General features: G+C 35.3%; 14 protein-coding genes across 26 annotated transcripts; 8 read left to right on the top strand and 6 right to left on the bottom strand.

Annotated features, from left to right (window-relative positions):
- Positions 1-50,048: 50,048 nt before the first annotated feature.
- LOC128992065 (protein AF-10-like) lies at positions 50,049-89,446 on the top strand. 3 transcript variants are annotated; one of them, XM_054415454.1, is made up of 16 exons: positions 50,049-50,400; positions 53,442-53,518; positions 54,676-54,855; positions 61,684-61,881; positions 68,866-69,022; positions 71,887-72,375; positions 74,726-74,813; positions 76,282-76,482; positions 77,583-77,687; positions 78,135-78,327; positions 78,553-78,724; positions 79,563-79,718; positions 82,197-82,371; positions 84,104-84,205; positions 85,269-85,344; positions 89,049-89,446. In XM_054415454.1, exons 1-16 carry the CDS (start codon positions 50,292-50,294, stop codon positions 89,103-89,105), a joined length of 2,535 nt encoding a protein of 844 aa, XP_054271429.1. In that variant the 5' UTR covers positions 50,049-50,291; the 3' UTR covers positions 89,106-89,446. The 3 variants fall into 3 exon arrangements, with proteins under 3 accessions (XP_054271429.1, XP_054271428.1, XP_054271427.1); XM_054415453.1 differs by having other exon boundaries at positions 74,678-74,813; positions 78,553-78,718; XM_054415452.1 differs by having other exon boundaries at positions 74,678-74,813.
- A 4,139-nt stretch (positions 89,447-93,585) lies between these two features.
- Positions 93,586-109,606, bottom strand: LOC128993485 (trans-1,2-dihydrobenzene-1,2-diol dehydrogenase-like). Of its 2 annotated transcripts, none has more exons than XM_054417424.1 (7): positions 109,582-109,606; positions 98,629-98,830; positions 98,168-98,298; positions 97,324-97,481; positions 96,549-96,795; positions 95,797-95,962; positions 93,586-94,458 (listed from the first exon to the last, which is right to left on the bottom strand). In XM_054417424.1, the coding sequence occupies exons 1-7, from the start codon at positions 109,600-109,602 to the stop codon at positions 94,352-94,354; spliced, it is 1,032 nt and encodes a 343-aa protein (XP_054273399.1). In that variant the 5' UTR covers positions 109,603-109,606; the 3' UTR covers positions 93,586-94,351. The 2 variants fall into 2 exon arrangements, with proteins under 2 accessions (XP_054273399.1, XP_054273400.1); XM_054417425.1 differs by lacking the exon at positions 109,582-109,606 and adding an exon at positions 101,418-101,465 and having other exon boundaries at positions 93,587-94,458.
- Positions 109,607-113,775: 4,169 nt separating this feature from the next.
- On the top strand, positions 113,776-155,942 carry LOC128993053 (uncharacterized). The gene is made up of 15 exons (XM_054416808.1): positions 113,776-113,831; positions 115,185-115,331; positions 117,938-118,234; positions 120,856-120,961; positions 125,570-125,648; positions 128,385-129,635; positions 131,319-131,414; positions 132,735-132,983; positions 133,813-133,915; positions 146,277-146,591; positions 146,882-146,987; positions 147,965-148,043; positions 153,906-154,001; positions 155,264-155,503; positions 155,854-155,942. Exons 1-15 carry the CDS (start codon positions 113,776-113,778, stop codon positions 155,940-155,942), a joined length of 3,309 nt encoding a protein of 1,102 aa, XP_054272783.1.
- Positions 155,943-169,374: 13,432 nt separating this feature from the next.
- Positions 169,375-179,871, top strand: LOC128992470 (uncharacterized). The gene is made up of 8 exons (XM_054416056.1): positions 169,375-169,449; positions 169,740-169,845; positions 170,933-171,011; positions 172,635-174,596; positions 175,365-175,454; positions 176,300-176,548; positions 178,221-178,322; positions 179,570-179,871. The coding sequence occupies exons 2-8, from the start codon at positions 169,813-169,815 to the stop codon at positions 179,794-179,796; spliced, it is 2,742 nt and encodes a 913-aa protein (XP_054272031.1). The 5' UTR covers positions 169,375-169,449; positions 169,740-169,812; the 3' UTR covers positions 179,797-179,871.
- Positions 179,872-184,037: 4,166 nt separating this feature from the next.
- On the bottom strand, positions 184,038-203,110 carry LOC128991858 (6-phosphogluconate dehydrogenase, decarboxylating-like). The gene is made up of 9 exons (XM_054415085.1): positions 202,975-203,110; positions 197,909-198,129; positions 197,262-197,506; positions 191,468-191,644; positions 189,974-190,058; positions 187,180-187,415; positions 186,311-186,444; positions 184,827-185,049; positions 184,038-184,370 (listed from the first exon to the last, which is right to left on the bottom strand). The coding sequence occupies exons 1-9, from the start codon at positions 202,983-202,985 to the stop codon at positions 184,251-184,253; spliced, it is 1,452 nt and encodes a 483-aa protein (XP_054271060.1). The 5' UTR covers positions 202,986-203,110; the 3' UTR covers positions 184,038-184,250.
- Positions 203,111-213,179: 10,069 nt separating this feature from the next.
- On the bottom strand, positions 213,180-352,353 carry LOC128992334 (tyrosine-protein phosphatase non-receptor type 11-like). Of its 6 annotated transcripts, XR_008490708.1 has the most exons (14): positions 352,242-352,353; positions 325,994-326,116; positions 325,262-325,456; positions 231,028-231,190; positions 224,509-224,685; positions 221,628-221,775; positions 220,656-220,735; positions 219,832-219,978; positions 218,976-219,137; positions 217,749-217,932; positions 216,551-216,702; positions 215,990-216,159; positions 214,847-214,964; positions 213,878-214,004 (listed from the first exon to the last, which is right to left on the bottom strand). XR_008490708.1 is itself a non-coding variant. In XM_054415867.1 (13 exons), exons 1-13 carry the CDS (start codon positions 352,253-352,255, stop codon positions 213,869-213,871), a joined length of 1,851 nt encoding a protein of 616 aa, XP_054271842.1. In that variant the 5' UTR covers positions 352,256-352,353; the 3' UTR covers positions 213,180-213,868. The 6 variants fall into 6 exon arrangements, 5 of the variants coding, with proteins under 5 accessions (XP_054271842.1, XP_054271843.1, XP_054271845.1 ...); XM_054415867.1 differs by lacking the exon at positions 214,847-214,964 and having other exon boundaries at positions 213,180-214,004; XM_054415868.1 differs by lacking the exon at positions 214,847-214,964 and having other exon boundaries at positions 213,180-214,004; positions 215,990-216,156.
- Positions 352,354-362,589: 10,236 nt separating this feature from the next.
- On the bottom strand, positions 362,590-364,961 carry LOC128993052 (glutamic acid-rich protein-like). The gene has a single exon (XM_054416806.1). The coding sequence runs from the start codon at positions 364,959-364,961 to the stop codon at positions 362,820-362,822; it is 2,142 nt and encodes a 713-aa protein (XP_054272781.1). The 3' UTR covers positions 362,590-362,819.
- Positions 364,962-378,984: 14,023 nt separating this feature from the next.
- Positions 378,985-394,631, bottom strand: LOC128993480 (uncharacterized). The gene is made up of 4 exons (XM_054417399.1): positions 394,422-394,631; positions 386,713-386,875; positions 381,834-381,926; positions 378,985-380,544 (listed from the first exon to the last, which is right to left on the bottom strand). The coding sequence occupies exons 1-4, from the start codon at positions 394,571-394,573 to the stop codon at positions 379,483-379,485; spliced, it is 1,470 nt and encodes a 489-aa protein (XP_054273374.1). The 5' UTR covers positions 394,574-394,631; the 3' UTR covers positions 378,985-379,482.
- Positions 394,632-395,341: 710 nt separating this feature from the next.
- On the top strand, positions 395,342-417,502 carry LOC128991862 (cdc42 homolog). 4 transcript variants are annotated; one of them, XM_054415092.1, is made up of 7 exons: positions 395,342-395,465; positions 407,307-407,417; positions 407,716-407,788; positions 408,629-408,738; positions 410,049-410,246; positions 413,424-413,534; positions 415,130-417,502. In XM_054415092.1, the coding sequence occupies exons 1-6, from the start codon at positions 395,394-395,396 to the stop codon at positions 413,511-413,513; spliced, it is 654 nt and encodes a 217-aa protein (XP_054271067.1). In that variant the 5' UTR covers positions 395,342-395,393; the 3' UTR covers positions 413,514-413,534; positions 415,130-417,502. The 4 variants fall into 4 exon arrangements, with proteins under 4 accessions (XP_054271067.1, XP_054271068.1, XP_054271069.1 ...); XM_054415093.1 differs by lacking the exon at positions 395,342-395,465 and adding an exon at positions 397,959-398,013; XM_054415094.1 differs by lacking the exon at positions 395,342-395,465 and adding an exon at positions 397,975-398,018.
- Positions 417,503-421,704: 4,202 nt separating this feature from the next.
- LOC128992723 (DNA-directed RNA polymerase II subunit RPB7) lies at positions 421,705-428,781 on the top strand. Its single transcript, XM_054416445.1, has 8 exons — positions 421,705-421,821; positions 423,737-423,846; positions 424,101-424,260; positions 424,757-424,807; positions 425,285-425,350; positions 426,201-426,272; positions 427,440-427,473; positions 428,678-428,781. Exons 1-8 carry the CDS (start codon positions 421,810-421,812, stop codon positions 428,695-428,697), a joined length of 525 nt encoding a protein of 174 aa, XP_054272420.1. The 5' UTR covers positions 421,705-421,809; the 3' UTR covers positions 428,698-428,781.
- Positions 428,782-439,694: 10,913 nt separating this feature from the next.
- LOC128993051 (histone-lysine N-methyltransferase trithorax-like) lies at positions 439,695-469,256 on the top strand. Its single transcript, XM_054416805.1, has 20 exons — positions 439,695-439,905; positions 442,218-442,773; positions 445,156-445,335; positions 445,715-445,918; positions 448,023-448,213; positions 449,404-449,575; positions 450,287-450,490; positions 451,344-451,437; positions 451,647-451,752; positions 452,619-452,660; positions 452,998-453,207; positions 453,358-453,603; positions 454,165-454,326; positions 457,733-457,845; positions 458,047-458,194; positions 458,604-458,991; positions 459,409-464,170; positions 465,351-465,516; positions 467,262-467,408; positions 468,686-469,256. Exons 1-20 carry the CDS (start codon positions 439,717-439,719, stop codon positions 468,857-468,859), a joined length of 8,454 nt encoding a protein of 2,817 aa, XP_054272780.1. The 5' UTR covers positions 439,695-439,716; the 3' UTR covers positions 468,860-469,256.
- Positions 469,257-476,758: 7,502 nt separating this feature from the next.
- LOC128991615 (ero1-like protein) lies at positions 476,759-535,099 on the top strand. Its single transcript, XM_054414656.1, has 12 exons — positions 476,759-477,013; positions 480,868-480,987; positions 482,212-482,295; positions 483,249-483,314; positions 484,061-484,137; positions 502,082-502,270; positions 514,204-514,250; positions 514,515-514,607; positions 518,437-518,686; positions 520,050-520,203; positions 521,051-521,199; positions 533,349-535,099. The coding sequence occupies exons 1-12, from the start codon at positions 476,894-476,896 to the stop codon at positions 533,398-533,400; spliced, it is 1,401 nt and encodes a 466-aa protein (XP_054270631.1). The 5' UTR covers positions 476,759-476,893; the 3' UTR covers positions 533,401-535,099.
- A 1,462-nt stretch (positions 535,100-536,561) lies between these two features.
- Positions 536,562-545,597, bottom strand: LOC128992559 (28S ribosomal protein S21, mitochondrial-like). The gene is made up of 3 exons (XM_054416198.1): positions 545,411-545,597; positions 540,987-541,053; positions 536,562-536,756 (listed from the first exon to the last, which is right to left on the bottom strand). Exons 1-3 carry the CDS (start codon positions 545,488-545,490, stop codon positions 536,640-536,642), a joined length of 264 nt encoding a protein of 87 aa, XP_054272173.1. The 5' UTR covers positions 545,491-545,597; the 3' UTR covers positions 536,562-536,639.
- Positions 545,598-546,269: 672 nt separating this feature from the next.
- LOC128992558 (WD repeat-containing protein 6-like) lies at positions 546,270-575,858 on the top strand. 2 transcript variants are annotated; one of them, XM_054416197.1, is made up of 16 exons: positions 546,270-546,529; positions 552,939-553,023; positions 553,819-553,986; positions 555,947-556,094; positions 557,323-557,550; positions 558,023-558,416; positions 559,169-559,303; positions 560,035-560,183; positions 560,982-561,212; positions 564,529-564,711; positions 568,330-568,582; positions 569,290-569,383; positions 570,673-570,750; positions 574,256-574,626; positions 574,887-575,049; positions 575,729-575,858. In XM_054416197.1, the coding sequence occupies exons 1-16, from the start codon at positions 546,448-546,450 to the stop codon at positions 575,793-575,795; spliced, it is 2,829 nt and encodes a 942-aa protein (XP_054272172.1). In that variant the 5' UTR covers positions 546,270-546,447; the 3' UTR covers positions 575,796-575,858. The 2 variants fall into 2 exon arrangements, with proteins under 2 accessions (XP_054272172.1, XP_054272171.1); XM_054416196.1 differs by having other exon boundaries at positions 552,846-553,023.
- The last annotated feature ends 858 nt before the right edge of the window (positions 575,859-576,716 follow it).

Here is a 576,716-nt window from a genome sequence, read left to right as displayed (position 1 = left end):
ATTGTAAAATGCAATATCTCTCTGTTTTACAGTATCCATTTTAGTAGATTCCTTGGTCTTTATTTGGTAGTATTTTAACATCATCTGGCCTCTTTACCCGGCTAAAAGCAACATAAAGCTGGCCACTAGGTAAACATTGGTTTTTTTTTCAAATAAATGCCAACTTTTGTGAAGGTTTGGCCTTGCGCTTTATTTATAGTAATAGTGAAAGCTAATCACAATGGGAACTGTATCCTTGTAAACTTAAACGGCATATTAGGATCTGTAGATATTAGTTTTTTTTTTCATGAAAAATATGTTCCCTTTGCCTACTCCAGTAATTCCTTCTAACTTTTTTCAGACATACTTAACACAACCAATCGAACTCCATTAACTAATTCAGATCCTTAAGGGTGCGCTTTACCTCAGCTCGGGCTTCAGTAGTGGGGATGCGGAATACTATCCCCCGGAAAACTACCCCCCCAGGTGACGTGACGTCACAAAATCTGCCAACTAACCAATATGGAAGCCGTGTCCGCGACTGGAATACTACCCCCCCTAGACAAATCATGCTATGTAATTTTAATTGTAATTCGAGTAATTCCGTTGGATAATAGAAAATGCATGTGGTGAACGAACATAAAACATTTTCGATTTTCGAAATGTTACAGCAAGTTTGGTTGGTTAGGTTAGGTTAGATTAGAACTGTTTGACAACTAAATTTGAGAGTCCGTGACTGGAAAACTGCCCCCCCGGTCTCTGACGTCAATATGACGTAGGAACCTGCTTGGGGGGGGGGTAGTTTTCCAGGGGGGCAGTCTTCCGGCGACCCTCTTTCACCATTGGACAGCGCTGCGAGAAGCGCTTGCAGATGTTTTCAAGATTACTGTTTTAGAATTAACAAATAATGATAGCTACGAACTCTAAACGGCTTTATAGTAGTACAAAGACCAATCTAAAGTTCTGTGGTTTTCAAATGTTCAAAAAACATTTTTTTTTAAGTTAAAGCTAGTTGAAAAGACCCGTTTTTCTTGTATAACAACTCACGTTTATAAGGTGTGTATTTAAAATAATTGAAATATAGAAACAAAGAACTATAGACAATTTCATCCTCTTTAATATGAGACCTTAACTTTGATTCTACCTTCAATGTAGCAGGTGAAAACAGAAATCTTGCAAACCCTTGCATTCGGTTGCGCGTCAGGGGTAAAACGCACCCTTAAAATTGGAAAAAGTCTATTTCAGCTTTATAATACAGTAGTATACATATTACAGTACATATTACAAACTACCATATACTTTAAATAATGTTAAACCACATGTTTTAAAGTAAACAAAGCAGACATGACCTTGGATTCCCATGCTATTTAAATGTAAATTAATTTATTCCGTAATAGCCTTTTGGTGCATAATTAAGAAGAAAAATGAATAATTTTCCCCAAAATTTCATGCCCAGACCTTTAAAATGAGACCTCTCCCAGCTTTTTACGGTCTCCCATTCGCTCACAATTTCATTGTAAAATTCTGGGCTTACGGAATTAGATATATAGATTTCTGCCAATGTGTAATCCTACAAATATTATATTATTAATAATGAAAATATAAAAGGTTGTTCTATGTGAACATGAATAAGTAAGTAAGCGAGGATTTTATTTTTATTCTTTGGTCGGATAAAAACTTTCAGTGGGAAATGTGTAGATAATTAAATGTTCCTCAATATTTGTTTCAAAATATTTTTCATACGAATTTTAGTTTGTTCAATAATTGAACAATATCAAAGACAAAAGAATAAATAAAAGAATTGGATCTAAACAATTTTTTTTAAATATATGTGGGGGCTGGAAATATTTTATGGAGTTGGACATTAGTATGGAACATTTTTATAGGGATGTATAGGCTGTGGGCAGAATTTTTTTAAGTGGCTAAAAAAAATCGTCCATGCCATTCTTATGGGAAAAACGCCCAAAGTGGCGTCTCTTTCTGGTATTCTACCCCTTTTAGAAAGTTTCACCAAAGTTTAATCTTACTAATATTATAAATGTTAAAGTTTGTGTGTTTGTTTATTTTGAAGTTCAATCATAGTCGAGCACTATGCCACGTCTCCATCGCCTTGGAAACTGTCTTTCTGACCACCTGGACTTTTCTCCATGTCCAATGAAGTCTTTAACTTTTAGAAAGGGCTGAAGAGTTTCTACGCTTAGCTGCTGTTGAGATCATTATACTGTTACTTGCTTTTTTTGTTTCTTTATCATTGTAGTTGTTGTTTATGTGATTTATTTTACTGTTACTTGCTATTGATTCTTTATCTTTGTTAGCTAATTACCAAATTTGTTGTTCCCATGTTGATTGTAAATTATTGTTGTTATTTATTGTTATATATTGATATATTTTTGATACATTCTTATTTATTAGGGTTTTTAGTCAGGTCATCTTCATGTTATGTATGACATGTATTATGTAAGTCTGAATGTAACGTCATGCCATCATTGTATGTATATGAAAATGGAGTTTTCCGTCTGTAAATAAATGAATCGCGCATTAATTACTGGACGGATTGGGCTGAAATTTGGCATGATGATAGCTAACATTCTCGATTAACATATAGACATATTCTTATCTCAAATAATCCTTTCGGGCTCCACCCCAGTGGCTCTGGATTTTCTCATGTTAACCTTATGAGTACTCATATTTTAATGGAATTAAAGAATTTAGTCAGCTGTTGCAACTAAAAAGGTTGGTTCTATGATATGCATTACCTACTCATGTACTATCTGAATCCAAAGGGGTGCATTGGTTGCCAGATGTGAAATATTTTGGTATAATCTTTAGCTAACCCACCCCACTACATTTACTTCTATTGATTTGATCTCTGTTAAAAAGTAAAGTAAACATTGAGTACAAAAATTATACCCCCGCCACAGCAAACCTGCAGACTAAGTGAGTTTCCATTTGCCTGAATGGATTTACACTAAAATGCCTCCTTAAAAATATCACATTTATTTCCTACTAGCAGAGCACCAGTCCATCGTACGGGGTTGGCATGTAAGTAAAAAATGCTTATTGCAGTTATACTCAAGCTTTGCGTTTCCAATGGGAGAGGACACAGTTTGATAAAATTAGGTTCTTTAAATTTACGGTTTCATATAGTATAACACATCTACCATAGCCATAATGTTCTAACACTGCACCTAAACAATATAAAAAATAAATTATAAAACAGTCACACAATAAATGTAACATAAGTTCTTTCAGAATATCTCTTTCTGATATTCTACCACTGCGGGGGTATTTTATAAAGTTCCACCAAAGTTTAATTCGTCTCTAACTGTGTTTTCTAGAATTGTTTACTTTTTATATTCATAATGTATATTCAATAACATATTGATTTATGTAATGTCTTTCGTTATAAATCCCAACTATTGTTAGGATTATTAAACTAATGAGAAACTCAAATCTTTCAAATAACTGACCAGATAGTACGAGCATTATTGTGAAACTAAACTGTAATGTTTCAATTTAACTCATTCATTTTTTGTTAATAGGCTATGTTATGCCTAGGCTAGGTTAGGTTTAGGCAGAGTTTGATAGATTAATTGTAATAAAAGTAGGCCTATTTCACACTTTCAAAATTTATATATTGCTTAATGTTCATTAAATTATTGATGTAATAATGTTTCTAATAGTTTATTTTGTAAATATTGGTATCTAAAAATATGTCTACCCACTTTCCGTACGTATCTAGGTTAGCTTACCCACTTCCCGTAGGCCTATCTAGGCTAGGTTAGGTTATCCATTGTACATATTTCAGCAACACGATATAAATTTACATTACTATTTTGTTTCACAAACAAAGGAATAAACATGTAAATATAACACAACAAACTAAATAATTAAAACATATCTATTTACTAGCTGTTGGAATCTTGTAGTAAGTTGAAACCTTATATTCAGAACAGGAGTTGGTTTGCATATTTAGTGTGCATTTTTCCAGATATGCTGGCAAAACTATTACTGTATAGGAATACATAATAAACCTTCGCAAACACAATATCTGACAGTTTCAAAGCCAAAACGAATGCTTCGCAATTAAGTGTCAACCGATCGTGTTAGTCCATATTTTATATCTAATGATAAAAGGAACTGCTTTATAGATCTATGAGGCATATCCCTTACGGAGGCCTGTAATTGAAAGTTACTTTTCACACTGGTTAAAAGTAGTAAAAATACTACCTCAACTTCACTACTGCGCACTTTATTCGGGTTGAAATTTGCATTAACAAAGGTGCTCTTTTTTCACGAAACACTGAGAAATAAGGACATTAATGCGTTACCAACAGGCTTACACACACAAATACAGAAATGAATTAGGGGATTTACTACGCTTTAACCAAAGCAAATTACAATTATTTGAAAGTTTTGATAGTGTCATCAAATTTTATAATAATCGTTTTTAGGCCAATCAAACTGTAAAATTGGTGTAAATCCGTTGGCAAATATATAAGTAGGCCTAATTAAATAAATACACAGCCCACAAAACATTTATACGTTAACAACGCCAAGCTTTAAAAATTCATGATGGTTTGCTAAATAAATCGTTAACTAATGTATTATCATTTTCATAGCATAAAGTAACATTTTGGAGTCCAGACAGAAAATGCAATAAAGTTATACAGTAAGACATCAATTAAATTTAATAAGAAATAAGGTACAGCACCAACGATAACTATAGTTGTAAATAGTGATGTGTTTGTACGTAAAAATGATTCTTGCTGCTACCACCAGTTCTAAGGAAAAGTAGCAGTACCAAAAACCAACTTTTACATTTAAGAAAAGAACTATAGTACTTACGATTACGACCAATTCAAACTGTCCTTCTAATCAAACTGTATTATAGGTGTTAATCCGTTGGAAAATATATAAATAAATAAATACACAGGCCACAAAACATGTAACGTTAACAACGTAAAGCTTTAAAAACTCACTATGGTTTCCTCAAAAAAACTTTCACTTGATTTGGTGCAGTACTGAAGCTATTAATCTCCCTTGGTTTTAAATTTTTTAAGTTTTCGAAAATTATAGTTATTTCCCATTTATTTGTAAGCATTTTTTAATGTTAACATATTAATGACAGTTTGAAGAAACCACCTTTATCCAAACAAAGGTTTCTTTTTTAAAAGATTACGTAATCTCTAAACTATAATCGGTACACATATCTAGCAAACATTCGGAGGAAATGTGACAAAAAACGCACAAATCTGGGGTTTTAAACGTTTGTAGTTTTACTTCCTAAGTAGAAAAAGTACCGATGTCGTTGTCGAAATGTAAGTAAGTAGAAACCGAAAGTGACACATTGGAAAAAGCGAGTTGCGATTTTAGTTACATCTGTAAGTTAAACATATGTTACGATCACAGTGAAATTAGAAAGATCTTCCAAGATCACAGCAACATCCACGATCACCCACTGCAGTTGATTTTTTACTTTGCACTTTACACAACTGTCTTTGAAGCGCCGTCAATGAGTGGAAACCTTTTTTGTAAACTATTGGTGACGATGATTAAAAAAATGTAAGTTTCCCAGCACTGATTCACAACACTGATTCTCAGTATTTTCCCCGGTTATAAAAACTCAAGAACAATCGTTGCACTTGCGATTAATTAAACCGGTTAAGTAAGGCACAACGGTTTTAATCTAACTTGGTTTGGATGAGCTAACAAAACTTGATCGGAAATGGTTGCGGTATTTGTAAACAGTATTTAATGTAAACATATCAGTGACAGCTAGAAATGAGAACTAATCCAAACAGCTGATCGTTATTTCATAAAATGTAATAGTAGGCCTAAACATTGGGAGAAAATTTGACAAAAATCGAACAAAATTGGGTTTTTGATGGTTTGTTATATTTTTTTAAAAGTAGTTAGGCCATATTTTAATAGCCAAAGACACTCTCGCCAATCCAGTGAATACAGAAAAATAATTGGAATCTTGATCTGTACTCTAGTTTTCAAGGAGTAGGCCGCGTAAAATGACATTTTGGCGTTACAGACGAAGTCACAGAATTGACAGACAAACAGATATACAGACAGAAATTGAGATAAGACTCGTTTCGACTTTCTTAGGCTATGAAACGTAAAAATAACCAAAAACTGCATGATTCTAAGCAATGTACAGACAAAACTGTAATTTTATTTATATAGATTACATTTGTTTGAATGTTTGTTTATTAGTCTACAATAGCATCTCTGACAGCTCGAGCTCCAGCAGACTGCAGCTGATGCATCAACGACGATCAAGCGGGCAGCTATGACGTCAGGCTAAGGAAAAGGAAGTTAATTTTGGTGGAAACATCTGGGTTCGAAGCTCTAGAACATTAACATTCCATGGTCTCCATAGCAACCAAATCGGGTATAAATAAAGCAGTCTACGGACCAGTCTTCAGTTGACAGTCAGTTAGTCACTCAGATAGCCGCTGTGGGTTTATACCATTTGTCGGGCGCAAACAAAAACAATAATTAATTGTAATTCAATTTGTATTTGTGAAAGGAAAATAAAAGGAAAAAGGTCAGTCCCAATTAAGTACTCATTTGAAATATTAATAAGGTAATTAGATAAGTAAGTAGGATAGAAATTATAAATATTATAATAGCCTACACACAAAGCATTTGTCAGGCCCCGGCAGACCGCTGGTGCCGTGGTTTAACACTAAACACTCACGCACATTTGGTAGTTGTCTGGCACCTTTTTGAGTGCTGCGACAAAATAACACTTACACATAGTGGCTCTATTTAACTTAACATTATATCTCACACATTACACCGTTAGGATAAAATCAGTCACGTGACAAAGAACCCATCCCTGAGAAATATTATGAAAATAAATAAAATAAAAAAATAAATAGTTTGAATGAAATTCAGATTTTAGTCGTTAAAACATTACAAAACTTAAAACACGAGCATCCAAACGAATGTTGAAATTTTCTTTTGATGGTTTAAATTTGTTTCAACAAAAATTAAGGCAATCAGTAATGATAATAAAAAGTTGTTATGAGTAGAGGTGTAAATAAGCTCTAAATAAATCATTCACGAAGTTTAATAACTTCACTTTGTTATTTATAACAGGTCATTAGTTTTGAAATTCTGTGTCGGTTTTGACACCATCGGGCTGGCAGTTATTGAACGAAGTTCTGATAAGGCTTTCTAGCTTTTCCATCAAGAGATTCTGGAACTTTCCTCCACTCTCAGTTCTAGTGTTTGATGAAGATCCACTCAATGTCCTGTAAGTACCAATATCACTTTCCTGTAAAGCAATAAGAAATTGTACAATAAGTTGAGAAATAACACAGTAACTAGACTAGGCCTAATGAGAAGACTGAGAAAATACTACAGGTTACAAAAGTAAAAATGTGTTATCTCTAAAAGGATAAAAGTCCGATGTAACTTGATGTCGAGTTAGTAGGTGGTGGCTTTAACACTAATATGATAAGACTACGTGAAACCCGTCGAAATCGACGGTTACTTTCAAGGCTTACGTTAATTCGTCTAACTGCGATAAATTGGGTGAAATACATATATAACATATATGTATTGAGCATTTAGCATTGTTTAAAGAGTAATAAGTGTAAAAACAATAATGATATTAATTGCGTTCAATGAATAAAATATTCCCCATGTCGTACGTCATAGGAGCTATTATTAGTATGTTATATGGTATCTCTTCCTTCGGAAGAACCTTTGAATAGTATTAAAATCGTATTGGCGGATCTTTTGTAGCTAAACACTTCCGTGATTTCATCAGTGTTATAGGCTATGATTTTATTTCAAAAGATAATATTTTTCGGGAAGACATTTTCTAACTTCAAAGGGAGGTATATCCGTTACAGTGTAAGTTTGATTTTTCCTTCGTCACGTCACGCCAGTTCATATCGTACTTCTGTGCCAATGAGTGAACCCTCTAGCATAGTTTTGAGAAATTGATTGTGGGGTTACTGTTAAAGCTGGAATTCCTTGACATGGGGGATGTCAGTTAGTTGTCTCAGCCTTATCAATAGCATAAAGTTGTCAATATAATATCTCTACGGAATGTTATGTGTAGTGGAATACTTGAAGTGAAGTTGGCTTTTATTCTTGAATTGTTAGGGGCCTCCTAGTTCATATGGTCTTGCGGCTTCATTGGCAACAAATAATGCAAATGACAAAGCAATGGGACATTTCCAAAAAGCAAAATTACTGTAAATTGGCTGTTACGTGTATATTGACGTTTACATATTGTTAATCAACGTATCCTATAAAGGATTATGTGATCTAGTTTAAAAGGAACATGACATTGCTGTCATGATAGTAGCTGCTTAAATATCTGCTTAAATAGTATTTACTCATATTATGCTATTTTTACAGTCAAAATGTCGTGTTATTTTCAATAATGTTACCAATCCAGTGCGCCAAAGTCCGTAATATAGGCAGGTGCAAATAATTTGTCAAGATGGGCACCATTTTAGGCAAGGTTTCTATGTTTGGATTTTATTAGACACGATAAGAGCAGATATTTCTACATAAATATTTGATATGTATAGAATAATATGAAAAAATGTAGGCAAAAGGGGTGAAAAAGGCAGACACCAACCCGTACAATAGATATAAGATAGTTCAATAAGAAATAATTTAAGAATTGCTGTGACATAAAGAAATTTCCACTGATTTCGTAATGGAACGTTATATTGCAAAACATGATATGATAAAGAAGAAAATTACAGAAAATAACTTTGCAAATACTTATTTGGTAGAATCTTTAGAATTCAGTAACTCCCAATAAATGTTTGTTGTTTGAAATACAATTTAAAAATGAACAGCTGTTTCATTAAAAAGCATTATTCACATGGCCAAAATATAAACAAATCTGTGGAAGGATCTTTAAAGGATCCTGGGGCAGAGCCCTAAGGGATTTTGCTTAGTCTTTCTTTTGATAACTTATCTACAGACCAAGACCTTTCTTTGGACACCTCTACCAAGTTTCTACACCCAGCCGTTCTCTCAAATTAGTGGGGACAAAGTTTCCAATTAAATATTTAAATTCCCCCATGTTAATCTTATGGGAGAAAATCCAACTTTGATGGCCTGTGGGGCAAAGCCCGAGGATTTTTATTACAGGAATTGGTGAAAGGGGGCGTCTACACGAAAAATACTTTATTTTGACACGTCGTTTGTAAAAATCCGTCCATTATTAACGGAGGAGTAGTGTTTCGTAGAAATCGCCTTCACGTATTATACAAGAGGTGTCTCAAATCGATTACGGAAAAACGGCTTAACGTACAAGGATGAAATAAAATTATTTCCCGCTAAATCAACCCCAAGGTATAACGTAAAAATCCCCAAAAAAGTCCCAATACAGGGTGTGCCAAAAACTGAGGGTCACTAGTTCGAATCTCGGAATTTTCAAATGTAAACATATGTCATGTTCATTTTAAAGGCATTTGATAGACAAAAATTTTGGCGAAAACAGAAATTAGTTATCTTTTTCCGTTTCAAAATGGCGGCAGTTCTTTTGGAAAAATCTATATTTTTTTAATACTCTGTGTTTCCTATACCAATGCATTTATCCCTCCTCCGGTTACATTTTCTTACTCGTTATGAAATTAGCTTTACTTTGATATGCTACAAGTAACGGTTTTTTGAAATTATAAAAATTAAAAAAAAAATTATTTTTGAAAATTTGCAAATGCTCATTTTTCAAAAATTTCAAATAGCAACATATGTCAAGTGGCACATCATTTTATAGGTTTTTTTAATTCCTAACAACTTTGTAACTTACACTTACTTCGTATCTCTTTTAGTTTTTGCGTAAATAACAAAAAACCTAATTTTCCTATATCAAATGCATGTTATTTGGGTTTAACACTAAAGGCCCAATTTGATGAAGTGTTAAACCACGTCAAACCCAAATAACATGCATTTGATATAGGAAAATTAGTTTTTTTGTTATTTACGCAAAAACTAAAAGAGATACGAAGTAAGTGTAAATTACAAAGTGTTTAGGAATTAAAAAACCTATAAAATGATGTGCCACTTGACATATGTTGCTATTTGAAATTTTTGAAAAATGAGCATTTGGAAATTTTCAAAAATAATTTTTTTTTTTAATTTTTATAATTTAAAAAAACCGTTACTTGTAGCATATCAAAGTAAAGCTAATTTCATAACGAGTAAGAAAATGTAACCGGAGAAGGGATAAATGCATTGGTATAGGAAACACAGAGTATTAAAAAAATATAGATTAGTGGATGATATACTGAAGATTAGTGGATGCAGATACACTATTCCCATGATACTGTGCGTTTAACATGGGTTTTATATGGGCAATTGGAGTTTTGGGTTAATTTCTAGAAAACGACCAAAGATAGGCGGTAGGTTTAAATTTAAAAGTTGTTTGTTTTTACAAGACCTTAAAAATTATACACAATTTTACATATGTTGCCATTTAAAAATTTTCATTTACAAGGCTACCAACAAAAAAAATTAAAATCATAGAAAAAATATTTAGTTTTTAAAATGTTGACTTGTCGTATATCAAATTAAAGCTAAACCTACGAGGATTAAGAATTTTCAAACAGAATGAAAATAAGTTTAGTGGTTGTCAAGATACAGGGTATTCTGTAAGTATCAATATTTTCTATAAAAATGGCCGCCATTTTGAAACGGACAAAGATAAATGAGCTCTGTTTTCACTAAATTGTTTGTTTAGTCTAGAGCTTTAAACTGATGCATAACATGACATATGTTTACATTTGAAAACTCTGAGATTCGAACCCATGACCCCCAGTTTCTTGAACACCCTGTATTTTAAAAATGGTAAAAATATTTTTACGTTGTTCCTTGGGTATGAATTAGTTGGGAAAAGTTTTGTTTCATCTCTGTATGTCAAGCCGTTCGTCTGTAATCTGTTTAGGACAGCTTAGAAGACTCACCCTAAGGATAGATGTTCTTACAAAAGTATAGCGTGAGAATGACATTTGGTGACTTTCGAGCAATCAAATCATGTTTAAAGACACAAACGCATAGTCCTGACAACGAATGCCCAAAAAGAGGGAAATGTTTGGAAAACAATTTCTTTCTTCGCAGATTCGTTTTTCGTGTTAGAGGAGGTAAACTCTAAGGCGGGTTACACACCGGTGTCGCGGATATGATGTCGCCGATATTTTTCGTGTCCGCGACATGCCCCTCGAAAACCAACCTATTTATCTTATGGAGCTTTACACACCAGTGTCGCGGACACGTTGTCAGCGACTCGTGTCGCAGACGCGTGTCTCGAGCGAACCAACCGGTCGGTGTTTGGACAGACATGTCTCGTGTCTCTTGGGCCCGCGCATGCGCATAACACGTTTCTAGTAGTTTCGGCGCTGTCACTTGGTCTTGGTACTTCTGTTTTGTTTTGTGAGTTGAGTGGTGGGTTTACTCGAGTGGTGGTTATATTATACTAGAGTCAATGTGAATTGACTGGACAACTGATTATCCTTCCAATAAGGATATGTCTAGAACGCTCTTCTCATATTTACTCTTCGTCGTCGTCTTCGTCTCCGTAGCATCAGCAGCAACAACACACCATCTTCTTCAGAGGATGACATTATTGAAACTGATGAAAAACTGAACTGATTCCCTCTCATGTCGCCAGCACGTGTCCCTTCTCCCATGGTTGCATTTTATTACATGTCGCAGACATCATGTCCGCGACATCAGAAATATCGGCGACATAATATCCGCGACACCGGTGTGTAACCCGCCTGCCCCGCCCGTAGCTCTTATGCTGTAGAGGCCTATCTTCAAATAATATCTTTTATAGTTTTCGCGTTATCTGCTAGTGAAAAATACGATTTTGTTTCACAAATTTTGCTCTTTTTAAAACGTTTTTATTAGCTCGCTTTCTTGTCCGGTACAAATTTTGCAATTTATTTTATACTAACTTCCCGATGAGCTAGAGACTTAAAACTTGAAATATTGCTCACAATTGGACCTCCCATGGGCTTGTTTTCATTAGCTCGCTTTTCTACAAATTTTGATATCAATTTTAAACGAAGTTCCCGATGAGCTAGAGATTTGAAATTTGGAACATAGCCCACAAATGGATGACAGTGTAATATTATATACTGTAATTTAATTTTCATATTTCCCTTGGGCTACGCCCCATGGGCTTCCAAATTTTCCATGTTTACATTTTGAAAGAATGTAAATACATCAGTTAATTTAAGTCAGCTGTAAATACTTAAATTTGACAGTTCGAAGAGCAGAGGTTGAGGTACAGGTTATGCTCCCAAGAGATTCTTTTGAGTTTTTTTTACAAACAAACATTTCAAAATAAAAATAAACAATCTGTGAAGTTGTGAACTCACAAATGCTAGACAAGAGTAAAAATACGTGTATTTAGTAAAAGGTTTAAGTGAACAATAATAATTGAATGAATTAGTAAACAAATAAATATCATCTGTTAAAATAAAGATTTATATACAGGTAAGTAGTCGTCAGGCACTACAGTACCCCCTTGCCAGTGGTTGAGCTGTGTAGTTGAGCAAACACGAAAAAAATCAACTCTGGAACCGTACTGGAAAATGAACTTGCCTCCCAGAGCGCGTAGTTAATGGTGTAGATCTCAGAATAGGTTTAGATGTCAATGTACCTCGTTGTTGAATGTCAGAATGAGAAAAGGGAGCAGTAGTAGTTATGGTGCCTCTGGAAACGCTGGTGTCATCATGGTCGAGTTGTAAGGAATAGACTGGCTTAAGTCGATCCATTGAAATGGTTACATCATTGCCTCGAATCCGAATTACTGCAGTCTTGTCAGATCTTCTAATGACGAGGTAAGGACCTGAGTAGGGGGGATCGAGTGCACCCTTAGAAATGTCGGTACGTACGAAGACATGAGTGCATGTGTTGAGATCCTTGAACACGAATGGCGTCCTACCTCCATGTCTTGTTCCATCAACTGGTCTTAAGTTGTTGAAATGCTGACGCAGATTTTTGGCAAAACTTTGTGGGTCAAGTTCATGGTTGGAATCGCTAAGTGTAAGGAACTCTCCAGGTAGGCGAAGTGGTTGACCATACAGGAGTTCAGCTGAAGAAGCTTGTAGATCATCACGCCATGCTGTCCGTATTCCCAAAAGTATGACGGGCAATACCTCAGTCCATCGTGCTGTTGCGTGGCATCTGATGGCTGCCTTCAGTTGACGGTGAAAACGTTCAACTAGTCCATTTGACGATGGGTGATAGGAAGTTGTTCTGAGACGAGTCGAACCTAACAAATCTCCTAGGTGTTTAAACAGGCTTGACTCAAATTGCCGACCTTGATCTGTTGTAATTCGTAGTGGTGTTCCGTATCTAGAAATCCAAGTGGTAAAAAGTGCTCGTGCTACAGTTTCTGCTTCTATGTTTTCGATTGGTACTGCTTCTGGCCACCTTGAGAAACGATCAACACAGGTCAAACAGTACCTGTAACCTTCGGAGACAGGTAGCGGACCAACAAGGTCAATGTGTATGTGCTCAAACCTGGAAGATGGAGGAGCAAACATACCTACAGGAGTCCAGTTGTGACGTGATATCTTGGACTTTTGGCATGCCATACAAGAACGGGCCCATCGACGACAGTCAGAGTTCATTGAAGGCCAGACAAAACGTTGACTGACAAGTTTCAATGAAGCTTTAATACCTGGGTGGGAGAGATTATGTAAACTGTTAAAAACGGTTTGTCGAAATGGCCTTGTGATGAAGGGACGAGGGATGGGAGTAGATATGTCACAGTAAAGCAAAACCTGTGTTCCTGGTATTGGGATCTGTCGAAGTTTCAGGCTGGAATCAGACTGCATGTGACGTATTAACTCTTCATCTTTGCTCTGTGAGTCTGCTAATGCCTGATAGTCCAATGGAACGGCAATCGTCTCAATTCTGGAGAGGGTGTCAGCTACCACATTACCTTGTCCAGAGATGTGGCGGATGTCCGTTGAATACTGCCCAATGTGACGAAATTGGCGGGGAGAGCATTTGTCAGCTTTTTGCTTAAATGCAAAAGTGAGTGGTTTGTGATCTGTGAAAATGGTAAACTGCCTACCTTCTAACATATGTTTGAAGTACTTTACTGATAAATATATTGCTGTCAACTCTCTGTCGTAGGCACTGTAATTTTGTTCAGCAGAGGTTAATTTTTTTGAGAAAAAGGCCAACGGCTGCCAGCTATCAATTATCTTTTGCTGCAACGCACACCCCACAGTATGGGCGGAAGAATCGCAGAAAATGGCCAATTGAGCATCTGGTACAGGGTGAGACAGCATCACAGCTTTACTAAGGCTTTGCTTGCAAGCCTCAAATGCTTCATTACTTGCCGTGGTCCAGTTGACAGGTGAATTTCCCTTCACATTAGCCTTCAGGAGTTCGTTTAGTAAGCTTTGATGCTCCGCCGTGTTAGGCAAAAACCTTCGGTAAAAATTTATCATGCCAATAAACCTCCTTAGTTCCTTAACTGTTTTAGGTTTAGGATATGAGTTGATGACTCTAACCTTTTCTGGCAAAGGTTTGATACCTTCTCCAGATACTTCATACCCTAGAAAGTTAACGACTGATGTTCCTAGAACACACTTACTTGGGTTAATGAGGATCCCATAAGTAGAAAAACGGTCAAAGAGCTGTTTTAAGTCTAATACGTGTTGTTCTTCTGACTCTGAAGCTACTAGGATATCGTCGATGTAAGCGTAGCAGAAGTCTAAGCCCCTAAGTACGCCATCTATAAAGCGTTGAAACGTTTGAGCAGCATTGCATAGTCCAAATGACATGTAAGGGAATTCGAACAGGCCAAAAGGTGTGGTAATTGCTGTCTTGTGGACATCCTCAGCAGCAACCGGAATCTGGTGATAAGCCTTAACAAGATCTAAGGTGGTGAATATTGTCTTACCATGAAGTTGGTGAGAGAAATCTTGAATATGGGGAACAGGGTACCGATCAGGGATAGTTCTAGCATTCAAAGCCCTGTAATCTCCACATGGCCTCCACTCATCGCCTTTTTTGGGAACCATGTGAAGGGGAGAAGACCAGCAACTAGAAGAGGGTCTAGCTATACCTAGTTGAACCATGGATTCAAATTCTTTTTTGGCGAGTTTAAATTTATCCGGTGCCAGGCGGCGGGGTTTACTGAACACCGGAGGTCCTGGTGTTGTCTCAATATGATGTTCTGTGTCATGTTTGGAAGTACAATCAGGTTTACCTGAAGGTCTGGTGAGGTTTGGGTATTCATGAAGTAATTGAGAGAAAACTGTCTGTTGACAAGACTTAATAGTTTTAACACTACTCACTAAATGAACTGAAGGAGGTTGACCTTTGGAAAAAAACGAAGTTGACTGGTCAACTAAACATTGACGTCGTACATCAACAAGCAGATCATAATAGTGTAGAAAGTCTACCCCTATTATTGGTTTGGATACATCGGCTACGATGAAACGCCAAACAAATGAGCGGCGTAGACCAAAGTCCAAAGGCAAAGATACAAGACCATACGTCGTAATCTCAGTATTATTAGCTGCATATAGAGTATAGTCAGTCTTAGGTCTTTTTTTATCTAACATATTACGAGGGTAGACGCATACATCAGCTCCCGTGTCAACATTTTTCTTCCATAGACAACATAAAACATGTGATTGGAATTTCTTCCATTTGTTTTAATTTTCTGTTTTTAGCGAATTTGTCGAATTTCTTCAAATTTTATATATAAATAATCAGGCGATCACGATGCGTTACGCAATGTGATTTGTTTGAACTTTTTTCTTAAAATAAAAAAAAATTATAAATGTACTGTAGCCAGCGTTAATGACTAATTTGGGGCAGGCCGCCGCATGCCCAGCTCCGAGCCCACACAATGATTACGTGCCGGAAGCGACCGTGCCAGAAGCGATCCAGCAAAAATCGTGCCAGAAGCGACCCTGGTAGTAGCGTGAGTGCCACTAGCGACCCATTGTTTGATAAAGGATTTTACAATGTTTTGTTCAAATCGGTGTTAATGGCTTATAAACAAATCCTATTCTTGTTATAGTAATATGTACCACCTGGAAGAGCCCAATATTCGCCTAAAGAGCTGTTTTAGCATCTCTATTTACCAGCTGCTAGCATAGTCTCGAGTTATGTGTGGTAACTTAATCAAACAATTTTTCTTAAATTTTTATCATTTTATAAGAGCCAAATATAATATATTAACTTATCTTTTCTTTATTTTTCAATTTATTAAATAAATATGTAAATATGAGATGGTGGATGTGTGTTTGTATAGGTCTACTACTTAATCGCACGGGAACCACTCAAAAGATCTAAATAAAATTTCACATGGAGGTAGTTTATCAAATATAATCAAAATAATGTTTATTTCAGTAAGTAAAATACTATGTTACAATACTTTGTCAGTACATATTTTATAATTATGCCATAGTTATGTAATAATATACTGACATAGTCATTAAATATGAAATTCCTCTCACATAGGCTACTGCCCGTGCGTGAGAAATTTCCTCTATCAGTAAATAAATATTCTAAATTGAAAAAAAATAGATATATATATATATATAAAACAATAGCTGGCCCGACTGACGTCGTCCTGTCCTAATGTGGTTTTATGTCAAATGCTTGTTCATTTTCAAAATTCAAAAAGCAGAAACCATTCGAATTGTCAAACTTTGGATTTTTGCTACTAGCCTGTTTGGAGATAGTGGCTTCTTGGAGTTTAATGAAGTTGACGTGTTAACAATTGTTAACATATTATGTTTGGATTAGAATTTGAAATAGATAGTTGGACTCTTTCTTCAACGTCCTACCCGTTGTAAAGCGTAGGCCTAATTACAACAGCTTGTTATTATTATTGTTATTGTTATTTTATTGTATTTCATTACGTTTAGAATGGCCCTCCGATGTTTATAAATGATTCCTTCCCTTCCCCCTAATTTACTGCATAATAGAAGTAATTGTATTTCCAAAACATATTTCGAAACTGAAATGAAATATTGAAATTGATCTTTAGGAAATACATATTTCAGTTCAGAAAACACAGCCAATCAAATAGGGACTTTCTTAGTAAAAAACAGTCTGGCTACAAAGTTTTTTATTTTTTTATTTGTGTAACAATAACAGTTGGCATAAAAAAAACAAGATTTGTATAAAGATGAGTTAAGAGCAATAAACTGTTTGATGATAAAGCCTATGACAGATAATTAATAACAATGCAATGGATTTATTGGCCTACACATTTTATCTAACAGTGCAAAAATATAAAAACAATAAAAATAGACTGTATAGTGTATAGTTTATATCATAAAAAAAAATATATTTACAAATATACAAATTGTACATTTACCACAACATACTAGCAGGTGCAAAAGAAACAATACTAGTCTCCCTGTTGCTCGAATTCGAGCAATTTCTAAGTATTAGAGGCGTTATTTCAAAAGGAATAACGTTCATAATTTCTGATTACTTTAAAGGATTCGATCCAAAGATTATGGAAATATTCAAGATGTACATAACAGAATATATCAATTTTCAGGCTCTCTCGCTTTTTTCCATTGTAATATTTACGCCAACCCGAATTTAAATACAGTAGTAAATATTTCATTTCAACCAAGTCAGTAAATGTGTGTAGCAAACTGTAAAATTAGCAAAATTATTGACTGTTTAAAATTAACATATGTTTTTCTTCTCACTTTTAATATTTGACAACAGCTGGAGTTTCATAACAATATTTTTGTTTCCCATGTTAATCTTATGGAGAAATACGAAACTTTAAAGGGCCCCAGGGCCTCACTCTCTGATTATTTCCCTAAAAAGAAAGTTTCCTGCACAACTTCACGTTACGCTCTTTCCAATGACACCAAAAACATGTCAATCGGTTCAGTAGTTTCGGAGGAGTAATTGTCACAAAAAAACATGCTTGCGTATTAAATAAGTAAAATAGATTTGTGACATAACCGGGATTATAGGCATAACAAAAGCCACAATTTTTATAAGCGTTTTAATTTTTTTGGGGAGTTTTTTTGTATCTAAATCATCAGCTGTATAGATAGCTTCGTCATTATAAATATATAGAGTTTTTCTATAATAAATTCCTACCCTCTTCTGGCCTCATATTGTTATTTTTGAGTTAGTAGAGTCTGAGTCATTTTTCGTCATAGCAGGTCAACAACATCAGGGGTTGTAAGCTGCCATACTATGACTAGAAAAATCAAAATCTTCTTTATTTACAGTAGTTGTGCTAGAATACTCTTTTCCATTTAGGGAATAAGCTATTACCGTAGGTCTCATTGAAAGACCTAGACCCGGGACCTATTTTATTTTTCGTTTTGATGCCCCGAGAGAGCAAAAACACCATTAGTAAAAAATATATGTAATTTGTAATTTAAGTAATTTGGTTATAATTCATTTCCATTCTAGCTCCTGAGCTGCAATATTCAATGTGATAAATAGGTTTACATACGTTATAATCCGACAAACAGCTCAAATAGTAGGTTGTTTACATGTTTCGGCTTGTATCCGCCATTGTCAAAACATTGCAGTTGGAAAAAAAATACTTATCATTGTTTACTAATGTCTATAAACTTTCACACCCACATACACGAACGAATAAAAAAATAAATAGGCCTATTACCATAAATGCACCTGGAGTCTACAAACTGTTATAGTTTGCTCATTTTATTTATGGATATGTGTTGGTAAATGTATACTCGTATGAATTATATGATACAATTTACATAAAAACTATTATTTCTTCCCCAAGAGGGAATAAATTTAGTCTGCAGGGCTGCTGCGCGGGAGTACTTTGTTATGTATTTAATGTGACAGCAAATCGTTTTAATGGTTTTATAGTGAAATTCTGTATAGTTTTTGTTAAGAATATAAGTTGAATCGGCGTTAATGTATACTCGCCTCCCGCTCCAAATTCTTGGGTCGCTAGCGGCACGGTAGAAAATTGGTGGGTCGCTAGCGGCACGGGTCGCTTCTGGCACGGTCGCTTCTGGCACGACACCCACACAATAGGGCCAAGGGACGAGGCTATTAGTGCGGTCGACTGGTTCTGCCAGTAATCCGCCTCAGGAAAGGTTGAATTTTACTATACACATAAGAGATAACCAAAGCAGTATGAGAATGAATGTAAATTTAAATATTGTAGATTACATCAATATATTTTATATTTTATATTATATATTTATATTTTATATTTTTATATTTTACATCATAATAAAAACGTTTTATATTCTATGATCAGTCATATTACCTATTTTAGAGTGACTCTTTGATTAAGGCCTTCCTGATTATGCTTTTTGTTTATTCTTTTAATACAAGTTTCAGTTTTGCTCGGTTTCGAGCAACGAGTTATCTAGTATAGTTCTAGCAGTATGCGTAGATTTTCTCTGCGATGCACACGAGCAAATAAATTTCATTGATGGTGATGATGAGTTTATAACATTGAACATATTATTGCAACCATTTTCCGTCACTATTAGCTCTATTAGTAAAACAAATCATAAAAAGCGCAACCTAAGCACCCATGCTCCCTAGTTACATTAACAACTGTTCATAAAAAGTGTTTAGAAAGTTTAGTTTATTAATTGTTAATGGACAAACACATCTAGCATTTTGTATGCCGTCTACTGAAGCGCCTTCAAGAGAGCAGTGAGGGCAGTAGACGCAACCCGCATGACGGCAGACAATATTTTTAACCTAGGCTAGTACAGAATTTCTATCTATCGGTCACGCGCCAGCTTAGCTGACGCTAGCTGTACTGGAGCCAGCGTTAATGACTAATTTGGGGCAGGCCGCCGCATGCCCAGCTCCGAGCCCACACAATAGGGCCAAGGGACGAGGCTATTAGTGCGGTCGACTGGTTCTGCCAGTAATCCGCCTCAGGAAAGGTTGAATTTTACTATACACATAAGAGATAACCAAAGCAGTATGAGAATGAATGTAAATTTAAATATTGTAGATTACATCAATATATTTTATATTTTATATTTTTATATTTTACATCATAATAAAAACGTTTTATATTCTATGATCAGTCATATTACCTATTTTAGAGTGACTCTTTGATTAAGGCCTTCCTGATTATGCTTTTTGTTTATTCTTTTAATACAAGTTTCAGTTTTGCTCGGTTTCGAGCAACGAGTTATCTAGTATAGTTCTAGCAGTATGCGTAGATTTTCTCTGCGATGCACACGAGCTGAGTGAAAAGGTTTTAAAGAAACATGCTTGCCTATCCATAGAACTTACAAGAGGTCGTCCAGTGGTCGAAAACTCGACCAAAAATATGTAATATACAGACTTCACTATTTTCCCTTCACACTGTAAATAAAACATGTGATTGGAATTTCTTCCATTTGTTTTAATTTTCTGTTTTTAGCGAATTTTCCATATAGGGAATAAGGTATTAGCATAGGTCACATGGTAAGACCTGGACGCGGGGCCGATTTTCTTTTTCGTTTTGAGGTCCCCAGAGGCCATAAAAACACCATCCGGTGTCCGTTAGCACGATAACTCGAGCAAAAATTAACCGTCTTTGATGAAATTTGGTACAAACGTGTTAACCTACATTTATTCGAACGAGTTCACGAACCAGCATGATCGGACTATGGGGACAGGGGTTTATGGGGGGTTTTATGGGGTAAAAACGGGGTTTTCCCATTTTCACCCTGTGGATATAGAATAAGCTAAGAATAAGAATAAGAATAAGAGTAAGCTTCGGCCTACATCATGGGGCCCGGGTAAGTCTCACGACAGGTACCGGGTATGTAGTCAGGGGGTTTCGGCTCTCATGACAAATAATGAAATGAAATGTGGATATAGAATTTTGAGCTCAAAAAAACAAATAATTTAGCAAATAACAACAACAAACAAGAACAACAAACAAAAAATATATTTTTTTAGAAATAATTTTGATGATGTTAGTGCTCTATTGTGTGAGCTGTTCACACTCCACCTTTTATAGACTATAGTGTTTTGTGATTGGTTAAATTATTATTTGCTTGTTGTATCATGACTTGACTGTTATATAGTGCATATTTTTTTACGGCTACCTTCTGTAGTGTCTTCCAACTTAGGTTGGGCGTTTGTGTATTGTTAGTTGTAATGTGTTAGTTAAGTTTTTTCACCTGAGGACGGGATCAGATTCCAGATCCGGAAACGTTGTGTATTGTTTTTTAAAATCATGATGGAAAATGTCCGCAATAAACCTTTGAACAAATAATTTAGTACATTGAAGCATTGTTGTATGTCTAACGGTTACGGAAAAAATCCCAAAAGACAATTTTAAGGGAATTATTTTAGTGGAATTCCAGCCAGCTAGATGGAAATTCGCTTAGTCTGCAGGTTTGATGCGGCGGTTGTATTATTTCGTTATTTCGTTGTCATTTCGTCACCAACGAGCATAGTAACCCATAAACCCCATGTTATTTATTTTTTTTTTATTCATATTATTTTGTGCTTATTTTTGAGCCTATCCATACTATTATATAAACATTGTAATTATAATAAAAGGGATTCTGCATATATACAGGAAAATATCTTTCTAACCGTATGCCTACGCATCTACATATTCCCTGCAATGTACAAGAGCTGAGAAAAAAAGGTTTTGAAGAAACATGCTTGCCTTATAGATAAAAGTCAAATACCACTGACTCACTGATCACTGTATCTCAACAACTACTAACCCTAAGAACTCTGAAATTGGTTTGGAGATTCTAAGTAGGCTTTAGGTAATCAATAAGAAGCGTTTTTAAGAAATTCCGTCAGGGCTCTGCCCCAGTGGCCTCTCAAGTGCCCATGTTATCCATATGGGGAAAATTTTTTTTATATTTGAACAGTTGAATATTTTTTTCAAAATTGTATACTATTAACTAGCTGGCCCGACAGACGTCGTCCTGTCCTAATGTGGTTTTATGTCAAATGCTCGTTCATTTTCAAGATGAGCTCGTTCGTATGGCTCAATCACGTCCTGGTTGAAGTTCGTTCGCTACGCTCACTCACCTTTAGGTTGGAGCTCGTTCGCTGCGCTCACTTGCCTTCAGATTAGCTCGTTCGCTACGCTAACTCGCCTCCAGGTTGAAGTTCGTTCGCTACGCTCACTCACCTTTTGGTTGCAACTTAGCTGTTGTCATAAATTTAAAAAAATAATAGTGCTGCACCCTGTTGGTAAACCTAGTATTTTTTAATTATATCACAGAATCAAATTGTTTAGTTGAGCCAGCTGTTAAGATTCTTTAATTCCATTTAAATCTGAGTACTCATAACCTTAACATGGGAAACTCCAGAACACTGGGGCGGAGCCCTTTTGACGGATCTGCATCAAACTTCACACAAACCATCCTTGAATAATGCCTGAAAGTTTCATTACAATCTGTCGAGCGGTTTCGGAGTCCATAAAGGACAAACAAACAAGCATACATACATTGGATTTTATATACAGGGTGATTGGTACTCAGTGTGACAAAAAATGTTTGGTGTAAGCCCAAAGTAAATGCAGTATGATGATGCATATAATATGTTCCAAGTCTAAAAATTAGCTTCCCTCAGAATAATTTTATGTTTTTCAAAAATAACTATGTTTTAAACTTAATACAGCTTTTTCTCAATTACCTGTAAATGGATTTGAGTAGATAATGTCATTTTCGTGTTCTACATTAAATTTTGAATAAGAATAATACAAAATGACAGAGCATCAGTTGTAAAAACTCCATTGTAAATAGATTTAAAGATAAAAATTACGATGTTTGATAAATATAAAAAAAACAATTGTCTATTTCATTTTTCACACCCTGTATACAAGAAAGTATAGGAATATGTTAAAAACTGCGCCATTTTATAAGTTTTCCAACCATATGCTACACTATATATGTAATGTAACATAATGTACCGATACCAGTCCGACTGTCATCACAATATGCAATATGAAGTAAGCCCTTTAAAAGTTTTCTTTTTCATTATTAAAAATAAGGCACAGGGACAGACGCTAACGAAGGAAGGATTGTGCGTGCCAGGCCCTGTTTTTAAACGTTCAGTTTAATGTAACGATTTCATGGGGCGTCTGTGTCTGTAAAACAAAACCACCATAAATAATATCACTGGTAGCCATCGCCTCAAACACATTGTTCAAAGATATCCTTTGATTAATTACCTATGTAAATACCTCAACCTTATGTTTCAAAAAACAAATAATGTAAAATATTAACCCATATCCATTCCGTAGTTCGACCAACACCAACTACATTACATGGTATCACCATGATATCATTACATGGATTTGGTTAGTCAAATCCGTTAGTACTTCAATTAAGTGAGATTTGCAGAGGATAGGCTACAGTGTGAATGTTCTACACGGGTTGGCTAGTGCTAGATTATAAAGTCAATGACTATACATATTATTTTGAAGCGAACTACAACCAGAATTTCAGATTTTAGCGTCTAGGGATTCGACTATCACCAGTTAACTCATGACTTAAACTATGATTACGTTTGACACTAAATCAATCACCCCAATTGCCAAATTGATCAGTAATCCTCGGATGATATCGTCACATGTGTCCCAGTGGCTGGCCTCCATATACTCCCTCCTGACACAGTTGTGCACCAATTGTTTAACCAAGTGTTGGTTGTTATTCCAGAAGTCCTCTGTTAGACTGTCAATCTTGGCTTTGTCTTCCACATCGTTTCCAATGTTTGAGCCTAGATGGACCTCCAGTCCATGTCTTAGACTCTGGATTTTGTCATTCTAAAATTTCGTATTATTGATTAATAATAAGACGACTATTTTTGTTATAAATATATATTATTATCATGGCAATAAATAATTTATAATAGTAATAAAAAAATGATTAAATGAAAATACTGTTTTATCAGTTGCTGTCCAGAGTTCAATGTGTGCGGACCTGTTATCAGTTGGCTCGCCGCATATCTAGTCAACGTCTATTCCTGTCTGCATAACCTATAAACTGTGCCGGTTTATTCCCCAGTTATTACTTTTTTGTTAATTTAATTGCGTGTGACAGACTAAAAATGCCTTCAAAGTGTGTGAAGTGTAGTGTAGACTTCAAACAGAGTGATTTAATCGCTAAATGTTCTGACTGTGGTTCGGAATTCCACCCCACGTGCACTGCGTTAGGCTCTCAAAATCATACTAAAACTAAGCTTAAGTCATATAAGTGTGAAAACTGTGTGATGGAGAGCGAATCTTCTAATTCTCAGCGAAGTAACGACTCATCTGCCGCCGTCGACAAGAGAACCTTGGTTGAGGCCCTGAGCAGTTTCAAGATGGATTTGAACAACCACACGGACGCCGCAGTTGGTAATGTAATATCACGTCTAGATTCCTTAAAAGAAGATATGGAAAAACTTAATATCAAATTTAACACCTTAGATCAAAGCCAGCAGTCGTTGAACGTGCGCTGTGATGAGTTAGAAAAAGTCAATGATGCACTAGATAATGAGGTACGGACGCTACAGGTTCGGCTCAATGACGCCGAGCAACATTCTCGCTGTGCGAATATTGAGATTGTAGGCATACCTGAGACAACCGGTGAGAACATCTATGATGTCCTGCGGAGACTTGCCGCTGTTTTGGATCTAACCTATAGAAGAGAGGACGTGTCGATCGCTCACCGCCTACGACTATACTCCAAGAAACAAGCGCACCCTCCTATCATAGCGCAATTTATCTCAAGAACTGTCAAGGATCAATGGTTAACAGCTGCGAGGAAGAAGAGGAATCTGAAGTCGACCGACTTGTCACCCATCCTACACCCGAGCGATGTTTACGTCAATGACCATCTAACAGCCTCCAACAAACAACTCCTAGGACGTGCGAGAGGGATGCAGCGCGACGGCCTCATCCACTTCGCTGGGTACTTCAATGGCAAGATCCTGATTAAGCCGAGAGAGAAGGATGCTGCGATTAGGATCTGTCATCAGGAGGAGTTAGACAAATATCAAGTTGGCAAGGTCCTGGTCAAGCCAAGAGAGAAGAATGCTGCGATCTGTCATCAGGAGGAGTTGGACACACATCAAGTTCAATCTAAATAGGAACGCATTTCATGTATGTAGGCCTTCTATATAATTTTAGTAAAGTATTTCTAATAAGTTTATCTTTAATTTAAACAACAATCATAAGAAATTCAATTTTAATTTTTTTCAATCGATGAAAATATGTATTATTATTCTTTGTTCTGTTTTAATTGTTGTCTAACTCATCTTGGTACATAAATGAATAAATTCTTAATTATAAACGATTTAATCAACCTTTTTATTAAGTACAGATGTTTTACAAAGCAGTTATTTGATATTGTGTTATAGTTTAGATAAGATATTCGTAATTGAGATGCTAGCTGCCTTATACCTTACAAATTCATTATTCAACCATTAATTTTAAAACATACGTTAACCAATTTTATGCAATTAAAATCAAATATTTTTCACCATCTTATTGTTAAATAATAAAAAGCAAAATGCTAATTTTTTTGGTTTTTTAAGGGGAGGATATAGCTTAATTGTCATTCATAATCTTATAGTATAATTTGATTTATAATCTTAGTAAATCATTATCAGATTTTCCAATCATTTTACCCAGTTAAAAAATGTTCTCCCGCTGAAAGCTTCAATCTCTTTTGGTTATTACAATCCTAAAAATAAGGTTCATTAGCTTATAACATTATGATATTATCAAATCAAGGACACCATATATCATTCATTATCATTCATTATAATTCATTCCAATCTCTTTATCTTAATACTGTAGTTTAGTTTTTAAGTGATTTAATTGTTTACATTTGATAAAAGTTTTGAATTGTTTACATTATTTGACATTATTTTTCTTACTGTTATGGCACAATAGTTAATAGTTTAATAATACACATTTGCAGACAGGAGACAAGGCAATGACCTATGCTGTGTGACACTGCTGATGATAATTTAGATAAACCATTTAACTGCTTAGAGTTAAGTTCCATTTCACAATATTCTGTTTTTTATGATCACGGTGCTGGTGGGGATGGTTTGTGTATTTTTCAAACCAATATTAGAAGTTTCAATAAAAACTCAGATGAGTTGCTAGTTTATTTAAATGATTTTATTTCTTCTCTAGATGTCATAGTGTTAACAGAGTGTTGGTTGGGGGAGGGAGGGGAGGGAACCGGTTTGGACGGATTTGACATGCACCAGACTGATACACACAAAAACAAAAATGACGGAGTCATTGTTTACACTAACAAAAGACTTTCTGCTACTGCAACACAGGTCACTTTGGGAGATGTTTACGGGTTGAGTATAGCCTTCTTGTTTGATAAAAAACAAATGTTAATACTTGCTGTTTATCGTACCTTTGATAGTAACCCAGACAGTTTTGTGAATGAAATTGAAAATTATTTTAATAGAATCAATAAAAATGTAAACTGCATTTTCATGGGAGACATTAATTTTGACCTTATTAGAAAAGATTGTATAACAGAAAAATATTTGGATTGTCTAATAGGAGGAGGATTTGTACAATGTATTGACAAACCTACAAGAGTGTCTGGGGTATCCGAGAGCTGCTTGGATCACATTTTTGTAAAATATAACGACGAATGCGATATTAAATCAGCTGTGATTCAAACGACCATCACTGATCACTACAGCACTGGCCTCACTATTACTAAACCCACTACAACACAACCTGCTTTGTCACAAGACACTACTCCACACACGTACATAGACCATACGTCACTATCACACCTACTGACACATTCTAACTGGGCCCCTGTTTTAAACTCAAACGACATTAATTTTTGTTCTAGCCATTTTAGTAATATAATTGTTAATTGTATAAATTCTTCAAAGAAATTAGTTGGTAACAAATCAACAAGGCTCAATAAACTCAAACCATGGATAACCGTTGACTTAATCAGACAGATCAGATTTAGAGATAAAATCAGCAAAAGAGTTAAAAGACAACCCTTTAATTTAGAATTGAAACAATTTTACCATAATTTAAAGACAAATGTTAATACTAACTTAAAGCAAACCAAACGTAATTATTACCGATCAAAACTTAATGAAGCATCTAAAAATCCCAAGAAACTATGGGGATTAATCAATGAACTGGCTGGCAGGGTAAATAAAAAAGAACCCTTTCCTATTGGAAAATTTGTTTCTAGCTCGCAATCTCCGATTTCTACAACATACAAACAAGTAGCAGATGAGTTCAATGAATTTTTTTCGGAAGTAGGTAAATCACTCGCTGACGCAATTGATTATAGTGGGGACCCAGTTTTGAATGACTCTGACTACCGCCTTGATTGCGACTTTACGATTCAACCAATCACTGAACTAGATCTCCGACGCTATGTCTTCAGTTTAAGGGGAGGGTCTGCTCCGGGCTATGATGGTGTATCGGCCGACGTCATAACAAATAATTTTAATATTTTGTGGGAGCCACTTTTACATATAGTCAACTTGAGTATCACCACAGGATCATTCCCAGAATGTCTTAAATTAGCCAAAGTATTTCCTCTATACAAATCAAATGACATCACAAATAAAACTAATTACCGACCAATCTCCTTGCTTAGTGTTTTTACTAAGGTGATTGAAAGAGTGGTGAAAGATCAATTAGTTACTTACTTACAAATCAATAACATACTCAGTGAGCGTCAGTACGGGTTTCGTCAGGACAAAAATATTTCAGATGCGTTGTTCGATATTAATAAAGAATTAAATTCTGCGATTTCAGAAAAAAACCATCCAGTATTAATTTTCCTTGATTTAAAAAAAGCTTTTGATTCTGTTGACCGTTCAAAATTATTGAGAAAAATGGAACACATTGGTATTCGCGGAAACTCCCTTGCATGGTTCCAAAGCTACCTTTGTAACAGATCACAATTTGTTTCCATTAATGACATTACTAGTAATGTATTGCCAGTAGACTATGGTGTGGTCCAAGGCAGCAACCTTGGGCCAGTTTTATTCTTAATTTATATAAATAATATTTCAAGATTAAACATCTTTGGTAAAATCTTTTTATTTGCCGATGATAGCCTAATTTTCTTGCAAGGAAGGACCTGGCCCGAAGTGTATGACAGAGCCACACACGACCTCATGATAATTAAGAAGTGGTTAAATCAAAATGTTCTTTCATTAAATGTTTCTAAGACAAAATTCATGCCTATATCTATTAGTAAGAGTACAGACTTTAATCTAGGCAATCTCACAATCCACGAATGTGACGATTATCAAAGTAATTCTTGTGGATGTGAAAGTATAGAAAAGGTCAACTCTTATAAATATCTAGGTGTATTGTTTGACGAACGATTAAAATGGATAGATCACGTTAATTATGTTAGAAATAAAATTAGGAAATTAATTTTTGCCTTCAAACACATGAGAGATATTTTGAATGTTAAGGAATTAAAAATGGCTTACTTTGCTTTTGTTCAATCATTACTTTCGTTTGGTATTATAGCTTGGGGTGGCTGTTATAGGAGTATCTTGGAACCATTAAATATTGCTCAAAAATTGATTTTAAAAATAGGATTTGGGAAATGCAAACGTTACCCGACTGACGCTCTATTTAAAGAAATAGGAGTCCTCACTGTTCGCCAGTTGTACGTAAAATCAATATTAATAAACATTCATACAAATTACAATAACATTTTTCAAAATATTTCACATTTATATAACACAAGATATTCTTCTAGAGTTGGAATCACCACAATTCAAGTGAATTATACTTTTTCTACGACTAATTCATACTATGTTTCACACCTAGTCTATCGTAACATATGCAACATTTTTAGGGATTTCAATTTTTTTGATTGTGACTCATTAAAGGTATTTAAATTCCGCGTTAATGATTTCCTATTCAGTTTAAATATCGACGAGGCCGACTCTATTATCACGGCGGACTACCGGCGCACTTGATCCGACCTTTGCACTGACTGACCTTGGCACTTTGTTAGGACTGTCCGCAGTCGAATTTACCACTCTCCTACACCCCACTGTACTCTTTACCCTACAATCCACTCATCACTCTCTTCACTACCACCATTACACACGAAACTCACTCACACACATACACACACACACACACACTCTCTCTCTCTCTCTCTCTCCTGGCCACCACGGAAATCTATAAAGCGCTATCTTACCAGCACTGTGTTCATGGAAATACATTCACTTATTTAACTAATAATAATAACGACCTATTGTCTTTTTTTAATTGCTATTCCAAAATTCAACAATTTTCTTTTTTCTATTTGACAGCAACTTAGCAGACGCACAGGTAGCACTGCCTATGTCTGCTAGTTCCTTTATTTTATTGTTATAATTTTTGGCTTTTTAAAACTCGTATAAAATATTTTAGTGACAAAAGTCTCTGTCTATTATACTTTATTTAGTTATAATCACAGCTTGTATGTAGCCTATGTTTTTTTGGAATAAACTATATTCATTCATTCATTCATTCATTCATTCATTCATTCATTCATTCATTCATTCATTCATTCATCGAGGTGAACATTAGGGCCACGTGGCCCTTTCTTACAGTTAACCTCTTATGTAAATATATAAACTAATTAATATCTTTTTAACTCGTTTTAAAAATAAACAAAATCTATAAATAAAGCCAAAAGTACCCATGAACTTTTGAGAAAACTACAAGTCACACCCCCATAAACCATATACTACGCCATGACGAGAAACCTTGCGCAAAACTATCCATTACTTCATAAATTACCCTATAAGGTCGTAATTGCTTTCCAAAGGGAACTTTCCATTTACCTAATGTTAAAAATACCTCAGCTGTTATTGTTTGTTTTCCTACAGTCACCCGACAAAGTTGGCTTCCTTGTACTGTTTATAGAAGAGAAAGCTGCTAATTGCTGCATATTTATACTTTGCCGTACGGTTTATACTTTGTCGTACGGTTTATCCTTTGCCGCACATCAGGATTCCAACGAAACAACACAAAAAAGCGTGGTTCTATTATGCACGTAATCCGTGTACGCTTTGAAATAGGTTGGCAACACTTAAAAATAATAATACTATGAGCAGCTGATTGACTACTATAACTACGATTTAACCTGTCATTTCGTGTTTATAGTTTCGGTATTTCTGAACTTTCTGGACTTTTCTTTTAAACGTTTTTTAAACATTCCTACGATCTTAATAAACAAGAAAATACCTTTAAAGCATTTTTTTAGGCGCGGAAACCACTTCAAATTACAAAAACATACGGAACTTTATTCTCAAAACGCGGAGCACATTTCTTGTCTAGGAAAAATAGCGGAGTGATACGGACCGCGGGTACTACTTTCTCTAGGGCACCATTTATGTTGCCAGCTGAACCTAAAAACGTGTTGTATAGTGTTTGAAAGACTAATTATTTATATGCTTTATAGTGACTGTAGGAAAAATATAATGTGTAACACGAGTGAAAAAGGCCTTTGCTGCACACGACAGCAATGTTTACGCACGAGCCGCAGGCGAGTGCGGAATGATCTCGAGTGCAGCAAAGTGCCACTTTCACCACTAGTTACACAAATAACTATTTGTTATACCATTACTGTATTCTGTTTTGTTTATTTGAGCTTAACTTAAAACCAATCAATAGTTTTAGCGAATTTCCCATATAGGGAATAAGCTATTACCGTAGTACTCATGGTAAGACCTGGACGCGGGACCGATTTTTTTTCGTTTTGAGGTCCCTAGAGGCCAAAAACACCACCCGTTCAAAATCATATATATATATTCATATATATATATATATATATTTATGTGTATTATTTTCTTGCATTTTTAGGGCTACTAATATAATAAAATTAAAACATATATAACAAAGGAAATTTGGTACAAACGTGTAAACCTACATTTATTCGAACGAGTTCGCGATCCAGCATGATCGGACCATGGGAACGGGGGTTTACGGGAGGTTTTATGGGGTAAAAACAGGGTTTTCCCATTTTTGACCCATAAAACATAAAATTTAGCAATTTCTTTCCAAACCATTTTGTAGAGCTTAAAAAATAAATAATTTAGTATATTGAAGCGTTATTATGCGCCTAATGGTTACGGAGAAAATTCCAAAAAGTTGTAAATTTAAAATTTCCATGTTATTCTTATGGAGAATAAGTAAACTGTTGTAGTTTGCTTGTTTATGAACATATTTTGATCAAATTTGGAAAATGTTTTATTTCTTACTAACTATTAACATTTTACAAAAAAAACAGTTTTACCCTCCCTGTTGCAGCAAACCTAAGTACTTGTTAAACTAATTCTATTTAAATCGGGAATAAATGTTATATTTTAAAGTAGACATTTCAGTGTAAATCCAATCAGTCAAATGGAAATTCGCTTAGTCTGCAGGTTTGCTGCGGCGAGGGTATTATTAATACTTATGTAGTAAAACGGGGTGGAGCCCGTGGGTAACAGCGTGGTAACAGCTAATTATAACTAAGAACTAAAGTAACAACATTATTGTCCTTAACATACGCATCCACACACACCTTCACATTCTCTGCTTGTTGTTTGAAAACAAGCTGGAAGTAATTTTTAGAGGTTATCTTTACAAGAAAAGTATTTTGGTTTTCTAGCTTAATTTGCTAATAATTATTAATTTTATTAATGATGAAATAATTATGACGACAAATTTAGCTCATCACAAGGGCAAAAAGTTTTTAATTTATGCTTTAAATGGTTTATTAAATAGATTTATAGAGCAATACTCGGTCTTCTGGTGCTACATTTTAATATAGTCTATATTTACCATCAATCGGATATTGGTCGGTTGAGAAAATGCATCCCACCATTTGTCTGCAGCTGCAGACTCAGGAATATTTTGCCCAGCAAATACCAGAACGAACAATAATGCGGGGATCATCTTCATATTCTTGTAAACTGTAAAAATATTTTTAAATAATTTCATCCTGCAATCAGTAGCAAGTTGACAATAAATACCAAAGTACCCCATCAACAGAAAACTTGCAGACTAAGCGAATTTCTAATTATTGCCGGAATGGATTTTCACTAAAATATCTCCTTGATTTCATATTTATTTCCTAGCTGCTGAACCCGTGCTTTGCGACGGCGAGGACACTGAGGAAAAACATTGATGTTTAAATCTGTTGTCTAAAATAGTTACACATCCGCCTTTGGTTTCAGGAACAAAATTTAATTGGACCTCTTAGTTTGAAGAAATATCTTTCTTTAAAGCTAGGCTAACCTATAAGGCCACCTAGTAAGAATTGTATGAGGCGCTAATATATGTATGACAATACTATAGCATAGGATTTCATTTTCAAATTATACGCTTACTTAAAAGTTTACTTAGTTGTAAAACTTACATATTCAGTTAATAGGTAAAAAAGAATCACACAACATAGGGTACTGTAGTAAAGCAAAAAACTATTTATATTGATTTCACATAAAATATATATGTTTTACCCTAACTACTGAACTTTTTTCAGGAATCTTTAATAATTCCAAGCAAAAAAAGTGCACACAGTATAAACTAGTATGCATATTAAGTACCGGTATTTAGTATGGGTCTATAATAAAACGAGCATTAATACATGTCAGTAAGACCTGGAGGTATTTTCAGTTTCTTTACGTTTTTTATATAAACAAAAAGATATGTGTATCAATGTTGATGAAAAGGATGGAACCCTAACCATTTAATGATTTAGAAGTCAATGGATGATAGTTTTTTTTTGTTTTTTTTTAACCTTAAATAGATATAAAAAACGTAAAAATGTGTAAAAAAGTACACAACATGATATGGTATCAATTGAATGAGAAATGTATACTCTTAACAATTAAATACTTGAGAATGTGGATGGAGAAGCAAATGAATACTCCCGTGTGGTTCAAAACCCGCTGAACATTTAAATATGCATATTCTGATAGAAAATGGAAATTCAATCACATCATGTGCAATAACACCAAATAAAAATATACTAAAAGTAGTTTTTATTTTGGTGTAGATCAGAAACATAAATTTAAAGTTAGGTTTGGTCAATGGGGTGCCTTTGTACACTAATTTGTTGGGCCTTACAAAATGAATATAAAATTAGAAATGATAACTGGGTCATGGTGCTAACGTGGTGGTTACAGTATTACCAATAACCAAGCTTAAATTTTCTAATTTTACAAAGACAATTTCAATTCTAATCAGGGAAGCATTTGTTCTCATCATTACCTCAAGACCAAAGCTACTTTAGTAAACCAGTATTTATTTACAAACAATTAAAAGTTTTTTGCCTTTAGCAATTATAACATTTGGAAGAGTTTTTTTTTTCAAAATGGTGGCCATATTATTTATTTTTTAAATCGAATAACAACAAAAATTTCTAATGTTATGAAAAAATGTTAAGAACACTAAGTTAAGTATTCAGCATTTAAAATTTCCAATCAAACGACACCAAGTTCAAAAAGATCGAATAATATGTTAGATATCACGAGTTTAAGTATTAAAATGAGGTAGATAAGGCTAAGCTGGTCAGATATGCCTAATTTTAGAACAACAAATAGTGATATCGGCTATTTCTTATTGTGGGTTTTTACTTAGCGCTAGATAAAAATATGTCGATGTCTGCGTTGTACTTCGTCAGGACTCAACTTAAATTATAAAATAACTAGCAACAGAGCCCGTTGTGGTTAAATACAACGGTCTCTAGTAAAATAATGGTTGTGAAATCCATACACCACATTACTCACAATTATTAATGGTACAGATTAAGCACAGAATAACATTAGAATTGCATACTTAACGTAAGGAACTCACTTTAAACATAGATGCAAATTGTTAACAACAACATTTAATCAAAGAAAAATCAATTAAATAACAATAACTAGTGTCCCTGTTGCTCGAAATCGAGCAATTGCTAAGTATTACAGGAGTTATTTTAAAACGAATAACAGTCATATTTTTTATGACTATAAAAGATTCGACTCAAAAGATTATGGAATACTCAAGATTTACATAACAGATCGATATAATCAACATTTCTTGTAAATATCTTATCATTTTTCAAAAGCTGATTTTGTTTTGTAGTGTTTATAACACACATTATTTATATTTCTTCCCCTTGGTGGTGTTCTATGACTTTCCTATGTTTCCATAGTTTGCAAATCGTCTCTTTCAATGATTACTAAGAAATGCAGCACAGTGTTAATTCAGTTTTCTTTTTAGTATATCAATCTATCCAGGCTCTCTCGTTTTTTCCCATTGTAATAATTACGCCAACCCAAATTCAAAAAGTAACTATTTCATTTCAACCGAGTAAGTAAATGTTTGTGGCAAACTAACTGTTAAATTAGCAAACTTATTGACTGTTTACAATTAACATATGTTCTTCTTTAACATATGTTCTTCTTCTCACTTTTAATGTCTGACAACAGCTGGAGTTTCATAACAATATTTGTTTCCCATGTTAATCTTATGGAGAAATACGAAACTTTAAAGGGCCCCAGGGCCTCACCCTCTATTTATTTCCCTAAAAAGACAAATTCCTGCACAACTTCACGTTACGCTCTTTCCAATGACACCAAGAACATGTAAATCGGTTCAGTAGTTTCGGAGGAGTAATTCTCACAAAAAACCTGCTTGCGTATTAAATAAGTATAGATACTATAAGCTGTTAAACACATGTTTCGTATGTTTAGAGGGTCGCCGGAATTGTACCCCCCTGGAATTGTATCCCCCGGCGATCGTTGACGTCATTTTGACGTCACGCCTAGGGGGGGTACAATTCCACCCCGTACACTTTGATTTGAACGAAATCTAATCTATTTAATGTGGGCAAGTGATCAGTGAACAGGATAATTATATTAGATATTAAAAAGAGCAGGAGATGTACGGCCCGGAATTGTACCCCCTGGAATTGTATCCCCCGGAATTGTACCCCCTGCCAACATCAAAATATTTACGTACGGGGTGGAATTGTACTCCCCGGAATTGTACCCCCCTCTTGGACAGCTAGCTTGGCTTGTGTACGGGCTGGAATTGTACCCCCCACCCACTCGATAAACTTAATTGGTATTATGAAAATGAAGTACTGTAGTAGAGAATGCCTTCTACAGTGACATATGTTGGATTTTCAAACCTGTACAGAATATAGTGATTGTACTAAGGAACTATAATATTGAAGAGATAATCCAAAAATCTGGCTTTGCCACTTTACTTCGCCTCGGGCTATATGCATATTTTATTAATTTTCTTTTAACCATGAACAACCTGATTACCCAAGCTGATTGATTTTTTTTAAACGATACAAGCAGTGCAGATCCTAACAAACTTTGTTTTCAAGAGGAGTCGCAAGCACCGAATTTCGGCTTAGTTCTATAAATTTGAAATACTTACCTTTTGATTACTGCACTTAGGCCTAATAACTAAGCTATACTAGTTTGTATACAATAACTACGCTATAAGAATGGAATGGTTATTTGTCCACGTCAAATACCTGTTGTGAAATTTAGTTGTAGGTATCTGGTACAAAGTATTTCACAGTTTGTCAAAGTTTTAACCTTTGTGAATTTAAGCTAACCCATGAACAGTTAGTACTTGGGAAGGTTAAGAAAATAGAATAACGTACAAAGAAGTCTGTTAGGCCTCTCGCACGTTACTCGGAATGTCCTTAATTTGCAGTTTCTTAGAATATCCTTTCACAACAAGCAATTCATTAGGTGTCGGGTAACTGGGTTCAGTTCACTTTCGTGTGATTCCCCTATAATATCCAACATAACTATTGTTTTGATTTTAGTTGGTAATCATAATAGACAAGCTCCTGAGTGAAATGGAGGGGTACAATTCCAGGTGGCACAATTCCGGGCCGTACATCTTCTTCTGTGGTGACCAGGGGGTACAATTCCAGGGGGTACAATTCCGGTCCTGTAAGAAGGGCTAGACTGACGGGGGGTACAATTCCAGGGGGGTACAATTCCACCCCGTACACTAGCCAAATAAAAGTGAGTTATAACTGAGGGGGTACAATTCCAGGGGGGTACAATTCTGGTCCGTACAGTTTTTTTAGATGCCAGTAGATTTAATCAAACCACTCGTGCATAACAATATCAAAGTTTTATGAGGGGGGTACAATTCCAGCCCGTACACGCCGTTTTGGTCGAGAAAATGAGACGTCATCGTGACGTCACTAACCTGCAGGGGGTACAATTCCAGGGGGGTACAATTCCGCCACCCCTGTTTAGATTATGCATACTAGTAAACCAATTATTGCCATCTATAAAAAGAATTGGTTTTTCTTTTCCGAGTCGGATTAGCTCTTCTACCCGACCGATTTTCATAATTTTGGTCTTAAAAAAAAAAGCTATGCAAGCATATATTTGTCATCAAGCATCATCATTCATTCATCTAATGTATTACTCGACGAAAAATATAAATTAGATTTTTTCGAATTTTTACTTAAATTAAAGATATACTAGTGTACCTGTTGCTCGAATTCGAGCAATTGCGAAGCATTACAGGCGTTATTTTAAAACGAATTACGGTCATAATTTCCGATGACTTTATAAAAGTCGACTCAAAGATTATGGAAATACTCACGATGTACACAACCCCAGATAGATATAATCAAAATTGTTTGTAAATATCTCATCTATTTTCAAAAGCTGGTCTTGTTTTTTAGAGTTTTTTACCAAATGTTACCCACTCATAGCCGTATTAGGTTCTCTATAATAACGATTATAAATGAAGAAAAAAACATGATTTCTATTTCTTCTACTTGGTTGTGTTCTATGACTTTCTTATGTTTCCATTGTTTGCAAATCGGCTCTTTCAATGATTGCTCAAGAAATGTAGCACATTGTTAATTCAGGTTATTTTTAGTAGGCCTATATCAAATTGTACAGGATTTCTCGCTTTTTCCAATGAAATAGTTGCACCAACCCAAGTATCGTCTACAGATGCAATACGCCAAAGAATATCATCTACGTGTAACACGCCTACGTACAATCTCCAAGAAGTGGTAAAAAAAGTCAGAAACCAAACCATAATAATAGACATAAGTTAACTCCATAAGAAATAATTTTAAGAGTTACTGTGATATTAGGATTTTCCACTGATTTGGTAATAGAACATTATATTGCAAAACATGACACGATGCAGAAGAAAATCGATTTTAAAATCAGAAAAAACCCATTGCAAATACTTTATTTTGACAAATTCAGTAAATCACAATTTAAATATTAACAGCTGTTTCATTAAACTGTATTGTAAAATTATACATATGGTCATAGTGTAAACAAATCTGCTGAGGGGACTTTAAAAGCCCCTGGGGCAGAGCCCCAAGGGAATTTACCTCGTTTCTCTTTTGATGGCTCATCTACAGACCAAGACCTTTCTTTTGAGACCCCTACCAAGTTTTTCTGCCCAGCCGTTCTCTGAAATTACCTGTGACAAAAAACCCGTTTTCCCCCATAAGAATAACATGGGATGGGAATTTAAAGGCCACTGGGGCAGAGCCCCAAGGGAATTTACCACGTTTCTCTTTTGATGGCTCACCTACAGACCAAGCCCTTTCTTTAGACACCTCTACCGAGTTTCTACGCCCAGCCGTTCTCTCAAATTAGCTGTCACAAAGAAAAACAGTTTCATAATAATATATAGACTATAGTTCGGCCGCTTAGAAAACGACCTGCGCGCTAATGCTAAACTAATGCTGGAGGAGGTCGCTTTCTAAGCGGCCGAACTATAGTGTACCTGTTGCTCGAATTCGAGCAATTGATTTCTCGCTTTTTTCTATTGTTATAATTACACCAACCCAAGTATCGTCTACGGATGCAATACGCCAAAGAATATCATCTACGTGCAACACGCCTACGTACAATCTCCAAGAAGTGGTAAAAAAAGGCAGAAACCAACCCATACAATAGACATTAGTTAACTCTAAAAGAAATAATTTTAAGAGTTACAGTGTAGGATTTTCCACTGATTTGGCAATAGAACATTATATTGCAAAACATGACACGATGCAGAAGAAATTCGATTTAAAATCAGAAAAAACCATTGCAAATACTTCATTTTGACAAATTCAGTAAATCACAATTTAAATATTAACAGCTGGTTCATTAAAAGTAGTGTAAAATTATCCATATGGTCGTAATGTAAACAAAACTGCTGAGTGAACTTTAAAGGCCTCTGGGCAGAACCCCGAGGAAATTTACCTCGTTTCTCTTTTGAGGGCTCACCTACAGACCAATACCTTTCTTTAGACTCATCTACCAAGTTTCTACACCCAGCCGTTCTCTCAAATTAGCTGTGACAAAAACATCGTTTTCCTCCATAAGAATGACATGGGATGGGAATTTAAAGGCCACTGGGGCAGAGCCCCAAGGGAATTCAACATGTTTCTCTTTTGATGGCTCATCTACAGACCAACACCTTTTTTTAGACACCCCTACCAAGTTTCTACGCCCAGCCGTTCTCTCAAATTAGCTGTCACAAAAAAAAACAGTTTCAAATTAATATATAGATTCCAGCAGTTCTAATTACATTACCCTATATTTTGTGGTCTAAAAACCTTAAAGTGAAATACCAGCTTTCATTTGAGCTATTGGTTATTTAGATCGGACTACCTAAAACACACTGCTGAATCACGAATCAACAATAATTATAATCGTTTTAGAACTTATCTGCAATAAACGATAGGTAACTCTATTTTTATTTAACTTATTTTATATAACTTGGTCTTAAAATACTTCTAGAAATAAAGGCTTTCATTTGAGATATTGATAGTTTTAATCATTTAAAATCAAGATACTATATCGCTCAATCAGAAAACACAAATTTATTTATATTTTGGATATGGAATTTAGTTTTAGATATATTAACTCAATTCTAATTACAGTACGTTATCCTATTTGTTTTGACCTAAGAACCTTCAGTGAAATACCCGCTTCCATTTGAATGATTGATTATTAAGATCGGACGTACCTAAAGTGTGCTGCTAAATCATGAACAACCCAAATTGTTAAAAAAATTGAGTAATTTATCATCGATTTATAGTCAATCGATATTGCTTGCAACCTCAACAGTAACTGTCGACTTTGACGGGTTTAGCCTAGTAAATCTTAAAAAATCAAACCTTCATAATTATTTACAAATCTACATGAATTAGGCTTTACAATAATCTATTGATTAATCAAACCGGTTAAGTAGAACTGTAGATTTAATTGTACAAAGTTTAAAAACAACTTCATTAATTCAGTATTTTCTCACCACTATAATTTGGGAGGATGCTTAACGTTTTTGCAAATAACTTTTAAATGGTGAGGAAATCGACCAAAGTGAGGGTGATATTCTGAAAGAGAATAAAATTTCCTACAAATTGATACCATGCACTTCTTGGAAATGTTAAGAAAGACAGCACAAAAAGATACTAAAAAGTCGCACACAAATAAAAAGTGTGAAAAACATCATTTTTAATGTATTTCTTATGTCATGTTTTTTTACCATAAATCATGACAAAAACAAACTTTCGTAATTTTTTGCAAATCTACACGCATTAAGCTTTCCAACGACCCATTAAATAATAAAATCGGTCCAGTAGAACTCTAGATTTAGTTGTACAAAGATTTTTAAAACTGAATTATATAGAATAGATAGGTAATAATATAAATTAAACTGCATTGACAATAAACTAACATAAACTACCTTTTTTCATACAAAGAGCAGTTTTAGTAAAAAATATTGGTTTAATCTGAATACCTAAACCTAATAAATAAACAGTAATAATAGTAATAGAGTAATAAACATCTCTTTAAAAAAACCCCCAAATTATTAATGAAATAAAAATCTTTATTTTACGTTTGGCATATACATGCATCGGCCATAGTCAATACAATAAACAATATAATACAGGTATATATTTTACAGAAATCAGAAAGTACACAGCAAACAAAACCAAAAGCAAGCCCATGCACAAAAACTTCTGGCAAAAATTAAAAAAGGCATATCTATCAAACATACATTTATATTATACATTTTTTGTTTAACATTTTAAAACAACAAGCAACATAAGCTGGATTAGTTTAAGTGCGATAAAGGGTTTTATTTACTGATACATTTACCTTTAGTCAGAAAGAGTCTGGTAGGTGGAATGGATTGTGCTTTACTAGCCGTTGGCTTAAATTTTATCAATTTATATAGTAATTCTGCACAATTAAAGTAACAACTGTAATAGTGATGGATATCATAATTATACACTTAAGCGTGTATTTATCACTAGCAAAAATAGTTTTCACATATTAGCTTATTACAGCCATCTGCCATGTCATCATTTATGACCAAGTGTTCAGAATTATAAAAAATATGGTTCCAAGGTCCTTGGGGCTGTTGACTAAGTTTGGTGGTTTAGCGTTAATTTCAGAAGGTTGTACTTCTGAGACCTATCAATTTAATTCATCGTAGATTAAAAGAACAAACATTATGCTATAATTGTAAAAATATTATACCTTATTATATATAAATTTATGTAGAGTATTTTATAACTAAATTTGGAGACCCGTGTGCAAATTGCACATTTTAATATGAGTTCATAACCTATTTCTGAGGCAAAACAAATAATGTAATAGCCTTTTCATTTTTAAAGATTGTTTGCTTAATGCAGTTATTAGGTCAATAGAACTACTAATTTACTGTACAATAAATTAAATTGGTTAATTTTACATCTACACCATTAAGTGTGATACCAGCCTCAGTCAACGATAAAAATGGGTTGTACCGTTGCTCCAAAGGAGGTTAATATACAAAATTTTCATTAAAATAGGTTTAGCTGTAGTTTTATCAGATTTTTCGTTGTTGCAATAACTTTTAAAACGTATGCTAATTTTCACATCAATGGGGGTTATACCGTTCTAAGAGTTAAAAGGGTCGTGTCACACAACATTTTAATCAAATTCAATTTTGCTGTTTTTGTAAAATCCAATTTTCCGTTATTTTATGATTTTTATGGGAAAACCACCATTAAAATCAATATGTCAAAACACCTGGAGATACCATGGATATCTAACCCACATACTAGCACCATAGATAAAACATACTTGTGTTGGTTAGTCTTTGGTCTATGCCAGGACCCACATACCAAATTTCATCAAAATCGGACGACAGGTAGGTGTGCAGAGAATAAAACTGTTATCCACACTTACAGACGGACACACACATATATCAATTAAAAAAACCACTTTTTTGGGTTCAGGGGACCCGAAACGGATATTTCCACTCAAAACTCAAACTCGAAATTTTTTACGAAAACAATAGGTAGGCTAAACTTTCTCCGTTGTATATTAGGCGGAGAATGTAAAGTTGCATATTTTTATTTACATTTTTTTTTAGCTGTGTTTAAACATCCAACAGAACGACCAGCTCATAAATTTCATCGGTACCTTACCTGCGTATACTCAATATTCTTGCATAACATTTTAGTTTAATGTCTAGGGAGTTTAAATAACCTGGGTGTTTACCTCCTACCCCCCACGTGTTCCGGCTATGACGTCATCAATATGGCATTCATATTATAAATTACTAGCTGGCCCGACAGACGTCGTCCTGTCCTATGTGGTTTTATGTCAAATGCTCGTCCATTTTCAAGATGAGCTCGTTCGCATGGCTCAATCACGTCCTGGTTGAAGTTCGTTCACTACGCTCACTCACCTTTAGGTTGGAGCTCGTTCGCTGCGCACACTTGCCTTCAGGATAGCTCGTTCGCTACGCTAACTCGCCTCCAGGTTGAAGTTCGTTCGCTACGCTCACTCACCTTTTGGTTGCAAATTAGCTGTTGTCATAAATGTAAAACAAATAATAGTGCTGCACTCTGTTGGTAATCCTTCTAACTTTAATGCTATTGAACATCATAGAACAGAACCAACTTGTGAATTGAAAATGAATTGAATTGAAAAATTCTTTATTGTTCATTTCAAATATAACAGGTAAAATACAATACATATTTATACACTTAAGTTGTACATAAGTATTGTATTAGTATTACATGTTTATTGTATTTATTCGAATATAAACTAAAAACACAATACTCTTCACAACATAAATCTAACTAATTATTTTATTAAATAACGAACAATAAAGCCCTGAGGTTACAGAACCTGTGCGGGAAACAAACATTTTTGGTAGTTGGAGCAACTCGTGGTTGGAAAGTCCAGCCCGTCACCATTACCACACTATTTTTATTACAAAATTAAAACAATATATAAAACTATGCTTCAAACAATAGCTTTAACACAGCAACCTATCACAACAAAACCTTGTCTACCTATCTATTTGAAAACTGACCCTATACTGTCAATCTTCGTGATTACAGTACTATTTTGGAGTGTCCTGAACTTACAGCTTATTTGGACATATCGAGCATCCCTGACTTAATAAGTGCAAGATTATTAAAAATAACTATGATGTATTGTTAGACCAATGAGGTAAAAAATGTGTTTATACTATCTATTTCGAGCAAGTAGTTTCGTGTTAATTTGCTGAATACATTGACGTTTTCACTTGCTTTGATGGGCTCGGGAAGAAGGTTATAAAATGTGGGAGCCAAATATAAGAAGAATTTTTTAAATATTGTTAGTCTAGGTTTGGGTACATAGACGTTGTTTTTACTTCTTAGTCTAGTATGTCTTGGATTTGTTCTATCAGTGCCACATCTATTGAAATATATTTTCAGAACTTTGTAAACATATAGATTCCTGATAGGTAATATTTCAATAATTTTGAAAAGTGGGAATGAAGGTTCAGTTTTGGTTTTATTTAGCATTATCCTGATGAAAGATTTTTGTAAAGTAATGATTGGTTTTAGGCTGGTAAAATATGTTCCACCCCATATTTCTATTCCATAATCTATTTTAGAGTTTATAAATGCGAAATAAATTGTTCTCATCAGTTGAGTATAGCAAACGGACCTAAGCATATAAAATATTCGTATGTACTTGACTAATTTTGTTTTTAAGTAATTTATGTGCTCTTTCCAGCTAAGTTTGCTGTCAAGCCATATCCCTAGATATTTTATACTATCCACTTGCTCTAGATTTGGACATGTGCAAAGATTTTGGGCAAGGGAGCAAGTTACTTCATGATATTTTAGGCCGGTACAAAAGGACAATTGTTTAGTCATATTAAAAATAATATACTTTGTTTTCGGGCTCATAACCATAAGGTTACTTGAAAACCAATATCTAAGCATATTAATGTCATGTTGCATTTGATCCTTGAGGTCTTGAATGGAATTCGCCTCATAGGATAATGCAGTATCATCAGCAAAAGCCACCAACTTGCCTTTAAAATTGCCATTACACAAGTCATTGACATATATTAGGAAAAGTGGACCAGACAACACTGACCCTTGGGGTATACCAAACTCAATTTTACCCTCTTCACTCACTGTATTGTTTACTTTTGTGACTTGCCTTCTACCCTCTAAATATGATCGAAACCACGCCAGTGGAACTCCACGAATTCCTGCATTGTACATCCTACACAATAATATGCCGTGGTCTACTGTGTCAAATGCTTTCATTACGTCTACAAAAATACCGGCACAAAGTTTACCATCATTAATGGTTGTGTATACTTCAGACATAAAGTTTATTAGAGCAGAGCTTGTATTTAATTTACTTTGAAAGCCAAATTGATTTTTGCTAAAAAATCTATGCTTATTTAGAAAGTTAACCAATTGCACCTTAACAATCTTTTCTAGAATTTTTGAAAAAATAGATAAAAGAGCTATTGGTCTATAATTGTTTGGGTCATGTTTGTCATTTTTCTTGAATAATGGTATTATTACAGCTTGTTTCAATTTTGATGGGAATTCACCACTTGATAAACTTAAATTAAAAATATATACTAGTATGTTTACAATGGAGTTAGATATTTCTTTTATTACAATGGGTGTTACGTTGTCATATCCTGGGGATTTGTTATTTTTCAGATTCTTTATTATCGTTAGTATTTCTTCCTCGTATGTTGGGTAAAAGAAAATTGAGTCATTGCATGCGAAACTTTGGAATTTATCTTTGAGCACATTAAATTCATTATGAAAACAATCTTTATCACTATCAATTTCTTCTCTTAAATTCTTGGCCACTGAACAGAAGAAATCATTAAGCATGTTTGATACATTGGCTGGAGAGCTAATCATTTTATCATTATTATCTTTCAAGACTATGTTAGATTTATTAATTTCTCTATTTCCTGTTAATTCTTTTATAAATTTCCATTGTGTTTTACTATTGTTTTTGTTGGTTTCAAATAGGTTTGAGTAGTAGCGTTGTTTTACGTATCTAATATGATTTATCAAGGCAGTCTTTTGACTTTTGTACATATGTTCTTTTATAGTGTCGTTAGGATTTTTTATATGTTCCCTATAACTTTTGTTTTTTTGGTCAATACTATTTTTTATTGTAACGTTCATCCACGGGGATTTAAACTTACACTTAACTTTGACAATTTTATATGATTTATTAATGCAGGAGTGTAGTTTGTCAATGAAATGATCAAAAGCAATTGAGGCTGAGCATGTAGTAAACACTTTACTCCAGTCCATTTCGTTTACAAACACTTTAAGAGAGTTTAAGTCAAGTTTCCTCAATTGATTCTCATTGCTTTCGTTCCTTTGTGTAAACACTTTATCAGGACTCCATTCAACATGACTTAAGGTTGTCCAGTGATCAGTAATGCAAGTTTTAATAACTTCAGCTGTACACTTAAACTTACAGTTTAACTTAATTCTACAAAAAACATGATCTATACAAGTCTGTGAAAATTTGGTGACTCTAGTGGGCTGATTTATCAGTGATTTTAGTCCATGACTTGCCATTTTTATAAGATATTTATCAATTGCACTAGATTTTTCAAGAATATTAATATTTATATCACCATTAATCATTAGATTCGGTGTTTTTATTCGTGACAGTACTATTTTCAGTTCGTCTACAAAATTATTTATTGAGAATTCGTGAAGTCTATATATTGCTAAAAGATCAAGATTAGTATTATTTGCTAAAGTTATTTTGAGGTGGATATAATCAGCAGTTATCATGTTTGGAATGTTTATCTGATAAGAACTCATTTTGTCAGACACAAAAACGATTACTCCACCTGCTCTATAGTTAGAATTACATTTTACAAAAATACAATAATTAGGCAATGAATAAGAATTTACTTCACTTTGTTCAATCCAAATCTCGGTTAATATTATTATATCAGGGGTCCTACCCAAAGAATACAACTCAGTTACAAATGAATCAAAGTTTTGTCTAAGGCTACGGATATTTTGTTGTATTATTACTAAATTATTAATTTTATCTTTCAACAAATTGTGATTCATTTACAATTATTAATTATCAAGGCAAACATTAGTATTTTACAGTAAGTACTTAAAGAACTTAAAACTGAAAAACAAAAAGCAAACTCTTCTATGAAATAGATATGAACTAGTCTAACCATTTTGTGCAGTGTCCATTTTCTCAGGCTGTGCAGAGTCTGTAGTCTGTGCAGGGTCCGTAGTCTGAGTAGAGTCTGTGGTCTGTGCAGGGTCCGTAGTTTGTATAGAGATTGTGGTCTGTGCAGGGTCCGAAGACTGTGCATCGGTCTGTGCAGGCTCCGTCTCCGTCACCTGTGCAGGGTCTGTTTCCTTTGTTGTTGGAGGAGTTACTGGAAGTTCTCTCAGCTTTTCCAGGTCTTCTGTGGTGGTTATTGGTATTACTTTCCCTTTTTCTGTTGGCCGAACCAGGATCTTTCCGTTTCTCACCCACAAGTAACTAAAGTTCTTCTCCTTTTTGAGGTCCCGGACTTCCTTGTACAGTTCCCTTCTTTTCTTGGTCAAGACTTCGTTGATATACACAATCTCGGCTAATTGATTTCTAAATCCAATGTCTTTAGTGTTCAGGTTGCGTTTAATTCTTCTTTTTTTCAGTATTTCTTCTTTAATGAATCTTCGGGTGAATTTGACTATAATGCTTCGGGGTCTAGATTCGTTAGTTCGCTTGGTTCCCAGCCTATGACACGCGTCAATGGACTCTTCAGACAATGTCATGCCTAAGCTGATACCAACACTTTTTACTAATTGTATCACATCTTCTGTCTCCCTCTCAGGAATCCCGTTGATCTCCACACAGTTTATACGTGAATACTGGTCTGCCTCATCTTGCCAAATTTCCAGTTCCCTTAATCTCAAATGCAATTCCTTGTTTTCTTTTAGTAGTACATCACACAGCTTCTCATACTTTTTCAAAGATTCTGATTGTGCCAAAACAGTAACTTTAAGTTCCTCAACTGTTTGGTGACAATGTTCCACCGAGGTCCCAAGATCTGTTTCAAGTTTTTTAATCTGATCTTTATTTTCTTGCCTCATTTCGTTCAACAGGTTTATTACATCGCTTATATTAGGTTGTTCTTTACCTAGCTGGGATTGGACTTGCATACTCTTCCTTCTCTCCTTGCTACATCTCTCACACCTCCACACTTGTCCTTCGTTTTCCATATATTCAGCATCTTCCTTAGTTACTTTCACACAGGTACCATGAAAAAACGACGAGCAGTCTGTACACTGAATCTTTACTTGGCGATTAGTTATAGACTTTTGACAAGATTTGCACCTTTCACTCATTGTAAAAAAATATTTATATAGCACTATTTATTAAATTGAAAATGTCTAAAAACAGATTATTTGTTAATATAAAGAAGCCACTACATACCAGTTTTAACATACAATCAGTGCTTATCAGTTTGTTATCTCTGGCATGGGACGGACTGGCAGGACTACCTTCCTCTTCGAGTGCTGGCTCATTACTTGTTTAATTGAAACAGCTGTTAAGATTCATTAATTCCATTTAAATATGAGTACTCATAACCTTAACATGGGAAACTCCAGAGCCACTGGGGCGGAGCCCTTTTGACGGATCTGCACCAAACTTCACACAAACCATCCTTGAATAATGTTTAATAATGCCTGAAAGTTTCATTACAATTCGTCGAGCGGTTTCGGAGTCCATAAAGGACAAACAAACAAACATACATTAGATTTTATATAGCCTATATGACTGACGAGCTGGCTCGACAGGTGTCGTCCTGGCCTAATGTGGTTTTATGTCTAATTCTCGTTCATTTTCAAGATGAGCACGTTCGCATGGCTCAATCACGTCTTGGTTGAAGTTCGTTCGCTACGCTCACTCACCTTTAGGTTGGAGCTCGTTCGCTGCGCTCACTTGCCTTCAGGTTAGCTCGTTCGCTACGCTAAATCGCCTCCAGATTGAAGTTCGTTCGCTACGCTCACTCACCTTTTGGTTGCAAATTAGCTGTTGTCATAAATTGAAAAAAATAATGGTGCTGAACCCTGTTAGTAAACCTATTAACTTTTTAATGCTATTGAACATCATAGAATTAAATTCTTTAGTTGAACCAGCTGTTAAGAATTTTTAATTCCATTTAAATATGAGTAGGTACTCATAAGGTTAACATAAGAAACTCCAGAGCCACTGGGACGGAGCCCTTTTGCCGGATCTGAACCAAACTTCACACAAACCATCCTTGAATAATGCTTAGTACCTGAAAGTTTCATTACAATCTGTCGAGCGGTTTCGGAGTCCATAAAGGACAAACAAACATACATACATACAAACATACATACAAACAAACATACATTGGATTATATATATATATATATAAGCCAGGTAATTGGAATATATTACAATCGGACTATGGGAACGGGGGTTTATGGGGGGTTTTATGGGGTAAAATAGGTTTTTCCCATTTTTGACCCTAAAAACACAAAATTTAACAAATTATTTCCAAACCATTTTGTAGAGCTTAAAAAAAATAATTTAGTGTATTGAAGCGTTACCATGTGTCTAATGGTTACGGAGAAAATTCCAAAAAATTGTAAATTTAAAATTCCCACGTTAGTCTTATGAAGACTTTTTCAACTGTTGTAGTTTGCTTGTTTATGAACAAATTTTGATCAAATTTGGAAAACACATTTATTTCTATTTTTAAGGAGGCATTTTAGTGTAAAAGTAAATCCAATCAGACTAATGGAAATTCGCTTAGTTTGCAGGTTTGCTGTGGCAGGGTATTTTAAAAGTATATATTTCGTAAACTATTTGTCGGATCGGGATGAACTTTTTTTGTTGAAAGATAGGTTTCATGCTATCTTTCTTACATTTACACATTTGTTGTATGTTTATACATTTTTCGTAATTTTGCAAAACACCGTATTTTTTAAATATGTGTTATTTTTGTTTGTAACGTTTTATTGATACGATATATCAAAAACAAACCATACAAAAGGTTATATTAACGTTTAAAGAGATTTACAAAAATACCCTATTTGATATGCTTTACTCAAAAGATTACGTCAAGAAACTATATCTCACAAAAACACCTAATTTGGCGCAAACGCCTATTAGTCCGACATCTAGGGCTGTGTGCAAGTCATATATAGAAGGTTTTACCATTTAATGTCGATGTAGGTGTCCAAAGAAGTGTTTTTAACTCGGGTTTCACGCCTGAACCCACTGCATTTTCCGTTTATAACTTATGGCGTCGTTAAAATTTCTTAAAATTCAAACATGTTTTAAAAACTACTCTAACCCAGGCTTGCCTGTATAAACATGAAGAGTACTTTGGTTTAGAGTTTTAGATATTTTAGTTGCCAGAGCCATATTGATTGTTTTGTTTTTCTTTTGACGATTGTCATGAACTTTGTACATAGTTTTAACGACAATAAATCATTTCATTTCATTGGTCTAAAGGAATGTTCCCACTATATATATATATATATACCCCCGCCGCAGCAAACCTGCAGATTAAGCGAATTTCCATTTGCCTGACTGAATTTCTACTAAAATATTCCCTTAAAAATGTCAGATTTATTTCTTATTTAAATGACAATAATTGTAATGAGTACTTAGGTTTGCTGGTTCAGGAAGTGTATTGAGGTGTGTGTGTTTTTTTATTGAAAAGGTGATAGCTTAGTATGAAATAAATAAAATGGCACAATTTGATTAAAATATATCCATAAACAAGCAATATACAACAGTCTATTTATTCTCCATAAGAATAAAATGGGAATTTTCAATGTATACTATCATTGACTATATAGTCAATGATACTATATTTTTTAATTATCTCCATAACCGTTAGCCATATATAACAACGCTCAAAAATACAATTTTGTTTCTTTTTTAAGCTCTACAAAATGGTTTGAAAGGAAATTGTGAAATTTTGTGTTTTAGGGTAAAAAATAGGAAAACACAATTTTTACCCCATAAAATCTCCAATAGAACTCGTTCGAATAAACGTAGGTTTACACATTTGTACCAAATTGTCAAAATTTCATCAAAATCGGATCATTTTTGCTCGAGTTATCGTAGTAACAGACACACATATAAAGATATATATATATGAATTTGAACGGAGGGTGTTTTTGGCCTCTGGGGACCTCAAAACGAAAAAGTAAATCGGTCCCGGGTCTAGGTCTTACCATGAGACCTACGGTAATATCTTATCTTACTAATATTATAAATGTGAAAGTTTGTGTGTTTGTTTGTCCCTATATCGGAAATTTGCTAAAAAGTAAAGTTATCATTGTGTATCACAGCTTTTTGTTGATAGTTGTCATAAATGAAAACAACAAAAACAAACCAACACGCAAACTTTCACATTTTTTTTTTTCAACGCCAGTGGCATTTTACGAGAGTTACGAGAGTTAAATGTTTTAGTGGATGTGCCGGGGATTGAACCCGTCCCTCCCGCACCGAAGTCCGAGACGCTAACCACTAGGCTAGCCAAAATATATCATTACATTTACATTTATAGGCCTAATATTGGTAAGATTATTAATAGATTAACAGTATTCAAAACTATTGTTCATTCTTATAAAATATCATGGTGGAAGGAAAATACATTGGATTTAGATTACAAATATTTTTATATTAATTTATATGCATGTACCAGATGTAGTTACCGGTAATGTATTTTAGTTCTCAACAGCCCACGTGTTGGCAGTCCTGAGTGCGTTGAACCCTCCGGAGTCCGGATTACGGTTGCGGAATAAAAATTTACGTGAGTGAAATGGTGTTTGATAATAATTTATTTTGACATGTAATATACTTAATCATAAATAAGTAGAGTGATAGCATGTAAATATGTAATTTCCAAACCAAATTCGAGAAACAATAGTCAAGTTTGATACGAACATGAGCCACAGGCGCATTACCCCCTACGGTCCTTTTCACACGAGTGACGCTAGGATAGTTTAAAACAGGATTTTTGGAACAGTATGAAGGAGATGGTAGGTGGATGCTGTGTTTGTTCAGACGATAGAGGATGGGCAGAGAATCCCCTAGTATATTGTGATGGTCAAGGGTGCACAGTTGCAGTCCATCAAGGTAAGAAGCTGGGTTCCAAATTGTAGGTTATTTCAGTGTTTACCCTCACACCACCTTAGTTCTAAGCTTCATGTTTATTGTATTTATCTAGGCTTACTCATTTTTGTGTTTAAAATTTTGCACTAGAAACTTTTACAGTAGGCCTTTCTATTTATAATTGTATTGTATTCATTGTCAACTACAGGTTGGAACTTGCATTTACAGTAAGATGTTCTGTAGGCCTACCTAGGCCTTGGACCTGATCTGTGGCAATGGCATTTTTGTTTACGCAGAGGATAACTTACGCGTCCGGTAACCGGACGTGGATTAGGCGTCCGGCTGTTACTGTCATAACTTAACCTAACCAACCAAACTTAGTGATAAATTAAAAAAAATTGAATAAAGGTTAACTTAAATTCTGTTCATTTAAAAAAAAATTATTAATGCAAAAAATTCTAACAAAAGACGTGCAGTTAAGAAGAATTGTCATTCAAAGCAAAATCTTTGACAAAATGTTTATGGGATTCAAACCAGAGACCTCTTGCATATCAGTCGTGCACTGTATCCACTACTGTATCCACCCCGAACACTGATGGCTGTACATCGTATTAATGTGGTAATGGCGTTCCGGGCCCCCACAACCCAGTGACGTCACTGCCCGATGCCTAATCCACGTCCGGTAACCGGACACGTAAGTTATCCTCTGTGTGTTTTTTTTTTTTTTATTAAGATTCACAGTAACTAGGCCTAAGGCTTACTTAAGTTACTTACAGTTTGATAAGTTATTGGACTGAAAGCAATAGTATGTGCATGTGAATCGGGCTTCTCCCTTAACTTAACACAATAGCCTAAGGTTAGCTTAGGTCCTGTTGTTGCTTCAATTCAGTGTACAGTAAGCTATATAGGCCTAACAATCAACTTAAAGTCGAACCATTTAGCCTAGGTACTGTATAAAGTGAACAAGTAACTTAAGATATACGGTAGCTTATTTGGGAGAAAGCTCACTGACTGAAAATGATAAACAAGAGAATAGGCTAAATATTCTGATAAAATCGGTCTTTCTTTTGTAGGCTATAATAACTTAGTTAAAACGTATTGTGCAAGGCAGAGCTGAAATAAGTTAACTAGTTCTAGGAGGTCAAGGAGCCAAGATATGATACACTTAGCACATTAACACTAGGCTAACTTAAATACAGCATAGGCTACAAAAGAAAAGGCCATTCATATGTACCTACCATTAAGCCATGACTCTAGTGAGTTTTTTTAAGAGAGAGGTACGCCTGTAATTAGATGATGTGCCACTGGAAGCGTAGGCCTACAACAATGAAGAACACATTCCTTGCCTATGCTCGTATTTTGCTGAGGACTATCATGGAACTGGTTTCCTCCTATCTTTTGCTAAAAACCCATATGACACAGCTGCATCACTAAGAACTGTGTGTTTGCTGCTCATATGAACATATATTGGTCCTCGTTCTATCGAGAAGTCCTTGTACATCATGCCAACCAGTGCTCGGAGAAACTCTGTGGGCCAATCATAATTGTGGAAATTGGCGATGCCAAGTTTGGACAAAGGAAGTACATCCATGGTCGTAGGGTAGAGGGCCAGTGGGTCCTCGGCAGCGTGGAACATGAATCCAGGAAGTTGTCATTCTTCTTGTCATTGTTAGTTTTTTTAGTTAAAAACCACACTTAGGCTAATTGTACCTTCTCAGTAGCAGAAAATGTAAGTACCGTAGGTAAGTTAGGTAGGCCTAATCAAACTTTTTTTCGGGGGAAATAACTTAGCCTAAATGTGTTAATTTTAACAATATTTTAATGGAAATAAATAAATATATAGGCCTAAGGTCTTTATTCATGAGCGAATTTCAGTAACAAAACTGTTTTACAAATTGACTCAAGTCAGGACTTAAACTAAAGAAAACGTCTTAACTTATAACTACGAAACAAAATAAGATTAGTTACAAACTCTTTAGGCGATTCTTAAAATTGTTGTAAGACAATGCTTTTAGCGTGCAAGAAGTGCATTGTACTGAGCCGGCCCGAAGTAAGAAAAACCCCTTCTACCAGCATCAAAAACAACCCTTACCACAGTTCTTAGTGATGCAGCTGTGTCATATGGGTTTTTAGCAAAAGATAGGAGGATTACTAAGCTATTCATATTTCACTATAAACATACTTTATTACCCTCCCAGTAGCTCAAACCTAAGTAGTTGTTAAACCTAATCTTATTGAACCAATAGATTTAGGCCTAATTTAAAATCCTACACTAGAAAATGGAAATTCGCTTAGTCTGCAGGTTTGCTGCGGCGGGGGTAGCCTATTTAAAATGTAAAACAATATTTATTATTATTATTGTATCACAAATTGAGATGGGGACTCCATCTAGGTGTGTACTTTAACCCAAATAGGATTGTAGGATTAAGTAAAATGTTCTTTTTCTTATTTACGCCATTGGGATTTTTTTGTAGAGGGAGTTGAAAGAGTGAGTGTTCTTCAAACGATTTTTGGGAAAGCGGTCCAAACACAAATGTTTTTGGCGTCCTTCTCGCACCAAAGTCCTAGACTAACCACTAGGCTAGCAACACATGATGCGTTTAAGAAAGATGAAAACATCAGAGAACTTATACACAGCCCAACAGTAATCTCTCAGATTAAGTTTACGCAAAATGGGTTGGTAGAAAGATAACTGCTTAATCTTTGTATCACATTCACTAAGTTAACTAAGAAAATTCATGGTTACCGAAGTAGTGTAAATCCAATCATTGACTGAACACCAAATGTACTCCATACATTCTTGGAAAGTGATATGATACGGCCAGCAATGACGAATTTCTAGTGGATAAGTAATGAGTTACCGCAGTGGTGAAAAATAATTAAGTTTTCAAACCAATAGAAAATTTTATGAAGTAGTACTGATAGTGAACGAACAAAAAACGGTAGCGGTACAAAATTAACCTTCCAGCTGTAGTTGAGAAATAGAGCATTCTCAGACATGTGTTTAGGCCTACCTATCTGATCTGTAATGTTAGGCTAAACTAATGAGATCCTTTTATTTTCAGCGTGTTATGGTATAGTGACTGTACCCTCTGGAAATTGGTATTGCCGTAAATGTGAATCGCCAGATAGAGCTAAAAGTGTAAGTACATTTTGTTCCTTACACTCTAGTATCACGAGTGAACAAGAGTTAATCAAGTAGACTGTAGTACGTAAATATATAAATAAACGGTGGGGTACTTATTCAAAATTCCTTTTACTTAAACTCCTCTAGTGCTTACACCAACAGTTGCCCCTCTCCGGTTACCCATTATAAATTGTTTAAAAGAGTAGTAGGATGTCCAATTTTACTGTCACTGCTATTAGGAGAAAGGATGTGTCATTATGCTGGTACCGACTATTTTTATTATTATTATTTTTATTTTATTTTAATTAAGTGTCCTTTAAGATGGTGTCCTGTTACTAACACCTTAGGAAGATTAGCAGTCAACTCAAGAAAAACAACTAAACAATTATGTTCTCCTACAGTTACTTGACAAAGTGGGCTTCCTTGCACTGATTATAGTACGACAAGTAGCTAATTGATGCATTTACTTACTTTTGCCGCACTCCAGTATTCCAACCAAACAACACAAAACAGTGTGCTTTTATTAGGCCTGTAATATGTGTACACTTGAAAATAAGTTGGCAACCATTAAAACGTGTAGGCTAGTATAGGTAGTGTTTGAAAGACTAATTATTTATATTCATTATAGTAACTGTAGAAAATATAATGTGGAATGGTAGTGCAAATGTACCTTTGCTACACTCGAGAAACTTTCCCCACTTGCCTGCGGCTCGTGCCTAAACATTTCTCTCATGTGCAGCAAACAGCCATTTCGCACACTAGTAGCACAAATAACTATTGGACCTTTGCATTCTATTCCATGAAATAAACCCCAATTATCATCTTGGAAATCCATTCTTAGCAGTTGAAATATCAAGGTGTATTATATAATATTATTATATAAATAACAAGAATGTTTTAAATTGGACCTTTCACTACCCTATGTTCAAGTAACAAGTTTGTGGAGAATTTATTTACTTATTCTTCCAACGGTAACACAATTTTTACATTCAAAAATACATTAAATAGGTTGAATCACTTTAAGTATGACATGCATTTTAAGCATCAATTGTTAGAGTTGTAAGTTCCATCACACATTGTTTACTTTTATTTTACTAATAAACTTTTTTTAAACCTAGAGTTAATAGAGTTCAGCAATGGTTTAAACAGTAAAATGTGCTTTTCTTGTTCAGGGTCCCAATAAACCGTACTGCGAGTTGTGTCCAAGCAAAGACGGAGCGATAAAGAAGACAGATAACAATGGATGGGCCCACGTGGTGTGTGCACTCTACATTCCCGAAGTTAGGTTCGTGAATGTGACTACTATGGAACCTATTGTCTTGGCACAAATTCCGCCTGAAAGATTTAACAAGGTAAAGATTCAATAGGTTTACATTGAATCAATGACCACATTATTGTATGTAGCAAACTTCATCAAAGATGCCATCAAACATGAATTCTTTGTAGATCTGAACCCTTCGATGTATAAAGGATTAAATAACCTAAATGCCCCATTGACATTCTAAGAGTATTATCATTGACTATACACATATTATTCAACAACAAAATTAATCTATGACTAGCAGCTATAGGCCTACCCGTGCCTTGCAACGGGGTCAGTATGCAAAAGAGACAATTTTGGTTCTATGAAAATGTCTTAAAAATGGTTTCACTCCTACCATTTAATTAGAAACAAAATTGAACTGTATTACTTATCTTGATAGTAGTATGTTTTCGTTGGGAATGTTGCTGGAAGTCAACAGTACCGGAAGATCAAATAATTTATACCTGTGCCGCTAGGTCAAAAACTACAATGTTTGCAGTGTCTGTAGATCAAAAGTCCCAGTAAGTCAAACAATACAGTCCGAGCTAAAAACGTTGTCTATGTTAAAGCAATTGACTTATTGGGAATTTGACCTAATGCAACAGCAGTTTTAATATAACGAAATACGGTAAAATACAAGTTCAGTTTCGCTGAGTCAACAGTGCCGGAAGATCAAAAGCAATAAAAGTGAACGTCGATTCAGTGTAAAGTAGACCTCCTGCAACGCTTACTACACCAACAAAACTCGCTTTTAGTTACTTCGTGTTTTGTCATAATTAGAATAGAGCTAAAATTATCATATTTGGTACCTACATAGCTTATCTATTAATGCTTCTTGCCAACTGTTTGGTCAACACTGTAAATAGGTATAGCCTTTCGTCAAAATTTGTGGCATAAAATACCCGCAAGGACGATCTGAAAATTTCTGGTTAGTGGTTATTATATACGTTTGTAAAAGGAGATCCATTTAATTGTAGAACTATTTTATGAGTTATAATGTAGTCTACATATAAACTGTGTAAATGTATTACGCCTCGGAAGGGTTGAAACCTGTCCAAACTATCATATATATTATTAAAACGTAAATGGGGTTTTTCACGATTCTGAATCAACCAGACGATGGATTTTCATTAGTTTTGTGTTGAAAGAATAAAGACAATTTTGAGAACTAGGGAATTTCAAAGCTATAATTTAAAATTAGTGTCCCAGTTTTTTATAAATTAAGTTTTAGTTTTTAAAAAGTCTAGCAGTGCTAACCTTCTCCAATAAGTCAATGCTTCTAGCTAGCTTTTAGTACAATATAATTTGCTTAACATAACAGCTGTAACATTCAGCATTTGTGACACAAATTCAGCATTTGGAAGAAAATTCAAATACATACTTATGGTTGGCTTATTTATACTATGTGTTTAGTAATGCTGACCATTGATACATTTAATTCTTCGGTACGAGGATGGCAGATTAATTAAATATGCATAGTAAAATACAGTAGTAGGATGTTCAAATTATTTTTTAAAGTATTCTTTGTAATCATCGATTTGTTTTAGTCCAATATAATTTGTTTTAACTAACAGCTGGTTGAATGTGCTATGTAGGCCTATACTTATAAAAGGCAAAGCCCTCACTGACACACTCACTCTCACTCACTCATCATCACTAATTCTCCCACTTCCCATTTACCTAGGAGGCTGATATTCGATACACCGATTCTTTGGGCATTAAATAGGAAAACTGAGTAATTTTTATTATAATAGGGCATTCGAGCTTCGCCCCAGTGGCTCTGGAGTTTCCCATGTTAACCTTATGATTTTTCATATTTAAAAGGAATTAATGAATCTTAACAGCTGTGTCAATTAAACAATTTATGACAACAGCTAATTTGCAACCAAAAGCTGAGTGAGCGTTTCGAACGAACTTTAACCTGGAGGCGAGTTAACCCCAAGGCAAGTGAGCTCAGCGAACGAGCTCCAACCTAAAGGTGAGTGAGCGTAGCGAACGAACTTCAACCAGGACGTGATTGAGCCATGCGAACGAGCTCATCTTGAAAATTAATTAGTTAAACGGGGCAAAGCCAGCGGGTACAGCTAGTTATTCTATAGAATTATTAGGTTTTTAGCGAATTTCGCATATAGGGAATAAGCTATTACCGTAGTACTCATGGCAACACCTGGACCCGGGACCGATGTAATTTTTCGTTTTGAGTCTCTAGAGGCCAAAAACACCATCCGTTCAAATTCATATATTATGTAAGTGTATAAGACATTTTGGGGACTTGACTTTTTCGGGTCTCAAGAATTTATACGAAAATACACTATTGCAATATTTTGAGGACTTGAATTTCCGTATGTGTATAAGACATTCTGGGCACTTTTACTAGTACTTTTCGAGGACCTGTGCAAATTATTCCATTCCAAATGCAGCGCGTTATCGATCTTCACCCTTGTGTGGGCCTCCCATTCACTGACGGAATGTCTCGTGGCGTATGACGACCGGATATAAATAGTTACTTTACACTCACTTATCTCGTTATTTTTTCAGCATATTCGTTGACACGTCTGCAGGTCTTATGTTGACGGGCTGTCAGAGCGTCTGTTGCAATAACTGGAATTCCTTATGTATGTTTGCTCCTGATTACGGTGAAGTATTGTTAGAAATTCCACCTAATCTTTAAAGTTACCCATTAAATTCATAGAAATAATAATATTTAACTGTTTGACGAGTACTCCTATTGTATTCAAAATACTAAACGGCCCAACCCAATATTTAATACAAGCCAAAGGTGTCTTATAGATTCCGAGTAAATTATTATAAACTATCAAATGGAGCATGTAAAGTGCATTATAAATAATCAACAAACCCTAACATAATTGACTATTGATTCAGTTACTGATTCGGGAATTACAATTGCTGATGATAACTGAATGCTCTGACCTGAAGCAGTGTTCTTCTTTACTTCTTTACCTATAAAACACATGGGATACAGCCTTTCTTCACTGATCACGTAATGCGTGATTTTCTATAAAGTCTTGGAAAAATAAAAGGAAAAATAGATAGAATACAGGTGTACTGTATGTGGTTTACACACAAATATTCATCAAACTGTGTGATAGTTTGTTATAGCAATGAACAATTTGAGAGTATCGTATTGTTTAAGTCGATGGAAAATCCCTGTTGATCCTGTTTTACAAGCAAACCAAAAAGATACAGTAGTCACCACTCTATGCGACATATTCTAACCAGAAAATTGTAATCGTATGATTCTATAAGCATTGGTAGGATTGCAAAGTACTACACAAACATTATTTCAAGGGTAATAACAGTCACAATTTGCGCTGACTTTAAAAGAGTCAACTAAACTATTATACTAATGGACACACAACTAAATGGAACAACTAATGGAAATTCTCACGATGTACATTCGTTCGATATAAGCATTGAGTATACACGTCAGTACATACGTGTATACCCAATGATATAAGCAACGGTTCTTGCAATTTATTGCTTATTGTTTTTTAGAGTTGTTTTCGGACTTACTCACACTCGTATAAGGTTTTCCACGTTTGTCATTGATAATGTACCATGTTGCTTTGAAATGGCGACCATACAAATGTATGCATTTTAAGCCAAGTATGAATGGAGATGAGTGTGGGATGAGTGGAGCGATCTTGTTGTCCTGTTTGTGACTAAGGCCGACATAATCCTTAAACACAGCTGTTAATTAATAGTGCATACAGTCAATTAGTAGCAGCAGAGGTCAAGTTTGGTATCAAATTAAAGGTTTTATTCATAAAAATACATTGCCGCAAACCCAAACTCAAACGATGATGATGATAATAACGTTAATGATGTCGCTAAAACGTATCGTTTAAAATTTAACAGCTGAAAATAAGTGAAATAGAAAAGGTTTTGGTTAAATCCATCAAATTGTAATTGGACACTAGTAAATACTAGTGTTCTTGTTGCTACCTCCCCCCTTCGGTTTCATGTATTCCTCTCAATCAGTTCAAACCTAGGAGGATTAAACATTAATGTTACCTAATTAATGTTAAATCCTCCTAGATTCAAACCTGAAACACCCAGATCGAAACTCGCCTGTCGTTATTTTACCATCGCCTTTTTTTTTAAATATATTTGTCAAAAAAGAAAGATTATATTGATTTACTTTGGATTTTAAAAATGTTAACGTTTTATTTTGTTAAAGATTTATGGTGATACGTAAATATTGTGGTGTAGTAAAGTATATTATATTGTAGTTAAGTGTTAAATTTTGAAATTTTAGGGTGAATCGAGATGAATCTTTTTTTATAACATGGGTCTCTCCTACCTTAACATACATACCAAGTTTCATAATCATCGGTTGAAAAAGTGCAAAGATAAATATTTGTATGTAAAAAATACAAAATGATGGATATCTGGTTAACAAAACGATTTCGGAAAAAATGTTATCCTTGATTTTCTGTTTATTTTGACCCAAGGAATTACTAGGTTAAGTATCTCCCCGCTTATTTTTAACACACTGTTTATGATGTATTCTTATAAGTGAAAAATGTAAGCTGGTAATACAGAAAGATGTTTTATAAATAATATGAATGTACTGGTGATCTGTATATTCATCTTTTTCTTGTTCTTAGAACTGTAAATTAAAAGTCCACTCAGCAGTCGCATCGTACGATGTAGTGCTTTCCATGCGTTGCGAAATGCCAAATTTGCCGTCCTCTTCAACCCAAGTTATCTATTGAACCACTGATTGTAAAAAATTCAAAAAAAAATATATTTTACACATCACACTTTTGGCTACAACTTTGTCACAGACAAAACCTCTCTAACCCAAAAACAAAACAAAAATCTCGCATGCTAACTTTTTCATGTTAGAAATCACGATTTAAAACTATTTCACCATACATATCAATTTTTATTAATTAGATCGGTAAATAGTTTCAAGTTCCAACAAAATAGTCATCGAGTAGGACTAACCAAGAAGCTCTGTGCCAATTTTCAAAATTTTAGCACAACTTTAAGTACACCAAAACACGGAATTATTGAAGTCATGCGTCGAGAGGACTATCGTTGTTTTTAACAGATTATACTTTTGACCTTCCGGCACTGTTGACTCAGCGAAACTGAACTTATATTTTATGTTATTTCGTTATATTAAAACTGCTGTTGCATTAGGTCAAATTCCCAATAAGTCAATTGCTTTAACATAGACCACGTTTTTAGCTCGGACTGTACTATTTGACTTACTGGGATTTTTGATCTACAGACACTGCAAACATTGTAGTTTTTGACCTAGCGGCACAGGTATAAATTATTTGACCTTCCGGGACTGTTGACTTTCTGCAACGCGTCCTTTTCGTTAACTCAGACTGTGAACACTTATTTAGGCCACATAGGATACAAAATCAATAATAGATTTTAAGGTAAAATAAAATAACATGTTTATAGTTAACGGAAAGCTATTACAATAGTTCCAAACCTTTCTGTAGTGTAGTTTAATTTTTTAACCTATTTTAGTGAAATTATTATCAGGCAAATGGAAATTCGTATAGGCTGCAGGTTTGCTGCAACAGGGGTTTTATATTACTGTTTACACAAAAATATATCTAAAAAATAATTCTCATAAAACTCAGGATAAGAGCGTAGGTTGTTACATGATTATAGAATCTTCCTTCTTATTTCCTTTATCCATGAATAATTTCTTTTACAATGAATTATTCCCTGTAAAATATTATTACAGCATTTCACAAATATTAGAACGGACCCAGTATAGATGATAAACAAATAAAGTAGGCCTAACTGAAGAATCCTATACTAATAAAATGACATTAACATGTGGGTTAACAGTTCCATTTAAATAACGTTAAATAATGTTTACATTTGTGGCGAGTGACATCATTATTATATATGATACATACCAATTTGTTCTAATATTCGTGCAGTATTTAATATAATTAAAACGGCTGTGTGGAAATGTGAAATCAAAATTCATTTGACAGTTAGTTCTGCTTGTTTACATTTGTGGGTTTGTTCTTTGTTACCATGGTGACCAATCAGTATTTACATGTAAAACTCTCACCTCAGAACTTTGAAAGCCCGCGGGGCAGAGTCCTAAGCAATATCGAAGCGGGAACAGCTCTATAAGTATCCTCGGAGGTGTAGCTTTATTTTTGTCTAATTTGAGCCCAATCGATTCAGTAGTTTTTGAGATTAGCTCATACAAACACACAGACAGACAGACACCACCTCTTCTTTATTATAGCCTAGTAATAGATAGATTACATATTATATACATTTTAAGGCATTTTGATTTGAAACAAACCTATATTATTAAAGGCTAATAAAAAATAATGAACAAATTCATGTTTTTTTTTTATTATAATGGTGATCTATGAACGTCATTTGACGTATAACAGTTGTGTTGTTTAGTTAAATATATGAGAGGGAAAATCAAGAGTTTTGTTACAAGGTTTATTTACATATGGTCTTGTGATGGGAATTACAGAGTTTTATAACACCAGACCATGAATTTGGTGCTACGATGTTCATTCATCACTAATCCACTGTTGTATGTTAATTGCTATTGTGTTAGCAGTCATTGGAAGTGGTATATCTTTGTTTTTACTATATTTGTCTCTAGGGTTGGCATGATAAGTAAACATGTACTAGTACTCTTTTTGGCAACTGTTCCCTTTTCTACAAATATTGTATAAGCAAGATTTTTCTTTTAACATTTGCATTGAAAGCCTCACTGACATTACCCTTAAAACATTTAACAGTAAGTTACTTTGCTGCTCCAGAGTTATTATTTAGTCATAATTTTCTTTATCCAGTCATTTAATAGCCTACTCTGTTTCAATGCCCATCATGTTGATTGCAGGTGTGCTATATCTGTGAAGAAAGTGGAAAGGGGTCTAGATCGACTGTGGGTGCGTGTATGAACTGTAATAAAAGTGGTTGCAAACAGTGGTTTCACGTAACGTGTGCTCAAGCTTTTGGTCTGCTTTGTGAAGAAGCCGGCAACTATCTAGATAACGTTAAGTACTGCGGATATTGCCAGCATCACTATTCTAAACTGGTGAGTGTGTGCTGGGTGTATAGGCTTAAGATAACCAGGCAGGGCAAATGTTATTTTAGGCCATTCAGACATGGTAGAAGTTAGGTTAGTCCTTTTAGTGGCAAAAGAGTTAGTCTACTACTGTAGTCTATATGTTGTATTAATGTTATCAGTGTTTCAACAACAGTAGTATAGGTTAGCTAAAGACTGTCAACCAGGGTACAGGTTAGGTTATGCCCATCAGGAAGGGTACAGTTTAGGTTAGGCCCAACAGAAAGGGTACAGGTTAGGTTAGGCCCAACAGAAAGGGTACAGGTTAGTTTAGGCCCATCGGGAAGAGTACAGGTGAGGTAGGACTCATCAGGAAGCGTTCAGGTTAGGTTAGGACCATCAGGAAGAGTACAGGTGAGGTAGGACTCATCAGGAAGGGTACAGGTTAGGTTAGGACCATCAGGAAGCATACAGATGAGGTTAGACCCAACAGGAAGGGTACAGGTTAGGTTAGGACCATCAGGAAGCGTACAGGTTAGGTTAGACTCATCAGGAAGGGTACAGGTTAGGTTAGGACCATCAGGAAGCATACAGATGAGGTTAGACTCATCAGGAAGGGTACAGGTTAGTTTAGGACCATCAGGAAGCATACAGATGAGGTTAGACCCAACAGGAAGGGAACAGGTTAGGTTAGGACCATCAGGAAGCATACAGATGAGGTTAGACCCAACAGGAAGGGTACAGGTTAGGTTAGGACCATCAGGAAGCATACAGATGAGGTTAGACCCAACAGGAAGGGTACAGGTTAGGTTAGGACCATCAGGAAGCATACAGATGAGGTTAGACCCAACAGGAAGGGTACAGGTTAGGTTAGGACCATCAGGAAGCATACAGATGAGGTTAGACCCAACAGGAAGGGTACAGGTTAGGTTAGGACCATCAGGAAGCATACAGATGAGGTTAGACTCATCAGGAAGGGTACAGGTTAGGTTAGGACCATCAGGAAGCATACAGATGAGGTTAGACCCAACAGGAAGGGTACAGGTTAGGTTAGGACCATCAGGAAGCATACAGATGAGGTTAGACTCATCAGGAAGGGTACAGGTTAGGTTAGGACCATCAGGAAGCATACAGATGATGTTAGACCCAACAGGAAGGGTACAGGTTAGGTTAGGCCCATCAGGAAGCATACAGATGAGGTTAGACCCAACAGGAAGGGTACAGGTTAGGTTAGGACCATCAGGAAGCGTACAGGTTAGGTTAGGCCCATCAGGAAGCATACAGATGAGGTTAGACCCAACAGGAAGGGTACAGGTTAGGTTATGCCCATCAGGAAGCATACAGATGAGGTTAGACCCAACAGGAAGGGTACAGGTTAGGTTATGCCCATCAGGAAGCATACAGATGAGGTTAGACCCAACAGGAAGGGTACAGGTTAGGTTATGCCCATCAGGAAGCGTACAGGTGAGGTTAGACCCAACAGGAAGGGTACAGGTTAGGTTAGGACCATCAGGAAGGGTACAGGTTCTAGGTTAGGCCCATCAGGAAGGGTACAGGTGAGGTTAGACCCAACAGGAAGGGTACAGGTTAGGTTAGACCCAACAGGAAGGGTACAGGTTAGGTTAGGCCCATCAGGAAGGGTACAGGTGAGGTTAGACCCAACAGGAAGGGTACAGGTTTGGTTAGACCCATCAGGAAGGGTACAGGTTAGGTTAGGCCCATCAGGAAGCATACAGATGAGGTTAGACCCAACAGGAAGGGTACAGGTTAGGTTAGGACCATCAGGAAGCGTACAGGTTAGGTTAGGCCCATCAGGAAGCATACAGATGAGGTTAGACCCAACAGGAAGGGTACAGGTTAGGTTATGCCCATCAGGAAGCGTACAGGTGAGGTTAGACCCAACAGGAAGGGTACAGGTTAGGTTAGGACCATCAGGAAGGGTACAGGTTAGGTTAGGCCCATCAGGAAGGGTACAGGTGAGGTTAGACCCAACAGGAAGGGTACAGGTTAGGTTAGACCCAACAGGAAGGGTACAGGTTAGGTTAGACCCATCAGGAAGGGTACAGGTTAGGTTAGGCCCATCAGGAAGGGTACAGGTTAGGTTAGACCCAACAGGAAGGGTACAGGTGAGGTTAGACCCATCAGGAAGGGTACAGGTTAGGTTAGGCCCATCAGGAAGGGTACAGGTTAGGTTAGACCCATCAGGAAGAGTACAGGTTAGGTTAGACCCATCAGGAAGGGTACAGGTTAGGTTAGACCCAACAGGAAGGGTACAGGTTAGGTTAGGCCCATCAGGAAGGGTACAGGTGAGGTTAGACCCAACAGGAAGGGTACAGGTTAGGTTAGACCCATCAGGAAGGGTACAGGTTAGGTTAGGCCCATCAGGAAGGGTACAGGTTAGGTTAGACCCAACAGGAAGGGTACAGGTGAGGTTAGACCCAACAGGAAGGGTACAGGTTAGGTTAGGCCCATCAGGAAGGGTACAGGTGAGGTTAGACCCAACAGGAAGGGTACAGGTTAGGTTAGACCCAACAGGAAGGGTACAGGTTAGGTTGGACCCAACAGGAAGGGTACAGGTTAGGTTAGGACCATCAGGAAGGGTACAGGTTAGGTTAGGCCCATCAGGAAGGGTACAGGTGAGGTTAGACCCAACAGGAAGGGTACAGGTTAGGTTAGACCCAACAGGAAGGGTACAGGTTAGGTTATGCCCATCAGGAAGCATACAGATGAGGTTAGACCCAACAGGAAGGGTACAGGTTAGGTTATGCCCATCAGGAAGCATACAGATGAGGTTAGACCCAACAGGAAGGGTACAGGTTAGGTTAGGCCCATCAGGAAGCATACAGATGAGGTTAGACCCATCAGGAAGGGTACAGGTTAGGTTAGGCCCATCAGGAAGCATACAGATGAGGTTAGACCCAACAGGAAGGGTACAGGTTAGGTTATGCCCATCAGGAAGCATACAGATGAGGTTAGACCCAACAGGAAGGGTACAGGTTAGGTTAGGCCCATCAGGAAGCATACAGATGAGGTTAGACCCAACAGGAAGGGTACAGGTTAGGTTAGGCCCATCAGGAAGCATACAGATGAGGTTAGACTCATCAGGAAGGGTACAGGTTAGGTTATGCCCATCAGGAAGCATACAGATGAGGTTAGACCCAACAGGAAGGGTACAGGTTAGGTTATGCCCATCAGGAAGCATACAGATGAGGTTAGACCCAACAGGAAGGGTACAGGTTAGGTTAGGCCCATCAGGAAGCGTACAGGTGAGGTAGGACTCATCAGGATGCGTACAGGTTAGGTTGGGCTCATCAGGAAGCGTACAGGTTAGGTTAGGCCCATCAGGAAGGGTACAGGTTAGGTTAGGACCACTAACCTTTAAACATTACCAATTTAATTTTAAACAGTATGATTTAAATTGGCATTCTGTTAATTACGTTTTTTTAACCCACTCCTATGACAGTGTGTATCTGGATCTGGTTCTTCCGATCTGGATCCAAATTTTTCCGGATCCGGTACTGACATTTTCTTGGATCCGCCCATCACTAATTTTATAATTTAGAAGATTTTTTAAACACCTAACTTAAAACATGTAAAAACTGTATAACTAATGTAATGTATAGTGTGCAAATAATCTGGAATTGCAGTTAATATTCTTGTCCTGTATATGTTACTTTTATTTTATCATTAGACTCAAAAATGTAAAATAACAATGACACATTCATGTATGCTGTTGTATGTGTCGAATAACGGTGTATTTTATTTGATTTGATACTACTTAGGCCTCATAAAATGTGCTGCTGTTTATGGAACCTTTATAAATTTTGGTACTCTGGTATTATACGGAGGCCACTTATTTTACAGTGTAAAAAATTACTGCGGGAAAATTACAGTAACATATTAGATTTCCTAACCTTCCTATTTTGTTTTAGCTGAACATAGTCTTTCATGTTTGCTTCCTGCAAGGTATCCTATTTTTCAGATTAACAAAACTCTTTATCAATTGGGTCCTTGGAGACTAGCGGCCATCTTGGATAGTTTCAAACAGCTGCTGAAGAGTTCTTTATCGGCAAAAAATATTTGTTCAAACACCAAAAAGATAATAATTTAAATATCCAGTATACTGTAAGATTAGAAATGTTATTTGTAGATTTGAATTGTTTGAAGGAGTCCATGGAAGCTAACGGCCATCTTGGATTTTCCCGCCATGAGAGCAATGTTGATTTCGTTCATTTCAAACAGCCGCTGTAGAGTTATTTATCACCACAAAATATTTTTTCAAACACCAGAGTGATTGTTATTTAAAAATCTAGTAAACTGTGAGATTAGAATTGTCTTAGTAGTTCTTTAATTGTTTTAGGAGTTAGAACCTCTAGGCTCCAAGGACTTAAGTGGTTGAGTGCACTCTAATTTTCAAATTCACTAATAACTAATCACTAATAATGTCTTAAAAGTACAAAGTACAATTATTATAGCTTATATCAGAAATCAGAATCAGAAATCAGAAAGATTATGATCCTGATAAAATTATTGAAAGCCATCATGTACATGAATTCAGTTTTTAAATTAAATAATTCTTGTCCATTTAGAAAACTTCAGAATAAAAATCATCTATTTTATAATAAGCCTTTTCAATAATTAAAAGATGTGTAGTTTTTTTAAGAGTATTTTTATTGGATTGTTGGTGATTCTTTTTGAAATTTATTAACAATGTTGATAGCCATGTATTTTGGTGTAAATTAAAAAAGAGGTAGTCTATGTGTTGGGAATTCATATAACTTTTTCTGACTTGTGGAATAGTTATAATTTAAACTTTAAACTGTCTAGATTGCTATTTAGTAGTTAAATCATTTCAAAGATGTATAGGCCCATGGTGGTTCTACATAACATTTGGAACAGAGTGTCCCTTCTAATTGTTTTATAAATTCATATTTAACAGCATCAAAAGTCTGGGTTAGTCCTTCATAAACACCCGGGATAGTAGATCTATTTCTAATCTTGCGAATAATTTTCACCTGTAACTAGAATGTATAGTAGCTCACAATTCAAATTATTTTAAAGTATGGACATTCAAATCTTCTGTTTTTTGTTATTTATATTTAAAAAATAATTGCCCGATGATTTCACTAAAAATGAGATTCGGTGAAATAAGTTTTAAGGTCTACTAAACCTCAATTGTCCAAATTATATTATTATGCCTATGTGTAATAATCATATGATTTAGACTTCTATAGGCTGACTAACATTTATGTCCTCTTCAAAATAAATTTTATTTTGTTTATGCCGTCATACATTCTCAACAAACACTTGTAATCTATCTATATATTAATAGGCAAGCATGTTTCTTTAAACCCTTTTTTCTCAGCTCGTGCGCATCGCAGGGAAAATCTACGCATACTGTTGGAAAGATATTTTCCTGTAGATGTGCAGAATACCTTTATAAATTAAAATATGCTCAAAGTAAGCACAAAAAATGAATTTGAAAACCGAAAAAAAATAACATGGGAGTTATGGGTTGCCATGATGGTGACGAAATATCAACAAAATATAAACAGAAAATCAAAACAAATTCCTGTCACATGTTTTATTTACAGTGTGGAGTTAATACTGTGCATTACATAGTGTAAGAAACGGCCATATGGCCCTAACTTTGCCTGAATAAATAAAGAATTTGTCATTTAATTTTTTTTTTCATTTACATATTTTTGGTCGAGTTTTCGACCACTGGACAGCCTCTAGTAATATTTATTACTTCGTACTAATTATAATTTACATTTTAATGTTTAAAATATCAATTTACGAGCAATTAAACGTCATCATACATAGACCATACAATGCAGTAAACGAGAGTTCAGTTTAAGACAACACTAATGACAACTCTTTCCTTTTAGTCAAAGCCACTGTTTGTTTAACACTGTTTACATATTCTTGTTCAGTGCAATGGCCTGCTTTTATAAAATGGCTTAGTTCATTTGTGTTTTCTGCGTGTGACTCATATTTTTCAGTTGGTTTTGTTTTGATTATTGATTTTGTGAAACAGGTGTTTCAGTAATTAACTGAATGTGGCATACCATACAGTTCAGTTGTAAAACAGTAAAGTTGTGGAGTCAGTAGAAAATTTCAAAAAAACTATTTTGATTGTTGAACTGTGTAAGTTTTGAAATTATTGTAAATTTATTAATGCTTCTTCAGTTTTACAGTTTTTTCTTTTATATTTTTAGTGAATTTGGGCAACACTGTAAAAACCCCTTGTGATAACAAAATGCTATATGAGTTTTTGCTTGTACAGTACCCATTTATTTTACTTGTTCTGTGTTTTTTCGTCCTTTAGTCCCACAAAAAGTAGAATAATCAACTTTAATACAGTACCTAATGTATTTATGCTTATGCTAGATGGAAATTCAAATCTTATTAAAACAAACATCCAAAAAATTTAGCCTTGCTATATTAAAATAATGTTATGGATTACACATTTTCATTAATCTTACTTTAATTGCATTTACTGTACTTTTATTTCTTATCACACTGAATAGTTATACCAATTTTATTCAAGTATGTTATCAAAACATGTTTTTCTATAAATACAAAGTTTTCCCTTTCTCTTGTAATTTGTTCATGCTGTTATGTGTAATAATTTTGTCATATGGTTATAATTTTCATATTGTTAGTTATTGTTTTTCTTGTAATTTTCATCAATTGGATTTGGATAGTATGAGGATTTTAACTTATTTATAGTTAATTTATAGTCGTTTATAGTAGTTCATAGTAGTTTATAGTACATTCACTTTGGTCATAAATTTTTGTGTTTGCGTACTCTCCCTCCTCCTACCTTAAGCTTATCTGATTTTTACGTTTTTCTTAGGTAGGTTATTTTCTTACCCTACCACAAGAAGAGAGTTTAGCTATGTTTGAACAGTATATTTTCTAAAATGTTCAGATCAATTGTTTAGTTTATTGGACTCATGACCAAGTGTAAAATCGTGTAAAATATTAACTGTTGGAATCTATTTACAGAAAAAGGGTGCAAACGTAAAGGCAGTGCCTGCGTATCGTCCTTTGTCCGCTGATTCGCCCCCTAGTCCGGACAAGGAATCAAGTGACAACTGGTCAAAACCAGGAAAACGTAAACTAAGCACCTCGGCTAAAAGCTCTTCCTCTAACTTCTCATCAAGTAAGTGGTTTGTTATTTAGTCTGTGTAGTGAACCTACACATGTTTAACACAATTTATGTGTTAACTTATATATGTTTTTTTTATGTATTATCAATAGGAAACGGTTTAAATATTACCTAACTATATTTGCTATAGGTATTTAAAACATAGTCTTAGGACTTAGGATAATAAATTATGTCTTCATGGTGAGAATGCAGTTAATGTCAGTCATGTTTTTCCCCCCTTTTGCTAATAACAAATTCAAACAGAAAATTCTAACCAACATTTTGTTGTGTATAACTACTGTTTCCTCTATGCATGTTTTGGGAGTGCTTTGTGTGAGATTGTCTGATTTTTACCTATAAACATGACAAAGGGGCATTTGTAAATATTAGTTTTTCAATGAATTGACCTCTGTGTCTTACTAACATCACTCTCAGTAAATGTTGTAAGCTAAGACAATTATTTAAAGCGGTAATTAACATATTTTTCTGCTTTTTTTTGGAAATAATTGGAGTTTTTTTCCCACGTTTGACCATAGTTTAAACAATAGGCTAATCCTATATAGATTCGTCATCCCTATGTACCAATTAAAGACAATTTTAAAGTATGGTTTTTGTGGAGTGCATTTTAAGCATGTTTGCTACGTATTCCTCCTTATTTTACCAAAAAACATAAAAAATAAAGTTGATGTCCTCTGGCATTATTGCCGAATAATAAAACGCTCACTTGTGCTTACCTTATAATTTGAGAGAAACATTTTGTTGATATTAGCTATTTAGCTTTAGGCCTACTGGATATCAAGTTCACATTATGGGCTTCAGATACGATGGGAAGTCTTCTGGCTTCTGGCAGTATCCAAAATCAATTATGTAACTATCCATTCACACCTTAAAGTCATTCAGGTAGCATTTATACATTTTTGTGTACCGCAGTAGTTAACTGACACCCATTAGAAGGAATGCCCTTGAGCAATATTAAACATTGACATGAAAAAGTAAGCAATATTTGCAAATTATATTGCAGATTGAGTACAACCAATAATGGTTTGTTAAAAAACTGCACCTTCTCACTTATATCTGAATTTGTGATAATCTTTATGACTGCATCATTTGCTGAATCTAATTTTTAGGCCTACATAACCTCGGTTTGCTACAGTTTGATCATCTTAATTCTATTAAACCATTGTTTGATGTAATTACTGACTGAAGTTTATTACCTAATTAAAATGAATGTTGGCTAATTAAAATGAATGTAGGCCTTGCCAGCAACAAATTTCTATTAACTAAGTCTTGCATCTCTCAGTCACCTCCTGATCCCATTATTTAATGGATTTTATGGGTTCTTCCAAAGACGTCAAGGACTTGGAAAACTGCTTTTGTCAACGCTTTTCAACTGTCACCTTTCCTTGCAACAAGCTCACTTGAATATTCTAATTTTGATCTATGATACTACTTTGGTTGTTACCTAGTTTACGTACTCATCCTAGTCATCGTTCATAAATTAAACAGAGCCTAAACTTTAATGATCTCTAAATTACCATCCTCTGATGAGAATATCAATGAATACAATCTGTCTTAGAAGCAATGTTAACAGAGTTCCCCTACATGGTCTATCATAATGGATAAACAGTGCAGCAAAATATTTATGCTTCTTCTGACTTCACTCTCCTTTGTTCCGTAAAGATTTGATGGCAAGAAACTGATGGGCTTAGCCTACTCAGTCTTGCTCTTGCTTAATTTAGTGGACAGTGCACTTTAAATGGATAATTTTCTTACTTTTGGATTGTATTTTGTGTTAAGTGTTTTTTGTTCATGTGATATAAAGTCCCAATGTAAAGTATTAAAAAGTATTAAAGTACCAATTCAAAGATAAAAAGTAATGAAAACTCTAAAATTACCTCAAAAGTGTTTTAAATCAATTTTATAAGTTATTTTTTAAACATATATCCTTGCTCATATACTCAATTTTCTATTATGAAGGATTTAAAACCAATTTAACATTGAGCATCAGTGAAAGTAATTATGTTTAATATTTTCAAATATATTTTTGCTAAACAAGTGCATACCACTGAATTGGGTAAGTTAATTTTAGTAGAGCTTAAATAAGTATAAAATGATGACTTTGTACATAGGTCTAGTTGTTGTCGGCCTATATATTTACTCAAAGACTAGAGAAGACCTCATTTTGTAAGTGTGGTAAGATACTGAGCCATCAGTGTTGTTGTGTATCCGAATGGTTTGATATTAAATACTAACAACTGATGCATTCATTGCATATGACGTAACTATTAAATGATATGGTTGGATTTGAAATTATTAACCGTTTTATTAATTATATAATAAAGAAAATTAAAAAAAAAGTTATAAATAGGCTACTAGGGGTTTCATCACATTCTCACCGTCTTTTAAAATTGAAACAAAATAACAAGACTTTCATAAATTAACAAAATGTGTAAAGTAATTTTTGAAAATATAGGCTAATTGTTTAGTTTAAGTTTAAATTTTTTTCAAATAATTATTGATATAGATATCACCTTTTAAGTTGTTTTAAGTTTAAGTTTTAAGTGTGTTCCAAAAAAGGTAACAATATGTTTGGTAATAAATACTTTGGCAATAAAGACTTTTTGAAAATATGTGTAATCAAATAAAAGAGAACATGTTTTTTTTTGCTCCACATGTACAAGACACAAAATTTCTTAAATCCACACTATGTTTATTTGTAAATTATTTGTTATTAGTTCTTAAAAATAAAACTGTCTATAAATGATCTATTCATTAGGGATCTGATGTGTGACTGGGTTTTTCAAATTTTATTATTATGCAATGTAGTTGGTGACGGTCACATAATATTTGCGTTATCCCTATAATAATCATTATTCAAGGTGGGAAACCCTCCATTGGTGGCAAATCCAGTGGTACTACAAGTCCTGCTCCGACTTCAGCTGGTGAGTCGACTGCTACACCGACAGTTGAGGATCCGTCCCCTACACCCCCGCCTTCTGTCGTCCCCCCCGCCACCACAGACAGTCCAACCACCTCTGTTGACTCGGCTGTCAACGGGAAATTCACCACTTCCAACTTTGTCGAGAGTGTAGTAACTCCTAGTGGAAGTGTATTTGGAGACGGGAAACCAGGGAAGAAAAGGAAGAGCCAGGTGAAAGACGAGAGTCCCTCGGCGACAGCACCCTCTGTTAATCCTTTGAGTGGAAATTCAGGACCTCTAGCGGAGGATAAAAGACCGAAGATTGACTCCTCTGCTATTCCCGGGAAGTTGGAGACTCCTACACCGTCAGTTGTGGTGAAAGTTCCGACTACTGCTCCGTCTACTTCCCCCTCTGCCGCGCCCCCTGTTCCTCGCCAGCCTGTCACAAGTAAGATGTCTTTTTTTAAAGGGGTGGTCAAGTTTTTGCAAATTCAAATTAGCTTATAAAAAAACAAAGATTATTTCAGCCAATAACAGGATGAAATTCAATTTCTTTCTTCTAATATATTGTAAATTTATTAAGGTATTGTAAAATAGGTAGCTAATATTGTCAACATTTGGAAGAAAATGAACAACCTAATAGATTTGCCTCTAAAAAAATTCTAGTTAATTAATTTTAAAGTTATTACATCAAATTTTAATTTTATGATGAATTAGAGAGTAACAACACAATTACGTTTTTTAATAATGTTAAATGACATTATTGAATTTTTTAAATCTCTTTTCACTTTGCCAATGTTATTGCAGATAACAATCGGACCTTTGTTTAATTTTTGGCTGAAATGTCGTAGAGCCTTCAGAATTATTCTCTAACAACTTCAATTTAAGAGTTAATTAAAATGCAGTCCTTGCCCATACCTGCTAGTGAGATGCTGTTTTATTTTGTTGCAAAACAAAAATAATAACATTTTTGGTCATAAAATGACATTATTAGCTTTTTTCAATACCTTCTTAACATATTTAACAATGTTAGAAGATGGAAATTTAATTTCATGTAACTGCTCAAATTTTATCAAAGCCCTAAGCATTAGTGATAAAAAACCTTTCACTAAATAGTTAAAGGGATAGTACTTGCCCAGCCCGTATCTGATATTAACATGATGTTTTTATTGTGAAAGATTAAATAATATCACGTTCGAAGAAGAGTATTTTTAGACTACCATATTCTGGTAATCTAGTTTCATGATACCCACTGTTTTTATTTTTTCACTTCCTCATGTTTGAGTTAATTTAGTAGTTATCACTCCAAAAAATCAAATGTTTCCCCTAAGGTTTTTTTTTTAAATTTCTATAATATACATTCGATTTAAACAAAGGTTTCCCATGTATAAAACAATGTTTTACTTATTCCAAAAAATGCACTATAATTTTTCAAAACTAGGTTTTCCCAGTTTTGGTTATTTTTCAATTTATTTCACACTGATTGAATATTTCCAGGGGTTCATTTCACAATTTTAAACTCTTGTACTACTTCATACCAACAGAGAAGGTTGATGTAAACGTAAAGTTTCCTGTTGAGTGTACAAAGGTCAAAACCTCACTTATTGAATTTCAAGCAGACATTTAGTAGTTGTTTGTTCCTGAGTTCTGTTCCAATCACTTCCTCCATGTGTTCTGTTCTGATCAGCTAAATTAGTTATATTTTTTTACTAACATCAGTTCTGTATTCACAAATCTTATCTTTTTTTTCTATACAAAATCTCATTGAAATTCAAAATTGTATTCTTGAATACTTTAGTTTTCTGTCCATCAAAAAAGCTGTTAGTAAGTATTGTTTTAATTTTGCTAGCTAAAAATTGTGTGTTAACATAAATTATTGACTGTGTTAGGAATTTTCTGGATTTAATTATTTTACTAATTATATTCATTACAAAGGACCCTTCTTTCCTATCTATTAGTAAAAACATGCAGACTTAAACCAAATAAATAAACTTATTCCTATTCCTATTTTGTTTTTTCATCAGTCTAATGCATAGCTAAAAAAATATTAATATTCTATCAATTTTTATAATTGGTTTTAACGGACAATTTTGTGATTACTGATTAAAGAAAGTTCTTTCAATTAACCTAAAATAAAACTCATGAAATGGAAGTAGTGTAATGTCTAGAAATCAAATAGGATGTAAAAAGCAACATTTTTGTAGTAAACAATTAAATTACAAAACGTAATACTCGTTTAACTATTTTCTATTAGAGCCACCCTTTTTTATCTAAACAAATTTGAATCACTTTATTGGAGCTTTTTCTGGTAGGAAGATTTATAGCATGAAAGGCCACAATGTTAGTTTTTAACTCTTTGGCCTGTATATCTTTTTGAAAAACATTCTATGATTTGATACATATGTAACCAAAAACACTTAACTGTCTCGTAAATTATCTACTAACCATCATATGGGTTTCTTACATCTCCTCCCTAATCATTTCTCTAGTCTAAGTTATCTTGGTTGGTTTGAAATTATTAGGCCTTATTTCTTTGTTTATACAAATTTGACTAACAATAACTTTTTAACCAATAATAGTTTCCTAGTTTAACCATTTACCAACATTGGGAACCTTTTTCATACACTATAATCATTTTGACTCGCAACTTTTCTCTAGCTAAAATTGTTTCGTCTCGTCTGCATGTTGTCTGTAGTTTGAACTGTGTTTGTTTGCTGGTTACGGTGAACTGGAGTTTATTTATGGTTTAGCCTCACCAATTGCTGCTACTAGTTCTATAGTCGTGTCTGTGCCACTAGCCGTTGCGTCGCTGCCGACTCCGCCAGCCACAACTGTACCTGCGGCGCCGACCCCCGTCACAGACGACGCCCCCGGCAAGCGAGGAAGGTACGAAGTGTAGATTAGTAAATTGTAAGTTTAGTTATAGGAAAGAGAAATTGGATTGGAAATATATTGGAAGGAGGGGTGGATTAGCTTACCTAAAAAAAGTTTCAGATGGTAGACTGCTCACAACCAGTTTACTAATTTGGTTTTTGTCCCTACAATAGGGCTTTTCCAGAAGAGAGTAGTTACCAAGCAGTTTGAGGTGTTTTGCAACTGCATATGTACCACTTCTTCTGAATAAGCAAAATATAAAATGAATAGTGAAAAGTAGGGCGACATGACCCAATTAATGTTTATTTTTATTTTTACATAGTTGTTATTTGAAGTTAAGAATTTCTAACAGCAAAAAACTCATACCTTAGTCTTTGCTATACTTCTATAATAAAGATTGAATTATTTTCTTTATCCATTACACTACAAAATAGTATATTTCATCACTAGGGCCTAAAGTGACTCTTTTTGACCCAAGGTCAAGTTTTACGATCGAGGCGAACTGAGTCGGAAAATGAGCGAGGGTTAAAAAGACACCTTTAGCCCGTGTGGTGAACTATATTTTTTGTCATTTTGCATCATTAATTAACAAACAAAGCTAGAAAACAAAATCATTTTTATGTAAAGCTAACCTCTCAAAACGACTTCCAGCTTGTTTTCAATTCTGCTAATGCAAATAAGCAGCTGTTAAGCCGTGATTTCCTAGCGACGCACTTTCTACGTCGCGTACAACGTATAACGTTGACGTATAACGTACATATAATATGCTGCATACAAGTGTTCTCCTAGAAATGTTCAGTACAGCTGCGTCATTTAGCAGGATAGCTTCAAGATGAGCTCGCGGAAGAGAAAACAAATATGTGCTTTGTTATTAAAGGAGTGTTTAGACGAGATTGATAAAGAAGTTAGTGTTATAATGAAAAAGTATTATTCAGTTAGAAGTAAAACCAGTGACGTGTACAATTTTAGAGAAGACGAGGGTGTCTTTCAGTTGTTAATACGTAAGCACGTTTTAGATGATGAAATCAAATTCAAAGCTTATTTTAGATTTACTAGGAACCAATTTTATTATTTACTCGAGAGTGTTGAAGAATTATTGACAAGTGAACCTTGTAACAGAGTAAAACGACCAATTTCACCAGCTGAGAAACTTGCTCTCACCTTAAGGTATGTGCAATTAAGCTAGTAAGTCAGGACTGTGAGAATAGTTTGAAAAACGAATCGAATCCGAATCTTTTTAGAGATTCGATTTGGATTTGAGAACGAATCTAAGTGACTTTTTAATCCTCGCTCATTTTCCGACCTCGACTTCGCCTCAATCGTAAAACTTTACCTATCAAAAGAGTCACTTTAGGCCCTAGTGATGAAATTTAGGCCCCCTGAAAATTTTCCAAAAAAGGCAAATTTTTTGTTGCTTGTGGACACTATATCAATGCCCCAGGTGCTGATGTACATACAACTCAATCCAACAATTTTTTAGATCTCAATCCGCTGACAAGTCGGACAAAAGTAAGAAGCAGAAGCGAGGAGGCAGTGCTACAGGCAGCAAGAGAGGTGGTCGTAGCAGTCAAGCCACGCCTCCGCCCTCTAGCAACCAACTTCCTCAACCCCAGCCTTCACCTACCCCTCCTGTCATAGCTACCCCCACCATTGCAACGCCAGCTGCTACACCCACCCCAGTGTGAGTACTGCCAAGTGAGACCGGGGGGTCATAGCTACACCTCAAATAAAAAAAACATATTCAGAGATTACCTTAAGCCGGGTTTTCCTAGGCGCGGAAATGGAGAGCGGAGAGCGGACTCCACTTGTCTTAGGCAATTTAATGTTACTGTTTCCCTAGAAGCGGAGCGGATCACCATGTTAATCTCTTTACCGCTCTCCGCGTTCCTCTCTCCGCTCTCCGCTTCCGCGCCTAGGAAAACCCAGCTTTAGTTTATTGTAATAGTTACCTGAGACGCCTCTTCTTCCTGGCCTTGCATCACGATTAAAACTGTGGGGTTACTCCTACACAACGAAGATTTCTTTTATATAACCTCCCCTCATCACACCAAGTGCCCTTGAGGCCTATGTCTACCGCATTTCTCGTTGAGCACTCTTGAATCGTTGTCGTAATCCACTTGCCTGACTCGCCCGTGCTCCTCGTTTGTGTCTAACACAATCGCAGTGTTGCCATGTCACCATCAATTTAAAACATCCCATTTTACTGAATAGTCAAGACCAGTAGTGATATGGGGCCCCTCGTCACAAAATTTTTTTTAAGTTTTCACTTGAAGTAATATACCTAAATGGTAATGTGTCAGTGAACATTTTCTGGTGCCATGTCTGTTTGCCATCAAAAAATACTGATGCTAAAATGTTAACCCTACACATAGTGTTTTAGGAAGGAGTCTGTAGGTCCCTGTAACTTCCTGGGCGGCCATGCCAACAGTTGGCTATATTGTTCGATTTGGACCAGAAGTTATTTTCAATCTGAGCAATGTAATGGCAATAGCAGAAAGTGTCTGCAAAGATTGTGCGATTAAAAATTCACAATTTTTGCATAAGTTGTGAGAATAGTAATGTCTTTGCGACATCGACCGCAGAGGATGTTGAGAATAGAATATTTTCAAAACCAGTCTGATTTTTTATCAAGACGTTTAAGTCAACACTTTCTATCCAAACGAGAAGTCTGGCCCGCATACACCTACTATTAAGGATATGTAAGTGACATATAATATGTATTAAATTAATTTTTTTTAAGACATTTCAGATATAGTTTAGTAATATTTTGTCTGTTTGCAGCGTGATGCCTGTCAGTCAAGCCATCAAGGAGTCCCCACCGAGCAGTCCGGACAACAAACAAAAGCACAAGAAGCAATCTCAGTCTCGAGATGACAAAGACAAATTGTGAGTTTAGTTTTGGATCCACTTCTGTTGGAATTAAGACCAGACATTATCATACTTTTTCTGGGGTGTTACAAATCTCTTTTGATTCTTATCCTTGCAGATCAGTACTCGATAGTCATTGACTTAAACTCTTCTGTTTTTGGTCTTGCTGACAGTTTGAATTTTGGTCTTTTACAAGCGTAATCTTCTTTTTATTAATTTAAGATATAACGTTTCTAGGGGTAGGGTCTAGTTAATTTTCTATTTTACATATGGTGGGATATCTACCCTAGTATTCCAAAGTCTGTGATAATATCCAAAGTGATTTTTTTTACTATTAGTTAAGTTGAGAAATTTGCTCCATAGAGCTTTGTTGTAAGCAGGAAAATCAAAACATATAATTATCTCAAATGTGTTGTGTTTAAGTATATGAAAGTCAAATACCTCAACGTCTTATGATTTGTTCAGGTTCCAGAACGGTGTGAATGCGCCACACATGCTCGGCAATCAGTTGAACCCGGCGTCCACGATGGCGCAGAAGATGTCAGATACTCTGAACCAAGAGCTGGAAGCTCACAGTATCTTCACCTCAGAACCTAACTTGAGCAGCCAGCCTGGCCAACTTGTGGGTCCCCAACTACACAGCAGAGTCATAGCTAGTGTAAGTACAGCTACATACACACCTGCTAGGCCTAGAGGGTTGGGGTACGATCACTTAGATCAAATCCATTGGTGATTGGCGGGATTTGAACCTCCCGCCCACCGCCACTAGACCAGCTCGCTCCCCTTTCAAAGTTTATTAATGTAACATTGGACACAAGTGCCTAGGTTTCAAGGATGTTTGTAAAATATTGTTTGACAACATGAAAGTGTGTCGGTTTTGCAGGTGAGAGGCAGTGGAGCAGGCACTCCCCAGACCAGCAGCACACCTCCAGCCAATGCCTGGGCACCTAGCAGTACAGCCTCAACCCCCCAGACCCTGGACCAGCTGTTGGAGAGGCAGTGGGAGCAGGGCAGTCAGTTCCTCATGGAACAAGCGCAGCACTTTGACAGTAAGGGTGCGATTCAGTATTGCACTTGAATGGTTAACCAACAAAGGAACAGTAGGATTTAAACTTTATATTGTAAGGTCTTACCTTAGCAATCATAATATTGTTGATGCGATATCAATTTCGACCCTAAGGTTCATCTTCAGTCGGGATCTAGGTCGACCAAATTTCCTGAGGTGGTATCCACCCTGAGAGTTTTGTAGAAGATAAAATAACATTTATCACATTATTAATTAGGTACAGTTGATACGGAAATAGCACAAAAATAATGGATAAAAACCATGGTTTTGAAATGTGGGTTAACATCACTTTAGTTCGGGAACACATTGCCGACAACTGTCAAATTTTTATACTATTTTCGTGTCTGTAATTTAAATTTTGTAATGTGATAAATGTTATTTTATCTTCAAATTCAATATCAAATACTTTTTATTTACTTAATATACATTGTAATTGTAAACAATTGAATAGTGTCAATGTTTAGTGACTAAGTCTCATTATGGTTACAATTTTTCTACATATGAATTGTTACCATTACATTTTAAATATATACGAGCACATACAGGTATGGATATTTACTATACAACATATTTCTACGAAACCCTTTGGTTAGATACTGCTTTAGAGATTTGGTCAACCTAGATCACGACTATGGATGAACCTTTGGCTTTGAAATTGATATCGGATCAACAATATTTGGATTGCTAAGGTAAGACCTTACAATTTCAATTATTTAAGCAATCCAGTGGCTAAAATGATTGAGGATTTAAAAACCATACAAAATTCTAATCAGATACGTTTGGTAATTAAAAGTCTTGCATGTTTTACACTTGTTTTCTGTCATCAGTTGCGTCATTGCTGACTTGTCTACATCAGCTGAGGGCAGAGAACCTGCGACTAGAGGAGAACGTCAACTCACTGTTGCAGCGGAGAGACCACTTGTTGGCTGTCAATGCTAGACTGGCCATCCCGTTGGTGCCTCCCAGCATACCTCCACCCACAGGTGAGGCAACGTTCAGTGAAAACGATTCTGCGTAGTTATTATGCATATAATTAAAATATTGTTTTATCTAAGAATAAATTGGCTAAGATGTTTTATTGTAATAATCAACTATATGAAGTAAAAAAATGAGAATAAAATGTAAAATAAGTAAATTAAACTAATCGTCATCCTTTTTGCAAGGTGTCAAAAGCTTTTGGATATCCTTGATCTCCCAGAAAGGATATCTCACTTTTACGTCTCAATTGGGTGCCAGATGTCTCTGAAGTAAAAAACGGAATACCAAAATGTAGTGATGGGCGGATCCATGAAAATGTCGGTACCGGATCCGGATCCGGATCTTGAAAAATTCGGATCCGGATCTTCGGATCTTCGGATCCGGATCCAGATACACACTGTCATAAGGGCGGGTTAAAAAAAAACGATATTTTTGAGACGAAATTATAGGCCGTTAGCTTATCATCCAGGTACACTAAAAACTAGGGGTGTGAAGATATCAGAAAAATCTGGTCGGATTCAGTTCGGAAAGATACATGCCATTGCCATATATGTTATTTATTTGTATCAAGAGACAAACACTGAAACATATAAGTTATAAGTTATAAGTTAGCCTTGCCATATAAGTTATTTGCATCAAAAGACAAACACTGAGTCATAACCTTGCCACATAAGTTATTTGCATCAAGAGACAAATACTGAGTCATGGCCTTGCCATGTAAGTTATTTGCATCAAAAGACAAACACTGAGTCATGGCCTTGCCATATAAGTTATTTGCATCAAAAGACAAACACTGAGACATGGCCTTGCCATATAAGTTATTTGCATCAAGAGACAATCGCTGAGACATGGCCTTGCCATATAAGTTATTTGCATCAAGAGGCAAACACTGAGACATGGCCTTGCCATACAAGTTATTTGAATCTAGATACAAACATCGAGACATGGCCTTGCCATATAAGTTGTTTGCATCAAGAGACAAACACTAGGGGAAAAAACGGTACATGGATACAGACAGCTTTGTGTTAGTAAAAAATCAGGAAAAAATCGGGGTTGTACAGTGATACAGACAGATTTGTGTTGGTAAAAAATCGGGGTTGTAGAGTGATACATACAGCTTTTTGTGTTGGTAAAAAATTGGTGTTGTAGAGTGATACAGACAGCTTTGTGTTAGTAAAAAAATCGGTGTTGTACATTGATACAGACAGCTTTGTGTTTAGTAATCAAATCGGTATTGTACAGTGATACAGACAGCGTTTTGTCTTAGTAAAAAATCGGGGTTGTACAGTGATACAGACAGCTTTGTGAGTAAAAAATCGGTGTTGTACAGTGATACAGACAGCTTTGTGTTTAGTAAACAAATCGGTGTTGTACATTGATACAGACAGCTTTGTGTTTAGTAATCAAATCGGTATTGTACAGTGATACAGACAGCGTTTTGTCTTAGTAAAAAATCGGGGTTGTACAGTGATACAGACAGCTTTGTGAGTAAAAAATCGGTGTTGTACAGTGATACAGACAGCTTTGTGTTTAGTAAACAAATCGGGGTTGTACAGTGATACAGACAGCTTTATGCTAGTAAAAATATTCGGGTTGTAGAGTGATACAGACAGCTTTGTGTTAGTAAAAAAATCGGTGTTGTACAGTGATACAGACAGCTTTGTGTTGGTAAAAAATCGGGGTTGTACAGTGATACAGACAGCTTTGTGTTAGGAAAAAATCGGATCCATCAAAACCGGATCCAGCCCAAGATCCGGAATTTTTTGGATCCGATCCGGTGCCGGTTCTAGCTCGGATCCGGTAGTCCGATATCCGGATCCGACCATCACTACCAAAATGTATCTCCAACTATTTAAAATTATTTGATGTTTCAACCAAAGGAGGAGTCCAACTACAAGATATATTCATGAAAACAAGTAGGGCTTATGCTGATCTGCAAAACGTTTTTTAGAGTTTGGACATGAAAAGTGAGGTTAGAGTTAGCTTGGCTTTGTCCTCTAAACTAATTTAATTTTAGTGTGTACTGTAGGATGAATGTTGGCGGATTCTGTGGACACTTTTTTGGCCAGCGTCAGAATCCATAATTTTTTCAATGTTAGATCAAATGCACTGCTTGCAGTTTACGCCCTTGCCGTCTACCAGAGACTTGAATGCCTCATTTTAGAGTTTCTCTATTATTTAGTGAAAGGCCAACGGTTCTAGTGGTTAGAACCTAGGTGACTTTAGGTATAGAGGCCCAGGTTACAAATCTTGCCATTTACCAATTTGTTTTAGCCATGGTGTGCTGTGATCAGTTAGCTCGAAACTCACTTCAAGCTATTTGTCAACCTGTTTAGAAAAAAAATAGTATTTTATCTTTTGTACAAGGAAAATCTTTCTCCATCTCTGTATCGGAGAACTCCACTCACTAAATGTCGTACGATAACTATAAGCCTATTTCATGTTCCAATGAGTATCCTCTGAAATAGTTTTTATTGTTTTAGTGAACAACATACATCCTGCAGCTGCCAATGTGCCGGTGTCAATGCCGATGGATGGGCGGCCAGTGAACGTACCACAGCCACCTAGAGTCAACAACACCTATCCCGGAGGTCCCGTGGAGAACGGACCAACGTCCCCCAGTCAGTCTTACCATCCTGGACAACCCAATCCGATCAGGTAATGATCATATTAACCACTACTAAACAATATGAACTATGCTATGTAGTCTATAAGCACTAGTTCTGTTTTATGTATATTTTGTTATTAATTCAGTTTATACAAAAGATGTTAGACTTACGTTTATCTTAAAGCATATTAAATACTGTACGACATTTGTTTGTCCTATATTGCTTTTACAGTTACCCTTTGGTTTGTAGAAAAAGCTTGAACTTGAGTTATTTTGGTTTAGCATGTAAATGTGAAGTTATTAAGGTCGTGATGTAGCATCATTTTCGGAACTCAACAAATCAGTATCTTGAATTTTTGGCACAAATCCTTGATAACGTGATCCTTGATTACTGAAAATACTCAATATTTCAAAATGTTACACTTCCCCCTTCAGCTTCAAAGTATTGCAGCCCTTCTGTAGTCATTTATACTTGTATTTCAGTTAAGGCTGCTTTAGTAAATGGGCTCAGGGGCACGAGTGGTTTTATGTTTGTTTGGGGGCACAAAGAAAAAATTCCCAATAAATGGGTGCAGGGGGGATCTCTTGGGCCCATAGCGTGTCACATGCAAACCGCCGGCCTGATTTAAGTTCCCAATCATTTTAAAATATAGTAATTTAAATGCTGAAATTGCTGAAACTGAAATATACTATCAATTGTGGTAGTTTTAATATCGACTCTAAAATAAAAACAAAAGTAATTACCATCCTTATGGACAAACATTAGATAAGTTTACTTAAATGTTATGTTTTTAGGAAAAGCATTTAGCTTGGATTAAATAAATATATAGGATGGGGAGGACACAGCTAACTCACCTGATGAAAGGTTGCAGACGAGTCAAAGAACACATAATTCTGCAATATGTGTGTGTTTTATGTGTTCTTTGACTCGTCTGCAACCTTCGATCAGGTGAGTTAGCTGTGTCCTCTCCATCCTATATAAGTTTACTTTAGTCATTCCTATTGAGATTGTGCTTCTATTAGTGTAATGTTTAATTAGGTCAATTGTTAATGTTGGTTTTACCAGGTTTTTATCAAATGAAAAAGTCAGTTTCAGTTTATCGGTTGTGCAATAATTTTGCTGCGTGGCAGTAGTTGGTTTGGAACACTTGTTGAACCAGATGTTTGTTTACTACTTCCATAATTATTGATAGGATATGGTCGCAATTACAATCCCATGTTTCATCATGTCAATAACCTTGGCAAGCACAAGCGACAATTTTTAACATGTAAACTACCTTTGCATAAGTAGAAAGAAAAATTATATTTTTAAATAAGTGATTTAAGGGGAAACCCATAAAAAAACAAAAACTGACAACTGATAACCTATCAAAAAACTGAAAAAAAACCAAATCGATGAAATCACAACTGACCCAACATTATAATTTATACTTAAATTAATCATATTTCTTACATTTGAAATGCGCAATGCATGAATCCAGGCAGGAGCATTATATTCCCTCTTTCAAAGCTTTGACAACTTATGTAACGTAAATTTTGCTCTAGCTTGCAGTAAGTTGTCCTTTAAGTTTGGTTTGGTTAAAAATTGGCGCGTTTAACATACTTCAGTAATTGACAATTCACTCTGTCGATGGGCGCAATTCAACATCTATTTAATAAAATTGGTTATAGCAGTGACATGTGAATGGGATTACTACGATAATCAATAGTCTTATATATTGTACAATCTGAGTTGTATTCAGACCACTTATGTAAACTGCATTGATTATTCTCCGTGTACAGCAGACACCACAGTCCAGGCAGCACGGCGCAGACATACGTCTGCTCAGCGCCTGGGGTGGTCGTCCGCTCCACCAACATTACTTCCAACCCTGAGCCTAGAAGGTAATTATTTACAAACATAACTGACGTGGAGGAGAATGTGGATTCGAATGATGATGCACATTTTTTCCATTGTTGCATTAAATGAATTACGGATTTTTCAAGAGGAGTTTTGTTAAAATAAATCGTTTGATGCTGTAGCGAAGAGTTCAATAGTTCTATTTAATTTTTCAAACTTTGGAGTTCTTTGATAGAAGAGAATTAAAAAATGCTACATAATTTGTCATTTTAGGCTGGCATGTGAAACTAGTGTTTATGTAATAAAAGCATTACATTTTATTTCAATCTGTGTAGAATTTATGCAAATTTAACAAAACTGAAACCTTTATTTATTTAGGTCTTTCTTCATAATTAGCTATATAACAATAAAAATAAATAAATTGATTAGTATACATTTGAAATGAAACCTTCACCAATATTTTAACAATTTTTAATTTTATAAAATTAATTTAATAAAACTAAAAATTCTTAAAATATTGGTGAAGTTTTTGTTTCAAATTTATATTCATTCCAATATCACCAGTTCTTCTTGAAGAAAATTGATTAGTGTTTTTCTCATACAAATATTTTGTATTTATCTGATTGAGAACACAGTGCCATCGTTCAGATTCAATGTAGGCTATTGAACTATTTATCGTAATACGATGTGTAAACAACATCACTAGAAATCAATCAGAAATTCCCCCTAAGCCCAATCAGAATTTAATGTCCTTCAGCATTACATACATGCAATAGACACTAGACAGTGTCGTTTTTAACATGTAAAATAAATAAAATGCATAACACAATTAATAATAGATTGGTTGATGGGTCTTTAATCGTAGTCTCATCCGATCGGGCTGCCAGTTATCAATTCATGGCTTGCAAGGCAAAAGAGTGTAAGTACATAGGTTTATCATATGTACTTACGCCTTCGTTTTGGAAGTGTTGATGGCCACATGTGTGTGGTGTCGCTCTGTGTTCTCCAACGCACTGTAATGCCGCCATCATGTTTCATTCTGTACCCAGCTTTAGCTCCCTGACCCAAGTGTGATACAAAAGTTTGACTTTCTCACACTTGTTGCAGGTCCAGTAGTCAGTCGGGCAGTCATCCTCAGTCAGCTTACCCCATGTACTCAGTAGCAGCATCCCAGCAACAACAGGTGAGTCTTAAACAAAGAGCCCACTCAGGCAACTAGAGATAACTGTGTAAAAGATATTTGCTTTCCGCAGGATTTTACATTAAAAGTACTAGAACAATGTTTTTACATTTGTACTGGTAACACTGTCTTGCCTTGATCTCTGGAGAAATTGAAGGCTTTGTTTCGTTTGGGACTTAAATAATTTATTTGTTGATCATTGTAACAGAGCAGGTGTTCACTGCCTTTTGTATGGTTAATTGTACAGTAGACCCCCTCTTAACCGACCTTGTATTAACAGATAATCAGATTATCCGCCTTTGATCGTAAAATAATACAGTTTGTTTTAAGCGTCCTTGCTTTGAGAGCAGTTCGGTTTAACCGCCACTTTCTAGGAATCTCGGCATTTCCGCTCCCACGCTGGGCGATGAGAACTGAACCATACGCTTATCTCCACAGGATATGACTAAGAATAAGTTATTTTGTGTTGATCCCAAAAAAAAAATATATATATATATATATAGAGAGAGAGAAATTCTTTATTTACAACAAATTATTTTGCAGCATTACATGAATCAAATAAAAATATCACATGGGTCACAATGACCTGTGCGTGATAGAGGCATAGCCTATTGTCAGTTTGTCATCATCGTTCGTAGCCTGAGCACATCTGATCTGATTTGTTATCTGTGCGGCAAATTTATAACAACATCATAAAGTGCGTTACGATTTTGAGAACTAATTTTCTTATCCCTGGAGTAAACAAACAACGCAACTTGTAGGGAGGGCAGGGAAGGGGGTTAACAACTCCAAGGTCAAGATAGTTTTTGTGCCTCGAACCTCCAGTGAGAGGCTATAAATAAACACCCAGTCTTGTAACAAAATGGTTGATTGTATCTTTAATTTCGACAAAAGGTTCTGTACTGTATTACAATGGATTTGGAAAGTATCAATTAATACATTGCAGTACTAAAGTTATTAAAATATGAAATGTATTGGCTCTTGCCTAGTATTATAATATATTCCACTGAAAGTAGGCCTATTTGACTTAACCGTGTTTTGTGTTTAGGCTATTTGTGACTTTTCTATCAATACAAAAAATGAGATAAGAGTAGTTTATTTTATAAAAAATGCAAGTACGACTTCAAAATAATGATTATATAATTCCAATTAAATGGAACTTCATTATGTTATGATTTTTGGGATTGCCCGTTTTAACCGACCTAGGGCCGGTCCATTTGGGTCGGTTAAGAGGGGGTCTACTGTAACTATAATGTTTTTCCACTGCCTTAAAATTGTACTGATGCGGCTGTCAACTTCCTTATATTTAATTGTAATATTGAACGTTATGACAGATTATCTGCAGCCTTTTATACAGGGTGATTGATATAAGTGTGCCAGCTGTTTCATTCGAAAGTTATAAGAGATATAAACAATGTTAAATGGTAACTGCCTTGGATTTTTATTTGAAAAAATTTTAGTCAAGTTTAAAAAATAATTTTAACTGCCATTTTCCCAATATGGCCGCCATCTTTGATCTTTCTTATTTATCTTAAATGGCCAAAAATTTTTTAAATAAAAATCCAAGGCAGTTACCATTTAACACTTTTTATATATCTTATAACTTTTGAATTAAATAGCTGGCACACTTATATCAATCACCCTGTATAGCATAACTTTGGGGGCACTATAAAAACTTGAAACCCCACAGTTAACTTAACTTGTTCACACCGCAATAGTAATACATTTTCATTCATATGGACCAGCGACGCACATATGCGACGGCCGGTTTCTACCCATAGACTGCCATCGCATTTACTGGTCACATTAAAATAGACTGATGTCACATATTTGCATTGGTGTCTTAATGTTATTAAAAAGCATATATCTTCCTAACGGTCTGTTTGAAGGCCCTAAATTCTCTGTAGGGATGTATGTCGTATATGTGCGCCACTTGGTCTGGGGATATGATGATTAGTGACGTCATATGATTGTTGGCAATATGTGTAATATTAAAATGTATATCTCGGTCTGTGGCAATGAGCGTTGCATATATGTGGCAATCATTAGCGAATGTGTTTAAACAAACACATAACCAGAACCACCTTAAAGTCCCACTTGATTTCAACCAATCAGAACAAGTTGGTGGTACTTCTTAGTAAATGTGTGTTCCCTTTTCATTAAAGTAATTTTATTTGCAAAACCATTTCAAATTAACTCTTGAAATTTTTAAATATAACCGGTATTTAAGTAAATTAAATGACTTAGGGCCGCTTTCCCCAAATCAAGTTTAACTCTGATCGCGGTTTAAACTCTAGTTTAACCTCAGATTCACTTTCCCCAAAATAATTTCTCCGTTTAAACTAGGTTTAAGTTAACCCTAGGGGTGAGGCTGGTTTAACTGGCGATCCGTGGGTTAACCCAGGAGAGAAGAATAATAGCTTGATTTTGATTGGCTCTTGGCTGACTTGTTACGTTCGGCAGACGGCAATGGCAAATATCCTTGTTTGACATTTGTTAAACATAACCTAAAATAAATTGAACTGGAAATAAATTAAAAATAACAAACCAGAACCTATGTAGACAATTAATTCATGACTATTTCAAATTTAAAGATATAAGGCTACAGATATACAGTAATGGTTTTAAGGTTTTTAAATGCATAGAGTAGGCCTAAATTATTATATTTTCGGTAGGTAGTATCGTAGTTGTGTACAATCGATAGGTTACCTTGTCCACAGCAACGCAACAGTGGTTGGAAAGTTAGCTCATAAAGAAGCCTTTTGGTTTGATTTTATTTTAACACGAGTCTTACATTACACAAAAGTAAATATTAAACATTTGGGCCTAACCACTAGTCTATTATTATCATGTGTAAATTAACAACTACTGCAGTACGCCTAAAATTAAATTTAGTTTAGAAACATCGAACGTGTCTAATGCTGAGTAGCCTAGGCCTGCCATTACAAAGGATAGGCTCTAGTTTTTAATCCACAAACATTAATTTTGCGTCTTTCCCAACATTTTATTTTCCCATGATTGTAAATGCTTTTATTTGATCCGTACAGTAGGCCTACTGTTTAATTAAGTTTGAGCTTAAATAAACACAATAAATGAAATGCTTATAAATTAGCATCAGTACAATTTATTAGCCTGCAAATAAAAATGTTTCTTTTTAATGTCAACAATTGGAGACAATGACACGAAACCTAATACATACAACTAGGCTAACCAAAACACGATAAAATTAATGACAGATATGTCATAGTGGGAAGTTATCAGCTAATATTGCAGACAAAATTGCATAACAGTGTTGCCAACATTGTTGCTTGCAAAGAAAAGCTAGGTTAAACCAAACTTTCATGACAAAATAGTGGGGAAAGCCATCCTAAGTTTAACCCACAGATTAAAGTTAACCGAGATTAAGTTAAACTTGATTTGGGGAAAGCGGCCCTTAGTAGTTTCTATTTTGTAGCATGTTTAATTCGTCTGGTTTATTAAATCAAAAATAGCGACCTCTTCCTGGGACACCCTGCAGTAAAATTGTAATGATGTAGACTATTGCCTTTTATTATATCCTCCTCAAATACAATGCCGCAGTTCACCATTCTCAAACTTTGTAATTACCATGGCAATAGCCATAGAGGAGGCTATAATTTTATATATTTGTAATTACCACTGCCTTTTAATATAGTTGTAATGATTAAAGACTGTCCTCTGCCCATTAGATCGTGATGAGAAGAGATCACTCCGACCACCATCATCCGTCATCCAAGCCGAGCTGAGCCCTCTCCCTGCTGCAATTCCTAGTGGATAGTTAGAAACTCTGTACAGTTTAGTACTCGTTTTAAACTTTGTCATAGTAATTTAGTTATGTGATAAAATCAAAAAGTTAGTAGTTACTGTTATCGAGATCGATGTCACTTTTATACCCGCTGGTTTATAATGTGCTGTGACTTTATTGTTCCCCGCTACTTTATTGACCAATTTTAAATGTCTTCGCCGTAATATTAGGGTGGACAAAACACCAATGTATGTTAAATGTGAGACACTTTTTGTGAAAGTTTTTTTTTTATTTTGATTTATTGATTTCAATAAAATTAATATTGAATTTGCTGTTTGAAAATGGCCTTTATTTTCTGTATTCTAATCATATGGTCAATTATACATGTTTCAATGTACATAATTGATGTAATACAATTGATTATTGGATACTGAAGATGTGTCAATAGTCAAAGGTAATATGTAACTTAAATTAAATTTGAAGTTAGGTACTGTTCTAGTAGCATTGGCTAGCATTAGTCGTATTTAATATCGTAGTTGATATTGTTAGATGAGAATAAAATGCAGGGAAAATAATTGTGCTTGGGAATTGAAAAAAAACCAAGAAGAAAACTTTTTTTTGGGAGGTAGTAATCTTGTTGTTAAATGTTTGTGTAGGTCGGGTAAGCTATTTGTGTTTTAAGTGTTACCTTAAAGTGTTCATAGGATTGCCATAGTTAAATATATGTTTACTTTTAATTTTGTATATTAATAATATGTACATTTATTATTTTGTATGATTTTTTACAAAACCATTTTTATTTGGGTTTTTTTTTCAAGATCATGATTTATTTCTATAATATTCAGTCTATTTTCTACGAACAATTTTGTTAATAATTAGGCTTGATGAAGAAAATGCTTTAAATGTTTATTGCATTTTAAGTTGCTATTTTGTATTGCAAAACATTTTAAAACAGTTACCAGCTATGTCACAACACAACATTTTATACATCATCTTCTACTAAGAGTACTAAAATTATAAACCATGTGCTATTTTCACTTTTCCCTTCAATACACTTTGAGGTATTGTTTTCTAAAGGATGTCTTTGTGTGTGTGTATAGGGTTACACAGACTACACCCTTTGTTCCGATTTTGAAGATTTGGTATGTGGGTGCTAATCCATGGTAACTCGAGGCATTTAGATTGTAAATGGTTATTTTCCCATGAAAACCCATAAAGTAACAGAAAAATCTAATTTTCACAGAAACCGCTCAAACAATTTTGATTAGAATTTAGTACGTTATGGTCCTTTTAACTTGATAGAAAATTATACAATATATACAACCCCCAATGTTGTAAAAATTACAATCCAAAAGTTGTTGCAACTTTTGTGATTTCCCCCATAAAATATCATAGATACTCGTACCGCTTAGGTGCCTGCCCGTGGTCGTTGTGGGAGGGGGGGTGGGGTTGTTGACAAGCTAACGGGGAATAGTATATGTCAAATTGCTGATGACAGCTAGGTGATTCCAATATCTATTGTATAAAGTATTATGTAATTAAGTAAATGCAGTCAACCAAAATAGGTAGCAATTTGAATCACTATTATTCATTTGATGTTCAAGATAATTTTTTTTTACATTTCTTCATCCTGTAGGAGAACAAAGTGTTCCATCAAAGAAAACTTTCAAACCTAAAGAAATAAAATAAGTAAAGTAAACTTAAGCTAAGATTCTTTTAAAGATTACTAGCTGTACCCGCGGGCTTTGTCCCGTTTAATCACGTCCTGGTTGAAGTTTGTTCGCTACGCTCACTCACCTTTTGGTTGCAAATTAGCTGTTAACATAAATTTAAAAAAATAATAGTGCTGCACCCTGTTGGTAATCCTTGTAACTTTAATGCTATTGAACATCATAGAACAGAACCAACGTGTTTAATTGAAACAGCTGTTAAGATTCATTAATTCCTTTTAAATATGAAAAATCATAAGGCTAACATGGGAAACTCCAGAGCCACTGGGGCGGAGCCCGAAAGCCCGATCAGAATAAAAACAGCTTAGTTTTCCTATTTAATGCCTAAAGAATCAGTGTACCAAAAATTCAGCCTCCTAGGTAAATGGGAAGTAAGAGAATTAGTGATGAGTGAGTGAGTCAGTCAGTGAGGGCTTTGCCTTTTATAGATGACTAAATCTTTGTGTACTTCTTTTCTTATTATGGTAGTACTGGACAAGTTAGGAACTTAAACCCCTGTTAATCGCTAAATTATTATGTTAGATAATTAGATCATAATGTAAATCTCAGATACAAGGGAAAATTGGAAAATCTCTTTTCCTACAGTTACCTGACAAAGTGGGCTTTCTTGCACTGATTATTGTACTTTAGTAGGATACTGATTCTAGGTTTTATTTTCATAATCAAGTCAAGTCACAAACATAAAATATTTACCACAATTTGATTGACGTTTAGTTCTGCAGCATATCAAAATGAAAAATCTTGAGTTCAAAGAATTTGTATTATCCTTGTTCAAATAATCGACACACTTTTTTATAAATGGTCAACACTATTACAATATAATTGTTTCTTTTAGACTGATTAGTGTATTATCACCTAAAACGAGTCTGATCCTAATTTAAAAAAATCTTCCTAGAAAATAAGTGTCTTGCTCATTTGATCTAGGACCAATATAAATAAGCATTGTAAATATTTGATGTAGTTTTTTGTACTTTATAAGTAGTAAGATTAATGTACAAATATTTAGCTAAGCAATTATTAAAGGGATATTTACATAATATTCAGAGTAATGGTTTCTACAGTGAACTGCAGAAGTTAGTTTAATTTTGATTTCTTGACTTCGCAATTTACTTATTTTATGCTCACTTAAAATGCTGCCTAATTTAAATTCTGGCTGCTAAGTAAAATTTTCTCATATATTTCTGGAAACTTGAAAAAGAAACATTCGTCTACAGTTGTCATACAAAGTGGAATTTTGTTCACTTGAATTGGTTTGCAAAAATCAGCTGATTTCTCAACATTTTACCTTAATGACAACTAAACAGAACCAAAATTAAGGCCTACCTGTTTAGGAATTCATTATGACTACAGGAATGTCCTAATTGTTAGTGAACAAGTATGCCTAATATTTTTAGATAAATGTGACTTTAAGATCAAACTTTTTGATTTTTGAACAACATTGTATCCAATTAATGTTTTAATAAATTTTAGTTGTCATAATACAACTGTAGACAAATAAAAATGTGCAGTTTGTGTGAAAGTGTCTTTTTAAAACGTTATGAAATTGACCAAATTTGACTCACCTTAAAAAGCAGCATTTTTCTCATTAGTTGCTTCATGTGAGTTTTATATCAATAGTTAACTTTTAAAACTATTTCCCGCCAGTGTTTTGAAGTTAGCGCTGTGTTCGTGACGGTCTCTAAAGTTAAGGTGTTAATATAAATGTTGTGTATATAATCTTGATAAATACAACTTCTTATCCAAGATATGAGTTTTAATTGCAACCCTCAAATTTGGTAAGTTTTTCTCATATCAGCCTACACAAGATATAAAATTAATCAAAACCAAAATGGCGGTTTCCTCTACATACCAGATTTACAAGCTGTTTATACAAAGGCCATAAATCTTGAATTTTGTTTCTATAAGCATGGCGAATGTGTAACAGTTTTATACAACAGATGTAAAGATCAAAATGTTTCGTGTCTTCTTCCCGTTGCAAAGCACGGTTACAACAGCTATAGTTTGGTCGCTTAGATAGCGACCTGCGCGCTAATGCTAACCAATGCTAGAGGAGGTCGCTATCTAAGCGGCCGAACTATAGTATTTTATTAATTCTTATTTTAAATTTGATTGCAACCAATGTTAACAGATCTATATGGAGATTGAGTTAACTAGGGCTAATTCCCTTATATGATTTTAATCTAACAAAAAAGTCTTATACTTGCTGCAAAAGAAAGAAACTCATTGACAAGAATATAAATTTATTTTCAACAATCACTTGAACAATAATTTTCATACTTAAACTAATTAACAATACATAAACAATGGAAAACTTAGTTCTTTACTGACAGTTCATGTTAAAACATTTTTGTCAAGAAACTTGGCTTCTTGTTCTTATTTATTTATTAAAAGTTTCAAAATGGACTTAACAAATTTGAAAACTCGTATAAATTTAATGAAACAAGGTACAGAGCTGGTTTTGGTGTTGTTTTAAAGGAAAACACTTGTTTTTTTTACCTTAAACTCAAGATTTTATTGGTGGATTCTGTTGGTTATCCTGCAGTCATCCCATCGGTAGTAGATTTTTTCCCAGACCCGCACTAGCATTTGAGGTGTTAATTCACACTCAGCGGCAGCGCTAATTCTTGCTCTAACTTCAGGTAGAGTGGCCGTCAAAGGAGGTACATACACCTTGTCTTTCATGAAACCCAAGAAGATAAAAATCTAGCAGTGTCAGGTCAGGGGAACAGGGGGGGGGGGGGGGCATGCAATTGGCGCATCATGGCCATTGATCTGGAAAGTGGTCATTGAGAAAATCCCGGACGTGTCAGATAGTGTGGTGGTGCGCCATCTTGCATGCAGTAAACATTTTGTTCTCGGTCGTCATCATTGATCTTTGACATCAAAAATTGTTGCATCGTATCAAGGTACACTATCCCGCTTATGGTTCTCTCTTGGAAAAGAGTAGTGTACATTTCCCACTTGCTCAACGCACAAAAAACTTTCATTTCAGGGCTATCACAAACATGCTGCAATGTTTCATTTTGATTTTCACTGCCCCAAGAAGGATCTTTAACGTATTTGGTCAGAAAATTACGCTTAACTGTTGTCGCCGACTTCGATTCTTCAAACCAAAACACACAGCTAGCACACTCTGGTTCAGTTAACATATCCATTTTCAACGTAACTGCCGCCAGCGCTTGTGTGGCTTATGCGGCATTATTAGGCACTGGTGAATTACGGGGGTCAAAACTTGATGTGTTTCCCTCCCTTTAAAACAACACCAAAACCAGCTCTGTGCCTTGTTTAACTTATTTTATATGAATTTTAAAAGTTGTAAAGTAATTTTTTAAACACCCTGTACTTAACAAAATTATTACTAATCGGTGTCTTTTTTGTATTGTTAACAAAAATCTTTTAATGTTTTTGTACCTTTGATGTTCAGCCACAAATTAAATTTATTTTAGAACCGTGAACTTCTTACAAAGTTTTGTTGAAACTAAAAGCCTTCCAAAAACTCTACGAATATTTTATCTTATCAGTCATCTTGAGAATAGAATACTTTTAACTGTCTCCTCACTTCATCTTCAAGTCTTGCTAGTGTAAGACTGTCTTCATGGGTTACCAATGGGCTCTCCTTTAGTCCTGAAATATACAAAAACAATTTTATTACAAGTACCGAAAGTGGCATTTTCCCATGCACTCAAAGTTTGAAAGAAAATGTATAACGCAAAATACACACAAACAAAATAGGTAAAAGGGTTTGGTCCAACTACAGTGCAGTATTATATTATGGAAAGTAAATAAAAGAAACGTCTTATAACACTTAAACATATATTTACATTCATACTGTTACTCACAAGACGGTAAATATGCAAAAAAGATGGTAAGTGGTGATCGATTTAGATTGGACACTCCAATCATCATCAGACCCAATATTGATCACCACTTACCATCTATTTTTATATTTACCGTCTTGTGAGTAACAGTATAAGCATAAATCTGTGTTTTACGACGTTTCATTTATTTACTTTCCGCAAATTTGATAACACATACAATGCTGATCAAGATGTTATTTAGTAAATTGGTTATAACAAACCTGCATAACAACGTAAAAATTATAGGTTTAGGGTTATGTTAATTGTGCAGCAGTAGAGTAGGCTCCCTCTTATCTGGACACCTTTTAACCAGACATCGGCTTAACCGGACTACACTCGGCGGATATAACATCTCTTTAACCGGACAATTTTTATCAGCACATCGGTTTAACCAATCAATCAATCAATCAATAAAATCTTTATTCAATATTAGTACTCTGTACATAGAATGGTGTCAAAACACGGACATGGTGTCTAACCGGACTAGATCGGCAGGAAGTGGGCGGTACTGAAACGACTGTTCTCGTGGGAAATATTTTAGACCAGTGATCACAAGTCTAACAACAATGCTCTCCTAAATTTAATTCAAATACTGTATACAGTATGAATTTAAATGGTCAAACTTGTCAGTTTTAACAAGTTTTTGGGGACGTCGGTTTAACTGGCAAACCGTTATCCGGACTGGCCTCGGTCCCGAGGACTTATGGCTCGCGTGAGCGAGAGAAATAACTTTTTCATTCCCTGAGGAAGCAGGACATTATTTTGGTCCTGTGAAACAAGGGAGTATATAAGCACGATTTTTTAGGTTCGTGTGTGTATGTGTAACTGTGTCTTTGTGGTGTGTACATTTTGACGGGTCCTGGATTAACACATTAAGGCGAGTGAAGCCAACAAGATTGATAAATATAATAACCTCGCCTAAAAACATCTAATTAAAAATAACACTGAATATATTGGAGGGTTTGAGAAAAAAGAAGAGACTAAGTTGAGACCATGATAGTTGATTGTTTCAGCAATCTCCAAATTTGGAAAATTTATTATAGTAATTTGGATGTTTTTAATTTCATCATTGTACATTTTGAAACCATACATTTTTTATAGTTACCTTCTCTGAGACATCTTCGCACCTCTGCTGCTTCGTAACTAAGACCAACGCTGTTGACAAAATTGAACGAGCCTTTACTTTCTGGCAGAGAAAATTCCTTTTCTTCTGTTTTCCCCTTCTGTGGAGAATACGTGATCTTGGTTGCCGACCAGAAGGGTGAGTGGATCTAGACATAAAATAATATTGTTTACAATTATTTTGCACAAATTGTATTATATGAGAGTATTTTGTTAATAAACGTTAAAAAATTATCAGTGATAGTTTGTAGAAAGGATCTTCGTCGAAATGACAGATTGGTATTTGATAGACAATATAGATTGGTATAGATAGATTGGTACTCACGTGGACAAACTTGCAGGAGAAAATGTGTCCAATATTGTACAAAAACAGGTTTTTTAACTTTTTTTAGAATAGGTATAACTAAGGTCTACATAGCTAAGAGATTCTCACAAATGTATTGAATACAGCCACAAGTTTTAATCTTGATTGGGGCCCTAATTTTTTTCTGGAGTAGATAAAATTGGCATCACCCACAGACAAACAGAAATTTCCATAAGATTAAACTATACATCATTATTAGTCTAGGCGATGAAATGTAAAGGTAACGACAGACTTCATAATTATACACAGTGTACAGACAAATCTGCAATTTTGTTTACATTGATCATAGTTTTGTGGAAAATTTTTGATTTGATCCTAATAGACTAAATGATTTCAAAAGCCACCAGCTGATAAGTTAACAGCTAACTTACAGTGATGGTTCCTTTGGTCCCCACAATGTGAGCAGTGTTAGGTAGTTGCACTTTGCTGTGGGTGGAGCAAACAGCTGTTCCTCCTCCGGGGTAAGTCAACACAGTGACAGAGTCTACATCCACCCCTTCCGTGTTGAGATGACCTGCCGCAACAACAGACGACGGCTGACCTCCAAACACTAGCATTGCCATCTGTAGTGTGTATATGCCTAGATCTAGCACTGTGCCTCCACCGAGCTCCTTCTTCCTGCCATAAATGATTAACAACTTATGTCTCTTAGAAAAAAGGTATTGGTTTTGTCAGTTTCCTGCCACCCTAAGGGATATTCAACTTTGTCTCTGTAACTTTCTAAATAAAGGAAAAGAGTGGATTCTTTCAACATTTCCTGCTATGCCATAGGATTTACATGGCCAGTCCCTGCCACATTCTAAATACCTACAGACCTTTTTACTAAAGTTTTCGAGAGAACTTGAAAATGTTTTAAAAGTTCTCTCGGACTAGAGAATGTCTGTGGAAATGCAAAAATGGTATAATTTCTTTTAATATAAGTTCAATGTAAGGTAAAACCCTGGTCATCTGAAATCGGGTTAATCAAACATAGTGTTCCATGAATAAACTGTTCCATGAATAATTAATTATGTTTTTTTATTGAGTTCACCGAGAAATCCAGACTACTAGGTTTTTGGTTGCAGAGTTTCTAAATACATGCAAATCTAAATATCACAGTAAAAGTCAAATTCAGAGAAAATAGGAAACCATTCACAATCAACAAACCATATTCTGTCAACATCAATCTTGGCTCCAAATGAGACGTCCACAAAGAGGGGATCACCTATTGATTTGTCGAGAAGTAACTGTCTCAAATATCCATAAGCTGGTAAACATCTACTCCATACAGCCTCCATCAGAAACAGCTTTTTCTTCTTGGCTACCTAAATGATATAAGAGTAGAATTTGACATTTCATAATTTTAAGTGGGATAAAAAAACATTCTTGACTTGCTATTGTTTTATCTTTAAGGTGCAATTAATTAATAGACCTAAATCATTTAACAGTGATTTCCTCTATCAAACAAAAATTATTTAAAAACTCAACACTTTAAGCCACACGCCTAGTTTTTAAGACAATAATATATGTTTTTTACATACCTCCGTGAAATAGTACAACAATTAATATTGCTCATCAGCTTATAAGTTTGTTGCGAAGACAACATTTAAAGCTTGCAACTTTGGACTATTTAACAGATGTATGTAGAAAACCTAATTATTGTCAATGTTATTAATCCATGGGCCAGAAACATGAATTTTGATTAGTTTTTAATCTTTCATTGTTAAAATACTTTTTTGTTGTTATTCATTTTATGTCTCTTATAATAAAATATATTTAGTACAATGTGTCCCAAAATAAAGGAGAAAAAAACATCTACGTGCAATCCATTAAACTAAATAATGCGGTCAACAAGCCGAACACAGATGATTTAGGGGCCGTTTATGGTGGTGGGCCTCTCTCACCAGCTAAGCCATACATTATTGAGCTTAATACTGATTGTACATGTACGGGATTCAAAACCCGTACAATGCCTTAGCCAACTGAGCTACCATGCCAGTTAACCACCAACCTCTACAAGTAGTTTGGTTTCTTTCAAGTTCATACAAAGCGGTTTTTCACACAAAACAGATTTGCCGTGTTCCAGACTCATTTTAGCTACTTCAAAATGATATGGATGCAAAACTCCGATGTACACAACCTCTGAAACAAAGTTTGTATTTAGTTTGACTCAAATCAAGTGTTATGGACTTCAGAATTGTATAACATTACGGAAAACTTTAAGTGGTAAAAACATGTTTTGACAACCACTAAGATCAGTTGTTGATATGGCTAGTTAAGGTGCTTGTTATTGCTTTTAAGATTATTGAGTCTCAATTTAAGATTGCAAGAATAATTTATAAGCTGGGCCTATTTAGGTTATATTTTAAATTTTGATCTTAGACAAATTTGAATAAATTGAATACCTTATGTTCATATTTTAACAATATTTTCAAAAGCAAATCATAGATTTTAAATATTGAAATAGGTTACCTATGTCAGAATTATCCAGGAGTTCTTGGTAAGATCCAAAAGCGAGAGGTATTTTGTGCTGTTTTGCAAACTGTTCTGCTCTTACTTTGTCACGGGCAGCAACACCAATAATAGTGTGATCTTCTGAAGGAAGACTCTTCATGGCGGTAACAAAATCACTGCTGATTTTACCAGCAGATATTATTCCCCAACTAGTAGCCATCTGAAAATATTTAAAATTTACTAAATGTCAAGCCTTGATTTAAAGTATACAATAATTAAAGTATTATTTATAATTTTAAATTAAGATAATGGCTGTTAAGATAAAGTCTGGTGTTAAAAGTTGATGTCCATAACTCACTGTGATAATTCAGGATGGAATATAATGGGGATAGGATTGTCTTCCATGGGCCTTTCTTTCTCCCTTCTTATTTAAGCTTTTAGAGACAAACTGAAGGACTATTTGGTGCGCAGACCTCTCTATTCATTGACTGAACTAGAGGACACACCACTTTTTGGCAACCCGCCGCCATCATAAGTTTTTATATTTCTTTTTTTTAGTTATAAGTTTGACGCAATCTATTCCGACATTGTCGGTTACCGATGTAGTGCTCAAGTATCAAGTATCAAGTATTTAACATGTTTTAATTTTACCATACAATTGTTTTAATTTCCAAAAGAATGACGTACTGTAACTGTATCAATAATTTCCAGCGGTTTTTTGGCGGTAAGCAAAGGATACCCCATTTAGTTTTGCATAGGCTAACTTGAGAAGTAGAGTGGCAGGTGAGAAGTAGAGAATGGTAAACAATGGATATATAGAGGGGGGGGGTTGCCCTTTAGCTCTCAGTAGGTTTTAATTCTGATACTACTTAGAATTTAGTTTTACAATTAAGTTACGTTAAGTTGAAAACATTTGTCCTAACATAAGTGGGTGTTGCTAGGCGAGTCTTTAAACTTAGCATCTCAGATTTCGTTGCGGGAGGAACAGGTTCAATTCCCTGCACATTCATAAGACATAGGTTTGGACTGCTTTCTCTTAAATCAATCAATCAAAATAACAGTTCATTCTCCATAAGAATAACTTAAATTAAGTTACGATTTTTAATTTAGGCCTAGAGTTTTCTTGAATTTTCTACTTATGTAACCATCAGGAATACAAACAACAACCCTTAAATATACTAAATTAGAATACTGTACGGTACTATATTTAGGCCATTCAGTTTTTTAACCCTTCCCGGACGAGCAAAATCGTGACATAGAACGGGAAAAAATTATAGGAAAATTATTTTCCTTATTTGTGTTTTGTTATACATACAAGTATACATAAAATAAGTTTAAACACAATGGAACACTTCATACTGAAAAAATAATTTTTACTCGATTTTAACTATGCTGAACAATATATCCACTACCCGTCTTTGAAGATATGACGATGACAACGTTAGGCAATAAATAAAGAACAATATGTAAACAATAAATAAGTGTTGAGCACGAATCGTCGAAGGGGGGGGGGGGTAGGAGAGGTGGGTGGTGCATGGGAGAGGGTAGGCAAGGGAGAGAGAGGGAAGTGCGGGAGAGCGCAGCCATGGAGAGAGCAGGAAAGTGGCGCCTTGGTGCCACGAAACATGGTTACTGCTCAAGCACCTGCCAGTCTGTCTGAAGAGAAGGCGGATATATCCGCTTCCCGTCCGGAACATTAAAAACCATAAGCGGATATATCTGCCACCCGTCCTTTATCGCCAAACACTTAGACGGATATATTATCTGTCAACCTTCCGTGAAGGGTTAAATAACCAACAAAATAGTTTACAAAGTCACTGAAAAATTTTATGTTAGGTTAAAGGGGTCAAAAATTGGAGAAAACCCCATAAAACCCTGTTTTAATAGAACAATTTCTTAACTGGGCTATGCTAATAACAATTGAAACTATCGATTCGATTAGTAAACCTTCATGCGATTTTTTCATTATCAGCAAGTTTGGTAAGTTAGGTTTGGTTATGACAGTTTCATTTTATAATGGTAATTAAAAATATCCAATAACTTAAGTTTATTAACTTAATTAATATTTTCAATTTGATAACTTAGTTTCAATAGATTATTTTTAAATCCATAAGTTCATTTTATAGCCTTGTGTGATTTGTATGGTGTTTTTTTTGGCTTCTTGGAAAATCAAGAAACAAAAAGGTCAAACAGTCAAGGGTCGGTCTACCGTAAGTTAGGGCTTGATAACTTGATAGCTTATTAGGCCTACATGGGAAACTCGCAAAAAGAAATAATAGTTAGGCCTAGGTACTTAAATAAGTCAACCTAATTACCATGACAGTAACTTATTCCCTTTTTTGAGCAGTGGGTTCGGGTACAGTTTCTTAACTGGGCTATGCTAATATCGATTGAAACTATCGAATTGGAAATATTGATTAATAATCAATATTTTCAAATATATCTATTATAAAATTAAACCATCATAACCTATCCTAACCAACCAAACTTGCTGATGGTGAAAAAATCACATGGAAGGTTTACTAATCGAATCCATAGTTTAAATCGATATTAGCATAGCCCAGTTAAGAAACTGTACCCAATTTGACAACTGAACAAGCCAAAATACTTAGTACTTAGGCCTAATCTCTATTTCGATAACAAGATTGAGGTTAGTCAAGTGATAAGGATATAAACCAGAAGAAGAAGCTAATTAATTATTATAAGTAGGCGCAGTTATTTTTATTCCATTGCTCTACAGCAAACAATTAGTCGAATTCGTAGAAAATTAAAATTTAATATTCTTGATTTAGACCAACAGTACTCACGGCCAGCGCTTCGCTTGATCTTGATGAAAGAGATGAAATCGAAATGATGAAAATATTGAAAATTAAAAATTTAAACTTAAAAGAAAAGAAAAGTTCCGTACTTTTTTTGAGAAGTTTGAACCTCCAAGCTCCAACTTCGTCCGTCGGAGTCGACTCAGTTCATTTCTTAAGTTTACATTGTTACTAACGAACACAGATTACAAATTATCACAATAATGTTTAACTAAATCATGATTGATTTCTTACTTTTTCACAAAAAATCTAATCAAATCATCTTCTAAGATATTAGAACATAATTACATATTTATTTTCAAAACACTGCTGGAATAAACAAACAATTAAATGCAAATATAATCATAAACACATGGTTTATAAATAAATTAAATAGAAAATAAATCTGATACTTTTTAGGGAAAGGGAATATTTTAGAAGAAATCCAGGCAGGTAAATGGAAATTCGCTTAGTCTGCAGGCTTGCTGCGGCGGGGTATATTGATTATAATTAATGTGTTTTGTGGTTTTGATCCTTATAATTCTAAACAAAATAGTGTAACTCCCCATTGCTGTAACAATTACTGTTCAAAAGTTATTAATACTTTTATGATTTTGCCTGGATATAATATCATAAATATTAAAAATAATATGACAATGAATAATAACAATCAACACTTAAATGTGGACAATTTGACAGAATCATGGCAAAAAGAGTGTCTATATGACGTTTTAGACTCCTTCCACCATGGACTCATATGGCCTGCATGTATCCTTAAAAACCCCTACCAGAGTAACAGAGGAAAGTATTAGTCAGATTGATTATTTTATTACTAATTTGGATGAAAGCTTATATGTTTCTGGGGCACTGCCAGCCTTACTGTCTGACCATAATATTTTGTACCTCAAAATTAATCTCGACATGAGACACAGCCTTATCAAGAAAACCATTGAGAAGAGGAAAATAAATAGCTCATCTTTGGAACTGTTTTCAAGAATTATGGCAACTCAAGACTGGCAAACTGATAACGAAAATCCAAGTGTGGATTTTATTTTTGACGAGTTTTACACAACATTTTTGTATATATTTGAATTATGTTTTCCAAAGGGTATTTTTAATGTCAAGAACGATTCACAAGTTAAATGGATAACTCAAGAAGTTTTACAGTCACAAGATAACCTAACACAATTGTATTGGGAGACAAGAAATAACAATAGGCCTGGTAATAATTCAAAAACAGAATACTTGAATGCTAAAAATCAACATGCCAAACTTCTAAATAGTACCAAGAAACAGTTCTACAATTCTAAAATAGATAATGCTAAAAATGTTAGCAAGGAATCTTGGCAGATAGTAAGAAGTTTAACTTGTGATGATAATTTTGTAAATAATGTTAATTTAAGTTTGAAACTGAATGACGAGCACATAACTAATCCAGTTAATGTTGCAAATGTGTTTAATAATTACTTTGTAGAGGAGGTATTAAAACTGACTGGAACAAGCGAAGAGGAGCCTCTGATATCGGGTGTTGATGATGGTGCGGGTGATTTCCGCTTATGGCCTACTACTGAAAGTGAGGTAAAGGAGGTTATAGATAAGGTTAGTCTTAAAAAAAGCTCTGGAGTAGATGATATCCCTTGCTATCTCCTAAAGTCATGCAAAGAATCAATAGCTAAACCACTTGCTAAAATTATAAATAAATCTTTTGAAAATGGAGTTTTTCCTAGTAAACTAAAGACATCCAAGGTAGTGCCTATCCACAAAAAGGATGAGAAAGATCAAGTAAAAAACTACAGGCCAGTGGCAGTCCAAAGTGCATTTTCTAAGATTTTTGAAATAATTTTCCTTAAAAGACTTAATCCTTTTTTATCACATAACAATCTTTTATCACCACAACAATATGGATTTAGAAAAAACAGTTCAACAACCGATGCAATTTTTTATTTATTAGTCTCAATACATGACAACCTGGATGTGTTGGAAGAATCCCTGTGCTTGTTTTATGACATGACAAAGGCCTTTGACCTTCTCTCCCATAGTAAACTTAAAATTAAACTGGCAAATATTGGAATTAAAGATAAGCCACTCCAATGGATTTCTACCTATCTACAGGACCGACACCAGATTGTATCAGTAAAACATTCAAGCTCTGAAGGACTAACAAGAAACTACCGTTCTACAATTTCCCCTGCCATAAACACCGGAGTGCCGCAAGGCTCCAACCTTGGACCAGTATTGTTTCTGATCTATGTCAACGATTTACCCGACTCTTTATCTGAAGGGAAAGTGTGGCTCTTTGCTGATGATGTGAGTCACTTAGTTCAGGACAGTGACCTGGGTAGGCTAAGAGACAAGGCACAAACTGGCCTAAATGAAATGAGCGGATGGTGTAAAGAAAACGATCTTATACTAAATAGGAGTAAAACTAAGGCTATACAATTCTACAACCGCAAGAAGCCTGGAAGCACACCACTACTTCGCCTTGAGGCAGCTAGTATCGTTGTAGATAACTCTATTAAGTATCTTGGTCTGACAATAACCAGTGACTTAAAATGGCAGAACCAAGTAAACGCCACAGCAGCAAGACTGAAAGCTGTGTGTCACTTGGTACGTAGGCTGCAATTGATAGTTGATCAAGCTGTACTGTTGAAAGTTTATTTTGGATGCTTCAATAGCATAATGAATTATGGTGTGATATTTTGGGGGAATAGTCCCTTGGCGGAGCGTATATTTTTGCTTCAAAAACGCATAGTAAGAACAATTGCGAGAGAACCCTACTTATCACATTGTAAACCAATTTTTATACAACTGAATATATACTCACACTGCCTGCTCTGTTCATTCTTGAGTCTGCAGTGACAGTTAAAAGGAAGCCAGAACATTTTCAAAAAAATCAACAAATCCATAACTATTCAACGAGGCAGAAGGAAATGTTACATGTACCACAAGTTTCATCCAGTTTAGTGAGAGATGGACCAAGACCTACATGCATAAGAATTTACAATAAAATTCCAGCTGCCATAAGGGAAATTGAAGATGCGGAGAAGTTCAAATCCAAGTTTAAAGAATATTAATAATATTATAACTGAAAAATATTCTGCAGTCCCCATTCTAAGGTTCTTGATTGAGGTTTTTAAGGCCAATGGTTTTGATCCTCTTCTGTTATTTTTTACTTTTAAAGATAAAGTTGATCACTTGGATGAAATCACTTGGAAGTAGAAAGACAGCTGACTCAAATTTTATAAACACAAGCAAAAATATTCCTTCCACTTAATTTTTACTAAAATACTTAAATTAGTGTTATTTATAATAGTTTTTATCAAATCTTTAACAAAATAATGCATTCTAAATTTCATCCAAGTGATCAACTTTATCTTTAAAAGTAAAAAATAACAGAAGAGGATCAAAACCATTGGCCTTAAAAACCTCAATCAAGAACCTTAGAATGGGGACTGCAGAATATTTTTCAGTTATAAGAATAGAGAAGGATGGAAACTGCTTATTTCGTACTGTAAGTCAACACTTATTTAATAATCAAAATAGCCATTCTAAATTACGAACTCAAGCAGTTCAGTATTTAAATAAACATTGGGAAGAAGTAAAAACATTTGTAGTTGATGAAAGCAAAGCTTCAGAGAAAGATAAATATATTCAACTAATGAGGAATGATGGAACATACGGCACGTCCCTTGAATGCCTTGCTCTATCCCAAATATACCAACTTAATTTTCATATATACCTTCAATCTACAGAACCAAGAATAATGACAAGAACGATAGCTATGAGGAAGCCTCCAATAAAAATCTCTTCTGGTGATAACAATAAAATAATAAATTTACTATTATCTGGCAATCCTGTGTCTGGACATTTTGACCTACTTATTCCAAAATCTAAAACTTGGGAAATAGATACATACAGCAATTATAGTGTTATAGATTCAAAAACTAATCAAAACAAATGTACTAAATGTGAGATTAGTTTCAAAAGTCATGCAAGATTCCTCAATCACTTGAACAAAGATCATTCTAAAAAAGTTAATGATTCATTGACAACTCTTAATCCACCCAAACACACCGAATGCAGATCTCCTGATTATCTTTCAAAATATTTCGAAGTAAATCCAATACAATCCTCTGAGGATCAAGTACCATCTAGATGGTTGCCTCGTTGGGAAAAGATCGTTACTCTTAAAAGATTGCAATATAATTTGCCAAATGGATCCATTGGAGACAAATTTGTACAATTACTAGCGGAAGAAATATTATTGCTGGCAACTGGAAAAGAAACCTCTGAAAGAGTAATATGTTTCATTGCTGTTATTTTGCAGAGGGAAAAAATGATAAAACAAACAAAAGACATCAGAAGACTAATTGATAGAAGAATTAATGAGTGGAAGGAGGAGAGGTATGATGAGCTAGTAAATGAGGCCATCCGATGCGATAGATCTTTAAAGAACAAGTGTAAAAAACTTGATGCAAATGAACAAAAACAGTTTACAGAAACTTATTTCAACAGACTTGTTCAATGTGGAAAAATAAAAGATGCATCAAGAGTAGTAAACCAAAATATGGTAGGAGGAATCCTTAATCCTAATGATTATATCGGTGACACCAACACTACAGTTTATGATTTATTAAAAGAAAAACATCCAGACCAAATAATTCCAAACAAAGATTTAATAAAACTACCTGAAACCATGAGTGAAGTTCCCAAACTAGAAAACACAGAAATAACAGCAGAGCATGTTGAGAAAGTAGCAAGACAACTTCATGGAAGTGGTGGCCCAGGAGGAAGCTCCTCAGAAAATTGGACGGATTTCTTGTTAAGACATGGAAAGAAAAGTGCGCTTCTTAGATCTTCAATAGCTTCTTTAGCCATGAAATTAAATGGAGAAATAATACCTTGGCATAAAATAAGAGCCTTAATGGCAAATAGATTGATAGCCATTGACAAATGTCCCGGAGTGAGACCAATCGGAATTGGAGAATGCCTAAGACGGATCATAGCTAAATGCATGATAGTAGCATTTGGTGATGATGCAAAACATGCTTTAGGTACTAATCAACTATGTGGAGGCCTAAAATCAGGCATAGAGGGAGCAATACATTTTATGCAAACTGTTATGGATGAGAACTTTGACAATACAAATGAATGGTGCATGATATTAGTTGATGCTGATAACGCCTTCAATAAAATTAACAGAGTAAATGCATTGTGGCAAGCAAGATTACATTGGCCTAGAGCTGCCAGATTTATTTACAACACTTATCAATGCAACACAGACTTGATAATCCCTGGAACTAGTAAAAGACTGTTCAGCAAAGAAGGTGTCACCCAAGGTGACCCTTTATCAATGATTTTGTATGGATTAGCAACTCTTCCACTAATTCAGGAATTAAAAAGAATGCCAGATGTTTTCCAGACCTGGTATGCAGATGATTCATCTTGTCAAGGATCCCTTAATAATGTGATACAATGGTGGCAAAAACTTAAAGAAATTGGTCCAAAATATGGATACTACCCTCAAGCAAAAAAAACCAAACTAATTTGGAACCATGATTTTGAAATTCCCCAAAAAGTTATGAAACAAATGGAGGGAATCGAAGTTGTTCATGGCAGCAAGTTTTTAGGAGGCTTTATTGGCTGCGAGGAAGAAAAGAAAAAGTTTGCAACAGAAAAGATCAATGCTTGGACCCAGCGTGTTGAAAATATTGCTGAGATTGCTGAAAAACACCCTCAATCAGCCCATACTGTTGCTACAAAATCATTACAAGCAGAATGGACTTTTTTCCAGAGAGTAGTAAAAGTTGAACCAGAAATGTTCAGTCCAATCCAGCACACGATTAGAACATCACTTTTCCCCAATCTGTTTGGATTACAAGAAGGCCTATGTAAAGAAGAGCATGAATTACTTCATCTAACAGTAAAAAGTGGAGGAATAGGGATGGCTGATCCAATAGTACAATCGAAACACATATATGAAACGTCAAAAAGAGGGTGTGAAGTTCTCTTACAATCTCTTGCATTAAAAACCTCTTTTGAGTTCAGTGAGCATGAAGATGCTTTAAAAAAAGCATTAAAGCTCCATAGAGAACAAAAGAAAACTGAAGAGAACAAATTATTAAATGAAAATTTAAAATATTTTTCACTACAAAGGCAAAATGTAATTCTACGAAATGCTGACCCTAAATCAAAACATGGCAGCTGGTTATCCTGTGTACCATTGAAGAAATTAAATTTAGACATGTCACCCCAAGAATTTAGGGATTCCCTGGCACTGAGATATGGTCGGACACCGATCCATTTACCAACCAAATGTGATGGCTGTGGGAAAGAATTTAATACAGACCATGCCCTTACATGTCCTGTAGGTGGCCTAATTATCAAACGACACAATGAAATTAGAGATGCTTTAGGAAACATTATGGAACAGGCATGGGGGAATTGTATCAAAGAACCCCTTATAGCAGAGAATAGAAATGCAAACGGGCCTGCAATTAAAGCTGACTTGGCATGTAGAGGGGTATGGGAGACACAGAGGGAAGCATTATTTGATATCCGTGTCGTAGACACCGATGCTCCCTCATATGCTTCCAAACCTCATGACAATGTCATACAAAATGCAGAAGAAGAAAAGAAAAGAAAGTATATTTCAGCCTGCGAGAGCCGGAATGCCTCTTTCACTCCTTTGATAACATCAGTCTGCGGAATCCTAGGCAAAGACTTTCAAACACTAATAAGAGCACTAGCTGAGAGATTGTCAGAAAAATGGGTTAAGCCCACTGAGCTAAAATTATAACTGGAGGTAGCACTGCCATGGCAGAAGTCTGTCAAAAGCGAGTCGCTGATTTTGTTAGGTTGGTATAGCAGTAAGTTTTCTTACCATAGCAATAACATGGCTTCTTATAACTAGGTTGGTATAGCAGTGAGTATTTTTGTCATACTTGAATACTTTTAATACTTTAATAATTTTCTTTGAAATGGCGACCATACAAAGTAGGTATTTTAAGCCAAGTATAATAATAGTTATAGCAATAATATGGCTTCTTATGACACCAGACTCACGCAAACATGGCGGCTGGCGACACGCATCTTTGACATTCAGTGCTACCTCCAGTTAGAATTATAGCTCAGTGGTTAAGCCTTACAGCCTGGTAGTTAATTGGATCAGAACGAGACTGACTTGCTCAATTTTAAGAGCAACAAGTATGTGCCTGAGAAGATCTCGAAAAAAATGGAGATCTGCTCGAGAATTCGAAGATGGAGCAGGCATCCAACATATTTATTGAAAGAATCAAAATTTTTTTGTAATATCTGTAAATTTAGATTTATTTGTCTTGTAACTATCTATATTAAATTTCTATGTAGTTTTATATTTAACGACTAGGCCTTACTACTCAGTAGAAGAGTTCTTAAATCAAGAATAGGCCAAAACTTTGACGACCATGGCACACCCGTGCTACTAATGGGATACCTACAAGTATCAAGTATCAAGTAAGTAAGTAAGTAACAGCAATACAAACAAAATTTAATTAACAATAGAATAACTTAATACCAATAAACAACAACACTTTTACAATGAAACCTTGGGGAAATCAACCAACACACTGGCACTATGGCTCATATGGCTTTATGTATAACATAATTAAAAATTATGTAATAAAATCATAATCTTGTGATACAAAAAGGGTGGGAAATGAAAAGGCGAAAAATCTTTCCATCTTCCCTCTCAAATTCGCAAAGTTACAGTAAATCCTGACCAGTTTTCAGACTTATGGCATGTTTCTCAACAGCCATTACCCTAGGTCAAAGCAGAATTAGTTCAAAACACTAATATTGGCCAGTGCAGTTATTCTGTTTTTTAACGATAGTAACAAATACTTGAGTGTATAACGTATCATTTAGCACTATTATATAAAGCTACCTGACAACTAATAAAGCCTAGCAAACTGGAAGAAGGAAAATTTTTGGAAATGATTGTTTTTGTTTTGTTTTTGTTCTTATTCATTCATCCTTTATGTATGACGATATGACATTGATATATTGTTTATGATAATAGGTTAAAAAGTTCTAAAAATTATAAACATTGCTAAACAAACAACGATAAAATGTCGATATCAAAGGATAAGTGTTCTATTATTAAGTAGGTTTGTGATTTAAGTATTATTATGACCTTATTATTCTGGGTTAGCATTCCGCTTTTCTTCTCATCCGTACATTCCTTCATTCTGAAAATGCTGTCAACAAAGTAGTCTACCTTCAAAGACAAGCTGTACAAAAATGTGTATGTATTGAGTAGCCATTAAGAAGGCCTAATTGAGATGTTAGATCTATGTACAGTAAGGAATACAATTTTACATGTCATGTTTTTGTAGCCTTGAGAAGCGTAGGAAAGTCCATGCCAGGAATTACTACGATGTTTGATAAGCCCTAGTTCACAACCAAGTCAAAGAGAAAAAAGGTAAACTTCTTGTTGAAAATCATAAGCTGATTCTGATTTAAGTCAAACTGTCAAATAAACTAAAAAGTGCTCTCCCCAACAATCTTAGTCACTGGTTTGTTCCTAAGAATAGCCTAATTAGGCTATTCAACTTAGTAGCATTTTAATTTAATAGCATTAATACTGGACCCAAATGTCCTTGATCATAATGCTTTTAAACCTGCTTTAGTGCATTTGGCTGTCACAAACACATAATCTATAAGTACTGATAGCACTGAACGCTGTATGTGTATTAAGCCACGTTTAGACCACAGTTACGTGGCGAACAAAAGGTTCTCTCAAATATCTTAACTTACTCAAAACTGCTAAATATTGAGATTTTGCGGTAAGTTAATCATTTAAAATTTGTGGATCATCTACCCTATATCTACCTGTGTTATTTATCTATCTTAATTTATTGGATTGACTTTTGAAAAAAATTTCAATGCAGATGGGAAAGTCCCTGACCAAAGTTTTTCCATCAACGTTTAAGTTAGTGAAATTTGTTTGACTTGTTTACATTTGTTTATACCGTAAGTAAGTTATTGTTGCTAATATTTTACTGTAGGCCTATATTGTTTTTGAGATGTTCTCTAAGATACACTCTTTAGGTACCTATAGTCATAGACTAAGCAACACAAGTAGACTCCTCATCCCATTGTAAATTTTGAAGCTTGTTTTTTGCGTCTAGTTCATGTACGTCCACACTGATCGCTAGTGTAGACAACATTTTGTTTCTATTATTTTAGGGTTATTTTCATGATTTGTGCTTTACTATTTGGTTATATAACTAGGAGACCAGTTATTGTTTATGATTGTATCGTTTTATTTGGTTAAACTAGGTTTTAAATGACTGCAATAACAAGAAACAAATTGTAAACAAAACATAACCTCTATAGTTGGACGTACAGAACTAACAATAAAATTGGCTTCAGCTGTTCCATTAGGATGACTAATCTACTAAGGGAGTATGTTTTATCTATGCTATAGTCTATTTGCTCATTGATGGCAAAACTTAGGCCTGAGTTTAAGCCTTTGCTGCTTTAATAACTTTTCTATACATTTTTTGTATCATTCCAAAAATATTTTTGAATTGCTCGTCGCTGGTTAGGCTAATTTATATCAGAGAATACAATTTTCTCTTTTGTCCAGAAACCAGAATTCCTTCGGTAGGCCTAATCCAGGGGTTAGGCTATTGCAATCTAGTTTTAATTTTTTTAAATGGAGAGGCGACATCAAGATTATAAATTAGAACGTTATTTTTTATCCATTAAAAGCTTCTTCTGTTTGGACAGAAACTATATAAAAAATCCCATGTCCCTTCAGAGAGATTTTTATTCAAAAGAGATACCGGTAATTAAGTTACTTGGGGACATGTCAAGTTTCACACTTAAAAAAAGGGAATATAAGTTAGTCCCGGAATAAACATCCTCTGATAACAGGCTTCTGCATAAAGTGGTCAGATCCCTAGCCGTTTCAATGACAGTTACATGACTATTGGGCACTTTGGTGACAACATTATCAATGGCAGTTTTATTGGTGGCCACCACACAGGTAGGTGATTAAGTTAGGTGGAGTTATGAGTTCCTAACTTATATATCCTGAAACTGGTTAGTCATGGGGACTTTTTTGTTCAGGACATCTATGTTAAAGTCCCTTACAAGTGCAAATAATTGGTGCTTAGACCAGGGATTTACAATTGATGAGGCCCCCAGCTGCTCCCTATTTTAAGTCCTTTCACTTATTGTATAAATCGCTGTCTCATAGAGGGTGTTTTTCCATCTTTTATGAAATTGTCAAGGGTTGTCCCGGTGTACAAAAAAGGGGACAAAAATTTGCCTAGCAGTTACCGACCCATTTCATGTATTTCTACAATGGCTAAAGTTATGGAAAAAATAGTCAAAAACCAGGTAGGCTATGTAATTTTTTTGAACATAGTAATCTGTTTAGTAACTGTCAATTTGCTTATAGGTTTAGGTCTTTCATCAACTTTAGCGGTGGATCATGTTGTAAATAATCTTTTTAACGCTTTAGAGGATAGGTGCTTTGCTCAGATCACCTTATGTGATCTGAGTAAAGCGTTTGACTGTGTTAATCATCCCATTCTTGTAGACAAATTAGCTCATTATGGTTTTCAAGGCTGTGAATTAGATTTATTTGTGTCATATCTTAGTAATCGTAGGCAAATGGTTGAGGTCAATGGTATTACATCGCAAGTCACTCATGTTAATTTTGGAGTTCCGCAAGGTTCAATTTTGGGCCCCATCTTATTTTTAATACTTATGAATGATCTATCTGTTAATGTTTCTTGTAGTGATGTCACAATCTATGCAGACGACACAACACTGTTCTGTAGCCACAGTGACTTAGGGCAGTTGCACTGCCTATCAGAAAATGCCTTAGGTGAATCGACAGAGTGGTTCTCTGCAAATGGCTTGCTTTTAAATGTTGACAAAACTGACAATTTATTGGTTTCAACCCATGACATCTGTGATTTTAGTTCTGTTAAGCTTTTAGGTATATATATTGACAATAGGCTGTCTTGGCAGCATCATATTGATTTTATCTGTACAAGGTTATCCAGAGTCAAATGTTTATTAAGCAGTTTAAGGAATCATGTCACTAATAGCTATTTGAAATTAGCCTATTTTGCATTTTTTGAGAGCATCATAAGATTTGGTATTGTGATTTGGGGTAATGGAGTTGGTATTGGTAAGGTGTTATTGATACAGAAAAAAGTCATTAGAATTGTTACTGGTGCCAAAAGATTAGACCATTGTAAATCTCTGTTCATAGAATCTAGTATATTAACTGTTGTAAATCTGTATATTTATGAAGTCTCCATTTTTGTGAAAAAGAACTCAAACAAACATGTTTTAAGAGGAAATGTCCATAGCCACTTAACTAGAAATAGAAATTTTATTGATGTAAGTAGAGTAAGACTGTCTAGATCTCAAAACTATCATACCCACTTGGGGATCAAAATATTTAACATGTTTCCAGTTGATTTTCGTGCATTGCCCTTAAATGAATTTTCAAAAAAACTGCTCTCTTGGTGTAAAGCTAATCCTATGTACAAGTTAAGTGATTTCTTCAATTTACAATTTGTAAACAAAGACTTAAATTTTATAGTTGTTTATAAATAATGTTTCTATTGTTTAAATTGACGATGTCTATTGTAATTCTTGTGAATTAATTAATGACTAATAAACTTGTCTATTGTCTATTGTCTATTGTCCCAACAGAGAGACCCCTCTATAATCTGATTCTTCGAAGGTTGGAACTTGAGGGTTTAGAAATACATTGGGTTTATGCTTCAACTCGATGAATTGACCTTTTGTTCCCAAAAATCGATCTGCAAAAAGACCTAGGACACTAGCTAATAATTACGTCAATAATTTAAAAATAATAATATTAAGTTAGGGGTTTTAGGTCGGGGCCAGACATTTTAAATTTATTTCGGGTCAAATAAAAAAAAATGTCCTTTGGGCAAAGGATCAAAATCGGTTATTTTTGGAAATAATGAATGAAAAATATATTAATTTATTGATCTTGGGTAGGTATTGTACTTACTATAATTGGTTTAGGCCTATACAAAATCTTAAATCGCAAGCAAATTGTAAATGTCTTCTTTGGTCACAGTAAAATCGTGGACATATACAACAGCCGCGAGGGTATCGTGAAGGGCTACGTTAATGTCAAAATAGTAAACATCATGCGCGACCGCAGAGGCATCATCTTCGTCATGAATGTCTCCTGTGGTTGCGGAAAACCATAAACATCTATCGTGCAGGAATATTGAACAATATCTCGAGCGAGCGCGGGGACATCATCTTCGTCTCCTTCGATCATGACCAAATCGTGAAGATCTTCCGAGTTTGAGAGGACATGATCTTCGACTCCCGCGTTAACGATAAAATTCTGGACATCTTCCGCGATCGCAGGTGAATAGTGAGAGACAACTCCTACGTTTATGGCAAAATTTTTAAGCTCTTTTGCGGTCACGGAGATTTTATTAACGTCTCCCGTAAAACAGATTATCGGTGAAATAAATTTATCAAGAAAATAAATTTGAGGCCTTATTGCCTGGGGCCTTATTGCCTGGGGCCTTGTTTGAGGCCTATTTGAAGCCTGGGCCTTCCCAATAGGGAATACGGCCCAGGCTTAGACACTAACTTACCTAAAAGACTCAAAACTTTTCAAAGTGCTAAAAAAATATCTGCATTATTACTAGGCAGTGCTCGATTTGCAGCAGAACAGCTTTCTGGTACCTCTCTTTCGAAAAGATAAAAACTTTTGAATAAATAGGTACTAAACACATTAATACTTTCAGTGCGGACTACATCTATAGATGTAGTCGTGCCACTCCCACTACATTAGCTCAGTATGAACTCAGCCATTGCTGGGGAACGATATAATCATTGCCAGCCTGTAGCTTAGAATACAAGCTTTATTTTTGTGTAGGTTGGTTCTAAGATTTCCCGTAAAATCCTATTTCGCAATGCTTTTGTCCCGGTTTAGGGGATATTTTCTCTTCGAGCCACATTACAAAGACACTGGCTACAAATCCAGGCAGTGCTGCTACCTTTGGGTGTTCCATTGAACTATGTCCACTCTCGGGGTAATGCAACACAATCACCGCTGCTCGTTTATTATTGGTCAGACTGAAATATTTGAATGCCAATTGCGTTCGCTGATTCGGTGGTGTGCTAGGCCTCTCCGCCATTGGCGAGTGCCTGTTTGAATGTATGCTGCAGGTAAACGTGTTAAATAGGTTACAGTTTCAGCACCTCATTTTTTTTTTAAATTGAGCACTGCTACTAGGGGATATATAAATGGTCTATTACTTTGAAAATTCCAATTTTACTGAGAGTTACTTCAATTCAAAATTAAGATGAAAATAAAATTTTCAGTATCCAATAGTCAATGATAAAATCTATCCAGATTTAGTGGTTTAATGTTTTAATCCATTTTTATTTTTGACAAAAGAGATATTTTACCACCTCGGTGATTTTTGCATTGATATAACTCAGCCAACTCATAGCCATTTATTTATTTTTAAATCCAAAGCAAAATTATTTAATCTATTTTGATACTTAACTGCAATTTGTATATTCTGGTCCAAAATTTTAAATTTTTAACATATTCAAAGTGGTTGCATGCATTTTATATTATTAATATACAATCTCCAAAACTGATATAAGTTAGTGTAAATAAATTAATTTCCTAGATAACTTATTGGTCAAACCTAACACGGCTTTGGCTTGCGTCTTTTAACATGAATTATTATGTTTCAGAATGGACCCCTTAGGCGAACATTCAGATTCTGATGGGAAGTATTTACTCCCCGTCATCAAACAGGAACCTGATTACGATGAAGACAATGAAATATCCATAATTAGATCAGTTGAGATATATTTAAGAGATTCGTCTTATTTTAGAAGGTAGGCCTACCTCAATAGCACTTGGTAACATTCTAGAACTCATTATATGATATAGGGTAATGTTGGAACATCATAAATTGCAAACCGAATTTAAAAATTGTTAATTGAACTATGTTAAGATTAATGTTGCCTTTGTTACATATATAATTTTATATATAGGCCTATATAATTTTAATAGTAAAATAAAATCCTGAAACCGTTCCCACAACATTAAATGTGACAATCCCTGCCGCGACTAATTTGCAGACTAAGCATCCATTTTTAGATTGGATTTTTATTTTAGTATAGGCCTAGGGCCTACTTTGTCAGATTTATTCCCTATTTAATTAATATATTAGGTTTAACAAGTATGGCCTAGATAGGTTTCCTGCTACAGGGAAGGAAAAAATTGTTTCTTTTTTGTAAACTTAACCGTAGAGTAGGTAGACTATTTAAAAAGAATTTGGAGAGATTCATAGGAGCCGTTTTTAAAAACATTGTGCGCAAAGGTTGCTCATATTATAGTATAGTAAATTTTCCAAATATAATTACAAAATATCCAAAAAGAAGTAGCCTAACTACAACAGGTTATTTTTTCTCTGTAAGCATAATAATTATTGTAGAACAACGCTTAAATATTCAAAATTATCTGGTTTTCTTTTAACTCTATAATAGTAGTAGTAGGCCTAATAGTAGGCCTAGGTTTGTATGCCTAACAAAAAAATTATATTTTTTACGTTTTCAGTTTAAATATTTGAAAAAAAAAACAGTTGTTGAATAGTTTTACAACTCCATAACATCATTCCCAAGACTCGATCTTGCTGGTTTGCGAATTCATTTAGTTTATCCTACCCTACACATTCATGCCAAATTTCATCAAAATCAGACCAATTACCAATATTAAAAAATGAAGTGCTAATCATATGGAATTATATAATCATTATTCTAAAGCTGTTTGCATTGTATACTTAAACTAGCTGTACCCGCGGGCTTTGCCCCGTTTTACTTCATAAGTATTCGCATGGCTCAATTATTGAACATATAATTGAACATCACAGAACAGAACCAACTTGTTCAATTGAAACAGCTGTTAAGATTCATTAATTTCTTTTAAATATGAAAAATCATAAGGTTAACATGGGAAACTCCAGAGCCACTGGGGCGGAGCCCGGAAGCCCGATCAGAATAAAAACTACTTAGTTTTCCTATTTAATGCCCAAAGAATCGGTGTACCGAATTTCAGCCTCCTAGGTAAATGGGAAGTGGGAGAATTAGTGATGAGTGAGTGAGTGAGTCAGTGAGTCAGTCAGTGAGTCAGTAAGGGCTTTGCCTCTTATACAGGGTGTCCCGGAACTCTCTACCAATATTTTAGGGCATTGTTCCTGGGTAAGAAACATATCTAAATATCATATTTAAATTGTCCGGAAGTCCTTAGTTACTCAGATAGCCACCATTTTGTTTTTTTCACTTATTATTTTTTTCTGAAAATTGGTTAAACATACGAAGTTGAAACTTTCCACAAACATTTATGACAACTAAACAAAGCTACAAAAAAATTATGACGATTTTTCAAATTCATAAAACAAAATGGCGGCTGTTTAAAATTTTGTTTCTTAAATTACTCGAAAACCGTTGATGTTACAAAAATTTTACAAGAATAACTTTTTTAAGGCAATTTTATTACAAATCGATCGACACCTTAATCTTTAAGATCGGACTAGTATTAACTGAGATATGGCAGTTTTAGTGATACGTGACCGCCGGATATTATTTGCAGCGCATGCTGAAAGCGGTCACGTATCACTAAAACTGCCATATCTCAGTTAATCCTCGTCCGATCTTAAAGATTAAGGTGTCGATCGATTTGTAATAAAATTGCCTTAAAAAAGTTATTCTTGTAAAATTTTTGTAACATCAACGGTTTTCGAGTAATTTAAGAAACAAAATTTTAAACAGCCGCCATTTTGTTTTATGAATTTGAAAAATTGTCATAATTTTTTTGTAGCTTTGTCTAGTTGTCATAAATGTTTGTGCAAAGTTTCAACTTCGTATGTTTAACCAATTTTCAGAAAAAAATTAATAAGTGAAAAAAACAAAATGGCGGCTATCTGAGTAACTAAGGACTTCCGGACAATTTAAATATGATATTTAGATATGTTTCTTACCGAGGAACAATGCCCTAAAATATTGGTAGAGAGTTCCGGGACACCCTGTATATATAGATAAACTACGTATCTCCTTTTTTCTTAAGTATTGACAGTAGAAAAGTCCCAAATAAACCCAAAATACAGTAAAGTCAAATATTTTTTCCAAATAAATTATAGTTAGGTAAGAGTCAATAAAAATTTCTTATTTTAATAGATTTAGTAATATTAATTGATCCTTTTCGTCCTGTTGTAATACAATACAGAACTTATTGTAAAAATTAAAGATGTAAGCCACCATTTCGTTACAAAGCAGGATGTTTATTTAGAATAAATTCAAAGTAACTTATTCTTTGTAACAACCAGTAGGGTTTAGTGTATACATGTACATTACTATTATTTTATGTAGGCTACGGTAATTTATTAGAAAATATTGATTTATAACTGATGAAAATAAAATAACTGAATGATTTTTGTTGACAGTGAACCTAAGGGGGAAAATATTTTATCTAACACCAACAAGGAATATGAGCCCTGCACAGATCCGCTAAGTTTTGGAACTGTTGTTGAAACTGAGCAAGATTGTGTTAAAGATTCAACACATTTTGGTCCTTGCGCATCGTCCAAAAGTGATATCTTTACTAATACAGATGTGGATCCCTATAATAGTCAAGCTGTAATAAAAAAAGAGCCAAACTGGGATTATGAAGAAATACACATTGAAGACGACCATTCAAAAATATTTAGTGTTTGTCACAAGAATCGTTCTAAACTAGAATCGTAAGTTTAATTTTTTATAAATTTATTATAGCTTAGAAATAGCCAGTATTTATTGGTGTAAGCATTACCTTTGACTATTAATACGAGGGTTGTTTTTTAAGTAAGGGCCGGTTGCGTGTATAGTCCCGTAGTTCGCGCGGATGCCGCAACAAGCCACCGCGCCACTTGCCGGCATCATTCCCGTTCACACTGATGCCAGTTGCAGCTCTGTAGCTGACGTGCTACTTTATAATGTTTACGATTATTGAATCGCCCGCCGCGTGTGAGATACGGTCAGTGATACGTTTTTTGACCGATAGAAGCATATCAACTGCAGAAATTCATCGTCAGTTAACAGAAGTTAATGGCTTGAGTGCAATGAGTGAAGGTAAAGTGCGACAATGGGTTAGAGAGTTTAAAAATGGCCGTCAAAACGTCCATGACGAAGAACGCTCAGGCCGGCCCTCTGTGATCACTGATGATTTGGTGGCTGCAGTCGAAACAAAGGTTCGTGAGGACAGAAGATTCACAATTTAATTTCCACTCTTTCTTTGCAATTTCCACAAGTTTCAAGATCAGTTTTGTACAAAGTTGTGTCTGAAAAGCTAAACTTTAAGAAATTGTGTTCTCGGTGGGTACCCAGACTCCTCACAGAGGACCACAAAGTGAAGAGATTTGCCACTTCATTGGACTTTTTTACTCTTTACGACGAAGAAGGGGATGACATGTTGAGTCAAATTGTCACTGGAGATGAAATGTGGGTATCTCATATCACTCCCGAAAGCAAGCGACAATCAATGGAATGGCGACACACAACCTCACCTGTCAATGTCAAAGCCAAACAGACTCTGTCAAAGCGCAAGATTATGGCAACTGTGTTCTGGGACCGGCGCGGTGTTTTGCTAGTGGACTTTATGCCACGAGGAACGACGATCAACTCAGATGCCTACTGTGCAACTCTAAAGAAGCTCCGCAGAGCAATTCAAAACAAATGGCGCGGCATGCTGACAAAAGGAGTTTTGCTCCTGCACGATAACGCTAGGCCTCACAACTCTCAAAAGACTCGGGATTTGATTGATTCTTTTGGCTGGGAAGTTTTGGACCATGCACCATACAGCCCTGACCTTGCTCCTAGCGATTTTCACTTTTTCCGGTATCTGAAACACCATCTTGGCGGGCAGCGCTTCAATGACGACGATGAAGTGAAAGCGGCCGTGAACTCTTGGCTGTCGGAGCAGGCGGCCGAATTCTTTGAAGAGGGAATTAAAAACTTAGTTGTACGTTGTGACAAGTCCTTAAATAAACAATGCAACTATATAGAAAAATAGGTAAAAGTGTGTAGAATCAGAAAATAGCAATTATTTTACAAAATTATTTGTATCTTTTGATAAAAATAAAAACGGCCCTTACTTAAAAAACAACCCTCGTAGAACAAGACATTTCATCCCCATATTAATGTTGTTGCTAGTTTGTAAATCAATGTGGAAGTAGTTGAATTGAACCGCAGACAAAGTGTCTTGATTTAAATGACTGATTTATGTTGAATACCCACATTTTTTTACTAAGTCAAAAAACTCTTAGGATGGCTTATTCCTAACATTAACTATGTAAATACAGAGTGTTTATAAAAGAATGCCGGGATTTTACCGGTCGTTGCTTGAGGACTATTCAAGATAATTAAATGATTTAAACAATTAAGCGTCAAATTACAAAAAGAACAAAGTTTTTTCTCATACTTTGATACAATTCGGAATAATTTAAAAAATTCAGATTTTCATCAGTCTTATATGAGCGTAAAATTGGCAAAATCTGTACGCTTCTAAGGGCAATGGGCAGGTTTATCTGATGTCTTAACTGAATCTTTTTAGGTACAACTCCATCTTTTACGTATACAGTATAACATTTTGAAGTGTCGATTTAGGTATGTTCAACTGAAGACTTTGTTGGGCAATCGATTTTTTGGGCTTCTGATGCAGCATTGTTGAATTTCTTTGTCTATGTCATCGCTTGTTTTTAGCTGGCCAGGTGAATGTCTTTTTAAAACACTAAGGTGCCACTAATCTCATTAAATCAGCGTCAAATTTCTTTATCATCAGTTAGATTTAAATTAAGTTTAATTTTGCAATCGATATAAACTCTGCCAACTACAGATTACACTCTGTGCCTTCTGTTGCTCCGTAAACATTGTACTAGCGACTGGGGCGTCAGGCGTATGAGTCACAATTGCGGCCTACCACCGTGCACCTATTTTGCGCATGCCAAGGTCAAAGTTTCCTCCCCGGCTATACGGGAAACAAAACTTAGCTATTTTAGCTTCAATTTGATGTATAAAAAGTTTAGTTACCTTAAATAGTAGGCCTATCCAAACCATTACCATTTAAAATCCTGACATTCTTTTGTAAACACCCTGTACTTAACTTCACATGATACCGTACTTACTTAATACATTACTTTCTTGCATTTAAAATCAAATAACAGTTTTTTCCCGATATAGTGTGTTGATTTAAGTGACTGATTTCTATATAAAACACCAACTTTCTGACACAGTAAAACTGATAGGACAACTTACTGTGAACTTTAACTGTACAAATACTTCTTTTCATTTACATTTCTTTCATTTTAATTTGATAAACGATTTTCAGATTGTTGACAAAAGATATTGAAGAACATTTTGAAAACCTGAGAAGTATAGAACCACAGCCAACACAATTTGAAATGGAACCAGAAACTCAAAATAACCAGAGAGAGGTTTGTAAAAACATAACTGGAAGGAGGAGTTTGCTTCATTTTTGGTTTAACAAACTTTAGATCAAACCCAAAGAATTTAATCGAATAATAATAAACCATCATATACATTTGAATGTAGTAACCAGATGATACTAGTTTGTGCAGATGATACTGTGCTGTATTACCCAGTGACGTAGCCAGGATTTCAAAATAGGGGGGGGGGTCTTCAATAACCCCCCAGGTAAAAGGGATGTCGGGGAAAATTTTTAAAAATATATAGGCCCTAAAACGGTCTTTTCTAGCTCTCATGGCATTGAAAATAATCAACCCCAATGTCAATACAGTATTGATTATATAATTTTACATTAAATTTAACAAAAAAATATTATATTTAAGACCGGAAGGGGGGTCCGGACCCCCAGGACCCCCCCCCCCCCCCCCGGCTATGTCACTGTATTACCTCATAAGCCGTGTATACACAAGGCTAGTTGGCAGACAGGTTACCTGCCTCAGCTATCATGCTTCAAGTTCCCTGGGACCATAAACCTCTAGGCCTACTGGCCTCGGGTAAACGCGGGCTAAGGTCATTCAGGAAGCTGCTAGAAATATGCAATTATAGATTTCTTATGTTTAACCATGTGATGCTACAACAATGGTCTGGAATCTACCATTAGTCTAGTATGCTGCCAGCTGACGCTGCAGCGGTGTGTGCCGTAACTACTCTACACTCCTAGCAGAGGGCGCCGAAACATATGCTAACCGCAACACTGCTGCGGGTCTATATTCATTCTATTTGTCTATTGTGTTTCTTACCTGTATGCAGTGGCGGCTCTAGGACCTAGTCTAGGGGGGGGGGCTCGGGGGGGTTTGGGGGGTGTGGAGCACCCCCCAACAGAAGAGGGGGGTCCGGGGGTCCTCCCCCTGAAAAAATTTTAAATTTTTAAAGCCGTTTGGTGACTTTCTGAAGCAATTTTAACGCCTAAAACTGTGTCCAATAATAGTCCAAAAACTCCCATTTCACCTGTTGTTTGTCATGCATGAGCAAATAGACATAAGTAGAGTAAAGTAAAGTATATTTTTTAAATATTTTTTACCAATTTATTTAATAGATCAGATTTATTATCCTAATAGAACTAGGCCTATATTAAATATGAATAGATATTGCAAAACATAACAATTAATCCTCTATTGTGGTTTCTATTTCATAATTCAACTTTTTAAACCTAGTTTTAATTTGTACTGCTCAATTTCGGAATTTTGGGGGAGGGGTTTGACCCTCTAACCCCCTCCCTGCCTACGGCCTTGTAAAACGGGACTACACTGTATTGAACATATAACTAACAATTGATAATTTAATAGTAAAAAATCCACGGCAATAATGAGTAGATAACCAAACGGTAAGGCCTGACATTGATTGAATTGTATAATTTAAACACCCACGGCAATAACGAATAGAAAACCAAACCATGAGGGTAAGGCTTGACTAATTGTATTTTATATTAAAACATCCACGGCAATATGAGTAGAAAACCATACCATGAGGATAAGGCCTAACTTTAATTGTACTGTTTGAATGTGAAATCCATCCTCCTTTCTTTCTGCCCGGCGAAGTGATCTATTACTTTTTCGTTGAAATTTAAAGTTGACAACAGCTTTTTTTCGATAGAACACATAGCAAGCGCACTTAGTCTGTCTTGTTTCATGGTACTCCTGGTAAACGTTTTAATTCGTTTCAAAGTAGAGAAACAACGTTCACTTTCCGAAGTAGTCATAGGTATTGTGCTTATGATTTTTAAAAGTTTGATTGACTCTGGAAGCACATCTTTGAGGTTGTTGTCATAGACAAAGTTGAGTAGTCTTAATGACCCTGTGGCCGTTGAAAAATCATCCCTATTGTAAATAACATTTAACTCCTGTTTCAATTCAGTTTTATTTAGGCTAAATAGTTCCGCAGCAGCGTGTAACTCTTTTTCGGGAAACTTGGTTTTAAACTCCCCAAACAAACTTGGCTGAAACAGTTTTGCCGCGGACAAATGATTTACAAACGTAAAACGGTCATCAATTCCCGACGTAATTATGTCACACACTTCCTTTGCGACGACGCGTTTTTGATCGTCGTGCCTTCTCCGCTTTTTGCTCGATTCGGGTTCACTATCTCTCGGTTTATCTAACATGGTCGAGTTTCTTACGCGATCTACCACAGTTTTGAAATCGCCGACAAACTTAAACGCCTTGACGCAATCAATTGTTGTTTGCTGCAGTTGGTTGTACAGAATGTCACTGTGGGGCAGTATTTGATTGAAAAAGTCCAGCCAGAAAATAAAGTCTTCGTCTTTTAGAATACTTCTTAGGCCAACAGCTTTATTTATTGTGGCATAGTCATTGGTGTCATCGTCGAGTATGTAACTTAAACATTCCTCCAACTCTCTTTGATAATTAAAAATTGTGCTTACAATTCTGGATTTAAAATTCCACCGAGTACCTGAGCTTTTTGGAATACGACGTTTTACTATCTCATCGAGAACTGCAGTTCTCTTTGTTGACTGGGAAAAGAATGATGAAAACCCCTCGATATTACTGAAGAATATCTTAACCTGCTTATTTTGTGTAGCACTGCGTTCAATGATTAAGTTTAATTGATGTGCGTAACAGTGGACAAAATTTGCATTCTTATATTTAGATTTTACACGCGCTTGTACTCCCGTGTGTTGGCCACTCATTACGGAAGCCCCATCGTAGCTCTGGGCAATGACTTTATCAGGAGTTTTGTCGAGGTTTAATTGCTCTAATACTTCAAAAATTGTTTCGCTAACTGATTCTGCATCATGGCCTTTTGGTCTAATAAAAGTGATAAATCGCTCGTGAATCGTGCCATTCAGCTCGTACCTAATAACAAATACTAGTTGGGATAAAGTGGCACAGTCTGTTGTTTCGTCGGCTTCAATAGCAACATAGTCGGTTTGTGTCAATTCGTCACGAATCATTTGCAGACAAACGTAATATATTGAGTCCAATAACTCGTTCTGTATGGTTTTAGACAGACCCAAAAACACTCGGTTATTTGTTTGATTTATGTGCTGTTGCAATGTTACATCCAGCTCCGCCATAAGGTTAACCAAACCACGAAATATGCCAGGATTTTTTTGAATTTTCGCGTTCATCATGTCCTCGTAATGCTAATTCAAACGCTCCACAAAATTTAATTGCATCAATTAGCTTACTTAGAATGTATCGATTTTTCGAAACATCTTCATTTTGTTTTTGTATTTTTAACCTATATGCATTGTCCAATTGGCATCTAATATCAACTTTACCTAAAACAGCATATTCTATTGACGCATTTATGTGTTTTTCACTTGTTTTGTGTTTTTTTACTTTTTCCAGTAGATGTTTAAGGTCTGAAATGCCGTCTACAGTCCATGCTCTATCTTGAACCCCCATGACCAAACAAGTGTAGCAGAAAAATGAATTTTTAATTGAACAACCACATAGCCAATCTGCATGATTGTACATATGTGGCGAAAATTTTCGTGTGAAGCTATTCTTATTCTTTGAACTGTTTTGAATTTGGTTTATGTTCATGAAAGGTCTAGGAGGTCCTAATTTTTTCAAAGAAATTCTGTGGTCAATATTTTTGATCCCTTCATTGATAATCAGGCTAACTTCGTTAGTGACGTTAGCCGTCGACGACAACGAAATGCCGCCGTCCATTAATATTTAGATTTAGGCCTTCAGCCCACGGCAAATTTACCCGTAATAACTTATTAAGACTTAATAATAAGTAACTATAACTAAAATTGTCCGAGTCACTTTACCTATGGTTAGTTTACTTAGTTTTCGGGTTGATTAGGTTAGCCTATACTAAAACTACAGACGTAACTTAGGCTATTGACTCAAAGATACCAACTAACTAACTCAATCAATTAAGTATAACTATTAATAATTTCTACTTAGCTCTTTCAATCTTCAACAAACTACCGCTGCCTTCCTTACGCCTCCATCACTATCACTAAACACTATTGATCACAAAACAACAGGTCGTTTGGCACTAAACTATAACTGAACTGTGGTCATGGACATGGAAAGAAGTGAGGTTAGTTAATGTTTATGGTAGTGACAGTGTGGATGATGGCTCCAGCGCTGCCAACATGGTTCTTCCTATCCTAATCGTGTGTGATGCAGAATTATCCAGTTTAGGGTGGCTGCCCTGATTTATGGATGCGCGCGCAGCTTTGGACTCTGCCCCAGAGTCCCTATTGTAAAGCATTGGAATGACGTCACGGCACCCTCAGCGCTGTTAGGTGTTTCTACCATAAGACTACATGCATTGAGTTTGGGACGGAGGTTGCCGCCGTCCGCATTCCACATTATGAAAGCGACTATCGCAAAACAGTCATTACTGGATTCAAAATTTAAAACTATTTCATTTCATATTATTATCATATTGATTAAGTAGTCGTAAGTAATTGTAATTTAATTTTAATTACGACATATTATTTTTTTATTACATAAATAAAAAAAAATATTGATTTCTGTATTGTTGGGAGGGCGGCGTCCGAGAGTCCTTATGGGCTAGCCGCTACTGCCTGTATGGAAAATTAAATTTGTAACTAGCTTATGTTTTTCCAGCTAAGCATGGAAAGCAGCACGGGCCAGATGGTAGAGGGGACGTATCTTGAGCCTCAAAATCAAGAAACTCCTATTGAAGGTAAACACAGGCCACTAATGTCATAACCTAATTTAGTTTTTATGTACATTTGTGAGTTCTATATTTTATTTTTTTAAGGCTCTGTTGGCTAATGTTTCTTTATACCATTTTATATTTATCTAAACCCATTCACTACCAGGTGCCACAAGGCCAACTAATACAGAGGTGAAGACTGGTAGTTAACATGTTAATTACTTGTTATCAATAGCCTGTAAATTAAGACTTTTTAAATCCAGGAATTTTTCAAAACTTATTCTAATATGCAAGGTCATACTTGACGATTTGTGTAATTCTAATTGGGTCAATTCAATTCTTTAAGAGAAAGACACAATTCGGTGTTTATTTTAAGCTGAATGTGGATGAACGGTGAATGTATAATGGAGTGAGATGATCTGCGTAGCTTTGTTACTGACTAAATTGTTTCTTAGCCAAGACCATTTATTATGAAAATGAAATGAAATGAAATGAAATGAAATGAAATGAAATGAAATGAAAATGATTTATTTAGTCAGGCAAAGTTAGGGCCACATGGCCCTCTCTTACACTTAACCTGTTTATACAAATCTAAACATACAAATAAAACAAAACAATGTACAATACAAATAAAATACTATAATCTATTTACAATATTTAATGTAAAAAGAAACAATACACTTTTAAAACATACCACCTTACATAAACACCCACACACACACACACACCTATACACGTACACGCACACACACAACACACACTCGCAAGAACTAGCACACACACACGCACACACACCTGTCAGTGATCAACCAAGCGCACGCCTAGGATATACCAACCATGGCCATACGTCCAGAAAACAGATTTTTTAGTGCTGTCACAAACCGGGGACGGCTATCAAGGGTTTTTATGGCTAGAGGGAGATCATTCCAAAGGCGACAAGCAGAAACAACAAACGCTCTGTCATAAACTGCCGTTCTATGATGAGGCATACGCAAAGTTACTGAAGCAGAACGTGAGTTTCTTACACTTTCTTCAGCTACAAATTTGAAGTCGTTTAAAAAATATTTTGGAAATTTTGTTTTTAATATTGAATAGGTTATCATAAGAATTTTTATTGATCTTAGGTCACATAGTTTTAGTAATTTAGAATCAACATAAAAAGGAGTGATGCGCTCATTACGTCTCAGATCATAAACAAATCTTAAACAGTAGTTCTGAGTGCGTTGGAGAGCATCAGCGAGATTTACAGTCATGTCATTGATCACAGAGTTACAGTAAGTGAAGTGAGGGAAGACAAGTGATTTTACTAGGTGTAACTTTATGTGTAAAGGTAAAAAATTCTGTAACTTCTTCAGTGAGTGGATTGATGCAAACACCTTTTTACGTATGTCTACTACTGCATCTCCCCAGGTAAGCGTCGAGTTTATAGTAAGTCCTAGATTTTTCACTTTGTCATAGTAAAGTAAAGCTGTCCCATTTATAGTTACTGAGTTCACTGTGTCAAAGTCAATTGAGTTTCGTAAACGTGAATGACAAATTATTATTGGTCTTGTTTTTGTATGGTTTAGTCTAAGTCCATGTTTTTCAGTCCAGGTAATGATTTTCTCGATGTCTTCGTTGATTTTTAGAACACTGTCATTGATATATTTTGCTGAGAAATGCGTATAAATCTGTAAGTCGTCGGCATACATATGGTATTTACAGTGTGTGAGGACTGAGCTCAGGTCATTTATGTATAGTACAAACAGTAGAGGGCCAAGGATTGACCCCTGAGGCACACCACAAGTAACTGTCTCCCAGTCAGATCGTACGTCATCAACCTCAACACATTGCCGCCTGCCTGACAGATAAGATCCCAGCCAGTCCAATACACCATTTGAAAACCCTATGGCCCTTAACTTTTCCAGAAGAAGATTATGATTTACGCAGTCGAAAGCTTTCGAAAAATCAAATAGTGTTAGAATTGTACCCTGCCGACGTTCCATTGCTTGTCTAATGTCGTCCGTCACACGTAATAGTGCTGTTTCTGTGCTGTGAGCCGTTCGAAAACCAGACTGAAAGCTGCAAAGTATGTTGTTGTCAGTCAGAAAATCCGTCATTTGGCAGTGCACAATTCTTTCAAGGCCTTTTGATATTGCGGGCAATATACTGATCGGCCTGAAATCCTGGCATTTATTTATTAGCCTAATGAATGAATTGTTGGACCAATAAAAGAGAGAGACTCATGGAGAATAAGAAAAAAGAGAGTTGAGAGAATTGTAGGCTTTAGGGAACCAAATATTGTGGGAGTGGTAAAGAGTAGAAGGCTGAGATGACTGGGCCACATTCAATGCAGAGGTGAGAGAGATGGTATAGCAGGTGCTAAGAGGTACTCTGTAGGGATGAGCATCGATAGTCGATGTTTTTTTACATCAATGGTAGGTTACCGATGTGTTTGTCGAACATAGATTTTTTGGCCAAGTAATGAAATATCAATGTTTTCCATACTACTAAATTGTATTTATTTTTGATGAAAATTTAAATTGAATTTTTGTATTATATTTCCGTTGAAAGGGAAGACCAAGGATACGATGGGTTGACGAGGTTACAAAGGACCTAAGAAGAATGGGAGCAGACCTAGAGTTGGCAGAAGACAGAGGATCCTGGAGGCACATGGTTGGCTAGGCCAAAGACCGCCTAGGGTTTCAATGGCCAAAGGAGTTATCAAATAAGTAGGATTCCTGGGCATTTTATATTGATAAACACTGTTTATTTCTGTTACAGAGGGTGATTCATGGATTGAGAGACCAGTCAAATGCATTTACCATGTCTCAGATTCGGTTGAAGATGACACTGTTTTGAATAAGCCCAAGTGTAATGATTTTTATAATAACCAGTCAGACGAGACAACAGGGTTTGTTGAAGATGAAGACGTAAATGAACAAAATAGCTTAGAAGAAATACAATCTAGTAAAGAAAAAGGAAATGAGAAGAAAAAAGGAATTTTTGTAAATGAAGTGAAAAGGGATGATAGAGGAAATATAGTAAGAAGTAAAGGTCACTGTTGCATGTTTTGTTACAGAGTAATGACAAAATTACACAAACATTTTATAAATATACATAGCACAGAAATTGAGGTAGCTAAATTGTTGGCCATGCCAAAAAAATCTCTTGTTAGGAGAAATGGATTTATAGATTTGGGTAGAATCGGCGATTACCATCACAACATTGAAGTGTTATCAAAGAAATCTGGTGAACTGATCCTTGTCCGTCGGCCTAATCGAGGAGAGGATGTTTCTTATAGTGAATTCTCACCGTGTCCTTACTGCTTGGGATTCCTAATTAAAAAGCATCTTTGGCATCACATCAGATATTCATGCAATATTAAGAGACAGAAATTATTCAACAAACCATTAGTTATAGAGCGGAGAAGAGTTCAGGTAGAAAGTAGAGTTTTGTTGATGAGTTCTCTAATACAAGATCATAACCAGCCAGCAATTTTTAATGAGAAAATCTTAAAACCTATGAAGGATGATAAAGTAACAGAGACATGTAAAAATGACCCCCTCATTCTAAAACTAGGCAATTTACAATTTGAGAAGTATGGATTAACCAAACACGAATTAATAAGACAAGAAATGAGACAGTTGGGACGGCTTCTACTAACACTAAGAAAACTATCAGGGGGTGGAGATAAAACTTTAAAAGATTGGTTTGAACCATTTGAGATTGATAATTTGGTAGCCGCAGTGAAGCAAATGTGTATCAAAATTGATTCAGAAAATCAAACATTACAGCCTCAGTATAAAATTCCTTCCTTGGCTCTGAAATTAGGATTCAGTTTGAGGAGATGTATCACTATTGAGCGAGGCGAGGCCTTAAGAAATTGTAATAAATCAAAGAGTGAATCTTTAAAAGATTTTCTTAATTTAATGGAAATAAAATGGTCCGTACAATGTTTCTCAAATTCAATTGTCGAATCTCAAGAATCAACCAAAGAAGTAGGTGCAAACTCAGAACTTAATCACAATGCAGGTAGGATCCCAATGAAACAAGATTTTTTTCTTTCTATACCTTTTAGTTAAGCTTTCGTTTCCTACTTGGTTTTACATCTCCCTGTTCAAATAAATTTGTGTTTTGTTCACCCTAATTTATAACATTTTTAAAATTGTTGATGATATTCCCTGGTCATATATTAGGTATTCAATCATGAGATTCTCTGCAGTACAGTTTAAAACAACTGGACATGTTTGCTGTGGGGTATTTACTGGTGAATGTTCTAGTTCAGTAAGTGGATACTGAAGTTGACATTCCATCCATATAGACCAGCTGTCGCCAGTTTTTTAGTGATAAAGAATAAAGTAGAATGAACCAGTGTCTAAAATTATATTTTCAACCACATTTTTCATTCCTGAGATAGTTGACAAGACTTTTCAGATGCAATAAAAAGTCCTATCATTTTGACTTTGTTAGAAAGTGCATATTCAACAAAAATCAGCAATTAAACATCACGATCCAACTCAATACAAAGTTTTCCATACATTTCTATTTTAAAACCTGGTGACAACATAGACATGGGGATGGAACGTCCAGTTATATCATCTAATCAATATTCAAAGGCACTACTTTGAAGTGAGTGTTGCAACAAGTCCATGCCGAAGCAAACTCGTTACTGTATGAGATTTTCTTAATGTAGTGCAATTACAAAAATATCACTCTTATCAAAAACCTAAAATGGTGTAATAATGTCATTTAAACTGACATTAACAATTTCTTAAAGTAATTGAAACATTAACTCTGGTTTATTTTAAATTGTGAACTTCAAAGTTTATTGAGCTTAGAAATACAGGCTAATCTAATCTATATATTCAGTAAAGTCTCAACTACAATACAATCCAATACAATATTCTTTATTGTTCATTCATTAAGAATTACAATAGTGCCAATACAATAGTGAATTGTATGTGTTAATTTCCATAATTTTCATCAACTATCAGACCTAATCAATAATGTCGTATAACACAGAAAATGATTATAAATAACAAGGTTCACAATAGCGCTGATAGGGGGGTCGGTTGTTGACGATTGTGCCGCGAGCATTGAACATTTTGACAATCGTGTCATCATTTCGGGAGATGTTCTAGATGGCGCTGTGACATTTTGAATATAGTGCTGTGACGGCGGAATGTGTTGGTGATTGCGCTGTGAGCGTAATACATGTTGACTATGGAGCCGTGATTGCGGGAGATCTTTGCACTGGCGCTGTAACCTGAGAATGGGTTGACGATAGCGCCTCGGGCAATTACAATTCACAGATATAGATTTGCTCTGAGGCAAATGGTTTGATGCCTACGGTACCAAAGCTACAACCTTTCCAATTCCTCTAACTGTTAGTTTCTTTAGCATTTATTTACCTTGCGTACCAGCAGTCACTGGGTCTAAACCAGACTACAATCCCAATCTCCCCACCAACATGGGTTTCAATTCAATCAACTATGTTGATTGAAAAAGATTTAGTTGAAAAAATGTAATTTAAAGATAAAAAGTTAAAATTTCCCAATAATTTACCAATGACCTTTTCCAATTCACTTAATATTTTTGTTAGCTCATTGCTGTATGCCTAGTACATTTAAATTAAAATTGTTTTAAAATTGTTGTAAATTAGCTTTTTTACTTTTTATAAACTGACAAATATCTAATGGATTTTTATGATTTCAGGGAAGTTTGATGTAACAATGAAAGAATTGTCAAAGGATGATGACCCATACAACGTTCAGAAAAAAGAACACCAGAAGACAAAAAGGCCCTTAAGGAGTAAGTCTTAAATTTAATTTTGATGAGGATTTTTAAAAATTGCACAGTACCTACTATACCGGTGGTCTTCTGTCATCTAATGTTCTGCACTTTCAATACTGGTGTAAAATAGTCAAATAAATTTTGTTGAGTGCGGTTTTAAGCCCAATGAGAGCTCTCAACAGAGCCTGCTCGATCGTCCTTTGTCAAGAGCGATCAGCCTACCTCAGAACAATCCTCCTACGTGGCGAGCAACCGTCCTATTTCGGGAACAATCATCCTACCTCAGAAGGGATAGTTATATCTGGCGAGCAATTGTCCTAAGTCAGGAGCGTCCCCTATCGGAGACCCTGGAACTTTAACTGGCCATTGTAGGCTGAGCTTTCCTTTGCAAACGTTTGCGACCGCACTTGTAATAGTTTTCCCAGTGCAGGAAATATTTGTTGCAAGCGATCGTCATACACCAGAAGCAACCCTCCTACGTGGAGAGCGACTTCTATTTAATTTATTACATTTTATTATACATTTTATTATTTACATAATATTTATTACGTTTTTATTTTTAGCAATTTCATCACTACTATAAGAAATATGGGAAAGCACAGTAAAACATGTAATGATAGCCTGCCAGCCATCAATTTGTTTGATGCTCTATAATTAGCAATATTTTCTCTAGTCTCGCAATAATTGCAGAGTAATCTGGTATTTTCAACAATCCGGCACCGCCAAAGTGCCGAACTTTCCAGACTAGCAGGGTGTCTACATACTGTAATATCAATCAATATACTTCATATACAGAGTTCCATTGAGTTCTGGTTTTAATTCAAATAGCCGGCATTCAAGTTCACTAAAAGAATAGTAAATTTAAAAAAAGTAAAAAAATTCTGTTTTCTTAATTTTTGTTTCAGTTTAAATTTTAAATGATAGCAAGAATGGACATATATTTTGCTCAACATCGAGCGTATCTTCATTATCTATTTGCAAATATGTTTGATTTTGTTGTAAAGAATAGTTTTAAATTCAACACTACTCGCAGTGCAGACTTGAGGAGTGAACTTCACAAGACATAATTTGCAGCTATATCATCACACTCCATCACTGCTCACCCTATTCTTACCTTATTCCAAAGTTTTTTACAATTTTTTTATCTGCTATAAACAAAGCCTAATTTATGCTTAAAAACTAATTTTTCTGAAAGACAGATTTACATTTTTTAGTCAAATATTTAATTATTTTAAAAGCTTGTGGGATACTTATAAAACTGAGTATAAGGCTTCATTGGTAAACCAATTTTTTATTCCTACCATTAAATTTCTTAACACGATAAAAATTTAATTTCAGAACCAATACCTAAGCGATCATGGACCACTGAAGAAAAGGATGCAGTGATGACTTTCTTCCATTTGGCGATCCAAAAACGTGTGGTTCCAGGAAAAAAAGAGTGCGAACAGTGCATCAGGCAGAACTCGGCTTTGGATCGTCGCTCTTGGCGCGACATTAAGTACTACATCCACAATTACTACAAGAAAATCAAGAAAATGACTACTTATTTGTCATGCAGCAACAATAAAAAGAAAAGGTCTTTAAAAAGTAAGTAATTTGTTGATGTCTGTCTTTCAAATTACACACTCATTCTGAAAAGGGATCATAATCCTAGCCAGGTTAGAAAGTAAGGATGTAATGGGTCAAATTATAAAGGGGTTAAGATTTTATATTTATTTATCGTTTGGGTGGTTAGGCCTATTATTGGGCTTGACAGAGGTTGCACTGTAGCTGGTAGATAAGGTTTTCAGTTTTCTCTATTGCAGGTTATGTTGTTTTAACTTATAAAAAACCCATAAAGTGCCCATTTCAACAGTTAACCCTCACAAATTGCATTAGGGCCTGCAAATGACATCAGCCATCTCACTGCTTCATGACTTCAGTCATCTGACGATGAATGTTGGCAGGACCGCTTCACAATACACTGAACAAAAATAACTTTCTCGTTGTAAATCATAAATTAGGGCTCTTAAAAAAGACTGTCAATGCAGAACATGAATTTTTCCTCCTCCTTTAAAAATTTAAATGGAACTAAAACCCAATATTTCCAAAAGGAGTCTCAAGGTATATTTAATGGACCTGTCCTTATACTTAGATGAATTAAAAATTGTATTCATGTAGGCTAAGTATGTTACTTTACCTATGAATAAATTCTTGACTATGACTAATTAAAAGATAAAAAAGGTCAAACTTTCATTTAATTTAACACGAAAGGTCCGTGCAATCCGCTTCAGATATGTGTTAGCTAACTACCGCCCATGCCTAGTACATTTGAATTGAAATGTTAGTAAACAATTTGATCAACTAACCTTATAGTTCACTTAGAACATATTGTCTGTTTTTGTTTTTAAGGTTTGATAAATCTGTATGTTTGCAGGGCAGTTTCCTGTAACAATAGAAGAATCGTCAAAGGAAGATTTTGATGACTCACACCATCCCCAGAAAAAAGACCAAAAGAAGACAAAAAGGCCCAAACCTAAGTACTCATTAAAATTAACATTGTTTAGTCCTAAATAAGAAATATATTGAAAATCTAACTAGGAAATTCATTTTTCCTACAGTTACCTAACAATGTACATGTTCACTCACTGATTTGAGAAAGCAAAGTGGCCAATTCGCTCATCAGTGAGACAATGTTAACATTGTCTCACTCTAATTACTTTGTCTCACTCCAGATTTGCAACGTGAAGGCACGAAATAGTGAGCGCGTAACATGCAGGCAACGTCGTATGTGCGCGAAATACGTTGGCAGCACTGGCTTTAAATCAGCTGGTCAGCTGTTGTACTGTTGTATTTTTCACTTCCCATTAAATGTTATATTAAAGGCAGTGGCTATTCGCACGTCAGTTCACTTCTGTGTAAAAATAGGTTATGTTTCTTCACCAATTTATTTTTTTATGGTAACTGTAGGAAAAGTATAATGTGCAACTCGAGTTCAAAGTACAATTGCCTCACTCGAGAAACCATTCCTCACTCGCCTACGGCTCGTGAGTAAGGATTTCTCTCGAGTGAGTCAATTGCTCACTTTTCTCACTAGTTGCACAAATAACTATAGTTTGCAGTAGTGATGGGCGGATCCAAGAAAATGTTGGTACCGGTCAGGGCCGGATTTAACATTTTGGCGCCCCCAGGCCCAAATAATTTTCCGCCCCATATAGTCTGGTCACAGTTACATTCCTTTAAACCTTTATTTAAAACTATATCGTGCCCCTAGGCCTAAGTTAATTGCTTGAATACCACTCCACGTCGGAATTTTATCATTGCAAGTTATTTTAAGATTTGACTTGTTTAGCAACAATATGCCGTCTTAAACACGTTTAGCAATTTTATGCTTTTAGTAAATGCTCACGTTTGTGGGACTGAAACAAAACAACTCCACCCTCCGAGCATTCCTGCAAAAAAACATGGCCATTGATTCCAATTTCAGGCCCAATAACATGAACTACATACACTACGTTTACCATAGATTAAATATACTCCTTTAGTAGACTTGTCATCATTCTTAGCTTAAAACATTTATTGTTATTAAACCTATTTTATCCTAAATAAAACGATCTAATCACAAACAATAGGTCGTCTCCTGGTTATATTACAAGAAATTAAAACACACATCATAGAACTACCCCTAAAAAAATAGAAACAAAAGTAAGTCAAACTAACGTCCAGTGTCACCAACATGAACTAGACGTGAAAAAAATTAATTCACAATGTGATAAGAAGTTGATTTGAGTTATATTAATCTATGGCCATACTGCATCTAGGTTATATTTTAAAAGCAAAACGGAGCAATATTCCGGCCAACCATACTCATCCTTAGGTCTGAGGAGAAAATTACAGCATTTATGGTGCTTTGGAGGGTATTGAACTTTTGTAAAACCTATTGCAAACTGAGATTAATATTTTTTCGTTAATTTTAAAGATGAATTCATCATTTAAAAAATATTAAACACGACGTATTATATATTTTAGCTTGATCATGCAGATTGTAGTAAACTAATCAAAAGATTTTTTGTTTTGTAAGGTGAGGGTGGTAACAGTGTCTAGCATGCATGCGCCCCTAATCCCTCCAATCAGTAGCGCCAGGCCAGCCAGCATAGTGCCAGTGCGGTCGTCAACATCCCTACAGCCTACTCCTGTAGTGCCGTATTACCAATGTTGTAACGAAATTGATGTGTAATTCTGAATAGTTTACATTTTCTAACAATTATTTCTACCTATGAACTTCGGAACCAGAATGCTTTACTAGCCAGAGTTTTTTTTTTTTTAAGTATGACTATTTATTTTTAGATATTTAAAAAAATCTTCACGCCCGTGCACCCTCTGGGAGCTCGCGCCCATAGGCCCGGGCCTATTGGGAAATCCGGCCCTGGTACTGGATCCAAATACAGATAAGTTTTTTTATTTTTTCAAGGGCGGGTTTTTTAAATAAAATAATTCATATGGCTAGGCAATGTCAAAGACTAACTGTGTCCATATAAAAACACTTAATATGTGTCGTTATTGAAAACAAAGTTATCACAATTCTACGTTGCGCAATGATTATCTGATTATCGATCGTAATTTTGAGGAGATACGAAAGAGACAAACTACCACCTATTGCGCTGTCTTTCTAACACAGCTATTCGTATCGTAATCTACAACGTAGTGCGAGTGCGTGATTGGCTAGTCGCTATGACGACACACGGTTGCCGTGACAACCTACAGTGTACGCACTGAGCACTGCGCCTTGTGTGGGAGGGGAGATTATACCAACAAACTATTTCAGGAATACCATTTTGGGACGGATGATAGATAAGGAAGAAACAAAAAGTGGTCACGTGTGCAAATGTAGTGGACGAGACAATAAGGCTATAAACGAGTATTGTCACATCGTTGTTCCTTGTTTCAGATTCCCTATCAAACGCCCCTATCTGCTATCTCTCTCTCTCCCCCTCTCTCTCTCAACGATGTACTGATTAAACAGATTGTGGTTGACGTCTTTTCTACTTATAAGTTTCCCTGCGGTTATTTTAGTTCAATCAATCCCATAACCTTTCTATAATTTATCAAAATAATTAATTAATCTGTTTTGTATTTTATTTCCTTTAAACCAACCCCTATTTACCATCTGTATTTTATAGAATAAAATATTTGTTTATAAAGTTTGACTGGCCACACAATTTTGTACCTATTTTATTTTGTATAAAGTAACAGTAACTTTGATAATTATATATATATATATCAATAAGTGCTGCGTGATGTAATGAATGCTTTTTATTATCAAAATAAGTAATGAATTATTAATTTTTGATAATACATGGGTCATTGAATACCATAATGTCATGTAGTTTCCTATTTGTAACTTGCAAATAATAATAATTGATAGTTAATTCTGGAAAATGAAAAATAGTGAACGCATTCATAAACCTGTTGTCAAAACAGAAACACGGGCGGGTGTAAGGGTTTATTGTTTCAGAGGCTAGGGTGTTTCAAGGACAAAGTTTTGGGCCTCCCGGCTTAGGGGGGGAGTAGGGGTGGTGGTGAGACTGCAAGAGGGGGAGGAAACTGGTTTTGGCTATTTATTGATTAGTTCACCGACCCTTCTAGACAACAAAATTGAGTGACAGTGTTAAATCATCGTGTTCTGTATTTCATTTCTTGTTTACTTTGTGTGTTATTGTTATTCTATTAATTTTAGTGTTTGATTATTCAAATCTCCTACACAAAAAGACAAAAGTCAAACCAGGCAATGAAAAACCTGCTATTGTAATCCCCGTACCCAGCCATTAGGGAAGTTGTGAAAGTCTTGTCTAAATATAGCTCAAAGGTCTCACCCTTCCCTCCCCCCCAACCCCCTACTCAATTTTGCTATTCCGCTCATTTCGAAGTCATTGCACAACCCCTCCCTCCCTTCTATTGTTTTGCCTTTATAGTGTTTCTATTCTGACTTTTATAAACATAAATTTATTGCTTACGTAACAGTTCAGTAGTGGAATTTTCTATTGTGAAACAGTAGGCTTACTTTAAAACAAAATCACTACCGATCACGTCATTCTATTCTGTGTCAAGTCAGTATACCATTGCCAGTCAGTTGCCGGTGACTGCTTTGAGTTGACCTATTCTGTCGTGACAGCTATAAAAATAGGTTAGGACAACTACCTCTTTTGGTTATTTCTATATTTGTATTACTGTAGAATCTACAGTAATACAAATTATCCATCATTTTATGTAAACACAAGTTACATTTCAACAAATATTGATTTTTTACAATTTTAAACCAAACTGGCGAGTTCAAAGATAAGCTCGAGTTTCAAGGCCGTACTCTACTCGAACTCGAATACTCGCCCGTTTTGTGTTAATAGTATAAAAAAAATCGGATCCATTCCATTCCATTTGTGGATCCGATCGGGCTTCGGTTCTAGCTCAGATCCGGTAGTCCGATATCCGGATCCGACCATCACTAGTTTGCAGGTTTGCTGCTGCGGGGTTATTTTTAGCAAATTTAACCCTATAGGGAATAAGCCATTACCGTAGGTCTCGCCATAAGACCTGGACCCGGGACCGATTTACTTTTCCGTTTTGAAGTCCACAGAGATCAAAAACACCACGAGTTCAAATTCATGTACAGGTTGCATACAAACTCTCTGGAACGCTTTTGTATATTTGTTCTTGGATCCCTAAAATTGAATAAGCTTGTGCTTATGCTTATGAATATACTTAACTTATTGAACACCTCCGGTGGAAGATCGAGTGACTTTCTGCGCCTGTTCTTCTCTTGAATACTGTAGGTTGGATAATCAAGATTTGACTATATTTAACATTTAGGCCTACAAGAACAGTACAAAGCCATTATCTTAGTAGATAAAATATGACACCAAAATCAGTCTAAAGTAATCCTTTGAAGACAAATATTTGGGTATACCATCATGTTTATTACTTCTCTAGAGTGGTGTCTTGATTTTTATCACACATTTAGTGTCTTCCGTCTGCGAGACCATTTTAGATTTTTTTTTTTATATAACTAAAATCATAAAAGATAAAAATATGTAAAATTATTACTCCTATATATGTTTACATTTTTATGGGGGTTATCGTGAAAAAAAACCATCTGAGTATTGGTAACATATAAAAAAAAAATATAATACATTTATCAAAAGTTAAATACTGTTTCCAAATTACTAAAGCCTTCACTGATATATTATGAAATTTTATGGACTTGTTAGTGTAAAAAAAATAAACCATCAGAATTCCTTATATTCTTAACCTTTTGACTGAGACTTCAAAAAATGCATTTTTACCCATAGAGTAATGGCGACTTTGATTGGCCTACACCTTTGGTATCTTCAGACTGTGAGACCGTTTTTGTAACTTAAAAATATGTAAAATGATTACTATATTATAATTTTTATTATATAAAAAAATTACACTATCATTATCTTATCTTACTAATATTATAAATGTGAAAGTTTGTGTGTTTGTTTGCTTGTTTGAAATTCAATCACGCATTAACCACTGGACGGATTGGGCTGAAATTTGGCATGATGATAGATCATATTCCCGATTAACATATAGGCATATTCTTATCTCAAAAATCGTTTCGGGCTCCGCCCCAGTGGTTCTGTAGTTCCCCATGTTAACCTTATGAGTATTCATATTTAAAGGGAATTAAAGTATTTAGTCAGCTGTTTCAACTAAAAAAGTTGGTTCTATGATATGCAAAAGTACCGGTATTAAAAAGTTATAAGATTTACCAACAGGGTGCAGCACTATTATTGTTTTGCATTTATATAAACAGCTAATTTGAACTAACCAGCCACAAAAAACTGTGATAGGCAATGAGAACTATCAAAGTAGGATTGTTTAAATTTGTGTTTGTTTTTAATTGCATGAATAATTTGCAATATTTTGCGAATTTTTAATAATTTATTTTTCTCTATTGTTTAGGTGGAGAGGTAGAACATTATTGCTATGGTAGATGTGTAATACTAAGTATACCGTAAATTTAAAGAAGCTAATTTTATCTAACTGTGTCCTCTCCCATTGCAAACGCTAAGTTAGAGTATAACTTCAATTAGCATTTTACACTTATACACCAACCCCGTACAAAGGATGGGTACTCTGCTAGTAGTATTATACATAGCATAGTGTTACATTATATATAGTACTATATTTCATTTTAGGTATCTTTGGTATGTTGGACCAATCACACCCTAGGTGTCTTCGGTGTAGGGGACCGACGTACCCAATTGCAGACAAATCTGTAACCTCAAAATTACGCCCTCGCATCTGTTGGTAGACTGATTCGAGGTAGGAAGGTAGCAGGAGACACAAGTCCTGCATCCTAGCGAGAGGAGCAGGAACTTGATGAAAATATTACGTCATCGGACTCACTCACCAAAGACACCACTCAAGGGTTAAAATGGGACGCGTTGCAGAAAGTCAACAGTCCCGGAAGGTCAAATAATTTATACCTGTGCCGCTAGGTCAAAAACTACAATGTTTGCAGTGTCTGTAGATCAAAAGTCCCAGTAAGTCAAATAGTACAGTCCGAGCTAAAAACGTGGTCTATGTTAAAGCAATTGACTTATTGGGAATTTGACCTAATGCAACAGCAGTTTTAATATAACGAAATAAGATACAATATAAGTTCAGTTTCACTGAGTCAACAGTGCCGGAAGGTCAAAAGTATAATCTGTTAAAAACAACGATAGTCCTCTCGACGCATGACTTCAATAATTTCGTGTTTTGGTGTACTTAAAGTTGTGCTAAAATTTTGAAAATTGGCACAGAGCTTCTTGGTTAGTCTTACTCGATGACTATTTTGTTGGAACTTTAAACTATTTACCGATCTAATTAATAAAAATTGATATGTATGGTGAAATAGTTTTAAATCGTGATTTCTAACATGAAAAAGTTAGCATGCGAGATTTTTTTTGTTTTTGGGTTAGAGAGGTTTCGTCTGTGGCAAAGTTGTAGCCAAAAGTGTGATGCGTAAAAAATATTTTTTTTTAAATTTTTTACAATCAGTGGTTCAATAGATAACACTTGGGTTGAAGAGGACGGCAAATTTAGCATTTCGCAACGCATGGAAAGAACTACATCGTACGATGCGACTGCCGAGTGGACTTTTAATTTACAGTTCTAAGAACAAGAAAAAGATGAATATACAGATCACCAGTACATTCATATTATTTATAAAACATATTTCTGTATTACCAGCTTACATTTTTCACTTAATAAGAATACATCATAAACAGGGTGTTAAAAATAAGCGGGGAGATACTTTACCTAGTAATTCCTTGGGTCAAAATAAACAGAAAATCAAGGATAACATTTTTTCCGAAATCGTTTCGTTAGCCAGATAACCACCATTTTGTATTTTTTACATACAAATATTTATCTTTGCACTTTTCCAACCGATGTTTATGAAACTTGGTATGTATGTTAAGGTAGGAGAGACCCATGTTATAAAAAAAGATTCATCTCGGTTCACCCTAAAATTTCAAAATTTAACACTTAAATACAATATAATATACTTTACTACACCACAATATTTACGTATCACCATAAATCTTCAACAAAATAAAACTTTAACATTTTTAAAATCCAAAGTAAATCAATATAATCTTTCTTTTTTGAAAAATATATTTTAAAAAAAGGCGATGGTAAAATAACGACAGGCGAGTTTCGATCTGGGTGTTTCAGGTTTGAATCTAGGAGGATTTAACATTAATTAGGTAACATTAATGTTTAATCCTCCTAGGTTTGAACTGATTGAGAGGAATACATGAAACCGAAGGGGGGAGGTAGCAACAAGTGCACTAGTAAAGGGTGGACCAAAAAAATAGGGACAATTTTAAAATGTTATTACTCAGCCGTTATAAAGGCTGGAGAGTTCATTGATGCGACAAAAGAAAGTTTATTTGATGCCATTTAGTGTATCGTTACTATGGATCATCAATGGTTACCGCAACATCGTGCCTTTGTCATAGAGACGTTTTGAAGAATAATTTGACTTTCATTTCTACTCAACCTCAATTTCGTTTTCACTTCAACATTGGCCGTAATGGTGCAACCCCAAAGCGAAAAACTATTTAAAGTTGGGTAAGTAATTTCCAGAACACGTCTTCTGCACTCAAAGTCAAACCTAGTAAGATACCTTGGACTGTTCGAACGCCGGAAAACATTGAAATGGTTCGCGCGAGTGTCCTGCGTCGAGCGTCCAAAGCCAACCGTTTGCAAAACATTGCATTGAAATTTAAATTTGCATAGGTTTAATTTTGAGTATAAAAGCCGTGTATAGGACATTGTTTACCCATCTTTGAGTAGTTTATTCGGTTTGGGGCTGCACCATTACGGCCAAAGTTGAAGTGAACACGAAATTGACTTTGAGTAGAAATGAAAGTCAAATTATTCTTCAAAATAGGTCTCTATGACAAAGGCACGATGTTGTGGTAACCATTGATGATCCATAGTAACTATACACTAAATGGCATCAAATAAACTTTCTTTTGCCGCATCAATGAACTCTCCAGCCTTTATAACAGGTGAGTAATAACATTTTAAAATTGTCCCTGTTTTTTTGGTCCACCCTTTATTTACTAGTGTCCAATTACAGTTTGATGGATTTAACCAAAACCTTTTCTATTTCACTTATTTTCAGCTGTTAAATTTCAAACGATACGTTTTAGCGACATCATTAACGTTATTATCATCATCATCGTTTGAGTTTGGGTTTGCGGCAATGTATTTTTATGAATAAAACCTTTAATTTGATACCAAACTTGACCTCTGCTGCTATTAATTGACTGTATGCACTATTAATTAACAGCTGTGTCTAAGGATTATGTCGGCCTTAGTCACAAACAGGACAACAAGATCACTCCACTCATCCCACACTCATCTCCATTCATACTTGGCTTAAAATGCATACATTTGTATGGTCACCATTTCAAAGCAACATGGCTACATTATCAATGACAAACGTGGAAAACCTTATACGAGTGTGAGTAAGTCCGAAAACAGAGTAAGTCCGAAAACAACTCTAAAAAACAATAAGCAATAAATTGCAAGAACCGTTGCTTATATCATTGGGTATACACGTATGTACTGACGTGTATACTCTACTCAATGCTTATATCGAACGAATGTACATCGTGAGAATTTCCATTAATTGTTCCATTTAGTTGTGTGTCCATTAGTATAATAGTTTAGTTGACTCTTTTAAAGTCAGCGGAAATTGTGACTGTTATTACCCTTGAAATAATGTTTGTGTAGTACTTTGCAATCCTACCAATGCTTATAGAATCATACGATTACAATTTTCTGGTTAGAATATGTCGCATAGAGTGGTGACTACTGTATCTTTTTGGTTTGCTTGTAAAACAGGATCAACAGAGATTTTCCATCGACTTAAACAATACGATACTCTCAAATTGTTCATTGCTATAACAAACTATCACACAGTTTGATGAATATTTGTGTGTAAACCACATACAGTACACCTGTATTCTATCTATTTTTCCTTTTATTTTTCCAAGACTTTATAGAAAATCACGCATTACGTGATCAGTGAAGAAAGGCTGTATCCCATGTGTTTTATAGGTAAAGAAGTAAAGAAGAACACTGCTTCAGGTCAGAGCATTCAGTTATCATCAGCAATTGTAATTCCCGAATCAGTAACTGAATCAATAGTCAATTATGTTAGGGTTTGTTGATTATTTATAATGCACTTTACATGCTCCATTTGATAGTTTATAATAATTTACTCGGAATCTATAAGACACCTTTGGCTTGTATTAAATCTTGGGTTGGGCCGTTTAGTATTTTGAATACAATAGGGGTACTCGTCAAACACTTAAATATTATTATTTCTATGAATTTAATGGGTAACTTTAAAGATTAGGTGGAATTTCTAACAATACTTCACCGTAATCAGCAGCAAACATACATAAGGAATTCCAGTTATTGCAACAGACGCTCTGACAGCCCGTCAACATAACACCTGCAGACGGGTCAACGAATATGCTGAAAAAATAACGAGATAATTGAGTGTAAAGTGACTATTTATATCCGGTCGTCATACGCCACGAGACATTCCGTCAGTGAATGGGAGGCCCACACAAGGGTGAAGATCGATAACGCGCTGCATTTGGAATGGAATAATTTGCACAGGTCCTCGAAAAGTACTAAATTCTCGAGTCCCGAAAAAGTCAAGTGCCCAGAATGTCTTATACACATACGGAAATTCAAGTCCTCAAAATATTGCAATAGTGTATTTTCGTATAAATTCTTGAGACCCGAAAAAGTCAAGTCCCCAAAATGTCTTATACACTTACATATATATGAATTTGAACGGATGGGACTCAAAACGAAAAATTACATCGGTCCCGGGTCCAGGTGTTGCCATGAGTACTACGGTAATAGCTTATTCCCTATATGCGAAATTCGCTAAAAACCTAATAATTCTATAGAATAACTAGCTGTACCCGCTGGCTTTGCCCCGTTTAACTAATTAATTTTCAAGATGAGCTCGTTCGCATGGCTCAATCACGTCCTGGTTGAAGTTCGTTCGCTACGCTCACTCACCTTTAGGTTGGAGCTCGTTCGCTGAGCTCACTTGCCTTGGGGTTAGCGGGTTAACTCGCCTCCAGGTTGAAGTTCGTTCGAAACGCTCACTCAGCTTTTGGTTGCAAATTAGCTGTTGTCATAAATTGTTTAATTGACACAGCTGTTAAGATTCATTAATTCCTTTTAAATATGAAAAATCATAAGGTTAACATGGGAAACTCCAGAGCTACTGGGGCGAAGCTCGAATGCCCTATCATAATAAAAATTACTCAGTTTTCCTATTTAATGCCCAAATAATCGGTGTATCGAATTTCAGCCTCCTAGGTCAATGGGAAGTGGGAGAATTAGTAGTGATGATGAGTGAGTGAGAGTGAGTGTGTCAGTGAGGGCTTTGCCTTTTATAAGTATACATAGCACATTCAACCAGCTGTTAGTTAAAACAAATTATATTGGACTAAAACAAATCGATGATTACAAAGAATACTTTAAAAAATAATTTGAACATCCTACTAATGTATTTTACTATGCATATTAAATTAATCTGCCATACTCGTACCGAAGAATTAAATTTTATCAATGGTCAGCATTACACATAGTATAAACATAGACTAGTATGTTTTATCTATGGTATAAATAAGCCAACCATAAGTATGTATTTGAATTTTCTTCCAAATGCTGAATTTGTGTCACAAATGCTGAATGTTACAGCTGTTATGTTAAGCAAATTATATTGTGCTAAAAGCATTGACTTATTGGAGAAGGTTAGCATCGGTTGCTAGACTTTTTAAAAACTAAAACTTAATTTATAAAAAACTGGGACACTAATTTTAAATTATAGCTTTTAAATTCCCTAGTTCTCAAAATTGTCTTTCTTTCAACACAAAACTAATGAAAATCCATCGTCTGGTTGATTCAGAATCGTGAAAAACCCCCATTTACGTTTTAATAATATATATGATAGTTTGGACAGGTTTCAACCCTTCCGAGGCGTAATACATTTACACAGTTTATATGTAGACTACATTATAACTCATAAAATAGTTCTACAATTAAATGGATCTCCTTTTACAAACGTATATAATAACCAGAAATTTTCAGATCGTCCTTGCGGGTATTTTATGCCACAAATTTTGACGAAAGGCTATACCTATTTACAGTGTTGACCAAACAGTTGGCAAGAAGCATTAATATATAAGCTATGTACCAAATATGATAATTTTAGCTCTATTCTAATTATGACAAAACACGAAGTAACTAAAAGCGAGTTTTGTTGGTGTAGTAAGCGTTGCAGGAGGTCTTCTTTACACTGAATCGACGTTCACTTTTATTGCTTTTGATCTTCCGGCACTGTTGACTCAGCGAAACTGAACTTGTATTTTACCGTATTTCGTTATATTGAAACTGCTGTTGCATTAGGTCAAATTCCCAATAAGTCAATTGCTTTAACATATACCACGTTTTTAGCTCGGACTGTATTATTTGACTTCCTGGGACTTTTGATCTACAGACACTGCAAACATTGTAGTTTTTGACCTAGCGGCACAGGTATAAATTATTTGATCTTCCGGGACTGTTGACTTCCAGCAACATTCCTGTTAAAATGACTCAACTTATGATCTCAATTAAGTTAACACGTTCAGTGCGGCAAACCTTCAAACAGGCGCTCGCCTACGCGCCGCGCAACTGAATCGGTGAACGCAATTGGCAATCAAATATTTCAGTCTGACGAATAAAAAATAGAGCAGCGGTGATTGTGCTGCATTAGCCCGAGAGTGGATGTAGTTCACTGAAACACCCAAAGGTAGTAGCACTGCCTGGATCCGTAGCCAACTAGTGTCTTTGTAAATACACTATATTTTTCCAGTGGCTCGAAAAGAGAAAATTGCCGGAACCGGGACAAAAGTATTGCCAGACAGGATTTTACAGGACATTTTAGTACCAACCTACACCAGACTAAAGCTTATATTCTAAGCTAAGGCTGGCAACAATTGTAACGCTCCCCGGCAATGGCTGAGCTTACATTGAAGCAAGGTTGTTGGTATTGGAGAAGGAGGACATTTCCCGCCCCGCGCCAGTGGTGCCGGTACAGAGGGGCGTAAATTCCCGCCCCTAGCAATGAAAGTGTTAATCAAAGTTTTATGTATACCTTAGTCAGCTTGAAAATGTCAAGGTTTTCATGTGTTCAAATTATTAAAACCAATATGTTTAGGAATGTATGCATTACTATTATTTTAAGCAGTTAGTAAATATTGATTTAAAAACCAATGAAAATAAAATAATTTTTGTTTACAGTGGACCTCTAAAGGAAAATATTTTACACTATCATAAAACAAACTTTTATTTTGGCAAGAGATTTGAGCCCTGCACAGATCCGCTAAGTTTTGGAACTATTGAAGCCAATCAAGATTATGTCATAGGAGGTTCAACAAATTTTGGTCCTTGTGCATCGTTCAAAAGTGATATTTTCATTAATACGGATGTGGATTCCTATAACAGCGAAGTTTTGCCAAAGAAAGAGCCAAACATGGAATATGAAGAAATACAAATTGAAGATGACCATTCAAAAATATTTAGTGTTGGTCCTAAGAGTCGTTCTAAACCAGAATCGTAAGTTTAATTTTTTATAAATTTATTACCGGTATAGCTTAGAAATAGCCAGTATTTATTGGTGTATGTATTACCTTTGACTATTAATAGAACAAGACGTTTCATCCCCATATTAATGTTGTCGCTAGTTTGTTAAACAATACAGAAGTAATTGAATTGAGCCGACAGAATGTGTTGATTTAAATGACTGATTTTTATAGAAAACGCCAACTTTTTGACAACTATCAAACAGGACTGCTTACTGAGCTTTTACTGTACAAATACTTATATTTCGTTCATTTTAATTTCAGATTGTTGACAGAAGATACTGAAGAACATTTTGAAAGCTTGAGCAGTATAGAACCACAGCCAACACAATTTGAAATGGAACCAGAAACTAAAAATAACCAGAGAGAGGTTTGTAAAAACATTAATCAATTATATTTCAGTCCCAGAAAGTCTAAAACTGGAAAATAATAGTTTGCTTCATTTATAGTTTGACAAACTTAGAGCCTTATTATACGAGATAGCGTTGTGACGTCGCCAGTGACAGTAGTTGGTGACACGCTGGCTACCCTCGTGTAATAACATCCATAAGAATCAATGCCCCATGACAGGCTGAGGAGCCAGTATCATAGCTGGCGATGTCGCCAGGCTACCTCGTGTAATTTAAGGGCCTTAGATCGAATCCAAATAATTTAATCCAACCATAATAAACTATTTTATTTCAATTTATATATAGAATATGCAGATGACACTGTGCTGTATAATGTATTATCTCATAAGCCATGTTTACGCACGGGCAGGCCTCAGTAAGTATATTTTAAGCTACCCGTAATAAATAATAGTAATAAATAACATGCTACATGAAACATACCAGTCGGTTTTTGCAAGTCGCACGATTTTATGTAGCCCCGGTATACAAGCAGTTACTAATTCACGTCAGTTGAATCTTCGTAGGTTGCATGTTGTGTTGTACCAAGAGAATATGCCTAATACGAAAAAGCTTTTGAAACTTTTCATAATTTTCATTCTAACTGTTTGGACACTATGAATTGGCTTGAATTACTTAGCATTATTTGACCAATACAGTGCACCTGAGGATTTCACACTCTCTTTCTGCGCCTTATTCTGTTCAGCACAAAGAGCAACAACAAAGACTCGCACTGACAACTTGCCATCTTGTCTTCAACTAAGATGAGATGACAACATCTCGTGACAACAGTTTGCATGTAACAAAGCTTACTAGCTAAGTTGTAGCTATAACTATAACCCACAAAGTTTTTACAGAGCTATGTTATGTTGTAAGACAGTTTTGATCAGTTATTGTTTCATTGTTATTTGATGGCTTGTTTTACAAATTTAAATTTGTCACTAGCCTATCTTTTTTTCAGCTAAGCATGGAGGGTAGCAGGGGCCAGATGGTAGAGGGGATGTGCCTTAAGCCTCAAGATCAAGAAACTCCTATTCAAGGTAGGGCTAGGCCACGAATCTTATAATGGGATGGGGGTTGATTCTAAAAGTCGGAGTCGATTCTGACTCCAACAATTCTTGGCTTTGAAATCGGAATCGACTGCTCAAAGCTGATTTTGATACCGATACCCAACAAATCTCCGAAGATCGCAAGATTGGTAAAATACCAATATTGGTGCGGTTGCGGGCAAGAAAACAATGACAATTTCTTAACCATGGGAGACAATGATGATGTCTACACGGCTGCCAGATCTGATCAGAATTTTGCCGCGATCATGGACGACGACCGCGGGAGATGTTCAAGATTTTTCCGCCATCGCTGGAGATGATAATGATGTTTTCATTACCTCAGAGCAATATTCAATATTTAGCCTTGACTGAGGAAGACTGTGATGATGTTTCCGTGACTGAGAAAGATATTCAAGAATTTCACAGTGATCACAATAGGAGAGTTATTCAACTTAAATTGGCTAGTTTGAATTTTATACTGATTCATTTATTCTTTCTTTACTTGTAAAACACCCCATTACTAGTGATGGTCTGATCGGGATATTGGACTACTGGAAGCTAGAACCGGCACCCGATCGGATCCAAAAAATTCCGGATCTTGGGCTGGATCCGGTTTTGATGGATCAGATTTTTTCCGATTTTTCCCGATTTTTTTACTAACAAAAAGTTGTCTGTATCCATGTACAAGACCGATTCTTACTAACACAAAGCTGTCTAAAAATTAATTAATAAATTAATAAATAATAATAATAAATAATAATAATTAATTAACAAATTAATTGATTTACAATGTCACAGTACTCTATATAACGACGTCAATAATCTCTATGGTCAGGCAATGTTACAGTACAGTAGAACCTCTTTAATCCGAACCAATTGGGACCGGGGGTAGTTCGGACTATTGAATAGTTCGGATTACAGAACATATTGTTGTCTTTACATAACAATAGCTAAAACAAGGCTACAATGGATTGTAATTGCTACGAGAAAAGTAAAAAAATGCTTTATAAAGTAAAATACAGTTTTTATTTAATACAGTAGTAAATATAGTGAATAAACAGTAATGTACATTAAATACAGTATACAATATATAGGTCTCGCCACCCTAAGTTGAGGCAGCCCAAACTGACCGGGAGGGTCGTTACCGGCTGTTCCCGCACGACCCTTTATAATCCGATTAGCGACACTTCCGTGAACGCTCTAGTTCAATAATTATCATTAACAAATTTTAAATCGGCTGTATAAATTTAGTCATTTACATTAATGACTTTGATTTAATACAAATTTCCGTTTTCGTCCCATCAAAAACGGACAATGTTTACGGTTTGTGAGCTATAAACAAAAACACTACTTGGTTTATTGTTTATAGCTCACAAACCGTAAACATTGTCCGTTTTTGATGGGACGAAAACGGAAATGTGTATTAAATCAAAGTCATTAATGTAAATGACTAAATTTATACAGCCGATTTAAAATTTGTTAATGATAATTATTGAACTAGAGCGTTCACGGAAGTGTCGCTAATCGGATTATAAAGGGTCGTGCGGGACCAGATGGTAATGACCCTCCCGGTCAGTTTGGGCTGCCTCAACTTAGGGTGGCGAGACCTATAGAACTACTGTACTGTGTATAAAGTACAGCAATGAGGTGTTCGGATTAGTGGACGTTCGGATCACGGGAGTTCGGATTAAAGAGGTTCTACTGTATTTTATATTACGACGTCAATAACCTCTATGGTTAGGCAATGTCACAGTACTGTATATTGCCGACGTCAACAATCTCTATGGCTAGTCAATGTCACAGTACTGTATATTACGACGTCGATAATCTCTATGGTTAGGCAATGTTACAGTACTGTACCGTATATTATGACGTCAATAATCTCTATGGTTAGTCAATGTCACAGTACTGTATATTACGACGTCAATAATCTCTTTGGTTAGGCAATGTTACTGTACCGTATATTATGACGTCGATAATCTCTATGGTTAGGCAATGTTACGACGTCAATAATCTCTATGGTTAGGCAATGTTACAGTTAGGGGTGTGCGAATATTTGAAATTTCGAATCGAATCGAATAGTAAAACTACTATTCGAATTGATTCGTTCTATCTGCGAGTATTCGATTTTTTTAATAGTTCGACGGTGGTCGAATAGTTCGGACCTTTTCGAATACTTCCCATCTGGTCACATAATTAGTTGGAGCTTTGGAAAACATAAAACAAAATCAAGTTGGCCAAAATAGTGTTTCAAGTAATTAATAAAAAATTACCATCGGGCAAAAATACGAATAGTAATCAGTTTCTATCGACTATCGAGTGACAACGTTTCATTTTCAACTATTGTGTAATCGTGTCGTGGTCGTGAGTTTCCGATTAAATAATGTCCTCCGCCATTAGCCAAATAAACAAGGTCGGTAAAATAGTTCCGGTCTTAAATAAGAGAAATGGGATTTGTACCATTTTGTTCAGAGTTTAAAGGGCTACAACATACTAAATTTTTATCAAAATTGTTCGGGCCATTTTTGAAAAAATTCGATTTTTCCGGCTTTTTATGGGTTTTTATGGGAAAATCCCATTAAAAATCAAAATTTCAAAAAAATGAAAAAAACGCCTGGAGATACCATGGATTAGAACCTACATACCAAATTTCATCGAAATCGAACACAGGTGTAGTCTCTAGCTCTGTACACATCCAGACACACAGACACACACACACACACACACACACAGACATCACTTCGAAAACCACTTTTTTGGGTCCAGGGGGACCCAAAACGAATATATCCACTCAAAACTCAAACTCGAAAATTTTGACGAAAACAATACGGTACTTTCTCCATATACTATGGTATAGGGGGAGAAAGTAAAAGTGATGGCGAATAAGATACTGGAACAAATTATACTGAGTTCTCTTATACATGGTACCAAAACGCGCACTGTCACCTTTATAAACTTGAAATATGATATATACAAATGTTGTCTGCTAGATGCCGTGATCCCAGAGTAAAACGTAATTCGCACTTGCTATGGAAGTCTGCTTCTATTCTTCTGCTTCTCTAGCAGACAACAATTTCTGTTCTTTCTTTTTTCTATTGCATTTGCATTAGCGCAAGCGGTGTTACAAGACAAGAAGTTTTGAGGTTGCAGTTTAGAGACAGTTTGTTTAGCACGTCTGCGCTAAGTATTTCAGCTAAACTTAATAAAATTTTTTGTATATTTTGACAACAGTTGCTTTTATACAGTTGGATATTGCCTAAAAGTTTTAGGCCTAGGCTTCATTAAAGTTTGGTTGAATGACACAAAATGGATTCAGACGAAGAAGCCGATTTAGGCCTAAATGTGCCTTCAACATCATCACAAGAATTAAAAAATAAGTAAAGGAGTTTAATTTGGGATTTTTTTGTCAAAAAGGACTCTGTTGCAGAATGCAACACGTGTAAAAGGTCCTTAAAAGTAGGTTAAAAGTTAATAATTATACATTTCCTATGTAACGTAATAAACTCATTCTAAAAATGCCTAAGTTTAAGTTAGCCTACATTTAGGCTAAAAGGGGCTTTATTATTTCAATTGAAGATTGAAACTAGGTATTGTAAATGGTTAAAAATAGGGCCTAGGTTCTTGTACATTCAAACCTAGTTGTCCAGTAGCCTAAGCCCAAGTCATGAGGTTAGGCTGTGGGTTTTATTTTAGGCATACCTTTTAAAAGATTATGTTCTAAAACATAAACTTAGGGCTGACAGTAAGTTGTAGGCCTAAATTCCTACTTAGTCAAAGAAAACAATGTGCGTTTTTATGTGGTTATAATGATTATCACTACCCAATTGGTTGAATGTGTTTTACAAAATTTTTTATTGGTAGTGCTTTATAATTTTGACTAATAAAACTTGGTTCAGGTTTGTACCTTTACTTATTATCTAAGTTCAGTTACCTATTGAATTAAACTAGGCCTAAATTAAATAAGCGAAAGATACATTTACAATCCACACTTATTCTGAAAAACATACCAACAGTTTTAGTACTGTAGGCTAATTAAGTTATTGAGAGTTGACTTGACATTGATTTCAAGTTTTCATTATTTGAGGGTTAGTATTCGGTTAAAAAATGTTCACTATTCGAATACTATTCGAGGGAAAGTATTCGATTTTGAATTCAATTTGAAATTCTCTCTATTCGATTCGTATTCGATTCGAAAAGAAAAAGTGGTATTCGCACACCCCTAGTTACAGTACTGTATATTGCTGACGTCAATAACCTCTACGGTTAGTCAATGTCATAGTACTGTATATTACGAAGTCAATAACCTCTATGGTTAGGCAATGTTACAGTAGGCCTACCGTATATTATGTTGTCAATAATCTATGGTTAGTCAATGTCACAGTACTGTATATTACGACGTCAATAATCTCTATGGTTAGGCAATGTTACAGTACTGTATATTGCTGACGTCAATAATCTCTATGGTTAGCCAATGTCACAGTACTGTATATTACGATGTCAATAATCTCTATGGTTAGGCAATGTTACAGTACTGTATATTGCTGACGTCAATAACCTCTATGGTTAGTCAATGTCATAGTACTGTATATTACGACGTCAATAACCTCTATGGTTAGGCAATGTTACAGTAGGCCTACCGTATATTACGTTGTCAATAATCTCTATGGTTAGGCAATGTTACAGTACTGTATATTGCTGACGTCAATAACCTCTACGGTTAGTCAATGTCATAGTACTGTATATTACGACGTCAATAACCTCTATGGTTAGGCAATGTTACAGTAGGCCTACCGTATATTACGTTGTCAATAATCTCTATGGTTAGTCTTTGTCACAGTACTGTATATTACAACGTCAATAACCTCTATGGTCAGGCAATGCCACAAATTACTACAAATTACACACAAATTACAGTACTATATATAACCTAAAATGGTGTAATAATGTAATTTAAACTGACATTAAAAATTTCTTAATGTAATTGAAACTTTAACTCTGGTTTATTTTGAATTGTGGACTTCAAAGTTTATTGAGCTTAGAAATACAGGCTAATCTGTTCTATATATTCAGTAGAGTCTCAACTATCAGACCTAAGCAATAATGTCGTATAACACAGAAAATGATTATAAAAAACAAGGTTCACGATAGCGCTTATAGGGGGGTCGGTTGTTGACGATTGTGTCGCAAGGATTGAACATGTTGACAATCGTGTCATCGTTTCGGGATATGTTCTAGATGGCGCTGTGACCACAAGACATGTTGAATATAGCACTGTGACCACAAGACATTTTGAATATAGGGCTGTGACGGCGGAATATGTTGGTGATTGCGCTGCGAGCGTAATACATGTTGACAATGGAGCCGTGATTGCGGGAGATCTTTTCACTGGCGCTGTAACCTGAGAATGGGTTGACGATAGCGCCTCGAGCAATTACAATTCACAGATATAGATTTGCTCTGAGGCAAATGATTTGATGCCTACCAAAGCTACAACCTTTCCAATCCCTCTAACTGTTAGTTTCTGCATTTATTTACCTTGACAGCTAAATAAATCAAAAAATTGCAGCAGTCGCTGGGTCTAAACCAGACTACAAAGTTTTATCCCAATCCCCCAACATATGGGTTTCAATTCAATCAACTACGTTGATTGAAAAAGATTTAGTTGAAAAAAATTTAATTTAAAGATAAAAAGGTAAAATTTCCCAATAATTTACCAATTACCTTTTCCAATTCACTTAATATTTTTGTTAGCTCATTGCTATATGCCTAGTACATTTAAATTAAAATTGTTGTAAATTAGCTTTTTTGCTTTTTATAAACTGACAAATATCTAATGGATTTTTATGATTTCAGGGAAGTTTGATGTAACAATGAAAGAATTGTCAAAGGATGATGGCCCAGACCATGTTCAGAAAAAAGAAAACCAGAATACAAAAAGGCCCTTAAGGAGTAAGTCTTGAATTTAATTTTGATGAGGATTTTTACAAATTGCACAGTACCTACTATACCGGTGGTCTTCTGTCATCTAATGTTCTGCACTTTCAATACTGGTGTAAAATAGTCAAATAAATTTTGTTGAGTGCGGTTTTAAGCCCAATGAGAGCTCTCAACAGAGCCTGCTCGATCGTCCTTTGTCAGGAGCGATCAGCCTACCTCAGAACAATCCTCCTACATGGGGAGCAACCGTTTTAGTTTGGGAACAATCATCCTACCTCAGAAGGGTAGCATCTCGTTACGTTATATCTCGGGAGAAATTGTCCTAAGTCAGGAGCATCCCCTATCGCAGACCCTGGAACTTTACCCAGCCATTGTTGGCTGAGCTATCCTCGGAAAACGTTTGCGATTTCACTTGTAATATTTTTCCCAGTGCAGGAAATATTTGTTGCAAGCGATCGTCATACACCAGAAGCAACCCTCCTACGTGGAGAGCGACTTCTATTTAATTTATTACATTTTATTATACATTTTATTATTTACATAATATTTGTTACATTTTTATTTTTAGCATTTTTCATCACTACTAAAATAAAATATGGGAAAGCACAGTAAAACATGTAATGATAGCCTGCCAGCCAACGATTTAGTTTGATGCTCTATAATTATTGATATTTTATCTAGTCTCGCAATAATTGTAGAGTAATCTGGTATTTTTAATAATCCGGCAGAGTATCATTGAGTTCTGATTTTAATTCAAATAGCCGGCATTCAAGTTCACTAAAAGAATAGTAAATTTAAAAAAAGAAAAAAAATTTGTTTTCTTAATTTTTGTTTAAGTTTAAATTTTAAATGATAGCAAGAATAGACATATATTTGGCTCAACATCGAGCGTATCTTCATTGTCTATTTGCAAATATGTTTGATTTTGTTGTAAAGAATAGTTTTAAATTCAACACTACTCGCAGTGCAGACTTGAGGAGTGAACTTCACAAGACATAATTTGCAGCTATATCATCACACTCCATCACTGCTCACCCTATTCTTACCTTATTCCACAGTTTTTTAAAAATTTTGTATCTGCTATAAACAAAGCCTAATTTATGCTAAAAAAAAAACTAATTTTTCTGAAAGACAGATTTATATTTTTTAGTCAAATATTTAAATATTTTAAAAGCTTGTGGGATACTTATAAAACTGAGTATAAGGCTTCACTGGTAAACCAATTTTTTATTCCTACCATTAAATTTCTTAACACGATAAAAATTTAATTTCAGAACCAATACCTAAGCGATCATGGACCACTGAAGAAAAGGATGCAGTGATGACTTTCTTCCATTTGGCGATCCAAAAACGTGTGGTTCCAGGAAAAAAAGAGTGCGAACAGTGCATCAGGCAGAACTCGGCTTTGGATCGTCGCTCTTGGCGCGACATTAAGTACTACATCCACAATTACTACAAGAAAATTACTACTTATTTGTCATGCAGCAACAATAAAAAGAAAAGGTCTTTAAAAAGTAAGTAATTTGTTGATGTCTGTCTTTCAAATTACACACTTATTCTGAAAAGGGATCATAATCCTAGCCAGGTTAGAAAGTAAGGATGTAATGGGTCTGTAACGGTCGTTTCCCTTGGAATACGTACTGTTACTTTGGGTGACGTAGCTCAGGAATGAAACTCAGCACTCGCTTACAAAACCCAACTTTATTAAGTACTCAAAAACAACACAAAGATAAACTCACAATCATAAAAGGTAGAGTAGACTGGAACTGTATAAATCATTTAGTTAGAAACTGAAACCCCAATTTGGAAAAGACTCTAAACCCCTATTTTGAAAACCCTTTACATTGTCTTACCTGGACCCAAGGCCAAGGGCCTTGGGCTCCAGCTCCCCCAGCAGGACCCTGTCCTCCGGTGCACCACACAAACCACTCCACACAAAAACTGACCCCTTGATCAAGTGCCCTGGCCTACTTAAAGCAACAGCCTTCAGTAGGTCAGCACAACAAGTTATTGTTTAACAACACTACCAGCCTACTCACACAACATTGCCAAACACTTCCTCTTTACAATATTTGACCCTCCTATTACATCCCCCCATTTCCTCCAGACGATGTCCCCAGCGTCTCAACTACATAGATACATCCACTCAGAGAGAAAAAAAATTAATAACAAAAACTGATTTAAAACTTTTAAAATTGTACCTAAACAAAATTAAAATAAGGTTTAGGATGGGAAGAACTGACCAACTGTTTCTGACTTCCTCAGCAGTTGCGTCGATAAAGCCTCCTCGAACAGTCGTTGGTCTTCAGATGTTTGACCACAGCCATGTCTTCTGCGATGTCTCCCACTTCGGTGTCTATAGTCTGTAGTCCATCCAGCGTTCCTTGACAGCATTGATGATGAATCGACTTTGGTTGACGATGATGTTGGACTGCTTTTGCCATTGATAGAGTGTACTGCAGCCTGAAGTTCTCCTCTTCTTAAAAGCCCATGCCAGCTGTTTTTCCCCAGTTTTCATTGAGTTTGACAAAGTCTCTTCCTCCGATCCTAATGTTGAAGATAGCACGGCAAATCATGAAGTTCTTGTAGCCTTGTCTACAGTTGGTCAGTGGGGATGGGTAAATAGGAAGCCTACACAAACATATAACTCACAAATACAACATATAATTTATAAAAAAACCCTAGACTTTTAAAGAAATTCTCAAACTCACATTAAGAACAAAACAACACAACCAACATTAAAACAAAAATTATTGAAACTAAGAGAAGTGTTTGGAATGTGTTACCTTAACAAATCATAGGCCTATACGATGAAATAACAAAACATTATAAATAATTTCAGATTGATTTACTTCAAATTCTTCAAATATAACCTTTTTCAAAGTATTTAAAACAATAAATGATGGAACAGTCTTTCATTTCTAGTATAATTTAATTTAATTCTGAATAAACAAAAATATTCAATTTGTCTCCCATTTAAGTCCCTGATAATTAAAAATCTAAACAACAAAATATATCTCAATAAAATATTCTTTTAATACATAATCCGTCTTTGTCTTTAAATTTTGTGAGACTATTAAATTCACTAAAGGACACTATTGCAACATTTAAAACATTATTTCCCAATACAGTTATTTTCGGGGAGTCATGCGATTTATCTCTTACCTAACAAAACAAAATCATCTCCCGAATCAAATTCAATTTCCCTTAGTATCTTTAAAAACACAACTAAAATTTATTACTATAAAAAATAATAGTTAAACAAACATTTCAAATCACTCCCTAGTCCCTACTTTGCTTTGGTGTTAAAACAAGTGAAACATTTTACTTCAGTAGGCTACATTTTTAAATCACATACTTCAAAAACTTAAGAAGCAATACATAAATTCAGAAAATGAACTTGAAAAATTGCATGTGTAATTCTCTGATAAAAATTCAAAAACATGATTGCTGAAAAAAAAAAATGATTTGGGCCCAAAACGTTACAAACTAACCCGTAAGCAAAACCAATTTCCCTTTTAAAATTTCTCCAACAATCTATCACCTGTAAAAACAAAAATTTGTTCCCAAAATAAAACATTCATGCATTGCTGATTTCCCAAAGCAAACTCTAGAGCATCAGTATTAAAAGGTAAACAGTGTAACAAAACACGGTCAGCACTCAGCAAGGTCAGGTCACAGAGAGGCCATTTACACCACGCTCAGCATTCCTCAGCCTACAAACATGCTGACTTCTCTCACCGCAACTTTGCTCGTGCTATACTCTGAAATATCAACATGAATACCTACTCTAATCATTAACAGTATTAACCATTTGTAAAAATCCCCATCTGAAAAAAATATATTACTATCAAATTAAAGTTTAAGCTCAAATATATTTCTAAAACAGTACACCATAATACACTATAAATAATTAACTATCCCTCAAACTACTTCTACAAAATATAATATATTGATCCATTATTCACTGCATCTACCGCGCATAAAGAGCTGAAACAGACTAGTTTGACAACATGTGTCTGCCACATTATTCGCACAATATACACTTTAGAGTGTAGAAATAGCAGGTCTGCAACCACAGAATCACATCTTCGAGAAACCTGGGAACTACAAGATCCCAGATTCAACACAAATTTAACCAGGCAAATACACACACTTGTGCACAGCAAACAACATCTGAAACACACATTACACATGTGCATCCAGCACAGAACAAATAAAAACCTTGTGCAGCTAGCACTTAGCATAAAGTAAAAAAGTACCTCGTGCACTCAGCACGTAACACAAATTCACCTTGTGCTCCCAGCACATAACAAATGAAAACCCTGTGCATTCAGCACAACACATACCTCGTGCATCCAGCACGCAATGCTTAACAACCATGTGCACTCAGCACATAACGCAAAAACTCTCGTGCTTCCAAACACGATACACAATAAACTCAACGAACACGTATCGAACTCACGTGCAACCCGCACATGACGCATAGAACACTCGTGTAACCCAACACGAACACATATCGAACATCGAACTCACGTGCAACCCGCACATGACGCATAGAACACTCGTGTAACCCAACACGAACACATATCGAACTCACATGCAACCCGCACATGACGCATAGAACACTCGTGTAACCCAACACGAACACATATCGAACATCGAACTCACGTGCAACCCACACATGACACATAGACTCACACAAAATAACACTGAAAAACTTCACATTTACGGCATTCCAGCCCTTCACTGCTGTCCCAAAAAACACTGAACCCCCAAATAGAACTGATTAAAAACTGCACCAAAGTGGTGATTACAAATAACCAAAAAAAATATATTTAAAAAAAACCAAACTTCACATTACTAGAACCCCAAAAATTAAAGCCAATTATTTTTCTAAGAGGTACCAAGATCGAAGTTTTGTAAAAAATTACAAAACTCCCGGCGCTTCCATCACCTTGTAACGGTTGAATTCCTCTTGGAATACCTACCGCTACTTTGGGTGACGTAGCTCAGGAATGAAACTCAGCACTCGCTTACAAAACCCAACTTTATTAAATACTCAAAAACAACACAAAGATAAACTCACAATCATAAAAGGTAGAGTAGACTGGAACTGTATAAATCATTTAGTTAGAAACTGAAACCCCAATTTGGAAAAGACTCTAAACCCCTATTTTGAAAACCCTTTACATTGTCTTACCTGGACCCAAGGCCAAGGGCCTTGGGCTCCAGCTCCCCCAGCAGGACCCTGTCCTCCGGTGCACCACACAAACCACTCCACACAAAAACTGACCCCTTGATCAAGTGCCCTGGCCTACTTAAAGCAACAGCCTTCAGTAGGTCAGCACAACAAGTTATTGTTTAACAACACTACCAGCCTACTCACACAACATTGCCAAACACTTCCTCTTTACAATATTTGACCCTCCTATTACAGGTCAAATTATAAAGGGGTTAAGATTTTATATTTATTTATCGTTTGGGTGGTTAGGCCTATTATTGGGCTTTACAGAGGTTGCACTGTAGCTGGTACATAAGGTTTTCAGTTTTCACTATTGCAGGTTATGTTTTTTTAACTCATAAAAAACCCATAAAGTGCCCATTTTAACACTTAACCCTCACAAATTGCATTAGGGCCTGCAAATGACATCAGCCATCTCACTGCTTCATGACTTCAGTCATCTGACGATGAATGTTGGCAGGACCGCTTCACAATACACTGAACAAAAATAACTTTCTCGTTGTAAATCATAAATTAGGGCTCTTAAAAAAGACTGTCAATGCAGAACATGAATTTTTCCTCCTCTAAAAAATTAAATGGAACTAAAACCCAATATTTCCAAAAGGAGTCTCAAGGTATATTTAATGGACCTGTCCTTATACTTAGATGAATTAAAAATTGTATTCATGTAGGCTAAGTATGTTACTTTACCTATGAATAAATTCTTGACTATGACTAATTAAAAGATAAAAAAAGGTCAAACTTTCATTTAATTTAACACGAAAGGTCCGTGCAATCCGCTTCAGATATGTGTTAGCTAACTACCGCCCATGCCTAGTATATTTGAATTGAAATGTTAGTAAACAATTTGATCAACTAACCTTATAGTTCACTTAGAACATATTGTCTGTTTTTGTTTTTAAGGTTTGATAAATCTGTATTGCAGGGCAGTTTCCTGTTACAATCGAAGAATCCTCAAAGGAAGATTCTGATGACTCACACCATCCCCAGAAAAAAGACCAAAAGAAGACAAAAAGGCCCAAACCTAAGTACTCATTAAAATTAACATTGTTTAGTCCTAAATAAGAAATATATTGAAAATCTAACTAGGAAATTCATTTAGTTTGCCGTAGTGATGGGCGGATCCAAGAAAATGTTGGTACCGGTCAGGGCCGGATTTAACATTTTGGCGCCCCTAGGCCCAAATAATTTTCCGCCCCCTATAGTCTGGTCACAGTTACATTCCTTTAAGCCTGTATTTAAAACTATATCGTGCCCCTAGGCCTAAGTTAATTGCTTGAATACCACTCCACGTCGGAATTTTATCATTGCAAGTTATTTTAAGATTTGACTTGTTTAGCAACAATATGCCGTCTTAAACACGTTTAGCAATTTTATGCTTTTAGTAAATGTTCACGTTTGTGGGACTGAAACAAAACAACTCCACCCTCCGAGCATTCCTGCAAAAAAACATGGCCATTGATTCCAATTTCAGGCCCAATAACATGAACTCCATACACTACGTTTACCATAGATTAAACATACTCCTTTAGTAGACTGGTCATCATTCTTAGCTTAAAACATTTATTGTTATTAAACCCATTTTATCCTAAATAAAACGATCTAATCACAAACAATCAATCAATCAATCAATCAATCAATCTTTATTTGCCATAAGGATACATTTACATATCATTGACAAAGTCTATTTACAGTTTTCAAACCAAGTCATAACATAAACAACAAAATACTCTTACAAGCCAAATATTACAATTAACATTCAACTCTATTCACATTCTTAACCTAAATGAAAACCAAACTAAAGGACAATTTCTCCCAGTTTAAAATAATCATCCAGACTATAAAAAGGGTTTTGAAGTAGATAATTATAAAACATAGCCTTAAATTTGTTAATTGAATGTAACCTTATATTATTTTTTACTGAATTATACACTTTAATTGATAAAATTATGTGGCAATTACTAGTTTTACTAAGACGATGGGATTCTAATAGCGCAGTATTTTTAAAATGAGTGTTGTGACTGTGATTATTAAATTGAAGATATTCAGGGTTTTTTAATATATAAACAATCAGATCATAAATGAACAAATTTACTGCAGTTTGAATTTGCAGATCTATAAAAAGGGGTCCGCGGAATTGGCTAACTCTGGAACTCGCTAACCCCATGTTAAACGCCCTATCTTCAAATTTGGTCGATGAGAGGAACTCGCTAACTTGTTCGGTTTCGGAATTGGCTAACCCACTCTAGAGCCAGGTTAGCGAATTCCGTCCTCGTACGGAAGTCGCTAACTCGGTCCCTCGGCGGAACTCGCTAACTCCCAATCAGAAGCCTCGCGTGCTGTCCAATAGGAGCCAAGCACGAAGATTTTTGGCCAGTTTTGCCGAAAGTGTAGTACCTATATGATTGTATTGGTACCATAATATCGTATCCTAAGAATAATTAGGAGTAAGAGCAACGTAGTCGATAAAATAAATATATTTAGATGTATGTTTAATATTATTCTTATGATTATTAGGGTATAAAATGCATTATGGTCTTACCATAGACTAACCAACACTAGTAAACTTTACATCCCATTGTAAACTTTGAAGCTCGTTTTTCGTGTATAGTTCATGTCCGGTGACACTGATCGCTAGTGTCGACGAAATTGTGTTTCTATTATTTTATAGTTAACTTCATGATTTGTTCTTTACTGTTTGGTTATATAACTAGGGGACGTGTTATTAGTTATGATTAGAACGTTTTATTTGGTTAGACGAGGTGTTTAATTACTGAAAACAAGAAACAATTGTAAACAAAACACGACCTCTAAAGACAGTGCACCGGACAGAACTAACGATAAAACTGACTTCAGCTGATCCATAAGGATGAGAAATGTACTTATATAAGGGAGTATGTGTTATATATGGTTTTCTTACTTAAATAGTAGTTTATTGGGATGCAAAAAGATATTACTGTACATTTAATTGTGATCTTTTACATGTTATGAAATATCTATTCTCGTAGTCCACCATATTTGTTTCTTTTATTGGAATAAATACCATTTTGTGAACTTCTTCAAATAAAATGATTAAGTTCGTATTTTGTATACTGGGCTTGTAGCCTTGAATGCTTGTCCTTGATAGGTTATAATATTTGACTCTTTAAAGAGCTATTATATCTGTCGTGCGAGTGTTAACAATAGTTTGGTTCTTCTTAATATTTCTGTATTATTACCGAAATATTTCCGAATCATAGTATTAGTAAACAAATAAAAATAGTTACGGTATTTTTCTATAGCAGGCACATGATTTCCCTAGGTACATTAATTAATACCGTAACGCAAATCAAAAACGTTAACAATGTATTACAATATTTGCGCCTTTACATTAGTCAAGAAAAGGAATTTAAATGTTCTTACATTATGTTGTGAGGAAACATATAATCTATTAACAAAAATTGAAGCAGTATTGTAATATAGTCTATCCTATTCGAGGCAACCAACAAATAGACATTAAAAAAAACTCTCCAGGCGTTCTTGTTTGTTACCATTTTTATGAATGGTGGCCATAGCTAAAATTACCTCTTATCCAACAACAAAGCTATTGTCTATTGAGTGGCTCAGTACCGGGGAACGGGGAACCGAGCATGGGTTGGTATAGTTTATTTCGTTTGTAAAAGCAATATAAAGGAAACCCAACACTAAAATCAGGAAAATCCGTCAATTCATTGATTAAGAATCGTGAATTAAAATTACCCTGTCACATTTTAATATAAGAATATATTATATCTTGTCCTATTATTTACTATTGGGGCTTAGGTGTATAATCTAAAAACTGTTTTAAAATATATAGCAAAAAAATAATAACATTTACTGTATCTTCATTGATACTGACATTTTGAAATACGGCAGTGTACGATTATTTCGTCGTGCAAGGTTGGCAACGCTCCGTGCAGTGGGCGCTGCCGGGTTAGCGACTTCCAGAGTTAGCAAATTCCGCCGCGAGACAAAATCGAGTTAGCGGGTTCTGGAGTTAGCCAATTCTTGACTGAGACGGTTAGCCGGTTCCTGAGTTAGCCAGTTCCGACACACGACCGAGTTAGCGAGTTCGTGAGTTAGCCAATTCCTATGTCTCATAAAAAGAGGTTTGCAATGATCAGGGTGTGTCCCTGTCATAGCTCTTAAAGCCCTTTTTTTGGAGAATCAAAATTTCTTTTATTCTACCTTCTTTTATTCTAATAGGTCGTCTCCTGGTTATATTACAAGAAATTAAAACACACATCATAGAACTACCCCTAAACAAATAGAAACAAAAGTAAGTCAAACTAACGTCCAGTGTCACCAACATGAACTAGACTTGAAATTATCCATCATTTTATGTAAACACAAGTTACATTTCAACAAATATTGATTTTCACAATTTTAAACCAAACTGGCGAGTTTAAAGATAAGCTCGAGTTTCAAGGCCGTACTCTACTCGAACTCGAATACTCGCCCGTTTTGTGTTAATAGTATAAAAAAAATCGGATCCATTAAAACCGGATCCAGCCCAGGATCCGATTTTTTGTGGATCCGATCGGGCGTCGGTTCTAGCTCAGATCCGGTAGTCCGATATCCGGATCCGACCATCACTAGTTTGCAGGTTTGCTGTTGCGGGGTTATTTTTAGTAAATTTAACACAGTAGGGAATAAGCCATTACCGTAGGTCTCGCCATAAGACCTGGACCCGGGACCGATTTACTTTTCCGTTTTGAAGTCCACAGAAATCAAAAACACCACGAGTTCAAATTCATGTACAGGTTGCATACAAACTCTCTGGAACGCTTTTGTATATTTGTTCTTGGATCCCTAAAATTGAATAAGCTTGTGCTTATGCTTATGAATATACTTCACTTATTGAACACCTCCGGTGGAAGATCGAGTGACTTTCTGCGCCTGTTCTTCTCTTGAATACTGTAGGTTGGATAATCAAGATTTGACTAGATTTAACATTTAGGCCTACAAGAACAGTACAAAGCCATTATCTTAGTAGATAAAATATGACACCAAAATCAGTCTAAAGTAATCATTTGAAGACAAATATTTGGGTATACCATCATGTTTATTACTTCTCTAGAGTGGTGTCTTGATTTTTATCACACATTTAGTGTCTTGCGTCTGCGAGACCATTTTAGATTTTGTTTTTATATAACTAAAATCATAAAAGATAAAAATGTGTAAAATTATTACTCCTATATATGTTTACATTTTTATGGGGGTTATCGTGAAGAAAACCATCTGAGTATTGGTAACATATAAAAAAAAAATTAATACATTTATCAAAAGTTAAATACTGTTTTCAAATTACTAAAGCCTTCACTGATATATTATGAAATTTTATGGACTTGTTAGTGTAAAAAAAATAAACCATCAGAATTCCTTATATTCTTAACCTTTTGACTGAGACTTCAAAAAATGCATTTTTACCCATAGAGTAATGGCGACTTTGATTTGCCTACACCTTTGGTATCTTCAGACTGTGAGACCGTTTTTGTATCTTAAAAATATGTAAAATGATTACTATATTATAATTTTACAATATATAAAAAAATTACACTAGGCTATCATTATCTTATCTTACTAATATTATAAATGTGAAAGTTTGTGTGTTTGTTTGTTTGTTTGAAATTCAATCACGCATTAACCACTGGACGGATTGGGCTGAAATTTGGCATGATGATAGATCATATTCCCTATTAACATATAGGCATATTCTTATCTCAAAAATCGTTTCGGGCTCCGCCCCAGTGGTTCTGTAGTTCCCCATGTTAACCTATGAGTATTCATATTTAAAGGGAATTAAAGTATTTAGTCAGTTGTTTCAACTAAAAAAGTTGGTTCTATGATATGCAAAAGTACCGGTATTAAAAAGTTATAAGATTTACCAACAGGGTGCAGCACTATTATTGTTTTGCATTTATATAAACAGCTAATTTGAACTAGCCAGCCACAAAAAACTGTGATAGGCAATGAGAACTATCAAAGTAGGATTGTTTAAATTTGTGTTTATGTTTTTAATTGCATGAATAATTTGCGATATTTTGCGAATTTTTAATAATTTATATTTCTCTATTGTTTAGGTGGAGAGGTAGAACATTATTGCTATGGTAGATGTGTAATACTAAGTATACCGTAAATTTAAAGAAGCTAATTTTATCCAACTGTGGCCTCTCCCATTGCAAACGCTAAGTTAGAGTATAACTTCAATTAGCATTTTACACTTATATGCCAACCCCGTACAAAGGATGGGTACTCTGCTAGTAGTATTATACATAGCATAGTATTACATTATATATAGTACTATATTTCATTTTAGGTATCTTTGGTATGTTGGACCAATCACACCCTAGGTGTCTTCGGTGTAGGGGACCGACGTACCCAATTGCAGACAAATCTGTAACCTCAAAATTACGCCCTCGCATCTGTTGGTAGACTGATTCGAGGTAGGAAGGTAGCAGGAGACACAAGTCCTGCATCCTAGCGAGAGGAGCAGGAACTTGATGAAAATATTACGTCATCGGACTCACTCACCAAAGACACCACTCTAGGGTTAAAATGACTCAACTTATGATCTCAATTAAGTTAATACGTTCAGTGCGGCAAACCTTCAAACAGGCGCTCGCCTATGGCGGCGAGTCCGGGGCGTAGCCCCGCCGCGCAACTGAATCGGTGAACGCAATTGGCAATCAAATATTTCAGTCTGACGAATAAAAATAGAGCAGCGGTGATTGTGCTGCGTTAGCCCGAGAGTGGATGTAGTGTAGTTCACTGAAACACCCAAAGGTAGCAGCACTGCCTGGATCCGTAGCCAACTAGTGTCTTTGTAAAGTGGCTCGAAAAGAGAAAATTGCCGGAACCGGGACAAAATCAAATCAAATCAAATCAAATTATCTTTATTCACTTTATACATTTACATACATGAATACTGTCAACGCATACAAAATTGGTTATGCAACTTAATCTAAAAGACTTAACCATACAATTTGACAATTATTTTAGAATGTATAGCTAATTCATTTTTGATTTAGAAACTCGTCTATACTATAAGGAGCCAGATTAATTAAGAATGATTTTAATTTCTTTAAAAAATTGGGTTTGTTTTGATCTTTTTTTAGTAAGGCAGGCAAACTTCTTATGAATAAATTGCCGATATACGAAGGCTTCATTTTTGAAAGTTTCAGCCGATGATGACTTTTTACAGTAAGATTTTTCCACCTTGTATTGTATTTATGGGATACTTCAGTGTTTTTATCTTTATAAACATGCTGAATAGTTTTAAAAATATACAAACCATACACTGTAAAAATTTTCATTTCTTTAAAGTACTTTTTCACCGACTTCTTATTCTTAAATTTTTCAATAACTCTAATGGCCTGTTTTTGTAGTTTTAAAACCTTTTTCAAATTTGTTTGTACTGTCCCACCATAAATTTTGATTCCGTAGCCAATATGACATTCTATAAGCGAGTGGTATATCAATTTTAACACAGCTTTATCACAGAGATAACAAGCCTGAATTAATTTTACCAACCAAATACTTAATATGTTCATTCCAATTTAGATGTTCATCAATTATCAAGCCTAAAAATTTGGTTGATTTCACCTGATTGATCGGGTTATTATTTAGAGTGATTTTAGGGGTTTGATCTTTTTTGAACTTATTTGTATGAAAGAGAACAAAATTTGTCTTGTTTGTATTTAGTGTTAAATTGTTGTTTGTTAAGAATTGTTCGATATTTTTGAGCTCCAATTCAGTAGAATTTTTAATATCGGTGATTGAATTACCCGAAGTTTTAAGATTGATATCATCAGCATATATACTTAATGTACTGGCTGACTCAGTCAATGCATTAGGGAGGTTTTTAATGTAGCATATAAATAAAATGGGGCCCAAAATAGAACCCTGAGGAACCCCTAGATGCGTTTGTAGTAAATCTGATTTTGTCTTCTGTATCCAATTGGTTTTTGATAAATAAGAGAGTTCTACAAATTGATAGCGATCCTCCAAATATGAAGTGAACCATTTATGTGCAACACCCTTAATACCCATTATCTTAAGCTTGTTTAGCAATACCATATGATCTACATTGTCAAAGGCCTGCGACATGTCCATAAACGTTCCTGCAGTATTTAAGCCCTTATCAACAGAATCTATTATTGCTTCAATTAGACTAATTGCTGCAGTGACTGTTGATCTTCCAGCCCAGAAACCATGCTGTTCATCATCAATTTGCTATGATCTGCTTAAAAATTCTATCAATCTGTTGTAAACTGCTTTTTCATATACTTTTGAAATTGTGGGAAGAACTGATACTGGCCGGTAATTAGAAACATCATTTTTAGAATTCTTTTTATGAACTGGTATGATTCTAGCAATTTTTAATTTATTTGGAAAATAGCCTGTAACAAATGAGGAATTTATAAGATGTGTCAGGATAAACTTTAATTCATCTTTTATCTCCTTTAGAATGGTGACTGATAAGCCATCATAACCGGATGATTTTTTGTTTTTAAAAGATTTGATAATTGAAACTATTTCAGTGTCAGTTACGGGTTTTTAGATAAAAATTTGAATTCAATGAAAAATCTATATTGTTGTCATCTTGAGTAGAGAATGATGGTTGAGTTGGTTTTGTGGTCATTGTTTATGCAAAAAATGAATTAAAGAAGTTGCTTACTTCTTCAGGTCTGCTTATCAGCTTCTCACCATTTTTCAACACAATGCCCTCAGTATCTTTTTGTTTTTTACTACTGTGAATTTCTTTGTTTATTATTGACCAAGCAGTTTTTGAATTTTTTTGCATTTAAGAGATCTGATTTGTAGTTTTTCTTTAAGGTATTAAGACTGTTAAATGTGGATTGTTTTAATAATCTAGCTCCCTTACTTAAATTAACAATAACATCCCTCTTTAGCTTTAAATCATAATTCATCCATTTTTTCTTATTTTAAATTTATTACTGGAAAACACTTGATAAAATATTGATAAAATAAATTGTTAAATATGGAATATTTGCATTCTGTAGGGGCCATATAAACATCCATCCAGTTTTCACTCTGCAACTTAAATTTAAACATCTCGATGTTCTCCAAACTGTAATTTCGGCAAGATTTAGTTCTGACTTTATCCTTTGGTTTTAATTTACTACCAGCAATGTCAAGCTCTAATACTTGTCCATCGTGGTCTGATAAGAATGTAATTAGACCATAAACGTATAACTTTACATTTGTTAAAAAATTATCTATTGCCGATTGACAGTTGTTTACTACCCTTGTGGGAAAGTTGATTAAATATCGCATGTTTTGACTTTTTAACATGCTCTGTAGTTCTTTAAACTTGTTATCTTTTACCATTACATTAATATTTATGTCTCCTGCTACTATAATATTTTTACAAAAATTTGAAACACTATCAATTAGGCTACAAAACTAAGATTATCCAGAAATAAATTAACATCGGCACTTGGAGATCGAGTATTGAAAAAGTATTGCCAGACAGGATTTTACAGGACATTTTAGTACCAACCTACACCAGACTAAAGCTTATATTCTAAGCTAAGGCTGGCAACAATTATAACGCTCCCCGGCAATGGCTGAGCTTACATTGAAGCAAGGTTGTTGGTATTGGAGAAGGAGGACATTTCCCGCCCCGCGCCAGTGGTGCCGGTACAGAGGGGCGTAAATTCCCGCCCCTAGCAATGAAAGTGTTAATCAAAGTTTTATGTATACCTTAGTCAGCTTGAAAACGTCAAGGTTTTCATGTGTTCAAATTATTAAAACCAATATGTTTAGGAATGTATGCATTACTAATTACTATTATTTTAAGCAGTTAGTAAATATTTATTTAAAAACCAATGAAAATAAAATAATTTTTGTTTACAGTGGACCTCTAAAGGAAAATATTTTACACTATCATAAAACAAACTTTTATTTTGGCAAGAGATTTGAGCCCTGCACAGATCCGCTAAGTTTTGGAACTATTGAAGCCAATCAAGATTATGTCAAAGGAGGTTCAAGAAATTTTGGTCCTTGTGCATCGTTCAAAAGTGATATTTTCACTATTACGGATGTGGATTCCTATAACAGCGAAGTTGTAACAAAGAAAGAGCCAAACGTGGAATATGAAGAAATACACATTGAAGATGACCATTCAAAAATATTTAGTGTTGGTCCTAAGAATGGTTCTAAACAAGAATTGTAAGTTTATTTTTTTTAATTTATTACCGTTGTAGCTTAAAAATAGCCAGTATTTATTGGTATGCATTACCTTTGACTATTGATAGAACAATATATTTGATACCTATATTAAAGCTATCGCTAGTTTGTCAAACAATACGGAAGTAATTAAATTGAGTGACAGAATGTGTTAATTTAAACAACTGATTTATATAAAGAACGCCAACTTTTTGATACAGTCAAACTGATAGGACAGCTTACTGCGAGCTTGATCTGTACAAATACTTACATTTAGTTTATTTTGATTTCAGATTTTTGACAAAAGATACTGAAGAACATTTTGAAAGCTTGAGCAGTATAGAACCACAGCCAACACAATTTGAAATGGAACCAGAAACTAAAAATAACCAGAGAGAGGTTTGTAAACTCACTAATCAATTCTGTTTCAGTACTAGAAAGTCTAAAACTGGAAAAGAATACTTTGCTTCATTTTTAGTTTGACAAATTTTAGAGCCTTATTATACGAGATAGCGTGGCGACGTCGCCAGTGACAGTAGATCGTGACGCGCTGGCTACGCATGTGTAATAACATCCATCAGAATCAATGCCAGTGACAGGCTGAGGAGTCAGTTTTATCGCTGGCGATATCGCCAGGCTACCTTGTGTAATAAGAACCTTAGATCGAATCCAAATAATTTAATCCAAGCATAATAAACTATTTGATTTCAATTTGTATATAGAATATGCAGATGCCACTGTGCTGTATAATGTATTATCTCATAAGCCATGTTTACACACGGGCAGGCCTCAGTAAGTATATTTTAAGTTACCCGTAATAAATAACGTGCTACGTGAAACATACCAGTCCGTTTTTTGCAAGTCGCACAATTTATGTAGTCCCGGCATATTGTGTTGTGTTGTACCAAGAGAATATGCCTAATACGAAAAAGCTTTTGAAACTTTTCATAATTTTGTTCTAACGGTTTGCCCACTATGAATTGGCTTCAATTACTAGCATTATTGGACCAATACAGTGCACCCGACGATCTCACACTGTCTTTCTGCACCTTATTCTTTTCAGCACTAAGATCAACAACAAAGACTCGTCCTGACTACTTGACATCTTGTCTTCAACTAAGATGAGATGACAACATCTCGTGACAACAGTTTGCATGTAACAAATTTCTGTTGTCTTTGCATCTAGCAATATTTTGCGAGTAGCATAGAGTGTAAGTGCTTGCGACTGGTATCTAACAAAAAAATGCACGTCGCACCAGTGTAGCTCCTTAGGGCTTGCTATTTCATCAATTACACGTTGAGTGTTACTTATTATTGTGTGCAAGTTTACTAGCTAAGTTGTAGCTATAACTACAACCCACAAAGTTTTTACAGAGTTATGTTATGGTGTAATGTAGTTGTGTGTATTGTTTCATTGTTTTTTGATGGCTTGTGTTTTACAAATTACCTATGAAATTAAATTTGTCACTAGCCTATCTTTTTTCAGCTAAGCATGGAGGGTAGCAGGAACCAGATGATAGAGGGGACGGGCCTTAAGCCTCAAGATCAAGAAACTCCTATTCAAGGTAGGGCTAGGCCACAAATCTTATAACTAGGGATGGGGTTGATTCCAAAAGTCGATTCTGACTCCATCGATTCTTGGCTTTGAAATCAGAATCGACTGCTCAAAGCTGATTTTGATACAGATACCCAACAAATCTCCGAAGATTGCAAGATTGATAAATTACCAATATTGGTACGGTTGCGCGCAAGAACACGATGACAATTTCTTAACCATGGGAGACAATGATGATATCTACACGGCTGCCAGATCTGATCAGAATTTTGCCGCGATCATGGACGACGACCGCGGGAGATGTTCAAGATTTTTCCGCCATCGCTGGAGATGATAATGATGTTTTCATTACCTCAGAGCAATATTCAATATTTTGCCTTGACTGCGCGGAAGACTGTGATGATGTTTCCGTGACTGAGAAAGATATTCAGGAATTTCACAGTGATTACAATAGGAGAGTTATTCAACTTAAATTGGCTAGTTTGAATTTTATACCGATGCATTTATTCTTTCTTTACTTGAAAATCACCCCATTACCGGAAACATACCTTGGAAAGACATACATACAGGGGTTGGTGTAAATTAGAATAACCAATCCATTCAGTGAATTTCGTAAAACAAAAAAAATTGTATCATCATCAAGAATTGAAACTTTTTTGTATTGACACATAAACATATTAGTAAAAAAATATTAGTTTTAGCACTATAAAGTATAAACTATTTCTTTACTTACTCTCACCTAAAAACAGAAATGAACTGTCGCATGAATGCGGCGTTTAAGCTACAGCAGACTCTCGCTCATCCGGATCGGCCTTGTCTGGACTCCCGCTAGTACCGATTGGCAATCATGATTTGTTAGTGGCACAGTACAGTAGAAGTCCGATTATCTGAACTAAACGGGATCGAGACTATATTGGATAGTCAAAATCTCGGATAACATGGCAGTAAAAATTATTACTCGAGGAATTGCATTTTCCCGGCTATCAATACTGTGGGCCTGGGTAAAAATTGAAAAAAAAACGGCTATATACAGTACTGTATTTGCTCGACTCTCAATAGTGCGGATTTATCGTAATCCGGACCGGACGTCCGCCACATTAGTAGTCTGCCAGATAAGCAAGAGTCTACTGTATTTAAAAAATTTAATAATTTTAACCATTGTATTCGCTGTAGACCGTGCATCGCAAATATGCGACATTGCAAAACATTATCAAAAATACAAAAAACAAAAAAATAAGAATATATTATTTAACGATTGTACCGTATTACAAAGTAAATGATCACTGTTTAACAGGTTTTTGCCAGTGGTCTGCGTGTTCTCTTAACCAAGAGACAGCCGGTCTATGTGTAAGATATAAATGTATACCTCGGTTCGTGGCAATGACCGCGGCACATCTCATTAGCAAACGTGTTAACAACATGTAAATTTATTTGTTATCAATGGCCTGTAAATTGAGAGTATTTAAATCTAGGATTTAAATGTACAAAGTTGAAGATTTGAATAATTCAATTGATTAAGTTCAATTCTTTAAGACAGCAACACACAATTTGGTGCTTATTTTAAGCTGAATATGAATGATTATAAGAGTCCTGTGCATTTTACATTGGCTAACACAGTTAATTTATGTTACAGGAAGAAATCCATGGATTGAGAGACCAGTTAAATACATTAACCCCGATGGAACACTAAAGAAGACTAAATCAACATTTCATTTATTCAAAATTCTTAAACCACAATCACTTAGCAAACCACCCCTTTTGGAACATGTTGGGATTATACTACCAAGCAATACCAATGATACAAATCTTATAAGCAAAGAAAAAACTACCACAAATTACGAGGAATTCATCACAGCTGAGTCAGTTGATGAATATATACAGTCACTTGAGAAAAATGAACTGGTCTCAGATACTGTTGAACATGATGTTAACCAATCACTTGAGAAAAATGAACTGGTCCCAGATACTGTTGAACATGATGTTAACCAATCACTTGAGAAAAATGAACTGGTCCCAGATACTGTCGAAGACGATGTTAACCAATCACATGAAAAAAATGAACTGGTCTCAGATACTGTCAAACATGATGTTAACCAATCACTTGAGAAAAATGAACTGGTTTCAGATACTGTTGAACATGATGTTAACCAATCACTTGAGAAAAATGGACTGGTTTCAGATACTGTTGAACATGATGTTAACCAATCACTTGAGAAAAATGAACTGGTCTCAGATACTGTCGAACATGATGTTAACCAATCACTTGAGAAAAATGAACTGGTCTCAGATACTGTTGAACATGATGTTAACCAATCACTTGAGAAAAATGAACTGGTTTCAGATACTCTCGAACATGATGTTAACCAACCACTTGAGAAAAATGAACTGGTCTCAGATTCAATTAAAGATTATATTGTTATGAATAAGCCCAAGGGCAATAACCAGTCAGACGAGACAACAAGGTCTGTTGAAGATAAAGACTTAAATGTCGTAAATGAACAAAATAAACTTAGTTTAAAAGAAATACAATCTAATAAGGAAAAAGGAAATGAAAAGCAAACAGGAATTGTTGGAAATGAAGTAAAAAAGAATGATAGAGGAAAGGTAATAAGAACCGGTCACTGTTGCATGTTTTGTTATAAAGTAATGAACAAATTACACAGACATTTTCAAGTTAAACATAGCACAGAAATTGAGATAGCCAAATTGTTGGCCATGCCGATAAACTCTCTTGTTAGGAGAAATGGATTTATAGATTTGGCTAGAATCGGTGATTACCATCACAACATTGAAGTGTTATCAAAGAAATCTGGTAAATTGATTGTTGTCCGTCGGCCTTCTCTGGGAGAGGAGTTTTCTTATAGAAAATACACACCGTGTCCTTACTGTTTAGGATTCTTACTAAAAAAGCATCTTTGGTTGCACGTTAAGCATTCATGCAATGTTAGGAGAGAAAAATCACATGAAGAACCATCAGCTAAAGAGCGAAGAAGAGTTCAAGCTGATAGTCGAGTTTTGTTGATGAGTTCTCTAAAACGAGATCACAACCAGCCAGCAATTTTTATTGAGAATATCTTACAACCAATGAGGGATGATAAAGTAACAGAGACATGTAAAAATGACCCCCTCATACTAAAACTAGGCAATTCACAATTTGAGAAGTATGGATTGACCAAACATGAATCAATAAGACAAGAAATGAGACAGTTGGGACGGCTTCTACTAACACTAAGAGAACTATCAGAGGGTGGAGATAAAACTTTAAAAGATTGGCTTGAACCGTTTGAGATTGATAATTTGGTAGCTGCAGTGAAACAAATGTGTATCAAAATTGATTCAGAAAATCAAACATTACAGCCTCAGTATAAAATTCCTCCCTTGGCTGTTAAATTAAGACTCAGTTTGAGGAGATGTATCACTATTGAGCGAGGCGAGGCCTTAAGAAATTGTAATAAATCAAAGAGTGAATCTTTAAAAGATTTTCTAGATTTAATGGAAAAGCAGTGGTCTATACAATTTGCTTCGATTTTAATTGACAAGTCACAAGAATCCAATAAAGTAGTTGATGCAAATTCAGAACATAACCTCAATGCAGGTAAATATCTCAAGTAAACATAATTTTTATTTCTTGTTATATAGTTAAACTCCAATAATCCGAATAAATGAAGACCCTAACACATTTGGATGATAAAAAATTCAGATAATTGGATTTTTACCAAAATTTGCAGTATTTTACAGAAGATAGACAAAGTTAAGCTGAACTTTTCATTATTAGGATCGCTGAACGCATCTGCAAAGATTTTGCAGTTAAAACTCAATACAACTAAGTTATGTCCGTTCATTTTTAAAACTGGCAACAACTATAACATGGGATGGAACGTCCAGTTATATCATCTATCAGTATTCAAAGGCACTACTCTTTAGTGGGTGTCTCATCAAGCTCATGCCAACGCAAACGCATTATGTATAAGATATTCTTTACGGGGTGCAATTTATTACAGAAGCATCACTCTTATCACAAACCTAAAATGGTGTAAGAATGCGATTTGAATTGACATTAAACCTAGAAAGTAACTGAAACATTTAAACTATGGTTTATCTTAAATTGTGAACTTAAATGTTTATAGAGCTAAGAAATAGAGACTATAAAATATGTTCATTATGTTGCTATAGTTTAGTTAGTATAATCATAATCTATAATACAGTATTTTCAGTTGAACCACTAAACATAGGTAAATATTTAACAAATGGAATACAGGGTTCAGACTTTGTAGTAATTGATCTGAATCTCTTTAAAGGTTTTGTTGCTATATATTTATTCCTATGTGGATAAATCTAAATAAAACAAAATAAACTGTTGCAGAAGCTTTAAGTGTTGGAAAAGACAGTATACCAGCTCAAGTAGAAAAGCTGGCAAAACATGGACACAATAAGAAGAATATTTCTTTAAAAAGTAAGTAATATGTTGGTGAATACCTTTCATATTAGACTCTGTTCCTGAAAAAGTAAGCAATTTAAATGTCCGTAACATTAAAAAGGGAAATCATCTTAGTAACTAAATTCATTCACAGATATGGATCTGCTCTGATTCAAATGGCACGATGCCTGCTACTTTTCCACTCCTGACTGGCTAAACTGTTAGTTTCAGCATATACCTTTAGGTACCACCAGTCACTGGGTCTAAAGCAGACTACGCAGTTTTATCCCAAACTCCCCCACCACGTTTTATGTTGATTGATGAAAGTTTTAGTTGAAAAAATGTAACTTAAGGATAAAAAGATAGCCTTTCTATTTATTTACCTCTGCCGGCATTCAAGTCCATTAAATGAATAGTATCTATCTAAGGTTTTCTTTTATTTAGGGAAAAAAATATTCTCTTTATTACAAGAATACAGGTATATATTTTGCTCACCATCGAGCGTATCATCATTATCTATTTGCAGATATGTTTAATTTGTGTGTTAAGAATAGTTTTTAAATTCAACAATACCGTACTCACAGTAGAAACTTGAGGAGTGAATTTCACGAGAATGAAATTTGCAGCTATCATCACACTTCATCACTGCTCAAATCTTACTCTAGGCCTTAGTTTTCTACCATTTTTTATCTGCTATCCAAACAAAGCCTTATTTTTATTTTAAAAAAATCATATGTCTCAGACGGATTTTTATTTTTTGTCAATTATTTAAATTCATGTGGTATAGTTGTAAAACTGACTATTTTTAAGGTTTCTTTGGTGAACTACATTTTTGTTCCTAAAATTAAATTTCTTAAAATAAGATAAACATTCTATTTCAGAGCCAACACTTAAGCGACCTTGGACCACTGAAGAAAAGGATGCAGTGATGACTTTCTTCCATTTGGCGATCGAAAAACAAGTCATTCCAGGAAAAAAAGAGTGTGAACAGTGCATAAGGCAGAACTCTGCTTTGGAACGTCGCTCTTGGCGCGACATTAAGTACTACATCCACAATTACTGCAATAAAATCAAGAAAATGACTACTAATTTGTCATCCAGTAAAAACAAAAAGAAAAGGTCTTTAAACAGTAAGTAGTTTTGCTAATGTCCATCTTTCAAATTCCACACTTTTTCTGAGAAACTCACATAATCCTAGCTAGTTATTTTTATTTACTACCCCATATGATGTATCTGGAATTTTGAAGGCAAGAATCGTTGGGAGAGTGGGGTAAGACCGGGTCGCTGAGATTTACGTAAGACACATATTCATTGTTTAAAGAAACATTATTTTAGTTTACGCAACAATTGTGTAAAGATAATGTTTACGACACAAGTCGAAAATTTAAGGTACAAGCCTTGGTGAGTGCCTTAAAAACTTCTACGAATGTCGTTAAGACTATTTACACAAGTTGAGTACACTACTTTACATACGACAGTGTTTTAATTACTAAAAATCACTACTCACAACTTCTAAGAGAGGTTTTTTTTTTTCGTTTATAACCTGTCATTGCCACTGACAGTGATGCAACAAATCATTATACCAAACACTAACTGCACCACTCAACAATTAAATTGGCCTGAACAGCTGATTAGTTCAAATCATTACAATTTTACTTCTTCCCTCCCAATCCTTGAACCTAATAAGTCCGTTACCCGTGTTGTTATGAAAATAAACAATGCTGTTTTGTGAAACTGTCAATTCTAAGAACTGAACTGAAACTGGTACTTTAAAAAAACGGTCCTAGGTAAAAATAATTACGCAGTTAAGCTTGTGTTAACTTGTTTATCAAGTGCCCCATTTAAAAATGAATAGTCCTAATAGTTTTTTTATTAAAGCATTTTTTTCTAAGTTTAGTCCAGTTTGTACCTTTTTTATGCAATATTTCATCAGCCATTCAATGTGAAAAATACGAAAATGCTTATGGAAATAACAATGTTTTAATAATTTGCCAAAAACATCGGTTGCTTTACTATCGATGTGGAAAACATTAAACATTGATAGAAAACATTGACGTTTTGAATTTATCAGCTCGATGCTCATCCCTAGTACCATCAATTTACTGGGTGAAAAGCAAACTACTTACTTGGTTTTACTCCAATCTAACCTCCATCTTTGCTATGTTTCATAAAGGTTTACTTAAAAAAATACAATTTTTAAAATACCCCCGCTGCAGCAAACCTGCAAAACTATGCAAATTTCCATTTACCGGAATTGATTTTCAATTAAATCTATTCAAATAATGTCAGGTTTAACGAGTACCTAGGTTTGCTACTACAGGGACGCTAATAAAATGTATTTTTTAGTTTTCTCCATAACAATAACTGTAGAAAAACACTTCAATATACTAAATTATTTGTTTTTAAGCTCTTAAAAATGGTCTAAACATAATTTGGGAGATTTTGCATTTTGAGGTTGTAAATTGGGAAAAGCCAACTTTCAACCCATAAAACCCCATTCCCATTGTCCGATCAAAATGAAAAAGTAATTCGGTCTTGGGCCTAGGTCTTACCCTTGAGACCTACGGTAATAGCTACTTCCCTATAGGGAAATTCGCTAAAAGGTAAAATTTTCTTTTAATTTACCTCTGACCTATTTCAATGCTCTTAAGGACTTTTGTTAGCTTACTGCAATTTTATGTATTTAGTAAATTTTATAAATTGACTTGTTAGTTACTATTTAATCAACTAACCTTATATAGTTCACATAGACCATGTTTTTTTAGAAACTGAAACTTGTACAATAAATCTGTATGTTTTCAGGGAAGTCTGATAAAAAAGTTAAAAAATCGTCGAAGGACGATTCTGATGATCCGGACTCTGTCCAGAAAGAAGAACGCAAGAAGACAAAAAGGCCCTTGAAGAGTACGTATTAAATATATTATTTATAAGGTATTTTAAGAACCCTATAGCCTAGTAGAATATTGTTAATCTGTCACCTGATGGTACATCACTTTCAATAACCTGGCATCGGTCTTAAGTAAAAAAAAGGTTTTTTTCGATGCTTTTTTAATCCAAATTATTGTTTAAAAGACAGTTTTAGACTTTAATGGTTGATTATTTCAGGGTTGCCACCACAGTGGCATGATAAAATTCATGCAGAATTCATGGTTTTCATTGGTGGTTTATAAAAAATTCATGGTCGATGCGCTTATACAATTTCGACACAATTGAGTTTTGCTGATTTCTTAAACTGAGGCAGTTTCTTTGTGTGTTACTTTTGAATAACCTTTCATACTTAATATACAACTTTTTTAGAGTAATTTATAAACATTCAAAACAAAGTTGAAAACAAAACTGGTCCAGCTCATATTCTATATGAGATATTGGAGAAGAATTGTAAAATATATTAAGTCTAGGTCTAATTCAGTCTTTCCACCGGAATAAAACAAAAATCCCACTCACCCAACCAAAAAAGTCGTGTTTCATCTAGTTTTATCCCCCTCTACATAAAATGTGCGCTCTGGTTTATCTTATTCCACAATGTACTAAAATATGATGGTTTTATCCAAAAAGCTAAAAAAATCAGGCGTCAGTCGGAGATTCAGTTTTATTGCGCACCCCGTTTCAATTCTGTGCATGGTCTAAAACTTCTGTTTTTGTGATTTAATTCGGATACCCCTTTTTCATACGCAGGGCCCTCCTTTTTCATCACCAGCCTACTAATGATTTTTCGAACCATATACAGTCCTCGGGAAGTCTCAGCTGACATCAGCATCTTTGAATGACTTGGAATGAACCAAGCAATTGTTTCTGACTGTGGAACATGTTAAATAATCATCTCCACACAGTATTTTCATGGTGTTCGTTTCTATGAACTGTTTTTAACTATGAAATATTTTTTATTTGGAAAACTTAATGGTATAGGTTGAATAATTTTTTCTGATTTTGAAAATTCATGGTCCATTTGAGAAATCCATGCATAATCCATGCCTTTTTTCATGGTCACAAGAATTCATGCATATTCAAGCTTTTCAAGGTTTTCATGGCTGGTGGCAACCCTGTATTTATATGAATGTGAAATAGTTATAAAACTGAGTATAATGTTTCTTTGCTAAACCAATTTTCAAATTCCTACCAGTAATTTTTTTAAAACAAGATAAACATTTCAGAACCAACACTTAAGCGACCTTGGACACCTGAAGAAAAGGATGCAGTGATAACTTTTTTCCATATGGCGATCAAAAAACGTGTGGTTCCAGGAAAAAACGACTGCGAACAATGCATCAGGCAGAATTCAGCTTTGGAACACCGTTCTTGGCGCGATGTTAAGTACTACGTTTACAACAACTGCAGAAAGTCAAGAAAATTACATTCATTTTGTCACAACCTAAAGTAAACGAATGCAGTGATAAGATAATACTTCTGATAGTTAATATTAAGAATATGTCATAAAATAATATTTTCTGTAAAAAGGGTGCTGAATCTTGGCTTTGCTTTTAATGGATTATAATGAAGATAAAAAAAATATTTATCTAATAAGAATATTGTATTTTTACATTTAAACTGTCAGCCCCTTTAGGGTTAGCATTGGTTCATTAGGATTGGTTTCAATTGTCCATCTAACTAGAAATATCTGTATTTAGGTAACTTGATTACAATATTGTTGACTGCAAGAATATACAATCAAATAATAGTATTTCATCACTAGGGTGTAAAGTGACTCTTTTTGACCCAAATTTACCTTGGTCGGAAAGTGAGCGAGGGTTGAAAAGACCCTTCGTCCGTGTGATGAACACTTTTTTGTCATATTGCATAATCAAAAGACTAAGCTAGAATACAAAAATACTTTTCCTACAGTCACCCGACAAAGTTGGCTTCCTTGTACTGTTTATACTGTAGTATAGAAAGCTGCTAATTGCTGCATATTTATACTTTGTCGTACGGTTTATACTTTGGTGCACATCAGGATTCCAACGAAACAACACAAAACAGCGTGGTTATATTATGCACGTAATCCGTGTACGCTTGGAAATAGGTTGGCAACACTTAAAGATAATAGTACTTATGAGCAGCTGACTATTATAACTACGATTTAACCTGTCATTTCGTGTTTATAGTTTCGGTATTTCTGAACTTTCTGGACTTTTCTTTTAAACGTTTTTAAAAGATCTTAACAAACAAGAAAATACCTTTAAAGCATATTTTTTAGGCACGGAAACCACGTCAAATTACAAAAACATACGGAACTATATTCTCAAGTCGCGGAGCACATTTCTTGCCGAAGAAAAATAGCGGAGTGATACGAACCGGGTACTACTTTATCTAGGGCACCTATTTGTGTTGCCAGCTGAACCTAAAAACGTGTTGTATAGTGTTTGAAAGACTAATTATTTATATGCTTTATAGTGACTGTAGGAAAAATATAATGTGTAACACGAGTGCAAAAGGCCTTTGCTGCACTCGAGATCATTCCTGCAGCTCGTGCGTAAACATTGCTCTCGTGTGCAGCAAAGTGCCACTTTACCCACTGGTTACACAAATAACTATTTCATGTAAAGATAGCCTGTCAAGGTGACTTCCAGCTTGTTTTCAATTCAGCTAATGTAAACAAGCAGCTGTTTAGTAAGTAATTCAATTCAATCATATTGTCTATTGGATTGTGTTTTTGTACATTATACCACCAATATGTGGAACTATTGAACAATAAGCTACAACCGATTAAATCAATAATTTTGTTCCATGTGATAGCTTACAATTGAAATTTACAACAGCTTACTTTTACTCTCTAAGAACTGAAATGGCTTTTTCACCACACTATGATGTTTTTGGCTGTATTACATACGTTAATTGGTGGCTGAAAGTTACGTTTTGCTGGACATGCCAGCTGTCCTTGTAATTTGGGGACCGAGCAGGTTTTTACAGCCCGGGGCCGCAAAATCAGCTGTCCGCTTACTTACTTAAAACATGAATGCATTTTAAATACACAATCAAAATTCATAGCATTGCAATAGAATTGTGTTATTGTCACCGTTGCCTAGCAACTACGAGTATTTATTTTTATTTTTGCTGATTCCTCAAATTATTTCTTCACATAACCTTAAAGTTGTAGTTGTGTTGACTATCAGTGTGCATTATTATAGTGGTGAATAGTGGTAATAGGGTATAGTGTGGTGAAAAATAGCTGATTAAAGAATTTAGATACTGTAGATGGCTAAACTTTGATTGAAAGATAGATGTAGATAGATAATAAAGAGAGAAAAACTAGATGATGTTTTTAGTGGACTGTATTTCTTTTAACAATAGCGTTCGTACCACGTACCGAAATGGTTTTGCAGTTCTCGATCGATTTAAGTTCTCGACTTCGTCTCGAACTTAAAAACTATCTCGAGCCGGCAAAACCTAATTTTCGGCCCTATGTACGAAATATACTATTTATTACGTAGGGAGTAAAAATGCTACTTTAGATCCACAACACATTATTTAAAAAAATATTTTTTATTCGTTTTTGACTTATTTGCAATAAAATTTTTGGCTCTTGAAAAAAAAACCTCGTTTTCGGATGGTTTTTTTAGTTAAAAAAACCCACAGAAGAAAAAATTATAGCTTAAGAAGATAAAATTAATCCACACAGGGTAGATTTTGAAATAGAGTAGTTATAAGTAGAACCTAAATCCAATTTTCATAAAAATCTGTGCTGTACGGGATTAATACAGTTACTCTTTTTGTTACCGTCATTGACTAGACCATAAGAGACCATTGTAAGCCTTTTTAGTATAAACTAAGCTACTGGCTGTGATAAATTTGTATGTATTTATTTATTAATAACTGATAAGATGATTTGTTTAATGTTGAAATAGTTGTATTAGGCCTATGGCCTATATACCTATGGTAATATTTGTGTTCGTTTTTTTTTGTTCATGATTTGTCTATTAATTGTCTTTAAAGTTTTAAAAAGACTACTTTTTACCAAATTTTAATTTGTGTTGACACTAGTTGTATTTAAACTATGAACTAACATTGCCTTGCCTATTTTGTATCATGTAACCTAGACTTAGCGTGGCCTAAGTCTCTTGAACAATTGGGACTCTTTTACTCCTATCTTACTGTTGTTTTAAAACTTCCATATTATATCATGTTAGAGTTAAACACAGAATATACAAGATGGAAAAAAGTCCCTGGACAGTTTAAATGTATCATGAAATAATACAGATAGAGCTACAGAAGTCAAAACTTGGTTCAACGTTGGTGTAAGAAGGTATTCAACATTATTCCAACAATATTACTTGGTACAATGAACAACCTCAATATAAATCTAATACAAACATGAAAACCATAGATAACATAATGTGAATTCAACTGTACTAATGGCCAATATCAATTTATTCTATGGCAATAATTTATATTTGTTAGGAGCTTGTTTTGTTTTTTGCTATTTGCACTCTTTTTACCAGTCAGCCTATGGTAGGTAATGACTGGCTTAAAAAAGAACTTAAGTCCATGGGATTGTATTTTTCCCCCTACTGGATATAATTAATATTGTAAGGCTGAGATATTTGTTTTAGTTCTGAGTGTAAAGTTTTTGTTTGATGATGATTATTTAAAATATTATACGCTAATAATTAAGTTTTGATTATGCGTTTGTTGCAATTTATATACGTTTTTAACCACAGCTATATATTTTTTTGGCAAATACATACTGTTAAATTAAATTTTGTTTATTGTGTGATGAAATAAAACTGTTAATCTTTAGTTTTTGGTATATTTGATACTCCCAAATCATAAGTAAAATTTAAATTTCTATTATATTTGGTAATAGTTCTACTATCTGTTTTCCCTAGCAGCTTTAAAACATTTTTTTTTCTAATTAATTTTAGTCCTGTATCCCACTGCTTAAACACAGGTGAAGCTACTAGCCTGTTAGCAAAAATATTTTATCCGCCTCTCTTTATATTTACCTGTGAAAATATATAAACTAATCAAAAACTGGATTCCAAGTATGGGCTTACCATAATGTTCTTTTAGTCCTAGATAAGTGCCCATTCAAAACATAACTTTTTATTGTTTTTAACATTCACTTGAAATAACATGTTTAGATTTGACATGTCATGCTGTAAATTGTCTTAGTCATTTGGAACTTAACATGACAATGCTTCCGATAAAATTCTGCTACCTTGGTACTCTTATGTAAAAATGTATTAGGAGACCAGGAGTCTTCATGGTTGACTCGTCTATTAATATTCTTAAAAAGTTAAACTCACAAAATAATTGGTTAATTTTGGAATTAGGGGCCAGAAATGAGTAGGAATTCTGATGGTCAACTCATGAAGTAACGTTCCTACCAGGTTTCATCAAAGGTCCATGGTATAGTAAATTTAAGATACATTGACATGTAAATAATTAGTTCCAAGAGTATTCATGTTTTATAAGAAAAAGGCAAATTGCGTTTCATTATAATGGGACATTTTGTATTGATTTGTGGTGTCAATTCATCCAGTAAAACATTTCAATTCATGTCACTTTGTCAATAACCATCACTTTTTTTATCATTTTCATTTTCAACCCTAAACCGTAACTGTAAAAAACATCCAAAAGCACTCTACCCGACTCAAATGACAAAAACTCACAAGGGAAAACACATTCTTATTCAAAAGCCTTTAATACACTAAAACCTTTATACAAAAATAAAATACAAGAAACGTCAACACTGTCACAATATTCAAGATATATTGCTAATGGAATGTCACATATGTTCCCACACTACCCGCTTGCAATCGTCAACATGTAAATAAATAAGTCAGCATAGTTGGTAAGGTAACAGAGAGATAGAGAGAAGGATTGAGGTGAGTCAGGTTAGGCCTGGTAGGTAGACGCGGAGACGTTGCCTCCGTGACCAGTCCAGTTGGTGTGAATGAACATGCCCGGACTGGACAGCAGCTCGTATGTGTGAGCACCGAAGTAGTCCCTCTGGGCCTGTAAAGAATTTGTGGTTAGGTCAATGTTCCTTTTGATGGCTCTACGTAATGGCTTACCTCTTCATAAAGCAAGGGGCCTTCAAAACATTAGCGCATTAAATTTAAACTGATGAAGGGGAGATTTATATTTTAGATGATATTTGAAGATAAATTAACCTCAATAAGTACATGGTACTGAGTGATTGTTTCCTCTTAAATCCTCTTGATGGCTGACACTGACACAACTGGAACTAAACTATTTAGTGTAGACACTCGCTTATCAGGGATGTTTAAAACTGTGGCAGAGCCAGATCAGTATAGCAGAAATGTTGAAAAAATGGAGCAAACATAAATTAGGTAGTATAGGTAGACTATTTGTTGGAGTACCAGTACTAATCTCAGCCGACTGCCATTCCTGAGCGAGATGCTAATAAAACAAGACCAAAAAATCTTACGCCTGAGAGAAAAGACATACCTGAAGGAGGTTAGCAGGCAGCTGTTTGCTGCGGTAGCCGTCATAGAAGGCTAAGGCAGTGCTGAATGCCGGGGTAGGGACACCCACAGTCGCTGCGGTGGCAACCACGCGACGCCACGATGCCTGACAGCGGCTCACAGCATCTCGGAAGAACGGATCCAGCAACAGGTTAGAGAGCGTGGGGTTCTTGTCAAACGCGGTCTTGATGTTACCCAGGAAAACACTGGAAAAAGGTTTCATGTTTAGCTTTGAGTGTTTTTACCATTTAAAAATATTGTAACGATTTTAGTCCAACCAATAGTTATTTGTGCAACTAGTGAGAAAAGTGAGCAATTGACTCACTCGAGAGAAATCTTACTCACGAGCCGTAGGCGATTGAGGAATGGTCTCTCGAGTGAGGCAATTGTACTTTGAACTCGAGTTGCACATTATACTTTTCCTACAGTTACCATAAAACAAATAAATTGGTGAAGAAACATAACCTATTTTTACACAGAAGTGAACTTTTGATATAACATTTAATGTGAAGTGACAAATACAACAGTACAACAGCTGACCGGCTGATTTACAGCCAGTGCTGCCAACGCATTTCGCGCACAAACGACGTTGCCTGCATGTTACGCGCCCACTATTTCGTGCCTTCACGTTGCAAATCTGGATCTGGACAATGTTAACATTGTCTCACTGATGAGCGAATTGGCTACTTTGCATTCTCAAATCAGTGAGAGAACATGTACATTGTTAGGTAACTGTAGGAAAAGGTTTGTGTGGGCAGCACTTACCATAGAAAGTTAATGTCCAACTGCTCATTGAACATTTTCTAACTGTACGGATAATAGAGATACTAGATTCAGGTAGAGAACAAAATGATGACAAATAAAAGAATAAAAGTGCACAAATTAAGTATCTAGAATCCTAATAAAAAAAGTTTCATTCAATGCCTCTATTTGATTGGATACCTCTTTGGATAAAGAGACCTTGAACCTTCGACCCTCGAAATGTTGTCTACCCTATATTGCACTGGCTGTGGTTGTCGCTGTCGGCATTCTCTCATTCGTAGTAAAGGATTCAACTAACTATGACTTGTAAACAATATTTCCCACATTCAGTTTGTCCCTTTTAAATAAATACGGACAGGCCTATGCACACTGCACAGGCACCTGCCCATGTAGGCCTATCCCATCATCAGCATAGCAGATTATATCCTTCATAATTTGTACTGGTTATTATTGTTCTTTATGTAATGTAAATGTGGAAATTTAAACATATTTTATTTCCTTCTAACACCACATATTCCATCTCTAAAATTGTATTTGAGTACAAATTCATCTTTAAAACTTTCGAATTTTCAAGTTCTATACAGGCTTTACAGGTTAGACATTGACATTCAAAAACAGAACTTTATTGTACTCTTTATGCAAGAAGCACTTAAGTTCCAACCTTTTCATTTCCCAGACAGTAGCTAGTTTAATAACATGACCTACCTCCTGATGATGCAGCCACCTCTCCACATAAGAGCAATGCCTCCATAATTGAGTTTCCATTTGTATTGTTTAGCCGCTTCCCTCATTAGCATAAAACCTTGGGCGTAGGAGATGATCTTTGATGCGTACAGGGCCTGGGACAATCATATCATTTGAAAAAAATATCAATTAAGCTCAAATTATCAAAGTGTAAAATTGCATTCAAAAAGGAATCCTTCGTCTTTTACCTTGTGTATTTTTATTGCAAATAATATCACATCACGTTAGAATAAAGAAAGGTAATTTGGTGAACATTCAGCGTACATTACACTTCATCTTGAGTCCAGAACCTTCTTAAAGTAATGGAAGCATCAGAATATGGTACAGAACTTCTTGGACACTTTTAAAACCAAATATTATCATTGTGTGGACTTATATGTGCTACTAGTACTGTATAGTAAATAAAATAAGAAAACATTAATAAAAGAGATTGTGGCTTTTTTTATTTACGTACCGGTAGTTAAAAATGTAAATGATTGAAAGCATGTATGCAAGTGGCTGTCTGAAAAAAATGAATTACACAAACAAAGCCAAATGAATCATAAGATTGGGTCTACTTTACAAACAAATTAATCAGTATGGTCAGATTATGTTTTAGTGATTAGTGGGTGAAGGGAGGGTCAAAAATGTTGTTCTAAAAATAAAAAACAAACTGAACAGATCCTAAAAGACCTTTTGATTCACTATCTGTTTGAACCATTAATTATTATTTTACATTATAAACCTATTTTTAAATGATCATTGTGATTTCAGAAATTCAATTTTGACAAAGGATACAACAAAGTACTGAAATTAAAATCTAACCTAAAACCTTATCAACATAACCTCACCTGTTTGATGTCCTCGAGGAACTGCTTCTTGTCGCCAGTGTGTTTGGTAGAGGGTGGCCCAGGCAGGACCTTGCTCGCCTCAGCACGCTCGTCAATTAGAGACGACAAACACCTTGAGAACACTGACTCTCCGATGAGCGTGACTGGAATACCGTACTCCAGGGCAGCAATGGCTGTCCACTTGCCTGTGCCCTTTTGTCCAGCACTATCCCTGATCTTCTCAACCAGGAACTGACCTGTCAACGTACCGGGATGTTGGTCGAGGTTAAACTAAATGTAATCTTTATGCAAAATTCAAAGCTGCACCTACATGGATTTACGGAACACATGTCATCAGTTCCAAAAGTACCGACAAATAAAAGGTGTTATGATTTGTCAGTTTCCACTTTGCTATTTCGGCGAACTCAGAGTTTAATAGTTGCACTAGGGCCTAAAGTGACTCTTTATGACCTGAGGTCAAGTTTCACGATCGAGGTGAAGCCGAGGTCGTAAAATTAGGGAGGGTTAAAAAGTAAATTTTTGCCTGTGTGGTGAACTATATTTTTCGTCATATTGCATCACTAATTAATTAACAAACAAAAATAGAAAACGAAATAATTTTTTTGTAAAGATAACATCTCAAAACGACATCCAGCTTGTTTTCAATTCAGCTAATGCAAATAAGCAGCTGTTTAGTTAAGGCCTGTTCACACCGGCGTAGCCCGACGTCTGCAGACGTATTCGGCGTATTAATACGTTGCCCGTGCACTGTTCACACCGCAGCTACGTCTGACGGCTACGTAGCCGGTGAGCCGGCTGTTGTTTGTTTATTTTATTATATTATTTATTAGCGTTTTATGGATTTCAGTTAAGATTGTCACGGTTCAATTGCAGCTTTTATAGTACCCTGAAAAGTCTGTTGATTAATGAGTTAATGTTGACAAAAATGTTTCACTCTAATTTTAGGCCGTATATAGTAGACTATAAGACTTGTGCTATATATTATAATATAAAATAAATATTATCAGAAAACATGCAATAATTTTGCTCATCCATGGATTACATGATAAAATATTCTATGGTGTAAGTAAGACGTAGGCCTATGTCTAAAAATAATTCATTAATGTTTCATAAATATCAGCCCACAATATGAACCATAATAAACCATATTAAGAGAGACGACTTTTTTGATAAGGAGATTTACAAGCAAAATGTTAGTGAACATTAGGTACTCGTATGATGAAGTATTATTATATTGATCATAAATTTTCCTTAAGGTTGTTATGTTATAGTGATTTAATGATTTTTTTAAGTGATTCTTAATTTTTGTGTTATAATCCAACATTTACCGCTTAATAGAGGGAGGGTGGCGGTGACAGCCCGGTGTGCTAGTGCGCATGCGCGTATTCGGCTATGCGAGCTACGCGTAGCTAGCCGGCGTAGCGGCAGCGCCATAGCTTCCGTAGCTCACGTATTAATACACCGGTGTGAACACTCTATTAATTACATTAAGAGCTACGTCAGCTACGTATTCCGAAAAAGTATTAATACGTCTGGCTACGCCGGTGTGAACAGTCCTTTAGTTATTCAACCATTTTGTCTATTACGATTGTATTACAGTACATATGTTGCTGTCGATATGTCGAGCAATCGACAACAATAGGCTAAAACCTTACCTGATAAATCAATCGATAAATAATTTCAATGGATACGATTGCCACAATCCAAGTTTACTACTGTTTACAACAGCTGATTTTTACTCCCAAGAGACTAAAAATGATTTATACTCCCTAGAGAGTAAAAATGCTACTTTGGACCTGCAACGCATTCATTAAAATCGGCTGTTTTTGCTGCAGTATGACGAAAAATTTCATTTTTGTAGGACCCGTTGCCTTGAATTGCAACTTAAATACTAACAGCAATTAAATTATCCAGCTGATCATAATATAAACAATTATATTTTTCAAAAGGATAACATGTGAACTTCAAAGGCCACTGGGGCAGAGCCCAAAGTACTTTTTCAAAAATTTAAGGTCAGTTTGCAAATCTATGTGACACGCTCTTTCCAATGAGACGTCAATGGTCAAATCGGTTAAGGAATGGGGGAGGAGTTAAAAGGACAAATTTTGTGTTGGTGTATTAATTATATAGATTCTGCCAACACATACAATGTCTTTTTTTCTAATTTTTAAACTGCTAGGTCAAAGAATACATATTGTGGATTTTTTGGTAGTACATTAAACTCATTTGACCAAGAAGGAATTAAATTTTTTGTTTGACTTGAAAAAAGTGCATTTTTATAACCTTTATTAAACAGAGCTAGGACCTTGATGAGTGGGTGGCTCAGACAGTAGTGTTACGGTGCAATAGACTGCAAATCTACAACAGCGATTTCATTGGTTCGAGTCCTTATTTTGATACTAAAATTGTATCAACACTGGTCCAGTTGTACTATATCAGCTGACCCTTTATTCAGCTTCATATATCCCACGTACATAGCTCATGTTGGCGGGAAAATGCAAGGTTAAAGCTACGACAGCCTCATTGATTAGCTAGTGGTAATTCTAAATGGAATTTTTACTAGGCCTAACGCTTGTTTTGACAAATAAAAATTATTTGTACATTTTATGGAAAGCAATTAGAAATTTAATTAGGTCAATGATGAGAACAATCCACCCACACTTTCACAGTAGCTTTAAAAATTCACTTTTTATTGCGATGGTTAATTAACAGATACAAAGTGAAAACGCAATTAATTGTTTTCACAACTTTATTAATTAAATCTAAGTACATTCTATTAAATAAAATATCTTACCATCAGAGTCCTTGAATTTGAGGATGTCCTTTGTAATGTCAATGAGGAAAGAGTCCAGTTCACCTTTGTTCCATTCTTCAAAAACCTAAAGGTAAAACACAGTCTTTTGTTAAAAGAATATGACCTTTTCCGTTAATTCACTACCACTAGTGGCACGTGGTTAAGTTTTGTTTTTCTAACTCTATGTCTATAGCTATGTACTAACCTAACCTAACCTAACCAAAGTTTAATACACTACCACTTCTATAGCTTATAATCTATGGCTCTAAAAACTAGTGGTAGTGAATTAACGGGAAAGGTCCAATGGTCCAAAGAATCATTTTTATTAGCTTTTAAACAATCATAAAAGACTAATGAATGAAATTATTCAATGTCTAAATTCTTAACAAATTTACACAAATTATCCTCATGGATAAATAGATATTTTTGGAAATATAGTAAGAAACATCTTGAAACAGGAACATTACAAAACCATTAAGTAACCAGTTCACAATGTAGTTTAGTTTTATAGTTAATTTTTAAAAATCTAACTTTTGAATATACCAACATTCAAGTTAAAAAACCTTGGATTAACTTTAAAATCACTTATTTGTTCTCTTTTAATGGATTGCACAATTTCAATCAATAAAAAACTAAAGGTACGGTAACACAAGCAACCAAGTAATAATTATCTTTCTATAATCATTGAGATAGCATACCCACTCATAATAGCAGTTGGAGGTTTAAAAAAAAGTTAGCAAGGCCTGCCAAAGAGCCTAATTTGCACTTTAAATGGTCCTATCAGGAACCTAATTGCATTCATATCATGCAAACCTTATCACAAAGATTTTAGGGGTGGCAGACCAAGTGACAAAAACTTAAAAAAATTACTCCTTAGTTGATGATAACGGTTAGTAATCCCATTGTTTCACTAGCTATACACTATTTCTTTGTGTTTATTACAAGCTTTTAAAAGTCTCCTAAGAATTCTACATCTAAAAGTTTGTGTTTGTTTGTTAGGCTAGTTTTTGTTTGTTTGGGGCTCATCACGCATTAACTACTGGTCGAACTGGCCTAAAATTTGGCATGATATCAACTAATATTCCCTATTAAAATAGGCTTATTCTTATCTCAAAAATCATTTGGGCTCCGTCCCAGTGGCTCTGAAGTCTCATATGTTTACCTTATGGGTAAAAAGAATTAAAGTATTTTGAAAGGTATTTTTAACTAAATAAATAAGTGGGGCAGGATCGGGCCAGATTGCATATCCCGAAACGTTGAGAAAAATTTTATTTTAACAAATTGTGATGGAAAATATCTGTAATAATCTCTTAAATTACATGAACTTACCACAAAAGAAAAGATTAACATAAAAACAATCTTTAACACATTCAGAAACTTTTTAACAGCAATCCATTCCATACAGTTCAGTAATCTTGTCCCACAGACAGACACATGTTTTTCATCTCCACAACAGTTTTCCTCGAAGAACCTTACCATCTAATCTCCGCTCACCTTGCTCATCTCATCATTCTTCATGCCGAGGGCAGACTTCATGAGATGGTAGGCTTCACAGATGAGTTGCATGTCTCCGTACTCGATGCCGTTGTGAACCATCTTGACAAAGTGGCCAGCACCTCCCTCTCCCACCCAGTCACAACACGGCTCACCGTTCGCTCGGGCTGCGATCGACTGAAAACATAAGGAACGTGTGAAGCTTGTTTGGAAAGAATTTATAGTAATTTACAGTATTATTACCAATTGCGATTTAAGCTATTTCTTTAATACCAATGATCAAGGACAGCTGGGAATGGATCAAAAAGCTATTGACTTGGGATCGAACTAGTGACCTTCTGATTACAAGGTCAGGACTATAAACACTCAGGTAACCAGCTACAATATACTGTACCTACAAGTGATACGGTTGAAGAATAAACATTTGGTAGGCCTATTGCTAATGATAAGTTGGGTTAAGATTGTGATTTTTACATTTAACAGGGAAAGTTTTACTGAACAAATCATGATGACAGTCAGAATTTGTTTTAATTGTGTATTTAATCAGGCTATGTACTTAGAAAACACACAACGCTAATAAACATAAAAAAAGAATAACAGTTAATCGGAGGTATTTTAAGTTTAAGTTGCCTGAAATTGGTATAAACACTACCACAATAATATTGCTCTGGTAGCAGTTTGGCTTCAGGAAGAATGTAGAAATGAAAATGTGCAATGAAACTTGTAGAAACCTATAGTGTTACAAAAACGTTTTCTACTTTTCAAAGTTTTTTTTATTAAGCTGCTCATTGTGAAAATGTTGTTTAGTTAACTCATTAAGTTTTTCCAAAATCAGATTGCAATAATCGTTATATTTAAAATTGTCGTTTTCTGGAGCGAGAAAACCTTAAATATTCTCACCATTTAGTTACAGATTGACATGAAGTTTAATATTTTCTACAAGTGTAGAAAAAACTATTTTGGCTACTATTTAGCTAATTTGACAGCAAATTAATTTTAAAAGTATTCAGTTTTGGTGACCAATAATTTTAATTAAGTATAAACACTTCATTGTAATTATTAGTTTGTCGCAATTACTGAAAGAAAATAACTGTCAATCAATGTTAATTTTTCAAATGAGTTGACTGCAAATATCAGCTTTATAGACTAGTAATAGCTTCTTATCAAGACACAATTATAGCCGAATAATTACATAATCTCCCTGCTGTTTCAGCTTATTTTAAGCTTTTACTTGTACAAAATTCAAATTTGTTCATTAAAAAGATGATTAAAAATAGGCTAAATAATCTAACAACAGGCTAAACTACAAAGAGTTTTCAGAAAGGTTTCGTGGCAGTACGTATAAGTTGTACGTATTTTATCTAATTCTACAACAGTGGTAAACACTTTTACCCAGGGTAACTATCTTAATGAAGGCACTGTTACCTGACACAAAAAATGTAGGAAGAAGGATATCACAGAACTAGGAGTGGTAAAGGAAAATATTGAACCTAAAACAAAACATAAATTGTTTAGCCTATTTAAAACAATGTTTGCTAAAAATGTAATAAAAAATGTACTAAGCCATTGTCAGACTGGTTTTAAATATTTACTGTCACATTTTAGATACACTACTGAAAACTTGTCAAAGAAATAAAATACCCCCGCCGCAGCAAACCTGCAGAGGTAGCAAATTTGTATTTGCCTGATTGGATTTACACTAAAATGTCACCTTAAAAATATCACATTTATTCCCTATTTAAATAGAATTATATTAACGAGAACTTAGGTTTGATGCAACAGGGAGGGTAAAAAAGTGTTATTTGTTGTAAAATGTTAATACTGTAGTTTAGTAAGAAATTAATGAATTTTCCAAATTTGATAAAAATATGTCCATAAACAAGCAAACTACAACAGTTTACTTATTCTCCAGAAGAATAACATGGGAATATTAATTAATTTTTTTTTCTTTGTACCTATTAGGTGCATAATAATGTCTTTTTTAAGCTCTACAAAATAGTTAGAAAGGAAATTGTGAAATTTTGTGTTTTTAGGACAAAAATGGGGAAAACTTATATTTATCCTATAAAACCCCCCATAAGCCCCGTTCCCATAGTCCGATCATGCTGGATCGTCAACTCGTTCGAATAAATGTGGGTTTACACGTTTGTACCAAATTTCATCAAAATAGCATCATTTTTGCTTCAGTTATCGTGCTAACGGAAACATATACCTATATAAAGAGTCTTTCCAAGAGTACTACGGTAATAGCTTATTCCCTATAGAGCAAATTCGCTGAAAAAAAAATATATTTTTTACAATTCATCAACTGGTGATATAACTAAAATGAGAAATAACACTAAATGTTAAAATTATTAGAAATGTTGGGTTTTTGTTTGTTTTATAAGCAGGTGTTTAGAGCTTTGTTTGAGAGTTACGGGTCCAGTCCCCAGCATATCGACAAAAGCTTTGAGGGTACAATTTTGCACAGACGTAAAAAATGCTTTGGATGCTTGTTAAATTATTGAGTTATAAACACATTAATCACACATTAAGACAACGTAATGTTGTTATACTATATTAAATTACTTTTTTAAATGCCACATCTGTCTATCACCATTCTATTGATCTGAGTAGTGTTCTGAAGACAGAGAAGTCATATTTACATTCATATTCATTATTAAAAATAAGAATAATCCAAGTCAGAATTATTATTTCAAAATAATAACTTACAAACAAATGTACTATTTGAGATAATTTTATTCAATGCGTTATCTAAGTTTTTATTTGTACGTCACAAGGCCAATGTTAATCTGAAAGGTTATAACCGACCTTGACTAATAATCACCAAACGATAACTTGGACGATCTTATAGGATCAAAGTCAATCAGTTACTTATAACAAACGTTTCTAAAGGTTTTATTGAGTACAACAAATATTCTTGACCAAACATTATGATCAAAGAAATCCTTAATGAAAAATTAGGAAGGTTGGGATGAGTTTTGAAGATCAGTACAAGTTTATTTATGTAGACAAATGATTAATGATAAAAGCTCATTAAATTTAATTGATAGTATTTTATAAGTAATTAAAATTACAAATGTATTGATATCAGACAACTAGTTATTGTTGGACGAATTATTAATGCATGAGTCATTGAAAAAAGTGAAAGTAGGTCTACTTTAATTTATTATTGACAAGTTGAAATTTTAGCCAGGCTATACAAAATGACTATGACCAATGTTCTCTTAGTCTGCTTTTTAATCGTTGAAATAAGAATATTACTATAACAAAATTGTTTGTATGACTCTTCATTAACCAGAAATAACTTATTCATTGTAACACACCTAACGATACAAAAAGGTTTAAATTACAGTTGAGTTTTAGTTTGCAAATAACCCTTTACAAGATTAAAAAATGAGAATTTTAATCTAAATAATATATAGGTGGTAGGAAACGATAAATGATTGATCATTCTAAAAATAAACAGGAGAAAAACAAACTAACAGAGACATTAAGATCAAAAACTACCAATACAAGAATACTACAAACATTAAAAAATTCTAAGATTCGATTCAAAACCCAATTTATGAACGATTCACATCACTAACATACCTGAAACCGATTCTTGTTGAAGAAGGAAAGCATAGTGACAGAATGTCACTCGGTCGCATGTGTGAGCCGTTCACAGAACCAGTCCGTAACTATTACCGTCAACGAGTACACAAAGATAGCCGACGACTATCTGCCATTTATTAATTGCAGCCTGGTATCTTGATGACTGCTCCTCAAAGGTAAAGTGTGCGGTTTGATGATAATTTTACAATATCATGTTAGATTAAAAACTTTCACGTTGATATATTTACGATAACTTGTTGAGTTTTTATATTGGGATGGTTGGAAATATTCCGTTTCTGGTTACAACACTCAATAAAATAATGCCAGATTGAATTAAATAAATTACCTATACATTTAAATACAAGATTGTAAGTTATGTAAGGAACAAGTTTGTGATGAGTAAGCTTTAAGAGCAAGGAAAAGAGATGGAATATTTATTTTTTTCAAATTTATTTTAGGCTTATAGAGTAAATGTATATTTCATTTTCATTCTGGGTAAGTCAATTCACTCAAAGAACACAAATAATGTTTCAAATTAAAATAAATATTTTATGAAAGAATCTTTTGCTTAAAATAGAACAAACTTACCAGAAAACCTCTTGCTATATATTGCATTATACAATAGTAAGCAATATAGGCTAGTTTGGAATTGGAAGCAACCTTGTTTATTAAGACAAATAATTTTTAAATAGTATATTACAAAGCAATGTTGTTTAGTCATATTGAAACATTTGAAAGTAAATCTATTGATTAGAGTCTTCAAGGAACTAAATTAATTACATCTACTAAAATAAACTTCTTCGGTTCAAAGCAAAAAGTTTGAATAAAAGGATTTCAATAATAATTTGTGGGGTTCTGCTTTTAAGCCAAACAACGATAAAGGTTTATCACCTAAAAAAACAATTCCGGTTTGGCATGCACAAATTTGAGTAGGTATAAAGTAGTTCTTTTGATACTTCAATTAAATTTGAGTGAATTTCTCCCAAGTTAATTTTTCTTATCAGGTTGAGGAGAATATATTTTGTTCGACGATCCTAGGCCAGGGCTTCATTTGCTAAATAAATAATGACAATGGCAACACCGACTAAAATTAAAAGTTAAAACAAAAATCTATTGAAAATAATATTATCACTCCTCAACTTAGGCTGACAAGTGACAACAAATAATTCAAAAGTGATTGATACTATCGGAAAACATAATCACTAAATTAATATCAAATATAGAGACGCAACAAGTTCATTAATAGTTTAACAGGCAGTTTCTCAATGCTTTAAAACTTGTGAAGATATAATTTCATAGATAACACTTAATCTCAAAATTGTCTATTAACTGGAGTAGTTCCAAAGTGCTTATAAAAATACAGAAGTTCATCCTTAATAAAGAGAAATTTTCAATTCACCTTTTAAACAAAGAGACATACGCTTGAGATGACCTTTGTAGCTTTGTCAATAAAGCTTTTGAATCTTTTTGAATCTTTTGAATCTTTTGTTACTGAATAAACTAAGATCCGCTGGTTATTTAACATAAACCATTTATACAGTAGAACCTTGATAACAGGACTCGCATAGATATCATAAAATAGGACTTGTTGTCAAGGTTTACTTCTTATTGAGGTTTGCAATAATATGTGATTAGGGGTAAAACAAATTCAAGGGGTTTTTAAAATGACCATTGTTATCAAGGGTGACTTGTTATCAAGGGGTTTTGTTTTTTGTGACATCATTATGATTTTTTCCTTAACTAAATAATTGGCACAGGTACTTTTGGTTGATGTGAACCACTTATTAATCGGGTTTCAAAGTGAATATGTGTTTGAAAATATTAACGTTTTGATTTGTGGTAAAATGACCATTGTTATCAAGGGTGACTTGTTATCAAGGGGTTTTGTTTTTTGTGACATCATTATGATTTTTTCCTTAACTAAATAATTGGCACAGGTACTTTTGGTTGATGTGAACCACTTATTAATCGGGTTTCAAAGTGAATATGTGTTTGAAAATATTAACGTTTTGATTTGTGGTGATATATTTTGTACATTTAAGGACAGTTGGGTTGAGTTTCAATTCAAACAATCAAAAAACTTCTTGATTTCCTAACTCCACCACACTAAATTGTTAAGACGAACACTACATCTTAAGCAAGGACAATTACGTAATTACCATTCACAAAAACCAGAAAAAAAACATTATAGTCCTACCTGGAAGATAGGCTTGATGTGGGGCCATGCCGCCGGGTTACCACCAGGCATAAGTGAAGGTCCGTGCCTTGCGCCGTCCTCTCCCCCTGATACACCTGAGCCTACAAACAGCAGCCCTCGCTTGGCACAGGACTCTACCCTCCTGGTTGTGTCTTGGTACTCGGAGTTGCCTCCGTCAATGATTATGTCTCCGGACTCCAACAAAGGGGCCAGCTTGTCGATGAACTCGTCTACAGCGCTACCGGCTACAAAAGTCCAAAAATAAGTCAAGAGACGAGTAAGTTGAATAAATGGTGAAAGAAGAAAAGGCTATTATTGTATTTTGTTTACTTTTCAGTTCTAAGAAAAGATTTATTTGTACAGGATACTAATTATTCAAAAGTAGAGAGATTGTTCCTAAAATTTACCAAAATTATTGGCTGCTTAATGGAAAAATTAGAACTCAATTTTTTATAGGGGTAAAAGGTTATTTTTTAAATTAAATAGTCCTATACATTTTACATGAAAACCCAACAAACAATAAAAGGGACAAAGACTCAGGTTAGTAGTCAAACATAAAATCACATTTATAAAATAATTGCTTACTGCAGCTAAACAGGTTTAAAAAGACATGTAACTTACTCAAAATAAACCCCACACAACTATACCTTTAACGAGCATCATGACTATCCTCGGTTTCTTCAGTGTCCTCACCATCCCCTCCAAGGACTTAGCACCAATCACTTTTGTACCCTTGGCTTCATTGGCGAGAAAAGAGTCGACTTTGTCTGTGGTTCTGTTGTATGCGCAGACTGTGAATCCGTGGTCGTTCATGTTCAGAATCAAATTTTGGCCCATAACGGCCAATCCGATGAGGGCAATGTCCGCTCTGCGGCAAGAAAGTTGTTTAGAAATATATAAATAGGTACAACCATATAATAACTTAGTTAAGTTCAGATTGCAAACTAGTCTAAATATCATGGCTAAAGGCCTGTTCACACCGGCGTAGCCAGATGTCTGCAGACGTATTCGGTGTATTAATACGTCGCCAGTGTACTGTTCACACCGCAGCTACGTCTGACGGCTACGTAGCCGGTGAGCCGGCTGCTGTTTGTTATAAAAATTATATTATTTTATTTTATATTTTGTTAAATTATTTTATATTTGTTTATTTTTTTTAATTTATTGTTTATTTTTATTAGGGTTTCACGAATTTCAATTAAGATTGCCACTGTTCAATTGCAGCTTTTATAGTACCCTGAAAAGTCTGTTGATTAATGTATTAATGTTGACAAAAATATTTCACTCTAATTTTTGGCCGTATATAGTAGACAATAAGATATGCGCTACATTATAATATAAAAAAAAATATTACCAGAAACATGCAATAATTTTACTCATCCTTTAAGGATTACATAATAAAATAGTCTATGGTGTAAGTAAAAAGACGTAGGCCTATGTCTAGAATTAATTCATCAATGTTTCATAAATGTCAGCCCACTATATGAACCATAATAAACCATATTAAGAGAGAAATTGTTTTTGATAAGGAGATTTGCAAGTATAAATAAAAAAAATTGTGCACATTAGGTACTCGTATGATGAAGTACAGTATTATTATATTGATCATATAAAGTTGTCTTAAGATTTTTATGTTATAGCTTTGACTATTGATACAACAACGTTTTAGTCCAATTTGAATGTGATAGATTAATGCGATTAAATGATTTTTTTAGTGATAGGGAATTTTTGTGTTATAGTCCAACATTTACCACTTATAAATTAATTATGAGGTGGAGGGAGGGTGGCGGTGACAGCCCGGTGTGCTAGTGCGCATGCGCGTATTCGGCTATGCGAGCTACGCGTAGCTAGCCGGCGTAGCGGCAGCGCCGTAGCTTCCGTAGCTCACGTATTAATACGCCGGTGTGAACACTCTCTATGAATTACATTAAGAGCTACATCAGCTACGAATTTCAAAAAAGTATTAATACGTCTGGCTACGCCGGTGTGAACAGTCCTTAAGTCCTCTGTCAGAGATGAAGTGGTAAAAAACCATTCAGTAGATTGCAGGGACTTGCGTTAATTTTTCTAATCCAACAAAATCTAAAAGATCTAATTTTTAAAGTTAAATCAAAGCCCTACGTCAAGCTGTGATCATGGTAGAGGGATTGGAAAATCTACGAGGATGAACACTCAAAAGGATTATTGACTACCGGTATGTTATATGTAGTTAGACACTTCCCACGATTTAGTTAGTTTATCAGGAGTCAAATCTTTGAACATTGACCTTGAACTTTGCTAAGTCCATTTAAATTTAATAATTGCATGTTCGATTTAAGCTCAACTTAAACAGATTTACTTGTAGAATACAATACACTAATAAAAACTAGGCTTACAGTATTAAACTAAAATGTAGGCTAATCCAAGCCTGTTAACATGAGTTGAATTCACTCATTGAAAACAATCTTACAATAGGCTGATGATTAAACCATGAACCAAGTTTGCAAACAATAAGTTGGTAGGTACAGGTACTTAGATACATAATGTGAGAAATCCTGTCACTAAACATACCTATAAAGATCATAACTTTTTGGACCGACTAATTTCAAAAACTGGTTTGTCAAATGATTTTTTCTCATACACACCAATTTTTGAGCGGCGTTAAAAAAGTTCATGTAAGACAACATTCTTTAACCGAAAAATTAACCAAGGATGGATAAAATATCTTCATGTGAAAGTCATCGTTTTCTGGAAAGAAACACAGAGTATAACACACTTTGTTAAGAAGTGTTGTTTGAGCAATATGGAGCCAAAGGAATATTCCACTGAGTCATAAAAAGGAAAACATGAAAACTATCATTGAAATCAACTAAGTTGCATCAAATTTCTAAGTATATCCAGAACAAGTCCAGGATCCATAAAGTGATGTAATATAAATGTTGATGACCTCAAGGAGGTAAAGTAGGTCAAGGGCAGAGAAACCAAATCAAATCATACCTCAATGCCACACTAGATTGATTCTGTGAAACGGAAAACTAATGAAAATTCGGAGAACAAACAGAGACAATACTTATTTGGTTTTATTTAAAGATAATCGTATATACCGGTAACTTGTCAAAGAGGAATTTCAAATAGGCTAATTAACTGTCAACAATGTTAGCTTTCAAAACATAATCCAAATACTTTTAGTAGTTTTGTAACACAATAATTTCCCTAGCTTAATGTTTTTTTTTTTATTTTTTAGTAACAGCTGGTTAATTTTCTGGTTAATTAATCATCTGCGCACAAGTGGATGTGTATTTAAGGACATATGAATACAGAAAAGGTAAAGAGTAAATAGTAGAAATGTGTGAAATGTTGTGTATCTTTATAACTGGAAAATAATAATTCCTATTCTTGGAAAAATAAAAATTCTGACAATCATTAACTTAGCGTAGTATCAAATTTGCATCCAGATATCATTAACATAGATTGCATTACAATGATTACTACGGTGTTAAACTAGCTGCTTACATAAGACTGTATTTGTAAGATTGTGTGATATTATGTGTGCAGAACTAAGTTAGATTAAATAATCCAAGATTGTGTTAAGATTGTGATTGTTATAGGGAGATAAGATAATTAATGGAAAGCTGTGATCATACACTAACAATACTGTACTATGCTCAAACATACTTTCTGCTTACTGTATTTCAATTTAAATTTGATAAGGTCAAGTGGGGTAGGTGTACGCCCTAAATCACACAAGTTAGTACAACTTTGACCAGAGTTGTAAAATGATGTTTGGTTTGTACCTACCCTAAACTTCCCCCTTGATCTGGGGTACCGGTAAGTGTACACCCCCCTCCTTATTGTAGCTTTCTTCTGCATATTACTTGATGTAGGGACAAGTGGATTGTAAGGGGGAAAATTAGCTTTCTTTTTATTTTTTATTTACCTATCAAAATATCTCAAACCGGAACGGTTCAGGTAACTTTTTTGTAAACCTCCGCAAGAGAAAACGAAAAACCCAGCTTTATTAGAAATTCTAAAGAAAATAAAAACATTATGATTCCACTATTTCATTGAATTAACACCTACTATGGTAAGTCTAAAAGAGTTAAGAAAATTAGCTTTATTTTGGGTTTTTATTAATTAAGTTAAAAATTTGTATAAACCTCCAATTGGTGAAGTAAGTTTTAGGGTAACTTAAAACCTTAAATATTTTAAATTTAAATTGACTTATAGGCCCTCAATGTTTCTATATTAAACCTTGAAAATCAAAATTTTCAAAGCGCAAGTTTTTTCTTGTCATTCAAGCAAGACAAAGTTTTCTTTATTCTTAGATAATTTATCATTTATTGAGCTGTGTTTTCACACAGGGTGGATGTACTTCCCCCCCCCCCCAGGGCTATAACAATGTTATTTTTTGATTCCCCCCTAAAAAAATAAGTAGGATCACCAAATTACAGGTATTTTTTTACCCTAGTACCTATTTCAATGTTTGGTAATATTTAATTTTTCCGAGTGGCACTTGTGTTTTGAGTAGAAACGTAAGAGGTTCTTAAACTCGTCTTAACTCATAGAAATCATAGCAAGAGAATTTTTTAGTGATTAACTTACCTCTAAGTATAATTTAAAAGGTCATAGTTTGAAATAGTACCTTCTTGGCCAAATTTTCATATTTTTTGGTTAGTAAACAAACTTATTGTTAACTGGAAGTCCACTTTCCCTGGCGTGCACTTCACCACTTAACCTTATAGGCTACATCTAAAAAAATTGTTTTAAACCGTTATTATTAGGCTACAATAGGGTATAAGCTAACATGTAGCCTATGAATTTAGAACTGAAGTTAATTGCAAGTTTGAAACATAATTTAAATAGGTAATAGGCCTACTTTTTAACATCCAACGTTTAAACATTAAAACCTTTGAATAAAAAAATTCACGAATTCGAACAAAATTTAAATAACCTATCCACAAATGAGCAAACTAAGTTACATCCAGTTTATTTTCCATTTAAGAATAACTTTAAAATGTTAAGATGTAGGATATTCCGTTATTTGTCAGTAACCGTGCTTAGTTAATTAATAGTCAACTTATAGGTACCAAATAACTTATATAAGTCAGGCCTACTAATGTAAATTTGATTGGATTGTCTTTTCAACCTTAAAATCGGTCCCTGGTTCTTACCATTAAGGTTTACCTATACGGTAAGGCCTCTAAACTTATTAACCACAGGCCAACAGGCCAAGGCTAGGTTAGGCTTATGCGGAAAATTTGCTAAAAACTGAAGCTAGTTTTAAGTAAAGGCAATGTATTCTAAAGGGAGGTATTCTGTATTCCTTTCAATTTCAGGGTTCAAAAGTTAAATGGCCTGGAGGGTTGACTTAAGGCTACCTAGGTTTTTTTCCAGTACTTAGCATTTTCAAAGAACTAGGCCTAGCTTATTCATGATGAATCAGTAGTTTATGCAAAATTATAAGTTATATAGCCTACGGCTAAATCAGTCACACAGCAATAACGGGAAGCCTTAGTAAAGCTAGAAGTAAACTATCAATTAGGCTACTGATTTGTTTAGTCTGCATTCAGTGAACATTAACTTAGTCCCCATTAATTTACAAGAGCGAAATTTAAGAGTTCACATCAATTGACTGATTAAATATTCGCTGATTATTCTCTCAGGCATGACTTAGCAAATTGTTTTCGAAATTTCAATCATGATTAAAGTGCAAGATCTAAAAATATGTACTTACTTGTCAGACATCCTGGATGTATCCTAGGTTATGTTCAACTACACACAAACAATAAATAACAATAGTTACACTTAAGTACAATGCCGGTGTAAAGCCGAACTTTCACTCGCGGGGTTTAAGTTACTTGTGAAAAGACTGTGTACTGTGTAGAGTTGTTGGACTTCCAACCGCAGAGAAAAACTGATTACAAAACACCATTCCATTGGCCGTTCTCGAGTCAAGGTTATGTTGTGCAGCACAACATTGAGGTTAGGACTGGGTGGTGGTTAACTCGATCAGCTGACTAGTCATTGTTGTGAAATTCAATTCTGGCGGAAAGTACACAATTTCAAAACGAACCAATAGTTTTTTCTCAGCCAAACTTATTGTGTCAATGGAATTTATATATTTATTTTTTATTGCTGTTGATTATGATAGTTTTATGAAAAATAAATTAAACAGCCTACAATATGCATTGCAGTTGTTTCAATATACATGGACATACCATTTCATTGATTAAATAAGTTAGCAGGAATATATAGGACTCACTGATTCAATTATAACGATTTTGACCAGTTTCAAAATTACAGCAATCTCAATTGTTTTAATTTAAAGATATGATCGTTTTAAATTAAAGATTCCAGACAGAGCTGAATTCAACCCCACAAAATTATACAAATTAGGTAGCTTATTCCCTATAAATTTGCTAAAAGATAGTTTGAACCAATAAAAATAAAACCTGAGAAAATCATTCCTCTGAAAAAAGTAGTCGGAAAAATCACACTTCATAGTAATGTTTTAGCATTTCACTCTAAACTATTTTCAACGATATTCTGATGCTAATTGATGAATTATACAATACAGTACATTAGGAAAGATTTAAAAAATAGCCTCAACTCAATACCATTGCAACTCAGTAGTTTAATGGTGTATGATTTATCTGCAACTAAATCTAACTTAGGATCGTAGAGAATAGAAACCATGTAAGTAGGCTTAGTAAAAGTAACATTGGGTGCAGCGACAGGAGATCTTGCCCTAGATCTGGAGCTGAGTTAACGTAAACCTTGACACAGTTGACTGCAGCTTAGCTCCAGGGCAAGCTCGGGTGCATTGCCAGTGAATGTGTGTCTTGTTGGAACTAGTGCACTAACAGGTGGCATTGAAAATTACAATAAACTCAAAATAAGGGAAACAATAATTATCACTTTTGTCTGGGTAGCCGAGTGCTTGTAATGCTCACCTTCAAATCAAAGGTTGCTGGTTCGATCCCAAGCGGAGTCGAAACTGGTTCCAGACATTAGTTATTGGCTTCATGATAAACCTGCAGACTAGGTGAATTTCCATTTACCTGGTTGGATTTTCACTAAAATATTTCTTTAAAATTATAAGATTTATGTCTTTGTTAAAAACCATCAATTTTAATGAGTACTTAGGTTTGCTGCTACAGGGACGGAAACAAGTTTGGTTTTAATTTAAATGTAGCTTAGTATTAAATAAACAATTTTGCCATATTTGACCAAAATGTACCCCTAGACAAGCAAACTATGACCGTTTATTATTTAGTACCGGGGGGCCGAGCCTTGCTTTGCTTGGTTGAAGTTGATTGGGTTTATATGTTTTGTTGTAATCCACTGAGTCAGTCAGTGTACCGGTCCGCACAACGAACGATGTAATCACTTTTGTTTAGGCCGGCCAAAAAGTATAATTTTTCAATGTTACGTGTAAATAAAAAATGTTTCGTGTGTCAGTGTATGTGTATATGTGAACTTCAACGGTGACCAATGCTATAAACAGTAATTAACAAGACAGAAAATTTGACAATGGGGCTGTTGGCCCCGAAACTATAGTCATTTAAAAGACGACTTGGATTGAGGACGTATACAAGGTATTTAACCTATTATTATTATCAACATAGTTACTTAGCAACCCATAAGGCCAATGTTAAATTTTTAAATGTCAAACCAGTTAGCGAAATACAAATTTTCCTGATGTGGTGGCTGTCACCAATCACGTTTTTAGGGCTATAAATACCTAATTACTGGCAGGACCACGTCAATCATGTTTGCTCAAAGATAAATTCAGGGATATTTGCTTTGAAAAAGATGTCATATCTATGTAATATCAATACTTTAAAAACAATATATCATTCTCTTGTCCATAGCCACATTTCATACGGTATATCTTTATATGGAGCTACAACTAAGAAAAATCTTAATCGAATCTTAAAATTACAGCAAAGGGCATTAAGAACAATGATGGGACTAAAAAATGATGAATGTGTTAAAATTCATTTCAAAAATTTTAAAATATTAACTGTGTTTGCCCAATACATTTTTGAAACTGCTCTCATAGCGAAAGAAAGTATTTCAGATAACGCACAATTATGCTACAATACAAGAGGAAAAGCCCTAAGAGAAAATAGTCGCAACCATCTTTTATTTTCAAATAAAAAGCCCACCTGTGCCGGAAGAAGATTTTTACGGTTTCTTCCAAATCATTTAAAACCCATTGTCAACTCAATCAAATTTAAAAACAAATTAAAAAATTATCTCATAGAAATCGCTCCCTACTACATTAAAGAGGTGTTTCCCCAATTAACCTGATTTTATTTTTAGTTTCTTAGTATTATATAAATTGTAATTTTAGCTTATAACTTTATTTACTAGGTTAGGAATCTGACACTATTCAATGTACAATGTACAATTGTTGAATAAAGATATTGAAATGAAATGAAATGAAAAATTCCAAAATATTGTCAAAATCCTCCCGCTGGATTTCAAAATTTAAATTACAGACAGACAGACAATCAGACATAGCTCGGCTTAGAGAATAGGATTCTCCATAACATGAACTATTGTTGGAGATTATCTCAAAGCCAAACTGAAGATTAAAAAATTATTTTATTACTCTGAGATAGATTGAATTTACCCTGTGAACCTCGCAAATTATGCATTGTTTATCTGTGTCCATTTCAATTATGTGATTCCTTTATATTTCAATTTCACATTATGACAAAAAAATCCAGGATCCTATGAGACTTGAGACTAGTAGTTTTTGTTGAGGACCCATGCAGAATGGATAAAGTACATGGGTTGATTTCAGCAGGGACACTTCCAAGTCTCTTGGAGATCACTCAAATAAAGGGACTTAACTTGTAATGTTAAATATTATTGGAGGGGCAGAGGAGGATTAAGGATAATTTAGGTGATACATACCTAGAGAGTATTCTACATTTTAAGGTTTGGGGTGAGCTGTTCATTGTGGGAAAGGCAACCTTGTTCACACATCCAATGGGCAGCTGCAATGTTAAAAAAATTGTTGTAAAACCAGAATCCATCTTCCTCAATAGTGATAAAATAGAAACTTTTTTTAAAGAAAAATCACTATAAGTCCTACAAAACACCTAAATCTTCAGACATTTGGGCTTGGAATTCAACAGTAATAATTTCTGCTATTAAGCTCACGTCCATACTTTAGACCTCTTAGACACAGACTGATTATAAGCCTACAACACTAGTTAGCCAGTATAAGTCAAGGTGAGTGAAAGTGTGGGTGGCACACTACCACCAGTTAATTATATACAGCATTGTAATCCAACCCCAACCAAAATAACCTTCAATTTTTATTACAGGCTTTTGGACTTAATTAAAACTAACCCATTCACAATTCCAATCCAATTTTCATGATTACATAATTAAAATTAGGACTCTGGCTACAAATTATTCCATATTGCTATATATCCTTATTTTAAAGTTTGGACCCCCTTCCCTGTGCTGATTATAACCATAAACATTAAGTTTACACATTGAGGTAGTCTATACAAAACTTAAACTTCATGGTTAAGAAAATGATTTCACATTTTTGACAGTTGACAGTTGTAGGTTGTTGCCAACAACCCCAGGAAATATTTTAAAATAGAGCTAAAAAATTGGAAAACAATTTTTTTTATTAGTTAGAATGGAGTGAAATAGTCTGTGTGGATTTTTCTCAGGAACATTTTTATCCAAACCTAATAATCAAGGTAGATGCCTCCAGTTTTGAACCATCATTAAGTACTGGCTTCTCTCAGGATTGATAAGATAAGATAATATTTTATTTCCAAAAATAGCAATATCAATTATACATAGTGGTTGAAAAGATCACGCAGGAAAAAATCCCCACAAAGACTGTTCATCTTTGTGTGTGTGGGAGTCTTAATCCAAAACTCACCACTTCACAAAATACACAATAGAGGTCGTGCGGAACGAGGTGAAGCGTGAGATTTTCGGTGGGAACGTTCTAAAGCGGGGAAATCCATGGTGGGGGTAGGAGACGAGCCGATCGTCGCCTCGCATAGCAAAACTTCCCCCGCCACACCACTATTCCCCTCCAAGCTTCACCTCGTTCCGTACGACCTCTAAATTTTTTTTATTTAGCGTAAATAAAAAGACTTAAATAAATATTTACAATTACTAATCTTATAAGTATAAAAGAGGATGTTTGTATGTTTGTTTGTTTGGCAGTGATAAACTCAGACACCGCTGAACCGATTGCCACAAAACTTGGTACATACGTGTAGAATGTCATGGAATAGGTTTATACACCATCAATTTCGTGATCCGTCCAATCGGCTCCGCCCCAGTGGCTCTGGAGTTTCCCATGTTAACCTTATGAGAAATGGAATTAATGAATCTTAACAGCGGTTTCAATTAAACAAGTTGGTTCTGTTCTATGATGTTCAATATAGCATTAAAGTTACAAGGATTACCAACAGGGTGCAGCACTATTATTTCTTTTACATATATGACAACAGCTAATTTGCAAACAAAAGGTGAGTGAGCGTAGCGAACGAACTTCAACCTGGAGGCGAGTTAGCGTAGCGAACGAGCTAACCTGAAGGCAAGTGAGCGTAGCGAACGAGCTAACCTGAAGGCAAGTGAGCGCAGCGAACGAGCTCCAACCTAAAGGTGAGTGAGCGTAGCGAACGAGCTCCAACCTAAAGGTGAGTGAGCGTAGCGAACAAACTTCAACCAGGACGTGATTGAGCCATGCGAACGAGATCATCTTGAAAATTAAGAAGTTAAACGGGGCAAAGCCCGCGGGATTATAAATAGTCAAAGGCAAGACAACGTCTGCCGGGTTCAGCTAGTAAGAAATAAAATAAACAATATCAGCAATCTTACACATACTTTTTCCCATTAGCTTGTCAACAACCTTCAACAAGGGTAAGCGGTGGGAGTACTACGAATAATTATGATTTTTTTAGAGACTATAAAATATTGTTACAATGACGAATCACCTGTCTGAATATGAGATTATTGGAAAATAAATAAAATAAATTTATAGGAAATAAACATAAGTTACAATAACTTTTGATCCATAATATTTACAGGAATGGGATTTGTACCATTTTGATCAAAACAGGGTTTTTTCTAAAATCCGATTTGTTGTTATTTTAAATGGGAAAATAACATTAAGTTATATAATAACTTTTGAACCGAAATTTTTACAGGAATGGGATCTGTAGGCCTACCATTTTGTACAATGTATAGGGGGAGAAAGTAAAATAACTAATAGAGCAAAAGCTAATATTGCATAGAAGATTAACAAATTTGATAAAATTGAACGAGGCTGCCATTATTGAAGTGATTTGGACATAAACAACTAATACTAGAGATTAAATTTTTCTATACGATTTTTTCTCATGTCCTATACTGGGATCTGATGAGCTCTTCGGCAGCATCATCTCTCAGTCCCAGAAGCCATTGAACTAGTGCTACAAATATAAATGCTCAGTTACAGTTTCATATTCATGCAGGGAAATGCAGGTAGGTAACATTTCCCTAACCAACAATTAGTGTCTTCAAATGTGATTTATAACTATTGACTCCTCAAACTGCAATCTAATCTGTATTTCAATCTACAGGGTCGATCTTTATGGCAATTAATAAAGCTGGAAGTATATTACACATTTTTGGGATCTTAGAAGAGAATTAGAGAAGTTTTAGAGATTTAAAAAAACAAAAAAGCTCAAAGAAGAGGGTAGCTTTTAGTTGAATATTTTAGTGAAGTCAACCTAAGCAGTCTTAGGTGCTGTATCCCTAGTCAGGAGTACCATATAGATTGACGATTTGAATCTAATCTCAATCACAGGGGCATATTTGTATTATATATAGCCCCCACCCAGCACCTCACACCACCAGAGAGGCCCCTCTATTCTCATTAGTCAGTGGCTGGAGCTTAAGGGGTTTAGAAATAAACGTGGCATAACTTCAATGAAATTGACACTCTACAATCCATATGGTAAAAAATAGACCTAGGATGCTAGGAAACTAGCTTACAATTAATTACCATTTACTTTTTATTATAATAAAAGGGACTGTGGGTCAGACTTCTTCACCTCTGGTGGATTAAAAAATTTTACCACCCTTTGACAAGGAAAAAAATCATTGAATGTCAAAATTAAGTTGTTTTGGAAACTATTCATTTAAAAACAAATAAATCGTTATACCTAAAAATAAGCTTTACCTTCGTCACTGCAGCTCAAATTCTTGTGGTGTAACTATGTTACGGCCGTTTCGGCATTACAATGCCATCGTCAGACTACAAATACCCCCGCCGCAGCTAACCTGCCGTCTAAGCGAATTTCCATTTGTCTGAATTGATTTTCAATTGATCTATTTAAATAACATTAGGTTTAACGAGTACCTAGGTTTGCTGCTACAAGGAAACTAATAAAGTACGTGTTTTAAGTAAAATAAGTATTGCTTAGTATAAAATGAATATATTTGCCAAGTTTGATCAAAATATATCCATAAACAAGCAAACTACAACATTTTACAATATTCTTAATAAGAATAACATGGGAATTTTAAATTTACCATTTTTTTAGTTTTCTCCGTAACCAATAACTGTACAAAAACACTTTGATATACTGAATTGTTTGTTTTTTAAAGCTCTTTAAGAAGGTTTAGAGAAAAATTGGGAAATTTTGTGTATTGAGGGTCAAAAGTGAGAAAAACCAATTTTTACCCCATAAAACCCCCCATAAAACCCTGTTCCCATGATCCGATCATGCTGGATCGCGAACTCATTCAAGTTTATCCCGCCTTACACCTTCAAACCAAATTTCATCAAAATCGGATAAAAATTACTCAAGTTATCGTGTTCACGGACACATATATATATATATAAATCTATATATATATATATATATACATACTAGCTGACCCGGCGAACTTCGTATCGCCTAAGTTATAGGTTTCCCCTAAGACAGACCGATGAAAAGAAAGTACCATTACATTTAATATTCAAGATGATCTCGTTCGCATCGCTCAATCACGTCCTGGTTGAAGTTCGTTCGCTACGCTCACTCACCTTTGGGTTGGAGCTCGTTCGCTGCGCTCACTTGCCTTTAGGTTGGAGCTCGTTCGCTACGCTCACTCGCCTCCAGGTTGGAGTTCGTTCGCTACGCTCACTCACCTTTTGGTTGCAAATTAGCTGTTGTCATAAATGTAAAAGAAATAATAGTGCTGCACCCTGTTGGTAATCCTTGTAACTTTAATGCTATTGAACATCATAGAACAGAACCAGCTTGTTTAATTGAAACAGCTGTTAAGATTCATTAATTCCATTTCTCATAAGGTTAACATGGGAAACTCCAGAGCCACTGGGGCGGAGCCCTTTTAATAATTTCGAAACGGGAAATAGTTTACGTCCGATTCGCATACCTACAGAATTTACACACCAAATTTCATAACGATCGGTGAAGTCGTTCCGGAGGAGTTTGCAGACAAACACTGTGACACGAGAATTTTATATATTAGATATAAAAATTTGAACGAATGGTGTTTTTGGCCTCTGGGGACACCAAAATGAAAAAGTAAATCGGTCCCGGGCCTAAGTCTTACCATGAGACCTACGGTAATAGCTACTTCCCTATAGGGAAATTCGCTAAAACACAAACTCAGCTGAAGTAGCGTCGTTGAAGTTTAAACACGTAAGTTACATACGAACAATACTATACATTTAAAATATTTACAAAAACCGAACAGGCCTGTCGTACTAACGGGTGACATGTTCCCGTTCCGAGCAAAAACCACTGGAAGATTTCTATGTCGAGCCCGGTGTGGTGGCGTTATCAGTTGAACTTTGTACTCCTGGCTTCTTGTTCCTTTTCTGATTTAAAATGCTATTGAATATGAAGTGTGACTTGTACTGTAGTTTGTCGTTTAAAATTATATCGTCCAAATTATTTTCGGTGTAAGCTTTGTAAATTTCATACTCTTCTAGGGTGTCCAGTCTATTGCCTTTCTTACTTGTGTGGAGTATTTCTAAGCTAGTGTTCAGATCGTTCATGTTGTGATTTTTGTCAACCAAGTGTTGTGCAAACGATGACTTTTGTTTGTCGGCTCTAGGAAATGGATGGTGCTCTTTGTATCTGGTTTTGAATGAACGTCCAGTCTTTCCTATGTAGTAGCTCGGGCAACTTGCACAATTAATCTTATACACACCTGACTCTTCACCTTTATCAATTACGCCACTTGAAACATTCAATTTGTTAATTGTTTTGTTGTTAGTCCTAAAAGTCAATTGAATGTCGTGTTTCTTCAGCTCCTTCGTGAGCGTGTGTTGAATGGAATGGGAGTATTCCACACATACATACTTTTACTTTCCTTTTGTACATAATTATCTCCTGGCCTTTTGTTTTTCTTTTTAGCTATCAGTCTATCAATCATGTTACTTTTATAACCATTAGCTATGGCTATATGTTTAATTATATTAAGTTCTTTATTATAATTGTTGTCCGACAACGGTACATTCAACAACCTATACACCATACTGTATACACCTAGAAGAGTATGAAATTTACAAAGCTTACACCGAAAATAATTTGGACGATATAATTTTAAACGACAAACTACAGTACAAGTCACACTTCATATTCAATAGCATTTTAAATCAGAAAAGGAACAAGAAGCCAGGAGTACAAAGTTCAACTGATAACGCCACCACACCGGGCTCGACATAGAAATCTTCCAGTGGTTTTTGCTCGGAACGGGAACATGTCACCCGTTAGTACGACAGGCCTGTTCGGTTTTTGTAAATATTTTAAATGTATAGTATTGTTCGTATGTGTTACGTGTTTAAACTTCAACAACGCTACTTCAGCTGAGTTTGTGTTTTTGTAGTCTGACGATGGCATTGTAATGCCGAAACGGCCGTAACATAGTTACACCACAAGAATTTGAGCTGCAGTGACGAAGGTAAAGCCTATTTTTAGTTATTATACAGCTCAGGGGCTAAAACATGGATTTTAAATCGTTATAGGTCAATTTGTCAATTAGTCAATTTGAACAACAAGCAAAATCATGAACATCTACTACAATTACAGAAAAATAGTTAACATATTCTGCAATTATGAAGACATCATCATACCCGGTGATCGTAGTGAAATCACAAGTTCCATCCCACACATGGAATTTTCCATTTTTAAAAAGGTTAGCAGACATTTTATAACCTTAAATTTGCAAGCCTACATGGGCTTTGGACTGTGCATAGAACATGTCCAGCAAAGCAAGGTAAGTTGGTGGCTCAGTCAATAGCGAGACGGACTACAAATCCATGGCAGCATTGTCGTGGTTGTGCGTCCTGGTGATGGCCATTATATTTTATCCATGCAGTCGTTTCTTTTACTTTGCTGGCACACCTCTCGTTTTGCTGGATACATTCCAGGCACAGGCCCGTGGCCTTTGAGAACCGGCAAACTCAAGGTTAAGAGGTTGCTGACCTTTAAAAAAAGAACGGGAACAGAACAAAAATAAACTGAAATGATAAATTTCCCTAGGTGTCAGCACTGAGGCGAGAACTAAATCAATGCCTTAGTTCCACAGTACCTCGCATTATGGACCATGGATTGAGCCATCGAAACACCCACTCATAATCCCCATATTATGTGTTCTAACTTAACCTTGACAGTCAATATATTCATTTGTGATCAACTGTTATACTGTGTTTACTAGGAGAAGTTCTTTGGTGGTTCTCGTTTTCTCATTAATTGCGATTTAATAGCCCTACAAAGGTTTATTTTAATTCACATCAACAATTAAAACGTAGTGAAAATAAAATAACAAGACTTAAATACAGTATTATGGTTTTCTATTTCAAGGTTAACTTACTTACCTCATACCTTTGACAGTTACAAAAAAGGTTATTTACAGGAAATGTGGATTAAAACAAAACAGAACAACCATGAATGTGTTTAATAATTACAATAAGTAACATAACATACACTTTCATTTATGAAAATTGCAATAAAATTAATATAATTTCATTATGCAACAAATAACAATACTGACCAAAGTATTATACGAATATACAAAAGCCAGGTTATGATTTTGTGATGGTTTAATAAATAATGACTTGGATGAACTCATACAAAGTCTAGCCGGAACTAGACGTCTTTACACAAGTTACAATTCCACTCTCACCCAAGGAAATCTAAAAGATTATTTAGAACAACTGTTATGTTGTTCCCTTCAATATAATTCCACCTGTAATTGTATTCATTCACAATTTGACTCCAGCATAAGCGGTGTTATACGATATAAATTATTGTGCAAAAAGTTAAAAACTGATAAAAATATATTAAAAATGATCATTACAGTGCTACTTAAAAAACAGTATAAAACAGGAATACGGAGCTTGGAATCAAAACAAATTTTATCACCAACGATTCGAGTGCATACAAAAAAGCGTCAACAGTTATTTACATAACATTTATAACATCGTCACAGCTCTTCAGAGCAAAAATATATTAGTATCTCTTTATATACATAAAGGTGCTTGGTGGTTAGAAGCACGACGATTAACAATAATTACAACCCTCGCAATTTACAGGTAAATATGATCCCGACCAACGTTGGTGGTCGACGGGTCACGACTTGCGTGGAGGTGGAGGGGGAGGCGCCAAGCTCGGCGGTGGAGGTCCGATGTTGTAGCCTGTAGCCGACAGCTTGCGCTCCTTCAGTGGTATGTTCTCGTAGATTTGCCGAGGAATGTCTTCCGGCGGTCTGAAACACAACAAACTGATGTAGCGAGGATCTCAACTACGATTATAATATTTGAAGTTTGAGGCACTCTGCAGTCTGCTACTCAGAAGTTTGTACGCTGGAATACAACATTTAAAAAAATTGAAAACATTGTAATAGAATTGTGTTTGTAAAATAATCGCCTACTGTACATTTTTTCTTAACCAAATTTGGCTTTTTGATATTATGAAAAGCAATAATAATACAAAAGTGCAAACATTCCAAACCTAGTATTAATACATTAAAAACTCAGTTAACGTTTATTTAGTTTTACAAAGGCCTAACTTTGTAAAACTAAATAAAAATATAACAGAATTTAAGGTATACAAATGTAATTGTCTAGGAAATCACTGAAAGAAATTTATTTTAAACTTATTCAAACTCAAAGAACAAATAAATTAACACTGAAGACTTAGGAAAAACTTCAATACTACTTTGAGAAAATAATGAATCTTTTTTATAACAAAAATAATTATTATTAGTGTAAAACAAGAAAAGAATTACACTAGAAGGATACTTTTTGAAATATCAATTTGCATATTTACATAGTTTTAAATAAAGTTTCTATGATACACCTATTTAATCATAATACAAATTTATGGTTTTAATCTAATTGGTTTGATTTTTACAAAAAAAAAACAAAAAAAAAAAAAACGATTTTATCACTTTGTCTTACACAGTTTTAAACATTGAATAAAATAATAAAAAATAATAAAAAATAATAATAAAATAAATAAAATTAAACTAAACTTATGCAGACCCAACTCCAATGCATTCCACCTTAAATCTAAAAATGTCAACGCATCTGTACAAAAGATACTTACTTTTTCCATGGGTGAGAATAAAATTGGGAACTCTCGAGATGAGGTGGCAGTGTGGAGCGAAGGATACAAAAACAATGATCAGACTTCTATTAGAAACTCCAAGAATATTGAGCCCTTCCTGTACAACAAATACAGTCTAGAACCTGGAAGACAGGGTGAGCAAACAAACAAAAGGTGCACCAGCCGACAACATTCCTTACTGCCTCAACCCTCCATCTATGACGGATTTACAAAAAATGTTGAGCATATTCAATGTTATTTGGATCGATTTTAGAGCACCGTAGGCCTACTATCCCAGTTTTCAATCTATAAACTGTTAGATGTCCCTAATTGGGGGTAATTTAAAACTGTGAGATCCCCTATTTTGGAACACTTTAATCATTATTAGTAAGGTTTACGTTAGGAACAATGATGTACAGTTTTTTAGTAAAATATTCTTAACCAAATTTGGGCTGTTACTAGAGTTTCTCTTTTAGTAAGATTTTATTTTTTTAATTTTTTTTACCGTTTTATAAAAGTCATAAAATTATAAATTATGATTGACATTTTAAACAAACATAAATGTTTTTAACCAGAAATATATATTGAATAGGTTTTAAAGTTAAAATTTATCTAAAGGTCAATTTGTAATCCAAACAAATGTTTCTGAATAAAATATTTGGTAGTATTTATTCAGGAGGGAATTAATTACTAAATTCAATATGTATTTACCTAATAATATACTAATTAAAATGTTACTAACTTTCAAAAGAACTATAGCTAGTCGTTGAAAAATTGTCACACAAGTTGGGATGATTTATCAAGATTCGTTATAATTTGATGAGATTGTCAATCTTAACAACTAGTTATCTGTTTTTTTTTGTGTCTGTGGTTTGTGTCATACTTTTTAAAATTTAATTTCTGTAAATTAAGAAAACACCTTAACAGACCAGACTTTAACAGAAGATTTAATCTAAAATTTAGAAAGTACGTATTATATTTTTAGATTCTTAAAAGTGATAACTGTAAGAAGTATGCAAAACCTAAAAGATCCCAACGAAATGGAAAAATTAATAAAATGAGATGTAGAATTTGAATCAATCCAATAGATGGGAGGCGTAGTAAGCAAGGTTGGTCGGCCGACATTGTAGCGTAGATGTATACCTGGGCAGGTGCACGTCGCTGGCAGCTCGCGTGGGCTGCGTCACACGACAGCTGTGTGCTACGGGCGTTGTAAGTGACGTGGTGCTGCGCGACAACGTCATGGTCGGCGAAACGCTCACTTCACTGCTGTACCTGATATTGGTGTACTCACGACCCAGCTGAAGGCTCTTCTGCGACAAACGTGGAACATGTCAGGAGTCAAACATTAAATGTCAGAGGTCAAAAGTAAAATAAGTCACAAGTCAAACACGGGAAACAGAAGGGTGAAATAAGCTGTTCCCACAGAATAATCAGTTTTCTGAATCGCCTACTTTGGTTGAAATCATATTTTTCTACAGTAACGGCAAATTAATGTCCAGTTTAGTTTTAAATTCTTGACCCTTTTCTGCATTTTTAGAAGACCATACCCTTCAAGAATAATGAGGGAATCCAGGGGACCTCCCAGAGAAAATTCGTTATTTTTTCTTATGTTATTTTTTTGTGATACTTTTAATGCCTAGATTTAGGTGACACTGTTCTCTGTCTAGATTTTAAGTCACAGCCATTTTTTTGATAACTTACCTGTTCGGCTTGCATCCGCTGAGACACAGTCTGTATGTAGTGTTGCACAGCCAGATAGACAAACTTGTACTGTGCCTCTGTCTGGACCATGCCTGACCTCTGGGACCTCACCATCTGTATGGTCCTCTGGATGTCTATCTCACAGTCTAGACCTACAGCAATGGAGGTGATCAAGATACACAGCCTAGGAAATGCTAATAGTGATAAAGTACTGCAGCTAACCTCCGTTCCACATTTACTGTGCATTATATGACGAACATAACCCATGTAGAGTATTTCAACAGAATCTCAGTGAGCTATTCTTAAATCGCCAAGACCTGCAAACTCTTTAACTTTTTTGTTTTTTCTTAAACTTTTACTAACTAATTTTGACTGTTCTAAAAACATTCAAATAAGTCAAAATCTCAAAAAAAAAAACATGAAGGTACAAAAATAAGTAAAATCATAGACTAAGCCACACAAGTAGACTCCTCATCCCATTGTAAATTTTGAAGCTTGTTTTTTGCGTCTAGTTCATGTACGTCCACACTGATCGCTAGTGTACACAAAATTTAGTTTCTATTATTTTAGGGTTATTTTCATGATTTGTGCTTTTCTATTTGGTTATATAACTGGGAGACCAGTTATTGTTTATGATTATATCGTTTTATTAGGTTAAACGAGGTTTTAAATGACTGCAATAACAAGAAACAAATTGTAAACAAAACATAACCTCTATAGTTGGACGTACAGAACTAACAATAAAATTGGCTTCAGCTGTTCCATTAGGATGACTAATCTACTAAGGGAGTATGATTTATCCATGGTAAAATGCTCTCATGAGCGCCCACACAAGGGCAGCAACAAGGACAGTTGATGCAACTAGCATTACAGTAAAGGACAAAGGTTATGTTTCCCGAAATGACAATAGTAAAACTACCTCCAATGTGACCTGTACTGAACATGAAATTGAGTTTACCTACAAATCGAATTCACTTAAATTCAGTTTAAAGTTCTGTCGCCCTAGTTTACATCCTTAACCAATGTATAATCAATTCTATTCACAAAACTAGTAATTTTGTTCTTCCTGTTTATCACAAGTAATCAAGATACCATCACCCATCAGACGAGATGGAAAGATTTTATTGAATAAACTATTCACAGTTTTCTGCTTGAACTGTCATTATAATCAATCAGTGTGGTGGTTTATTTTCCTTACCCTGACGCTTGATCTGGTCAAGGATCATGTCTATGACGATGAACGTCCCGGTACGACCGATGCCTGCGCTGCAGTGGACCAGTACAGGGCCTGCGCCAGGTATACTCTCCTGTCTGGCGTTGACATCGTGCAGGAAGTTCAACACACAGCCTGGGTCAGCTGGCACACCGTGGTCTGGCCATGCCTACACAGATATCATGTTAGAATAAGTCATGAGGATGAGAGAATTTCAGTTTCAAAAGCTAACCTGTAGGGGAAATAAGTGGCAGAAGTAATTCAGTGGCTTAGTCGATAGGGTGCGATACAAAACCAAAGCAGGGTTATCAGATATTTGTGATCCAGTGCCACCAAAAAAATTTTCTTTTATTGTATCTGCTCACCTCTTGTTATGCTTGATAAATTCCACACAACTGGCCTACTAGGAAGGGAAAAGTAAGGCTAAAAAGAATAAAATCAGCCAAGAAATTTATTTCTGAAAAGTATTCACTACTAATTCTAATAAATGTTACGAGTTGGACAAAATTGGAGGATTTTTCAATTTTTTCTGCATTGAAGTTTTTTAATGATAGCACATTTAGCCTAATAGCAAGGTACGGTACTCATTAGAATGAAAGAATGCATGGCCATTACACAGGCACTGGGCAGTTATAAGGTTAATGTTCCAAAATGGTGCCACAAAACAGTATTAAAAATGGCCGAATTTGCTCTACTATAGCAAAAAACTACTATTTCTTAACTTCATGTACTCTGTTTATACAGTCACATATTTTGTTAAGAGTGTATCCAGGTAATTCTATTGTGTCATAATACCATTCATATTGGTGTTTGGCTATGGAAATTCTTAAGTTAAGATACATGTATCTACAGTTGATAAAATGTAAGGCAACTGACAAACTGGCGATACTGTTAATGCCATCTAGAAGATACCACAGAGAAATTAGGTACAGAAAAAAACCTTCAATTGTACACTTAAAGTGGCAAAGTCCAACATTGTCCTCTCGCCATCATGTACTACAACCTTCACAGTGGAGAAAGACCCTGTGCCCTTTGCGATAGGAATTTCTACCCAGTGCTTGCCACTCAGGTTCTTCCTAGCTTGTCACAAGTATATTTCCAGCACAACATACTAGAGCTCAAGGCACAATGATGTCCCACAATCAAGTTTCCTCTGCACGTTACTTCTCTGTGGTACTGTTTTTGTTTTAGATCAACCAAGACGCAAGTTACCTGGAAGTGGTAGTGATAGACGACCCTGTCTTCCTCCTGGTATGTGACCAGGAACTCCCGCAGAGTGTAGTCTGCCGTGGAGGATTGTGAGAGGTTCTTCACTGTCACCTGGTCATACTCCTTGGACTCACCTTCCTCTGGCCAATATCTCGCACATTTGTTCTGAGAAAAGAGTTCACAAGTTGAAGTTAGCTCTTGAACACTCGTCACAGCTAGAACTATGGACTCAAAATTCCTAAATCCTCCATCATTGGAATCTATAGTGCAATTATAGGGCTTGCATTCAAATCTGGAGTTGCTGGCTCAATCCCTATCGCAATAATTTCTGAATTCTGGTGCTATTTGCTATGAGCTTAGAATAAATGATGTTTTTTGAAAGGTTGACATAAAGAACCTGGGAAAATATAAAAATTTACAATGGCCTTTAAACATATTATAATAAAGTAACATAAGCAACACTATTTGATAGGATAATATTTACCTAGCACTGTTGCTATTCCAATACTAAATTACAGTAATAAAAAGGTTATTTATTTTTCATTTATGGGCATGAAACTGGTTATTTTAGATCTACTAACTAAAACATCTACCATTTGAATTTGCCAAGATTGAAAAATCAAATTCTGATACTGAAGGCGCTAGTGTAATGTAGGTAAACCTTGTGTCTACTATTCAGGTTGTTTTGACTTCTCACAGATAAGTTATGTGTGTGTCAACGCGCAGTGTACAAAAGCTTATGAAGAACATTCCATTGAGGATAAGCCTTCCTTTTATTACACTATTTATAAGTAGAATCCACTCTCAGAGAGCTCTATCACTGAGTAAACTCTATCGTACAGTACAGAGGGTCAACTACCTTGCCACGTTCCATCTCCTTGGTGGTCATGACGATGACTCTGGTGTTCTCCTGGACCACCATCTGCCAGAAGTGAGGGGTTGTAGCTGGCAGACAGCCTTGAGTGGCGAGGTACACTCTCTGAGGCCACTCACTGTCCTCTTCCGTCTGTAGACAGACATAAGAATGAAAATAAGAATCTTTATTTGTCTTTTGAACACATTACAATTCACCACTCTTCTCTTGTGTCTATAAGGGAGAATTCACTGTCTTTTAAAAAATACAAATAATAAAAGGATGTAGGGGTCTGCAGGTCTTCGACGAAATTTTCAAGTAGGTCCGGGAGCGTGGGTTGTGTCATTTACTTTAGAGGTATGTGAGCGTTTGGATTTTCAAGCCGATCAAAATATAGTGTTTGCAGAGACCAAAATTTCTGAATTTTACAATATCTCTGTGATTTATGTTTTAAAATTAACTGGGAATTTTTAATGTATTAATTAGCCAGACAAGAGTTAATCAAACCATTGTGATTTAGTTCCATACCACAACAAAGACTTATGACAATGGTTGTAAGCTTCAGCTATAACATTAAATTAGAACCTTCGTACTGCATGATGGTTACAATACAGACCATTCTCATTAAACACACTAATTTTTAATTATATACATCAAAACGCCCAGTAGGTAGACCTACCACATGGTTATATTTGCATTCAATAGCAGAATTTACCTTTATTTGCTTGGAAGTAAATACTGTGGTTAATACTAACCAAGGCTGTTAGGAAATTAATCGTTCAAAACTATAACAATGATTAAATAAAAAAAAAAACATATTGTAAAAATACCTTGATGTAATTGGCGTTGATGTAGTCTGACCCTGGAGTGTTAGGATCGACATCTCTCAGCTTCACTCTTGTATGGTCAACTGTAAACAATTACAGATGTTAAATTTGAAAGAAACTTAAAAGAGAATTAATAACCTATAAACAATATGAGGAAAATGGTTGATAAGGGGCCACAAATATTTGGAAATCATCAACCAAATAATAATACTTTAAGCAAAGTTATTAATTATGTCTCCCTACCCTACTCTACTTTTCATCCTTAAACGACAAACTAGCGCTGTTTGATTGATACCACCTGGCTGCGTTCTTTACTCATGAATCAGATTCAAGAAATAATACACCTACATACCTATATACCTATATTTGAAAGTTTGTGTATTCAACATACTACAAGATATTAAAAATTCATGACATGAAAGATTTATTACATAGTAATCAATTTTACGGCCTTGTATATCTTTTTATGAAAAAATAGGTTTCCTCAGTAGGGAAATTTACTGTTTCCTGTACAAGTAGACACATAAAAATAAAATCAACAATATATTTATTTATTTTGTTTTGACGTGACCCAAGCTCTGATAATTTATTTTGTGCTTGCAAAAAACCTATTTAACACCATTTTGTTTATAACAAACAATATGAGGTACAACCGTAGGTAAGGAGTTTGAGTTTACAAATTGTTTTCACTCTTCAGGTTAGTTATAAAAAAGCAAAGCTAGTACAAACATATTTACTGACCCAAAAATTTGCCACCCTAGGTTGTAACCTGAACAGCTCTTTAGAAAACCAAGCAAAATCATATAAACTCCAAAAAAAAAAAAAAAATTAAAAGTGTATTTAACATTTTATACACGGTTATCACAAGAGTTTAAGGCTACAATTTGTTGAAATGGCAAACTTAACGTTTAGAAAAACATCTTGTAGGTTACATCCATCTTTACTGACAGTAATGCAGCATGCAGGTATACTTACATGGAAGGATATTCTTGTATCTGTTCTTGTTTCTGTTCTCAGGTTTCTGTCCCTCCTTGCGAGACAGCAGGTGTTTACATTCCTGTTGTTGCAACGACTCAAACTCTTCCCAGAACCCTGCTTTTCCGGTCAGCTGGGCATTCTCTTTCTGGAACAACAAAAACCTTCTTCAAATGTGCGTTGGATAAGAGCATGGATTTTGGACTAGTAAGAGACTCCTTATGCTGTAAAATCCTGTTTTGACAAGTTATTTATTCTGATAAAGAGTTGTTTTAACCTTATTTTAGGTTAGTTATATTACAGTGGGTTTTATTATTGCTTTTTGGATACTAAATACATTTAACAATCATAGTCAGCTGTAGTAAATTCTTTATAGTTAAATGAACTACTCGCAGTGTGTGCTTTTTTCAAAAATATTTTTCTTCCATGGTTTTTGATACAACACTAACTTAGTTGATGTGAGATTAAAACAAACTAAACAAATCTTTCATAAAAAATGTAACAGTTTTTATGTGAGAACAATACATTGAAAATTCAAAATTAAAATACTGTGCAAACAATATAAACCCAAGGCAGAGTATGTATGTAACGGATGGAAAAAAGCTATTTAGATTTTCAGCAAGTTTCCTCGTACTTACAAAACTGTAAAACTAACTTGCACAAGTCAATTGAATAACTACTTAGATGAGTAAATGAAAATATCCATTCATACTTCTAAAAAAAGTTACAAAAATTATGCTACTTCAACAATAAGATAGTTAGTTTACGGTTTTGGCATTACAACTTTGGCTTTCTTCCCAAATCCATATCGCATAAATTATCTGTTCCTTTTTTAAATGACATGGTTCTTAGTTTTGAACATTGTTGGAAATGACCCCTAGAAACAGCTGCTGTCAGATTAATTGGCACTCTAAACATCATGAGATGGAACAATACTATTTGTGTCAGTCCTAAATACCACAATTTAGGTTGACTGGCAAATTCATCCTAGATTCCTACAGTAAAACTTACATGACATTTCGGTTTGTTTTGTTTTTCAATCAATTTGCATAGAGTGAAAACATTTTAGTGAATTTACCAGCCAGAAAAAGGTTTTAGGACAAACGCGTTAAAATAGTACAAGTACGGTAGTAGTAGTAGTAGTGTGTTTTAATGCTTAGATCCAAAAATTTTATATGCAGAAGAATCATACCTCAAGCCATAAACAAATTAATGAAGAATATTGACACTTTAGTTTTTGAAAATCACATTTTTAAAGATTTGCAAATTTAAGCAAGATTAGAACCAATTTAATTTCCTTGTGGAGTTGTGGAAGTTATATTATACCTATTTTAGTTGATGATTATTGTGTTATATTACTTACAAAATAATAATTTTTTACAGCTTGTGAGTTTTAAATTCTTTTTCTTTGCAAGTTCAAGACTTTCCACTACACTTAGACAATAGGCAATAGACAAGAATCTTGATTGGTGATTTCATCAAGTAATACAATGGCCTCAGAGAGTATAACTTAATTTTGAGAAACATCTATCTATTTAAGATTATTTTTCATTTCATCCTATGAGAACGGGAAAATGCAAGTTTTAAAAGAGGCTGCCAAGCTCTTTTTGTAAAATCAGATCAATTAAAATTTACATCAATATAGAATTTCACAAGTTGAAATAAAATTTAGCAGTCATTAAATAAAAGCAAACAAAATTATTCACACATACCAAGTTTCTAATCCTATACAATCTCGAGGCAACCTTACAAAAGGCGTTAAGCATTTTACTAATTTTGGTAACACTGTTCACAAAGTCTCACTCAACTGGAAATTGGCGAGGAAACACTGAATTTATCAAAGTCATGCTGTGAATTTACAACCACAAAGAACTTGCATGTTCAGTTTTCAGGAAAACAGATAATGCATAACTAAACAAGTTTCAGGGCAAGTCTACACATTCCTAACACTTTATCATCAAACCTATAAATTTTACGATGTCATTATCTTTACGCTCACAAGCATGCTAAAGGCTTGCAACACTAAAATCACTGACAGATAGATAATTCTTTTAAATGACATTTGCTTCTAGTTGAGTGTAATTTTTAACACATTAGTTTGAATTGTTAATGCTTTCTGATTTTGGAAACTTTACAATTTAAAATTGAACCTATTATTGCATGTTTTATGAATGTATAAAAGCTATTCCTATTTTTAGAAGGCAATCTGTCTGCAACCTGGCAAAAAGGTCAGCACATCATGTTAGTGATGTCACACGGGTCTTCCCCCAAAAACCACGACAGTGGAAACTTTATGAATAGATTTTGAAGTGATTTGAATCATAAACAGATTTTTCACATACCGTACAGTAGATCCTCTCTTGTTTACATACCAGTACTTTGGGAACATATTCTTAAACGAACAAAAAAGACTAAATAGAGCATAGCAAGTAGAATAGCAGAAATAAATACAAAAAATAATGGATACGTTTCAAAACCCCATATTGTGAGTGGAATATTAGTAAATTAATCACAAGTCAACATAAAAGAGTAACTCACTAGGCTAGAGTAACTAATCCTCGATTAATAATAACAAGATGGATGGCTGTCAATAATTGTCGGACTGGCTAGTACCAATATAAGACCAAAGTACTGAATAGTGAACGGACCGTCTATTTAAAGATATTGCAGCTTGTTCGTTTACATAGTTATAAAGGAAGTGACATATGTGTGCAAGTGTATGAGTCACCTGTAACTGGCTGACCAAAGTGTCAATTCAAACAAGAGGGAATTTACTGTATCTAGATTCTAGAGTAAAATCTTGAGGTAACTTTACCAAGTTCAAATTTAAAAATTGGAAGTAGCCTATTCCAAAAAGTTGTCTTAGATAAGCATTTCTAACCTGCAGCTCCTTGACCCTATGGTCGATGCCGCTAGCGTTGATCCGCGTGGCGTTGAAGGGCTGCTTCAAATGCACCACTGTTCCGCTCGTCTCCACCATCGGGTTGCGTTTGTAGTGCTCGATGAGTTCCGACAAACTATCAAACTTCTCTCCTCCTCCCACGTCGTACTTATTATCCTGCAACAAACATTATCATTGATTCTTCGTGTATTACTAATGTATTGGTTTCATTGTCGTCTTTTTTATTTGTGGAAACCAAGATTTTAGAAAGTGTTATACTTTCTGAGAAGTTTTTACTCTGGCACACTGAAGTTCCATGTTTTTAAACTTCACTCTTTATGAGTCTAATCGTCCTGAAGATGACACTCAATACCCAGGCCACAAGTTTATTGTTGTGTTGTAACATGATCAAGACTCCACAATACGTGACCATGTTTTGTCCAAATTAAAACAAATAAATTTCTTTACTAATCAATCAAAATGAATTCATTGATAACAAAATTAAAAACTTACTCCTCTAAATATAATTTGGGACAACAAACTGTGTCTTAAAAGATCAGTTGACAATGTGCATAAAAAATTCAGTACTGATTGGATAAATGATGCCATGAGAACATTTTAAACGTTAGTCTACTTATTTACTTGAAATTAAATTAATGCTCGGTTTTGTGTAAATAACTCAAAACCAACCAACTTTATTTACCTTTTTTAACAATAATAACAAATAAACACATGAGTATAAATTAACAAGTGCTATAAAATAAACTGTTCTCACAACAGTTAAAAAAAAGTTCTTTAAGCACAATGCTTAAAAAATCTAGCCAATGATTAAACTCAAGACTTTATTTAAAGGGAAGTTGAGGGTGAGGGAATGACTGCTCAATTTTTTATAACAACATTTTAAAATAATTTTCACATCAAGAAATTTTCAAAAACGGTTACTGAAATTTGCTCACGTTTTATTGTAATTATCTAAACCTAATTACAGTTGTATGAATCGGTTTGAAAAGAAGATTTCCTAAGAGACAACCTCTTCTCTAGGTTTAGATAATTACAATAAAACATGACTGAATTTTAGTAACTGTTTTTGAAAATTTGTTGATGTGAAAATAATTTAAAAACAGTCATTCCCTCACCCTCACCTTCCCTTTAAATAAAGTCTTGAGTTTAATCATTGGCTAGATTCTTTAAGCATTGTGCTTAGGGAACTTTTTTTAACTGTTGTAAGAACAGTTTATTTCATAACACCTGTTAATTTATACTCATATGTATATTTGTTGTTATTTGTTAAAAAAGGAACCTTCCACGATTAATTTCAGTTCCAATACCTTAATTCCTAAAACCACTAATTAACCTTGGTCATTAGCCTTCAACATTTTCAAAATCCAAATTTTTTACTAGTTTTTCTCCTACTTCCTCATCATTCCCCGTGAGTGGGTGTGACGGTTGAGTGAGTGGTGACAGGTGCGATGCCGCATTGTAAGCAGCGACAATCACAACAACCTTGAGAGCACAACGCAGAACGCTTGCAACACTTATGTTAATGTGGGCTGAAAGCGTTACGTTGAGGTTCACCTCACCTCACGGTGGTCAGTGCCTCCTACTACACGATACTCCGAGGAGGTTTATTATTACAGTGTATTGCTATTTGCCAAAATTCTTGTAAGGATGTTTCGGATACAAAATTTCCTTCAGCTGGTTCCACGGAGGTGGAATGTATACTTCAGGAACCAAAAGTCTGATTGTGCATAACATAACAAGACTACGTACAGTGTAGATGAATATACCTAAGTATGCATTGTAACGCAAATAAATTTCTGGTAAAACTAATTCGAATAAGAGATAATTTTACGGATTTTGTATACACTTGATTGTATATTTTGGCACTAGTTTCATTCCTAAACCCAGGTTGGATATTTCACATATGCAAAATGTATTCCAAAAGACATACCTCAAGTTACTGTTGTTTGATAATTCGCAGGAACTAAGCTGTAGAAAGCCCTTTTAGAGTGCCAAAGGAGAATCGGTGTTAAAACAACTAAATAACTCTATTCATAATCTTGAAATGACAACACAGAAAACTCCACTGCAAAAAGAAACTAGACTGTTTTTAAATGTTACAGGTGATAAACACATTTTGTAAACAAACTAAGAGGATTTAAATTGAAAATTCTAATCAACAAACATCGCCAGACCTCAAACCATATTTAGACGAGGAAGGTGAGAAACTGGAGTGATTCCTGACTGGTCAAAGGGGTGGAGGGGGGAAGGTCGATCTTATAACAGCATAGACTCTGATTTCAGGAAGTCTTCAAGGACTCATTAATAAAATCAATAGACACATTCAGTCTGATCCAACATTTATATCAATCCAACGGTTTAAGTGTTTGTAAACAACTTAGAGGCCAAAAGCACCAACTACAAAGATAAAATCTCAAACTGCTTTCACTAGGTAGAGACTATAAGAACACTGACTAACTAGAACTAGTTTTAATACTGCAGGGTAAAAAATTAATTGCACTTAACCAGCAGGTTTTTTTTTGTTCATGTAACCAAGCTAATTTGTCTTGCATCCTAGTTTCATGGAAAGAATTATTCTCATGAAGCCTATAATTATTCAATCTTGTAAGAGATTTTATGTAACTAAAACTTCACCTATATTTTCTCAGATCTCTAATTTTTACAGTAATTAGGGCTGATCAACTACATGATACAATGGTAAATTATTTGGGATTGCAAACGGAGGATGCTGACTTGGTTCCTGAATAAAATTATACTTACTCTTTAGCTACATCTAAACAAATTAGAATTGCAATGCAAGTATAATTTTGTTAGTTGAATTTCACCCTTGTTATTTGTAAGAAAATTTCCAAAGCTTTAAATCAGGGAAATATATGGTTCCGCTAACTTTTTTTGTATTGTAAGGTTTTTCATGTCAAAGGGAATTCTCCGATACAGATAAAGTTGTCATCAACTACAAAACCAACACTGTTTTCTCCATAGGTAAATCTAAAGCTTAAGGTGGCCACCAAATCGAGGATATCGCAAAACTAAACTATGTTTGTGAACTACAAGATTTGAACCTGGCTCCCCAGGACCTAAGGCCTTTGCTTTAACTACTCCACCAGCTGAGTGAGCCTTTTACTACCTACAAGATTGAGAACTTTTTAGCTGATAATAACATAATGTTTCTTAGCGATATTCCAAACGGATTTCTCTCATGATTAATTTCATAACACTTGGAAATTCCAGAAACTCAGGTACGAAAACCTTATCAATCAAAATCTACCAACACCATCACTCTTCAGCACATCGGCTGTCCTTGAGCAGTATCATTAGCCCAAGAAGCACCATTAACACCAGTTTCGGACCTTGACTTTACCCCCATTGTCCAGACACTAATAACACACTGTCACACTAAAGGTTTGCCTTACTCTGCCCTCCATCATTGTGCCATTATGCTGAAAGTCCTTGGGACCCTTTTTGTTGAGGCGCTTGTTATTTTGTGATTTCAAACTAGTTAGTCTTTTAGATGTTGTTGGATGTTTTCGCAAACAGTTTTTGTTGGGTGGTTGAATTGAAGTGTTGGATGATCAAAGATTTTGTGTCTGCATCATTGACATTATGAAAACAACTCAAATACTATTAAGAAAAGAGTTCCAACCTCTTTAACTTCTTGTTTAAGTATGACGGGGATTGAGCCTGTCACTCCTCCACCGAGGTCTGGAACTGGACGCTAGCTACTTGGCAAGCAACACATCTAATGTGCGTTATGCCCAGAAATGACGACAATGTTGAAAATTGATGGTTTAGGCACTACCCTTCAAGCAACAGAAGATAGAAGTGAGTGGAAAGGCATTGTCAGTGAGACAGAAAACCAAAAGAAGTTTCAATGATAAGGAGTTGAGGTAAGATATATTCTTGCTGGATCTACTTATTTAGGAAGAAACCTATAATTTTAGTATGAATCCATAAAATCCTTAAACATACATTCAAACACCCGATTCAAGCACAATTATGTCTTCTCAATAATTGCCAACCTTGTCTTCTCTCAAAAACAAAATGATCCTCTACACTTGAAACATTTTTAAAATTCTATCAACTCTAGCAACGATACTAGTTTCCTTATACAGTCCAGTTACTTTCTTGCTCAGCGAAGTGCCCAATTGTCCGCCCTCGACTTGTAAGTACAGCTTTGTATTTATCCCCTTGTAATTAGCTTGGAGAGTGTTCCACTAAGTGTGTCATCAAGTGGCTGTAAACCTTTCTGACCTTTCACCGGAGCCTTTCATTGTGGGTGGATTCTGTTAAGAACATCACTCACTATTCTTGACCTTGATGTTTCTAGCCTCAGCGATCACCTTGATCAGCCAAACATCTATTGGAGTTTTAATTTGGAAAAAGTAGATCAGGTATCTATGATTTTTTTTATTTTCAAGTTTGTTGTCACAATCTTGACAGGGTGATACTTTTTTCGAATTCATAGATTTTGTATATTTTCCAGCACTCTTATCTGGGAAACTTGGGTTCAAATCCCGTGAAGCACCAATCACTTTTGCTTAGTGACAATGTTGTGTTCCAGTTGTCTGGACCCCGCTTTAAATGTTAGATCCACAACAATCAAAAAAACATAAGGACTTATCTCTCAGTAAAGGACTCTACTCTATATCAGAGTACTGTTGGATCTTTAATGAAGTTTATTTAACATACATGGAACACTATTCAATATAGGAAAACCCCAAAAGCTTTTAAAAACTAGACGATAACAACACAACTAATTAGAAGTGTATTCAATGACTTTTTGCTACCTCCTGGACATTTCTAACAAATTAAGCTTCCTTTGGATCTCTTCCAATACAGAGGCAATGTACAAGAAACAAGACCTCAGATGAGATAGACTTTGCAACAACAATCAATGCGATGTGATGTATCAAGGATAATGACTTCACAACCAAGGACCTCTTGATAACTGTCAAATTAAACAGCTCTTAAATCAAGGGTATTTCAACCATCTAAAACTTAATGTATTTAAATCTACTTTGCTTCAAATGATTGGTTCAGACATTACTTTTCTACTTGTGATACAATAATTCATGCAAATGTTACTAAAAATTTAAATAAAACATAAAAAAGTCTAAAATAGGTTTAGTTTTAGATAGCAAAAATAACCGGAAATATATAAAAATAAACTAGAGTAAAGTCTTAAACTTAAAGTGAAATCTAAATAAAAACGTTAAGACAAATACTGTAACGCCGCTTTAGGATCATTGTTTCAATTGTTGTTTATCTGAAGTCAGGGCCAGCGATAGTAACTGGGCAATAATTGAACAATATTAACATTTTGGTAATTAGCTCTGCTACAAGGTGTAAACTTAAACACTGTGGTTTAATTTAACCCTTGTTCAACCATTCAGAACAAGCATCAGCATTACCTATTCTTCTTTTTAACAGATTTTAGAATTCTCTATTTTACTCCCCATTATCATGTTGCAAGTTCAACTAGTGTGATAGATAAAAGTAACCCAAAACCTTTAAAAATCTTTGAATTTAACAGTTCAAGGAAATTCTGCAAAGTTTGCATTACTCATAGAACTTACATACATGTCACACCTATGATGAATATGATAAGCTTATCTTGTTTGTATCAGCATGGTTGATTACCAGAAGAAAACTGGTCACCTCTGATAGGGCTAGTTCAGACTGGTTCAGACCTGACTCACAAGATTTTACATTTCCCATATGAATTCATTACAATGACTGTGCCAGATGGATCATGGGTAGTTAGATAAAAGAAATAATTTGAAATTATCAAAGTGCTTTTGTGAGACTGAATGTATCTTATAAAAAAATTATGAATTTTGTTACAGGAATCATTTTTAAAGTCTAATTTGTCTGTTGCAATTGTAAATACTTCTTGAATTTCAGTAAGCATTTTGGTGTGTTGCTAGCCGAGTGGTTAGCGAGTCACACTTTGTTGCGGGAGGCAGGGGTTAAATTCCCGGCATATACACAAAATTTTAATGGGTTTTTACAGGTTTCCCTTAAAAGGGTTGGAATTTACTTCATTGAAAAAATTATGTACGGCATAGACACAAGCAAAAAGCATCGGTTGACAATTAAAAAGTTATGAGTGCAAGTAAATGAACTTAAAAATATCTCTTTGTTTTGACGCATAACCTAATTAATTATAAAAAAATCACTTTCCCATTGTTTTTTGATTTTCGGAGGAGGGAAAATGAAAGTTATCTGTTAGTTTTTTTTTTGTGAAAAATATCTTTAACTTGAATGGATTTAAATTAAAATCAATGACATTTTACACAATCCTTCACACATTTATTGGGGATATAATATGCCTAGCTGCTCACATATCTCTCTAACTTCAGTAAACTTGTCAGTTGTCACCCTGGGTTAGATAGATCTTTAACACAGAGATAGTTCTCCAAACCTTAGAGACTTAGTTTACACTTGACAAGTGAACCTACAGCTTAAGATGGATTCTGAAGTGTAACCTTTACTGACCTGACACCTGATCATAACATGGGTGACCTTGTCATCTGTCCGGACAGACAATACATAGTCTCCGGGCTTGCTCTGAGACTCGCGGACTAGGAAACTGCCGTTCTTGCCTTTCTCCAGTATTAGCTTCTCAGCCTCCTTGCCCGACAAATGTCCGTGGAACCACCTGTGAACAGACGAGACTACGGTGAGATTCACATCTAGTGGGACCTATCAATAGTTCTCAATAGTCAGACCGTAAGCAAAATGTTCTTGGAAGTTTAGAGTCTGTTGTCTTCACACTTTTTTTAATTGTTGTTTGAGATTTGTTTGTCACATTAAACTATGAATTAAACCAGGAGATCAGATAAGAATAGTAGAAATTGACCCTAAAGCAATTTCCATTTTTTTAAATTGATTTTACAAAAATAACTACAAATTTAAAATCCCATTTTTATGCCAATGGTTAACAAATCATCAGCATAGTCCAGTAAAAAGACTAATAGCAATAAGTGCTGTGTTTTTAAATCGACATGTTGGGTATGGGCCATACTCTTATCAAATATCGTCCTTTTTTAGTGGGGAGAGGGAAACAACTAAAAAACGTTATTCAAAGGAAAAAAAGCTAAATGAGAATAAGTGCTGATAATTTAATGTAATAGGTGGTTAGTATTAAGCATTATCATGAACAGAAGATGTATTAAAACAGCAATAGCATTAGAGTAAAATTGAAATATTGCAATCGGTGCTGATTATTTCAACTATACTCTGTAGGTCTAGGAATTCTCAACTGAATCATTTGTAATTTTTGTTGCGAAAACGAGAAATTAAAATTTGTGAATTCACCTACAGTTAAATTGGAATAATCCGAAGAAAATTAAAATAAATAGTTAAATAAAAAAAATTAAAAAAATGTTTTATCCAATCTTAATTACACACGAGCCCTCGTACAAGTTGTGTGCCAATAAGCATCAGCTGGCACTTTATTACAATCTTATCTACCCATCACATCGTGCTGTCACATCCATCACATTCCCTCACATGTGATGACGTCACGTCGCACCGGATATTGACATACCGACCGGAAATAACCACTTCGCCGGTCTTCATGTGGAAACTGAATCGCTTAGGTTGATTGAACCTATTGTTCATGCTGTTTCAATTCTTGTTTAAAATCAATTTATTTTTTATTTTTTTATAAAACAATATACTATAGCGTTGAAATCAAAACGACATTCGATCGCATCGATATAGATGCGACTGATGGCATATTGATTAATTTTATTTGGCAGTGCAAGTTATATGAATTAATAAAATAAATGTATTAAATGATAGGTATTGAAGTAGGTATTTATCTTCTGAGGGATAAGTCAAATATACAGGAGGGATGGATACAATTGACATGATGAGTTTTTCTATTTGATTAAAATATCCAGCAATAGAAAGGCGAATAAAAAACGTCAATTTAAATTAAAATGGACATTGTTCTTCTTCACAAAATATTAATCACAACTTGAAAAATATACGTATTACTATCTTGCAATAGTTGACAAAAGTTCAGTAGATAAATCTAAAGTTTTGGAAGACGTGCTTTATTTTATTCGTAGTTCAACCAATTTTCTTGTGAAGTCAACTAGAACGAAAACAAATTGAATACAATTCATAGTTATCCAATGCAATAGCTGCTGTGTACAATTTACATGTAAATATAGGCCTACCTTATATGTTTTTTCTAACTACGTAAATTTTTATTTGGAAAAAATTCAATAGCAAATTATTTCTCATTTCTGAAATATTTAATCACAGCTCACTCAGCAATCATAAAATATAAATGAGTAAAAATAAAAATGTGCAACGTTGTTTATAATTTTTACGCCCAGAAGCACCTCGTTAAGGAGAAGCTGAGCCAAATTAAATCGTCTACAAGTAGGCATGGCTGGCATTTTAATTAAAACCTCTCGACGTCTCGGCAGCGAGAACCAAGAATTTACTCCACTCTCTCACTCGCTCTATTCTTGAGATAGTTGTCTGTATAAATGTGTTATAGATAACAAACCGCAGAGTGTGGTAGGAAATAACAGATATGTGACAACTTTAACAAGTAAGGGAAACATAAGTTACAGTTAATTCCAATATTCTTTGATGTTTTAGTAAAAAATATTTGCTTGTTTGAAAGAAACACTAGCTAAATCTAAGAACCAATAAACGTATAGAATATTGTGTGAAATTTCGGGGTGAACCCTTGAGGTTTAAAAAAGGACCAAAATGTGTTCATCATTAAAATATTAGCTACGTCAATGTAAAAGGTGATAGCTAACTAAGGCAACCAACCATAAAGTTAGAGGATTTAACATTAAACCTGTGTGAAATCGCCTCCACGATGTAACGAGTTCGCCGTAAGGCAGAAAACATTTTTTACACGATAAATAATTGTGAAACTGCCTGAATTATCTCTAAGATTTCTTTTTCTGTTAAGCAAATTGAGGGCTGTAATGGCTGTTAATGGAATAATAGCTATACTAATAGTATGCGCATATTTATCACAATAACCTATTACCTAAGTGCAACATAATTCGATCACGTCAATTGAAATAAAAAAAAATCAGAGTGAATACATTTACATCAATTTTGAAACGGCTTAAACATTTTATCTACCACTAAATCAAAACATTCTGGAAATGTACACTTTTCCAAATACAAACTTAAAATATTTTACATTTTTTTAACGTTAAGCATTCAAGTATCGAAAAATTTCATAAAAATCGTATTGTCGAAAGATTTATTTGACCTAATATAACAAACTAACCAAAACGAAACACTACAGAGCTCACTCCAAACGTCACTAATCAATAATTATGAAATCACAAAAATCAAAACTAGACTAAAGAAAAAATAATACCTGCAACTTCTACAATACGTAGGACTTCCCGCGGTAAAGGACTCCAACCAACTAAAGCGCGCCAAAGCGGTAAACTACCTTACGTTATCAGTTGGCCTAGGTCTTATCACAGCTGGTGACATCACAAGTTGCGTCACATAGAGTAAGCAATTTGCATAGAGTATTCATGACAATAGTGTTGTGACTGTGATAAAATTCAGCATTGTAATAACCATCAAACTTATATTTAGCTTGACAGTAACCTAATTTTGTTGTAGTTTTGTCCATATATTTTCTGTACGGAAATAATCGAGTATATAGAGAAATACGGTTATTTGTTGGTCACCTAAATTTTGTAAATACTATGGCTTTTTGTGGAGAGACGGTTCTTCTTACATGAGGGAATTACACATTTTCTACATGAAGGATGCAGAAAAAAAAAATATTTCAGGTAGGTTTCCAGATTACCAGGAAGTATCATTATCACACAATAAATTCCATTGGTGGTTGGCGAGATTTGAACTCGTGACCTCAGAAAAAATCCTGAAGAGAGCCTTTCGCTGGTCACAATGTGGGCAATTGGCATGCACAAAAGAATACTTCCAAAGTCTCGATATTGTACACCATTTAGAATCAAGTATTTAAATTAAATATATTAAATTAAGTAGAATATTAAATTTTGCTTTTACATTTACAAAAATGAAATCCATTCGCATATTAGCAAATTCGTGAAAACACCAAACCTATTCTTATATTTGTACTACCTATAAAGACGTATGTTTTAACTTAAACGTAACTCTTTAAATTTTTGATATATTGTAATATAACCTCCTTACCAAAGTCTCAAATTGCAATTGAAAACGATAAAATAAAAACGAATCGAACAACAAATCTATATAAAAAAGTTCTTGTCAATGCAACGAAAAAAGAGAAAAATCGTAAATCGTTTCACGCCTTAATCTTCGATATCAATCCATAAACTCCGATTTACTCGACAAAGCCGTGTGTAAACGAACATCGACGATGAAAGACGTCAATTTTGGTGACAAAGTGATATAAAATGGCGGGAGACTGTCAGGTGACCTCAACAATGAATCAGCTGACGACCTACAGCATGTTACAAGGTTACAGATGTAAACAACTGTCACTTTAATTTCAACAAAGGGATCAAAGCTACACCGGACTTGTGATTGGTATTTTGGACTTGATATAAAAATAGGAACTCAAGGACAGTTTCGAAGCAGGTACAGGATAAATGGCTTGCGTAACAGATACAGGATTTCAAACACGTTTAACGTTTTAGCGATTTTTTTGTCACGACGGTGTTCGCAAGGAGAAAAGTCATTAGGGTTTTCCGCTGTATACAGTTAATGTATTAGAAACAAAACATTAAACTTTATATTCTGTTGTTATTGCAACAGTTAAGGCATGATTGATTAATAATCGTAATCACAATTGAATTTTTTTTTTTATTTGGGTAGAACATATAGTCAATGGTAGGACCTAAATGTCGAAACCGTCGAACTGTTATAGAAATGGTTAATTCAATAAACCTAATTAATTTGTACAATCCTCAAAGGTAATTTTATAAGTTAAATATAGTTTGTGAGTTGTGTCTAGGATCTGACATAACCTAACCCTAATCCTAAATAACCCTAATCCTGCTTAACCTAATCCTAAACAGGTTTTGTAGATATATTTAATTATAACATTTCAATCAACATAATGGTAGTGAATTAAAGGAAAAGGTCTAACAATTAGAAAGTAGTTACTTGAAATAATCCGAATCAAAATCTTCATTGTCGGTAAACATTTTGACACCATAGACAACGTCAACGTAACCTAAATGGTGGTTTCAACACGAAATGTGAGTCTCAGTGGTGAATAAAACTTAAACATAAAGGTGCAAGACGCAAAAAAGTCATTAAAGACTTAAGAGTTGTACAGATATTTGAAAAGTAACTGTCATCTAACGTTATACAAAAAATACAAAACAATAGATAACAACCCCAAGATGAATACAAATTTAGGGGGTTTGATAGCTATAAATCTGAGGAATATAGCCAAGAGTGCTTACATGCTATGTAAGGCTCCATACAGCAAAAACGTTTTTTTTTTAGTTAATACAGCTTCAACTGGAGAAAAATCTATCTTAATCAACCGAAATGGATACACAATTTATATTTTGTTATAAATAATCACGAAACAAAATAATGCCAAGTGAAATAGGTTAATCTCTTAAATTTTTAAAAGTTACTCTTTGTACCCTGTATTTTGATTAGCTCTGAAGCACCTCCAGCTCGTGTTATATTGGCCAGGCATGATGTAAACTATATCTATGGGCCATAACGGAACGTACGATTGCAGAATGGTCTAGTATTTGGCTGTGTGGGGGGGGGGGGGCTGGCGGCTTCGAAGCCTATGGTCTATGATTACTGACGTGCAAAAGTGGGCCAACATTACACGGATAATCCAACAGTGCCATCAACATTCCTGCAGACTGCCTACGGTTTGGACCGTTCCCTATCATGCAAAACGTCACTCATGTCAACTAAAAATCGAATAAACACGAAATATCACGATCGAATGACTTCTCCAAACTATAAATACTTTTTGTATTAGATTGTAACTTAAAATTTACTACTTGATTTCCTAAACTATGATATTTTATTCAACACACGCTATCGGCAAATAGTAGAATTGGGGGTTTAGTCCAAGTTTCTAAATGTTGTAACGTTCACTATTATTTAAGGAAATGTTGTTTATCACTTTATTTACGCAAGGAACGATCACGTTTTAATTTCTGATTGACAAATAACTGTCGAATTTGATACGCCTTGTAAAAATAGAACACAAATGTGTGTGACAGCTAAAATATACAATAAGAAAATTAGAAGAGAATCATTTTATTTCAGGAATTAAAACCAGTTTTTGATATGTTTCCGCAGTAGGTAAACATAGAAATGTGTAAAATTATTTTATATTACATCATAAACAGTGTATTAAAGCAAAGTTTTGAACATACATGATGAACAATTACGCTGTAACATTGAAAATGTCAAGAGCGTATCACACACAAAAGCGAAGCACTATTTATAGCTGAAGACAACAACAACTTTAACAACCAGATTGAATAGAAACGAGCAATGCATACAAAAACACTGCAAAGGTCAAGAGTTTTGTTGGTTAACAATACATCCACGAGTGAAAAATACTTGTGAATTCGGATACTGATTCTCGATAGGATAAAATACAATTGTTCGGAAAATTTCGTGCGCAAAGCAACTAACATCTATATTTTTATGAGCTTTTTGTGGCGGATAGACAATGGCAAATGCATAGAGTATAAGTGTGCATTTTTTATAAAATAATGTTTCAGAAAATGTATTATTAAAAACAAATAATCCTAAATGTCATCCTTTAAGTACTACAACATACAAGTTACACAAGTTATTGCGAGTCGTAGACTTAATTTACACATTTAATTGCAATATTTTAACCTTGTACACGGAAAATGATAATTTATTAGATTGTGCTATTTTTTACAATGATTCACGCCAACCTCACAAAATTATTATTAAAACGGACAGTATAATGAAAGGGAATATTATTAAACTTTATTAGCTGGAAATCACAAACAACTTAAATGTCCAAATCTGTGGTTAAAATTAATTTCGGTAGATACTCACAGTCAACGTAAATATCATAAGTTAGGTGTAAACAGTGTAAAAATAAATTATTAGCACAAACCCATATCATTGTTAATCTTGAAAGTGCAATTATTTAACTTATAAACGAAGCCAGCGAAAATATTGTAAAACTGCAAACCTCCACACGCCTGTGTATCTGAATTGCCTTACAGCGCCGTCGTAGTTTCCCCTCAATAACAGTACTATTATAGGACCCAAAAACCAATCTTTATTGGCGTTCTATACATACGTGTGGTATGTATCACATGAAAGTACCAAAACTAGTATAATAACATAAAAATTCACAAAATTTATAGGCGCTACACAACATAAATAATCTTAGCATAGCTGGAACCTAAGTGTGGTGGAAGGTGGTCAAAATCAATACAGTATTACGTGTCTACAAACACTGGGACTGAGTCATAATCACGCACGATCATTATGTCTCCATTAAACTAGTTGAATGATTAGATAACTATGTTGGTGGTAGAGACACTAATGTGAATTAGACATTCAATTTCCACGTTTAAATTGTAGCCAGTTTTCGAATGAGAATGACATAACAAGATTTTTAGTATCAAGAGTGCTTTTGCAAAACAAAATTTAATTTTATACACAAACTTTTTAACAAGCCCGAAAGAGCAGCTAATACTCCTTTGGTGGATAAAATATATAACTGAATACATGTTATATACTGGATGGTACCTACCAAATGAGCAATGGTTGTATACCCAAATATCAAAAACAACACATTTTTAAGATAAGAAATTTATTGTTTTATTAAAAACTTCATAAACTCGTTAAAGAATTACATTTGGCCATTAAAATCATTAATTTTTATCAGCTGTTAAAGAGTGATTTTTCTATTGGTATTTTTTCGTATCCACGCCACAGCCATTTTGATAAGAGGAAAGAAACTGATTCGCTTTTAGAGAAAGTGGTTTAAAAGCTGAAATATTTATGAGTATACCGGGAATCGAACCCATTACTCTTGCATACAAATATATTACAATACGTTTCACCATAATTTAAGTGTTGCGTTTGTAGTTGGTACCTACTTAAATAATGGAAAACTGTTGATTTTCTGTAAGCCCTAAACTACCGATATGCACTTGAGCTCACAACATTTTTAATCGATACATTTTCAAAACAAACACATTTTACGCAATATTTCTACGAACCCGTGACTCACTTTTTCCACTCGTTTTCTAGTCGCAAGCGCTATTTCGTATATGGAATGGAAATTTTCGCTGAGTCAACTAGTGCGCCTTTCTTGCCTTGAAAATAAGGAGAAAGAGGGAATAGCTCGGTGGGAGGGGAATGACTGGAAGAGAAAAGGGAATGGGAGAGAGGGAGAGAGGGAATCAGAACCAGACAGAGAGGAACGATGACGTGTTGACCTACTCTAACCATGATCTTGTCCGTTTTTACATCTCCCTTTACGTCACCGCTTCCTAAAATCCAAAGGGGAATTTCCATCGTGCTGGAATATTCCCAATTTGTAGTTACACAGTTTGCTGTGCAATTCCAGAATGATTCATAAATCACATGAGTGAGTGATTCTTCTTACATGATCATGAATGATCGGGATAATTAAGCATCTAAGATTTACCTAGATGTCCGATGGAACATTTGATGAGAATTAAACCATGTTTGTTGAATTATACACCAGAATCGTATTGTGTAATTGAAAAAATACTAAAAATTTGTTTATAAGATACCGAAGCTATGCAAAATTATCTTGAAAAATTTGAAATTTCTTGAATCTTTGAAACTTGTACTTTTTTAGTCCTAGGAACCACATCTATCTGTCTAATAGAGCAATAATAAAAACAGACAAAAAATAAAGCATTTTCTCTCATAGAATCTCTTAATTTACATAATGTGTTGTTCGCTATCGTACAAATATGTTTAAATACGTATTACACGTTCCAATAGTATTCGATATACTATATTTAGATTTATACAATAACGCTTTCAAAGGATATAAGAAATACGGATCTGACGAAGAACATTGTTAGGTCGAAATCGATTACCATTGTAAACCTTCTGTATTTATTTACTGTTTTGTAAAGGTTTAAAGAGTAAGAGTAAAATGTTTAGTGATAAATAAATTATAAATACAATTTGAAAATGTTATTCGTGGCTTCATTATTGTACATTTCAATGCCAGATTAACTATGCGTTCATTACCAAACTACTAGACGAGAAAGATATTAATTTGTAAAAGGTTGGTGGAATTATAACAAAACAAATAAAACAGCAACAAGAATCATAGAAAATATTAAACTAGTTGGGTTTTAAGTGGATAACATTTTCCTAACCTTATTGAATAATAAAAATTGTGTATACTATATTGGTGCTTTATCATAATACATATTATACAAGTACAATTAACTTTAACAAAATTAGTCGAAGAAAATGTTATTTCTTTAACCATTAAAACTTACCGGTACTTAAGTAAGAGTAAAACCCCCTATAAAAAAGTAATTTCTGGCCATATATGGCTATATCAAAATTCCATATATGTTTTTATAAAGCCATATATGGTTTAATATGGCCATATATGGAAGCAGATATGGCCAGATGTGGTTGTATCCATATATGGTGGTGTCCATATATGGTCATATATGTAGTCTATATATGGAATTATTGGCCATATATGGCCATACATGTTTTCTATATATGAAATGATTGTCCATATATGGCCATACATGTTTTCTATATATGAAATTATTGCCCATATATGGCCATAAATATCCTCCATATATAGAATCATGGTCTATATATGGCCATATATGACTCCCAGGTATGGAATTAAATTACTCATATACGGAATAATAATTTTCCATTTATGCTCATGTATAAATGAGTTTTTGACAATAACTGGAATTATTATAAGGAATTGTTGCCACATTTGGATTTTGTAACTGGACTCCTAAACACTTCTTATAATATATATAATATTATACATCTTAAAGTTTGTGAGTTTGTGTATTTTCTTGTTGCTCTCGCAAGCACAAACTAGTGAACTGATTGAGTTGAAATGTGGTACAGTAGGGGGGCAGATAAAATAGGCATTTCTCATTTAAAGTCATTAGTAGTAAAGTAATAAAGTATCCAGATTTTAACCCAGATGACAAAATCCTGTACATACATCTATTGTACAATTTTATTATAACGCAACAAACTTTAAAACTGACGTATAATTTTAAAATTGCAAGTGTAGTAGGCCTAAATAAAGAGAATATTATATTTGCCTATCAAACAGCCGCAAATATCTATGTCCCGTATTTAGGCTATATTAATAATAACATTCTTCAAATAACATAAAATGTCTAAGAAATCTTATTTTACGAGACCAAATACAGCTTCTGTTATTCGTAATGGGTGTTGTTAAGATAAATGATATGAAGCGGTTGTGGTGTAGTGGTTAAAGGGGCAGACTCCTACGCTGGAGTCCCGGGTTCAAATCCCAGTCGGCTATTTTAAAATTTTGTTTTGAAATTTTTGGAATTAAAAATTTTTAATTATGGTTTTAATGCTTAGTTTATACTATTTCATGTTAAAATATGTTAAATTTTAATTTTTTATTTATTTATATTTTTTTATTTAAAAATCTCCATATATGGGGGATTCCATATATGATCATATCTGGTTATATTTGGTCCAAAACCAAATATAACCAGATAAAAAAAATTTTATATGGCCATATATAAACTTTTTCATAAGGGACTTACTTTAAAACACGTTTAAACATTGTTGGGAAAACAAATCAAGGAGTCGTAACAAAGTTAGAAACTATAAATAGGATAGTTAATATCTAAACTACAAAAGTATTAAGAGCAAGAGCGGGAATAAAGTTTAGTTTTGCTTGGTTTATCACTGTAATTAAATACTTTCATTCACTTTAACAAAACTCAATTAGCTTTGATGGAACAGCTGTTAACTGAGCCAAATAAGTTTACGATTTAATTGCTGAAAATCTATAAACATAGAAGAACGATAAATGTATCTCTTTTTGTGTTTTAATTGTTGTATGCAACTTAATTTTCCATCGGTAAACTATCCAAAATTAACTTTTGTTAATCAAGTTGATTTCTTCGGTAGGGATTGCAAACATCGAAAAAACACGGTGTAACACCTAAATTCATAAACAGGTTCTTTTCGAACAACACATATTAGAAAAAATACCATCACACCAAAAGATAATAAGGTTCGAATCTAAATCTACAAGTTAAAAGTGAAAGTTTAAAGGGAAAGTAAACATTAACACAGAGCAGTAAGACAGGGTTTGTTTACTATTGTACGTCTGGGAGTGGGAAAGAAATAAAAGATGAGAAGAAACAAATTGTTTCCCAGCTACACACTACTGCCTTCTTTATACGTCCGCAAGCCTATGTAATCGAATCTGAGTTTACTAATTTAATAAACATAGAGTAGTTGGATTACGTCGGAAATTCATAACACAAACTGATTCAAATTTATAGAAAGTCGTTGATTATTTGAACCCAAAGTTTTACTGATAGCTATTATGACGACTGCTACAATAATTAATTCAAATAGAATCTAGTTTACGAAATAAAATCTATTGTGGAATCTGGAGACATGACAATACTTCCATTGATGGAGAATATATTTTAACGTTTTAGTCTTTATTATTTATACTTATTATCAAACATCATTGTAATATACAAGCAACATTCTAAGCATATAGAATCTTTCTTTAAAAGTTTGAGTAATTCTCTATAATATTTAGAAAATTTTATAATAATTTACTCCTGAACCTAACACTTCGGACTGAAAACCTAATTAGTACATTCAGAGCACAAACGAAACAAACAATAAAATGAAGAGCATCAAATTTAACTCTCAAATATTATAACAGCGAATTATTGAAGTCATTTTAATAACAAACATGTATATTATTTTGTCCTAGGGCGATAGGCACGAGCCCGGGATAGTTTTTTTCACATTACTTCAGGATATACCTAGGTGTAGCGGCAATATCACTTAGATAAAATCAATTTGTGATTTGGTGGGATTTGAACCCGGGACCTCTTGGACCGAAGTCCTGCGCTCTAACCACAAGACCAGCTACCCGCTGGTATATTAACAGATACCAATACGAGGTATAACACAAACACATTAAATAAACACCCAGTTAAAATTTAATCAACATCAAACCTTGCATTTTACTTAAGCCCCAACAATTAAATTTCGTTTGATACTTTTGGCAACAACTGGGCCGAAACTGTTGTTGAAGTCTTGGAGAAGGACGTTGGACGTTTCAAACTCCGAAACAATAACTTGGTCTGCTGTTCTTGGCGATGCTTCTAATTGGTTGTCTCAACTTTTGGGGACAAAACAATATCACTTTGGTAGCCCGAACTATCGTAATTGAAAACCCGTTCCATTGTATTGCTCGAAATTAATTTCTAGAAGTTAATGGATACAATAAAATTTGTAGACAATAAATTCGCATCATCCTAAAATGTACTAATATTTGGCTTTTTTAACCTGCTAAAAAGATTACTAAGATGATAGTCAAAAACCAACAATTATCAGACTATTCATAAACTAAAATAGTTTTTAGTAAGGTATGAAAAATATGACACGTTTCATTTACAAAGTACATGCTTTTGAAAGTATTGAACAATACGTAATTTAAGGGTGGCTAACTCTTTAAGTTGGTGTTTCTGAAAGACAATTTTCTTTACCAAGGTATATGCATTCGCAAATCACCACTAATAAATATTGAGGAAGGATATTTATAAAATATAATTATTTTATCGGTCAAGTACGTGTATGTTTTGAGTTTAGACGCAAAAAATGTATAAAATCCACAGTTCAACACTGAAAAATTTGGCTTCTTTGATCCTTAAACAAAACTGAGTTCCCCACAACAACTTGCGATAGGCTAGTTCTAAAACATAAAAGTTTGTTAAACATAACTTCTTAAATCAAGTCCGAGTCAAAGTTAAACAATTAGGCCTACTCGTTAAGTAATTACAATTGTACGGTTTTCAAACATGCAAATTAATAGACTTAGAGGAGTAATTAATCAAGATAATGGTGTGTAACGATTAGTAGATTACCATGGTTAACTGATACTGACGGTGTTAGCTAGAGGCGGGTAGCGTGCAAACAAGACACAAATAGGTCACATCTTAATAGTCTTGATTAATAACACTCTGAGGTAGATAATGTGATCAAAGTCAACAATTTGCAGGATGCTTGATTCTTTGTAATTACTTCGACAAATAAGCAAAGCTTTATACCATTTCGAACCACTTCAAATTTAGTGGTTTTTAATGTTATTTCTTTTTCTTACCCGGTAGTTTGAAATTATTTGTAAACACAAAAATCCAAATCTACTCCAAACCTAACTAATACTCATCTACAATTTATTAAATGTACGGCACTTTAATAGCCACAGTAGTTGTTCGACTTAGACTTAGACTTAGAAAATAATATGAATATTCAAAACTACAACTACTGTAGAAAAACTGTTACACCATAATGATTATTAGAAACGAAACTCAAATCTTATACTTAGTTTTAAAAGGTTTCAACAGGTTTAATTTAGCTAGTTACACTTCTAAAAGGTAAAATAAAATAAAATATAACCACAATTAATTGGTTATCCAATTAATTGGATGTAACTTGTAACCACAATTAATTGAAATAATGCAAATTTCAAAAATCAACTTACAAAGTAACATAGAATCTCTTGTTGCAATAAAAACTGACCAATATTTACTTTTATCAGCTTCATCTCCGGCTTAAGACTTGCGGAGGTGTAGTCCGAGGGGATAACACAGACATGATATAGACAAATATTTTGGCATACTTCTTTGTCTGACTATAAGTACAATTTCAGCTCAGTTGAAGTTAAGCGATCTTTCTTAACCGCTTAGACAAACATAATCCACATTTTCTCGTTAATACAACGGAAAATCTTTCCTAACACGTATTTACTTTATACCAACTAAAATACAAATGTCCATCAAATATCTTTCGTCATACACACTACACTCAGAAATCTTCTGTTTGAATCTATTCTCAATCATACTCAGCCCGTGGAGTTAGAGATGAGGGTGTGTGTGTTCTCTCAATGATACAGACAAACAGAGCGAGACCTGGGTTTACTAATGAATCCGGAGAAATAACGGAGCCTACAGCGCTTCACACTGGTGAGAAAAGAGAAATGAGCATAAAGCTGAGCATTGTATGACTCTTAGGGAGTATACCTGGTTCAGAAACACAATCTAGAGTTAACTTGCGTTCATTTACTAGTGGTAAGGTTCGACCAAGGTAGATGGTTGAATTTAGGTTGTCAAGAGTTGATAACGTCATTGACCTTGCAAAATTAATAGCCGGCGTTTCAGACGCTATATTTAGAGAAAGCTAAAATTTAAATTGACAGTTGATTTAATAATTCTATTTAGTATTATACCTGCTGTTTTGATCACATTCGATTCTGACTTAATTGAATGAGGATTGAAAACGTTACACTGTATAATATTTTAGTTCCTTAGTTTTAGTTCCACTATTACATGTTCACACATAGTAGCGAGCAGTTCAGATTTAGAAATATATTTAAAAGAAAATTCAAGAGATTCAAGAAATTCGAGATTGTGAGGGCTATTGGCGTATCAGTGTCCAGAGTCCAGCTAACCTATATTTTGTCATTCACAATGTAAAAGACCATTCGAGATTCAGGAGAAGTTTATCCTATGAGTAGCATTAGAGACATCTCACAGGAAAAAAATAGAAGTTCAATTATAACTTGACCCGAAGATGGCATGATAGAACACATACGAAACGCCGCGTGACGGCTAGAGCAACGTGGTCACCCATCTTCCAAACATAAACATACAATAGTCTTGAATTGATTTTTTGAAGCAGTCGAAATTATGACAAGAATGTCTCCTATTCACCAAGCTAAATCCAGCAATCACGGGAAAAAAATATTTATATTCAGCTTCGTACATACTATGGAGACTGGACTTCCACCTGGAAGAGCTTTCAACGGCCAATTACTGACTACGCTTAGTCCAAAACTGCGTCCCCTAAAATTTTGTCATGGCATTACTTTAAAGATTCAAACATAAAATTGTAGAAGGCAATTATTTTTTAGCAAGTGTCAAAAAGACGTTGGTTTAAGATTATGCAAAATATAAATACTACTCTTCTAGCCTTACATGATGGTAAATTAACTGTAATTTACTTCGATAGCCTCAAATAAAAGATACATCCACACAATTAATTTACAATTCCCTTGTAATTTTCAAACAAAACACGATTTGCAAGGATGCTGGTGAATGACCTCGATGTGTTTTCACTCTCCTCCAAAACAATAGGAGAGCAACAGATGCAGGCAAATATGATCCAACTTGTATTGATTGGGCCGTATGCCGCATTGCTACTGTACAACATGCTTCTTTCCCACACTTTCCAAGCATATTATTCTATCCTCTAATACTACTTCGGTTAAATTATATTTTTATTGGATACCTAATTGAAAATTTCTTATCGTAGCATGATCATTTGATTCATTACATTAGATTAGGGATGGATTTGACTGAAATTTGATGACGAGTGTGCCTAATGAAAAAGGACAGCAGAATCCAGTCAAGCAAAAATACAAAATTGGTCTTTCTCAGAATCGAACCAGGTCTGATTGATCATTGAGCAACCACTCACTTATCAAGCCATTTAAATTAAGGTTTAAAGAGTTTGACTAAACTATACCTTTGATAACAGGCAAAATTATTTAGAATAAAAATTAGTTTTAACTGGATTTACTACTACTGTATTCACATTAATAGTTTGGTAAAGAAAAAAAAAATGTAAATTTCTTTTTGTCAAAAAGACAAAACTAAAACATGGTTATCTAAAATCAGTAGCAGATATAGGCCAAAAGAAATCCCAGTTTAGAAAGCTCATTAATTATTTAAAATCCTTCAGAAATAATTAATGGTGAGTTTTCCTCCCTTACAAATTGATTTCTTAGTTAAGAGCTTGAGCGTTTTTCAACTGTATAATGAAGTTCTTGCAATTTAACGAGTTTAATTAAGTTTTATATATTTAACCGTTTTAACTTCTCACGAATTTCATTAAAATAGAATAAATTAACTCGAATTCCAATTCAACTTGATACTTAAAATTGGCTTATGTTGTAATTTGCCTGAAATAAAAACAACATCACTAACCCTAAATTTCACCAGTTTTCGCTACTTATATACGATAGTGCCTAGTAAGAAAAGTTTTCAATGTTAGACAAAATATGTAAATAAAAAACCTAACAAGCTCTTAAAAGTGCAGGGTGTTCCTTTGTCCTCATAATAATGTACTAATATTATTCCAGTGTATTAAATAGCATATTCAAGTGGTTTGTAATCTCACCAGTCGCCAATGGTGTTTAGCTATCTGATAATACCGTGCCTCGGTGGTTCAAAACCATCAAACCCACCCTTCTGATAACCCCATATTCATAGGCTAAACACTACTTTATAAAGCAAAATATAATAGGTCCCTCAAGCGAAAACTAATTTTCCCCAACTACAATTTCTCCCTGTCGCAAAATACATAGGGTAATTTAATTATTTTTTTCCTAACATTAATGACAAGGAACAATAGTTTTTTTCGCAGTAGCAATTGCTTAAACTAATTAGGGTAGTTGGAAAACATATGCTATTATTGTATTGTAATTTTCACGAATCCGTCAGGTTCCTGTCTGTAAGTCTTGAAACACTACAACACTCAATACTACAACAAAAACTTGCTTCTAGATACTGGTTTGGTCCCGACACACCGCACAGGTGAGGTTGCAATTTTGGAAGTGATACCTTAATTTTAGACGTTGGCTAAGCTAACATTTTTAATCTACATAAAAATTGAAAATATGGTCCTAGTTTCAGAAAACGTTCAAGTTAAATTGAGGCAAAAAAATGTTGTAAAATATAGCGCTCTCCTTATACGTGATACCTACTTAATCATACTGAACTAAAGAGGAAACTGTGTTTCAACTGAAAATGTAATTATGAACCGATCTACTATCATAGCAAGGAAAACTCTAAAGGAAATATAACCTCAATAATACTAGACCATAGGAAAAGTTTCAAACCTTTGAATAATAATACTTGTTGCAGCACAGATTATAGTTTACTCTTCATGAATTGTTAAAATACAAATGGTTCACGTTTGATGAGTACTACTGTATAAGCCTATCACGTTTTCGTGGTGATATTCTTAATTTGCTAGCCTAATAAGAAATCTCGATTTAAAAACCTTACAGCCACAATTTTGAAAATGTTGTTTTGAAAATGTGAACAAAGTACAACAAAGGAAGATTGAACAGAAGATTTTATCAACTGACATAAAAATACTACAGTGTTATAAGATTATTATAATCAGCGGAAACCATTTTTATCACTAAACAGATCCTAAACTGTGACAATATGGATTACCTTTTTACGATTCACATGTGCTATACAAAGAGGTTATTCAAAGTTAAAAAAAAAGTTGTCTGAAAACAGCATTCTAGGAATTAAAAATTGTTAACACGGGTTCGTTCCTTCTTTTTAATGAGTAATTTACAAATATGTTTACATTATACAATTATTTCTACTGCATTTACATTTTTCTCAAACATTAAGAAATCATTCAGAAATATTCCTATATTAATCTTGGTCATTATTATTTAACGTTACGAAATGTCAACGGACAAAAACTGTTCGACGCAATCAATTCTATTCATGTTAAATTTTACCTTAAAGCCATGGTCAAAACAAACAATAAGTTCTCACCGCATTGCAAACCACAAATTAAAAACAGTTCCCAAAACGTTGGTATAACCCTTCTAAATGAAATTTATCGTAGGCCCTACATTTTAATAGAATTATTCAACGCAATCCATTTTTAGTAAAATTTTACTGTATACAAATATAAAAAATAAACAATTAAATGACACCCCATTGTAAACCATGAGTTTGGTTTCCAAAATCTAGGAGTAATCCTCCTCTCTGGGATTTAAAGTAATTGATATTCTGACAGATGATTCTTCTCGTGTTAAATTTTACTTTCAACCCATTGTCAAAACAAAAACAATAAGCGCACACCACATTGACATGAAATACAACCAACCCCTACATCTCTCGATCACATCGTTTTCTCGTTACAAGCCCAACCACCCCCTTTAACCCCAAAATCAATACTCAATGTTACTCACAGTGACAACTGCCTCTTATGGGACTTGAGGTGGGTAAGGGCAGTTCCAATGAGGACCTTAGCCGCGGGCACGACCAACCCTGCAGTTCTAGAGGAGACTGCCGCCCAGCGTCGCTTAGCCGCCCCTTGGCCACCCTCCCCGCCCACTCCGTCGCACCCCTGTATGCGCATGCCACTACCGTGCCGTGCACTCACGTGCGCGCGCTGACAGAGACTACTGACTACTGACTGACTGACACAAGCGGCGCGGCGCGGTGCTAGTAGAGCGGAGCGGTGGTGGGGGTACGCACTACGCAGTTGTGGGGGAATGTAAACATGCGCAGTAATCACGTAGACCAGTTGACCAGTTCCGTTGATAGACCGATTGGGAAACTAGAGCGTTTTGCGTTCTTCGCCTAGATCAGATTCTACAGCTCAAGTGACTGAGTTTCGTCTGTGACCACGAATTGAAGTAGACATGCCACTATCACGATGAAGCTGTAGCTAATATAATGCCTTTAACAAAGCGCGTTGCTGTCAACTGTTTATATCTGTACTACACACTATCGCTCTTTCAAATTAAGTCAAACTAAAAGGACCACTTGTTGTAGACTACAGCGTATCTAACGTATTAAAGTTATTTTATAGTGTTGTAAATACAGAAAAAATAAATTCCATTAACTAAAAGTTAGGCCATAGCCCACAACAGCTCAAGTAAACTACTGTTGTTTGTTTGTTGTCAAATCACGGGCGTATTTTAAGATATCTACAAGTCAATCAAGGGACTTAGCAGCTAACATAAAAAATACACTACACCATACTGCACTACATTCGATCATAACCTTTGAATTATTCCGCTTTTTTAGTAAGGGAAATTGTTTTATAACAATTTGTTTGGCTAACAACAAATTGAGTAAGGTGAAAATATACCAAACAACTTTGTCATAGTTAAAATAATGATCATCACACCTAATTCTACACCCATAGCTGCCAGTAAAACGATTCGGCTATTTGGCCAATTTTCAAAACATTGAAATGTATAAATAGATACTGATGGAAGTACAGTATCATATTGCTAAAAAAAACAATGTGAATTGACTATCTGTAAGCAATAAATGCTGGTTCAGTAAATTCTGGATATTTTCACTCAACAATTATTCTCCAATTAAGAAGTGAAATCACCCACTCGTGTTACTTATGAACGCTTCATCGACTGGGTTGAGTGTTGAGTGTTTACTTCGTAACGCGATTGCTAGTTCAATCATAGGAAGAGCCAGATCCTCGAGAATGTTGGAATAGTCTTAAACAACTCTATCGTCAATCAATGACTTGTTCATCGATTATCAAACATCTATAAACATCAGGGGATTTACTAAATAGCTTCAACCCATCCAAAACAAACATTAAAACTTTCCACAAGCATTTCCATGTGTTAAATAGAGTTGTGTTGGACAGAGTTAATCAAATAAACAACATTAATGTATTAGTTATTAATTATAAATAACACTGTTAATGGTCAATGTACAATCTGCTGTGACAATATAGTATGATAATTTGATATGACAAAAAAATCAATTAACTTATGAATCAGTGACAATGTGGTAAACAATTAATTTAAGTTGATTGGTTGTTAAATTAATTTAAGTTGATTGGTTGTTCAACTATTTTAAGTGTTTGAATGTTTCATTTTGTGTGGGCCTGGAGCGTGTTGATTCCTATGAAGTAGAAGATTTCTCTTATATTTTAAGGTTAAAGTTTACGTGTCATTTTTTTCTCTTTGGTTAAGTAATGGTTAGAAAACGTGTTAAACTGATAGTAAAGTAGCACAAGGAGAACCCAAATATATTCTGATATAATAAAATCAAAAGTGTTATGTGGAACTACTGTTATCAAAAAGGCTGGTAAAAAAAAAGTAAGCAACTTGAGAATTGGTGGCACAAGGAAACCCAAACGTATGATTATCTACTGTAGTAAACAGCAAAGCCAAAAGAATACCGATGTCTTCCGAGGTAATGTGATACTCTTTTTGTAAAAAATCAGGCGGGAAATAAAAGTAAGCAGTTTGTAAACAGGTGGCACAAGGAAAACCAAACATATGCTAATCTAGTAAACAGCAAAGCCAGGTCAATGTGATTCCCGTCGCGTACACAGACCCGAGTTACCTTGACTCGTGTGTCGGCGGTGTTCAGTTGACTTTGACTCCCCAAACAACATTTCAACCAAACTCAATTTATTTAAATATCTAAACGTCACAATTTTTAGAGCACGGCAGTTCTTTTACAGGGAGTTCACACGTAGCAAAATTGTAGAATATTCGTCGAAACGCTTCCTGACTGAAATTCAAAGCATAATTCAAAGATTAATGTAAACCAATTTATAATTAAAAGCTTGTTATTTGTTTTCCATAATAGTAAATTTGACACAGAATTTTACGCAATTAAATTACATTTAACACAGCTATTTTGAGACTATACACAATAACCTTAGCTATAAATCAACATTGATTTTACACAACCATAAAACCGTTTTCCCTTTGTCTCTTCAATTAGTTTAATCTGATTATTTATTTGTTTCTTATGTAAGTAATTACATTTTTTACGCAATTTTGGCCAGTAAAAACTGTATTTTTCAGGTTAAAAATATTGACGTGACTCAATATTCTATGTGCAAATACTGAGAACTGAAGGTAACGAAATGAAATTTAATGGAGGATAAAACTAAGTAGTAACCTATTAACAAAACTACAGACTTAATGGTAAAAAAAAACAACTCCAACCTAAAACTAATTCATTTCCCGGTCCAGAAACTGAGGAAACTAAACTATCTAAAAGTCAACTATAGTGACCAGACCTTACACCCCATACTATTTCATTTCCCGTCATAAACTGCCCATAAACTTACTTAGTAAACTTGCTCATAAACTTGTTTTAATGTTTGAAGACCTTGAGAAACGATATCCAAAATTACATCAACTTACAAAAAAGAAACATATAAAACTTGACACATTTATGAAGACCTTCAACATTGTATCACGTTACACTCTATACATGGACACCCAACTGTAGCATTGCTCTACACTAGAATTGCGGAAACATCCCTGATTAGATTGACGAAGAGAGAAAATTGATTTTAAACTAAACTATTTTAATCCTACTAGTACTAATAAGTGAGAAAGTTTGGATGTATGGATGGAAAAACGAGCTTCACAAATTTACAATCGGATGAGAAGTCTGCTTGTGTTGGTTAAATGATACTACGTCTTTGAACGTTGACACCTCTATATATTCCCGTATACATTAACTATAAAACCTTTATACGACTGAGTTCCTCGAGGCAAAAATCAAAACAGACAGAAGACCAAACTTAACAACAATGACCAACTCACCTATCTTCAGAAGCTGTAACACTCGGTTCACAACACTGAAGTAGCGATATGCAGATTAAACTTTGTCGACACATGACACTGTAAGCCTTGTATCACAGTCACCATTACCGGGAAACTGAGCATCTGAGCAACTGAGCAACTCAGGTGTGTGGGCAACTGAGCAATCAGGAAACTTCCACTGGACCTCCTCCGCCAGTGACCTTTGCTCATTCAAATCATATGGGACAACTTTCTGCGACATTGGGTAAGATTGCCAGCCGCAACGATAGCAGTTTTTTTCCAGCTTGGATGTTTGGCATTGGAGGATTATGGCTTGAGATTTTATAGACGCTTTTTCATGAGGATATTTGAGTAAAATCTTTATGAGCAGATTATAAGGTTACAGAGCTTTACTTTGGATTTAGAGCAAACTGTTTATGAAAGTCTTCAAGTATAACACTTGTAGCGTTGAATACTTAACACTTTAGTGAGTCGGTGGCTCAGTCGGTAGCGTCGCGGACTTCGGGCCCAAGGCAGCGATGTCGTGGGTTCGGATCCTGGTCACTGCCGATAACATTTTATCAGTACAGTTCACCTTTGTACTGTACCGGCTCACTCCTTGCTTTGCTGTAAACGATCCACGCACGGGCGCTTAGTCTATGTGGACGGGCAAATGCAAGGTTAAAAGAGGCCGCCAACCTCTTAAAAAAAAAAAAAAATAAATAAAAAAAAAAATAAAAAAAAAATGTCTGTGTTAATGACATTGGCATAAAGTAACCCAATAGACCAATAGACCAATAGACTAACGGTCTATTCTCTGTGCTTAAGGTTATGGAAGGCGTTCAAGTACTGCTTTGGGTTAAAAAGGCACTTCTTCATAAGGGTATACAACTGCAAATTTAAGCTTGCGTTAAATTTTGTGTTGGCATTAGGTAAGGATATAACTGTTTTCACTTGAATGTCAATAATTTATCTTTTAACGAATTTGTCGGCTACTTTTACTGTCTTGGACATCTTGGATAAAGATAATAAACGAGTCGAAATTTTGCTAAGTTAAAAACACATTTTTGCATTACGATTTAAGTCTGCATAATTTTTTTTTACTTGTCCTAAGGACGCTAGGCACGAGCCTGGGATTGTTTTTCACATTACTTCAGGCTAGACCTAGGGGTTGCGACATTATCACTTAAATAAAATCCATTGGTGACTTGGCGGGGATCGAACCCGGGACCTCAGGGACTGAAGTCCCGCGCTCTAACCACTACGCCAGCTCGCTCCCCCAGTCTGCCTAAAATATGCATTAGTTTGATTACGACATTGTATGACTTTCACCTTAACTTATCTCAACGATTTTATTATTCGGAAATCAACAGCTTTTCTGACGATATTGGGTACCATTAACAACGGATGCGTTTCATATAAATAGTTTTAAGAACGTGGGCTATAAAGCAATAGTTCAAGAACTTAGTATTGGCTTCAGGAAAGATAACGGTTGTGTGAAATGCATTTTTAACTAAATCAAACCCTTGCAACAGATGTGGTGTTGATGTCCTCTAGACAAACGCATCAACGATAATTCGCATTCTGATCGTGTAAAAGAGCTCTCATGCAGCTACCAGTTTTTCCAGAGACAGATTTTTTGTAAGTCTCTGAACAAAACCTTCTTACAGCTTCGAAGGCTGAAGAGTAGTCCTAGATCAGCCCCAGTCAGCTCATCACCCACTGAAATTTCACAATGGCGTCATAATCTTCTTCTAACTAATCGATCCTCATTCATTCATACACTCATCCTTCATCCATCATTCTCTGAAAAAGACACCAAGGTGTGTATGCATTGTTAAGATGATTCAGTGAAGTTTTTCTAATAAGTAGTGAATTTTAAATACTGTTGCAAGCCATTTGGAACTTGACATCTTAGAAGTCTTTCGGTAAGTTTAAACTATCTTAGTACGGAAATTTAAGAGATGAATATGACTTCTATATTAGCTCTTCCTCGTAGGTTAATTTGTCGATGTTCTTCTCTTTTGGCTAAATCTGGCTATAATACACTCACTCATATGGGATGTCTGCTTCCTCTCAATTCAACGCTTTAATTCTTATAGGCAAGTTTAAATCCTCAAAAAAATACAAAAAATCCTCTTCAAACTTAAGTTCCCGGATTAGATTAGAGAAACTGTTATTAAATATTTATAGTTTACGAAAGAATACTTAGGGAATGTTATTTATCCTCCTAAAATGTGTCCTCTCTAGCAATGATTCAACAATGTAAAGCGGAAACTCACTTGAGTAATAACTAAATACCATTAGCATAACGAGCTTCCTCGTTAAGAAAATTAAACATTCATTAAGATTCGGGTCGATACAATGAATCAATGTGTTGACTCATACTGAACATCTCGATACTTGAGAAATTACTTCTCTTCGTACTTTTTACTTCGTACGTACGAAAAGTATTAATGTCGATCTACAAATTAACATGTTTTAGAAAACTAAATTTGAAGTCTTGATCACAAAGTAAAGTTTTGTAAAAAATCAAAATATCTTCAAACTTTTACAACTTTAAAACTAAATAATTCAATTTGAACACTTGAATAATATATCTCATAGGTCTACTACAGTAAAATTGAAGATAACTTTAATTTGGGATTTTAGGATTTAAGTAAATTTTACAGAGATCTGTACTAGTTATCAATCATAGTTAAGTCACGACATGTAAATAAATAGCAATGTCGACTGTTGTAATTTGTTTTTCATTTTCATGTCCATTTAAGTTAGGGTGCGTTGATGTTGATTAAATGCTTATTTTAGGGTTACATTGTACAGTGCCACTCTTTAGCAATCAGAACAGGTTTTTGTGTAAAAATAATGTTAACTTTGGTGCAATACGGTAACAAGTCATAAATATGGCGTATTGAAACATACTCTACAAATATCGAACATAATCAGACCTAAAGATGTCTCAGCAGATTTTAAGGACGATGGATGAATTTATAAGGCTGTATTTGCCACACAATAAAATTAGTTTAACATTTAGTAACATTACTTGACTAACTAATAGGGTAAAGAAATAAAAAATGATAAATAAAAATATATGCAATTTATATTTCATTTTCTATTTATTTATTTTTTTAACCTGAATGTTTAACTTTAAAATAAGGATGTCTCTAGGTGAACATGAAACACAGGAAATGAGCATAAAAGTACCAGGAACGACAACTCACAAAGATGATATTTTGAGCCAACGCCGCCTGCGCAGGGTCGCTCACAAGACATTACACAGACACGGTGGGTGTCGCACGAATGACTCACTCATTGATCACCTGCGCTTGTGACGTAATCAGCATCACAACAAGTCTCGTTATGGAAGTCAGTGTTGACCTTTATTATTGAAACTGGAGTTATGTGTGGTGTTTATTGAACGGGTTATAAAGATAATCAACATCTATACTGAAAATCAGAATCCCTTTAAAATGATAGGTCACATGATACGTGTTTACATTTGAAAATTTGGGGCTACTCCCAAAATACCCCATTTTGGGGGCTGGGGCAAAGTTGTAACTTTGATGAAAAAGTGCAATTTTTTATGTTTTAAATATGTGCAGAGTTTTGTTTTCCTACTGCAACGTGTTTAAAAAGTTAACTGGGGGGGGTTCCAGACTTTTGCCTAACCCTAACAACATGTAAATTATTACTGTTCCTGTAATAGTATAACAACAAAATACATAAATTGTTACTTCCACATAAAAAAAAACATTTGGGCGTCGTCAGCGTACTCAAACGTCACAGACATTAAACCCACAACAGCACAGGCTCAACGTTTTTACTAAGACGGTCAGTCTACTTTCTCTATGCATTTTGAATGAAATTTCAAGCCTGACATAAATTAATATACGCACACATTTCCTATAGCCTATTGGATAATTTCTCATTTTTTGCCAAAAACTTGCAAACACACAATCACATCAAGATATTGCCAGTTGTACTGCATGCCTAAAAATATTTTCTCAGAAACTACATAAATATTCTCCAAAGATTAATAAAAAAACACCAATAATGGTTAATACTCTATCATACCTATTCTGCTAAGATAATAAATAAGTTTTAGTTATCGATGAACAGAAAATTTGTTACGGTTAAGCCTGTTAAAACGAATAGAACAACAAATAATTTCAAACTTTCAACATTAAAACCACATTTTCTAATCCAAATACAAATGAACACACCAACCCGTCGTTCAACATTAAAAATCCCATTTACCCTTGAGAAAAAAATCAAAAGGGAAAAAATCTTTTATTTCAAACCCTCCGCCTTTACCCCAAACAAAGACTTAGAGATGAGACAGTTTAAATAAGCTTTCTGGGCCTTTGTGGCTTTTACTTTCCTCAGATATTTCACAGAGATGGCTTTACAGTGTAGACAAGAGGGAGAGGGAGGGAGAGGGAGGGAGGACGATGCTGTCGTAGCATTAAACATTCACCAGCACCGGACAAACATTGTGTTTATTCACATCTCACAGCTCGACAAGGCTGTCTCTCAAGTGTGTACTTCAGCGCAAACCACTTCTCGCAGAATACATTCAGCGACGAATATTGTAAGGAAATATTTTCTTTTCGCCAGAGTTTCAATGTGTTTTCGAGAGAATTTGGTTTGAAATAAATTTGAGACAGTTTGAGTAGTGCTCATCAGAAAGGGGGTTTTTAAATAATAATATACAAAAGTTAAATATATAAGGCTGTTTTTTTTATTTAAAAAATCTAAATTCGAACAAAAAATATTTCAAAAAATGGGAGAATTAGGATAGAATCTGGACCGCCAATATATTTATCTAGGGGGAGACTAAGCTGCATCAGAGAACCTCCTCCTTTAAACCAATACAATAATTCACTTATGTTTCACCAATTCAAATAACCGATGCATTTCATAAACTGCAACTCATTGTTGCATTGCAAAACAGTAAATAGCAATAAAAGCGAGTGTGTACATTTGAAACTCGTTTGAAGCCCCAATCCTCCACATCTCAAATTGACGTTAGCTCACTTCTCAACGCCTCTTCCGGCGGACCCCTGGTACGGTATGACAACCGCGGGGGCGCGATGAAGTCCCAGGGTCAACCAATCTCAAGGCCATCTTCGCAATTATCGTCCAGCTGTTCCATAAAGGCGACACCTGATCAGCTGTTCAGACAAAAACGCGGGAAACGAATGTCTGCAAGTGTCGCCGAACACCTATTTATGGCGGGAACGAAAGCACAAGTAAACATGGTGGATGTTAATTGAGAGTGCGTGAGGTAAATGTTGAAGAGCTAAAACCAAGTGATATTTTCCTTGTCACATGTTTCAGTACGTGAATTTAATGGGTAATACTGGAAATACAAGTTCTAGGAATTTTTTAACCAGTATAATGTCGGATTTTCGTTTTAAGATTTTTAATTGATATAATGGTATCTTTCGCAAGGCAGACTATTTAAATTCTTCGAGTCCCAACAAATACGACCCGGTCGCAGAACCAGCTTGGCGTCACAAGTCTAGAGCGAAGATCACGTTTACTCATCTCAAGTTACTTGCAGTAAATCTTAGCTGAAAAATTATGCTTTATGACATATCCTGATATTAGAGAATTTCTCATTCTGCATGACGTCTCCGGCCATCATCAAGACAATCTGTTACACAATATTATCTCCTGCTATTGTGGGAGCACCTTAGTGTCTGCACGACAAATTATCCGTTCTTGCATGACATCTCCAGAAATTCTCAACCAGAGTACGTGTAGCAAACTGTGATGTGATAGCTACAACTAAAAACCAAACTCCGTACTATCGCCAGACAGTCTCATGATATACTATTCGTAATCGTGGAACAACCTATTTATTTAAAGACCAGAAAATCTCTGATCGTTGGACAATCTCATCGTCCATATACAGTACTCTTAATCAAGGCTGACACTCGTCGGAAAACCACTTAACTTCTGACTGTCCAACAGCCTCCTGGATAGCTATTGATCGACGTAAAATCATTTACTATAATAATCTAGTAGGACACTCCTGATCTCCGGCTATCCTCATATACTCACTGTTGATTGCCGGGTAACCTCGTACGCTACTTCTGAACATCCCACGTAGTCCTACAAGTAGAACAATATTGATCACCAGACAACTTCACAGAATTTTCTGATTGTCTGAAAACCTCATAAGAGACTCATTTTGTAGGAAAAGCAAAGGAGTACTAATGTTCTCCGTACAACTTCATAGACGACTGCCGATCATCAAACAACTTCATGGGCGACTTCTGAACGCCGAATAGGGACTTATTCTGATCCCTTGAAAACAACATAGATAACTCATGTTTGCTGGACATCTTCCCAGACGACATTAAATGACCTGAACATTCCCTAGACAGCTCCTTTATTGATGTACCATCTCCTAGAACACTCATGCTTTCAAAAAATCTCACGTTGTCTCGCGTCATATTAAACACTCCTGACCAGCAGACACCCTGAGAGGCCACTCCCGATATGAAAAATTCAAAGGCAGCTTCTGATCGTTACTTGAAGTCCTAGAGCCCATTCAGTCCAACCTTATATATGACTACTAATTGACAGTCAGCCACGTAGGCAATCCATAACTCATCTATATCTTCTAGATAACTCCTGACCATCGCAAAACCTCCAGGACAATACACTCTCCTCCATAAGTGTCAAATCTAAGGCACACTTCCTCTTCGTCGTTCTAACATCTTCTCCAATAAGTAAAATCCCCAGAGCACCATCTGATTGTTTTATAGTCTCCCTTCTCGAAGCAAAAACTTTATAAAACCTTATGTCCGTAGTACAAACATATTCCCCAATATGTAAAATCTCCAGGACACCTCCTACTCGTCTTACAGCCTTCTCCCCATAGACGTCAAATCTCTAGAGCCCCTCATTCTTGTATTACAACATCCGAACTTTAGACGTCACATCTCCTGGACAACCTTCTGCAACCTCTCAACTCTATACGTCAAATCTGCAGGACAGCTCCTGTAGACGTCGTCCAGACACCTCGACCGCCCGGCGAGTGTCCAGGTCGTGACTCAGGAAGGAAGGACGAAGGTTGTTAGAACCATCAATCCTCGCCACGGCCGCTTAGACAATGTCTATTGTAAATTAAATGGGTCGTATCCCCTCGCACCTAGCAAGGCTGTTGGTCTGTGGGCGCTCTAGTGGCTCTACGTCAACCCAGAACTCCAAGAAAAGGTTTGATCACTCAGGAATGTTCCACCGAAGGACTGCCGTTGGGTGTCTTGTATTAAAATGATAGAATCTGCCTTAGTTATTGATTATTTTATTTCTGTACTATTAAACAGGTTGATTATATAGATTCATTGTATATGGATGCATCATTATTAGGTCACATTTTTTTATTTTGTTTCAGGCTTAGTACGTTCAAAAAGTTGTTAAGAGTTGAATTTTAACTTCAGCGCAATTCAAGTTCAGCAGAGATAGGCGGGGAAAACTTTCAACAGATTTTCAGGATTCCTCATAGTTCTCTCGGACCAGAAGCACGTTTCATGATGCAATAACAACGCTAAATACAAATAGTTACTTTTCAATTAATTAAACACGTAACTTAAAAGTTTTCCGATTTCACTGGTAGTTGTAGAAAATCTGTTGAAGACTTGTTTTATTATATCCGCATAGTAACTCCGATACTTAAAATGCTAATCAAGTTAAATAAACAAGTTTAAACTAAACAAATCTCTCAAAGCAACCCGACTTTACGACAGCCACAAACACTTCCCCCCGAACTTCGCCGAAGTCCTTGGCGGACAGGAAGACGCATAAGGAAACTTCGACGTCTGGTGACAATAGACAAGTGAGTGACCGGGTCCGAGGAATAGTAATCCTGAATGTCCTTCGGGAGAAGGAAGAGCTCTCGTTATCACTTACGTCACTGATAACAACAACAATGGGAGGTCTCATAGTTAGCCACCTCAGCCCAATTGGTCTCTTTTGTTCACATATCAGGGAGTCCGCATTGCGATACTATCGTTCCCATGCGTGAGGTTTTGATCACAGAGTTTTTCGCCCAACTCTTATTGCAGCGTTTAATCCTTATGTAAAATTGTATTGAAACATAGGTTGTATAATTTGTTGCTTTACTCACGGCTGTCTAACTCATAGGTTATTAAACTCACTGACTTACACGGTAGCTTATATTAATTTGTATTGTTGTTGCAAGCCCCTAAAAAAACTATCCAAATTTGCTGGTGAATTCTGTTATATTTACTATTTTAATTTTACATGAACGGATTGGGCTTGTCAAGTACACATTTTCAAAATAAAAGTTAAACTTATACCTATTTGCACAAAAAGCTTGTTGAGACAAGAGCTTTAAAGCTGATTTAAATATGTTTGCAGAACCTTTAGGAAATATACTTACGCACCTCAGATTGAGGAACTCTGGTCTACAATGGTGGGTAGACTAATGACATAGTTCTAGTTAAACTTAATTTAATATAATAGCAATTAGTAAAACAATTGACTGTTCCTATTTCTGTGTAATGGATCAACGGAATAAAAACTTTTGACTCTTGGGTAAAATACGAATCTAAAATACGTCATAGAGGCTTTTGTAAAATGCAGGAATTCGGTTGCTGAAGACCATTTTGTGACATGTGATATATAAAAAGATAGACAAAGTTTTCACCACACTGAAAAAATACATTCCTCACTTGTACATCAACCTAACTTCAGCAACTGGTAACTTATTTTACACACATTAGAGTCTACTGATTTATACCCACTAAAACATTTTGTAAATATACATGCAGTATTACTAAAAGAACATCACAGTAATGACGGAGACTTTAGATGGTTCAAGTGGACTTCTTATCTTTATGTAAACGTTTACGTTTCTGTATATTTGATTCATTAGACGCAATGATTTAGTATATTGGTGTTGAACACATTTTTCTTATTCTAGGGTAAGTTTTATAGTTCACATTTTGCACGATTAAAAGGGAAATAGTCCGGTAGAAACTTTCAAATCGATACATTTGTTCCTAATCGTTAAAAAGTCAGTGTAATGCCAATTAATAAAGGCAAGACTTAACGTATTCAGGCGCTACAGGACATAAAAATAAACTGGTGATTCAAGTAGTTAAATTTGACTATTTATTAAACGTGTACGTGTACTATTGACTGTTTATCAACCTTATGCCTAATCGAATAATCTAAAGAAGATTTTAGGCTATGTTCAAAGTCAGCCTTAACAAAATTCAACTATTAAAGCTTGTCATGCATACAAATACAAAGCAACTGCGCGTCACCAAAGTAAACTAATTTGAAAGTGATTTGTATTTACCAAACATTGTTTAGTAAACAACCTCTACCGTGGAGTCTTCTATTGGCAATCACTTCTTCATTGTTGTCCTCCTCTGTCCAGCCTCAGGAATCATTTGTGTTCACATTACGTAAGGTCTTGCGCAATGTAAACAACTGACAAAGGACTTGGCAATGTTAACCCTAGGTTTTCTGCATTATAATGATTAGAAACGTGTTTAAATACCTTAACACTTTTAACTTACCTTAACTTTTTCGATTTTAAAAATCTTAACAGCAAAGTTCATATACAAAATATGTTTTTCCTAATCTCGTAAAGGAAAACTTATTCATCAAGAAAAGGCCAAGAGGACCATTATGAGAGTGAGTATGCACTCCACACATTCTTTTAGTTTTCACTAAATAAATAACTTATAAAAGATACATAGAATCATCCTTCTTTTGTTAGTCATGATTTCGGAGGATTGCAAAAATGGAATTAACTGTTTTAACTATTATATTTATTTTCTGACAAAAGTAAGCGACTTAAGAGCCTTTTAACTAGTGACTCGTCAAAACCAAATATCGAAACCATCAAAACTCTAAGAGTTTCGGTTTGGTCATTCGATGAGCAAGTTTTGAGATTTAAAAGTAACTTTGACGAAAAAGTCAATTAAATTCTGAATGCAACCGATAGACTAACCAAATACTATGCAACATAAACGTATGTACATTATTGTTTCATATCGATATTTTTTATATGCAAATAAATATTAACCAATGTGTGAATACATCTAATATGTATATTGTTATGCCAGGGTTAGGCCTCTGATTTCTTACAGTTTTGATTATGTTGAAAAGATTTTATTATTAACTGTAAAACAATCTATGTATAGGCATAGATAAAACTCCCTTGTGTTGGTTAAGCTAGGCGCCCACCGGGCAACTCAGCGGGTGACGCGGCGCGGCGCGGCACGGCGCGACGCGGAGAAAAACTTCCGTCCGCTTCTCCAGGGTTCGCGCCCACCAAGCAACTCTAGCAGAAGCGCGGGGCAGCGCTGAGAATTATTCTTTTGGAGGGGATGCACAGTGCACTTCGATTCGGACCCGAACACTCCCGAAGGGCTCACGATACTTTCCGAAAACACCCGAATGAGCGGCAGACGAGGGGCAGACGCCGTTTCCGTGCCTCTACCCCGCGCCCACCAGGCAACTCAACGGAGGCGCCGCAACACGAGAGGAAGAAATTCTCCACCGAATTCTCACTGCCGGATTCGAGAAGAAGTTTTTTTTCCGCACCGCGTTGCGCCACCCGCTGGGTTGCTAGGTGGGCGTCAGTCCATAAGATAACATGGCACGGATACGTGGCAACTTTTTTCCACGGCGTCGCGCCGCGCCGCGCCGCGCCGCGTCACCCGCTGAGTTGCCCGGTGGGCGCCTAGCTTTAGTCTATTGTATAGGTAAGCATGTTAATCGAAAACCGGTGATGTTTTATTTACAGCGTGGGGTGAAAATAGAGAAGTCTGTACATAGGTCGAGTTTTCAACCACTGGACGACCTCTAGTTGTTATTATTGCCTGTATATGTTTTTGCAACCTTGTCCAGGCAAGTAAGTTTTGCGTTTAGGTTTCGAGGTTCGGGGATTTGATTTTTAAAGTTTCTGTATCGCGACTTAAAATTTCTGATTTCGACCGTCACTACTTTACAAACATCAGTAATTTTTCAGTAGCTGTTGTGACCTAGTAAAATATGTGTTTATTTCAGTAACCTCAATTACCGGTAGATATCCTTAATGACGACTTATATAATGTTTATAAGCTTCTCCTTTGGGTACGTTTACTAAGCCAAGCAGTGTATTTGTCGATTCCTCAATCGTACGTCCAAAGGCCGCGGCCGCCGGCGAGCATCGGAAGGAAGGACGTCACGTGGTCTGAATGACAATATTCTAATGGTTAACACTTCCGAACACACCGATTGTGGTAGATCCGACAGGTGACGTCATCACATCCTTCCAAGGTAGGCACTTGGGCGAACATGGTCAACAACCTATGACAAGTGTTAACAGATTACGCGAAAAGGCCAACACTCCCCCCCCCCCCATCGTTTTGAGAGAAAGAGAATACAATAATTTTAATTTTGGTTTTTTTAGTTTTATGAAATTCAATTTTAGTAAATTAATTGTTAGAGAGTCGTTCAGCCAATAAGTTTTGGTTTTGTTTCGGTGTAACGTAGACTTCTCATCCCATTGAACATTTTGATGCTCGTTTTTCGTGTCTAGTTTATGTTCGGTGACACCGATCGCTAGTGACGACAAAATTTTGTTTTCATTATTTTAGGGTTAATTTTATGATTTGTACTTTGATTCTTGGTTATACTTTATAACTAGGGGACGAGTTATTGTTTATGATTAGATCGTTTTAGGATTATCATAGACACAATATCATACTGAATAGTAGTTGGTCCATTACACTATAATTTTTCATCAAAGACAATTGGTAATAGATAAATGTCATAGAACTATGATAGTGTATTCCCAGCCTTATGGTCCTTTGTTATGGTCAATGACAATAGTTGGAATAGTCACTCAAAGAGTGCGCCAATTTCAAAATTCTCTTCTACTCTAATATTTGGTAATTTGGTGGGGCAGGTGTTAGAAAAAGATTATATAATGCTATATAAATAAAATTAGAATTTTGTCTGTACATTGCTCAGAATTAAATATTTTTTTGTTATTTTTACGTTTTATACATTAAAGAAGCAGAAACTAGTCTTATCTCTATTTCTGTCTGTCTGCAACACTCAAGATGACATTTTACGCTATCTTCTCCAGGAAAACGAGAGTACCTATCAAGATTGAAATAATTTTCATGTATTCACATGATTGGCGAGAGTGTCTTTAGCCATTAAAATATGGCCTCACTACTTTGTAAATAAAATGACGGACGTTCAAAAACCCAATTTTGTGCGTTTTCCCCCAGTTTCCTAAGATTTTTCCTAATGTTTATCACATACGTCATCTATGAAATAACGAAAAGCTGTTAGTTTGGATCAAGATTATTTTTTCTAGCCGTCACTGATATGTTTACATTATGTTGTTTACAAATACCGCAACCATTTCGGATCACGATTTGAAAGAAAATTCAAACCAAGTGAGATTAAACAAGTTTTTACTTAGATAACGGATTTAATTAATCGCAAGTGCAATATTGTGTAACGGTAAATTAAATTAAATAACTAGGCGTCATCCACGTCAGGAACCGGAGATTCTTTGTGCATCAAATTGTTCTTGAGTTTTGATAACCGGGAAAAAGACCACGAATCAGTGTTGTTTACGGCTGGGAAACTTACGGTACTTTTTTTAAATCATTGTCGCCAATAGCTTGCAAAAATTAGGTTTCCACTCATTGACGGCGCTTACTAATTTTATATGTACTTTGCTATGGTTAAACCGTAGAAGATTCCCAACTTAATTAATTTCTGTATTTTTGTGTGTATCTGTTGTTGACGCATTAATGTCTTTATTTCTCAGTGTTTCACGAAAAAGACAAGAGCACCTTTGTTAATGAAAATGTCAACCAGAATAAAGTGTTAAATTGTTAGGTTGAGGTAGTATTTTAACCAGTGACTTCAACTGACTACACTATCCGTGCGTAGAACGGGAACACAGCTAGTCTAGAAAAAGAATTTTTAACACAGAGTATTAAAGGTCAACAAATGAATCTTTTATAACATTTTTTATAGCTTTTATTTGCCTTTGTGTTTTATCTTATTTAAACTATTATTGATTTATGTTGCCATGGATATTAAAAATAATAAATTCATTTAAACTTTGCAAACCGTTATTTCAACTGCAGCCTTTGTTAAAAGAATTGACTATATATAGGTACCTGGTGTAAACTAACGTGACCTTACATTTTGTTAACTTGATCAACCTGTAAGACAAGTAATTGGAAGTATGGATCTTGAGTACATGGAGTTGGAAGATATGGAGTTTGAAGTCATGGAGGTGGGAGATATGGAGTTTGAAGACATGGAAGTGGATGATATGGAATTTGAAGACATGGAGGTGGGAGATATGGAGTTTGAAGACATGGAGGTGGAAGGTATGGAATTTGAGGACATGGAGCTGGGAGATGTGTAATAGAAGACATGGAGTTGGAAGATGTGGAATAGAAGACATGGAGTTGGAAGATATGGAATTTGAAGAAAACCAAGATGGCGGACAACCAACAAAGTCTGTGAAAGTCTGTGACTTGGCCTCAACATAATTCCAACTCATCACTATACGTCACAGCCAAACTAGGTGACGCAGACTGAGGCAATAACACTGCTGACGACACAATCTGACGACACAGCTGGCAGACGACAACACTGCTGACTCTGTAACTGACGACACAGCTGACATGACGTGAGAATGACATTAAAACCTGGTCCTGTGACAGCTGCAAATCAGATCAAAATGTTAATCAAATTGAAAGTTTAAAATCAAAGATCCATGACCTGTCATCAGAGGAGAATTTTGATCCAAATGAATCATTGACTCTGGCTGCTGAATTAGGCAATGCTTTGTTGGCAGAAAATAATCAACTGAAACAGCAGATTTACGAAATTAAACAAGGGAAATCCCACAACGAACTAGAATTCGAAGACAAACTTAATCTGGCTGAGGAGGCTATGAAGGACCTAAAAGAAATAAATAAAAAACTACACTCTGAAGTAACATTCCTTCAGAATAAACTTGAAACTGAACGAAAACTAAAAGAAGACATCATTAAGCAAGCAGAGGTCGAAAGCGACAGCTAAATGAGACAAATTAAAGATCTGTCATCCCAGAACACCTCATTAAAAAATAAAAGATTAAACAATCATGTTGAGACAATTGAACGTACATTCACCGAGGAATTACAGTCTTACAGAGAGATAATAAAAGTACTTCAAAATGAAATAGAAAGCTCAAATACAAGAAACGCAAAACTGAGTAATGATACTCAACTCACACAGGAAAACCAATTTCAAACCCCAAAAAAGCTCACAAAACCTGGATCTAAAGTTGTTCCTAAATCGGTCACTGTTAAGAACGGTTTTGCACCACTTGAAACTGTTGAAATTAATGTCCAGCAAGAACTAAAACGGTCATATTTGCAAAAAAATAAGGTCATTTCTAAATCACAAAGAAATAACAAGACCAAAGATGGAAAGCTTCGGATTGAGGGAAAGAAGAATCAGCAACGTAAATTGACTTTTTTCTGTGACAGCCATGGAAGAGACTTCGCAAACTTGTTAAAAAAGAAAGTTTATCCTGATACTCTGGTGCATGGTCACATAATTCCTGGAGGACCTCTTCAAACAGTTATTGCGGCTGTAGAAAACACGCCGATAACTAAAGATTACACGAAGGAGGATTGGATTGTACTTGTTGCAGAAGCAAATGATGTGGCAAATATGTCAGATGCACCAGATGAAAACTTTACTAATTGTAAACTTGTTGTAAAAGGTTGCAGAAGAACTTTATCGTACAAATGCCATCTTGGCGACCATCCCTTACAGATATTATTTGATAAATGAATGCAAAAAGAATGAGATTATTAGAGAAATAAATTTTCATATAAGGAATATGGCCATGAAGTATGGAAATGTACAAATCTTGCATCTGTACATGTTAGAGATACAACACCACACAACAAGAGGCTTCCATATGAGCAGGAGTGGAAAACGTCACGTCAGCAAACTTGTACACCAAATATTGTCTACCAATCTCAACACCAGGGAAAAAACACATGTATACCTACTTCTATTGTTGTCGACAAACCCAACTTAATTCCTAAAAGAAGAACTGGGAATAGCAAAATACAAATTATAAATGCTGAAATGGACGATGTGATCAAGCACTTTAGAAACGACCTAACAATTGGATTTGCACACTTCATTTCTGATGACAGACATATGGGTGCTAAAGTGGCTGTTGTCTTCCGCAAGAATTTTGGCCGACCACTCCCGCTGGACCATTTATGAAAACACTTAGCTTGTCAAAAGATACCTAATGGTTCAAAAGTGTACAGCTTGATAACTAAAGCTAGATACTTGAATAAACCTTTCCCAGAAGACTATAGTACAGCTTTCAAACATCTCCATGAGCAATTCAAAACCAAAAGATTGAACACACTATTTTGCTCGGCGATTGGCTGTGTCAGGGATCTTGTTCATCCTCAAACATTTGCAAGGCACATAGTGAACTACCAGAAGAAGACTGGAGCCACTGTTCACATGGTCTCTTACGAACGGCAAGCAGCGAGAAGACCTCTTTGGAAGGGACTATCACACCAACAGTTCTTGCTTACCCTGAAGACCAAAATTGAAGATGAATATGACACTGAGTGTCCTATCACTACAGGCTTCATCTCTGCTCCATCTGCAACGAACACAGCCCAACCTCAACCCTCGCTAGAGATCCAACTCCACCTCAATGCCATCTTGTTCATCCTCAAGCATTTGCAAGGCACATAGTGAACTTCCAGAAGACGACTGGAGCCACTGTTCACATAGTCTCTTACGAACAGCAAGCAACGAGAAGACCTCTTTGGAAGGGACTATCACACCAACAGTTCTCGCTTACCTTGATGACCAAAATTGAAGATTAATATGACACTGAGTGTCCTATCACTACAGGCTTCATCTTTCCTCCATCTGCAACGAACACAGCCCAACCCAACCCTCGCTAGAGATCAACTCCACCTCAATGCCATCTTGTTCATCCTCAAGCATTTGCAAGGCACATAGTGAACTTTCAGAAGACGACTGGAGCCACTGTTCACATAGTCTCTTACGAACAGCAAGCAACGAGAAGACCTCTTTGGAAGGGGCTATCACACCAACAGTTCTCGCTTACCTTGATGACCAAAATTGAAGATGAATATGACACTGAGTGTCCTATCACTACAGGCTTCATCTCTGCTCCATCTGCAACGAACACAGCCCAACCCCAACCCTCGCTAGAGATCAACTCCACCTCAATGCCATCTTGTTCATCCTCAAACATTTGCAAGGCACATAGTGAACTTCCAGAAGACGACTGGAGCCACTGTTCACATAGTCTCTTACGAACAGCAAGCAACGAGAAGACCTCTTTGGAAGGGACTATCACACCAACAGTTCTCGCTTACCTTGATGACCAAAATTGAAGATTAATATGACACTGAGTGTCCTATCACTAAAGGCTTCATCTCTGCTCCATCTGCAACGAACACAGCCCAACCCAACCCTCGCTAGAGATCAACTCCACCTCAATGCCATCTTGTTCATCCTCAAACATTTGCAAGGCACATAGTGAACTTCCAGAAGACGACTGGAGCCACTATTCACATAGTCTCTTACGAACAGCAAACAACGAGAAGACCTCTTTGGAAGGGACTATCACACCAACAGTTCTCGCTTACCTTGATGACCAAAATTGAAGATGAATATGACACTGAGTGTCCTATCACTACAGGCTTCATCTTTCCTCCATCTGCAACGAACACAGCCCAACCCCAACCCTCGCTAGAGATCAACTCCACCTCAATGCCATCTTGTTCATCCTCAAGCATTTGCAAGGCACATAGTGAACTTTCAGAAGACGACTGGAGCCACTGTTCACATAGTCTCTTACGAACAGCAAGCAACGAGAAGACCTCTTTGGAAGGGGCTATCACACCAACAGTTCTCGCTTACCTTGATGACCAAAATTGAAGATGAATATGACACTGAGTGTCCTATCACTACAGGCTTCATCTCTCCTCCATCTGCAACGAACACAGCCCAACCCAACCCTCGCTAGAGATCAACTCCACCTCAATGCCATCTTGTTCATCCTCAAACATTTGCAAGGCACATAGTGAACTTCCAGAAGACGACTGGAGCCACTGTTCACATAGTCTCTTACGAACAGCAAGCAACGAGAAGACCTCTTTGGAAGGGACTATCACACCAACAGTTCTCGCTTACCTTGATGACCAAAATTGAAGATTAATATGACACTGAGTGTCCTATCACTACAGGCTTCATCTCTCCTCCATCTGCAACGAACACAGCCCAACCCCAACCCTCGCTAGAGATCAACTCCCCCTCAATGCCATCTTGTTCATCCTCAAGCATTTGCAAGGCACATAGTGAACTTTCAGAAGACGACTGGAGCCACTGTTCACATAGTCTCTTACGAACAGCAAGCAACGAGAAGACCTCTTTGGAAGGGGCTATCACACCAACAGTTCTCGCTTACCTTGATGACCAAAATTGAAGATGAATATGACACTGAGTGTCCTATCACTACAGGCTTCATCTCTCCTCCATCTGCAACGAACACAGCCCAACCCAACCCTCGCTAGAGATCAACTCCACCTCAATGCCATCTTGTTCATCCTCAAACATTTGCAAGGCACATAGTGAACTTCCAGAAGACGACTGGAGCCACTGTTCACATAGTCTCTTACGAACAGCAAGCAGCGAGAAGACCTCTTTGGAAGGGACTATCATACCAACAGTTCTTGCTTACCTTGAAGACCAAAATTGAAGATGAATATGACACTGAGTGTCCTATCACTACAGGCTTCATCTCTGCTCCATCTGCAACGAACACAGCCCAACCCCAACCCTCGCTAGAGATCCAACTCCACCTCAATGCCATCTTGTTCATCCTCAAGCATTTGCAAGGCACATAGTGAACTTTCAGAAGACGACTGGAGCCACTGTTCACATAGTCTCTTACGAACAGCAAGCAGCGAGAAGACCTCTTTGGATGGGACTATCACACCAACAGTTCTTGCTTACCTTGAAGACAAAAATTGAAGATGAATATGACACTGAGTGTCCTATCACTACAGGCTTCATCTCTGCTCCATCTGCAACGAACACAGCCCAACCCCAACCCTCGCTAGAGATCAACTCCACCTCAATGCCATCTTGTTCATCCTCAAGCATTTGCAAGGCACATAGTGAACTTCCAGAAGACGACTGGAGCCACTGTTCACAAAGTCTCTTACGAACAGCAAGCAACGATAAGACCTCTTTGGAAGGGACTATCACACCGACAGTTCTTGCTTACCTTGAAGACCAAAATTGAAGATGAATATGACACTGAGTGTCCTATCACTACAGGCTTCATCTTTCCTCCATCTGCAACGAACACAGCCCAACCCCAACCCTCGCTAGAGATCAACTCCACCTCAATGCCATCTCCTCCTCAAACAGCCAATGATGAAAATCTACAGCTGACCCAAGCACAGACAACACCTAACAGCCCACTCTTAACTCCTGGTCATCAACAGTACATTGAAGTGGTGAAAAGTGTAGAAAAAAAGCAGAGTAAGAGTGAAAGTGAACCTCAATCACCTGACACTCCACCATCCCTGCCAAGTCCTTTGCAGTCTATTTTTTTAAAATAAATTTCGACAAGGTTGATAACAATTCTGCTAATTCTTTTTCTCATCATTATAATAATGATTGTATTTTAAATTGTATACCTAACGATAAGTCGCAAATTAACCAAGAATTTAAGGATCTAGATTTAACTCAAATTGATTTTCAAAATGAAAAAATAAATTCTATTACAATTTTTCATCAAAACATCCAACATTTGGAATCCAGAAAAGCATCTTTAGAAATAGTATTAGAACAAATAAAACCAAATATAGTTGTGTTAACAGAACATGGTATGAAACAATTTGGATTAGAAAGATTTAACCTGAATAATTTCTATATCACATCTAGCTATAGTCGGTCTACTACCTCAGGAGGGGGTGTTGTAATTTCTTTCAAGAGAGGGTTTGAATTCAAAGGCTCTAACTCTGAAAAAATAGAGGATCTAACAGAGGATAAGCTTTTCGAATGCTGCATGGCTAAATATAAAATCAATAAATGGTCTTTTGTACTTGTAGGAGTTTATAGAAAACCTCAACTTCAAAATTTTTAATTCTTAGCTAGGTTAGACAAGTTAATAAAAATTGTATCTGATTTAAAGGATGTAAGACATTTTGTTATTGTAGGTGATTTCAATTTAAATGTTTTGAAGTATACTCCTGAAATCCAACATTTTAAAAACATTCTAAAGAGCCATAGTGTTCATTACCTGGTGGATTTCCCCACAAGGGTCACAGCAAATACTTCAACTGCTATTGATAATATTTTGACAAACATATACAAATCACTTTTTCATGTAACTGGTATTGTAACAGCCCTCTCAGACCATGATGGTCAGATCTTGGAGTTAACTATTCCCGGAAATAAAGATTTTGTAAATAGCTACGTGTACATTGAACAAAGAGATATTTCTGTAAATAATATGAATGTTTTTAATAATATCTTATCACAAGAGAATTGGATCTCTGTATACATGGCTAAAGTAGAAGATAAGTTTAAATTGTTTAATAGTATTTTCCAATATAACTTTAACTTTGATTTAGTGTTTCCTAAAAAGAGGGTAAAAAAAAATATTTGACTATTAGTAAATTTAATTGGATGAACCAAGATTTATTAACAAAACAAAAAGATATTGTTGAGCTTACAAAACAAGCAAAACTGTTTGGTAATGTAGAAATGATGAATCATTGTAAACTCTGAAATGCAAATCATAAAAGTAGATTGATCAAGGCAAAGAAAACTTTTTACGATTAACTTATAAATAAATCAGAAAATGTTAGTAAGAAAACATGGGAGATAATTAATTTTGAAACTGGTAATAAATCTAAATGGATTAAGAATTCTCCTCATGAAATTAGAATTAACGATAAGGTGATATCAGACCCTCTGAGCATCTCAAACGGTTTTATAACAATTTTACTTTATTGAGGTAATAGAGAATTTGATCAATAGTGCCCCAAGTAATATTAAATCTAAAGACGATCAAAATATAACTAGCCATCATGATCAAATAAATATTAAAATTCCTTTCATATGTATCAGATGTAGGCCAGTAGATGAAGATAAGATAGAAAAAATAATTTCAACTTTAAAAAATAAGTCATCTAGTGGTCATGACGAAGTACCCTTAAAACTAATCAAATTCATAGGGAAATCACTGTTAAAACCACTCGTGCATTTAATAAACAGTTCATTAATAATCGGTATTTTCCCTGACTGCTTAAAAATGTCTAGAGTAATACCTATTTACAAAAAAGGTGAAAGGAATGAAATCGGTAATTATCGCCCTGTATCAGTTGTGCCATCTATATCAAAAATATACGAATGTGTAATGTATAATCGATTGGTTGATCATTTGCATAATAAAAAAATCTTTGACAAACAACAGCATGGTTTTCGTAAGGGTAAATCTACTACTACTGCTCTTTTACATTTTTTCAGAAACTATTATTGATGCTGTTGACAAAGGAAATGACGTAGTTGGTATTTTTATGTATTTATCAAAAGCATTCGATAGCATATCTCACGAAGTTCTTTTACATAAATTAAAATCTTTAGGTATTTTTAACACTACTTTAAATTGGTTTAGGTCATATCTTTCAGAAAGAATGCAATATGTAGAAATAATGTCAAAAAAAATACACTAACCAGGTATAGATCAGAAAATTTAACTATTAAACATGGAGTTTCTCAAGGCTCCATTCTGGGGCCTTTATTATTATATTATTTTTGTGTTATGTCCAAGGAATGCCTTCAATTAAAAAAAATAAAAACGGGTATATATGTTCTTAGAAAAATGTCTTTGTTATGTAGTCTTGACACTTTAAAAACTATTTATTTCGCACATATCCACTCTCACATATCTTATGGTTTAGTTGTTTATGGTGGTACGAGTAAAGGCAACTTAGATACAATCTTGATATTTCAGAAGGAAGCTTTGAGAATTATATTAAATCTAGAAGACGAAGCATCAGTGAAAAATAAATTTTCTGAGCTTAATATTTTGACAGTTTATGGCCAATATATCCTTGAATGTATAATGTGTGTTAGAAATGAATATAATGAATTAGATCTGCGCAGTAGTATACATTCTCATAATACTAGACATAAGAACGATTTAAACTTAACCCAACATAGGCTTAGTTTTTTTAATAAAAAAGCTACTCATTTTGGCTCTAAATGTTTAAATCATTTACCTGAAAATTTAAAAAGCAAAATTAATAACCAAAACTTTAAGTGTCTGGTTAAAAATTACTTGTTAAAAAAAGCTGTTATTCAAAGGAAGAATTTTTCGATTCTAGTTGATTATTTGAGATGTTCAGAGGTATATGTAAATGTATATACAGTACTTCATGTAATTTAACTTAGCATATACAAATTTTTAAGTATTGTTATTTGTTTCAGTAAGCTAAATCTAGTAAGTTGGTAAATGGATTATTTCAATTAATTTTTAAATAGCTTTGAGAGAGCTTTTATGTAGTTTACCATAAGATTATAATTATTTTACTTTACTGTGACACTATTTATGTATGTATATACAAGATAAATAAAGAAATTTGACTATGACTATAAGAAATGGAGTTGGAAGGAAAAAATTAGGTACCAATTTTAAAAAATTTAATTACTGTAACATATTATTTTATGGAATAAATAAATGCGTTACTCGTTATTTGAAATAATATTATGTTACGTCTCTGTACGTTGTTTAGCTCATTTTTAAATTCCTAGAAATATTTTAGAGTCAGGTAGGCCAGTTTATAAACGTTTCTTGAAAATTATTCCTAACTTAAAACCTCCCAAAATATCCCCGTTTGCGAGTTGTTTTCCTCCAAACCCTGGAAAAGGACATAGATTTACTAGCACTAAGAAAATATCCAGTTAGCCTCCTTTGACATACGTAATATAAAATATCACCATAGACAAAAAGAATTAACCAGAACCTATGGTAGCCGCAGGTATAGTAGTACGTTTTCTGTGGCCGCAGCACAGCTGACAGTCTATTTGATTCTTTTTATCTATGATATCACAGATAGACAGAAAGCTATATATCTCGTGCCACAAACGTCCACGACATCGATTAGTTCATTTCTCACACTATAGGCGTCGCGGTGCCTCGCACAGACGGAAGAGGCACATACGAATGTCAAACAACAATAGTGTCAGTCTCCCAATCACAACAAAGAACCATTGTTAGCCTATCTTCCGTCTCCTCAAGGTTCCATTTCTTAATATCGCCCCTCTCTTTTGTCGCAACAAAACAATCGTTTTGATCGCGAACATTCTTTGAATGGGACGTTGTAGAAGACTATGAGAAATTGGCAAAAAAAGGATGGTGCAGAAAGTAATTGTAGCTTATTTTTAAAGTTTAGTAATATGTACTTTAAAATCCGTATACAACACGGATATCTAAACTTCTATTTGGTACATAAAGTCTTAAATATATAATATTTTTAAAAGAGGTGACGTATTCTATAAGTGCCTATTTAGACGAGAATCTGTTCGTGTATGTAATAAAACATGTATGATATGGTATGCTATAGTTTAGGGTGGACGCAAAATAGAATGAACTATGGTGTTTGATTTCACAATATGATCATTGATCCACCCACTAATCTATAACTTGGTGATTAATATACTTAAAATCCCAACGACGTCCATTTCTGAGGTGCTTGGATGAATTATAAGTAATAAACGTTATATAAATAAGTAATAAGTAGAAGTTCTAAACGTAATATATCAAACAGAGATTGTGAGATGATTGTAAAAAGAACCGTGAAGTAAAAATAATCCAAGGGAAGGAATTATTTTTTTTATGGGAGTCGAATTATCCATTACTCCGAAATAAATGACTCCGAGAAGGTATTTCTTGAACCACTGGTTCGGAATATTATTTCACAGTTAAGCCTCTGAAATCTTGATCACTCTGCACTGAAATCTATCATGAAGATTTTTCTGGACTTTTCCATTAAGTCTTTACTTGATCTGCATAACTTTTTCTCCTAATAATAATTCTGCAGCATTAATAAAAGTAGTGCATGGTCGAATTACTTCTGTTAATACCAGTTTCTTTACCAAAATATTTATTCGATTTTACCTATGCACTTTCTACAAAAACTATCTAGAAATGTTCACTAAATAAAAAAGAAACTTGTTACTGCTGGTTCCATAAAGAACACGTCCAAGTCAATACAAAATTAATTGTATTATTGCTTAAAAAGCTGGATGAAATGATCATTAATCAATTATGTATTGAACCATAGCCACAAATAAAATAATAAAATGCAATAAATGCATATTTAGTATTATGAACAAATACAATATAAATGTTTACTCCTGTTCTGGGCCCTTAATACCAGTACCATAAAAACAAGACAATTGTTCCAATAATTGCACTTAATCTAACCGCACAATCCAATAGACATCTAATAGATTCAGTGGTCACGTGCAGATCCACACATCTCATAGTTAAGATATACGTGATATTATCTATTAGACATTTCAAGGTCCCCAATCGATATACCAGGGACATTCTACTAGTTAAGCATTAATTTACCATTGTATTCTCGTCGTCTTGGTTAAATAGTTGGATGGTATGTACTGTACAATAGTCTTATTAACTTTATGGTGTTTACATTGTTTGTGGGAATAGTTTAAAAGAAAAGAGTAAACAAATCTGTATGAGTATGTGCTTGGATGTAGATTGGAAGATTTTAATTACGATACATAATATTTTTAAAATTTTCTTCCACGGCACATAAATTAAGGCAAAACTATGGCGATAAAAACTCCAACTCCGTCTTCCTCGTTATGTGGCCACATGCCTATTATACCAATGATGATTTTAACACAGCAACGCTTGAATACATATGAAATCAATGTTCTGAATTATTTGGTTTAATGTATTAATACATTTTGTCGAACAATATGTTAGATATAAAATATGATCCGTCATTAGACTTTTTATGACTTTGACAAGGCAAACGACTGCTTCTTTGCAAGTGTATGGTAAAATATCTAGAGGCTTCAAGTAAAACTATCAGCTTCAAGCATGGTTTTGACGCATCTAAGTTCTAATCTAAGTAACGAATCTTCTTCGGCCAAACTAACAAAGTTTAGAGTGCCACAAGAATTTAAAATTTCCAGAACATCTAGGATCAACATCTAGAACATTAGAAGATCTACCTTCCTCGTACAACGTCTAGCTAGAACATCTAGGGGAACTATATTCCTTAAATAATGCTATCAACGCCTAGAGCTAGGGGAACTATTTTTTTTTTCAACCAAAGCTATCTACCTCTAGTGCATATAGAACTACCCTTTTCAACAACAACTATTACCGTACCTATATAATTCAAACAAAAAATCTACAACTCGTACACAAGTACACATAATCTTCCTCACCCCTACCCACGTCTAGAGTGCCGTTCATCATCGTCAAATAAATCTACATATAGAAAATAAGAACGATCTTCTTAAGCCAAACCACCATCGACGTTAAGAATATCTATAAGAACGATCTTCGAGCCAAACTATCAAAGGTAAGAACATCTAGAATAACTATCTTCATCGACCATAGCTATCAATATCTTGATCATGTAGGGGAACCAAACTAAAAAAATGCATACTTCGACCAAACTAAGGATAAATATCTTCCCCAATCCGTACAATTCACGACCACGGAATTCACGACAACGGTCTTTCCTTAAAAAAAATCTAGGAAAACTACCACTCCATGAAACTATCTACTGACATCTCGAACATTTTATAGAGCTATTTTCTTCAACCAAAGCTATCAATGTACAAACAACCAGAATAACTTCACACTACATCCTCTCCTCAAAACCCACAACGTTCTAACCACAAGTACACACAATCGGTCAACACAATAAGTGTTGTGTCAGGTGTGAATGACCAGGGGCATAACTCAACTCAGACCGCTCCAAGAGTCAGTATTTAATTAAAATATGAAAGCAGACGGGCGTGTAGCGAGGCGGGCGCGCGGAGGCGCATGTTAGTGTGTGAATGTATCCTTGTATGTGTGCGGATCCACCAATCCCCAATAAGCCGGATCGGCAAACCATTTCCGCCACCTCCGTGTCGATATTCGGCCGATTCCAATCTAAATGTTAAAAGATGCGATAAAGTTTTAGCATAAAACGCGTCAAATGAGGTGCAGTGGGTGAGCGGTGCGGCGCTCAAACGGTTATGCGGCGATACAAACGCGATACAGCAATATTGGCAAATATCCCTGTCACAGCGAACCGGTAGGATAAGCGATTCTAAGTGTTATTGAATCTTTACCGAAACATTTCGGAAACACGTATAGTTATCCACAATTTAATTTATTGTCTCAACAAGTATTTTGTGTTTAAGCTTAGAGGAACACTAAATAGTTATTTGTGCAACTAGTGAGAAAAGTGAGCAATTGACTCACTCGAGAGAAATCCTTACTCACGAGCCGTAGGCGAGTGAGGAATGGTTTCTCGAGTGAGGCAATTGTACTTTGAACTCGAGTTGCACATTATACTTTTCCTACAGTTACCATAAAACAAATAAATTTGTGAAGAAAGATAACCTATTTTTACATAGAAGTGAACTTTTAATATAATATTTAATGTGACATGACAAATACAACAGTACAACAGCTGACCAGCTGATTTACAGCCAGTGCTGCCAACGTATTTCGCGCGCATACGACGTTGCCTGCATGTTACGCGCTCACTATTTCGTGCCTTCACGTTGCAAATCTGGAGTGAGACAAAGTGATTAGAGTGAGACAATGTTAACATTGTCTCACTGATGAGCGAATTGGCCACTTTGCTTTCTCAAATAAGTGAGAGAACATATACATTGTTAGGTAACTGTAGGAAAAATAAAGTTTTTTTTATCAAGATGGTGTTGACCATTTTCCGAGCAGTAGTATGTGGATTTAGTGTAAATAATAACACACCTACAGTTTTTTTGTAATTGGACAATATGTAAACAGATAGTACAGGTATGATGGAAATATGTTCCGCAATTACATGATACATGGTTCAATTTGAGTGCAAACTTAGAAACGTCATGGATTTTACTTTGAAAATAATAATTAACCTTAAAAATATTCTATTTTAATAGATCAACAATGGAGTATGTTGCGATATTTGTTATCATAATTGTATCAGTGTTTTGTGATAAAAACATAGGGAACAAGTTGGTCTGGTAGGACGCGGGACTTCGGTACCTGAGGTCCTGAGTTCAATCCCGCCAATCACCAAAGAATTTTAACTACTAGTAGTGAAAATACCGTAATCTCTGGGACAAACCTGAAGTAATGTGATATTATCCTGGACTTGAGCGTCCTTGGATGTGGAGGAAGGACATAAACTAGTCATAAAGCATATAGAGTACAAAAAAAAATTGGAGTTGGTTACACCCTAAGCAGACATTAAAGCAGTAAAACAAGTAAGAAACACCACGAAAATAACAAACCCCTGGAAAAACAAAATTGAAGTTACATCGGTCAAACATAATGGGCCGAAAGAGCTTTTAGTGTAAACCGTGAATTGTGGATTTTCAGAGTTTTCCTCAAAGTTTCGACTCTAAGAGGCCACTAGAGGTTGGAGAGGGAGAGCTTACCGCAATCAACAACAAAGGTTAGCATTGTAGAGAAGTGGAGAGTGACCGCGTGCTTTAACCAAAACGACCGCGGGGTAAAATATTTCCTCTGCATAAAGAAACATGTTATTTCAAATATTTTGAAGTTTAAAACAAATTTGCATCAATACATCTTCACATTTTGGGGTCAAACGTCTTCAACACCAATAAAAACCCAAGTAAAGTTAATACCTGTCGAAATTTAATATATAGGAAATTGTGTATATACACAAACAAAATATATTTCAAACTACAGCTTACCCCTAGCGAATAGATCCGCATAGTTCTGCACATACCTGGAATAAATACAAATTATTAATACATATTTTTTTATGGTTATGAAATTGGATTACACCAAACCGAACACTGCTAAAGCTAAAATTGGTAATGTTTTACATCTACATACGATACGTGTACAAAGAGATTAAGAGATTAGTAGAACAGAAATAAAATACAGCAACATGTACAAAGGAACTTTTTACTTTTCCGAGGTTGAAATCTCTAATTAAAAAGGACAAAAACTTAAATTTGAATATTCACTAATCTATATATATAAAAGAGGATGTTTGTATATATATTTGTTTGTTTGTTTGGGGGTGATAAACTCGGACACCGCTGAACCGATTGCCACGAAACTTGGTACATACGTGTAGAATGTCATGGAATAGGTTTATACACCATCAATTTCGTGATCCGTCCAATAGGCTCCGCCCCAGTGGCTCTGGAGTTTCCCATGTTAACCTTATGAGAAATGGAATTAATGAATCTTAACGGCTGTTTCAATTAAACAAGTTGGTTCTGTTCTATGATGTTCAATAGCATTAAAGTTACAAGGATTACCAACAGGGTGCAGCACTAGCACTATTATTTCTTTTACATTTATGACAACAGCTAATTTGCAACCAAAAAGGTGAGTGAGCGTAGCGAACGAGCTAACCTGAAGGCAAGTGAGCGTAGCGAACGAGCTAACCTGAAGGCAAGTGAGCGCAGCGAACGAGCTCCAACCTAAAGGTGAGTGAGCGTAGCGAACGAACTTCAACCAGGACGTGATTGAGCCATGCGAACGAGATCATCTTGAAAATTAAGAAGTTAAACGGGGCAAAGCCCGCGGGTTACAGCTAGTACATTCTACAAATAAAAAAAATCAATTACTTGTTGTCGCATTGTGGTGTAATTTACGCCTAGTGGTAACCTGCAACCTGAACCATAAGGGGACAACAGGTAATTTAACCTTAATGATTCGTCAAACAACTGGTCCGGAATCATCACAGTAAAAAAATAAACAATAAATGTAACAAGACCACATATTTAACACTATTAATTAAAAACACTAACGCTAAGGCTAAATAACTAAACGGTCCAACATCTCAACTAAAAATCATTTTAATCTGTATGACCAAAAACCATTTCTTCTCTAACAAATTAAAGATTCTACGCATAAGATCAACCCCGAAGAACCAACTTGAGGACTTGAGATGCAGATTCAATCCAAAATCCCGTAAATTAAAATACGGCCCGGAGACTAAATATACATCCGGCCCAGAGGACTAACACTTGAAATCCGGATCGATGAACCAAAAATAAAATCCGGCTCAAAGGACCAAAAATAAAATCCAGCCCCAAGGACCAAAACTCGGATTCCAACCTCAGCAACCCAAACTGATTAGAAAACTAGCCTTCTAACTTCTATACAAACAGCTGTATCACATACACACTCGCACGTGGCGGGCGCACTACGTAACGTGTGTAGGTTAGCGCCAGTAGGACGCTGGTGGGCGCGCCAACACGCGTCTCAACTATGTTTCCGTGGCCAGGTCGGTCATGCGCGTTGTTTACGGCCGAAAACCACAGGTTTAACGACCGACACTGCCTTTGTAAACACGAGGCCGGTTAAATATTGGACGGCATTTTGAGTATGTTAGACGGGTAATTCGAAGTAATTTTTCAATTAAATTGACGGAGGTGGATTTTATGTGCGATTATGAGGTGGTGTCGTATTATTATCCTAATGTATTACTGTATTGAAGATAACCCTGTTTGTGAGGTATACGATGTGGATATATTCCAATTGTATGCTTGATTATAGATTATTTTAGCGCCCGTGTGATGGGGTTCCACAAAATTATTCTTCACGTATGGAAATTAAGAGAAAAGTTAAGGTGACATTGTACAGATATACGTTGTTAATCTCGTCTAAAGAAATTAAATTGACACGAGGCTATTTAGTTGTATATTAATATCTGTCACGATTTGCAGGTATTTAGTACACTGCATTTTTTAACACGAATTACACTAATATGTAACATAAATTATAATGAATCGTTAACAAATACTGCTCTAAATTTTCAACTATCCATTATATTGAATTGTAGCAATTTTACACTCTATTGTAACAAACTTATTACACTCAATTATGTGAAGAAAAACTACCACTTAATGACGTTTACCCAATAATTAAGTGAATAACTTCTTGATCAGCATTGTACGTGTTATTAAATTTACGGAAAGTAAATAAAGATACGTTTTATAACACTTAAAACATATATTTACGCTTATACTGTTACTCACAAGACGGTAAATATACCAAAGATGGTAAGTGGTGATCAATTTCGATTGGACACTCCAATCATCATCAGAAATGATGTGGCGAATCAAATTGATCACCACTTACCATCTTTTGTATATTTACCGGCTTGTGAGTAACAGTATAAGCGTAAATATATGTTTTAAGTGTTACAAGACGTATCTTTATTTACTTTCCGTATTAATTAAGTGACGACCATCAGGGATGATAAGTAAGAAAAACTATTCAATAATGATGATACAACTGTTGCAAACATAACACAATCATATACCGAGTAAAATAAATCTCAATTTCCAACAGAAAGCCCATTTAAACAAATGAGGTATTCTTAATCGATTCCCAAATAACCGAAAGAATCGCAACCAATGAGTCGCAAATTTCACAAAGGTGTTTGATGACATTCATCTGTTCAAGGCTGAACGATCAAAACGGTTTCTCTGGCCTGTGAAATGTCTGATCAGAAAGGAGGACTTGAGCTGATATCTAGAAGGCACTGCATGTACATGTCAGCCACTGCCTACTCGATCGCTTTCTCCGTGCTTTCTTTATAATTGCAACGATTAAGCATTACGTCAAGTGGCGAATTTTCAAGTGATGTAACTGTGTTAGCGGTTTTGGCGGGGTTTTGGTCGTTGTAGAGCTCCATTTGTTAGCGGTTTCTATAATAGGACATAGCATACATGGAACATGGAAGGTTCCAAAAAATTAATTTATGACATCCATTTTATGAGGTTTCTTCTTTGGTCTATGGTGGTTCAATGGTGTGGAATTATGATTTTTTAGTATAACTGATATAGACGTATTTAGCTAGGAGATGCAATTGGAACTAATTAAAATTTTAAAACAATATCTACCACTATTCTAATCTTTTGGATGGATGAAAAACTATGCTTAATACAAATATGGTATTTAATCCAATTAAAAAAAATACATGGAAAAAGTAGGTTTACAACTTTTTTTTATAAATACTTTACTGGAATCGATTAATCTAATGACAATTTAAAGAAGTCACATTTAAAATAACCTCCCCGGCAAGAAGACGTCACCATAAAAAACAGAAAGGGAATGGTCCCATGAAATCTTTTGAGCCACTTCGCCATATTTCTGTTGATTACAATAATTGGCATAATGCCACATTTATGCGGTTTGTTTTAGCTTCAAAAACTCAAATTCAAATATATTTATTTGTGATAATACAGCATCTTGGCCTCGCCAAGTTTACAAAACTTGTCGGCGAGGTCCAATTGATTCACAAAAATTAACAAACAAAATTTACATTTTTTTTTACAAAAATAAATATTTCTAGCGCTACTAATTCCATGGCGGTTTGTGGCAGACACCTTATACTATATGTGTATCTTATACTAAATTATGCAACAAACTTTCAAAGCAACATGAAATACGCTACTGATTTGCGATTTGGACTATCTATTCGATAGTGTATTCCAATAAGTTAAAATATTAATTAATCACAAGAATATGAAACCCCACATTTATACACCTCCTGATGGTGACATCTTTGAAAGGAAAGAAATACAATCATAAACTAACACCTAAACTTTCCGATAACCCACATAAAATATCCCGCTATATTCAAATGCGATTGACGACCCCGATTAATCAAAAACCCACAAACAGTTTTACACACCAATAAAGAAACTATCTAGATAGCCACTTAAACTAACGAGCCAGCAGTATCTGCCCACTGGCGGCTAACAATGAAGAGGACACGGGATGTAGCTAGGTGATGGTTGTAGAGCCTGCTAGAGACGACGAAGTTTCGACACAGGTTGTAGGCTGGTGGTCCAAACTATAGGCCTTCGAGTGAATTTTTTTAACAGAGGGTTTATAAGTAGACCAGATTGCATCGCAGCTGAAACAGCTAGTGCACAAGGTCGAATATTGGTTGGGCCAAATATAAAAAAATCAATAAAATCACGATCTTGATACTCACTATCTAGTCTTAAAGTTTTCTTCAGCTGATCCACTGAGGTAATAAATGTTTATTACCTCAGTGAAAAAAAACTTTAGGATACGTTTATTTCTTAATGAAGACGTTGCTTCTCGACACTCATATGATTCCAATACGCTTGAGTGCTTTAATGTTTCCTCTCAAATTCTTTGCTATCGAAGAAAAGCAATACCCCCACCGCAGCGAACCTACAGACTAAACGAATTTCCAACAACAGTTTATTTCTTTTTTTTTACGACAAACACCATTTTTACAAAAAATTTTGGTATATTTTGATACAACATTGTGATAAATGCCAACACGATAATTTTTTTTCAAAACCTTACACCTAACATACCTTAATTTATAACTTAATGTTATTGAATATCATAGTTCACATAGTTTTCATGAGATTTACAAGAAGATTTCAAGTGTATAGTTTGTTTGGAATTTTCTCCGTAACCATTTGACGTACAAAAACGCTCCAATATACTAAATTATTTGTTTCTTTTAGCTCTACAAAATGGATTGGAAAGAAACTGCAACATTTTATAATTGAAGGTTAAAAATGGAAAACAATAATTTTTAAACTATATAACCCATTACTTATCGTCCGATTTTTCTGGTTCTAGAACTAGATCCAATAAACATAGGTTAACACGTTTATACGTAATTTTGTCAAGATCGGATGGTATTGACTCGAGTTATCGTGCTAACGGACACACACATACAGGTGTTTTTTGCCTCTGGGGACCTCAAAACGAAATACTATTTCCTATAAGGGAAAATTCGCTAAAGTAACTTGTAGTAAATTTACTCTCACAACAATAATCTGGGTTTAAACTTCAATAACGCTAATGCAAATGTTTCCAAGGCAGTTCTAGCAGTCAGTAATATTACAGAAACATTTTTATTCTGGGGTAATATTTACAAAATGTGAGAGAACGCAGTTCTACAGCACACTTAAACTCGAGCCCTAATTTCCGAGCTTAAACGGAGTTAATGAGTGTAAAAATGAAAAGTATGCGTTGAATGGGCGTTTTCTCGCTCTCTTAACGCAACTTTTAATTTGAATACGGCATTCTCCCGTTTATATTTTCGAATGAAAACTATTACAGCGCGCTTTTAATTGGCTTTTAAAATGCATTAAAATTGTTTTAATTGTATATTTACTCAACCCGCATTTACAATTTTAATTAAAAGTGTCATTGGAAAGTGTGCGGAGTGAAATTCTTTTCAACATTTAAACCCAAGGCAAGTTAACACTAATCACAATTAAGAATGTACATTAATTGTACTTGTTTTATTTTAGCATAGAGGAATGCTAAATATTTATTTTACAAGTAACTAAGATAAAATAAAGTTAGTAAGATAGTCGGGTAAGAATATGTTTTCAGAAAACTTCATTGAATTAAAATCCAGATTTTACCGAAGCTTGTAACTAAGATAAAATAAAGTTAGTAAGATAGTCGGGTAAGAATATGTTTTCAGAAAACTTCATTGAATTAAAATCCAGATTTTACCGAAGCTTGTTGGTCGCTTTTGGGGCTGATATGTACCGTCATTGCTGGTTCACCTAGCTATACTATCTTTCTGCTGTCATCGTTGGCTTGTCCATGTTAGTTGCATAGTGACCACAGGCAATTGGCAATAGACCAGTAAGTTACTGAAGTTCACTGTTTTTTAAGTCACCCTACGGCGTGCAGGGCAATATGACACAGCCTACGGTGTCAAGCAGTCGGAATTCAATTTATAAGGCCGTTTCCATATGTAAACTATTAAGCCAATAAGTCAGTGTTACAAGTACTGCATTGTTTACTCACTGTTCTAATTATCACTCACATTAGCTTACCCAAATAAAAGTGTTTCAACACATTCGCTCCTACCTTTGTACACGGTCAGCCAGTTAACACATTCCCCAACCTTGCAGTGTTATTATCATTGCTACTGTAGTAAACAACAGAGCTACATGGTTGCCAGTAAGCCTGCCTAAGAGCCAGATTTCATATATTTACCGCTAGAGGAAATTAATTTACGAAGAAAACTAGGATAAAGGTCTGAAGAAATTATAGAATGACCTTTTAGAGAATGTTAAACATCTCTCCGAAACAAGATAACTCCAGTTTATGGAATCTTAACATTTGACTGTTAAATGTACCACCGTGAACTAACTTGTTATTTTCATGTTAAAACTATTAACAGTTTCAAAATGTAAATAATAACTTTGGACTAATGATTTGTATGCACCAACTTGAAGCATGTCAATGTGAAAGGATGTATCATTGTAAAAACTTGTATGCACTACATAAACTTATCATTTAAGCTAAAGGAGATTATTTTATATTAAAGGTAGCACATGCTCTGAGTGTGAATTATGAGACTTTTAAAGGGAACTATCAATGCATCAATCAAGCCAGTTATTTGTGTAACAACTAAGTTTCTCGAGTGCAGCAAAGTCACTTTGCGCTCGCGTTACACATTATATTTTTCCTGCAGTTACTATAAAGCATATAAATAATTAGTCTTTCAAACACTACTAAACAACACGTTTTAGGTTAGGTCCAAGCGTTGAACGAAATGGGAATCACTGCACCAGCTGATCGTAGTCGCAGTATCTTTATGTGTTGCTTGCTTATTTTCAAGCGTACGCGTGTTACGTACCTAACAAAATCAAACTGTTTCCCTTGTTGTTTAGTTAAAATACTGGAGTTCTGTGACAAAAGTAAAATGAGTGCGGCAAAAGTAAATGCAGCAATTAGCTACTTTGCGTCCTGTAATCAGTCCATGAAGGCCCGTTTTGTCAGGTAACCGTAGGAAAAGTATATCATTAGTCATACTTCAGCATCAGGACATATCGACAAACATTCCCACACTTAGTCATGTCAAAAGAAGCCTACGCCTCATAAGGTCCACGGTCGACATATTGTATAATTAGTCATTTGGTCTCTAGGGTTCATTCCTTAAACGTGTTTTCAATCAAAGATTCAAGAGTCAAGATATCAATATGTTTTGCATAAAGTACCAACTTTGTCACAGAAACAATAAACAGTTCGTTCTTGATTATCCTTTGCTACAGAGAAAAGAAATTCCTACTGATAAATCCGTTAATGATGCATTACATCCTGTTAATAATGCATTACATCCAGGTAATGTTCTGTTAATGATACGTGAATTATTTACTCTTTGCCTCAACTATCCTCGGTTATTCTAAGAACGCTTACAGTGGAACTTTGATCACAGATTGTAAAGCATTGTGTTTTAACAAGTAAAAAGCCGCGTAAGGCCAACTGCCAAAATTAAACACCCCGTGCTACTCGAAAAAGTAAATCAATATTTTGGATGATTTACATCATTAGGTCCCCATTTCACCTCTAAAAACAAACAAAATATAAATCCCACAAGTAGTAAACTACAGTGGCGTCTTCAGGACACAATCAGACTCCTTAAACTGCTTCAATCATTTGAGGATCTTCAATTCCATCGAAAGTTCCCATGATCCCATATTTCTTTTGATATCAATTAAGTGGTAAACCCGCGTTGTCTAGACGTTTCAAATTCATCGTAAAATGACTTATACCTCCAGACAGTTAAAGTATCTTTCACCCCAAAAAATGTCCCAAAAGTGATAACGATAACACAAACAAAAACAAAGCATTTAGGTCAAACCGGAATACCCGCAGAGGTAATTCAACTTAACAACTACTACACACATATTTTGTGCGGTTCAACTCGATCGAAAATACAACTTACCCTTTAGAAAGCTTGAATATGGCATTACCCATCTCAACGATTGATTGATTGATTGAACATACAACAAGTAATAACACCAACATATGGACCAACATATGGCGTCTTTAGGTCACACCGGGCTACATTCCTATAGACCCACGATGGGTGGAGGCGTTGGGTGGCAAAACCAGATGAGAATTCGCTACATGAATCGGTCCTTGAGTGAGGTTATCAGCTGTACCAATCTGGTTTTTAATCTGACGTAGAAATTTGTAAAAAAAAAACGTTTAAAAAACTCAATGGCGTGATAGGGTTTCTCCGTTGTCCTTTTTCTTGTGCTTTCGGTAAAAAGTAAAAAGGCAAGGATTTGCTAGGTTGTCTATGTTTGCCGCAACGTTGTTGTACTCTTTTGTTGTATCGCGAGTCGAATCCGTTTGTTAGTTGGCAATATTCAAATCGCATGAAGACATTATTGGTGTAGACAAGTAGAGTGAATTTAGTGAACGGTCTATGAACTTTTAGCTAAGAAAATCGTTGCTTTTGGCACATGTATATAGTTAATGTATTGCCATCTGGAAACTATATTTGCGTTCAGAACTTTATCACAGGAGTGAGAGGATCAATGTTCTATTCCTGGCGTATCCACAAAAACTTCACACGTTATTTAGCATTTTCTTAAAATCGTTTGAACTCAACTGCATTCGCCTTGTGGAGTTTACAAAAAAAAATCTAATTAATCTGAATGTCTTCGGATCATGAAAAAAACATTACCTTAACCATTTCCATTGCCTTTAAGTGGTTCGAAACTGGACTCAGCTACCCTTGATCCTTAACTTGAGTCTCTTAGTTGAGTTAGTTTTTAGTTGGACTTGGGCTTAAATGGATGATCTTGAAGAAACAGCTAGGCAGTAACGACGATACACGAACACTTGTAATTTATTCAGCTTTGGAATAAAAATAGCCCAGTTACCTCAAGCTTTTTAGAAACCATGCTGGCGACCAGCTCGTCTTAGTATCAAGTCTGCATAAATTGTGCATATGGTACAGTTTTCCCTGCAGTTTTTGTCTTCTGTCTGAGCCCACCGCACGCACACCAATGTGACATTTTTGTTTTCCAACAAGACCTCTTCTGACAAAGCTTTTTGTCGAAAGACGTTTTGTCTGATCAGTGTGCGGCCGGCAAGGTGTCTCGCAATATTTTATCATATTTCGGTTCCAATAGCCTACACCAATAACTGTCTCGATCCTGAATAGTAATGTTGATAAAAATCAAGTAACCATTTACACCATTTTAAAATATATAGACTGGTTCATACCACGAACTACAAAACACATTCAAATCACTGGCAATGTTCATGGATTTTACCATCTTAAATCATAAATTGATAGCATGAAACAAATGATCATTTACGATTTTTTCCAAAGACAGACTGGCTCATTCCACGGAATAGAAACCCTACCATCCAGCTCACTAATGCCAATGGAATTTCACCAACATGATACAGAAGGTAGCCTTTTTTTGCACCGACCAAGGTGCTCCAAGGTCTACGTGTCCGTTTGGGATTCCCTCCATGTCCCGTGGTCGTGCTGGGGACGTGCCTCCAGGCAGCTCCCGGGATGTGGTCGGGGAACCCCGCACTACGACCTAGGCATCTACACCTGGCATTGACTTCGGAGTGCTAAAACTTCCGTGGACGTATCTAGCATCTCAACCGTCCTCAGAGGACTCCTCCGTACTTAACAAGGGGAACCTAAGAGCTTGGGACCGACACGTCACTGTTGGCGTGAAACTCTGATCACAACTTTTGTCCAAGCATAGTAACTTTACGTCTAGACGTTTTTAGTGACCAAATCTTTAAATTGGTAACATTTGCTGATGTATAAGTTGATTGTTGTTAGTGCACTTTATGATCCGACTAAAAATTCAATCTAAGATGTTATTTACACTTTAAGATTGCCCCTGAGGTAAATATTCCCACAGAAATAAATACGTAATAAAATATATACGTAGTGATATATCGCCATTTCATAACGTTGCAAATACATCACTTAATCCCAAACAAAATAAACAACTTCTGAAACAGCACAATCCACTTCATTTTGAATACGAAGTATATTGATGAAGTGTTTTACAGTCGGTAGCCTACATACGAATACATCAACCTTCCGAACGGATATACTGCACGTAATACAAAACAAGAGTACTGTACTTCTCTCCACACGGGAATAATATCTATCAATCACAGAGAGAAATTAATGACATCGGAGGAGAAACATGAAGGAAAACAGGTTGGAAAGCGATCAGGTAATTGTGGGAGGACAGCAGACAGTTATCACAAATATGATTGAAACCCGGGAAAACAGCCATGACTGATATGTGATGTGATTTGAATTAACTTCGGAGACGATGCAAAGGGATTTGCATTTATAAAGTACTAATGCCTTCGATTTAAAGTAAGTTACAAGCTCCTAGATAAAAAAAAACTCTAATCGTGATTATAGGCTAAATACCCCTATTGCAGCAAACCAATATTTTATGGATGGTTCATTCAAGACGAGTCGGGTGTTATTATATCGGGTACAAATTAAATACATTTTACATTTTACACTTAGGTACGGTATAAAAACAGTACTTGCTCAATGGATACTTATAATAAATTCTTATAAGTAAGTTTACTTATAAGAAAATAAAAACAGTTTTGTTTGACTGTTTGAGTTCTCATTATCGTGATCATATCTAATTTCGTGAGCGCTCCAAGTACAGCCGACGACTTGTCCGTCCGACCGAAATGTTGACGTCACGGCCGATCACCCCTCTCTCAGAGTGAAGTGGGAAGAGGTGTCGGTTTAACTTAGGTAGCCACAATTTTAGCTTTTGAAAATAGATACCGATTTTTATTAATGGAAACAAAAAGAAGACACGATGCTTAAATTTGCTCTGACGTTTTACAGCCATATCTTTATAAGAACATCTGCAAGAACAAAGGCTACAAAGCAAAGAACTTGAAAACAAACACGTATGCCTTCCTACTTTTGCATCCTTCGTACAATCTTAGTTATTAATCTCAAAAACGTTTTAATCTATATAAATAAAATTACAGTTTTGTCTGTACATTGCTTAGAATCATGCAGTTTTTGGTTATTTTTTCGTTTCATAGCCTAAGAAAGCCGAAACGAGTCTTATCTCAATTTCTGTCTGTATGTCTGTTTGTCCATTCTGTGGTTGCGTCTGTAACGCCAAAGTGCATTTTACGCGGCCTACTCCTTGAAAACTAGAGTACAGATAAAGATTCCAATTATTTTTCTGTATTCACTGGATTGGCGAGAGTGTCTTTGGCTATAAAAACATGGCCTCGCTTCTTTGAAAACAAAATAACGAACCATCAAAAACCCAATTTTGTTCGATTTTTGTCAAATTTTATTCCAATGTTTACTATTACTTTTATAAAATAACGATCAGCTGTTTGGATTAGTTCTCACTTCTAGCTGTCACTGATATGTTTACATTAAATGTTGTTTACAAATACCGCAACCATTTCCGATCAAGTTTTGTTAGCATATCCAAACCAAGTGAGATTAAAAACGTTGTGCCTTACTTAACCGGTTTAATTAATCGCAAGTGCGACGACTGTTCTTGAGTTTTGATAACGTACTTACATTTCGTTAACGATATCAGTACTTTTCCTACTTAAGAAGTATTCCTCCGAATATTTGCTAGATATATGTACCGATTATCGTTTAGAGATTACGTAATCTTTTAAATAAGAAACCTTTGTTAGGATAAATGTGGTTTCTTCAAACTGTCATTAATATGTTAACATTAAATTTTGCTTACAAATAATGCTATTAATGGGAAATAACTTTGATTTTCGAAAACTAAAAAAACCAAGGGATATTAATAACAGTAGTGGTGACCTGGTGGAAACGCGCGTAACAGCTGTCGGGCAGATGTTAGCAGATGTTACAAAGTTAATTAGTTTAAAGGGCATGATGCGGAAATGACGTAGAGTTGGGTTTTATGCGGGTGGTTGGGGTCCTACGTCACTTGTGACGTATGTGGGTAGTGACGTAGGTTGTTGAGATCATTTGTGGGTGTTTAAAAGAATGGGAAACTACTTTACACTTATAAGTGTAGGATAGCTTCTTTCTTTTGTTTATTGGTTATTTATAGAAAACACAGAACCTTGCAGGAAAAAGTATCAAAGATACGATTTGGATTAGTTTCTCGTAATACACTGTAGTAGTAGAAAAGGATTATGCAAGACTTGTAACATATACTTTGGTGAGATTGTAATTACAAGTCAAAACTGCAGACTTTGAATGTATGCTCAACCCAGTGCAGTCCAACAGCAGTGAAGAGGAGCATACAGGAAAATAAGATTTCGATTAGTTTCTTGTGATTTTGTTGTCAGCTCATGACGACAAAAGATTCGTTTGTAATGGTGGCATTAGGACTTTGCTGTGGGGACATTACAAAACACCTGAGAATTAAAAGATGGAGAACGAGGTTAAGTTTGACTAAACTCGAGTGTAAATGGAATAAGTCAGAAATAGAGACTTGAGTGTAAGATTGGAAATAGCTGAAAAATTGATTGCCAAACCAAACTTTATAGATCGAACAGTGTACAATGAGGTCTTGGGAAGGTCATCTTTTCTTTTCTTTACAGAACAACTGGCAGCTGTACATATGAGTAAGACGAAACTTCTATTCAACAAAGCAATCTACTCTACATCGAGTTTATTTGATTCATCCACCGTTGGTGTTAATGGTTGTTTATATCTAAAATTTGGTACTTTTAAACAATGTCCAAATTCAAACTATCCCCCTTAACTGACGTGTCTAGTCTACGTACCGTACAGAGAAGTACTTGACCATCTGTCTGTATGATGTACAAACGGTTGTATTCAGTCTGTGTGATAATCAGAAAGAAAACCTGAGCTCACTGACTGTGCAACAAGTCGGTAGAGCAGTACACTACTGTTGAATGCAAAATAAAAAAAGGAAGCTAGCCTACAGTTGTAATGATGGCATTAGGACTTTGACAATGGAAATAGCTGCATCGACCGAACCATTTACAATGAAAACTTAGTAGGCATTCATATGAGTAAAACCACAGTGATGTTAAACAAACCATTGAGCTTAATAAGATTGCATTATCAACTCATGATGATAAAAGATACATCTTATCCAATGGGATAAGTTCCTTACCATGGGGACACTCAAAAATTCCACAAGAAGAATTCGTCGAGATGGAAGAAGAACACTCGCTTTTGACAGACTAAGCTTGAAGTAATTTGCATAAGGGGGGTCTCCATAGCACAGGGTTATTTGGTCTAGACCTGTGTGAACCTCTTTCCCCCTGATTTTAAACAAACCAATCTATATTGGTATGTCCATATTAGATTTGAGCAAAGTACGAATGTATGACTTTTACTACGATATTATGAAGTCCCAACCGTTTGGTGTTCATATATAAAATTTGGTACTTTTAAACAATTTCCCAGTTGAAATTACCCCCATTAGCTTATCTGCTACGTGCCGTACAGAGTATAACTGTCCACCTGCCTGTATGATGTACAAAAAGGTTGTATTCAGTAGAGCAGTACACTACTGTTGAATGCAAAAAACTTGAACCCGCATTAATCGTTCCGTTGGTGGACACACACACACACACACACACACACACACACACCTGCGGGCGGTGTGGGTAAAGCAGTACGCTACTTTGAATTTGAACTATCTAAGTCGGTAATGTAGCACTGTATGAAAAAATATTTCCAACTCTAAACATTCTTGATCACAGTTTAGTATTACTTTTAATTCTGTAGGTTAATGCTGCTCTGTAAGCGGTAGTTGTTTAATACCGGAGATCTGGAAATACAATGACGGAGACAATATTTATTCAAAGAAGCTCTCTCCCTCCTTGTATCGTAGTGGGAGTAGCGTGAGTCCTTGATCTAAGAGGTTTGCGGGTTCGATCCCTACCAATCATAAAAAAACGTTATATTTTTATTTTATTTTATTTTATACATATCTACTTGCTGTAGTTCATAACAAATGCAAAACAAATGATAATTCATGTATCGAATGTTAAAAACAGTTAAAAGAAGGCTTAATTAGAACTTTACAGTTGAGTATAAAAAATGGCCTTTGTAAAGGCCACCAATGTTAAATGTTAAATTTACATTTCGTAGGTGTTTTGTACTCTTGGGATGAGAGGTAATCTAAATGATGTTTGTTTCTAGCGGTTGGTAGTTTATGAAGCTATGTATGAACTAGAGGTTCACGGGTTCGATCCTTACCAATCACCAAAACGCTTAATTTACTGTTGATGTAATATGTTGATTTTTGGTATGGTATCGTATCGTATCGTAGTGGTAGTAGTGTGAGTCCTTGATCTCAGAGGTTTGCGGGTTCGATTCCCACCAATCACAAACAAAACATTATATATTTTTATTTTATTTTATACATATCTACTTGCTGTAGTCCATAACAAATGCAAAACAAAAATGATAATTCATGTATCCAATGTTAAAAACAACTGAAAGAAGGCTTAAGTGGAACTTTACCGTTGAGCATAAAAAATGGTCTTTGTAAAGGCCACCAAATGTTGGATGTTAAATTTACATTTCGTAGGTGTTATGTACTCTTGGGATGATGGGTGGTCTGAATTTATGTTTCATCCTAGTAGTTGGCTGTGTATGAGCCAGAAGTTCACGGGTTCGAGCCTTACCAATTACCAAACGTTTAATTTACAGTTGGAGTAATATGTTGATTTTTGGAGAAACTAATTTTAAGTATCTCTATTTGCACCGAGAATTGAAAAAATAACTGCTGCCTTACTGATAACCTATGTTAAGTAATATAGGCCTAAGTTGGCTTATTTTATTTCTTTGATTTGAGGCATCCCCCTGTGGGATAAATTTTAATTCCTTTTACTTACATATAAAATAAACACTTTAAAACAATTTCCAGGTTTTCGAGAATGATTTAAAGGCACGGCAAATGTTTTAGCTAATTTTACTGGTCTAAGTGGTCAGCAAACTGGTTTTTAGTGGACGGTAAACACTAAAACAAATGCATTTCGCTAATGCAAGTGTTTCATACAAGCACAAGATGCTAAAAGCTCTAGTAAAAATTAATAAAAATTCCACGATCGAATAAACAAAATCTTGAATAAAATCCCTACAGAGCTGTCGGGGTTTACTTAATATAATCGAACGGAGAATTTATCACGATACGGTTTAAAACAAATTTTATATTAATATTCGTAGCTGATTGTTCGAATCAACCTACTCCCAAGACTTGGTTCTTTCACCCGCCAAGAAAAAACAAAAAAAAACGGGGTTTAGAACTCAGATGACGAGTCTCGGGGTATTTAAACAACGAATTAACTCAAATAAATGTACGCAACACTTATTCGTTAAGCGAACGGAACAAATGTACTTTCGTAGCTAATTGATCCAAACAAACCGAAATATATCAACCGCTATTCACTGGCAGGTAGGAACTGGTGGGGATTTATACGAGTCGGCAAAACTAAGTTACTAAAATTTAGATATTGAAAATCTAATTTGGAGCTGGTAAAATAAGTGGCAGATGAGTATGCGTAAGTTATAACGGGAAATAAACGTAGCTAACCTTCGTAATAAAATCGTAGCGTTATGTTGCGCGTTGTCGTATACTTCGTGTGAGAGGCTTGTTCGGAGCTAGTAGGCGGTCTGGATGAAAGTATGTGTCAGATTGCTGTTTATTTGAATTTTGTTAACAATACTATTTTTGAGACGGTTAAGGAAGTGGTATTTAACATGTCGCGTGACTAATTGATTATGCTGATTACTTGATTACTTGACTACGCTATTAAAGTTGGGAAAAGCCCTTTCGAATTAGGCTAGAATGGTCTTGATAAGACACTATGGTAGAGTTCTGTAGCTGTCGATAATCTAGAATATTAGAACCAAAAATTAATTTTAATTATATTAGATATTATATAATTTTTATTGAATTTGAGCTTATTTTAATTTTATTTTAAAACAGCTGTACTCCCACGATTGGCGAATGGATCATACTGTAGTAAGCGACTAAGCGTTGGCCGGTCCATCTCCCGGCTGTTTGGCTTTAGAACTGAATAAATTGTAGTACAGTGAATGAATTAATTAAATATTATGCAAGTTATATTCCTAATAATGAACGACAGCAAGAATAAATAAAATACATTTCTGATAAACTACAAACAATTATTCAATAGGCTATACAATTATCCTAGACATTTATCCATACCGTGGTTAAAAGTGGACTTCTATAAGCCTATGTAATTAATTATCCTATATATTAAAAACGTGACAGGGTTTCTTTATTTCACGATTCTGAATCAACCACTTGACGGATTTTCATGATTTTTTTGTGTTGAACGAAAGATCATTTTGAGAACTAGGGAATGTCGAAGCCACAATTTTAGATTAGGGTTTCAGTTTTTTAGAAATTAAGTATAAATTTTCAAAAAATCTAGCAGCCGACGGGCGAGTTTTAAGTCGTTTTAATGGTGGTTTAACTAACAGCTGGTTTCTAACTGTCATTGAAATGTTTATGTTACAAGTTGTTTGTATACAAAAATATTGGATCGTCTGAGTTCGCCTACACACTATTTCACTTTAGAATGTAATTTCTTTGCTACCGTAAAAGATCTATGTTATCAGGGGATTGTTTAGTTATGAACTAAACATTTAATCGTATAATCAAGTTTTGTCATAAATGCAATCCGCCTAAATGCTTAATACTTTAAAATATAAGTGGTTTACGTGTTGATACATCTTTTTCTAAATGTTTGAATATAAGTATACATACATACAGTATTCATAAGTAGTAGTAGTAGTATGCATACAGTACACATTGTATTCGTAATGAAAATGTCAACTGGCGTAGTAGGTCTCCAGAAAACTGACCAGTAAGCTGCGGGATGTCAGTGGAAACCAAAATCGATTCATACCATATCATAACTATCCCAGTACAGTAGTACTGTATGATTCAGAAACTTTATAAAGGGGTATATTCCAAAAGTAGACCAAAAGGCTCGGATCTCAGATGGGCTGGGCAGGCTTTGCATGGCGAAGATAAGATACTTCAACTTATAAAAGTGTATTCAAGGTATAAAAGTACTACAAGGTAGACGACTACTTGGAAGACCAAGTAATGAAAGACATCCTCAGACTGGTATCTTTCTTAGAAATGGCATAAGATGGAAGAGAACGGGAGGCCAGGATCATTTTAGAGGTTTCAGTGGTCAAGGTAAAAATAAGGTATGGTAAGTGATAGTATGCAGTGGAAGGTGGTATGTAGCTACTGTACTCAAAGCCAGGGTGTGTGTGTGTGTGTGTGAATCGGCCACCAAGTTGTGAACTAGCTGTTCTGAATCATATTCAGTTTTAATTGACTACTCGATTCCCGGAAGCATGGCGAAGATAAGATACTTCAACTTATAAAAGTGTATTCAAGGTATAAAAGTACTACAAGGTAGACGACTACTTGGAAGACCAAGTAATGAAAGACATCCTCAGACTGGTATCTTTCTTAGAAATGGCATAAGATGGAAGAGAACGGGAGGCCAGGATCATTTTAGAGGTTTCAGTGGTCAAGGTAAAAATAAGGTATGGTAAGTGATAGTATGCAGTGGAAGGTGGTATGTAGCTACTGTACTCAAAGCCAGGGTGTGTGTGTGTGTGTGTGTGAATCGGCCACCAAGTTGTGAACTAGCTGTTCTGAATCATATTCAGTTTTAATTGACTACTCGATTCCCGGACTTAGGACGGGCCAACAGCTCGTTTACTTATTATTATGGTTGTAACTGGACGTATGTATAGTCCGTGGCTTGGCAATCAAATAAAAGTATTTATATGGGATAGGGTACTGTTATCAACATTTTAAATTACTGAATTGTTACCAAATTACTGTTTCAAAAAATGCAGATTCCATATTCAGCCGAGCCATTAAAATGAGGATTTTCCGAACAATTATTAATATTACAGAATAGTATTTAATGACATACAACTTTTCACATTTCATCAATTATATGTTAGAGTTTTGCTATGGTCAAATCCAAATCGTTTCCCCGTTTAACCAACTATTCCAAAAGAAAAAATAATATGGTGCAACACAAATAAACAACCGATCACCTACCTATAACTTACACTTTACCTTCTTAATGCAACCTTACTTCAAATTATCCCCCATAAGGTCCATGTTAAATTTCCAAAGTTTTAAATTCGCGTAAGGAAAAGCCCTGTGGACCGATTTGTACCATTTCAGATTTATACCTTCCCCTGGTCGGTTACTATGATTGTGCTAAATTTGGTGCAGATCGCTTCAACCGTTCAGGAGGAGTATTTGTAAAACAAAAGCAGGAGTGTAGTATAAGAGCTTCGCTTCGCTCTGCTCGGCGCGGTAGGTGGTAGTCAGAGCCACAGCCACATACATCGATCCACACTGAACGCCTTGTTGTATAAGCAGACGATCTAGAAGGCTGCGGTGTCTGTAGGTACAAGTCGCTGGTGTCCACTAGTGACGTCACCATTGGAAACCAACAGCCGCGTCTCTCTCTCTCTCCTTATGAACACTGCTTATTTTGTAACCCCTTGCTTAATTGTCACTCGAGAACATCACACAAAATGTTCTTTCAGTGATATAAATGTAATCGAATCAGATTAAAACGTACACACTGATATCAACGTGGTGCATCTTTGTATTGCTGTATTGCACACAATGCAACAGTTAGTATTGTGCACAGATGTGTTGTATTGTTGCTGTAGTAAGTTATACGTAAAAGATGATTGTCAGTTGCCAATTGTCACTTATACAATATCTTAAAAGATCACAGTTGAGTTTTTGTATAACTAGGCAAGAGGAAAGACAGGTTTGGAAACTAATTTCAGCAGAGTAGTTGACTTATCTTAAACATTTTATGTTCTCAAAAGGCTAGTCAATGCTACAGTATGCATTGATCAGCTAGAAATGGTTTAAAAACTAAAGAAGAGACTGATTTTGTCTACTAAGAAGAAAGGCTTTCAAAGAAACTTAAAATGCATAGTTCGAATTAAGGTAGAATGGCCTTAATAAGACACTATGATAGAGTTCTGTAGCTTTCGATAATCTGGAACTGGACTCAGCTGTTCTTGATGATTGAACTTTAAAATTTATGGTCTTGACTAGCGAAACATCTAATCATGGTCGGTAACAAAGCTACACATAAGGTAAAACTTTTGTGTATTCAACTTCCACTAGGTTTGGGTGAATTAAAAATTACACCTTGCAATCTATAAATAGTTTTTAATTTTTCTTGAGACAAAATATTAGGATTATAGATTTACAATGATAAATCCACAAAATGTCGAGTTCTTTAAAAAGAAAGATATATTGTATGCAATAAGGTAAACCAGCTTTTGGTGAACTTTTCTACTTTTTTCGTGATAAAAGTAGACCTTGATAAGGTGATACGTGATATATATGGTTAGGTTTTTTTATATCGATACATCAACTGTGAGTACTGATAATCATAGACTTCAATGTTCATATGTTAACTCGAATTGACACAGATAGCTTAACATTCATTGGAAGTTAAGCAGTAATTTTAAATCGTATGTACACATTGAGTATTTAAATATAAAAACAGTAGGGGAAATTTGACATTTAAATTAAACTGTGCTACATAAAAAACGAATTTGACTTTATTTCAACCCTTGCAATCGGTTAAACTCAGCTTTCTTTGGTGGAAATAATTTATGATTGTTAATACCAATTATTCTTGATGGAAGATATGATTGTAATGTAACTGGAATGTTTAGGACGATTCAGAAGCGGCATTTTAATACCAGCCTTTATAAAAAATAGACCTACGAAAAATTTAGGGCTTTTTTTAAAGTAAGATTCAAATGGGAAACATCTCTCTAAAAAGACAAAAATGAACTGAATTATCAATCATGTATTTCAGTTGTGTCAAATGCAGGTCTAAACTTAAGTAATAAGTAAACATCCCATTCAGCTGATTTAAGTGAAAACAGAATAATAATAAGAAAAGAAGAAAGAAATTCACTGTGTGTTGGGAGCCACATGCAGTCGCTTTGGCAACCCCTCTCACACTGATAATATCAGTGTGAGAGGGCTATATCACTGTCACTATATTATAGTGATAGTGACAGTCACAGTGACCCGTGGTCGACAGCGAGTTACAATGGTTACAAACGATTACCCGCTCTACGCGTCCGATGTCTGACTTTCATCAAAACAGGCAGGTGCCAGGCAGGTGGGCACTGTGCAGCTGTAAAGATGTGAATCATTTCTTTCCCGCGATGGTGGGCAAAAATAGTTAAATTAATAAAATGTCAAAAAAGTAGATATCTTACTTATTTAATACGCAAGCAGGTTTTTTGTGATGATTACTCCTCTGAAACTACTGGACCGATTGACATGTTTTAGATGTCATTGGAAAGAGAATAACGTGAAGTTGTGCAGGAAACCTTCTTTTTACATGATTAACATGGGAAACAAAAATTGTTATGCAACTGCAGATGTTGTCAGAAATTAAGTGAGAAGAAGAACATATGTTAATTTTAAGCAGTCAATAAGTTTGCTTCTTTTACAGTTTGCTACAAACATTTACTTTTTGAATATGGGTTGACGTAAATACTACAATGGATAAACGCGAGAAAGAGTCAGGATAATTTGATATATGTACTAAAAAGAAAACTGAATCATCACTGTGCTTCATTTCTTAGTAATCATTGAAAAGAGCCGATTTACAAACTATGGAAACATAGAGAAGTTATAGAACACCACGTTCTACACATTGGACAAATGAACCGAATCGGTATTGCATGTTAAAATTGCAGATCTATATTTAAATATTGTAAATTATTTGTAAAATTTTGTTGTACATTCAGATCTCAGGTTTTTTAACAAAACTACCTGCATTAGGATTATTCCTATTGCAGTAGGAATAACCTAAAAAATTTAAATTAATACTAAACCGTAATCAAAGGGATATATGCGGGGTCAGGTTTAGCTAATAAATTTAATAATAGGCCTAAATTACCGCTTGCTGTTTTCTACACACAACTGATGCGGGGCTCTCAGCTATTTGATATATTATCTCACCGCTAAAAAAATACAATTTCCTGCGGGGTTGTATACTACATTTCCGACTTGCTGTGTACGAATGCTGCTTTACTGACCTTTTTTCTACACACCACAACACAGGATGCGGGGTTCAGTTAAGACAGAGTTCTAATTTTTTCTATAACAATACTGTGTGTTATTATGAACAACCTAATGTAAGTATGAGTAAGGGTAAAAACACAGTGGAGCCGGGCAGGTCGCATACTCGCATATACGCTGGTCCCCGAATTACGGCTGGTTACCTGGAGGGTAGCTGGGACATACACACAGTGGCGCTCAGTATGTTGAACCTCGTTTGTACGAACCTCGATAAAACGAATTCCTCGATAAGACGATTTTTTTTAATCCCCTTGACACTTTCATATAGGTCAATGCTAAAAACACCTCTATACAACGTAGTAATTAAGTTAAAAGCCTCCATAAGACGAATTTGTTTGTGACATGGGCTAGGACTGATTAACCTCTATACAACGAATATTCTTAGCACAAAACCTCTCTACAAGACGAATGGTTCCACAAAGGCACACGGATAAAAACGTCTGATATTAATTTTTCTAGGTCCATTATTTTTTATTCTATTTCATGTAAAGTAAACAACAACCAAATAAATCAACTAAAACAAACAACACTTGACATACGCAGAATGGGCAGTGAAAGATCCTGCGTGGAACTTGCGAACACGTGGCTGTGAAGTTCTGCTATTTGCGCATGTTGAACATGCGTCGAGCCTTCCTGCTTGTAGCTCCCAAACAATCGACTAGCGAATCCTCTAGCTTGCCACCTAGCTAACCGTTACTGCTACCGTGTCGGCTACCTGCTAGGCGTGACTGTGTGCGTACCCATAACAACGCGTGCTTTAATTCTACATCGCAGTAAGCGAGTAAGCGACCGGCCACTAATATAGTATTTTACTTACAAATGCTGATATTGTAAGAGTTTAAATGTAAAACCATTGTATGTTTACAGTGACCTTTTTCAAGAGTTTACCTCGAATTAAAAAAAACATTAAGTTTTATTCGTGATTAGTTCTTTTAAAATGTAAAATATTGAATAAAATAAGTAATTAATTAAAGAGTCCTGATAGAAAATTTCGTAATAGAAGTAAATAACCCACACGACTAGAATGGACCAAAATTGCAACAAATGATACTACTCAATTTTGTCTCGAGCTTTGCATAATTATGTGACCCAACCGGAACCAGTTGAGTAAACTGGTTTTCTGGCTGAATTTTAGACACTTCTGAGTGATATTCATTAAGTCTTCACGCACGGTAGATTGACGTTGTTTTTTTATTTAAACCCTAGAATCAAGGTTTATTCAACTGAGACTTTGCACGTGTGTGTGTGCTTTATTTGCACGTTATGTGTTGTTAATGCTTTATTCTTCGACTTGAACTATTGTTGTTGGAACTAGCATGTCAATATGCTATAAGGATTACAGTGGCGTAAGTAGCGATTCTGAACTAGGAAAATACTACAGCTTATTATTTCAGAGCATTAGATAATGACTTTCACCCCGGGACCTTGATCGTTCAAAACGGGTTTTTGCCAGTGGATGGAATAATACTAACTTTACCCAAAACTCACACCACACCTGAAGATTCTCCTAGCATTCTAATATACCTAGTTTCAATAACTACTTGTTAACACCAGTGTCCCCACAGCAAATAGCACGAGTAGCAAGTACACTAGTCTCAAAATTGATATAAGTTGAACAAGTCAACACAGCAAGCTACAATTAATTGCGGTACAATAATCTAAAAGTTATCAGTGCTACTTCACATAATTGGTGTTGTCAGGTTATTCTAGACTTGTTACTTAAAAACGAGAACCATAATATGACACAAGTTTCTTAAGTTAAAATCATTAAAATATTACATTTTCTAACTTTTTAATAATGGTTTTTGCTATAATGTTCCCTAAAGGAATCGACGAAACATATTCAGAGAAAGCATTTGCTCTGAGGATGTTTTGAGTTTATTCAAACCTGACAATTTTACATCTACAAAAACATTGTACCTATAAATAAGCGTTAAGTAGCTTTGACCCATAATATAGTCCATAATTTATTGTATTAAGTTGAAATAGGGACATTCCATGACTGAACTCAGTAATATTTTTGGAATCTTTACTGAGGGATAATTGCATATAACTTTTTAGACAAACCAACCTGTTTTGAGAATGAGCCTGATTTGTTATTCATTTTGTAGTAGTTTATGCTCAACTATATTTAAAAGTGTTTTAAATATACGTAGGGTAAAGTACCCGTTTGTATTGTACTACTTCAGATATATACACTGGCGAAGGCTAAAATGTTTGAATGTGAGACAATAATATCCAAGTATTGAGTGAGCTGAATTTTAATTAAGTCCTGTAAGTAGGTCAAGGTCATTTAAAAATAATGCCAAAAAAAGGGATAGACCAAAATAGGGTCTATCCCTCCTTTTGTTTTGGTAGGGGAGCTAATGTTTGTTTTATTTTTGTGTTTGTGTGTAAGTCTGAATTGACCAAAGACTAATGTTACAGTCCTACTTTGACAATAGTCAGTTCTTCCTACGGGCTGTACTAATAGATTTGTCTTTCGGACACATCAGCTGAGGCCGGGGTTGTTCTTCCAACGGTCAATCCCCATAGAAATGTGTGTGTGAGTGTATGCCTAGGCTATAAACTTATTATTGGTTTTTATGCTTCTGTTTTGTGTGAACGTAAGAACTTTGTAACATATAATGATCAACTCAAGTTTAAATTTTATACCTGAAATGGAACATCAATTATTAAGAAATATAACACTCTTACACCAATACCAAAAATACAATACACTAAGAAGACTTAACACCATCTAAACTACAAGCAACGTACTACACATGCTCCACATGCAATGGGTGATATATCTTTAAGTTAGAATGGTACCGATTCCAACTTAAAGAAAATATCACATTCAGTCTCATCGACCATTCCTTTTGAGTGGTCATATGAGACTGACTTACCTCTTGCAGCTTTGCAAAACTCGTGAAAGGGAGAGGAAGAAGTACAGGGAGGGGGAAGTTCCCCTACTTTAAGGCCATGTCACACCGACATCCGTCGCTCCCGCCGCGGGAGTACCGCGCGCGGACGTTTTTTTTCCTCGAGCCATGTCACACCAAAAGTTCGCGTCCGCGGCGGGAGTTTTGAGATGAGTTCATTACAATTCGTTTTACTTAGGAAACTCATCTTACCTGTTAAGTATGCCATGTAAATTTGTAGGTATTAAGTAAAGTGTTTAAGAAGCAATTGAATGTTTATTAATTTGTTAGTGTAGGGCTACTTTAAAAAGTGAATAACAATTGTTTTAAATTTAATTTAGACCTTGTGTTCGAAGCATTTTAAATATAGTTGTATATAAATTATCCACCTTCAGCTTTTGAACGTTATTTTTCGCTACACTACAAAGACTATTTACTTTTTAAATAAAAACATATGACCATTTTAACACTTACCTTGTTCAATATCATTTAGTGCTATTAGATGACGACCGGTTTCGTGACGACAATCACATCATCGGGTCAATCCTCGTGGAACGATTCGGTATAATAAAAAATACATAAAGCTTTTACCGAACACAAGACGAAACCACATATTTACAAAATATTTACACACAGAAACCATCGCGATGCGTGCACGCTTATGTCGAGCCGGCCGCGACTGGAGTTCCGTCGAAGGTCAAGGTGACGTCATCTGCAATCAGCTGATCGGTGGTTTCTGGTTTCCTTTCTTTGTCTAATTTGATGATAGTTTCAAACAACTCGTTCGCCTGACTATTGATTTTGTCATTTAAAATATGTTTAGTTTCTAATTTAAAGGCTTTATATATTTCAAAATTTTTGAGAGCTGTTGTTTTGGCTTTATTGTTGCATGTGTGGATTACTGTCAAATTTTCTTCGATCTTTGAATAGTTGTGGTTGCTACTGACTAGGTGTTCAGCGTAATTAGACTTTTGAGTCGGGGTGTTTTAATATAAAAGGGTGATGTGTCTGCTCGATCAACATACTTTTTGTTATTTATATTGAGTGTAAAAATATGATAATAAAAAACACAGGTGAAACGTCAAACCAGAATCATCAACTACCCTTGTTGCACATTTACCATACAGATTTAATATCAAAAATATCAACACATCATCAAAACCCATTGATCAGACATGACTAAAGTGATGAAATATTTAAGTTAGAATGTAACTAAGGGTAAAAAATGTTAATGCAATATTTACATATAATTATTTGACTTTTTATATTTATAATGTGATTTCTATAACAATTTTCTTTTATTTTAAAGGATTTTAAAGGATACCTCCTTAAGTTGTTAAAAAGTAGGATCTAATAAAGATACTCTTATTGCTAGTTTTAAACTTTTTACAATTCAATAAAATAGTTTTTTCCTACAGTCAATCGACAAAGTTGGCTTCCTTAATAATGTTTATTGAGCGTAGCTCTTTGGGATCAATTTCAATGCAACAAATAAAGGAACATCACTCAATAACGGGTGAACGCATTTCAGCCAACTTAACAAAATTACTTAGACTATTAGTGAGATGGGTTTCAAAACAAACAAATTTCAATTAGATAATGCTAATTCAATTTAAAACGAACTTAAAATTTCCAATTTTTATGGCGTGGCTTATGGGAACTAAAGTAGCCATGACAGTTTTTTTGTTTACAAGAAAAATGTAAACAATAGAATCATTAAGACATTTCTGAACTTTCTAGACTTTTCTTTTAAACCAGTCCTATAATCTGAAAAATAAACAAGAAAATACCGTTAAAACCTTTTTAAAGCGCGGAATTCACTGCAGATTTCGAAAATATACGGAACTACTTTCTCAATGCGCGGAGCATATTGCAGTGACTGTTTACTCTTGGGCACCTATTTATGTTGCCAGCTGATTAGAAACGCAATTTAATACGCAAAGCATGTTTTTTGACAATTACTCCTCCGAAACTACTGAACCGATTGACATGTTTTTGGTTTCATTGGAAAGAGCGTAACGTGAAGTTGTGCAGGAAATATTTTTTTAAGAGAAATAATCAGAGAGTGAGGCCCTGGGACCCTTTTAAGTTTCGTATTTCTCCATAAGATTAACATGGGAAACAAAAAATTATTATGCAACCCCAGCTGTTGTCAGAAATTAAGTGAGAAGAAGAACATATGTTAATTTTAAGCAGTCAATAAGTTTGCTTCTTTTACAGTTTGCTACAAACATTTACTGACTTGGTTGAAATAAAATATTTACTATTTGAATTCGGGTTGGCGTAAATATTCCAATGAAAAAAGCAAGAGAGCCTGGATAGTTTGATATATTCTGTTACGTACATCTTGAATATTTCCATAATCTTTGGGTCGAATGTTTTAAAGTCATCAGAAACTATGCACGTTATTCCTTTTAAAATAACGCCTCTAATGCTTAGAAATTGTTCGAATTCGAGCAACAGGGACACTAGTAAGGATTTAATAAGCGATATATTGATCTGCATCGAAATCGGTATTTAATCCGATAATACCTCATATTATGTTGAATACATCGCCGATACAGTAAGTTATTAACACTTAATAAAACGCATATTGAACACTGATCCAATTTAGGCATGTGGGGAAGGTAGGTCAAGGTTTATGAGTGTATTCGTGACTACATTGTGTTTTGAAGTAAGGTTGCATTAAGAAGGTAAAGTGTAAGTTATAGGTAGGTGATCGGTTGTTTATTTGTGTTGCACCATATTATTTTTTTCTTTTGGAATAGTTGGTTAAACGGGGAAACGATTTGGATTTGACCATAGCAAAACTCTAACATATAATTGATGAAATGTGAAAAGTTGTATGTCATTAAATACTATTCTGTAATATTAATAATTGTTCGGAAAATCCTCATTTTAATGGCTCGGCTGAATATGGAATCTGCATTTTGTGAAACAGTAATTTGGTAACAATTCAGTAATTTAAAATTTTGATAACAGTACCCTATCCCATATAAATAAATACTTTTATTTGATTGCCAAGCCACGGACTATACATACGTCCAGTTACAACCATAATAATAAGTAAACGAGCTGTTGGCCCGTCCTAAGTCCGGGAATCGAGTAGTCAATTAAAACTGAATATGATTCAGAACAGCTAGTTCACAACTTGGTGGCCGATTCACACACACACACACACCCTGGCTTTGAGTACAGTAGCTACATACCACCTTCCACTGCATACTATCACTTACCATACCTTATTTTTACCTTGGCCACTGAAACCTCTAAAATGATCCTGGCCTCCCGTTCTCTTCCATCTTATGCCATTTCTAAGAAAGATACCAGTCTGAGGATGTATTTCATTACTTGGTCTTCCAAGTGGTCGTCTACCTTGTAGTACTCCTTAGAATACACTTTTAAAAGTTGAAGTATCTTATCTTCGCCATGCAAAGCCTGCCCAGCCCATCTGAGATCCGAGCCTTTTGGTCTACTTTTGGAATATACCCCTTTATAAAGTTTCTGAATCATACAGTACTACTGTACTGGGATAGTTATGATATGGTATGAATCGATTTTGGTTTCCACTGACATCCCGCAGCTTACTGGTCAGTTTTCTGGAGACCTACTACGCCAGTTGACATTTTCATTACGAATACAATGTGTACTGTATGCATACTACTACTACTACTTATGAATACTGTATGTATGTATACTTATATTCAAACATTTAGAAAAAGATGTATCAACACGTAAACCACTTATATTTTAAAGTATTAAGCATTTAGGCGGATTGCATTTATGACAAAACTTGATTATACGATTAAATGTTTAGTTCATAACTAAACAATCCCCTGATAACATAGATCTTTTACGGTAGCAAAGAAATTACATTCTAAAGTGAAATAGTGTGTAGGCGAACTCAGACGATCCAATATTTTTGTATACAAACAACTTGTAACATAAACATTTCAATGACAGTTAGAAACCAGCTGTTAGTTAAACCACCATTAAAACGACTTAAAACTCGCCCGTCGGCTGCTAGATTTTTTGAAAATTTATACTTAATTTCTAAAAAACTGAAACCCTAATCTAAAATTGTGGCTTCGACATTCCCTAGTTCTCAAAATGATCTTTCGTTCAACACAAAAAAATCATGAAAATCCGTCAAGTGGTTGATTCAGAATCGTGAAATAAAGAAACCCTGTCACGTTTTAATATATAGGATAATTAATTACATAGGCTTATAGAAGTCCACTTTTAACCACGGTATGGATAAATGTCTAGGATAATTGTATAGCCTATTGAATAATTGTTTGTAGTTTATCAGAAATGTATTTTATTTATTCTTGCTGTCGTTCATTATTAGGAATATAACTTGCATAATATTTAATTAATTCATTCACTGTACTACAATTTATTCAGTTCTAAAGCCAAACAGCCGGGAGATGGACCGGCCAACGCTTAGTCGCTTACTACAGTATGATCCATTCGCCAATCGTGGGAGTACAGCTGTTTTAAAATAAAATTAAAATAAGCTCAAATTCAATAAAAATTATATAATATCTAATATAATTAAAATTAATTTTTGGTTCTAATATTCTAGATTATCGACAGCTACAGAACTCTACCATAGTGTCTTATCAAGACCATTCTAGCCTAATTCGAAAGGGCTTTTCCCAACTTTAATTAATAGCGTAGTCAAGTAATCAAGTAATCAGCATAATCAATTAGTCACGCGACATGTTAAATACCACTTCCTTAACCGTCTCAAAAATAGTATTGTTAACAAAATTCAAATAAACAGCAATCTGACACATACTTTCATCCAGACCGCCTACTAGCTCCGAACAAGCCTCTCACACGAAGTATACGACAACGCGCAACATAACGCTACGATTTTATTACGAAGGTTAGCTACGTTTATTTCCCGTTATAACTTACGCATACTCATCTGCCACTTATTTTACCAGCTCCAAATTAGATTTTCAATATCTAAATTTTAGTAACTTAGTTTTGCCGACTCGTATAAATCCCCACCAGTTCCTACCTGCCAGTAAATAGCGGTTGATATATTTCGGTTTGTTTGGATCAATTAGCTACGAAAGTACATTTGTTCCGTTCGCTTAACGAATAATTGTTACGTACATTTATTTGAGTTAATTCGTTGTTTAAATACCCCGAAACTCGTCATCTGAGTTCTAAACCCCGTTTTTTTTGTTTTTTCTTGGCGGGTGAAAGAACCAAGTCTTTGGAGTAGGTTGATTCGAACAATCAGCTACGAATATTAATATAAAATTTGTTTTAAACCGTATCGCGATAAATCCTCCGTTTGATTATATTAATTAAACCCCGACAGCTCTGTAGAGATTTTATTCAAGATTTTGTTTATTCGATCGTGGAATTTTTATTAGTTTTACTAGAGCTTTTAACATCTTGTGCTTGTATGAAACACTTGCATTAGCGAAATGCATTTGTTTTAGTGTTTACCGTCCACTAAAAACCAGTTTGCTGATCACTTAGACCAGTAAAATTAGTTAAAACATTTGCCGTGCCTTTAAATCATTCTCGAAAACCTGGAAATTGTTTTAAAGTGTTTATTTTATATGTAAGTAAAACACTTCCTACCTGCCAGTGAATAGCGGTGGATATATTTCGGTTTGTTTGGATCAATTAGCTACGAAAGTACATTTGTTCCGTTCGCTTAACGAATAAGTGTTACGTACATTTATTTGAGTTAATTCGTTGTTTAAATACCCCGAGACTCGTCATCTGAGTTCTAAACCCCGTTTTTTTTTGTTTTTTCTTGGCGGGTGAAAGAACCAAGTCTTGGGAGTAGGTTGATTCGAACAATCAGCTACGAATATTAATATAAAATTTGTTTTAAACCGTATCGTGATAAATTCTCCGTTCGATTATATTAAGTAAACCCCGACAGCTCTGTAGGGATTTTATTCAAGATTTTGTTTATTCGATCGTGGAATTTTTATTAATTTTACTAGAGCTTTTAGCATCTTGTGCTTGTATGAAACACTTGCATTAGCGAAATGCATTTGTTTTAGTGTTTACCGTCCACTAAAAACCAGTTTGCTGACCACTTAGACCAGTAAAATTAGCTAAAACATTTGCCGTGCCTTTAAATCATTCTCGAAAACCTGGAAATTGTTTTAAAGTGTTTATTTTATATGTAAGTAAAAGGAATTAAAATTTATCCCACAGGGGGATGCCTCAAATCAAAGAAATAAAATAAGCCAACTTAGGCCTATATTACTTAACATAGGTTATCAGTAAGGCAGCAGTTATTTTTTCAATTCTCGGTGCAAATAGAGATACTTAAAATTAGTTTCTCCAAAAATCAACATATTACTCCAACTGTAAATTAAACGTTTGGTAATTGGTAAGGCTCGAACCCGTGAACTTCTGGCTCATACACAGCCAACTACTGTACTAGGATGAAACGTAAATTCAGACCACCCATCATCCCAAGAGTACATAACACCTACGAAATGTAAATTTAACATCCAACATTTGGTGGCCTTTACAAAGGCCATTTTTTATACTCATCTGTAAAGTTCCAATTAATGTAAAATTCCAAGCCTTCTTTCAACTGTTTTTAACATTTGATACATGAATTATCATTTGTTTTGCATTGTTATGAACTACAGCAAGTAGATATGTATAAAATAAAATAAAAATATAATGTTTTTTTTTGTGATTGGTAGGGATCGAACCCGTGAACCTCTATAGCTCATACATAGCTTCATAAACTACCAACCGCTAGAAACAAACATCATTTAGATTACCTCTCATCCCAAGAGTACAAAACACCTACGAAATGTAAATTTAACATTTAACATTGGTGGCCTTTACAAAGGCCATTTTTTATACTCAACTGTAAAGTTCCAATTAAGCCTTCTTTTAACTGTTTTTAACATTCGATACATGAATTATCATTTGTTTTGCATTTGTTATGAACTACAGCAAGTAGATATGTATAAAATAAAATAAAAATATAACGTTTTTTTTATGATTGGTAGGGATCGAACCCGCAAACCTCTTAGATCAAGGACTCACGCTACTCCCACTACGATACAAGGAGGGAGAGAGCTTCTTTGAATAAATATTGTCTCCGTCATTGTATTTCCAGATCTCCGGTATTAAACAACTACCGCTTACAGAGCAACATTAACCTACAGAATTAAAAGTAATACTAAACTGTGATCAAGAATGTTTAGAGTTGGAAATATTTTTTCACACAGTGCTACATTACCGACTTAGATAGTTCAAATTCAAAGTAGCGTACTGCTTTACCCACACCGCCCGCAGGTGTGTGTGTGTGTGTGTGTGTGTGTGTGTGTGTGTGTGTGTGTGTGTGTCCACCAACGGAACGATTAATGCGGGTTCAAGTTTTTTGCATTCAACAGTAGTGTACTGCTCTACTGAATACAACCTTTTTGTACATCATACAGGCAGGTGGACAATTATACTCTGTACGGCACGTAGCAGATAAGCTAATGGGGGTAATTTCAACTGGGAAATTGTTTAAAAGTACCAAATTTTATATATGAACACCAAACGGTTGGGACTTCATAATATCGTAGTAAAAGTCATACATTCGTACTTTGCTCAAATCTAATATGGACATACCAATATAGATTGGTTTGTTTAAAATCAGGGGGGGGGGGGGGGGGGAAGAGGTTCACACAGGTCTAGACCAAATAACCCTGTGCTATGGAGACCCCCCTAATGCAAATTACTTCAAGCTTAGTCTGTCGAAAGCGAGTGTTCTTCTTCCATCTCGACGAATTCTTCTTGTGGAATTTTTGAGTGTCCCCATGGTAAGGAAATTATCCCATTGGATAAGATGTATCTTTTATCATCATGAGTTGATAATGCAATCTTATTAAGCTCAATGGTTTGTTCAACATCACTGTGGTTTTACTCATATGAATGCCTACTAAGTTTTCATTGTAAATGGTTCGGTCGATAAAGTTAGGCTTAGCAATAAATTGTTCAGCTATTTCCAATCTTACACTAGAGTCTCTATTTCTGACTTATTCCATTTACACTCGAGTTTAGTCAAACTTAACCTCATTCTCCATCTTTTAATTCTCACATGTTTTGTAATGTCCCCACGGCAAAGTCCTAATGTCATCATTACAACTGTAGGCTAACTTCATTTTTTTAATTTGCATTCAACAGTAGTGTACTGCTCTACCGACTTGTTGCACAGTGAGTGAGCTCAGGTTTTCTTTCTACTGAATACAACCTTTTTGTACATCATACAGACAGGTGGTCAAGTAATTCTCTGTACGGTACGTAGACACATCAGTTAAGGGGGATAGTTTGAATTTGGAAATTGTTTAAAAGTACCAAATTTTAGATATAAACAACAATAAACACCAACGGTGGGTGAAACAAATAAACTCGATGTAGATTGCTTTGTTGAATAGAAGTTTTGTCTTACTCATGTGTACTGATGATGAAAGTTGTTCTGTAAATAAAATACCCTTCCCAAGTTATATTGTTCAGCTTCACAGCTGGCTAACAGGTGGGAGACCCAATGCTACAGGTCTTGCATATTTGTTTTCTACTTGTACAATGTATGATTTCTTAGGCATTACAAACGAATATTTTGTCGTCATAAGCTGACAACGAAATCTTGTTGACTTCCACACTGTACAACTTACTCTCATTTCTTCTGTTTTCTATAAATAAAGAATAAACAAAAGAAAGAAGCTACCCTACACTATAACTGTAGAAAACCATATGATCACCCTCATACACCCCAAGTACACATCACCTATGACGTCAGCTCAAACAGTACCCACCACGTCACTTTGTGACGTAGCACACCCGCATACACCAAATTACCTCAACAACCTACGTCACTACCCACATACGTCACAAGTGACGTACCACCGGAAACACCCGCATAAAACCCAACTCTACGTCATTTCCGCATCATGCCCTTTAAACTAATTAACTTTGTAACATCTGCTAACATCTGCCCGACAGCTGTTACGCGCGTTTCCACCAGGTCACCACTACTAATAACTTTGGTACTGCACCCCATTAAGTGAAAGTTTTTTTGAGCAAACCATAGTGAGTGTTTAAGCTTTACATTGTTAACGTTACATGTTACATGTTTTGTGGCCTGTGTATTTATTTATTTATGTATTGGCCAACGGATTAACAAGTATAATACAGTTTGATTAGAAGGACAGTTCAAATAGGTCGTAAGTAATATAGTTCTTTTCTTAAATGTAAACGTTGGTTTTTGGCACTGATACTTTTCCTTAGAACCGGTGGTAGCAGTAAGAATCATTTTAACGTACAATCACTACACAATCACTTTACGAACACATCACTATTTACAACTATAGTTATCGATATTAAATTCTTCTTCTTATTAAATTTAATTGATGTCTTACTGTATAATAAAAGATTTTTTTTATCAAACCATCATGAATTTTTAAAGCTTGGCGATGATAAAGTATCAATGTTTTGTGGACTGTGTATTTATTTATTTATTTATACAGGGTGAATTTTAAATGAGTTCCCCCCCCCCCCTACTGTTTTCTACATTTCTTAAGATATCAACTTCGGACCACGTCAGATCATTGTAGTGTAGTAAGTACTTCATTTTGACTGGATAAACCTTTTTGCCGCCATCTTGGATCCGCCATGTTGGATACAAAATTTTTTTTTCAAATGTAAAGGTAGGGTTGTGACGGATTGTTTCAAACTAGAATTTTACGTTGATTACACTGCCGCAATTAGTTTTAAAAAATCTTGATCCGTTCTAAAGTTATAAGGACTTTTTATAACTTTATTTTTAGCCCATTTTAACATTGTGCATTTACAAACTAAGACCATAATCTCAAAATAGTGCTAGATAAAGATAAGTATACACCACCATTCATTGTCGACCTATTATCACTTGGTTATGACGGATTAATTTTTTTCGGCCACCATCTTGGATCTGCCATTTTGAGATGTGATAAATTAATTTAAATATGAAGGTGGTGTTGTGACCCATCATTTTGAACTACTGTTTTATGCTGAACTCAATGCCGCAAACCGTTTTTGTTTCTCAGGCTTTCTTGATGAAATATTAAAATTATCTTACTTAAATTTCCAATATTTCAAAAAACAAATATGAAAATGCAAAATGGATTGCGGCATTAAATTCAGCATAAAAAAGTAGTTCAAAATGATGGGTCACAACACCACCTTCATATTTAAATTAATTTATCACATCTCAAAATGGCAGATCCAAGATGGCGGCCGAAAAAAATTAATCCGTCATAACCAAGTGATAATAGGTCGACAATGAATGGTGGTGTATACTTATCTTTATCTAGCACTATTTTGAGATTATGGTCTTAGTTTGTAAATGCACAATGTTAAAATGGGCTAAAAATAAAGTTATAAAAAGTCCTCATAACTTTAGAACGGATCAAGATTTTTTTAAAACTAATTGCGGCATTGTAATCAGCGTAAAATTCGAGTTAGAAACAATGGGTCACAACCCTACCTTTACATTTGAAAAACAAATTTTGTATCCAATATGGCGGATCCAAGATGGCGGCCAAAAATGTTTATTCAGTCAAAATGAAGTACTTACTACACTACAATGATCTGACGTGGTCCGAAGTTGATATCTTAAGAAATGTAGAAAAAAGTAGGGGGGGAACTCATTTAAAATTCACCCTGTATATTTGCCAACGGATTTACACACCAATTTTACAGTTTTGATTAGGCCTAAAGACGATTATCATAACATTTGATGACACTATCAAAACTTTTAAATAATTATTTTGTTTGTAATTTGCTTTGGTTAAAGCGTAGCAAACCCCCTAATTCAATTTTGTATTTGTGTGTGTATGTCTGTTGGTAACGCATTAATGTCCTTATTTCTCAGTGTTTCGTGGAAAAGACAAGAGCGCCTTTGTTAATGAAAATGTCAACTCGAATAAAGTGAATTGGTGAGTCAGTGGCTCATTCGGTAGCGTCGCGGACTTCGGGCCGAAGGCAGCGATGTCGTGGGTTTGGATCCTGGTCACTGCCACTAAAATTTATCAGTACAGTTCACCTTTGTACTGTACCGCCTTGCTTTGCTGTAAATGTTCCACGCACGGGCGGTTAGTCTATGTGGACGGGCAAATGCAAGTTTAAAAGAGGCCGCCAACCTCTTTTTTAAAAGTAAAGTAGTAAAGTAAAGTGTGCAGTAGTGAGGTTGAGGTAGTATTTTAACTACTTTTAACCAGTGTCAAAAGTAACTTTCAATTACAGGCCTACCTTAGGGCTATGCCTCATAGATCTATAAAGCAATTCCTATTATCATTAGATATAAAATATGGACTAACACAATCGGGTTACATTTAATTGCGAAGCATTCGTTTTGGCTTTGAAACTGTCAGATATTGTATTTGAGAAGGTTTATATGTATTCCTATACAGTAATAGTTTTGCCACCATATCTGGAAAAATGCACACTAAATATGCAAACCAACTCCTGTTCTGACCATAAGGTTTCAACTTACTACAAGGTTCCCGTACGTAGAACGGGCAAACAGCTAGTCAAACATAAAGCCTGAAAACAATGACCCTTACAAAACATCAACCGTTGGGTATATTATCTTTCTTATCACGTCTCGCGTCCCTTATCAAGCTCGACTCTATATCGTTGCTCTTGAACTTTTTACCAAAGCCGGCTCAAGTTCGTTATCACTATCAAACCGGAAGCGATCCCTTGAGCCACCGGCGGAAATGTCATAGCTGTTTATCAACAAAAGGCAGGCCTCACTCAATGTCCATGCGGCCCTGTTGTTCGACGGCCTTATGATTAATTGATGGATTGAATATGGCTCTTGCTGTACAACACGCACGGCATACAGAATGTTTCTCAGTACTGCTACAAGATTTAATTTGAGGTACCGACATTTATTGTGGTAGTTTTTATCACTGAAATACTTAATAACTATGCATCCATATATTATAACTCGATGTATAATAATCGATGTATAATATGTAGAGTTATTATACATCGATGTAACTATGTTAAACTGTATTTTCAGCATTGTATGTTTAAATTCAGGGTATACATTCTGAAAGTGCAATGTTCGTTAAAAAAATTGTGAGATTTAGAGACAATGGTTCAAAGAAGCATATTCCACAGTTTTGTTTATTGGGTTTTCTGTGCCATTAGCATTTTTACGTTTTTGTGAGGGATGATCTAATACCTGGTCTTATTACTATCTCAAGTCCAAGTCAGTTAGGAAAGCAAACAGTAAGCCCAATCACAATGGACAGATTGCATTTTAATCCAGATTCGACAAAGCTCAAGCAATAGAGGTTACCTAAACAATCAAAGCTAAACCATGCTAAACTGTGTGGGTGTGTCTTTATTAACCCACAGTGAAAAATGAAAAGGATACCGATTTGTGTCAACTGAAATATCAAGATAAAAAGCCAAGTTTAGATTCCTCCCCTTTCCCATGGCCAGATTCGGCTGGTTTACAATGATTCAAGGAGACGATGTAGTAACACTTCGGCCCAGTAACATTTCGGCCAAACTCAAATTTCTTAGAAAAACAGTATCACTTCGTCCCACTCGCTTTTACAGATGATTAAATAAGCTAATGGAGTAACATTTCGGCCCGACGAAAAATTGACAAGGGTTGAGGAACGCAGTTCAGGTAGTAAGAGGTACATGACCTGTATACTTTGCAACCACCCTCTGGTGGAATGTCGCCCAACCGTCACCCCTTGCATCCTCTGACCTCACATGACGGAGAATCGGTGGAATCTTACCTAACCTAACCTAACCTAACCTGTCAAATATTTTGTTGGGACGAAGTGTTACTAGTGGGCAGGTAGAGAGTTGGACCATAGGCCATACATCTGAGGGTTTCGGGCCGAAATGTTACTGGGCCGAAGTGTTACTTGGGCCGAAGTGTTACGACACGAAGGAGACACGTCTTTACACTTTTGATCCTACTTTTATCAAAATCCAAGAAATCTGATGAAATTTATTTTGATCTTATCAGGAATATGATCATACATTATTAATATCTACCACCCCAACCCCCACAAATGTGCAAAACAGATTTTTTATTTGCCCACAATTAATTGAAATCCATAAAAACACTAACATTGGGTACCTCTCACAACACAACTATCAAAACCCTCTACAACAGCCTACTAAAGTAGTTAAGTACACTGTACAGTTAAAACCACAATGAAGACCAATTGCAATACTAACATCCATGACTTTGAACCAACGCTAGTGTTACAATCAACATTGTATTGTGATAGCTGATAGACACCTCAGATAGACCATGAAATAGATTGTTGATTAGTGCAGACTGCAGAGTGTGGGTTATGAGAAGTAGGAAGAGTCCCAGGGTCAGATCTGGGTGGGAGAAATGTTTCACAACAACACTGTAGATGGTATTGACATCTCAACAAGGAACATTCATAGTAAAATCTGATTTAAATTAGATAGGCCTTACAGTGTTAGGGAAAACATAACTGTGTATTTGTAGGGGTCACATTGGGTTTCAAGTGATAATCATTTAGATTTTTGTAATCCAATAAAAACATCTTTTATGGGCAAACGGAAAATAAACGAAATCCGGGTAACTGAGTGGATACAGTGCTTGCCTGGTAACCAGAAGGTTGAAGGTTGGTGGTTCGATCCTGAGAATAGATGATAGCTTTTTGATGCTTCAAAACTGGACCAAAATGTCCTTGATAAAAATAACCAGCTGATCCTAGTCAGTAACTGGGACGGGTGGCGTCGTCCTGTAATCCAGCTACTAGGAGGTAACGGATTGTGGATATTTATAGGTATACACTGTGGATGGGATACTCCCTGGTGTGGATTAACGTCCGCACTAGTGAGTATTACGACTATCCGTAGTACTATCCTGATAATTAGACCAATTCGTATATACCAAGGAAAAAATGTGGTTCGGATTCCACTATAAACCGTAGGTCCCTTAGTTGCCATTAGCTGTTTGGGCTATTAATTAACAGCTGTTTCTAAGGAATGTCGGCCTTAGTCACTAACAAGACTACAAGATCGCGCCACTCATCCTACACTCATCTCCATTCATATTTGGCTTAAAATACCTACATTGTATGGTCGCCATTTCATAAGAAAGTATTAAAGTAAAGTATTAAAGTATTAAAAGTATAACAAAGCTATTGTCTCATCCATTCAACATTCATCCTACAATAATCTATTAATCATCGTCTTATAAAACACCCAGACGAGGTGTCCATGCAAAGTTTTGTAAATATTAGCTAAAATAGCTGTATTGGTTTTTGGAGCTTAATACTCTGACACATACTTTCTCCAATTAGCTTGCAAACAACCTTTATCATGGGAAAGCAGTAGGAGTAACTATGATATTTTATAGGGAAAATGTCAAAAGTTGCAATAACTTTCAGCAATGGAGGGTTGCACTGTTTTTTTTTATTATAAGGACCTTAACACATTATTTTGAATCAAAACCAGGTTTTCCTAAATTCTGACTTTTTGTTTTTAATGGTCTTTTTATGGGAAAATAACATAAGTTACAATAACTTTTGAACCATAGTTTTTACAAAAATAGTATTTATACCATTTTGTTCAGAATTTAAAGGACCAATTTTCTGTTATGGGGTGGGTTTAATTAAAAGAAAATCACCATTAAAAATCCAAATTTTAAAAAAATTAAAAAATACATGGAGATATCATGGATTAGTACCTACATACCAAAATTTCATCAAAATCGGACAACAGGTGTGGCCTGTAGCTCCGTGCATATCCACTCATACGCTTCAAAAACGTCTTTTTTGCGTTCAGGGGGACTCAAAACGGATATATCCACTCAATACTCAAACTTGAAAATGTTGACGTAAACAATACTTTGTTTACGTCACATATAACCCATATAACCCCACATATAACCCCCTATAACATATACTGTATTATGTTATAGGGGGAGAAAGTAAAAAGAACATTTAAAGGGCTCATGTTATTCTTACACAGAAAAAGTCAACTTTTATAGTTTGCTTGTTTATATGATTTGATCAAATTTGGCAAGTTTATTTATTTCATCCTATACTATAAACATTTTACCAAAAAACACGTTTTCCTTCCCTGTAGCAGCAAACCTAAGTACTCTTTAAACCTGATATTATCTAACTAGGGAATAAATCAGTTTAACAAAATATTTTGATAAAAATCCAATCAGACAAATGGAAATTCATTTAGTCTGCTGTTTTGCTTCAGCATGGGTACTTATTTAACTCTTCAGTAAAACCCCACCTTTACATGAAATCCTGCATAGTTAATATGTAGTACTATACAGCTTCTACCATTGCACTTTACTTACAAACCCGACACGACAGGTTATTTATCATATTGGCTGTCCGTTCAGTCCGACACCGTGTAATTACTCGGCCTTGTTAGGTCTCGTACTTGAACGAGTAATAAATCCCAGGGTAAGTAATAGACCCTGTCATAGCAGACTACAATAATGCACCAGGTACAGCTAGACAAGCGTAGGTAGGCTGAGTCATGCATGCATTGCCCTACATACAGGAGTTCCTGCTTCCTGCACATCCATGCTTCCATGCTCTGCTTACCGTCCACACTCTCTTGAACATTGGTGATTAATTAAGTCAATTGAAATTTACGGTTCTGCTTTTTAGGTGATTAAAAGAGGAAGAGGCTTGTGATTATAAACAAGGAATGAAGAAAAAACTTGGGGCTATTAGCTCAACACTGGTTGAATTTGGACCTGTGTGCAAGTGCAATGAAAATGGCTTTAACTATATTTGTGTCAATGACGTTTAATCAATGGAAACCTACTCTCTTCGATGAATGTAGTAACTTTTAACACTATATAAAAACATATATCGAGAACATAAAGCCCTGTTGACTCTCACCGATGTTAATTGCTGTTTAACTGACTTAAACCAATAACTGTGCTAGGAAGTGATAAACTACATGAGAAAAAAAGTCACAATCCTAAAAGGGTCGTTGGTACAAGGGATGTTGTTTAAATGTGGGCCTAATCAGATAACTGTATCAGAGGCATAAGGTTTTAATTTCTTTCATGACAACCACTGAATATTGGATTAGAATTTTAGAGCCCCGATACAAAGCGAAAATGATTAAATTGAATAAATGTAATAACAGCTTTGTTACTGACTGAAATCAGCTGGTTCATTTACAATAGGATGAATGATCAAGGACAGTTGGGACCATTTACTTGTCATTACAAACATTTTGACTTTCCTCAGGATCAAACCGGCAACCTTCTATTTACTAGACGAGGACTACTTGCTGTCAGCAACACAGCTGGTAGCTTAATAGCTGTAGTTTACACAAACTACTGCATTGACACTTTACTAACACGACACCATATTTTGAATGTAAAAAAGCTGGGCAAACTAAAGGTAAATTTAAAACAAAAATATACCTCAACCACAAGTGATTGTACAAATAAACAAGGATTGCAATTGTTTAAGTCCCATTTCTTTGAAACCTGCTATAAAAATATAAATGAAAACATGGCAGATGAACAATCAATGTAGCAAAAAAATTACCCTTCCCTAGTAGTTTTCACAAAACACAGTCTATTTATAATTTCGCAACATCCGTTCATCCAACAGATTATCAGCAATTTTATCTCCATAATTCTTCCAAGACGAAGCTTATACCACATTAATATCGAGTGGAGATTCAATTATAGCCCATGAAGCTTTATAATTGTTACAAGATGCTGTGAGGAGATTTAATTAAGCGCAACATGAGGGTAGTACGTGGGCAAGCAAGGTCATCCAGTCAGTGGATCTGAGTCTCATTGTCATCTGCAGTTTCAAGGTCAACATGTGGGACTTCTCATATTGTACCATGTTGTACAGAACAGCTGTCTCTGATGATCATTCAAAGCGAACATGGAACATTTGGAATCGAACCTGTAGACTCGAAGATTGATTGCAGTCAATCAAAAGACTTAGGTGCATTTTAAGCTGAATATGAATTAGGGGCGAGAGTATTAAATTGTATTTTAAGTTAAGACTCGGTGACAAAAACTCTTCACTGCCTTGATCCTACATTCCATCACATAAACAGAGCCACTGACTTAGATCAACTGTGGAGAGTAGACTTGCATAATGGTTTTCCAAGAAAGAACTAATAGTTGAACCCCTGTGTCAGCACATACATTTAAAACTGGAGCAGAGTAAAGAAAATGAGTCACCTTTTGAGTAGCAACATAACCAAAGTATACAATTTATGGTGGTCACAAGTTTTTGACTACTTTGAATGTGAACAAATATCATTTGAATACTTTGGAAGATTAACGATTCAGACAATAAAAGATAACTGTATGATTTTCGTAGAATAGAGATACATAGATTAATAAATTCAACAATATGCTACAGAATTCCTTCTCCCAGCCCTTGATTCTGCTGTCCATAACCATCAGCTGTTTCTTTGGCCAACTGTTTTATGAAAAGCGCAATGTTAAAGGGAACACATGGTAACTGAGAGAGTAATTAATTAATTTTCTGAGACATAAATGATTGATATTGAAGTAAAAGAAACAATACGATAACAATAAGAACAATATGTCAGCAATATGACTCATACTTTTCCTTAGCTTGTCAACAACCCTTATCATGGGTACGCGGTGGAAGTAACTATGATATTTTATGGGGAGAATCACTAAAGTTGCAATAATTTTTTAATCTGCAACCAACAACTTTTTAAGCAATAGGGGTTGTACAAATTTTTTTAAGTTAAAACAACCGACATGACTTCAAAAGAACTAGTTGCTGGTGTGTCTAGGGCAAATTCTAACACCACTTCTACCATCATGTACTACGACGCTCACGGTGGGAGGAAGATCCTGTGCCATGAGTGATAGGAATTCTTGGACAGTGCTTGCCGCTCAGGCTCTTCCTTGCTCATCACAAGAAGCTATATTTCCAGCACAACATATTAGAACTGAAAGCTCACTGTCGTCCTATAAGCATTTTCCAGTGTACATTACTTCTTTTTGCCAGGAAGAGGAAAGCACTGATTGCTCCTTTGATGCCTCGACTTCACTAGATGACAATCAAAATAGTTTGCCTTGTGACACACATAATGACGAATCATATTGAACAAATGGCACATGTTGTTTATAAACTCATCATTCTTATCCTTCAGATTTAAGTTCATCATCATTGTGTCTTCTTCAAAGTTCAACAGGAAAAGATTTATTAGTTCCAATAAGTTACTTGGGGACAAGGAAAAGGCACAAATAAATTTTACTTCTTATGACCGAACAGAGTTTCACCAGATTATCTAAACAGATCTTGTCACAATACTTTTTATTCGATCAGGCTTAGATTCATTCAATATTTGAAACACTAAATTTACAATTTGTATGCAGTAGGCAAAAACAATGCTTGAGTCTACTAGATCATTGACATGTATTTTTGACTCTCTAAATGAACTCTATAAGCCCATGAATCAAGTAATATTTTGTTTATTTACTAGTACGGTAAAACTAAGAACCATCTTAAATTCACATAATAAAAACCAAAAATTTTTGAATTCAAAACTTTTGGCAATTCAAAATTCAAGTATTCAGAAGAAATCTTAATTTTTCTACCACTTAGATTTATGCATTACATATAATAAGCTTGCAATTTTTTAGTGACAGCCAGTATCAAAATTTAAGTCAGTAATAAAAATAATTAAGAAATTAATTTCATAAGTTGGCCTTGTTATGTTGTTCCATTTTGGAATAAAGCCTCTTATACCTTTTTGATCTAGACCTAATAAATTTAAATTTTTAAATTCCAATATATTTTTTTCTTTATAAAGGAGCAGTGTTGTTATTCAAAAAAGCGGAACCAGCCTCTGTGTTTAAACTGTGGTTCCCACAAAGCTACCCAGCATACATTAAAGACGAAACCTTCCCGACAGAAAACCACCACCCACCACCGCTTGAGCGAACACCATTACCGCAACAATACGTTGCAGGGCCATTGGTCTCGGAGGTGTAGTGGATAGTGCACCGAGCTGATGTTCTGAAGGTAGCCGGTTCGAAACCCAACGGAGGCACTAACATTTTGATTTCATTTTTTCAGTATCAGCAAGTTTGGTTAGGTTATGACAGTTTAATTTTATAATAAAAAAAATATATAATTGAATTTGAGGCATTTATAATTTTATTTTATGAACAGGACTATTTTTTTTTCGATTAGTATACCTTCATTTGATTTTTTCATTATCAGCAAGTTTGGTTAGTTTGGTTAGGTTATGACAGTTAAATTAAATTACATTTAACCTACAAATGATACGTTTTGACAGCGGCAGTGATAGAAATAACAATTTGCCGCGAACAGTTCAGTTATGCACGCTACGATGCGTTCGGCACGGCGCGGTGGTTTTCTGTCGGGAGCGTCTCGTACATTAAAGCACGGCAGACTGTACAGCTTGTTTACACTAACAAATTCCCAGCTGCAAGCTTTAAATATCAAATTTCATTCAACACAACCATATGCGCCCCATCAATGTTTCTATTGATTTAACTATCAAAATTTGTTTTAAGTTTTCCCTTTATCCTATGGACATAAATATCCATTATATATAATCAATAGGTTTTCAATGGACACACATTTATATTAAGAAAAAAAATAGCCAAATGCCTGATTTAACGTAAAATTCAAAAGGAATCCACACATCCCTTTTAACGTTTATCTTAAGCGTGTCTCCCACAAACGCAAATCTCGACCACAAAAACAGATTTGAACTCTCGATATACGGTGTTGTCTCATAGTCAGAAAGACAAAACCATAACCTACTCAGCGATTGATCAGACTCAACACTCTACCAATGACACTGATCAACTAAAAGCTCAAAAATAGTGGTTCTAAACTTTTTTTTTCTGAAATTTTAGCAGACAACTTTGCCAGGTATATCTCTCAGCCATTTTTGACTAGTTACACTTGCTAGTTGTTGAGTAGAAGCATAGACAATAGAGTAAATATAGACTGTCAAAGAAAGGTTTTGCGATCTGCCGCTAGAGCGTTATCGCCGTTCGATATCGGTTATCGGTATTCTATTCGGTTTCATCGTTGACTACTCGCCAGCTGTTACCAGCACTACCACTCTAGCAAACGAAATGCTTACTATATCGCTATTATCGTCTTTTGCAATCGCGTCAAAATCATGAACATCCTCCGCGGCTGTGTAGACATCATCATTGAATGCCGTGGTTTGGTCCCGAAACGTCATCGTCGTCGACGATTGCGGCAAAATCATGAACATCTTCAGCGGCCGTGTAGACATTATTGTTTTGCGTGATCGTAGAAAAGACGTGATAATTTCTGCCGCGGTCACCATAACGTCGTCTAGCACGGTCGCAGTTTAAAGAAAATCTCCCGCGGCCGTGTAGACATCATCATCGTTTTGCGCCGTCACGGAAACCGGGAAACGTGATCGTTGTCTAGCGCGACCGCGGTAAAATCATTAAATTTCCCGACTTTGATATCAAGTAAAGACTAAATCCCAACTTTTCGAGACCATTTTGAAATCAATACTAATACCTGACTTTCCCGTTTTCCCCGACTACTAGACATCCTGGTTAATTAGATTTTACCTTGCAAATATAAAACAAAACCTTCCAATAAACCACTTCCTAAAATTATGGATTAATAAAGTAAAACTTTGAATCATTGTAATGAAATTACAAAAGTATAACAAATATATGTTTAAAAAAATACCATAAATTATGGCATTTAAATTAATTTACTGCTTAATATTAAATAAGTCAGTAAACTCGAATCCCGGGGAATTCCTCCAAAGTTGGCAACACTACTCCCAACTACCAAGTTGTTATGGAAACGGTCGCTAGCGCTTGATGCTGCAGCGGTGTGCGCCGTAACTACACATTACCCCTAGCGGTCAGCGCCGGAATATACGCTAACCGCAGCACAGCTGACAGTCTATATTTATTTCTTTTTGTCTATGGTAGAAGTTTGATCATTTCAGGGTCACCATTAAATGTAACAAAACTCTGAAATTAAACTGATTTCTTGTAAAATTAATTAAACCAGTTTTAAAAGTTACATTTTGTTTATTTCTAAAAACACAATTATATTATTATTCAGACATATGTAAATTGAAAACTAATGACATATGGTATTCCCAAAGTGTTGTTCAAAAATAATTCAAAGGAGACTAAGTTAAACAATAGTCAAAGGTTAAACATTTCCAACAAGTAGAACCATAGACAAAAAGAATTAAATAGACCGACAGCAGTGCTGCGGTTAGCATATGTTTTGGCATCCACCGCTAGGAGTGCCGTGTAGTTACAGCGCACACCTCAGCAACGTCTGCTGGTAGCATACGGCAAGGAGTCGACGACGACAGCAAATTAAACACCGAGCATGATCTAGCAGCACATTGTGGAACCTTCCTCTGACGGTCTATATTTATTCTATTTATCCATGGTAGAACTGATTACCGGACACGGTCGGTTCAAAACATATGGGTTTGTATGATGGCGCACCACATTTTAGGAAATGTGGTAGGTCAGAGGGAACAGTGGATTACCTACACTTTAACTGAGAGCTCTCTGAGTTAAGAAGGGCAACTCTTGGGAATCTGGTAAGGGGAACTCACATTTCCGATGAGGAACAGATTAGCAGACTTTAAACCTTTATCAGGTGCTTATGTTTAAGGTCTTTAAATAATCAAATTATTGGGGTAAGCAATAATTCGAGAATTTTGGATGAAGTGCTTTGTTGCTTCAGCTCGGCCCAAAAATATGAGAAAAAGATAAATCTACAAATAATTGACACTCGGGACTCACCTCTCCGTGGTGGGGTCGGCACAGTTCAGAGGATACCTCAGCTCTATGATTTCTCCGTTCTTCTCCCTCAGCTGCCCCTGGTTCTCCATGTAGAACTGCACCAGCTCTGACAACGTGGCAAACTTCTCTCCCCCGTACAGGTCGTAGAAGTCACCCGTGTTCTGGATCTTTATGTGTGTCACTTCCCCGTTCCGCCTGCAACATGGGGATTATGATTATAAGTTTTTCACTTACACAAATAGTATATTTCAAGGGCATAAAATGGGCCATTGGGACACAAGCCCTAGTTGAATGAGGCAAAGATGAGATGTTTTTGAAACCCCGTTTATCAATATTTTGTGGTTTTAAGTTAACAATACTGGCTTCTATCCGCCATCTAGGTGGTTCCTTGGTTGTATACCATGCAAGTGCCTCCTACAACAAGCGTTGTCTACTTTTTGCTCACCACCATTGTCCACATCGAGTAAAATTCCAGACAACAAACCATATTATATTTGGTTTCTCATCTTAATTTAATTCATTTTGGTAGTCGATGCATTAAGGACAATAATAATTTGTCAACAAAGTAGCCTGTATTTATTTACTTAAAGTGAAAATCAACTGGCTTGCCAACCAAGTACCAATGGTGGCACCAATGGACGCAGCTGTGATCACTCCCCTATTTTCGGTGATAGTAGAGCCACTAAACACTCAAAATAAAGTTTTCAAGACAACCTACTAACAATAAATTACCTGACACTGAGTGTAAAATCGCCAGGGTTGCTGCGACTGGGTCGTGCTAGGAACGAACCATCGAACCCTCTCTCTTGCAGCAGCTTCTCGGCCTCCAGTCCCGTCACGTTGGGGTGGAACCATCTGAAACATGCAGCCGTACGTGAGGAACTGTACTACAGGTACATTGGTGGTGCAGGGAGGAGATTATATGACAACATCAGCTAAAACATGCAGCTGTACATATGGGGAATTGTACTAGGTGCGTTGGTGGTGCAGGGGAAAATATATAAGGAACTATTTTGTATACTTTTGACATAATTTGCCTGCAGTCTGGGCTCTATGATGTTAATGTGTGGAACAAAACATGCAAGGCAAGTGATGAGTTGGTGCAGCGATGGAATAAATAGTACTTATGAATCATTAGTGATGGCACTGAGATGCAAAAACTTTGTTGCATTCATTTAACTTTTCACATTACATCACACTTAAGACTTAGACAAGCTGAGGGATAGTATACTTCCTCCACTATTAGTTTTAAGGATTAATAACTGAAATCCTGTGTCTACCAGAACTGTTTCTATCAATAAACTTAACACTGGCGTCATAGCAAGGAAAGTACATGGCAAGATAACTCTAACTAGAAACCTAACTTTGATATTAGTCACGATGAATACAATTGTTTGCAACTTATGGAGTCAAGTAATACAAATTGCAGATTTTAGAATATAAATGGATTCAAAAATTCTATATTAATCAAGTCCAACCCCTTTCCAGCCTTTTGATTCCTTATTCAAACTGATGCTCTTTTTACAGTCCAAAGAATAATCATTAAGCGTGAGAAGAAAATTTAAATACATATTACTCACTGAATAATTTGTTGAATGTCAATTGAGCAAATTATTCAGTGAGTCCACAACACTCATTTATTCATTCTATGGACAATACACCATTCAATTCTCGCAAAAATAAAACAATTTGCATTTGCAATAAGACCACTCGTTCCTGATGGAATGCAAATAAAATACAATGGTTAATTACCCACACAATCTCAGAACTGGTGCTGGAAGACAGATCAACCACGTGACTTTATTGTGACGGTCAACATCAACTTTATGGCAACTCCATTTAACTCATGGGACAATTGAATCGATTGGCAATCGCAAGGTCGAACGTTTGTCTTGACGGTTAGAATATTCCCGTGATCAAGCCTCGTGACCCGATGACATATTCCACAAGGTCGAGATGTGTTTTTATGTGACTTCATCGGATTGTTACGAGTGCTTGTCCCACCTTGCGCAATCGCTGACTTGAGATGGAGCAGTTGTGTAATCGCTTGGGATGCGGGTGTCCAACCTTCCTTAACCTTGGCCTTGGATAGTTTCCAACTGACAGATTGTCATTGGTAAACATATACCTGAGCAATTGAATAATCAATTTGAGTTGGAAACCAGTTGGTAGTGCAGTTCTTGGAAATCTTCTTGAAAAACTATACTAATACTAGAGATGACAAGGTAACCACTTTCAATAACTTGTATGACCAAGTCTAAAATAAAATCAAAGGAAAATCTGCCTATCGCAAATCAAACCCAAGATACCAATCTTTGCTTATGCTAAGACAATTGGGGGCACTAGGAGGAAACATTAAAGGCCAATCATCGACAATGATGTTGATTATCTGTCATTACCTGTTTCAACTTCTTAACCTTCCAACCACATGACATGATTGAACAGTCTCCACTGCTTTTGTAGAATATTTATTCTACATTCTAGCGACTTATAATGGTGGTTCTATATCATAAAACAGTAACATGATAAACTTGTGCTTTAGTTCTACATACAGATTTACATATTATGCTATAGCTAGTCAACCTTGCAAAATAGAAGTGATACACTCAATTTTCTTCTGACATATTTTTTATGTTTCAACTAATGGACACGAGTTACCCAGATTTTCAGGAAGATCGTGAAACATTAGAATAATACAAATAGAACACAATCCTTAAACTTTCTGAAACTTAAATCCAACAAAATAAATGTCCAAAATAAGCGAACAAAAATCCTAGTGGGTGTTTCTAATAAATGAAATCTAATTAAACAATGATATGTAGTGAAACTAGTGTTACAAAGAAGTATCAAAATTAGTCAAATAAACTATTAATTTATGTTGGTGAAAATCAATTTTCACAAGACTAACAGGGGTGGAGGGGGGGGGGAATAGGAGGCCAAACAGAGTCAGTCATTTGGAGAGATACTGGTCATGTTCGGTTCTGAGATCAAGTTTCTTCATATCAAATGTCAACTGGTTTGTGCCTACTGAAGACTACTGATCAGGAGCAAGACTACTAGTAATTGATTTGTCTGCAGTACTGTAGCTTATAACATTTTAATGTCTGGGAAAATACTAATAAAAATAAATATCGATATTAATGTGCCTTCTTTTGTTCCCAATCTGTAAATATCTCATAGGAAACTGGTGAGTCTTTGCATGAGTTTATTGAGCAGCCTCCGTATGAAATTAGGACTTGCATTTGAATACTTTATAAATAAACTATCAACAGTGTAGGGATACAGTTTTCATGATCAACAGTGTATAGGCTAGTACATAATAGTTGTAAAAACATAAAAACAATTTCAACAACATAGCAGCTCCTTCAACGTCCAACAACCACTAGCAGAGCCTCCAGGAATGTCCTACCTAGCAAATCTGTTCCACATTTCATCAGCTGATTTAATGTAACGTGACAGTGGCTCACGTGAATACATCTTACCCAACACACATCCTGGAGTAAGACAATAGCATCACATACTCGCCTTACTCACGTGTACCAGACAGCTGAGAGCAATGTACACAATTATTTAATTGACTACATTACATACATCAGCTGATGTATCAGCATTGCCAATCAGCTGATGTAAGATAAGTGTTGCGAGTGTTTAAAATTAGAGTTCTAACGTCACCTATTAAAGACATGTCTTTAGAACAATGTATGTTGAACATGTGGTAAGTTTATTTTATGTTAAGCTCACTTACAACAAGAGCCAACCAGCCACACCCTATCATAGCAAACCTGATGAATGGATGTGATTATATGAAGTAGGTTTGAAATCCCTAATCCGCACTTCCTCAGAAAAGAAAAGGATTGGGTAGACAATAACATAAGGTATTTAAAAAGAAAGTAAAAGTATTTAAATCTGCAGTAATGAAATGGAAGAAAAGTACTTAGATCTGCTGCTTCAAGAACAACAGTTTTTGTTTTAAATCTTTTACTTGCTAAAACTCTTAGCAGAACAATAAAACTGGTTGAGCTCTGCTGTAACCCAATACAGCAGTTTAATTTATCAATTAAAAAAAAAATTAAATAGTTTAAATTTATTTGAACTGTACAGAAATGAGGGTACAATTTTTTTCATTTAGTGTAATATACTGCTAAGCTATCAGTACAGCAATTTTGTTAAGAGCATAAACACATTGTTTTACAGATAAAAATAAGTATTTTTTTTTTCAATAGTCGACATACTCTTTACTTGCTGCGTCTTTAATAATATACAAAGCTAAATATATCAATCATTTCTGTATCATTATTGACAGAAATAAAAAATAAATCATTAATAAAACACAAACCCATGTGAAAGTTATATGATCTTACTCTATCTGGTTAAAAATGTATTAAATTATGAGAAGCAACGCTTAGTTAGTTTTTTTTTTGCAATTTTGATTACGTACACAGTTTGTCTGGTTTGCAAGCTTTACATAGATTCATAACACTGATGAATAAAAGCATTAAGCATTGATGAACGTTATCATACTGTAGAAATCGTTATGTTATGTTTAACATGAATAGCGTAAACATAAGCAAGCGTTGACTTTGGATTCTGCTAGTAGACTCTGACTCTCTTTTCATTAGGAAGTTGAGATGTAAACATTAACATGTTTTATGTCTGGCTACGCTTGGGCTGATGTCGACCAAAGTGGTTTTCTATCACCATAATTAACTTATCATAACAAAGAGATTACTTTTTTAGTTGTATATAAAAAGTAATTTAGGTTATGTTTGCTTTCATAGATGCATTACCTGATGTTAGTGCTTTAAAGAAACGTAACAATGGAATCAGCTGATTAAGAGTCTTCCTTAGTGGTAGCCATGTTGGATTTCTTCCCCATAAGAACAATGTTAAACATTACATCATTTGTGGACACGTAACGGCGTTATTTGTTAAGATATAGCTTTGAAATTTATAAATTGTATTTTTAACATAATAGACTCGTGACTGAGGTTTTTGAATTTCGAAAATCCATTTTAATTTCCTTTCAATAATTAGCTTAATTTTAAGCTAATTAATAATCAATTATTCATTATAAAAATTAAAAATTGTGAAATAAAAAACGTCAATCTCTAGAGGACCGCAATTCCTTAAATTTAACTCCTTATACATAATTATATGACAATTTGCTGATGAGATATTTGGACCCAAAGTTAACATTGTTCTTATGGGGAAGAAATCCAACATGGCTTCCACTAAGGAAGACTCTTAAGCGAGCGGGAATGAATATAGCGAAAATACGCTACTTTGCGCACTGTTTACAGGTGTAGCATTCAATGCGATCATTTCCACGCAGTGCCCAGTGGTAGGAAAAAATGTAAATTAGATTAATGAAATAAAAAGTAGAACATTTAAAGATTTTTGTCTTCGTATCCAGTAGATCCAGTCTTCGTATCGTAGTGGCAGTGTTATTTGTTGCACGCCTTCAAAAATTCCAACGTTCCAAGCGGCATACAGACGAGCACTGCTGCTTGCATAGTGGCTTAGCCTGTTTTGAAGGCGGCATGGGATCAAATTCGATGCTCCACGCCACTTTTTGTGAATGAAAAATTGTAGTTTTGGGTTTTTTTAATTGTAGTTTTGATATTCGTAATATACCATCATATTACTGATATATGAGGTAAACAAATTTCAAGTAGTCGAAATCCGAAATTGGTATTACAGCAAAAACTAATTGTTATTGTTTATTATAAAATTAGCTTTTATATCGTTGAATTGTTGTGGAATAGTTACTACAGCACAAGTATGTTGTAAGCACACATTTTTATCTGACAATATTGAATACGTGCTAAAAATGTAAACAAATTACAGAAAACATAAAATCTGTTATATGGTGGGGTTTTGTTGAATATTTAGCCTTTTTTTAGCTTGGTCGAAAACTGTCAATTTAATATACTAAATAATGCAGAAGAGTAATTGGGTTGACGGGAAATTCACAGACACGGTAAATAAACGTAGTAGTCGGAAGATCAGAATCTAAGAAAATAAGAGTGTTATAATATATCACTCAGAATCTTAAAGAGTACCGGGGGACTGAGCCATTGCTTAGCTCGGTATAGTTTATTTCGATTCGATTGTAAGAGCAAAATAGGGAAAAACATCAGCATGAGCATAATATCTTAAATACTCTAATAGTATGATGGATTAGGTGAAGACAGGTATGTCCGGTTCAAACGTATGTTGTTTACTATAAAGATTATTGTGATAAAATTAGCCTAAATACTAATTCAATTGAATACAGCTGGAAAAATTATGTAAACTATAAAAAATAGTGCATACAAAAAGTAAAATAAGAGTTAACCGTTGAGTTGACTCCAGTGCACTCAAACGTCACCAACACGAAACAATCATCTACTAATGCTCTACTTTCCACTGTATCGAGTAATCTTCAGTGTAATCTTTGCTCAATAATTACAACTGAGTTTTCCCCTTTGTACTGTATTTTGTAATTTGCTAGAATACTGTGAAAGGCTTGTTATAAACAAATGTTACAAGTCTTTTGTTTACTTTTCCCTTGTTATTTTGTTCAACCATCATAGTTACTTGGCACGCTTGGAAACCCATAAGGCCAATGTATAATGTTCAAATGTTCAAATGAGTTGTGTAGCAAAATACGAATTTTCCTGAGGTGCCTGTCGCCAATCACGTTTTTAGGGTTATAAGCCTCTAATTCCAAAATTTAGTTAAAATCCTTACGCTGGATTTCTAGACTTATATTACAGACAGACATAGCTCGTATTAGGGTATAGGATATGATAGGACAGAATAGAGTCGATGGAAATGCGCCATGGAAAATAACTACGACTGAAAACACATTTTTACAATCGAAAGTGTCGAGTAAATCAAATCTTTAAATACACATGAAGTCAGGTTGGCTATAAAACCGTCACCGTGACAGCACAAGTATGCGGATTGCATGCCAATAGCTTGTATAGTAAGAGAAAACTCACTTCATTTTGTTCAACTATCCTCCTCAAGTTAGTTGAATTGACAATCATACGAAATATAATAATTTGTTGGGAGGAAAATGAATTAAAACAGTCCTAATGATCGATCTTGCCCCCCCCCCCAAAGCAACAGTATAGGAATAAAAAACCACACACTCGCAGCCTTTGGTTCTCGAAAGTTTATGGGGAAGGTATTTCCAAAATGGTGTAAAATTTTATGATTTAAATATCACTGAAAACTATGAGGGAAAGATATTATCAGTGTGATTAAAAGTAATTGACACTGACATAGTGGGAGAAGCGGTGTTTTCTGGGAGTTAATGTTAGTGATTACTAGTACAATAATAGTAGTATGAAATTGGGAGTTGTAATGCATTGTTAGTTACAGAGATTTTCAAAGTGCATTACCATTAGACCGAGCTATTTCATTGTAATTTTAAATTAGCCACATTAATATTGGAAACCACTATGCCGTATTGTTGTTTTCCAGCCAGAATGTGTCCTTGTGAACCATTTGACCGACAAGATACTAGACCGTTAAGGAATTATGATTACATTTAAAAATTAAATAAATGCGAGAAACCACTTGGCAGTATTCACGTTCTTCAGGCCGAAGTTTTTTCTGTCGATCGTTTGGCCGATAGAATACTAGTTCATCAAGCGATTTGACTGAGATTTTAAATTGACTAAATAAAAAGCGCCATGTCACATTGAGGTTTTTCCAGTAACAAGTTTGTCAGTAACTACCATTTCACCGACATGTTATTCGCTTGTCAAACAATTTGACCGATATTTTAAATTATATAAATACAGTAAAAATTTATACGAGAAACACTGTCATCTTGTTGATGTTTTTTCCTACGACAAGTTTGTCCGTGCATACCATTTGACCAACATGCTACTAAGTCGTCAAGCAACTTGAATGCCATTTTACATTGGATAAATATAACACCACGTTGTTATAAATATTGACACTATTTCGTGCAGGCGTTTATCCTTCCTGATCATGAGAACGGTGGTGGGGAAGAGGGTGGTGTATTTTATTGTTTCTTATGCTCATTAATTTAGGTGATTTAAAATAACACATAAATGGCTTTATAACTAAGTATCTTAAATCAACGGAGGTCTCTTAATTATAGTACATACACTGACAACAGGAGGGGAGGAATGTTATTAGTGTGCGTTATGGTTAGCGGCCGTAATAGTACACCGTAGTGGCTAGTTTTTTATTGTCAGTAGATGAATGGTAGGGGAATGTGTGGTCAATCCGGGTCTAAGTTGGTCCATTTATATACCCTTGTAGCCCCTGGATGTAAGCGATAGTCTTCTCAAAGACATAATAATATCAATCTAGCGTGGATAGTTCTGTAGAATGTAGACGATTGTAAGAAGAGACAACTCGGATTTTTCAAATTTATTCTGGATGAAAACTGTGCTTGCTTAATGGTAGATTAAACAAAATACGTTCGACCCTTTGGCCATACGTAATATTTTTTACACAAACCTCAACTTTTGTGTGAAAGAAATGTGAGAACGTTTCCCTCACAGCAGCTTAAAGGCGTACGAGTATGTTTCACATTCACAAGATTTAAAGTTCACATAAGCAAAAGCGACAAAGCGGTGCGAGTTAATTATGCCAATACCTAGTTGTACGCAGTCGTTGGTTGGTGATAGGCCGGCGTGTGATTGAGTAAGTTAGGATAGCAGGGGCGTGGTCAATGATAGAGCGAACTATTGAGCGGCAGTACCTCCACAGACGTGACTGACGCTTTGTGGTGGGAGGAGGGTCAGTGGTGGGGGAAGGGGCGTGGTCTGCTTCCCCTGACCCACACAGCGCGCTAGTCAGCCGCGCCAACTTAGGGTGCGTTCACAAAGAAAGCTGGTTACAAGCGCTTGTTGGCAAGCGCTTACAAGCTCGAACCGGCGTGAGAAAAGTTAACATAGTATCAAGCGTGTGTGTTCACAGACAAAGCTTGTGCCGGCTAGCAAGCGCTTGTTACAAGCTCTGACAAGCACGCAAGAACGTTTCGTACTTGTTTTCCGGCGCTTGTTGACCGAACCAGTCAGTTACAAACAGCTAACAGTGCAGTATGGATGTCGATGAGTTGATAGCTCAAGTATTTAGAGCTTCCAATTTCCAAAAAAATATATTACCCACATATTGTGGTTTTTTCCTAGAATGTTCAATAACGTAACCAATAGGACAAATATAACATATATTTATTAAGATGATAGACAAACACATTTAATTCAATATTAATTAAGTGTTGTGTTGGATTTTTTATAGATGAAACTTGTATACTTTTACTTTATTTACCTAGAAAATTAAAAAAATTGAATATATCTCACGATATTTTTTGCATCATAATTAATCAGCTACATAGGGTGTTTAAAACTCCCTTCAAGTATTTTTTAGGGTTTTTTATTGGTCCAAAATTCGTTCTGGTGCATGGATAGGTTGCTTATGCCAATCCCCCCAAAACTTCACTAAATCACTTTCAATTTTCTTGAGGATGTAATTAAACGTGATTAACTTCCGCGGTTAATTGCATGAACACCTTCCTAATTCTACATCCTTTTAATTCTACATTTTCAATAAAAAAATAACTCTTCATCACTTGAGGAAGATGTTGTCTCAACCAGAGCTGAGACTACAATGAGCTTGAAATGCAAGCGTTTGTTGTGAACACACAACAGCATTCTCAAGCGCTTGGAACAAGCGCTGAAAGTAAGTTACTTGTAACCAGCTTTCTTTGTGAACGCACCCATAGTACTATCTCACCCCTCCACCTTCGCTGCCACGCCTACTACTAGGCCTGCAACTGTAACCACAAGCTGTCATGTGTTACTACTAGCTTCCTTAGTTATTTGACTGTTGAGCACCATGATGAAATGTTACAAATTCAACTAGAAGGTAGATTTCCACGGTATAAGTAGACTGATGAGTTTTAGTTTTCGAAAGATCACTGCGCCCTTGAACTAGCGTAAATACTAGGAGGGATGCGTTGCAGCAATCCACATTCGGAACAAGCTACAAGTCATGTACAGTTCAGTTGAATTTTAAAGCTACAATTAAATGTCAAATAAAAATGAATTTTGGGATGATTCCCTCTAAAATGAACGTCACCAGATCATCTCCTGAAGACAAAAAATCACTTGTGTATAAATATGCCTTAGGCTCATCATTAAAAATTATTTATATTTTAATATTATTTTGTGTATCTGTGATTGTTGGCAAAAGATTAATAATAATTTGCTAATAAATTACTTTGGTTACAAATTTAGATCACATAAAGTTTAGGTACAAGCAAAACAAAAAAAGATTGATATTTAAGATCCTACTCAATACTTTAAATTGACAAAAAATCCATTTAACACTAAAATTATGAAGCAGAATATTGAGATTTTTTCATTTATTTAACTAAGCATTTGATATAAATTACAAAAGTTGTATTTTTTAAATAAAAAAGAAACACATTTCGAGCATAATACGTACAACCACGAACTTAAAATAAATAACTTAAAGCTCCGTTTAAAAAAATATTCATAGAAAAAGTATTACAAATTTAAAAAATCACTATAGATTATTAAGATAATGTGTGTTTTTTATCCAACCAAACATAATGTACTTTACGGTTCTTCCCAAAGACTCTTGTTTGCCCGTCGTACAAAACCAACACTAAACACTGACAACTTTGAAAGTGATAAAATAACTGAATGTCAACGAATTTCTTATGAGCAAAATGTTTCCATGAGCAAACCAAGATTGCTAATCTATTATCATGAGCTAGTGAATCATCAAGTTTACTAGATAGTGTGACTATTGGAGATAATGATATCTAGTCTTCCTTGCTTTATGATTCTATAAAAGAACATATAAAGTCAACTAAACTGTATTTAACCATGAGTGTGTATTATAATTAATTACAATTGAAATTATTGAAGTAATATGACATAGTATTATAAGAGTCTAGTGCCGTTTTCAGGGCTTATAACAGTACTTGAGTTTAAAAAAATAAAAAATAACGAAAATAAAAATAATAACATTGAAAAAAACTCAAAATATCGCTAAAAATTAAAAAACCGGCGTTTTATTGGAATATTAAAAATATGTAGTCAATAAAAACTACGTAGGATAATTTTGAACTTGGTAAGTGATCATCTACTAAGACAATAAAAAAAAATGAAAAAATAGAAAAAAGGACCTCCCATTCTACCTTAAATAAAAAATACCCCCGCCGCAGCAAACCTGCCGACTAAGCGAATTTCCATTTGTCTGTTTAGTTTATTAGTTAAATATATTTTAATAACATTAGGTTTAACGAGTACCTAGGTTTGCTGCTACAAGGAAACTAATAAAGTGTGTTTTTGAGTAAAATATTGATAGCTTAGTACAAAATAAATAAATTTGCCAAGTTTGATCAAAATATATCGATAAACAAGCAAACTACAACATTTGACAATATTCTCCATAAGAATAACATGGGAATTTTAAATTTACAATTTCTTTAATTTTCTCCGTTACCAATAATCGAACAAAAATACTTTTATATACTAAATTATTTGTTTTTTTAAGCTCTTTAAAAAGGTCTAAAGAGAAATCAGAAAATTTTGTGTTTTGAGGGTCAAAAGTGAGAAAAACCAATTTTTACCCCATAAAACCCCCCGTAAAGCCCCGTTCTCATCATCCGATCGTGCTGGTTCGCGAACTCATTCAAGTTTATCCCGCTTTACACCTTTAAACCAAATTTCATCAAAATCGGACAAAAATTACTCAAGTTATCGCGTTCACGGACGTATATATATATATATATATCTAATATATAAAATTCTCGTGTCACAGTGTTTGTCTGCAAACTCCTCCGGAACGACTTCACCGATCGTTATGAAATTTGGTGTGTAAATTCTGTAGGTATGCGAATCGGACGTAAACTATTTCCCGTTTCGAAATTCTTAAAAGGGCTCCGCCCCAGTGGCTCTGGAGTTTCCCATGTTAACCTTATGAGAAATGGAATTAATGAATCTTAACAGCTGTTTCAATTAAACAAGTTGGTTCTGTTCTATGATGTTCAATAGCATTAAAGTTACAAGGATTACCAACAGGGTGCAGCACTATTATTTCTTTTACATTTATGACAACAGCTAATTTGCAACCAAAAGGTGAGTGAGCGTAGCGAACGAACTTCAACCTGGAGGCGAGTTAGCGTAGCGAACGAGCTAACCTGAAGGCAAGTGAGCGCAGCGAACGAGCTCCAACCTAAAGGTGAGTGAGCGTAGCGAACGAGCTCCAACCCAAAGGTGAGTGAGCGTAGCGAACGAACTTCAACCAGGACGTGATCGAGCGATGCGAACATCTAACCTGAAGGCAAGTGAGCGCAGCGAACGAGCTCCAACCTAAAGGTGAGTGAGCGTAGCGAACGAGCTCCAACCCAAAGGTGAGTGAGCGTAGCGAACGAACTTCAACCAGGACGTGATTGAGCGATGCGAACGAGATCATCTTGAAAATTAAACGTAACGGTACTTTCTTTCCATCGGTCTGTCTTAGGGGAAACCTATAACTTAGGCGATACGAAGTTCGCCGGGTCAGCTAGTATATATATATATGTCTATATATATATATATATATATATACATATATAAAAATTTGAACGAATGGTGTTTTTGGCCTCTGGGGACATCAAAATGAAAAAGTAAATCGGTCCCGGGTCTAGGTCTTACCGTGCCACCTACGGTAATAGCTACTTCCCTATAGGGAAATTCGCTAAAACCAAAATCTCCCCAAAAAATTACCAAATAAAAGTAATAACAAAAAATAACCAAAAAAACGAATTAAAAAATAACCTGTTAGAAGCACTGCGTTTTAAAACTTATCTGATTAAAGGTGGGGCTTATGGCTGATGGAAGTAAATATTCCAAGTTTTCCTTGGCAACAAAAATATCAACAACCACGATGTGTTTTACCATAGACAAATAGAATAAATATAGACCGACAGCAGTGCTGCGGTTAGCATATGTTCCTGCGTCCACCGCTAGGAGAGCCGTGTACAAAAGACGTAGGCGCACACCGCTGCAACGTCTGCTGCTGGTACAGCATCTATATCGATGACAGCATCATACGGCTCTTCGCTTGCAGCGGTGTGCGCCGTAACTACACGGCACTCCTAGCGGCACATCGTGGAACCTTCCTTTGACAGTCTATATTTATTCTAAAAGTCTATGGTTTTACCATGTTTTACTCAGGATCCTTGTAAACAATGGTTGTAATAATAAACAAAAGACTTGAAAGAATAAGTGGAATTTATATTATATCATACTGTACAGATAACAGCGGGTTTTAATTCTCCAAATCGTCCTCAAAATCATCGCTTTTGGGTAACTTCAAATAGAGAAAAAACATATGGTACATTTTTTTTCGGCTGACCTCAACAAACACTGCGAATCACACGATATTTTAAGCTGTGTTAGTAAAAAAAAGAAATATAAAAATTGAGGACGAATTTGTTTAACATCAAATTATGTGGTCTAATTTTGAAACGATCAGAAAGTTATTTTCACAGTATGAAGAAAATAGTTGTTCATTTACACTGAGCGAAAATGTCTTTTAGGTAATAAATCTTATTTCCAAGCTCGGCTGAGCCTCACTTGTAAACCCCAATTACGTACCTAAAAGAGCCACTTTCGGTCCTAGTGATGAAAACTACTATTTTATAGTAGTTATACTACTAGTTACAATAGTAGTTAGCACTACCTATGTTAGTAGTTAGTAGTACTAGTTAGTACTATTGTATAGTTAAGTGTGGTATAGCAGTAACACAAGTATCGCAAAAACAAAATTGTAGGCTACCGCATTACATCTGTTACATGTTCCTTATTTGTGTGAAGCGCGGGTAAACACACTATTTAGATGTGAACAGTGAACATGGACTTCAGCATCGGTGAGAGGTGCGGAATGATGCCGTCAGAGAGGTAATCTAATGGGCGAGGTGGCACCATTTGACCTCCATTGTCCTCCGACCCCGCAACTAGACCTCTCACAAACGGCTATCGTTCAGTGGGAGCAATGGAAAAAGTAATGGCTGGATTAATTTGGCAATTCGCAAAAATATGTTTCCTTCTGGATGATGTTTTCTAGATATATGCACCAATAGCTAAGGGGCTCAGAAAAACTGGTCAACTGTGTTGTTAGATATTAACTAAGAGCTAAAATGTGTTTAGCGGGATTCGAACCCAGACGCTTGAGAACCGAAGACCCGCGATTTAATCACCACACCAGTTGCGGGATTAAAATTGCATAATGAGTCCGAAGTTGACAACGAATATAGTAAGAAACCATTCTAAAGCCGAACTACGATCATTCAGTTAATGCATGGTTTTAGTTTAAATCAAATGCAAGCAAAACTAGGAGATTGGTACTATTTACAAGAATTGCAAATACTGAAACAATAACTGTCTTTAATGTAGAAATTAAACATAAAAACAAACAACGTTTAAAATGTTAAATGAAAAATCCTATATTAATGGAAAACAACGTGAACAAAAAATACTTGTAAGGTATTACCATTGAGTATACAACCGCACACTATGTTGGCGTTATTTCATTACAGAACTGGTGACATAGGAAAGAAATGTCCACTGTCCACTTCGCAGTGTATAGTCAACGTCTTCTCCCGCCATTATATAAATTGGAGGGTAAACAAAATCATCATACCATCACACAGTCATGGCCGTAAGGTTGGCAGCCTTGGGAGTATCTCACGGTCGTACAGACCGCAACACGTGGGACATGCTGCAACCTATCCGAAACCTGGAGTAGAAAATTGAAATCTGGTTGCGCCATAGTTTATGTGAGTTCTCGCGAGTCTAAAAGTTTTCCGATTACAATAGGGAGATAATATAGAAGGGCAGAATTAAAACCAACTTAATAATTTCAATGAATGGCTCAGAATCTGCAAAACTGAAAACTCGAAGTATTTCTAAATTTTTCAACAAACAAAATTTGGTCTCGTCTTTATTGATTCCGTAAGAAAAATTCCTTCGGCATTTGGGCTTCATGAGATTGCTATATTCTTGGTAGAGCCTCGTGTAATGGAGCTATTGAAAAACGTATGCAGAGGTGATATTTGTCTTCTTAACTTTACAGAGGTGCATTTTTTTACGTATAATCTGTAAATGAATGCAGGATAAATTTGTTTGGATACAATATTCATTTTTAGGGATAGACGGGAAAATGCGTTTACGCACTCAGTTGCCCAGCCAGCAGTGTGGAGCTCCATAACCTACCCAGTGAAAATATAAGATTATAGATGAATAGAATGGAATAATCAGTATCACTTATATTAGTCACTATAATGTCAACGGTTTGTTTAGCTAGGGCAATATATTAGACGATGAATGATCGAGGACGTCTAATCCAGTTTTAACCAAAAATACACCCGCCGCAGCAAACCTGCCGACTAAGCGAATTTCCATTTGCCTTAATTTGTTTTCAATTAAATCTTTTTAAATAACATTAGGTTTAACAAGTACCTAGGTTTGCTGCCCCAATGAAACTAAAAGTGTGATTTTTATTAAAATATTAATAGATTAGTATAAAATAAATAATTTTGCCAAGTTTGATCGAAATATATGCATAAACAAGCAAACTACAACATTTTACAATATTCTCCATAAGAATAACATGGGAATTTTCAATTTACAATTTCTTGAATTATCTCCGTTACCAATAACCGTAAAAACACTTTGATATACTAAATTGTTTGCTTTTTTAAGCTCTTTAAAAATGTGTAGAGAAAAATTGGGAAATTTTGTGGTTTAAGGGTGAAAGTGAGAAAACCCAATTTTTACACCATAAACCCCCCTAAAACCCCGTTCCCATTTTTTGATCATGCCGGTTCGCGAACTCATTCAAGTTTATCTCGCCTTACACTTTTGAACCAAATTTCATCAAAATCGCACAAAAATTACTCGAGTTATCGCGTTCACGGACACATATATAACCCTATATATATAAATGTCTTCGAATAGCGTTTTTGGATTCTAAGGAAATCAAAACGAAAAAGTAATTCGGTCCCGGGTCTAGGTCTTACCGTGCCACCTACGGTAATAGCTACTTCTTCCCTATAGGGAAATACGGTAATAATTATGTTGTACTAATTTTCTCATGATAGAACCGGCGACCTTCTAGTTACCTGGGGAAGCATTAAAAGTAAACTACTGTATTCAGAATAAAATCACACATTACTGTATTTTGAATAAGGATAGTGTACAATCTATATGTAGTGTGGAATAAATTTAGACCATACACATCTTGAGATGAGTTGTAACAGGCATGTGGTATAATTCTGAACGTAAACAAGTGAAAACACTCAAATATATTTTGGCTTCAATCGCATTGAACAGTCTTAAAAATACGGAGTCCGATATGGAACATAATCACGCAATAAGACGAATTTATTATATACCTTTAATTTCAAGGAAGGTAAAATATTTTTTACACGTTATTCTAGGATCAATTATAGCACACTGCTTTCAGAATCATGTTATTTAATTTACAACAACAAACAACATCTCTATAAAAAAGAGGAGATTGCGACACAAACAAACAATTTTTCCCTAGATAAATTCCTAAACAGTTGAAAGCGACAACTCTTTTGAGTATGTTTACATCATCGGTTACTTTATTTTATATTTTACATTTTAATCACGCATTAAGGGGGTTTACTTGCATTCTCATTTTACATAAAAAAAGTTATTAATTACAACTTATTCCTTCACGACTGACAATTTTACATAAAAAAGGAGATTGCGACACAAACAAACAATTTTTCACTAGATAAATTCCCAAACAGTTGAAAGCGACAACTCTTTTGAGTATGTTTTACATTATCGGTTACTTTATTTTATATTTTAAATCACGCATTAAGGGGGTTTACTTGCATTCTTATTTTACATAAAAAAGTTATTAATTACAACTTATTCCTTCACGACTGACAATTTTACACGTCCGTTTTTAAACCTCAACAGCTTGCCACAACAAACAATACATTTTACATTTCCCTTTACAGCAAATAGTACAGAATAGTTGAAGACTTACCAAATCCACGACTATAAACAGTTCTGGCATCTAACAGAAACAGACAAACCACAGCAAAACCTTTGCCCAAGTTAAGGAAGAATGGTGTGGTACAGCAAGGCCGGTAAATTAACTCCCCCCTCCCTGCAGCGTGTCAAACAGCTGATTGTGAGGCCTACTACACTGCAATTTGTCGATCGATTAATACAATTTAAAATCCATGTACAGTAAAACCTCACTAACTCGACATCTATATATATATAAGGCAAAGCCCTCACTGACTGACTCACTCATCACTAATTCTCCCACTTCCCACTTACCTAGGAGGCTGAAATTTGGTACACTGATTCTTTAGGCATTAAATAGGAAAACTAAGTGGTTTTTATTCTGATCGGACTCTCGGGCTCCGCCCCAGTGGCTCTGGAGTTTCCCATGTTAACCTAATGAGTACTCATATTTAAATGGAATTAATGAATCTTAACAGCTGTTTCAATTAAACAAGTTGGTTCTGTTCTATGATGTTAAATAGCATTAAAGTTACAAGGATTACCAACAGAGTGCAGCACTATTATTTTTTTTTTTAATATTTTACAACAGCTAATTTTAAACCAAAAGTGAGTGAGCGTAGCGAACGAACTTCAACCAGGACGTGTGAGCGCAGCGAACGAGCTCCAACCTAAAGGTGAGTGAGCGTAGCGAACGAACTTCAACCAGGACGTGATTGAGCCATGCGAACGAGCTCACATATGAAGTTAAACGAGGCAAAGCCCGCGGGTACAGCTAGTTAAAAATAAACACAACAAATGAATTTAAAATTTTAAAAAATTTACACGGACCTTACGGGTTTTTATGCTGATGACGAAATAACAACGCAATATAAACAGAAAATCAAAACAAATCGAATAAATTCCAATCACATGTTTTATTTACAGTGTAGGATGAAAATAGAGAAGTCTGTGCCTTTGACTAAATTATAGTAATATCTGAACATTACATATTTTTGGTCGAGTTTTCGACCACTGGACGACCGCTAGTTTGCTTAAATTTCCGACGGATCACGACTTGTTGAAACTTTGCCTTATTGCAAGAAGGTGGTTAAAGGATGGCAAATGCCAATGTTTTCATAGCAGCGGCCGGTTAAAAAAAAAAGTAACCGGAATAATTGTAATCTGCGTGATACAAAAACTTTGAAAGTTCGTAATTTGCATTAACTTAATCCCTGAACTAAAACTATAAACTTAAAAACAAAATGCATTATGCATATGCAAAACTTGACACGGTCATTAATTTGCATAGGAATCAATTGTATGTCTACAGTTAGGTTGTAACCGCAATAAGTGAAGTGGCTAATACGCTGATACGTAGCTTCGGGGTGGAAACCATCATAGAGTATGTAGGCTTGTATAATCAATGGTTGAATCTTCGAGTTTTCTTTCTTAAGAACTGGTCGTTGTAAATGGGTAGCGGATTTTTATCCCCCTGGTTTGTTACGTCACGTTTGCCCGGGGGGTAAAATTCCAGCCGTTAACTTTTGAGTTTCGAGACATCAGTTCGATGGATTAAACGCAGAATTAAACGTATATTTTCACGGTTTTGAATTTAATCAGAACACATCAAATTATAAAAGCCTAGAGTGTACGGGCCGGAATTTTACTCCCTTCATGAGGTCAGCTCAAAATTTCCGCGGATTTTTATCCCCAGATTTTTACCCCCTGGCCAGATATATAAATATTGGTGATAATGGTTAATTATCTTCATTCAGTTTTAATTTAATGGTAAATATTTTATTGTTAAGTAGCCTATCTTAATTTATTTGTAACATCAACTAATCGAACAGGGTTTTAATTTTAATTTTGAGATTCGAGTATCAGGTTTCGATCATTGAAGCCAACTGTTGGTTAATATGATCAAAATTAAACAGCAAATTCCGTTTACTTAGTTAAGATTACAAAATAAATAAACAAAGATTGGCTACTTAATAATAAAATGTTTACAATTAAATAAAATAGAAACAAGATCAATCATTCTTAATAATTTCTACATTTGGCCAGGGGGTAAAATTCCGGGGTTTATTGCTAATCTAATTAATCACGCTCTGTCTATTTTCATTGGACTTCCAAATCCGCGGGGGTAAAATTCCGCCCGCGAACAAACTTTTGGTCGCTCAGGTTTTGTTCAAGGTTTGCTTGAAACAAATCACAAGTCAGTGATAAGTTAATGATTATCAAAAAATTTATAATCGCCAACTTAACTAAGTAAGAGCAATAGAAAATTGTGAATTGATTCAAAATATATCACGGATTTGCTGGTTGCTAGTACATTAACAATCTGTATATCATTGCGAAGTAATCTGTAATTATAAGCACAATACTCATAACAAAATAGATTACTGTGTGGTTATACAGTATTATGTTTTACATGTCGAATATTTAAAATTTCTGAGTACTAATAAAAAATGAACGATCAAATTTAAGATTTCTAAAACTTTTTCCTATTCATCCGCCTATTGGGTCTGATGATGATTGGAGTGGGCCAATCTATATCGATCATCATTTACCATATTTTATATGTATTTACACTCTTTGTGAGTAAACAATATAAATATCATTACAAGTTTTATTTGACGTATTTTTGTACTGTAATGTAGGCTATTCATTTTCGTCAAATCCTTCATTTGTTAAAATAATTTGTATAGATGATTTGTTCTGGGACATTATCTTAATCAATGTTTTTGGAACATGACAATTTTCTACTTTCTCAAACTTGTTAACTGTACCTTAGTGTGAAAATTTTATAGAATTATTTATATTGTGTGCAGTCATTACAATCCAAATTGGGGGGAAACTGGTAAAGCACAATATTGGTTTAGTGACAACTAACTATTGTAGTGTTAAATTTATTGAAACACAAGAAAAGTTTACCAGATCAGCAATAAACTAGGCTTATTACTTTAACTGGTCACTCATGTTACAGTTACCTATCTTAACTGAACATCAATTAAATGTTGAAACAGTAACGGCTAACATCATATCCCACCCCATGCAATGGAGGGGTGAGAGAGACATGGTCAGGTACTACAGAGGACAGGAGACCATTGAAAAGATTGTGTGTGATGGTTTTATGAGGTTACATAGACCTAAGAAGAATAGGAGTAGACCTAGAGCTGGCAGAATACAGTGGATCCTGGAGTTAGAAAGTTGACGAGGCCAAAGATCACTTGGGTTTTCAATGGCCACAGAAATTAAAAATAATTGCTACATATAAACACCAAAAAAACGTCAACTATTAAGAGCGTCTCTTATCTTATTTGGAAAAATACAGGACTACAATATTAAAGAGGCCACTGTATTTAGCAGAAGTACTACTACTTGGTCTATAATAAGTGTTCTGTGGATTAGTTTAGTTATGGAATTATGAATCCGCTGACAACCAGAGAGTATATTTAATATGAAGATGAGTAAACACTGAAAGTTGAATGAAAGAAATGATAGCTTTATTACTGACCAAGACCAGCTGTTTATTTAAGACAGGTCCAGTTCATGATCAAGTATAGCTGGGACAACTTTAAAACCTCAAAATGATACTGATATTTCTTAGAATCAAACTGTCAACTTCCGATAACAAAGCGAGTACTATACTATCCATAATGAGTTGTTATTGTGGCAGTGAGATCCAAAAACAATAGAAGAGTCGATTGCCCAATACTTCCGCAAATAGCTGTACCACCTATAGCCTTGGGTTTGATACCAACGATACAGTTTTGTTTGATACAGCCTCAAAATAATTAGGCTTGTCCCTGTAGATTTTAAACATTGATAGGACATTTTTTTGACAAATGTTACTATTGATTATAGCTCTAATAGCTTATAGATCTTTTTGATTATATACAGGGTGAGACAATGAGAGCACTCGCAGAGAAATGAGGTACAGAGGATGGACTTGCATGGGAAGAGGTGGGCTTTCAGCTCTATGTTGTGCTAGAAATATACTACTTGTACGAGCAAGGAGGAGTCCGAAAGGCGAGCATTGTGCGGAAATTCCTAGGGCACAGTATCATCCCCCACCATGAGCGTTGTAGTAAATGAGGCCGAGAGGGGGTTGGATGTTTGCCCTAAACACCAGCACTAGTGTTAGACACCACTTAACGGCAAGTGTACCATTGAGTCTTTCCACTGTAGGCCCAGCCTACATAACTTCTACTTTTGTTTTGCTGCCACATGAAAAGTAATGCAACAATTATTGAACAGCTTTGCGTATAACTAAAATGTAACTAAGCGGATTCTGTGACCGCGGGAGATGACAAAAAGACAACCGCAAGAGAGTTTTAGGTTTTTGTCTTCTTTAACAATCTTACTAGGCCTACTAGGCTATGGTTTTGTTTTATTTTTCTTTATTCTGTAAGTGATTCCAATAATCAGTGATTCAGCCCAATGACAAATGGCATCTGGGTCTGGTTTTTTAGCCTACAGATCCTTCTCCAAGCTCATTAAAACTAACTAGCGTACCTGTCGCTCGAAGTCGAGCAATTGCAAAGTACTAGTGCACCTGTTGGGACCGTGTCTCGTTGTCCCGCCGTCTAGTTGTACCTACGTCTACTTGTACCTCGAGGCCTAGGGACAACTAGTCGTAGGTACAACTAGACGTAGGTATAAGTAGACGGTGGCACACCCGACTATTTGTACCTGCAGATTTTTAGGAGGTACAACTAGACGTAGGTACAAGTAGACGTAGGTACAACTAGACGTGTATCCCACGGACAAGTAGTATCATCTAGCTTGTACGGATGCGACCAGTTGTCCCTACGACTAGTAGAAGTAGTCCCTACGACTAGTGGTCCCTCCGTCTAGTGGTCCCTACGTCTAGTTGTACCTACGACTAGTTGTACCTACGACTAGTTGTACCTACGCGTATTTTGCGTCCTTATAGTCTAGTTGTATCTATCCTTCAATTCGTTACCCTGTTTAATTGATTACTGCACGAGTACTTTTTAATAATACCCTTAATTAAATCAGGACTGCAGTGTTCCGAGTCAATTGAGTATGATTTGCAAATATTTTTCACCGCACTACGATGTTTTTAGTAGTTTTACAGACGTTAATTGGAGGCTGAAAGCTACGCATTGATGTCCAGGGTCGAAATGGCAGCTATAGTTGTAATAGGCGCCTTAAAATAAGAAAAAAAAATACCTGAACCTAGAAATAATTAGAACACAGATAAAACCATTGTTGTTCGATAGTGAAAAGTATTGTGAATAACATATCAAAAGTCTCCAAAAATATCTTTGGTGGAACTCCTCCATTTTTCCATAATGGTGGCCAAATCCAGTAGTTTTTTGCTTTTTATTGAAATTCTGACTTTCCAGTCAATATTGGTGAAAGGTCGTAAATACATTTCATGTTTTATTTATTTAAGATAATTGTTTAAAGTTGTTGTTTAAGCTAGTTATAATGTTAGTTTTCTATAGAAAGGTAGAGTTTTAGTGGAAAAAACAATGATAGCAGATCTTGACAAGAAATAAGGAAAACCAAAGTCTAATATGGATAAGGACTGACCAAGGGACACAAGTACATTGTTATCAAGAACAGGGGTTTCTCAATGAGTTACAGACAAGCCAAATTTTCCTGGCTTTTGTAGCAAGTTGTTTATAAAAAATTGTTGTAAGATTGTATGATTTTTAAAGAAATAAAATAAATCCTTTAAACTGGTGACAAGTTAAAGGGGAGATACAACTAGCCGTAGGTACAACTAGCCGTAGGTACAACTAGACGTAGGTACAAGTAGTCGTAGGTACAAGTAGTCGTAGGTACAAGTAGTCGTAGGTACAAGTAGACGCAGACATATGAGGTACAAGTAGACGCAGACATATGAGGTACAAGTAGACGGTGGCGTACCCGACTAGTTGTACCTGTAGATTTTTAAGAGGTACAACTAGACGTAGAGACAACTAGTCGTAGGTACAACTAGACGTCCGCACCATCGACAAGTTGTACCTACAGCTTTGGACGAGGTACAACTAGACGCCTGTCACCAAAATGCAGCAGGTACAACTAGACGCCGGTACAAGTAGACATCGCCCCCACCTGTTGCTCGAATTCGAGCAATTGCAAAGTATTACAGGCGTTATTTCAAAACTAATAACAGTTATAACTTCCGATAACTTAAGAGTTTCAACTCAAAAATAATGTAACCAATCACTCTACTCCAGTTATCGAAACTGAAAATGAACGCCCTTGTCTGTATTACATCTTTATTATGAACAGCTGTTTTAGTATGCAATTAATACAAAGTATTCGTCTGTTTATGCAAACAAAATCTTTTCTTCGTAAGAATTACATTGTGATTTTGATGGCCTGTGGGGCAAAGCCTGAGGACTTTTACTACAGGAATTGGTGAAATGGGTGTCTACACAAAAAATACTTAATTTTGATACATCGTTTGTAAAAATCTGTCCATTATTAATGGAGGAGTAGTGTTTCGTAGAAATCGCCTTCACGTATTACCTATATATAAGGATTACAGGCGTTATTTTAAAACGAATAACAGTAATAATTTCCGATGAATTTAAAAGAGTCGACTCAAAGGTTATAAAAAAACTCACGATATAACTACATAATCAACATTTCTTGTAAATATCTTATTATTTTTTAAAAGCTGATCCTATTTCTTTTAGTGTTTTCTAGGAATGTTTCCCACTTAGGTTGTCCATAATAACAATTATAGATTCTAAAAAAAACTAAAAAAAAAACATTTCTGTACAGTATTTCTATTTCTTTTACTTGCAGGTGTTCTATGACTTTCCTATGTTTCCATAGTTTGCAAATATGCTCTTTCAAAGATTGCTCAAGAATTGCAGTGTTAATTTAGTTCTCTTTTTAGTAAGTTATATCAAATTTTCCAGGCTTTATCGATTTTTTCCATTTTAATGTTTACACCAACCCAAATCGTAAATAGGCCTATTTCATTTCAACCAAGTCAAGAGGCCTAATCTTTGTAGCACACGTTTCCTCAGATTTCAACCAAAATATTAACATCAATTATCCAGCTGATCATAATGTAAACAAATAAGTTTAAATGTTCCGCATAACGATAACACGGGAACTTTAAAAACCTCTGGGGCAGAGCCCAAGGTACTTTAAAAAAATGTAGGGTCAGTTTGCAAATGTGTAATTTTGGTATATAATATGTGGGGTTTAATCTAAAAAAAAAAAGCCATATTGTTCACAATGTTTCATATAGGTAGTAATATATAGTAATATAGTAATATAGGTAGTAGATGTGAAAAATGCAATGACAAACTCAAGATTGAGTTCTCTAACCCTAACTTATTAAGCATTAAGAGAACGGGATTGACTTCACGTGCTAGCAACTTTTCCAACAGAAGAAAAGAAGAGCATTATATTTTATTACCGCATGTTTCATAACACCGTGCTTTTTAAATTACCGTATTGAATTAAATGATTTGAAATCCTGATATATGCAGTCTTCCTACATATTACAATGAGACAAGAAATAGAACAGGTGTGGTAATTTATTTGGGGGGTAGGGGGGTAGGGGGTCATCTGTATGTACTGCAAGGGGGCACCGCTCAATGTAGCCTACTTAGTACGCCACTGTTAATGGGTCATAATGTACATTTTTTCAGGATCCTAAATACCTCTGTTCAGGCAATTTGGTAATTTTTACACATCTTTGTAAAAAAGTGTGTGTTTTCCTTCAAACACTAGTCTTCACTTATCTTGGTGGCCCAATAAAAAAATGGAATTTTGGTATTAATTTAATGGGGGAAGGTTTTAAAATTAAATTAAGCCTATAAATGGTTTACTGGTTTACTCTTCAGACAATGAATACGGTAAACCTTTATGTTGAACTTGTTAACTTTGTAGCCTAGGTTCTCTATTTTTGGGCATGTGAAAGACCATAGCTTAGGATAAGATTTTGGTAAGTGGTATTTAACAATAAGACAAACTACAATGGAATCATGGGTCGAATGACAATTCATTCGACCCATGATTCCATTGTAGTTTGTCTTATTGTTATACCACTTACCAAAATCTTATCCTAAGCTATGGTCTTTCACATGGAACAATAAAAAAATGGAATTTTGGTATTAATTTAATGGGGGAAGGTTTTAAAATTAAAACCTTCCCCCATTAAATTAATACCAAAATTCCATTTTTTTATTGGGCCACCAAGATAAGTGAAGACTAGTGTTTGAAGGAAAACACACACTTTTTTACAAAGATGTGTAAAAATTACCAAATTGCCTGAACAGAGGTATTTAGGATCCTGAAAAAATGTACATTATGACCCATTAACAGTGGCGTACTAAGTACATTGAGCGGTGCCCCCTTGCAGTACATACAGATGACCCCCTACCCCCCTACCCCCCAAATAAATTACCACACCTGTTCTATTTCTTGTCTCATTGTAATATGTAGGAAGACTGCATATATCAGGATTTCAAATCATTTAATTCAATACGGTAATTTAAAAAGCACGGTGTTATGAAACATGCGGTAATAAAATATAATGCTCTTCTTTTCTTCTGTTGGAAAAGTTGCTAGCACGTGAAGTCAATCCCGTTCTCTTAATGCTTAATAAGTTTAGCCAGGATGTTTAGCCTGATTTTTAGGTTAGAGTATTGACTCTAACCTAAAAATCAGGCTAAACATCCTAACTTACAACATTGAATGTAGGTAAACTTAGGTCTGCTTTCCTGTTAAAGGAAACATTCATTAGGTAGGCTATTATCGATGATTTTTTAGATGTATCGATATTTTTGTTTTCCTTTTATCAATTCTGTTTTAATATTTAAATTACAAATTGACTAAACTTAGGCTACTGTTTTTTTTTTTTAGGCTAATAGAAACTGTTCCAAGCTATCCTAACATAACTAACCAAATTTACTGTACCATTTCAAAATTCTGTTTGATAAGAGAAAAGCAAGTGGAGAATACCAAAAGGGGATTTTTCAATGTTGTCTATTTTAGTTAGTGGGTACAGTTTTTTAACTGGGCTACGCTAATATTGATTGAAACTATCGATTCGAAACCTTCATGTGATTTTTTCACCATCAGCAAGTTTGTCTGGTTAGGTTAGGTTTAATGATAGGTAGTTTGATTTTATATTGTAAAATATCGATTTTAATCAATATTTTCAATTCGATAGTTTCAATCAATATAGCATAGCCCAGTTAAGAAACTGCACCGGGCCTAGTTAAGTTATGTAGCCTAAGGTTAGTTTAGAACAGATTCATTTCAATATTTTTTAACTACGTAAGGTAGCCTATTGTTTGTTGATGACCTTATAAACAATATTTATTCATGGTAGGCCTCAGCTGAGTTTCAATTCCATAATATTGATATATCGGATCAAAAAATTAAATATTGATATAGGCCTAGCCTATCGAGAAAAAATAACTTCCTTTTGATCCTTTTGACAGCAAAGTAGGTAGGTAGGCCCTAACCATTGGAATTGAGGATATTTCACAGCTATAAGATTTATCTCTGGAAGATAAATAATGAAGATGAGGTTAATCCCAATTCAATCTAAACCTAAAGAAGCTGGGGGTTTACCTCCCACTTGGACCCAGAAACTTATTTATTGCCTATTGGGCCTACATCACACTAAATCTTATCAATCTGATTAGATTTATTAATTCCTTATGACGAGGAGTGAGGTATTGCTTGTTATTTACATTGACTAGTTAAGGAGCCTACGTTCGATTGAATAGTCTAATTGAAGATGTGTGTGTATGACAAAGAAGAGATAGGCCTAATCCAGGAGATGAAAGTGGGCAGGTAGGGTTATGCAAACAGCTGTTAGTCAACAGATCTATATCCATTAGATTAGCAGGTTAAATCGTGAGAAAAATTTTTAACTTAAAAAAATTTAGCATATAAAGAATATAGGATTAGAAATTTACCTTCTTGAAGTCATAGTAGTTTTAAAGGGGATGAAGTAGTTAAGAATCACTAAAACACAGATAAATAACACTTAACCACCATGTTGAAATATTGTTTCTTTCACGAAATCAGAATCAGACAGAAATCTGAGAAATCTGCTGATCTACAGTACAGGAGGAAAAATACAACGGTTCACTTAGACGTGGGTCACAGTTTTAGAACCAAAACATAGTTATACTACATGTTATTTGTTGTCGATGTAGACTTCTGAAACTTGTTTTTTATGTCTGGTCAATGTAACCACTGTGAAACTGAGCGGTAGTCTCAACGAAATTTCTTTTATCTTCTTCTAGGGCTAATTTTTGGATTTGTGCTCTACTTTTTGTTTATAAAACCAGAGTACAAGCATGGTACGAGTTATTGATTATTATTGGAGGAGTGAGCTAAGCCCTCGTACTACATTCCCGTTGTTGTTTTTAGCGAATTTCCCATAGGGAATAAGCTATTACCGTAGGTCTCATGGTAAGACCTGGACCCGGGACCGATTTAGTTTTTCGTTTTGAGGTCCCCAGAGGCCAAAAACACCTTCCGTTCAAATTCATATATATATATATATATATATATATTAATATATGTGTCCGTTAGCGCGATAACTCGAGCAAAAATAATCCGATTTTGATGAAATTTGGTATAAACGTGTAAACCTTCATTTATTCGAACGAGTTCGCGAACCAGCATGATCGGACTATGGGAACAGGGGTTAATGGGGGATTTTATGGGGTAAAAATGGGTTTTTCTAATTTTTCACCATGAAAACATAAAATTTTGCAATTTCTTTCTAAACCATTTTATAGAGCTCAAAAAAACAAATAATTTAGTATATTGAAGCATTGTTGCATGCCTAACGGTTACGGAAAAATCGCAAAATAATGTAAATTTAAAATTACCCATGTACCTTATAGAGAATAAATACAGTGTTGTAGCTTGCTTGTGTATTGACATATATTAATGACATTTTGAAATTTTGTTTACTTCATATTGAGCTATTAATATTTCAATAAAAACCCCCTATTTTCTTCCCTGTAGTAGCAAACCTAAAGTAGGTACTCATTAATATTAATGGTGTTTAAATAGGAAATAAATCTGACAATTTTAAGGGAATAATTTAGTGGAATCTAGCTGTGTATATGGAAATTCGCTTAGTTTCAGATTCAGATTCAGAAACACTTTATTCAAGATTTACATTTTACAAATATAAATGCAGAATGGCGTCAATAAATACAATTAATTCTATAAAATATTATCAAAATACTCACTAAATGAGTAGTAACATTTGCTTAATATAAATATTTTCAATTTCTTTTTAAATGTCTTAATATTATTAATTTCCATTAAATCTTTAGGCAGAGCATAAAAAAACCTAGTACCTGCAGCAGTGGGTTTTTTATTATAAAACTCTAAATTATGCCTCTGGATGGCTGGGTAGTTCCGATGCCGAGTATTATAATTATGTGACATTCCCAATTTTGGAAGTGTATGTGTATTCATTTCACTTTTTAGATTAATTATAGTTTTATAAATATATAATCCATACACTGTAAAGATATTTAATTTAGCAAAATACTGTTTTGCCGATTGGTTTTCTCCCAAGTTTAACATGATACGTATGGCTCTCTTTTGTAAAATTAATATACCATCTAAATTTTGAATGGTTGTTGCACCATATAATTCAATGCCGAATGCAATATGTGAGTTTATGTGAGCATAGTAAACCTTCAGTAAAACATTCAACGAGCAGAGTTTAGACAAGTTGTGCAGCATAAATAGACCTGAACAAATTTTACTTTTTAGTTTATCAATGTGGTACAACCAAGATAAATGTTGATCAATTATTAGTCCTAAGAATTTAGTTTGAGTCACTTGAGTTAAGTAATTGTTATCAATTTTTAAATTAGGTTTTAAAGGTTTTTTTTGGGCAGTTGAAAAATTTATATAATTGGTTTTCTCTGAGTTAAGCAATAAGTTTTTGCAAGATAAATATTCATATATAGATTCAAGGCTACTATTGCCTATATATTCAATGTCATTTTTTGATCTACCAGAAACTATTAAATTTGCATCATCAGCATAGAGGCATAATTTACTATTTAAGTTTGTTAGAGCTGAAGGCAGGCCTTTTATATAACAGAGGAATAAAATTGGACCAAGAATAGACCCCTGAGGGACTCCATATTTGACTTGTTTTAGAGATGATTTGACTTTAAGTAATTGATTGAATTCTGTAATCGTATTCAGTTCAACATATTGCTGCCTGTTTTCTAAATATGATTTAAACCAATTTAGTGAATTACCAGTAATACCAAAATGTTGTAATATTGAAATAAGTGTCTGATGCGAAACGCTATCAAAAGCTTTACTAAGGTCCATGAAAATTCCAACAGAGTTGTCACCTCTATCAATGGCATCAATAATAGCCTCAACTAGATCAATACCAGCAGTTGTTACAGATTTTCCAGACCTAAAACCATGTTGTTCTTCGTCAAATAATTGATTATTTTCCAAAAAACTTACCAATCGGGAGTACATTGCACGCTCGTAGAGCTTAGATATGGTGGGCAATATTGATAAAGGCCTGTAATTAGATGGTACTGTTTTTTTTCCATTTTTGTGTAATGTTTTGATTCTAGAAATTTTTAGTTTATTTGGAAAAATTCCAGAAATGAAAGAAGAGTTGATAATATGTACCAAGGGTTTTAGTAATGCGTTTTTAGAACTTTTTATAATGGGCATTGGAATCTCATCGTAGCCTGAAGTGAACTTGTTATCAAAAGAAGATAATATTTGCTCGAGTTCTGGTTCATCTAAAGGTTTAATATGGAATTTGGATACATTATTTGGAATTGGCATTTGGACAAACTGTCTATGATTATTTAGTTTAGGGTTAATATATTTGTCAACAACACTTACAAAATACTCGTTAAAAACTTCACTAACATCTTTAGGATTTGTATATGATATTTTGTCTACAACTAATTTAATTTCATCGTTGTGAAAAGAATTTTCTTTATTCTCATTATTTATTATTTTCCACGTGGCTTTGATAACATTGTCAGCATTTTCTATGCTACTTTCAATAAACCTCTTTTTGGTTGCTATCATATCTGTTGTATAATTTTTCTTGAGTTGTTTTAATGTCTGGTTTAGTTCCCTGTCTTTGGTTATCCTTATATGTTGGCTAAGGTCAATAATATTTTCCTTTTTCCTTTTTAATTGTGGAGTGATCCAGCTTTTAGCCTTTGAGTAAACTCTTGACTTTATTTTTGGAAAACACAAGTCAAAATAATAAGTAAAAATTTTTAAGAATACATTGTATTTATCTTCAACTGGTGCAAAATATAGTTCAGACCAAGTTTCATGTGCCAGATAGTTATTGAAGTTGGCAGGTTTGCTGCGGCGGGGGTATTTATACTCCTCTTATGAACTGCTAAAGCGATACCCAAGCAACTTAGCACAGTCATAGCATAAATAAAAACATAACATACTCCTCAAGGTCATAGTAACCAACTATGGGAACGTATTAGATGGTATTAGCCTGAAATGGTACAAATTACATGGCTCTTCACTCTTCACTACGTTTATTTAAACTTTTAAAATTGTAACGTGGGCCTTATGAGTTGATTGGTTCATTGGTTGCCATGGACGGTCTTGGAATATAACAATAAAAAGGTATACAAGATTTAAACATTTGGCTTATTACAAGTAGTTTATACTGCAAGAAAATTACAAATACCGTTGAGCATAATAAACTATAACACTATTAACCAATTACAGCCTATGCACCATTGACTTTAGATACTAAATAGGAAACCCCATCATTTATGTGAAAAAATGTCTCATTAACAGGATACTTTTTATAAATTATTTCATATACCCTAGGTGTGTATTTAACCTAAATATACGTAAAGGGTGAGTGTAGGTATGTGGTGATCTATGAAGTTTCGTGTTCGTTACTGGCTAAGATCATAGCATGGTGCATTAGTCGGAATCATTTATTTATAGCCCAATGATCAGGAACAGTTGGGTTCAGTTTCGAACCATAAAAAAGTTAATGATTTTTCTCAGGATCGAACCAGTGACCTTTTGATTGTTAGACAAACACTTTAACCACTTAGCTACCCAGCCACTTATTTATTTATATTTACTGTAAGTACACATTCCATTTACATGAACTAGATGTACCATTGACTGACTGGATATTGCAAGTATACAGCTCTTTTACGTAAACCAAATACAGCATTGACTTTGGATACTGCAAGTACACATCCAATTATTGACGATATCCACTTAGCATTTGCTTATTGACTTTGAATACTGCTAGTAGACATCCCATTTACGTTATTACGTTAACCAGATACAGCATTTACTTTGGATACTACAATTAGGCATCCTATTCCCATTGACATGAACTAGATGTAACATTGACTTTGGATACTGCAAGTTATTACAACCATTTACATGAACCAGATGTACCATTGAGTTTTGGATACTGCAAGTAGACATCCCATATTTACTTAAACCAGATGCAGCATTGACTTTAGATACTGCAATCTTAATGATAATCTACTATTATATAATGTTAAGAACAATCGGCTTAACCAATCTGTTGTTAGTTTAATCTGTTGTCCATTAGTTTAATTTCTGCTTTTTGGCCTGAAATACTGAAACATGTTTCTCTAATTTAATGTAGATGCACTAAAGCACCATTTGCCATAAGCTAGTGAGATGTTTGTATGGATTGGAGATTGGACGAACAGAAACAGTATTTGTTTGTTTGATAACGTTGTTTCAAAATTGCAAAAACAATCTTTGTAATAATTGTTAATGTATAACCATTGACTATAATAACTTTATGAACTACTTCTGTTTCACCTCAATGTATGTATCTATTGTATATAAGTTTTTAAAACGAAGTTGTTTGGTTGTACAGTTTTTTACGATACATTTATCAATATGAATTGCCAACACTAACACACAATTATTATTTTAATTTGCTATAGGTGGTCGTAGCCTTCTTTTCTGAAGAGGTGTTGACCTTGACGTTGACGTTGGTAACTACTACTGTAATGTTTGTCTACATCCATGTTTCCAAAATCAAAGCTCATTGAATATACTAAATGCCTGTAAAATAAAGTCAACAAACCACTGAATAATACTCTCTTTACACATAGAGTTGAAGAATGCTTGCCTTTGGCTGTTTTGCACACTTGAGAATTTACGTGTGACGTCTTTCTTCGGCATTCGACGGATGTTGTTATTTTCAAAGTTGAATTCTAAATCTGGATGTCCAGATGGTTGTTATAACATGTCAATAATAACTCATCCATCTTCCAGCCAGCTGGCAAAAGTAAACGGCTCGGGTTGTTTTGCTTCTTTATAGTCCAAAGGCTGTATGTCATTTTCTAAACATTGAATTGTATAACCTTCTCTGAGATGAAAGATTGTGGGGATATTTGAGTTTATAAGATATATATTTAGAATCTAGGAGGGTGAGGGAGTTTCAGACGGATCTCTAAAGTATTTTATTTAGAGATTCGAACCTTACGCCTGTTCAGGCTTCCCAAAAACATTTATGGGGTGGGGACCCCCTTTTTAATTTTGATTTTAAGAAGAAATATATAAAACATAAAATACATTGAATTAGTCAATAAAAAAAAGAATCAATGCTATTAGAAATATTTGTTTAACTAAAATTTAATGCACATTTTAATACACAAATTAGGAAACCATTTTCTAAATGGGTAGGAATTGGGGTTAGATAGTTCAGTTGTAATATCCTTCAGTAGTTCCTTGATACTGTGGACAGGTCTCTGTAATATTGCTATAACAACTGCATACTAAAAAAACTACATACTGCACACAGCACTGCACTATACAACTGCATAATGTGCGGGTGACTAGGTAAAATAATAATATATTTGTTAATTAGTTAACCAGCAAAGGTTAGGGAACCACCACTGTTTTGGATAACTTGGAAGCAGAATGGTTATAGTTAGGTAGTGTGAGAATTTAGAATTTTAGTTGGTTCGATCCTTAAGAAATCTGAAGCGTTTTGATTGTTAAAATTGGCCCCATATGTCTTTGATCAGTAAGGGTTTTGATAAATGGTCCGTCTAAAAACAGACTATTTTGGTATTCTTTGCTCGCTGATTTAAAATCAGTAAAGTTTAAAAATACACTTTAAAATAGTACACATGATGACTACTATTCAAGTAATGAAAAATTCAACACCATTAATACACAAACTTAAACACCCATCTACAATGCAAACTAAAAGCTCTATATTTTCTTGATTTATTTTGCCTGTCAGCAGGATTGACTATTTGTCATGTAGTTTAGCCGAGAAGCTCGGTTTCAGCTGACACGGTTGTCAAACTTTGGCGCGAATCTACAGGAAGAAGAGATAAGATAGCGATGGCTGTGGCCTTGACAGAGCGGCGCCGACTATAAATACAGGAGGCTGTGTCTTCCTGGCAGCAGTACTGTCGTGATGGCCGTATAATTGGACAGTAAAATTTGAAAATATCTCAGAGAGAACACTGCGTAGCAAACATCGCAGTAAATTTAAACCCACAACTCAAAATACCACTTGGAAAACCACAATGTGTGCAATTGTTGACAAAGTGTCCTTGAAAATATACATATATTTTTTTAACTTCATTTTTTTTACAATCTGTTTAGTACTTTGAACAATTAGTAAAAGGGATGATATAAATAAGTGTCTTGACCAAGAATCTCCCCTGTGAAAGATCATGCAAAATTAAATAGTCATGTCATCATAACTAAAACTTTGCAAATCGGTATGGGAGTTCAAGAACTTTCACAATTTCCTTGAAAATATGTTTTCCTACAGTCAACCGACTAAGTTGGCTTCCTTGTACTGTTTATAGTACAGAAAGCTGCTAATTGCTGCATATTTATACTTTGCCGTACGGTTTATACTTTGCCGCACATCAGGATTCCAACGAAACAACACAAAACAGCGTGGTTCCATTATGCACGTAATCCGTGTACGCTTGGAAATAGGTTGGCAACACTTAAAGATAATTATACTATGAGCAGCTGATGGACTATTATAACTACGATTTAACCTGTCATTTCGTGTTTATAGTTTCGGTATTTCTGAACTTTCTGGACTTTTCTTTTAAACGTTTTTAAAACCTTCCTACGATCTTAATAAACAAGAAAATACCTTTTAAGCATTTTTTTTAGGCGCGGAAACCACTTCAAATTACAAAAACATACGGAACTATATTCTCAAAACGCGGAGCACATTTCTTACCGAGGAAAAATAGCGGAGTGATATGGACCGCGGGTACTACTTTCTCTAGGGCACCCATTTTTGTTGCCAGCTGAACCTAAAAACGTGTTGCATAGTGTTTGAAAGACTAATTATTTATATGCTTTATAGTGACTGTAGGAAAAATATAATGTGTAACACGAGTGAAAAAGGCCTTTGCTGCACTCGAGATCATTCCACACTCGCCTGCGGCTCGTGCGTAAACATTGCTCTCGTGTGCAGCAAAGTGCCACTTTCACCACTAGTTACACAAATAACTATTTCACATGTTTAGTGTGTTGTTATGACAGCTGTTTCTATAATGTAAACAAATAGAACTGGATAGTGAAACAGTTTAATATGAACGAAGGATCTTGTGCGTAAATGGCGCATTTTAATATTGTTCAAGTTTCCCCAGGCAAAACTAGTAATTCACACTCCTTTACTTTTCAAAGATTATGATTGTTAAAGACAATAAATTAAATCTGTTGATTGTAGATATGAACCATAAGGGGATATTTCCTATGTCAATAGATTATTCATAAAAGGTGCCTATTTAAAATCCGTTTCCATAGACTGTTTCGTCTCCTGTTTACAATCTGACTTCATACACTCAACTGAAGGATCAGCTGTCAGCTGTTAAAATTACGATCCAAAACCATTTTAAAGAAAGTTATTCAGCATCAGTGGATCTCTGAAAGCAAACTCTACAGTAGATATATGCCATAAATTAAACCATGGATTAAGCAAACTGTTTTCTTAATCTATGACTAAACGCTCGTGGGCGAAGGCCTAGGCCTAGGAACAAAGGAACCCAATTTGTGCCATTTTAGTTACTATTCGTGCCAGCGCTAGATCATAAGCTTTAAAATGACACCACAATCGTTAAAATGGGTTTTGTAGGACAGAAGGGGATAATACAGAGAAAACCCTTAAAGCACTAATAATATAGATGCATAAAATAGAAAGTTGTTATTTGAATAGATGTTATATTAATTTATTTAAAGTAAAATGTAGTCCACACCCATCCCAGCTTTGCTAATTGTTTGTCACCATTTATCATTCATCGACAAATCTTTTGGTTGTCTTAAGCCTGTTCAAAAGAAACTGAGTTGGTTATTTGTTCATAAAATGATGTGGGGGGGGGGGGGAATTAGTCACGAATTAGTACGATTGTGGCACATATACTGAACTGTAGGTCCCTTAGTTGCCATTATCATCTGTATGGGCTTTTAATTAACAGCTGTGTCTAAGGAATGTCGGCCTTAGTCACTAACAAGACTACAAGATCGCTCCACTCATCCCCATTCATACTTGGCTTAAAATACCTCCTTTAAAGTTCGCCATTTAATAAGAAAGTATTTAAGTATCAACATATATTATTAGTTTTCACCTCTGGGTCTTTTTCAGAAGAGGGCTGCCAATTTTTTTAACCGTGGAATAACCATAGTTTAGGTTAGGTTAGGTTAGTTTATAGCTTTACTCACAAATTTTTTTGAATTTACTGAACAAAAATAATCGCAAAACTAAAAAATCACCTAACCTAAACTGTAGTTTTTCCACAGTTTAAATAGTAATGGCCATCTTCAGAAAAAGATCCAATACGTTAATTATTAGCACTTTTAATTGCATTTTTAATACTGAAAATAACTATCTTATATTGGTGTGTAGCATTTACAAATTAGGAATTTGAATTAAACATTATATCATAAATGAATTATAAAAGGAATGTATGACATTACGGGACCCTTTGCCAATGTTAATCTCAAGCTTTCCACACCAATTCCATTTGACAAAGAGAAAGATACGCTTGCTTCTAAACAATGCCTTCCTCTACCGCCCTCCAAGCATACGTCGACACATCTGACATGGCAAAGAATCTAAAGAACCTCTGTGATCGGGAGCACGATGTCTGCCTGTCTGTCTGCAATTATTCCTGTCTGTATGTTTGGCGAACTTTCAAGTTTTGTTAATGCGAAAAAATCCTTCACAATTCCCTCTTAAAATTAGTTTGGTGTTTTTATTTGTTCGAACAATAGACGTAAAACAAAAGTTAAAAAATAAACTAATCTAAGATGATTTGCAGTTGGAAATTGAGAAATAAATCTATTAGATCGACGGTTACTTTTTTAAATGACATGCATGAAATAAAGGTGAGGATAAATAATTGTAAGCCAATAATACACCATTTTGTCGGGTTTTGTTTGTTTATTACTTTTAAGGAAAGTTCAATTAGGAGACCAAACAAATTTAACAAATTTTAGGAGTTTTAGTTAATCTTTTGCTCGTTGCATACTTTTTAGAAGTTGTAATTCATGACACTGTACTGAAATCTCGATCTGACAAAGTAGGTCTTAACAACCCCTGAAATAAATCAGGGTGGTTTATAACCATCTTCTATATTAATTTGATTTTAATTTTTGGTTTTAGGGATGAGAACTGTCTCTATAGTAGAGAACTCCCTTTCCTAAAAATCATACGATGATAAAATTATTAGTACAATAAACAAGACGCAATCCAAGAATAAAAACCTCAAGGGAGCTATACGTTTAGGGGTCCGGACAATAAAGGAAACCTCAGTCCGGGTACTGAAGGTCCCACACTCCACAGTCCGGCTACTGAAGGGCCCATTCTGCCCGGTCCGGGTACTGAAGGGCCCACACGCCGCAGTCCGGGTACTGAAGGTCCCACACCCCACAGTCCGGCTACTGAAGGGCCCACTCTGCCCGGTCCGACTACTGAAGGGCCCACTCTGCCCGGTCCAGCTACTGAAGGGCCCACTCTGCCCGGTCCGGGTACTGAAGGGCCCACTGTGCCCGGTCCAGGTACTGAAGGGCCCACACTACGCATGTATCTGATTATACTTGTATGTGTACATTATCTAAAATTTTGTTGGGATATTTTCACGGTATGATTAGGTTTCCAAAAAGTTCGATTGACACACGGCAACAAATTTAATACCTGTTTATTAGAATTTTAGGCACAGTAGGGTTATTACACAGAGAGAATACAAGTTCAAATGATTTGGCCACATTATGTTTAACTTTTAATTAGCTTTAAACGAAACTCTTTATGTAAATTCATAATCGTGGCTCGTCTTGATCCATTTCAAAATAAAGTTATTGAAGTTTGGTTTCCAGAATGATCCAAACAGTATATTTTCAGACACAAGAACGGCACTTTAGTACATCGGCGTAAAGCGTTTAACTCTCTTAATAAAAGTCTCACCATGCTTTATAATTGGACAATGTATTTAAATGTTTTAAGAATTCGTAGTGGGAAATGGTACTGTAGGTTTGAGGTGGCAAGTGAAAATATTGGTTTCTGAAACACTTGTTTCATCGTTTCGAATGTCATTTTCCTCATTTTTCTCTCCTTTCCTGACTGCAAGAGATAAGAACGGAGTAATCCTTTTGGTGATTTCACTTTTCAAAAACTCCCCTGAAAGCAAAACGTCGGTCGACTCTAAGTTATAGACTTGTTCAAAGTAATCATCATACACTTTAGCTATTTCTCCATCAATCATTATTTTCTGTTGTTTAATATTTAGTGCTACTGGGTTTCCTTCCGCCTCTTCTAGAATAGTTTCATCATAGAATCTCCCTGATACGAAAGCGTCTATTCCATCCTCACACAGTTTTCGGTGTGATTTGAAATCGGCTTTTTGATCTTTAAATAGTTCTAATTCCTCTCGGTATTCTTGGACTATATAAATTGGTTTTTGGTCCTTTCTAAAGTGGCCTGATATGAGAAGACGCAAACGGGTTGGATCTCGTAACGCTTGTGCCAAGGGCTTTACTCCTCCACCATCCACATCTTTATCTTCGACATTTTCTTCCGATCTGTTGTCTAACACCCCGTCATATTTTCCATATTTTCCTTGTTCTTCTTTGATTATATTGTCTTCTTCTACTATATTTTCTTCTTTGCATTTTTCTTCATCTCCAATCTCTTCCTTTTCCTCCTCCTCTTCTTTAACCCTTCCTTCCTCCTCTTCGCCATTTTCATCATCCTCTTTACCTTTTTCTTTGTCCTCTTCACATTTTTCTTCGTCCTCTTCGCCTTTTACTTCATTCTGTTCTCCTCCTTCTTCCTCGTCTTTAAATTTCTCTTCCTCGTCTTCTCGTTTATCTTCCTCCTCTTCCTGAGCCTTTTCCTTCTCTTCGTAGTCCTTATCACTTTCTTCTTCTGTTTTTTTCGTTTTCTCGTTCACCTCTGATTTTCTTTTTTCTTCACTAACCTTACGTTTTTCATCGTCTGAGTCAGAACTTATATTATCTACTCTGTCTATCAAATTACTCATTTCTCTATGTGCCCTGTCGTAATTAGTCACATCGTAGGAATCAGAGTCTTTACATTTCTTTTCCTCGTCTTCTCCTTTATCTTCCTCCTCTTCCTGAGCCTTTTCCTTCTCTTCGTAGTCCTTATCACTTTCTTCTTCTGTTTTTTTCGTTTTCTCGTTCACCTCTGATTTTCTTTTTTCTTCACTAACCTTACGTTTTTCATCGTCTGAGTCAGAACTTATATTATCTACTCTGTCTATCAAATTACTCATTTCTCTATGTGCCCTGTCGTAATTAGTCACATCGTAGGAATCAGAGTCTTTACATTTCTCTTCCTCGTCTTCTCTTTTATCTTCCTCCTCTTCCTGAGCCTTTTCCTTCTCTTCGTAGTCCTTACCACTTTCTTCTTCTGTTTTTTTCGTTTTCTCGTTCACCTCTGATTTTCTTTTTTCTTCACTAACCTTACGTTTTTCATCGTCTGAGTCAGAACTTATATTATCTACTCTGTCTATCAAATTACTCATTTCTCTATGTGCCCTGTCGTAATTAGTCACATCGTAGGAATCAGAGTCTTTACATTTCTCTTCCTCGTCTTCTCCTTTATCTTCCTCCTCTTCCTGAGCCTTTTCCTTCTCTTTGTAGTCCTTATCACTTTCTTCTTCTGTTTTTTTCGTTTTCTCGTTCTTCTCTGATTTTCTTTTTTCTTCACTATCCTTACTTTTTTCATCGTCTGAGTCACTTATACTATCTACTCTGTCTATGAAATTACCCATTTTTCTATGTGCCCTGTCGTAATTGGTCACATCGTAGGAATCAGAGTCTTCTCCAATCAAACCCTTTATCCCTTTAGTTTTTAGTTGTGTATGAACGTCGTTTTTCATTGTTTCAAGATTTTCGTCTGGGACTAAGAACAACTTACCATCCACGTAGCCCTCGTGGTATAGGTGAACCTTGTCGTCTTTTGGTTTTTCTAGTTCAGGAGACAAACTTTCGTCTCCCAGTGCCTTTTTTGCAGACACAAGTTTCATTGTATCAAACATATCTGCAGGGACTGCTTTTGTCTTCATCTCTCTTCCTCTGATGGGCTTCTCTTTTAAGAATTCTGCGTGGTGCCTGCTCATGTTGCTTTGATGAGAAATGTAAAATTATTGTTTACCTAATAAATTTTGGTAAATATTTGCTGAGTTTGGTAATCATAACAAACATTCACTGGTTTTTTTATGTCACATGTGTTATTATGATTTGATTACAATATTCCCTCACAAATTCAATATTCTTATGGATCAGCTGAGTTAAGATCTTATCTTAGGCTAAATTCGTTTTGCAGAACGAGTAATAAACGATGATGTTTTAAGGGTGCGCTCTTACCTCAGCTCAGAAATCTCAACTCGGACCACAGTGGCTATTTTGCGCCATTGAATAGCGCCGCGAAAACCGCTTGCAGACGCTTGATTCCTCTTAAACTCACTTAACTTTTAAACTATTTTCATCTGAAAATTGTTCCTTACTCCTTAGATTAAAATTTATGACCCTACTTTTTAAATTTTCTTCTATGATGTGTATGAACTGTATTAAGTGTACTTGTAACTTGTATGAAGTGTATGACGTATGTGTAAAATGCTTTAGAAAAACGCTTATTTAGACGTATTTACCAGTCACATCCCACTAAAAATTCTACTATTATAAAAAAATTAAAAAAAGTACAAGCCTACAGATATAAGAAGTGAATAAATTAACACAAATATATTTTAAAACTGTTAAGAACTAAGCTGGCAATAACGGAGATCCTAAACCCTTGCATTATTAACGCGCGGCGGAGAGGTAGAGCGCACCCTTAATTAGAACGTTTTAGTTGTCAAAATAAATTTGAAATTGGTTTAAGAAACTGACCTAGAGATAGATACAACTCGAGGTAGCACTGAATGAGATAACTGCGAGACGTTAGACACCATTCTTATACTAGGGTATAAAGTATATTATACTTAGCACACTTGTACAAGGAAATTGTAATACATTAAGCAATGAGCCAATGAGCTGATTACCCTAGTTGGCAAAATTTACCTAATAAGATTTGCGTCTACATTTTCTAGCAGGTGTGCTAGTGCTACCTCTTGTTGTATTTCTCGTTCAGTGCGGTTTCAAACAACAAGAAATAAAAATATCAAACAACAAAATTACCTCTGCACAAACGGAGTGAGCCAACATTATAAATTTGACACCAGTATAATTTATGCCATTAATACGAAATAAATATACAACAGTTTTCAGAAATACCATTTAAAACTTCTGAGGACTCCTAAAACTCAATACATTACAATACATCGCACAAACACTAATTATAAAATCGATGAAACCTTTACAATAAGCAATAATTCGACCAATCGAACACAATGGACAATAAAGAAGCACGATGACAACGCGTGTACAGTAGTTGTAAATTACAATGAGAAAATTATGAGATAACCTTTGAGGTTCAAAAGTTGAGATGCTTCATCACCTGGCGCGGTCGTTTTAGCGGGAAATGGCGCTTGTGACAAACACTACTGCCAACGTAGAGAAATAAACGCAATAATTCCCTCCGGTGTGACATTATGTGGTGAGTCACTGTAATTATGTTGTTTACGACACCTTGGTTACATCTTGCAACATTTCCGGTTCCCCGGTGCAGCAGAGCGATGATTTGGCACTCAAACTGGCCCGTGTGATCTACCTGAGTCAACGTTGTAAATATCTTGCGTTTAACAGACATTCGTGTTTACTGAAAACAAGATTGGACTGGTCTCATTCACTTTATGCTTTATACTTTTCATTGAAATGGCGACCATACAAAGTAGGTAATTAGCCAAGTATGAATGGAGATGAGTGTAGGATGAGTGGCGCGATCTTGTAGCCTTGTTAGTGACTAAGGCCGGCATATTCCTTAGACACAGCTGTTAATAGCCCATACAGCTAATGGCAACTAAGGGACCTACAGTTTATAATGGAATCCGAACCACATTTTTAGCCTTGGTATTAACGAATTGGTCTAATTATCAGGATAGTACTGCGGATGGTCGTAGTACTCACTAGTGAGGACGTTAATCCATACTAGGGAGTATCGCATCCACAGTGCATGCCTATAAATATCCATAATTCGTGACTTCCTAGTAGCTATATTACAGGACAAAGCCACCGTCCCAGTCAAATCTGATTTGGTATCGGTATCAATATTTGATACGGCGTTTTAATTCTCGTAGAACAGTGAGCTAGAAATCCTGTCAACATTTGACTATAGATATGCTTACAACCGTTAAGTAACCCTCCAATTCATTCTCATTAATTCCACTGATTAATTCTTATTATCTAAGCCGTAGTCAGTATTAGGATAGCCAGTGTGTGCTGCGCAGTTGCACCAATATATTATTTTCTTTCTAATAAGCCAACGATTAAATCGTGCTAAACTGAAGTAACATCTAGAAATTCAACGATGGAATAATAATGAGTATAAACAACTAAAAGAGAAAGCTTGATTAGTAACACCATAATTTTCAAAAAGCCATAGCCTAGCCATCGGCTTAAAAAAGAAGGAAGAAAGAGTAGACATGTGGTAAGCACACTACTGTATATACATTCAACTACATGTTCTTTTTGATTATATCTGGCTGGCTACATGCTAAAGCGCCTGTATATAAAATAAAAAAAATGAATTCTGTCTTACAACTCTTTAATACTTTAATATGTGCTTACACTATGCTAAGATTGGGACGGATTGCGTCGTCCTGTAATCCAGCTACCAGGAGGTCACGAATTGTGGAAAATTATAGGGATGCACTGTGGATGCGATACTCCCTGGTGTGGTATAACGTCCGCACTAGTGAGTACTACGACTATCCGCAGTACTATCCTAATAATTAGACCAATTCGTTAATCACGAGGAAAAAATGTGGTTCGGATTCCACAATAAACTGTAGGTCCCTTAGTTGCCATTAGCTGTATGGGCTATTAACAGCTGTGTCTAAGGAACATGTCGGCCTTAGTCACTAACAAGACTACAAGATCGTGCCACTCATCCTACACTCATCCTTCACTCATATTTGGGTTTAAATACGCACATAGTGGCGTCCCCATCTTAAATAATTGATAATTGATAATTTATATGTTACATAAAGGTAATATATTCCAATTCCAACAGTAACGCGGTTATCGTAAAAATCGTAATAAAATTGTTTGAACACCTATTTCTGAGTCTCATGTTAAATTTTAAAGTTGTATGGTTTTTATAAGTTATAAGGGAATAATTGGAAAAAGAACCGTCTTCGGGTAATTTATCTGCACTCGTCATTATATAGGCATTTTAAACGTTATCATCAGCAGTATTTATTTACAATTTTTGAAATATACTTACTGGTAATTGCATAAAACTTGGTAGTTTTAAGATTGTCAGTAGGAATACAAGTTTTTACTGCTGTTCTCATAACGGTGGAATGCTTAGAATAAAACTGCTCAGAACATTCCAGCTACCTTGTATAGGGGCGAACAAGACGGTATTTTGATACAATTATGTTTTAACAAAATAGAGAGCAATGCGTTTCGGGGTCCATAAAGGACAAACAAGCAAACAAACATACATACAAACAAACATACATTGGATTTTATATACATAGATAATCAAGTTATTTTTTCAAATGTAATTCAACATCAATCAGAGGTTTGTCAATTATTAATATTGTTTGGTTTATAGGTAAAGTTTTTTTGTTGCTGCCCCTTTATTTCCTGTTTTATTCTTTGCGCATGTTTCTGCACCTTTTGGGCATGATTCCTTAACCTGACATTTTATTGTTTCTTTCATCGTGTTTTTTGGCCCGGGTTTTTCTTTTAAGATATTACATTAAACTAAAAACTCTCATCAAACTTGCCTGTACACCCCACCAGTAATCCTAAGTACTCTTTAAACCTGATGCTATTTGAGGAAATAGCTTAGGAAAATCCAATGAAGCAAATGGAAATTTGCTTAATCAGCAGGTTTGCTGCGGTGAGGATATTTTTACAAGTTCAACCCTTAAAACCCAGACTCTATAAATAAACTACTACAATTTTTGTTAGCGCTCATAAATAAAATTAATCTGAAAAATGATCACCAATCTTTCAACGCCTGACAAAAGGGAAACAAAGCATAGCGGTTCATTTATAACGTGGCTGGCGCACGAAAGGCAGGCGTTATATAACCTCATGCAGCCACTACACTAAAATATACTGTAATGGGATGCCGAAGATTCGTCTGCCCAAGGCTAGATATTTGTGACGCTGGCACATCGGCTGGACACAATAGAGAATAATTACTTTGGGGTACTTACAAAATATATAAACAATGGCAATTTACAAATTGCAGTATTATACGGCATGACATTAATTAGAAGGAACGAGAATTCTTCAATATCTGTGTTAGAGAACACAACATATGGAAGTATCTTTTCGAAGAAATACTATTTAGCCTTTAAAAACTATTAGCCCGTTGAATCTTAGTCTACCCATCCAAGACGTTTTGATACAATAAATATGATATTCCATACCGTTGGCACTATTTTTCAAGCGAATTGTGGCTATAGGTTAACGGCAGGACTTCACTTCTGGGCCTTATTCAAACCATAAAAATCATCAATGGTTGCCATCTTTTCAACGCCGTAACTACATGGCTCCAAACCAACCTATGCTGAAAGTTCACCAATCAATAAAAAAAATAAAACTCATTGTACGAATTCTTCCTTTTCAAGAACTATCTTCCAGTTTTTTTTTTCACTAAGGTTATTGATGACGATAACTTCTCATTCAATAACCCTTGACATATATAATTTAGTTCTTCCATACAACAACAGTATGGAATTTTGTTGTATGCAACTTTTAAAATAAATTATGCATATTGAATTTTAAACTGCATTTGCCAAATCGAGTTTTAAAACTTATAAAATTTTAAGTATGCTGAAGAAGGCCTCTAGAGATCAGAAGAAGGGACCATAGGGACCCACTAGATCAGTGAAACTTTGCCTACCTATATGCACCTATATGAATTACTAGCTGTAACCCACGGGCTTTGCCCCGTTTAACTTCTTAATTTTCAAGATTATCTCGTTCGCATGGCTCAATCACGTCCTGGTTGAAGTTTGTTCGCTACGCTCACTCACCTTTAGAATGGAGCTCGTTCGCTACGCTCACTCACCTTTAGGTTGGAGCTCGTTCGCTGCGCTCACTTGCCTTCAGGTTAGCTCGTTCGCTACGCTAACTCGCCTCCAGGTTGAAGTTCGTTCGCTACGCTCACTCACCTTTTCGTTGCAAATTAGCTGTTGTCATAAATGTAAAAGAAATAATAGTGCTGCACCCTGTTGGTAATCCTTGTAACTTTAATGCTATTGAACATCATAGAACAGAACCAACTTGTTTAATTGAAACAGCTGTTAAGATTCAATAATTCCATTTCTCATAAGGTTAACATGGGAAACTCCAGAGCCACTGGGGCGGAGCCCGATAGGATTTTTGAAATAAGAATATGCCTATATGTTAATCGGGAATGTGAGCTATCATCATGCCAAATTTCAGCCCAATCCGACCAGTATTTTTCGCGTTCACTTGTCACAAACATACATCCATACATCCATCCATACATCCATACATCCAAACTTTCTCATTTATAATATTAGTAGGATTAGAAAATGAATTAAACCATCTGGAATATTAAATGATAGATATGTAAGTGTTCTCATCACTGTGAAATGGGTCAGCAAAACTAAGTTTCTACATTCGTGATCTTTGTCTTTGGGCAAACTTCCCATCGAACAAAGCATCGAGCAATTTGTCAACTTATCTCTGCAACGAGAACAATTAGCTGAATCTACACGAGCGTAAAAATAGTGCCATCATAGACTAAACAGACTCCTGTATAGATATTTCATCTATGTGGATCAGGTCAAGACAATATCTATAGGTTTCTGTTCGGTACATATGGACTATGTAGCTAAATCAACACATATACCACAATAATTTTTAGAGGTTACTTTTAGTCCAGGCTATGAAAACAGACATGAACTAAAGAAAGAATGCTTTAAAGCTGAAGCAACGGGGCGAAATATAGGTGGCCGCAAATCAAATAAACTGTAAAATCCTCATTGACGAGACATCATAAAAAATCTTGGATTACGTTAACATAGGCTGATTATTGTTCATTTTTACAAAACTACACCGTTACCTAAACAACAATAATCTGTGCCTTAAAATACTAAATTGAAGAAATGTGGGAGGGGGACTTTACCAAAGAACCCACAGTACTTGGGAGGGACGCAAAAATATGAAATAAAGAGCGACATCAGCGAATGTTCTAGTGGAAATCAACAGAAATCAAACTTCGTGTTACTTCCTGTGTGTGTTAATTGTGTTTCATGTTCTTTTTTATGGTCTAAAAATTTGACAATCTCCATAGAGGGATTTAAGCTCACATTCAGACTAGAAGATGCACCCAATTTTCCACATCACAAATCAGCTGTGGTTGATTTATACTACAACAGATTATTTAGACTGTAATTGTATCTGTGTATGTATATCAGTGTATGTATATCAGTGTATGTGTATATTGTCAAGGTCGTGTTTGTTGAAAACCTAGAAGATGAGTTCCATTGACTTAATATTGCTTCAAAGCATTCCTCTGGATTCAGGTGTTCCATAACCTACAAGCTTTTCCCAGGTTTCCCTGGCTGGACGTGTCCAAGTACACGTGTTGTTGAGGCTATGGCGGGAGGTATGCGACGCAGACAGGTGCCAACAATGTATAAATACTCTCTACAGCTCGGAGTCAGTGTCCACCTGGCCAAGACCTCGGCCACTACGGCTGACATTGCTACCGCTACAATACACATAATACTGTTAATACTGTTCTTTGAAATGGCGACCATACAAAGTAGGTATTTTAAGCCAAGTATGAATGGAGATGAGTGTAGGATGAGTGGCGCGATCTTGTAGTCTTGTTAGTGACTAAGGCCGACTTGTTCCTTAGAAACAGCTGTTAATTAATAGCCCATACAGCTAATGGCAACTAAGGGACCTACAGTTTATAATGGAATCCGAACCAAATTTATGCCTTGGTATATACGAATTGGTCTAATTATCGGGATAGTACTGCGGATAGTCGTAGTACTCACTCGTGCGGACGTTAATCCACACCAGGGAGTATCGCATCCACAGTGCATTCCTATAAATATCCACAATTCGTAACCTCCTAGTAGCTGGATTACAGGACGACGCCACCTGTCCCAGTTATATCTGGCGTTAATTCCAAGTGCAGTAAAACATGGCATTTTTATATGCCGAAGCGAGTTTTCAAGAACAACTTTTACACGTTATATTCAGGTATATTCTCGAGTAACATTAAACATAGAGTAACAGTGCTGACGTAAATTGTTCCAAGTTGTCATACTTGTGATGCAGACTGCACCTGCTCGGAAATGCAAAGTAAAATTGTCTGTAAATACTGACAACTCGGATTGTGATGTTTGAGCTTTCCAATCGCTTGAAATTGTGATGTATTTAAACATTGGTTTCCTGATCATTTGGAAAAAAACACACTTCAAGAAGCCTTCAAGACCTTCACACATGTCAGCCTAAAAGGTTAATACACTGTATCCGTTTGGCAGTTCGTGTATGCCATTTCCAGTCAATATTTATTTTACGTACTCTATCACTGCAATCACCCAGTTTGTTTCTCTAAGCAAATCAATACTTTAAAAATAGATTTTGGTAATCTAAACAGTCACTTATTTACTAGTATCAATACTAGTATACAATGTTTACTAGTGTACAAGGGTTAAAATGGACTAGCAATAGATGATCGCCAATCTACCAGCGTTTTGTAAGCCAAATACGTAGGTGGATCTAATGGTTATTGCTTCTTCATGGCCAAATATACCGTGAAACAATTCTTGGATGTTCTTATGTGTGTTCTTGGCACACAGTTAATTTTGTATGGAAATTTTGTATGGAATTTTGTATGGAAAAAGTTAAATGTTGCTAACGCTATCGGATACATAAGAAAAGTAGTTGATAATTTAATGAAGAGTGCTGGATAAAGAAACGCCTGATCTTAGTCAGTCCTAACCATCGATGTATATAACTCTACATACATCGATGGTCCTAACCCTCAAGTTTTGGCCCAACTATTTGTCCTAAGTGCACGTGCGCGTGGGTCAGGTTGACAACCCTGGCTGCAGCCGCTCCCGCTCCCGCCGTGCATAAACAGTCCCATTTGACTCAATGTAGTTGAAAACCGCTCTATTCCAAGCAACCGCTGCGATTTCTAACTACACAGCGGGCGAATTAGAAACCGCAGCGGGAGGTCAACCGCTATCGCTATCGCTCTTCGTGCATAAACAGCCCCATTTAACTCAATGGTGTTAGAAATCGCTCCAGCTGTCGCTACCGCTCCCGCTCTTGGTGCATAAACGGGGCCTAAAAAGCTACCTACACAGATTATCTCACGCTATGGCCGCAGTAAGAGTTAAATTGTTTAAATCAGCAGAGCCTGATGAACTGTTATACTTCACAATTGGCTCAGAAATTACCAACTAACTATTCAAACTAGGGTTTGGACCGTTCCCTTTCAAAACGTAAAAAATGCGAATTGCATAGAAAAAGCACAAATAACACACGCATAGATACTCTTCATCAATTACAACGTAAGCATTATGGAAATAGCTAAAAGGTGTAAAGAAAGAGAAAAATCGGGTAAAAAAAGATCATGTTCGGGTGTAGTAAAATAACCTACAACTGAAGTGTCATTTTGTTGAAAGGACTACCTATTCCTAATACTGCTACCTTGGTATTGCTCCTTGAATTGAAATGCACTGCACACCTTCTTTACTCTTAAATTCGCGCAACAAAATTGGGCCGATTAAAATGACAGGGGCGTATTATCATACGACTCGAGCAAAAGACTCATCAAGAAAATAAGGTTTTTTTGTTTTTGACAAAGCTTGACGGATAGGAATTATAAAAATATAGTATTTATTTAAATATTACTAGCAACCTGAGTCACTTCGTGACTTCAAAATCTGTTATAGGTGTTACATAGTTGATAAGTATGTAAACGATTATGTCTCATAATATCCCTATTATTTTTATTGTGTGCGCTATCTCTTCGAGGCACCCTAGATAAATGACAAATAGCCCTACTGAAACATACTATGAAAACACAGTCTAACGTAAGTCATTTTCTTCTTTACATTTTACACAACTAACATCACAATATTTTACTTGAATTCCCTAAAAAATAAATAAAAACATACTATGAAGACGAAAACTCCTCTCGAAACACAATATGTAACGTAAGTAATTTTCTTATTTACATTTTATACAAATAACATTACAACATTCACTGAAACATCACCAACTACAGATAACCCTATTTTCCTATGGATGTAAACAAAAATTGTATCGTGGCCATCTGTTTTAATGTATAAACATGTAAAGTTGAATAAATTCAGAGGATTGACAACATAATTCAGCAGAAACTATAATATTTTAAAAGCCTATTAGACGAAGTGTTTTCACGGGATATCATCCAAACCCTCAAAAGGTACATCTACACGGTAAGAGCTTTAAATTGATACTCAATCTATAAAAATAAATATTTAGGGGTCGATTTGCTGCACACAAAATCCAACAAATTATTTTAATAATATAGATGAAGGTGGGAAAATACTCAACATGGACGGTTTTGGCTGGTGCGTTCTAGAGTGTTGTTTTCGTGCGTGCTTACGTAATTGCTGACAGATAGGTGCTGGAGTGTGTTTATTATTGTATTTCAATTTCATGCCATACCCTTTGTTCTTGACACGTGATTTATCAAGAGGTTATGTGTATGACAGGGTTATCTAAACCAAACGTTGCCTTAGGAAATACATTTTTAATTTAATTTCAAAGTATATTCGTCCGGACGTAATCAAATTACAATTTGCAACGGCTTGTGAATTTTAATTTTTGGCTCGAGCTCCCAAGTCATGTGTTTGGCATAAAGGTATGTAGCTGAAATGCGAATATCCAAATGATTTAAATTGGCCGCCAGTTTTGTATTAGTATTTCGGTCGCTTGGCTCTGATCCACCTGGGGTGAGACGTTGCCGTACTTTGCTCTTGCTTTGCTAATACATTGAGCTTTGCATATGAGTAAAATAGTACCTAACATAGTAGCTTTGACTATGAGGATTATTAGACATCCCATTTCCTACAAGTTATGTCGAGTTTTATAATGATAATAATTACAGTAGAGTTTAGCCTTTGATAGAGCGTGCTGTCATTGCTTTATTTTGCTACACAAATCAGGAATTTACAGCATCACACTCCATCAAGATCTCAATTGTACCACTTATTTACAACTTTATGTGTTAGGCGATTGACGTTTCAACCCAAATACTCAAACTTGAATGGGCAGTTAAGCGTAAACTAAAACATAAAAAAATACCCCCGCCGCAGCAAACCTGCAGACTAAGCGAATTTCAACTCGTCTGATTACATTTTTACTAAATAAAAAATAAATAATTTTACTAAAAATATTTCCATAAATAAGACATATTATTCCCTATTTAAATAACATTAGATTTAACGAGTGCTTAGGTTTGCTGCTACGGGGAAGGTAAAAAGTGTTTTTTGACCATACGTCAATAGTATAGGATGAAATAAATAAATTTGCCAAATGTTATCAATATAGAATTTTCTCCGTGACCGTTAGGCATACAACAGCGCTTCAATATACTAAATTATTTCTTTTTTTAAGCTCTACAAAACGGTTTAGAAAGAAATCGCAAAATTTTTGTTTTTAGGTTCAAAAATGGGAAAAACCCATTTTTACCCCATAAAACCCCCCATAAACCCCCGTTCCCATGGTTCGATTATGCTGGATCGCGAACTCGTTCGAATAAACGTAGGTTTACACGTTTGTACCAAATTTCATCAAAATCGGATCATTTTTGCTCGAGTTATCGCGCTAACGGACACACACATATATATATATATATAAATATATATATAAATATATATAAATATATATATATATATATGAATTTGAACGGATGGTGTTTTTGGCCTCTAGGGACCTCAAAATGAAAAATTAAATCGGTCTCGGGTCCAGGTCTTACCATGAGTACTACGGTAATAGCTTATTCCCTATATGGGAAATTCGCTAACAAGCAAAGATTTGAAAACCGAGAAAAAAAATTGAATTTCTATAGTTAGCTCTGTGAGGTTTTTAACTTTGTTGTATCTGAAAAAACGGCTAGTGCTGGTTCAGTTAAATGGGATGAACTGACTATAATTCGTTCACAATATTTAGGCGGATCGAGGGGAAGTTCCCCCACCACTTTTATTGTATTTATTGTATGGTGCTCAATCAGCTGCTTAGCTATTATTTTAGAGTGAAGGGTGAAGTGGAGGGGATATATTTCTTCCCCTAAAAAACCACCTAAATATTGTGAACGACGTATAATAGTATCATAGATAAAACCTTTGACTATTATTACAACAACTGTATCCAATAGTCAATGATAAAACGTACTCCCTTGTGTCCGCAATTCAATGATAGTAGTTATGAAGATTCCTTATAGTGAGATTGACATTTAGGTAACAGGTTGTGTGTGTGTTTATTTTACTCAGGTGATTGTATTTGTTTGATAACTCTATTGGAGGAGGATGAATGAAAAAATACTTTTTACTCAACAGGCCAAGTGGTTTCTATTCCTTAAACCCTAAAAACATAACACTCTTTCAAATAAATAGGTACAAAAAAACTAAAACGATTTTTCTGTTCACGTAAGCTTAAGCCATGTGCACGTACGAGCTTGTAAATAAATGAAAATAAATTGAAAACAACTAATAGCTAATAGGCATTGGGAAGGCGCATGGTCAAATCAAAATGTATTTAACTCCTCCCACATACTACGGTGCATAGATGCACAAACATTTTTAGAGCCCTTTCCAAATGAGTTTCAACCATGATTAACTTCTTGGGTGTGATTTGACGTGAAATTGGCAGTGATTTTATCAAATGAACTTGTGTTTTTCTGCCAATGCAATTTAACAACGGTGAACAGACACTCAATGTTAAGAGTTCCCACGCCCCCGTCGATGACGAAGATTTGGAGCTCAATGAGTTGCAGCTGATAGATTGATAAACAGCTGTTGGTCTGGCGGAATATCAGTAGATCGTGCCAGGAGCCTTGGCCTTCTGACGTCCTCTCACTGCTGATGTCCCTTCTATGCAACCATAGATTCATCAATAGTAAAGTCATGCAATAGAGAAGGTCGTTTGTAAGAAAATATTAACTTTCTCTTCTCCATAGCTGCATAAGTTACAACAAGCTGGGTAGAAAAAGTGTTGAGGTTAAGAGGGTTCGATCCTAAAGCTCAGTTGCTTTTTGTTGGGATAAACCAAAAACTATGGCCTTTTAGACCTTTAGACCCTTAGGCCTATTTGGCCTTTTTTATGTAGACCTTTTAAGAAATGGTCCAGGCTAAAGAACAGCTGGTCTTTAGACAGTTAAATTAACCATATTTTACCCTCACTTTGCATTCATATTCAGCTTAAAATGCGCATCCAAGTGTAAGTTGAAATCTTCATTGATAAAAAAATATGTGATTGTTTGTGGGATTAGTTTTACTTCCTTTACGCCATAGCTACTTTAATACTTTAAGTAAGGTTGTTTATTTATAAGGATAGATTGACTCATTCTTTGTCATAGTTTGATCACTATACTCTGTTCTCAAAATTTGGATGGTTTTAAAGGAAGAAATCTATCCCCTCCAATTTATCCTACCCTTAAAACAATAGCCGAGGTCTGTCAAAACGTCAATCAGTTGCAACATATACATTGAGCAAATAAATTATAGTGGAGAAACCTTCCTCAGACCGCCTAAATTTTGTGAACGGGCTGGACTGAATACTGTACAAAACAATGTTTTTCATGGGAAAAGATTGACTCTCTCGTTCCCCTTCAATTGATTTTAAGACAGTGTTGCACACTTGGTTGCATATTATCATAGATTAAACTCCCTTAGGGGATGATTAGGGGAATGTAGTTCATAGCTGAGCATGAATGTAGGTTGATCAACTTAGCTACTTCAAGTAAACAATCATGAAAGTAGTGTTTATCTTTGACCATCAGTTATCTTCCATTATTTGGCTTCTCATAGGCCTAATCATTTCAGAATTCATAAGGTACCAGACATGGCCGAGGCGGTGTTTGAACCCACAATCCACGGAGGTCTTCTGGCTGGGGAAATTATGCCTCAGATAAAATAGGTAAGGCAATAATAGAACAGACGATTTTTGTTCAGTTGCATTCTGATTTTCGGAAGGGTTATAGGTAATGTTACTATGGAAGGGTAACTAACTACCTTTGGGGACCAATGGGTTAAACCACATTGTTATGCTCTAATAGGTGGATATGTAGTAAACATGACTTGATCATAAGAAGCATGCCGTTTTCTTTTCCTAAATCAGCTTACTTCTTTGAAGTAAATTGTGTTGGTCATTGAAAATTATCTTTCTTTCTGCTTATTTTTGTAGCATCATAATACCCTGGATGATTTTTTCCTCATTTGAAAACACATGGCCCTGTATCTTTTTATATGTAAGAAAGTGGTAAATTACTGCCAAACTGAACTGAAATTGTAAACAGATAAATCAGAACAAATGCCCGCTACATTATTTCATAATATACTACTCAACACACGAACTTTAAGTCTGTATAATTGATATTTTGAAAATGTAATGGCTGTGCTTTGAAAATAAAAAGGAAAATAGTTAATATTTCTTAGAGTACATTGTGTTAAGTTTACCCGACGTATACGTCGTTTTTTTTATTCATTCAACCCCCGGGGTGGTTGCAAATTTTTCAAATGCAAGACATATCAAAATTTTTTTTATCATTTTGTTATTTAACTATTTGTGGTCAGCAGTAGGCCTATGCCCTATTTAATAATTATGTCAGGCAGACGTAATCTTTTGTCAATGTTTTAAACACTTTAACTCAACCAGCCGATGTTTGTGCCAGGCTTTATTGGCATCACGAAGAAACAGAATGGATCTGGCTTTTGGCAGGTACAGAATACAAAATGGAAAGGGAAAAAAACTGTATAAGTATGAAAACGATATTTTATTGTTCTAGTGTAAAATATATCACAAACTTCCAGATTTCCCTGTTATTTACATGAGTGTAACAGCTAAAACCACAACTAACGATACAAGTTAGGAAAATGTAACATTATTAACATCAAACTTCGTACAAAAGTAGCAGCAGCGTAAGCCATTATACGATTTGATAACCTATCCTAAACATTTCAGAAATGTATGTGAAAATACAGACACGCAATAAGTTATTTGGAAAATAAAAGTTATCATGAAGATGTATTACATAGTATAAACATTAACAAAGCGAATCATACTACCAAACAGTACATCTTTGATGATCAGTAAGTATGGTAAATGAAATGTAAAAAATCTAAATTTGTTGGCCAATTAAATTCATTTCTGCTGATGTTTAGTAGCATTTAAAAATCGTATTGAATTGAATTTCCCTGACGGATTGGTTTACTTAGTCAATTAAATGTAACTTGGTCATAAAGCAGTACAAAATCAACCCATAGTCTTCTCCCCTGTGTCATTGGAAGGTGGTGTTTGATCATTTTCCGTGGTGGGTACATTGTCGTCGTTCTTAACACTAGGAAGGCTGTTTTCGGATTCTATCGTATGGGCGGGGGGAAATGTGGTCTGCTGGTCATCAGTTTGATCGTTTCCGGTGGATGACGATTCTTCAATGGCTGTTGCAGCATCGGAAGAGGTCTGTGCAGTTTCATCAGAAGAGGCCACTGTGTCTGTTTGAAGAGCGGGTGAAGTTTGATCAGGCTCAACTTCAACTATTATTTTAAGAGTGAGTGATTCTTGGTCCTCTGAAACTTCTGAGATAATAGCAGTCTCTGTTGGATGGGCTCCTTCATCGTCAGCTGTTTCTGAAGGTTGCGCTGAGGGTTCTGATTCTACAACTGGGGAAGAAGTAACGTTTTCTTCAGATGATGACGAGGTTTCTTCGGCAGACGCATTTTCTTTTGTTATTTCTGCAGAGTCTTCGACAGCCGCTGGCAAAGTGTGCTCGGTTTCTGTTTTTGCTTCGGAAGCCTCTTCGATTTCAGATTGGGGAACATCGGAATTGGCTACAGGACTAACTTCAGGGGTTGCTTCAGAACTCGCTTCTGATTTAGCTTCACATGTAGTTTCGCTAACGGTTGGCTCTTCCTTAGACTCTTCAGGTTGAATTTCGGAAGACGAAACTGGCTCCTCTTTGACGGGCATTAGTTGTACTTGAGGTTGGGAAGATTGAACTGTGTTAGCTACTGGAGAGGTAGAGGTTGTTTCTTTTAGAGCATCTTCCGTCGGGGTGGTGGGTTGACCTCCTTCTGTAGACGACTCGGGTGCAGGCTCAGGGGTTGCCTTCTCTGTCTCGGTGGTTGTTAAAGATGCCTCAGATGAAGTGCTCTCTTGCCGAGCGAGGGGTGAAGGAGTTGGAGCAGCCCCAGAAGACGTGCTTGCTGGAGCGGCTGGAGGTGCAGGCGATGGAGAAGCTGAGATCTGTCTGCTAATGACGTTTCTGATCTCCTCAATAGGTTTCAACAAGGCAATGAGAACATCGTCGTCCCTTCTCTGGAACGACAAAAATATTTGGTTATATTTTATAATTCAATAGGACTAAGTATTTCCTAAAACCTATTCGCTATTCCTAACATGTCACACATAGTTATGTGGATCGAAATATATTCGTTTGGGAGATGTGGACGTATTTTCAAAGGTTAACTTATTGTAAGTTTACTTTATTTCAAGATTGTTAGCAGCGCTTATAGTGAATGCAATTTTACACGCAATTAATTTTAATTTTGGTGGGGATGCATTGTCTTTATGCCCATTAGTCTTCTCAAATAGACTTATATACTTTTGTAAAGTTTAATGAAAAGAACATCATTTGAACACATTCGAAATGTTAGAAGCATTACTTAATAATCAGGCTGAAGAAGGAATTTGAAAACAACAAGAACAAATCGGGTGTAAAGAAATTAAAAATTAAGATAATAGTTATGTGTGTAACTAGTGGTGAAAGTGGCACTTAGCTGCACACGAGAGGCGGCTCGTGCGGAATGATCTCGAGTGCAGCAAAGGCCTTTTTCACTCGTGTTACACATTATATTTTTCCTACAGTCACTGTAAAGCATAAATAATTATTAGTCTTTCAAACGCTATACAACACGTTTTTAGGTTCAGCTGGCAACACAAATGGTGCCCTAGAGAAAGTAGTACCCGCGGTCCGTATCACTCCACTATTTTTCCTCGGCAAGAAATGTACTCCGCATTTTGAGAATATAGTTCCGTATGTTTTTGTAATTTGAAGTGGTTTCCGGGCCTAAAAAAATGCGGTAAAGGTATTTTCTTGTTTTAAAAACGTTTAAAAGAAAAGTCCAGAAAGTTCAGAAATACCGAAACTATAAACACGAAATGACAGGTTAAATCGTAGTTATAATAGTCAATCAGCTGCTCATAGTATTATTATCTTTAAGTGTTGCCAACCTGTTTCCAAGCGTACACGGATTACGTGCATAATAGAACCACACTGTTTTGTGTTGTTTCGTTGGAATCCTGATGTGCGGCAAAGTATAAACCGTACGACAAAGTATAAACCGTACGGAAAAGTATAAATATGCAGCAATTAGCAGCTTTCTGTACTATAAACAGTACAAGGAAGCCAACTTTGTCGGGTGACTGTAGGAAAATGTAATATACAATCCGGAATGTTTCTTTGTATCCACCAAACTGTTTAGAGTATAAATGTTTTTATGGGCTTGAGTAATTTTTCGTAAAAAAAAAACATTTAACATTTTGTCAGGTCTTAGTATTGCATCGAAGATGCCAAATCTGAGGTGATAAAATTTCAATCACAATACCTGAAAAAGAATTTCCGGCTCAAACCAGACGAAGCCTCTCTTCTTGGCTGCAATTAAAAGGCCGACCACTTTGTCTGAGATTTTTGTGTAGAACTGAAACAAACCAAATATTACTTAGAAATATATATAACATATGTAAAATAGGTATTTTACGATAAAATACCCTACTATTGACTTTGAAGAGAGCAAATAGCCTAATCACCCCATTGCAGAATTTGAGGCTGATGTAACGGGGTTTTTATGTTGGCACAGTTTGAATGCTCAATTTCTCCCGTATTTTAGGAGATAGTGTAGGCCTACATTTGTAAAGGCCTGTTACAACACCTTGTTAACAGAAACATCAAAAGCTAAATCAACAGTTCACGACTAGATTTTTATAGTTAATAGTTATAAATTTAACAAAATGTCTTCTACTAAAAACTGGCTAACCTAAAACTGTCTTCTGTTTATTTATAAGCGTATGTTTAACTTATAATTATTCAAATTGTTCGTCAAGACGATGATCCAAAAATAAGTTTGAGGAACCAACGATATTGATACTAAAATTTAAAAAAAATATGTGTCCATGTTGTTTAAATTTGTTATCAGATAACATTATCTAATGATATTAATCACGTTTCAAATCAGTCTTTCAACCTTGCAAGGTTAGAAGCCTGAATGCACTCAGACTTCGACTGTGAGATAGACTTGTTTGACAGTTCTGGCAGCGTACCTAAACTGTCGCGCTGAAAGATGAAATAACTTTGTTGCTCGTTTTACATAACAGGAGTTTAGAAATACTTATCTGTTTTCATACCTATCTGCTGTCATGTATTGTAGCCGTCTTGAACAAGTTGGCAGTTAGGAAATTTAAAAAATCAAGCAGTGAATTATAAAAGCTTTCAGTTTAACAACTTGACGCTTTGGTTCAAAGTGTAATTTATTAAATAGTTACAGTATATGGGGTTTGTTAAGGAAAATGTCATTTTATTTATTACGAATGGCTCTTCTAAAATTCAAAACTTACACAGTTTTGTTCATACCATAGGAACTATTTTACTTTACCATAGTAAACACTAATTAACACAGCACAAATTTGAATAAGCTATACAGTAAAAGGTCCATTCAACATTTAGAATACAGTACTGTATTCACAAAACTAAATAAGTATGCTTAAAAGTGTATCCTTGATTTCAGGGTATCATTCACTTCCCTGTCAAATATAAAAAGTTTATACAAAAACATCTTCCGAAGTTCGAGCATGTCACAAATCTTTTCAAAAGCTAGAGTTTCGGAATTTTGGAACGTTGACTGTATCACGTTACAGGGAAGATTTAAAATTGCAGAAATCGCGCTCAATGGTATGGACGGAAACCTGAGTTATTTTTAAATTGGCAACTTGACGTACAACACGCAAGGTAGAAAGGTGGGGAGTCTAAATTTGGGCTGAGACAAAAACACTGCGTGACTTAAGGTGACCGGAGAGGGTAAATAGATGTGACTAATATTAAGTGACTGTATAACCATTTTCAGGTCTAACTGGACAAAAGTTTAATGACCAAATAAGTGTTGTTATGCCTTTTGTTTTGGTAAATATTACCAGCGTACTGGGTGACAATTCTATGATGTGATGTTTGGTGTCACAAACTTGACGTGACTGTGTGGCTGTTCTATAATGTGATGTTTGGTGTAAAAAACAACTTGACGGGACTGTGTGACTGTTCTATAATGTGATGTTTGGTGTATCATACTTGACGTGAATGGGTGAGCGTTCTGTGATGTTTGGTGGGACAATTTTGACGTGACTGTGTGACTGTTCTATAATGTGATGTTTGGTGTGACAAACTTGACGTGACTGGGTGATCGTTCTATGATGTGATGTTTGGTGTGACAAACCTGACGTGACTGGGTGATCGTTCTATGATGTGATGTTTTGAGTTACAATTGACGTGAGTGGGTTACCGTTCTATAATAAGATGTTTTTGTGCGACAAACTTGACGTGACTGCTCTGTAATATTTTGTGTGACAATGGTAATGGTATATGACTAAACATTAAGTGTTCACCTGATTTTATTTAGAATAAAAATAATCCACTACAAACTTTAAACATGTTAAATATTTTGGGTTCCCTTTGTCTGCAATGCAATGCAATTGAATGAAGTATTGATCGTTTCACGGAGGACGGCTATGTATGGTTAGTTATCATATATTTAAAATGCAAAACGTGTGCACAATAGAAGTATTTGTACGAATACAACAAGCTGTGATAGGAGGTATAAATGTTCTTTTGGAATTGAAAACAGACGTCCCCGAATGGAGTTGTAGGCATAGAAATATAGTTATAAAAATACACACATAAACTGTGTGTATTTGATTGCGTTCACTGTGGTTTTCCAATAAGCGTCGAGTTTTATGAAACTAATGGGTTTACTATACAATCTGGAATGTTTGTTTCACGATCTTAATTAGCTCGAGACATTTTTATCACATTTATAAGATAAACATTATCAAAGAGAAAAGGAGAAAGATCTAAAAATAATCTTCGGATATGAAAGATTTCACCATTGTAATCTTAGAAAATATTCATTAAAATAATGTTAAATGGCTTGTCTAGTCAATATATAGAAACTAGTTTATTTGTTGTTTCACTAAACGCACAGTAAAAATCAAAATCGAAGACAAACTTTGCATACACTTTGTAACTTTTGAATAACAATTTGGTAGGGCATCTTCAAACTAGTAACAGCAAAATAAAAATCCTATGACCAACAAATGTCAAGCTATTTAATGCAATTACTAAGCATTATATCAAAATTGAATCTAACGGTAAACCCGAAAAGCACCATGTATCATTGAGAATCTAAGTTTTACTTGTATCATGCTTAAAACAAAACGTCTTGGCGCAAATACGAAAATACGCGAGTTTGAAATATTGCGTTCCCATGATAGTTCTAAATTTGTAAAGCCATTGGTACCGCAATGTCAAAACTATCAGTTGTTTACACATTCCAGTATCTCTGCGAATAACCCGAGTATTGGCGCGTGTCCAGCGCATCTCCCCCGCCAGCCCTTATATAGACAACTTTGAAATCTTCATCTTTCCGTTCGATGGCGTAAGATAGCGTAACCGATGATAGAAGGTTTTACTGGTTTGTTTCTAGCTTTAGGCTTTACGTTTATCTTTGGAAAATTTTGATGTTGTCACTTTTGTATTCATCAGAAAGAGAATAATGATGACTTGTGGCGAATGGAGAATAGTTTATTTTGTAGCTTTTTCTGAAGGAAGAAACCCTATAGGATTGATAACAAAAGATAGTATAGGCCTACACCTAGACCCAATTTGAATAAAAACAACCTACATGAAACTAAAGTGAGTTCGTTTTCTTATTTCTTTCTTTCATCACAATACTAGCCTACTTTCATCATTGTACATTATGTAAATTTGTATACAGTAACCATGAATTATATTTATGATACAGTAGTTAATATTTCTATGAAAGAAGAGCAATGATTCTGCTGAACTTGTCTTATTGTTTGTTTAATGTATTATGCATGTGTACGTTATAATGCATGAGTGATGTCCACTAAATGTATTTTCTTATTTTTTGTTAAATTAAACAATGCATGATCGTGTGAGTGTTTAATTTCTGGTATGAGAATAACCCCTCAATGATTGATAATTGATTGAAGCTGTAGTTCATAAATAGATGATGAACATAGAATGTATTTGGTCGCAATAATGATAAAGGAAAGAAATTTAATCTGATGATATAAAAGAAACTAAAACATTCAGGAACTAAATGGTCATAAAAATCATTACCGACCTTCAAATTATCTTCAACCGATCAATTAGGATGAGAAATGAACAAAAGGCATGTTTGATCCACTTGAGAACTTTTCCCTACTTTTTACAAGACTGATCAAGATACTTAGTAAGACAACGTATTAGTCAAGGTATTATTCAAAGTCAATACAGTATTCAGGTGGTCAGGTGTTGGCAACAGAAACTATTGGCTGTGAAACATACTTTTGCTCGGGTCAGTTCCGAAACATTTGGAGCACATCTGATTCCAGCTCAAATGAAATTCGCGGAACAACCAAGTACTAACAATAGAGACTTGAGGGAGCGATAAAATTTAGTACGGTTCTAACACGGCCCGACGGGATGGATTGAAGATACTCATTTTATAGATTTATCATCCGTGTGGATCAGCTGTGGAAAGTATTAAGACACTGTTTTTACTTTCGGGTATAGGTAGTGTTTGTTTACTTTTCATGACTTGGACCAGCTTTAACACCATTCCTTTGTATTAAAGCCAAGTAATAAAACACCCTCAGTCAAGTTTGCCATAAAATTCAACTTACAAAGTCAACTTCAACCACCTTTAGCACACTTAAAAGTAACCAGACATGAACCACGTGTCAAATAAAGTTCAAATTTTAATTTGTTGTAAACAAATAATAGTGATGATAGAAGCAAACAATGTAAGATTCTTACTTAACTAGTTTGTGGCTATCAATATGAATGTTATTTATAATCTCTTTAACAGAAAATATACATCCTATCCCCAGAGGATCAAACGATCAAATAAACCTATCGTTTTACCTTTGATTTACTTTCATAGCTAAAACTAATCCAGAAGATATTTCCTCTTTTTTCCTTTTATGGAAATTGATGACGACATAGAATGTGCAATAGTTTACGAAAATGTGCTTTCAGTTTGGAATAATGGAGAAGTTCGTGTATAAGATGTATTTTATCTAAGAACTATATCGATGGTTTGATTCTAAAAGTTACCTGTTACTCTAGGGCTGGCCATAACTTGAACATCAGAATTAAATCTCGACTTATGTTGTCATTAGCTATAGGCTTTGTTCATAGTAAAGTTTAACACTCACAGCGAACAGTTCGCCGAACGGTATGATGATGCATTCATCACCGTCGGCGTCCTTCCGTCGGGCGCCCATATCATGGATCACCTCGCACAGCTCCAGGATTTCTCTGCTGATCTGTGTGAACGCTCTCTGGCCTCGCAGCTCTGTCTTGGAGCCAGCAGCTGGCCTGGAACAAGAAACAGTTGAAGTGTATGATGAAAGATTCATCACCATTGGAGTCCCTACGTCGGGCACCCATATCATGGATCACCTCACACAGCTCCAGGATCTCTCTGCTGATCTGGGTGAAGGCTCTCTGGCCTCGCAGCTCTGTCTTGGAGCCAGCAGCAGGCCTGGAACAAGAACAAGTTGAAGTGTATGATGATACATTCATCACCATTGGAGTCCCTACGTCGGGCACCCATATCATGGATCACCTCGCACAGCTCCAGGATTTCTCTGCTGATCTGTGTGAACGCTCTCTGGCCTCGCAGCTCTGTCTTGGAGCCAGCAGCTGGCCTGGAACAAGAAACAGTTGAAGTGTATGATGAAAGATTCATCACCATTGGAGTCCCTACGTCGGGCACCCATATCATGGATCACCTCACACAGCTCCAGGATCTCTCTGCTGATCTGGGTGAAGGCTCTCTGGCCTCGCAGCTCTGTCTTGGAGCCAGCAGCAGGCCTGGAACAAGAACAAGTTGAAGTGTATGATGATACATTCATCACCATTGGAGTCCCTACGTCGGGCGCCCATATCAAAGATCACCTCGCACAGCTCCAGGATTTCTCTGCTGATCTGTGTGAACGCTCTCTGACCTCGCAGCTCTGTCTTGGAGCCAGCAGCAGGCCTGGAACAAGAACAAGTTGAAGTGTATGATGATACATTCATCACCATCGGCGTCCCTACGTTGGGCACGCATATAATATAATTAATCACCTCACAAAGCTCCATACCAGGATCTCTCGGCTGAAAATACACTCGTCACCATAAGTGTTCCAATCAGACAAGTTGAAATTCGCTTAGTCTGTAGGTTTGCTGCAGCGGGGGTATTTTTGGTAATATCACAGACTGGTGGACTAGCTAAATGGAGCTCACTTAGTATATGATAAGATGTAACGTACTTTGACCACGTGATACCAGCTGCGCCCTTCCGTAAATGCATATTTAAAAAAACTGAAACAATCACTCTATTCCTAACATTTTAAAAATATTTTGAAATTATTACTTTTCACCGAGACGCCAAAAGATTTCTGCAGTTCATTGAATTGAAATGTTGAGGGGAAAATGTTATTAGTTCAATGTGACAATTTCTGTGAGGTTAATAGAAAAGCAAATTGGAACACATCACAAATAAAAACATAACTCTTAAGACACTTGTTTTACTCAGCTACAAACTCTCGTTTGGACATCAAAACTCACTTATCCCAGTTTACAATTGCAAACACTTAACCTCATTGGCTTCCTTCCATGTTTACATTTACAAGTAAACGCCTTTGATGGTCTGCTGCCTAATGATAACATTACTGGCATTGTTGGATATAACTCCTAACAAACTAGCAACATTCCGCGCGTTTGAGGCCTACTTTTCTGTTTAAGTGAAAAGTATATTTTGCGAAACGAATTATGAAGATAGAGTAAGACCCATTACTGATTAAAAATGTTAAAGGTAGAATTCTCATCCTACTGCAACTGCTAAAGCTTTTGTCTACGAGTGTTTCATTTGCAGTAACACGTGTGCAATGTTTCTCTCTTATTTTTGGTAAGAATTTACAGTGAGCTTATTTTTCTTCACTAATGATAACAGAGGTGATTTTAAATGTCAGTTGGAATAAAATGAAATAAAGAGGAAAAAAATATATTAACGTCCCCAATCGTTGTCAAAAATGAAAATATCTTAATGTTATCCCCAATTCATCGTTAATTTACCAAGATGCCAATAGATTCTACAGTACATTAAAATTTTGAGCAAGAAAAATTAAATTAGTTCATTTGATCAATGCTGACACAGTTCTTTAATCTTTAGTAGTCACTCAATTCATGTTTTTTGTCCATTTTTGCAATATTCAAGTTTAACTCTAAGATTCAAAATGTGTTACGTCGGTAAGGGATGATTTTTACCATTCAGCCATTGAAAGACTACATTTCAGAAACATATTTTGCAATAGTAAAAAATACTATCAATAACCACTATAGTCATACGTCAAGATGGGGACATAGACATAGAAAACTTTCCCAGTGTGTAATCGTAAGTTAAAAATAGTCAAATAATTTATGCCACATCAATTAAGAAAGACCATTGAATGTTGAAACCTACACGAAGAAAGTAACGCCAACTGTAAAATAGTGTTCAAATACAGGTTTGATCATTATGTGGACAGGTAAGTGGTAATACAGCTTAAAAGAAACAACTGATCTTAATAAAAAAAACCACGCAGATCATAATATTTATTCAACTGCATCTATTTTTCAGCTTTAAGTATATTCACAAGTGTTGTGTCTTATTGATCAAACAAGAGGTTCTATCCGACGATAAACAATACTATTTTCCCTCCTAATTATGAATAATATTTCTACACTGACTGGTTTTGTTGACGCTGATGGTACGTCCCAACACGGATGTTTTTGTAAGTGGAGCCAGCCATCTCGGCTATAGGCCAAAACTGTCGTCTGCTTTGACTCATTGAGAGGCTGAAGCTCGACTTATGACGACTCCTAAAAATCACACCGGTCGTATAGTTGGTGCGATACGGTCGTGGTAACGTTATTCAAATACTAAATCCGATATTTGTATCTTTCGCAGCAACGCTCTTTTAATGATTACTTAGGTCTAGACCTATGAGAAACAATAGGTTACATACAACACTTTATATGTAAGGCCTAAATTAATTAGCCTATTGACCAGGTAAAGCATGTATTCAATGAGTAAGTATTATAGTGAGTATGGTACTATCACAGGGAAGTAGACTAAGCTACACTACTTCTATCCCTTGCAATTATGGTGCAAACTACTTATGTGTACACTTTTCTCTGTGAGAATTGAACCAATTTCTAAGTATGGGGTGTCAAAAAGATTGTGTCAATTGTTATTCAACAGCACTAAAAACGTTAACTTCTAAGTCTATTTAACAGAATTTTTAGAGAGAATAGTCTGGAGCTTCTTGTATGGAACCGAAGTTGAAGCATGTCTCCTTGATAGCTGTTTTTTCTTTATTTATAATTAATTAGTTGGTTTTTAGTCAGTTACAAAGTTATACGAAGCATAATACTCCCCACAAGCTCATAGATTATATTTATTTACACGGCGTTATTTACATTATTTGCTAAAATACTGAGCTGCGACGTAATTTTAAGATAGTTGAAACCAATTGTTTACCCAAAAACATGTTTATCCGAAAAATCGGAAATAGAGATCCCCACTCCTCGTTAGACGAAAGCCAAAATTCCGACGGTCTGCCAATAATCAACTATTGCCAGATGTTAACTAGGGGATTACACATAAGTCCTATGAACTGCAATAGTTATATCCGTCAACCTTTAATACTGCAAGTACCTATATATCTCATCCCTTCTTACCATCTAACGTATAGTGTTTATTAGAGAGCGTCATTAACTAGCCCTATCCCAACAACGAATTTCATCTGGGCCCAGAATCAACCGTACTCGGGGTCGAACGGGCACCCTCAAGACTTGAAGTATACCCATATATAAATCCCAAAGTACCCATGAACATTTGATAAAACAGTCACACCCCCATAAACCATATACTTAAAATGTTCGTCATAACGAGAAACATTGCGCAAAACTATCCATTATTTCATAAATTCCTTTAAGTTCGCAATTCCTTTCTAAAGGGGACTTTCCATTTCATACCTAATGTTAAAAATACCTCAGCTGTACTTATTTGTTTGTAATTCTTTCAAAGTATTACCATTGACTATCAATACAACGTATTACGGTATTACCTTACTATTATCAGGTGTAATTATTTGTTTGTATTACTGTATTCTGTTTTGATTTCAGCTTAACGTAACCAATCAATAGTTTTGTTAATGCCTATGAAGTCAAACGGGGTGAAGCCCGTCAACAGCTAGTTATTATAAGAACTGAAACGCATATGAAAACAAACGAGTTCATTGCTTTTATCGCAGACTTCAAGGGAAACTACATAAGGATGACAAATATTGTACTTTTAATCGTAGGTTTCTATCTTGAACAACATTTTTAAACACCCACATATTCTTGTAATAGTGTATATTGCTAGTGTATATTGGATTAGTTAAGTCCAAAATTGAGAACAATGAGTCAACGCGTGAATTTGTTTGAAATTCAGGTCAATTGTTTAGGACGGTGTCAAGCACGTGGAATTATGAAAATTTTGATACAAAGGGCTGGAGAAGCGCCAGCAACAGTGGAATCTCAGGGTCTGCGTTTTGGTGTATTTCTGTCGTACTGCGTGTCTCTTTCTCAAATCTTGATGGAAAGACCACAATTTGTATACTTTAGCTTGGCTATCATCGGGAAAATCCAGTAGAAGAAAGTAGTGCAATGAATAAAACCATAAAACGTAACCAGGAATGTCCTTGAACAATGTCATCTGATTCTACATCGTTCAATCATGAGCCTCAGACGATCTTGTAATGCCAGAGAGTTTAACCCATCTATACATCATATACATAAATGACACACTCTAACCACTAAACCAACTAAGCCTACTGAAGAATAAACTATGGCCAAAAAAATTGAAATTTGAAAGTTGTATGTGGTAGGGTAGTAACTTATTCACTACGCTATATTATTTTAAACATGATCCTCTAAATGCTTTACATTCAGACACAATACTAAGAACCATATTGGTTACTTAGATCACCATACTAAAATATTTTAAGCTTGAGGATCAATAATATATCCATCAATCAATAATCCATTTTGACATCCATACCCAACAATTATATATTCAATACAAATTTATTGACAAAGAGAAAAATATATATTTTCCCACTATCTGGATATCCGTTCTTTAGAATAAGGACTGAGGAACAGTTGAACATAATTTCCGATAATATGTTCTTCAGAATTCTGAGAATTGCATAGATTGACAATCATTCTCTTCCATTTGTCCTTTGTCCAACGTTGATCTCGATCCTGAAAATGTTAACCTTTATTGTTATTTTACCGAACGTCTCAACCACTAGAAACAATACCAAGAAGTAATTTATTTGGTTTAAGTACTTGAAAATAAAACTAAACTATATTTCATGTCTGGCCGAATGGCAGAGTTAATGAATGAACTTGGACTGCATCGTATGCAACTTCTTTCAACAATCGATCCATAATTCTCGTGGCAATGCAGTTAATGCGTTGTTCGCTGCCAAATTGGCATTAATTTTTGTCCTTGCCATTACCAATTCATGTGGCTGCAGAAAAACGCATAGAGGATTTTTAACATGAAGTTTCTAAGGCAAACAGAGATATTTTAATTACAATATTTTACGGATTTGCCAATGAAACTTAGGTATAAAGGAAATTTGCTAAATTATGAATTCGCAAAATTTACCTAAAATCATCCTGGCCAAAGAATTGTTACGCAGCTAAAAAAACCATTGGGATTGGTGAGATTTGAGCCAGCAATCCTCCAGAGCAAACGCTGGAGGCTCTCATTACTGTACCACATTAGACCAGTGGCGTACTGCTACACGCCGTGGATCCAAATATTTCAACGTGGACACTTTTGGACACTATCTTCACATGGTATTGGATTCTACATTTTACGATACATTTTATCAATAAAATGTTGTATAGACAAGTAAGCGTTTAGGCTACATAATTAGACTTCATAAATGAACTTTTATGGCATGGATCGTAATAATAACAGAATAAAAAGTGAAATAATGGATTTTAAATGGACTACTTGTACGATTATTGTGAACTCATTAAGGTGCGTAAATCACTGTTTATGGTGTAAATCTAATATTACCAAACGTAATTTACTTTGAAAGTTAGTAGTTTGATTGCCTAATAACAGTCTTAAACAAACATAATCTTAGTACAGTAAAAGGTAATCGCATTGTTTGTTCTGCTTCTGAAACAAGTATTTAACCCTTTTAACATGTGCAGTTTGCGCACTGGTCCCCTAGTAACAACATATTCGTAAATTATCTATACTGTTAATACTGTATCCATACTGCAATGAAATGGCGACCATACATAGTAGGTATAGGCCTAGTTGCTATTTATATTAACTGATAGGAAAAGCATCACGTGAAAACTCCCCTGAAATACGATACTTTATAAATATTTAGTCGTAATTAGTGCACTGAGGCACCACCATGGAGTCCCTTTAAAATGGCAAGTTGTAAAATATGATGGGAAGTCTACTACTTACACTTGTACTATTTGAAGTGAACGGTACAACTGTGGAAAGGGAGTGAATGTTCTCTTTATAGTTATACTGAAAGATGATAAAAAAACCCTTTTTGTCCGTGTGATGAACTATATTTTTCATCATATTGCAACATTATTAAACAAATTTTGAGTCAGGAAACCAAATACTTTTCATGTGGAATAACCTCTCAAAACGACTTCCAAATTGTTTTGAATTTTGCTAAGAAGTACGCAAGTAGAAACAGCTGTTTTGTAAGTTAGTCAATCATTTCGTCTATTACGATTCTTTTAGTGTAGCCAACATCATACTATGGATATGTCGAACCATACACAAGAATGCAACAATAAGCTACAACCAATTTAATCAATCGATACATAATTTCGATACATGCGATTGTTTACAATATTGAAGTTTACAAAAGCTGACTTTTACTTCCTAGGGACTAAAAAGGTTTTTACTCCCTAGGGAGTAAAGAGCCACTTTATACCCGCAAAGCATTCAAAATTGCGGTTTTTTATTCAGTATAACGAAAAACTCCATGCAGATTAGTAACTTTAAAATGTTCAAATTAAAATAACGTTTTTTATCCTCACCCAAAATTGTCAAATTATAATGCATTGTCGTGGAATTTTAAACTCGTATGCAACCCTTTGTTCAACAAGAAAAATTTACATTGCTAAAAGAGGGCCATTGCTTTATAAATATATGACCTTTAATATTGCTACACCTTTATATATGTGATATAGATTGTGACATACAGTAAGTGAAAAATCAACAAGGTATGATGTATAACATCTCTTTCAGTTCAGAATTTGCGGAGGAAGATGGCTCTCATCTTATAGATTTGGAATAGAATTTTTTAAATATCTACTACGCTGACACGCCAGAATGCGTTTTTAAAGGCAAAGGTCAGCAAATAATTAGCGTTAACTAAATAAAATTATGTGATAGCTTTATTACTGACTGACATCAGCTGATTATGTAGCCACAAGCATTGATTTTAGCCCAATGTTCAAGGGGTTTTGAACTATCAAGCACAGCTAACTTTTCTCATCGAACTGGTGACCTCCTAACCACATTACTAGGCATGCTCTTTACAGTTATACAAAATTTGTAGTTTATTATAATACACCACCTGCCCCCAAGGATATCACATATGTAGCGAAATGAATTTCATATAGGCCTAAATATCTCTAAAGGTCTCTTTGAACATTATTTAATCCATTAGAATTCAATAGGACGATTAATTTCCTTTCACAATTCCAAAAATTTGTGCAAAAACCTAACTTGTACAATTACGTTCGTAAAATAATTATGACACTTTATATTTTGCAAAAAGACACTTACTTGCCATACTCGTCCTTGTTGAACTTTGGCCTAGGCGAAGGAGACCGGCTGAATCTGCCGCTGAACGGGTTCAACGTCTGCCGCTCAAGATGCTTCAGCGCCTCCTGGTTGAACTTGCTGACTTTCTCAGCCAGACCCATGAACTCCGTCATGTTGTCGAGCACTAACAGCACTGACCGAGTCCACAGCACTACTATAGGCGTTCCCGGTCGGCGTCGTGACGTTAAAATAGACCGCAGAGGCAGCGCCACCTCCGCCTCCACCAGTCATTCATGGCCTACAACAATGTTAAAGATAGAAGGCTTCTAGAAGTGAATGACTCACTGACTCAAAACATTCCTCATCTACGGAAACTTGGGTTAGGTAATGGTTGACGTTGAGTTGGTGAATGAGTTTACCAAGAGTTGTTGCGAATTCTTAAAAGAATGATATTACTAAGATGTCCTTATTTGAACATAAGGATGGTTGCGTAAAGTGTGTTGTTATGCTAGAAAAGAGGAATATACATACTTAAAACTTACTTGGTCAACAGCACTTGGTAACGTAGATTAATGTTCTTCTTAGCTGGACATAAGTAGTATCGAAATCCATAGGGACAGAGTCAAATTGGTATGCATTTGAAAATGGGCTGTAGTAAGTCTGGTGTTTTTTAAATATCGGGACACACTTTTGCAGCCACCAAACTATTACCATTCACTATTGGTTGTAACATTGCAGTCAAAACAATACACTTAGGATGATATGAAAAAGGGCGAAGCAAGGACTTTTGATTAAAATACTTGTCACTTTCCAAAACGACATGATGGTAGACGAGCTTACTTTATACTGTAATGCTATTTCCCTGTATTCAAATCAATTGAATGTAATCACCATTTACTCAACATATGTTCTGTAATATCAAATGTCACTGTGTTTATAACGTTCGGTAACAAAACATAATGATTAGTGTAGTTGTCTTAAAACATTTTAAAAATGACAACAAATAGAAGTCTTCTCAACGAGTTGTGTATTTTCAAGGATGTGTGGAGGATTTACAGATATGGAGTAAGTAAAATATAAACAAGGTTTTAGTTCATAACTAGCTGTGTGGCGTTCTACGAACGGGGATCTTGTAATCAGTTGAAACCTTCATTGGGGGAAAACTTTACAAAAATCGCACAAAATTGTGTTTTTGATAGTTTGTTATTTTATTTCCTAAGTAGCGACACCATACAAAAGACACTCTCGCCAATCCAGTGAATACAGAAAAATGGCTGGAATCTTGATCGGTACATCGGTACTCTAGTTTTCTCGGAGTAGGCCGCGTAAATTGACAATTTGGCGTTACAGACAGAATAGTCCATACTGTATATAGAATAGGTCTTGCATAACTAATGTACTAGCGAATGAGGATAACATTTATTTTGATGAAACAATTTTGTCATACGGGTTTTGAGCACCATCACGTAATGTGTGTTTAAAACTTTATATATAAAAAAACGTCAAAAACCGTTATTCCATGTGAAAAGTTCGAACCAAATATTCATAGAACAGCACATTGTAAGTCTTGCATAACTACTATAAAAAGGCGATAACTTAACAGTGATAAAATTGGAATAATTTACCTCAACATGCAGCTGTCCCATGTCAGGATATCATGCGAGTTTTTCAACAATACTCTTATCAGCTAACAGAAATTGAGATAAGACTCGTTTCGGCTTTCTTAGGCTATGAAACGTAATAACCAAAAACTGCATGATTCTACGCAATGTGCAGACAAAACTGTAATTTTATATATAATATCTCCAACAGTATAATTCATCATTTAAACAATACAACCGAATAACTGTTGGTTGATAATACATTACAGACATTGGAAAGAGTTTGACGAATTAAAGAGGAAAAAATAGAGTTTGAAATTTAATTTCTGTTAATGAAAAATGTGTTAAATTATTTTATTTGTTATGGTATTTTGAGAATCTCACTAAAAATTATCTTCAGTCCATGTTTCGTCATTCGCTTAGTCTGCAGGTTTGCTGCGGCGGGGGTATTCGTTTATTGCTGATTATTGTTTTTGTATATTATTATTTATCAACGTGTTCTTGTTAATTAATTTTAGAACATTATTCATCTTTTTATTTTATCATAAAGCACTATATTTTGTCCCAAGTTATTTAATGTGTTTAATCAATAATTCATGCGATCAGAAAACTTTTCGTTCGTGTCAGGGAGTTAGTCTATGATATTATTATGTGAAAATATTTCAAAGTGGAGATGCCATCGGATTTTAAAATCAAATTAAATAATTAAAATATACCTACTATATGTCATGGAACTCTCAGGAGTTGTTGTCTGTCAACTACACGGAAGACCACTTGTAGGTTGGGGACTCTATAGCCAACCCACAAATCCCTCTTTTTTTCTCGGGCTCTATGACCAGCATACTTCTTATTTTGCTGCTGGCTCTTCTTCCTTCTTCGCTTTCCTACTGAAGAACTCTTCTTCCCTTTTCCCTCCCTTTCCCTTGTTTTTCAGCCGAACCCAATGGTGTCAAGTGATCCTTGCCGAAGAAGTGAATGCCACCGGTCTCCTCAGCAGTAATTCGTGCCGGTTCTCGAGGATGCCAGGCGACCTCCTGGAGTAACTAGCCTTACCCGGGTATGCAAGGCTCTGCCTGGGCTCAATCTTCAGCCTCACTTAGTAGTTAATTGTTGGGAACGTTATGGTTTCCAGAAAACCTAAACCCTGCCAGAACCAAACCTCGATGCGACTCTAGAAGCTACATCACCAACACTTCAAGGGTTATCTCATCCAGAGCAAGATCCATCTCGAAGGATCCCGAAATACCAGAGGAACAACAGGCCCAAATTTGGGTCTTGATGTCTGGACAAGGTTGTCCGTGCACCCTAGAGGTGCAACGGCCACTCCATCCTCGGCAGAAGGACCTTCAAAGGAGGCGTAGGGGTGTAACCCGTAGGTATGATGAGGGTCAAGACACATGTCTTAAAACACCTTCAAACTCTTGATATCACAATGACAAACAGGAGTACCGATTTTGCAACCAGTCCGATGAGACTGAAAAGCACATAATTCTGGATTTCTACAAATTTGGTGCTATGAGAACGGTCCTGTTTGGTCAAAAGCAGCCAGGTGATGAACCAGACGCTAACCAGGACCTGGTCAAGGACAAGGGATATTCTTACCTTGTTAGTGGCAATCGGGGAATGCACAATAAGCTCCAGTAGACGTGCTTGGACCCCGAGTCCACCCCTCAACAATACAATACTAGCAAAGTCGTGGAGAAGATGAGACTCGGATCAGATTCCAGATGCGGAAACACCATCAAACTTTTTATTTGATAGTGACACGAATACTAGAAAAATAGTAGCTTGAGGCGTATGTTTTATCTATGATACTAGACTTTTCTAGTATTCGTGGATAGTCCTGATGAGTGAAAAAAGACAACGTACTTTCATACGTATGAACTCAACCCTAAGAAATTTAGGGAATTTCAAAAACAGTTTCTTGAAGGTCTGTAAAATGAAATGATAATTAGTTGGCGGTGTTGGTAAAACTGTAGAGCATTGCTTTGTCGACGCCCTGCATATTGTTGGTAAGGTAATTTCTCTAATTTTCTAATTAAATATAACTTATATTCGTAAATAAACTTGTACTTCCGAATTTATAAATTTATCTGATGATTATTAACAAAAGTCTCATTACTTTACTAGAGATTTTGGTAGAATTGACACATCTTTGTAGGTCCATAATTGCAAACAAAATGGCCTCTTATTATGAATGAGTAAACCTGTCAGAATTCTGATAAACTTACTGACGTTTATGAAGTTTTTAGCGTTTTACTTCACTCTCACCTAGTTCTAAGGTAGTTAATACTTTTGTTTCTTGGAGTTTTAAACCTTACGTCATAGATCAATGTTTGAAAAAGTCAGGAAGATTATTCATACTATGGCCCAACACTAGGCCTATTCAAGGATTAGGGTAGGAACTCGCCAAATCTTTACCAAGTTTAACTTCTTAGAATTAGCTGTGAAGCTTATCATGCATTGGGGTCTAGCTTCAAAAGTTATCTAAGTGTGTACTGCCTAAAATAAGTTATCAAGTTTCAGGCACGCTAACTTAAACTTTGAACAAGCTTACAGAGCTTGGATCCAGGCATGAGTTAGGCTAACTTATTCCTCATAACTTTGAGTAATTGAGTCTCAGGTATTCCTCAAAAGTTTTCTTGTGTGCTGTGTCTTTCTGTGTCATTTAACAAGTAAATCTAACATTATTTTGGCTAAAAAATGCTTTAGGCTTACCATAAGCTTAATATTCATTTAAGGGACAAACCACTATCTTACAAGATCATAATAGCCTACAACTTATAACTCATTTACAACAGCTTACATTACAGTAAGGCTATATTAGCGGGGAGCAGCCTAAGTTAAGCTATGACTTATTGGGGCTCCGTGCATAAGTTACTTAAACTTAACTTATGTCATGTTGCTTTATTTAACAATAAGTTAAGCGGTTTTAAATATTGGCTTCAAGCATAAGGTGTTGTTTAATGTAGTTAAAAACCACTTAGTTTATCCGTTTTAAATTGTACTTAAGTTAGTTTGAGCTAATCTGTAACTTAAGTACCGATAAGTTAGCCTAACTAAGTTTAATTGGTTACGGCCAAGTAGGCCTAACTTAAGTTAACTTAACTTAGTCTAAAAGCCTTTGTAGCCACCGATAACCACAGCTAACTTAATCAATAGTTGATTAGAGATGTATGAGTCTGTTTACCTTTCTGATACATTTGTCTGGTAACAAATAACTTATAGTAGGCCTATTGATAAATATTCATTCAATCAATTTCAAATTTATAATGTAAATAAAAGATACACCTACATCTTATAACTCTTAAAACATATATTTACGCTTATAAGTTACTGTTACTCATAAGATGGTAAATATACAAAAAAGATGGTAAGTGGTGATTGATTTCGATTAGACACTCCAATCATCATCACACCCAATAGGCGAATCTATTGGCGAATATATTCGCCTATTGGGTCTGATGATGATTGGAGTGTCCAATCGAAATCGATCACCACTTACCATCTTTTTGTATATATTTAAAACCGTCTTGGGAGTAACAGTATAAGCGTAAATATATGTTTTAAGTGTTATAAGACGTATCTTTTATTTACTTTCCGTAAATTTAATAACGCGTACAATGCCGATCAAGAAGTTATTTAAAATTATATAACGTATAATTAATTGGAAATTTAGACTTTTTAAGTAATTAAAGTAATACACAGAGTGAGTCAGTGAAACAGGCTATTTTTTTGCTATTTTTGTTGGTGAGTAGTGGGAAGAAGGGAAAAGTGTTATAAGACGTACATCTTTTATTTACTTTCCGTAAATTTAATAACACGTACAATGCCGATCAAGAAGTTATTTAAATTTATAAGGTATAATTAATTGGAAATTTAGACTTTTTAAGTAATTAAAGTAATACACAGAGTGATACAGTGAAACAGGCTATTTTTTTGCTATTTTTTGTTGGTGAGTAGTGGGAAGAAGGAAAGAGGTCGGGTAAGTTACCCTGCCTTCCCAACCTCTGGAAGTTTAGTTGCCATGCAGCGTTGGACCGGACCACAGCGCTGTTTCGCCGTCAAGGCATTTTATCAAAAGAGTGAAAGTTATGTGCGTACACGGCCTTGCGCATTCATTTCGTCTGCCCCCTCGAGACATGCGTGTCAGGGATGGAAGAAGAGGTGGGAGTACCAGAACTGTGTGGACACCAGAAAACATTTCAATCAGTTAAGCGATTGCCAGAAGTCCCTGTAGGTCTATCCAACGGCTTAGCAAAGCACTTGAACTTTTCGCGCCAACGGTGAGACAAATTTTGCATAAGGGTGAATCTCACGAATTTAATGTAGTTTAATTTAAGTCTCAGCCAATATTATGTACTGTACTAACAAATAAATCATTGCCAATAAAACTGTGTTAAATTACTTCCCTCAATCCCTATTTTCCATTGCATTACCTACTATTTAAGAATAAAAAATATTCAATTTATTTACTTAAGAATGTTTATTCACGAAAATACAATTCGGTAACGTGTCCTCGACTATCGTCTGCTACTTGTCTTAAAACACGCAATATGTGACGAAAATATCAATGACAATTTTTCAAAATGACAGCTGAAGACAGTAAAAGAGGAAAGCAAATACTAAAAACACAATATAGGCCTACCATTGACTAAGGAAGTTATATTTTCAACTTTCATGGTCCTTGGTCTGCTCCACGCCAAAAACGGCAAAGAGAAAGTGCTAAATCTATGACGCGACTTTGAGCGGGAACGAAACGATCACTGTTCGTTGTGCTTATATGTGGTGAAGATATATTATGTTGTTTCTTTTGTTTTAAACGTTGATTAATACCTCAAAATAAACATTTTCAGGTAAGAAAAATTATGTACCTTAATTCGATAACAAAACGGTAAGTTTGTTGTTATAAACCTAACCTAAATCTTCCAAGGTCGCATAATGCCGCCTTTCGTTACTACGTTGTATTTAATCTGGAATTCAACATCCGGTAACGAACATTTCGGTAACGTTACTGGAGAGGTAAAACTATAGTTTGACGATTTAATGGTATTATTTATGGTTTTTTATGAACTGTTAATATGGTAAAACTACTTTACTTGTACACTTTATCTATGTTGTAAAGTTTTGCTATTAGTTGGCAATTTATTAATTTAGTATTATTCATGAATAATACTAAATGCTTCACTTCATGAAGTGTTCACATGGTAAAATTAATCTTTCACTTAACTTTAGCCATTTTTTTGTTGTTAATTTTGCTATTTTTTTAATTACCTAGTGTTAGCCTACTTATAAAATAAAGTATTATTTTTAATGTCACTATTGTGTTGTTTTTCTCTATGCCCAGCTGTCTGGATGTGCAGTGAAGTAGCAGACAATAGTCGATGACACGTTACCGAATTGTATTTTTGTGAAATAAACTTTCTTAACTAAATAAATTGAATATTTAATATTCCCAGATAGTAATGCAGTGGAGAATAGGGATTGAGGGAAGTAATTAGACACAGTTTTATTGGCAATTATTTATTTTTTAGAACATATTGGCGTGAGATTCATCCTTATACTACAATTCAGGTAACGGTCAATACAATCATGTAACGCATTGGAATTTTAATAATTAAGGGTCTATTATATTGTTTATATAATTATTTTATCATTTAATAAAATTTATCACTGCATTTTTTATCAGTTTTCAAGCGTTACCTGATTGTAAATGTTTCTATGTCAACTAAATTTGAAATAATGGGAAAAATAGTAAATGATCAAATTCAGCTCTGCTGATATGAAAATTTATTTCATACAATATAAAGTTTCAATCTACCAATAATTAAAATTATTTCCTATTTAAAGTGTGACATTTTGTGAGATTCACCCATAAAGATCTTAACATGCATCCATACAAAATTGAGGTTGTGCAAGCCTTGAATATGTGTGACTTTCGATCTGGCATTACTTTTTGTGAGCATATGCTTCAGCTAATGGAAGATGGCCTGTGGAGCTAACTCACAACCTGTGGATGAGTGATGAGTCTCATTTCCACTTAATGGAATATGTCAATAAGCAAACTTTAGATATTGGTCGGCCCCCAAGCACTTCACGAATGGCCAGTTCACTCTAATACAGTTAGGATTCGGTGTGCCGTTTCTTCCCGTGACATAAAACGGGGATATTGCCTGACCCCCTTTATCCTCCGACCTCAGCTCCAGCGTTTATGATTATCATGAACTAACCAAACTAACTAAAAACTTAAATCTGTACCGCAGTGCAATGTAAGAGTGGTAGGCGGCGCTATTTTCAAAAGACCTAGGCCATAAAAGAAAATCAATAGGAGTATAGAACCTAGGCTACACTATTTGAAGCCAACACTTAATAGAGTAGGCTAATATAGAATAAAATATTTTAATCAGTTAGATATTTAAGTATCAAACTGATATTTAATTTGACAATAGGCCTACTATATTGTGGGTTCTATGCGGAACTGTAACTTAACTTAAACACTAATTTAACTTATTACAGTTATGACCAGAACTGTATTCTGGGTTACTATTCAGGATATTTTATACTTCCTCCTTTTTAAATCCCATATTGTCACAGCAGAATGTTTGTGACTGTATGATTGTTGTCCCTGAGAATCACATTTGGTTATAGCTTGAAAAAGTGGAAAATTCTCCATTATGTCTTTGAGGCTGATAATTCCCCTATTTATTTGTAGGGACTTGTATCTGTAGCATGAAATTGTGTAGGCCTATACAGTGAAAAACTTGCTAGGCAGCTAGCTTAACTGGAAACTCAATATCCACATCTGACGAATAAGTTAGTGGTTCTAAGTGTAAATTATATATCCTCAAAATTAAAAGTAGGCCTAATCCAACTTATTACAATAAAAATTCAATTATTCAACTTCACCTTGTATGAAATTTTTACTCTTTGGTTTTTTTTTGCCACTACCCCTATATTTGTTAAAAACATTTTGCTTAACGGATTTTGCCTTCTAATGTTGTCGTGGAAATGTGGGGGTGGGGTATTATGATTAGTCTCGCCAAAGTGTGTGTGAGACTAGTAATAGGATACTTATACCACTAGACGCTCAACAAATTAGTTTATTAGCGAATTTCCCTATAGGGAAGTAGCTATTACCGTAGGTCTCATGGTAAGACTTAGGCCCGGGACCGATTTACTTTTTCATTTTAATGTCCCCAGAAGCCAAAAACACCATTCGTTCAAATTTTTATATATGTATATATATATATATATATATAGGTATATATATAGATTTATATATATATGTGTCCGTGAACACGATAACTTGAGTAATTTTTATCCGATTTTGATGAAATTTGGTTTGAAGGTGTAAGGCGGGATAAACTTGAATGAGTTCGCGATCCAGCATGATCGGACCATGGGAACAGGGTTTTATGGGGGGTTTTATGGGGTAAAAATGGGTTTTTCTCACTTTTTACCCTCAAAACACAAAATTTCCCAATTTTTCTCTAAACCTTCTTAAAGAGCTTAAAAAAACAAACAATTCAGTATATCAAAGTGTTTTTGTACGGTTATTGGTTACGGAGAAAACTAAAAAAATGGTAAATTTAAAATTCCCATGTTATTCTTATGGAGAATATTGTAAAATGTTGTAGTTTGCTTGTTTACGGATATCTTTTGATAAAAGTTGGCAAATTTATTTATTTTATAGTAAGCTATCAATATTTTACTAAAAACACACTACTTTATTAGTTTCCTTGTAGCAGCAAACCTAGGTACTCGTTAAACCTAATAATGTTATTTAAATAGATCAATTGAAAATCAATTCGGACAAATGGAAATTCGCTTAGACGGCAGGTTTGCTGCGGCGGGGGTATTTTCAATCATCCTGGGTGACTTAAAATTAAATAAATAGCCAAAATATGAATAAAAATACCCCCGCCGCAGCAAACCTGCAGACTAAGCGAATTTCCATTTGACTGATTGGATTTACACTGAAATGTCTACTTAAATATAACATTTATTCCCGATTTAAATAGAATTAGTTTAAAAAGTACTTAGGTTTGCTGCATCAGGGAGGGTAAAACTGTTTTTTTTTTTGTAAAATGTTAATAGTTAGTAAGAAATAAAAAATTTTCCAAATTTGATCAAAATATGTTCATAAACAAGCAAACTACAACACAGTTTACTTATTCTCCATAAGAATAACATGGGTATTTTAAATTTACAATTTTTTTAAATTTTCTCCGTAACCATTAGGCGCATTATAACGCTTCAATATACTAAATTATTTGTTTTTTTAAGCTCTACAAAATGGTTTAGAAAGAAATTGCAAAATTTTATGTTTTTTGAGTCAAAAATGGGAAAAACCTATTTTTACCCCATAAAACCCCCCATAAACCCCCGTTCCCATGGTCCGATCATGCTGGATCGCGAACTCGTTCGAATAAACGTAGGTTTACACGTTTGTACCAAATTTCATCAAAATCGGATCATTTTTGCTCGAGTTATCGTGCTAACGGACACATATATATATATATATATATATATAAATATATAAATATATAAATATATATATATATATGAATATGAACGAATGGTGTTTTTAGCCTCTAGGGACCTCAAAACGAAAAAAAAAATCGGTCCCGCGTCCAGGTCTTACCATGAGTACTACGGTAATAGCTTATTCCCTATATGGGAAATTCGCTAAAACACTTTGATCATAATTTATTTGCAAGTAGTTGATGTTTCTATACTTACAAAGAATGGTAACAGTAGGCTAAAAATACATACTCTGCCTTATATACCTTACATACTCTCACAATAAAATTGAACAGTTTTGCCAAGGCTGAGACGAATCTAAAAAATGTTTTTAAGAAAGGACTTTCAAAAACACCTACCAGACTTGGTAAAAAAGCATTTTTTACAAAATTAGTAATTGTATGAAATTTTATCAATGGATGTGACAGTTTTTATTCAAAAGACTTTTGAAATCTCTATATTTAAACATTGGATAGAGCATCGAATTGACTTACCTGGAGTATTATTTCAATGTGGTTGATAAGTTTGTTGTTTCCCCTACCTAAGAGATAGACCTGTTATCTTATGAAGGTCATTCATCAGATATTGAAGCACAGTGTAGCATTTACTATTAAAAAACTTAACCGTCGCATAGCACTTAAGTTAATCATAGGCCATGTATACATTAGTAAGTATGTGTACAATTATTTTATGGAATATTTTTTTTCAAATTTGAATAATAAGGAATAACTATAGAATTTTGATTTTAGGCCTAAGATACAGCACATAGTAAGTAAGATTTGTGTCTAAATTTAAATAACAGTACGGTATCTCAAAATTTATTATTAGCTATTACTTCATATCTTGGAAAAATAATATGTAGGGCTTACTAAAAAAAACATTTAAGCAAGATACAGCACATAAGTTTAGTAAGATTTGTGTCTAAATTTAAATTAGGGTGCAGTATTTCAAAATTTATTATTAGCCATTCATTACCATACTTCATATCTTGGAAAAATAATATGTAGGGCTTACTAAATAAAAACATTTAAGCGATCTATGTTAAAATATAGGTACCTACAATTTTTATTTAATTTTTAATTAAATAATTTTTTTTTAAGTTTTAAGTTAACACAATTAGGTATAATGATTATTAAAAAATTACAAAACAGCTAGCTGTGGGCCAGTCCTACGCACGGGGATCAAATAGTCAGTAAAACTATATAATATGGAAAGCGAAAAGGGACCTCTTGTCGGAGATGCAAAATTTTTAGTACGGCCGATTTAAGTAATTAAAGTCAAAAATATCGAGTTTGGGGTGTCTATCCATTGTTATACATCATTTAACATAGAACATGATAGTATCGGTTAAAATCTCGAATTAAAGATGCAAAAGGTCGAAATAAATCATTTTGTTAGCCTCTGCACGGTCTGAGAAAAGGTACCTTTTGTTGTTCAATGTTATTTCGCCATAACAACAAGAGGTCCTATTTCTAATATTCCCTTTTAGCGAATTTCCCTATAGGGAAGTAGCTATTACCGTAGGTCTCATGGTAAGACCTAGGCCCGGGACCGATTTACTTTTTCATTTTGATGTCCCCAGAGGCCAAAAACACCATTCGTTCAAATTTTTATATATCTATATAGAGATATATAAAATCCGCACGATATAGAGTTATCGTCCATCCGCACGATAACTTGAGTAATTTTTGTCAGATTTTGATAAAATTTGCTTTGAAGGTGTGAGGCAGGATAAACTTGAACCAGTTCGCGAACCAGCATGATCGGACTATGGAAACGGGGTTATGGGGGGTTTTATGGGGTAAAAAGAGGTTTTTCCCATTTTTGACTCAAAAAATTATAAAATTTAGCAATTTCTTCCCAGACCACTTTGTAGAGCTTAAAAAAACAAATAATTAGGATGTTGAAGTGTTATTATGCGCCTAATGGTTACAGAAAAAATTCCAAAAAAATGTAAATTTAAAATTCCCGTGTTATTCTTACGGAGAACAAGTAAACTGTTGTGGTTTGCTTGTTTATAAACATATTTTGATCAAATTTGTTAAATATTTTTATTTCTTACTAACTATTAACATTTTACAAAAAAAACTGTTTGGCCCTCCCTGATGCAGCAAACCTAAGTACTTGTTAAAAAAATTCTATTTAAATAGGAAACACATTTTATATTTTTAAGTAGGCATTTTAGTGTAAATCCAATCAGGCTAATGGAAATTCGCTTAGTATGCAGGTTTGCTGCAGCGGGGGTATTTAAACAGATTTTAGTTCAAAAAATGAATTTTCCTGCATTCTAGTGGAAATTAAGAGAACTGCATCAAAGTTCAGTTCACGAAGGATAAAATATCTCACAAATTTTGCGGTCCCGACAAGAGGTCCCTTTTCTGAAAGCGATTTTTACGACATGCTTCAATAAAACAATTATTTGAATTAAAACTACCATGAATTAAGAAATAAATTTGTTTTTTTTTCTAAGAGGACGTTATTTAAGCTTTCTTTTGATACCAAAATCGTTTCTTAAATACGAAAAACACCGTTTTTTATGCGTATTTGAAACTTTTTTCAAAATTACCCTGTTCCGTAACGAAATTTCAAAGTCCTATAACTTTAACAAAAAACATCATACATGCGTGGGACTTGCATCAATCGTCCCTATTTGTTTTCCAGATCATATATATACTTTAACAGTAATTGCACACTAAGTTATTGCACAATAAGTTTCACCATTAAAAATTTGGTTTATAAAGGCTATATAAATTTTTAAAAGGCCTTATTTCTCTGTTGATAGAACACCATGCAGACTATCAAGTGTGTTGTTGTTGGTGACGGAGCCGTTGGTAAAACTTGCCTCCTCATCTCCTACACCACAAACAAGTTTCCCTCAGAATATGTACCGACGGTAAGTATCGTGAATGTCGTAGGCTACTCCATGAAGCTATGGCTTTTTAGTTTACCTACTTTTAAATTATACTGGGGCATGGCTGGTCATTAGGCCTACTCCATTCTAACTTGAACAATGCAACTTTTGACTCTTATTTGTAGAAAGTTGGTTTGTGAGCCTGCTTTAGCAATTGAAACTAGTTTTTAAACCAAATTGTGGCTCAGTGCTAAATATTTAATGTGCTAAGAAGATAAACTGTCAATCCTGACTGTGTTAATTACTGTTTGTTCTGTTTTTTAACTTATTTTCTGTTCAGGTATTTGACAACTATGCTGTAACGGTGATGATTGGTGGAGAACCTTATACACTTGGACTTTTTGACACGGCAGGTAATTGTCTCAATTTGTTATAACTAAATAATAGAATATTCCTAAATTGTGTATTAGTTTTACTAAGTGCTTCACTATGGAGTATGACAACAGAATGAAATATGTTTATTTACCAATACTACTAGTAGCTTCGGGGAGCGAGCTGGTCTAGTGGTTAGAGCGTGGGACTTCGGTCCAAGAGGTCTCGGTTTCAAATCCCGCCAAATCACCAATGGATTTTATCTAAGTGATAATGCCGCAATCCCTAGGTCTAGCCTGAAGAAATGTGCAAAACAATCCCGGGCTCGTGCCTTGCGTCTTAGGACAACAAAGCGGTAGGAGCGAGTCAGTAATACTGAGTAGCAAGACGCAGAATGTTTTCACAAAAGTACCTCCGCCAACCACCTCACCATGATCCGACTTTGGCTTCTTAAGATGGGAAAATTTACTAAAATCAATATAATATATCTCCCCCACCCGAAAAGCATTTGAAGACCTAGAACAAAAAGGTTCAAGTAAAAAAAAAATTAATACTGAAATATGCCAATAACTTAACCCTCTATAGTAGCAATATTTGTATGTGGTTTTATCTAGTTTGTTCCTCTGGATTTTATGTGATATAATGAACGTACACCTAATTTTATGTAACATAATTATAAAGATCAGCTTTTGAACTTGTCACAGTGACTAGCTAACCTGAATACCATAAATTGTACGTAAACATTTTGATGAAAGGAGTTTGTAAATTATACATAAATTATGTATAGGGGAGGGAAAAACTACTAACGAAATAAGTAGTTTGACTTTGGTAACCAACATCGTGATAGTAATAAATTATTATATTATTTTTCTCTAACTCAGGTCAGGAAGATTACGACAGGCTTCGCCCTCTCAGTTATCCACAGACCGACGTCTTCCTTGTGTGTTTCTCTGTGGTGTCTCCGTCATCATTTGAAAACGTCAAAGAAAAGGTAGGTAATCATGGTCAGCTACCAAAAGAATAAGTGTCATTACTAAATAGCCCGCTTAGATACATTGTACCAGCGACAGATGAAACTATGAATGAATTAATAACCTAAAAGTATTAATTTCAATACGTCTTGTGATTATGTCTTAACAGACTGCCATCCAGCAAACACTGCATGCGTTTGAATTGTACCCTGCGTTGTCCCTGACTCTGTGAAATAACAGGCAACAACAAAACATGTTTTTCCTACCACTGCATGGAAATTATCTCATTACCACACCTGTAAACAGTACGCAAAATAGCTCATTTCCACTTAATTAATAGCTCGCTAAATCAGCTGATTTCACTGTTGGCATTTCTATAAAACATTAACATCCGGTAAAGCATCTACGAAAGTGATTTATACGTCTCGCCACCCTAAGTTGAGGCAGCCCAAACTGACCGGGAGGGTCATTACCGGCTGTTCCCGCACGACCCTTTATAATCCGATTAGTGACACTTCCGTGAACGCTCTAGTTCAATAATTATCATTAACAAATTTTAAATCCAATGTATAAATTTAGTCATTTACAATAATAACTTTTAATTTATTTAACATTATTTAACTCTGTTGATTTAACAAACATTTCCGTCTTTGTCCCATCAAAAACGGACAATGTTTACGGTTTGTAAGCTATAAACAAAAAACCAATTAGTGTTTATAGCTCACAAACCGTAAACATTGTCAGTTTTTAATGGGACAAAAACGGAAATGTTTGTTAAATCAAAGTTATTAATGTAAATGACTAAATTTATAGATCGGATTTAAAATTTGTTAATGATAATTATTGAACTAGAGCGTTCACGGAAGTGTCGCTAATCGGATTATAAAGGGTCGTGCGGGACCAGCCGGTAATGACCCTCCCGGTCAGTTTGGGCTGCCTCAACTTAGGGTGGCGAGATGTATAGTAGGTAGCGGTAGCCCAATATTGATGGTAATAAGTCAATAGTTATTTATTTGACTTAAGTTTTATATTCTAGAGATAGTTGTTGTGTCTTATTCTTATTAGGAAATAAAATTTTGACTGTGAGTGACTCAATGATTTTCAATTTGAATGAAAAGTTTGCCACAGCTGGTCCAGTTAGGATAGGATGTCTACTCCCGGTCCATAGTAGCCTAGATCAGTGTAAGACACTCATTCAACACAGTCTTTAAATTTAATTATTGGTTTTAAAAATCAGAAATGCATAGAGATGGTCCATTTAGACGTAATGCCAACTTCAATATCAAAAGTCAATGCTACCATTGTATACTGATTTGAATATGTTTCACAGTGGGTTCCAGAAATAACGCATCACTGTCAAAAAACGCCGTTTCTATTAGTAGGCACACAGATAGACTTGAGGGATGATGCTGGCACAATTGAGAAGCTGGCTAAAAACAAACAAAAGCCAATATCATTCGAGCAAGGGGAGAAGTTAGCCAAGGAACTGAAAGCCGTCAAATATGTCGAGTGCTCTGCCTTAACACAGGTGAGTTGAATTGTTAAGTAATTTTTTATCTGCATTCGTTTATCTTGTCGGTGGCCTATTCTACGTTTCTTGTGAGGAATGATCCAAACCGTGTTCTTAATAGACTATTTCAAATCAACCTTTATGGATACCATCATCAATTGTGGCTCAATGAAAATGATGTCTCGGTCCAAAACCGATCCCACTTGTGATCAAACCACCAACCTTTAAATTTGAAGGCAAGCACTTTAACATCACAGCTACTGTGATTACGCTGCCAATTAAAGCATTATGTTATACTTACTTAACATATCTAAGGAGAGATATGGTTGCACCAACAAAACCCCTCCATATCTCTCATCTTCTGCATCTTCCTCAGTTGCTCCTATTCACTCTATATTTCACTTTGGTTGTTTCCACAATTTTTGCCTGGCCTTCCTCTTAGTCGTCTTCCTTCAGAGTTCATTATTAAAACTTGTTTCAAATGATTATCTTTCCCTCTACTCAAAATGTGGCCAGCAAATCTAATCCTTTAACAATTATGTTCACAAACTACATTCAGATATTATACAGTTTTCTTAGTTTTTCTATTTTGTCTTTTCCTCCTTTTTTCAAAAAATGGCCCATACATTTTCCAAGAATTTTGTTTCCAAATGTGATAATTTTTTACTTCCTTTTATTTAATTTTCATGTTCCTACTTCATAGAGTAATATTGGACTGATGATGGTTTTTTGACAAATCTGATGTTACACTTTACCTAGTCATGTAGTCCAGCTTGTTGTAGTGATCAGTTGAATGTGACTGACATGTGTTTCGCCAAGATCCAACTGGTCTCTACATTAAGTTGGATTGTATGACGAGGTAGATTTTACCATCAGATTTGTCATGGAGCCTTAATCCAGAGGACCTCAACACGGAATAATTGATGGTTTTGTATTGTTTTTTTGTGAGTAATTTTGAAGAAAAGAGTTTCTTGCATGAATAGAACAAATTGGTTACTATGGAAATGGAATTATGGTATACACTGATTTTTAAATTGTTTTCCTATTTGTTTAGTTGTTGCTTTGACAACATCTACAGAGTGAATAAAAAGTCAAGACCTCCATCTAATATTTTTCTAAGTAAATAATACAGAGATATCTTTTTGGTGGGCGTGAAAACTTAGCAGGAAGTTTCATTTTATCAGGGTGTCTAGTAGTCGGGAAAATCGGGAAAGTCGGGAATTAGTATTGAATTTCAAAATGGTCTTGAAAGTCGGGATTTAGTCTTAAATTTAATTTCAAAGTCGGGAATTTTCATGATTTTGCCGCGATCGGCGTCTTGCGTTTACGTAACCGCGAAAGCCAATGATGATTATACCTGCTCGGCCACGGGAAATGTTCATGATTTTGTCGCGATCGCGGACGACGACGATGACGTTTCCGTGGCCGTGGGAGACGACGATGACGTTTCCGTGACCGCGGGAGATGACAATGACGTTTCCGTGACCGCGGGAGATGACGATGACGTTTCCGTGACCGAGGGAGATGACAATGACGTTTCCGTGACCGCGGGAGACGACGATGATATCTGCTCGGCCGCGGGAAATGTTCATGATTTTGTCGCGATCGCGGACGACGACGATGACGTTTCCGTGACCGCGGGAGATGACGGTGATGTCTAAACAGCCGCGGGAATTGTTCATGATTTTGCCGTGATCGCGGACGACGACGATGACGTTTCCGTGACCGCGGGAGACAACGATGATGTCTACACGGCCGCGGGAAATGTTCATGATTTTTCGCGATCGCGGACGACGACGATGACGTTTCCGTGACCACGGGAGATGACGATGACGTCTCCGCCGCGGGAGACAACGATGATGTCTACACGGCCGCGGGAAATGTTCATGATTTTGCTGTGATTGCGGACGTCGACTATAACGTTTCCGTGACCGCGGGAGATGACGGTGATGTCTATACATCCGCGGGAATTGTTCATGATTTTGCCGCGATCGCGGACGATGACGATGACGTTTCTGAGACCGCGGGAGACGACGATGATGTCATTGATGTTTACAAGCCCGCGGGAAATGTTCATGATTTTGCCGTGATCGCGGACGACAACGATCACGTTTCTGTAACCGCTGCAGTCAATGATGATGTCTAAACATACGGTACGCGGAAGATGTCATGATAAAAAAAACAAATTTGCTAGTTTGTATTTTTTATTGCTGCATTATTTCTTTACTTGAAAACACGACATTATCATAATACTACTTTATGACAAAGACAGGGGTTGGTGTAGTATTATTTAGAAAATTTGGTTAAGCTATAAAAATTGGTATCGGTATCAAGAATTGAGAATCGATACATTTTGGTATCAACACCCACTAATTGTTGAAAAAACTAACTAGTCTTGAAAAATCTGGAATTAGTCTTGAAAAGTCTGGAATTAGTCATGAATTTTGTAATGGAAATAAACTAGACACCCTGTTTTATGGTTTTGAAATTTTTTAGTGTCCCTCAAAAAGGAGGAATTTTGGGGGAGGAAACTTAATATTTTTAAAAGTAAACCCCCTTCAAGTGACACCTCGATTTTAAATATTTACAAAAACTTAATGAATGATGAAAACCATCTACGGTATCTCTTCTCTTTCCAAAATGGTAGCCAATATAAGCATTACATTGATTTTTTCTTTATACTCTTCAATACGTATTACAGGCAATATTAATATCATTTTGGATAGAGAAGAGAACAGATAGCGAACTCTAGTTTTCACCAATCACTAGTAGTTTAAGTTTTTGGAAACACTTTAAAATGAGGTGTCACTTAAAGGGGGTTTACATTTAAATATTTTGAGTTGCCCCCAAAATCCCCCATTTTTGGGGGACACTCAAAATTTTCAAAATCATTAACCGAAACCTCCTGCTAAGTTTGCACAACCACCAAAGGGGTATCTCTGTATGTTTCCTTAGAAAATATTAGATGGGGGGGATGTCTTGACTTTTTATTCAAACTGTATATCAAATAAGAATGTTTAAATACCAGTAGGGAATGGCCAAGTGTCTGATAAGGTAACTTTTAAAGAGTTAGAGTTCCGCTAGCTTATTGGTTGAATGTCAAACCATAGAATTAGGATTAAACCTAGAAGTGTTGATTGATTTTTTAAACATAGTTATAAATAGTTGGTACTAGTTATATGATGTTGGTTGCAGAAAGGACTAAAGAATGTCTTTGATGAAGCTATCTTAGCAGCACTGGAACCACCAGAGCAGAAAAAACCAAGAAAGTGTCGCATACTGTAGGAGCCTGGGCTGCCAAGAATGGTAAGTGCAGTTTTGATTTCCTGTTAGCCTTTACTGATGTATATTTTTAATTGCTGGACAAGTACAATAATTAAGTTAATTTTGATCAGTAATATGACTTTTTTTCCAGTTTTAAAGTGGGTAGAAGAGGATCCATTGTGGTAAAAAAATTCAAAAAGCTAAGATTAGAGTTGCATTGATGGAATGAATGGATACTAGTGATGGTCAAAACCAGAAATTTCGAATCCAAAACAGAAACTTAAAAAATCGAATCTCGAATCTCAAAACCTAAACGCGAAACTTTTTAGTTGCCCAAAAAATACAAGTAATGATAACATTTTCATTATGATTATGTGATCAAAACTGAAAGAGATTGACTCCTAGTCCTGATACAGAAATAATAACATAAATGTGGCAGATAAACTTCAAACCCAAAACATAATTTTTTTATAAACAACTAACATTAAAATAAATTAATCTCACCATATTAAATTAACGATCAGATGATATGACATTATAATGATAATAATTAGAACATTTAGTGGCCAATAAAAATTTCTTAGTGTCTAATAAATATTCATATGAAACTGAATTGTAAGTTGTTCCAGTATTTAAGATGCCTTTTGCAGTTAAGAATACAATTTACTTGTTTCATTAGTGTTTATGGTGATCTGTTTGTTCCATTGCTACCAGCTTGTTTGTAAACAATAATAATGACACAAAAATCTCAGCAGTTTCAAAAATTAAAGTGACAAAATTTTCAATTTCAAAACTTTTGAATCTCGAAACTGAAACTTTTCTTAAGTTTTGATGGTTTTGAGATTTGATATTTGGTTTTGACACATCACTAATGGATACACTACTCACCTAAAGTTCCAGGCACGACAAAAGCTTGTTAAACTTTATATTTCCCCCTTTAGTTGAGACCTAATATCACAGTATGACAGAAACTACAAACATTACCTTTATATGATTACTAGTAAACTTAAGTAGTAAACTAAGGTAGGTAGTAAACTAAGTTTGAGAAAAATATAGGTAAAACCTAGCAATCTTTTCTTTAGGAGGGACTTTTTTAACATTTTGTATACTATCTCTAGTAGTCCTACCTGGGACTCTTTTCTTAAGTGTGTTGGTTGTTTATCAATTCCTTCTTCTTTGGTGTATTACCCAACCAAGTGTTTTTTTTTTCACGAACCTACCTTCAGAGTTGAGGATTCAAAACAGTTGATGATAGCCATGTTTGTTTACAGACTGCAACCAAATACTATAGCTTATTTTTATTAGATTGAAGTCTGTAATTCCATATTCCATTTATAGTGTACGATGAGGAACATTGATTGAAAAATGGTTTACCCTGTTCGGCTTGTCGACAACAATCGTAGCCTGCACAATGCAACTTGTACCCTAACTAGGCCTACAGTGTTTCAAAGATTAGTTTCCAATTTATTTTGTGTCTAATGTGTTCTTTTCTAACTGTTGTGTTTTAATCACCAAAGAAAACTGCATTTCTTGTAATATATATTTTGTTTTGCAACCGTAATTTTTTTCTGTATTTTATTACCATTTCAAAAATACCACGCAACGTAATATTATTTATTTTTTGTTGATTGTTGCAGAATGTGGGACGGCGACCATCAGCAGTGCTGCCAACCTAAGCCATAACATCAGCGTTTGTAGCTAAGCACTGTGGACCCTCGGGTCCTTCAAATTGTAAATAATTTAGCCTAGAAGTAAATTTACTACATTATCGATCCGTTTAAAAGAATTGTCAATGATCTATTAATGCATTTATTCAGTCTCCCCGGCCCAGCCGCTGGACTTTCAATATGCGTAAATTAAGTTCCAATACGTTTATCGAAACTGAATAAACTCATTAATGCTACCAGAAGGATGATAGGAAAGATCTTTCGGACCTATAATGTTTATGGTACGATTAGCTTATAAGTATTTTACACCACTAAACCAATCATAACGTTTTGTACAGAATAAAACCCAGTTTAACACCTAAATTTACCAGTTGTTGAATACAATTTTTTTATCTTTTACAATGACTGCTGTATTATTAACAGTATATTGTGTTTGGGCATTTGTATAGCCTAGAAGGAAAGTGTTAGGATAATGAAAAGATAGATATAGTTTCAAAAGGTGTTTCTTCCTATTGAGTATTTCCCTCCTTTCTAAGTATAATTTAAACTTGGTGTTTTTGTAATTGGAATTTACGCCTTTGTACTAACCCTTATTTAAATCGAATGTGTATGTCACTCTTAATTATTATTTTTTTTACTCCTTTTATCACCTAATCTGATTTTTTCACCATAAAGAACAGTTATTTTCTTACAAAAACGATGAGACGGTGTATAGCTAAAATGTTTGTATTGGGAGAAAGACAGAGAGCATTCATATTTTTATAAAAAAGAAGATATACAGTAAGAGGTCTATTTTGCCTTGTAGACATAGTATGGTGTATGTTTGAATTATGTTATTTATTGCCTGATTGATTATATTTGTATCGTTTTAGTTTGAAGGATAAATAAAAAATTGTTTGCCTTTTCGCTTCTGCAATTTTACAGCTCATACTTAAAAAACACTTACACCTTAGTGTCTGTGGTTTTGTTTGAGGTTAGTATAGTAAAACTTTTTAAAGCAACTCGATAAATCGTTGAAATGTAGATCATGACAATTTCGATCCACTTTTTGTTAAGAAGGCTAAATTTTCTGTTGACAGTTAGTCAGACTTAGTTACTTAAAAAAAAGATCAAACAGAAGAAATAAGCTAGTAAATGAGGTTGTTAAAAGGAACCAAATTCAGTAGATTTCATTTGGGTAACTTTTGTGCCATACCGTTTGAAATTGTGATTGAAATTTATGAGCTTATTTACAAATGAGACCTGTAATCTTATGATTAAAGCCTAAAATGTTTTAAATAGTTGATAAACAAATAGTAAAATCGAGCACTGATTAGAAATGCATTAAAAACTAGCAAAAATGAAGACCTTATTCTGTGAACTATCTTTAGACAAAATGAATAATAGCCTAGACTAACCAACACAAGAGAGTACAGTAGACTCCCTCTTATCCGGACACCTTCTAACCGGACTACACTTGGCGGAAATGACATCTCTTTAACCCGGAAAATTTTATCAGCACATTAGTTTAACTGGACTAGATCGGCAGAAAGTGGGCGGCACTGAAATGACTGTTCTCATGGGAAAGATTTGAGACCAGTGATTTTGTGTCTAAATACAATGCTCTTCTAAATTTAAGTCGAATACTGTATACAGTATCCATTTAAACAGTCCGTTTTAACAAGTTTTTGGGGACGACGGTTTAACCGGAAAAACTGTTATCCGGACTAGCCTCGGTCCCGAGGAGTCCGCATAAGAGGATGTCTACTGTATGTTTAAACTATAATAGTCTACATGGTACAGTTTAGTTATTATTATAGATACAATTAACTAAGGCTAGGTAGTACAATTGGATACACAATCTTCTCTTCAACCTTAAAATAACAATTTTCTAGTTAATAAAACTTATAAAATTCACATTGATTGACACAAAAAGGCAAAACTGAAAATGGTTGATATACCAGTTGATTAACCACCTAAACATGTAAAGAAAAGGCTTGACTGAATCCAGTAAAAGCTGTATTTGTAAAAGCATTCATTATTGTAAATACTGATTTGTATATAGTAAAAGTGAACAGATTTTTTATGTGTAATGTCTAAAATTGTGTTTATATCGGAGTTCCTCAAGGGATAATCATTAAGTTTTGATACCATACAAAGACAAAATAGCTCAACGTTAGCAGGCTCGGGTGGTCAGGGAAGTAAATCGGCATGAAGCATATCCAAGATGTAAAATGATTTGTTATTAATATTACATTAAGATTTAAAATACAGTAAGGGGCAACACACTGCTAGATTGATGACTACCATGTAACACAAATCCTTTGATATTTATTAATAAATATATACCTTATTATAAAAGAGGATTGGCAATGTTATTTCAACCTTTGTACCATTAGTTCAGTCGTAAGTTAAAAATACCCCTCAACTGGAAATAATTCCCTAAGCAGGGAAACTTTGCATTTGTAGTACTAGTACCGAGTACCCAGTAAAAAATATAATTAAAAATTAAAATTTGTGCATGCTGTGCTACGGCCGCCATATTGGAAAAATACAAAAATGTTGTTTAAAGGAAAGTTAAAAACACACAAAATACATCTTTTTACTTCTTTACATCATTTGCTATATCAATATTAAATTTAAACTTTGCATGTTATTCTTGAATAAGAAAACTGTTGGAGTTTGCTTGCACAGTATATGGATATCTTTTGATCAAAACAAAACATGTGATGAAAGTTAAGTGGTTACAAAGCTAAATTATGAAAATTGCAGATGAGTTAGTGTACCCTCTGATGAAGCTATAGGTTGACAATGGGAGGTCTTTTTACACCAAAGACAACAACAGTCTAGATGCTAGACCTCCATGGAGGAAGAATTCATAGTTTGAAACTTTAAAAGTGATACATTTTTGTTTGGAAATATTCCCTCTGATTATTGAATCTTCCTTCTTACACCTTGAGAAAAATTCCCTTGTCATAACTAAACTAGTTTTAAGCCATCAGAAGTTTAAGCAATAATGAATGAATTATTTAAAAACCATACATTATGTGAAAAATTAGTAAACTCACAGAGAAGTAAGATGCAGAGGAAACATGCTTATGGGATGTCCACCCGTTTGCCCCTTTCAGCTCTAGAGCTGCTGAAATATACTTGCGAGCAATGTGTGGAGATTCCTATCGCCACAGAAAACATATTACTATAACCCAGAATGCCAACCGCATGGTAAAAAGCATTAAGCGGTTTGAGAGAGCTTTGCCTGTCAATCCGTAGGCAGCGCCACCAGCGATGCTATGCTATTGCATGGCAACGCTGGTGGCGCTGCCTACGGATTGACAGGCAAAGCTCTCTCAAACCGCTTAATGCTTTTTACCATGCGGTTGGCATTCTGGGTTATAGTAGTACGTTTTCTGTGCTATCGCACAGGGTCTTCACCTCCGTGAGCGTTGCAGTATAGAGTCGGTGTTGGACTTTGCCCTAGACACCACTCCATTACTGAAGTGTACCAAAAGAGTACTCTCTATTCATTACTTTTCTGTTGTAAACTAGAGTATTATCCCAAGCAATGAAGGAATACAGCCATTACATATGCATTTATATAACGATGTACAAAGTAGCACATAATTACAAGTACATGATTCTACAAGTATGTGATGGTTTAAACAGAATGAATCCATAAGTCACTAAAAACTGGACCCAGCTTTACCTATTCATTGGGATTTTAATAATAATAATAAATGGTCTTTATTCAGCAAGCGTTTTTCAGATATTTACAATTCTGCTTTACAAAACAACTCTTTGTCATTAACCTACTTAAACTATAAATAAAAACAATCCATCAAACAATCTAAAAACAATATAAATAATCAATCTTCTCTGTGGTGATACAATGTGAAAACAATCAATAATAGCGATCTTTAATAACAATCTATAAAAATAATCTATAAAACAATCTATAAAACAGTCTTTAAAATCAATCTATAATTTAACAATCTTAAAACTATCCAAAAATCAACAATGTACAACAACAATAGTTTGTAGCAAAGGACTCAAAACTCACCCAAATATGCTTTTAATCTTTTTTTGAATGAGGTAAGAGTGTTGGCCCCCTTTACCTGATTAGGGAGAGCATTATACAAGGCGGGACCGAAGTATGAGAAGGCGCGCCTCCCCACCTCATGCCTGACTCTGCGAAAGTGTAACAACTTGTCCTGCCTCGTGCTGCGGGCAGAGACATCTCGACGAGACAGAAGTCTCTCACACAGGTACTCAGGCTGGCCGAGCTCTATAGCTTTACGTATCAGGCTGCAGGTTAAGTTTATTTTAATTATGATCCTGACTAAAGAACAGTCGATTTTAGTAGTAACAAGACTAATCACTCATCTAACAATCATCTTAAAGTATTACTTTCTCACCCTATACATAGTGTATGGAGAAAGTAGTGTTTAGTCAAAATTTTTGACTTTTGAGTGGATTTATCTGTTTTTGATACCCCTGTACCCAAAAAATTTGGTTTAAAAGTGATGTATTGTCTTGTGTGTGTGGATGTGTACAGAGCTGAATACCTGTAGTGGATTTTGATGAAGATTGGTATGTAGGTACTAAATAAAATCAGTTTTATTTCCACAATCTATATTACTTATTTAATACGCAAGCAGGATTTTTGTGACAATTACTCCTCCGAAACTACTGAACCGATTGCCATGTTTTTGGTGTCATTGGAAAGAGCGTATCGTGAAGTTGTGCAGGAAACTTTCTTTTTAGGAAAATAATTAGAGAGTGAGGCCCTGGGGCCCTTTAAAGTTTCGTATTTCTCCATAAGATTAACATGGGAAACAAAAATTGTTTTGAAACTCCAGCTGTTGTCAGAAATTCAATATTAATAATTGGTCACCATGGAAGCAGGAGAAAATTCACAATGTTTACATTTGCTTTGACATTTAAATGTAAACAACCAGAACTGTCAAATGCCTATTTAAAAATTTCAGCCAGCTGATAAAAAAAAAATAAAACAACTATGTGGCAGGTTTTTTTAATCTTAAACTTTATGATAGATTATTTATTATAAATCTATGTCAATGATTATGAAACAGATTTTTCCCGTTGCAAAAATTAATAGTGAGTAAAAGAGGATATGTTAATTGTAAACAGTCGATGTGTAAATTATCTATATGTTGTATTACAAATGTTAAAAAAGATGTTGGTTTGTGTTTAATGATATAAGTTATTAATTATAGAATTTTTATTTTAAGGATTTGGCATATGAGTAAGCCTATGATATAACACCATTTCAGAGTTCTGCCAGTGTTTGTCTAACTCTGTCATGTAGAGTTTAAAGTAGCCTACACCTTATTGTCTACAAATTGGCTAAAAAACTTAGGTACGGTGTTTTATAAAAGCTGACAGCCTTTTTACGTTGACTTAAATTGTAAGCTTACCTTTTCCCGTCTATGGACAGTTTGATTGTTAAAAATTAACCCTTTAAACTGGAATAGGACTGTTATGTAAATTGTGAGTATTCCCATTAGTTATTAATCTTTTAGTTGTCTCTTTTAAAATCATCGGAAATTATGACTGTTTTAGTTTTTAAACAAGTTATTTGTTTATAAATAACTCCTGTACTTATTTGCAATTGCTCGATTTCGAGCAACATGTACACTAGTATATACAAAATTTACAATTTCAAAAAAAAACACAACGAATATGGGCCTATAATAGTCTTGAAGCATTATACAAAACATATGGGATATGGCAAAAGGGCAGTGAATCTATCCACTAATGTGACGTCATGGATCCTGCAGCATGGCCTGTTTTTCTAGTTTCTAGTGGGGCCTTGGTTGCACCCCATCTCACAATATTTATTTAGTGATAAAGTGATGATCGTGTCAACATAACATTAAAGGGTCAATATGATCTGTTTGATAATCCACCTTTTTTACACCTAGCATTCATATTCATCTTAAATTACTCAAGTACGATAATGGTACGATGCTGCCTCGGTGAAGTTAATTAGTGGGGGTGAAAAATCACATCGCAAGTAAAATTACCTTACCACCAGGGTAATGAATCAACAGGAATTTGCAATTAATTCACCTAACAAATTAAATTTACGTGCCACTGACCTCAATATCTTTCAAAGGAAATTCACGTGTGTAGATTCTAGAAATTAGTGCTATCCCATACTCTTTTGCTTAAGAGGAAATAGACCACATACTTAGTCACATAGACCCAAACAAAACAAGAAACAAACTACTTATAGATTAGGAGCAGCAGAAGTTGAAGTGATTTGATTAGGTACTGAACATGCACACCGATATATACTGTACCACACATCTATGTTTTTTACAAAAAAAAAAAATAAAAATTATCTCTTAAAAAAGAACAATGTTCTTTTTTAAGAGATAACGATAATGTTCTCTATAGTTGTCCATTAGCAAACATGTCATGTTTGCTAATGGACAACTATAGAGAACATTGAGGTCTCATGGGTAAAAATACCAACCAGACCGCCGCGTCGCGTCGGCAATAGATAAAAAGAAGTAACAATAAAACTTAACCTAATCGTCTGCCGGTCTGTCTAGCGTAAGCGTCAGTGTAGCGTTTGTCAATAATTACCTTATTTTGATTTTTGAATATATTTTATTACAACTAACAAAAACTCTACATAATTTAGCATGTTTTATCATGTAAGTAAGCTTGCAAATTGGCACCGATAAATAGGCTTAGAGTTTTCAATGTACCTAATTATCTCATGTAGGCCTAGGCCTATGCTAAGTTAATTAGACCTGGGCTATTCAGTCCTTTATAAAAAAAAAACATTTGACCCAATAGGTTATTTATATCTATGCCGGTACTTTCCTGTTAAAGGGAACATTCATTATTATCGATGATTTTTTTCTCGATATATCGATGTTTTTGTTTTCCGATCCATTACAAATTGACAACAACTAACTGATCTGGTTCAGGCTAAAATAGTCTAGTAATATGGATTTAGAAATGAAACTGTTCTAAGCTAACAACCTAACATAACCAACCAAACTTGCTGTACCATTTAAAAATCCCTTTGGGTTTGAATATAAAAGGCAAGTTATAAACACGGAATTTTTAAATGTTACAGCAAGTTTGGTTAGTTATGTTAGGTTATTTTTTTAGAACGTTTCATTTCATTAATGTTTGTTGATACTGAACAATATTTTTCGTAGTTGTCAGCTGATATGTTTCAATTTGTTAATATCGATATATCGAGAGAAAAAATCATCGATAATAATGAATGTTCCCTTTAACAGGAAAGTACCTCTATGCCTATATTAGAACAATATTAATTTATACAAGGACTTGAATAACTAACTTGTTACAATCCTACTTATTTGGTTAGCTTTTTGGCCAGGCTAAGTTTGGTTATTGATCAAACTGATATTTTTATATTTGAAAATATGATGGAGTCCAATAACGAAGTTTTTTCAAAGAAATTTGGCAGTTTAGCAAAAAAAAAAATACAGCGCAATACCTATAGGTATATTCACAAGATAAAGGACATGTTCATGAACACAATAGTATCAAGGTCATATACCAGGAACTGTGGTCATACAAAAGGGGCCTAAAATGAAAAACCACCCATGTTAAAATCTATTGGTGGCTCTTTTGCGGAAAAATACGGCTGCATAGCGTAATAACTATATAACTTAGTCGCAAGATAAAGGACGTAGGCTACTTTCACACACACAAGATGAATTTAGGCAGCATGTTAGTCATTAAGTTTTAAAAAAGTTGCCACCTTTGGATAGGAAAAAGAAAATCGGGATGAGCCCCCTCCCCTCAGGAAAAAAACACGGATTAAAGGGTCTGGAGTCGGAACTGTCCCGACAGGATCGGGACTCGTGTCAATCCTGAGTTTAGCATTAAGCTAATTGAAGTTGCGAGACCCCCGAGATGCAAGCACTTTGTGTAAATTACTTTATGGGGAGGAGGAGCTTGAACCAATTATCAATCATTAAGATGGGGACGCCACTTAGGTGCGTATTTTAACCCAAATATGAGCGAAGGATGAGTGTAGAATGGTGTGTGATGTTGTGTAGATGACCTGTGTAGCTTTGTTACTGAATAAGATCAGCTGTTTCATTAGCCAGGATCATTTATTTAAAGCCGAATGATCAGGAACAGCTGGGTCCAGTTTCGAACCATCAAAAAGCTACTGACTTTTCTCAGGATCGAACCGGCGACCTTTTGAATAGTAGGCGAGCACTATAACCACTCAGCTACCCAATCCAGTTGTTTTTGAGGCTCAGTGGTTGCAACTGTTGGGACTGGAGAGTAGTGCTCATCCGTCTCTCTCTAAAATGGAGCGGTCCCACTCTCCAGCAGCTGTTAAATCACTCTCCCCTCCATGGGTTGCTACTTCTTCTGCATTAAGTCATCAGGCTGATTTCTTAACAGCGATCAGTAGGCTAAGTGGTGCAGCAAAGGAATGTTGTCTACCCTATTTCAATCCACTGATGTAGTGTTCCCGTCTCAAACAAGATATAGAGACTTAAGTGTTAAAAAACAAACATTCTTTTTACAAAAAAGTGTAAATATATATAGCCTACTTGCATATTATTTCAGATATCTCTTGAGCATGAGATCCTGCTTCACCCACGCTATTTTGGACCTCAACTCCATGAAACAGTAAAACAGAAACTCTACACAGAAGTTGAAGGTACTTGTACAGGAAAGTAAGTCACTGTTTATTTCTTACACATTTATTTAAATCCAGGGCTATGAATTAATGATGCTATCTTTCTACCAAAAATGGTTGACGTTAGATTGTAACAAGACCAGGGTCTGGACAGTTCCCTTTCAAAATGTAAAAAATGCCACTGGCATAAAAACACAAAATAAAAATAAAACATTGGAGTTATTGGAGTATAAGCCTAACTGTACTTACTTATTGATTATTGAAGACATTTTATGACTTGTAATGTTCCAGATATGGGTTTGTCATCGCAGTTACAACAATAGACAGTATTGGAGCAGGTATTATCCAGCCTGGACAGGGCTTTGTCGTCTATCCTGTCAAATACAAGGCCATTGTTTTCAGACCTTTTAAAGGTGAAGTCCTCGATGGAGTAGTAACCCAGGTCAATAAAGTAAGTACTAATTGGTCTGTGACAAGTGAATTTGTGTTTTTAAAATTATAAATTGTTGCTGGAGTGTATTTTTGTGGATTATTTTTATGAAAAAAGGATATTATGTTTTGAATTATTTTTATTAGGCCTAGGGCCTATTCCTTTTTTTTACTGAAAGCAGCTTCTGATATCCATTGAGTCGTAAGTTAATTTATAGAAAAAACAAAAAATTGCAGTGCTTTAGACTGTTACTTGGATTTGCTTGGTTTAAACAGACATTTGCCTACGACCCATACATAGGCCTACTGTTTTGTACATCACATGTACATACACATGTAAAAACCCCTGTTTGTATAACACTGTTCAGATGTTATTGCTGTATTTGTTTGCTGTTTGTTCTCTATGTACTGTATTACAGTGATTCATTGATGGATTTAAAGCTTTTTGAGTGTAGTAGTTGTAACAGCAGTGTATACTTATTAAATTATAGCAAACTTAATATTCTATTTTTTTTTAGGTTGGAATGTTTGCTGAAATTGGCCCACTTTCCTGTTTTATTTCCCATCATGTAAGTTTTTGAGATTTTTCATTTTTTATGTCAGAGATATTGCAACAATTGGTTGTAGGCTATATTGCATTAGTTTTTTTTTCTATCCTGTGATTTTTGTTATCATCGTCTGTATGCTCAACACAGAAACTCAACAACAATGTGTTTAAACAGAGTCATATTCTGTCTAAATCCCCAGGAATCCCCTCCTAGCAATTTCTTGTTTGAGACGTTGAGTGTATAATGTCATTAACAATTAACATAACGGTGATACAATAGGAAATTTCCCCTTCTTCAAATGACATCTAACGTAAAGCTGCTGACAAACACATAGGATTCAAGATAATATTAAGTTTGTTTAAGTGTGTAGATCATTTAAACCATTGACCCAGTGTCACACTTTGTAATAGCATCGAGACTACTTCCTTGTTACTGTTGATAATTAAGTACTTTTTATCCTTCCGTATTTGTTATTTTTAACTTTTATTCTGTTTCCAGTCTATCCCTGCAGACATGCAGTTCTGTCCGAACTTCAATCCTCCGTGTTACAAGTCAAAAGATGAGGTAAAAATAAAAATACTAATTATTTGTCATTAGAGGATATTTTTGATTAATGTACAAACCTTAGGGTTTTGTTTGTTTCATTATAGTGTTAACCGAGCACCATGGAAGTTACATATAGTAAAGAATAAAGTATATTAACTTATTGATTACTGATTGTCAATAGTTAGATCCTTCAAAACAGGAATAACAGCTCTTAAATGAGCCATTGTCCTTTTTCTGGCACAGACTGTGAGCCAATTCATTCTTTATAGCATAGATATAATATAGGCTCATTTATAAGCCGTTGATTGTATTTAACTAAATTGATTGAACTGTCCATGAGCATAAATATTTTCTACTTCAATTCTACATTTCAATCTACAAGAAGGAGCGGAGATTACATAAATCATGTGGTCTTATTATGTAGATGACCTTGAGGTAGCAGTACTATTCCTGTTCAGGACAAGGCCCCACTAGAAAAAACAGGCCATGCTGCAGCACGGGCAGCGCAACACTACGTCACAGTGGTGGATAGTTGTACTAAACTCTTACCATTAAAATCGTACAAACACCCAGCTTGTTTATTTACCTAAAACATGGGAATGGTGGCAATGAATTTATCAATGAAATTTATCCACTAGTGTGACGTCATGGATCCTGCAGTATGGCCTGTTTTTCTAGTGGGGCTTTGTTCAGGAGGTCAAAATACATAAATAACAATTGGTTTCAGACCATTACTCAAATAAAAAAGAAACTGATTGGTTGGTTATTTTTTATCAAACAGTTTTGAGTTATGTTCAGTATTTTTGTACTTTACAACTAACATTTGTTTAGGCATATCGTTATTTATCATTCTTGTTATGTTGTGCAGGATGTTGTTATTCAAGAAGATGATGACATAAGACTGAAAATAGTAGGAACTCGAGTAGATGCTTCTGGAATTGTGAGTATTGAAAAGTTGCAACTAAATTAATTGTATATTCTTACTGTTTTATGTGCCTTTTTGTCGATTCGTGAACATTTTAATGATTTTATAAGTAAGGATTTTGGTAGCGGAAAGCAGGCGTACCTGAACAGGAAAGAGTCCACACCGGCTCAAAAAGTACACAAATATTACTCTATGCATAAATATTAAAATATGTAATTGTTGATTTGTTTCTTGTGCCAGAGTTAACTCTTTTTGATACAAGTAAGTCTGTTATCCTAATCAAAATCCTTCAAACATAAACCTTTGTGCTACTTACTCCCTCAACCTGATATGCAAAACGATATTGAATAAGAGTATTATGAGGTATATTAACTAAATAAACCCTGCTGAATTGACACGATTTTATATAACATGATTTGACGCTCCCTGCAGAACCAAAAAAGGGTGGTTATACAAAATCATATCCCTTTCTCCCACCAGTTGGGAGTTACCTATAGGCCTTTTCACACGACAGAGGCCGAGCAGTGTCTCCTTGCAAAACAGTAGCCGGCAACCGCAGTAGCGGCAACTCGTTCCGGGGCATTGTATTAAATGGGAGCCTTCAGATGAAGCCACTATTGGCCGCCACCGCGGAACGGTGCGCATAAACTATATTGGGGTAAGACAGTTTACGTGCTGAGGCAGACGCACTTGTGCTAGTTGTGGAATGGTTTTGTGTTGAACTTAAAACACCGTCATAACCAGCATTAAAACAGATTTGTATAACTTAAAAGTTCATCAATTGACTTTTTGGACATCCGGATATAGTTTTAAAAAACTTTTTTGTCGGCACACAGTTTGTCAAACGTTTAATAAAGGCCATTGTCCTTCCTGGAGGTTGGAATTGGATGGACATGGAACATACGCCTGTGTCTTCGCCTTCTTTTCTCGATTAGTAACGCGAGAAGGAGAAGATGTTCATTGCTCGTCAGCATCTTCTCAAAACTAGTTGTACGGGGGCTATTGGTGGAGTCAGTTGCCTGTACCATCAACTGCAGTTGCCCGGCCGGTAACCAGTGGCAATTACATGTGGTAGCCAACAGTAGCCTCGTGAATGTCCTATGAAATGCATTCATCATCCCTACTCAATTTTTGTGTAAAACATTTAAAAATTACTTAATTACATTAAAATCTCTTTTTCAGTTTGCCATTGGAACCTTGATGGATGATTACCTTGGTAAGTATATGAATCTCTATTCGAGTTATCCCAAAAACCTTGAGAGTAAATCACTTAAGATTTTAGTTTATAAAAATCTAAATACAAGTTAATTCATGGTATTCATGTAAAATTTCAAAAGCATACAAGTAGTATCAGTATCCTTGGTGGTTATTTTGGATACAGTATTCTATTAAATACTAGCTGATGACTATTACTTAAGAGCTCATAATTCATACTTTTACGTTAAGATTATCACTATAAATTCAAATACTTCTTTGCTTCAGTTGTTAAATAACAAGTATTTTTTTGTGATTTTGCTGAAATCCTTTGCACATTAGACAAATAAACAGTCTCAGTTTACATAAATAATAATCATTATAGTACGTGAAGGCGATTTCTACGAAACACTACTCCTCCGTTAATAATGGACGGACTTTTACAAACGATGTGTCAAAATTAAGCATTTTTTGTGGAGACGCCCCCTTTCACCAATTCCTGTAATAAAAGTCCTCAGGCTTTGTCCCAAAGGCCATCAAAATCCCAATGTATTTCTTATGAAGAAAAGATTTTGTTTACTTAAACAGACGAATAATTTGTACTTATTACAGCTGTTCATAGTAAACAAAACACATGATACATACGAGAGCGTTTGTTTTCATTGTGAGTTAGTTTTTAGTTTCAATAACTGGAGAGCGTTCGTTTTCAGTTTTGTTGGAGTGATTAATTACATTATCTTTGAGTTGACTCTTTTAAGACATCGGAAATTATGACTGTTATTCGTTTTTAAATAGCACCTAATATTTATAATATTTTGCAACTGCTCGAATTCGAGCAAAAGGCACTAGTAATTATTATTAATCCAACCCTTTCTGCCTTCTTTATGTTTAAATCAACGAATGATGTAATTAGTAGTGAAATTTTCCTTCAATAATGCTGGTAAAAATGTAGTCAATATCCTCAAGACATAATTTTACACATAACTAACATCATAGACAAAAGGAATTAAATATAGACCGTCAGCTGTGCTGCGGTTACCATTGATTCTGGCGCACACCGTTGGAGCGCTGTGTAGTTAGCTACGAAACTACACGGCGCTCCAAGCGGTGTGCGCCAGAACCTATGGTAACCGTAGCACGGCTGACAGTCTATATTTTATTCTTTTTGTCTATGCTAACATTTATTTCATTTTATTATCTTATTTTTTATTTTTATATATTTTTAGGGTTGGTGTGCAACAGCTAAGATAACTCGGGCCAGAAACAGCTCAACTGGATCAATCTCAACTGGATGCATTATTTTACAATACAACTATTTTTTACCAAACAATTCTTTGAATTTATTTCTCCTCTCACCATCTTGTTTAACCATTTTGAGCTAATTCTTCAACCTGTAGAGTGTATATGTATAATTAATGAAAAATTAAGAGAGAAAATGAATAAGCCATGTTAACAAGAAGAACCATAAATAAACAATGTTTAGTTTTACAATAATGAATCGTTTAACATGATCAGCTGTTGCAATTATTTATATACTTATATATTGTACAAGCTTTGACTATTACAAGCTAGAAAATATTAGCTTTGAATATTGATAACAACTAGACGTTCCATCCATGAGTTGTCGCCAGCTTTTTAAACAAAATTGTGACAGATTGTGCTTATCTAAATTACTAATTTCTGTTAAATACACACACCTTTTTGTCATGACAAACTAGTGGAATGACTTTTCGCGAGCTACAGCAACTAAGACTAAGACCCATAAAGTTGGTCAGCAACAAAAATTAAGGTACCTATATTTTTAGTCACTACCTTATTATGTGACTGGCTTACACAACTCTTCTTACAACACAAATCTTTTTACTTTCTCCCCCTATACATATTATATGGAGAAAGTATTGTTTTCTTCAAAATTTTGGAGTTAGAGTTTTGAGTGGATACATCTGTTTTGGGTCCTCCTGAACCCAAAAAAGTGGTTTTCGAAGTGACGTCTGTCCATGTGTGTGTGTCTGTCTGTTTGTATGTGTGGATGTGTACAGAGCTATAAACCACACCTGTGGTCCAATTTTGTTGAAACTTGGTAAGTAGTTACTAACCTATGGTATTTCCAGGATTTTTTGAAATTTTGATTTTTAATGGTGATTTTCCCATAAAAAAATTAAAAAATCAATTTTTTTTAAAAATGGCCTGGATGGTTTTGATACAAATTTAGTATGTTGTAGCCCTTTAAATTATAAACAAAATCAAAGAACTCACATTCCTGTAAAAATTACGGTTTAGAAGTTTTGTTATTATCCTATTACAAAAACCATGAAATAAGAGAAAATCGGATAAAAAAAAATAGCCGGATTTTTTAAACCGCTGGGAACGCCGTGTGGTTACGTAGCGCGTAGACCGTAACTACATGGCGCTCCCAGCGTTGTGCGCCAGAACCTATGGTAACCGCAGCACGGCTGACGGTCTATATTTAATTCTTGTTGTCTATGGTAATAGAATTTTAGAACAATAATGAGACTACTTCCCTATTTCTATTCAAAGCATGTTCCAGATTTTACAATTGGATAAGAAGTAGTCTATATACAGAATCTAAAATCAAGGGATTTAGTTGTCATGACTGCGGAAGTAAGTACAGAATGTCATGTGTCATAAGATCACAATGGCAGAGACAAAATTCACATCAACCTCATGACTTTTTTCACCCTCCTCATATTCCTGTTTGAGATGTATTGTTTCCTAATCTAGAAAAGGAGTAATGAAGTCCTAATAGAATCAACACCTGCACTGGCAGAACCTTTCCTGTCACATTAACAAATTCCAGGATCTATATACACAGTCACCAACCATGCCAAGATTAATCATCTCTTCAATGCTCTTTAAGTCCAATTTAATTCAATTCTTTGATACACATTGCAACACTCTGGGGTGCTATTTTAAGCTGGATAAATGCAAGATGGTTATAGAATGTAGTTAGATCAATGTTTGATGTTTAATTAGCCAGGACCATTAGTTGAAAGCTGTGTATAGTCAATGTTGAAAGTCAATCGAGGACAGCTTTATCAGCCAGTATCTGTCAATATTCAAAGTTGTCCTTCTCACGTCAATGAAGAAACAAACATTTTTGTCTCTCCACCTAGCAACAGATCTTATAGTTCTGTGACCAAGAGTAAATCCAAAGTAAAACAAACAGAAAATGTGAAGGTTATAAATAACTCAGCACCTATTTTTAGTGACACATTTACAAGAGTTGAAACAAGGAAGGGTAAGTTTGATAGAAGGGTAAAACCTACAATTATAGGCTCAAACTTGTTGAAATCAACCATTAAGGCTGCAGAAAGAGTTAAAAGTATTTTTGTGTCTAGATGTGCTCCGGAAACAACCGCAGGTGAAATCGATAGTTTTTTAAAAAATGAAAACATAATTACTAACCTAAAAACTGAAAAACTTGTGACTAAGCTTGATTTTTACTCTAGTTTTAAAGTTAAGGTTCCCGAAAAGGACTTCGAACGGGTCTTAAACCCAGACTTCTGGCCTAGTGGGTTGTTTGTCAAGGAATTTGAGGTACTGAAACCCAGTCATAGGCCGCGCCCTTTAGCCAAGCCTAGATCTGTACCCGAGAGACAGGACTCCGCTAAGGTTGCTAACAATCCTACTTACCCTAGTAGAGTTTTTTTAGGGAATCATTCAACTCGTCAACCAGTGAATTAATCCCCTGCATTAGGCTACTGCATCAGAATGTCGAAGGACTAGGTAATAAAATTGATGCAGTTGAGCACTTTGTGTAGGATGTTCAGCCTCATTTCCTAATTTTAAGTGAACATCAGCGAACAGATAAGGATTTGGAACTCTTTAAATTCGATAGCTATAAACGATATCATTTTTCTGCCGAAAGAATCACAAGGGTGGGGGTATAGTTCTCTATGCACATTCTGACATATCTAGCCTTGTTTCTACCATTCCCTGGACTAATGAATACTGTGCCGACCTAGACTGCGAGTTAGTCATGGGTAAACTTGTTATCTTAAATTTTGTGATCCTAATTTTAGGTATCTACAGATCTGGTAACGGGAACTTTGACAACTTCTTTCAGAGATTTGATGCTGTTCTCAATAGAGTTAATGGACCAAACAAAGGTAACCGTGCAAACATTGTAATTTTGGGTGACTTGAACATTAATTCACTATGTACAAATAGGCTTTATATGGATTTCAGCGATCTGGTAAAAGTGTATGATTTAGATGATGTTCTTGCAACTGTTCCAACTAGATTAGCACATAACTCGGTTGGTAGTTCAATCGACCATGTTATTACGAATGCCAAAAACTTTGAAGCCTATGTTGTTGATGGTGGTATTTCTGACCATTTTGGTCAGGTAATTGATGTATTTGATGACAGCCTATCTCATGTAAATATTAAAAGTAGCATAAGAAGAACTTCTAAAAGAAGTTTCTCTGATATAAATGTAAATAGCCTAAAAATGTGTCTAGATACCGAAAGTTGGGAAAATGTTTATTCCTCTAATGATGTAAATGTTAAATGGGAAAATTTTTCTGGTACACTGCAGTGGTACCTTGATTGGAGGTCCGTGAAGTTGGCGTACCCATATTAGCGTATCCACTTTTGATCATACCAATCGTTAGTTCATCGTTAGTTCTCGATAGTTCCCAAATTTTTTCGTTAGTTCTAAAAAAATAAAAAAGTTATAGCCGATTATAAGTGGGTACGCTAACTTCACAATTCCGGGTTCTAGCACGGGCCGTTTTCTGAGGAGAAATGTTTACATCTATATACCAATCGTTAGTTCTTCGTTAGTCCTCGATAGTTCCCAAATTTTATCGTTAGTTCTCAAAAAATAAAAAAGTTATGAGGCATACAAAGTGGGTACGCTAACTTCACAATTGTACAATTTCCAGCGGGAACAGTTTTTTTTACTATAAATGCCTATATCTATATGTCAATCGTTAGTTCTTTGTTAGTTCTCGATAGTTCTCCAATATTTACGTTAGTTCTCAAAAAATAAAAAAGTTACGAGGCATACAAAGTGGGTACGCTAACTTCACAACTATACAATTTCCAGCGGGCACCGTTTACTGACTATAAATGCCTATATCTATATACCAATCGTTAGTTCTTCGTTAGTTCTCGATAGTTCTCAAATATTTACGTTAGTTCTAAAAAAATAAAAAAAGATAAGAGGCATTCAAAGTGGGTACGCCAACTTCACAATTATAGAATTTCCAGCAGGCACAGTTTTTTTACTATAAATGCCTATTATTATCTATATACCAATCGTTAGTTCTTCGTTAGTTCTCGATAGTTCTCCAATATTTACGTTAGTTCTCAAAAAATAAAAAAGTTAAGAGGCATACAAAGTGGGTACGCTGACTTCACAACTATACAATTTCCAGCGGGCACCGTTTACTGACTATAAATGCCTATATCTATATACCAATCGTTAGTTCTTCGTTAGTTCTCGATAGTTCTCAAATATTTACGTTAGTTCTCAAAAAATAAAAAAGATAAGAGGCATTCAAAGTGGGTACGCCAACTTCACAATTATAGAATTTCCAGCGGGCACAGTTTTTTTACTATAAATGCCTATATCTATATACCAATCGTTAGTTCTCGATAGTTCTCCAATATTTACGTTAGTTCTCAAAAAATAAAAAAGTTAAGAGGCATACAAAGTGGGTACGCTGACTTCACAACTATACGATTTCCAGCGGGCACAGTTTTATGACTGAAAATGCCTATATCTATATACCAATCGTTAGTTCTTCGTTAGTTCTCGATAGTTCCCCAACATTTACGTTATATCTCAAAAAATAAAAAAGTTACGAGGCATACAAAGTGGGTACGCTAACTTCACAACTATACAATTTCCAGCGGGCACCGTTTTATGACTTTAAATGCATATATCTATATACCAATCGGTAGTTCTTCGTTGGTTCTCGATAGTTCTCCAATATTTACGTTAGTTCTCAAAAAATAATAAAGTTACGAAGCATAAAAAGTCAGTACGCTGACTTCATAATTACAAAATTTCCAGCGGGCACCGTTTTCTGACTAAAAACGCTTATATCTATTTGCCAATTTTTAGTTCTTCGTTATTTCTTGTTAGTTCCCCAATATTATTACTAGTTCTTAAAAAATAAAAAGGCAATAACGTCTTAAACGTGGTTATGCCAACCTCACACCCAAATCATTCCTAGCGTGCACCCTTGTCTGACTAAAAGTGCCTATATCCTAATATTAATCGTAAGATCTTGATAGCTCACCGATTTATTTTGTTAGTTCTAAAAAAATTAAATAAATAGACGTACAGCCAGTAATAAATAGATAAACTTATTTAATACTTCTGATTTCCAGCGCGCACCTTCATTCAACGAAAAATGCTTACAGTATACTACTATACAACTAAATAAATATTGTCTCGACCCCGCCATACCCAATACGCCATGCTAGTAATGGGTTGTACACATAAATTCCATCCACCACTCCAGTCTCCAGTTTGTTCAAGTCCGTATGACCTTCCAGTCTCGATCCGTGCAACTGTCACTCGTTACGTGTTACGTTTAATGATGTAATTTTATAATACTAATACCGAACACAAACAAATACAAACAATACAAACGATTAGTTCAATTAACCAAACAGAAGTTCTTTGATCGTACATATTTTATCTGCTTAGTCCAATTCAAATAATCACTGCTTATAAATTACTTTATACCATTTTACTTAGCAGACTCTGGTTTTCATTTTGATGGATAGTTTATTTTGTTTCCATGATGGACTTTTTATAAAATGCACTTTTTCACACAACTAAGTAGGTATAAATATGATTTCATTGCTTATCTAAAACCAATTTTTGGAAGCGTTGTCTTTTTTGGATGTTCTAATTAATTGAACATATTCAACTGTTAATCATTTTGATACCGTAATCAAAATTATCACTCCTAAAAAATAATCTAACCAAGTGACACCTGCAACTACTATTGCGGATATCACAGATAAGCGCGCGCTATCCTGGAACTGATAAGAAATCCTTTCTCTTCGAGAGAATCATAATGTGATAGTTATTCTAATGTCAGTGTACTTTGATTTCCATTGTGTGAAGATGAATCAAATTACAGTGCATGGAACTAAAAATTGGTATATAGCCCGCTGGAAATTTTATAATTTTGAAGTCAGCGTACTCACTTTGTATGCCTCGTAACTTTTTTATTTTTTTTAGAACTAACGTAAATATTGGAGAACTATCGAGAACTAACAAAGAACTAACGATTGGTATATAGATATAATCATTTATAGTCAGAAATCGTTGCCCGATGGAAATTGTATAATCGTGAAGTTAGCATACCCACTTTGTATGCCTCGTATTTTTTTTTTTTACAACTAACGTAAATATTTGAGAACTATCGAGAAGTAACGAAGAACTAACGATTGGTATATAAATATAAGCATTTTTATTTAAAAAACTGTGCCCGCTGGAAATTCTATAATAATTGTGAAGTTGGCGTACCCACTTTTTATGCTTCGTAACTTTTTCATTTTTTGAGAACTAACGCAAATATTGGAGAACAATCGAGAACTAACGAAGAACTAACGATTGGTATATAGATATAGGCATTTATAGTAAAAAAACTGTGCCCGCTGGAAATTCTATAATTGTGAAGTTGGCGTACCCACTTTGAATGCCTCTTATCTTTTTTATTTTTTGAGAACTAACGTAAATATTTGAGAACTATCGAGAACTAACGAAGAACTAACGATTGGTATATAGATATAGGCATTTATAGTCAGTAAACGGTGCCCGCTGGAAATTGTATAGTTGTGAAGTTAGCGTACCCACTTTGTATGCCTCGTAACTTTTTTATTTTTTGAGAACTAACGTAAATATTGGAGAACTATCGAGAACTAACGAAGAACTAACGATTGGTATATAGATATAGGCATTTATAGTAAAAAAACTGTGCCCGCTGGAAATTGTACAATTGTGAAGTTAGCGTACCCACTTTGTATGCCTCATAACTTTTTTTATTTTTTGAGAACTAACGATAAAATTTGGGAACTATCGAGGACTAACGAAGAACTAACGATTGGTATATAGATGTAAACATTTCTCCTCAGAAAACGGCCCGTGCTAGAACCCGGAAGTGTGAAGTTAGCGTACCCACTTATAATCGGCTATAACTTTTTTTATTTTTTGAGAACTAACGAAAAAATTTGGGAACTATCGAGAACTAACGATTGGTATGATCAAAAGTGGATACGCTAATATGGGTACGCCAACTTCACGGACCTCTTGATTGGAACTGTCCAAAAAAATCGGTCAAAGTAAATGTTAAAAATAGTGACAGCAATGGTAACAAGTTGTCCAATAAGGTTAGGTTAAGCAATGAAACTTTGAAATTAAAGGAAGATATGTTATACCAATCATACCTTTTCAAACAAACAGGCAATCTAGCTATTAAGGATTCTTATAAGCAACTCAAAAACAAGTTTAGACTTGAGGTAAGAAATGAGAAGGCTAGCTTAATAAAATCTAAGATAGACTCCTCTCAGAATGTTTCAAAAAGTGCTTGGGCTCTGGTCAATAATCTCAGGTTGACTAATGTAAGTAAAAATGAGTTTGTAAATATTTCTCTGAAAGATAAGGAAAATGTTGTTGTAAATAGCCCTGTATGTGTAAGTAACTTGTTCAATGATTTTTTTGTAAACCCATTTGAGGGTTGTTCTAAAGGCCAAATCACATCTCTGTTGAAACCAAATAGTAGGGATGAGACTCCTATGTGCCCTGTTTACAATTATAGGCTCAAACTTGTTGAAATCAACCATTAAGGCTGCAGAAATGAGTTAAAAGTATTTTTGTGTCTAGATGTGCTCCGGAAACAACCGCAGGTGAAATCGATAGTTTTTTTAAAAATGAAAACATAATTACTAACCTAAAAACTGAAAAACTTGTGACTAAGCTTGATTTTTACTCTAGTTTTAAAGTTAAGGTTCCTGAAAAGGACTTCGAACGGGTCTTAAACCCAGACTTCTGGCCTAGTGGGTTGTTTGTCAAGGAATTTGAGGTACTGAAACCCAGTCATAGGCCGCGCCCTTTAGCCAAGCCTAGATCTGTACCCGAGAGACAGGACTCCGCTAAGGTTGCTAACAATCCTACTTACCCTAGTAGAGTTTTTTTAGGGAATCATTCAACTCGTCAGGTAATTGATGTATTTGATGACAGCCTATCTCATGTAAATATTAAAAGTAGCATAAGAAGAACTTCTAAAAGAAGTTTCTCTGATATAAATGTAAATAGCCTAAAAATGTGTCTAGATACCGAAAGTTGGGAAAATGTTTACTCCTCTAATGATGTAAATGTTAAATGGGAAAATTTTTCTGGTACACTGCAGTGGTACCTTGATTGGAACTGTCCAAAAAAATCGGTCAAAGTAAATGTTAAAAATAGTGACAGCAATGGTAACAAGTTGTCCAATAAGGTTAGGTTAAGCAATGAAACTTTGAAATTAAAGGAAGATATGTTATACCAATCATACCTTTTCAAACAAACAGGCAATCTAGCTTTTAAGGATTCTTATAAGCAACTCAAAAACAAGTTTAGACTTGAGGTAAGAAATGAGAAGGCTAGCTTAATAAAATCTAAGATAGACTCCTCTCAGAATGTTTCAAAAAGTGCTTGGGCTCTGGTCTATAATCTCAGGTTGACTAATGTAAGTAAAAATGAGTTTGTAAATATTTCTCTGAAAGATAAGGAAAATGTTGTTGTAAATAGCCCTGTATGTGTAAGTAACTTGTTCAATGATTTTTTTGTAAACCCATTTGAGGGTTGTTCTAAAGGCCAAATCACATCTCTGTTGAAACCAAATAGTAGGGATGAGACTCCTATGTGCCCTGTGGTAACCTTGGATGAAACATTGCAGCGCTGATCAACGGCCTTACTAACAAACTATCTTGTGGATGGGATGACTTTTCTCCAAAGCTTTTGAAAGATTGTAAATATGAACTTGCTCCTATTTTGTGTCATTTGTTACAATATACAGTTGCTAGTGGTATTTTCCCTGATGTTTTAAAACTAACTGTTGTAAAACCATTGCACAAGAAGGGTCCGAAAGATAATGCTTCCAATTATCGGCCCATCTCTTTGACATCCACTTTCAGTAAGGTTGTGGAGAAACTTATGCTTAAGCACCTAAAAAAGTTCACTACTGAACTTGGCATAATACCTGAATACCAACACGGCTTTAGAGAGAGTAGGAGTACTACCTCGGCTGCTGCAGAATTTGTCCACACTGCCTTGAACAAGTTGGATAGTGGTTGTAAAGTGGCTGGGGTGTGTTTGGATCTCTCTAAAGCCTTTGACAGGGTCAACCATGCAATCCTGGTCAATAGGTTAGTTGAGATTGGCCTCCCTTCTTGGCTGACATTGTTGATTAGCAGCTTTTTAACCAATCGTATTCAGTATACAGAGATTTTTTATGACAATGGTTGGTCATTGGACAATGTCATGTCAGAACAAAAACATGTTGTTTCAGGAGTCCCACAAGGGTCCATTTTGGGCCCTTATCTGTATAACATCTATGTTAGTAATTTTCCTGCTATCAATAAGGTTGAAATTAGTATGTATGCTGACGACACGTCAGGTGTATGCTGGGCTCAGTCTTTTGATGAACTCAAGCAGGGCATGGCCGAATTTGTACATAGAGCCAGCTCATATTTTGAAAATATTAATTTCAAAGTCAACCTAGATAAGACAGAAATTGTAGTTTTCGGATTGAGTAGTACGGGCATTCCTCTGATAGATTTAGTTAAGGATGATGTGATCTTTGAAAGTAAAGAGTGCTGTAAGTTTTTGGGACTATATATAGATCAGACCTTAACTTTTAAGAATCATATATCTCATGTAAGATCTAGACTTTTAAGTGGAATCAGCCTCCTCAGAAGAATATCTTTTTATTTAGATACAGATACGTTAAAAAGAATTTATTTTGGTGTCATATTTCTTTTCTTGTCTTATGGCCTTATTTTCTGGGGAAGTTCTCCCGACTGTAATTTACATACAATTTTTGTTCTCCAGAAAAGAGCAATCAGACTGATAGCCAAAGTATGGTACAAAAGGTCTTGTAAAGATATTTTTGTTAATTTAAATCTCCTCACTTTGTATGGACTATACATTTATCAATTAATTATGCTTGTGAAAAATGATGTAAAGCACACAAATAAAAATAGTCAAATCCACAGGTACAACACGAGACGGAAGGATGATTTTCACCGTGTGAGGAGGAATTTCAACAAAACTGGCAGAAGTCCTTTTGTGATGGGGTCAATTTATTTCAACCTCCTACCAAACAATATAAAGGAATTATAAGGCACTAAATTCAAAATTGCTCTGAAGAATTGGCTAGTTAAAAAAAGACCGTATTCATCAAAAATTTCAGATCTAACCGATTCGGCATAACAATTTGGAAAACTACATTTTGAGTGATCTAAGTTGAGCCCAGGTTTGTACACTAAGAGGTAATATTGTTTTATATACATTGAAATTGTATTCTTTTTTCTTTTATTTTGACATTGGTGACTTTTGTCTATGCATTGTATATATATGTTTATGGACAATAAATGATTTGATTTGAGTTATAATTTGAAACTTCCAAACCATCATAAAAGGTATCACTGAAGGCGTCCTCTGCTCTGCTCTGCACTTTTATGTTTTGAGTAGTTTGCAATGCTAGCCAGTGCAACCACACTCTCTGTGATGTTGCTTTGTAATTATAATAAATTGTAACTCAATAATCAAATAGTAGCTGTTTTGTTTTAGCATTTGCCCAAGAGGTCACTTAGTTAGTAGGATCTTAGTTAGTAGTTTTTCGATCATTCGAAACTGTACCCAGCTTACCTTGGTCATTCAATTATTTTAGGCAAATATGAATTTTTCTATTATGCTGGGGATAGTCCACACGAATACTGATGGTCATTTTTTAATGAGAGCATATATTATGCTTCAGTAAGGTTTTGTTACAGTGTTCATCTAACGCAATGGAAAGGAGAGTATGAGAAGATCTAATTGGCAGCAGATTGTTTCCCGCGATTTCAGCTTACTAGCTAAACAGTTGGACAGCCTGACAACGATGACTTATTTGAGACGTCTAGCGTAATGTCGTGTTTATGTCCTTGTAATATATTTTACTACGATGTACTTACGATTTTCTTTGTCATGTATAGCGATTGTTTTGAAACAATAATAATCATTTAGTTAATCATGACTAAAAGTAGGCAGCCAGGAAAGCCAGCCAAACTGGCAGGCTCTGGTCGAAAACTTGTAAGTGCGTTTAGACCTACATCGGATACTACCCCAGTGGAGGATAACGAATTTACAAAGGCAGCGAAAGAAATCTGTCTTGGTTTGGCTATATTTCGATTCATTTTTGGCCGTGAAGACGAATCTCAGGTTAGTAGATTTACTATTTGGTGCTAAGCTTTTATAAAATAATTTTTACACAGGCTTCACTTACACAATTGGGCTAGTAAGTAGGTAAACTTTGCAACATGGATGACATTGTTTTGTTTACATCAGCCAAACGAAACCAGAGCTTTCAAGGATCTGGCTCCAGTTTTCAAAAGACTTAAAGTGAAATACTTTTAAGTTTACCGTAAAGAGCCTAGAAGAAGTTAATTTGTTGGGATCTAATATTATGCCTTGGCCTCTGATCAATATTTTAGGTTAGCCAATGATGCAATTAACTTAACTTGCTAATCTAGAACTTGTGTCATTATCCATGGTTGTTAGGCATAGTTTTTGCAATAGTATTACCTTAGCATAGCTTGATAGCTACCGCATTGATGTTTGGCACACTAAGTATGCCTACCTTAAATAGGCCTAGGTGAGAGTTATTTTGGCTGCACTTTACTTTAGGTCCTACACTCTTTTGAATAAAAATATCGATCGATTATCGATTTGTTTCATTCGATATATCGTTTGGTTAGTTAGGTATGTTTCATTCGATTTATCGTTTGGTTAGTTAGGTAAGGTTAACCTAACCTAACTAACCAAACGATTTATCGAATGAAACAATCGAATAATCAATATTTTCATTCAAATGAGTGTAGGACCTAAAGTAAAGTGCAGCCGTTATTTTAACCAAAGTATGAGTGTTGTATGAGGGGAGGGGGTTTGTTTCTTTTGGATTTTTTTTATCTAGACAAGCTGTTCCATTAACCAGTGCCATTTATTTATAGCCTAATTTAGGCTATCAAGGACTGCTGGGTCTAAGTATTCCATCTGAAAGCTACCTAAGTTTACCAATTCAGAAAGTTTAATATGTTGTAGGGTAGGTTTTTGCTATTTTACAAGCCCATATTTAACTTTCATCAGGATCAAACTGATGACCTTTTGATTACCATTTAAGGCAAGTAGGCTACTTACTATGACCACTATAGCTACCCAACTAAAAGTCCTAGGTCTACAGTTTAGGTAACATATAACCTAAAACTTAACTTAGGCCTAACTTAAAATCATGTCCATCGTAGGCTTCTGAATCTAAACATAAGGTATTTTTGTATTACCAGGAGGCCACTTGTTTTATTTAAGACAGATTTTTTTTACTTGAGACCAAACTAGCTACATAATTGGAAAGAACATAATTTAATTGACTTAGGCCTACTGTAAAATTTTGACACAATTAAGTTTAGGCCTACAATTATCGACTTTTGAGTTCTGCCTCCCAGAAGGCAGCAATGTCGGCGAGGATTGAGTTGAATGCGTCGCCGCTACCAGCTGGCTCATTTACTCCGCCAAGTAGGTATAGCGTGATGCGGAGGTTATGTTTGGTTGGGTTTCTGTGTTTATGTTTATGTACCGTATGCGGTTATGAGTTTGTAGGACTTTCATTATGTCGTCGTTTCATTATGAATTGAATGATACCAGATGAGTCATCACTCAAGCAGGACACTGATCCAGATATAGGCGGTGACAGGTGATGCGCACGCTCCGATCAATGACCTGACCTTGGCCCACTTGGAGGGGATTTGGTGTGTGAAAGTATGACTCATCTGGTATCGCTTGATTCATAACAATTACGAGGAAAGTCCTACAAACATATTTGTGATAACTCAACCTAACATAACCAAGCAGCGTGCTGCTGCATAAGGGTGGCCTCCGGATAATACAAAAATACCAAATATAGTCTACACGTATAAAACTCAGACATGCGTAGGCCTACCTAATACAAATCAATATAGACTAGGGCCTAAACTTAATTTTCTAAGCTTTGAATTCTCAAGTGAGTGGAATTTTAAGGAATAACTGCTAGGCCTAATTAAGCGTTTAAATTTGATTTTATACAATAAAGTCAAGATGTTTTCTTAATTTTTATCCTGCTGTGTTCACAGTTGCCATGTCTGCAGATAACTTGGCTTAAGTATAGGCTTTCCTGATCGTGTTTAAGTCATAAGATGAAGTTTAGGTGGCGGTAGAAAATATTTTATCACTGTAACTTAATCAAAAATGTTTGTAAGTTAAGTTAGATCAAAGTTAAATCATGGTTACAGTAAAATCAAAGTCCCAGAGGTGAGTGCATTATCTAATTCCTAAATCACCTAACTCTGAGGATAAATGATCTCATTGAAAAAAATAAACAAGACCATAACTTACACTTATTAACTTAAGCCAACACACACAGTTATGATTATTATCCTAAATGAATTTTCTATGTCATTGAAAAGTCTTGGAACCTATAATACCAGTATGTTATTATTTTCTAGAGTCCTCCATTTCACGGATTCAGTCCACACGAGATAAAATTTGCTGCAGATAAATGTTCTATCAGAAGACGACAAGTAGAAAATGAACACAAAGCACGGGGAGTTTTGTTCAACCCATTCATGGTTGGTAAACAACGGACAATACCTTTGTCATCTCCTTTCGGAGGAACTTCTCAAAGTAGGCCTAGTGGTGCAATCAATAAGCAAGTTTGCAAGAGTGAAGATGTAAAACATGTGCCAAAGCCTTCTTCAAACGAGAATATACTCAGGAAGAAAACTCTCAAACATCAAATGCAGAAAGCTGTTAAGTGTCCAGGAAGAAATGGAGAAACTCCCAGTGGAAGCCCCAATCCTATGAGGAGTATTGCGAGAAAATTTGTGTTGCCAGTGCGTAGTGCCCACTCGTCCAGAGTTATCAAGCCCAACAAGAGATTCAGAGACATCGACGATGATACAAGTTCTCATGACTCCAGTGAAGGTATCAGAGTAAAGAAATTGAGAGTTTCTGTCGATACTACTGACGATGATTCCTCCAGCTCTTCGACTGGGAAGAAACGTAAGTTTGCTTGCTCAATTTTATTTTCCTGCCTGCAGGTAGAATAGGCCTTATTATTAGTTAATTTATGTTTTTAGTTCTGGCTAAAGTTATTTAGGTTAAAAAGCTTGGATTATGAAAGCTGTTTTGGTACTTACGTATTAAACGGAGGCCACATTTTGTCAGCGCGCTGCGGCGGTTATGTTAGGTTGGGTTATCGTAAATATTATGTGTGTAGGACTTTCCTCGCTTCGTTATGAATCGAACGATACCAGACGAGTTTCTATTATGATAACCCAACCTAACATAACCGCTGCAGCGCGCTGACAAAATGTGGCCTCCGTTTAATACGTAAGTACCGCTGTTTTTTATGTTACTAAGTTGTTATTTACTAGGCCTTTGATAGCCTACATGATGTAATCTTATGGTCTTGCGTTTGTATTATAATTTGTTTATATTTGTGTTTACCAAGTGTAATAAGGTCCAACAAGTTGCTAGTTGGTTATATAATGCATTTTTTCTAAAATTTTCCTATAGGGTAAGCCTAACTAACAGTAGGATGAAGTGGGGTAAGTGGAACCAGGGGGCAAGTGTAACCGCTGCTTATCAATCAACTGATACCGTATGAGAAGTTTCAGCTTTACAATTGCCATCCTATTGTGTTCTCTGGACCTTGTTTTAAGGTTCTTAACCTTAAAAAGCTAAATAACATATGAAAAATGTACCGGTAACTTGCCCTCAAAATTTTGCCGGTGGGTCAAGTGGAATATTAGAAACAGTTCGAGAAGACGGGGTTTTTTTTTCACTAACTGACCATAATAATAGCCCATGTGCTAGATATAAAAAACTATAGGGCCTACAGTAGCCTACATTTTTCAAGTGAATCATGTGCCCTGAGAGTTATAGTACAACCACACACAATGTAAGTGCTATTTTTTATTATAATTTCCTTGCTATTTTTATAAGATTTTACAATTTTACGTTCCTTTACATTTAAGGCCTACAAAGTTTTCCGCAAAGGTCTATGAAAAAGTTTGTAACTTAAAAACGCATAGAGATATTTTATTAATTCAAAAAGTCCCTGAATTACAGGAAATTTCCCCATTGACCCACTTGCCCTTATTGCTCTCTTAAATGCAATATATTATAATTCAGATGTGGGTGGTTCCACTTGCGCTCCCATGATGGGGCAACTGGAACACAAAACAAAAATTTGTTATTAACTTTATATTTAGAAAAATGTTTTTTTTCTTTTTTTAAGTTAATGTGTCTAAAATGCTAATAGCCTACTGTAGTTGTAGTTAATATGGTACAAAAATGTTCACAAATTACAAGTATAATATTACCTGAGCAATGTAAGGTCAAAGTTACCTGTATGTAACTACTGTATGCTAAAACCTGGTTCCACTTACCCCACTTCACCCTAGCTATTTCTTATAATCGTCATTGAAATACCTAGTTCCAGGACCACTGTTGGCTACTTTTTTGTTTTTTGGTCCCCAGAAGTCAAAACCCCTATTTAATTTGTTTCCGCCCAGGCCCGAAGTTAAATGATTTTCCGATTTTGATGAAACTCTGGATGTGTAAATCAATATTAAGGCTATAGGATGCACCTTTAAAACTCTACTTAATAAGTAGGCCTACTTGTTGAGCTTCGTTCTGAGTAGAATTTGTTGTTTTGAATCTATTTAAGAAATAAAACCAAACTGGAAACTTTGCCTAGTGTTTTAGGATACAGGTTTTAGGATGCAAGCTGGTTATGTTGATATACATTTTTAGGTTACACAATCCTGAAAAATAAAAAAAATAGTCTATATGAATGTAAATAAATGTTCAATTTGATTATAGGTAGGTAGGTAGGTAAGTAGGTAGGTAGGTAGGTAGGTAGGTAGGTAGGTAGGTATTTGATTATAATAGGTAATAGATACTAATAGGTATTTGGTATAATAGGTAATAGGTACAGTTATTTTACAAGGGTGGGTTTGACATAAATTTTATGTACGGTATAGAGAATCTCCTTTGATGCCTTGTGAAGTTGCCAAGGTAATACTTTTTGGAAGAGAGCTTAACCGTATAAGGGATGCTGTTCCTCCAAAAATATATATCCCTGATGATATCAACATTGTTTCAGTGAAAATAATTCAACATTTTCTTCAGGTGATGGATGCTATGTGATAGAAACATAGCTATGCAGCAGAAGAGGTAACTCACAGTCACAGGATGCTCCAATTTCAAATTTTATTAAAATAAGAAATGAAACGCAAACTTTCATTATTCCACTTCATACTGCTAGCACAGTAACTGTCAGCGGTTATTCAATGGATATTTTTGGTCTGGGGATTGAGTGTCCTCGTTGTAGCCTAGGCTCGCAGGTGTAGGACTAACTCTTATCGTCTGTTACAGTTGGAGAGTCTAGTGACGCGGAGAGCATTAGTGGGTGGAGTTCGTCTGTGAGCACTGCAGGCTCCAGTGTGAAGGATGAGGACTTCCAGCCTCGTGCTCGCTCCAAAGTTATCCTGCGTAAGGCCAAACTCAAGGTCAATGAGCCTGAAGCTCCTGCCATCAAAGGTCCTTTTTCTGCAGGTATTTATGTTACTTTTATACCTAAAATCACAATCATCAGTTTGTAAAAGTGAAAAACACAGTATTTTTTAACAGGATACAATTTATGCTATTGTCAAAACTTGATGTGGATTCTGAATAGTTCTAAATGTGTTTAGGTTTTAGCCTATTACAGTAAATGGATAGCTGGGAAGTTATGGGCCTAGTGGTTGCTTAACAGAATTTGCCGGTTCATCCCATAAGTTTAGTCATTAGCTTTTCAATCGTTTGGAAATTTGAATTGGACTTATCTGTAACTAATCATTGGGCTTTAACCATTGATCTTTGCTGAAGACACAGCTGATCTTAGTTTGGTAAATTCAGAGATGAAGTCATATTAAATACGATTTTGTGGTTCCAGGAGGTCCTTTGATCCCGCAGAAAGTGGTTTGTGGCGTGTGTGGAGCCATCCGATTCTATCGCTACTTGAAACAAGCTCGCAAGTTTGGCATCTTCAGCTGTGAACCTTGTAGAAAGTTTATATCGAGAATAATGAACGCCCTATGGATTCGGAAGAACTCAGATGTCAACACTGCTGAAAGATTATCATGCAAATCAGGAACGGGTGGGTAAATTCATACTTGGCTTAACAGGAACGGGTGGGTAAATTCATACTTGGCTTAAAATATCTACTTTGTATGGTTGCCATTTCATCAAAAAGTATTAAATGGTATAGGCTAAACGTACTTACTTGTACAATATGTTTAGTGTGTAATACAGGGTGTCTAGTAGTCGGGAAAATCGGGAAAGTCGGGAATTAGTATTGAATTTCAAAATGGTCTTGAAAAGTCGGGATTTAGTCTTAAATTTGATTTCAAAGTCGGGAATTTTTATGATTTTGCCGCGATCGTCGTCTTCCATTTACGTAACCGCGAAAGCCAATGATGATTGTCCTCACGGCCTCGGGAAATGTTCATGATTTTGCCGCGATCCCGGACGACGACGATGACGTTTCCGTGACCGCGGGAGATGACGATGATGTTTCCGTGACCGCGGGAGATGCCGATGACGTTTCCGTGACCGCGGGAGATGCCGATGACGTTTCCGTGACCGCGGATGATGTCTACACGGCCGCGGGAAATGTCATGATTTTGCCGCGATAGTGGACCTCGACGATGACCTTTCCGTGACCGCTGGGGACGACGATAACGCTACCGTGACCGCGGGAGACGACGATAACGTTTCCGTGACCACGAGAGACGACGATGACGTTTCCGTGACCGCGGGAGACGACGATGATATCTGCTCGGCCGCGGGAAATGTTCATGATTTTGCCGCGATTGCGGATGTCGACGATAACGTTTCCGTGACCGCGGGAGATGACGATGACGTTTCCGTGACCGCGGGATATTACGATGACGTTTCCGTGACCGCGGGAGACGACGGTGATGTCTAAACAGCCGCGGGAAATGTTCATGATTTTGCCGCGAACGCGGACGACGACGATGACGTTTCCGTGACCGCGGGAGATTACGATGACGTTTCCGTGACCGCGGGAGATGACGATGACGTTTCCGTGACCGCGGGAGTCGACGATGATATCTGCTCGGCCGCGGGAAATATTCATGACTTTGTCGCGATCGCGGACGACGACGATTACGTTTCCGTGACCGCGGGAGACGACTATGATGTATACACGGCCGCGGGAAATGTTCATGATTTTGCCGTGATCGCGGACGACAACGATCACGTTTCTGTAACTGCTGCAGTCAATGATGATGTCCTAACTTACGGTACGCGGAAGATTTCATGGTAAAAAAAAAAAATTGTTATTAGAATTTTTTATTGCTGCATTATTTCTTTACTTGAAAACACAACATTATCATAATACTACTTTTATGACAAAGACAAAGTAAATATATTATATATTATATTAAATATATTATATATAAATATATATAAGATAAAAATTGGTATCGGTATCAAGAATCGAGAATCGATACATTTTGGTATCAAAACCCACTAATTGTGGAAAAAACTATAGTCTTGAAAAATCTGGAATTAGTCTTGAAAAGTCTGGAATTTGTCTTGAATTTTATAATGGAAATAAACTAGACACCCTGGTAATATTGTTACCTATACAATATAGAGTCAATACGTTTCCAAAACGCAACTGCAGAAGGCACATGTGAGTAAAATCATGTTAAGCTGTGAGTTACACATTCATTCCTGTGTTAGTACCCAGTTTAAAAGGAAATGTTTTAATGGTTGAATCAAACCACTCGATAGAGGTTGCTGCTGACAGTAACTAACAATAGGCCTATGTTCAATAGTCACCTCTTAACCAAAACAAACTGATAGTGATAGGTCAAGTTATTGTTAACTTTAGCATCTTATAAAGAGTGTCTTGTCATAAGTGTTGAATACAATTATGTTTCAAACTACGTGATATAAGTGATTGAATGATTTCTGTTTGAGGTTCCCAACTCAAACAGCAAGGTGATAAAAGGTAAATGAAGATTTAAAAAAATAACAGTATGTTAGATGCATTTAAGTTTATTGTTGCGACAGCATGCAACTATCTGGGTTATAAACATTAAAAATCCTTACAATTGTTTTATTGTGTATTGTGGTTTTATTATGTACCTGGTGACACTTAATTGTCTGATTTCATATGACTTGTGACTACTCATGTATTTCTTACACTAATCGTATTCACAATCCAACAGGCCATTGCTATCTGCCTCATTACGTAAAGGACCCCGGGACGGGAGCTTATAATGGTCAACGATGTAAAGCGTGTTGGCTCAAAACCTGTCTCCAAACCTACCGCATGCCTCATGAGCTCGCCAGACCACTGTCAGAGTGGCTACCACGATACATGAGAGAGGACGACTCGTCTGAAGTGGTCAGTCTACAGGTAATACTCAGTAGAACTCAATTTATCTTAATCAACTGAAACCGACCCTATCTGGATGGTTGGATTTTTCAAGAATAGGAATTGCCACTAGGCAGTTGACACTTATAGCCCACCAATCAATACAACTCTACAGTAGACTCGTGATGGCGAAATTGGCACACATTAAACTATGTAACAGATTACCGTAAACTGTAATTGCAATTAATTTGTTTTTTCAGGGTGATTTTATTATTTTTATTCTAGAGAGTATCCATGATTAGAGTTCAGACAGAGTTTTACCGTACATGTTACAGTATGTATAGAAAAGTGAAAGGAAATTTAAAATGTGTAACTATGCTATGAGTTGTAGGCTTACTCTTTGGAGGTTTATATTTGTTACGTTTCCAACAACCAGATTTTGCAGTTTGGGTTAGTTTAATTGTTCCAGAAATTTGAGTTTATCTAAAAGAATTGCATAGGTAATTTATGTTTATTTGTGAAAGATATAACTTAATCTAAGATCCTGTTATTTGGAAATGATTGCCAAAGATTTTAAATTATGTCCCTTTATTGATATTGATGTGTTAGCAAACTGATTGTAAATCCCGTCTAAAAAGTGTAACCATTGAGGTTAGTTTCTCACATCAATAGTTAATTAAATTTTAAATTTAAGTAAAGGCATCAAGTTAAGTTCAATTTTCTAGAATCTGCTTGTTGTAACACAGCTATTACTAACCATTGTCTATTGGATACTGAAGTAGACATCCCATCTATATGGACCTGCTGTTGCCAATTTTTATTAAAAAAGAACATAGTTGTGTGAGCTAGTGACAGAATACTCTAGTGACTAAATGAAATTATATTTTCTATCTGATATTTTTTGGTTTCTGATGTATTTGACGGGTCATGACAATTAGCTATAGCTTAGAGTAGGGTCCATGAGTTTGGCTTGGAAAAATGGTTCTTGTATATTCGTCAGACAATAGTAAGATCAGCACAATCTGTTGGTGGCTCAAATTAACTACCACGATTTCGATACAAAAACTGGTGGCAACTTTAACATGGGGATGGAATGTCTAGTTGTATCAATAGTCAAAGCTAATTCTTACTTAGAATTCAATTACCATCAAACATTTTTTATTGCACTTAAGCCTATAGGCCTAATAAATGCTTGCTTGCTTTCCTTTCAATAATTATTTTATTTATTTCAGAAACCAAAGATTGAAATGGACCGAAAAAGAAAACTCGACGGTGATATAGCTAAAATCATTACAAAAAGGGCCTTAAGAACTATAGCAAGAAAGGATGCAGATACAAAAATGAAAACAAAACCTGGACTGACAGTGAATAAAGTTATCAGGAAGATAAACCAGGAGATTAAAGGTAGGGTTTATGCTGTTTTTATTTGGTTTGGGACGAAATCACAAGTTGATACAATTTTAATGTGCTTGTGACAAATTATTTCATGATTAGGCAATTTTACCCTACCTACCTACTTATTTATTGTGAACCAACATTGAAAATTTGATTGTATTTAACAAAAAAATTAATTTGTGTACCAGTTTTACATTTATGGAAACAAGATACAACAGGAGATTAGTACTTGGTAAGATGTTGGGTTCTATCCACTTTAGGTTTATCAATGTTGCCTATTGATATTGGGTGATCTTTCCTTTTGAAAATGATGAAGCTCATTTTATAATAGAAGAAGTAATAAATTGAACTTTTATCCTAAGTTTTTAATTGATGAACATTTTTTGAAAAAAAAAACAGAATTTAAGATATTTTGTGTAAAGAGAAGTATAATAAAATAATAGGCAAGTTGGAGAAAGTTTCCTACATGTTAAAACAAGTTTGAGTTGTTACTGTATGTCTTGAAAGGCCTAGAAAACAATTTGAATTAATTGCGTTTTGGCTTCATGGGACCCTGAAACAATAAATGACAGCTGTCCCATATCTGAATAAAGTTCTTAGATCTAGATCTTACCATTAAGATAATGTTGATGCTTACAATATAAATATAGCCTATAAGGAAATTCATTAAAAATCTGTAAAAGTAAATTAGAAATAATGCTGACAATTTGTTTACTACAGAAAAGAGGCCACGTGGTCGTCCAAGGCTGCATCCTAAACTAGATAAAGATGGCAAACCAGAGGGGAAAGAAGACAAGCTCTCCAGAATTCAACGGAAAAGAGAAGAAAAGCTAGTTAGGCTCCATAAATTGAAAGGGCCGAGAGTCAAGCATGTTTGTAGAAGTGCATCGCTCGTGCTGGGACAACCCGTGGCTACATTCACAGGTGGAGAGATTAGTTTATTTCATTTCCATCTTTTCTCGACATTTTAATAAATAATTTGTAATAATTAGTACTAGCTAAATTTGAGGTGTTATCTAGCGGTTAGCGTCTCAGACTTCAGTGTGATAAAGACAAATTTAATTCCTTGCGAATGCAAATAAATTTGACAGGTGAGCCGCTTTCCCTTAAAAACGTGTGCAATAACTTCATATTCAAAGCAAATCATCAACAAAACTTAATGGGTAAAATCACAGTATAAAGAACTAACCCAGAACTCTCACTGGTCCCTAAAAATCAGTGTATTTGAATTTGCTAGTTTCTACACCTTAACCTTGGAGTGCTGATGTCACTGGCGTGCGGGCTGTATACCAGTTGTGGGACGGTAGGCAAGAGAACTGACATCACTACACTGTTACTATCAGCTGATCATATTTAAGTGAAATTTATTAGTACTTTACCAAAAATCACAGTAGATTCAAACATGTTTTAACTGGCTCAGTGAGGTTTCTGTGTTAGGTCTTTATTCTGCGGTAACATATTTTTTAATGGAAATATCAGCTGTTTCTGTGGTCAGAACATAAACCAACACATATTTAAAGTCTGATGTTTCAAGTCTTCTGATAACCACTAATGTAAATATGTTCAATTTGATTTAAAAATGACACTCAAATGTCCTAAAAACCAATTATTACAGAATTTACTAGGTTACAAAAATTTTACTTCATTATAATAATTCCTCAGAGAAATATGGATCCAAACATTTTAAATTCAGCAGGAAATTACTTTGTATACTTTGTAACAATATTGAAATATACAAATTTATCCCAAAAAACGTCACCATTTATTCTGCTTTCAGACACATCACCGTCTAAACAGAAACAGACCAACTCAGGAAAAGCAACTGACGATGGAACTGCTTCCGTTACGTCTGATCTTTCCAGGAACAGCCGGTAGGAAAAATTCTGCTTGTTAAAAATCTTATGCATTTCAATTACAGTACTCAAAATAAATTTAAATAATAAAATCGCTTAAGATTTGTGTAGAACAATGTCTTCAACTAAAACATCATTTTGATTTATTTATCACTGTGAAAATGTCATTCTATTGTCATTATGTGTTATGATAAAAATAAAACATTTAAGAAATTATTGTCTTTCAGGTCGCTTGAGGATCTGGATGGAAAGAGTTCAGAGTCTGGTTCAAGGATTAGACAACCTTGCAACGATAGTGAAAGTTCAAAGAATAAATCTCTCCCCAAAACCACTGTAAGTTGTTAATCTAAAGTTGGTAATATTGGTGATAGTCCATAAAATGTTGTGTGTGTTATTTTGTGTGTATCTACGCTAGTGGAATTTGTTAAACTATTGAAAGGGAACGGTCCTATCTAACATAAACTTTTTTGTTAGGTAGCATCATTATTTCATAGCCCAATGCCAAATGGCATCTTGGTCTGGAAACATCTCACTTGGAATCGAACCAAGGACCTTCAGATTTGAAGGCGAACACTATAACCACCCGGCTACCCAGAGTATTACTATAAGCATAGTAAAACCATAAAAAAGCCACCCGCTTTTCTCAGGATCGAACCGGCAACCCTCTGTCTGCTAACTCTATCAGTACTCACACCCAGCTATTCATTATTTTCACAGTAAATAAAAGTAGGTTTGCAAGTAAAAAAAAAAAATAAAAATAAACAGTAAATTGATGTGAAATCTTACAAACGTATGCAACTTTTATGAATTAAAAAGAAATGCTAAAAAAAAATACTTAAACAAAATGGGAATGATTATTGCTACTTGCTTTAATTTCTATGCACGTGTCATGCAGACTGTATTTATTGTTGCAGTAATGTTTTTAATTTTTATACCAAATCCCCAATTTTAAATTGTGTTGACATGCACAAAAGATAAGTTGACCAATACAAAATGTTTTCTATTCGTTGGCCTACAGTTTGGGACATTGACTATTGGATACTGAAGTTGTATCAATAGTCAAAGGTTCAAGACTAAAAGATTACACCAAATATTCTGTCGTTTATGATGCTACTTAGCTTACTATTTTTTGAAATGCTGTCCAGCTTACAATTAACTTGAATGTGTTTTTTTTTTACATTATTTTCCATGTGTTTCAGGGAAATAGTGATTCTACCGAAGAAGGCCTATTGGATGGAAAGGTATGTCTTCAAATGGCAGCTATTACAATATTTAGTTATTATAACAATAATTTATGTAGAAAGAGCAACCAAACTATTTAGCAGATCTTTAAAAGAAGGTGTCATTTGATGGGGCTTTGTAATAAAGATTTTTCAAATGCTCTCAAAATACCCTATTTTGGGGCTCGGGAAAGAATTGGTATGTCAACAAAAAGTGCACTTTCATGCCTTATAGAGGTGTGCAGAGTATGACTTTCCCTGTGTAAGCCATAACAGTTAATAGAGGGTGTCCACACTTTAACAACTCTGTATTCTATTTCTTCTATTTTTGTTATTTATGTGAAATTAAATTTTTCAGGCAAGAACTCTGCAAGACCTCTCTCGTCAGCATTATGAATTGGTCAACGGTGAAACTGCTGGGGACGACCTTGGACTCATCTCCATTCACTTCTGGGAGAGTTACGATCCTGAGGAGGTCGGCAGGAATGGCTTTGCTCTGATAGGAATCGGCGATGCTTCCCTCCCGAGTGCAATATGCTTCATTTGTGGCAGCGCGGGATTAGACAAGGTAACTGGGCTTGTTCATTAAACAGTAGTTTTTAAGCTTTACAAATATAGTAGGGCCTACTTATTATTTTGCATATGTGAGTTTGCATTTACGAAAAAAGACACTCCAAATATGACGTTTAAAATAACTTCCTGAACCACGTGATTGCAGCTCATCCATTGTGTGTGCTGCTGTGAGCCGTACCACCAGTACTGTGTGGAGGCTAGTGGCAGCAGTGGCAGTGATGGTGACTGGTGGCAGGTGGACTGGGTGTGTGCCAGGTGTACACTATGTTGTGGCTGTGGACGTGGTGGAGGGTCCCAGGTGGCTTGTCAGAAGTGCCACAAGTCGTACCACACTGAGTGTCTCGCGGCCGACCGTGTGGCTAGCAGACTACACTCTGCAGATAGACCTTGGGTGAGTAAAAAAATATTAAAATCTATCCCTGATAAAAAATATATTTTGCTGTTTTTAACGCAATTGGCTTTTTTATTGTGTGGAGGACTGTCAAAGGTAGGGGTCTGCGGGCCACACTTTTTCACCTCCAGTTTGGTTGGGTTAAGAATGTCCCAATTTCCTCGGGAATAACCTCGGGTCTCGGACTAAAATCGTGTGAGGCCAAAGTTGGAATGCTTAGTCCTACAGTTGATTCATACAATATTCTATATCATATCCTCGATATTGCAATCAAATTTTGATTATCTACTGCAGCATCCAAAATCAAAAACATCTTCCACGGTTACAGCAAAATTGTCAATAATTTATCGTACATTTTCTGCTGTCGTGAAAATAATAGCTTGATCTGACCTGTCCCGAGCATGGCCCGCAAATATCGGAATATGCATACTTTTAGTCCAAAGCCTTTACTATCTAACGCTAACCCTTTGTTAAATAGTCCCTTAACCTCTTTGCGAGTGCATCCTAGACTTCAGGTGTTTTTTTCTAATGTGTCTATTTAAATAATATGATGTTTTTTAGGTGTGCCAATCCTGTCTATGCTGTAAGAGCTGCAACCAGGCAGAAGTGTACAAGTTTGTAGGCAACCTGCCACTGTGTAAGGTCTGCTTCAAGTTGAGACAGAAGGGTAACTTTTGCCCTCTGTGCCAGAGGTGCTATGATGAGAATGACTTCGACACTAAGGTAAAGGTTTGTAAATGTCGCTTGGCCATGCTGTACATAACCCGCAAGCTTAGCTTAGCTAGAAATGCTATGTAAGTAGCTCACTAGTTTTAGTGTACACTTTGGGAGATCAATCAAACTTTCAATTTAATCCAAATTTAATATATTTTCTTTAATCATTTGTGTTAAATGTTGATTCAGATTTAAAGGATGTCAGGGTAGAAGCCTGACCTGAATGGAAAATAGCCAATCCTGCTCACAAAACCCAACCACTTTAGACTTGACAATAGTTAAAATATTTAAACGCCACTGACTGGATTTTCAACGAAGGAAGTTTTTAGTTGGGATGAAATATGTGGTGTTACATTTTTATTCCCTTAAACCTACCTGTCTTGAACATTATCTGTGACAGTAAAATATCTGAATCATCTTATCAATTTTAAAGTTTTTATGTTTTTTTGTACGATCGACCCTTTTCCATTCAGTAAGCCTGTAAAAACCTTGTAGCCTTAAATCAGCCATGAATTCTGTCAACCATGAAAAAATGTGGAATAGGTTGTGAATTATGTGGCTAAACCTTAAAAATAGGAGGAGGTCGATTCTGATTGTTGATTCCTTAAAAAACTTTCTAATTTGGTGACATTGATTCCATACCAATCCCAGAATCTTATTGCAACATCATTGATTTTATAAGCTTTGCAGACAACTTGCTAGCTTCATGACTGCGTGGTTAAATAAAGTTTGGTATGTATAAGTTTTGATTGATCTCTTGACGTTTGGTGATGTGTTTTTGTGCATCTTTCTGCACGACCTGTTGTCATTACTCACATACATGCCTACATTAACATGATATCAAATTACATAAAACAATAACAAAAACCGTAACAAACTCATTAAATTAATGTTTCTTGGGGAGTTTTTGTTTTGCTCATCAAATAGTTTAATAGTCTAAACCTATGTACTAATTTAAGATTAATAAATAATATTTATAAATTGTTGGTACAAATTAACATTACTAGAATTCAATATATGTACCTGTCAAATACTTTGTAAACTAAGTACTTAGTTGTTATAGTTGTTATTAAAATTACAAAATTTCTCTCTCTAATTAAAAATTTACTAATGATGGGTTCAATTTGGATATGAAAATTTCTTATTATCAGCTATATTTATTTTGTTTTTACGCTTAACTTTTAAAGATTAGTAAATTGTCGTTAGTTTTTGTTCCCTTCAAATAATGAAATATTAAATAAACGTTTGTAAGGGGAAGTCAATAAGGAGATGTTCTTCCTCTTTTCTGGTTTTTGGGTATAAATCCCTCATCTCCAACCCAATAATTTTCACTTTTTTCGCACTAACTTCGAGCGGGAATGGTATCATTGCACTTTCTCACTATTTGGCATCATTGATGCTTTAAACTTGTATGGTGGTTTTGGTACCATCTAAACAACTACTTATGGGGAACGAGCTAGTCTAGTGGTAGAGCGAGGTAGAGTGTATGGGGCGTTTGGAGCCCATGGTCCTGGGTTCAAATCCCGCCAATCGCCAATGGATTTTATCTATGTGATAATGCCGCGACCCTCTGGACTAGCTTAAAGCAATGTGTAAAACAGTTCCGGGCTAGAACCTAGCATCCTAGGATGTAAAGGCGTGACATAAAAAAATAATAATTAGGTACTTACTTATAAAAAGTACTAAAAATCTAAATTCAAATATATTTTTAATGTTCATTGTTTTGTTTGTGGTGTTTTGTCTTGTATTGTAAATAATCACAAAGCTGTAGATAAGTTATTTTAGTATTTTAGCAAATTTTCAGCAGGTAAAGAATAATTTAGCGTAGTCTTATCAATAAATAGCTTTGAGTGCTTTAGTTGCCAAGTATTTTTGAGTGTTATTATCAAGTTAGCAGTTTGTGTTTTAAAGTATGGAATTAAACTTAAATTGTAATTGTAAAATGTATTTGATTAAAATAAAAAACAGTAGGCCTATTCAAAATGTAAAAAAACTATTAATTAAAAATATTAGAGTCAGTTTATTGAAAAGTGGCATTATTCTGTATAATTGGTTATAAGAGTTTTATAAGTTTTGTAGAACTGTATTTGATACGATTTTGAGTGTGAAGTAGTGTTTGGTTTGATTTTAAATATCCGTTTGGTTGGATAAAAAAAAGTGTGTTAAATAATAAGATAGTTTTTAAAAGAAACATCTTTGTATAATATTTTGTCTCTGATGCTTGTAAAGATTTTTATATTTACTTTAGTAGAGAGTTGTTGATATTAAGATATACTGATCTCGCTACCAATACTACTTATATTTCTTACAGAATTTTCTTTCTGAAATTTTCTTCTGGATTGGTTATAATATGCCAACCCTGCTTTTTATCTTTACACAAAGTAAATTTGGGGGATTGGGGTGTTTTTGAAGTGAAGTAAAAATTAAACATACAATAATAAATTGTAATTAGCCAATTCAAATTTTACCTGGAAACATCCATCACTGTCTCCGTGATCAAGGCAGAATCCTAAATAGCACAAGGGGAAAAAATATGAATCTCAGAAAGATCATCTTCGTCTCTCGCAATGGTGGCAAAATCCCGAATATCTTGGTCACAGAAACATCATTGCCTACCCCAATTTCAGCAAACCACTGAATGTTCCCTGACATAACGGACATAACTCACTATTGTCTTTGGTCATTGTAGAAAAATTCTGATAATCTTGAATGGTCATTTAAACATTATTATAGATTCTCACCATTGCGGCTTCATTTAGATCACCTCCTGCATGGTCACGATATCATCATTGTCTTCCATGAACAATTGCTGCAAACCACTGAATATTCCCCTCCAAAAAGGAAACATCACCATTATCTTTTGCAATCGTGGCAAAATTCTTATACTGCGGTCACTAAAACTTCATAATCTAAATCAACTCCCACAGTAGCGGCAAGATCCAGATCACTTCCTGCACGGTCACGAAATCATCATCGTCTTCCATGATCACTGTCATATCACGAACATCTCTCACAGTTTTGTGAACATTAATGCCATCTTCTGTGATCAAGTCGAAATTCTGATTGTCTCCTGAAAGGGTGTCTCCCACGGTCACCAAAATGTGTTTGACGTTAACTCCAATTGTGGCAAAAGCGTTTAATTTTTTTATCACAAAAATCTTTGCAGACGTGTCAGATATCGACATTATCTCTTGGCGATCAATTCTGGATACCGTACCATTGTCCAAGAATCTGTGGTATAGAGCATTGACACAGCCTTAATACTTAGGGCTCAAAAATGAAAAACATACCACGATGGTTAAGATAGTTGCTTTCATCATATAGTATCTTATTGTTTTTTGGATTTGTTAGAAAACCTATATTGATGTAGTGCCACAATATTTTCTCCAATTTTTATGACTGTTTTGCCTCTTAGATGATGGAGTGTGAACGCTGCAAATGTTGGGTGCACGCTAAGTGCGAGGGCCTGTCAAACGAGAAATACAACATACTCAGTATCCTGCCTGATAGTGTTGAGTTTGTGTGCAAGTAAGTCGAGTTCAGACTTTAAACTTCTATTGAAGAGTAATTATTATTTGCCATAGTGTATTAAGAGTTTTCAGCTTTCCAACAATTATTTTGAATAAGATAAAACTTATAATTTTGAAATTCTGTTGTCTACAACATTTTTTCTCAAGCTGGTAAAATTCTTTCTGACTTTGACCTTACTAATCGTAATCTTATCTCCAGGATGTGTTGCAAAATGCCTCCTGCACCTTGGTGGCTGGCTGTAGAAACAGAAATGAAGGCAGGATTTCTGGCAGTTTTGAAATCCCTCAGCAAAAACCGTAAAGCTTGTGACCTCCTCAAGTGTAGTCCAACGAAAATGCCATATCCAGTAAGTTTTATTCTAGAATAACAATCTTTGAGAAATGATAGACCCAATATTTATAGGGATGATAAAGTAATTGTTGAAATGTTGACATTTTTAATTAATTTAAAACCAGTATAATTTTCTTATTGAAAACATTGAATGAATCAGGTGAAAGCTGTCAATATCCGTAAAATTGTTGTACACAGGCTGGGGATCGAATCCATCCCTCTGCACAGAAGTCAGAGACATTAACCACAAGGTTAGCAACACACTCAACTTTCATTAATCTAAAAGAAAGTAAAATCAGTTTAAAAATAACTTATAGTTTGACAAATGAAAAAAAAATAGTTAAATTGTTTTGTCTTGTAATGTAAATTACAATGACTGAAAATAAAATTTAAAAAAATATCCTCATTGACAATGTTTGTTGTAGGTTTGTAATTGCGGAGTTGGAGCTCGACAGAGGACCGTGTTGAGGTTCCCGGACATTAGTGAACAGTCTGACGCCGAATCCTCAGAGAAACTGCAAAGTGAGAGTCAAAAGGAAGAAACCTTGAAAAGTGAAGAGGAGTGCCTTAAAAGTCTACCAACCTTTTCTGCGGAAAACGCCGAAAGTCTAGCCTGTGATCCAAAAAATGAAACCTCAGAAAAGCAATTGAATTTATGTGATACAAGGACAAAGTTTAGTGCAGCTGATGGTTCAATGATTGCCAAAAGCGGTGAGCTACAACTGAAACTGGACAGTGACACTATCAGTTACCAGAACGGAGAGGAGAAGCCATCTCAGTTCTCTCCTCATGCGACCTCTCAAAGTGATTCAGGTAAATAAAGTTTTTAGTTTACTTGAGCAACGTCTCTACACATTGAAAACACTGAAAGAAAGCATACTGTAGTTATTCTTCATAATTTTTTAATAGTCTTTTTGCATTTATCAATACCAATTTTGTTCTTTAACATATTTTAGTCAAATAATTCTCCTTAATCAAATTTGGTTAGTCAGTGATTTTAAACTTTTTTTCTACCACAAACCTTAAAACCGTAAAAATTGGATGATGTAGCCTACAATTTTGTTTCAGGTTTAGCTTGAATTTAAAAGATTAATTTTTTGCTTGGTGTCAAGTAGTTTTACCGTGTGATTATATTGTAGAGAATGATATTTGACAAAAGAGTTTTTTTAATACTATTAAAAATTGATGAAGATATGTACTTTTTTATTAATGTTGAAATTTGTTTTTTAGGGATTGGAAGCACTGATGATGAACTTAAATCAACAAATGACCAATGTATCTGCCTGGAGCTAGAGTCTTGCAACAAAACTCCCGTGTCACTGCTCACCATTAAAAAGAAAGTTAACTCAAACGATTATGATTCCTTGGATTGTTTCAACAAAGACATGGAGGAAATGATGACAATAATCCACAATGAAGAGTTGTTAAAAATTTATTATCAAACACTAGAAGATATATTTCCTTGGTTCAATCCTAAAGGCACTGATGTACCTGATCCCACAACAAGAATAAATCATCCTTCAGAAACCACAAAAAATGTTGAAACGGTTCCAGACAAAAAACCTGATGAAATAGTCCTGGAAGATGTTAGTGTTACGCTAAAGGGAAAACTTAATTTGACCTCTGACTATTACTACAACTTAGATAAATCGGTGGATAATCGAATGTGTGTTCTTTGTAAGCAACTGGGCGAAGGAAAAACAACTGAAGAAGGAAGGCTTCTGTATTGTGGCCAGAATGATTGGGTTCACACAAACTGTGCTTTATGGTCCAGTGAGGTTTTTGAAGAAATAGATGGATCCCTCCAAAATGTACAAAGTGCTGTTTCCAGGAGCAGACACATACGATGCTCCCATTGTTCAAAGAAAGGTGCCAGTGTCGGTTGTTGCAATAGAACATGTCCTGAAGCTTATCATTTCCCATGTGCCAGGGAAGGTGACTGTGTTTTTTATGAAGACAAGTCATTGTTTTGTGCCAACCATAAAAATGATACTGTTTCTTCCAGACTCTTAACCGCTGGACCAGACTTTCTTGTGTCACGCCCTGTTTATGTTGAGCTAGAAAAGAAGAAGAAGAAAAGTGTTCCGAGACAAAGTATAAAATTGGTGATCGGTTCTTTGACCATCAGCAGCCTTGGAGACTTCAACGCTGATTTGTCAGACCAGGAATCTTCGATTATACCATGCAATTTTCAGTGTACACGTTTATTTTGGTCTTCCGTTGAACCTTGGAGATTGGTGCAGTACCACATTAGAACAAAGATTGTTTATACTTGTGAAACATCCCTGGAGGATGAAAATTATACCATTGATCATTCATTTGAAGAAAATTGTGTGAGTGGAGATGAAGATTTCAGTCTAAATATGGAAATTGAAAATGATACATGTACAGTGAATGAAGATGTATGTATGGAGAAAGAAATTAAGATTGAAGAAACTCTCTTTGAGGTTGATGAAAATGAAGTTAAAGAAACTTTGGACCTCATCATTGACAATGTTTGCATCAAGGAAGAAGATGATCCGCAGGCATCAGATGACCTGCTCCCTCCCGACCTTGAAGAAGCTCTTTTTATGGATCTTCCTCATGATTTAATTGATGGAATATCAATGCAAGATATTTTTCCTAAATTAATGAATTTTGAGCCATCTAATTTGGAATTCAAGCCAGAAAAAGAATGTAAACCCATTATTAAAACAAATCCTAGCATTCAGAGCTCTGGTAAAGTAAATATAAACTATGATCTCTTCCCAAATATTTTTGAAAGCAAAGTTAGTTTGAAAAGAATAGAGTTGAAAGAGAAATGTGAAGTTCAGCCTGATGGCTTGCCGCCGAGAAAACTTAGGTCACGCAGTACAGATAAAAAGAAGATTGACAAATCTGAAGGCAAAGAGAACTCCAAAAAATTTAGCTTGTCAAAAATTCTACAAATTGATGGTGCGGGGGATGAAAGTAGTGATGCAGATTCTTTATCTGATGAGATATCATCTCCGCCAAGTTTGCAGACTCAAAGACTCAATTGCAGACCACAATTGTCTAAACAAGACTCATATCTAATAAACGCCAAAGATGATTATATCAGTTGTAGTAGTGATTGTAGCAGTCCTGAAAGAGATCTTAAAGATGGGTGGAAACTCAGTCAGTTAGATGGAGTCACAGATTTTTGTACGGTAAAAGATAAATCTGAAGATGAAAATCCAGTAAAGTGTGCTCGATGCCACAGGACATACCGCACTGCACAAAGTTTGGAACGGCACTTGCAAACTTGTAATGTAGACTTTCTCTCATGCAGTGAAAGTGATTCTAGTGAAGAAGAGAAAACCAACTCGCCAGAAGCAAAACTAGAGATTGTAGGGAATTCAAATTCAAATTTTCCAACGAAAATTCCTGAATTGAAATCAAATGTAGTGGAAATTGATACAGATAATAATCAACACCAAAGATCCTCCGACTTTGACGAAAAAACCAAACTTGCAGTTGAGTCACAGGAACTATCCTCTTTGTACAGTAAAAACTTGGTAAACCCACCTATTACCATCACACCACCATCTAGTCAAACATATTCATCAAGTTTTGAAACCGCAATTCCTAACTGCTCTGTAGTTCTAAACAAAATAGATGACTCATCAATTTTTGGAACTGCAATTCCTAATTGTTCTGTAGTTGGAACTGCAATTCCTAATTGTTCTGCAGTTGGAACTGCAATTCCTAATTGTTCTGCAGTTGGAACTGCTATTCCTAATTGTTCTGCAGTTGGAACCGCAATTCCTAATTGTTCTGCAGTTGGAACCGCAATTCCTAATTGTTCTGCAGTTGAAACTGTAACTCCTAATTGTTCTGTAGTTCTAAACAAAATAGATGACTATCACACATATCCTGCCAAACAAAAAATTATGAGACCTTCTTACGAATGTGAGGATACCCTCTTAACAGTTAGTCCAGCTTGTGGCAGGACTTCTCCTGTTAGAATTCGACCGGTTAGCAGGAAGACATACAGCAGGAGGAAACCAGATTGTACTTCGACTACAATGAGTCTTGTACAGCCAAAAACAGTAGAATATCAAATATCCAATCCTCCTGCGCTCATCATTCATCAAGTACCGTCTCATAATGTCGTGCCATCGTACATTGAAAACTTACAGACACAACCAGCTGTCCAGGCCAATAATATCCAATACCAATACATCACAACCCTGGACATGCAAGAAAAACCGCAACAGATTCCTGTGACATTACAAATACAGCCTCAGATCAGCCTGCAACCTGTGATAGCTCCTACTGTGCTTGGTACGCTGATACAACCCAACGGAGTGGAGCAACTGGTAGTGAATGCTCCAGATCAACAATCAACAATGGTTATCAATCAGCAACCTACCAATGTTTACCTCACCAATGTCAACCCTCAGCCTGTGTACATGGGTATGGAGACGGTTATCAGCAACACGGTCATGTCCACGAGTCAGTTTGTGTCTGGAGTAATAACAGGCAGCAGCTACTCGGCAACCACTACACAAGTCTTCCAAACAGCAAAACCTGTCATAGACGTACCTCAGAGCTACGTGGTGGTCAATACACCACCAAATCCCGTACAGAACAATGTTCAAACTGTCTACCCTCCATCAGATTCTCAACCTTGGACGTACAACTATCAGGAAACCTACAAGGTCAAAGAGCGCACCACTTATCAACAGGTAACGAGACAAGTCACACAGGAAGATTTGAACAGCATGAAAATGGTGAACTCGGCTCAAGACTCCATTTTCATCAATAAGCCTGTTGTCCAAGAGGTGACAGTCGAGAAGACGCACAGCATACAGAAAACAGTCCCATTGCCTGGGTTGCCTTACTCCTTTAGCAACGTTAATTCAGCATCAATAAATAATCACTTAGATAATACTCAGTATTCTCATGAAAAGGTTGTTTTTAATAACCACTCTTTGACAAACTGCTCTTCAAATTTCTGGAATGAACAAAGAACTCCGAAAATTATGGAAATAAGTGATGAACAAGAAAAGATGTTAGTTCCTTCCTTGAGAACTAATGAATTGAGCTCGCAGATGAATCAATCTATTCAACAACCAATGTTTGATGGAACCACCTGTAAAAATATCAACATTAGTCAACCAGTTCAAAAAGAAAGAAATTTGATTAAACCTGTCATTAATTCAGTAGATAGTATCAACGTTAGTAAACCCGCATTAATCATAAGAAAGTCACCAATTAAGCCTGTCATAACAAAAGTAAAAGCTAGTTCTAAAGAGAAGACAAATAGCTGTAACGTCTTTTACGTGAATTCCCCACTAACGAATCTAAATCTGTCAAATGATAAACAACCCCCATGTACAACAATTGCAAAACCTGATACTGTCAAATCTGAACCATTACTGGAAAAAATTGAGCCTATTATGAATAACACTAAAACTACTAAACAAGAAAACACAGTTGTCAACACCAAAAGCAAAGCAGTCCAGAAAAGGCTTCCTTTAAAAGAAAACAAAGTGGTTGGAAATAAGCAGAAACCCTGCAAAATTAGTAAGAAAAGTTCCTCAGTAGCTAACATGGCTCATCCCAAGTTAATGTACGAGATTACATCACAAGATGGAGTTTCCATATGTTCTCAAGACGTGGAAGACGCTTGGCAGAAGATATTTGATGCTGTGCAAGAGGGAAGATCGAAAAAGCGGTTGCCTCCTTTGCCTCGCAACTCCCAGAAGTCGTACGCGGAAATACTCGGGCTCGAAAACAACAGTGTGAAATTCTTACTGGAACAATTACCGGGTGTGAAGAGCTGTACCAAGTACAAACCTGTGTATCACAAGACAAAGCTGTTTGGGCACAGTGAAGTGCTGCGAGAGAACCCAACTGGCTGTGCTCGTACTGAGCCTATTTCTAACAAGAAGAGAAAATACGACATGTTCAGCTGGCTGGCATCAAGACACAGGCAACCTCCAAAGCTTATTATTAGCACTGAGGCGGAAATCATCAATGGAATCAGGTAATTGTTTAATATATTATTTCTCTAACTCTTATAAAGCTTACATTATCTTTACTAAAAGTCTCCTGTTTACGAATAGTAATGTTACTGATCTGGCCAAGGCTATAAAAGTGTCAACAAGTTTTACAAATTTTAAAATATATAGCCAAGTTAACACGAAGCCAGTTGGCGGGCAGGCTCTTTGCCTCAGGTAACTTGAATTAAACCAGAGGCACATAACCTGCCTCAACCAGCCTGCTCTACTGGCCTTGTGTAAACACGGCTTTAAAGATACAATTTCTGACTTTATCTGACACTTAAAGCCAGCTGTGGAGTTTTCATACACATTTCCTGTTCCTCAATTTATTATTACGTAAATCTTTATTTCGAACTATTGACGTAACGCAACTTTATGATTCTATTGCTAAATAAGCTATGCTTTTTTCTTTCTTTTTTGAGCTAGGCTACATAATAATGCTTAGTTAGGAAAATAATTTTACGTTTCTAAAGACCAATAATTTTACGTAACTACCATCTAGGCCTACTTCTGAAGAAGCCTCTGAAAGAGGCGAAATATTAAGTATATTATGTGTGTGATTTTATGTGTTCTTTGACTCATCTGCAACCTTTCATCAGGTGAGTTAGCTGTGTCCTCTCCATCCTATATTTATTTATTTATGTTAAATTTAGTATTTCTTTATTTGGTAGGATATGGAGAAGGAGAAAGAATAAGCATTTTTTGAGTTTTTCAAGTTTTGGTGGAATTTTTTGTTTTGCAGCCTCCTAAAACTCTATTGATTGGTTTTGTTTGTCGTTTAAGTGATGTGAAGGCTTGGTTTTCATAAAATTTGACGTCTTGGTACCAAACCACAAATCTCCAGGCACTTCTAGAATCATTATTGACATTTACCCATTAAGGTTACCCATTAAATGGCATACAAACAAAATTTTCTCAACAGCAGCAAATTTAGTTTTATAGTTCTTCTCATCGTTGGATCCACTGGATATTGATAATTTATATGGACTAATAAATTTTATATTTCAATTCATTTTTTGCTATATGGTTCAGTGAACAAACCCTTGTTCTCAAAAATGTCTGGCCGCTTAGAGCTGAAGGGAAGAAAGACAGTGTCAGTTTCTGATGCCTGTAACTTTTCTGAGGCATTCTAAAAGACTTAATAATTATGTGTGTTTCCAACAGTCGCCGAGCCACCAGTACAAGTCTGCCGATGGCCATGAGGTTCCGCCACCTGAAGGAGACTTCCAAGGAGGCTGTCGGAGTGTTCCGCTCAGACATACACGGTCGGGGGCTGTTCTGCCTCCGAGACATCGACGGTGGTGAAATGGTCATCGAGTATGCTGGAGAGGTAAGATCATTTTTACCAATGCCTAAAATACTACAGACATTTGAGCTGTTCGGTTTGAAAAAATAAATGTAACTTATTTCAGTTCCAGTTAGGGTTGTATTCTGCTTTTTCCTAATTTCTATTTTTTTATCACTCAGATTATTAGATTAGGGTTAATATTTTTGTTCTATTTTGACGGGTTTTAGCGAACTTCCCTATAGAGAAGTAGCTACAGTATTACCACAGGTGGCATGGTAAGACCTAGGCCCGGGACCGACTTACTTTATCATTTTGATGTCCCCAGAGGCCAAAAATACCAATCGTTCAAATTTTTCATATATGTATATATATATATGTGTCCGTGAACGCGATAACTTGAATAATTTTTGTCCGATTTTGATGAAATTTGGTTTAAAGGTGTAAGGCGGGATAAACTTGAATTAGTTCGCGAACCAGCATGATCGGACCATGGGAACGGGGTTTTATGGGGTAAAAATTGGCTTTTCTTATTTTGACCCTCAAAACTTAAAACTTCTCAATTTCTCTCGAGACCTTTTTAAAGAGGTTAAAAAAACAAACAATTTAGTATACCAAAGTGTTTTTGTACAAATTGGTAACGGAGAAAATTCAACAAATTTTAAATTTAAAATTCCCATGTTATTCTTATGGAGAATATTGTAAAATGATGTACTTCGCCTGTAAATGGATATATTTTGATCGAACTTGGCAATTTTATTTATTTTATACTAGCCTAAGCTATTAATATTTTACTAAAAAACACCGTTTATTAGTTTCCTAGTAGCAGCAAACCTAGGTACTTGTTAAACCTAATGTTATTTAGATAGGTTTAATAGAAAATTAATTCAGACAAATGAAAATTCGCTTAGTCAGCAGGTTTGTTGCAGCGGGGGTATTTATGGTTTTTATATCACCGCAGTGTTATCAGTGGTATATAAACAATTGTTGCTAAAGTTCTACGAGTTAAAGCCACCAATGTAGGAAAATTGGCTGTTGCTATGACCAAATGAATGCATTTAAGTGACAGTAGTATTCAATGGTAGGCCTATATTTGGTTCACAGAAACAGAATGGCTATTTTGAATATTTAAAGTCAATGGTGCATCAGCCTAATTACGGCGACCCTAATTATTGGTTATTCATTTTGTAGTAAATTATGCTCAATGATATTAATCCAATTGTTCATCCCTTTTTCCATCAAAGCAAAATTTTTACTAACAAACAAACAAGATTGTTACTAATAATATAATAAAACGACAAAATAAATTAAATGTAACTAATTTAATTTATAACTAATTTACTAGTTAACTTATCTAATTAACTAATTAATTACTTACATTTCCAACAGAAATTAAACATTTAAGAATTGTAAAATATTCATTTAATGTTTCAAATCATTGTTCAGTAAATGTTTGATGAGCTTAGAAATTAAACATTAGATATCAATTTGATTATTTTTGTATTTTTGAAGAGGAATGTGTGCGTTGCGTAACGGTGATTCAAACCCCCCCCCCTCCACCATATAACACAGCGTAATGCTATGCCATACCCCCTCCCCCTCCTTAAGTGTGTTACCTTATATGTGTATGGCCCCGAAATACATGCAAGTGTTTCACATTTCTACACAAATCTATGACAGAACCAACTGTAATAAAACAAAAACATTTAAAATCGTATTATTTTGATGTGTTGCATTTAAATACTAAAATTCATGAAGTTTATCACCAAGCTAAACAATGTGTTGTGCAGGTGATTAGAGCTGGACTGACAGATAAGAGAGAACACTACTACACTTCCAAGGGCATCGGATGTTACATGTTCCGCATCGATGACCATTTTGTAGTCGATGCAACGATGCACGGCAACGCGGCAAGGTTCATCAACCATTCCTGTGAGGTATGTTGGAACTATTTCAACAAATTTCAGGTACAACAACTTAGGAAAAAGAAAAGTGGCTGGTTTTGGAAAGAAATTAAATTGGAAAGTTATAACCAAGAGGCTCTTAGATACACAAACTATTTACCTAACTTAAAACCGAAGATTTGTCCTTGTATATTGGGGGGGGGGGGGGGGGGGCGAATTTTAGTTGTCTAGTGGTAGAGCGCAGTACTTCAGTCCCTGAGGTCCTAGGTTCAAACCCTGCCAAATCACCAATGGATTTTTTTGTAGTGATAATACTGCAACCCCTAAGTCTAGCCTGAAGCAATGTGAAAAACGATCCCGGATTTTAATGCACCTTTATACACTTTATAAATACACAGATTTCTATAAAAATTACCTGTATTAGCTGTTTCATTAACTGCAGCTACAAAAAAGGTGCAGCTCACAATAACATGGGTACTTTGAAGGGCTGTAGGGCGGAAACTAGATTTTTCCCAGCCTTTTGACCAACTTTTATTTTCATCCTCGGACGAAAATAAAGGTTTTTCCATATTAGATTCCCCTTGTTGTTGTAGATTGGCCTTGTTTTAGATTATAGGATAGAACTTCTTCAGAGTGCAGACAAATAGGAAACTTTTTTTGATAAAATTCATAGTTTATATTTTTTTTTTTTTATTCACACAAACCAAATCGTATCATCCAATTTCTAAAACATAGCAATAAACTTGTAAATGTTTTAACAAAACTTGTCTGAATCAACCACAAGTAAGTCAGCAAAATGTTCCATACATTTTGTGTATTTCCTTTTTATTTATCAGTGATAATACTGTACTTCATGATACTCTTTCTTTGTAGCAACATTTTCCATCCCTATTGTTCCAACACCTAATCCTAATCCTCCGATTGTGGTGTTACATCATGATCATTGACACTGATATTGTGGTAATGTGGTAATTTTTCTTCCTCATTATTTGCATTACAACATTGTCACCTTCCCTCGCTTTCCATTTACCCAGCTGTTTGTGCTGCTTTCAAAATGTTGTTCAAAATTTGTTATAACCTCTTTGGCAACCAACTTTGAGAAATACTTGAAATATACCAAAATGTTTGTGTCTTGTACATATAGTTTATATTCTGGAGTATGTAATAGTACTCTGTGTGCTTGTTTAAAAACTTGGTAAGTAGCACTGCGTGTTAAACTTTATATAATTTTGATTTAAAGATTAGTATACATAGAATTATTGTTTGAAAAAAAACCACAATGTTAATTAAGTTGAATTATTCTGTTTCAGCCAAACTGCTACTCCAAAGTGGTTGACATCCTTGGAAAGAAACACATCTTAATTTTTGCTCTCAGGAAAATCGTCCAAGGCGAAGAATTGACTTACGACTATAAATTCCCACTAGAAGACGAAAAGATCTCTTGTCACTGCTTGTCGAGAAAATGTCGTAAATACCTCAACTAAGATCGAGGACGCAAGGGCGTACTACACAAACTACTTGTTATCTCGTTAATTATCTCTCGTATTTTTTAGAAGTAAGGTACAACAGTATCAATTCTGTGATATTATTTTCTCTTCTCGAAAGAGAATTACCGTTGAGTTCTAGTTTTAGATTTTTAAGGGTTAGTATAAACTAGCATGTGGGACTAGTGGAAAAAATAATAGTTCCAGCTAAGATAATAATTATGATACGTTACATGAAGTAACAAGGAATCTAATGATCTTCAAATTTAGTATAAACTTACAATTACTAAAAAGAAGTTTTCTCGTAAAATCCCATTTTCTTGGCAAATAATTTCATAATTAATATTGATATACGTTTTACATGTTTTTGGTACCGTATGTACATCTTGCTAGTATATTTTATAAGTAACTGTACAAAGTTGATTTAGAAATGTATATATTTTGCCTTCTTTATATATCTTTATCAATGTTTTCTTTTTGTTTGAATATTCATTTTACTCTCCTGCACAAATATTTGTTCATATTCATATATATGTACATTTGTAAATATTGTTTCAATTCACTTCATTAAGCAATTTTGACTTGTTTACTGTCAGTTAATACATTTTTCGTGCAAACTTTCATTAGTGTATTGTAATTTAATTTATTATGGCATTATATACTTGCTCTTTAGATATTCTTTGTGTGTATTCAAACTATTTGTTGTGTCGTTTCTTACAAATTTCAAACCATAAGAAAAGGTATTGTTAGTGTTATGTCTAAACTTATATATTTTTCTAAATGGAAATGTTTGTCGAAAACCAAAGTACTATCTGTCAAAAAATCCAAAACTATCCATGTTTTATAGATTAGAATATTAAAAAGATTTTAATAATGTTACAAATAATATTAAGGTTGAACATGATTTTCAAAGTAAATGTGTTTATTAGAATACCTTATCTAAGATAACACTCTATTGGACCAGCAACAAAGTTATTGTAACAATTTTTAAACAGATGTATATCTATTTTTTATAGGTATGCGAGGTTAAGCTATTTGTTTGAAAAAAGTTCTTTTAGAAAGATTTTCTCTTTTAATCTTTTGATTTATAACTTTTAGGAGACATCTTTTACATTGTAAATTAATTAGAAACTTATATTAGTGAATATTCTAGCTTTGACTATTGATACACCAATAGTCGATGATTGTAGTTAGTTTTATGACCCTAGATGGCATTCCTCGAGTGATTTTCTAATGGCTTGGATATACCGGTATTCAAATAATTTTAAGTTTCATTTTCACTTTTGGAAACACGTTATCGTTTTCTTGCTTCTCTGTTTTTTGTTTTTTTATGTTTTTTGTAACTAACACGATAAAACATTTGCCCTGTTGATTCTTTGAAAGTATTTAAAAAATACTTGCACACCAAAATACAGTGTGCATGGTTAGTTGGTTATTTTACAACATTTTCTTTTTTAATTTTTTTATATTTTTACTTATAACAAAAAAACTAAATCCAATATCTAGTGCCTTAAAATCAATAGTAAAACTACTTATTCATTCAAACACACATTTTATTTTCAAAATCCTTGTAACTTATTTAGACAAATGTTGAAGGTGTTAATTTTTACACTTACTTGACACATTGGCTTCGGAACTTGCTGTGGTGCAGATGTACTTATCAGAAGGCGGCCAGATCGAGCCTGGTAAAAGTCAGTAGCTTTTTGATGGTTTAAAACTAGACCCATCTGTCCTTGGTCGTTGTGTTTTTAATAACATAGTTCTGAATAAAGAACCAGTTGCTTACTCAGTACAAAACTGTCATGTCATTTAATCTTCACTCATATTCGCTTTAAAATACACACGGTAATGTGTTGGTTGTATAGGTCCCATCCAACTACGTAGAACTACAATTATCTGAATCAATTGAGACCATACCATATTTGGATAGTCAAAAATGTGGTTACCTAATTGGATTTGTAGAGATATTCGAGGTATTTTGTTGAAAATAGGCTGAGTTTTCACTTCCACGATTATAGGATGCGTCTGCATATATTTTGTGATAGAAAAGTTGACAGTTGGTCGTGGAGGACGATTATAATTTTCCGTCACTGTGGGAGACGTTGTCAATGAATAAAAGACCGCAGAATATGTTCTAGATTTTGCCGCAATCATGGTTAACAATGATGATGTTACTGTGACAGTAATTATGTATACACTTCCGTGGGAGATGTTTAGGATTTTGCCGCAATTATGGCTTCTTTCTTTTTTAACGATTCTTATTACTGTAGTTTTAGATTTTTTAAACTCTTTCTGTTAGCGATTCGGGTAGTAAAGTGGTTAGTAAGTTTGAGTCGGATACTTGGATTTATACTGTATTATGAACCAATTTAAACATTAGATAAAACTGAGCCTGCAATCCTTAGCCAATGTGTTAAGCTAAATCAATCGATTAACCATATTTAGAACTATAAATATCAATCCAATCACAATATGGATTTTACTATTCTGGTCATATAAAGTTTGCATTTCACTGTTTATTTTCCATCATAATAATTCACCCATAGTTACTTTGTATAAAGTTTGTTGAAGTTTTGTAAAAATAGTTAAATCTGTAATTTGTATGTAATATTTTTGTAAATGTAAACTAATATTGTATATTGTAAATACAGTACAAGTAGCACGTTTTGCTGAAGTTGATCCATTTTATAGTAGGTTGTGTGAAACCCTAATTCCAAAATCACTTAATTGAGGAATATAGTACCTTAAATGGCATTTTCAGTTTGTGGAAGAACAAATTAGGCTATTTGTTTGTGCCATGAATTTGTTTTTGTTTTTATATTATCTAACAGTTAACAGTAAGAGTGGGTACATCTTACCTTTTGTATGCTTCTATAATCTTGCATTTTAATCGAGATTACTTTTGTGTTTAGGTAAGTAATATTTTAGTGAAACATGTGTGAACACACTAATTTTTTTCTAAAATTACGTTCCCATAAGTCATGAATGATAGTCACTAGTTTGAGTTTCCCTTTATAGTAATGAATAGGAGCACATTTTTAAAATCAGCAAACTGATTTGGTAAACGGTAATTGAAAATAATTTGACCTACCTTTTTTTAAATTGGTTGGGCAAGAATAAAAAATATCAAAATATAACTAAGCAATAATAAAACGGACCATTAAACACAAAATTGGTGAACTAGGGAAGCACACACAAGGTAAGAAATGCCTAAGAAGAAGAAGCATAATAAAACAAAATGTTAAATGTTGTACAGCCCAAATTCTTGAATTTAATTTACTTTTCAATAAATTTCTCGATGGGTCTTGCATGAGTACGGATTCTTGATTAGAGATATCTTTAACTGTACATTCAGAATTTATATAAAATGGTTCTTTGTTAAAAAGAGGCTGTGAAACAGGAGGAGGTGCTTTTACATCGCACTTGGCAATCATGTGATTAAACACAATAATGTTTGAATTATTGTATCGTAGCGATTCCCTATGAACAAAAGGATCGAATGTATGTGTGCCTCATATTGTCTAGTTGTTAGGAAAGTATCACAGGAGTAAACTTGGCTAAAAAATTCTGCTTTTTTGGTCTATTCAGCTAAGTCAAAGATGACTATTGTGTACCAACGCTAGTAATAGGCTCAGCTACGTGCTGAAGATTTAATTTCTTCAAATTACTCATACAAAATTGAGATATTTCAAATTGAAGTAGAAGGTGCTAAAAATATTGTTTTATCATTAACACTTGAGAATTTTGATTGAGCTATACTTGTCTTGAGTAGTTGCAGTTCTATCAAGATCTATTTCTAAGATTCATCAAGATTTATTTCTAATTGTTAAATCTCAGTATGTTTTGAGTTTGTTATCCATAAAAATGGTTCCAATTAGGGATAAACAAATACAAATAAAATATTTGAAAATTTCTGTATAAAAAGGACTAACTTATCTGGAAAGCAGCAATAAAAGAAAATCAGGTTTCAGAGCTGAAAATCCCGTTTTAATCCTGCGCATAGTCTAAAAATCCCACACATGGAAATGCTGGTCCAAGGTGCTTTAGCCAAATGTGTCGGTTTGTTGTGACCACACCTAAAAAATACTATTTATTAATAAAATCATACACGTTCCATTTAAAAGAATCACAACTAATATGGTTCTTGAGCTATTGATTTGTCATATTTTCTAAAAACCCAACTGTAGTGTTTTAATATTGTAAGAGCCTCAAGGAAAAGGTAGTTAATTATTTGACTAGACCAATAATTTTTAAGTAACCTGACAAATATGTAAATTTAAAATCAATAATAACGTGCTTAAAGTGTGTCATTCACAACATTTCCATTAACCATCAAAGTAATATTTGACAGCAATTGAAAAAATAATCTATTTTGTTCCAATTAATACTGTTATCTTTGTATTACAACAGTTTCCCCTTTTTGCGTTAGACAAAACATAAATGTGATAATCAAGTGCCCCTCTATCCAACTTTTTCAAAGCGGAGGCTGGGGTGATACGGAATCGCCCCTGAGTAAAGAGGAGGGTCCAAGGGTTCCTCAGTTCAAAATGGTACGCCCCCCCCCCCCTAGACCATGCCCATGCTCCCTACAATTATTATAAACTACTTAATTTTACACTTTACCAAAAGTAAAATGTTTTACCCAATTTCTTCAAATATAATGTCTTTTCTCTTAATGCATTTAAATATTGACCAATGTATTATTTAATTATTTATTAATAAATAGACAGTAACTAAGGGTTTGTACTAATATTTTCTCTTAAAATGATAACTTTTATTGCAAAATTATTTTATTTAAATTCAATGTGAGAGTCTGGTTAAGCAAAGCAATAGTGATACACCTAACTACTTGACAATAATTTTCATAAAAAGTGTAAAGATGTGTTTTTCCTTTAAGTAGGTTTAGTTAATAATACCTGGGCCACGGAGATCAGATAGCAAAGTCTGTGTTTTCAATTATCACCTGAATAGTGACTTCAGTGACATCACTAGTTGCAGATTTATTTTTTCATTGGGATTAAACAAGGGAGTTAGATTCATAGTTTTTGTTCTTTGGGATATATTTTTTAGCTTATTTTCACTTTTTTACATAAAACCACATTGTATGGCTCTGTAGAGTACATTTTAAAATGATTTAAGTTGAATTCACAGTCACAACCTAAAATCTAAATGAGAGACAAAATGTAAACAGATTTTAATTCATATACTTCTTCACTATTAGCTGATTAAAAACCTGGTTTTATCATTCTGTTCTCCGGGCCCTGTTTAACATTTCTATGTAGTCAGTCACCGTCAAAATGTTTTATTCCACCAGCTGTTAAATGTGGCATTTTCTTTCTCAAATGCTTGGTAAAACTTTTTCGATACTTTGTAAATAACTGTTTGAATTTATATAAACTACAATAAAGTGTATTTTATATAAATATTTGCATTTATTACTTTTCCTTTAGAATATTATCTACGTGTATTAGAAACTATAGATGGCTTGTACAATTTTTGATAAATTTTTTTTATAATCTCTAAGCTATGAATACTGTAAAAAGACATTGTATCTGATGCACAAAATAGTATAATAATATTTTTTCACTCTGCGATTAAAAATTGGCATTTCTTATTCTTGACGTTTTCTCAGTTTTCTTAGTTGTTTTAGCTTCGCTGTCAAATTGGCATTGAATTAAAACAAGGTTAAATAACCAATAAATCAATTACCTCCACAGAAAAACCATCAGATTTTTTACCCTGGTACATAAAAGAATATTCTCGAGGTATTATTGATCCAACAGCGAGTGTTATCCGAGCGATAAAAATATGTTTATGTAAGTGCACCATTAAAGTTGTCTCATGTCTGTCAAACAAATTAATTGGTCCAACTCAGTAGTTAAGCAAGGTAATTGAGCAAATCAGCAGGTGTTGGAATTGGTGGGTATGTGAACAGCTGATGATGTGCTGGGCTTGGATGTGTAGTTACCTAATGTCAGAAAAGTTTCCAAGGTTTGTATAGACAGTATGAATCTTGGTTTTATTGTGTATCTAATTTTAGTCAGAGTTCAGACGAATGGATCAAACCTATTAGTTAAATCAGTGCATAAAAATAGTAAAACTAGTTCTGACACTCGCAATGCTCTAGCTGAAATGGTAAGTAACTGTTAAATACAACATAAACTAAATGCACACTCATTGTACTTAAAATATGGTTTTACACCAGCAACTTTTAAAATCTCCTTGGCCTTGAAAGAAATTAAGAGTACAATTTTTATAAATTTAAATTCTGATACCGTACCAAGATAATGCAATTCCTCCCGAGGCAAACTATGCGATTTTCTATTTACCTGGCTGGATTTATACTAAAATAAAGTGTCAGATTTATTTCCTATTCAAATAACATTAATTTTAATGAGTACTTAGGTTTGCTGCTACAGAGAATGTATTGAGGTGTGTTTTTTTATGGAAATTTTGATAGCTTAGTATAAAATAAATATAATGACAAAATTTCATTAAACAAGCAAACTACAACAGTTGATTTATTCATTTATTCTCCATAAGAATAACGTGGGAATTTTTGATTTAATTTTTTTTATTATCTCCGTAACCATTAGGCATACAACAACCCATCCAATATACAAAATTATATTTAATTTTCACATATTATTTAAATTAAATAATTTTAATTAAAATACGTGAGCTTGCCTAATACAAAAGTTTACTTTATTGAAATTATTTCATTCTTTTAGAGCGTTTGAAGTCGGTTGTATTTTTTTACTAAAATAAATTATTTAAGACAAAATGATTGAAAGGAAATTGTGAAATTTTGGTTTTTAGGGTAAAAATGGGAAAACCCAATTTTTACCCCATAAAACCCCCCAAACCCCTGTTTCCATAGTCCAATCATGCTAGTTCACCGATGAGCCACATAACACATAGTATGAAACATAACCGAGGAAAATGTTATGCTTAAATTTGAGTACCGGTAATTCTAGTTAGGTACATCAGAGTTGTTTGTAAACTTGCGTTTGGAAACTAAATATCTCTATTTGTTTTTCCAACATTTAGAATTGAAGAAAACAGTTGCCTTACTGCGATAACCTGTGTTAAGTAATTTAAGTTGGGTAATTTTATTTCTTTGATTAAAGACATCCCCCTAATCAAACGATTTTTTTCCGTAGAATGTCCTGGAAATGGGGTGATATCAACCATTTCATGTGCTGTGCTCCATGTTTTACACACAAACTCCGGTTTACCAACTGGACAGCCATAATCTGCTTTGAAAAGGCTAAAAGCAGCAACACCGTTGAAAGTTGGTTAACAACGTGTTGTGGTCAGTCACAGTGCCCCGCATCAGATCGTTCTTTACGTTGTTCAGTGGAGTTTCTTATAACACCAGTGCCACACTTTTGAAAGTATGGATTCATTGTTGAAATAGGTTGGAAAACTCTTTTAGTTTCCCATCCTACCTTAATTTTCTCTGTTTTCATTTTCTTTTTTTGTTGTTTCCCACCCAACATTAGTACCGTCGTTGTAAAATAACGAAATGTGTTTATACAACGATATATGACAATATATATGACGATATATGAAATGATATATTACGAAATGAGCTATGAAGTAATATCAGTTTTAAAATAAAATAACACGTGGTGTCATATAACTGGACAAGAGCACGGATTTAATGAATTCGTAGGACCATAGATAAAACATACGTAGGACGAATCAGATTTGTGTTTTGAAGTGATGCAGGACTGCAACTTTATAGGTCCTTGGACCAGTGTTGAGCTTGTTAAACTTTGGTGGTTTTGACTTAGTTTGACAGCAACAGCAAAAAAAGAGCATCCAACAACAGTTTTTACTGTTTTAGTGTTTTGTTCTGTTCTGTTTCTGTAATCTGTTTGTTTGCTGCTGTCGTATCCAAAGGGTTGTCAAGTTCGTGTGTTTATTTAGTTAGTGTTTATGTCGGTTAGAGGTTAACGCCGCATTTGTAATTCGTTTGTTAATATTCTAATTATATTCGGTGGATAAATAGAACACATTTCAAGTTCCATGGCACACTGGACTTTATTAAATAATGATTTTAGAATAGTTTTGTTTATTGTGTATTTTTGTTTGGTGAAAGCGTTCTTTGAAAAGGAGGCCAAGAGAGGAGACCTATGTTTCTGCCAGGTGAAGTTTTCTTTATTTGTTAATTCATGGTTTATAATGGTGTGTAATAAACTACTTTATTTGCATGATTAGACCACCTAGCGACTAGCGACATACAATACCGCTATGCTTTGGAATTAAGGTACTCTCCCAAATTGTAACTGGAATTTTATAAAATAGGCCCAAAGTTACCTCCCACGACCTCCCTAACAAATAAATGATTTGAATGCTCTTATAGCCTAACTTATAACTAATAAAAATTGACACAAATGTAGGCCTACATTATGCAAAGTAAGTTAAGTGCAATTTATTTGTAAGTTGTTGCAACTTCTAAGTGAAATAGAGGGATATGCCTTTATATTTTCTGTCCCTGAGGAATTCAACATTTAAGGTTGATTCCCACATACCTGTTCCGGCACAGACCAGTTACAGTTAAGTCTCAGTTGCATCCGCAATTTCTCTATCAACTGTCAGTAATTTGGTTTCAGTCAATCTCCCGTCACTTTATTTAGGTACACTTCCATATCTGTTGGCACAAACTTAATTGATGTAGGACTTAAACATCAAACACTGTAAATAAAGGGGTACACTTTCATATCTGTTGGCACAAACAACCGAATGAGTAGGGTAATATCGATTATTCGATTGAATAATTTGATATATCGTTTGGTTAATAGTTTATAGTTTGATATATTGTTTGTGCCAACAGATATGGAAGTGTACGTCTAGTTTAAGTCCTACATATACTCACAGAACAGTTATATATTATATACTTAGAACAGTTTCATTTTATAATCAGGGGCCCATTTCATAATAAAGTACAAACTAATATTATTAGTAAATCAGCTGATCGCCCAATGCAAATCTAATGGAAATTACAAGTTACAAGTTGTAACTTGTAGTTTATTATGAAATGGGCCCCAGCTGGTAATTAAATGTATAATGTATTTAAAATAGTAAATTTAGGACATAAAAACTAAAGTTCAACCTTTAACTTAATAAAACACAATATTCTATCAAATTTTCATCTTCCATCTTGTTGATTGTTAATTAATACCGTAATTAAAATAGGTACACGTAGCCTACCTACAAAAATCACTCTTTTCTAACCTCAAACACGTCTGTCAGGCATCCGAACAAATCAAAAATATCAGTGAGAAGAAATATAAAATTGATTGACGGACGCTGGCAGAGCGACTGATGGAACTGCGTCGGATGAGTGTAGATAGCGCAGTAGAAATCTAGACTATTAAAGAATAGTTTTTTTATTACTGTTCTGTGACATGCCGGAATATGTGTGAATTGACATTTAACCTGCCAAGCCAAGCATGTTCTAAAATCAAGAAGTAAATATGAAACTGTTGTGCTAAGTTACGGTAAAGCTTTTGATTTATTGCCATATGCCCAATTAACAAATTGACAGTTTTATTTTATCTAACTTGAGGCAATTTCTTTGGCCTTATTATTGAAAAATCATACCTAAAATACAACCTACTTCCAAAGTCTAACATTCAAGCCATAAGTAAGTTAAGCCTTGCAGCATAAGTAGGCTTACAACACAAATATGCATTTTTTACATTTTTTGCTACACAATAAGTTATAAAGTTTACCGTACCAAATAATATTTAATTTGATTTTTACTATTACCGTACCGGTATTTTGCAGTTTACACATAGGCTACTGTAAAGAGGCCTTATTAACTAATCTGAATACACTTAAATACTGACTTTCTTATTTAATCTTGGAATAATAAGTTCCCTAATTTATGAAGTCTTTCAATGATGTGTCATTATTGAGTGGTACATTACCATCAAGGTGATTCATTCACTGTTGACTCGTTTATCATTTTGGGATGTCTCATATGAGGTAGACAATGCCATTGTACAACTAAAAGTTTTGAACTGTGTATTCACAGGATTGATTGAATTTAGCATTAGGGCCTCTGTAGGCTAGTAAACTTATTAGTGATTAGGCCTTAACTGACCTTGAGGGCCAAAAGGGTTCGATAAGTTACTACAATATTTATTGTAATTTATTTTGAAATTATTCATATGTACAGTATCAATGTCTTTTGTGACCTGAGCAAAGCGTTTGATTGTGTTGATTTTAAAATTCTTATAAACAAATTACAAAATTATGGGTTTCGAGGGCCGTCTCTACAATTCTTTTCATCTTACCTAAACAATCGTAAACAAATAGTAAGTATTAATGGCAATACGTCACAAGAAAAGAATGTAAAATGGGGCGTTCCCCAAGGCTCAGTCCTTGGTCCACTTTTATTTTTAATTTATTTTAATGACCTTCCATTGGCAGTAAAGAGTCAAACTATTCTTTATGCTGACGATACAACATTTTTTCATGTAAACCCCAACATAACTGAACTAAAAAATCTTGTCCATGAAACAAAGCTAAAAGCATCAAATTGGTTTAATGCGAATGGATTTTTGCTTAATGAAGAAAAAACCCAAAACATGATTTTTACACTAAAACAAATCCCCACGATGAGTGATCTAAATAATAGCACAGCTGTAAAATTTTTGGGCCTTCAAATTGATAATCAACTTACATGGAATGCTCACATAGATTATTTATCTTCAAGATTGTCTCGTGTGGTGCATCTTTAAGATCGTCTGGTAAATCAGGTTCCTAAGAAATATGTAAGGACGGCCTATTTTGCGTACTTCCAGTCAATCATGAGATACGGATTGGTGCTTTGGGGTGGTAGTGGTAGAATAAAAGAAATTTTGACTCTCCAAAAGAGGGCTTTAAGAGCTATGACAGGGACGCACCCTGATCATTGCAAACCTCTTTTAATAGATCTGCAAATTCAAACTGCAGTAAATTTGTTTATTTATGATCTGATTGTTTATATATTAAAAAACCCTGAATATCTTCAATTTAATAATCACAGTCACAACACTCGTTTTAAAAATACTGCGCTGTTAGAATCCCATCGTCTTAGTAAAACTAGTAATTGCCACATAATTTTATCAATTAAAGTGTATAATTCAGTAAAAAATAATATAAATTTTCATTCAATTAACAAATTTAAGGCTATGTTTTATAATTATCTACTTCAGAACCCCTTTTTATAGTCTGGATGATTATTTTAAACTGGGAGAAATTGTCCTTTAGTTTGGTTTTAATTTCAGTTAAGAATGTGAATGGAGTTGAATGTTAATTGTAATATTTGGCCTGTAAGAGTATTTTGTTGTTTATTTTAAGACTTGGTTTGAAAACTGCAAATAGACTTTGTCAATGATATGTAAATGTATCCTTATGGCAAATAAAGATTGATTGATTGATTGATTGATTGATTGATTGTAATACGGTACCATATCCTAGTCTTTGAAGTAACTTATATTTATTTTTCCTGTTCATGCATGTATTTATTGTGAAGTGAGAGTCGTAATCTGCAATCTTTATCTATTCCAAGTTTTCTCGTAAATGCTATCTTGGGCCCATGCATTATAATCCTAGTTTTATTTTGTATGTGTAAACCATCCTTGCATTGCATGTTGTATGATTTGTAAATTGGCTACTTGCCGTTGAAATAAATAAATAAAAACATTATGCCCTTAAACCTGTTATTATTCTTACACATTGCAGAGTGAATTTAAAATAGGTACTGAACTGAATACCTCTTAACCAAAATAGGGCGTAGGTTGTTTAGGATAGGCCTATTCCACATTTTTGGACAAAAACCGGGTCTCCAGCTGAATTGACTATATGCGACCAAATGAACGCTTGTGCAAGTAGCGTTCTGTTGAAGTTACAAAATCCTCTTGTCATAGGCCTAAGGTTCACTTTCATTTTCTTGTAACATTAACGTAATTCATTAACATTCTTAATTTTTAACTGTAACATGTTTGCAGCTCAAAGGTCAAGTCGGGGATTGCAGCTGCTCCGTTGGAACTGTGGACCATTTCAACAATGTCAAAGTCTACCCAAGATTGGCCAGCCTCATTACCAAAGAATACTTCAGATTTTATAAGGTATGTTTTTTACTCCAAATTAAGGAAACTCAATTCGTAGACGTACCAGTAAAAAGCCCAATCTTAATTTAAAACCATTTTGTTTGATCGTGGTATTGGAAATCATATGTAAAAAGCTATACATTTTAAAAAAACTGTATCTTGCTCAGGAATAAAATTGAGGTAGGCAGTTCATAATCTTATAAAGACTAGGACCGTGGCATCGTCCTGTAATCCAGCTACTTGGAGGTCATGAATTGTGGATATTTATAGGCATGAACAGTGGATGCTCACTGGTGTGGATTAACGTCCACACTACTGAGTACTACGACTATCTGCAGTACTATCCTGATTACACCAATTCGTTAATTACAAACACAGAGAAGTAAAATATAGAGGAAACATTCAATGGTACACTTAAGTCGTGTCTAGCACCAGTCGCTTGTGTCTAGTTCAAATTCTATTGGTCGTTCCCTACCGCTCTCCTCTCACGCCTCACCTTATATACTATAGCGCTCACGCTGTAGGAAGAGCCTGTGTAGTACAACAGCTGTTGTAAACAACAGCTGTTGGGGCTCTTCCTGAGCATTGTATGGGTAGACACGTTATTGTGAGGATAGAGGAAGTACTATTGAAACAGAAAGTAAAAAGGCTACAATTTTATCAAGCTTTCAAATACAACTCATCTCTATCTCGGGTCAAACTCATCTGCTGGACTAACGTGAAAGACTCATTCAGTGTAAAAAGTTCTTGGACCAATGCCAAATCATCAGGGTTTTACTTTATATTTTGATTTATCCAAGATTCTACTTACTTGTGAACTTATTACATAGGCCTAGGTAATAATATCATTATGCATGTGTGTTCAGAGCTAATTTTGGGTGGTGTGAAGCCCAGTGCTAACTTCTGAGCTGGACCCTTATGTACTACCGGTACCAAAATAGTAGCATTTAAACAATATTAACTAAAACAAATCTCATTGTATCCCCTCTTTTTCTTTTTTGTTATAATTGAAGGAGTTAACGTAAATCACAGTCTTTTTGCAATTTTTAGTATTTTGCACCAAGAGCACTTTTAAAGGTGCGGGGGCTTTGTACCTTTTGCACGTGCCAAAGGCCGTCTATGTTAATGTGTAGAAGACTAACTTTCTAAACAGTTCAAACATAGATATTTAATATTTAATTTTAAATGCTTGCCTACAGTACAAGAACTAACCAGGTTTTGAAATGTTGATTGTGATTTAAGGTTAATTTGAAGAAAGATTGTCCATTTTGGTCGGACAACAGTAGATGTGCAATGAGATACTGCAGTGTGGAGCATTGTCTGGATGTAAGTAGTTTGTCTGGTTTTATAAATATATATTCATAATCTTTGAATATTGATACAACTATACAATTCATTCCCATGCCAAAGTTGTTTAAGTGTTACAATAAAAATCCTCGTAGTTGTTGTGAGCCAGACAGATCGTACTGATCTAAAATACTTATTGCTGTCGAACACACAAACATTTTTGCCAAGTCAAACTAATGGAATGACTTATAGTGAGCTATAGGTAACTCTGTTATGACCCATAACTTTGGTCAGCCACAAAAAAGGGTATAAAATAGAATTTTAAACACTAGTGTGAACTTAGCGTTCTCACTCAAGCATGTTTTTTAAATAAAAATATGGTGACAGCTGGTCTATAAAGATGAGATGTCTTTTGTATCCAATAGTCAGTGGTTCAATACAGGGTTCATAAAAAACAATTACAGTAGAGAGTCGAAAATCCGAACGTCAAAAATCCGAAACGTCAAAAATCCGAACCACTCCTGAGGGTTTAAAAATATTTAATTAGCACAGAGACAACAGATGTTTTACAATTTTGCGGGCCAAACAGTCAGCGCCTGGCAGGGAAATGAGAAAATCCGAACAAATCGGTAATCTGAACTACCTACGGTCCCAATTGGTTCGGATTTTTGACTCTCTACTGTAATAGGGTTAGCTGATTGAGCAATCTTGAAGACTCCTTATAAACGTTTGAATGAACAATGAGCTATACTGTACTTAGTAGGGTAGTTATAAATGAACTTTTTAAGTCCACTAGCAGCATTGACCATTGCCCAAAATGGAATATTTTGGGGGGCAACCCCTGTTTTTTTTTTTTAAACAAAATAGCAGCCATTTCACATTTTTAAATCTTTTAAGTTACTTGCATTGTTTGTCTGCAGGTTTTCTGTGACAGGTTAATAATCTTAAGACAAATAGTATGCTTTGTTAATTTAAAACTATTTTATTTTCAGGATGCTCCCCCGCTTATAAAAAGTTACTCGTCCAGAAAGAATCAAGTTGAAGACATGAGTGTAAAGGTAAGAGTATAACTGTTTGTTTATAAACCGAATAAAGAGGATTATGCTTTCTTTTATTTTTAAATAACACTGATGGCTAAAACCACATTATAAAATTATGATACTATAATAATTGTTAAGATATTTGATCTCACCTCTGTAGTCCAATCAACCATCAACCAAAGGATTACATATTTATAATGGATATTGTGTATAAAAGAAAAGGCTATGAATAAATTGAAACTGGAAAAAATATTTCATCAATATCAGTAAAGAGAAAGTTTAGAGGTGAAATTATTTGACATTCTTTGCTTGGAAGTTGGATTGAATATTTCTGACCATCAATATTTTTAAGTCACAAACCTCTCCATATTAACTTAAATTCTGTGATTTAAATAAGGAAATTTTCCTGTTTTAAAATAGTTTAAACAAATTGTGTGTTGTTACTTAAATCGTCAACTTAAATTGTTGGTGGGTAGGCGATTGTCCGCTCCTAGTCTTAAAACCATTACGACGAGGAGCTGACATTGGCTTGGGGTCTTAAGGCATAATATACTCAAAAAAAAATTTGATTGAAGATGTAAGTACGGTAATTGCAATATTTCATCATTCAATTTGTGCTACAAATCTTGCAAAATAAACAAATTAGTTGGACTATTTTTATTTTTGTTACTTTTCATTTTCATGAGATTCTAACAATAGCCTTTACATACTAACGTTCAACACTTAATTATTTGCTTGTTTCAGTTTATAATGTGTTGTTTTAGTATTTGGAGCCGTACGCTCAAGGAGAGTGTGATTCCGACTTGAATGCAGAGCTAGGTTACCTCAACACAACAATAAGGTTTGTGCTTAAGATTGTAACGTTAGCATGGTGTCTACTCTCCGGGAAATTCGGGAAAACCGGGAAAACTCCGGGAATTTTTTCTAACCTTGAAATGTCCTGGAAAACTCCAGGAATCCACCCAAACCTCCGGGAATCCGGAGCCTGGTCATCAGAATTGTCGGCTAACAGAAACACTACCGCTTTTGTTGCCGAAATTGAAACGAGCATTGGAAGCATCGGAAACGATTATCGGTGTCGCCGAAACCGCAGGATATGCTCACGGGTATTGCCGCGATCGCGGGAGACGATTATCGGTGTCGCCGAAACCGCAGGATATGCTCGCGGGTATTGCCGCGATCGCGGGAGACGATTATCGGTGTCGCTGAAACCTCGAGATAAGCCTACGGGTGTTGCCGCGATCGCGGGAGACGATTATCGGTGTCGCCGAAACCGCAGGATATGCTCGCGGGTATTGCCGCGATCGCGGGAGACAATTATTGGTGTCGCCGAAACCGCAGGATATGCTCGCGGATATTGCCGCGATCGCGGGAGACGATTATCGGTGTCGCCGAAACCGCAGGATATGCTCGCGGGTATTGCCGCGATCGCGGGAGACGATTATCGGTGTCGCCGAAACCGGAGGATATGCTTACGGGTATTGCCGCGATCGTGGGAGACGATTATCGGTGTCGCCGAAACCGCTGGATATGCTCACGGGCATTGCCGCGATCGCGGGAGACGATTATCGGTGTCGCCGAAACCTCGAGATAAGCCTACGGGTGTTGCCGCGATCGCGGGAGACGATTATCGGTGTCGCCGAAACCGCAACATATGCTCACGGGTATTGCCACGATCGCGGGAGACGATTATCGGTGTCGTCAAAACCGCAACATATGCTCACGGGTATTGCCGCGATCGCGGGAGACGATTATCGGTGTCGCCGAAACCGCGAGATATGCCTACGGGTGTTGCCGCGATCGCGGGAGACGATTATCAGTGTCGCCGAAACCGCTGGATATGCTTACGGGTATTGTCGCGATCGTGGGAGACGATTATCGGTGTCGCCGAAACCGCAGGATATGCTTACGGGTATTGCCGCGATCGCGGGAGACGATTACTGGTGTCGCCCAAACCGCAAAATATGCACACAGGTGTGGCCGCGATCGCGGGAAACGATTCTTGGTGTCGCTGAAATCATAAAATATGCGAACCTGTTTTGCCGCGATTGGTTGCAGGTTTTGACGAGACTGTAAGATATGCTCACCGGTATTCCCACGATCGCGGGAGATGATAACTGTTGTCGCCTTACCTACCAGTTATACTGTTTTATTATGTTGTATAAAATATCATTCTTTGGAAAAGTTTTGTTTCAAATAAAAATAATTAATAATTATTAGCGGGTTGCAATTAGTTGAGCGGGTTGCGATTAGTTGAGCGGGTTCCGATAAAAGCTCTTAAAATTCAGGAATTTGTCTTGAATTCTCCTGGAAAACTCCTTGAATTTTTCAAACCAGGTTTAGTAGACACGATGCTATTCCAGACACGGCTAGATTTAGGCCTACCTTGGTCTAAGCGGACTTGTGGAACCCCCCCCCTTGAGTCTGAGGGACTTCGCTTCAAACCGATAAGTGATAACTTGTAGTAACTTGCCATTAGAGTAACCTCACTTTAGATAATTAAGTTGTTTGGATATATTACTTGTCTCAAAAAGGGTCCATTTATTTAGATTAATAACTTGTTTACATTATCTGATTTTTGCCAAAGTGCCTTAACCATTGAGATTTTGTATAGATTTGTATTGTATCTTTGTTGTCAACGTCATTATTCTGATTTCGAGTACCAACATTTGTTTGCTATTAACTCTTGTACCTTGTTTGAACTTTCAAAAGTGCCTTAAACACAATCATTGATTAAAGTTAATTGTATTCTTTCAGAAATATCATTCTTTTTATTGATCTCCTTAAACTTGTCTAGGTTAGTGGACAATCAAACAACAGATTGCAAGTGTGGCTTAGGCCAATTCTTTTCAGTACAGTTAAACAGATTTTGCCTAAATTTGAGAGGTATTAACCTTGCTTGGTTGGATAATTTCCTTCTGGTATCTTATTATCTTAGTCTTAAGTCAGTTGGTACATATTTATTTGAATAATATTGGGTAATGTATATTTGCATAATGTATATTTGCATAATTGTTTGAGATTGATCAGGTAGACTTACTAAATACAGTAGGGTATTGATGTTACGGCATCAGACATGAAAATCGGGTTAGGTAAAGTTTAACTCTCTGCCTTACTACCATAGCAACCACGAGAAGAGTTTTTCTCTCCGTTGTAAACTCTCATGAGAGATCTCCAAACGGAGTGGCGCCCTCTAAACCGAGCTAGTACCAATAGACCCGGTTGCTATAGAAGTAAAAGGTTAAAAGGAAGATATTTGTTAGTGAACCCGACCCATCTCCCTGAGCAAAGCCCGGCACAGCAGTTTGTGAGGCTGCAACTTCCCGCTCCTGCTCTTGTGATGTATGTTCTCACGCTGTCCCACCATCTTTTTTTAGGCCTTCCTGGTTGTCTTCTCCCGCTCGGGAAGAACTGCTAGTTACTTAATAAATAGATGCTCTTTCGTACAAAAAATTTAATTTTCAATATTTACAATTTTGACAATCAGCATTCATGTGTTATTAAATAATGTGTGTAGATGATATATTCTCCATTTATACATTTATTTGGGCGTCATCTCTTGTTTTCTTATAAGTTCGTAAATCTGAAACAGATGGTTCCCAAACATTAGAGTATTTATTAATTGTTTTTATTGTAAAAATGCTAGGTCTCTGCTTTTGAAAATTATTAAAAAAATTTGGATTTCTTTTTTTGCATTTTTTCACATTTTGCAAAAAAGAAACAGGAGGGATTCCTGAAATTTTATTTTATTCTAAATCTGCTTTCTTTTCTGAACAAAAAAAAGTATGAATATGACTAGGTTATCAACAGTACTTTAGGCACTGCGAACTTTTAAAAAACCTCTGCAAAATGGCCAAAATTGCCAGGGCACCGGGCATTTCTGTGTACAATATAGTATTGGCTGCTCATCAGGGGTGCCCATCCCCCCCAAAGCTCACGTCGCAGAATCCCCCCCAAATTCGTTGTTAACCTATGCCGGAAGGAAGGTCTGGGGGTTAACCCATAGTTATGTTTATAATGCGGGGAGGGAAGGGGTGCCCCCGACACTTCTTTAAATTTATGGGAATTTAAGCGTTTGAATCAAACTTTTAACCCAATTTAAATGGACAATTTCCCTTTAAAACTCTAGTGGCAAACTATTTGTTAGTTTAGTTTTAATTTAAATGAGTTGGATTTTTTTTAACATGCACACAATTTGAATCAAAATTGGCCATGTAGTTTTTTTATCTGATTTTCCATGAGTTAATACGTTTTAAAAGGGAAAATCACAAAATTTGCAATAACTTTTGAACCATAATTTTTACGGCAAGAGGGTTTATAAAATTTTTGTCATAGTCAAAGAGTATAACATGTTAATTTTTAATCAAAATCGTTCGGGCCAATTCTGAGAAAATTTTATTCATCCATTATTTTATAGGGTTTTATGGAATATCACTATTAAAAATCCAAAATGAAAAAAAAACATCCGGAGAGACCATGGATTGATACCTAAATACCAAATTTCATCAAAATCGGACTCGGACCACAGGCGTGGTCTGTAGCTCTGTACCATACATACACATATACACACATACAGACAGACAAACACATCACTTCGAAAACCACTTTTTTGGGATCAGGGTTTTTACATAAACAATTCTTTTACCATATTAAATTGTAGGGGAGAAAGTACTTGAAGTTATGTCAAAAAGTTTGAGATATTTTCTAAATTGCCCTTTAATCCACTTCTGAGTTTGGTCCTTTTAAATAAGTGTAAAATATTCAGTCTCAAAAATATTACTAGGCCTAAACTTAATAGTATATTTCGTGCCTAGGGCCAAAATGAGGTTTTGCTGGTTCAAGGTAGTTTTTAAGTTCGATACGAGGTCGAGGACTTAAAACGATCGAGAACTGCAAAACCATTTCAGTCCGTGGTACGAACGCTATTATTCACCACCACACACTATACCCTATTACCACTAATTCACCTCAATGATAATGCACTGCACACTGATATAGTCAACACAACTACAACTTTAAGGTCATGTGGATAAATAATTTGAGGAATCAGCAAAAATAATAATAAATAGTTGTTGGCAGCGGTGACAATAAAAAAACTCTATTGCAATACTATGGATACTGATTGTGTATTTAAAGCGGGCAGCTGATTTTGCCCTAGGGATGTAAAAACCTGCTCGATCCCCGAATGACGATGACAGCTGGCATGGCCTGCAAAACGTAACTTTCAGCCACCAATTAATGTACCTATATGTAAAACTGTTAAAAACATCATAGTGTGGTAATAGTATATTACGTTACTAGTCCTAAATCCCGTGCGAGACGAAGTCGAGTAGTGTTTTTTTTTATACGAGTCCGGCCAACACATTTTGGACGAGTGACGTACGATAGTTTACGCCATACTACTAAATCCGTTCAAATCCCTATATTACCACCAACTAAAGGACTAAAAATCACTAGTCATAACCTCTAAGAGGGGTTATGTTTTTGTTATAACCACTCATTGCCACCCAAATACAGTATAATCAGCTGATTGGTGTTCGGCAAAACTCATTACAGTACAGTAGTACTGTATGAAACCCCATTTGATTAAGGACAAACAGCTGTTTTCTGGACTAAATCCTTGCATGGGAAGTTCGTCAAAATAGTGTAGTGTGGCGTAAAAAAATAATTATATATCTATTCTAAGACTAGTAAAATTTGTTTGAAGCTCTTTCTAGATTCAAGAAAAGACAATAACAAATACAGTTTAATTAATCCAGAATCATGTGTTTCAGTTCTTGAAGTTAACGTAAACACATAGCCTATCAAAAACCTTAATTAAATTGTCACAGTACTGTATGTCAATTTCTTCCAATGAATAAATGACCCAGGCATAATTATTTGGGAGAGCCAAAATATTATCTCGAGCTTTCATGTTGTTGTTCATGTTGTAAAAATAGCAAAATGATTATCATTATCATTATACTGGTTTTTTATGAATAAAGAATATTGTATAATAAACAAACCTAAAAAACCATCAATAGGTCCTCAAGGCAATGAGACTATTTGAGAATGAGTTCATAATGAAAGGTAAAAACAAACTCAAATTGCAGATACAATTTAATAACCAACCATAATCCTTTGACAGCAGTTGGCATGGAGTTGTTCTCACTGTCAAACATGATACGAGTCAGAAAGTGGAAATCTACATAAAAGTATCTATATATTTTATAGCAACTATAAAATGATTTATTAATCAAGATAAAATGTCAAACGGGATTTTGATTGCATAATTACCCCAGTAATAAATTAAGGAGGTCGTAAAAATTATCTGATTAATCTTTTATGTGCTTTTAACCAACCACTGGCTTGAATCCCCCCCAAAATCATAAAATCCCCCCCAAATAAAATTCTGATGTCGCATTTTGCGACATCAAACCCCCCTGTGGGCACCCCTGCTGCTCATATTTATTTTTAACATAATCCAGGTCAGGACAGTCCTAGGGTCCTAGGAGGGGGGGGGAATACCAAGGCGAAAATGGTGTTCGGATTCCACTATAAACTGTTGGTCCCATGGTTTTCATTAGCTGTATGGGCTATTAATTAACAGTTGTGTCTTAGGAATATGTCGACCTTAGTCACTAACAAGACTACAACATCGCGTCACTCATCCTACACTCATCTCCATTCATACTTGGCTTAAAATACCTACTTTGTATGGTTGCCATTTCAATGAAAAGTATTAAGGTATTAACATGGTATTAAGTATATTAATTATTAAGTGAATTACCTTCTTTTCATTTATCCTCAATTTTTTGCAGATGTCTTGTATGTCGTTGCTATCCAAATTACTTTTCTTTATTATTTTATTTAGTATACGCTGTTTAGATTTTTCAAAACTCTTGAATTTTTTTAGAACAGATGTTCTTTTTTTTCGATAGTAATTTTGTCTTGAACACCAATTGTATGAAATAGTGTACGAACAAAAAGTCTTGTTAATTTTGGAGCTCTGCCCCTGATTACTCCAACTATTACAGCTAAGATGAATGCCTTTTCTGCAATGGTTATTTTGATCTGCAACATACCAAAAATAAATTTGTAGCCTGATTGTAGAGATCAATAATTGGTAGTATTTTAAAATCCTAGAGAAATTCTGCTGTCATAGAAAACTGCATCCTCGGCTTGGCATTGCAGCCATAACCAAGATGCCGTACGCAACGCAGTACATTCTAGTCAAGCAACTCTAACCAACGATACACATTCAAATACACTAGAACTATAGACACTACAAATAATGTTGAAACAAGTAACAATTATCATCATATTTTATTAGGAGAAATCAAGTTTAACTTAATCTCGGTTAACTTTAATCGGTGGGTTAAACTTAGGATGGCTTTCCCCACTATTTTGTCATGAAAGTTTAGTTTAACCCTGGTTTAACCTAGATTTCTTTGCAAGCAACAATGTTGGCAACACTGTTATGCAATTTTGTCTGCAATATTAGCTGTTTAGCTCCCCACTATGACATATCTGCCATTAATTTTCTCGAGTTTTGGTTATTTGTATATTTGAATCAAGTTTCGTGTCATTGTCTCCAATTGTTTACATCAAAAAGAAACATTTTTATTTGCAGGCGACTGCTATTATATTTAAGCATTTCGTTACTTGTGTTTAATTAATCTCAAACTTAATCAAACAGTAGGCCTACTGCACGCATAAAATAACTGCATTAATTACAATCATGTGAAAATAAAATGTTGGGAAAGACGCAAAATTAATGTTTGTGGATTAAAAACTAGAGCCTAACAGCCTAACCTTTGTAATGACAGGCATAGGCTACTCAGCATTAGATACGTTCGATCAATGTTTCTAAACTAAATTTAAATTTCAGGCTTAGGCCTACTACAGTAGTTGTTAATTCACACATGATAATAGGCTAGTGGTTAGGCCCGAATGTTAACTAATATTTACTTTTGTGTAACGTAAGAATCGTGTTAAAATAAAATCAAACCAAAAGGCTTATTATGAGCGATTAAACTTTCCAACCAATGTTGCGTGTCTGTGGACAAGGTAACCTATCGATTGTACACAACTACAATACTACCTACCGAAAATATAATAATTTAGGCCTACTTTACGCATTTAAAAACCTTAAAACCATTATATCTGTAGCCTTATATTTTTAAATTTGAAATAGTCATGAATTAATTGTCTACATGGGTTCTGGTTTGCTATTTCTTAATTTATTTCCAGTTCAGTTTATTTTAGGCTATGTTTGACAAGACAAACGTCAAACAAGGATATTTTTTGTCATTGCCGTCTGCCGAACGTAACTAGTCAGCCAAGAGCCAATCAAAATCAAGCTATTCTTCTTCTCTTCTGGTTTAACCCATGAATCGCCAGTTAAACCAGCCTCACCCGGAGGGTTAACTTAAACCTAGTTTAAACGGAGAAATTATTTTGGGGAAAGTGGATCTGAGGTTAAACTAGAGTTTAAACCACGATCAGAGTTAAACTTGATTTGGGGAAAGCGGCCCTTAGAGTAGTACACAGTTGGTCACGTGACATCACACTGTCTTTTTCTGTCTGAAGATCCAGATCCGCCATCTTGATCTTAGGATTAAGATAGAACCTAGAACCTACACTGTCATTAACCTCAATAACGTTTGTTTCTAATGAATTTCTATCGATTTCCAGTCCATGAAAGAGAACTGATTCTGGGATTTCTCCAAATAAAATATGATGATAATTGTTACTTGTTTCAACATTATTTGTAGTGTCTATAGTTACTAGTGTATTTGAATGTGTATCGTTGGTTAGAGTTGCTTGATTAGAATGTACTGCGTTGCGTACGGCATCTTGGTTACTAGTATCATTGTTGGTTGTAGTAGGCCTAGTTCTTAAATTATATGCTTTATCTTCCATAATATTTTATAATATTGATTAATAATAATAGTTCAATATATGGATGAGGTGTTGTGAATGATATATAGTTATGGATATGCACACAAGGTTAGTTATTCTTATGTTTAAAATTTAGGCTGAAATAGGCCTATTACATCGAGATAGGTTTGGAAGTTATTTTGTATTGGCTAATATCACATAAGCTACTTTTTTGCCACACGTTGCAGGCGCCAATGCAAAGTTCTTTAATCTTTCCTGTAAATAAGTAATAAATAAATGTCCAGGGTTTACAATGATGAATACATATAAACCTTTTATTAGTCAAATTGTACAAATAAGTAGGGTTATAAATTTAGATGAAACTCTTAATCTCAGGGTTCTAGGAATGTGCCGGCTTAAAGTAGGCTTATGTGATGTTGGATACAGTTCAATTTACACTTTTGAAAAGAAGAAAGTTCAAATTTTGAATTTAGTAAAATTATAATTTAGGTAAAAGTTCAAAACGGCAAAAGTCAATAGAAATTTTGGAATGTGAGTAGGCCTATTTAGCAAAGTACAAGTTCAATTTGATCTCACCCAAAAGTTTATAGTAGTCTTCTCCACAAATATATTTCTTGAGGTAAAAATGATATGTATTAAATAATTGAGAAAATCTTGATATTTTAAATACTGTTAAGTTAATCACCAATTAAAATTTTTAAATCATCTTCCTGTCTTGCTTCTTCATTACTTATTCTCAATTGAAAAATCTTGATTCTTGATGTTCAATTTCATACATCTGTTTCAACAATTAGTTCACTGGTTTCTTGATGTCACTATTCACTGTTACTTTTATGATTGGTTGATATTATATGAAGAGTATTTTAATTACATTTTTGAAAGTGAAAGAGAAAAATAATTTTGTAAAATAATTCAAACTGTATAAATAACTTCCAGTGATTATAAATGTAGCTTATTAAATAAATGACAGTGTTTGATGAGAATGTGAAATATGGAAATTTACAATAGGTGGAACCTTTTGCCCTTTTACTGCATGTAAACACATGTGATAATTTAGAGGTATGAATTTAGCTAATAGTAGGCCTAGGTGTTTGGATACATAACACATGGTTTATTAACATTCAACTTATATACAAATTCAAAAGTAAACAATAGGGATAATTTTGGAACATCTCGCTAAAAAACATAATTTGATTCATTTTTTAACTCTTCAATTTAAGGTGTATTTCCCCAGTTATAATTATATAATCCTATATATTTTGGTCTAAGAACCTTAAGTGAAATCCCGGCTTTCATTTAAGCTATTAGTTATTCAAATCGGACGATTTTCAAAAAACGGAAGGTGAACAACCAACATAAAAAATATTTTTCATAAGGTTTTTCTATGATTAAAAATCAATCTCTCCAGTATTGTTTATTTTTTTTATATGTTTTAGACTCAAAATAATCAGTAAATTATATGCTTTAATTTGAGCTATTGTCCGTTTGAATCAGTTATGCTCAAGATATCATAAGTTTGATTATTTCTCGGATATTATATTTATTTTAACGCTGCGGAGCAGCATGGGTCCTCTAGTTTAATTGATTTTTCTTTGATTAAATATTGTTGTCAACAATTTGCATTTGTGTTTAAAGTGCGTTTCTTATGTTAAGTGTGTGATTCTAATGTTATGAGCTTAATATGTAGGCTACCAAATATTAGTTATTAAAGTGGTGTATGGATTTCATAACCATTATTTTACTAGAGTACGTTGTATTTAACCACAATGGGCTCTGTTGCTAGTCTATTAAATAAATAACATTAGGTTTAACGAAACGAGTACCAAGGTTTGCTGCTACAAGGAAACTAATTAAGTGTGTTTTTAGTAAAATATTAACTGTTTAGTATAAAATAAATAAATCTGCAAAGTTTTATCAAAATATATCTATAAACAAAGAAACTACAACTTTTTACCATATTCTCCATAAGAATAACATGAGGATTTTAAATTTCCAATGTTTTGAATTTTCCCCGTTACCAATAATCGTACCAAAACCCTTTGATATACTTAACTATTTGTTTTTTAAGCTCTTTAAAAAGGTCTAGAGAGAAATTGGAAAATTTTACGTTTTAAGGGTCAAAAATGGCAAAAAAACAAATTTTTAAAGTAGGCCTATAAAATAACTTATAAATAAAAAACTTAAAATGCCACGTTTTTAAACGCACCTTTTTTCGCCCATAGTGCATCACTGTTAACAGTATATTTTAAATTCAACCATTATATTCTTTTCCAGCATGAAATGTTCTATAATTTGATACCAAACCAGATTTTTTAACAATAATTTAAAATTTTACACTTTTTTTTTAAATGGAGGCCAAAAAACCGTATTTTGCGTAACAGTACAAATGTATATTTTTAGTATGTTTTTTATAAGTGTATTACATACCATTTCTAACTGGAATAATTTATGTTGCAATTAGTTCCACCTCAAACACTATTTCTACTGCATTACTAGGAGTGTCGGAGTTTCTATAAAGGCCCAAAAGTTATTGACTAAACAATAAACATCTGTCTACAAATTAATCATCTATTATCTATTATACTAGGTGAATCCCGTCGAAATCGACGGTTACTTTCAATGCTGACATTAATTCATCTAACTGCGATAAATTGGGTGAAATATACATATTTTGAGCATTTATTGTTGTTTAAAGAGTAATAAGTGTAAAACAATAATGGTAATTTGGTTCATCATTCAATGAAAATATTCCCCATACAGTACGTCATCGGAGTTATTATTAGTATGTTATATGGCATCTCTTCCTATGGAAGAACCTTTAAATAGTATTAAAATCGTATTGGTGGATCTTTTGTAGTTAAATACTTTCGTGATTTCATCAGTTTAATATGATCTCAATCACTATAGCAGTCAACCCTGTGGCCAGCAACATCCCTGTGCTGAGAAAATAAATGGGGATTTTGTGTTTCAGCTCATTATCATGAATAAATAGTTCAAATTATCGTAACATGGGTTGTTTCCATGGAAACCCAATGTAAAACCTTTGTAAAACGGTTAGGGTTTATTTTCATTTTTGGTTTTGCCCAGCATGATCGGACTATGGGAACAGGGTTTTATGGGGTAAAAATTTGTTTTTCCTATTTTTGACCATATAAACTTAAAATTTAGCGATTTCTTTCCATACCATTTTGTAGAGCTTAAAAAAACAAATAGTTCAGTATATTAAAGCGTTGTTATGCGCCTAATGGTTACGAAGAAAATTCCAAAAATCTGTAAATTTAAAATGCCCATGTTATTCTTATGGAGACTAAGTAAACTGTTGTAGTTTGCTTGTTTATGAACATACTAGCTGTACCCGCGGGCTTTGCCCCGTTTAACTTTATAAGTGAGCTTGTTCGCATGGCTCAATCACATCCTGGTTGAAGTTTGTTCGCTACGCTCACTCACTTTTAGGCTGGAGCTCGTTCGCTGCGCTCACTTGCCTTCAGGTTAGCTCGTTCACTACGCTAACTCGCCTCCAGGTTGAAGTTCGTTCGCTACGCTCACTCACCTTTTGGTTGCAAATTAGCAGTTGTCATAAATGTAATAGAAATAATAGTTCTGCACCCTGTTGGTAATCCTTGTAACTTTAATGCTATTGAACATCATAGAAAAGAACCAACTTGTCTAATTCAAACAGCTGTTAAGATTCATTAATTCCATTTAAATATGAGTACTCATAAGGTTAACATGGGAAACTCCAGAGCCACTGGGGCGGAGCCCGAGAGTCCGATCAGAATAAAAACAGCTTAGTTTTCCTATTTAATGCCTAAAGAATCAGTGTACCAAATTTTAGCCTCCTAGGTAAATGGGAAGTAAGAGAATTAGTGATGAGTGAGTCAGTCAGTGAGGGCTTTGCCTTATATATATATAGACTGGATGAAGTTCGTTCGCTACGCTCACTCACCTTTAGGTTGGAGCTCGTTCGCTCCGCTCACTTGCCTTCAGATTAGCTCGTTCGCTACGCTAACTCGCTTCCAGGTTGAAGTTCGTTCGCTACGCTCACTCACCTTTTGGTTGCAAATTGGCTGTACGGTAGGATAAATTTAAAAAAAATAATAGTGCTGTACCCTGTTGGTAATCCTTGTAACTTTAATGCTATTGAACATCATAGAACAGAACCAACTTGTTTAATTGAAACAGCTGTTAAGAAATTCCTTTTAAATATGAAAAATCATAAGGTTAACATGGGAAACTCCAGAGCCACTGGGGTGGAGCCCGAAAGACCGATCAGAATAAAAACTACTTAGTTTTCCTATTTAATGCCTAAACAATCAGTGTACCAAATTTCAGCCTCCTAGATAAATGGGAAGTGGGAGAATTAGTGATGAGTGAGTGAGTGAGTGAGTCAGTGAGGGCTTTGTCTTTTATATATATAGATTTTGATCAAATTTGGAAAATGCATTCATTTCATACTAAATTATTACATTTTACAAAAAACACCTTTTTACTCTCCCTGTTGCAGCAAACCTAAGTACTCGTTAAACTTTTATTTAAATAGGGAATAAATGTGATATTTCTAAGGAGACATTTTAGTGTAAATCCAATCAGGGAAATGGAAATTCGCTTAGTCTGCAGGATTGCTGCGGCGGGGGTATTTTTAATTGTGTTTCAGTTTGTTATCATGAATAAATAGTTAAAACAAGGTGAAACCCGTCGAAATCGACGGTTATTTTCAAGGCTTACGCTAAATCATCTATTTGCGATAAATTGAGTGAAATTGTACATATTTTGAGCATTTAGCATTGTTTAAAGATTAATAAGTGTAAAAACAATAATGATATTGATATTAATTGCATTAGTTACCAAATATGGTGGATCATTCAATGAGTAAAATATCTCCCATACTGTACGTCATTGGAGTTATTAGTATATTATCTGGTATCTCATCGTTTGGAAGAACCTTTAAATAGTATTAAAATCGTATTGGTGGATCTTTTTTAGTTTAACACTTCCGTGATTTCATCAGTGTAATGCAGATTAATCTATGATTTTATTTGAAAAAAATACAGTACTGTATCTGTTTGTTGGGAAGACACGTTCTAAATTCAAAGGGAGGTATATCCGTTACAGTGTAAGTTTGATTTTTCCTTCGTCACGTCGCGTCAGTTCATATCGTACTTTTGTGCTAAAATGAATAACCCTCTATCACAGTTTTGAGAAATTTGTTGTGAGGTTAATGTTAAAGCTGGAATTCCTTGACATGGGGGATGTCAGTTAGCTGTCTCGGCCATATCAATTACATAAAGTTGTCAATATAATCTCTCTACGGAATTTTAGGTGTAGTGGAATATACTTGAATTGAAGTTGGCTTTTATTCTTAAACTGTTAGGGGCGTGCTCATTTATATGCGGCTTCATTGGCAACAAATAATACAAATGACATAGCAATTAATGAGGCATTTCCAAAAAGCAAAAATAATGTAAATTGGCTGTCACGTAAATATTGACGTTTACATGCATTGTTAATCAACGTATCTTATAAAGGATGATGTGATCTAGTTTAAAAGGAATATGACCTTTCTGTCATGACATGCAGTATGCAGTAGCTGCTTAAATATTATTTACTCATTGGGCCATATTTACAGCCAAAATACTGTGTTATTTTCAATAACATATGGGTAAATTACATAGATTTTTTTGCTGCTGATCAGTGCACTTTAAGAATATATATTTTAGAGATAAATTAAATGGTTTTTGTTGCTGAGTAGCGCTAGTAAACATGCACAACCCTTTTCGTTAGTCTAATAACATTCAAAGGCTCTCTAAGAATTCAAGTTCCTATTTGTATACATATTTATATTATGTTTTCACTAAGCTGAATGAATACATCGAAGTAACCTCTCTGAAAAGTCTGCAGTATGCAGTTTTCCAGCTTAATGACTTTCTTTATCATGCAAATATTTCTACATAAATATTGTAAAATGTTTTATCCAGTTGCTGTAAACTACTATTATTTTAACAAAATATGGACACGGCTCAAATGGGCATCATGCCCTTCTGCAATTGTAGGCTATTATTTTGTATTGTATTACACAATTGAATATTTTTCCAATGATTGAAAACATGTATGACAATAATCTCATGAAGCTATGATGATCTGTCTAGAACAATATGATAAAAATAAAGACAAAAATGGTGAAAAGGAAAGGGCAGGCACCAACCCGTAAAATAGATATAAGGTCAATAAGAAATAATTTTAAGATTACTGAGATAAAAGGATTTTCCACTGATTTCGTCATGGAACGTTATAGCAAAACATGACATGATACAGAAGAAATTTAATTTTAAAATCAGAAAATAACATTGCAAATGCTTCTTTTGGACAATTCAGTAACTCCCAATTAATGTGTCTTGTTTAAAATACAATTTACAAATTAACAGCTGTTTCATTAAAAAGTATTATCCACATGGCAAAAATGTAAACAAATCTGTAGAGGGATCTTTAAAGGCTTCTGGGGCAGAGCCCTAAGGGAATTTACTTCGTTTTTCTTTTGATAACTCATCTACAGACCAAGACCTTTCTTTTGACACCCCTATCCAGTTTCTACGCCCAGCCGTTCTCTCAAATTAGTGGAGACAAAGTTTCCAATTAAATTTTTAGATTCCCCCATGTTAATCTTATGGGAGAAAATCCAACTTTGATGGAAGATCCTGCCCAAACTAATAAAGATATCAAAAAACTAAAAACACTTTGCAAAACTACAGATCAGGGCAATTCTTTTTACACTTTAATCATCAAAATCGGTCCAAAAATGAGGGAGGAGTTCTGTTCACAAAAATCGGCTTAGCGTATTATATATATAGAAGATTATTAAAGTGATACAATCAAATTTTATGTTAACGGTTAAGGTCATTTACCAAATAAAAATATGGGCATATGGCACATCAAAATGAAGCTTAGAGTGTGTAGATTTGCCAAAAAGTATTGGTATGGACAAATTTTCTAAGGGTTCTGCCCCACAGGCTGATTTCCAAAGGGCTACGCCTGGCATGCTTCCAAAGTTTAAATGATTTAATTTAATTTAGTTAATGAAACAGCTGGTCAGTACAATGAACTGGTGTTTGTTTATTTTCTCGACAAAATATGTTTGTGACATTTTATGTAGATTGAGGAGGGTTATGTTTGGTTTTAAAGAAAGGTTGTATACGTTTTGTAAAGTATTGCTCAAAGTTTCATTTTGTAATTTATATAGTAAGCTACGTGTAAAGAGGCTTGACTAAAATTGAAGAGTTATGATAAAACAGGTCATTCATGAAGCATCAATATGAAAGGTATGTTGTCATATTATTTTGGATCTACTAACATCAAAAGTAGGGGTTTGAAAGTAATTAGGTTTACACTTTTAAATCAGTTTATATTTTCAAACTAAATCATAGAGTTGGTGTATTTTAAAATACACATCAGCACCACTTTAATAGCTCTCTAGGTCACATTTTCTTCCCGTTGCAAAGCACGGGTATAGCAGCTTGTTTGATGTATAAATCAAAACTAATAGTAAGAAAATCTATCATACAGTCAAACTCTAAAATTTGAAGTTACAAATCGTTACTGAAGCATAATATTTACTCTAATTACAAATACAAATTGGTTTAATTATTAAGAATAGTACTGCGGGTATTCGTAATACTCACTAGTGCGGACGTTAATCCACACCAGGGTGTATTGCATCCAAAGATCCATAAATTTAAACGAATGGTGTTTTGGCCTCAAATCGAAAATTAATGTAAATCGATCCGGGTCCAGGTCTTACAATGAAACATTCGGCAATAGTGTATTCCCTATAAGGGAAATTCCCTTATATAATTTTGTGTAAGTATTCAAATTTATAAAAAATTTAACATTTTCAATTGGAAATGTTTAACATTTTCCTATGAGCTAAATGACGATCATTAGCTAACCACAAGCTGTTTGCGCTGCGGTTGTTTTGGCATAAGACCTTTGTTGTAAATGATAATTGGTAAACCAGTACAGACTCTAAGTTAGTGGTTATCAGTGTAATCTCATAGAGATGAGGTCCATCCAGAACTATTAAATAACACAACGATTAGTTAACATATTACAAAATGAAGAACGAAACAACCGATTTTTTAAACAGTTAGGCATAAAACAATTTAATATTCTATAAAATATCATAGAGATAAGAGCCTATAAGATTAAGAGTATTTGGCAAGCTTTACAATAAATCCACCCCAAAAGGTTCATATTCTCAGATTGGTAAACTGATTTCAATAGGCCTAAATGTGTTTTATACGATTTATCCACATTTTCATCAACTAGAATTGAAGAATTTCCCCAAGGGATGTCTTACTTATAACTGATTTTAACGAACGATGCTTTTTGCATATAATATAACAAACCCCTAAAACAAACGAGTACAGTACAATGGTTTCAGACCTTGGTCTTATTTAGTCTACTCTCACCCATCTCACATTCTGCAACCATTTACACATGGCTTTAAAATAACTCTACTTTTTTTGCTACTAATTGTTATAGTTAATTCATACATTTTTGAAATTTACAAGACTTGTAATAGGCTTTTAGCAGTTGGTAGAAACGGGTTGATTCAATTTTTTAAATTTAAATTCAGATTCCTTGAAAATAGATTTTGTTTCTTACTTCTGATTTGTCAAACTTAAAAAGGTCGAGTACGTATTCGTGTATTCAAACTGTGGTAGATTAAAGGCATTTTAAAGAATCATACAAAATCCAAAGTAAGAGTAATCGAGGCTAAAATTAATTAGTATGGCTCAATAAGTCAATAAGTCATTTATTGGGCCAAACTAACAATAACTTGCATTAGCCAAGTCAATTTACAAGAAATTTAGTACATCTTAATACACCTAATTTCCTTACTAAAAAAAACTCATGATTACTATTGACTAGTGATCAATAGGGCCTACTAGTCGTAAACTTGATATTTATCACATTCGTTGATCGTTAGCATTGTGTATAAATGTCAGCCTAAATTAGCAGGTGCACATCTAGCATTGATAGAGTTCCAATGGGTTTGCAGTAAACCAATAATTGTGTTGATGACAGAAATGAAAACAAATACAAACTTCTGTTTGGAGCCAACCTCATTGATTTTCAATTTTGCTTTTTGAGCTTAAAGTTTGTGGTTTTGAGGTGAATTTTCAAAGTATTGCATTTGTTATGGTAATCATTAATAGTAATGAATATGAAGTAGGTGCGTTTTGATTTGAAGGGTGTTAGGGTTAACTTAAAAGAGATATACAAAAGTTGTTTTTTACATTATTTACTCCACTGTAAACTTAAAATCTATAACTGTACACAACAAATATATATTTCTTTAATCAATAGTTCATTTCTGAACTATATTTTTATCACTGTATCTGTGTTGTCGTCTGCTCCATTGAATTCCGCTGGCCAACTACCCACCTCAATGCAGACAGTTCCCAATTTTATAATTTAATTGAATTTTTATTATGGTTTTGGTTTAACAGATTGTGATTTAAAAGGGTTTTACTGTAACTAATGTGTGAAGTGGCACTTAGCACTCGAGTTACACATTATATTTTTCCTACAGTTACTAGTTTTGCCAACTTATTTTAAAGCGTACACATATTACGGGCCTAATAAAAGCACAATGTTTTGTGTTTGTTGGTTAAAATACTGGATTGCAGCAAAAAAAAAAAAAAAAAAAAAAATTAGTGAGGCAAAATTAAGTAAATTCAGCAATTATCTACTTGGCATGCTATAATCAGTGCAAGGAAGCCCACTATGTCAGGTAACTGTGGGAAAAGGTTATTGTATATGCATAGTATAAGTGTAACTGTGGTATCAAATGTTTTTGTTGTAATCTGTTGCATTGTTATTCACTTTGACACTTTACGATCCAGTGCAGCAACAATGGAGGAGTTTGCTCGATGGGAAGCCTTTGACGACGCTCTAGACTTGTACTGCTTCTACGAGGAAGATCCGGACGCTGAGTACGTAGACTTGCTGCTAAACCCCGAGAGGTACACGGGGTACAGGGGCTACTCAGCTCACCGCATCTGGAACAGCATATACATGGAGAACTGCTTCAGGTGAAACCTTAGTTATGGATATAACTAAACATTCCGATGTTTAAGCTATAACCATGTTTAGAGTAAAATAAACTAAGTTGAATAATTGAGCCTCAAATACAAACTACACAGTAGATCCCTGCTAATCCGACCTTGGTTAGTACGACCGTCGACCTTTCGCTTGATTTGACGGTTCAGTTGCATATTGGTGACAATATTGTGTCTATTTTCTATGGTGGTGTGGAGATCGTCTAGATGGCAATGGCGGCAAAAATCTTGTCTATCACCTGCGATCACAAAACATCATGATCTGTTTTTGTGTTATGCAAACATTAATTGTCATTCTCCTTGGCTTTATGATCAATCTAAATAAGAATATTCAATTTCCAAAACTTTGGGAATCTTACATTTTGTACTTCCCTTTTTTTAGGGAGTACTTAGGCACAGCAATAATATGTTTCTTTATTGAGACTGTAATCTTTATAAAGAAAGGTTATAAATTTCACGTTAGTTTTAATTACTGCATTTTATTCTGATATGTTAAATGACCTTAATTAATTGGTAATTTAAAAATTGTAATAGAAATGTGTCCAAGCACAGTTGCAAATTTGAACACAGCTTCATGACGTGATAGCTGGTAGAGCGTAAACAGATTCATTGTTTGTTTACATGCTATTGACAGAAAGTGAAGTAGAAACAACATTACACTTGTGCTAACGTTTTCACCAATCAGATAAAACCATCACTTACAGCCATTATTACACACCCCATTACTAACAGCCATTATTTTCCTCATTGTATTTCACTACCTTATTGTGTTCCTGATAATTTATTTTGTTGTAAAACATGTTTTATTCACCCATCAAAGCCCCAAAGGAAATATTGTTGATATATTCAGTATTAAATTGACTATATATTATCAATATATTGAAGGAATATTAAACTTATTGCTTTGCAACAAGATAGTAGATATAGATAATATGGATAAAATTCAGGAGTTAAACACTGTAAAATTTCCATGTAGCCTAGCTAAATATATGTACATTTTAAGTTATTAACACATTGAGTGCGGTGAAAATATTAGTGGGTGCTTCCCCAGGGCCTGAATTTTTTTATCAAATCTTACCTTTAGTTCCCTGAATTGAGGATCCAGGTCAGAAATAGTGTTTTGAGCTTTAAAAAAAAATAGCGTCTAAAATCGCTGGTCACCAGTGACACTGGCCCAGGCAATGACGTCTATAGTAAAGATGTAAAAAAACACACTAAAAATGTTAAATTGTGCTATATTTATTATTTACAGCCCCTTCCTCCCTCCCATCCATTGTTCTTTGCACTCAAACTGCATCGTTGAACTGGTTGAAACAATCCCCTATGCATAATCCTGGTTTGTCTGGACAAGTGCGACAGAAAAAAACAAACTAATAAACAATAAACAATATTTTGTGTGTCATACTACAATAAAAAAAAACAAAAGAAGTACTCCAATAAATGTATAGTTATTAAATTTGTAAGTAGGAATTTGTGACCTAATTTTCCTGGCGGACGACAAGAGGTAAATTACGCCACCGGTAAGAAAACGAGATCCCAGGATTCGCCCTAGTCTGGTCGCGGGGAGTTTCCCAGGAGTCGATAGTGATTCGGATAGCCTAACTTTGATAGCCCTGGTTGTCAGAGCTCGAGACGAACGTTGCGGGTTACTAAACACCCTACTCGAAATCACCACTCTAGCCTAGGGCTTGTGGGGAAAATAATAATTTTGACTTGACTCTGTGGGCAAATATCTAAATGATACACTACTAGCTAACTTAACGAATCAATAAGTAAGCTAAGTAGTCACTCCGCTTACCTACGGAGTTAAATCTTCAACCTGTAACAAACAAGGTTAGTACAAGATAGGCCTAACCTAGCCTAACTCCCACAGAGTCCGAATTTACTAAATTATAAGAAAACAAGTTAGCCTAAGTGGTCCAGGTGAGGAACGAACAAAAAACGAAACTAAAAAGGTGAAACTGCTCCTTGAGCCAAAAAAACGAAAAACTAAAACTTTAACTTCCTCACGTGTTCAACTTAGACCAACTTCGACAGAACTTGTCCAGCAGAAACCTGTCTGCTGGGACAAACTTCGGGATGCTAAAAGAACTTTGAAACAGATTTAAGAATTAAAAAGTAAGTCCCAAATACGGATTATGAAACGTTAATCGAAATGATCTGTCACCAACTCCGATACTTTAATTAAATGAGTTGGTTAAAGCGTATGACGAGGTCTGCGAATCAGGCCTAGCCTATGAACTTCGACAAAGTTCTGCCGAAACACAAGTGACGGAGAAGTATTCGAAAGAAAAACCTAAGTTGTCTAAGTGTTACGCAACTTACCAAACGAAGTAATAATACTGTGAAACACTTTTTGCGCACTCGATGCACCACGAACTTAAAGTAGGCTAACTTTTAAGCGACGAACCGAAAACAAAAACTCTTCAAATTGAAGACGAACGAACTCGCGAAATGCCGGGAATACGAATGACAACTCTCCTCCACAACTCTTCTTCTTCCCTCACCTTCGTCTCAGAATCGAGACGAAAGTTAACACGCTTCCTGATTGGTCAGCACAAACAGAGTCAGCTGAGTCCCGTGTCAGCAAAGGCAGGCGTATGACAGCTTTAACATGCTTTATAACTGCCTCGCTCACAAAGTGGGTCAGCTGCTCTTATTCTCTCCCGTAGCCCGCCCTCAGACGCAGTCGAACAACCAAACAACCAAACTGACACCAACGTCGTCTGCTGTCTTGGAATTGGAGGTTAGGTGCGATGTCAGTTTAGCGTCGCGACTAGGGCACAACAACAGCTTACATTCAGCTGTTTAAGTTTCGTGGTTTAGCCGTTATTTTACCCCCTACACATTTGACCCGTTACACCCCCTCCACACTTCGGAACGAAAAAAAAAGAAAAACGAGAAAAAGAAAAAAAGCTGTTGAGCTTTCCTGCAGGTGACACATCATCAGTAGGATCGTGGGCAAGAAAAGTTGACAGAAGCTGATGCCGGACCCCGTTAGTCCGGCGGCTCCAGGGTGTTGACGACGAAAAGCGAACGAAGCCGGGTTGCCTCAGAGGTCTAAACGAAAACGAATCGGGGCGAAAAGTAACCAAAGGTGAAGAGTAGGCGTGGGGTTTACAAAGGTAGGGTAGTACGGCAGGCTCGGAGTCTTGGAAGCGGGGCGAAGAGCTACTCACGAGGATACGTCACCCCCAGACGAGGGTTAGCTATGGCTGCTTGTCGGCCGCTTGACGTGGCCGAAAGGACTGACGAACAACGGATCACCAGACGTCGCTGCGGTTGCGGGATCCTTGCAGACTAGTCACGTGCACAGAAAGGTTTCAAGTCTTTCACGTGAACGACGTGCACTGCAGCAGTATCCTCATCACGTACCTCGTAGAGATTAGTACCTCGACGACCGACCACAATGCAGGGGCCATGATATTTTGGTGCTAATTTCCCTACGATGGCGTCAGCAGCAGAAGACAGGACGTGGAGTCTTCTCATCACCTGCGCGCCGACTTCGTGCGTCACCTCCCTGCGACGGAGGTTATAATATGTTGATTGCCTTTCGTAGGCGGCCTTGAGGTTATTGCGTGTCTGCGCGATCAGACGCTGAAAGTCCTCCAGTCGTTTGCGATGGGTCTCACTTAACGAGGGACCTTGGGGAGTTTCGGACCCCTCAAACGAAAGGCCACGGACGGCACAGGGAGGCTTCAGTTCGCGTCCAAAACACAGCATCGCAGGAGTGAATCCAGTAGAGTCGTGGACAGCTGTGTTGAGGGCGTACTGAAACTCCACCAGGTGGTTGTCCCAAGACCTATGGTTGCCTTTCACGAACTGCGCAATCATAGTCTTCACCACCCGGTTCTGCCTCTCGACTGGGTTCGACTGCGGGCTGTAGGGGGCCGTTGTCTGTAGCGTGATGCCCCAATCAGCAGCCAACTCTCGAACCAGTTTACCGACGAACTGCGTGCCATTGTCCGTAATCAACACATCCGGAGCTCCATGTCGAAGTAGGACAGCCTTCAGCTTCGTCACCACATTCTTTGCGGTTGCAGACGCAATGGAGGCGAGTTCCGTCCATTTGCTGAAGGTATCCTGCACCACGAGCAGAAATCGCTGACCCCGCTGTGATCTAGGCAATGGGCCTACTAGGTCAGCAGACACTGCGTACCACGGTCCTTGGGGTTGTCGGAAGTACATTTTCCCAGCTGGTTTCGTTTGGGGTACTTTATAGGCCTGGCATTGGGCGCAAGACCGTACATAGGCCTTCACCTCACGACGCCAGTTAGGCCAAAAGTACTCCCCACCAACTCGGGCTAACGTCTTCTTCACCCCAAGATGTCCTGCCGTAGCCGTGTCGTGGTTTTCGTGCAGTACCACGGATACTTGGTCGCTTGGCACACACACCCTCCATGTCGTAGGTCGATCCTTCTTCGAGACAGCACGATACAGCTTACCGTCGCGAAGCTGGTATCTCGAGTATCGCCCAGGGTGTTTGCTGACCAGGTTGCGAAGGCGGTCATACCAAGCACCGTGGCTCCCCGGCGGGTTACCATCGTTGTCCACGTCAGATGATGGGTCGTCAGTCTCCGGCTGCGTCGGACCAGGAGCTTCGTCGTCGATAACGTCACCCGCCGGATCATCACCGAGTGAAGGTTCGTCACCTTCAGCATCGGTTAGGCGTCGTAACCGCAACTGTTCCCTAGCACCGCGTCTGGTTAAAACTCCGACCTCGAACGTAGGTTGATCGGGTTCACCAGACGAGCTGGGCGCTTCAGGGACCGGCTGACGAGATAGGGCGTCGGCCACTCTGTTCGCTGTCCCCTTGCGGTACCTTATCTCGAAGTCGAATTGCTGCAACTCCATAACCCACCGAGCCAGGCGCCCACTAGGCTCACTGAGCTTAAGCAGCCATTTTAGGGCGACATGGTCGGTTATCGCAATGAAGTGGTAGCCTTCGAGATAAGCCTTGAATTTCCGAACAGCCCACACGAGAGCGAGACACTCCTTCTCGGTAGTTGTGTAGTTCTGTTCGGCCTCAGAGAGTAGCCTACTGGCATACGCAACGACCACTTCTCGGTCGTTTACACTCTGAGTTAACGCTGCTCCCAGGCCATAATTCGAGGCGTCGACCTGGAGCACGAAGGGTTGGCTGAAGTCGGGACAGGCGAGAATCGGGGCCGTCACTAAGGCGTGCTTCAGAGCTTCGAATGCCTTAGTTTGTTCGGGTCCCCAGAGCCACTTGGCGTTCTTCTTCAGCAAACCTCGAAGCGGAATGGTTACTGAAGCGAACTTCTCGACGAATCGCCGATACCACGACGCAAGGCCTAGGAAACTGCGAAGTCCCTTGACGTTCGTGGGTGCGGGGAAATCCTGAATGGCGCGGACCTTCTCAGGATCTGTGGCGATTCCATCTTGGCTCACGATGTGTCCCAGATACTTCAGCTCCCTACAGGCGAAGTGACACTTCTCGGGGTTTAAACGAAGGCCCGCCTCGCGTAGGCGGCGAAAAACAACCCCCAGAAGTTCTAGATGCTCCTCGAAAGACGTTGACACTACCACAAGGTCATCAAGGTAAGCGAAGACCTTCGGCTCCAGCTCAGGCCCGATGACTCTATCCAGAAGGCGCTGGAAGGTGGCACCGGCCGAGTGTAGGCCAAACGGCATGACCTTGAACTGAAAAAGGCCTAGGCCTGGCACAGTGAAGGCGGTCACGGGGCGACTGTCGACGGCCAATGGCACTTGCCAGTAGCCTTGCTTCAGGTCCAAGGTACTGATAAACTTGGCCTGCCTGAGCTTCTCAAGGATGGCGTTAATCCTAGGCAGAGGATAGGCGTCCTTGATCGAGGAGTCATTCACCCTGCGCATGTCGATGCAAAAGCGGTATTTCCCAGTCGACTTCCGGATCAACACGATCGGAGAGCTCCATGGACTCTCGGATGGTTCGATTACGTCATCCTTCAACATGGCAGCTACTTCATCGTTGATGACCGCTTGCATTGCAGGGTTACGAGGGTAGTGGCGCTGTTTGATCGGGACTGCGTTTGGTTTGAGCCGGATGACATGCTCAGTCAACGCCGTGGGTCCCGCAACAGCATCGAAGAGAGGAAGTTCTTTCTCGAGAAAATTCTTGAGATGCTGTTCTTCCTTTGACGTCAGCGGTTCCAATGTGCCCGTCGCACAAGGGAGAGTCGTGGTCGTGTCGAATGTGCCATCGTTGTTGACGTTTATACGTATGAGGTTAAGGTCTCGAATACACCTCATACCTAATACGACGTCCGTGGTGAGCCCAGGCACGAAATAGGCTCCGAGTATGAGGTTTTCACCTAAGATCTGGGCCGGGATGTGGTACTTCGTCTCAATCCGACAACGTGTACCATCAGCCATCCTCAGGTCCGCCGAAGATATCTCAGGTTTTACCCCACACTCGTCGAAGTGACGAACAACCTCATCCCCGACGAGGTTTACAACTGCTCCGGTATCCAACAGAGCTTGGAATCTCTTTCCAAGGAGCAAGGTGTCGATAAAAGGTCGGATGTCGGTTGACTCAGATGATTTTCCAGCCGACACATACGAGGTGCTCACGTAATTGAGCTCGGTAGAGGTCGTAGGCGGCTGCGCTGCGGGCTCAAGTGACCTCACTATGCCTGAACCCGATTCAGTGAAGGCCGTTATGTACTGGAGCCATGAGCTCCATTCTTCGGAGGTAGTGTAGCTACGGGGCGTGGGCTCAGGCGACCTCCGGCGGCCTGAGTCCGTCTGGCGTTTCCCGCGCGACAACCGCAGCTCGTAGTGGCCACTCCTACTTGTTTGCAGTAGTAACACCGCAACACCTTCGGCTGATTGCAATCTCGGAAGACATGTCCGCGTGCATCACAGTTCCAGCAGACCGGAGGGTTGCGGTTACTCGATGATCGTGATGGGCTCGTAGACGGTAGGCCTTGGCGCATATGGTTAGGGACGGTGGGCGTCGTATGCCTTGCCTGGTTACCCCCACTCCTTGCAGGGTAATCACCAGTGCGGCCGGTCTTTGGCGAGGTAGGTTGCAGTTTACAGTCAGGCTCCGAATATTCCATCACCGCAACATCGACGAAACGGTCCATTCGACGCCTGGGCGTGTAGGCAGTCTCAGGTACCAACGCTTGAGCAACTGGAGGGGGAGGGCGGAACAGCTTGCGCTCCCGTAGCAGCTCCTCGTATTCGTCGGCTCGCTCGATGAGGTCGGGTAGCGTGGCAAAGTCATGACGTCGTATCATGAACTTGTACTCCGGCCTCATGTTCAAGTACACCAGGTCGATGGTTTCCTGGTTAGAGAAAGTGCCGCTCCGTCGGATCAGGGTTGTCAGGGCAATCACAAAATCTTTAAATGCCTCTGTTTCACCCTGAGTGCGCTTCCGTATCTCGTCATCCAAGTGGCGATGATAGCCAGCAGGGAAGAACTGGACCTCGAATGCCCGCCTAAAGTCGTGGAAGGAACGCCACATCATTTTGTTGTTCCTGTACCAGAGGAGAGCTTGGCCATGTAGAAGTGAAGGCAAAGCCTTCAAAACGTCCTCTGGCGACAGAGAGTAGGCCTCGCGCAGCTCCTCTAGACGCTCCAGGAACGAAACCGCATCTCGTCTGCCGTCGAAGCGCAAGTTCCACTTCCGGACCTTGTCACAGAGGGCGGACGACGTTTTAGCAACGTCCTCATGCAGGTCATGACTCCGCAGGACGTACGAAGACCGGACACCTCCATACACATCGTTCGTCCGAGACGGGACGGCGTACCGAGAGGTTAGCTGGTCCATCTCGTTAGCTGGCGGCTCAGCGTAGTCAGCATCATGTGTTCTTGGGCCCCGCCGTTCGAGGTTCAACACCTCGGCTAACGTGTGCTCCATGCTGCGCAGGTCGGCATTGGTCGATAGGCCTAGCATTTGGCGTATGCGGTCCAAACTTCGATGTATTGGGTCCTCGAAGGGGTATTCCCGAGGCAGAGACCCTTGAGCCGAGTCGAAGGTATGCTGGGCATCAGTAACGTCCTCTTGTCCGGCGAAGGACAGTTCGTGCGGTGCCGAGGTGACCGCAGCAGGTGGGCTCTGACGCTGGAACGTAGCAGGGGGTAGGCCTACGGGTCCATAGGTACCAGGTGGTCTCCAAGCAGTAGGTTGATGCGTTGACCCCGTTCGGTAGTCGAAAGGCGAAAGGCGTGGAGTAGGCTCATGCACCGAAGTCCGGGCCTGGTTATCTAACACCTGGCCAGTCATAAGCACCTCCTCCTGGGAGGTTGCGGGGGTCTGAGCACCAGCGTTGATCCGCCAGTATAGGCAAAGGCGCCTGCGAAGTTCCTCTACCGTGCCATGGGTGGGTAGGTCGAGTCGCTCCACCTCAGCGATCAACTGTAGTTTAGACAACCGGTAGATCCATCCAACGCGAGGATCTTCCGTTGGGGCGAGCGGAGCGGAGTAGCCGGTCGAGGTCATCGGTCGTGTGTACACCGTCGATGTTGTGGTAACCGTCGATGCGCAAGAGCAGGTGGGGATAACCGATGACGTAATCACCACGGCACCAGCCGTGGTTAGAACTCCTGGCGTCGTACAAACTTCAGGGAGTGAGTCAGGCATAGCTGCAAAGTATTAGTGCACAACAAAACAAACAAATGGCAACAACAATTTAAAAAGGCTGAAATTGCTTAACAATTATGAAAAATCCACAATAGGCCTATTTAAATTCAAACCTAACGTTGAACAGAACTATCTAAGTCCAAACAAGACAACTTAAAAAAAAAAAAAAATTTTATTTTCCAGCCTAAGTCCCAACTAGGTAGGCCTACTCAAAACCCAAAAAAATTTGTTAAAATAGGACCAAGTCCAAACTGCTCCAAAATCCAACAATAAAAGGCTAAAATGCAATAGGCTACTATAAAGTAAACGTTTTACCTAAAATAAATAGGCTATCACACAAATAGGCTAAAATATTCAACGTTAAACACCAATAGGCATAGGCTAGCAATAGGCTACAACGACGAAACTAGAAAATATGTAGGCCTAAGCTACCTACTAAACTAGAAATGCTAGGCTAGAACGGTAACGTAGAATAAAAAATAACAGTAGGCCTAGGCAAACACTTGATAGGCTAGAGCGGTTAACGTAGGCTAAAATCTTACAACTCGACGTCAGCTGCTACAGCGATCTTAGCTTGAGCTCACCAAGTACTATCAGACTATCCAATCACTGGTCCAACTGCTTCGGGCGCCATTTATGTGACCTAATTTTCCTGGCGGACGACAAGAGGTAAATTACGCCACCGGTAAGAAAACGAGATCCCAGGATTCGCCCTAGTCTGGTCGCGGGGAGTTTCCCAGGAGTCGATAGTGATTCGGATAGCCTAACTTTGATAGCCCTGGTTGTCAGAGCTCGAGACGAACGTTGCGGGTTACTAAACACCCTACTCGAAATCACCACTCTAGCCTAGGGCTTGTGGGGAAAATAATAATTTTGACTTGACTCTGTGGGCAAATATCTAAATGATACACTACTAGCTAACTTAACGAATCAATAAGTAAGCTAAGTAGTCACTCCGCTTACCTACGGAGTTAAATCTTCAACCTGTAACAAACAAGGTTAGTACAAGATAGGCCTAACCTAGCCTAACTCCCACAGAGTCCGAATTTACTAAATTATAAGAAAACAAGTTAGCCTAAGTGGTCCAGGTGAGGAACGAACAAAAAACGAAACTAAAAAGGTGAAACTGCTCCTTGAGCCAAAAAAACGAAAAACTAAAACTTTAACTTCCTCACGTGTTCAACTTAGACCAACTTCGACAGAACTTGTCCAGCAGAAACCTGTCTGCTGGGACAAACTTCGGGATGCTAAAAGAACTTTGAAACAGATTTAAGAATTAAAAAGTAAGTCCCAAATACGGATTATGAAACGTTAATCGAAATGATCTGTCACCAACTCCGATACTTTAATTAAATGAGTTGGTTAAAGCGTATGACGAGGTCTGCGAATCAGGCCTAGCCTATGAACTTCGACAAAGTTCTGCCGAAACACAAGTGACGGAGAAGTATTCGAAAGAAAAACCTAAGTTGTCTAAGTGTTACGCAACTTACCAAACGAAGTAATAATACTGTGAAACACTTTTTGCGCACTCGATGCACCACGAACTTAAAGTAGGCTAACTTTTAAGCGACGAACCGAAAACAAAAACTCTTCAAATTGAAGACGAACGAACTCGCGAAATGCCGGGAATACGAATGACAACTCTCCTCCACAACTCTTCTTCTTCCCTCACCTTCGTCTCAGAATCGAGACGAAAGTTAACACGCTTCCTGATTGGTCAGCACAAACAGAGTCAGCTGAGTCCCGTGTCAGCAAAGGCAGGCGTATGACAGCTTTAACATGCTTTATAACTGCCTCGCTCACAAAGTGGGTCAGCTGCTCTTATTCTCTCCCGTAGCCCGCCCTCAGACGCAGTCGAACAACCAAACAACCAAACTGACACCAACGTCGTCTGCTGTCTTGGAATTGGAGGTTAGGTGCGATGTCAGTTTAGCGTCGCGACTAGGGCACAACAACAGCTTACATTCAGCTGTTTAAGTTTCGTGGTTTAGCCGTTATTTTACCCCCTACACATTTGACCCGTTACAAATTTACAGGGCACAGGTGACCGGCGCTGATCACAGGGAACAGCGGGCGAAACACACACAATAGATGCAATTATAACACACACACACAATAACTTCTGTCTAATCCTCAAGACCGTGCCACAACGTTTGATTCATTTCTGCAGGACCTGGCCAAGCACCGGTGACCAGACTGGTCCGCGGTGACCGGTGCGCACTCAATGTGTTAAGTGATGCGTGCAACTATTTCACTTGTCTCTGGTTCATCTATATACAGGGTGAGTTTTAATTGTCCCCCCACCAACTTTTTTCTACATTTTTTCAAATATCAATCCCAGACCACTTCCAAACATTGTTGGGTTATAAGTACTTCATTTTGACAAGGTGGTCATTTCCGCCGCCATCTTGGATCCGCCATATTGGATGCAAAATATTTTTCTCAAATGTAAAGGTGGGGTTGTGACCCATTATTTCGAACTAGATTTTTACCCTGATTACAATGCCGCAAACACTTTTCAAAAATCTTGATCTATTCCAAAGTTATGAGGGTTTTTTTAAACTTTTGCAACTTTTTTGTTAAAAATGTCAATATTTCAAAATCAAAATATGAAAATGAAAAACGGATTGCGGCATTGAGTTTAGCTTAAAAAAGTAGTTCAAAATGAAGGGTCACAACACCCCCTTCACATTTAAAATAATTTATCACAGTTCAAAATGGCGGATCAAAGATGGCGGCCGGAAAAAATACATCAGTCATAACCAAGTGAAAATAGGTCGACAATTACTGGTAGTGTATACTTAACTTTATCTAGCACTATTTTGAGATTATGATCTTATTTTGTACTTGCACAATGTTAAAATGGACTAAAAATAAAGTTTTAAAAAGCCCTCATAACTTTGGAATAGATCAAGATTTTTGAAAAGTGTTTGCGGCATTGTAATCAGGGTAAAAATCTAGTTCGAAATAATGGGTCACAACCCCACCTTTACATTTGAGAAAAAATTTTTGCATCCAATATGGCGGATCCAAGATGGCGGCCGGAAATGAGCACCCTGTCAAAATAAAGGACTTACTACCCAACAATGTTTGGAAGTGGTCTGGGATTGATGTTTGAAAAAAAATTTAGAAAAAAGTTGGGGGGGGAACAATTAAAACTCACCCTGTATAATAGAGTGTTGAACTCAAAAAGTGTTTGACTTAAATCCTAATAAATTTGTCAAGTGTTAAGAAACGACAATGTAATTTATTCAAAAACCTGTTGCTTACAATGTTGTGTCTTTGACTATAATTCATTTTGCATCCATTTTGCAGGCCAAAACATAGCTTTGACGCTTACATCAAGTCCTCAAAACTGAACAGTAAGTTATTTCATAATATGAATCTTTATTTATGTAGGCCTAAGTGATTTATTTATTTTAATATATTAAATTGTTAGTTTCGTATCTTACGAGGAGAACTGTGTGCAAGCTTTTGAAAATTCAGGGCTGCTGGCCGTGTTGCGTTACAAATCTATTGACACAAAGAAGCTTTAACAAATCCTCAAGTTAGTTTTAAGTTTAAATAATTTTAATCAGTTTATGAGTTCCTTCTTCTGTTTTGTAATGTGTTTATTATGTTCACAGACATGTGTTTGGAGAAGAGGGTGTTCTACAGAGTAATCTCTGGTATACATTCCAGCATCAACATTCATCTCAGTGCAAAATACCTACTTTCTGGTGAGTATTTTAGATTGGTGCTCTGAAATAAAGCTTAACACGTTCGCTACTGAGCGTCGCATATATGCGACGTCGCGGTCATTGCCACAGACCGAGGTATACATTTGAATCTTACACATAGACCGGCTGTCACTTGGATAACAGTACACACAGACCACGGGTGAAAACCTGTAAAACAGTTATCATTTACATTGTAATACGCTACAATTGTGTTTGTAAATAAATTATTCTTGTTTTTTTCTATTTTTAGCGAATTTCCCTATAGGGAAGTAGCTATTACCGTAGGTGGCACGGTAAGACCTAGACCCGGGACCGATTTACTTTTTCATTTTGATGTCCCCAGAGGCCAAAAACACCATTCGTTCAAATTTTTATATATGTATATATATATATAGACTTATATATATATATACATATACTAGCAGAGTACCCGTCCTTCGTACGGGGTAGGCATATAAGTAAAAAATTCTTATTGCAGTTATACTCGAGTTTTAAGTTTGCAATGGTGGGAGGACACAGTTTGATAAAATTTGCTTCTTTAAATTTACGGTATACTATAGTATTACAGTCTAACCTTGATATAACGAACCTCAATATAACAAATTCCTTGATATAACGAATTTTTTTTAATCCCCTAGAACTCTCCATAAGAGACTATGTATATTTTACCTCTACATAACGAACAAACCATAACAATGACCTTGATTTAACGAATTTTTCGTGATTTCGGCTAAAATAAGACACCTCAATATAACGAATTTATCTTTGTCAGAACCTCTACATTGCGAATTTAACCTCTGCATAACGAATCGTCTACGTCTTTCCCTTGATATAACAAATCCCCCACCCCAGTATTGTTTTTGGAAAATCTGTTTCTTTATAAAATGAAATGGAAAGGTGACGTCATCGCTTGCGCTAACATTCGTCTGCTCCGTTTTACACATCTCTCTGTCTGCTCCTGCTGTCGCTGCGCACGCAATAATGTTGCAACTGAGAACTGATTTCATTCACTGAGGACTGATGACGACGTAATCTGTAGTAAGCTGTGATTGGGTGATAAGTAAATATGGTGAATTGTACAATTTTTGGATAAAGAGAAATCTAAGAAAGAATATAAAAACAAAAGCAAAGAGAAAGAATAGCAACATCGTTATTTTAATATTCCTTAATTTACGAGTGTTTTTATTATCTTAAAGTTGGCTATGAATATGCACTTTTATAATGACTTATCTAATAATTTATTGTTTTCAATACGATTTGTTTCAACTAGCAACACCAATGCTATAGTTAATGATTATTATTGACATTCCTCTGTTATGATAAATCAGTACTGTAGCCTACGGTAGCGTACTGGCCTATCGCGAGCAGTAGCTTACACAACTTTCTACTGTTTTGTTTTGTTCTTTACATGGTTTATGACTACGCAATGTAGTGTTTGACTAGTCTTTAGGAGGGTTAGAACAAGCTGTGATTTTAAACTTAAAGTTTTTAACCTGTACCAAGGCAAATGCCATTGTCATGATTGCGCAACATTCAAGATCCCTCACCTTTATTATGCCGGATAATTTAGGTTCTACCATTGACTATTGGATACAGAAGGTTCTACTGCACAATGAACACTGTACTGTAAAGTATTGTAGCCTATGCTACTTTAATTGTGTTTTAATGAGGTCAAATGCCGGCCTATATTGACCGACACTGGTTCTGAACCTCGACTTAGCGAAATTCCTGCAAACCTAACCTCTATATAACGAACCTCATTTTAACGAAATCCTTGATATAACGAATATTCAGTTCGGTCCCTTCAGATTCGTTATACTGAGGTTGGACTGTACACATCTACCATAGCCATAATGTTCTACCACTTTACTTAAACAATAGAGAAAAAAAAATTATTAAAAATTCGCAAAATATCACAAATTATTCATTAATTTAAAACATAAACATAATTGTAAACAATCCTACTTTGACATTTCTCATTGCGTATCACAGTTTTTTTGTTGCGGCTTAGTTCAAATTAGCTGTTTTCATAAATGAAAAAAAAAATAGTGCTGCACCCTCTTGGTAAATCTTATAACTTTTTAATGCTTTGGATATCATAGAACCACCTTTTTTAGTTGAAACAGTTGACTAAATTCTTTAACTCCCTTTAAATATGAATACTCATAAGGTTAACATGGGGAACTACAGAGCCACTGGGGCGGAACCCTAAAAGATTTTGAGATAGAAATATGCCTATATGTTAATCGGGAATGTGAACTATCATCATGCCAAATTTCTGCCCAATCCGTCCAGTAGTTAATGCGTGATTGAACTTCAAACAAACAAACAAACATACAAACAAACAAACAAACAAACAAACACACAAACTTTCACATTTATAATATTAGTAAGATAAGATATATATACGTCCGTGAACGCGATAACTTGAGTAATTTTTGTCCGATTTTGATGAAATTTGGTTTAAAGGTGTAAAGCGGGATAAACTTGAATGAGTTCGCGAACCAGCACGATCGGACCATGGGAACGGGGCTTTACGGGGGGTTTTATGGGGTAAAAATTGGTTTTTCTCACTTTTGACCCTCAAAACACAAAATTTCCCGATTTCTCTTTAGACCTTTTTAAAGAGCTTAAAAAAACAAATAATTTAGTGTATAAAAGTATTTTTGTTCGATTATTAGTAACGGAGAAAATTAAAAAAATTGTAAATTTTAAAATTCCCATGTTATTCTTACGGAGAATATTGTCAAATGTTGTAGTTTGCTTGTTTATGGATATATTTTGATCAAACTTGGCAAATTTATTTATTTTGTACTAAGCTATCAATATTTTACTCAAAAACACACTTTATTAGTTTCCTTGTAGCAGCAAACCTAGGTACTCGTTGAACCTAATGTTATTAAAATATATTTAATTGAAAATCAATTCAGACAAATGGAAATTCGCTTAGTCGGCAGGTTTGCTGCGGCGGGGGTATTTTTTACCTTTTGTAATGTCGTTGTAAAGTTTGATACACATACATATTGTGTTTTTTATATGGTATAAAAGTTTTTAACCAGGTCTATTTTTGGTGAATTGAGAAATGCTTTGTTCGTACAAATAAATATTGAATATATGTAAAATAAAATTGTTGATTTTCTCGTGAACTACTCGACTCGACTCGACTCGATACTCGAGTATTAGGGCTAATTACTCGACTCGACTCAAAAAAACACTACTCGCCCATCCCTAGTAGAGACCACTACAGGGAATTCAGTGCCTTCATATAGACCGTTACAAAGATAAAAGCATTTGAATTACATTAGAACCCCGACGCAGATATGCGTCGGCAGTCTGTTTTAATGTGACTAGCCGTCGTATATATGCGACGGCAGTCTATGGGTGGGAACCGGCCGTCGCATATGTGCATCGCTGGTCCACGTGAATGGAAAATTTCGTACTATTGCAGTAGCGAACGTGTTAATGCAGAAGTACAATCAAGCAGAGATAATTTTTTTTCCATCCTGGTATGTTCTTGACAGCATCAACGTTCAAATAAACATATGGTAGCAAATACTCCGCTGCAGCAAACCTGTAGACTAAGCTAATTTCCATTTGCCTCATTGGAATTTTACTCAAATGTTTCCTTAAACAAGATATGTTTTTTTATTCTCTATTTAAACAACATTTGGATTTAGCCAGTACTAAGGTTTGCTGCTACGAGGAAGGCAAAAATTTTTCATTTGATTAGCACAGTATGCCTACACAATTTTTTATGAAAGGAACTATGTACTGCACCAGACTCCTGGTTGTGCTGTACATATATGATTATTCATCGTTTCTGTTGCAGACATTGGTGTGATCAACGGAGGAGGCAGGTGGGGTCCCAACCTGGTGGAGTTTGAACGCCGCTTCAGTCCGGAGACGACCAACGGGGAAGGCCCTGAGTGGATACGCAACTTGTACTTTGTCTACCTACTAGAGATGAGGGCGTTGGCAAAGGCAGCTCCGTACTTGGAACAGGAGGAGTACTTCACTGGTCGCCACGAGGACGACAGCGATACTAAGGATGCTGTTGTGAACTTGCTACAAGTCATCAAGTGGGTGTTTAATATAGAAAATGATGTATGAATAGTTAAACCCTTTGCGGTCGAATGGCGAGTATAGGTCGCCGGGCGCCATTTTCCCGACTGCTCAAATGGCTACATATACTCGCCGAAAAATGAAAAAAAATTTACCTCAAAGGGTTAAGGTAACGTCATTGTTTCAGTATCATCTGGCTATGGATACAAGTATACATCACATTCCCATGTTAAAAATGTAGTTATTTAGAATGAAAATGAACGTATTTGAATTGAGCTGCTGGCAAATGGGGCTGATGTAAATTACTGATGTCTGTCGAATTATGTCAACTTTTAATACAAAACATGCTTAAAGGACAACTTATTGTATACTGTAGCAACTAGCGGTACACCCGTGCTTCGATACGGAAACTTTCATATCAGTCGAAATTTTTAACACATTAGGTGCCAAATCATCATAAAATAAATCACACATATAAAACTGCGTATTAACATACCATGATAGTTCATGGTTCGTGTCTATATTTTTAGGCTGTGGTCTTAGGTTAGTACGATTTTACAGGTAAATAATTTAGATTCACAGGCCTTGATGTATTTTGTTGAGATTTCAGGATTGGCTCTTTTTGTGGCTCTAAACGTTGAAGTGCCCGCTAGACAGGGATTGGGCAAATCTGAATATTTTCACGGGATTACGCTCCTTCATCATTTGACATATAAAAAAAATTTAACATATATTAAAATTTGACATATAATTCACCATTCCGATAAACCTCGAAAACAAATGTGAACAGTTGTGAAGTCACAACCAGCTCACACAACCCACCGAAGGTAAACAGCTTAGACATTTCATAGAAGTATTCCCCGGAATTAAGGTAATTATTCCCGTCACTGTCGTGGGATAAGATTGAGAAGTATTCCCAGTTCCTCACAACATGTTAAACAATTGCTTCGCGCACAGTTAGTTTGTGTATGTTGTAAGTATATGTATGTATGTATGTATGTTGTAAGTTGAATTATGAATGAGAGAGTGAAGTGAATAAACTATAAGTGAATATTAATCGAACTATATCCATTAGTTCTTAAAATTTAAATGCAATACAAAACTAAGTTCAATTCTATTTTCTTCAACACTAACACACATATTAGAAGTTGATAAAACTAAAATGCCACAATAAATTAGGTTAATTTCACTGACTCACCACAAATATGATGTTTACATGGTCCGAGATACCCTTAGTAAACTTAATTTTTATTCTGAAATTAATTGCAGACAACGACTGTCATTTCTAATAGTTCTCATCTGCGATAATGTAAACAATAACCCAAAACAAATTATTCTTCCTATACAAACTCCATGCTAACTTTGATTTGTTTGATTCAGGTCGTTCTCAGAGCACTTTAATGAATCAACCATGTTTTCTGGGGGTGCACAAGCTACTAAACTCAAAGAGGAGTTTGGTTTGCATTTCCGAAACATCACAGCGATAATGGATTGTGTCGGGTGTGATAAGTGCAAACTGTGGGGCAAGCTACAGGTAAACACTTTTGACTTGGATAGTTTTTCAGAAAGACACATAGACGTGTAAACATTTAATTCACTAATGGTCTAACTGAAAGTCACCTGGTATTTGATCTTGAATGGGTAAATCTCAATAATTTTTTATTTACTTTATCTTCTTCAGTTATTGAGTCAGTCTTTATATTTGTTGTAAGAAAAAGACATTAGAAACAATCATGATGACCAGTCAATGTGTTTGGAAATTATTACTATGTGTCACAGATAGATTATATATATTATATTATCAGTCAGTATGAGCACTGTACAGAAGCTTGCTATGAGGGCTTTTCTGTTAAGTTAGTTGATCTTTGATATAATGCTCAATTTATGGGAAAGTCACCATCAATTATGTTAATAGGTATAATGCAATGAATTTTCAAAAAAACCTGGTTTGAACATGGGGAGAGGGCCTGGGATCTTAAAAGTAATAAATGCTGTTTGTTGTCGTGCATGCTATTATTGACTGTAAATGGTGCTATCCTTATGATGAATTAATGGTAAATTAATTTATGTAGATTGCATCTTCATGAATGAATATATCTACCTACAATTTGCCATATCTCGTTACTTTATTGGAAACTTTGGAAGTTTGGTAAACTTAATTGAAAATACCTTTTAGTGTCTGTTGTAGCATTGTATTATGCTAAATGTCATACATATTGTTTGTGAATGTATTATTTAAATTCCCTCATATTAGAGACCAGTTTTAATACTAATTTGATAATTAAACTGAAAATTCAAATAGTTTGCAGGTTTCCTGCAAAAGAATTAATTTATAACATACACAGTAACAATTTTGTTAGTCCTAAATGTTTCTGATGCAGATCCAAGGTCTTGGCACTGCCCTCAAAATATTGTTTTCTGGGAGATTTGATCAACCATCTCCATCGCCCTACAGTGTTGCTAACCTCGGGAAGAACCAATTCCAGCTGGACCGTAATGAAATCATCGCTCTGTTTAATGCTTTTGCAAGGTAAGTAGTGATTCACTCATCGTCTGCAGTTAATGACACAGATAAACTGATAATTAAATTACATGGAACCAGAGTTATTTAAGAATACAAACCAAATATCAGATATAGGTTATTTATTTTTGAGACATTTAAATAAAGATTAAATGGTAGGTAAAATAAAATATAATTCTTTTCTAGTTTTGTAAAATGTTTATTTTATGTAAGAATAAGATCCTCCCACTTGGAAGCTTGTGTCACAAAGTCAGGTGTAAACGATAATCGATAATATGAGCTGAGGAGGGGGGAATTCATCAAGGATACTGGCAGAATTTTAGTTTAAAATCTCTGAAAAGTTATTTAGTTAACTACCTACCTACCACAGTTACCATTGAAGTTGGGATCCAAGCTTTAGCTTGTCAAACCTTGTATTGTATTGTAAATAGTATTTCCTTCATTTACTCTTTTAAGAGACTTAATCATCTTACAGATGCATGAAAACTTGTAACTTAAACTAGAAAATTAGGATGCCTACAGATAAAATAACATACACATGCATAAAACAGAGTCTTTTTGGTACCTTTTTAATAAAAATGTAAGGGGCTCCTGTTCTCATATGCTGTTCCCCATATGATATCAATCCCCTCGTGCTGTTATTTGCCATCAAAGTTTTATTTGGGAGGTTACTGATACCGGGAAAAAAGTTAAGACAATTTAAACTGGTTCAGTCCACTTTCTTTTGTTGTAAAGAAGACTTCCTGGGTTAACCGAGACCATCGTAATAGTTTCAAATCAATTGAAAAATGAGCTAGACAAGAGAAGTTGTCCACGTGGTGCAAGTAGCTGGTCCTGTCGAGTGTTTTTAGAAGTATTCAGTTGTAGATTTTAGGATAACAGTAAATAAAATACATAAGAAACTACTGTTGAAGATATCTTTGAGAATAGAAATCTATCTATCTATCTATATATTAATAGGCAAGCATGTTTCTTTAAAACCTTTTTTCTCAGCTCGTGTGAATCGTAGGGAAAATCTACGCATACCGTTGGAAAGCTATTTTCCTGTAGGTGTGCAGAATCCCTTTATAAATTTAAATAGGCTCAAAGATAAGCACAAAAAATGAGTTTAAAAATTTGAAAAAATTAACTTGGATCTTATGCGTTGCTATGCTGGTTACGAAATAACAACGAAATATAAACAGAAAATCAAAACAAATGGAGGAATAAACTCCAATCACATGTTTTATTTACAGTGTGGGGTGAAAATAGATAAGTGAGTACATTACATATTTTTGGTCGAGTTTCGACCACTGGACGACCTCTCGTACTTATTTAAAACGCAAGCAGGATTTTTGTGACAATTACTCCTCCAAAACTACTGAACCCATTGACATGTTTTTGGTGTCATTGGAAAGAGCGTAACGTGAAGTTGTGCAGGAATCTTTCTTTTTAGGGAAATAATTAGAGAGTGAGGCCCTGGAGTCCTTAAAAGTTTCGTATCTCTCCATATGATTAACATGGGAAACAAAAATTGTTATGAAACTCCAGCTGTTGTCAGAAATTAAAAGTGAGAAGAAGAACATATGTTGATTGTAAACAGTCAATAAGTTTGCTAATTGGACGAAACGAAGTGAAGTCCTCATACTCAACTAAAAAATTTCGTATGCTAAACTTTGTTACCATAAGGCTTTTTTACGAAAACGTTAAAAAATCTGAGTCTTGTACCACATATTTATTTTTTTGTGTAGTTCTTTCTAAGGTATATTTCAATAATTTTTGTTAATGTTTTCGATTTAACGTTTTTAACTTAATTTTCAATTTTGACTTTGGTTGTCATTCATTGTTCATTTGACTATCTCAGTTCTCCCTCAGCCGTCGTCGTGTTGAGTATACAAGTCTGTCATTTTTTGTTTGCAAAAATGTTAGTAAACGGCTAAACAAACGTAAACCGTCAATAATATACTTGGTGATTTCGACTTTTTACTCAAAATTAAGTTTTAAGTCAGTTAATCCTTACATTTTGTACTCTATGAATGAAAATATGTCAAAATCGCATTATAGAATAGGCTAATCAAACATTTATAAACTTGGCCAACTTGGGTTACATAGAACAGTCTTTTCGCTTATTATCGTCTTCTTTTAATTAATAGTCTCGTCTATTGAAAAATTACCCCATAGTCCTGCTTTACAGTAGTTGATTAGTGACAGTGACGTGATTTATCCAGCAGGTAGGTAGAACACACAAGTGTACCAAGTCGGGTGGGTAGCACTTCCACTCAACATTTAGGTTAAGTACAATCACTCTACTTAAAGCCTGAAGTTTTCGTAGTAGGCCTAGCCTATGTAGTTTATTAACTGTTGTTAATCTTCTTGCATTTTTCAGTGTATTGGTCCTAAAAGATATGACTAGGCCTAGGCGTGTAAGTTAGAAACTTAAGTTATGCCTGTATACGCTGAACTAGGCCTAGGCTATGTCCTGGGGGGTGTTTGGCTTTATTTTATTATTTTGTGTGCTACCTATGCCAATGGAATTTTTTTAACCTTTTGAAAGAGAGCGGTCCAAACCATGGTCTTGTTAAGCTACTTGGCCTAGCTAACAACATTATCTTGTTTACACTTATTGTTAGATAACTTAGGCAAACTTAGCATCATTAATTCATAACTGAAAATAATCAACTTGCTTGGAATCAAATAACTTACTCCTGCAGATTTAGAGGTGAGCACTATAACTAGGTACCTACAGTACTTTGTCTATCTGGACAACATGTAACTTGGACAACACATTACTTAACTTGTTTTCTAGAAGTTTAAGTTAGGCCTTGGCATCATGTTTTCAAATAAGTGGCAAACATAATAATTAATAATAAAACAAGTGGCCAAATTTAAACCGATAAGTAAACCTAAAGCAGCCTCTAAGTTAATTATTAATAGGCCTAAGGTGATTTGCCAAATACCATTGACTCATCCAAATACCGTGATTAAGTTATCGTTGTTTTCGCCAATAACAAAAATATTGCTGGTCAAAGACGTTTGAACTTCATATAAGAAGTGCGGCACCATACATATAGCAATTGATTGTTTTTAACAGAATTTAAGTTAACCGTATTAATTGTATTTTTGTTAAGTATCTTAATCGGCTGGATGTACTACAGTAATACTTACTAACCTAACTTACTTAAATTACAGTACGTACTTCAATATTTAGGTAATAATTTTGAAACCCTGCTTAACCGAAACCCGGGTAAACCGAAACTGTTCCCTAAAATAAAAGTAGCCTAGCCTAATATGTACGGTAATACAAAATGCTTCAGTTAGGCCTACTTTTGTTGTTTTTTATTTTTAAAGTATTATCTGAATCTAACCCATTGCCCATTTAAAACCTTTCTATAGCAGAAATAAAGCCGGGTTGAAACGGTACGAGTAAGCTCGGTCTGAGCTAACTATTTGTACTCGGTCAGAGTACATGCATCTGTTTAACTCGGAACGGTGTTAACACGCACAACAACACTCGGATTGAATTTTGTTAACTTCTTGTAAGTACCTACTTCTTATATTGTTAATCTTTTTAAGAACATGTTCTGCGTTAAAACCGGGTATCCCTAATTTCTGAACAATGCAACCCACAGGACTATCCCTTGCGCCTTTGTTCTTATGATTTTCATGATAAACATTCCACAGAACTTCCTCAGCTTTGTACTATTCAACAAAATAAACTGTTACCCTATCAGACAGCCTTTTAAAGATTTTCTTGTTTTTCACTTTAACCTCATCCTCTGTGGCCATCTTGAAGCCGAGTGAGACACTCGGAATCCGAGAAAGTAGAGTAGTATCCGACTTCACTCGGCCCGAGTAAATCACATCAGAGCACTGTTGACATGCTACGAGTAGCGTTAACTGAAAAATTGGTTATCCGAAACGGCTCTCCCCCCTTTATTTTGGTTAACTGGGGTTCTTCTGTAACAAGTTTAAGCCTATTCTTAAATCCCCTACAGTAGGCCTAACTTACATTCTTTCACATGTTCATCGTCTCATAAATCGCCGTATTAACCATAAAAAATTCTCTTCATGATGAATGTTAAAAAAAGCTTACAGATTTTTCTTACAGCTTACAAGCTTACAGATAACTTAGTCTAACTTAATCTGAAATTACAGTACTTAAGTACTTAAATATTTAGGTAATATTTTGGAATAACAAGTTTAAGCCTATTCTTAAATAACCTACAGTAGGCCTACATTCTTTCAAATGTTAATATCGTCTCATAATTTGCCCTATTAACCAAAAACACAACTTCTCTTCTTGATGAAAGTTGTAAAAAAAGCTTACCGGTACCGGTACAGATTTCTCAGATGTGCTCATAGGTAGTGATGTGCTTATTGATACTTGTCGATTCGGATATCGATACAAGGACCGGAAAATATTGATATTTTGTATCATATGGTTGGAGCGTATCGATATGCCCTTATCGATCGTATAACCTGTATCGTATTGAATATTGTATTGTTTATTTATTATTATAAATCTAATTTTTTAGGTAAGTAACCTTTCCTTCCATTTCCACCCCTGAATTGTAGTAGTTGAAATTTGATATTTTGCTCTAAAATTCTCAGAAATACTGAAAACATGTATTTTCTGCTAAGTTTTGCGAATTACCTCAAAAAAAGGGAAATCATTAATGTAAGTGGCACGCTCATTATCCATGTTAGGGTATAATAAATTAAGTAGGCCTCACCACAACCATTATATAAAAATTTTTTTATACCTAATTATACATGTGCAAAAGCTAGGAAAACAATAACAAAATCTGTTTTTAAATTTTGAGGGTTTAATGGAATTTAGAGGTTATGTAGGAGTTTGATACTAATAAAAGTCACAGGAAATGGCTTTTCTGAGGTAAAATATATCACTAACCCTCTTTACAAGCCTGTAAGTACTGTAACATAGTATCTGTCTCTGCATCTAACTTATTAAAGACATTAAAATTTTGTCAAGAAATTATAAATAACATACGATATTTCATCTGGTACGGGTAAAAATTCATGCACAAAGATACAATACGATATAGGTATTGTGGTATTGATACATTCCATTCTAATACGTATTGCTGCGCAGTATCAACACATTGACCAGTATCGCACATCATTACTCATAGGTAGGCTAAGAAAATGCTGTGTACATAGACTTTCTGGTAAGGCACTATCAATTATTAATAAGTTTTTTTTAGTATAACCTGTTGTATAAATAAGGATGCATTTCATGACATTCAAGCGTCACTACATAGAATAATACAAGTCAGTGTCACAACGTCCAATAGTCTATGAAATATTTTACTATATTGCATGACGTTCACATCTCATCATGTCCAAAAGTACAGTAACTGCAATAAACACACTGTAGTCTTTCTACAAGCTCTAGATGTCATGAGATTGGTCGTCGTGAAACAGCGCACTTAACACTCCAAAATGTAGCAGTTACACCTTTTCTTAAGCCGCTGCCAGTTTCACGGCGTCCAATAGCTCAGCGCTGTCCCATGACGTCCAGAGCGCCTGCACACTGTGACTTTTTTACTGACTATAGTGCAAACTAAGGCCAGGCGCACACAGCTGATTTTTTGATTGGACGATTAAAGAATCAGCCAAGAATATATCGCCCTCGATTTATGTCTAGGCGCACACGTGGCGATTTTTTAGTTGAGAAATGGATGTTTTCAAGTGCGTGGCTATTCTTAAAAAGTGAACTTTGTAGAATTAACCTGTGTTTGTGCTCTACTAATTAGGTACATCTGTGGCATTTTTTCTATTTCATTAATAAATAGATTATAGTATCGAACTCTGCCACTGCCATGGTAAACAGCAAGAAAAACTATGACAGCAAAACTCACGCCCTGAGACTCTAACTGACTCCTGAGAAGAACAACGAGCGACTGGCCGATTTTTTAGTCGTCCGTGTGCGTAGACTGATAATAACCTGTACGTTACAGGTTGCCGGGCGACAATCGGCTTGCCTAAGAATCTGCACAAAATCCAGATTTTAAAGTCGGCGCAGTTTTTGATCACCTGTGTGCGCGCTTCCATTCGAATACATGATGCGTAGATCAGCCGATGAAATAATCGCCTCAAAATAATCGCTTGTGTGCGCCTAGCCCAACCTAACCTCACCTAACTCCGTAAGCAAGAGCTCTAGACGTCATGAGACAGCTCTGAGTTATTGATTGTCGTGCAACTGGCGGTAGTTTTGGACATTTTAGTTCGGACAGTAGGGTGGTAACTACAATCGAATAAGAATCTATTTCAACCAAATATTAGGTAATGAGTACATAACAGATTAGTGTTGGCAGCACCTACTTACCCTACCATGGTTGATATAAATATCCCCGCCACTGCAAACCTGCACACTAAGCCAATTTCCATTTACCTGGTTGAACTTCTACTAAAATATTCCCTAAACATTTTTGGATTAATTTCCTATTTTTAAATAACACTAGAGAACCCATGCTGCTTTGCAGCGTTGTAATAATTATCATATCCGAGAAATAATCAAATTCATGTTGATAGGTAGCTTAGAATGAAATAAACAAAATTTCAAAATTTTATTAAAATATATCCATGAACAAGCAAACTACAACATTTTATTTATTCTCCATAAAAATATCATGGGAATTTTAAATTTAAAATTTTTTGAATCATCTCCGTAACTGTTAGGCAAAAACCACGCTTCAATATGCAAAGTTATTTATTTTTTAATAATCTACGATACTAAATTATTTGAAAAGATATTGTGAAATTTTATATTTTCAGAGTAAAAAATGGGAAAAATCTATTTTTACCCCATAAACACCTGTTAACTTAATCCGATCATGCTGGTTTGCGAACTCTTTGAATAAACACGTAGGTTTACACGTTTGTACCGAATTTAATTAAAATTGGATATTTTTTTTTTAATTAACATGCTAACGGACATATACATAAAGACCTATATATATATATATATATATATTAAATTTATATTATGAATTTGAACGAAGGGTGTTTTTGGCCTCTGGGTACCTCAAAACGAAAAAGCAAATAGGTCCTGGGTCTAGGTCTTATCATGAGACTTACAGTAATAGCTTATTCCCTTCGACTGCTGACCAGTGGTGGCAGCGAGTAGGGATCGCTTGAGAATTTAGCAGCCGATTTTTTTAGCGGGGTGGCAAAAACCTCTACTACTGTGCATAAAAGGGCCTAACCTTTTATCATAGACAAAATTTTCCCTATTTCCCTCAAAAAAAAATTTTAAGAGCTTTTAAAAAGATCTTATAATGAAGTGTTTGTGTTGGATACGGTTATTGGCTTTTCTAAAAGTAGTAAATTTAAAATTCCCATGATATTTTTATGAATAAGGGAACCGTTGTGGTTTGATTGTTTATGGAAACATTTTTTATTTTATACTACGCTATTAATGTTTTACTAAAAACACATTTTACTACCCTTTCCTCCCTCTAGCAGCATACCTAGGCACTCATTGAACCTAATATTATTTAAATAAATTAAGGCCTGCACACACCGGAGTGTTGGCGGTATAGGCACAATGTTTCATCCCCCCCATCCACTATCATCATCGCGGCGGTATAGCTGGGGCGTTCTCACCAGAGCGATTCCGCACCGCAGCGATGACAGCAGAGTGTAGTAATTTTCCGTCCTTATTTATGAGTGTGCAGTCAACAAGTTCAGTGTGTTTTTAGTTAGAAATATGTTTACATGAGACGACAAGGAAGAAATTTTGCTATTGTTTGCTTTGGCTGAATACAACAATCGCAAAAATAGGGAGTGGGTATATGACATGAACAAAAGGCGATTTGAGCATGGCGAATACCATACATTGATGCCTGAACTTATAAAAGACAAGAAACACCAATGCCAGGCTCATCCAACCGGCACCGCTAGGCGGTGAAATGGAACATGCTGAATCTCAGCGAAGTGGTGGTACAGGCAGTATACCGCTACTGCTCCATTGTGTTCGCTTGCATTTACTTCCATTAAATCACCGTGCAAATATCGCACCGCTACCGCTCCGGTGTGTGTAGGCTACACTTTAAAAGTGAAAATTAATCTGGCTTTAAATGGAAATTCGCTTGGTCTGCAGATTTGCTGAGTGGGGGTAAGTTTTTGTTATATCCAAATTCATTTATACTTATCAAAACTTTTTTAAAGAGCGTAAAAAACAAAAAAAATGTTTAGTGTATGAAAGTGTACAGATGAAATTACCAATATGGGCCTCTTTTCCCCAATAGTTCTAATGTACTTAAAGTTAATCCTTCACTATTGATAAGATTTGGAGTAATACATTAGACACTCCATTAAGTTGAGGTTTAACATTGATAATAGACCATAATATAGAGCGGACACACAATGCAAGAGTCTGAGGGTTTTTTCACTTGTGTCCAGCCGCTGACATCAAGTTTCCTGTGGTCGCGCCCCATAATACCATTGGGTCTATTTCATCAGTTTGCGTTGGGACACCGTAGAATCAATAGCAATACTATATTAGCCTGAAGTAATGTTTAAAACATTTCTAGGCTAGAACTTATTTTCCTAGGGTGCTAGGTTTGAACTCGGGATTGATTTTCACATTGCTTCAGGCTATACCAGGGGTTGCGGCATTATCACTTGGATAAAATAAAAAAATTTGGTGATTTGACAGGATTCGAAGAACGGGGGATCGAAACAAATTCAAAGCAATCACTGTTAATGATATTCCACTTTTGATATGATTGGTTGTAACAGAGGAAACATATTATACAATATGATGAGTTTCTCAAATTATCTTAATCAGACTATGATAATGGGCTTTCACATGGGGTTGCACTGGGTAAATGTAAGTTTTTGTCATTTTTATGCATTGAAAACCTAAAAATGACATGGGTTTAGTGGATCTGTTTGAAAGGAGCTTAAAATATGAACAAAGTACAGTGTTTTCTAACCCATTGTAACATTGTTTTAGCTTAAATAAAACACTAGGCTATATATAATTGACTCTATATAGGCAATGGTTATATAGGTAGTCATTGTCTTAAAATCATTTTTTCTACACACTGGGAACACATTGGTTATTTTTAGTATATGATGGGTTAACCGAAAAATTAGTTATCCAAAACAGCTGTCCCCTTTTATTTCGGTTAACCGGGGTTCTACTGTAGTATATCACATATTTTATTCCTTGATAAAGGATTACGTATGTATCGGTAAAAATAGTATCCCATGATATTTAAAGTGACCACTTTTGTTATAATTGGAGGTAAGAGAGTGAACACATATCCATAATATGATGAGTGTAACAAGTCTTTTTGTTCAGACTATGAAAAAGACTATTACAGAGGGTTGTATGGCGTAAAATATGATGTTTACCATTTTATACTCTGAAAACTTCAAAATTCCATTGCATTAGGTAAAATAGCTTAAACCAAACTAAGTAGCATATAGTATCTTGTATTCCCTTTCATGGAGGGCTGTGGTGCAAATATGAGTGTTTTTGGATTTTTTACTCTGAAAACCTCCCAATTCCACATAATAACAGAAACTTTTTAAAATACTGTAGCTAAAAAACAAACAAAACAAATACTTATTGACATAATTTATTTTGTGATAAAGGGTTAGAGAGAATATTGCCAATACAGATTCCCATGAGAATGTACCATGGTTTTGAGTCCTTGTCACTAAGGATAAAGAGGAGTTGACATGGAATCTTGATAACGCTATTATTGTAATTTGGTTTAATACTATACAATAAACACTACCTCAGTCAGTTGAGTTTTACTAATTGTCTTGATTAGATCATGTGAACTGGTTTTCATGTGGTTTTGTGGGGTGAATATGTATTTGTTGCATATTTATCATGAAAACATCCAACAAAGTTCAGATATTTTCTGTTCTACACATTCTATAGAGACACCAAGAGAGTTATCAAGACCCATTTTCTTTAGTTTGCTGATTGTATAAAACTGTTTGTGGAAGGTTGCTTCGCTTCATGATTTTGAGTCTCAGCTCAGTTAAGACTTGACCAAAGATAATGGTGAGTCCCACCAAGAATAAGATGAAAATGTTAGCATCAAAAAAGTTCTCTGGATATTGAGTATTTACTACATTCTTATTATGACTCGTCATATGAGTTTGGGCCTGACATTAACCAAATCCGCACCAAGACCTATGGCATTCTCAAAATGATCTGCTCTGCAAGACACTGAGCATCCATGCTGATCCGATCCATGCCTGCTAGATCCAGTATAATTTCTATGTGTGGCAACAACTAGGGTATAATGTGTATTCTGGTTACCCTTACCAGTGCAGCCTTATATTCACTGTGACACTATCATCGTTTCGTCCCAATACGGGAAGAATGAGCGTACGCCTAGTTTAAAAGTTAGCTACAAACAAATTTTTGACTTGGTTGAAATGAAATATTTACCATTTGAATTTGGGTTGGCATAAATATTAGAATGGAAAATAAACGGTATCAGCATTCTGACACATACTTTCTCCCATAAGTTTGTCAACAACCTTGATCATGTGTAAGCGGTGAGAGTAAATATACGGAAATGGGATCTGTAAAATTTTCTTCAGAATTTAAAGGACTATAACATACTAAATTTTTATCAAAATCGTTCGAGCCAATTTTGGAAAAATCTGATTTTCCGTTATTTTATGGGGTTTTTATGGGAAAATAACAACTTTTGCCGTAATTTTTACCGTAATTTTTACAGAGATGGGATTTGTACCATTTTGTTCAGAATATAAAGGACTATAACATACTAGTTTTTTATCAAAATCGTTAGGGCCATTTTTGGGAAGATCCTATTTTTCCGTTATTTTATGGGGTTTTATGGGAAAATCCCCATTAAAAATCAAAATTTCAAAAAAATGCTGGAGATACCATGGATAAGAACCTACATACCAAATTTCATTGAAATCGGACCACAGGTGTAGTCTCTAGCTCTGTACACATCCAGACACACAGACACACACACACACAGACATCACTTCGAAAACCACTTTTTTGGGGTCCAGGGGGACCCAAAACGAATATATCCACTCAAAACTCAAACTCGAAAATTTTGACGAAAACAATACTTTCTCCATATACTATGGTATAGGGGGAGAAAGTAAAAGTGAGAGAGCCTGGATATTTTTATATACTAAAAAGAAAACTGAATTAACACTATGCTGCATTTTTTAGTTATCATTGAAAGACCTGATTTGCAAACTATGGAAACATAGGAAAGTCATAGAACACCACCAAGGAGAAGATATGGAAATGTTTTTTTTATATAAATTTTTTTTTACAATTTACGGAATGTACGTTTTTGAAACAATTTTATCAGTAAAGGACAGACTTCATGATTTGGAACGAGTTGGGGATAGTCATAATTATTTCATCAGAAATCGGGAAAACCTTGCAATCGGCCACCATAGTCTACAACTTTTTGAGAAAAAACCCATACATGCGGGATCAAAGCTTTATAATAATCTCCCAATCGAAATTAAATCAGAGACTTCCAAAACAATATTTAAAAATAAATTAAAAAGATTTCTCATCAGCAAGGCTATTTTTTCTTTTGAAGAGTTGAATAGTCTTTGAGGTCAAAAACAAATTCAGGATATGTATTTTTTGTTAACAATTTATTCTAAAAAAAATGTAAGTTTGTGAAATTTTGTTTTTACTTTCTTATGTTAGAAATGTATTTAATAAATATTAGGCCTACTTGCAGCTAAACCGTTGACACTATTCAATGTATTTTGTACAAGAGATGAATAAAGTAGTTTTGAATTGAATTGAATTATAATTGTTATTATAGACAACCTATAAATGTGGCTATGAGTAAGGCTATTTGTAGAAAACACTAAAAAACAAGATCAGCTTTTGAAAAATGATAAGATATTTACATGAAATGTTGATTGTCTCGATCTTTTATGTACATCTTGAGTATTTCCATAATCTTTGATTTGAATCTTTTAAAGTCATCAGAAATTATGGCTGTTATTCGTTTTAAAAATAACGCCTGTAATACTTAGCAATTGCTCGAATTCGAGCAACCGGTACACTAGTAGCCTTTAAATTCCTGTCATTGTTAACTGAAAAAATAGGTGATCCAAAACAACTGGAGGAATATAATAATATAATATGACATTTATTTTTGTTCCAGGCTCTCAACAAGTATTTACGAGCTGGAAAAGTTCCGACAAATAATGAGGTAGCGAGAAAGTCATTGTACCAACTTAAACTAACAATCTGTGGTTATTTAATGCTCTTGTTATTTATTTACAATTTTATTCAATGTGATTATTAATTATATTTATATGAGTGTACAAAATATTTATCGTCGGTTCTTGGGTAGTCATGTAAATTATGTTAGTGTAATATTTTAGTCATATGTAAATTGTAAAATTTATAATCAAATATTCCCTGAACCTTTTCAAACAAGTGTAATAGACGAATTGCAGTAGGTTATGTAATGTATGTAATATAAATATGTCAATTTCCGGGTAATATTAAATAGAGTAATTACTTAATCAGCATGAAATGTGTCTTTGCAGCATTCAGATCACTCTAGAAAAGAGTGTAAGAGTAATCTTTTTTTTTAGTAATGACATCCTTTTGTCCAAAGTAGGCCTATACCTACTAAGCAAATTCTCTGAAGAAATATTTATTTTTTGAATTTTTTAACACTGTATTATGAGATAGAATCTTCAACTTTAGAAAGGTATTTTTCTTCTTCTGAACAGCTATTGTGTAGGCCTATCTTTAACCTAATCTAGATGAACTATAATCATTAAGATAATTTGCTTATTTTCTGGCCTGCCTGGTATAAAATAAGCTACAAATCATTAAAAATATACAAACTCAGGGAGTAGTTTCAAGAAGTGGTAACATATTTGTTTTTATAAAATGCTGGAGACATAAATCTTAAGCTGTGTTGCCAAAATATATTTCTCAAACCTACTGCTACTAAATTAGTTGTAGAATATAAATTATATTGTAAAATTTAAGCAAATAACTGGCAGATTTTGAAAATATATGCAAACATTAGGAGGAGTGTTTCTTTGTCCAAAATTATTGTTGAAAGTGTACATCATTTTAGATACATTGTTGTATCAAATTGTAATAACTCTATACTGACTTATCTACATTTTATAATTTTTGATCAGCAAACAGTATTGGCTACAACTGTTTGTGTTTTTTTTATACATTCTGATTATTTTACTTATTGTGAGTTGAACCTGAAGATTATTCGTCTAAGGTGCACACAATTTCTTTTTAAGTTTGAAAATTTTTATAAACCAATTCCCTCGATGTGTACAAATTACAAACAGTTTGTATTTTTGCCACTGGCTGTGATACCAATGTCTATTATCTATTGTGTCGTTTGTAAGTATTTCAATACATATACTCCGTTCACAAAATGTAGGCGGTTTGAGGGGTAAATGTTTCAATCCCCTCCACCTCACTGCAACTTTGAAACCACAGCCAACAGCTTATATTGTAAATTGGGCTAAAATAGTGGTGGAGAAACCTTCCCCTTAAACTGCCAAAATTTTGTGAACAGGCTATAGTTCAATATATACACAATTTAATTGAAAATATTAATATTATATACACTTCCCTGAACATATGTAACTTATATTATGTACAGATTTGTGTTAATTCAATTGATTGTGTGTGCGGTGCTGTTATTACTGTAGATAGCGTTGCTTTATTTCTTAGCGACTTAAAACATCACACATTTCTACTTATTTCTTATGTTAGCACTTTAGTATAGTTTTCCTAAGATTGTTTTGTTTTTTGTTAGTCATTTCTTAAACCGTGGTTTTCTGTAAATTGGGAATTGTTTTTTATTTAGTTTTTATCGACACAAATGTTGTATTTTATTTTAAATAAATCTATGTTTGTGATAAATACTGTGCATAACATATTTCAATTTCCCTTAGCAGATGTATTGTTGTGACTAATGTATTATAACTAAAGCAGTTTTGAAGAACTACATTCTGGTTAGGAATCCAACTGTTATATTCAACGTTAATACCTTTTTGAGCAACTCTCCGGCATTTTGTTAGGTATCAGAACTCTTAGTGTTCCTATTTCTTGTCTCTCATGCTCACTCTTATGCTGTACAAAATTGACTATCACCGCTTTGATTGTCAAGTTTGAACCAGCCTAAACATGCAAGAAGTCCTTTAGTTAATCCAACAAGGACATCTCTTTTCACCCCTCTCTTCTGTGTTCAAACAAGAAAAGAAAACCTTATATTTTAAGTCTAGTACGAATGGAGATGAGTGTATGATGAAATACGCCACTATGTGCGTATTTTAACCCAAATATGAGTGAAGGATGAGTGTAGGATGAGTGGTGCGATCTTGTAGTATTGTTAGTGACTAAGGCTGACATATTCCTCAGACACAGCTGGTAATTAATACCCCATACAGCCAATGGCAACTAAGGGTCCTAAAACCTTTATTTCCAATCAAGGCAACACTAAATAAATAGGCCGTAATGCTCCTCTCGCATGACGTCATCATAGGCGACTTCAATGACGTAATGTTATTTTTTTTGTTTCCAAGAAAAAATCAAAACAAGAAGCTGATCACAAACGGCAAACATTACGTCATTGCCGTTGCCTATGATGACGTCATACCAGATGAGCATTACGGCCTGTTTACTTAGTGTTGCCTTGTTCCAATCTCTAGCAAAGCATATGATTTTGCCTGTCCTAAACCATAGACAAAAAGAATTAAATATAGACCGTCAGCCGTGCTGCGGTTACCATAGGTTCCGGTGCACACCGCTGGGAGCGCCGTGTAATTACGTAGTGCTAACGCTGTAACTACATGGCGCTCCCAGCGGTGTGCACCAGAACCTATGGTAACCGCAGCACAGCTGATGGTCTATATTTAATTCCTTTTGTCTATGCCTAAACATTACTTTTCCTAACCCCAAACCAAGTTTCAGTATATGCTCAACAGGAGCACTAAAGTATGTACTATTATATAATAAGTTATTGAGAGAAATATTCTTCAAACAGCTGACTTTTAGATAAATTGCAAATGTGTATTATGATAAATAACTTAAAACAGAGTTACTAGACTATGGAATATTTTAAACCAAGATTTGTATTTTTTTTGCATTATGATGAAAATTATCGTTCATCGCTCGTCACAAAAGATCTATTCCAGGGCTCAATAGTTTGAACCATGATTGGCTTCTATTTGCTCGTAAACCACTTTGTTGTCCTAAAATGGGACTAAAAGTGAAAATTTGCTATTATTGATTTAATATACCTGCATTGCAGTGGATAGAGAGAATTGGTTTACACATCCTAGATTTGGATGATAGATAGAGGCAAACAAAAGTAAAAATGATAAAAGCTTTTAGTATTTATTTTTATTTGTAAATTATAAAACTAAACAATATCTACAAATATTACAAACAAGATTCTTTTTTAATAACATCCAACAAAAGGTTCCACTCTGTTTTTGCGCATGACAAATTTGATCTTTCTATCCATGTCTTCATTGTATATTGACTTACACCTCATGTAGTTCACTCGTCGACGAGTCTAAAAAATGTGAATAAAAATATTATATTACAAATAAGCAGTTTATCAAGACACACAGACCTACAGCACTTGTTTACTAGTACTAGTACAGTTACTATTTTTGTAATGAAGTTGCAAAACAAGACCAGCGGTGAAGTTGCTAACAACACAGTTTTTTCACTGATTGATGAAAAACTATGAATTGAATTGATGAATTAGTGAGCCTGATTTGTTTCAGTACTAATTGGCATAAGTGTAACAATGCCACTGAAAATACTTGTATTATTAGTGATTCAATATGATTGCAGTGGCAATTAACTTCGGGTCACATGGAAAAATCACCAGGCTTTTGAAGACAGAAATTTTTTTTATTCATATGAAGGTTTTTATATAGCTATGCTAGTACTGTACACAAATTCACAAAACTCATACACACATAACTAGAATTCATGACACAACATGTGGGAATTTAGGTTGCCGTAAGTCTTGGACCTTTGCTCTAGCCAGTTCATAAATGACCAGTTGTGTCATGTTTATAAGGGTGAGGTAGTCTTGTGTATTGAGTCATTCGTATTGTAAATGTTTGTAAGTTAGAGGATAACATTATGACAAAATGTGTGTAAGTTATAGGATCACAATGGACAATCTTAATGAAGCAATATGTTAGTCTGTGTGATGTCTGATGAAGTCGAAACTAGTTTCCACCACTACCAAATAGGATTCCATGTAATGCAGATAATTAAACCCCTGGCTACCTACCTACAAGAAAATACCCCCGCTGCAGCAAACCTGCCGACTAAGTGAATTTACCTTTGTCTGAATTGATTTTCAATCATATCTATTTCAATAGCATTAAGGTTTAATGAGTACCTAGGTTTGCTGCTGCAAAGAAACTAATGAAGTGTGGTTTTTAGTAAAATATTAATAGCTTATTTATAAAATCAATAAATTTGCCAAGTTTGATCAAAATATATCAATAAAATACTACTTTGTAAATTAAATTACAGATGTTTAAAAACCCAATTTTGTGCGATTTTTGTCAAGTTTTCTCCCAATATTTATCACATAATCATCTACGAAATAACGAACAGCTGTTCGGACCAAGATTATTTTTTCTAGCTGTCACTGACATGTTTACATTGTATGTTATTTACAAATACAGCAACCATTTCAGATCAAGTTTTGAAAGCAAATCCAAACCAAGTGAGATTAAAAACGTTTTACCTTACATAACGGATTTAATTAATCACAAATGCAATAATGTGTAGGGTAACTGTAAATGAAAATTGAGATTCTTTGTGTATAAAATTGTTCTTGAGTTTTGATAACCGGGAAAAAGACCTTGAATCAGTGTTGTAAATGGCTGGGAAACGGGAAACTTACAAGCGTTACCAATAGCTTACAAAAAAGGTTCCAACTCAATGACGGCACTTCAAAGGCGGTTGTGTAAAGTGTAACGTGACAAATGCAGTGGGTGATTGTAACGGAGGTTTACGGATTATGCTAAACTCGCTTTTCAAATGTATCTTCTCGTCGCTATATGCCGCATCGCTGGATCATACAGGCAATAGACCAATTGCACATCACTTGGGTAAGTACGCCTGCCCAATTATTCATAACAACCTTTTCGATGATGATCCTAGATACCGGTACTTTTCCCTAGAATACATGGCCTACCATACCTACTTAAGAAATAAAATTACAAATGTAAAAAAAACGAACATTGTGTGATTTTTCGCATTTCCTTCTAGTGTTTACTAGATACACCAAACATGGTTTATAGAATACCGTACGTCTTCTATTAAATAACAAAAAGTTGATGGGATAAGGTTGTTTTTTCAAACTGTCACCGATATGTTAACGTTAAAAGTTGTTTTCAAATCATGCAATTAATGGGAAATAACTTTGATTTTTTTATAACATTTAGTGAGAAAATCCAAAACTAAGAGAGATCAATAACCTCGGGACTTGATTTACGCATTTAGCTGGTCGGATGTACTATAGTTCTTAACTGTAAACTTTGGTTTTTGGTACTGGTTCTTTGCCTTAGAACCGGTGGTAGCTACGAGAATAATTTTTACGTACCAACACATCACTATATCCAAATTAGTTATCCAACGATGCATCATAGTCATTATATTGTACCTTATTTATTAAAGTCGTATTCAATTTAATTGATGTCTTACTGTATAAGTTTTGCTTTTTCTGTCTGGATTCCAAAATGTTAGTTTGTGCTAAGAAAATGATAACGCATTTGAGTAAAACATTTGTTGAGCAAACCATCATGAATTGTTTGCGCTTTACGTTGTTTATGTATCAATAGTTCGTGGCCTGTGTGTTGTAAATTACTAAACTAAATCGTATTTAGTACTTCATTTCACATGGTAAGCCGTCATTTCGACATCATTTTGAGTCATCTTCGGACTAAGCAAATAAAAATTGTTATGATCAAGTTTGGTGACACTAAAGTAAATGTAGCTTACTTTGCTTTAGTTAAAGCGTAGTAAATTTCATAATTAAATTCTGTATTGTTGTGTGTATGTCTGTTGGTAGCGCATATTTCTCAGTGTTCCGTACGGACAGGACAAGAGCACCTTTGATAGTAAAAATTTCAACAGGAATGTTTTAATAGAGAGGTTGGGGAAGTATTTTAACTACTTTTAACCATTGGGGAAAGCAGCTTTCAATTATAGGCCTACTTTAGAGCTATTTTTCATAGATCTATAAAGCATTTCTAGCGAACTTCCCTATAGGGAAGTAAGCTATTACCGTAAGTGGCATGGTAAGACCTAGACCCGGGACTGATTTACTTTTTCATTTTGATGTCCCCAGAGGCCAAAAACACCATTCGTTAAAATTTTTATATATGTATATATATACACCTATATGTGTGTCCGTAAACGCGATAACTTGAGTAATTTTTGTCCGATTTAATTTGGTTTAAAGGTGTAAAGCAGGATAAACTTGAATGAGTTCGCAAACCAGCATGATCGGACTATAGGAACGGGGGTTTATGGGGGTTTTATGAAGTAAAAATAGGTTTTTCCCATTTTTGACCCTAAAAACACAAAATTTCACAATTACTTTCTAAACCATTATGTAGAGCTTAAAGAAACAAATAATTTAGTATATTGAAGCGTTATTATGTGCCTAAGGGTTACGGAGAAAATTCAAAAAAATTGTAATTTTAAAATTCCCATGTTATTCTTATGGAGAATAAGGCAACTGTTGTAGTTTGCTTATTTATGAACATATTTTGATCAAATTTGGAAAATACATTAATTTCTTACTAAACTACAGTAGGCCTACCTATTAAGCCTTTACATAAAAAAAAAAACTTTTTTACCCTCCCTGTTGCAGCAAACCTAAGTACTCGTTAAACTAATTCTATTTAAATAGGGAATAAATGTGATATATTTAAGGAGACATTTTAGTGTAAATCCAACGAGGCAAATGGAAATTCGCTAAGTCTGCAGGTTTGCTGCGGGGGTATTCTTTTTTTTACTTGAAACTGTCAGATAGGTACTGTATTTGTTTATATTATAGTTTGGCCAGCATATCTGAAATATGCAAACCAACTGCTGTATAAGAAGGTTTCAATCGATTACTATAAGATCCCCGTGTGTAGAACGGGCACACAGCTAGTCTATATATAAAATCCAATGTATGATTGTCTGTAAGTCCTTTATAGACTCCGAAACCGCTTGACTGATTGTAATGAAACTTTCAGGCATTATTCAAGGATGGTTTGTATGAAGTTTGGTGCAGATCCGTCAAAAGGGCTCCGTCCCAGTGGCTCTGGAGTTTACCATGTTATGAGTACTTATATTTAAATAAATAGAATTAAAGAATCTTATCAGCTGGTTCAACTACACAATTTGATTCTGTGATGTTCAATAGCATAAAAAATTAATAGGTTTACCAACAGGGTGCAGAACTTGTTTTTTTTATTTATGACAACAGCTAATTTGCAACCATAAGGTGAGTGAGCGTAGCGGACGAACTACAACTGGAGGCGAGTTAGCGTAGCGAACAAGCTAAACCTGAAGGCAAGTGAGCGCAGCGAAGAAGCTTCAACCTAAAGGTGAGTAAGCTTAGCTAACAAACTTTAACCAGGACGTGATTGAGCGATGTGAACGAGCTCATCTTGGAAATAAACGAGCATTTGACATAAAACCACATTAAGACAGGACGACGTCTGTCGTGCCAGCTAGTGGCAAATAAAACATAGCAAGATAAAAAACCACAAACCTGACACGGTTTTTCAAAGTATCTCGTATGTCTCCACTGATCAAATATTCCTTCTCGACCCAAGACTCTGGAAAATAAATAAATTTTTGCAAAATATAACTTTATCTTATATTGCAATGATTAACATTGTTAACTTAGGATATTATTTTGCCATCAATCAACACACAATAAATTCATTTAGTTACGTAACTTCGGGCAAAAGATTAAAATATAGGCTAATACAGTACTATCGCATTTTGTATCTTTGTAATGGTTTTGCGTTTTATCTTGCCAAAATAGTCACACCTTAACTTTATTTGTCTGGATAACCCAGCCTATTTAAGGAGATTGCTCTGGTTTCACAAATTAGCCTAGTAACTCAGAATAGTCAGAATATTCATTACAATAATCCTAACAACTCGTCAGTTCACGCTCACAGGGTGATAAAACAATTTGGGACTAATTTTGAATTTGGAAAAATACACACAAATATATTACTAAAAAACAACATTTAAAACTATGCAACATATTTAAAGTTAAATAAATTTAGGGTAGACTTTCATATCTGTTGTCAAAAACAACCGAATGAAAATATAGTAGGCCTACTTTCGTATTATCCGGAGGCCACTTATTTTAGACAGATTTTTTTACCGGAGACCAATTGGAGTCTAACAAAACTATTTAGAAGTAGACTCCTGACCAGAAGAACTAAAATAAAGATGTATAGAGTAATAATACAACCAGTTCTACTATATGGAGCAGAAGTCTGGACGCTTAATGAAGCAAAATAAAAAGAAATTAATAGTTTTTGAAAATAAAATCTTACATAGAGTGTTTGGACCTATTAATGAAATGGTGAATGGCGGATAAGGAAGAACCAAGAATTAAGAGAACTTTATAATGACCCAGATATTATAGCAATGGTAAAGAGCAGAAGATTACGATGGCTGGGACACGTATATAGAAGAGATGTTAACAGTATGATTAAAAGGGTATGGATGGGGCAACCAGAAGGACGACGGCCGCTGGGACGGCCCAGATTAAGATGGAATGACCAAGTGAGGCAGGACCTCAGGAGGTTAGGAGCAAGTTTGGAGGCAGCAGAGGACAGGCAGCAGTGGAGGCACATTGTTGGCGAGGCCAAAAATCACTTGGGATTTATGTGGCCACAGAAGTAAGTAAGACCAAAAATAACTACATAATGGGAAAGATCATACTTTAAAAGTGACTTACTGTCCAAATTCGACATGATTACAAATAGCGGCCTTTAAGTTCTACCTCCCAGAAGGCAGCGATGTCGGCAAGGATTGAGTTGAATGCGTCGCCGATGCTATACTCCGCCAAGTAGGTAAGCGCGCTGCCGCAGTTGATTGATTGATTCTGTAGGGGGGGACCTTGTCCTGTTGCACGTCAGCCACTGATGGGTTTTTTGCGCTCCCCACATGGTACTTCAGAGTCCATCAAACCTGAGTTGCTTAATGAACTTCAGCATCCTGTCTATGAGCTCCTCCTGAGGAAGGTGTCTGCCCTTGTCATTGCACCAAGAGTACAACAACACCAGAGTGGGGGGGGGGGGGGGGCTGTCCCTTACCTCGTTCAGAGCTGTGCAGTCGTAGGGTAGGTGATCAGCAGTCTCCACATTTTTCCCACATTTTCTACACGCAGTGTCTCCATTGTGGATCCTCAAGCAATGCAGGTGGAATTTCAGGTAGCCATGTCAAGTGACCATTTGTGTGATCTGTCTGAGTTGCCTCCTGTCTAAATGTAGAGCATTGGAGGCGACCGTCTGGGAAGGGGAGAAGAGGGTGAACTTACTTACCTATGGTGCTGAAGCCTAACCCATCTTTTCCTGCGTTCCTCTTGAGCCCATGACATGACTGAGTGACATGCATGCACAGGAGAGATTCCACAGAAAGGCTGTGGTCCCACGAAGTCTGAGGCTGACGCAACATTTGCTAGCCTGTCAGCCACCTCATTCCCTTCCATCCCTGAGTGCCCAGGAAGCCAACAGTGTTACCTTTGTTACGCCTGCCCAGGTCACATACTGCAGAAAGGCAGTCCCAGACCACCTTAGAATTGAATTCAAAGGAGTCGAGCACTTTGAGCGCAGCCTGGCTGTCTGTAAAAATGGAAATGTTGATGTCCCTGAAGCCTACCCTCAGGTTTTCCCTAGCACAGGTTCCATTATCACAGTCATTTCGGCCTGGAACACAGTTGGGTGAGTACCCATGGGAAGACAAATGTCCACCCCGTTCTGCACTCCATGAATTCCAGCCCCAGTCCCACTTCTTACCTTTGAACCATCAGTATACCATTCAAGGTCGCCTTGTGGAAGAGGATTCCCACCAGACATCCACTCATCCCTGGATGGATGAAGGACAGTGAATGGTCTGGCGAAGAAGAATCTGATCGGCATGTGGTCCGAGGGCATGTCCATTACCTCCCCTCTTACCTGCCGAGTGATCCGAGAGTGACCTCGGGATCCTCCAACATCCAACCAAAGGTTTTCACACTGGAGTCCGTAGACCGTGGTTATGTTAGGTTGGGTTATCATAAATATGTTTGTAGGACTTTCCTCGTTTCAATATAATCAAAAGATTCCAGATGAGTCATATTTTTGCCCGCCAAATACCCCAGATACTGGCGGTGAAAGGTAATGCGAGCTCTCCAGTCAACGTCAGGTCGTTGGCTTACTTGAAGGTGATTTGGTGTGTGGATGTATGACTCATCTGTTATTGTTCCATTCATAACGAAACGAGGAAAGTCCTACAAACATAAGTATATTTATAATAACCCAACCTTACATAGCCGCCAGCGCACTTTATAAGGGTGGTCTCCGGAATACCAAAAATATTGATTGATAAATTAACTACTGTATTCAATATATCCATTATTTCATTCACTACCGGTACCTAACTTATACCGATAGTTAGTTAGGTTAGGTTAACAAACACCAAACAAAATATCCAATTAAATATCGATCCATATTTTCATTCGGTTGTTTTTGACAACAGATATGAAACTCTACCCTATATTAAAAAATACTTAGCAGGTTTAAACACCAAACTCTAGTATGAGACAGTTATCTACGCTTAGCCTAGGCCTGCGTACATGCACATAGAATCCTGCCAAAAATCTACAGTTTAAGTACCGGTACAGCTTGCCCTCACTAACTCAAGTTGTCTTTTCTCTCTCTCATGAAAATAATTTATAGAATCATAATGCAAGTTTGGTTAGGTTTTTCTTAGTTTAACCAAATTAGGCCTAATTTTGTAGTGAACGCTTAACTTATTATTTCGTTGTAAAGTTGTACCTTATAAAAACATTTTACAATTAAGTTAAGGTAGGCACCTAGGCTATACTAAATAACTTTTACCTGAGTTGGCTGCACTTTACTTTACGTCCTACATTCATTCGAATGAAAATATCGATCGATAAATCAATTATTCGATAAGTTATATCGTTTGGTTAGTTAGGTAAGGTATCCTAAGGTAACCTAACTAACCAAATGATATACCTTTATACCATGTATCCATCGATGACCAGTAGTGACTGGATAGATTTCGTCAAAGAAAAAACATTTTAAACATTTTAGTTTTAGTACTTTTTAATTTATGTGGTTAACATGGCTGTAGATTACGAGGCCCATTCACCATTTTCCTCTGTGAAATATTCCTTCATGGAGTACAGGGGCCGCGCCTTGAGTAGTTCCTCCACTCTCTTTTTAAAACTCTTAAGAGGGAGTGACTTTATGTCTTGGTGCAGGTGGTTATAGAGTCTGATGCCAAGGACCGGATAACAGTCTTTTTGTTTACTGAGCCTGCAGAAAGGAACGTTTAGGTCTTCTCCTTTTCTCGTATTGTAACGATGTAGCTGGTTTCTGCAGCTGAGGTTATCTATATTTTCCTTGATCTGCACCAGACAGCTATAGATGAATTGGCTGTATATAGCCTAGTCATTACTCCTAAGGCTCGGAAAAGTGGCCTACAGTGTTCGTGTCTTTCGCTGGATGTTATGGCTCTTATGGCAGCCTTGTGAACTATCAGAATGTTCTTGGTCTCTGAAGCGTGTCCCCAGACAATGACACCATAGCTCATCAAGCTGTGGAAGAGGCCATAATAGGCCAGCTTTAAATATGTATCTGTGACCAGATTTTTTAATTTTCTTAAGAGGAAAACAGTTCTGGAAAGTCTGCTTTCCAACTCATTTATATGTTTGTCCCAGTGAAGTGAATGAAGTCCCGTGTATATCGAATGAAACAAACAAATTCGATATTTTCATTCGAATGAGTGTAGGACGTAAAGGAAAGTGCAGCCCATGAGTTTTTATTTAAGACGTTACCATAAGCTTATTTCTTTAAAAATTTAAATTATTTTTGTACAAAAAAAGTTTCAGGACACAATAACAATAAGCCTGGCATAGCCTAGATTGTTAATACATTTTACCTGTTAAGAAGACTAACGGCTTCATCCACATTTCCATTGCGAACTAGAACAGTTCTGGCAACAAAATAAGCATGTTTCATATTTTGAGATTATTGTGTGAAAATGAACGGTGCAGTTCTCTGAAGAAAGGACTGAGAAATTAATTGAATAAATAGTCTGCACCTGCCTGCACTTACTGCAACACTAACACTGAACACTGGCTCGGCTCTCGGCTGGCGCTGCGCTGGCACTAGTGGAGTGGACACTGGACAGTGGAGTGGAGTGGCACTACCAGCTGCACTAGCAATTTGCTTTTGCTAGTAGCAAAGCAATAGCAATAGCATAGCAAGCAATACGGTTAGGTGCGCCTGCGCCGCAGTTCGCCTATTGTCCGCGAGGTGTCACCACTTGAGGTCCGCTACAGTTAGTTTGTTTATGTTTAGTGATCGCAAGATGTCGCTAACATCGAATTGACATACTCATAGTTCGCAGTTTCTTTTTTATCAGTAATATAAAATAAATAAACTACAAAATCAAATTAAACTCAAGCTAAAATAAACTAATTGTTAAAAGCTAAACAATAACACAAATTTATCTTGTGAAACCTTTTAAGTTAAAAGAAATCCCCTTATTCGCTAATATGTTCTCGCATTGATTTGTGAGTATCTAGAACATAAGTAGCCCGATTGCTGGATTTTCAAGTTACTCATGTTAGGCACATCATACTGTGTCTAGGGGCTTGTATTCGAAACTATCTTTATCTTTGTAAAGCCGAGAGTCGTGTTTGCATGCTGAAACCGACGATTGGCTTATAATACCTATCACCATAGCTAAGTTTATAGCTAATTAATTGGCAGTAGGAGTAGGCCCAGTACGACGACCACAATACATTGGTCTTTGGAGGTTAAGTAACTTGAGGGTTAGCTTTATAAAGCCATTTACCACTTTTTAGATTAATATTTAATTTAAGTGCCAATGAGAATTTAATGTGTAAAGAGTGTTAACTGTCTGAAACAAAGATTAACTTAACCTGTAATTTTCTGGGAAATTTGAGGAAAATGACTAACTTCAAGTTTTACTCAAGGAACAATAAAATTGCAGTGACATCAGTTATATTTTATGAAACATACATTTTGGCTGGTAAGCATGTTACTTGTACATTCCCTTGAACAGCTACCAGACATTAATAGGCCTCTGTCCTAGCCTAGGTGATAAATAGATTTTTTAACCCTCCAAGTGTCCATAGTTTAGGCCTTAATGTCCACCTATTTTTGGCGCATTTGCAAGGTTTTATTAAAACGGATCTGAGAAGCTTAAAACAATGTTAATTCTAATGTTCTATATACCATTTTGTTTGGAAAATCATGGGCTTCAATATTATATATAAAACATAAGGAACATTTAAAAAAAAAAATTTTTAGGTAAAAAAAATATAATTTCGAAAATTTTCAAAAAAAAAATAAGTTCGCGCTCAATGAAATTTTATAAATTATAGGCCTACAAATATTTGAAAATAGCCACTTTGTTCTAAATTTTATGAGGATTACAAATATATAACTTAATAATATAAGAAAGTAGATTTGCAAATAAATAAGTTATGGGCAAAAAACAGATTTCAGTACATAGCGTTTAGCTAAGAATGCATAGCCTAACCATAGCTAGGAATCTGGCTGATAATTTACATCAATATCACTAGGCCTACCTACTTCTTCAGGATCATCAACCAGCACTTCAAAACCACTTAAATCTTCTTATAATGCAACACGTATATCACTACTTTTGATTTTTAATACTAAAACAATGATAAACGTAATAAAACACATTAGTCATCGGTCCGAGGGTAACCTAGCTGTTTACAAATACACGCACACGCACGTCAGCTGTCTGCTACAATTAATTACGATCAGCTCAGAGAAAAAAAAGCGCTGAGACAGACCTCTGGAGAAAGCTTAGAATATTACGGAAAGAACGATACCTAACTCGATCCAGTTCAATCCGATTCAGTCAGTCATAGAGCCTTCGCCGTAAACGATGTCTGCTTGTCGAAAAATCGACAAGTAACACTACACAAAGTGTGCTGCTTGTCGAATTTTCGTCAAGTAACACTGGGAGGGTTAATCATTAAGTTAAGTTAAGTCACATACATAAGTTACACACATAATACATAAGTTACATAAATAACAATAGGCCTACATAATAAGTTACATGAAATGCAATTGATCATATCAACACGGATACTAGGTAATATGGAGAATTACAGAGCCACTGGGGCGGAGCCCGAAAGGATTTGTTAGATAAGATAAGAATAAGTTAGGGGTACAGTTTCTTAACTGCGCAATGCTAATATTGATTGAAACTATCGATTCGATTAGTAAACCTTCATGCGATATTTTTCACCATCAGCAAGTTTGGTTGGTTAGGTTAGGTTACGATAGTTTAATTTTATAATAAACTTAAGTTAGAGATGTTTTAAAATATCGATTATTAATCAATATTTTCAATTCGATAGTTTCAATCAATATTAAGTTAGCGTAGCCCAGTTAAGAAACTGTACCAAGAACTGCCCAAGAATAGGCATGTTAATCGGGCATGGCTATCATCCTGCCAAGGTGCGTGGTTGTAGCCTACTTCAGACAAACACACAAACATTCACATTTATAATAGGCCTATTCACTTAATATTATGATTATGCCATGTCATTTGTCAATCGAAACACCAATAACACTCATTTTGGTTACCTACAAATAAAAAAGTTATGTAGCCATAGCTTCAAAAATGTATCTAGATTCATTGTTTCTACTTGGCATTCATCCTACTACTAATATTATTATAAGTGAGAGAGTGGATGGATGGATGTTTGTGACAAGTAAACATGATAAATACTGGACATTGGCTAGACATAACTAAGTTAGACATAAACTTAGACATAGCCTACCTACTTTAAGTACCGGTATTTGCACAAAAACATCCCATACATGTCATAACATTCAGAATAGGTGCATTGTCAAATTTAAATACATAGGCCTACATAAAATATACAACATTTGGTACGGTATTTATAGTAGGCTATAGGTGTCTACTATAGGTGTCGTATAGGTGCCTTTAACTGAATTTTTAATTTTGGTATCTTACTTTTAAGTAGTTTTTTACCTCCTGAATCCAAATAGGCCTAACTTATATGTAAGTTACCATTATTTTTCATCGCTGATGAATATTTTTCAAGATAGGCGTATCGCCGTACAAATATACATCATTACAATTACAATAAACAAGGTAGGATGGATCACATATACAAGTGGAATGAACTGTAGTTTAACTAAGACTTATTGCTGACTTTTTCAACCAAACGACAAGCAACTACTGGAAGTACTGTAAGAGTACGACTTGTTTGCGAGCCGGGTGTGCGGGGGGAGGGCGGTAGCAATCTCCCACCGCAGCCAAAGTTTCTGTGGCATTAGTCGGACTACGCTTTCTACAACCAGCGCCGTTCGCGTTGATTTCCTTTTTTGCTTAGGCCTACATTTTTTTAGAATTTAAATTATAGGCCTAAAACAATTCAAGTACCATGCAATGCAATTACTGGAGTGTTCTAGAGTAATTAATTTTGATACAACTATGTAAAATGTACACCGAATGGTAAAATCGTAGTAGGCCTACCGGTATATAGTGAGTCGGTGGCTCAGTCGGTAGCGTCGCGGACTTCGGGCCCAAGGCAGTAGTGTTGTGGGTTCGGATCCTGGTCACTGCCGATAACATTTTATCAGTACAGTTCACCTTTGTACTGTACCGGCTCACTCCTTGCTTTGCTGTAAACGATCCACGCACGGGCGCTTAGTCTATGTGGACGGGCAAATACAAGGTTAAAAGAGGCCGCCAACCTCTTTAAAAAAAAAAATAAAAAAATAAAAAAATATTCCAATTTAATTGTAAAATTGACATATTAGGTGTAAACCATTAATTGAGTTTATAGGTGATATCCTTAAAGGTGAGTGAGCGTACCGAACGAACTTCAACCAGGACGTGATTGAGTCATGCGAACGAGCTCATCTTGAAAATGAACGAGCATTTGACATAAAACCACATTAGGACAGGACGACGTCTGTTGGGCCAGCTAGTACACCTATAAACAGAAAACCACAAGGTTTAGTAGGCCTACGCATAATTATGGACACTTTTTGCTTATTTTCATATCATGTATATTAAATAACACGTTATAATATCAAACGGTTTTTCCGAACAACCTGTAAAATGGTTAATAGATTGCAGTTTTTTTTAATTTTATATCCCTGAGTTGATAAATCGAAACTCGGTCTCTTAATGTCGTAATGTATTTTATGACAATATTTTATTACTTAGGAAGAGAGTTGTATTCTATCGTGTTCTATTGACTGTAAGTTTATTGGACGTGTTGTAGAGTTGAGTAGTGCGGTAGAGTAATTATTGAGTGATTTTAAGGCGTGAGTTACAAAAGTGTTAGGCTAACTTAGATTAATGTTATGGCAACCATCTGTAAAAAGGGCTATTCACAGTGAAGGGAGGGAAATTATAAGACCATTAGTGTACCACTTTTAGTAAGTGTGTTGGTTTACGCCTCGGGTTTACGCATCCGCTGGGAGTAGAAGTAGTATCATAGACTAAGCAACACAAGTAGACTCCTCATCCCATTGAAAACTGTGAAGCTTGTTTTACGTGTGTAGTTTATGTACGTCCACACTGATCGCTGGGGTAGACAATATTTTGTTTCTATTACTATAAGGTTATTTTCATGATTTGTGCTTTACTTTTTGGTTATATAGCTAGGAGACCAGTTATTGTATATGATTATATTGTTTTATTTGGTTAAATGAGGTTTTAAATGACTGAAATAACAAGCAACAAATAGTAAACAAAACATAACCTCTACAGTTGGACGTACAGAACTAATAATAAAATTGGCTTTCAGCTGTTCCATAAGGATGACAAATCTACTAAGGAAGTACGTTTTATCTATGGTAGTATAGACAACATTTTTAGGGTGACTAGTAGCAGATCACCAAGCACTGGGCTGTGGTGGGGGGCCTCCTGGCCGCGAAGGCGGTGGAGCACAAACAAGTTGTGCGCCTACACAACTTTTGAACTTTATAACTCACTCTGATTCTGTCATTGGCAATATGCCTAGTGACGTCATTTTACTTAAATACTGCTTGCACTTTTGAAATAGTAATTTAAAGTGTTTTTCTCAGGATTTTAATTTTACAAAAACAGTCTGTAGGTGACATAAAATAACAACTCAATTCATTATAACCTAAACTTTAACTTTCCTAATCCAACCTACGTTCAAAGGACTTTATGCAGACACAAATTGGCATAAAGCACGACCTACCACCCTGACATGCCTTTTCTGACACCAAAAGAAGTTTGCCATTGTTCTAGAGGTTTATTGGTTTGGTTAGGTGTTAGATGTTAGAATATTTATTTATTTCCTCTCAACGGTTACACCATTTTACAGCAAATACATGATTTGTTGACATGTTGTTTCTAATAGGCCTCAAAATACTAAGGCAACAGTAGCTCTAACAATAAATTACAAATAATATAACAATAACAAAAGCATAAAGAGATTTGAACGTAATAACAATAATAAAGAGCAACAATTTAAACTAGAGCACCATTTTACTATGTAATTTCTAAATGGCAAAATCAGAATCAGAAATCCGAAATTTAATTTAAATCAATAATCCTTTTCTACGAAACACTACTCCTCCGTTAATGATGGACGGATTTTTACAAACGATGTGTCAGAATAAAGTATTTTTTTTGTAGACGTCCCCTTTCACCAATTCCTGTAATAAAAGTCCTCGGGCTTTGCCCTACAGGCCATCAAAATCTCAATGTATTTCTTATGATAAAAGATTTTGTTTACTTAAACAGACGAATAATATGTATTAATTACAGCTGTTCATAGTAAACACATTATAAACACAAGAGCGTTCGTTTTCAGAGTGAGTTTGTTTTTAGTTTCGATAACTGGAGTGCGAGTGATTGATTAATTTTTTTTTGAGTTGACTCTTTTAAGTCATTGGAAACTATGACTGTCATTCATTTTGAAATAACAAGTGTAGGCCCTAATACTATGCAATTGCTCGAATTCGTGCAACAGTTGCACTAGTAAGAATAAAATACTGGTAACAATAATAAATTACATTAAATGTGTTAACTTAGTGGTGGATGAAAGTGAAAAGTGTAACTTAATTAGGTGATTTTCAAATTAAATCAGGGTTACCGGTAGCTAATAAAGTTGCCACTTCCCATTAGCTTGACTATGATTGAAAACAATCAGCTGTTGGCTTACTTCATCCACAGTTCATTCCACTTGTAAATATGTCATCCATCCTACCTTGTTTATTGTAATGTATATTTTTATGGCAATATCTTGAGAAATATTGATCAGCGGTGAAAAATAATGGTACCTATATTTGGATTCAGGAGTTAAAAAACCTACGAAGTTAGACATCAAAATTAAAAATCGGTTTGGAGGCATGTATATAGCCAACGGAATAATTATCCAACATTTATACTTAACTTAAACTTAATCATAATGAAAAACAAATCTCAATGAAAGTTCTATAAAAATCTACAATTGAGTTAAAAGCCTTGTACATAAGTCAATATCTATTGTCTCTTTAAATTTAGTTTTGTTTAATAACTTGTAGAATGGCGGAAGCACATATTGTACAATCTCAGCCAAGAATACAATGGAGATATTTCTGGTCAGATTGGGCTGAAATTTGGGGTGATGATAGCTCACATTCCCATTTCATTGCTGTGGTGATATAGACACATTCTTATCTCAAAAATCCTTTCGGGCTCCGCCCCAGTGGCTTTGGAGTTTCCCATGTTAACCGTATGAGGATTCATATTTAAAACTAATAAAATAATTTTGTCAGCTGTTTCAACTAACTTACACAATTAAGTTCTATGATATTAAATAGCATTAAAAATTTGTAAGGTTTACCAACAGGGGGCGGGGCAGCACTATTAATTGTTTTTGCATTTATGACAACAACATCTAATTTGAACCAACTACCAACAAAAAGCTCTTGAAAAATGAGAATTTCACGTTTTTTATTGTTTAGGTGTAGTGGTAGAACATTTTGGCTATGGTAGATGTGCTGTACTATGGCATACCGGTACCGTAAATTAAAAGAACAACATTTTCTTAAACCGGGTCCTCTCCCATTGCAAACGCAAAGCACGGGTATACCTGCAATAAGCATTTTATACTCATACCCCAACCCCGTACGAAGGACGGGTACTCTGCTAGTACTACATATTTGAGTAAAACATAAGGGTTTGTATCGCTTTCCCCGAAAAAAAAAACACATTTATAAGTAGGCCTACTCTCTCCAAAATCTCTTTCTGGAAAAAAATACCACTGGCGTCTAGACATCGATAAAAAAGCTCAAACCTTTTTCAGGTATTGGAGGAGATTTATGTGTATATGAACAAAAAAAGAAAAATGACATATATTCAATTTTTCATGGTTCTGTTATACATGGAATTGTGCCAGATTTGAAATCAACCCAACTGTGTGTGCATGGTGGAAGGCAAGTGGGAATAATCAAAACAAATCTAAAGATGACGTCAGATAAAAGGTCAGTATCAAGCTACTTATGCTTTTAGCACTTCCAAGATAGCAACCAAGATAGATTTCCAAGATGGATTTATATTTTATTTGGTGAGTCGGTGGCTCAGTTGGTAGCGTCGCGGACTTCCGGCCCAAGGCAGAGATGTCGTGGGTTCGGATCCTGGTCACTGCCACAAACTTTTATCAGTACAGTTCACCTTTGTACTGTACCGGCTCACCCCTTGCTTTGCTGGATACGTTCCACGCACAGATCAGTAGTCTATCTGGATGGGCAAATGCAAGGTTAAAAGAGGCCGCCAACCTCTTAAAAAAAAATACCCACGCCGCAGCAAACATGCAGACTAAGCGAATTTCCATTTGAATATTGTTAAATTTATTAATTTTATATATTTTTACGCCATTAAAGTAATATTTTAGTAAAATCCAATCAGGCGAATGGAAATTTGCTTAGTTTGCTGCACCAGAGGTAGAGGTATTTATTTATAAAATCAGGGAAGAACCTCCATGTTGCAAAAGTTCAGTTGTTATTATTACTCTGCTTGATTTAGGCCTATATAACATTTGTTTAAAGTAATTGCCTATGACCTGTGTTTGAATGATTACCTACTTGAATCTAAGAAAATGCTTACTCGTAAAAGTGTAGTAAAAATGTGCACAAAAAGTTCACTAATATTAACTAATAAGGTAAATGAAAGTGTTGTTAACATTAGCAGGTCTTACTTATCAGCTTAAAACACTTTTTTTATGAGTATTACGTGCAATCTTACATAGCCTAATTGTAACATGTTCTTGCATTTGACAGGTTATCTGTGGTCTGTAAGTGGAGACTCGCTGACTGGGTGCTCAGCTGTCAGTGGGTTGGACTGGAGCATTATCTAGCCGTTCTGACGGCACACAACGTCTTGTCTCTACATGACACCTCCACAGGGGTCCCTCTGTCTACTGTAAACTGTGTGGAAAACTGTATATTGTATCCTTGACTTTGTGTATCATTATCATTCAATATCATTGACCATGTGTACTTGGAACTTGGAGTATACTTGATCCTATTTTAAGATTTCAAGCTATTTTTACTAGTGGATATTTAATAAAAAGGTTTAAATACCTGCTATTAAGAAATCCATTCAATTGCAGCTGCAACTAGTTTTGCTCCTATTTGGAGCCATCATCAGGAGGTACAAGGACTTCCTTTCTTCATATGAAGAGTGTCACATTTAACATATAAATAAATAAACATTTACACATGACATTATTTGAACACGGTAAAACATTATTTATGGTAACTGAACAGTTATAACAGACGACACTAACCCGGTAGAGTTTAAGTCCATACTGCGGGTGGTCAATGCAGTAGGTGTACGTCTGTTATCTTATGTATCACCTAAGGTTACGACATGTCTATCACACTTCCCCTCTGCAATATTTTGATGGCTTTGTCATACATAAAATTCAACGAGAACAAGAGCCAATCATTTAACACAATTTGGTGGTCGGATTTTACTGCCTTGTATATCTTAAATTCTTCCAAAGTGTTTAATTTAAATCTGCCACTCTTCATATGAAGAACGGAAACGTCCTTGCACCGCCTGATAATGACTCCGAAACTAGTTGCAACTTGAATTGAATGGATTTTTTAATAGCAGTTATTTAAACTTTTTAATATAATTTGGCAATCCGTAGGCTAACATCTACAATGAAGATGGATATTTGTAGACCAATGGTATTTTTTACATTTTATGAATGAAAACTGTCCAAACCCTGATCTTGTTACGATTCAACTATGTAACCCTGACCTTAGGGTGGATACCATTATTAATTTGTGGTCAATGTCAAATAATACCTGGTTCAAGAATCGATCTCACTCAGGTTCAAACTAGCAGTCTTCAGATTTGAAGGCTTGTTTTATTATGAGATCCATCTTCAGATATGTTCAAGTGCTACTCTGACAGTTGATTAAGTGTTTCTTATGACTGACTGGGTAGCCGAGGGGTTGTAGTGCTTGCCTAGTAATCAAGTAGGGTTGTAGGGTTGCCTAGTAGGTCGCTGGTTCGATTCTGAGAAAAGTCAGTAGATTTTTAATGATTCGAAACTGGACTCAGCTGGTCCTGATCATTGGGCTTTAAATAAATGATCCTGGATAATGAAACAGCTGATCTTAGTCAGTAAAAAAGCTACACAGATTACCTCACACCATTCTACACTCATCCTTCACTCATATTTGGGTTAAAATCCGCACCTAGGTGGTGTCCCCATCTTAATGATTGATAATTGAAATTGACAATTAATTGTTGTAGTTTAAATTATTTACAGTATGCACGTTACTCTTCGGATACATAATAATGCGAGAAAGGGCTGTAATTTACAGTAAAAAAGTTTGTCAAGAAAAAAGGTATACACCTGCACACGTAAGGATACTGTACGTTATTACAACTTAAACAACTGATCCACAATGATCATAAGTATAACAGAGGATATTAAATCTAAGTCAATTACTAAACTATTTCTTCTTTGTGGATTCAAACCTCTGAATTTAGTACCTCAGTAATAATATGTGGATAATTTACAGTCACATCTGCATGCGCTATAGTCTTCTCAGTGTTCATCCTTTCTATGGTTATCTTTTTGATACTTGCTCTTACTTACTTCCAAGGCCATCTGTATTGCTGTTGATACTTGGCCTCACCAACAAATCCTTTCCAATATTTGACCTGTCCTCTGTATCCTGTTCTGTGGCTCCAACTCTCGGCATGTCTGACTTGCCCTGATCCCACCATTTCTGTTTCGGCCTCCCACGAGGTCGCTTGACGCTTTCCTTCAGAGTTATCTGATTATCTTCAGTTGAGACGTTTCTTCCCTTCTCATCAAGTGTCCCCATCTTGGCCTTCCATCTTTTTGATTAATTTGGGAAAGAAATCCTTAACTTTTATCAGATATTCAGCAGCTGTTTTACAAAATGCTAACAGGTGGGAGGATACTGTGGTCTTGGCAGGAACAGTCTTTCAACAAATTGTCATCTGGACAGTTGGGAATGAATCTCCTAGTGTCAGACCTGTGTTGCATAAACTGTGCGGCCACAAGGTAAATTATCATCATGTAGCCTGCTGTCTTGTCTCACCTTAGGTCAAGATTGTGTGCTTGTTATAATGTAATAATCAATGTAATTTCCCTATTTAGACATTCATTAGTTTACCTGTTTTAAATAACGTCCTGTATCTTGTTTATATATTCTTGTAATCAATTAATATTAGAGTTGGGAAGCTAACAAGGTTTTACTGCTTTGAAACTATAGGTCGGCCGGTTAGAAAACGACCTGCTTGAAATTGTTAATTGTTAGCACATGTAGAGGAGGTAACGGTGAGGGAGTGTATGTTCCCCCTCTCCACCAACAAGGCACCGCCCCGGTGTCGTTGGAGTTGGAATCCTGTGTTACCAAATGGAACTGCTTACACATAATAACATTTCATGATGCTCAAATATTGATGTGATTTAGGCTATAACATATTTTTTGCAGGACCTATTTTTCTCAAGTTATGAAGAACGTAGCTGTTTACATTTTGATCAGCTGTATAATTTAATTTGATTAGCCGTGTTCGGGAAGTTTGGGGGTGGGGCGGCAGCGGAGTGGGGGAAGAGCCTTTGTCTGTCTCACTCACACAGCTCGGTATCTCTCTCTCTCTCGCACCAATGCGAGGACGCTTTCTAACCGGCCGACCTATAGACCCAACTGTTGTTCTTGATCAACAGGGTTTTAATAAATAATCATGGCTGAAGAAAAACAGCTGATTTTAGTCAGTAACAAATCTAAACGGATAATCCACTTCCTTCAAAATTCACCTTGCATTCTCATTAAGAGGGATCCACCCGCTGGCTGGTTACCTTGTAAACATGGTCCTACAAAAAAGAACCTTGTGGCATTGTTAAAATGTTTATCAAGTTTAAATAAACTGTAGAATATTCACAAAGTTCCGAACTGGGTGAACTGAAACTTCGTAATTGTTCCTTTAAGTATTTACAAAATGATTTAGAAAATCTGTAAATTAGTCTTTTCACATGTGATTTCAGCTCCTAAATAATAGTTAATCATCAATTTCCCGCCATCCATTGCAAACTCTGATATGTTAAGAGCACAAAAAGCACACAATCATTGGAAACAAATAGTTTTAGAGTGTTGAGAGCTTGTACCGTAGAGGCATGTTTAGAAACATTAGCACGTTTAGCCACTATCTTGAATTGACCGGGTAGAAACCTCTCAAGCTTACAGTTTGTATAGTCTATAATTTATAATTAAAAATTGGGATTGTTTCAGGGTGTGATTTTTTCAGTGAGATACAATGCACATTCGAGTCAGATTTGTTCGACTTCAGATGACAGGACTGTTCGTGTGTGGTCTGTCGCTTCTTCAACCGACAAACCTCTAACTGCTCAAGACTGGAAGGAAGCGACTATCACTCTTACTGTTACAATTTTTGGACATACGTCTAGAGTTTGGCAGAGCTGCATACTGACTGATAAAAGAATCGTCAGCATAGGAGAGGTTGGTGAAGTTTTCACTGAGTTCAGAGAATGAGAGTAATGTTATTTTTTAAACTTTAATATCATGTAATTTTTTTTTAAGGGGTCTGCGTTTACTATACAATGTTACAATCTCAATGGTAAAACACAATCATCAAGTTAGGTTAGGTTGGTTTTTCCAACTTAAGTTGGGTTTTGTGTATTTTTGATTGTAATGTGTTAGTTAAGTTTTTTTCACCTGAGGACGGGATCAGATTTCAGATCCCGAAACGTTGTGTATTGTATATTACAATTGCGATGTAAAATGAAATGTCTACAATTCAACCTATAAAAACATTAACTCACCACCACCAACAATGAACATCAAACTAAGAAAAGATAGATGTTAACTGTAATAAAACGGAGTATAGCTATATCTGTTCCATAATATGGCATGTCTACTTCAGTAACCTAAAGTCAAAAGCCTAGTTGTAGTCAAAATCTGATTTTCTCAGGACTCGATGCTATGTGTGTGGGCCGGGGGAGGTGAAAGTATATCCCGCAGAGAAACCCACCAAGGAGCTGGCATCTGGTGTATGCATGTCACAGATGACGAGACACTGGTGGTGACAGGAGGTGCTGACGGAGGGGTGACGTTGTGGCCGCTAGATCCTCCCTCGACTACGACCAAAACACTCCCCCCTCCCCCTGACACTGCTCGCCGCGTAGCCTTGCTGCCTGGCCAGGTAGTGACTGTGACGGAGGAGGGGAGGCTGATGGTGTACAAAGAGGATTGGAGATGTGTCCTTCACGACCCCAGGATCGCCAGCTATTGCCTGCTGGATGTTTCACCGTCGAGAAAACGCATTGGGTTGGCCACCATCAAGGGACATGTCATTGTGTTGGATAGTAAGGAAGCTTTTTGCTGTACAATGATTACATTTTGGTTTTACTATTTGGATGATAGTTGGTTTGTGAAGATTCAAGACTGATTTGTGATAATTATTTTTGTAATGGTTACATTTTTTAAACCTAAAAAAGGATGTAGAGCTTGATAAAAGCGATAATTTTGTTTAAGAACCTTTATCAAGAAAGGTTGGAAGGGTCTTAATCTTTTACTACAGTAGACTTCCTCTTATCCGGACATCTTATAAATGGTCATCGGCTTAATCCTCAGTAGAAGTGACATCTCTTTAACAAATGTTATTGGTTTAACCAGACTAGATAGGCGGGAAATGTGTGGTACTGATACGACTTTTTTCTTGGAGAAGATTTAAGACCAGTGATCACGTGTCTAAATTCAATGCTCTCCAAGTTTAAGTAAACTGTTGGGTTGGTTTTTGATTGATTCCGTGTTGTGCACATATACCATTAGTCGTGTTCATACAGTGTGCGTACTATAAATTGTGGTTGTTGTGAGAGTTAATTTGTGTTCTCTGTCAATAACCAAAGAAATCGTTGCGCTTTGCTTCATTGTTCATGTGACAATCCCTATATTAAATGTATTCATGTAATATTTTTAGGCAACTTTTAGTTAATTAGTTTGAATCGGTTTTGTTACTCAAGAATCTAAAACTTATGAGTTTTTCAGTTTGAAAAATTGCATTTGCAAACATTTGTTCTGTAATTTATAGCACTTATTCAATTGTTGCATTTTCTAGGTGAACATTTTGAAGTAATCTTAGACAAGCAGGTTTCTGAAACAAAGATCTTCTCGCTACATTGGCTTGATGAGAAAACGCTACTAACCTGTTATGATTTGGGACAAATGTTTGTTTGGAGTATTATAGAATCAGGTATCGTATATTATTTTATGTGTAGGTACTGGTCGGCATTGGTCCTAATACTGCTTGGTTTATAAAACCCCAAATAGGTTTGGCTATGAATATGAATACATTTTGAATCAAAATGATTTACATATAAACAAATCCTTAATTTTATTTTTGGTTCTATAAATTAAGGTGTTAGGGTTGTGTGAGCTGGTCGGCTTCACAACTATTCACATATGTTTTTGAGGTTTATCGGACTGGTGAATTATATGTCAAGTTTGGTAATGAACGTAACCCCGTGAAAAGATTCAGATTTACACAATCCCTGTCTAGCGGGCACTTCGACTTTTTAGAGCCACAAAAAAAGCAATGTGATTTATTTTATCATAATTTGGCACTTAAACACTAATTTATTACACATTTCAACCAATTTGAAAGTTTCAGTTGTAAAGCACAGGTATTCCGCTAGTAATCTTAATCTATAAATATTTCATTAAATTTACTGTTTTAAGATAGTGAACATGAAAAAATGTTATGCTCTAGAATAAAATATTGCACAATCTACGTCATATATTTTACGTCATTAAGTTATCTCTGAAATTTATGATAAGTTCCACTAAAATACCAAAAAAACATCCAATTTTGTTTAGCACGTTCTCTAGACATCTAGGTTAGGTGAATTCAAAAACTCAAACAAACCAGTGGAGTTTTTAATTATTCTACTGTAGTTTTATCATCACATGTATTCTCCTTTGAAGGTTTGCTAGAGGTTGGCAGATGTTACTTGCCAGCATGTAAGGAGCGTTGGACCACAGCAGCTGTTAGGTTACGTGACACTATAGTCTATGGTGACAGAGCCGGTAACATCCATTCATCACCAGTGCTACCAACTCATGCCTGCGCTGTTGTATGTATGTTCTATCTAACTTTATCTTTGAACAAATAGTTATATAGTGTTTTTATGTCCCTTGTTCAATGGAATCGAAAGCTTATACTTATACAGTAATTATAGTTGCGCTAGTCTCTTCAACAATTAGTGGACTGTGACCAAGCCATACGTTGGTTTTGCACCAACAATGGTTAAATGAGTTTTTTTTTCTAAATAGGCTAGTGTTTCTACTTTTTGTATATTAGTTGCAGTTGGAACGTTGTTTTCGTTTTCTAAATTTGTGACTTATAAACTACCATAAAATATGTTATCGCAAAGTGACCTCGTTGAGTATATTATGATTGCCCGTTAGAACAATACACAATGGCTTTTATAGGTCTGTATTTATTTAGTATTTAGTATAATGTTCTCTTTGCTTCAAATGCAGAAATGAAAATACTCCATATAGTGCAAAGTTTGTGTGAGTTGTTAGAATCGTTAGCGTCTCAGACTTCGAGAGGGTTGGATTCAGTTTTGGACATATCCAAAAAACAAACATTTTTTTTTTGAGTTTTGACTTCTTTCTTCTTTCCCCTCAAAGGGTTTATAACTCTGTTATTCAAATTGCCACTGGTGTATACATTACACTACAGACGAGTAAAACAAGTTGTAATATAAATATATAAGCTACATTTTTTTTTGAAAAATTTCTTAACAGCAGTTCCTTATTGTAAAATCATAGATACAAAATTGATTCGGAACAATAGTATAAAAATCTACTTTATGTCAATTCCTAGCAGCTAGTATAAGTTAATATTAACACATGTTGATTTGCAGGAAGCGGTTACCACTGTACATCGTGCGCACAGCAGGCTGGGCGTCAGCTCACTGAGCGTGGTGCAGGGTGAGGTGTGGTCCACGGGGCGTGACGGGATGCTGCGCAGATTCTCTGTCAGACAGACAGACCACAGTTTGGTGTGTGTGGCGGCCAGTAAGCTACAGCTGGACTGGGCTGCCTCTGTGTTATGTGTGTCACCTCAGAACATTCTGGTGCTGTGCTTCCATGAGGTGGGTTTTGGAACTTTGGAGAGGACATTTTGCAATTGTTTAAATCAGTATGTTTTAAAATTAAGGACCGCTTTTGTAAAATTTACTGCACTACTATGTAGGTATTTAATACAGAGTGTCTAACGATTTTACTAAGGGACCACAGAAAACATTGAAAAATAATACGCTATCATTATAAGGTCCCAAAAGTCACAGAACAAATTTTAGATTATAAAGACTGGAGTGTTATTGAACAGATATAAACCTGATGTTTACCTTGAAATGTGGACCTGTTGGTAAATGCTGCATACAAAGCCTCCTGTATATAACCTGACGTAGATTTTAGTTGTGGTCTGCATGGAGACATCATTGGTACAATTTTCATTACATAATAGAAAAATTTTACAATCTTGAAATTAGGGGTGTGCGAGTACTCGAATCTTCGAGCTTTTTGGTCGAGCTTTTCATTATTCGGCTCGGCTCGAGGCATTTTGAAAAAGCTCGAAGTTCGAGCCGAGCTTTTAATACTAAGTCAAAACTAAAAAAACACTTAATTTTGGTCGTAATTGAAAACAATGTTATCACAATTCTACGTTGTTCATGCATTCGAGGTTTGATAAGCAACGGCAAAGAAGCCGTATGATGCAATACTGATAACTAGTTTAGTCGTTATCGGCTGTTTTGCTTTACGATTAGATTCGTCTGGAACGAACAGACATAAAGCAGAAAAGAACTACCATGGTCAAATGAAAGTCAACTCGTGCTTGTCTCCCTCCTGATACTAGGGGCGCTGCGTAATAGTTTTTTTTACAGTACTGTTTGAAATTCAAAGTAGAAAAATCTAGCCTACTACTGTGATGTTACGTTAACAATAGATTTAATGTTTCCCAAAAAAAAGTCAGAATAGAAACAATAGAAAGGCAACACAATAGAAGGGTGGGAGGGGTTGGGCAATGACCTCGAAAGGAGCGCGGGTAGTGAGTCAAGTAGGACCGGAGGGGGAAGGGGTGGGTAAGACCTTGAAGCTATAGACTTGCACTACTTCCCTAAACCTAAAGGACTGGCCGGCGAGTGGTATTCCAATCACAGGACAAGATACGTTGTGTTTTGGGTATTCATTGCCCGGTTTGAATTTGGATTGTCTTACTGTGTAGACACTTTGAATAATAAAAAATAAAGTTAGAACTAACCACGATTATTTAGCATTGATTGTGTACATATTAAATGATTAAACTATAGGGACCATGGATATATACAAACTTTTGTCGTGATTTTAATTTCAACATCAAAATAAAATACTGCACAATCGTGATATTTCAGGTCATCGACCTTTATTATGCATCCGGTATTGCTGTTTCAGAAGAGAAGCACGTTGATAAATTATAAATTGATATTCCCGTAGTTAAAAAGAATTATTTTATAAACCTATAAAACAAAATCATAAAATCTTACATAAAGATAACAATAACGGAAATTGTAAAAAAGGTATAAAGATAACACGTTATTCTTTGTCTTTGTTCTCCTATTTCTTGGGTTTAACCCTTCATCACGCATTCAACAAGTTGCCATGGTTACTAATCACCCATGTCGTTATCAGCTTTTGTGACATAGCGCACAGCAGGGGGGTAAAACTTGACGAAAATCGGTTAATTTTTACCTATTATTTAATTACCAATGAATGTACTACTTTATTGGTACTATTTGGTACTGTATTAATAATCGGTCAAAATGGCCGATTTTTGTCAAATTTTACACCAAATTTATTGAAATTTCAAGGTGAATATTAATAAAACAATTATTACCAAATATTTGTATTCATTTAAAAGATTGATTTGTGGTATTGGGTTCCCCACTGAGTGCAGCCGAGCGGCACTAATGAGGGTCGGACCTTCTTGGGGGTGAACAAAAGACGGCTTATCAGACCCTCCCCTCCCCCGTGGTCTGGAGAAAGCTTGTAAACAAACTATTGCACAAGCATGATTTGACATTGGGCTGCTTCAACTATAATTTTGTCAAATGAACTATGATGTTTCAAAATCAAAAACAATAATTTGGGACCATACTGCTTAACAATAATGGACTGCAATTATTGTTGAACATACAATCCATTTTTAACAAACTAAGATTATACGATTCAAATACAATTATAAAAATTATCTTGTTATTATACTTGGGGTAATGAAGTTATGTAGGCTAATGTAATTCTCAGTTCATCAAGGTTCTACTGAATTATGTTTGGCAGTGAATAAGTGTAGAATGCAATTTATAAATTCAGGGATACACACCTTTTACACAGTTATAAAGTCGTTAATTAATAGAAATAGTTAATTCTGGAAAATTAAAAATAGTGATCGCATTCATAAACCTGTTGTCAAAACAGCAACACGGGTGTAAGGGTGTATTGTTTTAGATGCAAGGGTGTTTCAAGGACAAAGTACCTCCCGGCTTAGGGGGGGAGGGGGGCGGTGAGACTGTGTGAAGGGGAGGAAACTGGTTTTGGCTATTTATTGATTAGTTCCCCGACCCTTCTAGATAACAAAATTGAGTGACAGTATTAAATCATCGTGTACTTTATTTCATTTCTTGTTTACTTTGTGTGTTATTCTATTAATTTTAGTGTTTTGGTCCATTTCCTCTATGTCAATTATATCTTTTTTAATATATAAGTTTACTTTTTACTTGTCTCTCCACCTTTTTGGATCCAAACCAACCATGTTCTTTTTTTGATTAATACGATTCATAAAACAAAAATATTTTGTGCATGGAAAACAAAAAGAATAATCACGTGTTTTAAAATTTATTTTGTATTTATTTATACAAAATAGAATTAAATATTCATAGTAGTAACAATATACATTATGTAATCGAGTTGTTTTGTCGTAATTCAATGTCGCGTTGCTGTTCTGTTATGAAAGACAATCTAATTGTCTCAGTCTGCACTGCATATCTCGTCAGGCCTTCAATCGATATCTATTTATTTCTTGCATTTAATTTAGTTCAGTTCAGTTCTTATCGTGATTATCTACTATTTGATGTCTTGACAATTCTCAATGTTTATAAACATATTAAAATAACATTGTGTTTATTTAAAAATTGACAGAACATTATTATTATTATGCACTTTTTTAAGAAAAAAAGTTTAATAACTTAGATAAGGTGACGCTAGGAAAAGCTCGGCTCGAAAAAGCTCGAGCTCGAAAAATTTTTAAAAAGCTCGGCTCGGCTCGGCTCGAGGTTGAAAATCACTATTCGCACACCCCTACTTGAAATAATCCTCATTCTTTCTATTGCTGCTGTTACTGTGCACTAAAGGTATGTTTCCCTTGTCTGTTGGTAGTCTCAAGTTGTTCTGTGGGATGTTCAGCGTAGACACAAGCTGCTGTCGCTACAATGTGGCGGAGGCCATCGCTCCTGGGACTGTCTGGTTGAAGACGGACACTTTACTTTTGTCTTCCTCAAGAACAAAACCGCCCATCTACTGCAATCCGAACTGATGCCCATAGAACGACCGGTGCTTCTGGTAAGTAGGTGTGATATATTTTTGTTTGATTTATTTGTGTTTCCTACACCATTGACATCTTTTTAATTTTTTTACAGGACCGGGGCCAAACCCCTTGTTTCCTAATGTTAACATAGTGTTTGAAAGTATCATTAATGTTTGGCTCAATGGCAAATGGCATCAGGGTCCAGAATCAATCTTGCTTGGAATCAAACCAGTGATATAAATACAGGGTTGCCCATACGTCAGTTGACAAATATGCATCCAATGAAATAATACACAACAAGAACATGTTTGTAATAAATATCTATTACTACTAATTCTGAAATCAAAAACAACGTTTAAGTAAGATATTACTAGCTGTTACCCACAGGCTTCACTCCGTTTGACTTCATAAGTACTGTATTAATAAAACTATTGATTGTTTAAGTTAAGCTGAAATAAACAAAAAAGAATACAGCAATACAAACAAATAATAACACCTGATTATAATATGGTAATAAATAGAGAACAATTATCAAACATATAAGTACAGCTGAGGTATTTTTAACATCAGGTAGGCTGGTAGGCTATATAGAAAGTTCCCTTTAGAAAGGAATTACCTTAAAGGGCAATATATGAAATTATGGATAGTTTTGCACAAGGTTTCTCGTCATGACGAAGATTTTAAGTTTATGGTTTATGGGGGTGTGACTTTTAGTTTTCTCAAAAGTTCATGGGTACTTTGGGATTTATATATGGATAAGTTCACTAAAATTGTGTCCAATCTTATTTCAAAAGGTGCTTAAAGTGGTGTCTACGCTCTCTTATGCATGCTTCTCATCTTTTCAACACCGACTTACATATTCTGCCAGAAATGTGGAAGTTCAGCTACAGAGCCAGTTTGTTCAAATCTAAAATTTAGTTTGTGAATACCTTGTCGAGATGGAGGTTCAATATTCGGAAAACATTCTGTAAACAAGTCACACACATCACTATAACTATGGTCATGTTTCCACCATGTTTTCAAAACAAATACACCTTGTTCTGTTGTTAACTTTCCATTCATTGTTAATTGAATAACAATGAACGCACTAACAACTATCAAATATAACCTCAAAATAAAAAACCACAAATTACGAAATGACAACAATGACCAACAGCTGTTGTACGGTTTGTAACAACAGCAGAAGTTAAAAATGATTATTATTAAAAGTTGCTATCATCAACTGACTTATGGGCCACCTGGTATTTGAAGGCAAGCACTATAATTACTCGGCTACCCAGACAACCTTTATGGAAGAAAAACTGACAAGTTGCAATGTGAAACTGAAGACTATCAAAAATTCTTTCAACAGAAAAGCATTATGTTAACCTTACGCCCAACCCTTGTTTGAAAAATATTTTTTTATAACTGGACATTGCACTTGTGTGTATAATATTCTTGGTATGAACTATGGTAATTATTCTAACTAAGCTGTTTCAAACTCTTTGAGTCGCAGGGATTGTTCATTGATCTATTTTATCACGTTTGCCATGGTTTTTTCATAAATCAACAGTGGACACACTGTAAGGATTAATGCAAGTTAGCTGAATCCCTGTAAGTTGAAGGGTCATTCACAAAACGTCCACTCATTCCAACAGCCTTAGGATTTATTCACCAATTAAGGTCGATTCACACATAATCAGTCCAGTCACTGTTCCGTTACAGTCCAGTTACAGTCCAGTCACAGTTGCAGCCGCAATTTCTCAGTCAAACTGTCAGTCATTTGGTTGCATACCAAACAACGATCGTTTTTTTTTTTTTTTTGTCACTCTTCCGTCACTTTATTTACAGTGTTGTTAAAGTCCAAAATATTTTATTATTTCACAACATTCTATCAATTTTTCATTGTTTGTCTTGTTGATTGTTACAAACATTACTTAAAATAAAATCAATCATTTAAATAAAAAAGTACTATTTTCTTACCTCAATCACGTCCGTCAGGCGTTCGAACAATCCAAAAATATCGGTGAAAAGAAATCTGAAATTGACTGACCGACTCCTGCAGAGCTACTGACGGAACTGCAACGGGTGAGTGTAGATAGCGCTACAGAAAATCCATTAAAGAATATTTTTGTTAACTGTGACATTACTGAAGTGACTGGACTGCAACAAGCTGTAACTGATGTGTGTGAATCGACCTTTAGCCTCCCTCACGAAGCTCTGCCACAGACGATTTGATATCATTACACCTGACAAGACTGCAATATCTTTACAGTGCAATAATATCCTAGCTTAAAAGACAACACCTTTTACTGCTTAGCCATTTACAAGACTACCGTTTACCACAGGAGTCCCTTATGAAAAAGTTTATATATGGCCATATAAAATTTTTTTTATCTGGTTATATTTGGTTTTGGACCAAATATAACCAGATATGATCATATATGGAATCCCCCATATATGGAAATTTTTTAATAAAAAATATATAAATAAATAAAAAAATTACAATTAAACATATTTTCACGTTAAATCTTATAAACTATGCATTAAAACCATAATAAAAATTTTTAATTTGAAAATTTCAAAACAAAATTTTCAAGTAGCCGACTGGGATTCGAACCCGGGATTCCAGTGTGGGAGTCTATCCCTTTGACCACTACACCACAACCGCTTCATATCAGATGTCTTTACAAAACCCATTACGAATAAGAGAAGCTGTATTTGGTCTCGTAAAACAAGATTTTCTTAGACATTTTATGTCATTTGAAGAATTTTATTATTAATATAGCCTAACTACGTGTCATAGATATTTGCAGCTGTTTGATAGCAAAGGTACAATAAATTAATTATTAATATAATATTCTCTTTATTTAGGCCTACTACACTTACAATTTTAAAATTATACGTCAGTTTTAAGATTTTGTTGCGTTATAGTAAAATTGTACAATAGATGTATGTACAGGATTTTGTCATCTGGGTTCAAATCTGGATACTTTATTACTTTACTACTAATTACTTTAAATGAGAAATGCCTATATTATCTGCCCCCCACTGTACCACATTTCAACTCAATCAGTTCAGTAGTTTGTGCTTCCGAGAGCAACAAGAAAATACACAAACTCACAAACTTTAAGATTTATAGTATTATATATATTATAAGAAGTGTTTGGGAGTCCAGTTACAAAATCCAAATGTGGCAACTATTCCTTATAATAATTCCAGTTATTGTCAAAACCTCATTTATACATGAGCATAAATGGAAAATTATTATTCCGTATATGAGTAATTTAATTCCATACCTGGGAGTCATATATGGCCATATAAAGACCATGATTCCATATATGGAGGATATTTATGGCCATATATGGGCAATAATTTCATATATAGAAAACATGTATGGCCATATATGGACAATCATTTCATATATAGAAAACATGTATGGCCATATATGGCCAATAATTCCATATATAGACTACATATATGACCATATATGGACACCACCATATATGGATACAACCACATCTGGCCATATCTGCTTCCATATATGTCCATAAAAAACCATATATGGCTTTATGAAACCATATATGGAATTTTGATATGGCCATATATGGCCAGAAATTACTTTTTTATAGGGGGTAAACCCAAAATAGAAACATTTACTATTAATTTTTCAGGAAGGATTTCACCCCCGAGAAATCAACAGCATGGCACACATCACTGAGGGTTGGGTGGTGTCGGGAGGGGAGGATGGCACTGTGCGTTTGTCCCAGTCTTGTAACAAGGAGTGGACAACCTGTGCAGTGGAACATAACCACCTGAGTAGTGTGAGGGCAGTCAGTGTTGCCAAAGTACAGAACCAAATTTACCTCTTTTCTGCAGGAGGTAGAGCTCAGATGAAAGTTTGGAAATTCCACCTAGCTCAACAAGGTAACGGTTTTGTTTTGGATTTAATTACTGTTAATTAATTGGATGAATAATTATTTAATTTTTATTTGATAATCTCATTTGGCTCTTTACTACAGTTTCGTTAAAAAAACTTTAGTTCTTAGTAAATTAGTTTACTGAAAAATGCAAATGTATGTAAAACATATTTTTTCAGATTTATTATACCCATTTACATTAGTATATATATATAATTGATTTCAATTCATTATTGTTATCATGAAGAAGCAGTTGCACAGCCCAGTTGAGCTTAATAACTCTCTTCCATCCTTGTTTCTCTAGTTGAAGCCACTTGCCATTTTTTCTTTTGGAGTCTTTCAGGTCTTCTATTTCCAGTTCCACTAATTTTACTCTCAACCCTGATTTATCCATTCTTCCTTCATCCATCATTCTTATTTGACCATTCTAGTCAAGCCATTCAATAGTATTCTACCTTTGTTTCTGATCCTGTCTCTTTCTTACACTAGTCATGGATTTGACACCCTTATTTGACTTTTTTAAATGTCTTACTTTCACATAAAAGACATTTTACATGGTGAAAAATATATTGTTGCTGGTTTTGTTGTGACCTTTAGTGCAAATGAGCCAATTTTCTGACATAGTACTAGCATTATTAGTGTTCATTGTGGAGGTTGTGTTTTAAGTAAATATTTTCTGTCCCGTTTAACGCTAATTTGTTTTGTATTTTAAAGTATGCCTTGCGGAGGTCACTTCTGTAATGTTGAGAGAGGAGAGGAAAGACAAACATTGGTTAAATGTTGTCCCGATATCAGACCCTGAGACCAGGTATGTGAAAGGCAAGTTTTATAGCTTAAATGTAGCATGAATTAGTTGTACACTTAACTGTTATAAGATACAAGCTCAGATTACTGGTAATGTTTACTAATTCATTTTAATTTTCTTGTAATTATTTTATTTAATTTTATCAATCAATACATCAAAAATATTTTATAAGAATTCTACAAAATTCTTACTGAACAAAAGTGTTTAAAATTGCAAAATTGTAAAAAATTCTCTTTTGTAGAAAAACATTGAATTTTGCAAAATGGTTACTTAGCCCACAAGATATCCTTACCTTTTTACTGCTGTTTATTTCTGCTGACTTAAGCGAATTTGAATTATGAATGCAATGTAAATCTTTATTAGTATGTTTTGCTCATTCGGCCGGGGCCACACTTGTAACTTTTAACCAGCGAGACTGTTTTTTTCCGTTTTCAGGTGCGACGCACGTGGAACAGTTTGACCGTGGCCACACTCGTCTTACGAGATAGGTTTTTTGGGCAAAACAGTGAGACTGATAGAGCATGCCACACTGGCAATAAAAATCGTCCGTGTCCGTGTCCCACCTCCCCCCCCCCTCCACGTACTAAATCAGTCAGGTTAAAACTAGAAACGTCCGTGGAAAAAATTCAGCGAGATAAGATAAGTGTGTTCACTTCCATAAGCCGCAATGCCCCGCGACTAGTTTTACGTGCAACGCCCGTGGAATGTTAGTAGAGAATACACGTGCAATTCCATTTGTCAGTCGCTGGTAAAACCAGCGAGACTGACAAACGCGTTCACTGACGTTTTTACTCTAGTGTGGCCTGCCCCATATACCGCAATGTATCTCTCAAACCCACGGGTAACGCCCGTGGAAAAATTCAGCGAGATAAGACGAGTGTGGCCCCGGCCTTACCCCCTTACTTTTCATTTTACTTATAGACCAAATATATGATTGTTGCAAAGTTTTTGATGTACATGTCAACCGTTTGTTTCTTTTAAATATAATTATGTACAGTAGGACCTCTATTAACGTCACCCTTGGGATCGGGAGCATGACGGTTAAGCGAATAGACGGATAACAGAGAGTGACCGTTAAAAGGGTTACGGTTGATCGAGATTCTACTGTGGTCATATTTTATAACTAAAATTGCTACTTATGTGGTGTGGTTATATCCCAGTGTGTAAACAATATCAAATAATTAGCTCTAGGTTCGATCAATTTGAATGACCAGAATCATGCTTTTCTAAATCATTTTCTCATATTTTATTTTATATTCCATGGTAAAAACATCTTATTGTTTTCATTCCAGGTACATGGATCTAGCGGTGTTGCCAGAGTCAGACTCTAGTGCTTATGTGTTAGTTGCATGTTCAGATGCCTACCTCAGGTAACTACTTAATCTTACATTATCACATTGTTTGAACCTTAATACAATCATAGATTAAACATACTCATGAATCATCATCTTTATGCATCAGTTAGAAACAATTTCAATGTATATTATTGTCCAGTTTTTGTAGCATGCATTTTAATGTTTACTATTTAATTTTAATTTTATCATCTCTTAATTGTATCACGTCCAAATCTTCTTGTAAACTATTGCTTGCTTTCTAATAAGTAAAATAAAAAACATGGTTGGGAAAGTTAGTAAATAATTCTAACTGGTTTAAGGGAAAAATAAACTCACAAAGTAAAATTTGTCCTAAAATAAAATAAAAACTGAAATAAAATTTTTTCAAGTTTTGCCAATTTTACTCAAAATTGAGACCGTACTTGGGGTACTCTAAGCTACCCTGGCAACTAGAAGTTGCAAGCCAAGGCATCTGGTCACTAATTGTGTAACCACAGTTCAAAATTACTAATTTATAATTTAAACTAGCTGTACCCGCGGGCTTCGCCCCGTTTAACTTCATAAGTATTCGCATGGCTCATTCACGTCCTGGTTGAAGTTCGTTCGCTACGCTCACTCACCTTTAGGTTGGAGCTCGTTCGCTGCGCTCACTTGCCTTCAGGTTAGCTCGTTCGCTACGCTAACTCGCCTCCAGGTTGAAGTTCGTTCGCTACGCTCACTCACCTTTTGGTTGGAAATTAGCTGTTGTCATAAATTAAAAAAAAATTAATAGTGTTGCACCCTGTTGGTAATCCTTGTAACTTTTATGCTATTGCACATCATAGGACAGAACCAACTTATCTATATATATAATTCCGTAAGTCAAATTTTTGTAAAGAAATTGTGAGTGACTGGATGGCCGTAGAAGGATGGGAGGGGTCTTATTTTAAAGGTCTTGACGTGAATTTTGAGGGAAAACTATTCATTTTTCTTATTTTTTTACCATAAATTTGCAACAGAATAAAACTTTTCCGATTAAAACAACATGGGGTTTAATTTGTTTACATCTTTTGAAATTAAAACAGCTGTGCCACAGATTTGAAAACAGTGATCAATACACGCATTTGGTTTACTATGAAATGTATACTATAATAAAACTGAAATATTGAAGATTAGTCGGAAAAACGTCTGCATTCTTTGTTTATATTTAAATCATATACTCAAGTTTCATTTTTTCATGCTTTTACGTTGTTGTCTTGTTAAAGGAATAAACGACATAGAATAAATTCTGTATAAATAATCAAAGAGTCGAAATTAAATCTAACTTCTGTTTTGTTTTTATTTTTAAATCATATGTTCAAGTTTATTTTAAATGATGTTGTTTTCTTTATATTTCTACACATTTTAAGGTTAAGGTTGTGTAAATATATACAACTAAAATAACCTATAAATGTTATTGGTACTAAAATGGTGTATTTGCATTCCTTCGTAAGTAAATTTTTTTAGTGCAGTGAATATACAACGTAGAGTAATCATATTCGATCATACTTTTATAAAATCACCAGGGATTCAAGATGTTTTGGTATGTAGGCTGCTGGATATATATTCTGGAACTGTTCATAGGAATGACAGTGCGCGTAGGAGAGCAAGAGTAGATAATGACGAACTTAATCAAGATATGTTACAACCCCTTTTTAGGAGACCCATGGTAGACGAGAGAAATGTAAGATCCATGATGCAGGATTATTGGACCAAGAGTGCATTCGATGTAGTGCTCTTCATTTTAGAGAAGAACTAACGAATACGGTAATCATTTTATGACATGTTGCCATAACAGACTTATTAACCTTCCTCAGTCAAAAACTAATGTAGAACTTAAAAGTTTGTTTGAAGAGAGCCCACAACTGTATAAATTCAAATTCATTCGACAATGCAACAGTGCGATGGCTTTTGCTTATTTTTCAGCCAGTAAGAAAGATATTCCAGGAAAAGGACCATACTGTTTCAAAATTCAAGGACAGATTTATCGTTCAATCTCAGATTTGCTGCCTCAACATGATGAAGACAGTATGGGCAATTGTACATTATTGACACATCAACAGCAACAGAAATTCGTCAAAGGCGTCGAGAAAATAGTGACTTAAAACCTGAAATATTGTAAAAACTAGCTGAAATTCTATTAGAAAATCCATTTGCACAAATTTACAAAAGAGCTTCGGAAGAAATGGTTGTACAAGGTGACAGTGAATTAGAACTTAGGTTTGTAGACAGGATAAATATGGATCGTCGTAGGTATAATAAGCCTACTGCAGATGAAATTGCAGGCGTCTTCAATTCATCTGAAGGCGAACCTCCAATGAATTTTTAAAATTCCAAACAGGGAAGCTTTTATTTATCCTCTCCTCATTAACCACAAGACCAAAGCTACCTTAGTAAACCAGTATTTATTCATAAACAATGATATGTTTGCTGCCTTTTCATGTTAAACCACTGGAGTGATTCAAATTATTTGATATCAAATTAATCAGCCTTGACACCTTTAATATGCTATTATAGATAATAATCTACTTACGTATCACGTATGCCAGTAGGTGTCAATTATTAATACTTGATATGCTGTACATGTTTCAAGCCTAAATACGGCTCATCTTCAGCAGCATTTTTCTATGTACAATTTTCACATCGAGAGATGATTGTCGACTATATACAGACCACATATACACACAAACACAGAACGTTTTAGCATGCTATTTTTATTATTTACATGTGTTTTTGTAGCGTACGCTCGTTTAGACAATACCCGACCGGACGACATTTGTAGGCCTACTGAGGAACACGAATACGAACACGGGAGGGGGAGAGTGACGTCACGGTATCAGCTGACTGGTGGTTGTCATTTCCAGTTTTGTTATCTACATCGTAATACAGCTGATAGGTGATTTTGTCCGAATATTCCTCTCTCTATGTTAAATACGAGAATGTTATTCTGAGTTTGTTTAAATACCGGTATTGCAAAAAGTTGTTTTACATTTGAGCTTTTTAGGGACTTATGTCCCTACAAGCCACTAGTTTAATTCAAACAGCTGTTAAGATTCATTAATTCCTTTTAAATATGAAAACTCATAAGATTAACATGGGGAACTCCAGAGCCACTGGGGCGGAGCCCGAATGGGTTTTTGAGATAAGAATATGCTTTAATGTTAATCGGGAATGTGAGCTATCATCATGCCAAATTTCAGCCCAATCCGTCCAGTAGTTTATGCGTGATTGAGCAACAAACACACACACAAACATACACACAAACATACACACAAACTCACAAACTTTCAGATTTATAATATTAGTAAGATGATTTCATTCATATTTTAAACCACACATCAAAACAGTCTTCAGCTGACGTAGCATTGTAGCAATAGGTTAACAAGTCTACTTGCAGTACCTATGATGATGGAAATCTATTTAAATTAAAATCTGATAAAATGATTTAGATAAAGTGCTAACAATGAACAATTATTGTGTCATCTAGCTAATGGAAAATAATCATGGATTGTCATTTTTTCAGGGTTTTCTATTTTGACTCCAAACTCGGTGAAGTGAGTCTTTTCCAAACCGTTAAGAACGGCTGTTGCTGCCTGTTACGTGTGAGTTGGTTCCAACATGACTCCCAGACTGTGGTGGTGACTGCAGCTACGGACGGCTGTGTCACGTTCTGGCAGTGGCCAGAGTGTGCTGTGATCTGTGAGGACACTATACATCAGTCTGGGGTCAATGGACTGAGTGTGTCATGTGAGGACGGGCGAGTGGTAGTGGCCACTGGAGGAGATGACAACTGCGTAGCCGTCAGTGTCTACGATGTTGCTGCATCACCGACACTGAGCTTGCGGAAGGTTGATAGATGGAGTAACTCTACACTACACAGTTCTGTTGTCACAGGTAATTGTTTAGCTGGCTTCAGATAAGACTTAATTGGTTATTTAGCTTGGGGGAGCGAGGTGGTCTAGTTGTAGCATTGTATTTTTGGAGTACCTTTGGAGTATTTTTTAATGGATAGAGTTCAGGTAGCTTACCTGAGAAGATACAGAATTTAGGGTTACATAACATGATAGTCCAAATTTAATTTTCTCAAGTTATTCTATCACAGATAAAAACTAATTTATGCCAAACCACAATAGCAAGTTGTATGTGTGTCGCAGGGGTTACTATAGTGGGAGACAAGATAGTGTGTTGTGCTGGGGACCAGAGAGTCACTTTGCTGTCTTGGAGAATCATTGAAGACTGCGTCAATGTACAAATACTAGCCCAGTACTGCTGCTCTGTACCTGACCTTAAAGGATTGACTCTGTTAGCTGTAGACAGGTAAATACTAAATACCCTGTCTGACCACAAGTCAAATCATATTTCCATACTCTTCTACCTATTTAATTAACCCTTTGCGGTTGAATGGCAAGTATAGGTCGCCGCCCGCCTTTTTCCTGACTGCTCAAAAATGGCTACCTATAAAAAAAGTTTATCATTGCGGTTGAATGGTGAGTATAGGTCACCGAGCGCCATTTTTCCGACTGCTCAAATGAGGACTTATACTCACTGAAAAATGAAAAAAATTGACCTCAAATTTTGTAAACTCAGTTACCACTAAGTCTCAGTTGATCAAGACAGTACAGATAAAAATCAAGTTTTTTATATCACTTTTTTGCCCCTTGAACTTTGGTGTGCCAATAACAGATTTGATTCCTAGCATATCCTCAAAATGTTCAAGTGTAGAAGCGCTTTCTCAAGTGTTTGAGTTTCTTGTCCCTTAGTAAAATCTATGCTAAAAGTAACCAAAATATGTATGTCTCTAGTGTTGATACTGAAACAAATCAAAGATATTAGTTTTTTTTAGAAAATTATATGTTTTAACATTAATATTTTTTTTAAATTGAAACACAGAATCTTTTTACTGAATAACTTACTATAGGTAGTAGAACCGGTTGTTTTACCGGTTGTTTTTTGTATATTTTACTTATAGGCTAAAATACCAAAATAACTTTTTTAGGCAGAACCTGACTTTGGCTGTCTATGGCGACGGCATGGAAGTTTTGGAAATCAAAGAAGAAAGCTGACATTCAATTTTGTAATTATTATTTACCATTACACAATTTGTACAGAAATAAATTTAATTACGCTTTTTTACCATGCATTTTCCTGCACCATCATAAGCCTTAATCACTGATGACGTAGAGGTAGTCAAAGAATGCTGATAATGTCTCTGTTGGTACTGTAAGACCTATATGATTCAATGTTAAATGACCTATACAGCCATGTAACGACTCAAAGTGCTTGTAACATACACAAGGTCATTTTCGATGGGTGTAACCACGGACATTCACAAGATGATTATTTGAATGTTTTGACTTGGCCAATATAATTACATACGTACCCTAAATGGCCAATACCAAGAGTAGGCCTATTCAAGGTTTTAAGTCTGCTTTACGTGTGTATTCATGCCGAATTGTTAGAATTCTGTCTAATTTAAAAGTTTATTGATAAGCCACTTAATTGATTAATAAACTGGTTATTTACTCAAATTACATTGGTAAACAAATTGATACCAAACAAATAAATAAACTTGAGTTAAAGAAGGATGCAAAATATGAAGGAGTTTTTTAAGGGACAGAGCTCAGAATCATTGGTGTAGTGGAGTGGTATTTCTGTGGGAACTACATTCCCACTGCTTTATCGAATAGTCCTTTACATTAATCCTGTATGTCAGTCAGTTCTTAGACGATGGTGAGCGTCCCCTTCCACACTGATAATTAATGTTATAAAAATGTATGTAAAAATATAGGAATTAAATGTAAAAGTCAACATTGACTACATCACTGGGTAGCATAACGTCAGAAAATAAGAGTCCAAACTTACAAATATTTATCCTATTGTAGGACTTATCAGAGTAGGTTCAAGAGATTTATGGATTGTAGAAAGGATGTAGTTAGAGTCAAGAGTATGATGACCTATATATAAATGGGTCAGACAACTTTAAC

Source organism: Macrosteles quadrilineatus, unplaced genomic scaffold, assembly GCF_028750875.1.
Source record: "Macrosteles quadrilineatus isolate MER2022 unplaced genomic scaffold, UCM_ALF_1.0 Scaffold_4__1_contigs__length_99947679, whole genome shotgun sequence".
Classification (NCBI taxonomy): Eukaryota; Metazoa; Arthropoda; class Insecta; order Hemiptera; family Cicadellidae; genus Macrosteles; species Macrosteles quadrilineatus.
The sequence above is the reverse complement of the archived record's forward strand: the minus strand, read 5'-3'. Positions and strand labels throughout refer to the sequence as shown.

Coding starts and splice junctions, on each gene's coding strand:
- LOC128992065 (XM_054415452.1), top strand. CDS start 50,292: ATGAAGGAGATGGTAGGTGGATGCTGTGTTTGTTCAGACGATAGAGGA. Junction 50,401..53,441: donor CACAGTTGCAGTCCATCAAG/GTAAGAAGCTGG, acceptor TTTTATTTTCAG/CGTGTTATGGTATAGTGACT. Junction 78,328..78,552: donor ACAGCAGAGTCATAGCTAGT/GTAAGTACAGCT, acceptor TCGGTTTTGCAG/GTGAGAGGCAGTGGAGCAGG.
- LOC128993485 (XM_054417424.1), bottom strand. CDS start 109,602: ATGCTAACCCAGAATAATAAG. Junction 97,482..98,167: donor AAACCAAACTACTTGTAGAG/GTTGGTGGTTAA, acceptor TATATCATTTAG/GTAGCCAAGAAGAAAAAGCT. Junction 94,459..95,796: donor GCGAAGATGTCTCAGAGAAG/GTAACTATAAAA, acceptor TGTATATTTCAG/GACTAAAGGAGAGCCCATTG.
- LOC128993053 (XM_054416808.1), top strand. CDS start 113,776: ATGATCTTCGACTCCCGCGTTAACGATAAAATTCTGGACATCTTCCGC. Junction 118,235..120,855: donor AATCGTTCTAAACTAGAATC/GTAAGTTTAATT, acceptor AACGATTTTCAG/ATTGTTGACAAAAGATATTG. Junction 120,962..125,569: donor CTCAAAATAACCAGAGAGAG/GTTTGTAAAAAC, acceptor ATGTTTTTCCAG/CTAAGCATGGAAAGCAGCAC.
- LOC128992470 (XM_054416056.1), top strand. CDS start 169,813: ATGGAACCAGAAACTAAAAATAACCAGAGAGAG. Junction 171,012..172,634: donor TCAAGAAACTCCTATTCAAG/GTAGGGCTAGGC, acceptor TTTATGTTACAG/GAAGAAATCCATGGATTGAG. Junction 174,597..175,364: donor AGAACATAACCTCAATGCAG/GTAAATATCTCA, acceptor AAACTGTTGCAG/AAGCTTTAAGTGTTGGAAAA.
- LOC128991858 (XM_054415085.1), bottom strand. Junction 191,645..197,261: donor ACATCAAGCCTATCTTCCAG/GTAGGACTATAA, acceptor TTATGTTTTCAG/TCGATCGCAGCCCGAGCGAA. Junction 184,371..184,826: donor TGCCTGCTAACCTCCTTCAG/GTATGTCTTTTC, acceptor AATTCTTTACAG/GCCCAGAGGGACTACTTCGG.
- LOC128992334 (XM_054415867.1), bottom strand. Junction 221,776..224,508: donor ATAGGGTCAAGGAGCTGCAG/GTTAGAAATGCT, acceptor TTGTTGTTCCAG/AAAGAGAATGCCCAGCTGAC. Junction 219,979..220,655: donor TCAACGCCAATTACATCAAG/GTATTTTTACAA, acceptor GTCTGTCTACAG/ACGGAAGAGGACAGTGAGTG.
- LOC128993052 (XM_054416806.1), bottom strand. CDS start 364,961: ATGAGCAGGCACCACGCAGAATTCTTAAAAGAGAAGCCCATCAGAGGA.
- LOC128993480 (XM_054417399.1), bottom strand. CDS start 394,573: ATGACGGAGTTCATGGGTCTGGCTGAGAAAGTCAGCAAGTTCAACCAG. Junction 381,927..386,712: donor CGTTCGGCGAACTGTTCGCT/GTGAGTGTTAAA, acceptor GGTTTGTTTCAG/TTCTACACAAAAATCTCAGA. Junction 380,545..381,833: donor AGCCGGAAATTCTTTTTCAG/GTATTGTGATTG, acceptor TTGTCGTTCCAG/AGAAGGGACGACGATGTTCT.
- LOC128991862 (XM_054415092.1), top strand. CDS start 395,394: ATGACAACAAATAGAAGTCTTCTCAACGAGTTGTGTATTTTCAAGGAT. Junction 395,466..407,306: donor GGAGGATTTACAGATATGGA/GTAAGTAAAATA, acceptor CTCTGTTGATAG/AACACCATGCAGACTATCAA. Junction 410,247..413,423: donor AGTGCTCTGCCTTAACACAG/GTGAGTTGAATT, acceptor TGTTGGTTGCAG/AAAGGACTAAAGAATGTCTT.
- LOC128992723 (XM_054416445.1), top strand. Junction 424,261..424,756: donor TAGTAACCCAGGTCAATAAA/GTAAGTACTAAT, acceptor ATTTTTTTTTAG/GTTGGAATGTTTGCTGAAAT. Junction 427,474..428,677: donor CTTGATGGATGATTACCTTG/GTAAGTATATGA, acceptor ATATATTTTTAG/GGTTGGTGTGCAACAGCTAA.
- LOC128993051 (XM_054416805.1), top strand. CDS start 439,717: ATGACTAAAAGTAGGCAGCCAGGAAAGCCAGCCAAACTGGCAGGCTCT. Junction 448,214..449,403: donor CTGAAGTGGTCAGTCTACAG/GTAATACTCAGT, acceptor TATTTATTTCAG/AAACCAAAGATTGAAATGGA. Junction 451,753..452,618: donor AATCTCTCCCCAAAACCACT/GTAAGTTGTTAA, acceptor CATGTGTTTCAG/GGAAATAGTGATTCTACCGA.
- LOC128991615 (XM_054414656.1), top strand. CDS start 476,894: ATGGCACACTGGACTTTATTAAATAATGATTTTAGAATAGTTTTGTTT. Junction 514,251..514,514: donor CAAGTCCTCAAAACTGAACA/GTAAGTTATTTC, acceptor TTATGTTCACAG/ACATGTGTTTGGAGAAGAGG. Junction 518,687..520,049: donor AACTTGCTACAAGTCATCAA/GTGGGTGTTTAA, acceptor TGTTTGATTCAG/GTCGTTCTCAGAGCACTTTA.
- LOC128992559 (XM_054416198.1), bottom strand. CDS start 545,490: ATGAAACATGCTTATTTTGTTGCCAGAACTGTTCTAGTTCGCAATGGA. Junction 541,054..545,410: donor GCCGTTAGTCTTCTTAACAG/GTAAAATGTATT, acceptor TTTATTTTCCAG/AGTCTTGGGTCGAGAAGGAA. Junction 536,757..540,986: donor ACTTTGAAAAACCGTGTCAG/GTTTGTGGTTTT, acceptor CACATTTTTTAG/ACTCGTCGACGAGTGAACTA.
- LOC128992558 (XM_054416196.1), top strand. CDS start 546,448: ATGACTAACTTCAAGTTTTACTCAAGGAACAATAAAATTGCAGTGACA. Junction 556,095..557,322: donor ATAAACTGTGCGGCCACAAG/GTAAATTATCAT, acceptor GGATTGTTTCAG/GGTGTGATTTTTTCAGTGAG. Junction 568,583..569,289: donor ATTCCACCTAGCTCAACAAG/GTAACGGTTTTG, acceptor TGTATTTTAAAG/TATGCCTTGCGGAGGTCACT.